Source organism: Equus asinus, chromosome 22 (genome assembly GCF_041296235.1).
Source record: "Equus asinus isolate D_3611 breed Donkey chromosome 22, EquAss-T2T_v2, whole genome shotgun sequence".
Classification (NCBI taxonomy): Eukaryota; Metazoa; Chordata; class Mammalia; order Perissodactyla; family Equidae; genus Equus; species Equus asinus.
The window spans coordinates 37603109-38179824 of record NC_091811.1 but is presented as its reverse complement, the minus strand read 5'-3'; the positions used below and the strand labels follow the sequence as shown (position 1 = coordinate 38179824).

At 36.9% G+C, this 576716-nt stretch overlaps 1 protein-coding gene across 14 annotated transcripts; it reads right to left on the bottom strand.

Annotated features, from left to right (window-relative positions):
- Positions 1-243128: 243128 nt before the first annotated feature.
- Positions 243129-575080, bottom strand: CCDC91 (coiled-coil domain containing 91). Of its 14 annotated transcripts, XM_070494043.1 has the most exons (15): positions 574866-575010; positions 509090-509132; positions 506861-506939; positions 504374-504429; positions 503497-503584; positions 466290-466450; positions 464388-464591; positions 463542-463646; positions 410401-410478; positions 384331-384438; positions 327454-327546; positions 327290-327358; positions 324121-324297; positions 301289-301402; positions 243129-244226 (listed from the first exon to the last, which is right to left on the bottom strand). In XM_070494043.1, the coding sequence occupies exons 8-15, from the start codon at positions 463629-463631 to the stop codon at positions 244116-244118; spliced, it is 840 nt and encodes a 279-aa protein (XP_070350144.1). In that variant the 5' UTR covers positions 463632-463646; positions 464388-464591; positions 466290-466450; positions 503497-503584; positions 504374-504429; positions 506861-506939; positions 509090-509132; positions 574866-575010; the 3' UTR covers positions 243129-244115. The 14 variants fall into 14 exon arrangements, with proteins under 14 accessions (XP_070350144.1, XP_014702389.1, XP_070350136.1 ...); XM_014846903.3 differs by lacking the exons at positions 503497-503584; positions 504374-504429 and adding an exon at positions 574047-574136 and having other exon boundaries at positions 574866-575053; XM_070494035.1 differs by lacking the exons at positions 503497-503584; positions 504374-504429 and adding an exon at positions 574067-574136 and having other exon boundaries at positions 574866-575040.
- Positions 575081-576716: the final 1636 nt, after the last annotated feature.

Below are 576716 nucleotides of genomic sequence, written 5' to 3'. Positions count from 1 at the left end.
TCTACTGACTTTAGGCTTTGTTTGTTCTTCTTTTTCTACTTCTTTTAGATGTAGTTTAAGAGTACTTATGTGAGATTTTTCTTGTTTGTTGAGGTAGGCCTGTATTACTATAAATTTCCCTCTTAGTACCACTTTCACTGCATCCCATAATAGTCAGTATGTTCTATTTTCATTTGTCTCTAGATTTTTTTTTGATTTCTTCATTGATCCAATGGTTGTTCAGTAGTATGTTGTTTAGTCTCCATATATTTGTGACTTTCCCAGCTTTTTTCTTGTAGTTGATTTCTAGTTTCATAGCATTGTGGTTGGAAAAGATCCTTGATATGTCTTCTTCAGTTTATTGAGGCTTGCCTTGTTTCCCCACATATGATCTATCTTTGAGAACATTCTGTATGCACATGAGAACAATGTGTATTTTGCTGCTTTTGGATGTTCTATACATATCTATTAAGTCCATTTGGTCCAGTGTTTCATTTAGGGCCACTGTTTCCTTGTTGACTTTCTATCTGAATGATTTATCCATTGATGTAAGTGGGGTGTTGATGTCCCCTACTATTATTGTGTTGCTGTCAATGTCTCCCTTTAGGTCTGTTAATAGTTGCTTTATATACTTTGGTGCTCTTGTTTTAGGTTCACATATATTAATAAGTGTTATGTCCTCTTGGTGGAGTGTCTCCTTTATCATTATGTAATGCCCAATTTTGTCTCTCATTATCTTTTTTATCTTGAAGCCTGCTTTGTTTGATATAACTATGGCTGCACCCACTTTCTGTTGCTTGCCATTTGCTTGGAGCACCATGTTCTTCCCTTCACTCTGACTTTGTTTGTCTTTAGAGCGGGGATGTGTTTCCTGGAGGCAGCATATTGTTGGGTCTTGTTTTTTAATCTATTCAGTCATTCTGTGTGTTTTGATTGATGAATTCAATCCATTTACATATAGAGGGGTTATTCATATACCCTTAATGTTGCCATCTCTTGTGTTCCAGTTGTTCTGTATTTCCACTGTTTCTTTCCCCTTGCATTTCTGACTACCATTACAGTTTTGTGGTTTTCTTTGATCATTTTCTCAATTTTCTCTTTATGATTTGTGATGCTGCTCTGTTTTTTATATTGTGGTTACCATGAAGTTTGTATAAAAGATCTCATAGATGAGATAATCCATTTTCTGATATCCTCTTATCTCTATCAGCCTAAGCACATTCCATCCCATTCTGCTTTCCCTTATATGTTTTTGTTGTTACAAATTATTCTTTTTTGTGTTGTGAGTTTGTGACTAAATTGAAGTGTTTGTAGTTATTTTCAATGTTTTCTTTCCCTTTATCTTTTATGTTATAAATAAGTGTTTGCTAACCTATTCTGATAGAGAGCTGCAATTTCTGATTTTGTCTGTCTATTTGTCTCCTTACTCAAAGCTTTGTAAATCTTTGCCTTTTTATTTTAGATAGGACAGCTCCCTTCATCATTTCTTGTAAGGCAGATCTAGTGGTGATGAACTCCCTCATCTTTTGTTTATCTTGGAAAGCTTTTATTTCTCTGTCATACTTGAAGGATAATTTCACTGGGTAGAGTATTCTTGGCTGATAGTTTTTGTCTTTCAGTATTTTGAATATTTCATTCCATTCTCTCCTAGCCTGTAAAGTTTCTGCTGAGAAATCTGCTGAAAGCCTGATGGGGTTTCCTTTGTAGGTTATTTTTTTCTCTCTTGCTACCCTTAATATTTTTTCTTTGTCATTGACTTCTGGCAGTTTTAATATTATGTAGCTTGAAGAAGGTCTTTTTTGCATTGATGTAATTAGGAGTTCTATTGTCTTCACATACTTGTATGTCCAATTTCTTCCCCAGGTTCAGGAAATTCTCTCCTATTATTTCTTTGAAAAAGCTCTCTATTCTTTTCTTTCTCTTCTCTCTCTGGCATACCTAGAATCCCTATGTTACGTTTCCTAATTGAGTTGAATATTTTTTGAAGAATTACTTAATTTTAAAAAAATCTTTGTTCTTCTCCTCCTCCACTTGAAGCATTTCTAGGTTTCTATCTTTGAGGTCACTAATTCTCTGCTCCATAAGGTCTATTCAATTTTTTTAATGCTTTCTACCTTTTTTTTATCTCATTAATTGTGTTCCTCAAATCCAGAATTTCTGTGTTTTTTTTTTTTATGGTGTCAATCTCTTTGGTGAAGTATTCTTTCTGTTCACTGATTTATTCTTGAGCTCATTGAACTGTCTTTCTGAGTGCTCTTGTAACTTGAGTTGCTTTATGATAGCTATTTTGAATTCTCTGTCAGTTAGATTGTAATCTTCTATGACTTCAGGTTTGGTTTCTGGAGAGTAGTCATGTTCCTTCTGCTCTGCAGTGTTACTGTAGTTCTTCATGGTGTTTGATGAATTGATTTGCTGCCAGTCATTTGTGGTAGTAATCACCTTTTCTTATTTGGGTACAGCTTTGGATACTTTGGTTCTGGTCACCTGGGTCTTGTGTTCCTCCACTGGCTCTCTGTGGGCTCAGATGCTGCTATCCTGTGCACCACCTGCACTGCTGTTTCTGAGTTGTCTTGGGGTACTGTTTCCACCCCTGCCAGGTGTGCTAAGTTCACTGTTACTGGCAGAGGTCTGGGGACCTGGAGATTTATATACAGCCCCCACTGCTGGTGGAGCTAATTTAGGGTTTGCCATCAGTGGGGGCTGGGTCATCTGTTCTGCTGTGGTTCCTGTTGATTCTGGTTTCAGATTCCCCCTGCCACTATTGTGGAGGAGGACAGGCACTGTTTTTCTTGTCCCTCCTCCACTCATAGTTGTGCCAGCTGGCCATTATGTATTTGTAACAGGGAGGCCACCATGGCATAGTGGGATCTCCTGTGGGCCAGGCTACTGCCATTCCATAAGCATTCCTGCATGGGCCAGGCTGCCCCAACTTCTGCTCACAGTTGCTCTGGCCACTGTGTGAAGATCCACATCCTGGAGTGCTGCTGCCAGGGAGAGGGAGGAGGCTGCTCTCCTAGTTCCACTGCATCCTGGGGGTCCAGTCCACCCTCCTTCAGATGTATAGCTGCAAGGATCTCTCTGGCATCCTGTTGTGCTGTGTAGGGAATGTTCTGTTGGTTAATGGATATCTGTTTAGTTGTAACTTAGAGGGGAGAGACAAAGGGAACAAATCACTCTGCCAAGATGCAGATATCACTCACAGCCCCAAAGTAAATTTTTAAAAGTAGGTTTATTTACATTTTTTTTGGTTGCAGAGAAATATGACAGGGCAAGCAATAAAATAGTTTCAAGTCTAAAAACATAACATTAGAAATAAATATTGCAAGGAAAATGGAATCGAAATATAAGTTCAAGGAGAAAAATTTTCTAGTACTAACAAGCAGCTCATTCATTTAAAAAAGAAAAAACTTAATGGATGATGTTTATCAGTTTGCTATGCTGTTTAGATTCCATTTGATTAATTTAAAAGAGATATAAAACATTAGTGCTATAAATTATCATAAATTACATCCTTTGCAACTGTTTAAACTTATGTTGAAATTTTTTAGATATCGACTTGAAAATGTCTCAGAGGGTGCATGGTTTTTCCAGATATTTTTAGGGAGCACATGGGAAAAACCGTTTGAGAACCACTGCTTACTTCACAGACCCAATTCACTAATGGTGTTCCTAGTCTTTCAATATATTCTTATTAGTTCTAAATCTATATTTTAAAAGGTTGTTAAATTAAAATTTTAAGTTCTTTTCGATATAGATTTAAACTGTTCTCTTTAAGCCAAGAGAAATATACACATCACATATTTCCTGCAATTAATTCTAGCTTTCCATGCTTTATTCTCTTTTTATGTGAATACTCATATTTAAAACTGCAAGGCTGCAAATCCATAGAAAAGAGGTATTTCCATCAAAGCACACATACCCTTTTAAGCTCCGTCTATATGATGGTTCATAGCGAGTCTATGCTTGTCCATCAACTACGATATCCTAGCTTCTGGTCTCTGCAGCCTCAACTAGTTCTTCAAGGATCAGTGCAAATGTCGTTCCTCCATGAAGCCTTTTCCTGCAATCTCAGGCACACTTGATCACTTCCTCTAACGTGCTTCCGTAGTACATGAAACCCTCATCCATCATGCTCAAGTCTAGAGCAGTGAAGATACAGTTGATCAAAATCACTTCAGGTGTGAGTTCAAAGTCAATTGGAACCCTAAACTGGAAGAAAGAGCCTGAGAGGCAAAGACCACAGTCCTCGATGCAACATGAAGAAGAGTAGCTGTTGAAGTTGGTTCAGCTTAGCAGGCCCTGGAATGGTCACATCAGACAAGTTTTCCCATTGTGATCACATCTAGAGAGGAGTTCAAGCTAAGAGAGAAGAGTAATACAGTAGAAGGAATAAGAACCAAACAAAGTAAAGGGTCAATCATTTTCCATCCAAGGAAATCCCACAGACACTGGAGCAGCCATTAGCATACTTCATCTTGTAAAGCTGTGTTTGTTTACACAGAGCTGGCAGCTTTGAACCCTTGCTGAAACCTGGTTTAGAAATGCAAACCCATAGAGAAACTTTCCATCTTGTTACACATCCCATCATAAGACTGACATCTTCTGTTTGCCATGGACTGGTGGGTGGCTTTAATTTGATTTTCCCTCCAGTCCCCAAGTCTCAACCTTTGCCAAATCAAGAAGCAGGCAGGGAGAGGACAAAGGTGGAAAAATACATATGCATTTGCATTCACCAAGTGATCTCAGAAGTAATTAATACTGGTTCAGGTTGTCCATGTCTTACAAATCGGTTTCATTCTGCAAATTGTTTACACACCACTTTTAGTGTGTCTCTAATAAATTAAAATCTGCTGAAATGGTAAAATATACTGAAGATACAGTGAATGGTCTACAGGCTACACAGAGGGGCCATTATTCTAAGAGGAAGTAGGAAAAGCAATCATAAAATTTTGAAAAATTATGCAATAACTTTGTAGTTATTGCCCATCTGTATTCATTACAATGATCTACTTCATAGACGTATAAATAGAATGGGAAAGTAACAGATCTGCAGTGTACTCTAGATGTGGCTCACAACTTCAGTCGATGAAATTCAATTAGTCTTTAATAAAGAAAACTCCAAAAATGTCAAGCATTTGTCTGTGCATTTCTTTATGCTGTCCTGAAATCACTCTCAACTTCCTTCCAGTTCTTCCCCTTTTCTCTTCTCAGAAAATCTGTTTTGTGGATAAACGAGAAGGTATATTTGATTGGGTTTATTGGGGGATGTAGATGCATTGGTGGCATCATTCTTAATGGGTGTTGAGCTCTCTATATTACATCTTTCATAAGCACTTAGTTGAGTTCTAGCAGGCCAACATCATGCTGAATGTTCTCTAAAGAAAAGGACCACACAGATAAGACCGTAAAATTGCCAGGGACTCAGAACAGGTTTTATGACAGGCATGCTGATCAAAAGGCTTAACCAAGATGGTTTTAAATCATGTCTGGGCTTTGGAGAGTTCTCAGGTTCAAAGAAATGGTTCTGTGTTTTGTTTATTTTTGGCAAAACTCTGTTTTCTTCAATAACCTCAGAAAAACAAAGCCAACAGAGTGAGGCCGTACTCAATTTTGTTTCTATATTCAAGCAAAATATACCACCTTAAGGAGGTCTTTTCCTTTCAATCAGATATGTATATTTTAGAGAATATTTTGAATTAGATACGCTCATTTGAACATTCACCCCTTTAAAAATAAACCACTTTAAATTGTGCCATGAATTACACAAATTAACTGCTGTGAAAAAAACAGTTCTAGCTGTGTCTTTTGTTGTTTTTTAAAACTCAATGTCAAAATATTTAGCATTGCTGTATCTTTTTTTTTTTAATTCAAAATACAAAATTACTAGGTATAGTGTGAAGCAAAATTGTGGCCTAGAGCAAAATGGGAAATTGACCACCTTTGCAACCCAGAAGTCAACATGTGACGGAAGACATTAGACTAACTGAGGCTCATTCAATACACAACTCCTTCCTTGTTTCCTCCTCACTCCCCCTCCTCCTCCTGTTTCCTTCTCTTTCTCTTCCTTTTCCTCTTACTCTCCATTCTCTCCTCCCCTTTCTCTCTTTCCTTTCCCCCTTTTTTGTAGGTCAGCAAACACATGCAAACTTTGGAACTCTGCCTAATTGCCTGGTAGAGTGGGTGTGATATGACTTTCCTATAGAAAGATAGTTTCCGTTTGTTTCCTTGCAGAAGTACGAATCTCCCAGAACAATATCCCATTGTGCACGTCTAAGATTTTGTCAAATACTTAAAAAAGGTGAGAAGAAAAGGAGGAACAAATCTCTATCTGCTTTTCAAATACCTCTTTTTATTTTTTTGCAGAAAAGCAAAAAATGAATATGCATAAATAATAAAAATATGTGAAGCAGTTGGAGTTGCAAGAACATTGTGTAGTACATCACTTAATCACATAAACCACAAGCAGAAGGAAAAATCCTAACCCAAATATGCTATTTAATAATCACTGAGGGTCAGAAAGAAGCCACAAGCATCCTAAAATCTGTGTCCTTAGCTTACCTCAGATTTGGAAGGGGGCGGGGAGATCATGGGAGAGGAAGCATGGTATGTATTTCTAATTGCTGTTTAAAGGTCTCTGCACAGCATTCAGCTATGAGGCCAATTAAGAAAGGAGTTGGAGTCTGGATCCCTTTCCCGGTTTGATAGATTCGGAGTAGGCCCTTTTATGGTTGTTTTTTTGATTAGCTGTGTTTTGCTTTCCTCCACCCAAAACTCAGAGTTCATCTTGGAAAAAGGTAAGTCTTGAGGGAAATTTTGAATGAAGGGCAAAAGAGGGAAATGTCAAAAAATGTGTTTGCAGATATCTTGGAGATTATGTGGTAGACTGGGAATGGGGTGGGGGTGAAAGGGAGGCTGGTATGAGGTGAAGAGGCTTCAGGGAAGCTGGTCAAAAGCCAGGACACAGAGTTCATCCAGCCCCAAGTAAGCCTTCTAAAAAGAATCAGGGATAGCATCCCAAAACAAGAAAGCCCAGCAGGGTGTTTGAAAGTTATAGATACTGGGGGAGGAGGCAAACCCTGGCAGATGAATCCAGAAGCTGGCAGGGCTTGGAATGTGCTTAAGTATGTGAAGTTTGGAGCGCCAATGAGACATACGCACAGACGTTTATGGCCTTCTTGCTAGAGTATATGTTTAATGTACTCAAGCCAAAATTTGTAAGTCTCTAATATTTATCATGTAAAAGTCTACTTGAGGAAAACGTGATAACATTCTGTATATTCATTCACCAAAATGTTTGACTCTGTTAAGGTCGTTTTAACTAGTGTGGGTCCGTAGTGGGCCCTGTCCTACTCCTTTAAGGATCCCACAGAGTAATTCCGATGACCTCATTCAAACTAATAAGCATCACTTTCTCCCTGTCTTAAATCCACATCCCTTTGGCTCTTAAGTATCATGGAATGGGAATGTGACATTTTAAAAAGTGTTGTGCTGACAGCCAGACAAACTGAGGCTCCATCTAATTAAGAAGGAAAGCTTGTGCTATAGCTGTAAAATGTTCTCTCTAGTGTGCTCCACGATATACTTAACCCAGCCAGGTTGGGATCATGGAATAATTCAATGCATTTAGTATCAGAAAAATTCAGATTGCATTGTAAATATCATTTCTTCTTTAAATGTCTGTCCATGAAATTCTTGAGGGCAAAGGCATTGTCTTACTCATCTTTGAGAAGTTGATTGTACTGACTGAGTAAAGGACAGCATCTAGCTTAGTGCCTTAGAATATAATAGATTTTCGTTAATTGCTTATTGGATGGATGGAAATTATTTGGCTCCTGAAACTAAGTGTCAGGAAACCAAAGTACATCAGTAGAAAACTTCAGAGTAGAAATGTTTGATTAGGCTCGAGTAATTTTTTTAATGGGGGACCCCAATCTCTGCCTCTGAATTTCTAGTGTTCTTTGGTGCAAAGCTCTTATTATTATTTGAGTACTCAGTTAACATCCACATAAAATCAAGTAAAGATTTATGGTTCTCTTTTACATACAAGTCTTCCCAAACAGATCTCGAGGCTTTTTTCCTGACAGCCTTGAGAATGAGCCGAATCAAAAGCAAGAGTGTGATATTGTAATGGAATATTATACATCATATTAATTTATTTACCTTTATATTGCAAATTTTTCTCTATTGCCATTTTTTTGTGATAAAGGTATTTTCAATTCTATGTAGTCAAATTTATTGCTGCTCATTGTGTAGTTTATGGCATTAGTGCTCTATTTAGAAAGGTTTAAATGCCATGAACTTATATACATATTAACCTATGATTATTCTATTATTTTTATTACTTCACATTTCACAATTGATTTGGAACTGAATTTGATGAGTAGTGTATGGGAAAATATAACTTTATATATGTTTTTCCCAGTAACCAATTGTTCTAAAACTGCATATTAAAGAATTCAATCTTTATCATTTACTGAACTCCTATCTATATTGAATCTGCTTCTGGACTTTCTATTGCCTTATAATGAGTTTCTATAAGAGTGAGAGCATTGTCTTATAAGTTTTTTGTACTTCTTGGAGATGCAACAATGCTTTGTACTTAATAATCATTGAATCTATGGATATATTCTCCATTTCATTTACTCAGTCTATCAGATTTGCTAATTCTACTGCATAAATATCCCTGGAATCATTCTTCTTCCATTTTTCAGCCGCATTGTCTGCCCTTGCTCAGGGCCTAATAATTACAGCCTTTTTCCAATGCATGTTACACACAACTGGAATAAGGTTCTAAAATGCAAATGTGATCAAGTAACTTCCCTAATTAAAATTTGTAAACCATTTCATTTCATGTTCCATTCCTTCAAGGGCCACCAAGGCCCTGAGGCCCTGAGCTTGACCAAATGAAATTATTTGTAGTTTCCAAACATGTCTTGCTGGTTTTTGTTTTCTTAAATCCTTGCCTTTATAAAAGTTGTACAGCTGTGATAGATGTATGGACAAAGTGGATTAGGATGAAAGGAGGGACTTCTTGGGAATAGAAAGATTAAGTGAATTTTGGCCACGATGAACAGAGGCACAGAAGTGTGGAACAGACTCATGGTGTCCCAGAACCACAAGTCATTGAGAATGACTAGGGTGCCGGTGAAGATGAAGACGTAAATGAGGTCCAGATCATAAATTCTCTTACGTGTCATCCTGCAGGTTTGAGGTTTTCTTATAAGAATGTGCAGTCAAATTTAAATGGGGAAGTAGCTTGATTATAATTGTTTTGGAAAAGGTACATTTGATAGTAGCCTGCAGGATGGATTGAGAGAGAATGAGTCTAAAAGCCAGAAGCCAGATTAATAATAGATTCTTCAATAATACAGGGCTTGAGCCCAGGCAATAGTATTGAGAATCAGAGGAAAGGACACATATGATGTTAATAAGAAAATCCTAGAGCCAGCCCTGATGGCCTAGTGGTTAAAGTTCAGCATACCCTGCTTCAGCGGCCCAGGTTCGGTTCTCAGGCATGGAACCACTCCACTCAACTGTCAGTAACCATGCTGTGGCAGCGGCTCACATAGAACTAGAAGGACTTATAACTAGAGTACACAGCTATGTACTGGGGCTTTGGGGAGGGGAAAAAAAAAGAAAATCCTATAAGACTTTGTGACTGACCAGTCATGAAGGTGAATAAAAAGAACAGGTAGTAAGTAATCTCCTCACCCCCCAAGTCTTCCACCTACCACTATTTCTGGCCTAAGTGGGTAGATGGTGATATTCTTTACTAAGATAAGAAACGCAGGAAGAAGATCTGTTTAGGAGATTGTGGGATGGGGGTGTGCAAAAAGAGAGATGATATAATTAATATTGGACACGTGGAGAGTTTTCAGAAGGAGAGAATTGTCAAGAGTGTTAAATGCTGCAGACGGCAAGTCAGATGCAATCTGAAAAGTCCCCATTTGAACTTAAAACAGTTGATAGGTTTGGATGTTCTTCCTGCAAGCTGGAAAGTAAGAAAGCAGAGACTGTCAGTACAGACTTTTCTGGAAATAAGCTTAGCTGTGAAGGAAAGTAGATGGGTAGATCAGTGGTGATAGGTGGCCGCTGTCCTACATCTTTTATTTTGTCATGGGATTCATGGGAGTTGATATTATTTCCCAAGCTGGAGTGTAACCTCTTTGAGGCCAGATCCTGTGTCGTGGTTTCCTGGATGACCACTTGCTTCTCAAAGCCCTAAAATTTTACAAGTTTCTAATCCTCCACAGTGTCTATAATTATCCTGGTACTCAGGCAGTAGCCTTCAATTATATAGTTGTTGAACTGAATACTGTGGATGGATGACTCACAACACTGAACTGGATTATTCAAAATGTCAGTGCCTCAATTTCCTCCTCATCAACAGCAATTACTATTGGAGTTCTTTTAATAGTAAATTGAACATGGAAACATTGTCCTAGCTGTCAAGAAATGTTCACATTCGTCTACTTAATGAAAAGGCCAGTCTTCCTTCCTTCCTAGAAACATGATGAGGAGTAGCGAATATATGAGGGCTAGCACACGCATAGGGCATGAGGACACAGCCAATGCATAAAATCCCCCTTCATATATTATGCTCTCTGAGTAGGTATAACCACGAGTCAGCTAACCACACGAGATGCTTTTAGGTCTGGCAAGTGGGATGGAAAGCTCCCTGCACTGGTCTCCTCTGTGAGTGCCTGCACGCTTTCTGGTTTCAGGCTGGAAACGTCCTGTGGTGTGTCTGGCCTGGCCAAACCCAGGAAGTACTGAACTTATTAAAATTTAAAAACAAACCAAAGATGTTTGGAATCTCCCAAAACACTCATGTTGTGTCTGACGGTGAAGGCTTGGATTCATTTCTGATTTGACATGAGCACCATACATCAGGACAACACAAACAGTGCAGGGTGATTTTATGAAAGAGCTACACCCTTCGATCTTATGACAGTCTCGCCAAGCAGCCCTTGTCCAGGGCCTAGAGGAATTTTGTGAAGCCTGCCCTCTTCTTTCAATTCTTTTTGTTAGGTTGCCATAGGAATTTGTGTTTGTGAACAAATTTTTAGGCAGTGTGACATGAACGTCCTGAAGCAGAGCTGGGGGTACCTTGCCTCAGGCTCCACCAACCTGTGGAGGCTGGTTTGATTGTGGCCCTGTATTTGGGTGAATCTGGCCTATGGTGGGCCGTGGGCCCCCAACCTAACATATTACTTAGGAAGAGCCAGACCACCCCTGGATAGTCCATAAGCATCTGTGAATGGGTAATCAGGAGTTGGCTAAATCAAGCTGATGACCAAAAATGAACCTCATGGTCAGGAATGAAGCTTCCGGAACAACACACAAGGGTGTGTTTGCCTCCAAATTATGTTTAGATCATCGAAAAGAATTATAGAATTATCCAGAGCTGGAAGTAACCAGAGCAACTATGTAGCTCCACCCCTCCATTTTTTTGCAAGAGGGAAGTGAGGCACAAAGGTTTTTACATGAGTTATCCAAAGTCAACAGCAGTTAATGATGCAACCAGAACTAAGAACCCTGAGCTGACCTCCTCTCTCCTTTTCAGTGCTAAAACACAGTCTCACACACACACACAAATTCCACACAAGTTATTTTAAAATAACTTGTTGTTCATTAGAGATTTAAAGAAATCAGTTCTGTGGTGTATAAAAGGACATTTAGTGCATGGATGGCCTCTTTAAGTTAATCCTGACATATCCAATTGTATATAGAGTTTGGAAGTTATGACAGGTAGATAAATTAACTTGCATAAGATTATAGAGACATTTTAAGGAGGAAAAGGACTGAGACTCTTGTCTTTGAAATTCAAAGTAATTAAAATATATTGGGTCACCTGTGGTGGTCCTGAATAAGGTCAAGCAGAAAGGGAGATAAAATTTCTGAGAGAGGATTCAACTGAGACGAAATCTACCATGATGGTATATCAGTCGACAAGTCTGGCATCTAAGAACTAGGAAGTAAACAGTTGCACAAACCAACATCCCTGACCCAGCCATTCTAGAATCAACTCGTGCTGGGGAAGTGGCTGTGCTGATGAATCCGTAGAACCCAGGACCATTTTGATTGAGAATACCATTAGCTCAGTATACCACAGAGAAAAAGAGATGCGTTCTGAACACTGTAAGGAGCTGCTACCTTCTGAGCAGAGATCTATTTCAGCAGCAGTGACCTGAGCACAAGACTGTAATCAAGCCACCTTTCTGAAGGCAGCCAAGGTTAGAGCAGGCACCACATGAAGCTGTGGCCTTAGCTTTCACAGCTGTAGCAAGTAGGCGTCAGGAACTTTCTGAGCTTGTGGTTGCAGACCCAGGACTGCTGGGATTTTATAAGGAGGCAACAGCAAGCTTTGACTTTACCAACAGTGCCAGCAACAAGTTGGGAGGAGGCATCTCTTTAGACTATGAGTTTTAGTGGTGCCCCTGGTCTCTGGCTTTAGTGACAGCAATTATGATAGAGCAGGACATATGGATCATCTAGTCTGGGCAGTGAATGTGGATTCCTCCAGCTTCAAAGGAGACCATCTTCCTTCCAGCTCATTTGATTAGGGGTCAGCAATTAGAATTGGCGCTTTGGACATGAGTAAGCACTCAAAGAGATTCTTGGGTGTGTCAAGAGAAAGTGGGTGAAAGAGAAGACTGGGGAGTCTTCTTGGGACATCACAGCCCAGTGACATTGTATGTACCCTAGACTATTAAAACAGGTTGTGCGAGTTTAAACATTTTACTTAAGGACATGACATTTAAATTCAACAGATTCCTATTTCTTCTAATTTAAAACCTGAATAGTATATCTGAGCTCTTTCAGAAGTATGGTGACTCTGTGCCTCTTCAAGAAGTTTCTTCCTTTCTTATAAATGGTTTCACTACATTTCACCATACAACAGGATTCCAATCCTAAAAAGGCTTTCTTCTTTCTGTATTTGGCGCTGTCTCTATTAGTAAAGGGAATTCTTCTTTAAACCAATTTAAACATTCAGTACACCTCCTAGCTCGCTGAATTCACAGATGGAGCATAATGGGAAAAGGAGACTCTCCAAAGAAAGGACTATGGTAGATGTCCAACAAACTCACCTTGAGATGAAGGAGAACTTTTGCTTACAGCTATTTTTTCCCTGATAGGTGATATAATAGTTTCTCTTCATTAGAATTGGTTTTCATATAAGTTTTTCAAGCCTTAGTGAAGGGAAAGTGTATATTTTCCTGTCTGTGACATCCTTCATAGTCCTAGGTATCCACATCAGATGTCATCTCCTCTGTAAAAACTTCTACAAAAACTTCACTTCCCCGTCAAAGTTATCTGTTTCTCCCACTTTTCCCCCATTTTTCTTCATTCTTACCATTAGATACAGTGACAGTGTGTATGCATCTCTTTCCCTCCTACACAGTGTCTGGAAGAAGAGGACCATACCTTATTCATCCTTATAATCCCAGTATCTCTCATATAGTAGGCATCTTAAAAAAATCTTGTTGGATTTAATTGAACCTATATAATATTTCAAAAATATAGAATTAGTTTTAAATTTCGAGGATCACCCAGTTGGCTGGGAGTCTCTGCTTTGGAAAGCCAGTAAATTATTTAGGATGTAAAGATTTTAGGAATGTGGAACCAGATGTATCAACTCAATGGTTCATTCCCTGTGGTATTGGGAAAATCACCATTGTCCCATTGAGCCTGTTTCCCACATAAAAAATGAGGATAGTATTTACCCTACCTGCCACATAGGGTACCTGTGAGGATTAGAAACATTCTAATATATATGAAGGTATTTTGGAAATAGTAATATGCCATTTACAATTATTAGAATTATTTTAATTTCTCCCATATATTTTTATAATCCAGCATGTGACCACTTAATTATTTCAGTCTTTAAAATACACAAAGGCTAAAGACAGAAAGAGAAATGTAAATTTATATTATGTATTTTTACCCATTTGATGCTGATATTTTATCTTCTATGTAAAAGTGTTTAATTTAAAATAATAATAATATCAAAAATTTTTAATAAGATGGGCTGCAATCTATTGGCATTATTTCACAGCTTTAGTCATTGCTCAGCTGTTGTCTAAAAGTTGCCACATGGGAATTTTTTTCAACGGGAAATGTTACAGAATTATAAAATTAGTAACTTCAGGATGTCATCCGAATCCAGCTTTCTTCTGTTAGGGCTGCAAGACCATGATATGGTGGCCTGCTCTTCTGTAAAAAATCTCCAAAGAAAGGACTTCTATGATCTTACTCAAAGAGTCTAGTATTTTCTCCAGCTCTCAGGGTTGGAAAGTTCCTTACTTGTAGCCCAAATCTCCTGATATGAGGACCATTTCTTCTTGTTCTAACCTCAGTTGAGATGCCAGGGAGCTGCTTACTATTTTGTCTTAAAAAGTTGTCTTTTGCATACCAGAAGAGTGTTAAGCAATTGATTCAAACTCAAACTTTATAATACAAAACACAAAAGAAATAATTTGATCCTTTTAAATTAACCCTTTAAAAAGCCTCATTTTGTTTATTTTTTAATGAATTCTTTCTATTTCTTCTGGAACTGTTAGAAAGTGTGGATTTTGAAATGGGATATAATACCATTAAAATCATTCTACTATGTTTCAGTAAAGTGAACATAACAATGGAGGCGGAAACTGGCCATCCAGGCTCAGCTCTGCTCCAAACTTACTGTTTTCTCCCAGACAAACTATTTTACCTCTTCAGACCTCAATTTTTCTAAATGTGAAAGATGCTGATTGTACTGGATTCCTCCCATTGCTATCGTTCAATAATGGCCTAAGAATAGATAGGTGGACATTTTTTAAAAATTCCAAGATGACATCCTTCCCTGGAACATTTCTAGATTAATTCCTTCCTCTGTAAATAAATGAATAGATGAAGGAATAAGTAAATAGGAGATGATAGATGACAGATGCATAGTTAAGTAGATAGATAGGTAGGTAGACAAGTAGATAAATGGATGGATAGATAGATATATAGGTAAGTAGGTAGATAGATAGGTAAACAGAGAAGTTATTTCAAGAGTTTCTGAGACACAAATAAAAGAGAAGAGGAAAATATCCCTGGCAATTATAAATAGTTTAGTGACTATATAAGCATTATTTTCTACAATAACTGAAATAGTATATTTTTAGAATATTCGTCCTCTGCTTCAGGAATTTTGTAGTTAGCAAACTTTGGTTGTTATGCAAATAATAGCTTTCAAAAAAAGGGATGGTTTTAGTGATTTGGACATAAGATGAATGGAATTCATCTAGAACATGTTCTAGAAGACCTGGGTAAGTCTCAGATACAATTCCTTGGGTCATGTCCCTATTGCCTTTAGAATAAAGTTCAAAACCTTCAATGTGGTGCACAAGACTATGTTTTGATTCCTCACTCCTTTCCATCATCAATTTTCTAAACTGGTAGTTCTTGTAATACTCCACCTGATTTCATGGCTCTGAGCCTTTTCTCCCACTGTTCCCTTAGATTTGAATGCCCTCCTTCCAACCCCTTTGATATCTTGCTACACTCCTTCCTAGTCTGATAGGACTGAGATCCAGCAACATTACATTGGCTCATCCTTCACTCATTCAACAAATGTATTTCAAGCATCTATTATTCCCACTCAAGAATGCAAAGGTGAATTAGATAAGTCCTCTGCCCTTGAGCATTTTACATTATTGGAGAAAAACCAAGACATGTAAATCAGTACATTCAATAAAGTGTTAACAGGGACTGAAATGCAGTTTGGATAAAATGTGGCTGAAAGGAGGGAGTGATTAAGGCTGTCTCGACGATTTGAAAGAGAAAAGATGAAAAAAAGGGGTGTTGTAACCAAAAACGAATGCATTTACCAAACGAACTTTGGGGAAATTAGGAGGAGAGAATTTCAGACAGAAAAGACCTTAGGAGTATTAAGGGAGATATAAGGAAGTATTACCTTTAGGTCTTAGTTATTGGATGATGTGAGAAGTTATGTGAAACTTAGTCCTATGGCTTAGGTGCTTGGATGGATGGTCACACCATTCATTGAATTAGGTAACACAGAACAAGTTTAGTATGAGGAGAAGTAGATACTTTTAGTTTGGGACACGTTAGGGTGACTTAGCATGTTAAGATGAAGATTCCAGCTATCAATACTATCTAGAGCTCAGAAGAGAGATTTCTTCTAGAAATAAAGTATTGAGAGTTATCAACATATACGTATAATTTTACACCATGGTAGTAGATGATACTAAGTAGGGAAAGCTTATAGAATGAGAATAGAAAACAGTCTAGTCAGAGTCCTGGAGAACACCATTATTTAAGAAGCAGATAGAGAAAGAGAAGCCATCAAAAAACACTTAAAAGAAATGGATAGAAATAGGAGGATGAGGTGGAAGAGTATCTCATAAGTCAAGGGAGGAAAACCATTCAAGAAACTCAGTATTAATAAAATCATGAATGAAAGAAGGGACATTACTACTGACCTTACCGAAATATGGAATATAATGAACAATTCTATGCCAAAAAATTAGATAGCCTAGATAAAATGGACAAAGTTGTAGAAAGACATAAACTACTAAAAATGACTCAACAAGAAATAGAAAATTTGAATAGGCCTATAACAAGTAAACAGATTGGGTTAGTTATCACAAAACTTCCCACAAAGAAAAGCCTGGGAACAGAGGCCTTCACTGGTGAATTCTAGCAAATGCTTTGGAAAGAATTAACATCAATTCTTCACAAACTCTTCCAAAAAGAAAAGAGAGGGTAACACTTCTTAAGTTACTCTATTAAGTTAGTATTACTCTGATACCAAAAGCAGACAAAGACATCACATGAAAAGAAAACAATAGGCCAATATCCTTTATGAATATAGATGCAAAAATCCTCAACAAAATATAAGCAAATTGAATCCAGCAGCATATAAAAAGAATTATACACCATGATCAAGTGAGCTTCACCCCAGGAATGCAAAGTTCATTCAACATATGAAATCAGTCAGTATTAAGATAAAGGTCAAACACCATATGATCATCTCAATAGGTATAGAAAAAGAATTTGACAAAATCCAATACCTTTTCGTGAATAAAATACACAGCAAACCAGGAGTAGAAAGGAACTTCCTCAACCTGACAAAGGTCATCTATCAAAATCCCACAGCTAATATCATACTTTATAGTGGAAACTGAAAGCTTTCCCCCTAAGATTAGAAACAAGACAAGGATATCTGTTCTTATCACTTCTTTTCAACAGTTTACTGAAGGTTCTAACCAAGACAAGTAAGCAATAAAAAGAACAAAAGACATCAAATTTGAAAGGAAGGAGTAAAACTATCTCTATTTAGGGTGACATGCTAGTATGTATTGTATCTATATATATGTGTCCTAAAAAAGCCACAGAAAAACTCTTAGATCTAATAAGTCCAGCGTGTTTGTAGAATACAAGACCAACACACAAAAAAATAATTTGTATTTCTATACACTAGCAACAAACAACCTGAAATGAAATTAAGAAAACAATTCCATTCATATTAACATCAAAAATAATATAATACTTAGGAATAAATTTAACAAGAAGTACAATACTTGTACACTGAAAACTAGAAAATGTTGAAAGAAATTAAATGAAACTTAAATAAATGGAAAGACATCCATGTTCATGGATTGGAAGACTTGATATTGTTAAGATGACAATACTCCCCAAATTTATCTATATATTCAACACAATCTCTATCAAAATTTCAACTGCCTTTTTTACAGAAACAGACAAATTGATCCTAAAATTTATATGGAGTTATAAGAAGCCTAGAATAGCCAAGTAATTTTGAAAAAGAAAAACTAATTCACACTTCTCAATTTCAAGACCTTCTAAAAACCTGCAGAAATTAAGAGAGTATTGTGCTAGCATAATGATAGACGTATAGATCAATGAAATAGAAATGAAAGTCCAAAAACAAACCATATATCTATGGTCATCTGATTTTTACAAATATGAGAAGAGCATTCAATGGTGAAAAAATAGTCTTTTCAACAAAATGTTGGGGGAAAAACTGGTTATCCACATGCAAAAGCATAAAATTGGACTTCTACTTCACAATGTTTACAAAAGTTAATGCAAAGTGGATAGAGGCACAATTGTAAGAACTAAAACTGTAAAACTCTTACAGTAAAACATTCATGACCTTGGATTAGGCAATGCTTTCTTATACAACACCAAAAGCATAGGTAACCAAAAGAAAAAATAGATAAATTTGACTTCATCAAAATTAAAAATTTTTGTTCCTAAACAATTCTCTCAAGAAAGTGAAGAGACAATCCACATAATGGGAGAAAACATTTGCAAATCATATATATAAGGATCTCATCCTCAAAATATATAAAGTACTTTTACAGCACAACAATAATAAGACAAATAATCCAACTAAAAGTGGGCAAAGGATTTGAATAGTCCTTTGTCTAAAGATGTTCAAATGACCAATAAACACTTGAAAAGATGCTCAACATTCTTAGTTATTAGTGAAATGCAAATAAAAGCAACAATGCAATACCACTTCACACTTACCGGGATGGCTACAATTTAAAAAAAAAAAAAGAATTGTTGGTGAGGATGCAGAGAAATTGGTACCCTCATATATTGTTGATGGAAGTGAGAAATGGTGCAACTGCTGTGGAAAACAGTTTGGCAGTTCCTCAAAAAGATAAACCTAGACTTACTATACAATCCGAAACTTTTACTTCTAAGTATATACGCAAGAGAATTGAAAACAGATATTCATACAAATGCTTGTACATGAATATTTTTAGCAATATTATCCGTAATAGCCACATTGTGGAAACAACCCAAATGTCCAGCAACTGACGAATGCATAAACAAATGTGGTATATCCGTAGAATGGAACGTTATTCAGTCATAAAGAGGAATGTAGCACTACATCCTACAACATGGATAAACCTTGAAAACATTATGGGAAGTGAAAGAAGCCAGTCACAAAAGTCCATATGATTCCATTTACATAAAATATCAATGATAGGCAAATCCATAGAAACAGAAATTAGTGGTTACCAGGCATAAGAGGAGGAGAGAACAGGGAATGATAGCTAGTGAGTAGGGGATTTCTTTTTGGAATGAGGAGAATGTTCTGGAGTTAGATATCAGTGATGTTAGCCAAACCTTATGAATATGCTAAAACCCACTGAATTATACAATCTAAAATTGTGAATTTTGTGTTATGTAAATCATATCACAATAAAAAATTGCATTTCCCTAATGGCTAATGAGACTGAATATCTTTTCGTATGTTTATTTGCTTTTAGTACATCTTATTTGATGAAGTGTTTGTTCAAATATTTTGAGAATTTTTATTGGGTTGTTGGTCCTCTTATGGAGTTCTAAGAGTTCTTTATGTATTTAGAATACAAGTCCTTAACAGGTGCATGTTTTAGAATTATTTCCTCCCAGTTCCTATCTGTTGGTGTTGATTAGTCATCATCTACTGCCTGTTCCACTGAGACAGACTCTGTATACTGTGCTGACCCCATTTTTCTCACGAGTGTATGGTAGAGATGCATAGAAAAGAGCTTGTGAGTGAGTGCTAAGCTCCTTCATGCTTGAGACTCCCAGATATGATGAATAAATACACTAGCCCACATTCTGCCTTTAAGAGTTAGTCAAAATTTTAGCAGAGTTCTTACCAAATTGGGTGTTGGCCATTACTCTCTTCCATTCTTTGCCAAAAGGGCAAGATTCTGGCTGTCCTCTTTCTCCTTGAAAGGTCTTGTCACTCTTTGAGATTCAGATTACTTGAATGAAATTACATGAAAACTCTGGTCCCCGATGGGCTCAAGAAAATCTATTATTTGAGTATTTTATTTTATTTTTACTTATCTTGCAGATTTTCCAGGTTTTTCTCATTGTTCGAGTAGGAGCAGTGTTCACTTAAGGCTTTCTATATCTTACGCAGAAACGTTTCTTTTTAATTTTGGTATCTGAAACTATTATGTCCTTTTTTCTACTTACTTAGCAGTTAACTCGTTCTTTTTTTTTCACTTCTTAGCCCACTAGTATAGAACTTTCCTCGTTTCTAATACGAATATTTAGAACTATAAATTTCCCTCTAAGTATTTTCATATGTAGTGTTTTATTTTCATTCAGTTCAAAATATTTTCTAATTTTCCTTGTGTTTTCTTCTTTGATCCATCGGTAATGAATAGAGAAGTGTTTTTACATTTCAAAATATTTGTGGTTAGTACAGAGATTGTCTGTTATTTATTTCTATTGTAATTCCATAGATGAGAGAATAAACTGTCTGATTTAATTCTTTTAAGCTTATCCATATTTGTTTTAAAGTCCAGCATATGGATTATCTTGGTGAAAAATCCATATGCACTTTAAGAGGATATATATTTTGCAGCTGTTGGATGTAGTGTCATAGAAATGTCAATTGGGTGAAAACAGTTTATAGTGTTATTCAGTGCTTCTAAATTCTTCTAATTTTATGCCTCCTTTCTCCATTGAAACCCAAGACGAGAGTATTTGTATGTTTCTCCTTTCGGATCTGTCAGTTTTTGCTTTATCTATTTGAAAAACTTACAACTGAGTATATACATGTTAACATTACTATGACTTCTGAATTAAATGACCTCTTTATAATGATAAAGTGTTCCCCTTTATCTTTAGTAACATTCCTTGTTTTGAACACTAATTTTTCTGATGTTAATATGGCTATTCCAGTTCTCTTATGATTAGTATTTTCATGGTATATATTTTTCCACTTTCCTTTTAAGCTATGTCTTTATATTTAAAGTGAGTTTCTTGTAGGCAATATATAATTGGGTCTTGCGTTTTTATTCAGTCTCTCAACATCTGACCTCTAATTAGAGGTTTTATGGTTTATATTTGATGTAATTAGTGATATGATCAGTTTTAAATCTACCATCTTGTTAGCTGATTTCTATTTGTCCCATCTGTTTTGGGCCCTTTTCCCCTCTTCTTCTTCCTTCTTTTGGATTTATTGACTAATCTTGACTATTCTATTTTATGTCCCCCTATCGGCTTATTATCTATAGATCTTTGTTTTACTTTTTGCTGATTCCTCCAGGGTTTAAAAAATACGTCTTTAAAACATCTCGATCTGCCATCAACTGATATTATTCCACTTCATCTGTAATGTAACAACTTTCAACACTATAATTCTTTCCTTTCCATCCTTTGTGCTATTTTTTTGACATGCAGTTTATTGTTACCTGTAAATGCCACAATTCACTGTTAATGTTTTGCTTTAGTAAATTTATTTTATTTTTTTTAAAGGTATGCTTTTTTTCTGGTGAGGAAGTTTGGCCCTGAGCTAACATCACTGCCAATCTTCCTCTTTCTTTTTCTCCCCAAAGCCCCACTACATAGATGTATACCCTAGTTGTAAGTCCTTCTATTTCTTCTCAAAATTCTGTATTCATCCTGCTGGAGTAGGTTGAGAATCTTAGATCTATACTTTACGGTTTTCATTAAATTTAGGAAATTTTTAACTATTGTTCCTCTTATCTCTCTTTGAGTTTCCAATTACATGTATTGTCTGCCACAGGTCACAGAGGCTCTGTTAAAAGTTTTAGCCCTTTTATCCTCTTTGCTTTATTTTGGATGGTTTCTACTGCTATATTTTCAAGTTCACTAATCATTTCTTTTACAATTTATAACTTGCTTTTAATCTCTTACAGGAAAATTTTAATTTTAGATATTGTATTTTTCCTCTCTAGACGTTCCATTTGGAACTTTTTTACATTTTCCACTTTTCTATTCACTATGCCTACACTTTCTTCTAAATTGTTGAGCTTTTTTTCTGTTATATTAGATGTTTTAAAGTTCTTTTCTGTTATTTCCATCATCTCTGCCATTTCTAGATATGTTTCTATTGACTGGTAATGTGTTATATTGTTTCTAATCTTTCCTGTTAAGGCGTCATATTTTTCTGCTTCTTTGTATGTGTAGTAATTATTTTTTAGTAGATTGTGATTTTTATATTTTCAAGTGTTGGAAGTTATTGTAGTCCTTAAAGAGAATTGGCTTCTGTTCTAGCAGACAGCAAGTTACTGTGATCAATTTATCCATCTGAGGCTTGCTTTCAAGCTTTTAAAAGAAGATCCAGAGCCGCTTTAATCTAATGACAGTTTAGCCCCACCACTGAAGCGTGACTTTTCTGGGGTCTCTAGCAGTGGCTGAAGTGTTTAACAAGGATTCTCTACTCTCTGGGTGGTTAGAACTTGAATATCTCCCAAACTGTGTGAACTCTAAAGACTATTTATCTTACAGCTTCTCAATCTTTTTTTTGGCCTAGCCTCATAAGGTTCTACCCTATGCATATGCATAATATTCAGCTGCCATCTGAAAGGGACTCTTATGCAGATTTTTGGAACTGTCTCTGTACGTATCTCCTTTTCCTCGGATAGTCTTCCCTGAAAATGCCAGGCACTTCAGCTTCCCTGGACTCTTTTCTCTATCTTCTTAGTTCAGCAAGTCTGCCATGCTCTGTTGGAATACCTACATCTGTGCTGAGGTTCAGAAAAGCCTCAGAGCACAGAGCCAGGGCAGTTGTAGGGCTCCCCTCATTTCTTGCTCTTCTCTCAGGATCAGAGTCCTCTGTTGTCTATTATCCAATGTATGAAAACCATTGCCACCTTTGTTTTTCCAGTTTTCTACTTGTTTATTATAGCATAATGAGCCCAATTATTCTATCATAGCTAAAACTCACTAATTAAGCCTTAAAGTTATCTTTTGATTATATCCCACAAATCATATTGTTGGAAGACAATTTTCTGTGAGTCTCTGACATTTCTGCATGTCTTGTGAGCAAGGCACTAATTGCCTTTTGGTCCCAACTCTTTTTGAATGTTTGTATAGCAAACATTCTTGAAAGAGAGAGTTAATGCCCCTCAGAGCAAAGGGCAAGTTTCCTTACAGCTTTGGAACACAGCTCCCTCTAGAGCAAATGGCAGACACACTTACTTCCCTTTAAAAGGAATTGGGCTCCTTAAGCTCAGGGCTCCTGTCCTCTAAAGCAACTCACAGTACTTACAGGCATCTCTGGCCCTCTTCACTTGGGAACAGGTGCTTGAAGAAGTGATGCAACATGCTGATATTCTGTCCACTCCTATTGATGTCAGCAATAAATTGCCTTTTGTCTCTGACCCAGGAGTGTCATGTCTTCTATTAGCATCCATGAAACTGTGGTAGACTATACTGTTAGCATGCAAGTAGGGCAAAATCTCAGACTCTTCACAATTTTTGATACATACTTGCTGCATGTACCATTTACCTTTATATTGAAGGAGTTAAAAATAAAATACATGCCAACTTATAACAATAGCTAATATTTATTCAGGGAATACTTTGCAAAAAGTGCTTTTACATAAAATCATTCCGAAAACCCAGCCAACTAAATTTTTCTTCCCATTTTTCACACTAGAAATAGAGGTTCAGAGAGGATATGATTTGGGCAGAAACCAAATGGGTAGTAAATTGTAAGCCAACATTCAAAGTTAAGCTTTTTTGTTCTCCTTCCAATGTCGTGAAAACTCCTAGCACTACACAATTATAACATATTATCATAAAAAAATATCATTGAGGTTTAAACTATGTGGTAGACTAAAATAACTATAGAAATTCAAAGAAAGTGTAGCCTGGGGGCTGGCCCCATGGCCGAGTGGTTGGGTTCGCCCGCTCCGCTGCAGGTGGCCCAGTGTTTCATTGGTTCGAATCCTGGGTGCGGACATGGCACTGCTCGTCAAACCACGCTGAGGCAGCGTCCCACATGCCACAACTAGAAGAACCCACAACGAAGAATATACAACTATGTACTGGGGGGCTTTGGGGAGAAAAAGGAAAAAAATAAAATCTTAAAAAAAATAAAAAAAAAAAGAAAGCGTAGCCTGGTGCTAGCTAAATTCCTCAGAAAAGACTGCAAGAAGAAGGAGTAGGCAACCTAAGCTAGTGCCCAAAGTCTGACACTCAACGGCTTTCCTGTGAAGGTTTCTATAAATCCTGCTGTCTACAATGGAGCTATGCTATTTCCGGCCACAAAAATAAGAAGATAAACGAGAGCACATCCATGAAACATGTTGAGTGATAATTCCTTCTCTATCACATATCCATCTCTCGCTTACTCCCCGCTGTGCTGTTCGGGATTGGACTGCAGGCTGATAGAGGGGGTCCCCGTGGTTATAGGCACAGTGAGATATTCTTCAGTCTCTAAAGGTACCATAGAGATATTTCTTGGCAAAGGACTTGATAAAATATTTTTTTCTTTCAATTCTTACCCTGAAAAGTAAATAAATGAAAATACCCAATTTACCAATTAAGTACTTAATTTTAATAACCTATTTATAAAATCTTAATAAGGCATTTAAAAGTCTCTGCATGTACCAGAACATTGAAAATGAAACCTACCCTCTAAAATTCTCTGTCCTCCAAAATCCTGACTCTCAATGACAGAACTCAAGAAGGAGCACAGAAGCCAACAGGCTTCTACAGGTCACTGAGGTCAAGGATGGGAAAAGAAAGAAATTGACCAATATCAACTATCCTTTCGCCACGTTAAAAATCAGTCTTAACTGACTTCGTCCTCTAGAAAGTAAATCGAAAAAGAGGAAAAAAATATAATCAATCTTGCAAGTTCTAGTGAGAACATAAACAACGTATATAAACACCTAAATTTGACTAGAAGAGAAAAATGGGTATTATCTTGAACAGGAGTCTGTAACCAGAAGCTCTCTGGGTCTGGCCTTAAATTCTCTGGGAATCTGCTAGGGAGAAACAAATTGAATTCTTCCACAAGTTAAAGAACTGGTACTTCAAATATCTTTTTAGCAACTGGGGAAAAATACTTTTTATATGGTTTTTAATACAAAAAATATTTATTGAGGGGTATTTTGTACTGGCAGCTATAGGAGACATAGAAGTAATAGATAGAATATGGCTCCAAAATGCTTAAATGAGCCGGTAATTTTGCGTTGCTAATAAACACATTTAAATAAGTGTATGGAGTCAAGGCTTAATAAGGAGGTGAGTGAAGTGGACGTAAGGAAACGGAAAGAGAGAGTTAATGAGAGGTAACATACAAGGTACAAAGAGCTATTCTTGGGGACATAAGAGATCTAAGAAACCTGAGGCTGGATGACAGTGGAGCACTTGAGATCAAGATCTTGAAGACCTTCTATCACCCTCACGGAAATGATCCTTCAGGGAGTACAGACAGCAGGAGGTAAGATGAACATGGTCGTACTTGGAAGAAAAGCAATAATATGACAGTGCAACAGCATTTTGAGATTTCAATATACTAAATTGGATTCTATTCTAATTTTTATTAAAAAAAAGTAGAACGTCATAAAATTTTCCTAAGATTTAAGCTATGAAGTCATAGACCAAAAAAAGTAGCTAACCACAAAATACGATTGATTGAATTTCATTTCCCCTATGAGAAGAGCTGATGGGTCCAAATGTAGTCAGTAGGTACCAAAGTTCATTTTAGGGAAAGAACAGTCATTTTTAGGAAAATACTGTGATAAAATATTTAGAGAAGCAAAGTGTGGCCCTGAGGACACAGATTAGGTACTCCCGACAATGAGAAAACTAGACTACTCTGTCCAAGAAGTCAACTCTAAGTTCAGCTGGGGAAGACAGAAGAGAGAATGAAATAAAGGCCAGACAAAGCAGTGGGTTGCTGGAATCTAAGTTAGTGGAAATGGCCAAGTGGGTTTTTGAAGAACGTGGAAGTCTAATATACAGTTTGAAATTAACTGCTGGGTTGTTCCATATCGCTTTACCATTTCCACTTGACCTCTAGTCGATACACACATCAGTCGCATGGGAGTAATATTTGGGAGGGAGGAAATCAAGGCGAAGGAGTTGTGCAGAGAAGAGATAACGACCCAGCTGCAAGATGCAGATTGGACAACATGTGCACACGCCAGAAACCAGAGCCAGATGTAATTGAGAGAAACCAAACACCTTACAAAGTGAAGACATCTTGGAAAGGGCAAGGTGACCCAGGCTGACATCTGGGTAGCATAGATAAGAAAGGATCCTTTTTAAGCATTGCCTAATTTGTATCTTAAAGTGACAAGGCAGTGATTTCCCCATGGAATAAATTTAGATATATTTTTTGGCACACTTTAAAAGCAAAGTGTACCATTTAGCTGTTCACGTGGACTTTAAGAGTTTTACTGGATGAAGATTCGAAAGAATTTTAAACAGCAATAAGTACTTTCAATCACAAATTAATTTCATTATCATTTTTATGTATAATTTGACAAGTATATATTCTGATTAAAATTAATTCCGTCAGTATTTTTAAACAATAGTAATACTGAGTTCTTTTTTTTTAATACTGAGTTCTTAATATGTACCAGTTCCTTTTCTAGTGTGAGATTTTATTATTTGATTAGTTGGACAAAGTGGAGCAGGGGCCCCAAGAAACATAGCTTGAAGAAACTACTTCTCTTTTCACGTATAAATTCAAAGTGATAAGGAAGCTCTGCTCTGCCATTTTGTCAGGACCCAGGCTTCGTCTGGCTTCTTGCTCTATCATTCCTGGACCATTCCCTTTCTGTATGGTCCAAATGACTCACCACCAAATCTTCACCACGCCAGCGGGAAGGGGGAAAATGAAACAAACAGGTGACATCTTTTAAGGACACACGCCAGATGTTGCACACGCCTATTTCATTTATATTTGGCTAGCCAGAACTTAGGCACAGGGCCACAACCAGCTGCTAAAGAATTGATAAATGAGCCAGTATTACAGGTGATGATCTGTCTAGCCAAAGGAGGGATTTCTATTACTGTAGAAGAGAAGCAGCAATGTGGGGGACAACTAGCGCTCTCTGACACTCTCTCCAGACCATGGGATTCCACAGTGAGAAACACAGACTTTCCATACTCTCCATATCTAGATAAGAGTAAAATTGTTCAGAAATTGGTGAGATTAAGGCTGCTTGTGGATAGCCTTTAGTAATAAACACAAACGTCACCACAAAATCTTCCAAATCAATCCAATTAAAATTTTCTTCTCTCAACTCTCTGTGCTTACATAATTGGAAAGCTGAGTACAGTTTATCCTCTGGAAACCCAACTCATCTCAAAAATGTCTAAAAGGATCTCCACAGGGTGGTAATGCTTGTTGAGCTCTCCACGTGGCATGGCCTTGTTCCCTGCTTTGCAAGGGATCAAACTGGCTGCCAATAACCTCATTCTCAAAAGCCTGGTGTATGGAAATTAAAATGCCAACTTATTAAGTTATAATAAAAAGTATGAACCTGCAAGGTGAACTCCAGGTGCTGCTCCAATATTCTCTCCCAGTCACTGCATGCTGAGGTGTAACTGAGCCACAGACTCCTGCAGCTCTCTCAGCTGTCTGCAGCCCCAGAGCAAATACACGAGACACACCCCTCACTTTCTTGTCCAAAGCACGGCACACACGGGGCAATCGTGTTGGCAAACGTTACTAACACTAAAGGATAACATGAAGAAGTATCAATAGGTTGAGGAAACCAAAAAGGGATGAGCACACATTACTTCTCCCACCAGTGTTAACGCCTCCTAGGAACTCCTGTGGCCGCTCTCTTCAGCTCCTTCCCGGTGCTGCCGTGTAGGAAGGTCTGTACACCTCCTCTCGCGAGAGTCCTCTTTTTATGTCCTTTCTGCCTTCGTCTTGATCCCTAATCTTTTGACTAGTATCCAGCTTCCCCTGCTGCGGAATAAAAATATCAGTTGATATTTTAATAATCTCAGTAATGACACTCCGCTCACATTGAAAGCAGTTTCCCCCTTTATTCAACTAAACACACTCCTTACGCATAGGTATTCCTGTTCGTTTTCCCATTCAGAACTTCCCTAGGAAGAATGGGTAGGTACTTGCTTTATATCAGCATGATTATGAAGCTTTCAGAAGATTAGAAAGCTTTCAGAACTCAGGAACTCCCCACATGGGCTGATTTCTGTTTCCATCCTAGAATTCAGAGACTCCTACAGTTTTTCTTTTAATAGACATTTCTTTCTTGGAGAGATCTATCATTATTAGCCCCATGTACTGTGCATACAAACAAATTGTGAGCCATCACCCACTGCATGTGTTGTCATTAATTACGAGCATGCCTTACGCCTCCTTTTAGATGGTGAGTCGGTGGTCTCTTAAAAGCAGAGAAATTCATCTTTGTAACTCCACTGATCATAACACAGTGCTTTGTTCATATAAGGAGATCAGTGAGTATTTTCTGAGTTAAAGTAAGAGAGGTATCCGTAGTTCAATATGGAGAACGCAGCCTAAACTCCACAGTCCGGTAGAACTTTCCATGATGGAAATGTTCTATATCTGCACTAAGTCGGTCGTCAGTAAGGTACAGGTGGCTACCGAGCACGTGAGTAGCCAGGTGACTGAGGAATTGAATGTCTAATTTTAGTAAGTTTTAATTAATTTAAATTTAAACATAAATAGCTGCATGTGGCTAGTGACTACCTCATTGGACAGGGCAAATAGAAGACAGAGCAAAAATGTCTACTTCTTTTATATTTTGAACTGTGTTTTTCTTTCTACTCCAAAACAAACAGGATTATCAGGAATGACTTTGTTCTGAAAGTTGCCATGGGTGCCAGGCTCTACTTTTATCAATTATTCTTCCCTCCCGATGACCCTGTGAGGTAGATTATACTGTTAGCCACATTTGGCTGAAGTATGGAGATGTTAAGTCTACTGTCCACAGTGGTAGTTTAGCTGAAGCTGCTTTTTAAAAAATGAATGAATGAATTAGTGAATGAATGAGTTGAGACTGGCATCTCAGACATAGTACCAGGTCTAAGTGAGCACACTTTCCTCTAATAAGTGTCGCTAGCTCTGGGTGAGGAGATGAATTCTAGAATTCCCACATGCCTGAAAACAGAATGTGAGTTACTGCCCTGTCCCTGACTTTTTCCAAGCTGCAGGCCCCAGTGCCTTTGCTTCACTCTTGCTGCTCTTTGCAAGCGCTCAGGGAGGAGAAAGCTGGAGTAGGGATTTTTCCTACATTCAGGCTCTAAAGGAGAGCAACTGGACAACAGCCTTTTCTCAGAGAACTAAACTAACTGATACACAAATGTTTGCTCAAGGAAACTGTTTCCACAGACAAAAAAGGTAGTAAACTATTTTTCGGGTGGGGGAGAAGGGTCTAGAACAGGGGAAAGGTGTCTCGGAGGGACTTTCTTTTATCACAGAGAGTACTCCTAGGGTTTTTGTTTGGTCTTTGTGTGTATGTGTGTTGCTATTTGCTTCCAAAAGGCAGAACCCAGTGTCTAAGGCCTCAAAAATTTAATTTCAGTAAATGCCAGAAAAGGGCATTGCTTCCCCGTGCACACAATCAGCGTTGCTAAGGTTAGTGCTTAAAGAAGACATGAAATCATACTGAGTGGGAGGATGGGACAAGAAAATCAGGACACAAATGGCTCATTATGTAGGATATGCAATGGAGCAAAAATATCCACCCCCAAACTGGATCATGCATGGTCTTTTGAGGTTAACAAAAGGAATGCCGTGGTAGAAATGATGGAAATCTGGAAGAATGAAGTCCTTGGAGCCAATCCTGTCATTCTCCCTGCTTTTATCTCCCCTAAAATTGGCTCATTACCCTAGTAGAAAAATACACCACAGAATGAGGTTATGTTCCAGAAAGGAGGAAAAAACGTATTGCCTTGAGCATTGTCTGTACAGAAATGTTATTTTCCTTTATGATATGGAACATGTATATAGTTGAGTCAGCCTAGCAATTAGATGGATTGATGCGAATGTTTGCCCTGTCCTTGTTAAAAGATGACTCTGTGATTTGGTTTAAATGTGTCCATGTAAAAATCTGTTTTCATCTTTAACTGTTTATACCTATTTGGATAGGCTGCCGTAAGCATCCACTGCACTCTGTGACTTCCATTATGATGGTGTTTATTATGACACATTGTGCAACAAGCAGGTGGTGAGGATGATAATATGCTTGAAAGAATACCTATGTTCTCATGGCAACAATTCGCATAGCGCTGTAGGGATAAACAAGGGAGCCCAGATGGGAGTTGCTGTTAACACTTGAGTTTGCACACCTGTATTAATGACACCCGCCTACAGAGAAAACAAAATAGGGACACTCCTGTAGCCTTCTGGCAATTGTTAAATGTGGGAACAACAGCTGTTTCTTAAGACCCTACCATGTCTATGTGTGCAAGACAATGCATCAGACTCTATGAGAGGGATAAAGGCATGATTTGATATCTGCCACAGTGAATATCTGATATTTTTTCCCAGGACCCAGTCTCCCTTCTCCTGGATACAACATTCTGATTTCACCTTCGGGAGATCCTCCACTGTCAGGGCATGGGTTCAGGTACTAGAACCTTTGGCTTCAGGTCTGGTTTCCTGACCCAAGGCTCATCAACCTGGCTCACAGTGATAGGATCAGGGTGGGCATATGACAAAACGCTGGGCCAATGAAGATCCATACTTAGGATTTTTGTAGAGCCACTGAAGAAGAGGAATTTAATTTCATAAGAGGTTGCAAAACTGGTAAAATTTACACCTGGACATCTTGCCACAGCATGGGAAGCATCTGCCTGAGAATAGAGCCAATAGAAAGAATAACAGAGCTGAGGAGAGACATCCGTATTTTCTGAAGGTCTAGATCCATCCACACTTGAAGTTCAGCCCCTTGAGCTTTCCAATTACATGAACTGATGGATGTTCTTTTTTCTTAAGCCCTTTCAGTGTGTGTGGTGTTTCTGTGGCTTGCCATCGGAAGAGTCCTGCCTAAATACATCTCTCTCTAGGAGAGTGTGGATTTAAAAGAAGAATAACTAACACTCATTGACACCTACCTCCTGACAGGTGATTCAAGGACATGTTCTCATGTAAGCTTATAATTGTAGGGCCTAGTGTTTCCACTTTATAGATAAGGAGTGTTCTGTGAGGTGGTTGCACTGTAATTTGGTTAACATTTACAAAGTTTCAAATATTTAGATTGTTTCTAAGTTTTGGCTGTTATAAATAAGTTGTGGAGAGCTGTGTTTAATTTGGTCCTAGCAGTGTTTTTAAAATCTAAAAGCCTTTAGGTAGAATAGTTTGCTAGAGTCCCCTCTACTTGCTATGGTCCAACATCCTACCCCTCCACCACTTTCTATGACCTGTCTGGCCCCAGGAGACTCTTGAGTTTTCAACCTCTATAGAACGTCATAATGAACATTCTAGTACATACAGCTTTGTCTACCTCTTCAATTCTTTCTGAGCATAAATTCCTAGAGGTGGGATGTCTAGGATAAAAGATATGCATTTTTACAGGACTTTTGTCATCTATTTCCAACCTGCCTTCTGGATAAGCGTATCAATTTACTCTCTGACCAGGAGTGTAGGTTTATGCCTTTTTGGTCACACTCACACCAGCACTAGGTGTTATCATTCTTTTCAATCTTGGCCAATCTGATAGGTAAAATTATTATCTCCTTGGCATTTCTCTGTTATTGATTGAGTATACATGTATGTAGGGTATTCATATTTCTTTTTTCTTTTTTTTTAATTGCCAATTTATGTGTCTATTCCCTGGTTAGAATTCTGACAGACCCGTAGAAACTAGAGCCAGTGGTGGGGTGGGAGTGGAGGGTGTAAGGAAGAACAGTAGCTATGAGGAGGAAGGGTGCCACCCTGTCCTATAAGCCTTAAACCTCCTCTTGCCACTTCTGTGGCAGTGGGTCCCTGGTGAATGAAGAAGACTGAGCTTTGGAGACCCAAGGAAAGGCCGAAGGTGAGTTGCTGTATCAAACTGACAAGTCGAGAGATTGTTTGCATGTCGCTAATGGCATTGATCCTCGTGCTTTATTTGAAAGATCCTCTTTGGAATTGGTAGACATCTTTTAGCTTTTCTAAAATCGAGTTTACACTGAACCTGGCCAGGTTTTGTGGGTGGCTTTGCTTTCTTAATCTGAGACACAAACCCATCTCCTTTGTAATAATTTCCTTTTTTGTTATGTAACATTCACTTTGTGAATGCCTTTTAAAAATCTGACCTCCTTTATTTCCTGAAATTATCTTAAAATTTTATTAAGACATCTCTAATTCATCTGAATTAATCTCTATCTTTTCCTTTCCATTTTGTCTCAAGAAATCCTTCTCCTTGGTTATTCTAAAAGTTGAAGGTGGTGGATTTGTTCTCCTTTCATCCGAAAGGTTAAACAGGGGATGTTACATCCAGTTATCTGAGGATTCCCTCAGGGACACATGAGGTACCAGTTCACTGTGCAAACTAGACCAATAAAGAGTTAAGGGTATCCTGTGTCACTATGTGTACTATGTATACTGTGGCTATTCTCAATTTGTGAATGAGACAGATGAGTCTGAGAGGTTAATTTGTATATTTCTTTGTTTAACCCCTGTCCCAACCAAAAGGATTTAAGAATACTTATAAAATGATTTGCACTAAAATAATTACATACTTCATAGAGTTTTTCCAAATGTCTGTGTATCAAACACTTAGCACAGAACAGAGTATACAATAATCACACAATAAATATTGGCTGTGATACAATAAGATAAAATAGAAAAGGAAATCAAAGCAAAAGTGAAATAATAGCAAGAAGTTAATATAAGGAATTACATGCATTAAGGTAATGCATAAATATTGCAACCTGGCCCCCAATTTTTCTCTGAATTTCCTAGTGCATAAAACAGAAAGTTCAGATTACACAATTCACAGTTTCTGTAAGATTAAAAAAAAGCCAAGTGTTTGTATGTTTGTTTGGTTGTTGTAATAAGCCTGAGAGGGTTAATAAGTTACCTAAGGGCATACAGTCAGTAACTGAAGGAGACTGTGCTTAATCAAGTACCGGTTGTGTATATCGCCGTGTTCCACATACCTATTATGGTCATGTGCTACAAGTCCAACAATAAACAGGTAAAGGTGAGATCAATTAAAGGTGATTGGGAAACTGGATGACTTGTACGAATTTTGTGGTTTGGCAAATGCACCCCATTCCCTGGATATTGACTAGAGAAGCCTCAAAAGCCAATCACAGGAAAAAAGACAAAAAATTGTAAACAGGGATTCCTGTTTAAGCATAATTATGGAGGCTCAAGCCATCCTCCACATTTGTGGTGACTATACATTCCATTTTTCTAAAGCAGTCTTGGTGTCAACTATTCTGTTCCACAATGCCTGTAAACTATTCAAATGATCTAGAATTTCCAATAATATTACTCTATTAAAATAAAACTAAACTGAGTCCACCAAGTCAATAAGCATTATAATTCAAAATAAATTATAGGGACAAAACACTCCTTCCTCACTCCTGATATTTCCTTTCATATGAAGATAGCTCCACTAGTATAGTAAGCCTTATAGTTCAATAAAACTGTGGGTTTGGAAGGAAAAACTGGGACTAAACTGGTGATTCTCAGTCTTCAGCTTGCATCAGAGTCACTTGGAGGTCTTGTTAAACTGACTTCCTGGGCCCTCTCCCCAGGATTTCTGATTCAGTAGGTCTTGCATGGGTCTTGATAATTTCCATTTCTAACAAATTCCTGGGTGATGTTGATGCTGCTGGTCCTAGACCCACACTATGAGAACCACAGTCCTAGACCTTTCATATCTTCTTCTTTTTGGGAGCTAGCTGCCTGCAGGAAGCTTGCATTAGGTTCAGTTCCTCCAAGTGGGGAGGAGGGAACTTGACTTTTCCACTATTGCCTGTGTCTGGGTGGCTATTTCTGCCTAATTTTGGAATTCAGTATTAAAGGTCCACTTGCTCTCAGATAAAAGGGAAATTTTCCAATATCAGCTTTACATATAATAAATGTGACATTATGGTTCCTATCTGATTTATTATTTTTTGTGTTTTTTGTTTCTCAACTGGCTCAGAACTCAAGGAGAAGTACAGAAGTGTCATTTATTGACCACTTTTATTCTACCTTTACATATGCCTCAAAAGCTGAAATATGGAAATAGCATTATTACTCACAAAGCTATATTAGCAAAATATAATAAATTGCTTTGTGTATATGTATTACAGTGTTGTTCTTTTCCCCCAAAATGAATGGGTCTCAAATACAATGTTAAAATAAATGCCTATGCATATAGGATTGTGTCATCTACAAACAGAGATAATTTTACTTGTTCCTTTCTGATTTTGATGCCCTTTATTTCTTGTTGTCTGATTGCTCTTGCCAGTACTTCTAGTACTATGTTGAATAGCAGTGGCAAGAGTGGTCATCATTGCCTTGTATCATATCTTAAAGGAAAATCTTTCAGTTTTCCCCACTGATCATGATGTTAGATGTGGGCTTTTCATAAATGGCCTTTATTGTATTAAGGAAATTTTCTTTTATACCTATTTTGTTGAGATTTTTTTATCATGAATGTATGTTGAACTTTGTCAACTTCTTTATCTGTGTTGATTGAAATGGTCACGTGGTTTTTATCTTTCATTCTGTTAACAAGGTGTATCACATTGATTGATTTATGTATGTTAAATTAACCTTGCATCTAAGGGATAAATCCCACTTGGTCATGGTGTGTAATCTTTTTGATGTTAATATTGTTAAAATCTCCATACTATCCAAAGCAATATACATATCCAATGTAATCCCTATCAACTTTCCAATGGCATTTTTCACAGAAATAGAAAAAACAATTCTAAAATTTGTTTGGAACTATAAAAGACCCTGAATAGCTAAAGCAATCTTGAGAAAGGGGAAGAGATTGGAGGAAACATATTTCCTGATTTCAAATTTTATTATAAAGCTATATTAATCAAAACTGTATGGTACTGACATAAAAACAGATATATAGACCAATGGAAAAGAATAGAGAACCCAGAAATAAACCCAAGCATATACAGTCAACTAATTTTCATCAAAGGCTCCAAGAGTACATTGGGGAGAGGACAGGCTCTTCAATAAATGGTGTTGGGAAAAATGGATATCCACATGTAAAACAATGAAATTGGACCCTTATCTTATACCACACACAAAAATCAACTCAAAATAGATTAAAGACTTAAATGTAAGACCTGAAACTGTAAACCTGTTTGAAGAAAACATAGGAGAAAATGTTGTCAACGTTGGTTTTGGCAATGACTTTTTGGATATTACATCAAAAGCTGAGGCAAAAAAAAGTAAAAATAAACAAGTGAGACAACATGGAACTAAAAAGCTTCTGCATAGCAAAGGATACGATCAACAAAGTGAAAAGGCAACCAATGGGAGGGGAGAAAATATTTGCAAACCATGCATGTGATAAGAGATTAATATCCAAAATGTATAAGGAACTCATACAACTCAATAACAATAAAGCAAATAACCTGATTAAAAAATGGCAAAGGACCTACGTAGATAATTTTCCAAAGAAGACATACAAATGATCAACGAGCATGTGAAATGGTGGTCAACATCATTAATCATCAGGGAAATGCAAATCAAAAGCACAATGAAATAGCACCTGACACCTGTTAGGATGGCTATTATATAAAAAAATTAAAAGATAAGTAGTGGTGAAGATATGGAGAAAACAGAATGCTTGTATGCTGTTGGTGGGAATGTAAGTCAGTACAGCCATTATGGAAAACAACATGAAAGTACCTCAAAAAAGTAAAAGTAGAACTGCCATATGATCCAGCAATCCAAAGGAAATGATTTTTTTTTCTTGGTGAGGAAGACGGGCCCTGAGCTAACATCAGTTGCCAATCTTCTTTTTACTTGAGGAAGATTGTCCCTGAGCTAACATCTGTAGCAGTCCTCCTCTGTTTTGTATGTTGGATGCTGCCACAGCATGGCTTGATGAGCGGCACATATGTCCACACCTGAGATCCAAACCTGCAAACCCCAAGCCACTGAAGTGGAGCACATGAACTTAACTAGTACAACACCAGACGGGCCCCAGGAAATGAATCTTTTGAGTGCTTCCATGTTCACTGCAGCATTATTCACAATGACCAAGATATGAAAACAAAGTGTCCGCTGATGGATAAATGGATAAAGAAATTGTGATGTATTTATACAATGGAAAATTATTCAGTCTTAAAAAAAGAAAGAGCTCCTACCATTTGCAACAACTTGGATGAAACTGGAGGACATTATGCTAATTGAAGTAAGCCAGGTACAGAAAGAAAAAAACTGCTTGATTTCGCTTATATGTGGAATCTAAAAGCAGAGAGTAGGAGAGTAGTTACCAAGATCAAGGAAGTGGGAGAAACAGGGATATATTGGTCAAAGTGTATAAAGTTGCCATTAAGTACAATGAATCAGTCTAGAGATCAAGTACAGCATGATGACTACAGTTAAAAATATTGTATAGAACACTGGAAATTTGCTAAGAGAGTAGATCTTGGGTGCTTTCATCAAAAATGTATGGTAACTACGCAAGGAGAGAATATGTTAATTATCTTGACTGTAGTAATCATTTCACTATGCATATCAAATCATCATGGTGCACATCTTAATATATACAAATGTTATTAAAATATATAATTAAGAGCCAGCCCTGATGGTCTATTGGTTAAAATTTGGCTCACTCCACTTCAGCAGCCCGGATTAGGTTCCTGGGCGCAGAACCACATCACTTGTCTGTCAGTAGCCATGCTGTGGTGGTGGCTCACATAGAAGAACTAGAAGGACCTACAACTAGAATCTACAACTATGTACTGGGGCTTTGGGGAGGAAACAAATTCATACATAAATAAATAAAACTAAAATTAGGAAAGGCAAAAAAAATACCAACCCAAAAATATATTTTAATTTATACAATACACAAGACTGTTTGCCTTAAAAAGTAAATAAATGCCTATGTAATTGTAGGAAGGCAAATCTAATAGCTTGACAAAAATGATGAAGGTGCGTTTCTAGGCATTAACCTTCAATGCAAATTTTTGCCCATGATTCACAACAGTTTGAGGTACATTTTGAAACTAATGATAAACTTTTATTTTTATAACAAAATAAGTGCTAAGGGCAATTTAAGTCTACTTTAAATGAGTGTATGAGAAAGAAACATTCTTTTAATAAGTAATGTCATAGCCCTCAGGTAACATTGGCATCCAAATTAGTGAGGAAACTGCTCCCTGTGGTTGAAATCTATCTAGGCTTCCCATGTGATATCCAACAAATATTCATTCATTTTCAGCTCTTTTGATCCCAGAGAGTCAATGAAGAAATTTCTTTTAAAATATGATTTGATTAAAATAGATATTGTGGCAAAGAAAACCAAAATTGCCTATCTTGCTATTAAGCCCAGTTAACAATGTCAAATCTACGGATTGCCTTGCAAGCAAAATTTCCACTTTGATTGAGAATTTCTTTTTGCTCAAACAAAAAGTGAACTAATTATGTGTAATGTTATAGAAGCTCAAACAGTTTGGCAAAAAGGATTGGGAAAAACTCCATGTTTCATTATTGTATCAGATTCATTTACCACAAATGTACAAGAGACATTTTTCTTATTTTGGTAAGATATTTCCATAAAAGTCTCAAAATTAATGTGATGCCTTGCCAGGTGAAAGATTTTACTTTCCTGCATTCTGGAGAAGCAGCAGACCTGTTGATAAGGTCATTAGCATACCCACTAAAAATGCTGAGTCCAGAAAAGCAAAAATAAAAGTTTAGAGGCTCTTTATATAAAAACTAGTAAGTTAACTGTGATTGTACATTAATGGGAACTAGATAGTATGTATTTCTAAAGTTGTGTTAATCTAATTGTATTTGGTGTTCTACTAGATGAGAAAATATTCAACTGTAATTATACTTAAAGAGATATGAAAATCATTTCTTAAATTTTATTTAAACAAAACACAGGTAACTTTCGTCCCTAAACATATGATTTCTGAGAAACTTGACCACTCTTGAGAAGAAAATAATAATGACCAAATCTTTATAGGCTTATTTATTTATTTTTTTGAAGTTGAAAACACCCTCATTTTTAAGAGTTTTTGAAGATACTCTTTCAGAATTTACCTTCCAATTCTTACAATGTTACCAGTCTCCTCCATGGAGCTATTTTCAAAGTATAACATAATATCAATATGGAAAATCTATGTGAAATGGTAATTCTCATACCTAAATTTAGAAGAAAGAGAAAACTTCTAAAATGTTGTAACGGAGTAAAAGAATTAGGATAAATATGACTAATAGTGTTTGAAGAGCTATTTGAATCTGTTATAACCTGTAAAGACTATTGCTCTATAAACTGTCTGCTTTATCCAATTTAAATCTTCAGAAGAATTATCTTAATTGTCTCTATCATTTACTCTAGGATTCATAAGGGAATAAAGAAAGATTAAATGGGATATTCTTGGAAAAGAAGCAGAACATTTTTAAGTGAGCTTTCCATTCTTTTTCTGCAATTATCTTGGAAATGAGTTTGGGTTCATAGCTTTATCTTAACAATTACTTGCTAAAAAAATGATTGAAGAGAAAATGTTTATATATTAGAGTGTTTAAATGTGTCAATGTTTTTGTATGTGTATGAGAACAATAGAACAACCATTTATTTCCTCTATAGTCTGACTTCTTACAACATGAATAGTTATAATTCGACCTAATTATCACCTGAAGAGTGAGCACAAATTATATTATGTGAGGCATTTGTTTAGTCATAATATACTAGGGATCTAGGACTTGTAACTGACACCTATGAAAAAATGAAAACAAAAACAATCATATAAGAGCCAACCTCAGCAACCTAGTGGTTAAGTTCTGCACACTCTGCTTTGGCAACCTAAATTTAGTTCCCAGGTATGGACCTACACACTCACCACTCATCTTTCAGTGGCCATGCTGTGATGGCGGCTCACCTACAAAAGGAGGGAGATTAGTAACAGATGTTAGCTCAGGGTGAATCTTCTACAGCAAAAAAAAAAAAAAAAACCACACACACAAACAACAACATCAACAACAAAAACCTGTCATCCACTTTGGCTGCTTTGTTTGTGACTTTGGGCTTTATTTACCATAACAAAGGAGAATTATAAGTAACAAAGTGGTAAGCACGTGTTAGAAGCACTGATTGATGCTGGTGGTTAACAGGAATAGACAACACGTTTGTAGGAAGGGAGGATGTAATCAGAACCTGATTTTGCTCAGTAATCATAGCTTTTATAGCTATATACCTGTGGTTTAAAAAAAAACACTTTATTGGGCCTGGCCCTGTGGCAGAGTGGTTAAGTTTGCGCACTCCACTGCAGGCAACCCAGTGTTTCATCGGTTCGAATCCCAGCACAGACATGGCACTGCTCATCAAACCATGCTGAGGCAGCGTCCCACATGCCACAAGTAGAAGGACCCACAATGAAGAATATACAACTATGTACTGGGGGGCGTTGGGGAGAAAAAGGAAAAATTAAAATCTTTAAAAAGAAAAAAACCACTTTATTAAAATTTCTGCATAAAATTTTTAATTGTGAATCTGAAACTCTCTGGCTTCTATCCTCTTTGTACTTCATTGAAACAATGAGTTCATTGGGGTTTTTTTTTTTAGTAAAACAAAATTTACTAAAATGACAAATATTGGGTTAGAGTAGAACAGACTGTATTTAAAACTAAAGAAAACTAATTAAATCAGGCTCTTATTGCCAATATTATGATCATTTCCAATGATTTACTATTTGTAAGGATGAGAAAAGTCATTTGATAACTGCCGAGACTCTAAAACGCCTCTTATTGATCCAAAAGAATTAGTCAGAAAGTTGCTTTTTCGGAAAGACATTTGAAAAAAATTAAGCCAACTCTTCTCGAGTTTGCTAAGTTCTTCAAACAAGTCTACGGGGAACAATATACTATCAACATCCACCGTAGATGAGTGAGAACATAAAATGACTGTTGAGTATTGTGTGAACCATTGAGAGGGGACATGTGCCCTGGCAGAGCTCCCACCCAGCAGCCAACCACCTGCTCAGCCCTGTTGTCACCACCATGTGATCTGGCCAAGTTCCTTACCTTCCCAAGCCTCAGTTTCCTCATTTTTCTGAATGACAGAATTGTTACGACAGTGAATATAAACATGTCAATAGTGGGAATCCCTGAGACTCTTCATTGGTGTCCCGACATTGAAACTATCTTCATAATAATGTTAAAACGTCATTTGCTTTGTTCCCTCTTATTCTCTCTTGAGGGCCCAGTGGCGTTTTTCAGAGGCTACATCATGAGATATCACAACAGATTAAATGCAGGGCAGAGATGAGAATCCAGCTGTCTCCTATTAAGCTGGACATTAAAGAGATTTACAAAAACGTGGAAGAATGCCTCTCTTCTCACTAAATTGTTTCGTTTTCAAAAATATAGTTGTTGCTCTTAAAACTATGCCCTTGGTGTTAACATATGATGGGTTTGTTAATGTTACTTTTAAACAAATTAATATAAAATATATTTAAATTTCTTCAGTTGTAATTTCTAAAACAGTCGTACAGTAAATGTCCATAGATACAACCCACATAAACAAAAGCTCTTTGGATCCTCAATAATATTTAAGAGCCTAATGGATCCTGAGACCAAAAAGCTAGAGAACTGTTGATTTAAATCAATTGCCCAACAAAATTTTTTTCCCACATAACAAAATGCACAAGTCAAAAAATAATTCTTTGTTAAGCTATGTAGACGAAATTTGCTTGCAGAATGTGTAGTGACTATAGCTATGCTATTTCCCCTCTTTTTAATAATTGTTGAGAGCAGTGGTTCTCAACCCTCGCTGTGCATTAGAATCCTCTGTGAAGTTTTTCAATAAAATACTGTTGTTTGGGGCCTCACATCCTGTCATTGATATATTATGAAAGCTCTTTGTCCCTGTGTGGATTAATTACATCATTCAAATAATAGATTTAAGATAATAATTTAAGAATTACCTTATCTAAGTAGGCATCTCATGCCCCAAACCAAAATTCTAGCAAACATGATTCTACCATCTATTATAGCTGTGGAGGTTCACTCTGAACTTCCCAGCAGCCCCTGAGCAACCCCAGGGCAGCTCCGATGTGTGAAGCATTTTTCCCTATGGGCCCCTTGGAACGAAGCAGAGTGTGTAAGTGTTCAACTAATGTTACCTGGATACATGACTGATTGTGAGAATGCCTAACTGAAGACTTCTACTTACTTTGTAGAGCTACCAGAATGCCCCAAGTGGCCCCCAGGGTGCAGTGCTCAATGCCCTCCATTCCAGTAAGGGCGGCAATGTTCCGAGGCGCATTCTAAACTCTTTCAAGTCTCCATCCATCCAGGGAGCCCCAATAGTTTATAAGCGTGCTGAGGAGAAGACCACCAACTCTCATCTGAGTGCACTGACCCTTTTCGGAAGCCCAGAGGCACTAGGCACCCTACAGAAAGAGACCTTCATGAGTCACGTTGAATATGGAATGGGAACCCAGTAAGGATGATGTGTTGTGGGGACTTTGTCCTGGCTGCAGCCTTTTTTCAAGGACATGAGACCCAGTACTACTGAGCTCAGTGAGAGGATCTGGAAATATGTTGGGTATCTCTGAGGTACACATGACCACTCAGGAACACAGTGGCAGAGGGACCTCTGTGGGAGAAGACACAGCTCAAGGGGTCAAGCCCAGCAGAGCCAGGAAAGCCAGCCCCGGAGGCTACACCCAGAGGACAGCCGCGGCTGCTGACCCGTTGCCCAGGGCATCTTGTGTGGGACCAAAGCAGAGCCTCTCTCCTCCACAGGTGACTCCTCAGTGAGAATGACTCTCTGATGAACTTGAATCCTGAAGGCTACAGCTCTTTGTCAAAGTCCCTTGAACTCACATGTGCTGCCACTTAGTAAGAGGCAAACAGAACTTAAGAGGCCAATTCTGAGGTCCCATACCACAATTACCAACCCAAATACCAACTCCTACCTCCCATCAACCAACCCTTTATTGAGGGTCTGGAGATGTGGGTGTGTGTGTGTGTGTGTGTTTTTAAGTAACAGCTTTATTGATATATAATTTACATACAATAACTTCACTCATTTAAATTGTATAATTCAATGGTTTTCAGTATATTCACAGAGTTATGCAACCGTAATCAATTTTAGAACATCTTTGTCATGCCAGTAAGAACCCCCCCTGTACACCTTAGCAGTCACTCCCCATTACCCCAAGCTCTTTCAACCTCCAGTCGTGGAAGACCACTAATCTACTCCCTGTCTCTATGGATTTGCCTATTCCACATATTTCATGTAAATGGAATCATACAATATATGGTCTGCTGGGCCTGCTTCTTTAATCTAGAGTGTTCTAAAGATTCATTCATGTTGTAGCATGCATCAGTACTTCATCTCTCTTTATTGCTGAGTAATCTTACATTGTGTGGATATCCCACATTTAATTTATTCATTCATCCATTAATGGACATCTAGGTTCTTTCACTTTTTAGCTATTGTGAATAACATGGGGATATTTTTTAAGCCACTAAAAACACAACAAATTTGTTTTATATCCTTCGATCGATACCTGCACGTAATCAAGAGACTCTTTCAGGGGGAGTGGGATAATCATAAAGATAAAATTTTTACTTTTACCTAAAACTTGAAACTGTTGACAATGTCTCTTATAAAGAGAGAAAAAGACAAAGATACCCAGGAACATAAATAGCAATATAAATGGATTTCTTGAATTCCATCATAAAATCATAGAATAGTGAATGAAAAGAACTTCAAGGGAGAGTTAATCCATTTTCCAAATAAGGAAACTTGAGTTCCAGAAAAGTTAAATGACTTGCTCAAGAGCATGTGTCTCTCTTGACTTCTGGTGCTGATGGGTTAAAATGTTATGCTTCCAAGTTAAAAAAAAAAAAAGATTAATAAAATTCAAAAGCCTCACAAAAAGAAAGTAAAAAAAATGTATTTATTAGAGATTTTAAAGTGAAACACTTGAAAGCTGTTTATTGCCTTCCTTGCCAGATTCAGGAGACACACCCTGGTGGTGATAAAAGAGGTTACATAACCCTGGCCCTGATGAAAGAGCGTTTGAGTTTGCGCCTTCCCCTCCCAGGTTGTGGCTCACCCCATGGTGAGTGACACAAGAGAGGAATGTTCCCTGGTGGTAGGCTGGTGAGCTAATGCCACAGCTCTGGGGTCCAGACTGGAGAAGCAGAACCATGGCAAAGGCAGTCCCTTTCCCCCCCAAGACCCATCACCCAATCAATGTAGCGATGACTTCACCTGCCCCACCCATCCCCATCAGGCACAGGGGCAGTACTGTACCAGAAAGCATTAGCATTTGAAATTCCAGAACTTTTGCTGTTCTCAGATAGCGGTATGAAGACCTCGAGGCAGAGTTGCGGTAAGATCAAGTTCCCGGGTAACAGTGGCAGCAGTGCTAGCACCCAGCCTCCCATTTTAAACACTCCCACTGTGTTTAAAGCACAAACTGTCGTGCCCTGTGCTCAGCTAACAGAGGAATTCTGCCACTAGACCACTTCTGCTGTGAGATTTGTGTGTGTGTGTGTAAGGAAGATTGTCACTGAGCTAACATCTGTGCCAATCTTCCTCTACTTTATGTGGGACGCTGCCACAGCATGGCTTGAGGAGCGGTGCTAGGTCTGCACCCGGGATGCAAACCTGTGAACCCTGGGCTGCTGGAGAAGAGCACACAAACTTAACCACTATGCCACCAGGCCAGCCTCAGCTGTATGATTTTTTTAAATTGCTCTTGGCCACCAGCCCCTAGTTTCTCCAGTCCTCCAAGGGAGGCTTCTTTTTCTTCTTGAGTCAGCCAGAGGTCATTTCTGTTGCTTACACTTAAGAATCCTGACTGACACACTACCTAATCCAGATAGAGCAACACTACTGCCCTCAGATCCTCCATTGGTGACTTTGCCGCCTCAAGCAGTGTGCTTAAGTGTTCACCATTTTATCCACATGAAGCATACCTCAACTTCCCATTTTGTGAAATGAAGACATTAATACTTCAATACTTGCTTCCACATCTCCTCCTTTCCTCTAATACAAAAATATTTCTATTTCATTCTACACTTGTAGTTGCCTTCTGTATTTTGTTTATGAGTTGATTCTAAAAGTTGAAAACAAATCAACAACCTTCACACCATGCTCATATAAAAATTATTCAACTCTGAGAGCATAGTGGATTATCAATATCATTTCTTCGTTATACATCTTATATATGTCATAATCCTTCTACCACTCAAATAAAAATGATCCTGCAATCAAATTGGAATGAGCTTTTTTTTTTTTTTTAACAATCTGTCTCTTGCTTCTTATAGAACCTTAAATTTTTCCCACCCAGGCCTAGAGGGTTCTATTCTTCTGTTCCGATCTGGATCTTCTAGCGCTGCTACAAATCAATGAGTCTAGAAGAAGATGCCACTCTTTTCCTGCTTTTAATCCAGTGTTTCCTGGAAACCACATTTTGCTTTTCTTTGTTTCCTCCCTTGTTTTATAGGTTTGATATTGTGATTTTTAGTAAATTATGAATATTTGGTCTTTGTTCATTGTTCATCCCAGTTTCTGGCACAGAGCTCCCCAAACCTTTCAATCTCCTGAGCAATGAGAGCAATAGGAGCATCTTTGTTAAATATTTGGCCTCTTGTCCTTAGGTCCTGAAATTGCTTCAGAGCCATGAAGGTGAAATGGGTGTCAGCCTCTTTTCACCACAGCTGGGTTTATATTAATGAGATGACTTTTGGAAATCACCTAAAGATGGGGGTCTGGCTGCGAGGGGAACCAACCATGAATAGAGGGTTGGAACTTTCAGTCCAACCCCCTGATTTCTGGGGAGGGGAGAGGGGCTAGAAGTTGAATCAATCACCAGTGACCAATACCATGAAACCTCCAAAACACAAAACGAGGGGATTTGGAGAACTTCCAACTTGGGAAACCAGAAGGCTTCTACATGCCACTGTGCTGGGACCCAAACTTCATAAAGACAGAAGCTCCTCTCTTCAAGACCTTGCCCTATGCATCTCTTCATTTGGTTGTTGATTCTTATCCTTTAATATCCTTTGTAATAAATTGGTAATCTAGTGAGTAAATGGGTTTCCTGAGTTCTGTGAGCTGCTCTAGCCAATTAATGAACCCAAGGAGTGGGTCTTGGGAACCTCTGATTTACAGCCAGAAGTACAGATATCAACCTGGGCTTGGGATAGGTCTGAAATGTGTCTAGGGGAAGGATGTAGTCCTGTAGGACTGAACGTTTAATCTGTGGAGTCTGATGTTCTCTCCAGGTAGACAGTGTCAGAATTCAGTTGAATTGTAGGACACCCAGCTGGCATCAGACAACTGCTTGGTGGGGTGGGAAACCACACTCCCTCTCAGTGCAGAACTATTTCAATAGGCATACCTGTCCAAGCAACCCTCTAAGAAAGGGTCTGTGGAAGATAAATATTTGGGGTCCTTGCCTTGCCTTGCTGAAGAAAACTTTCATTGATAGAAAATTTGGCTAAAAAGAAATTCTGAATTGAAGATAAGTTTTATATGGAAGTCTAAAGGTCTTTATCCATTGTTGCTGGTGAAATGTCTGGTGATGATTAAATTCCTGTTTGTTTCTTTTTGGTCATTGTTTCTGAGGGAATAAATGATACAGTTTGATGACAGAGTGTAGGGGAAAGTAGATAATAAGAAAGATCCAGAGCAAGAGGTGTTGTCCAAAAAAGTTGAGGAGAGATGCTGTACTGGTACAGAAGTTAATGTATTATTTTTGGCAGCTAGGGTAGGAGGGGAGACGTTAAAAGGAAAAAAGATTGAGTGGGAACTGCAAATAAACTCATCTACTTGACAATTGCTTAGTCACTCTGGATTTCCCCACTACAGTGAACTCTATAAAGATAACTGTTCCTCTAGAAATGATTCTCTTAGAGAAATTGTTGATTAAAAAAAAAATCAATGAGGCAAAATTCTTTTTACCCTCCAAAACACACATACATACGACATATGATAGTACTGAGATTTTTGCCTCTTCTGCAGAAAGGAGGTAGCAAATTAGAACATAATATAAATATCTTGCATCTTTAATAGCACAGTGAAGAAAAAACTTAGTGAATTACTAATGCAGTATTTTGTAATCGGAACATTTTCTTCTCCTGAAAATACATACCCGTATACCAATTATAACCAGCACCATTGGTTGTTCAGAATTTATTTTGCTTTATGAACCATGTAGAATGAAAAGAAATCAGGTTAGAATATGGTACCCTGTGACATGATAATGCCTACTATCATTACAATTTCAACAAACTTGAACTGGGATTCAAATGAATAGTGTGACTCCAAAGGAAATGGTTTCATAATGGCGTCCAGTGTTCTCAATTAACACAGGAAAGATTAATGGCTTTTTTTTTTTCCTTTGGTGGTCTCTGTTGAGGAAAAAACATTAGTTGCCATTTGATTTTCCACTCAATTGCATTTACCAACTGGCAGACAAACCAACAGGGAAAGTTCCTCCATCCAGGAGCTGGATTTGCCATGGGTGTGGCCCAGGCATGTTACCGCAGCTGATTCTCCACAGTCTGAATAGTCCACAGATAGCGACTCTCACCAAGGGGAAACTCGAAGACGGAACTAGGAGGAAATACAGCAGCTGTCGATAATTATTAGAGACTGTCCACTTCTCTTCCTCGTGTCTTAATCCTCTAATTAGGAACCTCTTCGTCCTTTGAGAACAGCCCAAGTGTATGTCTGATTAGCCACTTCCCAGCAGGGAGCAAACTGCATATCAAAATGGATTTGACGCTTCTCAGTAAACTGACAAATCAGCTAAAGACTGAGTAAAATGAAAATGTTAGAAATATCACCTCCCAAAAAAAGTGATGACTGCTATAGGCTGGAAGAGTTATGATCTGTCAGAATCTTCTGTTGCGAGGAACAGCTTAGCCATACACCAATGCTCCATGGCTGCTGCAGTCAAGAATCTGAACACGGCCTGGAATTCTCTGAGGATGTTATTCATAAAGGAACAGTTAATCAAACTCAGACCTCTCTTCAAAATCTCACTGTACAAGCCAAACCTATTGCCAGCAGAAGGAAGGTGCCAGACCAGAGAAGGTAAGCTAAAATCTGTGTGCCCTGGCTTCAGAACTATGAGGTCTCAATCCATTTTAAAAAGCAAAAAAAGTTTGTTTTGTGTGTGTGTTTTCACATTTATCAAATAGCTAGCTTTCTGTCCATACAATCAGAGCTTTGTGCTTATCCAAGGATTTTCGACCTACATAAATAGATATTTTTATTTATACTAATTTAATTTACCAAAAAGGAAAAAAACATCTCTCCTCTCTCTCCCTCCCTCTTTAGAGGAATTCAGAAAGGACAAATATGAGCCAAAATCACTTCTGGCTAGAGTCTATGGTTACCAAGCTGAAAGAGCAGGCAGTTTTCTGGGTAAATGGTCTTGCCTCAAACGCCAGATGCCTGCTAAAAGTATCACAGGCTCTCAGAAGCTTTCTGGGCCTCCCCTGCCATCACAAACACAAATGGTGGATCTTTCAACAGAGGTGCTGGCATCTTCTCCACTGATTACACCCTTGGGTTCTGAGAAGAATGATTTTCTTTATTCTTGGCTTTAAGGAAGTCTCTATCCCAAAGGCGGAGTCACTTGATTTGAGTCAAAGGTGGGGTTGTTTAGAAGTAGCTCAGAGTGATTGTCACCCAGAGAAGTCCCTAAAACATTTTGCATGTCTAAGGCTTTGTTTTTAAGTTGTATGTGCTTATAAGAACCAAGGCAAAACATTGTAAGATGGCCAAAACGCAGAACTGGTCCAAACCAGAAAGGTCCTAGATGGCGATGAGGTGCCCTGTGCAAAAGGAAACGTGTACAAAAGGGGCTGAGGGCAAAAGGAAACATGTTGCAAAATGTGCCATGTGCAAGAAGGGAAGATCTGTGCTTGCCCCAAATGCCCCCGCCCTGAGCCGTGATGCAGAGGCTCCTCCCCTTCACATCCCATACAAACTCTGCTCACCTTCCCTTTGAGGCAAAGGTGTTTTAGAGCATGCACTCTGCTTATTCCATTTGTTGATCCACCAATAAAGTTTCTGCTCTCCTATTCTGAACCCAGTCTCGTTCTATTGGTGCCAGTGGCTCCAGGCAAAAGGACCCACTTTTGGGTCACTGGTCCCTTCGGGCTTGGTAACATGATGAGAGACCCTAAAGCATTGCCATGTTCTTGCCACTGAAAGGAAAGAATAATTGTAAAGAGATTTGGGTTCTCTCAGTTTGTACAATTTCTCTGTAGGTTCACATGCTAGCTCTTTGCTGAACACTGTTTTTGTTGGTTGGTTGGTTGATTTTTTTCCCTCTTAACTTAGGGACATAGTTGTCAAAGCTCCTTGAAGATGAATGTGAAGCGAAAGTACCAATAGGTGTGCTTGGGTTCTGCTTCCACAGGGGAGAAAGTGAAGCAGCACACATGGGGATCATAAGATTTGAGCTACAGATCTGGGTTTGCATTTAGCTCTGGTCCACATCTCTGATCTTCATCTGTAAAATGTAGATGAATATTCCTACCTCATGGTGTTGTTGAATTTTTTTTTTCATTAATAAACTTTATTTTCAGGGCAGTTTTACGTTTACAGAAAAATTCAGCAGAAAGTACAGAGAGTTCCAATATATCCCCTCTCCCTCTGCCTTCAATTTCCCCTATTATTAATGTCTTGCACTGGTATCGTGGGTTGTTGAATTTTAAATTACATATCATATAAAAAAGCACAGCATTTCAAATTTTAAAGGGTGATTACAAATGTGAACTATTGATTGTTATTCAAGAGCCTCTCATTTGTTAATACATAAGACTTTCATTTCTTTGATGACATTATATGGGTCACTCTTATGGAAGATCTCCCCCAGATCCCTACCAGACCACCACAAGATTTGTGAAATAGCATCTGTGAAGATTTGTTCCTTTAGATTTGAGGTCTGTTTCTCCATAACATTTCTTTGAAATGCAAATACCCCTATGAAAGAGAAAAGAATAACCAGTATTATCATAGATAACTATTGTTGATTAACAAAAGACACAGTCCTCATTCAGACTCCAGAAAGCTACTTAGCATTAGTCGTTTTAATAAGAATGATAAAGGGAAGAATCCAGGTTCTTAAGTACAACATTATGCAAGAGGAAGACTGGAGTGGTTTTATATGGTTCAATGACCTCAGAAGGGGAAATTGTGGCACAGGAAAGGAGAAAAAAGGGAAGTCAGTTCTAAAAGAAGGGAATCTTGACTCAGAGCCCTTCTTCAAGGCAGACAGAATCAACCTCTGAGCAGGACAGCAAAGGATCTCGAAGTCTGGCCAAGTAGGAGTGCAGACAGTAGGATGTTGTTCACTGCCTTGACATTGGACGAACGTCAATAGGACCAGCTGGAAGAGCTTCAAAATAGTGCAAAGAGCATGGTTATAGAAACAGTGAAGGTTGAGAAGAATGAACATATTGGAGCTTAGGAGTGATAGAGAAGTAAGCTTAACACAAATGATAGACTGAATCCATTTTGGAATTGAGTCCCTGATGAATACACTTGCAGCTGGTTATAATTGAGGAGAAAAAAGAAGGCAAGCATGCATCTTGTCTAGAGTTCAAAAACATGTGTGAGGCTCTCAAGGGGTTCTTAGCCATCATTGACCATTAAAACCCTTGCAAAGGTCTTGTTCGTAGTAGATTCTGATGGTGGGGAGGGGCAGTAAAAATCTTTGCTTAAGCCACTTCCCCGCATCTTAACTAATCCTCCTCCCTATTGGAAGTGCTGTTTAGTTTCCAGAGCCTAGTATATTGCTCAAGCAACCCAGAAACTTCCAGGCACTGCTGGCCAGAGCCTGAACCAGACCTAATAATTCTCTTCCTAGGAATCTACCACAAGAAAATAATCAGAAATGAGGATGAATTTTTCATTCAAAGATGTTCATTGAAGCTCATGTAAATTAGCAAAAAACTAAAAATAAACTGAAGTCCAATAATAGAGAATTGGTATATCCATATTATGAAATATTACACATTATTTAAAATTGTTTTCTAATAACTGTATGATATAGAAAAAAACAACACATGATGTAATGTTAAGTGAAAAAAAATCCATGAAGACAAATCTGTGTATATAATATGAGCTCTGTCTAAAATCCTGAGCACCACCACTTACACACTAGATATAATACTCCAAGAAAGAGCAAAATGTCAACCATGGTGTGTCGTATTAGGATTCTCCAGAGAAACAGAACCAAAAAGATAGACATATAAAGAAACATTTCTATAAGGAATTGGCTTATGGAGACTGGCAAGTCCAAAATCTGCAGAACTGACGTCCCAGTTTGAGTCTGAAGACAGAAACTGTTGTTGAACCAGGAAGACCAATGTCTGTCCCAGCTCAAGTCTGAAGGCCAGCAGGCAGGAGGAATTCCTTCTCATTTGGAGGAAGGTCAGCCTTCAGTTCTCCTCAGTTCTTCAACTGGTTGGATGAGGCCCACTCACATTATCGAGGGCAATCTGCTTTACTCAGTTTATTGATTTAAATGTTAATCTCTTTCAAAAACACCCTTGTAGAAACATTTGGAATAATATTTGCTCAAATATCTGGGCATCTCATGGCCCAATCAAGTCGACACGTAAGATTAACCATTGCATGTGCTGTCACTGCATCTGTAAATTTAATGACAGCAGGGACCATATCTTTTAGTATGAGTTATTATGTTAATGATTTATGATTTATTAGCCAAGCTGAATTTGCTCTCAATATTCAAGAAAACTAAATCATGTCTTCTTTGATGTGTTATCCAAAGCAATGACATTCTTTTATTGAAATTTTCTTATTTTTGTTAGACTATGAAAAGTTGTTGAATTAGTGAAATCTCTGAGATCATTTAGTGTGCCTAAAATACATCTAAGTGGAAACAATTGGCAAATGATTTCTGTAAATTATTAGTCCCAAAATATTTGACAGAATTCAGTTATAAAGATTGTTTTGTTATTGCTTGTGATACCACAGCTCTTAATCTCAAGTTCATGTGTCCAATGAACTGGAAGCCAATCACTGAGACCCCAGTGCTTAGAGGTAGAGAAAGGTTTATTCGAATTGGCCAAAATGGGAAGGCAGGAGGATGGATTCTCTCAAATTCACCTTAATGAAAGAAGAAAGCAGAGGGTCCTTATAGAGCTAAGGGGCTTGGGAGGAGGACTTTCAGAGAAACAAAGGGGAAGTCTGTGTTTCTTTCAGTCCAGATAAGCCCTTGGGCAACCAGACTTCTGGGCGTGAATGGCAGCTGGGAGCTGGTTATCTGGTGGTCTGTATCATCTTTAAAAGGCATTCTTTTTCTTCTGCCAAACAAGCTCATTAATTCTTGTGACCCTTGAGTCACTCCTCAGGTTAAACAGAAAAACAGTAAATTAACAAGATTAACTTCTTTTCATCTGTGTCTGTGTTGGGAACAAGGTTGAAGGGTAATCATGAATATTTACAGTAACCCCCAGCTACCTGGCTTCACTTGTATTTGAATACATTGCACATAAAATCATGTACATTCCCCCAGCCTCCAAAGAATATGTACTACTTGATGAGGATGATTTTAGGCTGGTTACTTTTAAAAACTGCAGATGGGAAGGAGGCTCCGAGGAGTAGAATTTGCTTGCCCTTTGATGAGAGACATTTGCATTTGTGAAGGAAGTCTCCATCTGTGGGGGGTGTCTCCCTCTCTGCACCAGGAGGAAGTGGGGATGGCCTTATCTCTGGAAACTCTTAATGGGGAAGGCAAGGACTTAAGTTATTTACTGTCTGGTAAACTCATGTAACTGACCCCCTCCCCCGCCACCAACATCCTCCTTTGTCTTTAGCTGAAGATAATATTTAAGGTGGTGGCTTCTGCCATTTACTTAATCCAGTTTGACTCTTATCTAAAAGTTATAGAACCACCCAATAACCAGGCCCTACCAGAACTGATACCATTTTAACAACTTTTTTTTACATATTCTTTCCTTTGTTTTGTAAAGAGATAACTCACATACCTATGCCTTAAATTTAGCCCTACCCTCAACCCATGTTTGCAGCAGCTCCTACTGCCTGTGGGTCCTGTCCCCATGCAGCAGCAGCTCTTTACTGCCCATGGGTCCTGTCCTCATGCCAGAAGCAGCAACAGCAGCAGCAGCAGCTCTGACTGCCCGTGGGTCCTGTGCCCATGCTTGAAGCAGCAGCAACAGCTCTGACTGCCCATGGGTCCTTTCCCCAAGCTATTTCATACTACTCTCTAAATAAACGAGCACTACTGCCAGACCTTGAGAGTCCAAAAGATCTTTCTTTAGACTCTTCAGCTCACTGACCCCGCATCACTACTGTAACCTGATCCTACGCAGTAACTCTTACTTCAGCTCAGCATTATAGAAATTTGTTCATTCCTCTCAAGGCGGAGGTGTTTTCCTAAAAAGATTCTCTTTATAGAGGCTAACTCTAGGTGTGTGTTGGTGGTCATTGTGGTTAGGAGGGTCAGAAGGACTAGGATGAAGTTGTAGAGAAGAGGAGGAGAAACAAATATTAACTTTTCCCAATTAACTTTTACCCAAAGGATAACTTTTAAGTAAAAACAGTAATTTCCCCCTCTTGAAAAACAAAAAAACTAAGCGAAATAGCCTACTAGAGTAACACAAAAATCAAAAAAGCAGCAATTGACACTTTGACTCCATTTTCCTTCCCAGTGGTATTCACCCCTCCTCCACGTGGAGAAGCTGAGACAGAGCCCTTACAGTAGGTGACTTGTCCCAAGTTCAAGGTGAAGGCACTCTGGGCTTCGTCAGATTAATCCTCTGCTCAGATCACCCAGTCAAGATGCTACTCACAAGGAGACAAAATTTGTTTCTTGGGATTGCCCATTTGTATCAAGTGTCATTTGACAGCCCCAACCATAAACTGGTCTGTGTAACTAGGCAATTAAGTTTAAGAGGGGGGAGGGATACCTCTCTTGTTAGATCAGGAATTTAGCCCTCTTCAGATCTCCAAACAGTAGCAAATGTCTAGGAATGAGCTTCTGATCAGTCCTGATCCTGTGAAAAAGTTGGAGATCGTCAACACAAAATAACCAATAACCATTCTATAGATAAGAGAGAGAAAGTGAATTTCACTTGAGCCAGGGTGAGAATTATAATACAGAAAGGGAATTCCCACAAAGGAAGAAAGCATTCCAGAGGAGCATGGTTTACAGTACAGTCTTACACCTTTTAAGAACAAAGAGCAAACATTATACACACCCAGGATACACATTCATCAGAGTTTCAAAGAGGTATTCAGTTGCAAATTAGCAGGTCAACATGACCCTGATGTCAAGAAGGGGACTAATTATGGGCATTACTGATACAGCCTAGGAGGGGAAGCATGCAAGCTTATCTTAAAAGAGTATATTCTTTAATGGTTAAGCAGATGTACAAGGTCTGTTTGATAGGCCATAAATCAGGCTCCTTTAGTTCACGCTGAATCAGTTTTGAACCCAAATAGTTACCACGTATCTCTCAATATGTGAAAATCTCTTGTCAGAGAGGAACCAGCTTTATAAGACCCCAGTTTCCTTTCCAGCTTCAGTGATGCTCTGCTAAGAGCTTACCCTAAATCTGGGTTCCAGAAGGCTCACCCCAAGCCAGACCTGACTCCTGAGCTGTCCAAGTAGTGCCTACCCATCCCAACATGAGTTCAGGCCAGGTACTACCATACTACCTTGTGACCACAGGACCGGGAACAGAATGTGCCACCCCCAAACATGCCTCTTTGGCATAAGGGCTATTTTGAGCTGATGATTATTACAAAAACAGCAGACATAAGGAAAGTTCCGAAAATCTAGTGGAAATTACCCATTTGTAAGGGAAATTGACGTTTATAAGCAAAATCTCCATTCGTAAGGGTGTCTGCCTCTCAGTGCCAGGAGGGGGAGGATGACTCTAAATCTCTAGAAACTCTTATCAACAGGGAATTTCAATTACCTAAATTTGCATAGCAACTTTGCCCTTCCTTACTGTGCTTTTCCTGGAAACCTCCCATAACTGACCTGTTCTTAACAAGAGGATGTTAAAGCTACTGTTCAGAGGCTGCAACCCAGTCAGGAGCATGGGCAGAAGAGAAAATTTTGATGTGCCAATTGAAATTCATCCTACCAGTGCTTGCAAATACCAGCCTGTCTTCCTTGATCTCTTAAACCTTACCTTATACTCTGGATGGTGGCGACATAATTGAGAGCCGGTCCTTCTGTTTCCTTGCCAATCCATGGTGGGATAAACTTCTTTCAAAGACCAGTATGCCATTGTATTGGCTTCTGTGCATATAGGGTGGCAAGCCCTTGCTGGGTAACAACCTCACCTTGAAATGTCTCTGCTTTCTTGCACCAAGACCAAACCCAAACCTAGAAAACAGAGGTGACAACAGGAACTTGGTCCTAGCTGTGCACCACCCTGGGACGCAAGACAAGGGACCTCAAGCTGGGTGGTAGGTGAAAAAGCTTCAGGTCTAAACTTAGATAATCCACAGGAAAGTCACTAAAGCTTGATTGTACCTCACGTTCAGACTCACAGATCATCTCACTAAATTGGATAATAGTAGTGTATGTGTTTTTGGCTTTAGGGTCTACAAAAAGCTTTTCCATACATTCACTCCATTAATGCCCTTGGTGATCAGAACCCTGTGGAAACAATGTAAGCAGGAGCTGGAAATGCTGCTCATTCTCACATGACCCAATTTCTCAGTTTTAATTCAAATGCCGCCTTGATATGACATTTTCTTAGTCCATGTCCTTTTTCACTCCAAAAACAAATCCAGGGTTTTTTTTTAACCTTTTATTTTGATTTTTCACCTCTTCTACCACCTGTGATTCTCATACATTCCTCATGGTAATATTTTTCTTTATCCATGCCCACTTTTTCCAGTAGCCATTGAATGCCTTCCATTGTGCTAGTTACCCGAGGTTTGATGGTGTGTATATTATTGCCAAATAATATAAGACAAGCTTCTCTTCACAGGTTGCTCACAAGCAAATTAGGAAGATGGGGTAACATTAAGAGCTGGCATTTACAGGCCTTTTAAGTGCTTTTTATGTGTTAGCTAAAATAATATTTACAAACACACCATATGGTATTATTATCTACACTAATAGATGAGGAAACTGAAGAACAAAGAAATGCTCCATTAGTTGACTAGCACGCAGTTAGATAAGGAACCAAACCACAGTTTGAAAGGCAGTCTAACTGTTTAACCACTTTGTTATAATGTGCCCACTGTATAAATGAGACAATGATTAGAAATATATCATAATATATCATAAAATATTTAATAGTATGATCAACACAGTCATGGAAATAACTAAACAATTACTATTATGTGGTATAAGCATCAAGAACAAGGTGAAGCTGGGATTCTTGGGAAAGGATTCTCTTTGTTTCCCTTTATCTGAGGGTAGCAGTTAAGCCTGCAGTGGTTAAAACCTCTACTCTCTTATCCCCATCCTCTCTTTACCCTGCCTTTGCGTGCAACACCCATCACTCTATTGACACAGTTCCTAACAGTGGCCACTTAACCACTGGATCTAGTGATTTTGCTTTTTAGCCTCAGTCGTCCTGACAAGGTGAGGTGCTGCTCCTGTCTGAGGACTGGGGCTCTCTAAAGTTGCCCTGCCAGCTCTCTTTTGTAGCAGCCAAATGCCAGGTTCTAGAGTCAGCCTAGCTGTGTGACCTCGCACAAGCTTCTTAAATGCTCTGTGCCTCAGCTTCCACTTCTGTAACTATTTAACAGGGCTTTGTGAAGATTATATGAGTCGATATGTGTAATGTCCTTTGAGTAGTCCTAGCACTTTAGAAATATTTGCTCACTGTATACCAGTTCTTATTAATATTCTATCATTATTAGTTATTTATTGTTATTATATCTTACTATCTTCTGAGTGATGGTTCAGTCCGCAGTTTGCCTTACATGTCTTTCCCTCACATATTAGAGATCTAGGCTGAGGTTCAGTCCTCATCCTGTCTTCCTTTCTGCATCCTGTCTTCCCCAGAAATCGATCCTGTCCTGAAGTTTCAGTGACGGTTTACGTCAGATAACTGCCTGATCTGTAGTGTATCCCTGGGTTTCCTTTGAATTCAGATTTTCTATTTCCAACTCTTTACTAGACTGCATTGCTTGCTGTTCTTGCTACAACATTGAACAGAACATATCTAAGACCAAACTCTTCATCTGAAGCTCAAAATTGGTTTTTCCGTCTGATTTTCCTATTCACGTAGTGTGGCAAACAGACCTTAAGGTGACCCCTGGTGATTTCCACCTCCTGGTGTCCAAGCCTTGGTGTGATGCCCTCCCCTGGATGAGGGCAGGACCTGTGACTTGCTTCTAACCAGGAGAATATGACAAAGGTAATGGGGTGTTACGTGAAGGGACTCCAACTTAGCAGACTGGAGCAAAAGGCTCTTCTTACTGGCTTGATGAAGTAAGCAGCCATGTTGAAGAAGCCCCCATGGCAGAGAACTGAAGGTGGTCTCCAGGACCTGAGGACTGCTTCCAGCTGACAGCCAGCAAAACACAAGGGTCCTCAGTTATACAACCACAAGGAAATGAATTCTGCCAACAACCTGAATGAGCTTAGAAGTGAATTCTCCCCCAGGCGAGCTTCCAGAGAAAATGCAGCCCAACTGACACTTTGGTTGCAATCTTGTGAGACCCCAAGCAGAGAACCCAGATAGGTTATGCTCAGACACCCAACCCACAGAAACTGTGAGATAATAAATGTTTATGTGTTGTTTTAAGCTGTTAAATTTGTTATGCAGCATAGGAAACTAATACTCTTGGTATCAGCTGATATCCATGGCAACATCATTGTCTTGGTCTTCCTGGAATTAACGTTATCTTTAATTCCTAGCTATTCCTTGTCATTCACTCACTAAATCTGATATGAATGAACTTATAAATAATAATTGCTAATATTTATGGATTAATTTTTTAAGCCATATGTTGTTACTTAGTTTTGTAATAACCAGTGACTTAGGCATTCTCTTTATAGATGGTGAGATTGAAATTTGGAGAAGACACGTAATTTGCCAGAGGTTTCACAGTCAATAAACGTCAGAGCGGGGATTCAAATCTGGCACATCTGAGTGCTAATCCTATGCTCTTTCTACTACATTGGACTGAGTACTCAGATAGTCCTAAATTCAGAATCGGAAGTCGTAAGTTACAGTTAAAATTAAAACTCCTCATATCATCATTTTAAATCGTTCAATATCTGGTCTTGGTTTCATCTTACAGACTTTTTTCCTACTGTTCATTTGCTCTCTCTTAAATTGTTTGATGTTTTTCTATCTCCTAACATTGATCCATAATCTTCCTTAGTCCTATAAAATCCTCAGTAAAACAATATATCCCTTTGATAAGCTAGCATTGGAAAAGGAATGTTCAAGTGTGGAAGGGTGAGCTCGCCAAGAGGCCCTGATGCTGTCACTCTAAATGTCACCTTGAATTCACATCTGAATCACAAAGATTACTCCTTTTTCTTTTCTTTCTTTTTTATTGCAGTAACATTGGTTTATAACATTATATAAATTCCAGGGTACATCATTATATTTCGATTTCTGTGTAGATTACATTGTGTTCACCACACAAAGACTAATTACCATCCATCACCATACTCATGTGCCTAATCACCCCTTCACCCTCCTCCTTCCACCTTCCTCTCTGGTAACCACCAATCCAGTCTCTGTCTCTGTGTGATTGTTTGTTGTTGTTTTTATCTTCTACTTATGAGTGAGATCATATGACTTATTTCGCTTAGCGTAATACCCTCAAGTTCCATCCATGTTGTCAGAAATGGCCAGATCCCACCATTTTTTATGGCTGAGTAATATTCCATTGTGTATATATAGCACTTCTTCTTTATTCATTCATCCCTTGATGGGCACCTAGGTCGTTCCAAGTCTCAGCTATTGTGAATAATGCTGCAATGACCATAGGGGTGCATGTATCTTTACACATTCATGTTTTCACGTTCTTTGGATAAATTCCCAGCAGTGGGATAACTGGATCCTATGGTAGATCTATTCTTAATTTTTTGAGGAATCTCCATACCGTTTTCCACAGTGACTGCACCAGTTTGCATTCCCACCAGCAGTGTATGAGAGTTCACAAGGATTGCTTCTGCCAATGCCATGCTTATCCTCATAGGTTACTGTTCCCTTGCCTTTAACATATGAGCAATGTGCCAGAGATGTCTGCTATTAGCTGCCCTGCCCGAAGCCTCTCCTATAGGAAATTGCCCTACTCACTGCCCTCTTTAAAAGGTGAATGGATTGTTCAATATCAGTGCCATCTCCAGTCATTTGAAGCCTGAGGCAAAGAGAAAAATGTGTGTCCTTACATGCACTTATCAAAACACCCTTGCATAGTTTGAGCCAAGCAATAAAAGTTAACGAAAACTCTACAATCAAACACCACTATATAAAAGCTCTGCATTGTACGATCTCTTCTTATGTCATTGTCAACCCTCCTAAACCTATCTGGTGAGAAAGGAAAAGGCGACAGTGTCCAGGATCCACGAGCTGATAGAAAACAACTCTCCTCCATTGTACAATAGCACAAGATCATAAAACAAACAGGCAAAACCACCCCATCTGTATGTACAATATTAATATTTTGTCCCTCATGGTATTTTTGCATTCATTTTATTTTTTAAATATTGTATTAAATGATAAAATATTATTTGTCTTGATTATTGACTCTTTTGGCATCGCTTTAAATTATGCACCCAAGGAGAGTGCTTCATTCTTTTCCCCTTAATTCTGGCCTTGTTCAAGATCAACTGCTCAGCCTCAGCTGATTGAACTTCCTATGGCCATCTGACCCAGGGACGGCCCATGTGAGAGATTTGTCTTTGTTGTCTCTGTTCTGCCATTAAGGAAACTGCTACGGAAAATACATTCCAGAAAATCCTACAGCAATCATACAAACTTTCACACATAGGATGACATCATCCTTTCCCCTCACCTCTCTCCCATTCTTCCTATGTGACCAAGATGTCTCCTGTGGAAGGGAGGGGGGGAGGGAGGGAGGGAGTGGGAAGGAGAGTTCCCAGGCGGAATCTGAAAGGGAACAGGACTGGGAACTCCATGCGGAAGTTGACTGTGGTAAGATAATGAGGAAAACTAGACCTCATAATGTGAGGTTTTATGCAACTTGTTCTTCCTTGTCCAATTTTCCTCAGTTTTCCCTTAAGTTTGTACTAAATTCCCTTCACTGTAAAGTATAACGCCATCCTCCAGGGGCCTGATCCTTTGATGAACTTTGCCTAACTACTGTGATGCTTGTTAACTTCCTCCTTTTATACCCACTGTCTGTCCCACTGATAAGCTGTCTCTCTTGCATCAGGGGTCCCTCCTATTTCAGTCACCTTGGGCAGCTCCTGAGGTACCTCTTCTAGCTCAGTAGGATCAGTTCCTGGGGTCAGTCTCAGGAGTCAGAACTGTGAAACTAATTCATGACCTTCTCCACCAAAGAACATAACCACACTGGCCACCTACAATTTACCAAGGAAAAGCCATTTATTTTAGTAAACTACACATTTTAATAAATGAAAATTTTAATAAATAAACATTGATATCATCAATTTAAGAGCATTCACCCTTGGAGATTTGTACAGTCCTGATGACATTAATAAGAGAATATCTTTGCTTCTCACCCTTCTTCCTCTGGTGCCAGGAAGACTAGCTACATTCACTCCCTTCCTTGCAATCATAAACTCAGCTTATCTCCTGGGAACCAGACCTTCTCCTGGGCTGGACCTGAATCTCCCATGGCCATAAACACACAAAGAAATGTTAACGCTGCGGGAAGGAAATATTCACTCCTAGTAAGCTGGTGGAAATTCCATGTAGGCCCGTATTTGGAAGTTTTCCCCAATAGTCATGGAATCCAGAAACTTATCTTTACTATTGCAACACACTTTTCAATTGTATGATTGACCTCCCAAAATAAATTCTAAGTTCCTTCTTGGAAGGACCATGTTTTAAATGACTTCCACTCCCCAGACGGCCAGGCAGAAATCACCATATAAAGAACTCTATACAGAGTGACAGATCAGACAGTTTTGAGCATTGTTGCCTCAGTTATTGCACAGTTGTTTGGGTCAGGCAAAGGGCAACAGGTTACTTAGGGGAAGTTCCTGCTAGTCCTTAGGTCCTTGGAAGAAAGAAGAAAAGACTGGCTGTTGGGGCTGGTCCATGAAGGGTCAGGACTATCCTGCACCAAAGCATGGGGAGGGGAGGCATCTGAGCTGTGCATAACAGGACTAGTTTATTAGGATATTCGATGCAGATCATGAAGGACCACCTTCATCAGGAGGGCAAATACTTAGTTGCTGTCCAGGAAAAGACGCTGGAGGTCTTGGTTTAGTAGGGCAGTTCTGCACCACTCTATGTACAGCACAGATGATCCAGACGCACAAGAATGAGCAGCTGCTTTGCAGACGGTAAGTTGGATGGATGAAGTAGAGAGAAAAAGGAAAATGAGGCTAGAGTTGAAAACTAGGGGCCAGAAACATGAGGAGGCTCTGATAAATAGAAAACTGGCTTGGAGATTTTTTTCACAAATTCAGCCTATCTGCAATGCATCCCTCTTATAAGGGCTTTTCTAGACTTGTCTCAGGGTGGTTAATTAAATTCCTCAAAGTCACACAGTTAGAAAATTAGAGAAGTGAGTTTTGGAATCTATCTAAGCAGTCAGTTGGAATTTAGCTTAATACTGCCTCTGAATAGGAAATTTTTCAGCATTTCCTCCACCAAATAATGGTATTTAATTATTTTTATGCTTTTTTAATACTCTAGTGTCCTGGCAGTTCTCATGTTACTTTTGTCACTCTTTTAATTTCCTTTACCTTACAAAGACTTTTACTCTGGTAGATCACAGCACAAGGGAATTATTCTCTGTTCTAAAATCTAAAAGATCAAACATATTTCAAGCTGTCGGAGGGTAAAACATTGCAACAATGATGCAGAACTAGGAGCCCAAATCATTTTAAAAACTTGTTTACCTAGAAATACAAATGTCTCCAGTGACATTTGACATTAGCGATGTGCAATATTGATGACAACACAGTGTCACTGGACTTTGTGTTCCACAGCATTTATTTCATCAGTAAAGTGACATAAAAATTTAGCTTCTCATGATCCCACACTTAGTACAGAAAATTAAGCTCAAACTTTTAAAATGCTTCATGCTTAAACATATTGATTATTTTTTCTGGAAGTTAAAAATGAAAGTGATAAATTTTCATTAATGGTCTGAAGGTATGTTTTCAATAAAGTATAGTACCTAATTTCTCTGCTTTAGAAATCTGACTGAATGGAAATGTGCGTGTTTATTTATTTGTTTGAGAAAGAAGTATTGATATGAATCTGAAAAGCCTGAAGACCCAAACTTCTGCACACATGAATAAGCACGTGATATTACGGTTGTGACACAAAGACAGAAGCAAGGATGCTATAGACTGAATGCTGATGTCCCTCAAAATTCGTATGTCGAAATCCTAATCCCCAATGTGATGGTATGTGGAGGTGGGACATTTGGGAGGTGATTAGGTCACGAGGGTGGAGCCCTCATGAATGGAATTAGTGTCCTTATAAAAGATACACTGGAGAACTCCCTCCTGCCTTCCACCATGTGAGGACACAGCGGGAAGACAGCCATCTATGAACTAGAAGGAAGTCTCTCACCAGACATGGAATTTGCCTACATCTTGATCTCAGACTTCCTAGCCTCTAGAACTGTGAAAAATAAATTTCTGTTATTTATAAGCCACCAAGTCTATAGTATTTTCTATAGCAGCCCAAATGGACTAAGACACAGGACTTTCTCAGGAAAGATTTTCAGCCTTCTAATAACTCTGAAAAATGTTCCCAGCAAGGGCCTAAGTCAAAGAATATAAAGCACAAAACTTCATTTCTTGACGGTAGAGGAGCACCATCTAATCGGACTTTCTGTGACGGTGGAAATGTTCTATATCCTGAGCTGTTCAGTGTAGTTGCCACCAGCCACATGTGGTTATTGAGCATTTGAAATGTGGCTAGTGCAACTGATGAGTGAAATTTTTAAATTTTATGTTATTTTATTTAAATTTAAATAGTCACATGTGGCTAGCGGCTACCACATTGGCTAGTACAGCAGTAGAATGCAGCAAAGATGTTCTCATATCCTTAACTTCCTATGCTTAAGGAAAGAGCAAAAAGAAATTCTTTGAGGAGAATGGTTTGAGTGAGGAATGGGGAAGACCACATTCATAATCTTAATTTCTGGTTGTATCCATTGTACGCTTCTCAGTTTCACTTTGCAGACCAATAAAATCCACTACAAATTGCACTATGGTTTTACTGTGAGAGGCAGCCGGGGATGGTGAACAGAGCACTGGACAGGGGGGATACTTGATCTGGAATTTAGTTTGGGTGTTCTGCTACCTGAACAGGCCCCTGTCTCTCTGAACTTGAGTTTTCTTAGTTGCAAAATGAAACAGTTGAACTCAACAAATGCTAGAACATCACCCGGCGACAATGTTTTACACTCTCATCCTATTGACAAGACATTATTAAAACTTTTTAAAAAATCAGTATTATTGCTTCATAGAGCTATAAATAAAAATCTTAGAAATCTATTGATTTAAAATAAAACTCTAAGGGAGTGCCAGAAATGCTCTGGATTTTCTGCAGAAAAGATTTTGTGACACATAGGAAATATAAATAGTGGCTCAAACGCATCCTTTGCTAGGAGAACAGAAGTGGGCAATAAAGCTTATGTGTATGCTTAGAGCTGCATCTCTTACTCCCACAAGTTCCATTGGCTTTGCCCATAGAACAACCATAACTGATCCACAAAATTATCTCAGCGTCGGGCTCTACGCAGTGGAGGCAATGTTTACACAAAGCGGTTAGCTGTCGTCCTGTGAGAGGCCTCTAAATCAAATTTGCACATGCAAGCAAAGGTTTGCAAGGACTAATCAGATAATTATACCCCAGGCAAGCAATCTGCATGGCAAATGGGGCAGAGTTTTATTTTATTTGCTTTACATTTCAGCCTCGGTAAAACAAGGCACTGCGTAAAATCTCAACTTGGGTGGTGTTTTGTTTGCAATTACTCGTGTTTGCTAAAATAGGTTATGAGTTTATAAGGAGTATGTTAGGCTCTGTGACTTACAGTGCAAAATGACCTCATACTGTTGCCACCAGCAGGGGCCTGTGCCATCCAGAACTGTTTTTCTCTATACTCGTCCCACAACATAAAACATCCTAAGTTTTTTTGAAAAATAGACAAGGAACTCCACCTCTGGCCTCTGAGGCTTAATAGTCTATCTTCAGATGTGTGGTTTGTAACATAAAAAAGTACATAAGCCAGTCTACACCTGTTATCTTAGTAGACAGATGACCAGTTGAAACTTTAAATGTCTGACGCTCTTCTCTGTGCCTTTTAGCAAACTCTCAATATAGTTCTAATGGGCTCTTAAAATGTGAGGTAACCACCAGAAATAGCAGCTTTATTTAAAAAGCTCACTGTTAAGATGCTTTTGCTAATCTGACATCAGGGAAAACGCAAGTTCAAATTTCATGCTTTGGAAAGCAATAAAAATCACCACCTGGAAATCTAGAGGCACAGGCAAATTGCTATTCAAAGCAGGTGTGTCAGCCTCGTAGAAACATGGCAGAAGTCATTCAGTGGTTCTGGAAGGAAGGTTAGGGTCCCAAGAGGGCAGCAACTTCCTGGAGGGCCTTTGCTGTCGGCATTATAACTGGGCATGTCGTAGGCATCCCGTGTCTAGCAAAGAAAAATCTATTAGTTATGCGTGGGATGGAGACAGGTGGGTTAAACTGACTGATTCAAACCATCACCTTGAAATAAAAGAACTAAAAACAACAGACCCCACATGTTTATGAGCTCAAATCCTAGAGGGCATTTCTATAAATCTTTTCCAATTTTGATTCTTTTTTTTTCTTCTTGGCTCTGGCCTGGATCGTGAAAAGAAATGCTATACGCTGCCAGAAAGAATATTTTCGGAGCTTCCAGCCCCAACTTGGTAAGTCCCTCTGGTTCAGATCACGTTGGAATAATTTCTGGACTTCCAATTATTTAATATTTACCAACCACTAATGCTATTCTGAGAAAAAACTCAGAGTATCTGATGTAGTCATTAGTTAGCAACTGAAAAAAGGTATGAAGAGACAGGGTGGGAACATAAACTCATTAATTTTTTAAGCTTCTATTGAGTTCCTCTAGTGGTGGGCTGCATCAGTATTTCTAGTTTTTTACTCTATTCTGTATCCATACCTTTCGTCATGTGGCTTTGAAGTTTCTTCCACAAGACGTGGAATGTATTTCCCCACTCAACTAATGTTGAGCTTGATCATGTGACTTGCTTTGGCCAATAAAATGCTAACGGACGTGACATAATTAAATATTTGAAATGTGTGTGTGCAGTTGGGTTGCCCACTCATGGTCCTGCCTCTGCCATGAGAACATTTTCTTCTGGTTAGCTGATGCCCCTTCAGCCTGGGTCCCAGAAACAGACCAGAACACAGCCTACAGCAAGCAACGAAGCCAACTGAATCCACAGCTTGAAAAGACTCTCCGAGCTGAACTGAAGCTAGATCTTCTGAGCCACAGGTAACCTCAGAACCATGCTTTAGAGTATACATACCAAGTTTTGTGCGATGCTGAGTTTTAGTGTGGTTGGCAATAGAGCATTTTTGTGGTAATTGTTGACAAAGATACTTCTTACGTACTACGCATTGTGCTGGACCCTGTGGACCTCAAGATGAATTAGAGACAGCTCCTGCCCTTGAGAAACTCTGGGTCTAATAGAGGGGATGTGTACATAAACTGCCCAATGTAGTTAGTTTATGAGAGGTCTGGATCAGGTACTCTGGAAAAAAGGAAACAAGCTGAAGAAAAAGATGGATGGCCACCAGAATAGAATTCCACTGCACTGAGTTCACTATAGTCCTTTTTTTACTTTCTGAGAAAACTGACCTTTTACATAACTAATCAAATCCAAGCTCCTGCTGGTTAATAATTTTTTCATAAGGTGTGTGTTTAAAATATACTCATTTTCTCCTCCGTAGCTACATGTACATTTATGACAAAATGACAGCTGATCCAAAATTAAATTTAGGCTAAATCTCTAACATAAATTGAGTTCTATTCTATTTATCGGCAACACGAGAAGTGTATGTTTCTACCTACCAAAGAAAATACCCAAACCACCTGGGGATGTACAACAAGATATGTTCTTTCTCCATATGTAAATTCAGGTCATGTGGAAATGCAAGGTGTCAAGGCCGGATTCCCTAGGAGACATTTTCACACCTGCAAATTCCTCCCTACCATTTAGGACATCCAACCTGTATCCCACTGTTCATTTGCAATAAAGAAAAAGTTCCATCTTTTTCCTGCAGAAGGAATACTTTGGATTGCCCCCAAAGACTTATGAAATTCTGGAGACGGCAAACAAGGAGGTGAGGGATGGGAGAAGAGATGTTGAAGTTATTGATCTCAGTTGGAGAAAGGCTTATGCTACGTGTCTCGGTGTTTGCAGTGAGAGGCATGGTTGCATCTGCCCTTAGTCTGTGCTAGGCTGCTAGGGGGCCTGAGTCAAGGTGTCTAGGCATTGTGTTCAACAATGTAAATATTCCTCTGCGTCTGATAATTCAGGAATGCTGGAGGATTCGTGCTATAACCAGCATCAGCTGATATATAGCATGAATGCCCCTACTCCACACTTTCTTGCCAATTGAGGCTTTCAAATTCTTCTAAAAATAATGTTGCAAAAAGCTACTGCAGTTTGAAGCTTAAGCACATGAACTTTGGAGCCAAACAACCTAGGCTCGAATGTTGCATCTACCACTTCCTAGAGGTATTATTTGGGAAAATCGGTCTTTCTCTATAACTTGATTTCCTCATCCATAAATTACGTATAGCAATACCACCTATTTCATAGGGTTGTCATGAGGAGGAAATGAGATAATGCGTATAAGTTGCTTAGAAAAGGCCCTTGCACATAGGAAGAGCTACGTGATTGGTGTCTATTGCTATTACTCCCCATCTACTAGACTAAGCATTTTCTAGCTTCCCATCTGACCACCCTTGCATTAGGACATCGTCATCACAAATGTTGGGACTGAGAAAAGACTTAAACATTTAGTCTATCTGCTCATTCAGCTCCTCCTACCCCTGCCCCATCACATCTTCTAGACTAGGAAACAGGCTCTGAGAGGTTAAGTGATTTGCTCAAAGTTAATGGCAGAGTCAGGACTAGAACTGGGTTATCCCAGCTCCTGATGCAGCGCAATTACTATTAAACTAAGCTGAGATAAGCCACTTTATCTTGGGGGGGAGGGGTGATCAAGGTTGATCACACCTAGGCAGAGGGCTTTGTGTAGCCCATCGCAGAGAATCACCACCAAGGTGCACGGGGGGAGGTCAGGCCAGCAAGGACCATCCTTATGGCTTCCCAGCAGCACTATCCTTTCTTTGGTTACATTAACTGATGGAAGGATTTGGGGAAGAAAAGTAGAGGCACCACAGATGTCTCTTTCCTACAATTTAATCTCTCTTTTGCAGAGGAATCTGTGGGTTGAGACTCTAAACAATTGCTTGTTCCCAGCTGTGTTTCTAAGGGATTTAATACTTCTGCCTCTTTATATGATAGTTAATATTCTAGCAGGGGCTAGGTTTTACCACGGGTGTCAATTTAGCTCTGCCGTGGGCATGAGGTCCCTTTCCAACCCCACTAAATCCATGCTACTTTGTACAATGCAAAACCTCCTCTCCATGCCAAGACACACACACACACACACACACACACACACAGCCCTAACAGGAACTAGCAGCACTCTTCTTTATGATAAACCTGTTGTGTAAACAAAGATTATGCTTCCTTTGTCATTGAGAAAATTGGAATTTGAAAAGTTTTATGGATTAGAACAGCAGAATGAGGACTCCCACCCAATCTTCCATTTCCAAATGCTTTGTTTTTTGAGTAAGGACAAATGTGTTAGCCATTCTTGTACAGGGTGCCCTGTCTCAGTGTTCATAGCTGCCACTCAGTGCCAAGGGAAGGCAATTGATGCCACAGGCTCTTCTGTATTTTTTCATCCCCAAAGAAGAGAGCTCAAGAAAAACTCATTTTTGACAAGTGATTTAAAACGGATAACATATACTTTCCTTTCTGAACTCCAGGCTGGCGCAGTGTTTCGCTCAGCCTTCGTGCTCAGATCTGCGTGCTCTCAGGAGATACAAAGCGTTGACATGCAGTTCTGTATTTCTAAGTATTAACACACGTGGAGGGAGCCTTTACAATTACTCACTCATGCCGAGGTCTCAGGAAGCCCGTTTGAGTCCTTCTCTCCCTGATGGCCCGTCAAGCTGCCATGAGCCAGCATGGCTATTGTTGTCATGTGTTGGCAGGAAACCTGCCCCAGTGGAACCCTCACAGCAGAGTGGAAAAGGTAAAGACGAGCAAGTAAAATGGGAACGTAAACGATTTTTAGCAATGTTTTTAATGGCACATGGAGATATCTAAATACCCAGTTCTCAACTCCTCCAACTCTAAGCTGATTGTTTTAGCGCTAGGGCATCAGGAGGCCACATTCTCCCCTCTTCCCATCTCTCCATTCTCCCCCTTCCCTCAAACCCCACACATAGGAGGGAAAACCCCCACAATTTCTCTGTAACCTGAAGGAATGAGTCTTGTCAAGTTAGTTCCATTTTCCTAATATGAGTTGTTCTAGTAAGTTTAAGAGGCCACCAGAGCCCTTTGAATTAGGAACAAATCGCAAATCATTGTAACGTTACACCTATTCCTGTTTTATGACAGCAATAAATCAAAGCAACCTCACAGTGTGAAAACCAGCTACAGCAGTCACAAGTGCCAGGCTCTTGGAGATGCCAGTGCCCAAACATCTCTAGCTTTGCAGCGTATGTTTTGGCTCCTGGGGGCTCAATTTTTCAATTAAGGATTAAAAAAAAAAGTGTGTGTTTGTGTGAAAGAGAAAGAGAACAGCTTCAGGTAAATTTGCCAGGCCAGACAATGGGGCTCTTGTTCTTTAAGAATTTTATTTATTTATCTTAGATTTACTTTTGTGTTCATATGACTTTTGAAAGGAGTTTTGGATATGGCATCCAGCCGAAGAGTGTTACACAAAATTTAACGTGACCTTGATTGTGGATGAAGTGCAGGTCTCCTGAAGATGCTATGTCGTATGGTACCAGCAAGGGCTCTAAAAACCTGTTCAGCTTTCACCTACAAGTCGTGCTTCATTACGTATTGGTTAGAATGCCAGGTGGCTTTGCAAAATATTTCTTACATGATTCTAGGCATGTAGGAAATAACTTAGGAAGAGACTTGGTACGTACCAAGTTGTCTTTCCTGGCAGGCAATTGAAATTTTAAAAATGCAATTATTATTTCCTACTAATTTGAGCATCTATTCCAGAGAACATATTTAGCTTTATACTTGCTTCCTGGAATAATTTATCACTTATTACTAATCAATAAAAAAGCAATGAGGGCTAAAGTTTTGAAACAATGAAATTGCTCTCATAGTTCAAAAGCGTGTCTGGGTGCTAATCTTTTATATGAGTTGATGCTAATAAACCTTTTGAAAAAAATTACCTGACTTTTTTTCTTTTTCAAAACAGCAATTATATTGAAATTATTTCACACTTTTAATTCAGGGACCACCAGAAGTTTTATTAAATATCTCTCAATATCTGTCAGATTAGCCTTACTCTGGTGTCTGTAATCAAAATCAAAGACTCATGTTGGGTTGCTGCTTCCTCTTCATACCTGGACCCATGGTGGTGGTCAGTTTCTCCCTTCACAATCTCAACAACACCCCCCACCCCCGTTTCCCACTCCAGACCCTCGTCCACTCAGGCAGCATTTTCACAGCCTCCTCACTACGTTTTATCTTTCATAACCCTTTAATCCTTTGTGCACAACAACGTCAGATTAATCTCTCTAAAGCTCCAATTTCACCATCTTACTTCCCTGATTATTAAGAAGCTCCTATGACTACTTATTGCCTGTCACATGGAAGCATATCATCACCAAGACCGTAGAACTGTATGAGTCAAAAATTAACCATCACCGTAGCACTCACAGACAGAGCCACATGTGCAGACAGGCCTCAGACAGGTTATATCCTCTTGGGCTGGTTGTGATCAAAGCCTGGTCTTTGACATGTTTTTAGATACATTCTATTTACCAGACTTCCCACTAGGCCCTGGAAAATTGATTCATTCTAATAACACACACAAAGACAGTTAAACACTAGGGCACAGTTTATTAATTTTCAGTGGGCCAACCACCACCAGGCCTGGGAACAGGACTGGTCAGATGTGAACCAGGCACTCCCTTCCTGGTGAGTGGTTCCTCTCGGGAGACTAGACTATTTATCAGCGGGTGTGTAGGGAGCACAGAATCGGAAAAAGGAAATTGATTGTTGCCTGAAGGAAATATGCGTCAGACTCATACAACCCAACATTGACCTTCTCCACCCAAGGGATAGCTCAGACTAAGAAGGAAATAGAACTAACCTTATCATCTAAATTAAAGCACAAATCTCCCTGGAGAGCAATGGATAAACAAGGATGGTTCTTTTTTTATTATTATTATTTGTGTTAGTTTTCAATATCCAAAAAAAAACAAAGAACACTTACCGGTTTCCAGATTTTGTGTCATTATGGCATCTCTTTATGACCTGTTATTACATACAACCTTCCTTTCATTTTAGGCTCTCTTCCTAATGAGGTAAGATTTCATAACCAAGCTATTCCTAAATTGCAATATAGCGTGGGATACAATGACACACATCCGGACATTGCCCATTGTTAGTAAATTGTGTCCATTTCATTGAGACTGACTTCTCAGCCTGGTTTCTGAATTTCTGAATGCAGAGATTTATCTAACTTTCATTCATATATCCCTATCCTATCACCAAATGGCCCTGAAATTCACTTCCCCATCATAAACCTTTCACCCTACTGATAGAACCCTACCAAGATTCTAGCTACCTCTTCCATATTTGTTAATTCAATAGTTTTTCATTCAATGCTTTCTCTTTGCCAGACACAAAGGCCTTACTCCCCTGGAACGAAGGTGTCAGGCAATCACACTAATAATCACAGCACTATTTGCTAAGAGCTGTAATAAAAAGTAGCTGCTATGTGTGGAAGAAATGCTGAGAAGGACATGATTCAGTTTATCCTGGAGAGTCACCATATGCTTCACAGAAGAGGTGACACCTAAAGATGACCTTTAAAGGGCATGGGAGGTAGAATAATGCTTCCCAAAGATACCTACATTCTAATCCCCAGAACTTGTGAATAGGTTATGTTACATGGAAAAAGAGGATTAAGGGTGAAGATGAAATTAAAGATTGCTTATCAGCTGACCCTGGGATGGGGCAATTATCCTGTATTATGAATGGGCCCAATGTAATCACAAGGATCCTTAAAAGTGAAAGCAGACTAAGAGTCAATGTCAGAGCAATGCGATACAGAAAAGGCTCCTATTGCTGAATTTAAAGGTGGAAGGGGACTAGACAAGGAACGTGGGAAGCCTCTAGAAGCTAGAAAATGCAGGAAAACAGAATCTCCCTCCTGATTTTAGCCCACTCAGACCCATTAGGGACTTCTGATCTCCAGAACTATAAGAAAATTAATTTGTATTGAGCTAAGCAGCAAAGTTTGCGGTAATTTGTTAACAGCAGCAATAGACAACGATACAAAGAGTCAGTAGGATTTCTCCTGAGAAAGGGGCTAATGAGGGCCTTGCAGTCAGCGGCATAAAGTTTAATTGAATGCTTGTGGCTAGGCACTATGTCAAGTGCTTTTTGCATCCTGCTGCAAGAGAAGAGGTCCTTTTTGTGTAGTATGACCACACCATGATGTACTATCAGTAAAGGTTATTAGTGATGTAAACCAGAAAAAGTGCTTTGGAATCAGCGGATAAGTAGTAGCAATAAGAATGATGTTACAATGTGGATTAAAGAGGTTATATATGTCAAACTCTGGGAAATCAAGCACAGGAATATGCTGAGCAGAAGGTGTGAAATCACTCCTCTAGCCTACAATTCCAACTGCCATCTTAACATTCACACCAAGTTCCATTTGCACCTCACGTTCAATTGTTTTTAGATTAAACGCATCATCTGCCTCCTGCAAAATCTACTTGTTCTTGAAAGTGCCCTGTTTCTGTTTACGGCACCACTGTATTGCTAGTAACTCAAGCTTGAAATTTCCAAATCAGCCACCTCCCAACCTCCCTACATTCAACCAATTATCGTGTTATATAGCTTCTATCACCATGATTTTCTAATATCTTTGCCCTCTTTCACTTTCCCAAGGCCACCCATATATGTGCCATTTTAACCTCAAACAATTATTTCTGCTCTTTTCCCAATGAGTCATGAATTTCCCTTTCCCTCATCACACTTTCTCCATGAAGTTTCCTTGTTCTTTTCCTCCTCTGAACTCCTTCAACACCAATTGTTCTTCAAAACACTTAAAACTTCCTGAGAGAATGTTTTTGCTTATTATGTTTCCCCATGCCCTCTCTTACTCGCTCCTTAGCTCACCACTGCTGACATCACTACTGTTGGCCATTCTATTGAAATGGCTTTCCCTGAAGTCACAAGTGACCTTTATTTATGAAATTTCAGGATCTATTTCGAGCCTGCCTCATCTTGACCTCTCTGTGACACTGACATCATTGACTATTCTTTTCTTTCTGAAACTTTTCTCTTCTTTGGATTCTAAACTATCCTATTGCCAGTTTCCCCTTTTATTGTTTTACTAATGATTTTGTCTTCTCTAATGACTATCCAGCCTCTTCTGTTTTCCTAATACTTCTGCTTCCTACAGTCTTAATCTAAGTCCTCATTATTTTTCACCACACACGTCTCTGCTCTAGGTATAGAATACAAGTATAGCTTGGAAAATGGAAAAGAACACTAGGATTTCTTAACTCTCTGATTATTAGAATTCTTCCTTTCTAAATAGTTTTTGAGTATCTGCTTTCTGTTCAGTAGCATGCTCAACAGAGAAGAGAATTCAAAAGTGATGAAGACACAGTTTTAATCTTCTGAAAGCTGATAACCAATTTAGACAGATGCAACCTATACATATAAAAATTTTGAGAAATGACCAAAGGCAGGATTCATTCATTCACCAATTGACAATGACCACTGAACAACACCAATTGAGTGTAATTACTAAATAAATATGATAATAAAGGAATGTCTCTTATGGATAAAGAGGACAAACACAAAACCACCAGATAAATAGCTTTTCCCTCTCTTTCCTTGAATAGAGGCAGAAAGAGGAAATTACATGAAGAAAATGTCATTTTCTAAGTTGTATTCAGCCTTGAATACTGCCTCCTTTTCAGTTGTCATGCTTCCTCACTGCAATAGAGGTAACTTAAATTAAATCTATCTTTCTGGATTTGTTAAAATATTTTAAAACATATCATCTTTATATTAAAAAAAAAGAAACCTATCTGAGAAATTATAGCAAGGAAAATATTTCCCAGGTGAATTAAACTTGGACCTTCGAAACTGTCCAGCTCTTCTTATTGAACTATTTATTTACTTATTTGCAACTATACATCATTCACCTGCATTTTCAGCCATTTCTTTCTCCAATAAAATAGCCTCAAGTGTCTGATTAGATAAATTTTAAAAATTGACATTTATACAAGATTTATACTACACCGTCTCTAGTATATAGCCAGCCACTCCTGTCAGACAGCATACAGTAACAAAACATTTTGGGTTCTGGCTTGAATGGGAATCAAATTAGCTCAGGCATATCACGATGAAAATTTCCCTTTCTGGTCCATTAGGCTGCAGTTTTAAATGGTCTGGAAAATTGAGAGTGTCATTCTCTATCCCTGATTCTCCATCTGTAAATTTAGACCCCATATTTCTTACTATTCTACCAATGTTTCTGTTTTTCTACAAAACAATAATTATTCTATTATATAATTCTCCTTGGGCAGAGGGAAAGGAAGCAAATCTTGTATACACTGATGCTTACCTAAATCCTGGTATAAAAACTATCACAAGTCATAATAGACATAAAATACAATCCTAGAAGTAGATGTGCTAGCTGAAGCTTTGTGGATTAAAATGAAAGAAAAATTTTGAGCTACAAATACTTCAAAACCAGTTTGCCCAATAAACTGAACCAGAAAAAATAGATTTCCTCAGGATATGTTTATTTTGATCACTATTCAGTCCATAAGTAGTATGAAATAAACTTTTGCACTATTTCAAATCCAAATTTTCCACTGAAGATTCACTTCAGGCGAGAATCCACAGGTTCATCCAACTTAATCTTCACCACCTCTCTATGGGCACAGAAAACAGGATGAGATATTGACTCCCAAAGTGCAGCCAAAACCAGGCTATAATCTTTTCAAGATTGTATACAAGAGAGTACAAAAACAGACAGACACATACACGGCCAACTGATTCATAACAAGGGTGAAACTGGAACAGAGTAAGAAAAGGATGATTCTTTCAATAAGTGCTACGTGGTTAGTTGGTAATTATAAGGGAACAATGCATTTTGACTTCTATCTCAATCTATTCACAAATATAAGTTCCAAATGAATTATGGTCTACATATGAAAGATAAAATATTGAAGATATTAGAAAAGACAGAAGTAAATATCTTTATGACTTTGGAGTAGGCAAGACTTTTTTATAGACCCAGAAAGCAGTAAACATATAGAAAAAAATTGATAAATTGACTATATTAAAATTAAGAATTTCTGTTTTTCAAAAGACATCATTGAGGGAGAAATAGGCAGTTCACAGAGGAGAAGAAGCTGTTCACAATGCGTATATCCAACAAAAGACTCATATCTAGAAATATAAAGATCTATAAATCAATAAGAAGATTGACAGCCCAAAAGGAAAATTGGAAAGTCTTGAGTGACCACATCATAAAAGAAGATACCTAAATGGCCAATAAACATCTGAAAGGTACTTAACATCATTAGTGTGATAGATCGGAAAAATAGTTCACTTCTTCCATCCCTGTCTCCATGCCCTTTGCTGTGTAACTTTGTAGCACTGACTGACTCTGAATCTGAGCTAGGCTGTGTGACTCACTTTGACCAATGGATAATAGCAAATGTCATGCAAACAAAGGCTGGAAAAACACTTGCACAATTGGGCTTGTTTGCTTTTGCACCTGTGCCATGTCCATGAGAATGCTGGGCTAGCCTGCTGGAGATTGAGACACATGTAGAGTAGAGATGAGTAATCTCAATCACTCCAGCTATAACCAGTCTAGATCTGCTGACTGGCAGCTGACACCCCCAGGCATGTGAGCAATCCCAACCAAGAACAGCAGAGCTGCCAAACCAGCACCCAGCTGAGTCCACACTTGGGATCAGCCCATGCTCCCTGTGGCGTGCCACTAACACTTTGTGGTTGCTTGTTATGCAGCTTTATTGTGGCGATATATAACTGATACAGTTAGTCATGAGAAAGATGCAAATAAAAACTCGATGCAATACTACTACATACACATCAAAATTGCTGAAATAAAAAAAAAAGGAAATCCCAAGTGTTAATGAGAATTTAGAGCGATCAAAACTTTCCTCTGTTGTTGGTGGGAATGTAACTTGTTTCAGTCACTTTAGAAAACTATTTATAATACCTACTACAGCTGAACCTATGTATACCTTATGATCCAGTAATTCCACTCCCAGGTACATATATATCAAACAGAATGTGTATATGAGTTCACCAAAAGATATGTACTAAAATGTTTATAGCACAACTGTTTGTAGTAGTCAAAAAATTAGAAACTACTCAAATGTCCATCAAGCAAAGAATAGATTAACAAGTTGTGGTACATTCACACAATGGAACTCTATATAGTGGTGAGAATGAATTACCACACCTACACTCCATTATGTGGATAAAATTCACAAACACAGTGTTGATCTGAAGAAGCCAGACATAAAAGAGTACATATTGTGTGAATCCATCTGTATAACAAACACAAACAGGAAAAGGTAATTAATTCCGTCAGAAGAAGGGAGAGTGGGTTATTCTTGAGGGGGAATAGCTGTCGGAAGGGGGAGTTGGCGGGATTCTGGGGCACTGGTAACATTCTGTTTCTTATTTGGCTATGGGTTATGCTGCTGTGTTCAGATTGCAAAAGTTCCAAGGTTTACACGAAAGAGGGGGAATGAAATATAGATATTAGAAATGCTTCTAGAGTTCAGTCACATTTGACAGAAAAGTCAAGATAGCTGTAGCTTAACCACAATAGAAGTTTATTTCTCCTTCACGTAAAGGAAATTCAGAGGGAGGTAGTCCAACATTGACGTGACTGGCTTCATAAACCAGTCTTTTCTCTTGATGCTTCACTATTCCTGGGTTCGTTGGTCCCAGATGGCTATTCAGACTTCAGCTATCCTGGCTGCACTGCAACCAGCAGGAAGAAGAAAGGGCCAAAAAAGGATCCACCTTTTCCTTTATGGAAACTTCCAGAAAGTGCACATAATACCTTTGTTTGCATCCCATTGGTCAGAACTTAATTACAAGGCCACCTCTATCTGCAAAAGACATGGAAAAATATAGTCTATATTCCAGGTGATACATACCCAACTGAAAATCACTGTCTATTTTTCAAAGAAAGGGGTGCAGAATGGATATTGGGGGCTAACTAGTAAGCTTTGACATGCCTTCTACAGAAATCCTTTACTGGCTTTCTCTTTCTTTAGCCCTATTTATTATAGGAACTAATTTTCCTTCCTGAGCAGCATTGGCAAACATTAAAGGACCAGGTGGTCAATATTTTAGGTTGCAGCCACTCAATCCTGCTATTGCAGCACAAATGCAGTCACAGACAATAAATAACTAAATGAGCATGACTCTGTGCCATAAAACTTGATTTCCAAAATCAGACAATTGGCCAGATTTGCCCCATAAGCTGTAGTCTGCTGGCCCCTGCTCTAAATGCTCCAGAAAACCAATAAGCCCCATGAGGACAGAGACAACATTTGACTTACTCCCCACTGTGCCCCCAAACCCTGGCATGTAGTCATTGATCAAAAAATATTGATAGCAAAACTGTGAGTACCTATTTAAAAATACCTTCTTTAAGATATTACAATTTTTGTGCTAGAGTTTATTCAAAGAAAGAAAAGGAGTTAAGTTGAATTTCACCAAGAGATAGTACAAAGTTGAAGGTGAATGGAGAGGAAAAGAGGAAGGAAATGTGTGTGTGGAGGGGAAACTAAAAGAATAACCCAAAAAGAATAATTTATAAGCCTGGTAGGGTCATGAAGACTTTATAGTTAGTAAACAAACAAATTAAAAAATTCTTCTCTCCACTCTCCATGTTCTTTCAGATTCTTTTCATTGAAGTGAAATGGTGTTGGAGGAAAGGTGTTCATTCTCACAATTAGAGGATCTAAATGTGCTCTAAGCCTGGGGAAGCATTGTTTCTTCAAGCTGAGAGATTCTTTTCTGTAGGGTCAACTCCCTCACCCCATTCATCCTTTCTCTCTGAAAATGATCCAGGGAAACTGTGTGCTCCTTCTCTTGGCATTCCACAAATAGAACAAAGCAAGACATTAATGAAGAGAGAAAACAGTATTCCATTTATTTTGCTTTCAGAAATAGACTTGGAATGGCCTGTGCCAGAGTTGTACTATATCAAAGAAACCATAATCCAAAAGCCTAACCCTTTTTAGATGATAACCAACTGCATTTTGTATTTTCATAGAATTACTTTATTTCCATAAAAAACAGAATTTCCATTTTTCCAATCAGGGAGCTGAGTTTCTAAAGCTTCCTGTGGTCTATTTACATTTCCTACAGTAACCTTCTCAAGCAACAGACCAAGGAAAATATGAAACATTTTTTTAATTTCATTTTCCCTTTTTAAAGGAACCTCTATATTTTCCTGACCTCATTAAGGCCCCAGAGACAACATCAATTTCCAAATACAAATTAGCAACAAATTAGCAAATGCCTCCTTACTATAAAAATTATCATTGGTTTTCAGTTATACCATCACCTCTGGTCATGTGTTATGGATTAGATACTGGTGTTAATTTGCCAGTTTTTTTCTCCAGAGCAGTTAGTTAGAAAAGCAAGATAGCATGATGAATCTAAATGTCTATGAGCTGAAGAGCAGGATCCTTTAAGAGACTGGCAGATACTGTTAAGGAGAGACTTACTACTAACTGCTTAAACAAGAGATGAGGGTAGGAAATCAAAACCTTAGAAGGTTGTATTTATTCATTTGTTTAAACAATATTTATTGAAGACTTCTATTTGACCATCACTGTGATAGGTGCAGGTAAAGGGAAAAAGAAAATGTAGATAGTCGTGATGCTGGAGACCCCTAAGTGTTGCTCTCAGGGCTTTGGGGTTATTGCAGAAGAAATGACCATAAAGATAAGAAACCTGGAACTTCATCAAACAAATCATTTTGAGAATGTTCTTGACTTTCCCACAACCTTTAGGGAGCAACAGAGCGGGACCACTATTTAAAACATGGAAATTTAAATAGTTCTGTGGATATCATTCAGCCTAAAAATCCTGCAGGCTTCCTCCATCTGTTATTGTATCTTCAGCTGTTTCATTCATCTCAACACAAAATGGTCCTTTCGAACTCACGGCTTGAGTTGACATTGTTTTGGGGGAATGCTTCCTCCCTCTTTGAAGGAAACCCGAATTGGCACAGCACTCCTGGACTGCATCAGCGACCGCCCTCCCTCCCACCCAGGCTAAGTGGAATTACTTACCTGAATGGTAAATATGAACAGAAAAAGTAAGCAGAGCCCTCCCCTCTTGCTTTCTCTTGAATACAAGCTTTCTGCAGGGAGCAGGAGTTCCAGGCTGATAATAATGCCTAGGTTTGGGACTTGATATTAGGAAACTAACTTACGTGCAAATATAAACCAGAGTCTCCAATCTGGCCTTTCATAGTCATAAAAGCAAAATGTTGATCCCCACAAGTCAACTTCCTTGTTTTATTTCTCACTTGGTTCAGAGCTTGAATAGGGAAGAAGAGTGTTATTACTGGTCCCTCCCACCTTGACCCTAATAGCTGGTGCAATGGACCATGAATTTTGAGAAAAAGAAGATAGGGAATGAAATTTGCAGCAAAAACAAATCAAAATGAAAAAACAGTGATGGAAACAAAACCATGCCTAGAGGCATTTGATGGAGCCAGGATGCTTGCTCTGAGCCGTGGGGCTTAGCGAGGGGCATGCACCTCTTTGACCTTGATTGCTTGCTTTGTTTCTTTCGAAAGTTCACTTCAGAACGGCTTCTGTGTTCCAGCTGTCCAGGTGTTAGTACGGGGATTGGCAAACCATGGCCCATAGGCCAAATATGACCTGCCTTCTGTTTCTATCAAAAAAAAGTTTTATTGGAACACAGCTAAGCCTATTCATTTACATGTAGTCTATGGCTACTTTCATACTACAATGGCAAAGTTGAGTGGCTGCGATAAAGACCTTATGGCCCACAAACCTAAAATATTTATATCTGGCCCTTTACAGAAAAGTAGCTTACTAAGCCATGCATCAATGGGTTGAATAGTCTAATACCCTCTGCTGTGTTTCTCAGCCAGTTCTGTAAACCATTAGGAAATTTTGGCCTTGGAATTTTAAGTATCGACCTTCACCTTGGGCCAAGGCAGGACTGACTTAGGAATTGGGTGGCTTGTCTGCCTTTGATGTACCCTGTGCTAATTACACATGTGAATCTCAGAGTTCTATATTTCAGCTTTGCCCATAGAAAAGAAGAGGACTTTATTATGGAACAAACAACAAGAAATGAGGGCCTCTACCTTGCTGTAGATATAATCTGCACTTGGACGAAGGAAGAAGGAAAGCTGGCTGAAATCCTTATTAAAACAAAGGCCAAAGCTCTGTTCAAGAAAGCTGATACAAGTGACACCTTCACCTTGAGAATTATGCTGACACAGAAATAATACTAATACTTAGGGCATCAGATAGAGACATTGCAGGAAGTTTTAGATAATAGACTTTGGTATTTCAAGAAAGTTTTTTCCCCGTAGAAATGGCAGAAAACATATAGCTAAGATGTGGTTCAATTTAAATACTTTTTAAAATGTGACTGGAAAAGGAGGTCGAGGTTTTAGTAGTTACCAGGACAAGAAAGTGACTGAGACCCAAAGAACCCTAATAGAAAACAAGTGGGATTGAACCTTAAGAGAGAAATTGCTGAAAGAGAAGAACAAGAGAGTCCAGAAGGACTCCTGATCTGAGCCTCAGACGATAGAGCAACTATGCTTGAGTGGGAGCGAGAGGCTGTGTGGAAGCAGGAACTGGACATGTGACAAAGGGAGGAGGCAGAGAGCCCTTCCAGATGTGGGAAGGTCAGAAGGACATCTCCATCTGACCAAGCCAACCATGCTTCAAAATCCAGATGGCCAAAAGACATCAGCACCAAGAAAGATAGCTTGGCCAACAGCCTTACTCTGTCCAAATGGAGGAGGTCTTATTGGCAGGTATCCAGGTTACACAGGGCCCATGTAGGCAATATTCATCTGAGCCAGAGATATAGTTCAGCAGCCCTACCCAGCTCATTCCATTTGCGGAATCCCAAAGACTCAGGATACACATAAGCCCCACTATACAGAGAGTAAGACAGTATCCATACCTGATCACTGTGAGAGCAGATGAAATAACTCAAAATTGTCCGCATAACTAGGACATTGAGTTTCCTGAGTATGGTATTTGGAGTCAAAAGACTTTGGGTTAAACTCCGTTTTAACAGATGTACTTATGAAACGGTTTTCATACTTTCCAAGACTTAGTTTCCTCATTTAAATGGAAAAATACTTACTTAAAGGGTTTTTGTCAAAATTAAATTCAAAATTGTATGTGAAAATGCCTGTGCCATGTCAGGCATATATGAGATACTCAGTATTTAGGAAATGTCATTTCCTTCATATCGTTCTTAAAATAAGAGAAAAATTTTACAAAGGGATAGACACAAACCAGGATTCAGTACAAAATATGTCTAAAAGGTCAGCATCCTTTCCCAACCCCACAGTCTTTAAGACCAAAAAAGAGGCTAAAATTTACAAGTTAAGATTGTAGCAGACACTATGTCTAATATAGCTTTTCCAAATTTCCCATTAAATTAAAATATCCATGAATTTAAACAAAAAGACAAAATGATGACAGTACTGTAAATAAAAAATAAGAAAAGACCATACCTCAAAGTACGAGGGAGAATTTCTACTGAGTGAATCACCCATGAGAATGGAATTAAATGCACATTCTTGGATTATACAACATATACTCCTCCTTCTGAAGCAGAATTGGACAGAAGACCCCAGAGAAGGTACGAAAAGCTGTGGGCCAACACAAAGGGTGAGAGTGTGTACTACTCAGGAAGACAGGAACCCATTGAACAAATACTTAGGAACTGTGTGTCAGGCAAATTCATTGTCATTCTCTGCTCTCCCACCCCATTCAGCCCTTCTCCAAAATCAGCAACATTTTCTTATCTCCATTTAGAGACTGACATTCCTGGACATCACTGCAAGAAGTTGAGTAGAGTGCACAGGTATGGAAGGTTTATATCCTGGGATAATTCAGTAACCTAAGGAAAAGTATTGTAAGAGAGATATAAAGAGAAAGCATACTAGGCCTAGCAGGTGCTGGGGATGAAGTCTTTCATGTACTGTATCATTCACAGGAGGCTTGTAAACTGCATCTGAATCTCTAGCTTAGTCACAGGACCAGACAATCTGAGTAAAAGAAGATCCCAACCTAAGACCTGCAGAGTCACAATACAGGAATGCTTACTGGACATCACACTGAGCAGGTGGTTAAAAATCAACCGTAATGTCAGGAGGTGGGCTGGGGTGGGACTAGATGGAGCTTCTAACATGGATAGAAACAGAGAACTTGTTTAGAATGTTTTTCTCTGAGAGCAAATCCTTGGCCTAAAGGGATCTCTTCCCAATAAAGAATTGGCAAACAAAATTAAGAAAATAAGTGAAGCCTATGAAAAGACAACAAAATAAGGTAAATAGAACAAGGTCCTTAAAGGTAAAAAAAAAAATGTTTAAAAATCATATTATAAATATTTCAAAATTCATAAAAAGAAAAAATAGTATATTAGTTATTTATTGCTGTGTAACAGTATCATCGCAAACTTAGTGCCTTAAACCAACACACATTTATTATCTCGCAGTTTCTATGGTCCAGTAGTCCAGGCGTGGCTTAAGGGGGCCTTCTGCTTGTTGCCTCCTAAGACTGCAGTCAAGGTATCAGCCAGAGCCACACTCTTATCTGAGGCTTAGCTGGCTAACGATCCATTTTTTAAGCTCATTCAAGTTGTTGGCAAGATTCAGTTCCTTATAGTTGTAGGACTGAGGGCTTCAACTTCTTGTTGTCTCTCGGCCAGAGGCCACTTTCAGCTCTCCGTGGCTATCTGCTGTTTCTGCCATGTCAGATTCTTCAACATGGCTGCTTGCTTCCACAAAGCCAGCAAGGGAGAGAGAGGCCCCAGCAAGATGCGAGCTACTATCTTGTATAATGTAATCACATAATCATGTACATGTAACCACATACATCCGTCACCTTTGCCATATTTTGTTGGTTAGGAGCAAACTAAAGTTCCTTTCCACATTCAAGGAAAGGATCACACAAAGGCATGAACATCAGGAAGTGGGAATAAGGAGAGCCACCTTTAGAATCTGTCTGCTATAGTCTGCCCTCTGGTCCCCAATGATTCCTGTCCTTGCCACCTGCAAAATAGATTCGCTCTCTCCCAAAGACCCTAGGAATATCATCTCATTACAATATCTACTCAGATTTCAAAATCTCATCATCTAAGTCAGGTCTAGGTATGGATAAGACCCCTTGAGTATAGCTGCTCTTAATCTGTGGATCTGAAAAACTAAGAAGACAGATGATCTGTCCCCTATATCCTTGATATTTACTGGTTGGACAGGAAGAGGACAACAGCAATAGACATTTCTGTTTTACAGGATGAAAGAGACAAAGAAGTCACTGCTCCATAGCAATTCTGAAATCAAGACGGCCAAATATTGAGAGTTTCTTGATTAAATTTCAAGGCCTGGGAATAATTCCTTTGTGGCTCTTGACTCCTTCTTCTGGGTTCTTGGTTCTATCCTTTGAGTCATCCCTGTTTTTCCATGAAAGGAAGCGGGGGTTTGCAGCTCAGTAGTTTTATTAGACTACTTCCTACCAGTAGAATTAGGTGTTCCCAATAGCTTCTTTTCATTTTGTACTCTCTCTCTCCCTTGTGGGATTTGTGGAAGCAAGAGGCCATCTTGGGGAACCTGACAGAATAGGAATTATGAGTGACAACTAGGAGCTGAGTGTGGCCTCTGGCCAACAGCCAACAAGAAATTGAAGCCCTCAATACTACAACCACAAGTAACAGAATTCTGTCAACAACCTGAGTAAGCTTGGAAACAGACCCTTCTTTAGCCAAATCTCAGATGAGAGCACAGCCTTGGCTGACATTTTGATTGTAGCTTTGTGAGACACAAAGCGGAGGACCCATCTAGATGAGCTGTACCTGAACTCCCGACACACAGAAAATGGGAGATAATAGTTGTATGTTGTTTTAAGCCACTAAGTTTGTGGTAATATTGTTAGATAACAATAAAAAAAGTAATACAGAGAGCATTAATAAACCAGATGTAATGATTATTAACACATGACTCATTCTTTTTATCTATGCCCTTGATTCATTTTCCCCAACCCCACTGGATTACTTAGAAGCAAATCTTACACATCACATCATTTTATCCATAAGTAGTTCAGTATGTGTCTCTAAAATATGAGCTCTTTTTAAAAACATGATTAAATGCCATTATTACACCTAAATAATATAAAACAATTCTTTAATATCATCACATATTCCCTGTTCCAATTTCTCTAATGTCTCCTAAGTATTTTTCTACAATTTGTTTCTCCAAATCAGTATCCAAACAAGGCCTATTCATTGAAATTTATTGACATATCTTTTAACCTGTAGCTGTGATCTCTCTCTCTCAATCCCCTTCTCTCTCTCTCTCTCTATCTCCCCCTCATTCTTTTTTTTTTGTTTCTTGATGAAGATTAGCCCTGAGCTAACATCTGCTGTCAATCCTTCTCTTTTTGCTAAGGAAGACTGGCCCTGAGCTAACATCCATGCCCATCTTCCTCTACTTTATATGTGGGACACCTACCACAGCATGCCTTGTCAAGTGGTGCAATGTCCGCACCTGGGATCTGAACCGGCGAACCCCTGGCTGCCAAAACGGAACATATGCACTTAACTGCTGAGCCACTGGGCCAGTCCCTCCCCCTCATTCTTTCTATTTCACTCTTTCTCCTTCCTTCCCTCCCTTTTTCCTTTCCTATTTTTTCTTTTTTTCTTTCAATTTATTTGTTTCCCATGTTGAATTTCCCATATTCTGGATTTTGCTGATTGCATTTCCATAGTTTCATTTAATGTATTTCTTTCCCCCTTGTATTACCTAGAACAGAATTTCTCAACCTGGGCACCGTTGACATTTTAGACCAGATAATTCTTCGCTGTGGTGGGCTCCTCTGTGCCTTATAGGATGTCAAGCAGCATCCCTGGCCCCCATCCACTAGGTGCCAACAGCACCCACCCCAGTTGTCACAACCAAAGCTGTTTCCAGACATTGCCAAATGCTCCACGGGGTGGGGAGATCACCACTGGTTGAGAACCTATCAACCTAGAAGAGCCCGCTTCTGACAATAACTTTGTAGGACAAATTTTTTAAAAATTACAAGGTATCTTCTTTATGGCTTAAAACTATACATTAAGAAACTGGATCAGGATCCATAAAGAGCAAATAGATTGCAATAACAGCACATACAGAAGCACTGACCTGAGGGTTTTAAAAAAATTTCAACCAAATGTAAAGAAATCCCAATTTCAATAGCAAAATTAAAATCTGCGTTGAATCAGTAAGTTGGAACATAAATTAGAAAACCTCCAAGAATTCAGTTAATGATCAAAGAGGTGAATTTATTCATACAACAAACATTTATTTATTGAGCATCTACTATATGCCAGACACTGTAATAGACACTGTAGATACAAAATAAATAAGACACATTTGGTTTTAACCTCATGGTGCTTACATTCTAATTAGAGAGTGGACAATTACAAGTAAACAGATAAATAGAAAAAACATTGCAGATTTTTTAAAGTGCCATAAGGGAAATAAATTGGATGTTGTAGTAGAAAATATTTGTTCAGTGAAGCTACAACCTATAGGATGGTCAGAAAGGCCTCACTAAGAATGGCATTTATGATAAAGATGAGACAAAAGATTCACGTAAAGAATAAGAAAAGAGCACAGATAATGGCAACTGCAAAGGCTGTTAGGCACACATCCCCTCCATAAATTTTGCTCTAGGAGCAATTGTAAGGCCATGTAACAGGAGCATGATGTGAGAGAAAGAGAGATTGACATGAAACAAAGTTGAAAATGCAGATAGGAGTCAAATCCTACAAGGCCTCCGTAGACCATCATAAAATATAAAGGATATTACTGTAAGTGCAACAGAAGCTTTTGAAGGACTAAAGCATATCAACATATATACAACGTCCCAGAAAGAGAAACAAGGGAGAAAAGGGCAGAAAAAATATTTTAAGAAATAGTGACTGAAAACTCCCCAAATTCAATGCAAAACATTAATCTAAGTATTAAAAAGCAAAGTGAACTCAAAGTACAAGAAATGCAAAGAGATCCACTCCTAGGTACATCGGACTCCAACTGTTAAAAGCCAAAGACAAAGAGAAAATCATGAAAGAGGCAAGAGAGAAAAGACTCATCACATAGAGGTGGCTAGAAAGTCTGAACCTAGAGTTGATCTCCTCAGTCAATAAAGGCAGTGACTAGAGGGTTAGTAGATTACACAACAAGCAGGGGCAGAGAATACTGTAGCTGGGTGGCCTAAGTTTCAAAGAGGAGATTTTATTCAGCCTTGTTTTTGTTTTAGTCTTCATTTCAGTGGAAAGGGAGATGAATTGTTTGAAAGTAATGGCAAGAAGGGAGAGCCCTCTTCTTCCGGTATGCGGGATGTAAGAGAAGACAAAAGGGTTACTTTAGAAGACTCAGGGGAGAACTCGACCTCAGGGAACAGCCTGGTTTCAGTCAAGGCAACAAAGAGAGGCGAACGTTCAGAGAAAATGTGGAATTTATAGAGGAGATTGCAGTTGTTAGATAAAAATGATGAGAGATATTATATATGAAGGACAGAAAAGAAATCTCATTTAAGACTTATAGATATTCTAGAAGAGACAGGAACAGAACATTAGGGAAAAAAAACTAATAAAATATAGCAAACAAGAAGAACTCCTTTGGTTGTACAAATATCTGAGACCACAGAGTAACAGGATTCCTGAGTTTCAAGTAAAACAACGGGCAGTGCTGGGATGGGGGAGAAGGAGGTGGATTAAATACATAGATAAATTTGAAACATGCCTTTTTTTTTTTTAATTTGAAGGAAAAGTAAAAATATCTTTCCAGCTTCCAGATAGAAAAAAAAGTTTGCAACACAAGTTTTATGTAATCGAGTTATAATTAATGTGACAGGCAATAGAAAGATATTCTCATATTCAAAGACTTAAAAATACACGTTTTCCTGAGAAAATTATTTGGTTATTCATCCCAGTTGACCAAGAAATGAATCAAAATCAACAACAGAAATGTCACAGTATAGTCAATATATGGTGATAACTGTGTTTATAAGAAACCTGGAGTTACTGAAGAACACATTATAACAACAATATCTTAAATAGAAAATTGGGCTTTAAGTTATCTTTCTACAGAAATCTCAGTAATAAAGGTAGTTTAGAGCCAGTAGAGCTTATGACTGTGAAACCTAAACATTACTGAGGTGTTTCAGCAGTTGATTACTTTTAATCTTGTTCAAGAGTATTAGGCTTTCTCTTCCTATCACCAATAGCAATAGCACAGCACAATGCCTTACACAGATCCTTATCACCATTATTGTCCATTGTTATGATAAATACACCATTAGAAATAAGCAGATGTATTGCGAAGCAAGAATGTTTTGTGTTGTTTCCATGAGCACTTGGTGCTAGGTCCCTACTGGACTAGATTTATCACCAAAGGTGTTTTGTGAATCTAAAGTATGCTCTCCACTCAATACAATAAAGAAAGATTCTATGGAGAAAAATTTCTACATAAAAGGCATGGAGGTAATCATGGAAACCAAATAAACCATGGAATTAAGAATAAACATTGGCTGTATTTATGAGGAATAAGAATGACAATGACTATATTTCCTGAATATTTATTATGCACTGGACAGTGTTCTAGCACTGTTCTAAATTCTTTACCTATATTATCTCATTTCATACAAATAACAACCCTATGAGGTCCATGTCCCCATCTTGTAGATGTGGAAACTAATAAATTCACACAGTCAGTCAGTGGTGGACACCAAACTCAAACACAAGAAGTCTGATTCCAAAGACCATCTCCCCAAATCATCAGACATACTCTCTCTAAACAAAACTGGATACCTTGATAAATAGAAAAAAATGTAGGATTAAATGTATATCCATTAAGCTCAAAAGCAACCACAGACATAATTTAAAATAGTACTTCTACTTTGCATGTCATGCCAAAAGGGTAAAGCACATAAATCATTGTTTATGTAACAAAGGAAAATAAAGGAAATGATCAGTGTAAAAGAGTTCAAGTTCTCTATTAAAAGATAAAAGAATAATTCTGTTAAGAAGTATTCTATAGTTTCTGCTCTTTTCTTCCGATTCTGATCCACCTCTCCAATGAAACAGCAGCACCACAAGGTGGCCAGAGCCTGAATGTGTGTGCTGGACCAAAATCTCTACTGAGGCGCAGGGCTCTGTTTCCTTCCGGACGAGATGGGAGCCAGAGAACCAATGGTAGGAATAAGGATAGGAGCCCTCTATATTCAAGAGAGCTCGGTGGAGACCCCAAGGGTGTGTTCCTAGAAAGTCTTGCTAGACTTTCCAGACCTCTGCAGAGCTATCTATCCCTATCCCTGAGACTGGGGGTTATAACTCTTGAGTTGTAGGTGTACTGGGCCAGAGAGCTTTCCCCTGGTGACTTAGCTAAGGGCTACTGGTTTATAGCAGGTACATCAACTGTCCGCTAGAGCAGAGATGGCTGTGTCTTTCTCCATATGCCTGTTTGACACTGTGACTCCAAAGTCTTGGTGTGAACCTCAACATATATCAACCACAAGTAGGTAAAGGTAAATAATGACATATATAAGGAGATCTAAAACCCAAAAGAAGGGTTAGCAAGTAGAATACCTAGATTACGAAACCTCTAATGAAACAGAACCACTGGCTGAGATAGATGGCAATATTAACAACAATAATAATGACAATAACATGCACACTAAAGGAGACCCTACTGCAGAATAAAATTCCTGATTTTTTCATATTAAAAATTTCAATGAATGAACTAAAAATAGGATGGTCACTGAGCAAACGTTCGTGAGATAGATCCCAGTAGCCAATCACATAAATAGTAAAATTTTCAAAAAGAATAAAAGGAACAGAAATGGAGAAGCAATAATAAAAGAAATAGTAGAGGAAAATTACCCTGATTTGATCTCTTTCATTCTGCACACTGATGTCTTAATCAGGATTTCATGATTAGATATGTGTTTAATATTAGAGAGTGTTTTTGAATTTCGAGAATGAGAAAGTAACAATTAGCAAAACTGAAAAGCACAATATAACTTCTAAATTAATAATGGGAAAGTAGAAATAAATAATTTTTAACAACTACAAAATAAGAAGAAAAAGAGGATAATCTAAGTGATAGAAGAACTAAAAGTAATATAGTGGAAATAAACCAAATATCTCAGTGATCTGAATGGAAAGACAGATACGGTTAAAATGTAATTTACAAAAGCTAACTTTATACTGTTTAAGAGAAAATTTTTAAATCTAGATGATATAGAAGAACTGAAAAATAATAATATTAAAAAAGCCGGTCTGGCTGCTGCTTTCTTTAGTGTTCAATGCTTAAAGAGAGACGTGAGTAATGATAAAATGCAAAACATATGAAGAAAATTTGCCAGAAATAAATCCAAAGCATAAAATTATTAGAAATCTGAGAAGAATTAATTTAAAAATTCATTCTTGTGAGATTTTTAAATATAGCTTTTTCGGACATGAACAGATCTAACAGACAATATATAATACAATGAGCAAAATTGTGTGTGTGTGTATCCTAAAATTGAGAATAAACTTTTTTCACATCCATTGAACATGTACAAAAAGCAAAATGGTACTTGGCCTCAAAATTATTTTTTTAAGTATAGAATGTGATTTTACAGATCACATTCGCTGACCAAAATTATGTGACATTAAATTAAAATTTAAAATTAGGTTTTTCTTTGGCATTTCTTGGAGGCTAAGACACATGCTCCTGAATAAGACCTAGATCAAACCATAAGTCAAAATTAAAATCACAAACTAGAAGCAATGAAAGGTGAAAATACATAACAAAACCTATGAGATAAAGCTAAAATTTACTCAGAAGAAAATGTACAGCATTAAATATCTTCAGGAGAGGGTAGCAACAACTGTACTTAGTATTCTTTTTAAAACATCAGAATAAGAATAAGACATAAAAAAGAAGAAAACAGTGGGAGGAACTTAGTAAATCTAAAGGTGAAATTAGTAAAAAAGAAAACAAAAATATAGGAAGCACAGAAAACAGTCCTAAGGCAACTTCTTTGAAAAGAATGAAAAATGAAATGACGAAAAAAAGACAAAGAATGAAATGAAAAAAGGGTAAAATCCTCAGTACACCAATTAAGACAAAAAATACAGTAATATAATTGAAATTGGATAAGAAAGGAGGCATAAACGCAAATTAAATTACAGAAGAAGGATTTAAGGCAAATATTATGTTCAATTCTATGGCCACAAGTTTGTAAACTTGCAGAGGAAATGGAAACCATTAATTACCAATATCAAGCCATGGAGAAGTAGAAACGTGAGTGAGATCAATTTCCTGGGAAGATACTTGAAATAAATTAATATGTTGTTACATTGGTATTAATCAGTCCAAGCTAACAACTGTAAGAGATAAACCCAGAAATCTCTGTGGGTTAATAAATCGAAGTTTATTTCTCCTTTACATTAAATCTGAACAGGTGAGATTGACTACCCGAAGCAGTGTTTCAGGGGCACATGCCCTTCCACTGTGTGGACCTGCCACTCTGTGAGCTTCAGTGACTGTCTGCACTTGGCAGGAAGGTGATGGAAGAAAGAGAATGTGAAGGGTCAGACAGGAGCTTTTGTTTGGGGCCAGTCTAAGAGTGACTTACATAAATTCTGCCCACATTTCCTGGACCAGAATCTAGTCTTAGGCCATCCTTACGGGAGTGGGCAAAGGAGGCTACAAAATTATCTGTGTGCCAGGGAGAGAAGGAACAAGGCTGTAGTGAAAACTAGCAAGTCTTTGCCACAACATTCTAATACCTTAATATACCCTAATAAGAAAAGTGGCTGGTTTCACAACTCCTTATCATTAAAGAATTGATAATCCCCATGGTGTGCTGGAGCTTCTTAATGCCAGTGGATGAGAGCTAATTGTATCTCTTCCTAACTTGCAATTCAGTGACACCGCATTGGTAGCCGTGATGGAAGTACTTATGCTACAGAAATTGGCATTCGCTGCAAACTAAGGCATTCCTCTCCACTGCCATCCGCACAGCTGGTTGTTTGCAAACACCAACACACTACTGCATAATTCAAAAAGTCTTTCACTTATTCCAAGCCATAGAAAAATATAAAAAGTACAGTTCACTTTAGAAAGCCAGGAAATTGACAATGATAGAATCCTTTTTTTGAAAAAGTAACTATAGACCAACATCCCTATTAATATAGATTCAAATCTAAATCAAAAATACTCTGAGATTATGTTTGTAAACAAGATGTGTCTACATTCCCTTCCTAGGGAAGTGGAGGTCCTGATTCTCAGGTCCAGGCTGCAAGACACAGAGCGAAAGAGAAACTACAAATAGCATCTCAGGTGAGACCATCTCAGGAATCAAAGCATCAGTTTCAAAGTGGTCCAGCAGATGGGCAAGAACCAAATCTGCAGTGAAGAGTGCAGACAAGATGGAGGAAGCAGGTTTGAGAGAGCAAGCAGGTTAGCCAATGAATTTCCCTGAGGCTGGAGCACACAGGGTGGGAGCCCTACCAGGAACCTCTGGCTCAACATTTCAGTGTTGAGGAGGCTGAGCCATCTTAGAGTTTCCTCAAGAGATTCTCTCCTACCAGTGAAGGGTTTCGGCTGGTTCACTTGGGAATGTCTTTAATAACTCTCACGAATTTTAAACAATAGGAGTTGAATCTCTATGATGGTTTCTCCAAATGTTTCCCTTCCTGCTAAACTATTTGCAGGAGCTGACCGTAGCATTACTGGTGCCCAATGACTCCTTGTGATGTTCTGTGGTTCTCTGTACCTCTGGGTAATTGCTGGGACGTGGTAGGGAATGTAGGGTCACATTGCATCAGAAATATGGTAGAACTTCAAATTTTCCAACTCTATTAAGACTGTTCTTTATGTCTTTGGCAAGGGAATAGCACAGCAAAGAGAAATAGGCTTTTGAAAAGGAGACAAGAATAATCATCATTTTCATTTGATATGACTGTAAACTCTGAAATCCCAGGAATAATAACTGAAAAGGTATTTATAAAAATGGAGAAGTTTATATGACCAGATATAAAATCTAGGAGTAGGAGAAGGAAGATTTAAAAAGCAAAAACAAGCAAGACAGAAGAGAAATGAACTGAGAAAAGAACCAGGACAGTGCCATCCCATGGAAGCCAAATTTTAGGAAGCTTTGAATAGAGTTCTAAGCAATGTTAGATGATGTAGAAAATCATAAGAACTCAAATAATTAGTGATGCCAGCTACCGGGCGCCAGTTCACCTAAAGCCCCTGGATACCAAAGACCTGATATCTTCTTAATCCTCTGAGACCCCAGGCCCTCACTCCATTGATGACTTAAATGTCAGATGATGGCAAACAGACATACTCCTCTTTTAAAGTCAAGAACTAAATATTTTATGTTTACATAACATCACTGAAAAATTCTCTCGTATTGCAGGTCACATATGCCCACAGTGGATAAGACATGTGCCAAAGTCTACAGACTTCTGGTGCTAAAGTGCTGATTCTTCCAGCTGAGGAGAAATAATTTGACACCTCTGAAACAGCGTAGTTGACAACTGCATACTTGTTCCACAATCTAAGCCATTCAATTACGTTTCAAAACATCTCACTCAGCGATATTCTCACTCTTTTTTCCCCCTCATTGGAGCAGTTCTTTCTCCTCTCTGATGTGGCCTTGCAGAAACACTCCAAGCTACCACTGTTAAGCTTTTCATTTCTTTTCCCACATTCACTTACACAGAAGAAATTACTCCCTTTAGCTGGCTGTCTAAATTATTTGAGAATACTTTTATTTATTTATTTATTTGACTGAGGAAGATTTGCCCTGAGCTAACATCTATGCCAATCTTCCTCTATTTTGTATGTGGGTTGCCCCAACAGCATGGCTGCTGACAAGTGGTGTAGGTCCACACCCGGGAACCAAACCTGGCCACCAAAGCAGAATGTGCCAGACTTATCACTAGACTACCAGGGCTGGCCCCAAGAATACTTTTAACAGCTCCCAAAATTGTATAATAATGCATAATAACCTAGAATAATGTAGAATTTATAACACAGTCACAAAACAGACCTGACAATCCAGAGGAGAAAAGCAACGCTAGTTTGCCTAGGTTTATGGAGGAACATCTTGCTAATTTGGGTTAAAAGAAATACCTCTGGGGGCCGGCCCCATGGCTGAGTGGTTAAGTTCATGCACTTTGCTTCGGCGGCCCAGGGTTTTACTGGTTTGAATCCTGGGCGTGGACATGGCACCACTCATCAGGCCATGCTGAGGCGGCATCCCACATGCCACAACTAGAAGGACCCACAATTAAAAATACACAACTATGTACTGGGGGGCTTTGGGAGAAAAAGGAAAGATAAAATCTTTAAAAAGGAAAAAAGAAATACCTCTATTTACAAATATCTTTGTTTTGTGAACCCCTTCAAACACTACTTTGGATATGAGGCTTTAGCATGTTTGATCAAGGAGTTTTTTTGTATATGTATTCTCAACTATGTGATTTTAAGTTTCTCTTTCAAAGCAGACCTTCAGGAATGGTGCGATGTCAAATCAGTTTTGAACAACTCATAATATATAAGACAACGCCATCTGTCAAAATACCAATTTGGGATATCCTGAGTACTAATCCAACTGGTTAAATAATGGTTACAATCAAAAAGAAAAATACAACCTAGGCTATCCTTTGATTAGATAACTCTCAGCTTTTTATACAGTGAGTTGAAGTGATAGGTCTCTTTTGGGGGATCCACACTGAAAGACACATTAGTTATAAAATGAGGTGTTCTGACTATAGTCTGAAAGGATTGATATGGGAGAAAGTTTTATGTAGTAATGAGAAATAATTTCTCATAATATATTTCTTAATTTTATTTTTAATTATAAATAAGTCATGTTTAAATATATAAAACATTTATACGATTCAAAAGTCAAAACTTTGGCAGCTGGCTCCATGGCCGAGTGGTTAAGTTCACGCTCTCTGCTTCGACAGCCCGGGGTTTTGTCTGTTCAGATCCTGGGTGCGGACATGGCACTGCTCCACAGGCCACACTGAGGCGGCAACCCACACAACAGAACTAGAAGGACCTACAACTAGAATATACAACTATGTACTGGGGGGCTTTGGGGAGAAGAAGAAGAAGAAAAAAAAAAAAAAGATTGGGAACAGATGTTAGCTTAAGTGCCAATCTTTAAAAAAGAAAAAAGATCAAATCTTTATATTTAGAAAAAGAATATATTCTGAGAAGTCATCTCTTTTCTTACTGTTTCCCCCTGTTTCTACCCTAAAGGTAACTGTTTTCTTTAATTTATGGTTTATTGGCCTTTTATTTCTTTTTTGTAAAAATAAGCTTACAAGGATATGAATATATGTAAGCATATATATTTCCCTTTCTTACATAAACTGTAGCATGGTGTACCTACTGTTTTTATTGCTATTTTAATAAAAAGGCAAATACTTTCCATAATCTTGACAAACAAAACTCAATCTAAACCTTCATAAAAAGCTTCAAAACCTATTTGAATTTTTTATTTGCCATAAAAGTCTGGTTAAACCTTCATTTCTCCCCCGCCCCCAACTCTGTTTTGTCCAGGCATGGGGTGGGATTGAGAGAGTTAACTCTTTAAATTGATCTTTTTTAGTAGAGACTGGCGATCTTGATCAGGTTTCTAATATACCCAAATTGTCCCACATGCCTAAGATAGGTCTCAAAAGAGTTGAAGTTGAATTTTGCTCAGCATTTAAATGGAATCCCCACCTGTTTTTAACCAAAGTTGTCTTTGTTTCAGTCAACTGCCCTTTAAGCTCTAAACTCTAAGGAGATTTTGAATTTAAAAAGTAGCAATTGGTCTGTCTGTAGTGTGCAAGAATTCTGATTCTCCTCTTCCAGTTTGGTCAGTCTTTCATTTCTCTCCTAACTTTTCTAAAGGAAGAAGAAGAAAACATATCTTAATTGTATAAGGTAATCTGCATCTCCTGTCGCTGGAAGTCTATCACTGCCTAATAAACACCTACCCTTCCCACATTTGTATTTCTCTGCTTGTTTCATATTTTCTAACAAACTAAATAGATGAGGGCAATGGTCACTGTACCTTCAAGTATCCCTTATACTCTTAAGGAATGCTTTCTCCCAAGAACAGAATTTTGCTGCTGCCTGTTCTTACAATCCAAAGAAACTAGAAGTATTTGGTTTCCAAATGTTCACTGATTCTCCATCTTTATTGAATTTAACTGTTCATTCAAGAAATAGGTATCAAACCAGCCTATTTGTATGAAGCACATTAGAGGAACTATCAGCCTGTATCAGCCTGTTCAGAGATTTGAAGGAGAAAAAAAGGAATCCACTAGTTTAGTGGAAAATGTGAATTATTTGAAAATATTTATAGGGAATGTGGTGCAATGAGGACACTGAATTTGATTCAGAGGATGTCAACTCCAGTCTCCCTTATCACACCAACTAGCTATGGAGCCAGAGACAACCCACTTAACTTGTAAGATCTTTAATTTTTGCACAAATAAAATGGGAATAATACATTCTTTACAAAGGTATTATGAGAATTAAATGAGATTATGTGTATGAAAGCACTGTATATAGTGTATGTGAACATGTTATATAAATGTAAGGCATGAAATTGGATCAAGCATATGCCTACCTACTTCTCCCACCTCAAGTCTCTAGAAAAAGCAAAGAAGATATCTTTCAAAGTGAATAAACCCACAACTGCTCTATAAAATAAGAAAAGCATTCAATAATGGCCCAGAAATTTGGAGGAACCTGCTGAAAGATGAAAAGCAGGTAGGATCAGATTCATTAAATAACCCATATCCCACAGCTTAAATGTGAAAAAAAAAAAGTTAAAAGAAAAAGGTGGAAAGGGTTCTGAGAATTCTACGTTTTAGAGTTAAAGAATGTTAAGGAGCAGAAAGAGTCTCTATAGGAACCATTCAGAGTACCTAGGTAGCTACACCCTCTGGGCTTGTGCCAAACAGAGTCAGCAGAAATGTTTTCTGGATAGGACAGTGTGGGCACTTGGAGCCAAGAGACCACAGAGAGTTGGTCATATCCACATTGAATAAGGATCCCCAACTCCAGAAGATGGACACTTTGGCCTGAAACGTCCAAAACATTTCTTGAATATTTATTCAAGAAATATCTTTCTCTTCCCTCACAATCACAGAAAGCAGACTACACTAAAGAGAAACAGCATTCTTTAGCAGGTAAACAGGGATAAGAAGTACAAAGAACACCACAAGGAAACAAGAGAAACAAGTAGGCCATGAAAAAGAGGCACAAAACAACCATGAATGCACATAAACATAAGCTGAAGAATTTTTTTTAAAATTTTGATGCTTAGACTGTGCCGCAAAAGACAATTAAACCAGAGTATCTGGGGTGGGCCCAAAGTGTCAGTATTTTTTGTAAAGTTTCTCAGTTGGTTCCATTGTGCAGCTACGACTGATTATCATCAGAACAAATACCATAGAAAATATAGTTAATCAAACCAATATAATAAGATTCTAAAGAAAGAATCACAGTCCAAAATGGCATTGTGAAGCATGAGGAGCTATGTGGATCCTCTCCCCAGCAAAACAACCATAACTGGTGAAAATTATAAAAGATAATCATTTAAAGTCTTTTTAAAGTGTCCTAGGGGTATATAGCCAAGGGAGAAACATTTTTTCAAGAAATTCCACCAACTCTTAGTAAGAACAGGGAGAGTCTATGGCATTTGAACAACAACCTTTCCCCTCCCTCACTCTCACCTCAGCATGACAGTAGCTCTACTCCAACTGGGTACAATCAAGAACACGGGGCTCCCTCTCACTACAGTTCCCAGCCTGGAGCTATAGTTTCTTTCCAAGAGAAGCAGACTGCCAGTATTCCTTATTACTCCTAGTTCTATGTGCAGAACCTCTGTATCAAGCAGGTGCAGCTGAAAGGTCTAGGGCTCCTTCTTCTACCCAGATCCCATTTGTAGAGTGGAAGCTCTACCCTAGATGCAATACTGAACCCTAATAACTCTTTCCCTGGTTCACTGGTACAGCAGAGGTTGCATACTGGGAGAGGCAAGACAAAAAGCCCGAATGTTACCACCTTACACATCCCTCTGGCATAGAACAAGGGTGTCACTCTGAGAGAAATGAGCTACTGTGCCCACCACCAGCTCAAGAGCAGTGGTGCAAAGGTTGTTCCCAGGGGGAAGAAGTAGGTCATAAGAACAGAAAACTCTGTAGCTCTCCTTAAGTGGACTAATGTTACCTGGGCCAGAGTATAGGGAAGTGCAACCGTATGGGCACTGTTGAAAAAAATGGAGATTTTGGTAGCAAGCAATTTAGACGAGACTTGTAGCTCCACTGTATTCACAAGCAAAATAGTAAACAAGCTAGAAGTTTAATCAAGAAAGCCAGAGGAAAGGCAGCTAACAAGAGTCCTATTGTGGTAAGAACAATTCTCAAAGACTGCTCAAACACTACTCCTCCAAAGGGGCCTGAATTTGACTGTATAGATGGAGGAACAATTTATGCCACAGGCTGTTGTCAAAAACAAGTTATCACTTAGCAATTAGTGGAGGCTGACAGCTGGTTATGATGCCAATAGAGGCAGAACATCCAGAAACTTAACAGGAAGATCAAGGAAAGATACAGTAAAAGTGGAAACAACTCTCATTTCTTGGGAGAAAGGAGTCAGAGGGAATGTGCTCATGCCCAAAGCTTATGCCCTCAGAGGAGCTGCTGTACACTGCTGTGAAAATAGATTGCATGCAACTAGGGCAGCCAAGTCACTAAACAAATAAACAAGCTAAGAAAACAACAGAAACAAGGCTGGGGAAGAGTAAAGATTACAGAAATCAGGATCTAGAGTTGTGACAATATAGTAACTAAAATGTCCAGTTTTTACCCAAAAATGAGACTTATGCAGAAACAGGAAAGAGTGATTCATACAGAGGAAAAAAACCAGGCAAGCGAAACTGGTTTTGAGACAGCCCAGATGTCAGCCTTAGCAGGCAACACTTAAAAGTAGCTATTGGAAATATGTCCAAAGAATTAAAGGAAAACATTCTAAAAGAAGGTATGATAACAATGTCTCAATAAATAGAGAATGGCAATAAAGAGATAAAAATTATTTTTTTTAAAAAAAAGGGAAAAGAACAGTAACTGAAATGAGAAATTCACTAGAAGGGCTCAACAGTAGAGTTGAGCTGTTAGAACACAGATCAGTCAACTGAAGATAGATTAATAAAGATTATGCAATCTGAAGAACAGGGAGAAAAAAATGAAGAAACATGAAAAGAATTTCAGAGAAATGTGGGACGACACTAAGCAGACCAACCTCTTTGTAATGGAAGTACCAGGAGAGGAGAAAGGAAAAGAGACAGAAAAATATTCAAATAAATAACAGCTGAAAACTTTCCACATTTAATGAAAAGCATTAATCTAAATGTCCAAGAAGCTCAATGAACTCTAAATAGGATCAATGCAAAGAGATCCACATCCAAATATGTGATAGTCAAAATGCTGAAAGACAAAAACAAAACAAAACAAATCTGGAAAGCAGCAAGAGAAAAGTAACTCAGCACATGCAAAGGAACCCTAGTAGGATTAATAGCTAACTTCTCATCAGAAGCAATGGATGCTAGAAGAGAGTGGGATGACATATTCAAAATGCTGAAAGAAAACTGTCGAAGAATCTGATATCCAGCAAAACTATCTTTCAAAAATGAAGGTGAAATATAGACATTCCAGATAAACAAAAACTGAGCTAACTGGTTTCTAGCAAACCTGCCTTAGAAGAAATCCTAAAGGAAGGTTTATAGACTGACAGCACATGATATCAGACTAATTTCAATCTACGTGAAGAAATAAAGCACATTGGTAAATGTAATTATGTAGGAAATTATAAGAGACAGTATAGTTGAGTATTTCTTCTTTCTCCTCTTACTAATTTAAAAAGCAATTGTATAAAAAATATGATTTAACTGAATTATTGAAACTATAACTGAACTGCAATATATTTGACAATAATAACACAACAATGGTGGTTGAGAGCAAAGCTGTACTAAAGTAAGCCAAAGACACCAGATGGAAACATGAATTCAAAGGAACAATTGAAGGAAATGAGAAATAACAAGTAATAAGGTTAATATAACTAACTATAAATATGTATTATAATCATTTCTTCTCTCAGCTTCTTTAAGACATAAAATAATATAATTATAATAAAGTGATGTTGGGTTTGTAGCATATGTAAATATAATTAGTGTAACATTTACAGCACAAAAAGTGGGAAAGGAATAGAGTTATATAGTAGTAACATTTGTATATCTCACTGGAATTAAGTTAGCATAAGTTTTAAGAAAATTGTGAGAAGTTAAGATTACTGTAAGCCCTTGAACTAAGAAAATAACTCAATATAATACAGTGAAAAATCAATAAAGGGATTAAAATATTACACTAGAAACTTTCACTAAATGTAAAAGAAAGCAGTAAAAGAGTGACAGAACAACAAAAAATATATGAGACATATAGAAAATAAGTTGCAAAATAGCAGACATAAAGTAACCATGTCAATATTAGCATTAAATGTAAATGAATTAAGCAATCTAACCAAAAGCCAGAGTTTGTCAGACTGGTCAATATTAACATTAAAGGTAAGTGAATTAAGCAATCTAATAAAAAGACAGAGTCTGTCAATCTGGATTTAACAAAAAACAAGATCTACCATATGCTGTCTAAATGAGAATAATTTAGATTCAAAGATGGAAATAGGTTGAAAATTACAGGATGATAAAAGATATTCCATCTAAACAGCTACAATAAGAGAGCTAGAGTGACTCCGCTAATATCAGACAAAATATACTTTAAGACAAAAATTGTTAATAGACACAAAGAAGGACATTTTATAATGATAAAATGGTTAATCCATCAGGAAGATATAATAATTATAAACACACACACCAAAAAAGAGCTTCAGAATACATGAAGCAAAAACTGACAGAACAGAGGCGAGAAATAGACAATTCAACAATAATAGCTGAAGACTTCAATACTCCACTTTCAATAACAGATGGAACAACTAGGCAGAAGATCAACAAGGGTATAGAAGACTTGAGCAACACTATAAACCATATAGCTAACAGATACCCATGGACCACTCCACCCAACAACCACAGAATAATTGTGGTGAGAGTTGTATGACTCCGAACATACTAACAACCATTGAAAGGCACACTTTATGTAGGTTAACTTTATGCTATCTGAATTCTATGTCAATGAACCCATTTTTAGAATGTTTAAAGAGTAACATATATTCAGAAGGATAAGAGATCTCACATTTATGATACCATAATAAGAGATTATAAAAAGAACCAATTAGAGATCTCAGAAATGAAAAGAGTGATTACAAAAAAATTTCCAAAGATGGGCTGAGTATCAGAATGGATACAGATACAGTTAAAGAGAAAATATAGAGCTGAAAGATTCAACCCAGTAATTCGCTGAGAATGCCATGCAGAAGGCAACAAAGAATATGTGGATGAGGAGTTAGGAGACGAAGAGGATGACCCAGCATTTCTCACAGCCTCCTAATAGCGGTTTCTGAAGAAGATCACAGAAAAAATTGAGGCAAAGATAAAATCAAAAAAACAATAGAAAAAACTTTCCAGAACTTAAGAAAGCTCAATTCTTCAGATTGAAAGAGTCCACAAAGTATTGCACAGGATGAATTAACCAATATTTATGGATTCAGGTATTGAGGAGATAAAGTGAATCCTAAAAGTCTCGAAAAAGAAAATAATATATTATCTACAAAGGTCTGAAAAATCAGATCAACACCCAGACTTTTAATTAGCAGCCCTGAAAGTAAAAGACCACAGAGCAATAACTTCACACTTCCGAGGAAATGTAATTTTGAATCTGTAGCCTTAGGTCCACTCTGTATGCTCAGAATTTTATCATCTACCTTCTTTAACAGAATTACAGAACAAAAGTTGAATCCAACAGTAAATCTAGTTTTAAAAGCAAGAAATTCAGAAATCTTTTTTTTCAGATACAAATCATTTATTAACTCTTTATTTGAGGCCAATTCTTAATACCAAAATTTGACAAGAGGATTGAAAGAAAGGAAAAAACACTAGTCAATCTCATTCACAAACTTGTATGCAAAAGTTCCAAGGAAAATATTAGCAAACTAAATCCAGTAATATACATAAGGAATAAAACATTACTTTTTGGTTTTTTTTAAATTGTGGTAGAATATACATAACATACAACTTACCATCTTAAGTGCACAGTTCGATGGAATAAAGCCATTGTTGTGCAACAATCCCCCCATTCTTCTCCAGAACTCGTCTTATTTTGAAAAATAAAACAGTACCCATTAAACAATAATTCTCCATGACTCCCTCCCTCCAACCCCTGGCAACCACCATTCTACTTTTTTTCTTCCTCTCTTCCTCTCTCTCTCTTTTTCTTCTCTCCCCTTTTCCCTCATGCCCCAGCATCTAGTAATCGCTATTCTAGACTCTGTTATTATGAGTTCAGTTTTTGGGTTTTTTCACTATTCCACATAGAAGTGAGATCTTTCAGTATTTGTCTTTCTGAATCTGGCTTATTTCACTTAGCATAGTGTCCTCCCGGTTCATCAATGTTGTCACAAATGGCGGATTTCCTTCTTTATAAAGCTGAATAATATTCCATTGTGTATAGATAGATAGATAGATAGATAGACAGACACATATATATACACCACATTTTATTTATTCTTTCATCTATCAGTAAATCTTATCAAGTCCAAATAACTGATGATGTATAACGTAAAAATAAAAATATAGCATTTGATTTGAAAAGTATAAGTGATTTCAAAAGAGAGTTCTCAGGACAGAGTAAAAGCATAATACATAATATTTTTGTTTTATATGTGAAAGAATATAGATACTGATTAAATCAAGATATAATAGAGAAATATAACTATGTCACTGGAAGCTCTCTAATTCTTCAAGTATCCCATCCTCAGTCCATAAAATAGGAACTTTATTCTCTCAGAGAAGTTCTAAGAAATTGTTCTAGAAATGTTCTAAGAAGTTCTAGCAAATGTTCTATCATTCAACCCAACGCTGACTTCTCCTCCCCACGGAATTGTGCAGCACATCTGGCATTATGCACATCTGACTGCATAATGATTGCCAAGACATCATAGCTGAGCATAAAATAAGATTTATTCAGAGCTAAACACTTTTAAAATCAAAATCACAAAAGCCTTCCAAAAATTATAAAGGGAAAAATATACATATAGTAATGTGAGTATGTTTAAATCCATTGATTTGACACATAGGGGCCTCCTACATAAAAGTTGCCCAGCCGGCCTTGGTGGTCTAGTGGTTAAGATTCAGTGCTCTCACCGGTGCAGTCTGGGTTCATTTCCCAGTCAGGGAACCACACCACCCGCCTGTCGTTGTCATACTGTGGCCACTGCATGTTGCTGTGATGCTGAAAGCTATGCCACCAATATTTCAAATACTAGCAGCAGCAAGGTCATCCACGGTGAACAGGTTTCAGTGGAGTCTTCCAGACTAACACAGATTAGGAAGAAGGACTTGGCCACCCACTTCTGAAAAACTGGCCATGAAAACCTTGTGAATAGCAGAGGTAAGAGGATGGTGGACAAAAACTGGGCAGAGTTCCCCTCTGATGTACACAGGGTCACTGGTAGTCAGAATCAACTCCTTGCCAGGGCCTGCAAAGGTTTAAAACAGCCCCAGAACTGATCTCAGATTCTGGAGGCTGGGGAGGTCACCGCTGTTTGTTGATGGCTGAGTCTCTTGCTCTCTTGCACTCTCTCCTCTCTCTTTGAGTTTGGCCTGGGAGAAGTGGCCCATGATTTCTCTGCTTCCTGCTGCCATGGCTAGTGCACTGGGGCAAGCCCTTGCTCCCCGCTCCTCTTCTTACTGGTGGGTATATATTCCATCATGGGGAGAGGAAGAGGGAGCTTTGTGTCAGCCTCAGACTCAGCTCCTTCTCTAATCTAGGTTTACCAGCATCGGGGTAAATAATATGTCTATCTCTCAGATAGTCCAAACTCCAAAGAGGAAAAAGGATAAAGGATTCTGCTCCATCAGTATCCTCAATAAATATTTTTATTAAAGGCTGAGTGTATCTATAAAATAACAGGAATGTGATATGTCGTTTCCAAACCACTGGAAGAAAAAGAATATGGAACAAGGAAAAATCAAATGTTTCAACAAAAGATGGAAAAATACAAAATAAGATAGCATAGAAAACGGGAGACATAAAACAAAATGTCAGGAGTAAGGCCCAATAGGTCAGTAAATACAATAAGTGCAATTGAGTTAAACTATATATATATATCAATCAGAGTAAATGAATGCAAGGAGTATTATTAGATGTACAAGGACAAGTTAACCATATTTCAGGAACAGAAGAATTTGTACTTGGAATCACATGAAAGCGGTCAAACAAATTCAAACCAACTCAATCGTATTCACTGTCTTCAATACAATCGCACACTGGAAATTCAAAGGGAACCAACCAACAAATATCTGCAATGAAAACTTATGAAAAAAGTTGTACTAAATACTAAAAGTATGTACTAAATTTTTCTTTGGGAAGATAGCAATTGTATTGCATTTCAAGAGGTCTGCCAAAGAAAAGAAAACCTTGAAACTAGAGAATTTTTTACTGTAGTTCCCCTAATCTCCTCACACCTGTGCTGGTAAATATCAACCAGGAAATAAACCTGGGAACTGTCATAGGCTTTCAATTCAAAGGAATTGTGGTTACAAGGAACTGTCCTCAGAAGTTAACACCAAATTCCCTAACAAGCAAACGACTTGATATGTAAGGTTATGTTGATAGAGTTTAGTATCAGTCCTTTGCCCTTTTAAAGTAAATGCGTGGCATAATGGAAATCACATGGATTTCAGAAATACCCTGAGATGGCGTCCTGGTTCTACCACTTCCAATATGGGACCTTGGGTAAATTACTTAGCTTTTATGAGCCTCAGTTTCTTCACTTGTAGATGGGGTTAGTAACAACTTACCTAATAGTTTTTTGTGAGAATTAGAATGCACGTGAAGCAGGCAAGACAGCACTTGACACATGATAAGTGCACGGCAAATGGTACCATATTTATTTGCTAGGGCTGCCGTAACAAAGTGCCACAAACTGGGTGGCTTAAACAACAGAAATTTATTGTCTTGCAGTTCTGGAGGCTAGAAGTCCAAGATCAAGGTGCTGACAGAATTCGTTCCATCTGAGGGCTATGAGGAAGAATGTTCCATACTTCTCTCCTTGGCTTATAGATGACCATTTTCTCTCCTTCCTCACATTGTCTTCTCTCTGTGCATATTTCTGTGTCCAGATTTCTCCTTTTTGTAGGGATACCAGCCATATTGGATTAGGGCCTACCCTAATAACTTCACTTTAACTTAATTACCTCTGTAATGACCCTCTCTCCAAAGAAGGTCATATTCTGAGGGACCAGGGCTCAAGTCTTCAAGTATGAATTTTGAAAGGACATAATTCAACCCATAGCAGATACCTTTTCTTATTATTTTCTCTAAATGTTCCCATGAAGTGGAGAAAATCATTGTTTTAAGTCAGGTCAAAATAGGCCAATGTGATATGAGAAAAGAATACCAAGTGCTGAGACTTCTGCATACGAAGAGCAATTTCCTCCCCTAAATCTTTCACCATCTCCCCTCTGTCCACAAAACCCTCTGCTTGGGACACCACAAAACCGAGGAAGGCCACTGTAGATGAGAGTCCTGCCTAGTGCAGAGCTCAGGGCATTTCTCTTGAGTCATCTTGGTAAAGGCTGGCCCTAATTCTATTTGTATATGGCTCAACCTCAAACACCAGCTATAGATGAGTACTTTAATTTAGGCTGGTGAGTGGCATTTGTGGTCATTCTCCCCTTGAGAAACTTGAAACTGCAGTTTCTGGCAAACAGACAGCTATGAGTGAGTCTTTACTTAAAAGTTTTCCTTCGCAAGGGTGAATGAGTCCTTTCACAGGAGAAAGTTCATTTAAAAATTCTAGGCAATATTAATACATAAAGAAGAATAAAGATATACGTCATGCTTTTTTTTAGGAATATGCCTTTCTATTGTGGCAACCTCTTAGCCACAAAGTCATAGAGAATTAAAATGTTTTTCCTCGGACAAAGTATCCATCCACTGTGAGAAGAAAATGGCAAACTCCGGTGCTATTGATGATAAACTCTTCTTCTCTGTAAATGAGCTGAGAAATCCGGGGCTAAAACTGCAAATTCGTGCAATGAATTCAGACAGACTTAAATTTCAGATCTGCCCTGGTGGCCAACATATGAGCTGTCTATATTCAAGGTGAAGCCTTTTTTCCCTTCTTTTTTTTGGCAAGTATACTGACTGCTGGATTATTTCCTTGCATATTTTTAATACCTCAACCAGCTTATATAGAATATCTTGAAACAGATATGCATTTATCTTCAAAGAATGAAAGTACTCACTTGCCTGGATGAAAGAGTAGGGGAGAGCTTAGTTTTCAACCCCTTCCAGCTGTTAGTAAAGATTACGAAGATTTTCTTTACCCTGTTTTCACTTCATTGGTAGAATAATGAAATGCATGGAGACCTCTCCCAAAATGGGACCTCTTATGTGAGTGTTCTGGGAGTCTGGCTTTCTGTACAGACATAAAACTACAAAATCAATTTTCCAGTCAGTGTACCTCCTATATCTTATACAGATACAGGGAGAGAATGACTGCAAAGAACACAGACTTTGGGTTTACATAGGCTCAGGTCTGAAGCTAGCACCATAATTTATTAGTTGCACCCTTGGGAAAATTGCTTAACCTGTCTGAGCCCGTTTCTTCATTTCTAAAATGGTCTTTGGAGGAATAGAAACAACTGCGAATCCGCAGTAGTGAAAAAGAAGAGAAAAGACTGTTCCTAAGGAGAGGCAACTTGAGAGTAGGTAAGTTGAGCACTCTGCTGCTCAGAGGTAAACTTTGTGCAGAGGCCAAATGCATGAGCCTTGGAGCAAGAGAGAAGGCAACGACCCTTCTACTGACATCATTGTGTCCTGGATAGCATGGCAGGCCCACTCATGTAATGGATCACATTTGATTCTTACATTAACCCCAGGACAGGATATCACCATCGCCATTGCATGGAGGCTAAATGAAGTTAAATAAATTATCCAAAGCCATGGAATTATAAGATGTAGAGCCAGGAATTAAAATTGTGTCTAACTACAGAAGCTGCAGGTTTTTTTAACACCAAACTATGTTAAATAATAATATCAATAATCATAATAACAATCTCGTTCCTGCAGAGTCCAAAGGGAAGCTGGACCTCTGTCCCTTGGTCCATCTTCTGTAGTTCAGGCCCTGGCCCTCTCCCCTGCTGTGTGTTGTTGCCACCTGTTGCCAGATGCTCTTAATACTTGCTTCTCTCTAATCCTAGCCTGACCCTTGCCCTCCTCAAACTCCTGCCCGGAGTTTCGAGCCTCTATTTTGCCTTCACAATCCCATCATTCCTATTTGGACTCCCGTCCAAATCAAGTCCTTATTCTGACAAGTTATCCCTGAAAAAGTAGGAGGAAAAGACTTTGATGCAGAGAAAGTGTTCTTCATCATGCTCTCTACATCCTCCTTGAGATCTCGGTTCTTTCGGGAGACTATGCGAGCACCCAGGCCAGGTTAGGGACCTCCTTAAAAGTTCCTCAAATCCTCCGTGCCCATTCCTATCATAGCCCTTAGCAAACTCTGTTAGACTTCAATAGTTAACGTGCCTGTCTCCCCAACTAGAGTTTGAGTTCTTGAGGGAAAGTATATATCTTACTCATCATCAGCTCCCCAGCACTTTATATGGCACTTCACACATAGGAAGTACTCAATCAACGCATGGTGAATAACAGTAGATATCACACAGTGATATCGAGTGAACCAGAGGACAGTTATACAATTAAACTCAAGAAACATTATAATTATACATTATGATTTGTTCCCACAGATCCTTGATGTGGTAACAAGTGAAGTTATTTTAAAATGGCTTTTGAAAGATAATAATCCAAATGTAAAGAGTATTTTGGGAATGGCAGCACTTAAGAAATTAGAAAGCTGAGTTCAAATTTTTCATCCAAAATTTATAATATTCTGGCTTTTTTGCCATGAAGCAAACAAAAGTCCAGTTGGATTATGATAATGTCTTTAGTTTAATTTGAAGAAATGTCCAATTTGTTGTGATCGTATTTTCTTCCTTTTTTCTATCATCTTAAAGCTTTCTATCACTACCTATCTTAGATATCCTCCAAGTAATAGATGCGATATTATCCAAAGTTTATTCAAACTTATCTGAACCTTTTGGGGCTAGAAATTAGGTGGGAACTGTTTTCTTCTGGAGATTTCTAGTGCTTTTTGGCCTTGAAAGGCTGGAAATGCAACAAGAATAGCTTTTCTTGCGGTATTTTGGTTTCTACTCCCAACCAAAATCAGGAAGTGCAGAGATGCACAAAAATTAAAATAAAGGGGAAAAAGTTAACTCAACTTTTTGAATCTCAAACAAGATTCAGGTTCAATTTCAGTTTAAGGCAAAGATCTTGTTTTATCCAAACCACTTGGCCGTTTCGTTGAAATAACTGGTAGGCTAGCATATGGAATTCTTTTCTAATGTAAGGATAAAGGGAATTGCTGGTATGTAGAATCATTATGTCAACAGAATGTTCTATGATATTATCATAGAACATAATAGATGATAGAGTTCCACAGGACAGTGACGGCAGTGAAAGTATATAGCTTTACAGCACAACTTTTACTTCTCAGAACTCATATTTTTTAATAGATATATTTTATAGAACATGATTAATAAGATGAGCTTTGTCCAGCCTGAGTTTGCCACTGCTTTCTTTGGAGACATCAAGAGAAAAGAAAGGTTACTCTGTTACAACTCCTATTTAGAACCCAAAGTTGGCTTCTGTATTGATCTGATTGGTTACTGAGTCAATCAGGAAGACTCTGAGAATTCTTGCTTAGACAGTCAAGGGAGGGTGCAGGAGAATTAAAAAGCGACTGATCAAATCATGAGGATAGTGAATGTTCAATTCCATGAAATTTTATTTTATTTTATTTTATTTTTTTTTTTTGAGGAAGATTAGCCCTGAGCTAACATCTACTGCCAATCCTCCTCTACTTTATATGTGGGATACCTACTACAGCATGGCTTGCCAAGAGGCGCCATGTTCACACCCGGGATCCGAACCGGCGAACCCCAGGACGCCAAAGCGGAACATGCGCACTTAAGCGCTGCGCCACTGGGCCGGCCCTTGTATTTTATTTTTTGAGACTCTAAAATTTCAGAGAACACCAAATTCTATCCATATAGAGCCAAGAACAGTAGGGATTTATGAATGGTAGAAAACCCAAGTTTGTTATAAACCATGAATGGATAAAAACAAGACTCAAACACTCAGGGATAATTAGTATCCTGAAAAGAGTCTGCAGGTTAAATTTATTAGCTGTTCTATTACTGGAGAACAACTTGACTACAGGAACCTATTTGCCTGATAAGTGCCAAAGGAAATAAGTGGAACTATTTTTCTCTTAGACTGTGTCTACATGAAAAAGAAGTTGGCCAGAAGACAAGCCAAGTCAGTCAATTCACTTAAGGGACGTCCATCAAACCGTTGCTTGGCGCTGGAATGTTCACTTTTCAACTAGTTGCATTGGTGTCACTCAGACACTACCACAATCAAATGTCTACACAGAATGAAGCTCTTAAGAAACAAACGATTTAAAATTTGAATCTTACTTGAATTTTAATACCCGTGCAAAAAGGTGCTAATAAGAATGATTGCTTCAGTTATCCAACAAACATTCATAACTTCTTAGTACAAATGCCTACTGAGCTTATTTTGGTTTTATATTTCTGATATTTTGACCTTGGTCATAGGCCCAAAACATTTAAGTGACAGATGTTTAACGTATGTTTTGGTATTAGTATCTTATCTTTTATGGCTTAGAATAAGGGGTCTCTATATACATTGTTTTGTACAACGTGCTAATAAACTGTTTGAGATATTATGTTTTTCAGGCCAAGACACAAGGATGTTTAATTGCATCAATGCAGAGATTGCTTTGTTAAATATCACCAACATCTTCAGGGTGCTTGCAGATAAAATTTTTAGTGATGTTTTGAGAAATTTCAACAATCCTTGAAGGACAAAAAAGTATAAGGTGGATTATTAGCATGTATCTTTTCTTATTTGAATATATTATAATAATATACCAAATCAAGTTTGAGAAAACCCCACAGTGGTGCCAGATTGAAAAATAAGTGGTATAATTTTGGGGGCTGACCCAGTGGCATAGTGGTTCAGTTCACGCGCTCTGCCTCAGTGGCCTGGGGTTTGCAGGTTTGGATCCTAGGTGCAGACATATCCACTGCTCAGCAAGCCATGCAGTGGCAGTGTCCTACATACAAAATAAAGGAAGATTGGCACAGATGTTAGCTCAGAGGCAATCTTCTTCATATACACAAAACGAAATTACAAAAAAAAATTGGTATAATTTTCTCAGGGAAAAATTGTTGGTATTGGTAGATAAGAGTTATGAGCTAGTTGTCCCTAGTTATCACACAAAGATAAAGGTCTATAGTTTGTGATGGGACTGTCTCAGAAATGTATGTCTCAGATCTAATGCAGAGGGAGTACCAGGTAAGCAAAGGAAGTTCCCAAGGACATCTGAACAGTGGACAAGTTGGCTGCATACTCTCTAATTCTTTTTTTTTTAAAGATTTTATTTTTTTCCTTTTTCTCCCCAAAGCCCCCCAGTACATAGTTGTATATTCTTCGTTGTGGATCCTTCTAGTTGTGGCATGTGGGACGCTGCCTCAGCATGGTTTGACGAACAGTGCCACGTCCACGCCCAGGATTTGAACCAACACTGGGCCTCTTGCAGTGGAGCGCGCAAACTTAACCACTCGGCCACGGGGCCAGCCCCATCCTCTCTAATTCTTGGTCATCCCAGGTCTATTCTATGCTGCTCTGCCTTGGTATTCACTTTCAACTTCTCTGCCTCTGTGTGGAAATGGAAAGTAGACCTTCTGTAGAGCTGTCTTAAGTGCCAGGTTAAGAAGATGCCAGACTTTTCAAGGAAAGTGGATTTCCCTTGTGTGTTCTGGCTTACAAAGTCTGTCTCTTTCATTTTAGGAGTAAAATTGTCGCACCTTCTAAACAGCAGAATAAGCCAAACTCAACAATCAAAGTCCTGTTTTTCTGTGAATGATCTTGACTGGTCCCTTGAGAAAGGGAGTTGGGTGGGGAATATAAATGTGTAAAGAAGGAGCAAAACAGTGGCTTGTATTCTTGCCGTAAGCATTTCATCTGTTCACTGTCTGCCTCTATTGTAAAAAAGAAAAACCTGATTCACGATACAAAGGGCTGGGTGGAGCTACAGAATCTTAGATGTCTCTTTATTCAGAATGGAGAGTAGATGAGTAACAAGCAAGGGAATTTCCCCATCCATGTATATCTCAAAATTAACCAGAGACGACCCCTTAGAAGTGAAGAACATTTGAGTCTCTTAAACTACCAACTTCTTTGGGATACCCGGAAACAACGTCGCCTAGTTATATTGATGCCTTTGTAGTACTGCTATCTTCTTTCTTAGAATAAGCCAAATCTAAAGTCACTATCCACAAAAATCACCAACAAAGTATCAACTTCTTATGCTTCACATTGTAGCTACCCTAAGTCATCTTGTCGTTCATATATATACACACATATTTTTGTACATATATTTATTACCAGAATTGGTCCACAGTAGTCTCTAAATAATTTCCTGCCTTTACCAGGAAGATGGCAAAATGCAGGAAGTTAATAAAGACAGAAATCTGAGAATAATATAAAACCAAATAAATCATCACAACTTGAAACAGTCTTTCAATATTTAGTGTATCTTCTGCCACGTGAAACCAATATGTCTTAATTTCTGAAACATTGGAACGGAAAGAATCAAACGATGCCCTTTTTTTGTTGATGTTAATAGCTGTGTCCCACTGCCCCACAGCTATTCAGTGGTATTAGAAGAAGACAGAGAAGGAAATATTTTCTAAGAGGACTGTGTTGAAAGGTTGTAATGGAGTTTAATATAGTTTTGGAAGCTCAATTCCACTTATTTTGTCTGGTGTGTGTATGTGCATAAGATCAGGTTACCAAGAAAGAAAACAACACACTGCTCTTTTCATTGCTGAGACAAAGAATGAGTTACAGCTAAAACTCGAGGTGGGGATGAGGGGAGGGAGGGAGCCCAATTGATGGAGTCAGGAGAGATAACTTAAGACATTCTAAGATAAGCAAATGGTTGGTTTGCAGGGGTAGCCCTTCTCTCCTTTGGGAAGACTCACTTCCAGAGAGTTCAGTCAGTCCAGATCCCCCTGATGACTCCTCCCCAGATGGCCCATGCGTCTTGTACAGTCATCTCTTTCAAAACTTAGCACACTGTATTACTTATATTGGAGCTCTCTGTCTCATCATCACAACTCTGAGTATCTCAAAAACCACATCAACTAAATACTTGTGTCCACCTTGCTGTTTTTCACTGCACATAAATCCATTAAATCAAGAAACATTTTTTTAATTGAGTTAATAATAGTTTACATCAATGTGAAATTTCAGTTGTACACTATTTCTTGACTGTCACCACATAAGTGCTCCTTCACCTCCTGTGCCCACCCCCCCAACCCCCACCCCCTTTCCCCTGGTAACCACTGAACTGTTTTCTTTCTTGCTTTTTTTTTTTTTGAGGAAGATTAGCCCTGAGCTAACTGCTGCCGATCCTCCTCTTTTTGCTGAGGAAGACTGGCCCTGAGCTAACATCCATGCCCATCTTCTTCTACTTTATATGTGGGACGCCTACCACAGCATGGCGTGCCAAGCAGTGCCATGTCCGCACCTGGGATCTGAACTGGTGAACCCTGGGCCACCAAAGCAGAATGTGTGAATTTAACCACTGCACCACCAAGCCAGCCCCTGAACTGTTTTCTTTGTCCATGTGTTTGTTCATATTCCACATATGAGTGAAATTGTATGGTGTTTGTCTTTCTCAGTCTGGCTTATTTTGTTTAGCATAATTCCCTCCAGGTCCATCCATGTTGTTGCAAATGGGATGATTTTGTCTTTTTTATGTCCAAGTAGTATTCCATTGTATATATATCCTACACCTTCTTTATCCAATCATCAGTTGATGGGCACTTGGATTGTTTCCATGTCTTGGCTATTGTGAATAGTGCTGTAATGAACATAGGGGTACATATGTTTACTTTGGATTGTTGATTTCAAGTTGTTTGGGTAGATATCCAGTAATGGAATAGCTGGGTTGTATGGTATTTCTATTTTTAGTTTTTTGAGGAATCTCCATACTGTTTTCCATAGTGGTTGCACCAGTTTGCATTCCCACCAGCAGTGTGAGGGTTCCCTTTTCTCCACACCCTCTCCAACATTTGTTATTTTTCGTCTTATTGATTACAGCCATTTTAACAGGCATAAGGTGGTATCTTAGTGTAGTTTTGACTTGCATTTCCCTGATGATTAGTGATGTTGAACATCTTTTTCATATATTTATTGGCCATCTATCTATCTTCTTTGGAAAAATGTCTGTTTATATCCTCTGCCCATTTTTTGATTGGGTTGTTTGTTTTTGTTATTGTTCACTTGTGTGAGTCCCTTATATATTATGGAGATTAACCTCTTGTCAGATATATGATTTGCAAATATTTTCTCCCAATTGGTGGGTTGTTTTGATCCTAGTTTCTTTTGCCTTGCAGAAGCTCTTCAGTCTGATGAAGTCCCACTTTATCTTTTCTTTTGTTTCCCTTGTCTGAGAGGACATGGTATTCGAAAGATCCTTTTGAGTTCAATGCCAAAGAATCTACCACGTATATTATCTTCCAGGGGTTTTATGGTTTCAGGACTTACCTGCAAGTCTTTGATCCATTTTGAGTTTATTTTTGTGTATGGTGTGAGATAATGGTCTACTTTCAGTCTTTTGCACGTGGCTGTCCAGTTTTCCCAGCACCATTTATTGGAGAGAGTATCTTTTCTTCATTGTATGTTCTTGACGCTCTGTCTGTAGATGTGCAGTTTTATTTCTGGGCTTTCGGTTCTGTTCCGTTGATCTGTGTGCCTGCTTTCGTACCAGTACCATGCTGTTTTGATCACTATGGCTTTGCAGTACATTTTGAAGTCAGGGATTGTGATGCCTCCAGCTTTGTTCTTTTTTCTCAGGATTGCTTTAGTAATTTGGGGTCTTTGGTTGCCCCATATGAATTTTATGATTCTTTGTTCTATTTCCATGAAGAATGTCATTGGGATTCTCATTGGGATTTCATTGAATCTGTAGGTGGCTTTGGGTAGTATGGACATTTTAACTATGTTTATTCTTCTAAGCCATGTGCATGGAAACTCTTTCCATCTCTTTATATCATCATCTATTTCTTTCAATAATGTCTTATAGTTTTTATTGCATAAGTCCTTCACCTCCTTGGTTAAATTTATTCCTAGGTACTTTATTCTTTCAGTTGCAATTGTAAATGGAATTGTATTCTTGAGTTCTCTTTCTGCAAGTTCATTATTAGAGTATAGAAATGCAACTGATTTTTGTAAGTTGATTTTGTACCCTGCAACTTTACTGTAAATGTTAGTTATTTCTAATAGTTTTCTGATGGATTCTTTAGGGTTTTCTATATATAAGATCATGTTTTCTACATAGAAGATCATGCCATCTGCAAACAGCAAGAATTTCACTTCTTCTCTCCCTGTTTGAATTACTTTTAGTCCTTTCTCTTGCTTAATTGCTCTGGCCAAAACCTCCAGTATTATGTTGAATAAGAGTGCTGATAGTGGTGTCCTTGTCTTGTTCTTGTTCTCAGAGGGATGACGTTCAGTTTTTGCCCATTGAGTTTGATATTGGCTATGGGTTTGTCATATATGGCCTTGATTATGTTGAGGTAATCTCCTTCTATCCCCATTTTCTTAAGAGTTTTTATCATAAATTGCTGTTGAATCTTGTCAAATGCTTTCTCTGCATCTATTGAGATGATCTTGTGCCCTTATTGCTCAATTTGTTGATGTGGCGTATCACACTGATTGATTTGCGGACGTTGAACCATCCCTGTGTCCCTAGTATAAATCCCACTTGATCATGATGTATGATCCTTTTGATGTCTTACTGTATTTGGGTTTCCAATATTTTGTTGAGGATTTTTGCATCTATGCTCATCAGCGATGTTGACCTGTGGCTTTCCTTTTTTGTGTTGTCCTCGTCACACTTTGTAAACCAAGAAACATTTTTTAAGACAGTTATGATTTTTTTAGGTAATGTCACTTTAAGTTAAAGCATAGCTCAACAGTGCCATTTCTCAAATGGCAAGTTCCTAAAAGACAAAGACTGCATCATATATTTCTCTTTGATGGACCAGTGTCTGTCTCTACAGAATTCATACTGAAAACATATTTGGTGAGCAGCACTCAATCCCATTTTAACGTTTAATCGTTGTAGAATAGCTGTTCTGAAAGTGTAGTCTGGGTCCTCTGGAGATCGCAAGACGCTTTTAAGGAGCTACAAGGTTAGCAACTATTTTTATGATAATACTAAGACATGATTCGCCTCTTTACCGGGTTGACATTTGCACTAATATTGCAAAGGTGATGATGGATAAAAGTGCTTGTGCCCTAGCACAAATTAAGGCAACAACACCAAACTGTACTAGTAGTTGTATTGTTCACTGTCACACATTTGTGAAAAAAGTCAATTACACTTAAGAATGTCATTGATGGGGGCTGGCCCCATGGCCGAGTGGTTAAGTTCACGCGCTCTGCTGCAGGTGGCCCAGTGTTTCGTTGGTTCGAATCCTGGGCGTGGACATGGCACTGCTCATCAAACCACGCTGAGGCAGCGTCCCACATGCCACAACTAGAAGGACCCACAACGAAGAATATACAACTATGTACTGGGGGGCTTTGGGGAGAAAAAGGAAAAAAATAAAATCTTAAAAAAAACAAAAAAGAATGTCATTGATGAAGCAGTGAACATTTTAACTTTTATTAAATCTCAACTCCTCAGTCTTTGTGATATTTGGTGAAGTGGGAAATATTCATAAAGGCACGTCTGCTGAATATTGAAGTAGGACAGTTGTCTCAAAGAAAAGCTCTCTTGTAATTTTTTTTGTGTGTGTTATAAACTGAATTAGTAGCTCTTTTCACAGAACACCATTTTTACTTGAAAGATCAACTTATAGACAAACCATGATTATTCAGAAGTGGGCATTTGGTTGACAACCTCTCAAAAATGAAATACAAGGGAGCCTGTCAGGGCAAGGAAAACAACAGATAGCTCTGTTGCCAATGAATTCTCTCCCATCACTGTAGCTAAACGGCTTCCCTATAGTTGAAAACTCTTCCGATGAAATAGCAAAAGTTATTAACAAACGTGATTTTTTTACGTTATGTCATAAAATGTGTCAACATTTGGAAGATCTGCATGACTTAGTAAACCAGTCATTTTTAAATAATCAATAAGTGATGATACAAAATCGTGATTGTGTAAAAATGTACAAGATTGACCAACTGATTTTACTAAGATAGAGTATGAAAAGTTCATTGATGTGGTTCCAGATTTCACGTAGCACTAACCTTTAAGAAAATATCACTTGTTGAGTTTTGACATAGATATCCATAATTATCTGAAAAGCTTGTAAAATACTTTTCACTTTTCTAACTTCATATAATTCAACCAAACAATGCATCACAACAGATTGAATGCAGAAGCAAACCCAGCTGTCTTGTGTTAAACCAGAAATTAAACAGATTTGCCACACTGTAAAACAATGCCAATCTTCTAATGTTGTTTTAAAAATTATTTTTCATTAAAAGCATGTCATTTATACTAATATATAATGAGTTCCTTATTGTTCTTTTAAATGAAAGAATAAATAAATATTTTAAACTTTGTTTAGTTTTCAGTGTGTTAAATATTGATATAACCCACATAAAACAAAAGCACTGTGGGGTCATCACTAATTTTTAAGAATATAAAAGTGTCCTCAAACCAAAAAGTTTGAGAACTGCTGCTGTAGAAAAATGAGGGGACAATTTTGATCTCTAAGGGAACCAGCAAATTGAGAATTATTTGCCTATAACTTATTGGTCAAAAATAATCAACACCTTGAAAAGCTGAAAAATATAATAAGCATATAATTACAACATGTCAAATTAGCATAATTTTGATCATGAGATCTCATAATAAATGTTTTAAAACATCTAATACACATTATACAAGAAACCTATCTTTTGAAAACAAAGTAATGAGGTATTCCATTAAGTTCAAGAACCCCTCCTTAATTCTTTACTGTCACAAAACAGGTTTAGAGATTACTTTCCCCCTTTTTGTCATTTCATAAATTTTGCAAATAAGCTTTTAGCTGTCAGTCCTCATTTGCCAATTAGAAAGGCTTAACCTATTGACTTTCAGGATGTCAGACTCCCTACTATAAACACTGGTATGTCTTCAGACTTTCTCATTTCTACCCTTCCTTTGTTTATTTCAAAATTATTTATTGAGCATCTAGTCTCAACTGAGCAATATGTAAAAAGTTAGTAAAAGTGGAAACCACAGGATTTCAAGAAATGCATAAAGTTTAGCAAGGAATAAACACAAAGATGAATAAGAGATTACCTTTACACCTGAAAATTGGGGGCGGGCAGAATTTGGATAAAAATTCATTTTACTATTGTATTCAAGTTTTCCAAAATGTTCGCCTCACACTTGAAAACTTCAATATGATATGATGGGAAACCCCAGAGGGAGTGAATTCACCCAGAAACACAGGGTTCCATGTCACTGATGGGCTGACACAATTCCCTTCCCCCTGTACCTATACTTAGTCACCTCCACTGGTTCCTAATCCGGCAGGAGGTAGTGAAGTGTCTACACTCACAGACTCACTTGTTGGCAATACTCAAACATACCTGGGGAATGCTGCCTGAGAGCCAAAATGATGCAAAGTCATAGAGCGCTTCAGTCACACTCTATTTCATAGGCACCAATAACAAATACTGTTGGAAAGCATTTTCGGAGATCCCAGATTCTCCTAAGAACTCCAGGTCTAATTAGCAAGCAAGCTGGAAGGTTTAGAAATATTTATAGATAGTCACTTATGACATCATAATTTCCAGCTAATTATAGAATATTTACACAGGGCCTTTTGTTTTCATACCTGGAAAATGAGCATGCTGTCTATATTTGTAAGCAATGGGATGTGTGTGGAGTGGAGAAGTATTTCTTTTGCATTTCTTCTTCTTCTTCTTTTTTTATTCAAAAGACAACTCATGGCCAAGGAGTCATCTTTCTCTATTACAGCAAGATCCTGAGCATAACCTATGTGATGCTCTTTCCCAATTTTCTACTATTCCCTGAGCGTTCAATCCCATCAAACCCACGAGGACACTTTCTGCCCAGCTTCAGCACCCTTGTCTGCTGCTACTACCACCAGTGAATGCTATTATTCACCACAACCCAGAAGGAGCAGTTGTATCCCAGAGCACACACAGGGAAGGGCAAGTGTCAACCAGTCATGAGCACAAGCCACTTAGGCTCCCAGGAGTCACCCATAACATGAGTCAATCATCAATAGATAGTGAGAAGTCAATAGAATTCTTCTTGGATTCTGTCTGAAGTATTATTGTTGGTATCTTACAGTTCCTCTCTGAAGACTGCTCGGTTAACAGCATTTTAGGAAAAGTAAATGGAAATGGAAGCTTGGTTCTGCCCTTGGACACAGGTAAGGCATTCTACTTCTCAGGGAACATGACACAGTGGTGGAAGGGACTTAAGATTGGGATTTAGACAGACACAGGGTCAAATCTTTGCTGCATGAGCTTGAGAAATGTATTTAACATCTCTGCATTTCAATATTCTCATCTGTAAAGTGAGAATTAACATATCTACTTCAGAGAGGTGCTGTGAGGATTAAATGAGAGAATCCTTTTTGACAAAATTAGTTGCTTTCCTTTTCTTTTCAGGTGTTAGCTCTCCCACCTCTGTCAAAATATTCCACAAGTACATTGTATTAGCTGAGTTCTCCTTTCTGCCGTACCTGACAGATTGCCTTGGAATCCAATAAAATTTTAATAATGATTTAAATATTTCATGCCACAAGTGATTCTGTATTTTTGATATAAGGAATCATCCCACTCCAATTTAATTCAACAAGTAATTATTGAAGACCTGCAGGTATAAGGTACCGAGCTTGAGCTTAATGAGAAAAACACAGTGCTTGCTCTTTAGAAACATGCAAGAGGAGATTGATGCTCAGTATGAACACAAACAACAGTAATATGTGATGGGACAAGGAAGTGCCTCAAGAGATGTACACACAGTATTAGAGGAGTTCATGGCAAAGCAGATGCCCTGGAGTGTATCTTCATGCAGCTCTTCAACCATGAGAGCCTTTGAAGAGTTTCCATCTGCTGTGAACACACATATCGAGTGGGGACTCTTGGTGACTTCATAAAACACTTCATTCAAAGTGGGCTCTGCAGTTGGTAAATGTGGTAGAATGCCCCCAGCAAATGTGTGGCAAGCCTGTGTTAATACACATTAACACAACGCTATAGACCTTTCTCCTCTCCTGGAGTCAAAATACTTTGTATTCCACTGAATTTAGAAAAAAAAAATTGGTAAATCTATATTGCTCCATAAACAGTACAGTGCAAAGTCTGTTGCAATTCTGTGCAATTTTCCGTAATCATGTGTACTTAAGTGAAATTTACATTATCATTATGAGCTGCGCTATGGAAATGATTCTTTTAGCCTACAGCTATTAGAACCACCCGTGCCAGGACCAAGTTGTCAGCACCAGGGGAAGCAATTTCATCGGGTTTCTTTTTACATGGACACACGGCTCCTATTAGCGCTTATGCCTCCTATTTTGTTTTTTCCCCCCGACTCATGCAGTTTGCCTCTTTGGGTGGAAATGAAAACAATTTCAAGAATGAAAAGTTTCAGCTTGTAGCTAAAAATATCCCCAATCATCAGCAGGGGAGGCAGTTCCTCAGCCACTTGCAACAAAGATGACCTCTTTGCCAGGCTTGGTCTACAGCAGGAGGTTTCTACTCAGGAGCTCCTTTTTCATGGGCTCAAAAATAAACAGCCAGTTCCTCTGGCTGGCCTCCCTCCTTGAATGGAGGCAAGGAACGTTCTGTAGAAGGAAATCATCAAGCTGGGGTCCAATCCTAACCAAGTCAATTGAAGCATCTGATGTATGTTAGACACTAATTAATTTTGATTACAGGTGCCCAAGTGGACCAATTTAGCATCTTTCAACCCTGAGGACTCAGCGCATTGAAGGTATTCATATTACAAAGTTGAGGCAGTGTATTGAGTTATTCTCTAAAAAATAAAATAGAAGACTTTTTTTCCACATATGCCTCTACCTTGAATATACATCTCTCTCAAGGTCACAGGAATATATTACCATATATTATAAGGTACCAAGAAAGCAAAACTTGGAAAATGAATGCCAAGTCCAAGAAAAGTCATACTTAAAATTCCCTCCTATCTTTAAGGTTGACAGTGAAACTTACACGGCTGAACTAGCACTCTGAAAAATTGAAACCACATGGTGTCCTTACCCCAGGGACCATTACTGTATGAGAAGGAAACATGCCAAATTTGCTTTTACAAATAGAGAAACTGAGGGAAAACACAGTAAGGAACTGATAGAAAAGTTACAATTATGACCCAAGGATCTCTCTTCTTAATCTCTTCAAGCTAGTAGCTTATTCAACTTCCCAGAGCAGAGGTATAGAATGCACAAAATTTCAAGACATGTATTCATATGTGCAAAACTTTATATTTTTATGAAGCAATATTATATCTACTTTGAACCTCACTGGACCTGGTGTTAGGAAGTGTAATCTTGATCAATTCCAAGAAAATCCAGTAATATAAGATTTATTGTTGGTAAATTCAAAATTTCCCCTTACTCCTCCCCAGGATGGCACCCAAAGTTCCACGAGGTATTCCAGGATGTGTCAATGGCGTTCAGGTGGAGCAAGGAGAGGCATCCATCAACCGCTGATATGCACGCTATTGAATCTAGTTTCTCCCTATTGCTCTTCCTCCATTTTGTATCCACTGAGATGTCAAATTCCCATCTGCTGAGTATATTCCCTTATCCTGATCTTCCAGGTCTTCTTCCAATGCTCAGTATCACATCTGACCATTTACCATGGTAAAATATTTGGCTATACTACATCTTTGAGGGAGTCTCAGGGACTCTGAGAAGATGCCTAAGGTCTACCTCTCTCAGACACACCATGTGGCTGGGTCTCTTCTCTGTCATGCCACAATGGAGCAGGGGACTTGGGAGCTTGTCCACCCTCCACCCCTGGAGTTTACTTTGGGAAGAAGAGAAGGCATAGCAGGATGGAAGTCTGGCTCAGAGTTCTTCATAAGGAGCTTATTATCTTTCTTCCTGCCCAGCTCTTCTTGCCATTACCAAAACTTAAAGATCTTGATCTAATCTGAGGAATTGGGAAAAGAGATGAGGAGAGCTGGTTCTGCTCAAACTCGTATTCTCAGATATTTTAGTTAATACGTCATCACGTTGCCCTGCCACAGTAAAATAGGTTTAAGATCATTAAATAAAAACTAAATACTTACTATTCTCTCTTTCCTCAAACAACTAATGTCATAAAACTCTACAGAAAAGAAAGGAGACAAGATAAGAACACTGGACTGGAAATGATGAATTTAAGAATTTAGAGACTATTATTTTTAAGACATCCTGTATATCATTATAGTTTTTCTTTCTTTCTTTTACTTTTTTCTTTCCTTCCTTCCTTCTTTTCTTTTTTGTTTTGTTTTTGGTGAGGAATATTGGCCCTGAGCTAACATCTTCCTCTGTTTTGTACGTGGGTCACTGCCAAAGCATGGCTTGCTGAGTGATGTGCAGATCCACACCGAGGATCCAAACCTGCAAACCCCGGGCAGCTGAAGCAGAGCATGCGAACCTAACCACCATACCATGGGGCCGTCCCCTCTTCTTTTCTTTTTTGAACAAATGGTATGACAAATAGGTAATATGTTTGTATGGTGACTGGTGTAGATGCCATTCCACAATCTCACTACTCTTCACTTATCTGAGCTTTCTCGTGATTGCCCATCATACTCTGTCCCCTCTCTTCCCTCTATTCTGGTTATTATCCTCATTTGCTTTTCCTGTATCTCATTTTCCCTTTATCGATCTCAACATTTCACAATTTTTTCACTTCATAAACGATGATAATATTTATTTGGCACCAATGGATGAATGGATGATTTCTGGTCCTTACCAGGCACCATGACTGTGAGGGGACTGATATCTTAGACATACCTCTAATCCTTTTGTGGCATCCCTGAACCTCAGAAAACGAATTAAGAATATGTGTCAAATCCTCACTACCCATTAAATTCTTGCTCCTCTCATATCCTCCATGAAGCACTTACCAACTCTTCTAGCCTGCTGTGATCTCTTAAGAAGCAACTCAAGGATCCTCTGCACCATCTCACTTAACCCTTGTCTTCTACCTTCTTGTACTGTCATCTCATTGTTTCAAGTGTGTTAATGTTCTTTTAAACCCTATATTAAGATACTTGAGGATAAAAGTCACATTTTCTAGAACTAGGACCACTTCCAAAGCACTCTAATTCAAGTGCAAATTGTAAATGCTCAAAAATTATGAAGGAAAATAATAATGCATAATGACAAGAATATGGGCAGAGTGATATAGATCAGAACTCAAACCCCTCTTCCTTCACTTATTGACCGGATACATTTAAGAAAGTCAAATTGTGAATGTTGTGAGGATCAAATAAGACGAAAGCATCTAGTAAGCCTTCAAAAGTAATCAATTGAATGAATGAATAAAGACATTTCCATAATACGATGTAAAAGCTGACAGAGAATGTATCACATGAGAAAGGAAGGAGGAATTGAAAGAGGTGGAATAGGCAGAATTGGCAGAGACCAGAGGCAAGTGAGAACACAGCATATTGTGAAAATGGCAGGTGGTTCAGTATAATTTGGTACAAAAGTGACTGGCCAAGATGGACTAACAGAAGCCAGATCTATCCTTCTGCCTGAAAAAAAAAAAAACTGAGCTAAACGTATGAAATGATATTTTCAAGACACAGTTTGGATATCAGGTAGTGAAGAACAGTGATCCATAAGAAATTGGAAACAAATAAAAAAAATACTATTTTTGCCCAGGCTTAGTGCCTTTAATGAGTTAATATGCCTCAGTGGAGGGAAAGAGAACACTGTCAGAGTCCAGGCACACTCCCTGTGTTGAAGACACAGAGCTGGGAGTCTGAGGAAACCAAGATGGCTAGGGTTAGTAGGAGGCTAGAGTTAGCAGTACAGAGTACTGGGGAGGCAAGTGTTGCATTGAGCAAGAATTTAAATGACGTGAAGAGGGTCCTGCTTGAGCATTCAGCAGAGTTTACTGATTGCCACATTCATGTAAGAAAATAACTCAAAGCCAGGGAAATAATCACCCAAAAAGGATTCAAGGGCGGGGCTGGCCCCGTGGCCGAGTGGTTAAGTTCGCGCGCTCCGCTGCAGGCGGCCCAGTGTTTCGTCGGTTCGAATCCTGGGCGCGGACATGGCACTGCTCGTCAGACCACGCTGAGGCAGCGTCCCACATGCCACAACTAGAGGAACCCACAACGAAGAATACACAACTATGTACCGGGGGGCTTTGGGGAGAAAAAGGAAAAAATAAAATCTTTAAAAAAAAAAAAAGGATTCAAGGGCACTCAGTGCAAAGGTACCCAGCACTCACTTAGGCCCAGAAATATTGTTTGTTCCCACTAGCCAGACTGAAAAATCTCATAATTTATAAGACATTTAGAATTTATAATGATCTTGTCACAGGCGTGGAGAAGGATTTGGCACAGACTAAGCAGCACTCTCGTCCCACCTAACAAATCTTAGAAGCAAAACCCAAAAGGATCAAATGGTTTCCAAGTAATATAACTGCATCCCAGAACAAAGCTCAAGAACAAAGGTAAAATTCAACATGTCTGGCATCCGATCAAAAATTATTCCCACGCAGGAGAATTTCAAACAATTTGTGTAGATACTTCACTCTCAAGGAGGGGGAGCACAGCTCCCCGTTACTTAAACATGGGCTGTGTATAGTGACTTCCTTCAAAAGAGCACGTTATGGAAAGGGGGGTAGATAATTTTGCACTGGAGAAATCCGCCCACCACTACCTCAGCCAGGTGATCAAGGTTAATGTCAACAGCACTAAGTCATGTTGAGATTATGTACCCTTGATAGGATGTGATGAGAATGGCAGTTTTCCTCTCAAAAAGGCATAACCCCAGACTAATTGTGAGAAAAAACATCAGAGAAATATCAACTGAAGGACATTCTACAAAATGTCAGATCGATACCTTTAAAACTATAAAGACCTTTAAAAATAGAGAAAGTCTGAGAAATTATCACAGCCAAGAGGAGGCTGGGGACACATGACTGCTGAATGTAATATGATGTCCTGGATGGTATCCTGGGACAGAAAAAGACATTGGGTAAAAGATAAGGAAATCTGCATAAAGTATGGATTTAGTTAATAATGTATCAATATTCGTTCATTAATTATCACAAATGTAGCACACTCATGTAAGATGATAGTGGGACAAATTTGGCATAGGGTATATGGTAACTCTCTGTACTATCTTCCTGATTTTTCTGTAAATCTACAACTATTCTAAAATGGAAAGTTTATTTAAAATAAAGTACAATTTTTAAAAAATTACCAGGTGTCTGAAGAAGCAGGGAAATAAAACCCTTAACATGGAGAAAAATAAATTAATTAGAGATAATATTGATGTTATAATTAACAGACAAGAACATTAAACTGAGCATAGCTAAATTCCTCATGTTCAAAAAGTTAAGTAGACACATGGAAGATAAAAAAGATCCTCAAACTTCCACAGTTGAAAACTACAATGTCTGAGATGAAAAATACTCTGGATAGGAATAATGGCAGATTAGACATTGCCAAAGGAAAGATTACTTAACTTGAAGACATAGAAATAGAAACTATACTAAAAGAAAAACAGAGAGAAAAAATAATTTTAAAGAAATGAACAAAGTATCAATGAGCTGTGAGATAACTTCAATTAACCTAATAAATATGTAATTGGAGTCCTCATGGAAAGGGGCATAAAAAATATTTGAAAAAATAATGGTTGAAAAATGTCTAAATTTGATGGAAAATATAATCCCACAGATCCAAGAAGCTCAACAAACGCCCAGCACAAGAAAGATAAAAAAAACTTCACCAAGGCACATTGTGATTAAATTGTTGAAAACCACTGATAAAGAGAAAATCCTAAAAACAGCTGGAGAGAAAAGATACATTATATACTAAAAAGCAAAAATAAAGATGACAGAAGATTTCTCATCAGAAACGGTGTAAGCAAGAAGACAGTGAGCAACATCTTTAAAATACTGGCAGAAAATAAACAAAAAGAAATACCTATCAACCTAGAATTCTATACTCAGTGACAATCTTTCAGAAATAAAGACACAATACTTTTTTAGATAACAAAAACCGAGAGAATTTATTACAAGGAAACCTGTTCTACAAGAGATATTAAAATAAATTCTTCAGACAGAAGGAGTATGATACCAGTCTTGGACCTACACAAAGATGTGAAGATTCTCAAATATGGTTAAAATAAACGTAAATATTTTAAACATATTTTTCTTACTTTTAGTCATTCTAATGGATAATGAACTAAGAATGATATTGAAGAAAGGGTAGATATTTAGGTTATTGAAACAGAAGAGAGTCCAGACACAGCATCTACAAGCTGAAGACTCACGATAGCCAGTAGCATAGTTCAGTTTGGGTCTGAAAGCCCAAGAACCAGAGAGTAGATATTCTCAGTTGAGGGCAGGATGCTCCAGCTCAACCAGTTAGGCAGAGAGAAAGAATTCAGCCATCCTTGGCTTTTTGTTTATTCAGGCCTTAACGAATTGGATGATGCCCATCCACACTGGGGAGGGCATGACACACATTGGGTAGGCCACCATCCACATTGGAGAGAGCACCATCCACGTTGGGAAAGGCAATCTGCTTTGCTCAGTCCCTCAATTCAAATGCTAATCTCTTCCAGAAAGAGCCTCACAGATACACCCAGAAATAGTGTTTAATTAGATATCTGGATATTCCTTAGTCCAGTCAAGTTGACACATAAAATTGAACATCACAACAATCTTTCCAGTAAATGGTGCTGAACAACTGAATGTCCATAGGCAAAACGATGCATCTCAATCTAAAGCACATACTTTATAGAAAAATTAACTTGAAATGGATTGTAAACCTAAATGTAAAACTATACAATTTCTGGAGAAAACATATTTTTGTATCCTTTGGTTAGGCAAAAAATTCTTAAATGCAACACCAAAAACATGATTTTTAAAAGAGAAAAATGATGAATTGAACATCATTGAAATTAAGAATTACCGCTCTTTGAAAGACATTGTCAAGAGATTGAAAAGATGAGCCACAGACTGGAAGAAAATATGTGCAAAATACATATCTGATAAAGGATTTGTATTTAGAATATATAAAGAACTTTCAAAATCAAGAAAAGAAAATGAACAGTCCAAGAAAAATATGAACAGACACTTCACCAAAGAAAATATAAGATGGTGAAAAGCACATGAGAAGATATTCAGCATCATTAGCCATTAAGGAAATGCAAATTAAAACCATGAGATGGGCCAGCCCAGTGGTGCAGCAGTTAAGTTCACACAGTCTACTTTGGCATCCCGGGGTTCGCCAGTTCGGAACCCGGGTGCGGTCATGGTACTGTTTGGCAAGCCAGGCTGTGGTAGGCATCCCACAAATAGAGGAAGATGGGCACAGATGTTAGCTCAGGGCCAGTCTTCCTCAGCAAAAAGAGGAGGATTGGCAGCAGATGTTATCTCAGGGCTAATCTTCCTCAAAAAACAAACAAATAAATAAAATGGCTAGAAAAAAAAAAAAGCCATGAGATATCACTACTCACCTATTACAATGGCTAAAAGAAAAACCAATTGCCAGTGAGGAGAGAGAGTGACTTAAATTCTTAGTCATTGCCAGTGAGAATACAAAATGGTACACTCATTTTGGGGAAGAGATTGGGAGCTTCCTATAAAATTAAAACATAACTTACCAAAAAACTCAGGAACTCCACTCCAGGGTACTTACTCAAATAAAATGAAAACTTAAGTCTATAAAAATATCTGTATATAAATGCTTCTAGCAGCTTTAGTCAGAATAACTCCAAACTGGGAACAACTCTGGTGTTTCTCAACCCTAATGTGAATAAACTGTGATATAGTCATACCATAGAATACTACATAGCAATAAAAAGGAAGGAAGTGCCAACATACATAACAATGTTGGTGAGTTCCAAATGCATCATGCTATGTGAAGAAGCCAAACACAAAAGGCCACAGAGTCGATGATTCCACTTATAGGACATCATGGAAAAGGCAAAACCTAGGGGACAGAAATCAGATTCAGGTTGCCAAGGACTGGGGATAGAGTAAGAGATTTATTACCAAAAGACACTGGGAAATTTGGGGCAGGTGGGTTGATGGTGCTGTTCTATATCTTGATTGTGGTGGTTACATGGCTGTGTTTGTCAAAACTCTCAGAAATGTACACTAAAAAATGATAATTTTACTGTTTATAGCAAAAATGGTAGCAACGTATTGTGAGTTTGAAGCATATGTAAAAGTAAAAAATGTGATAACGATAGCACAGAAGATGGGATGGAGGAATTGGAAACACACTGTTACAAGGTTCTTACACTACCTATGAAGCAAGGAATATTTGAATTTGGTTTAAAAGCCTTTGGCAATTACTAAAAATTTTTTAAAGATATATGAATAAGTCCACTATGAAGACAAACGAAATGATACAAAATAATCCACCAATCCAAGAGCAGGCAGGAAAATCAAAGCAAAGAACAGATGGAACAAATAGAAAACAATAAGCAAGATGGTAGATATGAACTCAAAGGAATGAATAAAACATAAAATGTACATGGGCTGAACCCACTCTTTTTAAAAAATCAATATCCTTCTGAGTCACAGGGTCAGTTTAGGACTTGTAGATTCAGAGTGACTTATTAAAGTCGCAAGGGCTTTTTAAAAAGCAGGTCTACGTCAGGAGAGAATTAAACGGACAAGGAGAATTTTTAAATAAGCCTTTATACAAGATTCTGCTTTTAAATAAACCTAATCAGGTGAAACCCTTGTGAAGGAAGAATTCTGGAGGAAGCACTTCTTAGTCAATCAATACTTTGCTCTTTCCAAAGAGTTCCACTGAGTTTTTTCCAGATTGGTTTGGAATGGAGGACAGTGGACAGAGGATCAGGGCTCAAGTACCGAACAGTTCCTCGTTCCATCCCAGCTCAACCACTGGCTGACTTTATAATCTAGATACTTCACTCAGCTTTATTTTACTTAGATTTTTGAAATAGGTAAAATTTATCTTTCTAACTGGGAAGGAATAAGGAGAAAGAAGGTAGGCTCCCTGAAAAGTTGTGAACTGCGCAGTTCAAGAAAATTAAATTGTGATTACTCTTCAAAACCAATGAATTTTCACCCGGTTTTTCTCACTTTTTATGCAGAGGGTTAATATTAAATTATATCCTTTGCTACTTATTTTCTTTTTCAAGGTAGTTTTGTTAGAAATTATGAGCTTGAAAAATATAATATTAAGCTTGACCATGGCAAATTCTGATTGAAGAGGAAGCCAAACGTCATGCATCACTACATTTTGTAAAGAAATTGATCATCAGATAAGAAGAAGAAATAAAAGGGATCCAAATTGGAAAGGAAGAAGTGAAACTGTCACTATTTGCAGATACTGATTTTATATGTAGAAAGTCCTAAAGAATACACCAAAAAAATCTTTTGAAATAATAAAAGAATGTAGTAAAGGTGCAGGGTACCAAGTCAACGTACAAAAATCATTCACTTTTCTATACAATAACAACAAAGTAGCAGAAAGAGAAATTAAGAATACAATCCCTTTTACAAATGCAACAGAAACAATAAAATATCTAGGAATAAATTTAACCAAAGGGGTGAAAGACTTGTACACTGAAAATTATAAAACATTCTTGAAAAAAATCAAAGAAGAAACAAAGAAATGGAAAGATATTCCATGCTCTTGGATTGGAAGAATTAACAATGTTAAAACGTCCATAATTCCTAAAGCAATCTACAGATTCAATGCAATCCTTATCAAATTTCCAAAGACATTTTTCACAGACATAGAACAGATAATCCTAAAATTTATTTGGAACAACAAAAGACCCCGAATAGCCAAAGGAATTCTGAGAAAAAAGAACAAAGCTGGAGGTATCACATTCCCCGATTTCAAAGTGTACTACAAATTTATAGTAATCAAAACAGCATGGTACTGGCACAAAAACAGACACACAGATCAATGGAACAGAATCAAGAGCCCAGAAATAAACCCACACATCTATGGACAGCTAATTTTCAACAAGGGAGCCAAGAAATACAACAGAGAAAGGAAAGTCTGTTCAATAAATGGTGTTGGGAAAACTGGACAGCCACATGGAAAAGAATGAAAGTAGACCATTATCTTACACCATACACAAAAATTAACTCAAAATGGATTAAAGACTTGAATGTGAGACCTGAAACCACAAAACTTTTAGAAGAACACATCGGCAGTACACTCTTTGACATCAGTCTTCTTAGCATCTTTTTGAAGACCATGTCTCACCAGGCAAGGGAAACAAAAGAAAAAATAACAAATGGGACTACTTCAAACTAAGGAGCTTCTGCACAGCAAAGGAAACCATCAACAAAAGGAAAAGATAACCTAACAATTGGGAGAAGATATTTGCAAATCATATATCTGACAAGGGGTTAATATCCAAAACATACAAAGAACTCATACATCTCAACAACAAAGAAACTAACAACCCAATTAAAAAATGGGCAAAAGATCTGAACAAACATATTTTTTCCAAAGAAGATATACAGAAGGCCAACAGGCACATAAAAAAATGTTCAACGTCACTAATTTTTAGGGAAATGCAAATCAAAACTACAATGAGATATCACCTCATGCTCGTCAGAATGGCTATAATTAACAAGACAAGACATAGCAAGTACTGGAGAGGATGTGGAGAAAAGGGAACTCTCATATACTGCTGGTAGAAACCACTGGTAAAACCACTATGGAAAATAGTATGGAGATTCCTCAGAAAATTAAGAATAGAACTACCATACCATCCAGCTATTCCACTGCTGGGTATTTATCCAAAGAACACGAAAGCATGAATGCATAAAGATATATGCACCCCTATGTTCATTGCAGCATTATTCAGAATAGCCAAGCCTTGGAAACAACTTAAGTATCCATCAAGGGATGAATGGATAAAGAAGATGTGGTATATATACACAATAGAATACTGCTTAGCTGTAAAATAAAGTTGAAATCTTGCCACTTGTAACAACTTGGATAGACCTCAAGTGTATTATGCTAAGTGAAATAAGTCAGACAGAGAAAGTCAAATACTATATGATCTAACTCATAAGTAGAAGATGAAAACAACAAAACAGTATTCAAACACACAGAGACAGAGATTAGATTGATGGTTACCAGAGGGGAGGGAGGAAACAAGGAGGGCTAAAAGGGTCATAAGGCACATGTGTGTGGTGATGGATGGTAATTAGTCTTCGGGTGGTGGACAGGGTGTAGTCTACACAGAAATCAACATATAATGATGTACACCTGAAATTTATATACTGTTATAAGGAAATGTTCCCTCAGTAAATAAATAAATGGGAAAACAAAGTGTTGGAAGAGTCATGATGATATTCATTTCCATAGTCCACTGGATAGTTTCTTTTGGGAATTATGGTCTTATTAAATTAATAAATAAATTAATTCACATAAAAATGGATTGGTTTTCAAAAGGAATTTTTAAAATGGCTTGTAATCCAGTACCTCTTGAGTGAGAGAAACATTAATAACTTATCCTCATTTCTGTGAGCTCGTTAATTATCCCTTCTTGTCTAGTGACACTACTGATTTCTGCTCAATAGCCATTTCTTTCTTTCTTTCTTTTTTTTTTTGTTTTTTTGAGAAAGATCAGCCCTGAGCTAACATCCACCTCCAATCCTCCTCTTTTTGCTGAGGAAGATTGGCCCTGAACTAATATCTGTGCCCATCTTCCTCTATTTTATGTGTGGGATGCCTGCTACAGCATGGCTTGATATGCGGTGCTAGGTTTGCACCCAGACTATGCCACTGGGCAGGCCCCATTTTCATCAAAAATGTTCCAAACCACAGATTGGTGGTTACCAGATGGGGAAGGGGTGGGAGAGGGTAAAGGGGCACATATGTATGGTGACGGATAAAAACTAGTCTATTGGTGGTGACCATGATGCAGTCTACACAGAAACTGAAATACAATAATGTACACCTGAAATGTACACAATGTCATAAACCAACATGACCTCAATAAAATAATTTTTTAAAAAAATATTCTCCACCACTTCCAAATGCACTCCTAGAGAGTACTATTCTCTGTTGAGAAAACATTGGCCAAGTTACATTAGTCTGCTCAGGCTGCTAAAAAAATACCACATGCTGGGAGAGAAACAACAGAAGTTTATTTTCTCACATTTTTGGAGGCTGGAAGTCCAAGATCAAGGTGTCAGCTGGTTTGGTGTCTTCCGAGGCCTCTCTCCTTGGCTTGCAGATGGCCACCTTCTTCCTGTGTCCTCAGGTGGTGTTTCCTCTGGGAATGCCCCTTGTGTCTCTTTGTGTGTCCAAGTTTTCTCTTCTCATAAGGACACCAATTAGATTTTATTAAGGCCCATGCTAATGGCCTCATTTTAACTTAGTTACCTCTTTAAAGACCCTATCTCCAAATACAGTCACATTCTGAGGTACTAGGGGTTAGGGCTGAAACATATGAATTTGGGGAGACACAATTCAGCCCAGAACACAAGCCACACATTAAAATCCTGCTCCCCTTTGTCAGATACTAGATTTTCCAACCTCCTTTGAGTCTAAGGAGGGTCATATAACTGACATCTGCCCAATGAGGGATCAGACGAGGTCGGCTTGCTGTGGGGGAGCTTATGGGAAAGCTTTTTCTTTTCTTGATAAAAGGAACATACGTGGCTAGTCTTGCTCCTGCCCCCCTCTTTCAGCTGTGAACACAGAAATGATGTCTGTGACCACATATCATTAGAGATTAGAGGTTAGGGAATGGCAGAGATGCCATCCTAGAGCTTTGACATTGACATTGAAATAATCAACCTCTGGATGTCTTGTCATACGAGAAAAAAAATTGTTAAACTCCTGTCAGTCACGTTTCTTATCACTTGCTGCTGAATGCACTTTTAACGGATGTAATACGGAAATATCTGTGAATTTCAGAATGGTCTTCTACTCTTAACACTAGTGTTTTCCAAAGCAATCATTAGCAGTTCTCAACCAGGGACAACTTTGTCTTCCAGGGGATGTTTGGTAATGTCTGGACATTTTTGATTGTCACAAATCAGGGACAAAGAAAGGGAAAAGGATATTAGCATCTAGTGGGTAGAGGCCAGGAATGTCGCCAAACACTGAGTTTGAAAAACCCTGCCCTAAGTTGTGAAATTTATAGGCGCATAGTTGTTTATATTATTTCCTCATTATCCTTTTAACGTCTGTCAGTCTTTAGGGTTTTTCATTCTTTTTTTTTTTTTTTTTTTGAGGAAGATTAGCCCTGAGCTAACTACTGCCAATCCTCCTCTTTTTGCTGAGGAAGATCAGCCCTGAGCTAACATCCATGCCCATCGTCCTCTACTTTATATGTGGGATGCCCACCACAGCATGGCTTGTCAAGTGGTGCCATTGTCCGCATCAGGGATCCAAACCCGTGAACCCCGGGCCGCCAAGAAGCTGAACATGCACACTTAACTGCTGTGCCACAGGGCGGCCCCCAGGTCTTTCATTCTTGATATTCATAACTTGCGTCTTCTCTCATTTTGTTCTTGTTGTTGTTGTTCAGTTTGGCTACAAGTTTAACAATTTTATTTAATTTTTTCAAATAATCAGCTATTGGTTTCATTGGGTTTCTCTATTGTTTTTTCTGTTTTCAATTTTATTGATTCCTTCTCTGATTTTTATTAGTTCACCCCTTATGCTAATTTTGAGTTTAGTTTGCTCTTCTTTGCCCAGCTCCATAAGGTGGAGACTGAGACCATTGATTTGAGACCTTTCTTCTTTTTTAATATAAGCGTTTAATGTATGTCTTCCCCCCTAAGCACTGTGTTAGCTGCATCCCATAAAATTTGATTGGGAATTTTCCATATATCTTTCTATTATTGATTTATAGTTTACTTTCATTGCGATTTGTATAATTTCAATCATCTTAAATTTATTAAGATTTGTTTTATGGTTTGAAATATGGTCCATGCGTATTTGTAAACAATGTTTTGTTTTTCTTTTCTTAAATGAAATATGTTTTCATACCTTTTGCCTATTTTCTAATTGGATTGTTTGGGTTTTTTACTGTTGAGTTTTGAAAGTTTTTTATATATTATAGATAAAAGCCTTTTGTCAGTTATGTGGTCTAAAAATATTTTCTCTCAGTTTGTAGCTGTCTTTTCTTCCTCTTAAAAGGGTCTTTTTCACAACTAGAAGGACCCACAACTAAAATATACAACTATGTCCTGGGGGGATTTGGGGAGAAAAAGCAGAAAAAAAAAAAAGAGAGAAGATTGGCTACAGTTAGCTTAGGTGTCAATCTTTTTAAAAAAAAAAAACAGGGTCTTTCACAGAGCAAAAGTTTTTAATTTGGTAAGATCAAATTTATCAAGTTTTCCTTTTATGAATCACGCCTTTGGTATCAAGTTTAAGAGCTCTTCACCCAGCCCTGAGTCATTTGGATCTGTTTTCACATATTCCAACTCTCTTCTCATCGTGCTCATATTTTTCTCTACCATCTTGAACATATGGTACATATTTATAACGTTGTTTAAATGTTCTTGTCTACTGATTCTATCATACACGTATCATTTCTAAGTCTGTTTCTATTGATTGATTTTTCTCCTGGTCTTGGTCATCTTTTATTTCTTGTCATGCCTTGTACTGGTTGATAAATGCCAGACATGATATTTACATTGTTGGTTACTGGATGTTGTTTTAGATCTTTAAATAGTGTTGTATTGGTTTTGTCTTTTGTCATGGGATGAAGTTTTTAGTATTAATTGGACCCTATCCAGCTTGCTTTGTTTTAAGCTTTTTGTTAGAATTGATCCAAATCAGCCTTTAGTCTAGGAATCATTTTACTCCACAAGGCGGTATCCTTCTGAGAATTCTACCTGATGTTGCCTAAATTTTGAGGCCTTTCCACTCTGGCTGGTAAGAACAAACTATTTCCAGCCCTGTGGGAACTTTGGGAATTGTTCTGCCTACTTTTTCCCGGTGATACTTTTCCTGGCATCAGGTGCTTTCCTTTCAAGCAAGTTCAGATTAACACTTAGCAAAAGGCTAGAGACAGTCCACCAGCACAGATCAGCAGCTCTCTTCCTCTCTCTGTGCAGCTCTTTCCCTTCCAGTACGCTGCCCATAGATTTGAGCTGCCTTGGTCTCCACAGGTTCTATTATCTGTTGAACATGACCACAAGGCTCTGTTTGGGTTCCCCATTTGTGATGGTTAATTTTATATGTCAACATGGGGAGTGTTTCGGGAAGAGATTAACATTTAAATTGGCGAACTTTTATTTATTTTATTTGTTTTTTTTGAGGAAGATTGTCACTGAGCTAACATCTGTGCCAATCTTCCTCCATTTTATGTGGATGCCGCCATAGCACGGCTTGATGAGTGGTACTAGGTCAGCACGCGGGATCAGAACCCACGAACCCCAGGCCGCCAAAGTAGAGTGCATGAACTTAACCACTACACCATCAGGCTGGCTCCTAAATTGATGAACTTTGAGTAAAGCAGATTGCCCTCCATAGTGTGGGTGGGCCTCATCCAATCAGTTGAATGATGTTTGAATGGAAGGAAAAAAACTGGCTTCCCCAAGTAAGAGGAAATTCTCCAGGGGACTGCCTTCAGACTTCATCTGCACCATCATCTCTCCTGGATTGCCAGTCCCTGCCAGCCTTTGTACTGGAACTGGAACATCAGCTCTCCTCATCTCTGCCTGCCAACCCACATCGCAAATTTTGGACTTGCCAGCCTTCCGTAATTAAACGAATCAGTTCCTTACAAGAAATTTCTTTCTATATACATACACATTTTATTGGTTCTGTTTTTCTGAGGAACCCTTACTAATACACTATCTGCACCCTGTAGCCTATAAGCTGGTGTGATGGTAGAGCTCACCTTTTTGGTTTCCCTTTTCTTAGGGATCACAGATATGAGTCATCCAATCTCTGAAAATCCTTCTTTCATATACAGTCATGAGCCGCATAATGATGTTTCATCACCGACAGACTGCATATATGATGGTGGTCCCATAGGATTAGTACCATATGGCCTAGATGTGTAATAGGTTATACGATCTAGGTTTGTGTAAGTGCACTCTATGATGTTCACACAGTGACAAAATCATCCAACAACACATTCCTCAGAATGTGGCTCCATTGTTAAGCAACACATGACTGTATATTGACCAATTTTCTACTTTGTCAAGGAAGATCAGTTAATTCAGTCCCTGTTACTTTACCTTAACTGGAAGTGGAAGTGCTTCCTACGTTTTTTAAACCCCATATATCACTCATAATATCTTGGGATGATCCTACTTGGAGCTTTAGAAATTAATCCAACCTCTATATTACAAATGAGAAAAATTGAAGCCCATTCATTCTTCTTTTTTTTAAAGTCAACAAACATTTATTTTCCACCTTTTAAGGACTTGACATGGACATATTATGTACTAGAAATTAATAGAGTGGTCTCTCTAGTGAGGAACCTGAGGGAAGCTAGCAAATTCACAGACAGTTCTGATATGTCATTGATAGATCTGGAGAAGATACAGGTCCATGGGTTCTTCTCCACCAAATTTTGAGATTTAAGAGGTCAATAAAAAACATCTTCTAGGGTCAGCTCCGGTGGCCTAGTTATTAAGTTTGGTGCACTCCACTTCAGCGGTCCAGGTTCAGTTCACGAGTGTGGACCTACACCACTTGCCTGTCATGGGCATGCTCTGGCAGTGACTCACATACAAAACAGAGGAAGATTGGCAACAGATGCTAGCTCAAAGCAAATCTTCCTCAGCAAAAAAAAATCCTTTTATCTTCCCAACTTCAGACAAACTTAAGAGAAAGAAGTAGGAATGAGAGCTCAAAATAACTGCTTTTAATCATAAGAACTCATTAGAGAATGAGTATCAGTTTTAGGCCTAATGGGCTAACACTTTGTTTCTGAATATGCAGACTTATCCACCTGTCACAGATAGTAAGGACACCAGCAGACCTCTGCATCGAGGAACAGAACCTGTTCCACTAACTGAGCTCATTTTGAAAAAAAAGCAGACTCAAAGGCACTCTCTCAGCAGACGATCTCATCCCCAACCAAACACAGAAGAGCTTGAACCATGCACTTCAAATTCCTTCTCCTAAACTCAGAAAATCTAGGGAAAGGTGAGTGAGGATTCAGAGAGAGATCAAGAGAATGATTCAAGCAGAGGTTTCTTCTACAAGAACTATGAGGGATGGGAGATGAATGTTCTCCCCAACACCAATCGTCTCACTAGCAAATCCCTTCTCCTTGTTGTCTTATGCATATTTATCAGAGGTCTCTCAAATTCTAGACCTCTCACCAATGCCTTTTAGTCCCCATGATTCCTACTATTGTCCTACTACTTGCATATGGGAGACAACATGTAGAAATGAAAACAGCAGCCTGACATAACTAATGAAGAAAAACTGAAGAAAAGCAAAGAATATGACCATCTTAATATAGAAAATGTGACCTTTTTTTACTAGTATTTTCTCAAAGTGCCAGGCATATATCAAGTGCTCAATAAATGTCTATTTGATAAATATTGAAATAATTAGCATAAGCTCATAGGGCCACAATCTAAAACTAGTTAGACTGATGCCAAAATCACCCCCCCCCCCAAAAGCAAAGCAATTCAAGAAATAAACCATTAAAAATATTGATTTATATTGTAGGGACAAGACTAGATGGAGAGCATAGATTCTAGACTCCAGGTTTGAATTCTGGCTCTTCTTGACAAGTCGTTATAACCTCTCTGAGCCCAAGTCCTCTCATCTCTAAATTAGAAACAATATTATCTGCTCCAAAGTGGTTGTGTGAAGATAAATGAGATCATCCATTGAAAGTGCTTAACCCACAGTGCCTAACATATAATTGCTCAATAAATATTAGCTAATAGTAATAAAACAGTGGTATTAATCAGTTGAGCAAGACAACAGAGATCTCTTGATTTCTGATCAACAAAATAGAATAATTGTACTCCATTGCTTCCCTCACAGTTTGTGAGAAAATCAAGCAAAATATTCATGAAAGAGCTATGTGAACACACGATATTTACATTAGATCATATTTTTTCAGGACCCCACTGCTCTTTATTTACTGATGACCCTAATAAAGGTATAGAAAGCTAGAGATATTTGGGGTGAGGTAAGTGTTTTATAGGTGTTATACGGGCTAAGAGGATTTCTTAGCCCATCTGCAAAGCTGCTGACAGTCTTTTTATTGGGAGGGTTGTGCCTCTTAATCAAGCCGTCATCATTTCTTTTCTCAAACCGGATGTGCGTAGAGGGAGCCACAGCTGAGAGGCAGGGGCTCTGGATGGTCTGTCTGCTGATGCTCAGGCTGATGCTGCTGTCATTTCTTAAGTAATCATCTCATCAGCTTTTTCATGGCCTTGACTGCTCTTGCATTCATTGATCTCTCTTGCAGATGATACAGTTAGCAAACTATATTAGCTGCAAATTGATAGTCAAATGATTTTGAGGGTGGAAAACCAATTTACAAAGCACAACTCCCCTGATTAAGCAGAGAGAGAGAGAAAAGCACTTACTTTACTATATGTGTGTGAAAGGAAAGAGAACATTATTTCAGTACAGTGAATTGCTTGATAAAATTTGCACTCTTAAAACAACTCTGTGACCTAATGTGATAACTTAGAAGACATTGAAAATTGCAACATAATCTAATGATTAGCCCTTTGAGAATAATTCCTTTCAACATGGATCATACCAATCTGAACTCCTTTATTCAGTTACAATTAACCTGTCTCTGTTTATGGTGGCTCTCCCACCTGCAATTATACAGTGTCCTGAGTTCTAAATAGTAGGACAAAGCAGAAGGTAAGATGCATAACAGAGGTTTTGTATACAACAGACCTTCATCAGTTGCATGTGGCTTAAAGCGTCTGCCTTAATCAAGGCTTTCCTGGCTGCAGTTTTTAAAACCCACATCACATTAGCTTAAGAGGAAAATACACACAGATTAGGGTGACCATCAGTTCCAATTTTTCTGGGACTGAGGGGTTTCCCAGGATGCAGGACTTTTTTGTGCTGAAACTGGGACAGTTCCAGGGAAATTGAGATGGTTGACCACTCTAGCATGGGCGTGGCTAGGGTGGGATACATTGGAAAGATACTTAAGTGTCAATCGAATTCTAGGGCGGAAAACACAGACTGGCTCCTTAAGAATCTAGAACAAGAAACTGGATATCTATCAGGGGTCACACAGCTATTCTTTCCTTCTCTATTTTGTTTGTATATTCTAGTTCTCTCTGAATGTATGTTGTATTTTCCCTCCCCCTCCCTCTTCCTCTCCTTCTTCATCTCTCTCTCTCTCTCTCTCTCTCTATCTACTGACTACCTTACTCTTTTACCCTCAGCAAAAAGGTAGAAGGATGTAACTTAGTGGAATTTAGGAGCTCATATCCTTATAACATACAATCTCAAGGAAAAATATGTTCTAATATCTTTCTAGGAATGTAGTTTAACCCAAAGACTAGAATCCTAAAAATGTTTATATTCTCTCAAAATTCATAGGTCACAATTGTTCCTCTCTTATCATATTGTTTACTGATCTTGTGGTTTGAGGAAAGGCTACAGAGTAACATGGTAGTAATTTCTTCCTGCTCAGTGAATTTTTAAGTGCCCTTAAATGGAAATTCTTCTGTCTTCTCAGAGCATATTCTAATTTTTTAGTATAGTTCTCTCGAATATTTTAAGCAGCAGACTCAACTCAGCCTAGAACAATTATTTGATTAATTGAAGCATTTATTTCAAAAACAGTGGCCTCGAATCTCTTAACATTTGGGCTAAATCTGTGACTATTTTAATAACAAATGTTTCAAGAATTTGTTTGCATATCTAAAATTTTCACTATAAGGAGGATTCTCTAAATGTCTCGTTGAGTTTAATTAAAACAGAGTGGGTTTAGTGTTCAGTTAACAAGTCACCCTCAAAATTGCAAACAGAACAAACCAATGTCTTAGCTAATTGTGTGTTATCTACTGCTCTGAGGCAATTAAGTAATTCATATTTCAACTTTCTGTCATGAGCTATTAATAGAACCCTAAAAATACATTTAAAAAATTAAGTTAATAATTGGACATGGCCCTTCGCTGTTGTTTTACAAAGTAAATAAGCTCCAACCAGTGAGTTCTCAATGGATTTTATTCGCTGGTTGAATGAAATTGTTGAGTTTTCCCTAAAAGTTCAATGGCGACTAAATATGGTGATTTTATCTTAAAGAATCTGAAATCTTTTATTATCTATGAAATTTTATTAATCTCTATTTTTCTTATGATAGCCCCTTCATTGATTTGAGTATAGATCCCTTTTTCATTGATTATATTTTAAATTTCTCTTGTTGTAGCTTTAACTCTGGTTACATATGTAGATTACTATAGCATTATCTTCCAAATATAGTGCTTACTTTTGTAAAATGTTCCATTTTTATTACTTTATTATCTATACATTGTTTAAAAGTCGACTAGTTCTCTATGCCTTACGAAAACAAGCAAACAGTACTTCCCTGTTCCAATGATCATCACCTCCAAAAACAACTTCAACTCTTTTAGCTTTTTCCTTGCATTTATATGCTTGTCTATATAACGTGATAATACCACTCTTTCTTGAATCTTTTAAAAAGAAATTTCAGTTTTTCTTGTTATACTTCGAATTCCTGTTATGGAATATGAGGATTTAGAAGTCTTAAAATCTTGCTTTCTACCTCACTCTTCACATAAATATCCTCCTCCCTCCCATCTATTCAATGTAGCTCTGATTTGTGGTTAAACCAATGTGTCAGATAGTTCACAATGATTATTTAGATGTTATTCAGAGATGAGTCATGTGAAATGCTATCATTATATGTGTTTCTTGTATAAACATTTCTTCCCCTGGAGTTAATAGTTGCCTGGGATTGTTTTTCTTTATTTGCTTTTTTAACCTCTTTTACCTACCTACATTGGTTTGCTCTGTTAACCTGGTGAATATGGAAATTGTTGCCCAGAATTCATTTTTCTGTATGGCTCTAGGTTAGAGTTGGCCAAAAGAAAAACTTGTGCAAGATCTTGAAGGTAGAGATTAGCCATTGAGCTCTAGTTTTCAAAAGTCCTTTTATGAACAGATCGATGACAGACAAACACAGAAGTGCCTGGCAGGTACAGGTTGGACTGGCTTTCCCCTGCTCCCCGCCCAGTTCTTCTTCTAGCCTGCTGGCTCTGCTGACCAATACGGCTTCATGTCTGCCATCAGATGTGGTATCTACATAGAAGTAAGAGCATCCCACAGCCCACTCCAGGAGCTCTCCTTGCGGGGTCTCACTTCAGTAGCTGCATGTACTTGGCTTCTCAGATTTTCCTACAATTCCAATTTACCCACCTGTGCCAGGGCTTTAGGAGGGATAAGTTAGTGGCTTAATTTTCTAATTCTCCTATCGGCCCTTCCAGACTTCACATTCCCTGCTTCTCCCACATTGGATATTGTTTAATTCTAATAATTATCCCTAAACAATTCATCATAGGGATTGCGTTTCTCTGTCTGAACCCTAACCAAAACTCTATCACTAATATTTCCCCAAACTCTTGAAAGAATCGTAAATCTCCTTTCAAAATATCCATATGCATCCGATAATTTATTTTAGCTTTTTTTTTTTTTTCCTTAGAGACTCCCTTTTGGATCCCTCTGTCCTGCAAATATGTGGCCTGGCTACTCTGAAGGTCTGATGCACTTATGTTATCTGGGATTACCCTTCCCCATTTATCATGGGAATTCTCTTTACATCTCGTGATAGTGAGGTTTTCCATTTCCCAGACTCCATATATTTTTCTCTCTTGATTTGCACTCTTATTTTGGTGAAGCAATACCTGCAGTAGCTTCTGAGAAAGATGCATGGGGATAAAAATATTCTCACACCTATATCAATTCTCCATTTTTAAAATAAGACTTCATATTTTTCATCTCCTTGTGTTGTTCTATTTTCTATGAAATCTCCTCAAATTTATCTTCCAAATTTCTTTTCTTTTTTTTCTTTTTACTTTTGTGCTCGTAATTTCCAAGAGTTCTTGTTCCCTAGACATTTGTCTTGTATGGTGCCCTGCCCCTATTTTTTGGATGTAATAACTACTCTTCCTTCTATGAGGAAATTAAATTTAAAAACTATTCTGCCTCATGACCTATGTCCTTTCTTCTGTTAGTTTCTTTTTGTTTCTGTCATGTTGGAGTAAGGTACCAAGAGTCTGAGTGGATGCTGTGAGCCTATGGACACGGAGGGCGTGTCTGTAAGTAGGGTTCCCTCTATGGTGACTGGACAGGGATAGCATTTTGTGGGTTTGGTTTTGTTTATTTTGTTTTGCTTTGCTTTGCTTTATTTTCAGAGGCTCATATATAGACCTGAGAAATCAGATTTATACACTGAGTGATTGCACTTATTTAAGGGAATTTTCATTCATTTTCTTATTGATGGTGAATCTGAAAAATGGTCTTAGGTGGTTATACGGAATGTATTATCTAAACGCCTTTCAAATACTCCATATACTGTTCAATATAAAGACCATATTTCACTTGTGTGTTCTACTCAAGATAAAAGAGATAATTTGACATATTGTTGGGGTAAATTAATTGGAATGTAACAATACAGAAAATAAAAACATATGGAAAGGAAAAGATAAGAACAAACATGTTGAACCTTGACTGAAAACATAAACAAATAGTAGTTTTTAAAGCGAAAAGTGGTGTCTCTCCTTTCATTTAATAATTCCATTACAAAATATAATATCAAAATAACCTCAGAATCCATCTTTCTGAAAACTAGGCTGTTTTGTAAACAGAATATGTGTGTTCTGACCAAGGAGTTATGACAGAATTTCTTTGCATAGTTCATTCTTATTTTGAACATTCTTTCATATTTGGTCAGAATTCAAGTACTACAAATTTCCTTTAAGAGAAAAGTTCATGAAATTCAGTGTTTATAGAAAATTCCAAAAGAATGTGTCCTTTTGTGAGTTTAGTTTAAAATCAGGCAGAAGTGGTAATATATAATAAATAATAATTTCATTTCTTCTTAAAAAGTAATCTTTATTACCACAGCTTGGAATATTTACATATAATAATTTATATTTTCCAAATCTTTTAGATAATCCTTATTAATTTTCTATTTAGTAAATAGGTAGTGAACACTATGTGCCAGACAAAGTCCTAGGCGCTGGGGTTTCAAAATGAGCAAAATACAATCCTCTCCTTGCCTTCAAGACCCCTACAATTTGATAGAAGAGACATACAAGTTTACAGTCTTCATGGTTTGTTACACAACAGTATGATACACGCTGAAATACAGACTGAGTAAGGGTGCTCAGATCATGCAAGTGGGGAAACAGCAAGCCTTGGGAGAGGGGCGTCAGAAAAGCTGATCAGAGAAATTAAAATGGAAGCAAGGGGACAAAATATAAAGGGTGATAGGAGGAGGATTAGGAAAGCTGACCCAGGTGGAGGAAACAGCCTTGCAAAGCACCAATGGTGAGAGGGAGCACAAAACATTTGGGACCTGAAGTGATTCCTAGTAAAATGTTGAAGGTGAGTGGTGAAAGATAAATCTTTGAAGACAAGCTAAAAACACAACATGAACCTTCTTATACACTAGGGGAAGGATCTGGGGCCTTGAGCAGAGAAATAACTTAATCAGATTTGGATCTGATCTTTAGAAAGATGGTTCTGCTTGAAGAGAAACTTGGAGGCAGGATTGAAGGTGAAGCAGACCAAAGGCAGGAAGAAAAGTGAGATGGTTACCGCAAAACTCTGGGTGAGGAACGACAATGACCTGAGTTAATTTACTACCAGTGGGGATGGAGAGAAGTGGCCTGATTCAGAGATAGTAAGAAATAAGATGATCAAAACTTGGTGATTGATTTGATGTAGGAAGCGGATTATTCAAAGAAACCAAGGTTGACAAGAAAGCTTCTGGCTTTAGCATCGGGGAAAATGAGGTAAAAGAAATAATGAGCTCAACTTGGATGCCTAAGGGACATCCAAGTATAAATGTCCAGTCAGCGCTGGGTCATGCAGGTCTAGAGATCAGAGAATGGTCTCTACCGGAGAAATGCTTTGGGATGCTTTGGTAATCACAGAGTAATTAAAGTTGCAGGAGTACATAGTGTCATTCATGGAGAGGAAGGAGAGTGAGAAGAAAAGACAACGATTCTGAGGTAGATTGGTGTTCTATCTGTGACAAAAGTCATTTCATCAGAGAGAACACTGTTAGAAACCTTGGCCTAAGATGATTAAGCAAATAACCCAATTCAGAATTGATATATCTTGCATTTCTTCCTCATTGGTTCAGTCACAGAAAAGGCTGACTTTCAAAATCCCAAGTCAATAAGATTGAGAGAGTCTTCTCAAGGCAGATTTAGAATAAAAGCCTCTTAATATATAAAAGAAAAATTTTAAAAACAGCTTTGCCACAAGCAGGGAGTAGCATTACTTAATTGAGCGACATAGAAAATATTTCCAATTCATAGGATCATTTATTCATCAGGCACCAAGTCAACAACAGTGTTGTATGTAAAGACTGAGAGTACAGTGACGGGATCAGGTCTGAGGGGTAAGACGATGTGCTGGATGTTGTATAAAGTGTATATGAGGTTTTTGTCCTTCATTCAAATGGAGGTTCCAGCAGGGATTTGGAAATCTGAGTTGGATCTCTGCAGGGAGATGAGTCCTGGAGACACAGTTTGGGAAGCTATCAGTATTACAAATGATAGTAAAAACTTAGAGAAAGATGAACTCACCATAGCAACTGAACAGAAAGACATTGTCCATCTAGTCCACATCATTCAGCAGAAAAGATGTTTTTAGTCCATTTTAAAAGTTGAATCAAGACAAGGAAAAGGGAAGTAGCTCGTTCCATAAATAATAAGTGGAGAAAGAGGAGCTTGAACTCTGGTTCCTGCCTACAAACTTTGCTAGTTTCACCAACAATAATAAATAATAACAACAATAATAATTTTTACAAATATAATTTGGTAGCCTATAGGTCAGGTGGGTGACCAAAATACAGAAGCAAGTCTAATAGCAGTACTAAATTGGCCAGTCGGTATTTAAACAATCACTAGGTCTTTCATTCGACTGTTATTTTCTAAAACCTTACCCAAAAAAACCCCCAAAACTTAATTTTTAGAAACCTTTAGGCAAAATCACTTGTTGAATTCACTTCAGTAATAAGAAAAACGTCTCTGGAAAGAGAAAGCTCAGAGCCACACAAGTAGAGGCTCATTATCAAGAGAACAATCTCAAAATCATGTCTTTCATTATAGAGAGGTTTTATCAAGACAAACATTTCAGAAGTCCAGCCAGCGGCATTTCAGCATTTTTATTGTCTTTTTATACCAGCTGAAATTTTATTATAACAAACAAGACAGTTCGTCCCATTCAATTCAATATTATGAAATGTTCCAGTATTTAAGTTTAAGATAAAAATGAGAGGTTAAAAAAATTAGGAAGAGGCAAAATATTCACTATTTGCAGACAATGTAAATAAAACAGGTAGAAAATCCTCTGTCATATTAGCTGCTACAATTCTTATTGGTTATTGTTAATACATAAGAAGATGATTTATTTTTGTAAACTAATCTTGGTTCCAATTACCTTGCTAAACCCTCCTCCCAGTTTTAATAGATTTTCAGTAGATTCTCTTGGACTTTCTAGAAGGTAGAACTCATCTTATGAGTTCCTCAAAGTTATTTTACTTACCTCCTGGGCTCACAGGAGGATACTTTTCCTGCTTCTCTTCCAGCAACCTGGGGCAAATGACGGTGTTCTGAATGCAGACAATAGTTATGCACACCACTTCCAAGTCTGGCCATTAAAATCTCCCAAATTATATTTCCTGCTCTTTCTTATCTTTATGCCTTTTGGATGACAAGACAAAGAGCAACCTGTGAGTCTCTCATTGATGATGGAAGAGCTTCTGTCAATCTAGGTTCCCATAATGACTGAGTGAAGCAGAACACCAATTAACTTGCTCCACATAATACTAGGATGTACATAACATTCAGGGATTGTTTATTGCAGCAGATGGCATAACTTAGCTTGGCCAATACATAAATTAACATAAAATTTAGAAGATATTTATTGAGATAAAATTTAAAAATTACTAAAGGAGCTACACCATGCTGTAGATGCAATGAATCTATATTTTAAAGAATATAGAATCTATAAAAGATTAATCTATAAATCCATACAATCCCAATCATAATCCTAAAATAATATATTGTGGAAATTTAAAACTTAAATCATAAATTCATATAAAAGAATAAAATAGCTAAAATAATTCTGTAAAGACTAAGAAGGAGAAACATTTACCCTCCCAGATACAAAAACATATTTAAATCTACACAAATTATTACAGGGCTATGATTTTTCAGGATGATTCAGTGGAACAAAATAGAAAGAAAGGAAAAGATTCATGGGTATATAAAGACATAATTTGTGATAGAAGTAGCATTTAAAGTCAGAATGGACTGTTCAATAAATGATACTGAGGCAAAAGGCTAATTATTTTAATAAATAAATAAGATTAAATCACTTCATAGCATTAAAAATAATTACTTGAATTAAAAGTCAAAATGAAAAAACAAAGCTACAAAAATAGAATAAGGAAATACAGAAGAATATGCTTATGACCTTGGGGTAGATAAGGCCTGCTTAAACAAGTTATAAAAGTTAAGAGGCATAGATAATTAGTGCCCGGATTATTTAAAGGCAAATTAAATCAAAGGGGAGAGAAAGCAATCCAATAAAAAATAAGAAACAAAAGATATAAATTGGAAAATTTACAGATGAAATTAAAATATTAAGTAAGCAAAAAGATGCTCAGTCTCACATATAATCAGGAATATACAAATTCAAGCAATAAGGCAGAACATTTTACCCACGAAATTAGCAAATTTTAACAAGTTTGAAGATATCAGATGTTGGCAAGAATTTGTATCAAATGTTGGCAAGAAAGTGAAATCCTGAGAAAATAGAACCACCAAATTAGTCTAGGTCTTGCTAGGCATTATGGATGAGAGAGTAAATTGATACAGCTATTCAGGAAGGGAATTTAAGAATTCAGTAGTATCTGTTAAAACTCAACATGAGCAAGCCCTATGATTCAGAAATTGTACTTGTTCGTTTCTTGCGTATGTGCCTAAGGAGGTCTGTATAAAGATGTTCATTTCAGCATTGTTTATATTAGTGAAAAATAAAAACAACCTAAGTGTCCATGCTACGGGAGTAGTTAAACTTTGGTCTCTTGCTCTGCATTGGTTATAAAAAATGTCATAGGCCTAAATGTATTAATACGGATATAAGCCTAAGATACACTATTAAAAGGTAGAAGGTGGAAGTGAAATGGAGCCCATACTTCTTGCTCTTTCTGCCTGCAAGCACCATAATGGAGATATTTGCATTTTCTGCCCAGTTCCTGGTCCCCAGGCTTCATGCATATTGAGATGCAAGTCACAGGACATCTGATTTTCTGGCACGAACCATGGTTGCAGCAATGAAGTCCTGAAGCAACAGTTGTGGTCGCAGATTCCTGGTTTCCCAGACAATTACCCATGATGGAGGTAAAAACCCCCACGGCAGGCAAATAGAACAGTGTTCTAGGAATCCTTCAAAGAAGCCCAGCATAAAGACTATTTTTCTAAATCATCCAATTATTTGGGAAGCATCTAATTTCCTATGCTATATCCTTTTCTTTCCTTAAACTAACCAGAAAGATTCCTGTTATCTGCAACTGGACTTTGACAGATACAGTATTTGGTACCAAAGAAGTGGCTATGGGCAGCAGATTTTCAAGGTTGAGAATCTGAGATTGTTTATATTTCACCTGTTGGGGTTTTTTTTCTTTTTCTCCCCAAAACTGCCCAGTACCTCACTGTATATTCTAGTTGTAGGTCCTTCTAGTTCTATATGGGACACAGCCTCAGCATGGCCTGCCAGGTCAGTGCCCGGGATCCAAACTGATGAAACCCTGGGCTGCCGAAGCAGAGCCCACGAACTTAACCACTGTACCACGGGGCCAGCCCCTCACCTGTTAGTTTTGAGCAGTGACAATCGGGATAGCATTAAAGGATAGTATCCCAATAATCTAAGGAAACAAATTATTACTTGTGTTCACCTGGAATAAAATGCTGATTGAAGGTGTAGTGTTGCTGGCAGATAAGTAGTGACCGCTTTTACGTAACACATATGGCATGTGGAACACAAGGACTGTGGGATGGCGTGGTCACTGCCCAAAACCCCAGTGAACATTTTTTTGAACTACAGAACTTGTTTTTAAATTCTTCATCCCAAGAATGATCAGAGAATTAGGAAATTTATATGACTATCCCAACAAATCCATCTCTAACGGCCACAGTGTTGAGGTAGTCAAAAATCAGAGGCAGAGACAAACTTTCAAATAAATTACGATGTAGTTTCAATCAGTCTCTTATTTGAAGGTTATATGCAAGTCAGGACATTGACTGGGAAAAAAGTGAAACCCCAGGAAATATAATTGCAAAATTTTGTCTGATATGGAAGACAGAGAATATCTCCAATCCCTAACTTGCACTGAGGCTTTCTAGCTCTGTCTAATGAAACAGGTCCTTCCCAGCTAGAAGCCTCAGACTGATCTCACTGATCTCACTGGACACAGTTACTTGCAAGAGAATTTCAATTCTCCTCCAGCCGCGTCCCTCCACCTACCGTAGCCTCCACACCTCGACTAAGAGTCAGACCTCAGCATTCCTCAGAGGACCGATTGGAAAGTCAAACTTGGGAGGGAAGGCTCAGTCCCTAAAAGAACTGTAAGGGTTTACTCATTTATATCAGAAGAAAAACTGGAGAATATGTGCAGAAATGAATTCTAAGTGTTTTAGATGAGGGGTGGAAATAAACAATTTTGCTTCAGGCTGAATGTTATCAAGATGTATACATGCGAGCTCCTCAATTCAGTATGCTAACTCCAGAAGCTGGGAGTATCTCTGTACAGATGATTAATCAAAAGCTGGCCTCAAAGGGAAATATATGCTTTGCATATGGTAACTCATTTGTTCTTCTCAATGATGCTATAAGGTAATTACTAATCTCATCCTGTGGAACAGAGAGGTCAAATAATTTAAGCAGCCAGCAACCAGCAGAGATAGGACTTAACCATTATCCAGAAAGAACACACCAAGTCTACTGAGGATTTTTTCCCCACTTTTTCCCCACATATACTGTTCTATAGAAATTGTTTAGGAAGACACATATTACAAGCATTAGTAAAAGCAAATAATATTTTTTCACCTTCTTTCCAAGGAAAGTGACCTAAATGCAAGTAAACAAACAACAAAAAGAACGATAATGAGAAGGCATCAACATGGGAGCAAAAAATCATAAAAAGGGAAACAAATACGAAGAAGAGCAGCCAAAATCGTAGAAAGGTATAGAAAAGACAATAAATGTAAAGCAGATGAATAAATAACATTCCTCAATGCACTTTTCTTCAAAATAATGATGTGACTGTATAAATTAAAACCTGAGTCATCAGACAGAAAAATGATGGTAAGATGTAACTCACCTTTTCCTTTTGAAAGTAAATCTGAGTTCACTACCTGTTATAATCATAAAATCACAGACTATTAGGGTAAAAAGTACTCTCAAAGGTCATCTAATCCAAACTCTACCTTTACTTTGACGGTTTATATCCCAAAGTGTCACGAAGGGAGCTTTCTAACTCATGTTCACTAACCTACTTTCGTGTGCTATCGAATAACGTGTGAGTGGCTCAGGGAATTCTCAGAGATTGTGAGCACATCAGTACACGCACTCCCAGTCATTGTGTAAGGGCCAAAATAATGGACAATATTTTTCAGATTAGGAATCTTGATGAGGTCAATGTCACAATTTTAAGACGAAGAGATTACCCTGTCCCAATGTTGGAGGAAAACAATAGCCTAGAAATTATCTTCCTAGTTAATGTGGACAATGGCAAAATGTTTTTTAAAGGATAGTCATTTCATTGCTATGAAAATGTTTGAACTGTACGTATTTGGGGATCAGAGAAAGAAAGCAGCACCTCTTTTGGCTAAGGGGTAAATGTTTAAATGTCTGCTAACTTAGTCATATTGGTTTATGGTGGGTTTTCATCAAAGCGGATTCCAGTAAATTTGACATGTTTATGTCTGATAATGGGAGACTTAATCGAGAAGACAACACTTTTTTCTTCAGACTGCTCATTTTGTTTACATACCCAGCTGGCACTTAGCATTGCCTTACCACTCTCATCTTTCACTTTCCAGATCCTCTCTCATTTCCCAGCAGTTTACAGTCCAATTAATTATAACCAACAGATTGCCTGGAAACTGTTTCAAGAAAATGTGATTATATGGTGTCATAGCACTATTCTCTGAATTTGACAAGAATATACGATTCAGTTGATGAAGTCCTGTTTTTATATATAAAGGCATGATTATCATAAAACTGTAATTAATGTAAATCGTTAAGTTGGACTCAGTCCTTCTTGTAAAGATATTAATCAGAAGGAAAAATGATTAAATAAGAGTTTTGACCTGGACTGCAGGTATGGAAAATGGGTGGTTGCAATGGGCGATGTATATTTGGGACCTATGTGTCCTTCTTTTCTAAAAATATGCATTAAAATGCATTTCTAAAAATATACATTAAAATGCATTTAGAAAAATGTCTAAGAGAAAATAGATTTCAAAAATCATGAGATAATATGAAAAAAATTAATGTCAAAATTTAGATGAGAAGGATAGTTTTCCAAAACTGACTCAAGAAAGATAAAACCCAAAAAATCATTACAGAAATTAAAAATCACCTTATCCCAAAGGAATCAGATCCAAAGAACTTCAGAGACAGCTTTGACCAAACTCTCAAGAAATGGGTAATTCCTATATAATAAATTTGTTTCATAAATAGAAACACTGGAAAAGCCATTAATTTATTTTGTAAAATTAAAATAAACGATGCTAAGCCAGACAAGTAGAGTTCAAGAAAAGGAAGTTATACATCAATTCATTTATGAACATACATGCAGAGATACTAAGTAAAATACTAAAAAACTGATTTAGTGCCTAAAAAATAAATTTTAACAAAGTAGGATTTATCCCAGGAACTCTTAGATAATTCAACATCAGGATGTCTAACATTATTATTCAATATATTAGCAAAATGCAAGAGATAAGACACATGATCTCACAATATATGCATTCCTCAAGAGATGAAGGAAAATATTCATTTAGGTAAACTTTCATAATAAAAACACTTTGCATACTAAACATAGAATGGAACTTTCCTCAGCTTCCTTCTTCCTTCATTTAAAGTGATGAAACTTTAGAATTACTCACATATCAGAAACAAGAATACCTACTATCATGATTTTTCTTCAACATTGTGCTATTTTTAAAAAGACATAATAATTTGAAGGGAAAAGACAAAATTATTCCTCTTTGCTGATGATATCTACATAGCAAATCCAATAGAATGTCCATTAAAAGTATTAAACTTTATATGAGAATTTAGCATTGTTTCTGGAAATTATCAACATATAAAATAAATAGCATAACTACATACCAGTAATAACAATAGAAAATGGGGTAGGAAAAAAATCACATTTGTAAAAGGAACAAAAATACAATATTCCTAGGAATAAATCTAATAAAAATATGCAAAACATTTGAATAAAATTTTAAATAAAATTATCTAAGAACATTCGAATAAATGGAGATCTATGCCATGGTCCTACACAATAAAATTTAAGGATATCAATTCTCTTCCAATCTTAATCTATAAAATCAGTGCAATTCCAATACATTCTGATTGTTTTGTATAAAACCTGACAAGATGATCCAAAAATTCATATGGAAAGCATAAACAAGAATAGCTAAAAACAGATTTTTAAGAAGATGAAAATAATTGTTCTACCAGATATTAAAACCTCTCATAAACATCTAGTAATTAAGACAGTGGATAAAGAGCAGAAGGCTAGACAATAGACAAATAGAATATAGTCTCAAGGAGACGTACATAAATGAAAACTCAATTTTGATAGAGGTGCAGTCATTATAAGCAGAAAAAATAGATTATTCAAAAATTTTAAAGATGATTGACCATGTAGAGAAAACCTTAGATAACTTATACCATATGCCAAAATAAATTCTAGGCAGATTTTAGATGACATTCTAGGCAAAACAGAAAAAAACATAGCCCAATATCTACATGACTGAGGGTTAAGAAAGAATTCCTAAAATGAGATGCAGAAAGCACAAACCATGAAGGAAAATCTAAGTAAATGACTAGATTAAAATTTAAAACTAGTTTTCAATAAAAGTCATCATAATAGAAGTGAAAATGAACCATGAGTTAGAAAAAGCTGTTTTATAGCACATATATGTGTTAAAGGAACATTACTCAATATAAAACAAAACAATGCCATATAAATTTTTATGCATTTCTTTTAAAAAGACACACCACCTAATAAAGAATGAGCAAAGGATATGTGCAAGCAGTTCACAGAAGAAGAAATCGAAATAAACAATAAACCTATACATGAAACTGGCAAGCAAACTTGTTGAATTGCAAATAGAATAAAATCTCAGACCCTTCACCGTCCTTGACACCATCTCAACAGCTGATAAAACAAACGCAAAAGAATCAGTAAGGATAGAAAAGATTTGAAGAAAACAATTAACCAAGTTGACTTAATTAACAGATGTAGAACATTACATTCAACAACTGAAGAAATCGATACAACAGGTAGACATTGTTTCAAGTATACCCAGGCCATAAAGCAAGGCTCAACAAATTTCAAAGGACTGAAATCATAAAGTGTATGTCCCTTAACCAAGATGGAATTAAATTATGGAGTGGAATTCAGGATAACTAGGGAAATCTCCAAATGTTTGGAAATTAGGCAACATGCTTCTAAATAACCCCCAGTTTTAGGAAGAAATCACAGGATAAATCAGAAGATACAGGGAACTAAATGGTAACAAAAACATAACATATCAAAATTTGTGGGATGCAGCAAAACCAGTGCTTAGAGGGTTATATATTGCTTTATATGCAAATATTAGAAAAGAAAAAAGATCTAAAATCAGTGATTTACGCTTCTAACTCAAGAATTTGGAAAAGAGGAAGCAAATTAAACTCAAAGAAAGTAGAAGGATAGAAGTAATAAATATAAGCAGTGACATCAATAAAATAGTAAAATCAACAAAGCTTTGGCTTTGGTTCTTTGAACACAGTAATAACATTGGTTAACACAGCGAGAGAGAGATAACACAAATGACTACTACAAGATATAAAAAAGGGACATTCCTACAGATCCTATACACGTCCAAAGGATGATAAGAGGATATTATAAACAATTTTATACGAGCAAACTTGACAACTTAAATGCAGTGCACAAAATCTTGAAAAACACAATTTACCAAAAATGACCCAGAAGAAATGGAACATATGTACAGTCCTATAACTATTAAATAAATTCATTATTTAAAAAAATCTTCTCGGTCTGGCCCCATGGCCGAGTACTTAAGTTGGCGTGCTCTGCTTCAGCAGCCCAGGGGTTCGCTGGTTTGGATCCTGGGCACAGACATGGCACCACTCATCAAGCCATGCTGAGGCGGCGTCCCACATAGCACAACCAGAGGCACTCACAACTAGAATCTACAACTATGTACTGGGGGGTTTTGGGGAGAAGAAGAAGAAGAAAAAAAAAAAAAGACTGGCGACAGATGTTAGCTCAGGTGCTAACCTTTCAAAAACAAATCCTCTCACAAAAGCTTCAGGTGTAGGTGATTTCACTGGTGAATTCTTCCTACTAGCTAGAGAAGAGACCAATCTTACATAAATTCTTCCAAAGGATAGAAAAATAGACAACTTACCAACTCCCAACTCACCTTATGAGCCAGCAAAACTCTAATACCAAAGCCTGAAAAGGACTTACAAGAAAGATAAATATGGGCCAATATTTCTTATGAACACAGATATGAATACATTAAATAAAACTTTAGCTAACACAATCAAGTTTTATATAAAAAGGAGAATACGTAAAACTAAGTAAGATTGATTTGAAAATCAACCAGTGTAGTTCACCTAGCAAGTGAACAAAAGCAGTAAACCATATGATTACTTCAATAAACACAGGGAAAACATTTGATAAAATTCAACACACATATATTAGTCAAAAGAGAAAAGCTCAACACACTAGAAATGGCCAGGAATTTCCTTAATCTGATAAAGCATATCTACAAATTAAAATCTTTTTTTTTCTTTTTTTCGAGGCAGATTAGCCCTGAGCTAACATCTGCTGCCAATCCTCCTCTTTTTGCTGAGGAAGACTGGCCCTGAGCCAACACCCATGCCCATCTTCCTCTACTTTATCTGTGGGACGCCTGCCACAGCACGGCTTGCCGAGCAGTGCCATGTCTGTACCCGAGATCCAAACTGGTGAACCCCAGGCCACTGAAGCAGAATGTGCTCACTTAACCGCTGTGCCACTGGGCCGGCCCTGTGGCCGAGTGGTTAAGTTCACGTGCTCCGCTTTGGGGGCCCAGGGTTTCACCGGTTTGGATCCTGGGTGCAGACATGGTACCACACATAAGGCCATGCTGAGGTGGCATCCCACATGCCACAACTAGAAGGACCTACAACTAAATAATATACAACTATGTACTGGGGGGATTTGGGGAGGAAAAAGCAGAAAAAAAAAAAAAGAAGATTGGCAACAGCTGTTAGCTCAGGTGCCGATCTTTAAAAAACTAAAAAAACTTATTATTCAGAGATGATATAATTGTATATATAGAATGTTCAAAATATTTGCAAATGCTAATTATCTAATAATAAATGAATTTAGGAAGGTTGACAGATACAAGGCCAAGATACCCTGTTTTGTGTTTCCTCCAGAGAGGTAGGATGTAACTCGTCCCAGTTAATAGGTAGGATGTAAGGCTGATGACATTCCAAATACCTAGATAATTTGAAAGAAAGCCTATTATTCACACAAGGGACTCCTGGGGAGAGCAGGGTGGGCACTGCAGGTCCAGGCGGGTTAGAGGGAAGCAGAGCGAGTGGCTTGGGCCTTTATGGTGGCAAGGCGCAGAAGTGGGGGCAAGTTACTCAGCTGGGGATATCTTGAATTTCTTACATGTGCCAAAGGAGGAGGTGAGAATTTGCTTGGGCTTTCTTATCAGTTCTGCCCACCTACGGAGGAGGAAGGAAAGACGGAGGTGGGCGTATAAGAAGTCAGAAGCCAAACATCAAACATGGAGTCAGAATCTGTTATACAACCCAAATCGATTGATTTTCTGTATACTAGCTTTAAAAAAAGACTCAGAAAATGAAATTTAAAAGAAATACTATTTACAAGAGCATCAAAATGCATCAAACACCGAGAACTAAATCTATCAAAAAAATTGAAAGATCTTTATACTATGAAAACTACAAAATGTTACTGAGGAAAATTAACGAAGAACTTAATAAATAGAGGAACATGTTATGTTAATGAGGTAAAAGATTAATGTTAAGACATGGATTCTCCCCAAATGGATCGATAGGTTTAATGCAATCCCAGTAAAAATCCCAGCAGGGCTTCTGTGGAGATTGGCAAAACTGCTGATGAATATGCTGTCTGAGCCAGAGAATTGATCAGGGTGATCACAATGGCAGGCATTATTAAGTTGAACTTACCTGATGAATTTATCTTATGATGGGAAAAAGACTTTCCAGAAGGAACAAATACTGTTTTTTGTAGACCAGGGCACACTTTCTTTTATAGACACTGCAGAAGATGCTGTGCCCGTGTTCGCCTCTTGATTCTTTTGTCTTCTTCCATGGTGACCAATCTCCCATCTGATTGACATATTGATCCCTTTTAAAATCAGTATGTTATGCTCTGCACACTCTGGGTGCAAATGAGTTCATACTGAATTCCAACTAATAGTTCAATCTCCTTCCCCATCTCCAATCTTATTAGCAGGAAAAGAATCTCTCCTTCGATGCTTTTCCTCGGCAAAGGAAACAATAGAAAAATAAACAAATGGGACCACACCAAACTAAAAACCTTCCGTACAGCAAAGGAAACCATCAACAAAGTGAAAAGACAACCTAACAATTGGGAGAAGATATTTGCAAATCATATATCTGATAAGTGGTTAATATCCAAAATATATAAAGAACATATACATCTCAACAACAAAAAAACTAACAACCCAATTTAAAAATGGGCAAAAGATATGAACAGACATTTCTCCAAAGAAGATATACGGATGGCCAACAGGCATATGAAAAGATGTTCAACATCATTAACTATCAGGGAAATGCAAATCAAAACTACAATGAGATATCACCTCACTCTGGTCAGAATGGCTATAATTAACAAGACAGGAAACAATAAGTTTTGGAGAGGATGTGGAGAGAAGGGAACTCTCATACACTGCTGGTGGGAGCACAAACTGGTGCAGCCACTATGGCAGACAGTATGGAGATTCCTCAAAAAATTAAGAATAGACCTGTCATATGATCCAGCTACTCCACTGCTGGGTATTTATCCAAAGAACATGAATGCGTAAAGATACACACACCCCTATGTTCATTGCAGCATTATACACAATAGCCAAGACTTGGAAGCAACCTAGGTGCCCATGAAGGGATGAATAGATAAACAGATGTGGTATGTACACACAATGGAATGCTACTCAGCCATAAGAAAAGATGAAATTGGCCATTTGTGACAAGATGGATGGACCTTGAGGGTATTGTGCTAAGTGAAATCAGTCAGAGGCAGAAAGTCAAATACTGTATGATCTCACTCATAAGCAGAATATAGAAACAACAGTCACATAGAGACAGAGATTGGATTGGTGGCTACCAGAGGGGAAGGGGGAAGGAGCAGGGGTGAAAGGGGTAATTAGGCACATGTGTGTGGTGATGGACTGCAATTAGTCTTTGGGTGATGAACATGATGTAATCTACACAGAAATCAAAATGTAGTGATGTATGATGTACACCAGAAATTTATATAATGCTATAAACCAATGTTATCGAAAAAAAACAAAAAAGACTTCGTAGAGTAAACATTAAGTTAATCAATGTTATGTGACTAGCAAACCAAGTAAAAAGTGAACACTTTATTACTATAAATAAATAAATAAACCAGACCTGGGCTTTTTGATGGAAATGGAGTTAGAGGTTTCATTACTAATTAAAGTTTTTGTTGTTATTAAAAAAAAAAGACTTTTCCTCTTCCCACCTATTCCCAAATTATCTAAGAACTTTGGGGCTCACTTTATGCAAATAATTCTGCTTCCAAAAACAGTGCAAGGCATGGAGAGAAGTAGAGGTCACCATTGCTGTTGCTTTTGGCTGTCGAGTGGTGCCCTAGTCTGTAGTCAATATGCCAATTATTGTTGCCGTGCCAGGGGAAAGTTCCCACCCAAGCTGCAGAAGAGCTTATGAAGGATGCAGTCTATTTAATTCACAATCCAGCGCTCAATTAGTATTTCCCAAGCACAGTTTGTGTGTAGGACAATTCATGTGGAGAATGTTCCCATCTCAGACATATAATGTGCTAAAATCAGTCCCCTCTGTCAAATCTTTTTACTCTAGTGTGAGTCTGAGTTACCTGCCTACACAACACCTACCTAACCCCTACTACTGACACACCACTATGCTACTTCACCACCTCCTGCCATTTCCTTGAACAAAAACAATGTTTTAAGGAAGTGCTTTTCAGGGTGTGGTCCAGGAACCACAGCCTCAGTTTCACCTAGGAGCTTGTAGGAAATGCAACTTCTCATGCCTGCCTGCTGACTTTCTGAATGAGAAACTCAAGGGCAGAAGCTAGGAATCTGTGTTTAACAAGCTTTCCAGATGATTCTCATGCACAATAAAGTTTCACTCGCACTGTTTTTAAGGTGTTTTGATATCTCTGCCTATAACAAGAGCAGGTATGTTAGTATTTTCAGACAGGTTACATATCTCACTTGGCCAAGAGCCCTTCTACTTCTTTAAGTGCCTATTTTTACTCTGTGTAAGTCCTTAATTATGCTTAGAAGTTGGAGGATTTGAAAAGTGCAGCCATTTTCTCAAAGAAAATTCTACTCTTCAACAAACACGTACACACATGGAAATCTAAGGGACTGTGCAAGAGAAAATTCACTTTTCCCTTAGTCACCTACTAGTCTAAACTGAGTCATTTGGGTATAAGCAATGGAAGCCACTGGTTTTGAGTGGACTGCCATCTTTTGCTTTCTGCTGCAGTCCTGTCTTTTTTTTATCCTCACTCCTTCTGCTATATCCTGACTCCTCATTGCCATCCTATGTACATTCAAAACAATAACTGTTTTGTGTAACGCAATCTGCCCCCGAGGAAGTCAGGAGCACTTGATAAACCATAAAGTTGGCATTTCTAATTCTCCACATATTCTGCCCTTGGCTATTAGAACATAGCATTTTGGACAGCAACATGCATTTTAAAAGAATTAAGGATGGGATATAAACACTAACATAAAGATGCTCAGTCTTTGAGACTATAATATAAACAGGCCATCTGAAAACTGCAGGCTGTTGGGGTACTGAGGAACGGGTGTGAGGAGAAAGGCAGCAGCAGCCCCCTTAGTGTTAGCCATAAAAGCTAATGGAAGGGATGTTCTTGCAACAGTCTTGGAAAAAATTGTCTTCTCCACACATCGTGAAGCCCCAAATTTCTTGAACAATGCATCTCTCTCCTCCCCTCTTCTTTTTTTTCCCTAATGCAATTTAGTACATGGAAGAATCCCAAAATTCATGCACAAAAAAATGTCGCTCTGCATCCACATGAAGTTAAAACCTGACTACATTTTCCTGCTTGGGTTACAACAACCCTTTAGTTTAAAAAGCAAGAGGAAATATTTCAAGGACTTAAAGGTTTGCCAAAATTTCCTCATTTTTCTATTAATCCCAGGTATAGAAGCCATGTAAGTAGCCTCTGCATTTCAGGCACAGCCTTAAGGAAAGCCCCCACACCCCCATGTCCACCCCTCCATCTCACTCTCCTCTCCACCAGAAAGCTGTTTGGCAAATTACAAAGAATAATGTTGTCTTTTCTGACAGTTTGGCTTGGGAGCCCCAAATGTAAACTCACATCACTGCTACCAATGAATGATTTCATTCATTTTAAGGTACTTATTTTCTTTTATTCAAATACACTTTTTAAGACATGCAATACACCAAGAGGAAGTGGAATAGGTTTATTTCAGAAAGGAGACTTACATGATGACCTCTACATTAAAAAGATTAAAAATTACTCTGTCTAAAACTCCCATTAAAACTGTATTCCTTTTTGCATATTCGATGCCTAAAACATCAAGGTGTATGTGGGTGTGGGTATGTTTATGGTTGTGCGGGCCTGGTTTGTTTAGGGAGAGGTTCCACTTCACCGTTGCCACCCACTTTGTCTCCAAACCAAAGGTATTCTGAGGTGCCCCTGGGTTACCTGGAAGTGAATTCACCATACTTCAGGACCAGCACGTCTCTCTTCAAAATGTGGCTCGGGAGTCACTAAAAGAAACCACACAGTGTTAAGACTAAACATTCTTGAGTAAGCCTCAGTTATGGCAAGTTCAACAGCCTGGCCGTTGAGAGAGCAGTTACCGAAATTTTCCAAATAAATAAAGCAAACAAGTTACTTCAGGAAGAAGTTCACGTCTATATGATTTATAATCCTGGGAGTTGGCCCACTGAGGCAGGAGGAACCCAGTGAACTAGCAGTAAACCAGAGGCCACCCAGGCATTCAGGGCAGCCTCCAAGGGCTTCGTTCATGTTCAATCACCTACTGAATCCTCACTAGGAGTTGCTCTGTTTGGGGAGGTGATGGCATCTTACAACATCCTGTAAGACTTACTGGCTTGAACTTTATCATTCAGCCTCTAAATGGGTTAATATTAACAGGAAAAAAAAAAAATAGGGATCCTATTTAGAGGCCCCTGGCAGCAAGCAAATAGAGAAAAAAAATACTCCTCCAAAATCAATGTTTGCTTTGCTGAGGGCCTCCTTAGGTGTACATTGGAAACAATTCTGTCTGTCTCCCACAGTTAAGTCACCCTGCAGCCTCATATGCCAGCCAGGGGTACTTAGCAGTCCAGAATCAACAGGTTGCTGCTGTTAAGCAGGACCAGAACACTGGGGCAAAAAAGAATGGAAAATGCTCTATGTGACACAGCAGCCTTGATGGATGATGATTGATAAAAGATGAGAAGTACCTTGGAGAGTCCAGCCTTTCTGGATCCCCGGCCACTAACCTCAAACAGGGCACCATCTCCAAGGACCATTCTAGCCATTAGATTGAAAACTACTGCTCTGTGGCTGGTCTCCATGTGTCATTCTCAGGCACTTCAAAATTGACACACACACACAAACACACACACACACTACATACTGTGTATATTATGTTGGAGGATATTATGCTTTGATGGAGATATTAAAATGTATTTAGCATTCTTGTAATCACACCCATATATCTCGCTGTCTTGGTATATATTATACATCTGTAAAATTAGACAAGACAGCACATAAAGGGTATAAATTGTATTTGATTAAATTACCCCATATATGTTCTTAAGCAGAAGGCCTAAACACCTACAAATGGACTGGGAATGAATTAGTAATACCATTTAATTGTTCAACCTCAGTATCTTCTTCAGGTTTTGAAGTATCTATTAAATTAAATATTAAAATAACTTATATATGTATCCAAAAACAGCCTAGTGAACTATATTAATCCAACGTCATGATATGACTTTCTTTTTTGAGGAAGATTAGCCCTGAGCTAACTACTGCCAATCCTCCTCTTTTTGCTGAGAAAGCCTAGCCCTGAGCTAACATCCGTGCCCATCGTCCTCTACTTTATACGTGGGATGCCTACTACAGCATGGTGTGCCAAGCAGTGCCATGTCCACACCCGGGATCTGAACCGGCAAACCCCGGGCCACCGAGAAGTGGAACGAGCACACTTAACTGCTGCGCCACCGGCCGGCTCCATGATATGACTTTTTAATCAGCAAATTACAACAGGAATTAACTTCATGTCAATAACAAGACACAGAGTTTCTAAGCTCCCAGGCAAGGATGTTCTGTCTTTGGCCCACCTTTATATAATTAATACATTGATGTAGATTTTACAAAAATTATGTATAACCAAACAATAAGAGAACTATAGAAAACTAGAGGTGTAAGTATAGACAATGATTAGTAGAAAAAATATTTATAAACATTTTAAGTAACAATTCAAATATGCATCTCAGTGGAACATTCTTTGAGCGTGCCAGATACATGGGATATCTTTGAGAACGTCAGATATATACACAAACATATTTGTATGCACATAAGACACTGGTTAGGTGTCATTCTGTTAAGGATACTCAAGTAACACAATATTCAACAGTTGAGGAGAAACAACCTAGGCTATAAAGATGGGAGAAATCATCTTTTAAACAAGACAGAACTAATGATCATGAAGAAAGCACAATGAACAAACAATAAAACCAGGAAATGGAAGCCATTCATGAGAAGGAAACCTAAGTACCACAAAGATTTTAGAGAAACTAAGTATTCTTCAATGGCATAATATACAGGACACAAGAAAGACTTGTTGAAATTAGAATAAGAATGTGGAAAAATTAAAACAAAACGTGTCTCTACATAAAGGTAAAAATAATGAGAAAAGATCTAGAGATTAAAAAGACAGAAAAGCAGAAATTGTGACAATGGCAAAATATTTCATGAATTTAGTGAACCAGATAGAGAAGAACACAGAAAATGGAAAGGCCTGAACGGAGAGACGTGGAAATTCTTAGGACTCGGACAAAGCAAGATTGGAGTGTTTTGTTTTGTTTTACAACTATATTTACTTCAGAAAAAAAGGTTAATAAAATGCTGAACCAGGGAGCCCCAAAGGACAGAAGGGTAGAAGACAATTTTGCAAAGGTAAGATTACGTAAGCTAGTTACAAGTTCAAATACAAAATCCTCAACAAGAATCTCCACAGCAGTGCACACTCTGTACCTTTTAGGTAAAGTTATCACAACTAAAGCAAGTATTTGCAGAGCTAGTTGACAATAGGAAGATTTCCTTAGATAACGTGGAGCAGAGCCCCCAGATGGTCCCAGATAGACACATAACATGAGCAAGAAATAAACTTTCCTTTGTTTCTCTAAGTCCTCCAGGTTTGGGGAGAGTTTGTATCTGCAGCAGAACCTGGCCTATCCTCACTGATACAACAAGGGTGAAGAATAAACCTCCTTCCTACGAAGTCTTCTCACTGTGATTATTATATAGCCAAGATCAATTTTTTTTCTATTTTATTTCTTATTGAGGTTATGATAGTTTACAACCTTGTGAAATTCCAGTTGTACATTATTATTGTCAGTCATATTGTAGGCGCACCACTTCACCCTTTGTGTCCACCCCACCCCCCTTTCCAGTGGTAACCACTAATCTGTTCCCTTCCACATATGAGTGGAGTCATACAGAGATTGTCTTTCTCTATCTGGTTTATTTCACTTAACATAATACCCTCAAGGTCCATCCATGTTGTTGTGAATGGGACGATTTTGTCCTTTTTTATGGCTGGGTAGTATTCCATTGTGTATGTATACCATATGTTCTTTATCCAATCATCAGTTGATGGGCACTTAGGTTGCTTCCATGTCTTGGCTATTGTGAATAATGCTGCAATGATCATAGGGGTGCATGGGTCTCTTTGAATTGCTGATTTCAAGTTCTTTGGAGCCAAGATCAATTTTAATCACATATATATAATGTAGCCACAGTTTCCGAATGCTGTTCGTGGTGTAAAGTGAATGATTGGTTTCATTTCCTCAGAGATTATGGTGTTTTGAAGAGACAGTTAGGGAAATCATCATTATGTGGATGCCACTGATTGTGGGCCTCATATTAAAACTTAGACTCTGCAATTGTAAAGAAAGGCAGGAGTGAAAGTCATATAACAAGGGAAATGAGAGCAGTCTGAATACAATTCAAGCAAGTGTGTGCATCATGGAAAGCATCTACAGAGAAGAGCTCAAAAGTAAAAGAGAAAATAAACAAGAAGATGCAGTAGCAAAGGTGAAGACGAAGGCAGATCATAATTTTCTAATACAGAGTCTATTTTCATTCTGTCTGAAATCTGGAGGACACCTCTCCGATGAGCTTGCCTACTATATTCTGGAAGGCAGAGGTCTCCAATTCCAGCGTCCAACCCACAGACACTGGTGATAAGTCTGGTGGGAGAGGATCAGAGAGATAACCAAGGATGATGTGGGAAAGTACATCCAACAGATTCCAAAAGAAGCAGCAAAAGCAGATTTTTTTTTTTTTAACCAAAAGTAAAGAGGCTCAGCAAGTGGTCAAAGATGACATTCCTGGTTTCTTGTTTAATAGGTGAATGAAATAGCTCTGGAGCCCCCTCAAATCTTTTGTGGTTAGTTTTGACTGGAAAGTTCAAATGGAATATTTGCTGTTTATTTCCCACTCATTTCCACAAGTAATTTAAGTGCATACGAAAATGATACCTACCAAAATCCACTGGTACTCAAGTAGGCGGAGAGGGACTTTTATGTTTTCCTTCTATATGCCTCAGTATTATTTGAAATCTGTACAAAGGTCATGCACTCATGTATTACTTTAGAATTTAAATGTTTAAGGACTTAAAATGGCTATGGAACAGACTATGCTTCCTGTATTTAGTTCTCTCATTTCCACTCATTTTGGAGAACAAAATAAGACATGTAATTGAACTTGCTGGTGAAGTGGACAATTTGGAACTGAAGAAGGATAATAAGAGGAAAATGCAGACAAATAAGTCATCACAAGCAAAAGATCCTATAAATACAAGACAGATTATAGTTGGGTTCACCTGAGGGTCTGGGGGACGTGCTGAGGGTCCCAGGTGAGCTGTAGGTAAAGAGCTCTTGTTTAGAACCATTTCTGACCGTATAGCAGTCTTATTAGTCACAAGTGTACAGAAGCAGAGAGTGGGGTTGGGCAGGTCTGGATTTGAATCCCATTTCCCTACATTCTAGCTATGAATCTTGGGTAAGTAATTTGACCATTCTGAATATGTTCCTTCTGTAAGAGAGAGATATCAATAGATATCTTATGGGGCTGTTGTGAGGAATAAATGTGCTGATAAATATAGAACAGGGAAAAGATAATCAGTAAATGATAGCAATCCCTGTCAAGAGCTTCTTTGAAAAAAAGTACGTAAATAAAAAATCAAGAGAATATAACAAAACATCTGACTGTAAAACCCTATGCTCAACATCTACCTAGATTATCCAAAAATGCAATGTACAGTTTGAAGCAAAAAATAAATCTTTTGGCAAAAGGAAAAAAGAAAATTGAATTATCTAATGCGAAAAAGGCGGCTAGTCAAGAACCCTAATCACCCTCAAAATATATAATAGAATATAATATAAATATATATATATAAATATAAATGGTGGGGAAACAGGTATGAAAAGCCATTCTTTTAATCTATATGAAGAAATAAGCTTAGGAAGAAGAAATGAATCTCTGAGCATGAGAAGCTCAGAGTCATATAAATGAGTGATGTCATGAAATCTTCCTCTCGGGAATCTTTGAAATAGATTGACAGCATTAGTCTTGATGGCATGGATTTTGCAGAGCTCTGTGCTAAAGGACCTCAAGTCCCAAGATAGTAATGCAGTTGAATAAGGGTGACCTTGAACAACTTTGGGAGGAAGTGAAAAAAGAAACACAAGGAATTCAGATCAGGAGACCACGTAAGGCATTCAAGTGGAATGAAAGACGTCACAAAAAACCAGAGGGACAATGGAAATGATTCAGACAAGCATCTCCGTATATCCATCTCCCCTGGACATTTTTGTGCTCGTGAAAGTATATCAGTAAGTAGGGGCTGAGGTGGAGAGAGCTTTGAAACTGGATTTAAGACACAGAACGTTGGGCAATGATCTCCACTGGGATGTTCCTAGCAGGATGACCAAACCTCAGAGTGGTGAATGTTAAGGTCAGTGGCCAGCTGAAATTGCACCTTGAAAGAATCTGTGTTGTCTTCCCCCCACCCCCACGAGATAGAAAATTACATTTTCTTCTTTTTAGTTGTTTTTAATTGAGCTCCATTAGTGCACTTTAGAGAGCAGAGGGATGTCAGGGTCATAACTCAACTTGAGAACCATGTGAAGCAAGGTGAAAGTTTTCTCAACACTGGAAAATCTAAGAATTTGTCTCAAACACAGAACTTAGAGTGCCCGACTCTATGAAGAAATTGATGTTTTTACCTAAAATAACTGTTCAAACTGTACATTTGCTACGTTTTATAAACATCAGAAGGGCACCACTGACACCCAAGTGAAAAATCCCCACCTTGGCCAAAATGGTTTCACATCAAAACAACTTACCTACCAAGTAAAACTTTCTGCACTCCTTGTGCCCAGGAGAATTCGGGGCAGGAGACCTGGTGCCTACTCTGCAAAGATTTTAACCCCCAATGGGAAAGATGCTTTTAGGTTGAAAGGCTGCTGGCTTTCACATCTCTCTTTTTCTCTTGGGAGCCAAAAAGCTCCCTCTTGAACACACCCTGAGAGCAGCCCCACACTGGGATTTGTCTGTTGTCCACCTTTAAACTTGCTCTGTACAAACATTTCCCTCTCCACCCACAGACAGAGGCCCACCTCCGCCTGCCTCCCTGCTTGCTGGCCTCCCCTCCCCAGGTTTCAGCTGGAGGAGCGCCTTGCAAACAACTCCCTCTTTGGGGCTCAATGTTCTTCAAGCCTGCCAGTTCTTTCAGGAGGTCGTTTACACGCTTGGCTCCTACTTCAATGAGCTACTCTGGAGGAGCCAGTGAAAAGTGCTTTTGCTCCTGAAAAATATTGGAGTGCTTTGTTGCAAATGGTGGGTGAATCCATGGCCCCCAATCCTTAAAGATAATAGGCAACCCAAGCCAATTGAACTGGTGGCCTCTTAGGGGGGTGATTGTATTCATCTAAAGTGTGATATGGCAATTTCAGCTCCCAGGTTATGTTTTGTAAACAATTCGTCATTTTTCTCCTGATTCATCAAACTTCTTTTGGTCCTGCCTACCCGGTCACCCCCTTGTTTGTAAATTGCTATGGTGCATAACTCTTAATGGGCCAAAAAAAGGCACAGAGCTAACATTTACTCGTTACATACACATAGAGTGTATGAAGAAAAACAACCCCTTGCACACACCCTTTAGAAAAGACATAAATTTTGACAGGAAAAATATTTCCAGAGGCGCTCCATGTATTTCTTTACTCAGTTGTAATGGCAATATTATCAAATTAGTTTGTGTTGCCTCCAACTTAATATTTTCATTTGGTTCTTTTTCCTCTTAAGTGTACTATAAAAAGATGATTAATCAAAAAAGGAAGATTACCTTTGATTAAGGCAGTTAATTATGAGTGGCTGACGATGTGGGTGGGAGGTTTCAGTCAGCCATTTTATTTTCTTCTCCATGGGAGAGCTAGAAAACTGGGCCTTAGGAAATACTACAAAGAAGGCATCACCGGACTAGTAAAACCCTTTAAAGGAAACTTCAACTTCCCCTGCCATCATCAATAAGCAATGCCGAAAATGTTTCTTTGTCTACATTTCATTGCACGTTTAATGGGCCTCCAAGTGCTATACAAACATGAAATACGTTTCCAAAATCCCATGACAAATTATATAAGTAATCACCATAATGTTCTACCCATTTCAAGATGAGGAAGCTGAGTCGAGTGTGAATTATAAGAAAGGAAATTGTTTTCACTGTTGTTGAGTTTACTCGTGGAGTCCCATTAAAAATATTTAAAAAGAGGCAGTGTTTGAAGCATGCTCCGTGGAGCCAGAATGCCTAGATGAGATCCCTGGGTCTGCCTTCTGCTAGCTGAGTGAACGTGGGAAAGTATTCAACCTCTTTCTGCCTCAGGGTTCTCATCTGTAAAATGGGGATAATGATGGCATCCTCTGTCAAGAGTTCATTTTAAAGATTCAGTCAAATTGTGACAACTGCTTAGAACAATGCCTGACTTAACGTAATAAGTGCTGCATAAGTGGCAGCTATTATTATTATCATTATACACATATCATAATATATAAATACTAAATGGAAGAAGCAGTATTGAACAGAGAAAGCACGCATGAGGTATACCTTTAGCCTCCTCAACTCCCATGCATTTCTGTATCTGACTGGTCTATAAGCTTTCGGAGGGGCTTCCCCGGCCAAAGCAGAGTGTGCCCCAAACTGAAGTCATCTTTAATGTTATCCTGAGATCCTCTCCTCCCGGACATCCTTTCTCTGGTGTGCTGGAGAAAAGCTCTGGTAAAAACTCTGTGCTCCCCGTAAAGGGAGAGTCTAGCTACCTTTCTATGAAACCAGCCTAGAGATCATTTTTCCCAGTTAGAATATCTCTGACTCCCTGCCACAACCGTTCCCACCTTGGTCAGGCCTGGGGAGAAAACCTAACGTTATAATTTGTTCATTGCCTTGTGAACGGAACCTGAAAATTGAAACACATTTCTGTTGCTAAAGGTTTGATCTTGGCTCCGAAGCCAGACCCTGTGCTCTTCACACTCAGTGGCCTCTCCTTGTGGCCTGGCCAGCAAGGATGCGCATGAACTTGGCACACACCAAGTGGACACGTTTTCTCAGCCAAAGTTACCCCTCTGTGTCCCGTCAGCTCCTCATGGGCCCCAGAAGTTCTCCATCTGGCTGCATTCTTTGAAGCATGGTCTGAAAGTCAAATAAAGCCGAATGCGCTCCTAAAGCTACCGTATTCACTTGTACACGCGGGCGTGGAGCTTTAAGGTCATTTTCACATTTGCAACCCTGCAATGGTGGACAGGTGACAATCTCTCTAGCCTCACTTCTCTCATTTGTAAAACAGCACTGATAAAATACATCCACCTCAGTCGTTGTGGGGATAAAAGAAGATATAGCATCTTTTATACTTACGACAATATTTGTAAATGCTTGGTAGATGCCTAATAAACGTTAGCTATCATGAGCACGTGCTGGAGTTTGTTTGCTTGCTTTTTTTTAACTGATTGTATATCTTGCATTCTCAAGTCGGATTGCACAGTCGGTAAGGGCAGGACTCATATCCTCTGGCTTCTTTGTTCTCAATCAAAGTGGTTTATACTGTGCTCTAGTGACGAAATAACGTCCAGTCTGCTATGCCTCGCCACCTAAGAACAGGCAGTTACCTCTTTTCTCTACCAGGGATGATGTGTCTTCGATTTCTTTTTGTCTGTACACCCTCCTCATTCCTCCACTCAACTGTCTCCTTCTAGGAGGGTCAACCTGGTGTCCTTTCTTCAGGCTCTCTTAATGCAGTTATTCTTATTGTAGCTCTTTTGACAAGGCATGAATAGTCAAGTTTTGTGGGGGCTTTTCACATATACAAAGAATTCTTTGGGGGCCGGCCCCGTGGCCAAGTGGTTGAGGTGGCGCGCTCCACTTCCACGGCCTGGGGTTCACCGGTTTGGATCCTAGGCACGGACTTACACACCGCTCATCAACCTATGTTGTGGCGCATCCCTCATAGAGGAATTAGAATGATTTACAACTAGGATACACAACTATGCACTGGGGCTCTGGGGAGAAAATTTTAAAAAAGACCACAGCTAGCAAAGGAGCCAGGATCTGAACTCAGAGCCTTCCTCTAAAAAGAAAAAAAAAGAATTCTTTTGCTTTTCTTGAATTTCTTCATTACATTAGAATGATGGAATACAAATATTTCCCCCACATCCCGAAAGGATTTGACAAAATAAAGCCATCTCTGCGCTTAAGTAAAGGGAAACAGGTTTTCAGGTTGCTCAAGTTTTGGTTCAGGATTTAAGGGATCTTCAAAAATCTTTTATGAAAGATCCAAAAGATAATGGGAGGTTCACAAGGAGGAAACAGGGCAGGAGGTAGGGCAGAGAATTATCCCCAAATACCGGAGGGGAGGGAAAGAATTGAGGAGACAACCAGAGGCTTCCTCGAACCCCAGGAGGTTGCCCAAGAAGGAAAAGAGTTGCAGTCCAGAAGAAGGGCCCTTCTGAAGGACTAGTGTGGGGGCCATTCTTAGAGGACCCAGGAGCCCACGGGGCCCTGAGTCATGGCCTACTCACCTGCCAGCAATGACTGGAGGGAGAACAGGCCCTGCCCCGAGCTCTGTCCACACTCCCATGAGCCTGCTCTGGCAGGAGAGAGAAGGGCCTGCTCCACTTCTTCTCTTCTTACCAAGTCGGCAGGACTGACTGACAGACATGCCTCCAAAGTCCACTCAGACCTCATCTGATGATGCCACCCTTGTACCTCTTCCCCACCCACACCACAGATCCAGAACCCCAAGATTCTCATTTACCTAAAGGGGAGAGTAACCCAGGAGGTGGGGAGAGCTTCACACTTAGGAAGGTGGCTGAACTGAACGAGCTCACGACCCACCAGTAGAGACAGTGTTACTGACAATTCTGCCACTTCATTATAATTATTGGCTTGCCGCGTGTTCTGTGTTCCCTCAACCACTGACCTATAAGCATGTAGGGGTAGGGTGAGGTGTTGGCAAGGAGATGGCTCCTCCACCCCCACCCCTCATTCGCACCTGCGCATTCCTAGCCCTGGAACATTTCCCGGCCCATAGTAGGGTATTTTAGTTACGCCATTTTGCTCTTGGGGAATAGAATCACTTTAGCTAACTCAAAGTGTGGGAAGTTATAAAGCTTCAGGTAGGGCAATAAGAGAAAAAGAAATCCCATGAAATTCCAAGTACAGGAACCACATGTAGATTCGATATTACCATCCTTTTTCTTTTTTTTTCTAGATCCTATTTTCCCAGAATTGGAGGAGGTGACAATGTTAAGGCTGACTCCTTGCAACCCAGTCGAGAAGGATGAAAGAGAGTTTGTTTTAAAATGGAAGATGAAAGCCGAATTAACAAATATGAAACATGTTTATTTCATTTCATTCTCTGCCAGAGTGTACATTTGCTGCGGTATAGATAAATGGTTCTCAAGTTCTGATCTCAGGACCATTGGTGGTCCCATATGTCCTAGGTGGTCCTGTAGACCAATTATAAATATGTTCTAAAAATCAGTCTAAACGTGTGTTTTAAATTTATTTTAATTTACTTGTTGAATTTAAATCAAAATACAAGAATCAATATTTTTAAATCGTAACCTCAGCAATGATTATTAATTTGAGAAAAGATTTCTCAAGATTTGGGTGTGTGTGTGGTGGTAGGGTAGGTGGTCCAGTGGGCCTTTGCCCAGTCTTCATGTCTTACAATTTGAAAAAATTAAAAGTGTAGTCTATCCTCTTCAGCAGAGCATGATTCATGAGGCTATAAGACTAAAATCATCAGTCATAGAAGACTCAACAGTAAGTTTTATGTCGGAATTTGGGGCAAGATACAAGACCCATGTAGAGCCCATGGGATGGGTTTTCTGCAGGAATGGACCCACAATAGCCCATCTTGTATTGCGATTTGGAGTCATTTTATAATGATATAAAGAAACTAACAAAGACCCTATTAAAATATAACCAATATTAAGGAAGGTCAATTGCAAGCTTGAAAATTGTGATATTACTAACAAACTGGAGAGCAAAAACATATGGTAGAGGGGCCAGCTCCATGGCCGAGTGGTTAAGTTCGCGCGCTCCGCTGCGGCAGCCCAGGGTTCGGATCCTGGGCGCACATGGCACCGCTCATCAGGCCACGTTGAGGCGGCATCGCGCATCCCACAACTAGAAGGACCTGCAACTAAGATATACAACTATGTACTGGGGGGTGGTTTGGGAAATAAAGCAGAAAAAAAAAAAAAAGAAGAAGATTGGCAACAGTTGCTAGCCTAGGTGCTAATCTTTAAATAAAAAAATTTAAAAAAAAATATGGTAGATTGGCGAAGTTAAAAAAAAAAATCATTTGAGAGTAAGAAAATTCTAGGTGCATATGGTTTTTTCCAGAGAAAAGGGTGCCCTGAATGAGTCACACTGCTGTTCATGTTGAGTTGGTTGGTCTACCTATTAGCCAGCTTTTGCTTCATGGCAATATACCATATATTACCAAGGTTTGTTCTAATTCTGGATTGACCAAGTAATTTTCTCATTTTAATTTGGTTTCACAAGTGGACACCAATCCCTGATTGTGATGTGTGCATTGATGTAAGCTTGGCACTTGAGCTTTAAATTGGCTACTTCTTTTTTTTTTTTTTGTGAGGAAGAATAGCCCTGAGCTAACATCTGCTGCCAATCCTCCTCTTTTTGCTGAGGAAGACTGGCCCTGAGCTAACATACATGCCTACTTCCTCCATTTTATACGTGAGGCGCCTACCAAAGCATGGCTTGCCAAGTGGTGCCATGTCCGCACCTGGGATCCGAACCAGGAACCCCAGGCCACCGAGCAGAATGTGCAAATTTAACCGCTGTACCACCAGGCCAGCCCTAAAATTGGCTACTTTTAATGCATTCTTTTGTTCCTCCATTATGCTTTACTGAGCACCTACTTTGTGCCAGACAGTGTGTTAGGTACTAACGATTCACTAGTGGTCTCGTAAAGGATAAATTTCCATGGATCAAATTTACAATACAGGAGCAAATAAAAATATGTTTCTGATCCATGCATGAACAACCTAGGTAGCGTCATTCTGTAAAGCCTTTCTTGAAATAGCTTTCCTGGACTTTCTGTTTGCCTTATACTGGGTTCCCTTAAAAACAGAACTTAAACCAAAGACTTGGGATCAGGTACTATATTTGGGATATGATTATAGAAAGAAGCAATAAAAAACAGGATAAAGCAGGGCAGGGAAGTAGAAAAAGTCAATACAAAGATGGAATATTGAGTTGGCCACCAGTCTGGGGAAACAGAATTCAATTCTGCAGAATTCTCTGAAGGAACTTGATGAAATACATATGTGGACGGCTTGCCCAGGGGGCAAAATTGGAAAGCATGTATCCATCAGTTCACATCCCACTTTGGTTAAGGATGGCTCCACGGGCATTAATGTCCCTGGCTTTCTAGAGTCCACATGCACAAGTGCCAAGCCTAGGTCCACGAGTATCCCATACTACAGCATCAGAGAAACCCCAGGACAGGAAGTAAGAAGTATGCAGCAAGGATCCAGTATAAAGCACTCTCAGGTTATACCTAGTGAAGCTCTTAAGCCATCACAAAACTGGTTGCTACTACAATGGCTGATTGTGATAAACAGTGACTCCAAGAAGATTTGAAAAAGTGCACAAGAAGTAGCCTATGAATTATTCTGTGACAATGACGGTGATCATTAGTATGGTCATCACATCTTGTTCTCTATAACCAGAACATCTTCACCGTCTCCAGCTATCACTTCCACCACCACCACCACCTCCAGCCTCTCCCACACCACCACCTCTCACCCTAACCACCACTATTACCTTCACCACCACCATCACCCCCGTGAATACGGCACCCAGCACCCTTCCCTCTACCAGCAGCGCTGCCACCTCTACTGTTAGACTACACTGCCACCTTCATCCACCACAACCACTGTAAGTCACACAGCCACCGAGAGTGTCTCAAAACTCTATTGTTCTGAGTGCTACCTCTGAGTATTTATATTTCTTAATAAACAGAATCTTTAGTCCTTAAAATTCTTGTGGCATCTTAAGTGAGGGAAGACGTGTTCAGGTTCTAAGTAACTGGCAAGTATTAAACAGGTTTGCAAGTTTTGCTACATAATAACTTGAAACTGAAAAAAAAAAAACTTTGAACTCTTTGTAAATTTCATATCATCTGCCCCAAAAGATACTAAAGAAACAATCAGAGTTTTAGACAAATTTTTGTACAAGAATGTTAATTGCAGTATTGTATAAAATGGTGAAAATAAGAAATAATCTGTCCAACAGTTGGAGAATGGTATAACAAATTATGGTGCATATTTGCAAGAAAAAAAATAATGATATGGAATAATGTTCATACTATATTATCAGTGAAAAGTGTGTGATATAAAAAGGGCTAGTTATCCACCCGATATCTATTCTCCCATTCTCCCTTCTTTCTTATCATCAAAACCCCAGCTTTTTCAGGAGTGGCAATGTGCCCAACTAAAAGATAGCATTCATTATCATCCCTTGAAGCTACCCTCCGAGATGATGCTCCATGCCTGGAGATAAAGCATCCATCTTGCAACAGGGAGCATAAAAACCATATGTTATGGATGGATGTGCAGAAAGCTGGAATGAGCCTAGATCCTTGAGGACTTCCTCAAGCATCTAAACCAGCCCTAGGCTCCCTATAGTCAAACTTTTTGTGTTATGTATGAAAAGCAAAAACCTCTTTTGGTTAAGCTACTCTAGTTGGTTTTCTACTATATGAACCAAATGCAATATTAAGTAATACCCACAAGTTCTGCAAATTTTTTTAAAAAATAGCTGTAGCAAGATGATTTGCATATCATAAAATTCACTAATTTTAAGTGTACAATTCAGTGGATGTTAGTATATTTACAGAGTCTGCAACTTTTTTATTTTGTATTTTTCACTTACTTTGTAGATCATTTTATAGATAGTACATATGGATCTGATGTATTCTTGGTGAATAACTGCATAGTGTTTATGATAGTCATTAGTGTTATATACTGATTATTTCAATTCAACATCAAGACACAGTTCCTCTGCCCCTTGGAGTTAAGTGTGGCCATGTAACAAAATGAAATGTAACCATAAGAGACATACATTTCTTCTAAGTAGAAGCTTTAAATATTCAACGCCTGCAGTTCAGCACTATCTTTCTCTCTGTCATAGTGACTGGCAATGTTCTAGACACTGGCAACTAAATCAGTCTGTGTGCCAAAGTGTGTATGACACAGAGCACAGGAAGAATATACACCATGAGTGAAAAATAAATCTTTGCTTATTTAACGTACTGAGAATTTGAGATTTTTTTTCTTATAGCAGCATAACATAGCCCATCCTGCCTGATACAGTATTACATACAAGACTATTCCTTCATTTGTTCAAACATTCCCATATTGAATGCCATTTTGTTTATCTTGAAGTTTTTGATATTATAAACAATACTGAAATAAACATCTTTTTACATTTATCTTTATGCATATTTGAATTGTTTTAGAATAGATACAGTCTTAGAAGTAGAATTGCAGAATCAAGGGATATGCACATTTTATATTCTAATAGATATTTCCAAATTGCTTCCAAAGAAAGATTTTGAGAGCCAGCCCTGATGGCCTAGTGGTTAAAGTTCGGCATGCTCGGCTTTGGTGTGCCAGGTTCAGTTCCCAGGCGCAGAACGACACCACCCATCTGTCAGTAGCCATGCTGTAGCAATGGCTCACATAGAAGAACCAGGAGAACTTACAGCTATATAAAACTATGTACTGGGGCTTCTTAGGGGGAAAGGAAGAAAAAAGAAGGAGGAAGATTGGCAACAGGTGTTTGCTGAGGGTGAATCTTCCCCTGCAAAAAAAAAAAAAAAACAAAATAAAACAAAGATTTTGCATGTTTTTTCTCACAAGCAGAGAGTGCCTGTATCCTAACCATAGCACCAATAGACAGTATTATTACTTTCGCTTTTGCTAATCTGATAGGAAAAATATTTTACTGTGCTTCATTTAAACTTCTCTGATTAGTAGTAAACTAGGGCCTTTATTTTCATATGTTTGTTGGCTGTTTGAACATCTTCTTTGTGAAGTACTCGTTTCACTGTGAAGAGCTTACTCTGACCTTACTTCTTCCTCTTGGATTGTTTATCTTTTCTCCTTGATTTGTAGGAGGTCTTAATATAGTCTGAATATTAATCTTAATATTACGTGATGCAGATATTTCCTCCAATTCAGTCCTGAATTTTTATGTCTGTTGAGTACAAGACTCTAAAAATATTATGTAATTAAATCTATCATTTTATTTTATAGCTTCTAGGTTTTGTGTTTGGGAGGAAAGCCTTTCCCTCACATAATTTTAAAAATTCTCTTCCATTTCCTTTTAATACTTCTATAATCTCATTTTTTTACATTTCACATTTGTAATCCATCTGGATTTTTTAAATGATTGATGTGAACTAGATAAAGCATCTTAATATAGTATTTCCCAAATAGACTATCAGTTTTTTCCGTAGCATTATTTCTCCTACTTATTCAAAATACCACTTCCGTCACAATCAAAATTAATACCTACAAAAAAATTGGTTGCTAAACTTTGTCCTGTTTTAATGATCAATTTCCCTATTCCTACACCAGTACCCTCTATTTTAACTAAGAAAGACCCCCATGGGGCTGGTCCTGTGGCGCAGTGGTTAAGTGTGCAGGTTCCATGTCAGAGGCCTGGGGTTCACCGGTTCGAATCCAGGGTGCAGACATGGCACCGCTCAGCAAGCCATGCTGTGGCAGGCGTCCCACATATAAAGTAGAGGAAGATGGGCACAGATGTTAGCTCAGGGCCAGTCTTCCTCAGCAAAAAAAAAAAGAAAGCGGAGGACTGGCAGCAGTTAGCTCAGGGCTAATCTTCCAAAAAGAAAAGAAAGACCCTCATAATTGTTCTACTTTTAAATCTTTTCTATTAACGATTCTTGCAAGTATTCTCTTTCAGACAAATTTGAGAAACAACTTGACAAGTTCCATAAAATATCTCATTAGAATTTTGAGATTATGCACAATTTATAAATTTACTTTGGAGTAATTTGACATTTTTACAATATTTGCATCCAAGAACACGACATGTCCCTCCATTTGTTTGTCTTCTTTTATGTCCTTGGTAAAGATTTATTGTTTCCTTCATATAGGTCTTGTACATTTCTTGCTCAGTCTTTTAATGGATTATTTTTTACATCTTATTCCCCCAGGTTACAAAAAATGAAGTCATTAGACTGAGGCAATTGCTTCATTTCAAACGCTTTGGTTTCACTCTGGTATTTAATGTTTAGAAAACGTCTACCTATTTCTTCCTCTCTACTCAAGCAAAACATTATCTCTCAGTTGTGACAGTCTCGAACAACTCGTTGCATTTGACCTGCACGTTTCCTTTCATCTGATCTATATTTATGTTCTGCTGCGCAAATGATGACAGGTAGTTGATCCCAATTGGCTCAATTCTCATCAGCCAAATGGTTCCTGCATTCTTATGCTGTTTTAAAGAATGGTTCCCTCTGAGTATGTTAGTATTAAATCACGGTGAAATTCTTTTTGCACAACATGATGTTACATTTATATTAAACCCTTGAGGACAACAGTGTAGTACATATTGCACACACGGGCCTGCAGGCACATAACACACATGGGAATCACACATAGGAATGGAAGGCTAGACCCCTCTTAGAAGCAGTAGCATTGCCTTGTTGCGTTAAGATCCAACAGTTGAATTAGTAATGGTGAAACAGCCTTTGCTGGAGCCCATTTTCATTCATCATTGTGGTACTTTAACTGCTAGGCTTTCACAGAAAACAGAAATTCTAAAACTTGCTTTGAATTTCATATTTTGGCCTAGTATGCTTTTGAAACATTTACAATGGTTTTTACTGAGGACTTTTTCCCTCTTCCATCTTTCAAATGTATGTTTGTTTCTGTGTTTTTGAAGTTCCATAAATCTGAGTAGAATATTAAGATTTGATTGAAGTGATAGAACATCTGTGATAGGAAGAAAGTGTTTTGGAAGTTCTCATCTTTCTTCACTTTCCATCCATTTTTTCTTCTTTTCTCTCTATGATTATTTTCTTGTATCTTCTCATTCCTTTCATTTTCAAGTGTAAATAGTAGGAGACATACTGATTCCCCAGCAGCTCATTGGAGACTAGAATAGCTTAAGATTCACATTAAGGCTGCATAGACAGAAATGTGAGTTTTCTCAACTGTCAGCTATGACACAACTTCCCAGAGGTTCCTGTGTTTACCGGCGACCTTGTCTTATGAGTTGGATTCTAGCCCCCCCAAAAGATACGATGAAGTTCTAACCCCAGTACCTCAGAATGTGATCTTATTTGGAAATAGGGTAATTACAGATATAATTATCTAAGATGTGGTCATACTAGAGTTGAGCGGTCCCTAATCCTATATGACTGATGTCCTTATAAGAAGACCACCACATGAAGACACAGAGACACAAGAACATGTTGTGGGGGCTGGCCATGTGGCCAAGTGGTTAAGTTCGTGCGCTCCACTACAGGCGGCCCAGTGTTTCGTCAGTTCAAATCCTGGGCGCGGACATGGCACTGCTCATCAAACCACGCTGAGGCGGCGTCCCACATGCTACAACTAGAAGGACCCACAATGAAGAATATACAACTATGTACCGGGGGGGTTTAGGGAGAAAAAGGAGAAAAATAAAATTTTTAAAAAAAATTTTAAAAAAAGAACACGTTGTGAAATTAGAGGCAGAGATTGGAGAGATGCATCTACAAGGCAAGGAACCAAGGATTGCTAGCTGTCACCAGAAGCTAGGAGAAAGGCATGGAATAGATTCTCCTTCAGTGCCCTCAGAAGAATACAACACTGCCGACATCTTCGTTTCAGACTTCTAGTGTCCAGAACTGTGAAAGAATAAATTGCTATTGTTTTAAGCTACCCCATTTGTGGTACTTTGTGACAGCACTTCAGGAAACTAATATACCCTGCTTAAGAATGTAAATACTGGTTCTTCTCGCTAGTGTGCAAATTGGGGGCCCAAGATCAGTTCTTCCCTTCTCCTGCCTTCTCATAGATGCACAGCAGTATGTTCTAGAACCAGATCTTCGGGATATATATTGTACTTTACTGCAATAGGAAGGATTTAGGAATAAAAATGTAAACTAATAGATGAACTCCAAGTACTCAGTTTGCCATAAATCTAACTTGATGCAAAATGTTAGCTTTTATAGTTCAAATCTGCTCTATCTCCCAAGCCAGTGGCTGCCATCCGAAAAGAACTTAGCCCTTTAGATCTCCTCTAAGCCACATCTTCAGCTCCAGGCTGAACTGCCCTGCCCGTACCTATGTGACCCACTAACTGGACGCCTAGATTATGTGCTTAGAACCCTGTGACTCATTTGTCTCTCTTTAGGAACCACAGCCTGGAGAGAAATCCATGGTCAGAACTCCTTGGATCGCTTCCTGGAGACCTCACCTTTGCTGTACCTAGCCCTGATCTTTCACACCTCCTAGCCTTCTAACTGCCTGCCATTTGCCTTATTTTTATGATCTCTCTTTCCCAAGTATGTGTGTGTGTGTGTGTGTGTGTGTGTGTATGTGTGTATTTTTTAAACTTGTTTAAATTCAACCCTGCCCCACATACCCCAGGTTCCTCCTTGGAGTCTTTTTGCTGACTTCACAGTCCTGTGCACATGTTCAGAAAGTATCTCTCTCCTGGTTCACTATAAGATTGATACCTCTGAATCCCTTATTTATTCAACATGCATAGGATTGGCTGGGGGGAAGGGAGTACTGTCATTCCCTCCAGCGCACACAAGATTGGGGGGGATCTTCATGAACGGAACATACAAATATTTCATGTGCAAGCTTCTCTGTGGAAAAATTATTTTATCATGTATAGAACCCCATAGGGCACTGTTTGATCGAAGACACTTCCGCAGCATTTTTAGTGAAGTCAGTGGAAATCTACATGGGTCCCCTGATGGAAGGAATTAAATTCAGAGAGGGTGAGATAATTTCACCAGATGCCATATATTTCCTATGTAAAACTGAAATCGTAAAATAAGAAGGTTAGCAAAAGGGAAAAATACTTGCATTATCTGACATCCTTCACTAGGAGCCGTTCAAGGATCAGCAACAGGCTTTCTCGTCAGTAGAATCTTAGACAGAAAGGAGGACAGTTAGAGCATGTTGGAATTATTTATAGAAGTGTTTCCTATCTCTAAGAACTCAGACTACCAGCCGGTTGGTTTTCTTTATTTCAAATACTGCCGAATACTTCATTGCAACCAAGCAGGAAAATCACCAACAAGAAACAACCATCCTGGGATGGATTTCCAGAATTTACCGCTAGGTGTAATGTCACCACACCCCCCAGTAAGAAGTGCATTATTTTCTTCGAGTAGGGTAACTGACAGTGAGTGAACTCCCAGGTCTAGGGTGTAGGATCCAAATTATAGGGTAGCATGAGGGAGAGAAACCACGGTCTGTGCCTACTCCCTTAGGCTTCCCACAGGAATGTGAAGCCGACCAAAGATTTCCCCAAGGCGTGCATCTGAATGACTGTGCTTCCTTGATCTGCCTCTCTTCTTCCCCAAACCTTCTGACCACCTGGCCCTTAGGAGCTGTCTGCGTGATCAACTCTACAGCTCAAATGCAGAAGCATTCTGTCCTGACAGACCCTTTCTGTTGCAGCCCACTGAACTTCAATCTCATCTGGAAAGGTTGGTGGGGACACCGCTTTCAGTTTGATTTTTTAAGCCTGTTGGGTGAAGCAGTCTGAAGAGACAGCATGTCACTGTCAACAGGAGCTCCAAGTCCTCTCCTTATCTAAACCAAATTCGACATGGGCCGGATCTCAGCTTCTAGATAAAATGCAGCCATTTTAAAGTGACTTCTATATGCAGGGATTATTGTTGGAAATAGGAGAGTACAACTGCAATTTTATTTTCTCAATACATAATTAGGTTCTTATATAAATTTAAGTAAGCATTGCCTTCAGGAAGAGGTCCAAACTTCTTAGCTAGGCCATAAAAAGGCCCCGCCTACTTTTCCAGCTCACACCTGGCTTCTCCAGCCCCTCCCACATTGCCCTTCAGCCAAACTAAACTACTGGCAGTTAGCCAGGAGTGTAGCTTCCGCCCTTTCTTTTCCCTCTAACGCCCATCTCAAGGCCCACCCCGCCTCCCTCCCAACGCAGGTAATTCTCACTGTGCTTTGAAGGTAAGAATTTCAGCATTAAAAGCCCTTCCATTCTAGAATGTCCTCCTTGAGCTCCCAAAACTTGAAAGGATGTTCACTATCTGTGTTCACTCCAAGCCATGCACTTGCTACTTTGGAATCTTCTGTTAACTTGCTTGCCTCTCCCACTAATCTGAAACCTCCCTGAGGACAGGCACTGGGTCTCAGTCATCACGGCATCTTTCACACCCTGCACAATGTCGAGCAACAGTAGGTAGCAATTATGATGTTTCTGATGGAGAATCCCTACCTCCTCCCCTCAGAGCGTTCATGCCAACTACCCATCAGGCAAGTTTTCTCAGTATATTATGTCTTCCCAGTTTAAGAATGTTGTGTATCTGTGTTGTGAGTCACCATGTTGAAACCAAGACTTGGACTGGAAACAACACGGGTGAGGGGAAGGTCAGAGTAAAACAAAAAAATAAACAAAGCAGAAGAGTCTCAGCGGTGATTTCATTGTCTCTTGAATGGAAATACTGTACGTAATAATATTTCTTTTGCTCACAGGGTCATGGAGAGGTTAAATGAGATAACCCACATTAAGATCTCCAGTAGAACACCTGGTACAAAGTAAATACTAAATGTTAGTTTAAGGAATGATAGTATAATAGAGTCTTAGAGGTCATTTAACACAGCCTCCTCCTGCCCAGTGCAGGAAGGGCCTTGGCTGAGGTTTGGGCACCCAGCCTCGGTCAGACCACCCAATGGGCTCAAGGCAGCTCATTCTGTGTGTGGACAGTTCTTGTAAGAAAATTCTTCCCCCAACTGAGGTGAAATCTTCCTTCTGTACACATTGATCCTACTATTCTCTATGTGGAGAAGTCAGATTCATTTTCTTTTTATTTTCATTGATTTTATCTGCATCAGTAACGTACAAACACATTCCCTTTCTCAAAAACTTCAAACATTACAGTTCAACTTTCCCCCACATTCCTTTTATCGCAAGAGCCCACTTCCTTCATACACGTCAACTTTCCAAAGCTATACCTCTGTTTCTCTCCCCTTCCCACTCCCTCTGTTCCAACTCTTCTTGTCCTTAGGCTAAATCCCCATTTCCTTCCTCATGTTATAAGGTTTCTGTTATGAAATTCTCCACCATCCTAGTGGCCTTTCTCTGACCATATCCAAATCCAGATCGTCAATGTTAGCCGTTTGCAACATGTTATCATTCCTTAGGGGTTGTGGTGAAGTGCCTGCCCCACCCTGAACCTGGAAAAGGGAGAAATAAAATTAGACTTTAATATAATCTGACAATATTAATCAAAATCTAAAATGCATAAATCCTTTGACTCAGCAATTTTACTCACATAAGTATGCTAAATACGTACATATATATATGTTAAATATATACATAATTCATACACATACACACAGATGTTCACATTTGTTTGCTAAGTACTTATTCTCGTGTATATCCAAATGTTAGCATAATATACATCTGATACAAATAGTGAAGTTGATATGGTTGAGTTTATTTGGAAAGATGGCCAAGAGATATCATTAAAGGGAAGAAAGCATTTTCTAGAAAAATATTTTTAGACCACTCCCTTCTATGTTAAACTTTTAAGATAGACAAAAATATTTACTCATATTTGAATAGAAAATATCTAGAAGACTACACAGAAACTGTTAAGAGTTATTATATTTTGGAAGAGAGAATGAGGTATGGTAAAAGAGGGAAAGAGATGAACTTTTCTTTTTTATTTAATACATTTTTATAGTGCTTGAATTTTTTTTCTGCCATGAGGATATATTACTTTTATAGTTTAAATTTATTTAACTAAAAAAAATTTCTCTTACTATTAAAGTGTGAAAGTCAACACATAGGAGATTTGAGCAAAACAATGCATATTCCTTACTGTGCACATAATCCTATTAAGTGGATTAACACTTCTAAAGGACTATCTGTCACTCAGAAAAGGGAGGTGAAAGTTAGCCAAAGAAGCTCAAGAAAAAAATATCTAAGAGACAAAGGATTGCAGTGAAGAGCCAAGCATAGCCAAAAGGAAATGAAGCCTAGCCAATGGACTTCAAATATCTCTACCTCCATTGGCAAAGCCATCCCATAGTGGTAATGAAGCCTGTACCATGGCTTGTAGATTTCAAGTGTTTGGGTCCTTTAGCAAGACCTTCTCAAGTGCCAGGTCACTGCATTAGACTATTTTTGGCTGATACCACAAAATTCAATGATTATGGAGCTACAATAACCAAGGGTGAAGGGTAAAAGTATTAAGAAGTGAAGTAAATATGTTCACCTTAGAGTGGGATGATGAGTGGAGAATTGAAATATGAAGCATCCAGAATGATGGCTGGGTTGTCATATTCCCTATTGTTTTGAATTACATTAGTTTCATCATTCCAGCCACAGTGCATACTTCTTAAAAGAAGAAAGGGGTTACGTGTCCTGAGTGTCTGCTGATAACTTACACAACTCCTATATAGTCCTTACATTGAAGACATCCCAGCTCTAAAGTTCCAGAGGTACCTCCTGTCATGGTCTGAAGGGTCTGACGTTTTAGTCTACTGGCAAGCTAACAAACTCACTTTTCACTGTCTCGTGGATGCTGGCAAGAAACTCGTGGGTCAGAGACAAAAGACTTTATTACTTAAGCAGCATAAGCTTCATATTGGTTTTCACTGATTCCCTCTACCCCCCAAGTCCTGTGGGTGACACAAGTGAGAATAGATGGATTTCTGCAAATGTATTTTGTTGTCAGGAGAGAAAGAATGAGCTTGGGATATTTACCACTTTTATAGGGTGTGGCAAGTAAACCTGCTTTTTGCCTGAAGGGAGATGTTATCCCATCCCTCAAGGTTACCACTGCAAATGCAACCATAAGACTACACCCACTGCAAACACAGCACAACACTAGACTATGAGACAACTGAGAAATGGCCCAGGGAAAGAGTGCCCAGAGCCTTGTATTCTTGTTATGTCCAATGAGGTTTTGCAGGAGCAGTCAGGACCCACAGAGGATTGCCTCTCCCAACACTTTCTAGTTGGGGAGAGGGTAAAGAGATGAAGGGACAATGTATAATTCTCTACTTGTAGCTCAATATTATAAGAGGTTTATTTAATTTAAAAAAAAAAAAGAAACCTACTACCAAAAAATACCAGAGCTACTATTTACATATTATGATGACAGTCCAACCATGCTTCAAGCCTCTGCAGTATCTCCTGTAGTATCTCCCACAGAGGTAACATTCCAGGTACTCAGAATCGAGAAAGGAAGTAGGGAGAGAGAGAGAAGACTCATTCTGGACTCAGGCCATAGGACCTGTCGATGAAAATAATCCATAACCAATCTATAAATGAAAATTTGGGATGAGTTTATGCTGAGCTAAAATCTAAGGACCATGGCCCGGGGCCTTTCTTCCCGAAGGAAGAAAGGGCACTGAAGAAGTGAGGTATACAGAGTGGTTATATACCCCCAAACAGGCTGTTTCACATATGATTGAAATGTCCCTCTCACAATAGTCACCAGATCACCCTGTCGGCACAGCGCTTGATGGACACAGCAGGTAGTGGGTCTGCTATCTCAGAGGGCGTAGCAGGAGGCAAGTCTAGTGTCTTGAGCTGGGTGGTCACAGGTGAGCACAGCAATCAGTTCCTAGCCTAAGGAAAGATGCTTAATCCTTAAGGAAATGCCAACGTTGGGAGGGGGAGGGAAGTTGCACCTTTATCTCAAGGGCCTTTATTCTTGCCATAGGGAATCTCTAAAGCAGATATACAATGCATGCTCAACAGCCATGGTCAGGCCCTTTTGGAAAGACAAGGTCAGGCCGAATTAGGTTTACACCAATTGGCTTCCTCATATTCTCCAATATATCCTATTGCTTGCCATTTCTATTTGTCAGACCCGTCCCTGGTCTCTGCCTGGACCCTGAACTCAACAGTGCTCTGAGATGGGAACCTCTGCTACTTTTCTGCCGGCGAACCACTTCTATGTTTTCTCCTTTCTGCTGCACTTTTCCTAGGGCCTGTGTTCTCTTGGAGCAGTTCCAGTCCTTGCTTAGAAAAACTAATACCTATAAGGCTAGATCTTTATCTTTCTCTTCACTGTGCGCCCATTGAAACTTATCCTGGACATGCTTCAAGTATAGTATCTCTAACACTAATTTTTTATTAATACGTGATTCTCAAATATGCTCATAATTCCCCAGAATCATGACAGTCCTCCCAATGTGTGGAAAAGTAAAACTTCTCTTCTATTTTTAAGTGCATAGACTATTTTATCAAGTGATTTAGGACTGCTATTAGTAATAATAGACACCACAATCATAACTAACACTTATATGATATGAGGCCTACTCTGCACCAGGTGCTTTTCTATAAGCTTTAATCCTCCCAGCAGGCAAACGATACAGGTATTATTAACATCCTCATTTTGTAGACGAATAAGCGGAAGTACTAGGAGATGAAGTGATCCGTAAAGGACAGAATCAGGATTCAGACTCAAGTAGTTAGGCTCAAGGATCTGCAATCTTAATCATCAAGCAAAATTAAGTGAAACTTTATATTATTTCCTCTCTTTATTACCATCGTCTTTTTTTGCTGAGAAGTGGTAACAGATAATAAGATTGATGAACATTTTGCCTTTTCTATGTGAGTTAGTTGCGAAAACTCTTTGAAAACCACAGCAGTAGATGATGAGATGTTTGTAAACAGGGCATATGCCTAAAGTCTCCACCTCCCAGTGCCTGGTAGGGTTCCTGGCATGTAATAGAAGCTCAGGGAAGGAAGAGGGAGGAAAAGGAAAATGGGAAAGAAAAGGATGGGAGAAGAGAGGAGGGGAGGAGAAGAGAAGGGTCGTGGTATGGGAGAAAGACAAAAAGAAAATGTGAGAGGAGGGGAAATAATCCCAATAACCACCATGGACTACAGACAAACATTTGGGTCTTGTTTTCATTTTTTTTGAGGAAGATTAGCCCTGAGCTAACATCTGCCGCCAATCCTCCTCTTTTTTTGCTGAGGAAGACTGGCCCTCAGCTAACATCCATGCCCATCTTCCTCTACTTTATATGTGGGGTGCCTACCACAGCATGGCTTGCCAAGTGGTGCCATGTCTGCACCCTGGATCCGAACCAGCAAACCCCGGGCCACCAAAGCAGAATGTGTGCACTTAACTGCTGTGCCACCCGGCCAGCCCAGACAAATATTTGTTGATTGATCCAGTATCAGTAACAATATGACCAGATAAGGAATGTCTGCTCAAGAAAAGGAAGTACCTGGTGCTTAGATCCTATTTCACCATGGCGCCCAGGGCCTGTCACTGCATTTGGGTATCTCTCTCAAACTACCTTTTTCACTGTCTTAGCTGTTTTTCTCTTCCAATACACATAGACGAAAGGAATAGAAGAGAAGGTAAGAAGATGTTATCCTACCTAATTCCAATACTTTGGATATTTTGAGCAAGTCAGAAATAACGGAATACTACACAGCAAAACAAGCAATCGAGCCTTTGCTAGCACTGTGCCCTATCCAATATAGCCGATGTTTGGTTATGCAAAATAGGAGAGTAAACCAGTCTAGATATACATTTTAAAAAGCAAATGAATCACCGCTCCCTTAAAAAAACAATAATGCCGGCAACTTAGCATTCATGAACAGCACTACAATCACAAACCAGTGTGGGCAGATTAAGAAGAAAAATTGCAAGGAAACTAATTCATTCCCAGAGTTTCCAAGGGCTTAGTATAAAAAAATAGTGACTACATGTTTTGTTAAAATGAGAAAAAATTGCCTGACAGTGTTTATAACTATTTTTAAAAGGAAGTCGCATCGCCTAATGAACTGCATCTTGGATTGAGAGCCAGGAACTTCAACTTCTGCTCTTTCTCAAACACTGGCTGTGTGAGCTTGGGTAAATTACTAACCCTCTCTGTGATACCTCATTTTTTTAAACAGGGATTATACTAACTGACCACAGAAGAGGTATTGTGTTCACCAATGCATTAGTGACAAGAACGAATTGTTCAAAGCTGAACAAAGAAGAGCTATGTCAACCTGAAACCCACATTTTACAGTAGTTGAGAAGAGCTCCCTCATCCGGTGAATAAAGCAGTTCAACTAGTTGATTTTTCAAATAAATTTGTGCTTTAAAAATTCGATTACTCTGAAAGCCATATTTCTAAAACAATTCCAGAAAATTCATGATTTACTTTTGATACGGAAACTGTCTACCCTTTTGCATAGTTTCCAAATGAAGATCACCTATTTTTTAAAATATGTTTTCATGAAACAGAATGAGAAACAGAGAAATTTCTTCAGCATCTGTGTCCTCATCTACTCTTAGCAAACCTTATTAAACTCGGGAATTCGGACTGATTTATTAAAGACCCACAGTAAATAGTCAGATATGATAGAACCTAAGAAATCTTTCATGAAACCTCACGACAGCCCATCTGGGATAAGCCTATAGTATTTTGTACATATTTTCTGATATTATCTGCTTAGAGGTCTGTTGCCCCGGTTGATTATAGAATGATCTGGGGTGGAGACATTGCCTTATTCATCTTTGCACACACAACACCTAGCATAATGCTTGGTTCCTAAATAAATATCTGTTGAGCAAAACTGAAATCGGAGCAGTTCAGCTGGTTTCTTCAGGAGAATTGGATTAGAAATAAATTTCTTGAATTGACAGTTTTCTGACTAACAGAACCAAGAACAGCTTCAGAAGCTTCTTCTATCAAATTGCTGGAGAGGGGAAAGTAATGCTGCATGGCTAATTTAATAATTTCAATAGCCTTCAATAACTTTCCACTACGCGCAGATTGTCTAAACTTAGCATGACAGATGGGCCCACGCGGCTCTATCACCATCCTTGTTGGATAAAAAATTCTCTCCATCTTCACCTCAACAAAGGCAGCTCTGCTCAAGGCACACTTTCCTCCGGCCATATTAAACTCTTGATTAATTTGCAAACACATCAGGCCTTTGTACATCCTACCAACTTTCATCAGGATTTTCCAAGAGAAATGCTTTTATATGGGCTTGTCCTTAAAGCGGTAATATTTTCTCCCTTTTCTTCCCACATGAACTCTTACCCATCTTTAAGACCATCCTCTGTGAAGTTTGACCAAAACTCTCCCGCCCCACTTCTTTAGGTATATGTCTCTACAATAACATATATTTTTATCATGTGTTTATATAACTCCTCAAAGACAGACACGGGGTCTTATTCTTTTTTATGACCCCAATACTAGCATGATGCAAGGCTTTTACTACGTGGTCAATACATTTTTGTACAATGAATTAATATTTGTGGGTCCAATTTTTTGAATTAATGTTCTCTCCCCAACCACTATTTTTTGAAATCAGTGGCCACTTGCGCTCTGGAGGCCAATGAATCAATATATTGTAGTGGGAGGCAGGGCCCCTGTGAGCTTGAGGGCTATCAGGGTTCCTGTTCAGGAAACCACCTCTCTGAGCCAAATCATGGTGACACGGGAAGCAAATAAGTGTTGTACCGCAAAAGCCACCAGGACATCAGAGACTAGGATTTCGAGGATAAGGAGGTTAGTCATCCAGGCTGTGTGACAGCAAAAGTGGACATATGACAAAACTGCTTTATAAAATAGAGTGAGTTTATATCCCTGGTTTTTTAAAGCAAGTGACCTTTCTCCAAAATGAGATTGTGAATTATAGGGATTAGTGTTTCCATGAGGAAATTCCTTCCCAGCACTTCTCGAGACATTTCTATGTTTTTCCAAGTCCCAATTCTCAGCAAAATCAGTCGAGAAATTGAGAAAACGCAGGAGAGTGTCCTATTTCTACCGTGAGAATTAAAGTAACATAGAGATGTTACTTGTTTGAAGGAATCCACAATGTCAAGTCAACTACAAGAAGAAAGAGGGCCGTCATGTGGAGAAGAAGACTAAGGTTGGTATTTCTAGGAACCAGAACAAGGGCATAGGAGAGGGAGGGAAGCTGGGCTGGTCCTGAAATTCTTTTGTCATTAAAAAGTGTGCTGTTAATTGAGTTGGAGACACCCCGCTTAGTGATATGACAGTAGGCTGTGCTCCAATACCTCAACAGTGACCCTGAAGGTCCCCGATAATGAGGCCACTTAATTATGAATATATCCTGTCTTAGAGTGTTAGGTTTCATTAAAAAAAAATGGGCATAGGACAGAAAATTGCCAAAGAGAATAAGAAGTGTTCAAGTTCAGGCCTTTGGGGGAGAAAACTCTTGCCCTTATCCATCCCACAGGAGTTTAAGCTAAGAGAGATTATAAATGTCTGCAAGATACTGTAACTGAAAAAGAACAACCTGCTTTGCGTCAATACCTCACATTTCCTACAAGTGTGGTTTCCCACCATTCTGCAGCTCACCTGTGCTGCTTTGGGCCCTCTTCTTGTGATCACGTCAATTCACCAGTCAATGGTTTTCCAAGCTCTTCGTGTTACTTCTTTCTTGTGGACTTGTGCTGTAAGAGGGCCTGCTTTTATGGAGATGAATTTAGCTGAGCTTTAGTATCTTAGGAACAACAAGTAATAGTTTACATTCATTGACCACTTACTATATGCGAGACACTGGGTTTAAAGCTTTACACATGGTGTCTTTCTTAATGTTTACAACAATTCTATAAAGTACAAATGGTTAAAAGATAAACTAAGGCATATAAAAAAAATTTTTTTTTTGAGGAAGATTAGCCCTGAGCTAACATCTGCTACCAATCCTCCTCTTTTTGCTGAGGAAGACTGGCCCTGAGCTAACATCTGTGCCCATCTTCCTCTACCCCATATGTGGGATGCCTACCACAGCATGGCTTTTGCCAAGCAGTGCTGTGTCCGCAACTGGGATCCGAACCGACGCACCCCGGGTTGCCGAGAAGTGGAACGTGCGCACTTAACTGCTGCACCACCTAGCCAGCCCCCAAAATTTTAAGAGCTTATCTGAGCAAAAATTGATTCAAAACAGGCAGTACCAAACTGGGAGAGGTTAGAAGCTTTCCACCCACAGGAGCTGGGGCAAGACTTATAGAGAAGATACGGAAACAAACCAAGGAAATTATTTGATTGGCTATAGCTTAAGCACTTGCGTTATTTGGGAAAGCTCAGTTGGCTATTTGTGACTGGTTGTCCCTTAGGGTTTTGATTTCTTAACCTGGAGGCATTACAGGCTAATGTTTGGGTTTGTAGGCTCCTAAGGCATTCAAACCACTTCAATGATCACCTTGTTTAACTAATTTAACAATTCTCCTAATTATCTCCATTTTCCAGATAAGTACACTGAGGCCCAAGGTCACACAGCTTGTAAGCATCAGAGCTGTAACTCAAATTCAGATTTATCTGATGTCACAACAGTGTCTTATCTTCCACACCATATTGCTTCTGGTCATCCCTGCTCATTGTTGGTGATCTTGTCTATCTGCGGTAAAATCAGACATGTCTTATGTGATGCTGTTGAAAATGTTTGAGAAGCCAGATGCAAAAACATGTATGTCAGATTCAATTCTCATGTACACCAAAGAGTCACACCAATAAATCCACCTTGAAAATTCCTCTAATTCTCTTATCTGTTTCAAAATGATAGATCAAAGCTGTTTGAGATAGAACAGAGCTTAGAGGTCATCCAATCTGGCCCTTGTCAGATTTTAGCTGCATCAGAATCACCTTGAGAGCTTGTTCAAACAAGATTGATGGACCCCAGTTCCAGAGTTTCTGCATCAGTAGCTCTGGGGTGGGCCCTAAAATGTGCATGTCTATCGAGTTCCGGATGATGCTGCTGATCTGGGGACCACATTTTGAGGACCAATGATCTAATCCAACCTAGCTTAATTCTCAGGTAAGAAAACTGAAGCCTGGGGAGCTGAAGGGGCTCATCCAAGGACACTCAATGACTAAGAAGTGGAGGCAGAATAGACTGTAGGTTATTTCCCCCTCATTAGGCGGCCTCTAAAAGTAACGGACAATAAAAATAGCATTTCCTGGAGGAAGTAAGCTCATATACTGCCAGTGGAAGTATAAACTGGCACAAGGCTTACTGAAAGTGATGAGACACATATATTAGGCACTTTTAAATGTTCACACCATTTGACCCCATCATTCCAGTTTTATCAGACTAGCCATAGCAATAACCAGAGATGCATGAATATTTTTGCACAAAGATATATAAAACGTTTGTGGGGGAGGGTGAAGAGAATTGGCACTAAGATTCAGCCTTCTCTTCTTGGGAGGCTCACAATAATAAACATACTGTTTACAATTGAGACAGCAGGTGTCACCAGTCTCCTGCCTCTGTCTTCGCTCGCTTCAGTCAGGGCCAAGGGCTTCCCCCTTTATGCTATCACTATCCTGCTGAGTGTTCAAGCCTCTCTCGTTCTTCCAGGGGCCTGCAAATGACCTTGGCTATTAGACAAGAAGACAAGAAGAAGAAATACCAGCAATGGAGCATGCGTTTCAGCGTCTTGTCTTGCTCTCACGGACCGTGGGCCCTGCCCCTCATCCTTTTCATCAGCATTTTTCAATCTGGGTATTTTTTAATCTGCTCACTAGATATTTACAACAAACAAAACACCTCATTCTGCATGTATCTGTCTATTTGTCTTACACTTAGAATAGCGTCTACTGAGATGCATGAAAGAGTATCTGCAGCCTTTGTTTTGTGTGTCGCAAGTGGGTGGCTGTAAGTCTAGTTTAGGATGGCGGATGGGAGATTTCCATCCCATCTAATGAATACTTCGAAATAGACTATACTGCCAAGCAAGTAACATACATACATGTTCGAGAGTTTAAACAGTCTTTTTAAAGATTTTGTTTTTCTCCCCAAACCACCCCCCTACCCAGTACCTAGTTGTGTATTTTTAGTTGTGGGTCCTTCTAGTTGTGGCATGTGGGATGCCGTCTCAGCATGGCCTGACGACCAGTGCCACGTCCGCGCCCAGGATCCGAACTGGCAAAACCCTGGGCCGCCAAAGCGGAGCACGTGAACTTAACCACTCGGCCACGGGGCCAGCCCTAAACAGTCTTAACGAGTCATATTGAAGGACAAAATTTCTCACAACTCCCTCTCCCCACATCTTTCCCCAGAGGTGAGCTGTTCGACCTCTTTGATCTCTTCAGCTTGTCACCTCCAGGGCCAGAGTTAGGTTTTGTGGAGCCTGAAAGGTATTCATTCCGTAGAACTCTTTTAAGCAAAATAATTCCTCTGACAGTGTGTATGGTTCCACACCTTGGAAGGGGCCTGGATTAGTGAGGAGCCCTGAAGTGTAAGTGCCATTAGTTTCATGCATACTTGCCCCTTGGCAGCCTCTATAATTTCAAATAACCTCAACCCACTTGGAAAGGTACAGACTTAGCTCACCCAAGATAACCTCTACCTTGCTTTTCCTCTTTGTCTACTGATAGTTGTTTGTTATACTTTTAGTACTTTAGGAGTCTTTTTATCTTTAGGTAATATACTGAAGCCTCAATTTCTACTTCTTCAAAAAAGTTACATATAGGATTAGAAAATGAATGTTCTTGGGGCTGCCCCAGTGGTGTAGTGGTTAAGTTCCTGTGCTCTGCTTCAGTGGCCCAGGGTTGGCAATTTCGGATCCGGAGCCTGTCCTACTCCACTCATCAAGCCATGTTGTGGCAGCATCCCACATACAAAATAGAGGAAGATTGGCACAGATGTTAGCTTAGGGACAATTTTCTTCACCAAAAAAGAAAAAATGTTCCTACACTTCTCTCTCTGTCCCACCTCTGCTACCTCTGAATTTCTGTCAAACATACTAATATTCTAAAAATATTAAACTTGACAAAATATACATTTTGTTCAGTATCTATCATTAAGTTTTCTGTGCTGTTAATGAAATGATCTTAAAAGCTGAAAACTCATAAGTAATGTTGATGACATTATGATCAGGCAAGTATGAACGACTGCAGAAATACAGAGCAGGATTGGAACTTGGAGGAGGAAATGTAGTCCTATCACATAAAACCTGGGCTTTCAAAGCAAACTATCTCAAAAATTAAATTCAAATAAATCCTTTCATTGCATTCCATTACTTGCCGAAAATTTTGTCATTTTTAGTTTGTTTTATATTTATACAACAACTTTCTTGTATAGATTTTTTCTTAATGTTCCTAAATGGCTTTCTTTTTTCACTTTTGTACGGTTCTCAGGATAATAATGTTTCTAATGATCACTAAGCATTCCCAGCTTTTTCAACATGCTGCCTTGCTGCCTGTAACACCAAATTCACTGTCTTCTTGAAGACATTCTGCTTAGAACTCTCTGGCTCCCTGTTCTAATTTTGAATGGTTGTTTTCCAGGCTTGCTGCACAGTAATCATTCCAAGAATTCTTTTCATTATATTTCTCTATTAGAGCAACTGAGTCTCAGCACTCATGTCTTCCTCTTGCTTGGATCCCTTTTTGGTTTTGCAGGAGTACATCCTCAAGGAACCTTTTATAGAAAGGAGGAAAGGAACATTTTGTCAGGCTTTCCATGTCTAAATATGTGATTACTTTGTCTTCATTTGATTGATAATTTAACTGAATATAGAATCTAAGTTCAACCTAATTTTCTCTCAGGAATTTGAGGGCGTTGCATCACCAGTTCTCGCATCCAGCTTTTCTGAAAGAAATTTTGATGCAAATCAGATTCTTATTCCTTTCTTCATTTTTTTCCCACTCTGTAGATTCTTTTAGTAACTTCTTTTTATCATTTGTGTTTAAGGACTTCCATAGTCTATGTACAAATATGGGTATTTTTTTCCTTTCATTTCTTTTTGATATTCTATCCTACCTTTCAATAAAAAAATTAATGTCTTTCTTCATCTCAGGAGAGTTTCCTTCAAAAATTAAAAAAATTATTTCCTCCCTTCTATTTTCTCTGTTCTTTGATTCTGGAATTTCTCTTAGATGTTTAATCTACTGAATTAATCTTGTATGTCTCTGAATGTTTATATTACATTTTATTCTCTTGTCATTTTGCTCTGAATTCTGGATGATTTCCATGGGTTTCTTTCCAGCCTTCTGTTGAAAAATTTGGCCTTTTTGGTTTTAAATTCAAATAGATCATTCTTGTCCTTGGGTTTAATAAATTTCTCAATTTATTATAAACTTCTCCTCAGTTTTCCGAATTCTCTCTCTTTTCTTCAAGGTTAATTGTCACGTGTGTTTCTTCTCAGTCCTTCTCTGTGTGCTGCTGGTTGCCCGTTCATGTTGAGAATGAAGGAATGAGATTGATTGATATTAGGAGCTTGTTCAGATTTCCTCTGCTGAGGCACAGTCTATTTTCTCTACAGACATCCCTACTGGAGTGCAAGGCTGTTTTTGAGCTGTTTGTGCTGGTCAGGGTAAGTCTCCTGTCACCAGGAGGGAGCTGATAGAGTGGCCACCCTCTGCCCAAATGAGGAAAGATTTGCTACAGAACATAGCATGTACATCCACATGCTAAATCTGCTTATTTCCAGGCAGTTCATTTAACTTCAGAGCATTTCTTGGCCTGTGGATAACTGCTACTGTCAGTTGCTCTGCACATGCAGGGGCTGGGGAAGAGAATGGAGGGTGAGCAGAAACGTGGATCAGGTGTTCCACAGCAGACCTGCAATTAACACCCGGATGTACACCCCACTTTATACTCTCTCACATCACAGCTTGGAATTTATTCGGGGTTCTACTAGGGAACTGGGTTTCACCTTCACCAATTTCCTCCTCTCTGTGCTGGCTGAGTCTTCCCCACAATCCACGTGCTTTCCATATTCCAGAAATTCATCAACTGCTGATGATTTTTATCCATTCCTTCCCAAATTGTTATGGATTTGCTTTCTTTTGTGTTTCTTTAGTTTCATTTTTTTTTTTTTGTATTTTTTAAGTGTCATTTCAGTGAGATTTAGAGAAATCATGGCTTCAAAGGCCCATTTTGTCTACTAAAGCTTTAACCTTAAAGAACAGAGCTCTCCTCTGAAAGGATTTTGGTCTGTCTGTACACACACACACTGCACACACATAAAAGCATGGACTAAAATAATTCCATGAGGTAGGAGGAATAAGAAAATCAGTATTTGCTCAATAAATACTTGGCTAATTGATTCAAATAGCTTGTCTAATGGAATACAATCATTTTATAATATTATATGAAAAAAGCAATGTGGAAAAGTTGTTACCCTGCTGCACACTAATTATCTAAGGCCTTTGCTGAAAACTCTGGGTAATGCTTTTTCTTAAATAGAGCGATCCATGATTTCAAGGGCAGCAGAATTTTCCAGTTGACGAGTTAGAACACAGCAACATGCTCCTGATATTTCAAATGAAACAGCTATAACCACTTTCTCAGTTTTACCTATACACATGGTCATGAAAGATTTTGCAAGGTTTATTGCAAATATACCTTGTAAGTGAAGTTACACGAAGCAATAAAATGTAGTAGTCCTTGCTTTACTAGGCCACTCTGGACTTTACAAATGCTCTTTTTCTTATACAGCAGCCATTACATGGGGAGCCATAACTCTGTGTAATGTAATTACACGGTAAAGGATTTTTAACATTTTTTATAGGCTTATGAAATACTTTTCCCCTAGATCTTTGACATCAGAAAGCAGCAGCACATTGGCAACTTACAATATTGAAGATTCTTTTAATTAAGTACATAGCTTTGAATGAGGAAAAACAAGAAAAATTTTGATGGCGTATTGGCCCCCTCATTTACCCGTTATCAAATGCTTTTACCTCGCTCCACACTCCCTTTCTCCATCTGCTTTGTTGTTTTCTGAAATGTTAGTTTATTTTTGTTATCCAAAACATAAAAGAGGGGTCGGTTGAGTTTGCACACTCCACTATGGTGGCCCGGAGTTGGTGGGTTCAGATCCCAGGTGCGGATCTACCACCACTCATCAAGGCATGCTGTGGCAGTGCCCCACATGCAAAATAGAGGAAGATTGGCACAGATGTTAGCTCAGGGCCAATCTTCTTCACTAAAAAAAGAAAACATAAAAGAAATATTAGGACTGTTACTGTCCTTTTGCTAGTCCTAGTGGTGTAGGGGTTAAGATTTGGTACTCTCACTACTGCATCCCGAGTTCATTTCCTGTCAAGGAACGGTGCCACTCATCTGTTGGTTGTCACACTGTGATGACTGTGTGTTGATGTGATGCTAAAAGCTGTGCCACCAGTATTTCAAATACGAGCAGGGTCACCCATGGTGGACAGGTTTCAGTGGAGCTGCCAGACTAGACAGACTAGGAAGATGGACCTGGCCACCCATTTCTGAAAAAACTGGCCACAAAAACCCTATGAATAGCAGGGGAGCATTGTCTGGTACAGCACCGGAAGGTGAGAGGATGGCACAAAAGTACTAGGCAGGGTTCCGCTCTGCTGTACACAGAGTCGCTAAGAGTTGGAACTGACCCATGGTACTAACAACAAAAAACTACATTATTATTTTTCATGGTTAATATTTATTTCTGCCTGCTGCTTTATGGCCTGGGCTAAGGAGCATATATTCTCATTATGTGTATCTGTGTAGGGTGCAGGTGCCACCTCCTTCTTGCTGGCCTTGCCAATGACCAGGTTTACCTCCTAAAACAAGACCATGGAGCCAGGTATTTCCATTTCCTAGGGCTGGAATAGGAGGACATGTTTGGCCTCACATTTAAGCTCTATTCTATAATCTACGCTTCGCCAGACAATTCCATGTTGGGGACTATGTAGGGCTAACCTGGATCAATAAAATTAGTGTTTGTTTGTTTAATTGATAATGGATAAATGAGGTGGAAGGTACTCCATTAAAAATACAATTATACAAAGAATTATATGCTAATTAAAGTTAAGTAGAAAGCAGTAGGACGGGGACTGGGGCAAAAGGGATTTCTTTGTCTTGGAGAGGTTACTGATCTCTTCTCAGGGAGGAGTATTTTGATTTGGCCCTCGAGGGATGAGGCAACAAGAGCCAGGCTGGGCACTGTAGGCAGAGGGAACAGTGAGCACAAAGTCAAGGAGATACGAAAGAGCCGGGCCAATTCAGAAAATAGCACAAAACTTTGCATGACTAGAGAGAAGGACATGAGGAGAAGGGTGGCAGGAAAGAGACGGGAGAAATGAGGAAGGTGGACTGCAGTCAGGTGCTGACCGTCCTTGCATGCTACATAAAAAGGCTGGACATTTCCTGTAACTGACTGGTGACGACCTAGCACATGGACTCACCTCCCCTCCCCTCCCTCATCCCTGGCAACATGGAATTGGTCATCCTACTCTTTCCCACTGAGCCTAGGCATGGCCTTAGAAATCTTTTCAGCATGACACTCCTGGGGAATGGTTTTCAATCAAAGAGAGTTGGCACTTACATTTGTCATCTCTGACATTAACAATAGGGAGCCTCTGACATAATTGATTCATACTTTAGAAAAGCAGCTTTGGTGAAGGGATGGACAAAACAATGGAGCAGGAAGCGATTGGAGGCCAGCGATGATAAGGTCTGCAGTTACACAGGGTAATTGATACAGAGTGGAAGTAATAAATTGGAGAACAAATTTAGTAGGTGGGCTCAATCCAGGTTTGGCGACTAAGAGGAGGAGGAGAGAGAAAGGTGGAATCCAAGGGAAAATTCGAGGACAGCTCTAGACTTTATGACTTTGACAAAGGGGTGGGTGGGTGGTGCCCGGTTCCACATGCCCCCAGCCCACCTGTGATTGCAGCGGCAGTTGTGGTGAACAGTTCCTGTGCACGTTGTCAGCATCCTACTTCAAGTACCTGCGGAATGCCTCTGCTTTTCTGCCTCATGACTTTGGAAATTCCTAGCACAGAAATAGCCCAGAAATGTGACAGAATTTATGACGTTGGGGGTGGGAAGTAACATCAACCAAGAAGGAATGTGCGTTGGTAGATGGATATCCCAGACTCTTGTCCACTGGAGGGACAAATCTGTGGCACAATCTCTGTGCTTCCTGAGGGTCCCAATGGGACTGGTAGTAATCAGATCAATAGCACACCCTTCATTGGTCTCTCCTCTTTTCCTGGCTTTTCTCCACTCCACACTCCTACTTCTGGGATGACCCTTCAGATAAACCACTGGCACCTAAGTCCTCGTTTCACGCTGTGCTTCTGGGTCATCCAAATAAAGACTGTGGATGAAAATGCTTTTATTTGAAAGGAATGGGGACTTCAAGAGAAGGCTGGGGGTTGTGAAGAGGAAAATAAAGCAGTTAGTTTGGGAAACGTTAAATGTGAAGTTCTTGTGGTGATTCCAAGCATTAAGGAACAGAGAATGGCCTGGAACCGGCTCTCAGTAATTATGTGATAAACAGATAGTCGTTAAAGTCTGAGTAGATGAGATCTTATGTCAAAAGCTAATTCAACCTGAAAAGAGACCAAAGGCATGGACTAATGCTTCAGGAGATGTTTATGGAGCCTGGTTCTCTGTTCGCTCTTTGCACACTAATTGGCAAATTTATAGGGTTGGCAAGATGGCAAGTTTATGGATAAAGAGAAATTATATTTTACTAGTAAATGTCATCTGTGTTGTATTTGAGTTGCTTTTTTTTTCTTTGAAGAAAGTTAAGCTTAAGAAGAAAAGTTAAAAATTACAGGAAATAATTTGCAGATTGATAGCATTTGTGGAGACTTGTGAAAAACCAAGAGAGTGGAGGTGGGACCCGCTGCCTTCCTTCCTGTTCCACAGCTGTCATTGGCTCACTGAGGAGAATAGTTTCTGTATTTGGCTGAGTTGATGTGAGGTACAGCTTATAAGTAAGCACCTTTGTTTATAGCTCTGTGCTGTAAAATACATTAGCCACTAGCCACACGTGGCTACTGAGGACCTGAAATGTGGCTAGTGCAACTGAGAAATGTTTTATTTTATTTTAATTAATTTTTAAAAAAGAAGCTGAAGTAATGTAAAATCCTTTTGCATGAAACACAACTTTGTTTTTGTAGGATTATATTACACTTTGTCGAAAACTGAGCATCTGAATGGCTACTTCTAAGGCTTAGTAAGAAAATAAAAGAATGTAAAATGTCTCAATAATTATAGCAACTTTATCGAGGTATAATTGATATATTTATACCTGCATGTATTTAATGTTTATAATCTGATGCCTTTGGACATAGGCGTACCTACCGTCACCACAATCAGGGTAAAAACATATCCATCACCTCCAAAAATTTCCTTATAGTCCCCCTTTTTTGTGTGGTAAGAACACTTAACATAAGACCCATCCTCTTAAGAAATTTTTAAGTGCACAATGCAGTATTATTGACTAAAGACCCTATGCTGTACTGCAGATCTCTAGAACTAATCCATCTAGCTGATTTTTATGTAATATTTTGCAATGAGAATGTTCTGGATATGTTGGGTTAAATAAAATACGTTATTTAAAATAATTTCATTTTTTTCTGTTCCTTTTTTTAATGTAGCTATTAGAAAATAAAATTATGCATGTGGCTAACTTTATTTTTATATTGACAACACTGGTACAAAATGTCCTAAGAGCGTAAGCCACAAGATCTCAGTTAATGGAGGCGTCTTCTGGGTGTGAGGACGATGCTTGGGCTCCCCTTCAGCAGCCTCTCCTTGGCCTTACGCTTCTCATGTACCTACTACTACTGATATCCTTTAACACTTTGGAGATCGAGAAAAAATAGCACAAGTCCTATAACAAAGGAAAATTTTTCAAGGGTTTAGTTTAGTTTTGTTTTGATTTTTGACCCAGACTTTGGCTCTTCCATGTATTTGTCAGTTTGTTTGTTTTATTAAGGCTTTGTGCACTGGATTTTCTTTCAAAATGGCAAGAAGAGGGTGAGGGTGGGACCTGAGAAGGAAACAAAACAAAAGAAAACAAAACCCCTTGGCCTCGTGGAGAACCGAGCGAGGGTGTGGCTGGAACTGAACTGGCACCTAGTCCTGGAGCCCAGAGACCAAGGATCAGGTGGAGGACAGCCTGGGGTGGAGGCCTAGAGAACCCGGGAGGGGAGGATGCTAAGCCAGGAGAGCAACTTTGTTCTCGAGTCAGGGTCCAAGAGAGAAGATGAGGCCAAAAGCAGCTGGTGCCAGAGCATCACAATAGAGGCAAGGACAAATCGAATGGTGAAAGTCTCATAAATGAGCTGCTAGAGAAAACACAAGGATGAGGGGCAGGCCAGAGGGAGGGTGGGGAGGACGGCCGCAGGGGTGTAGTCAGAGGTGTCCTCCCACTGTCCAACTCATTCCTGCCCAGTGAGATGGCTTTGCTGCACATCCCTCATCTGGGACACTCCAGCTGCCCAACTGCTGACAGATGTGTTTACTTCCCCAGCCCTAGTATTTAAAGCAAAATTTTTCGGGCTCTCTTCAAACGGATTGGTATTGTTGAGTGGTTTTGGCTCCTCTACATATATCACACAAAAGTCTAACATATTTGTTTGTTTCTCTGCCTTGCTAGCCTGGAGTTACCTTACTCCTCTCTCTGTTGCCAGTGCCCAGCGCAGTTAGAAGCTACAAACAAGCAGTAGGTGTGGTGGGCAGCGGATGTGGAACTGAATTGGGAAACATCACTCAAGGATACGTAAATCCCAGTACTTTTTAAAAAAGTTCCCACAAATCCCTTTTGCAACACTACGTAGATACTCAAATACTCATATGCATACCTCTATTAAAGCCCGATTTGTGAAATAACGCCTCCATTTTGGTGTCAGTCCAGGCAAGGGGCCCCTACTTTTAGGACGGGTTGGTGAAGCTGTTTTCATGAGCTGTTCCTTGCAGCTGGACTGTTCACTAACTCGATGGAGCTAAAACTCTCCCAAAGAAGTGAACTGTCCTCACGGAAATAGCTGAAAGAAACACACCAAGTTTTTTGGCATGATGCGGCAAGGCAGGCTGCAATAGATTAGCTCTGCCCTTAACAACAAGTTTTACTGGGCCAATGAGAGATGTTATGGAAACGTATCAAGGGAAAGAGGACTCCAGCTTCAGCTGGCCAACAGACCATAGGGTAATCACTGCAATGAAAATACTGAACCGGCACCAAGACTCACAAAGCAGCTTATTATAAGGATTTAATATACAGTATTATGGAGAATCTGGATAGCTCTTGTAACGGGATACGGAGCCTTGCTCTTCTCAGTCCCTGGTTCAGATTTGGAGGAAGTCCATCTCAACTAGAACTAGTTGCCATTTGAGACAATTTGGAGGCCTTGGCAAAACGAGTTGGTCATCACATCCCAGCTACCAGGAGAGCTGACCTCACACACAGGGGCTACAAAAGGTCCCAATAGATGCACATTGTTGTACCATGGGTTTCCTTTAACAGTAGAGATGGAAGTCCCACTAACGTTATTTTAAGGATGCTCCAATCACAAACTTTAACTCTGTGACCAGAAGGGCCCTCATTCAGTCATTCCATTCTGGGAAGTCAGGATTGCAAAGTTAAAAAAAGAACTCTTCTAAGGCAAGTTTTGGTCTTCAATCAGACTCCTTTTAAGAAAGCAACATGGTGGTTTGATAACTGCAAGCTACTGCAGATATCAGGAGGTTATTTCTCAGAGGGCAAGTCCGTCCCGTATTCAAGCACAGCTGAGGATTCCAGGGAAGGCATCTTCCAGGGCCACATGCTTTTGTTAATGCCCACTTTCCCTGGATCCTGCCCTACCCTTGCTTGTCCATCTCTAACCTATCAAATGGCTGAGTTTGTGCAGCAACAAGAATAAAATTAAATCAGCAAAGGCTTACTATCTATCTACATCTGTGAAGAAGGTAGTTGTCTGCCAGCTATACCCTGTGTTGCTACATCTTTGTTTCACAGAAGTTTAGAAAATAAGAGATTATCAAAAAAGTGCCTGTGAGCATCACGGTGACTGAGGATGCAGAACTCGGGGAGGGGGTTGGAGGGGGCTGCTTCTGAGGGACACTTAGGCCCTCTGAGCATCATTGTTAAGTCCACAATGCAGTAGCTGCTCCTGTCATTGAGTCAATCTCTCTCCTGCATTGCCTCTGGCAGAAGAATGGAGTTGCAGGCAGAACTGGATAAAAGGCTGCTGTTCCTAAAGCTTGCAGGCTTCCTCCTCCCACCCATCTGGGTCTCCCCACATTCACTGCCACCATCTGGCATCTTGAGACTCTTTCTTGTGGCTCTCTTGCCACAGCATACCTTTTATGCACTAGTTACAAAAATCCTCTCTGAGTGCAGTGTTCCGGTAAACCAAAATCCAGAGTGATACATGCTTTCGGGATTGTGCAGCCTGAAAATTACATAGAGGTGGGCAGTCACCCTGTCTACGCCCCTTCAAGTGTCTGGGTTTCTCTTCAATCTGTCATCATCTCAAATCAGAGTCACTGAAACAGGAAAAGAGAAGATTTGAAAGCACCTCTATTCCACCTAAACAAGGAACCATTTAGCGGCAGAGCCACAAAGACAGCTGGTTGAGGGACACCATCAAAGGCATTCTTAGACACCAGAGAGGAGGGCCAGTACAGTTCTCTGTCCGGTCCTTGAGATCTTGTTCCTTTTCCTTCACAAACAAGCCAGAAATGAAATCTATAGGTAAAATAACCTCCCATTATTCATGAATCCAAAAAGTCAATATACTGCCCTAACATAAAGGAATAATAAAGAGAAAGTAATTTACATTTTAAAATGCATTTAAAGGCACTTCATGCTCCATCCTCAGGACTGAGATAACTCCAAATGTAACCCGACAGAGCTATGTTTTGTTGGTAGCACACTACCAGTGGTGTGTTTTTATGAAACTGTAGACAGTGCCCATGAATTATGAACAACAAAAAAAATGTAGTCTTTCACATCCGCATTCGATGCATTCCTTGAACATTCAGTGTATGCTCAAGCTGTGCAAAAGATACTTAGTGCAGATCTGCAAAACAAGAGTGTTAGAGTCTGCTCTCGGGTGCTTACAGTTTTTTCACCTTTGTGAATGTCCATCAGGGACTCAAAAGTCACAAAGGATGTGGGGCAATTCCCTGTGTTGTGGGGACTAAGCTGTGCAGTACAGGACATCCAGTGACCTTGCTTCTGATACCTGAAGGCAAACAGCTTCCCTCCAGCTTGTAACAACCTCAGATGTCCCCACCGCTTTCCAGACTACCCTTGCCAAAACCACTGAGCTAGAACTTCAATCTAGGGATTTGGTTCCTGGTGAAGCTCTGTGGTGTGTTCCCCATAATTTACTGTACATACTTGTTCAATGTCTGTCACACCCACTAAATTATAAGGTCTGAGAGAGCCAGGGCTATGCCTGTCCTGATCATCACTGCATCGGCTGACATGACTAGGCACTCAGTAAGTATTTGTTGAATGAATCAGTGAGGAGATGAATGAATGGATGCGTACTCTATAGTCATCACACCTGCATTAGTTTATAAGCAGCAGGCTAAAGTCTATCCTGCAGTGCTTAAAGAAACTTGCCTTTAAAGATTTTACTTTAGGATTAGTACCTACTTACATTAGGCTTAAATGTATAAATCCCATGGCATTTCATATGGACATAAGGACACTCCTAGCTCAATATCTTAAGTGTCAGGTGATTTCTTGGCTCAGAATAATGGGGCTTTGTCCCAGAGAGCCAATATTTAGAGGAAGCAAAGAAGGATGGCCTCAGATATGTAAAATCTTTGTCTGTTCCTTCCCCGTTCCTTTTCTTGGTGACTGCCCTTAGTACTCTCTGCCTGGAGTCCTGCAGTGGCTGGTCACATCTTCGGGAAGATCTCATGTCATGTGTCACATTTGGATCCCAACTTTGTTGGACTGGGAGTCAGGAAGTCTGGCTTTTCCTCCCAGTTTTCTCATTAACTAGCTGTGTGACCTTAGGAAAGTTACTTCACTTCTCTAAGTCTCTGTTTCCTTGTTTATAAAATGAAAGGATGGGACTAAAAGTTTCTGACTGTTCTTTCCAGCTCTAATATTTAACATTTCAGCAATATTTCATAACTGGAAATAAACAGGGACAGGTAGGCTCAAAGTTGTGAGAAAGCTAGAAAAGTTTAAAAAAAGAAGGCAACGGTTGGAAACTGAGCTTTGCCTAGTTAAGTGACAGAACACCCTTGGAACATCACAGAAGGAAAACAAGTCTGTTTAGATTGTACGGTTTCTGTAAAGTGAATTTAATTTCACTCTCTGTTGAAAAAAGTTTGATATTTCCTTTTGCATTAGCTGGCAGGTCCATTGCATGAAGTATTTTTATTTTCCTTTACTTTCAATGTTCAACGTAGGCCTTAACAGTAGGTCCTAAACTGCACAAAATATGTGCCACGTTATGAGGGTGGCTGCTCCTGTCAAAAATGAGAATCTGGGGCCGGCCCGGTAGCACAGCGGTTAAGTGCGCACATTCCACTTTGGTGGCCCAGGGTTCACTGGTTCGGATCCCAGGTGCAGACATAGCACCGCTTGTCCAGCCATGCTGTGGCAGGCGTCCCACATATAAAGTGGAGAAAGATGGGCACGGATGTTAGCTCAGGGCCAGTCTTCCTCAGCAAAAAAAAAAAGAGGAAGATTGGCAGCAGATGTTAGTTCAGGGCTAATCTTCCTCAAAAAAAAAAAAAAAATGAAAATCCAGATATCTCAATGCTTATCACAGCAAACAAAGAATTCCCTCCCTTGCAGAATCCTTGAAACTCTGAGCTTCAACTTAAAGATCAATTCTTCTAAACTCTATCTTGCTTAGGCCTAAGCACATGCAAGATTAATACTGAGATTTTAAAGAGCTAGAATTTGGGGGTTCTAAGATCATCCTATGATTAGTCTGTGAAATCAGGGAATTGTTTTTTCTGGAGAGAAAAGAACTGAAATACATTTATGTGGCTACAGGATTTTATTTTAACAGTAGTCAGCCTCCTACCAGCGTTACCTTTAGAAGGGTTATCATCTGCATTGAGGCACAGCACCAGGTGGTTGGCACATGTCATTCTATCTGGCTCCATAGGCAGGAAGAAGCATCTCAAGGGCCCCCTTTGGCACCAGGCTGGGCCCACTCTGGGAAGCATCTCCCAGTATTGATTGATCAGCTTTCCTCCCAGGTGCTCAGGAATATGAGGTCTGCGTGAGAACTGTGTGTCCGTGGCAGGCAGGAAAGTCTAGCAGGCATTAGCAAGCTCTACCAGATGACATACAGCCTGACTTCTTGTACTGAAGGAGTAAACGAAGGACAGAGAGTGTTGTGATTGCTCAGCTTTCTGTATCCAACTGCCATCGGACCTTCAGCTGAGCAAATGGCAGAGAATTCCACTTGGAGGCTTTATCATTCTTCAGTGACTTGAAATTGGGCATGAGAGGGAGCGATACAACAGCACTCTGTGTGTGTGTGCATGTGTGTGTGTGTCTGCCGGGCACAGGCCTTTGTATGACACCACTCATCCCCAAACTCCAAGAGCATAATGCCAAACTGTGAGTACTTTAATAGAGAGCAACATAGGAAACTCCGGGATGCGCCATAAAAGCCCCAGCTGGAGTCTTCTTCACCTTTAATGCAGAGCTCACACCTTTGTTACATCCTACTGATTGTCAGAGACTTGGGCCGCTTCTACTCTAGGTTACGTGTGGTTAGAGGAGGCAGACATGGCAGAAATCATATAGAATGTGCATCAAACAAACCTTTCCTTCAAGTCCTTGGAAAAAAATGGAACAAACCGATGGCCAAGGCCACTGAAGGGCTAAAGCAACAGTCTTGTCTCTCCCCATCAAAGCCTTTAAAGGCGGAAAATAGTTTTCATTTTCAGCATTAATTCAACTCTGAAAGTCCCTTCCCTTCCCCCTCCTTGAACTGGTTGCTCCAGGAGCTTCTTCCCTGCTATTATTAGAGGATAATTGCTTAACATTTTCCAAAGGTAATTAACCTGGCCTTTGAAATGAAAGAAATCCCTAAATTGAGCAATCTGATGAGAGCCATTCTTTCATGTAATTTAGTCTCATTAGCCAATGCCAGCCATTAAGTACATCAACTTCTAGCTCAAAGGCAGTGCTGAAGAACAAGCAGCGGCAATATCATAAAGAAAAACTCAAGGTCTTAACACCGTCAATCTCAATTTCTCGAGAACATGGTTTTCCAAGGGGCAGCCTGCTCGCAAGAGGCCAGTGGTTCTGTTCAAGCTCCACCCAGTGACCTTGATAGAGGGCATCTGTTAGAAGGAGGCCATGTCAAGAGGGCAGCAAGCTAGCTGTTGCGAGCATACCTGAAGACTGAAAGTTCACCAAGGACTTATAATTCCATGTTAAGATTTAATTTCTCAACATTTTGAGAAAAACAAATCTGTCATGTCTCTTAAGGCTGTGCCCAACTGATTGCAGACTGCTGGATATCAGAATTTTCCTCTTGCTAAGAGAAAGATTTCCAAGATGGAGACTAAACATCCCCTAGTATCCCCTTCCAAAGGTTGGGAAAGTTCTGTGCCAGCAAACCACTTTGTGGTTGCATTAGACGCTCTCTGCCGTCCTGCGGTTAGCTGGAAGTCAGTTTACCGCGGTGTTTTTATCACCCAGAGGCTGCATTTAGCTTTCTGGGTGACTCTGGCCCACACCCCAAACCAGAGGAAGGCCCTAAGGGGCTTTTTAAGGACCATCCAGAAACCCTCAGAGATGCAAGGGCCCATGCCAGGTCTACAGAAACAGAGAAGATGTAAAAAAATCTTTTAAAAAGCATGATGGTCAATTTGGCGCCCTCTAGAGGCAATTTGTTGCCGTCTTGTAGATTGTGAAATAGAACCTTTGGGGAATCTCATGTCAGTAGGGAGACAAACATCTTGTTAGCGATTTCCTCATAAGACTTACCAGTACCCTTTTCTACATTCTTTTTGTTGATTATTTTACATGACCACAGGATCCCTTTTCTCATGGAAACTTCATCATAAAATCCTGTACCAAGGGAAAAAAAACCAACAACAACAAAATTAAAGCCAGAGATTTTGATTTTGTCTATCCATTCTGTTTATTTTGATGCAAGCAATGAAGGCAGCTCTTCAGGCATCCTTTTCAATGTTTCCCATTCACAGACATGTGATTTGAGTTGGTTTTATTCCCCTTTAACAAATGAGGGCACTCGGATAGGATGCATCATATTTAAGAGCACGGCCTTGAGAGTCTGTCTGGCTATAATTCCCAGCACCACTACTTCTTATCTTTGGGGAATTTGCTTAATCTCTCTGTGCCTCAGTTTCCTCAAGTATAAAATGGGTCAAAAAAGAGCACCTTCCTCATGAGATTGCTATGAGGATGAAATGAAATAATGCCCATAAAGCAAGTCATCAGCCTTCATGTGTACGCAGTGTTTCTAGGTTCTCAAGGCAGGAAGGAGAGTGAGGAAGACTCAGAAGTCAAGTAGAAAAACCCACCTCATAGGTTGTTGAAAGCATTAAATTAGTTCATGAAGGCAAAACACTAGAATAAGACTACACACGTAGTAAACACTAGAAATTGTTTGCTCGGGTTGTTTTCCTTGTCTTTAGCTCAGCTGGGCATTTTTTTTTTTTTTTTACAGCTGGGCAAATCAAAAGACACAGAGATTAAGCAGCTTGCTCAGGGAACCAACAATAGTAAGCAGTGGAGTTAGGAATCCGTCTGATGCCGTGGCCCATGCTCTTTACCATTATGCTCTCTCCCTGTGGAGGAATCGTTACTGTCAGTATTATTTTGACAGAAGAGCTAAGTTTCAGGTAGCCTTGCTGTCACCTGACTGAAGAGCAGTTTCTAATTCATCACCCTGCGAAGCGCACTCTGCAGCATGAGCCGACTTCCACTAAGACACTAAAAATTTAACCACCTCTTATCCAGTCTTCCAGTGGCATAGGGCAGAAATCCTCAACTCTTTTTATAGTAAGAGGCTCTTTTCCTCTTGCTAAAATCTTTGAGTTAGTCGCAGAGAGGGGAGACAGTTGATAGGGAATTTAAAGAGACAGTCTACAGAGGAGAGTAGGAAAGTGTTCTGAGGGAGTCTTCCTGCCAAGGTGAACTGGGTCGAATGCCCTGGTACCCTCCAACACTTCTCTAGAAAAGGCTCCAGGTCACTCCGATTTCTGATTGATAGATCAGGAATGTCTAGCATAGAGGATGTTTCCCGCTCCTCTGAGAATTGTCCTGAGAAGTTTTCTAATTTCTATTGAACTTGGATAGAGACATTCTATGCCTTTGACCATTGGAGTGTAGTTATAATCAGTGTGCTCCCTGACGGACGGTTCTCTTCAACTATCTTTGTTAGCCTGCTCCCAACTCTGCCATCTAAGCTGCTAAACCTGAGAGTCTTCTCAAGGCGAGGATTTCCCATTGATCTTAGCTTCCAAAAGCAGACTTCCAGTGGAGCATGAAGCACTTATCACCCGATCATCGCCCTTGGTGAAAAGTTGCCTGCTCTTCTGCTTCCTGTCTACAACTGCTGAGGCAATGGAAACTCAAGTCTCTGAGGTCACCTTATTTTCTCTGAGGGCAGAGAGCTAAAAGGAGATAGTTTGTTATTTTAGGAAAGACACGCACTCCTTAGACATTTTCTAGCTATTGCACAGGGAAGAAAAACTATATTGGAAAATACTAGTTTTTCTGATGTTGGGGTGCAAAAAAAATTACATATTTAAAAGAGATGCTTTCTTCAGAGGAGTTGCTGAGACGTATGCCTACCTTTGAGTTCAATTTGGCCATGAGACTTCCTAGCACACTTTCCTACGCCATATTTAATGACAGTGATAAAATACTTTATGTTAGTTTCTTCTTATATTCACATGCTATATAAAAAGGAGAGAGACCCACTGGTACTGAAGAAAAATTTTCCTTGGAAGTGCTGTCTAGGTGAAAGGAAGATGTTTTCAGGTTGAATATTAGTCTTGAAGACTTCATATTGTCTGAACGTCATCACTGTTAGATAATCAGTGTTATTAGTAGAAGCAATGAGACAGCGATGATAATGCTGCTTCTACTGGCGTTTATATTGGTCTTTACTGTGAAAGTTCAAGTGCTGTATGTCAGGACTTACGTGGTCTCTCAGGGGTGTTATTGTTCCCATTAACAGATGGAAGAACTGAATTTGCTAAGGTATCTGTCTCTCTAAAGGGCCCCAGATAAGTCACTCAGTGGAGACAGAAGAAAACACAAAGTTCCCTTAGTGCTTAGTACCTTTTAATATGCACCTTAATTCCAACTATAGAGTTGATAAGTGTGGCAGGGATGCATGAGATTATTACATTAGTGATAGACTAATATAGGAGCAGGGAAGCGTGATATTAGTGTATTCATTCATTCATTCGATATTCATTGAGTCCTCATTACGTGCTAGGTATTGCTCTAGGCAGTGGGGAGTAAAGTCCCTAGTCGCACAGAGTTTACTTTCTAGTAGGAGGAGACAGAAAATAAATCAAAATAAGATATCAGGTGGAGATAAATGCTGCAGGAAAGATAAAGCAAAGGAAGGGAGCCAGGAGCGCTGAGCTTGTACACAGGGTCTATTCTCTACAGCATGTCTAAGGAAGAATGGGGCATTTGAGCAAGTATTAGAGGGAAGCTAGATTCAGTGAGAATTGTTAAAGTATAATTTTCAAAAAGTCAAAAAGTGAATCTGCAGCTGAATATAGGTCAAAGATTTATTCTACTCCATAATTAATAAGGGAATCAATAAGATGTTAAGATTACCTCAAAAGGAATTTAAGGATCTGGTATTTATAGGAAGTTTAATAACGGGGTGTCCAACTAAGAAAGAGTGCTGGGGCCCGCCTGGTGGTGCAGCAGTTAAGTGTGCATGTTCCACTTCGGTGGCCCGGGGTTCACCAGTTCGGATCCCGGGTACGGACACAGCACTGCTTGGCAAGCCATGCTGTGGTAGGCATCCCACATATAAAGTAGAGGAAGATGGGCATGGATGTTAGCTCAGGGCCAGCCTTCCTCAGCAAAAAGAGGAGGATTGGCAGCAGTTAGCTCAGGGCTAATCTTCCTCAAAAAAAAGAGTGCTGGATTGGACACAAAACTAGTTAACATCCTTCAGGGCAATAAACTATATTCTTTGAGGTTATCTTTTCTAATGGATACAAATTGTTTGGATCTCTCCCGGAAAAAAAAAAAAATCGATACTTTTAGTAACCACTACTTATGGGACTTTTAATGAATAGTAAACAGTGAGTCAAATAAAGTATGTTCCTTGCATGAGCTATTAAACAAGGTACCCAGAAAAGATTGAAAGGACACACTGCTCACCTTTTCCTTTATTTTCAAGTTCTTTTTCTCTCTTTCTTTCTTTTTTTAACAGAGACATGAAGATAGCTGGAGGAAGACCCTACCAGGCAGAGAGAATGTGAGTGATCCGCGGTTTCCGTCCACTCAAGGAGGAGCCAAGGGCGCCCTCCCCACACAGCCTCACACATTCCCCTGGACCTTATTATGAAATTTGGTGTAAGTAAATAGCAGGGGGTAATCTGGAGAAGCTGAAAGATTTATATTGGACAGAGAATGGGAATTGAAGTTGGGAGTTGAGAGTGGGGGGAGAGTTTCAGAAGATTTTAGAGAGTGGTGAATATGCACAGTGGTGAAGACGGGGAGAAGGGATGTGTACAATGGTTTGCTGCATTTCTATGGCATAATACTGCACTTCTCCCACCCCAGCCCCATCTTTGACTGTTTCCTGAGACACTAAGGAAAGATATGAATTAGTTTTTGGTTGCTGTTGGACTGTGCTCTGTATGAGATGGGATCACGATGCTTCGGGGCCTTGTGTCTGTCTGGCAGAAAACAATCCCATGCATTAGAGTATTTCAGCATGGGCACATTCTCACTGGAAGCTGAGGACGAAAGGAAATAGGAACGTTCCTCACGTCTGGAGGGATAGAGGAGTGTCCTGCTGCAGGTAGAGAGCCTCGCCAGCTGCCTTTGCTCCCCGACCCTCTGGCCTCCACTCTAGTTGAGGTTGTCAGAGCCTTCCTCTGGAGGCTGCCGGCACAAAGCCTCACTTCAGTCCCCATCTCCTGTTGTCCTTTGCATGCTCCAGGCTAAGAATTTACCTCTGTTTTCCAAAATACCTCCTCCTCCCACTCTCTGTGTTCCATAAAAACTCCGACACATGCCCTCAGGCTATCTTAACTACCACCAAGGGAATCAAGGAGCTCCAAACTTTTCACTTGGCCGACTAGATGATCAAACCAGAACTAAGAGAGTTCGTTCAGGATAAGGAACAGGTATGGGTGTAGGGAGACAAGTTTTCAGCGCAGTTTGTAGTCCCTCTAGGGTATCCCAGTAGCCTTTCAGTAAGCAGTTTCCCTTTCCTCCCATCACAGCCTTTCACTGAGAGATGAAGTTCAGACACAAGAGTCTGGGCTTCAGACGCTAGACGAGAATCCGATAGAAGAGAAAAACAGCAGCGTCAGCGGACACCCCTTACCCCCCCCAAGAAGATGTGGAGGAGGTGGGGTGGTCAGGGGAAAAAGGAGAGTTCGTGACCCCAGCCTTTTTGCTTTAAGAAAGAGGCCCTTGCTTCCAAATGTTTTCTTCATGCCGCCTGAAAGTACCAACCAGAGGTTCATTGGGGTTAATATTCAAATATCCCGAAATAATTAAGGAGAGAGACCATCATTCTTTCATCCCTTCCTGTAAATTGATTTAATTAACACTTGTTTACTTCCTGTTCTAGCAAGATTTTTGAGAGGGTGGGATCAGAACCATCCTTTTGGGACGCTTGATTACAAGGACAAGTGCAGAGGTGGTTGGGGTAAACAGTAATTGAAAAGGAAAGGATGCTGACCACTTTGGTTCTGGTCTCAACACAGTTATGATGCCCAAGGAAGGTCAGGCCAGTGGTGTGGACCTTGCCCCTGAGCCCTGTCTTCGGGCATTACGTCCAGGGCTTCCAAAGGTCCAGGCTCAGTGTTCTTTTATCTAGAATCCCTGGCTATCAGCTGTGAATTAGTCCTCGATGTTGGTAAAAGCTGTACAAATGCCCATGTATGTCCTCCTATTTATCCTGGGGGATGTTTTCAAATTTCATCCACTTTGTTCAAGCATTCTGTTCTTTCTCCCGTCTTTAAGGTCAAGAATGTGATTCCTGATGCTGAGAAAGGCCAGATTTCTCCTAGAAGGAAACATCTTTGTTAGAGAAGTCTGTGCCGGATTATTTTGTCTGTTAACAGCAGAACCAGAAGATAATGAGGACTGTTTGACAGACTAGCATTGACAAACGCTACACATTTTTGAACTTGTTTCAAAGTACAAACTCCGATTTCATTTCATTTTCTAAGGCTCTGAATAACTTATAGACAATTTAATTGCGTGTATTTGGGATAGAGAATTCCTAAAAGGCTAAGTATAATATTTGGATTTAAAGAAAAAGACACCATAATAGAGGCCATTGTTTAAGTAAGTAGAGACAGGTTCATGTATTTCAAACCTTGGATAAAATATAAAGAAGATCATTGAGCTCTCATTTGAAAGAATTCCCCTGAAAGACTCAGAAAACAATCCACTGTGAGAATATGAGACAGAATTATAATATTTACTGGACAATTGTTTGCTATGAAGCATTTATTTCATATCACTTCTTAACAAGAGCCAACTGTCAAACTGTTTAAAATTCCATTGGAAAAATTTGGATTATCGCAAAAGTGTTTACTCTTTTATCCTTCCATATATATTGGATTTGCTCAAGGAAGACAATGGAAAGAATCTGAGAAATGCTGGTTTTAGCAGCAACTCAGACTGCATTTCAGAGATATTATAGACTATGTAAACGAATGCGACTTTTAGGTGTGTATTCACATACCTGCAATACTATTGGTGCAATGTAAGGCACAAAGAAATGGAAAATTCCAGCTCTATCAGTGGAGATTATCCTTTGGAAGATGATGGTACACTTTAAACATTCTTCCCATATAACAACCATGCGCGTATAGGAAAAAAAGAATCATCTTTATCTTGTTTTGCTAAATACTATTGTTAACTCCAGCAGCTGTGATTCAGAACCCACACAACAATATATGCCCTTTTAAAGTCATTCTGGAACTAAGGAGTTATCACCTATGAAGATTTTGCAATCATATAAATCCTAGATCACTCACTCAATGTACTTCCCTTAAGAGTGTGTTTAGAACAAAGCTAAGCTGTTTCTTGGTATTAAAATCACTTTTGATGACTCATTCTAGTAACAAATGGGCATTTTCACTTTTTTCCTGTAATGCTTGAGTTCCAGGAACATGGATAACTTATAACGAAGCAACAGTTCTTCCCTGCATGAGGATCACCTGGAGGGCTTGTAACAACACCTTGCCGGGCCAGTACAACTAGGGTGGAGCGGAAACTACATTCCTAACAAGTTCCACAGGATGCTGGTGCTGCTTTCCTGAGGACCACACTTTGAGAACCACTGCAATAAAGGAATGGGTGGGAGGGCTAAAAGGCGATTTTTGGAAAAAGCTTTACATCTGGGTCAGGCAGTCTTGTGCAAAATGAAAAGAAGTCTAAAAAGCGCTCCCCTAAAGACTCAACTTCTCTGGGGCCTCCCACCTGCACACAGAACCCTCTGCCTCCTGGTTTTCCATTCTCTCCTTCCTGCCTCCAGTTCTCAAAAGTGCTCGCGGATCTTGCTATCTTAATTTACTCTAAAATGTAGATAAATTAGTGCAGTTATTCCTCTCAGAGACCTTTGCATTGTAACGTGGATCAAAACTTTATAGCCTCTGCCGGCCCCATGGCCGAGTGATTAAGTTTGCAGGCTCTGCTTTGGCGCCCCAGGGTTTTGCCGATTCGGATCCTGGGCGCAGACACGGCACTACTCCTTAGGCCACGCTGAGGCGGTGTCCCACATGCCACAACTAGAAGGACCCGCAACTAAAATATACAACTATGTGCTGGGGGGATTTGGGGAGAAAAAGCAGAAAGAAAAAAAAGATTGGCAGCAGTTGTTAGCTTAGGTGCCCATCTTTTAAAAAACCCCAAAAAACAAAACTTTATACCCAATAAATGAAATTCAAACAATGCAAAGGCATTAATTTTAAATGGGAAAAATTTTGTCACATTCCCACTCTATCACCTGCATTACACCAGAGTGATCTAAAGGTTGAATCTCTGCAAGCTGCTTTCTTGCTCAAATTCTTCAATGACTATCCTTCTCCTACCAGCAAATTCTAAATGCTTAGCAAGACTTCCAGGCCTTTCAATATACGCCACTGCCTACCTGTTCCACCTCATCAGCCACCGTTCCTTTCTCCCACTTTAAATGTGACGATATTGAACTATTTCAAATTCTCTGAAAGGTCCTATTCTCGGGATCAGCTATATAATTTTGGGGACCTGGTGAAATATGAAAATGCAGGGCACTTTCATCAAAATATATTAAAGAATTTCAAGACAGCAACAGCACAGCCTTCATCCAAGTGCAGAGGCTTCTAAGCATGGGCCCTTTGTGACTGCAGCTCGCACACCCATGAAGTGGCCTTGACTATTTAGACAATAAGGCCAGGTCCCTTGGCACTTGTCTTGGGGTATCACAAAGAAGCCAGTAAGCAATTTTAATTTTTTTTTGGTCTGTATTACTATCTTTCAATGTGTTGAATTTCAAATGCAGGAAAGCACCTCAGTTTCATGGTGCATTTGTTCCTTTTCCAGAAAAACTCTTGCATAGCCAGAGAGTGCAGCATAGTACTTTGACCTGGCACCACTTATTCTCCTGACACCACTGTCACAGTCTCTCCCCCTCATTGGCACCTTTGCAAGGTACTGTTCCCGCCTCCTGAAATGCCATTCACCTGTTTCTCATCTGATCAACTCCGGCTCAGCCATTGCTGCTCAGCCCAGGCTCCTCCTCTGCTGTGAGGCCTGTGCCAACATCCCGCGGCGCCGCTCGGCACGTGATACACTCCTGCACTTTAGTGGTTCGTCTACTAGCTTTTAGTCTTGTTTACATGAACATCTGATTCACTAGACTATTCCAGGGCATCGACAGTGCCTTCTTCTTTGTATCTGCAGAATCTAGTGCAATGCCTGGTCTGGAAGAGAGACTCCAAAATATTTGTTAAGGGGCGGCCCCGTAGCGTAGTGGTTAAGTTCACATGCTCCACTTCAGTGGCCCAGGGTTCCCTGGTTCGGGTCCCGGTTGCAGACTTAGCATCACTTATCAAGCCATCTGGTGGCAGGCGTCCCACATATAAAAGAGAGGAAGATGGGCACAGATGTTAGCTCAGGGCCAATCTTCCTTTAAAAAAAAAAGTTTGTTAAATAAAAGGATGGGTGCTCATGCAATCTATCATTTTTCACTAACTCAAAACCAATTTCTTGGAAGAAAAACATTTCTAATGCCAAGGGGTAGCTGAAATGTGATTCGGTCTTCTGGAATTCCTAGGTGAGGATGTCCATTTACTTCTAGTACCCACAAAAGGGCCACTCAGGGGCAGGAACCGAACTCCTTGGTCTCCCAAACCTCATCTAAGCGGGTGTGGCCCCCAGAGATGTCCACTCCTGCTCAGTGGGGGAATCTAACATGTGGGAGAGTTTGAGAGAATCGTCAGGAATGCCTTTCCTAGACTGGTTTCATATGGGAGCTTTTATCCTTCATTCAAATAGCAGAAACTGTTCAAGGCCTACAGTGGGGTTTCTAGGCCAGTGGGCTCGTCTGTGGTTGATTTAGGGCCTTCGCCCCTCCTCCTTCGTGACTTCTGACTCTTCTCACTGTAGCTCCACCATGGGTGGGTGGGGAAATACTTTACCAGCTGAAATCCATACTAATAAAGTCTGCTTTTTGTAAATTCATCATTTACCTATGAATTTCATGTACCCAAGCTATCTTCCTCCCTGGCTAAAACATCAAATTTGAGCATTGGCAGGATATCATATTTACTTAGTTCTTTTTCTCCAACTTTTATATACTATTCAGGGCACATTTTGGAGAAAATTCAGGAAGCTTTTTTTTTTTTTTAATATAATCTTTTTCGTTGGTTTTTAGCAATTGGTATGTACCTTGTCCTTCAAACAGACTAGGATTGAAGCAGCATCTGGCTGATTTTTTTCTGGCCAGGCTGTGAGGAGAGGAGAACCACTTGTTCTCGACTTTCTCTCTAGATTTGTGCCTCTCAGTCTTTCTCTCTTTACCTTTGTTTTCTTCTCTCTTGAAGCTGGTGGGCTTTCACTCCCTCAAGGTGCCTCCAGCACTGGGGACATCACTAATGAGCTGGGACAAAGGCTGGCCAGGTCCAGACCTAAATCTCAAAGGCAAGAAAATGCTCAGCAGGTTAGACCCATCTTCAGACAGGTGCATTTGCCCACCTGTTCTGAAAGCAAATCCTGGGCTGCCTACACCAAGCCACTAGTTATGGAGCACAGGGAGCACGTGAGAAAGTCTGGATTGAATGAGAAACTTGTCTCAATAGCAAGGCAACTTTATTCATCCCTTGGATGTTAATGGTTCAGTTTTACTTTTCATCTGTTTGGTTGCATTTCTTTTTTGTTTTTTTGGGGCTTTTTAGCTGAAGAAGCTTTGCCCTAACCTAGCATCTGCTGCCAATCTTCCTATTTTTGTATGTGAACCACCACCATAGCATGGCCACTGACAGACAAGTGATGTAAGTCTGCGCCCTGGAACCAAACCCCAGCCACCAAAGTGGAGTGCACAGAACTTAATCACTAGGCCAGGAGGGCTGGTCCTCACCCATTTGCGTGGATTTCTTATTCATCCTTTTGATGCGGGGTCGGTGAGCCGAGGAGTTGAAAGAAAGATTTCTTAGACTCTCAAGATCTGGCAGTAGTGCTCTTCTATTTAGAGAGTAGAATAGCATGGGGACAGGGACCATGGGCAGGCAGAGCCGCTGCTGCTGCCCCCGCGAGCATGGGGACAGGACCCATGGGCAGGCAGAGCTGGTGTGTGGGGAGAGGACCCACGGGCAGTCAGAGCTCCTGCTGCTGCCGCTTCTGCTGCTGCCCCGAGTTGAGGGTTAGGGCTAAATTTAAGGCATAGGTATGTGAGTCATCTCTTTACGAAGACAAAGGAAAGAACATGAAAAAAAAGTTAAAATGGTATCAGTGCAGGTGGGGTCTGGTCATTGAGTGATCCCATGACTTTTAGACAAGAATCAAATCGGATTAAGCAAAGGTTAGAAAGGTTAGACACCACCACCCTAAACCAGTTACATGAGATTGCCAGACAGCAACCAACTTAAGTTTTTGCCTTCCCCATTAAGAGAGCTTCTAGAGATAAGACCATTCCGCCTTCTTCCTGGCACAGAGAGGGAGGCATCTTCACAGATAGAGGTTTCCCTTAGAAATGTAAATGTTTCCCAACAAAGGGGCAAAACAAATTCCACTCCTTGGAGCCTGAATCTCATCTGTAGTTTTAAAACTAACCAGCCTAAAAATCCTCATCATAAGCCATTTTAAAATTAAGCATCCTAAAAATCCTCATCACTTTCACTCTGAGCTTTTGTCAACTGTGCATTCCCAAATCCAAGCCTTGTTTTCTGGGAGACTTAATTCATTTAGGAGCCTACAAGTCGCTTTGCCAGACTTAGAATCTGGACTCTCAGGATGAGGAGGGAGGTTGACAGGTTATATAGTCTGTTCGCATCTCACATCTGAATCTGCTCTACGCCTGCCATGCCCAGCGTGTGTATTATCTTTGCCTAAACACAACCAGGACTGGGAAATTAACTGCTGCCGAGGTCACGCACTTAATCCTTGAGCAGCTCTATTAGAAACATCTTCTTTCCAGAAACCAGACATCAGCTAAAGTGAACTTGCCCTTTCAAATTTAAATGAAATTGTTTTGAATTCTCCTGCCTTATGAGGTAAGCCATTTAGCAACTCTTTCGACCTCTCTGCTAATCTTTGACACGTGGGTAGGAGGTTGTTTATAATTGTCCTCAGGCTAAGGCCTGATCCGCTCCATTTATGGACCCCGTCTTTTTTATGCCTGCTCTCCCTTCTGTTGTCCCTGTTCCTCCACACTAGGTTGTCCTCCTCTTCCTGCTGGGACGTTCCACTGGAGCCTGTCTCAAACACAAGGCTGTGTAAGTACATGCGATGTACCGTTCCAGGAGAATTGGGACAAGTGCTAGAGTTTACAACTCTAACCACACAACTCTAACCACACAACTTGTGATTAAATTTGGGACATTCCTCTTCTTCAAAACCTCGCAGCCACCTCATTACCAGGAACCTCGCTCCCTGGCCACTTTCCTCCAAAGCTTCCATCTCCCACCCTTGACCTCCTCTCTTCTCTTAACTCCTCCCCTCCTCTGTCTAATTTCTTGCTTGTATCCCAAATTCCAGTTGACTTCCTCTGTAGAGAACTTTGGTTCTGCCTTTGTCTTCTTCTAGACCGTGACCTTGGGACCTCACGTTCCACACCCACGGCAGTTTGTCAATGTGTTTTCTCGGAGATAGTTCACTCACTAAAAGTCTTGTCCCATATGTTACCCTGTCCCCATGTGGTTCCACGAAGTCCAGGGCTGACTCCCTGTTCTTCTATCCAGTTCTTTACAATCTGCCCTCTCTTGGCTGGCTTCTTGCTCTGGAGCCATTGCTGTCGATGCAGAGAAACAGTCTCTGGAATTAGACCAGAGTTTGAATCCCAGATCTACTCCTCATCAGTTGTGTGACATCCATCAGGCTATGTTTTTGAGACCATGTTCCTCAGCTCTGAATTGGTGATAATTAAACCATCTAAAGGGTTTGTGTGAGAATTTGTTTCAATAATACACAGTGTCTGGCAAATAGTAGACACTCAACAACCTTTATTTCCTCTAGATAAAATAAAATAAAATGGAGACCAGGGGACCGGCCTGGTGGCCTGGTGGTGGTGAAGTTTGCATACTCTGCATTGACGGCTCGGGGTTGGCAGATTCGGATCCTGGGTGCAAACCTAGCACTGCTCATCAAACCAGGTTGAGGTGGCATCCCACATAAAATAGAGAAAGACTGGCACAGATATTAGCTCAGTGACAGTCTTCCTAAAGCAAAAAGAGGAAGATTGGTACAGATGTTAACTCAGGGCCAATCTTCCTCACCAAAAAAAAAATGGAGGCCAGACTTGAAAATCTCTGAAGCAGATAAAACTATTTAAGACGTGTAAGCAAAACTAAATCTAGCTCATTTCATGAGCATAAGTGCAACTTAACTTAGGTTGTTTCTTGTAAATGCTTCTGATAATCATCAAAGAAACTCATTACCTTCCTTAAATGGGATAAGATAATCACTTTTAACCCATCCCCTGCAGCCTGGAAACGCCCATTGTCATAACCAATCATTGTAAATGTTAAACGACTTCCTCATTCTCCCTTTATAAGCCATTCCATAACATCGTGCCTCTGAATTTCATGTCAGTTTGGGTTTGAAGTGTCCCTGTTCATGAGCAGTTTGTTTCTCACTTCATAAAATATTCCTATCAAGGAAAGGTCTCTAAATTTTGTTTTAACATGTCCCCTCTCCCCCAGCCTCAAACTTAGGCACTGGTGTGGATGAGCTTTCCCCAGTCTTGTTGGATCCCTGTTTGTTTTGACCTCTGACCCCTACCCCCTTCTGTCTTGGCTCTCTTGGGCATTTAATTTGGTCCCTGCTCTCATCTCCAGCTTTGGTGTTCGTCACTCAGCCACTCCCCCTCTAGGCCCCAGAGGTCTGGAACTACTGAGTGTTCCCACACTTGCTCTTTCTCGTCTCCGGAGTTTTGCAATCGTCTTCTCTGCCTCTTTGCATGAGCAGCTTCTACTCAGGTCTCACTTAAATGCCACCCTCTCTTTCAGAAAGCCACCCCTGATTCTCCCATGACCAAGTCGGATGCCACTACTGGCTGTTCCTCCAGCTCTACCTGTGATTATCCCCATGACTCCCCGGCTCACTGTTTTGAAATCACTTATTACTTGGCTACTCCAAAGACTGCAGACTTCCTGAGGCAGAGGGAAACCCATCAACGTTTACCACGAGGCCGTAGGCAGCAGGAACCCTTTACGCGTGTTTTCAGTTGAATAAATGCATCCTGCCTTGCTTCCACGCTATGTGACAGCTCACAGTGCTGACAGGACAGACAATAAGCATGACTTCTTCATCACTTAAAAACCATCTTCCTTCGCCTTTGCCATCACTGCCCCACAATCGTAAGAATGCATATCTCTGAGCAGTAAAGAATGGCTGAAGAAAGAGAAAATGTAAGATTTATATTTCACTTAACTTTGACATAGAAATTGTATAAAATGGGTGAGATTCCTACAGGTTAGTAAACACAGGCAAGGAATAATAAACTGCAAAAAGGTGGTGAATGAGAACCAACATGCTCTAATTAAATGACATTTGGCAGTCAATAGATAACTGCGGAAAGAGGGAAAAACATTTAAAGAAACTTTCTATGGAAAAGATCAAGTATGCAAATTTCTGAACACAGTGGCCATGAGAGGGCTTTTATATCATCCATACAACCTAAGACCTTATCTTTGTTGCACTCTGTGGTTAACAAGCGCTTGCGTATGCAGAAGGGAAAGAAATTTCTCTTTCTGTGTCTCCTTTTGTTTGCCCATATGGTACTGACTAACTTGGATAGTTAGCTTGGATAATAGCTTCAGAGATGATAGATATTAAATTATGGGTCACCGACATAACTGAGCCGTCCTGTCTGAGTAGCTCTTAGACCAAGACCGGTAATTTCCAAATGGCGTTGGAAGTGCTGAGATCACATGAAGATGGAGCAGAGCTTGTCAGAGGCGACTGAAGGAAATGCTGGCTGTCACAGCTCTTTTTTGGCATCCCACAAGTCTCTCCTCAGTACCCCCGAAAGGAAAATAAATCAGAGACGCCATGATAGCTCTCACAACCTAAATCTCACTAACACACAGTATTTAAAAATTTTAAATGAACAAATAAAAACTCTTGGAACATATTCTCTGCTTTGATGCTAAGTGACTTGTTTTAAATATATAAAATTCCGAACAGAGGCCCCTAAATGTAAAATGCTAGTAAGGAAATTGGTACCAAGTGAAGATGATCGTTTTTATAATTTATCGACCTACCATATAGGTTATCTGAATCCCAGAACTAACTCAGCCTCTGTTGTGGTTGGAGTCCTAGGATGGAAGTTAACAGAGAATGTACCCTTCCCACTCAGCCAGGCAGAAGTTCCAGAAGGCACACTTCCATCAGACTCGGGCATTCCTCTGGTATGGAGAAAGAGCTGTGTGATTTCACTGGCATTTCCATATCAGAGAGGAATTCTAAGAGAAAGCATCATATCTGAGCTGCTTGAAAAAATACTGTTCTAGAAGTGATTTTAGGCAAATTGTTTGTCTCTTTGAGGCCCAGATGCTCATTTGCACAAAGGGTATAAAAATGAATACCATTATTAGTTAGAAAACAGTTCTGGCTATTGTAACAAAAATCAAAATAGTTGTGGCTTAAAGGAGGCAGGAGTTTATTTCTCTGTCATGATACGGTCTGAACATAACCAGTCCCGAGCTGAGAGGGCAGCTCCACAGTTTCGGGTCCAGGCTCCTCTGATCCTGTTTTGCATCTTCAACACTCAACTTTCATCTCAGGGCTAAACTGTCTGTTCCCAATGCTTGCCTTCACGTCCACATTCCAGCCAGTGGGAAAGAAGCAGGAGAAGGGGAGGGCATAACCCTTCCCTTTTTAAGGGCATGAACCACAACTTGTTGAAATCTCTTCTGCTCACATCACATTACCCAGCTCTTAGTCACATGGCCGTGCCAATCTGTAAGACTAGCTAAAAGATGGAGTTTAGGTTGGGATGCTGTGTGCTCAGCTAAAATTCAGGATCTGTCTTGCAACAAACAAAGGGAGAATACATACTCAAGGACAGCTAGCAATTATCCTTAGGGTGCCTTGAGATTTTTTGCTAAAGTAATGCAGGCTGAGTGTTTGATATAGTCAATGTTCAACTGGTAGTACTTAACATTTTTTTTTTTAATATGTGGAAATTTAAATCAGTCAATTTTATTTCATTCTTGATAAAGAGACAAAAGTGGGGCTGATCCAGTGGCAAAGGGGTTAAGTTCATGTGCTCCGCTTTGGTGGCCTGGGGTTCGGAGGTTTGGATCCCAGGCACAGACCTAGCACCACTCACCAAGCCATGCTGTGGCAGCATCCCACATAAAATAGAGGAAGACTGGCACAGATATTAGCTCAGTGACAATCTTCCTCAAGCACAAAGAGGAAGACTGGCACAAGATGGTAGCTCAGGGCCAATCTTCCTCACCAAAAAAAGGAAAGAGACAAAAGGAAAAGGTATATGTACCTCCACAGATTGGGGCCAGATTAAGCATGACAGAAGTTTTGAGATAAAGTAATTCACATTGCATTGGCCTCCTGGCCCTGCAAGGTTATAGGTAGTGAAGGCTTCATCCATGGGCCCAGCCATGTCCAGTTCCTCAAGCAATCCTGATCAGGTTATCCCTCAAGGGCAGTCTTACATCTCCATGCTGAGAACCTGAGGGGTCTTGGATGAGTTCAACTTGCAGCCCTCCTTGAACGCCGACTTCATTTCTTCAATTCATGCATCTGACTCCCTGCTGCCCTTCTTCCTCTTCTCCACTTGTCCAAACATACCTCACGATCAAACCTACTCAAAACATGACACAAGGGAATGGTACCACAACTGTTGTGTACGCTGCTGTGCTGTTATCGCTAGCTTTGATGTAGGGATTTTTTTTTTCTCCAAGTTCCGAGAAAAGAAAAGAAAGGGAAGAGACAATCAGAAACTGAGACAGTCAGAAACTATGCAACAGAGAGATGTATTCAAATAGAAACCAAGAGAGCAAGAACACATATATGGCCGTGGGGCTCTGTAGTCGGGACTGGTCCCGTGGTCATACTCCATAAACTCCAGATCACGATACAGGAAAACAAATGACAAGTCCTACCATACGGGAGAAGGATTGAGGGTGATGGGAACGGGGTGGAGTGTGCTTCATGCTCAATATGATACACACTCAAGTGATTCTCACCTTCAGCAGGACATCCAGGAAGGACATACCCACAAAACTGCGTGAAAAATTGCTTGACCACCTGGCAAAGTTACTTTCTAACTAAGGTATTTCACTCACATCTGGGAAAATTTCTAATTAACCTGTGGAGGGGTCCCCCTGTAGGTGTGTAAAGGAATAACAGTCTTCAATCCATATCTTTTGGGCTCTTTCTACCAAAAATGCAATCGTCAGACCAATTAGAACAAAGCTCAATATGGGAAGAAATCTGACATGGATTCTTTAACTAGTAGATGAAACAAGAATACGACTAAGTCAACGTGAGAGCTCCGAGGGATCTTATTGGCCACACAAACACAATATTTTATAATAGAGAAAGCTATGGACCTGCTTATGGTCAGCTAGTGGCAGAGCCAAAATTAAACCTGAGTTTTCGGGGCTCCTGATCCAGAAAGCCCTGTCAGGACTTTGTGACATCAGAGCAACCTATTATTCTGAAAAGAACCTATTATTCTGAAACATCCGCTAAACATTGTCTCTTGTGGGAAATCATTAATATGTTCTTAAACACATTTTTATCAAATAGGACAAGATCTGAGGCGCTGAAACAAATTCTAAGTGTATACATAACGTCATCTAACAGTTTTTAATGACCACGTTCCTGAGGAGCTCGCAGAGTGACAAATGACTTTTATACAAACATTTGGTTCTGGCTTCACATTTTGCAAGCAGCTTTGGAGGAAATGTTGATTCAGGAACGCAGAAGAGCCGGGTGACCCAAATCAGCTGGGAATGAGGAAAATCCTGTTAAATGACTGGACCAGAGAACAAGGTAAATATTTCTGAAAAAGCCCTTCCCAGCTGAGTGAAACGGTACAGCCCTTCTAGACCCAGGAGATGCTCCCTTTAAGTTAAGAGCTGCTCAGTTTGACTCAGGACACCCCGGAAGGGTCAGTGTGCACAGGGAGGGCAGGGAGCCCCAGTCAGGGTCAGGCCTTCTAGTTCAGCAATTAAAGCGGCAGGACCTGGCAGGCGGGTGGGGGCTTTGGAGGCAGAGGGTTGAGGTGGAAAGTGCATTGCACAACGATTCAGAGGACCTGGTTCCAGACCTTGTTCTGCCACTAGCTGTCCTCATTGTCCACCTTGGGCAAGTTACTCCTCCTCTCTGGATGGGCTTCGGTTTCCTCCGTCGTCAAAGGAGGGGGTTACACTACATCTTTTCCCGCTCTCAGATTCTGTTTTCCAGGCCTCACTACTCAAGTGCCTATAGCAGTGGTCCCCAACCTGGGACAATATGGCACCCTGGGGGACATTTGGTAATGTCTCAACTGATTGTCACACAGAGGGGAAGGTGCTTCTGCTACTGGCATCTGGTGGCTAGAGGAGAGGGATGCCATGACACATCCCAAACTACACAGAAACAGCCCCCAGCAACAAAGAATTATCCGGTCCAAAACATCAATAGTACCACGGTTGAAAAACATGAACTGAAAGGACAATATAAGATGAACTCATTTCAGCAATTATTGTCATGTTGCCAGGTCTTCTGGTTTTCTAAGAGAACCTGAACATTTCGATTTTTATGTAAAATATTCCAAATTTAAAATATAGCAACATGCCATTTTATTTTTTTAAAATACTCAGGTGGCCAAATAAAACAGGGCTTCAGGACAAATCCTGTCATCAGGCTGTCACATTGTGAAATCTTAGTTAGCCACATACTGTCCAAGTAATTAGTCTAGTTTCGCTGGAAGGGCGGGTTCTCTATTCTGTATCTGGTTATCTGAGCCAGAGCTAAGCAGGTCAAGGTTAATCTATGTGTGTGCTCACACACGTGTGCTATAGTGGAAAAAACACTAAAGAAGGTGTCCAGGCACGTTACTGCTTACCATCTGTGTCACTGTGGGGGCGGAGTCATGAAAGGCTCTGAATAACAGGGTCTCCATTTTTGAGGAGGGTATCAGTAGCCTTGCTCTATACTTCCCCAAATTGTCACAGAATGATAGTATCTTGGAGCTGGAAGGAACTTTAGAAATCACCTAATACACAGTTATACCCAGAGCAGTGATATGACTTTGCCCTTGAACTCACAGTCGGCTAATGGGATGACGGGGGTTTAGAAGACAGATGTCTCGACTCCCTGCCCCAAGTTCTCTGAAGCGAGTGAGAGGGAGGAAGGTCGAGTCGGGGAGAGTGCCAGATGTGTCTCCCTGACACACACTCTTCCAGATGTGGTCCATCACACTTGGTCTTCCAGATGTGCCTGAGCAGCTCCAGATGTGATCCAAGGATTAAATGAGAGGGGATGTGAAATTGCTCTGTTACCCTGTCTCCCAAATGTAAGGTTGGTATTTGTATTAATTTGTCTCTGATGTATGACCCCAGGCAGCTCCCTGGCCAATGGCAACAAGTGCCTGCTATTGGTCACAAGGAGACCTGAGCCAGAGTGTGTGACTAGCTCAGTACGGACACTTGACTGCACCTACAGAAACTGTGCAAAGGCATGGCTGCTGAGTGGAACAGTGTTGTTACAATGCCATCAGGACAGCAAGTGCAGCTGGATGGCCACTATTTTATTAATGGGAGCGAATGGCATTAGAGGAGAATGTCCAAGGCTAACCATGGTTTGTAGACGTCAGAAACTCTACCCCTTCCATGCCTTCTCCTAGCACCTCCAGTGCTTTCCTGCCTGAGACTTTCTTCCCCTACCGCCTCCCGCTGGGCTCTTGCCTCATTCTCTCTGCTTATCTAAGAGCCTCGTCTCTCGCCACAGGACACCAGAGCTCCTTTGAGACTCTGCCCTGACGTGGACTGCACCCTTCTGCCACAGCCGGCTTTCCTGAGTTACACCAGGGCAGGGGCTGACCACCACCGTCCGCTCCGATGCAGGCCAAGGCAACGGCTACAGGCTTTATGTTCTTAGAGTCAGTCCCATCTTTGCTTAGCATGCTCATTGTGGTTACACGAGAGAGGCTGGGGTTTTTGCATCAACATTCAGAGTTGTTTTCTTTTTCCTTAGACGTCATGCTTATTTAATGCTAAAATGTCTCCTAAGACCATTGTGAACATCGCTACCAGTTGTGCTGTCTGTGCCATGGCTGAGCCAGAATGTGCTGATGTCGCAGCTGCTGCCAGGTACTCGGCTGGTCCAGCAGGTTTTACACTTTTTAGTGTAATGATAGAGTTTTCAGTTACTTACAGGGTGTTATTATAAATACATATTTGCCTTAGAATCAGCTTGATGTGCTTACTTTTCCATTAATGGGACGCTGCACTTTTTGGAACATGCGTACCACCCTTTCCTTAAAACTCAGCTGAAGCCTTACCTCAGATTAGGCTTTCCAGCCAATCTTTCTCCTCTGATTTTCCTTAGTTCTTGTGTCTGCATCATTCATTGGGGCCTACAGGCTCTCTCTTAGTGTTTCTTATCCCTTTATGTGTGATCACAAGCTTCTTGAAGGAGGAAGACTCACCCACTCTTTGTTCTACCGAATATAAATTATTAACCTTGCACAACAAACAATACCTCTTATATTGTTTTTATCCCCATGCCTGGTGTCCTACATTTACTAGATTCCCAATGAGACTTCAAAGTTGTTAGACACTATGAGAGCCAGGGGCCTAATAAATAGTATCACACTTCACTATTAGAGTGATGAACATTTTGAAAGAGAAGACACAGGAGCAGCAGAGATAAAGTCTGAGTTACTAAAGGTTAAGTTGCACCACACAGCTCATGGGGGAGAGGCAGCTGAGCATCCTGGTGTTGAATGAGCGGGGTAATGCAGGACGGGGCAGGCCTCCCTGTGGAGAGAAGCCTGTCCCCAGGAGCAGTGGGGACTGAGTTCTCAGAGAGACTGCTCACTCCCAAAGGGAAGAAGGATAGAGTTATTAACCTTGATTGTATTTACCTCAAATTTACCAACCTGAAAATCAGGTTAGCTGCCTTGAGGCAGAGTGAGTACCGGGCAGAGAGAAAGTGGGAGTTGCACTTGTAAGTTCCCTCCACACGGAAGCCTGCACGAGAAGTGGGGAGAATTATTCCCCCTGAACAATTATTTTTAAATGATGGTAACATCCAAGTTATTTTTCAAATATTTTTTACCAAATTTTGAACACATCTCCTTCAAACTTCATCCAAATTCCAACACAAACTTCAGATATTACCTATCCCTCTTTTTTTTTGTTTTTTTTTTTTTGCAGGGAAGTATTTGCCCTGAGCTAACATCTGTTGGCAATCTTCCTCCTGTTTTTCTTTTTCTCCCCACAGCCCGCCAGTGCATGGTTGTATATCCTAGCTGTAGATATTCTAGTTCTTGTATGTGAGCTGCCTCCACTGCATGGCAACTGACAGACGGGTGGTGTGGTTCTGCGACCAGGAAGTGAACCCGGGCCGCCGAAGTGGTGAAAGCCCCGAACTTTAACCACCAGATCACCAGGGCTGGCCCTACCTGTCCCTCCTGAAACAGCGAAAGCCAAGAGTAATTTTATAACATCAGAAAATGATCATTTTACTAAGGATTAATACACTAACACTGCTTAATTTATTAACCGGACTAAGTTGTCTCTTCAGTGGCTGTGTGGGTATGACCAACCTCCAGAGCATCCACCTCTCCAGAGACTGGGGCAGACAGGAGAGAGGAACGACTCACAACAGAAGTCTCTCCCTCCCACAGAGAGAGCTAAGAAGGGTGACATCTCTCTAAGAGCTTAATTAGACCAATACAAGGGATAAATTCACAGCTGGGACCAGAACTTTTTGAGGCTAAGGGAGCAGCATTGCAAGGTTCGTAGGTTAGGACTTTCTTATTCTTCTCTTTTTTAAAAAAGACTTTAATTTTTAAAAAGCAGTTCTACGCCCACAGCAAGATTGAGAGGAAGACATAGAAATGCCCCCTATAATTCCTGCCCCCACACAGCCTTCCCCATTATCAACATCCCCAACAAAGTGGGACATTTGTTCCAATTGATGAACCTATATTGACACATCACACTCACCCAAAGTCCACAGTTTACACTAGGGTGCACTCTTTGTGTTATACATTCTATGGGTTTGGACAAATGCATAATGATGTGTATCCATCATTATAATGTTACACAGAATATTTTCACTACCCTAAAAATCCTCTGTGCTCAGACTATTCATCCCTCTTCCTTTCAACCCCTGGCAACCATTGATCTTTTTACTCTATAGTTTCCAAAGTTTTGCCTTTTCCAGAGTGTCACATAATTGGAGTCAGACAATATGTAGCCTCTTCAGATCAGCTTCTTTCACCAACTAATATGCATTGAAGTTTCCTCTATGTCTTTAAATAGTTTGATAGTTCATTTATTTTTGCACTGAGTAATAGTCCATCGTCCAGATGTACCACAGTTTATTTATCCATTCACTTACTGAAGGACATCTTGGTGGCTTCTAAGTTTTGGCAATTATCATTAAAGTTGCTATAAACATCTGTGTGCAAGTTTTTGTGAAGACACGGCTTTCAAATCCTTTGGGTAAATACTGAGGAGCATAAATGCTGGATGATATGGTAAGGTATGTTTAGTTTTGTAAGAAACCATCAAATTGTCTTCCAAAGAGGCTGTACCATTTTGTATTCCTATAAGCAATGAATGAGAGTTCCTGTTGCTTCACGTCCTCTGTAGCATTTGGTCTTGTCAGTGTTCCAGATTTTAGCCATTTTAATAGGTGTGTAGGGGTATCTTGTTGTTATTTTAAAATGTATTTCTCTGATGACAGATGATGTGGAGCATCTTTTCCTGTGCTTATTTACCATCTGTATATCTTCTTTGGTGAGGCATCTGTTAAGGTCTTTGGATCACTTTTCGATTGAGTTGTTTGTTTTCTTATTGTTGAGTTTTAAGTGTTCTTTACATATTTTGGATATCAGTCCTTTATCAGATGTGTCTTTTGCAACTTTTTTCTTTCAATCTGTGGCTTGTCTTCCCATTTTCTAGATGGTGCCTTTCTCAGATGAGCAGTTTTCAATTTTAATCAAGTCTAGCTTATCTATTATTTCTTTCACAGGTTGTGCCTGTGGTCTTATATCCAAAAAGTCATCGCCATACCCAAGGTCATCTAGGTTTTCTCCTATGTTATCTTCTAGGAGTTTTTAGTTCTGTATTTTACATAAGGTCTATGATACACTTTTTGTTAACTTTTGTGAAGGGGTAAGGTCTATGTCTAGCTTCCTTTTTGTTGTTTGCATGTAGATGTCCAGTTGTTCCAGCACCATTTGTTGAAAAGGCTGTCTTTTCTCAATTGCATTACCTTTGCTCCTTTGTCAAAGATCAGTTGACTGTATTTACGAAGGTCTATTTCTGGCTCTCTATTCTGTTCTATTTAACTATCTGTCTATTCTTTTATCAATACCACACTCTCCTGATTACTAAAGCTTTACAATAAGTCTTGAAGTGTGGTAGCATCAGTCCTCCAACTTTCTTTTTCTCTCTCAATATTGTATTGGCTATTTAGGATTTTTTGTCTTTCCATATGATCTTTAGAATCGTATTGTCAATATCCACAAAGTAACTTGCTGAAATCTTTATTGAGATTGTGTTGAATCTATAAATCAAGTTGAGAAGAACTGACATCTTGACGATACTGAGTCTTCCTATCCATGAGCATGGAATATATTTCCCTTCGTATAATTGTTCTTTGATATCTTATATCTTTCATCAGAGTTTCATAGCTTTCCTCATTAGACCTTGTGCATATTTTGTTAGATTTGTACGAAGTATTTCATTTTTGGAGGTGCTAATGTAAATTGTATTGTGATTTTAATTTCAAGTTCTACCTGTTTGTTGCTACTATATAGGGAAGGGATTGACTTTGTATATTAACCTTGTATCCTGCAACCTTGTTGCAATTGCTTATTAGTTCCAGAAATTTTTTTGTGGATGTTTCAGATTTTCTACATAGACGATCATGTAGTCTGCAAAGACAGTTTTATGTCTTCCTTCCCAATCTGCAGACCTTTTATTTCCTTTCCTAGTCTTATTACATTAGCAAGGATGTCTTGTATGATGTTGAAAAGGAGTGATTGACAGGGGACATCTTTGCCTTGTACCTGACCTCAGTTGAAAAGATTTGCGTTTCTCACCATTAAGTGTGATGGTTGCTCTAAGTTTTCTTCACCAAGTTGCAGAAGTTCTGCTCTATGTCTAGTTTGCTGAGAGTTTTTATCATGAATGGGTATTGGATTTTGTCAAATGCTTTTTATGTATCTATTGATATAATCAACATTGATATCATCAATAACTTGTTGGTATGATGACTACATTAATTGATTTTTGAATGTTGAACCGGCCTTGTACACCTGGGATAAATCTCTCTTGATTGTGGTGTATGATACTTTTTATGCACTGTTGGATTTGATTTGGCAATATTTTGTTGAAGATTTTGCATATATGTTCATAATAGATACTGGTTTGTAGTTTTCTTGAATGTCTTTGTCTGCTTTTGGTATTAGGGTCACGCTGGTATCATAGAATGAGTTAGGAAGTGTTCCCTCGTCTTCTACCCCCTGAAAGAGATTACAGAGAATGGTATAATTTCTTCCTTAAATGTTTGGTACAATTCACCAGTGAACTCATTGGGTCTGATGCTTTCTGTTGTGGAAGGTAATTAATTATTGACTTTAATAGATACAGGTCTATTCAGATTGTCTATTTCTTTGTGTTTTTGCAAATTGTGTCTTTCAAGAAGTTGGTCTATTTCATCTAGGTTATCAAATTTGTGGACATAGAGTTTCATAGTAGTCCTTTACTATTCTTTTACGATCCGTAGGATCTTTAGTCTTGTCCCCTCTTTCATTTATAATATTAGCAATTTGTGTCCTCTGTTTTCTTTGTTAGCCTGACTGGAGGCTTATTGATTTTGCTGGTCTTTTCAAAGAACCATCTTTTGATTACATTGATATTCTCTATTGATTTCCTGTTTTCAATTACATTGATTTCTATTCTAATTCTTTTTTTTGGGGGGGGTTAATTTCTTCTTTTTCTATTTTCCTAAGGTGCAATTTAGATTATTGATTTATATCTTTCTTCTTTTCTGATATATGCATTCAATGCTATAAATTTCCTTCTGACTATAGCTTTCATCATGCCACACAAATTTTGATAAGTTGTGTTTACTTTCTTATTCTTAGTAGTCCCAAGAATAGGCTAGAATTTGGAAAATGTGACGCTGAGTAGATGAGTCCTGAGGTGACAACCCCTGTGGATAATGAGTGAAATTTCCCAAAAAGTAGGTGTTAATTTCAAATGGTGGAGAAATACAGAAGGGCACTATTTCTTAGAGAGAAAAGTAGAACTGGACACAGAAACAAGGTTAGGAAGTGAGGTGGCTATAGTATACTGCCTGTGAAGACTTAATTTGGAATTTTTTTGACTATGGAAATATTAAGTATCCATTTAATGGGGTCAAGTTTTTCTCCACAATATATCATAATTCTCTTTTTTTCCTCTAGTGCTTAAGAACAGCCAGCTGCATGTCTATAACTTTGTGAATTGGCAGTAAAGACAGAAATGACACAAAAATTAAAAGTAGAACTATCATATGATAATCCAGAAATCCCACTTCTGGGTACTTTTCCAAAAAAATTGGAATCAGAATTTCAAAGCAACACTTGCATTCTCATGTTCATTACAGCATTATTCACAATAGCCAAGATATGGAAACAACCTAAATGTCCATTGATGGATGAATGTGTAAAAAAGTGTTGTATTTATATAGCATACAATATTATTCAGCCTTCAAAAAGAAGGAAATTCTGCCATTTGCAACAATCTGGAGGACATTATGCTAAGCGAAATAAACCAAATGCAGAAAGACTAATACTGTATGATCTCACTTATATGTGGATTCTAAAATAGTCAGACTCATGGAAGCAGAGGGCACAATGGTGATTGCCAGGGGCTGGGGGCCTGGGGCTATGGGAAGGTGATAGGCATAGGGTACAAAGTTTCAGTTACGTGTGATAAATTAGTTCTGGATCTATAAAGCATGGTGCCTATAGCTAACAATACTGTATTGTATACTTAAAATTTTCTAAGAGAACAGATCTTATGTTAACTGTTCTTACCACAAAATAATAGTAATATTATTAACATATTAAATGTACTTATATTAATTATTATATTTGTATCAATACAACAACAATATATTATTATTGTTATTTTTATAAAGGGAGTGAGAAAAAACTTTGGGAGGTGATGGATATGTTATTGCCTTGATGGTGGTGATGGTTTCATGGGTGTATACATATCTCCAAGCTCCTCAGGTTGTATCTATTAAATGTGTACACCTTTTTACATGTCAATCATACCTCAATAAAGTGGTTTTCTAAAAAAAGACAAAATGACAGAATTATCAAGAGAAGTGAGGCCCATCCTGTGTTCCACCACTCCCCTTTTGACCATGGTCTGTTCTCTGGAATCCTCTGAAAGGCGGCAGTGATGCACCAAGGAGGAGAGGGGCGAACGATGTTTCAGGTGATTAGCAACTGGCAATGACTCAGAAACAAATATAAACTTAAGTCATCTCTTTTTTCCCCAAATATACAATAGGGAGGTGACTCAATAGGGAGAAACACCTGACCCTTTGGTTATTTATGGAAAAGGCACAGATGCCTTAGTAATACAATTATTTATTTTCTTTGCACATTATAGAAGAAGCCATTCCATTACATCTGCGTATTTTTTGATAAACAAACGTAGACACTAACCATCAGCCAACTAAGGGATACTCGGTGATTCTTTTATCACAGCATATTGAAGAGCTGCTTCCTTTTCTCAATTTCTGTTTCTATGAATAATTTACAGAGTTGTGCAACATGCAGATGACACATGGAAATCAGACTTATGACTTTTATGTAGACCTTGTTGTTTTTTGCCTGTAAATTGCCTCCAAATGGTTTCGAAAGGAATAGTGCTTCAGACTGCTTTCACCCAACAAGAGCTACCTGAAAGCATTTACATCTAATATTGAGGAAAGCCTGTTTCTGGGCTCCTCCATCCTGCCATTCAGATGGACTCTATCAGTTAGTATTTCTTCTTGAAGACAAATTCCACTGGGGCACAGAGAGTTTAGGATTCTGTGATGAAAAGGTAGAGGAAGAAAATACAAAAGAGGACTGTTTGGAAGAAATCTGGAGCACCCTAAAAGTCACTGTAATTAAAACACAGCAGTTTGTAATTATTCTGAAGGAAAAAAACTGGTAAGAAAGGCTCAGAAATACTATTGTGGTTACCCAAGGCCCTGCCACATTAATTCAAATTGCCTCGGACAGATATGGTATCCTCAGATGGACTGAAAACTAGTTGGAAGGCCTGAAACAAAAGAAAATGCAATATAATTAGGTGGAAAAAGCAGTGGGTTTGGAGCCACTGGACTTCGGTTGGTTCCACCATTGACTAACAGATTGACCTTTGCCAATTCATGGACTTCTCTGTGACTCAAATTTTGAAACTGCAAAACAGGATACTACCACTTAACCTTGGGCTAAAAAGAATGTGTGTAAAGGTTATTTCTGTTTTCAAATGCTGCTCTCCACACCCCTCTATTTGCCTCTTTTTCTCTTCTCTCTACACAGAGATAGACAACCTCTTGCCTAACTTCTCCACTATCCCTCTGCTGTACTGTCATTTTTTTCTTTCCTTTTTTTTTTTTTGTGAGGAAGATTGGCTCTGAGCTAACATCTGTTGCTAATCTTCCTTTTTTTTTTTTCTTATCAAAGACCCAGTACATAGTTGTATATCCTAGTTGCAAGTCATTCCAGTTCTTCTATGTGGGATGCCACCATAGCACGGTTTGACGAATGGTGTGTAGGTCTCTGCCCAGGATCAGAATGTGCGAACCCTAGGCTGCTGAAGCAGAGCATGCGAACTTAACCACTCGGCCATGGGGCTGGCTCCTGCACTGTCACTTTTAAATTGAAGTTCTTCCTTAGTATACAGACTCTTAATGTACAAATTTTGGGTTTTTTAAATCTCCTAAAGCCAGCATTCAAAGTCATATTTATAAATTAACCCATTAGTATATTCATGTTTAGTGTTTCTTCAAATTACACTTCAAATGAAGAAAAACGTATTCCTCTCATTACCCCTTTGCTCTTTAGTTACCATCGCGTCTTCTTGGCTTCTGTTAGCTAGCCTAATTCCCTGTTCAGATTCTTGGTCTCAGTAAAGTGGTCAGACACAAAGGGGTTCATGGAGGCATTCCTTCTATGAAGTCAGTCACCTCTGTGACGGTTTAGAAATATTCCCCCAATTGCTCAGGAATAATGATTGTACTTATGTTTCACCAGTAAACAACTGGAAAATAAGTTAAAAATGACAATTTCTGAAGCCTTCTTCAGAAGATTCTGATTCAGAAAGTTTAGGTAAGGGATCAAGAATTTGCATTTTAACAGGCATCCCAAGTGATTCTGATGCAGGTGACCCACAAACTACCCCTCCAGAAATGTTACTAGAGATTATCTAGGCAATTCCAAGAGTAATGTGGAGTTTTGAGCACTTGTGGTTTCAAAAAGGATATTTTATAGAGAGGAATATTAGTGAAAGGTTTTTTTATATTAAAAAAATGTGAGGACATTATCAAAGCACAGACTTAAGTTTGGACGGTAGTTTGTTCACTTGATGCCTGTGTGTCTTAGAAAGGTTAATCTTACCTACTATGTGACATAACACCGTGAGCCACCCTGAGGGGTTTATTAGAGGGATGAAATACAGTCATGAACCACATACGTTTCGGTCAATGATGGACCGCATAGACGACAGTACCGTACAGCCTAGGCGTGCAGTAGGCTACACCACCCAGGTTTGTGTAAGCACACTCCATGATGTTCCCACAACGACAAAATTGCCTAATGATGCATTTCTCAGAATGCATCTCCTTCGTTAAGTGATGCACAACTGTAAAAAGAAAAAACCAACTTAGGCATGAAAAGGAGGATAGAAACATTAATAATAATCTCTTTAGTACGGATAATTTCAAGAACTAGATTAGTCAACTAAATGAAGAAAAGCAGAGCCCAGATTTTCCATAAATTTTTGTTCCATAAATCAGTGTTTTCATCCATGTGAAGTATGAGGGGTGTGTTTGTCGGCACCCAGTGACATACCTGACAGCTATGTCATAGACGCAGGCTAAGGAGCAAGCAGGAAACAGCGTCTATGATCAAATAGCAGTTATCAAACAATAACAGTAACTCAATAAAATCTGTATTTGATTTAGCAGAAAGAACTGCTACTAAGTGTAAATACAACATAATAGCAAATATTTTTTTCTCATTACACTAACTCATTTCAGACAACCCCGACCCAAAAAAACCAAAAAACACAAAAAGAAAATCATCAGTTACAGACTGGCTGGAAATGAATTATGTGATTTTCCTATTACCTGGGAGCCATCTTTTATTCTGTGCAAGATGGTCTCAGGTAGACTACAACTGCATTGATTATAAATTTATTCTGTCTAGATTTTGGAATTCAGTGAAAGACTAGCTGAAGAATGCAGTGGCTTGTATCTTTCTCTCTCCCCATCCCATCAAGTATATATATATACACACACACACACAATTTATAACATTTATACAGATTGACTGCATAACAGTGTAAAGCATACACATGTGTGCATGTGTGTGCCATTCTCAGATTAAGACACTTTTTGGTAAGAGAAAAAGTTTTCAGTAAAATTTTCCAATATTGAAAAGCGCAACACAATCTTGAGAAGTACTTTTATTGCAATCTGAAGGCAAAGGGTTGGATCCTCATCATCTTTGTATCTCAGGTATCTTGTGAGGTGCCTACAAACGTTAGACGCTGAACAATATTCATTGTTGTTGAACTTGACGTGATCTTCTTTGGAATAACAAGATGTAGGCAGGTCTCAGTGAGATTCTCAAGGAAGCAATCATGTAAACAGTCCAGATTTGCCCCGAGTTCTGTTTTATCTTTGTCTAGTTATATTAAGATAGATCATATTGTGTTGCAATAATAGAAAACTCCCACATCTCAGACTTAACACACAAAAAAAGGTTTATTTCTCATTCAATTAAAACCATTTGTGAATACAGGAGATCCTCCAAGTCCTTCATGTGGCAACTCATGATGTAGGCTGTTTGGCTCTTGTGTCTCCACAATCTTAACACAGTCCTCTTTGACGATCAGCCAGCCGGGGAAGAGAGCTTCGGGCTGGCGGGCCTGGCAGCGGTAATTGAATGTTTTGCCTTGGTCCTGACACGCATCACTTCTGCTCACAGCGCATTAGTACTAGCAGCGTTGCTCCACCTAACCGCCATGGGGTAGGGAAATGTAATCCATCCTATGTCCTAGAAACAGAGGAGAACTGGGTAGACTAAGAGCAGAAGTCTCCACCATACAGCTTAAACGGTTCCCAGGGAAACACATGACAGAGCAATAAGGTGCTTTTAAGAGGAGGAAACCATAAAAAAATAATAAATGGAGGAACAAACTACTTAATCAGAAATAAAATGAACAGACCTTAGATGCTGATTATGAAGAATTTCTCGGTTTGAATACATTTTTGATCTGACTAAAGTTAACTTTAAAATCGATGTGAATTTATTTTAAAACAAGTTTTTAACGCCATGTGTCTAATATTCTAAAGCAATCTATCTTTCCTTTGTCAATTTATAGCTGAACAAGCAATTCTAAACAATAGAAACTGTGATGACAGAAGGCCTGGCGGGAGGCTGATTGAAATGCACTGTTCTGAAGCAGATCTTCACTGCCATTAAATAAGATATTCAATCATTGGGACTTTGATTAAAGCAATTTTTATTCCTTTGACTATATACATTTTTTTCTTAGAGAATTCTTAGGAAAACATTATAACGTAATATAATTATAATTTAAACTCATCCTAGGCCAAAGCTTGAAGTATTGCGCCAGTGTACTTTCTGGTCATTCCAAAATCTCTGTAAAAGGGCTGCCAGAATTGAGTTGATTCTCTGAGAGTTCTCTAGAATAACTTTTCTCTGGGACTTTTTCAACACTGGATCCCAGATGGATTAAGAAATTGACCAATCCCAACTTGACACATAAAGCTGACACAGAGAATTTAGAACTAAATTGTTAACATAATTTACGATATTTAGTTTCTTCCTCAGTCACAGAGGTGTGATTAAACTTACTGGTCCAGCCATTGGAGTTGGCTAGAGATCCTTGAATGAAAGGAAAAAAGTGTATGAATTTATGAAAAATGGAAGCCAAGCTGAATTTTAACCTTTGTATGAAAGAGTCTTTAATCACATAATTAATCTTCTTGTTTGGATGTCATTTAGGATAGTCTGAAATACCATCTGCTGTGGGAGAGCTCAAATGCAGTACTTTCTGGATGTGCTGGACTAGGTAAAGTCTGAATTCCCCTCCAGACCTAGGATTTGATGTGTAGACAGAGCGTGCAATTTTGCAATCCACAGAGCCAGAAAAGGATTTAATATTACATTCAGAACTGTACTCAGATTGTCAAAAAATGTTCAATAAAATAACATTGCAAATCATACTCAGTTAAACCAGCTGGCAGAGGTAGCATGACAAAATTGAAAAATAAAGCATATGGGACGTAGTGTTATTTACATGTTTTCAGGGCTTACGCCCTGGGTGGCTCGCCATTTACAAGACAGCAGCTTCCACCCGTCCCCTCTGCTTTAGGTTTGATACAAGGCCAAGTCCTCCATCTGACTTCATATGATGCGGTCTAGTTCAGATTAGTATTTGTCACCACTCTTCACAGCAGACAGGAATGCAGCCGATGGGGGAAGGAGGAAGCCAAGAATCAGGGACTAAGTCTGTTGAGGGAAACATACCTGAGACCGTCAGAACAGTGGAAAATGAGGTTGCATGGCAGTCAGATGCTCACGGTTAAACAAATTTTAGCTAACAGTTGAAGGAAAGAACATTTTAGAATTCTCAAAATATTTGCTGCCACCGGAAAAAAAAAAGTCATTCAGTAAGGCATTATCATGCACCCTCTCTGAAGATGTTTTACAGAAGTCTAAGCTTCTTGCTGAGAAGCTAATGGGACATCTGGCTGAAAGATGACAGATCATAAATGCTTTTCAAATAAATGAAGACATGGCTTAAAATGGAAGAGAAAAACTAGCAATCAGAACAAATGAATCAATGTAACAAAAGTATTTTTAAAAGCCAAAAACGAATTCTATCAATACTAAAAATAATAACAAAAATTTTAAAAGCAAAGGTGATGGAAACAGCATCTTTTTTCTTTAAGAGCACAGGACATAAACTCTTAACTATGGGCCAGACATTGCTTAATGGCCTTATATGTATTAACCTTCAAAGAACCTTATGAAGTGAGTTCTACTGTCTTTCTAAAACTGAGGAAACTGAGGCACGGGAGAAGTTAAGCTGATAAATGATGGACATGACATTTGAACCAAAACAGCCTGGCTCCATCCTGCATCAACTGTGATAAATTATGAAAGGGAAGAAGGCAAATCCGCTCTGAGTAAAGTTTTGTAATGGGAACAACACTCTGTCATGCATTTCCAAATTACTCAATGTGTGATGTAATTTCTGATGTTAATATCACTAGTGGGCTATATCAGTTTCAATTAATAGGTGAAATCTGAGGAAAGGAGCTAGTGGTTCTTGGCTCTGTGTTGCGTTCTATGACTAAGATTCAGAATAGAATGAAATTACTTTATTCAGCCATTTCTACTTTCTTCTCCAAAAACGTAAGGTTATAATGCTCATCACCCCATCAAGTTATTGATTTGGACTGATGATTTCCCTTAAGAATTGATTAGAGCTTGAGAGACAATTAGTTTCCTAGAAAAGTCTCTATTGTTACATTATATGACCTAATATTGTAGTAACTGGTGTCTTGACTTTATATTCCAGCCAGGCCTTCTTGTCATTTAGCTAATGTCACTCCAGGTTAAATCACAGTATTAAGTAGTATTGATTTGCTTGAGTTGTGAAATATAAATTTTTTCCCATCAGGTAAACAATAGCAATTAAGTGGAATTTGACTTAGAAGGAAAATGATTTTCCCACAATCAGCCCCATCAGCACAAGCCCTGACATTACAATAACCCACGGGCTTAGTGCAGGCTTCGGTGACGCACTGCTCAGCATAATCTGGTTGCCAAGGGGCTGTGCCTCGAGCTCGTACTGAGAAACACCATTAGCATCCTTTGAGATATATTACAAAAGTGAATCTAAACAGAACGTATGGCTAGGTTAAATAAAATAGGTACATGTAGCTGGCAAAAGGAAGCATCTCCCCTTTTGAAAAGCATAAGCTTTGGCATCAGGAAGACCTGGGTTGATCCCAACTTCATACTTTAAGAGCAGTGATCGCAGGTGAGTTACAGAGCCTCTCTGAGCCTCGGTTTCCTCCTCTAAAAAAAACTGATAAAGGCATCACCTAGTTGTAACATGTGTTGCACAATACCTGACACAAAATAGGAGCTCAATACATTTTTTTTTTTAATGAAAAGCTACTTCTCAACAAATTCAATTATTGGGGATGAGGTCTGAATAAAATATTTTTGAAGACATAATTTACTAGACATTATTTTTCATTAATCAAAAATCCATTTTAGAAGACAATGCTTAGTATTCAGTTTCTGAATAATTTGAATTATTATGAATTGAATAATGAGGTTATTCAATTTCTGCTCAATTTTTAAAATTAAAATCATATTGATTTCCCAGGTTACTCTCAAAAGGAAACCAAAACTGAATCCATAGTATTTCCTCAAATGTAGGAGATGAGTTTCTGATGTTTAGGATAACTTGGGCCAGAGATCAGAGAAATCCCTTCTCCTTGAAGGCACTAAACTAGAAATGCACCTAGCTCCAAGAGTCATACATTAGTCAGAAGGGTTTTTCAATAAGATCTCTTTTACTCTTTACTTATAATAAAATTAAATAATATATCAACAGCATAGGATTCTCAACCTTCTGCTGGTGCAATAACTTTTTTAAAAGTGTTTCACATGCATTTGTACTCGTGACCTGCCTACTCCCCACACCAATCTTAAGAAGGGTGGAATGAAACAAATTTGACTGTGTTAAAGACCAGGGGAAATAACCCGGTCACTGCTTCTCCCTTGCTAAGGGAGTTTCTAGATTCATACTCTCCAATATGGTAGCTACTAGTCACACGTGGCTATATACATTTAAATTATTAAAATAAAAAATTTACTTTTCTCACTCACATGAGCTACACTTCAAGTGTTCAATAGCCACATATAACTAGTGGCTACCATATTAAACAATGCATATACAGAAAGTTTCCTTCAACTCTAAAAGTTCTATTGGGAAGCATTGTGAAATGATTGATAGTAAAGGTATTCAATTATAATTTTTCTTTCTCATTGAGCATATGTACTAAGCTACAGGCTTCCTCTTCTTTTCTCTTATTCTTTAAGAGAAAAAAGTATGCAAAAATACTTACAGCACAAAATGTAAGACTGAAGACCATCTCATGCCTTTATTCCCACTCCTTGTTTTGATTTAGTTAAATTATTCCATGGGAATGGAATTGCTCCAACCTTGGAGTCCCATGTTCTACTAGTGAGCTTATCAAATTCATCTATGTCATAGAGGAAAGAAGGATGGCCACCTGACAGTGATCTCAGCTTGTTGAAAGAGCATTGCCCCAAGGTTATCTAATACATTCCACCTCTCAAGAATTTATACTAGTCAACTTAATATAATGATTAGAACAGCTATTTAGAAAAGGACAGGCTGGAACAGTTAGCTAAGCCAGGGAGTTCTAGGCGATGCGATGACCCTTTTCTACTGCTCCTGTTTGGAATCTCTTGGATTTTGCTATTTCCTCTCCCTCACATCCCAACGCTCATCTTATTTATGCTTCCTACCTTGTTATTTGTCAGTGTTCACCATAATGGCAGGACTGTTGGTGCCACATGGCAAGGAGAAGACAGAACAAACTTTTCATGAGGGCTGAGAAGCCCCTGTCTCTACTCCATAGAAGGCTAATGAAGGCTGAGAAATTGTTGGTCCATTGTGCCCCAAGCAAGGCTATTCCTTCATTACCCTGTACCTAGGTCCTATTTACTCTACACTCTAACTCAGTCAGAAAATGCCCAGAACAGCCTGAAGCTGCATATTCTTTTGTAGCATACACAATTCTGTATGAAGAGATTCACAATGAGCTCAAAGGCTGGGGGAAAAAGAGGGGGTACCTTTTTTACTTCCACTTTTGCCACTATCACCTTGAAAGGATTCTCTAAGAGATTGTGGATATTCATAATGTTGAATTCTGTTCCACAGTAAACCTTCAAGGAGAGACACTGGCTTGAGAAGTAAGTACAGTCATGAATCGCTTAATAAAGTGGATATGTTCTGAGAGATGCATCATTAGGTGATTTCGTCGTGCAAACATCACAGAGTGTACTCACACAAACCTACAAGGTACAGCCTACTACACACCTAGGCTGTATGGTATTAATCTTATGGGACCACCATTATATATGCAACCTGTTGTTGACCTAGATGTTGCTATGCGGCACACGGCTGTAATAGTAAAGAGAAGCAGGCAGGCCAGACTTTGTCACATAGAAGAAAAGGGGTAAGAAAGGAACCCGCTCGCTTCCAAAAGCTTATATACATACCCACTGGAGATGTGCAGGTCTCTCAGCCCTTCGTTTACCAACTTCCTCCTTTTCTTCAACCCAGTTCTACTTTTACCATCTGTACGTGATCCTGTTAGTACCCTGCTCCGATGACAGAAACCTGCACCGATGACTTGACTCTATTCCTGCTACATGGTGTATGTTCCCAGCATCCAAAGTGAAATTATGAATGCATTTTCCCATAGAGACATTAGTTGGCTCAATAAATTTAGGTCTTAGGAGATCATTAGCTGTAATGTGCAGAACTGATTATTTAGGAGCAAGAATGGAAGCAAGGAGTCACTTAGGAGACTATTTTGAGAGTCTAGGCAAAGTCTAGGCTTTGGTTAGGGAGATAGTAGTGAGAATGAATGCAAAAAAGTAGATAGACTCAGGATAAATCCTGGAGTAAAGAAGACAGGATTCATTTGAAGTAGGGAGTGCGGGAGAAAAGAAGAGAGAAATGGGGAGGGATGATACTGACATTTATTGAGATGGGAAATAGTAGAAAAGACAGAGAAGATCTCTGGTGGCATAGGTGGGGTGGCAATGAAGAGCACCGTTTTTGATACGTTAAGTATCACATCAGAGTGGAAATATTAAGCTAAATACAGGACTCTGAACTTAAGAAAAGAGAACTGGGCTGGAGATACAAATTTGGTGGTCTTTATGGAAAGTATATAAAGCCATGGAGTCAAATGAGATCATATAGAAAGAGAGAACTAAAAATGAGGGCACCAGCCCTGTTACACTTAAAGTTAAGGTCTACATAACACTGCATTACAGCTTATATAGAATTTTTAGGCTTCCCTGGTAGATTACTTAGTATGTATAACAGAGAATATACATCTCAAATTCTAAGGAATAAACACATTCCTGAACACGAAGAATTCTTCATGTGGGGAACTGCCAGCATGAAAAAGGGTTTATATGAGTTAGAATCTCTGTGACACTGAGAAACAATTTCATTCAGATAAAACTGAACATACCTTACTCTTCAGTAACTGTAGCTGGTTATTTACCTGGACTTCTTGGAAGCTACAGACCAGAGTTTTATAAAAAATCTGAGTTGATATTTCTACCTAGTTTACCTCATTTTACGTAACTGCTATAAACATGCCAGTTTTGATTTGATACAAAGTGTAAAAGTCTTTTCCCTGCTTTGTGAGAAAAAGAGAGGATATTATAAGAAAAATAAAATACGTTGCTTAATTTTAGCTATCTAAAAGGCCACGAACATAAAAACCTATCAGTTTGCCTGTAAAATTATAACATAAAATGAATTTTAAATAGCTCAGAGACAATAACTAAAATTTTCCTAATTGAATCACTATTTAACATTTTTATAGTTTGAACTATACATTTTTGGCAGTAATGGAAAGCATACAAAAAGATAAAAAAAATTATAGGAAAAATGTTTCATAAAAGGTAGTGCTTTCTACAGTATCCAGCAGTTACTAATCTTTTCAGAAAAGAATATCACACAAAACAAAAACTCAAAATTCATTACAAGAATATCCTGCCACTAGGAATTTTCTATAGTCTGCTTCAGTATCTGAGCTGTGTTGAAGTCAGTGATTTTTACATTCTGTGGCTTCAGTTTTTTCTTTTTAAATCAGCTCCCAGACTTCTGAGAATTGAATGTTTACCAGGACTGAGTCAAGTTTTCCTACCTTTTAAATGAATTTGTTTCTTGATTTCTGTGTATTTCTCAAAAGTATAAGACCAGTTTGTATCACAACTGGGAGTCAGAGGTGGATTGAAAGAGACTACCAGATATTCTTTAGCATCTGTTATCACCAGGACTCTCACATCACATTCCCTAGTCTGACCCACTCCCAAACACCTCTCCTCTCCTCACCCATTTCTACTGGGCCCTCTGAATCTCCTACTCTTGATCAAAAAACCCTATGCATACAATCTTTTCTCCAAACTGTCTTCCTCCCTCCTTGTTATAACTGAAACCTGATGGACCAGGACCAGCGAGTCGAACTTACCTTACAGCCCATTCAGTGGGAGGCTCTTTCTCATTCTTATGGCCAGGCTCCTCAGGGCACCATAAGAAATTACTTCATAATTTTCCACATGTTCTTCCCTACTTACAATCTTAGAAGACCTTCTAAATTCTGTCATTTCTATCAATTTAATAGCATTCTAGATTTAGTCATTCTAGTAGCATTCAGAAATGCAGAATTCATCTTAGAACGCTCCTAAGTTCTGTTGATTCATGGATGGCTGGTTATTATTTTTGAGAGTTCCTTAACTTTCTTATAGGACCTCATTTAGAAACATAGCAATTGTAGTTAATCCTTTAAATTAGTAGTCAGAATCCATTAGCTCGGGATTATAGTTGATTTATATTACAAATGCAATGGTTGATTCAATTATTTATGAACTCACCATTATATACTGAGTCCACACCACAGGCTAGGTACTATGAAATACTATAAGGATAAAATACACAAAACAGATGTGGGCTCTTCCTTCAGGAGGAGATAGATATAAACAAATAAAAATTATTAATTATAATTGACAATTAACACAAAATATTATTTAATTCTTTAAGTGCTCCATAGGAAAAGTCTAGTATGTAAAGTTGGGGAAGGTGGAATTTAAAGGGGATGAACTTGTTAGGAATGGATGCTTTTGGGAAAAAGAAAACAGAAAATTAGATGAGAGCAAAGAAAATTTTACAAGCTCTTTTCCTTCTATTTATATATACCAATGATTGATGCCCAAGTAGCCCCTGCATTATGGTAGACTGGGTATATAAAAATGTTTCTTCTTTGGTTGAATAAAGGGAATAGTTTTAGTTTTGCTGGGCTTAAAAAAAATTCTGGCAGTCATAGCTGTGAGCGCTCATATATAGTTTCTGCCCACTTACTATGATGCTGGTGGTGATGCCTACAAGCAAGTGGGAGACACAGCAGAGTTGGTTACTGGTATGTCAACAGAAGACTAGGGGCTAAGGGCTTTGATCCAACTCTCCTTTTGCTCTTGGAGTTTTATAAACGTTTTCCAGGTTTTTACATATGGTTTCTTTCCTAATTCAGTATTTATTATGAAAAGACTATCTTTTTAATTCAGTGAATGAATAATTCTTCTGTTTTTATTGTTCTTTAAAGCATAGATAGCATTTCCTGATTCCACTCAGTTTAACTGTGTCAGATAAATTTAAAAGTTATACTTATAGATACCTGACAGTGCAGAATAATACCCATCATAGGGGCATTGTTCTGGTTCTGATTTCAAAGCAATCACTGAGCAAGGTTCCTTTGAGTTGGAACATGAATCAGCATTTAGCAAAGCTGAGTTTAAACCTCTACTCCAGATTCTGAGGGACAGAGAACTTCTAAATAGGGCACTGTTTGTTCATAGTTTTAGGTATCTGTGATTTACTTGGCTTTGTTAGACAACAGGGGCTTCGGTTCAGCTATATTTTTAACATTTCTTAAAATAAATCAAAGAGTGTTCCCATTTTGGATGTGGATTACTATGGTGGAGGAAATGAAGAACTTACAAGTGCCGAGTATCCAGGGATTATGCGCTGGGCTCCGTGCTGGATTGCCTTGGTTAATATTTTTTTGGTTGCATGTAATAGGAACTGGCTCTGGCTAGCTTAAGGGAAAAAAGTAAGTGGTGCTGGCATATTGGAAGAATATTTGGGTATCTCATAGAATCCAAGACTCAGGAAAGGCAGGGATCAGGCAGACCTCAGAAGCAGAGTTCATGTCTGTCTCCCTAGCGTGAAGTGGCTGCAGCGTCTCACCATTTGACTCTTCATAGGAGGCCCAGGTGGGGTCAGGTCTTTCCCTGTGGATCAGTCAATCAAAGTCAGAGCGGCAGGATAATACTGTTTAGCCAGTTGTTTGTGGGCAACTACACCTGTGTTTTCTGGACAGTTCCCAGAGAAAGGGGAATTATTGTGAACTGGTGGCCTCACCAGTGAGGTCTACTATGTATGGATTTTACGAGCTTAATTTAATTTTCACAAAAAGCCTATGAAAGTCATGATTTCCACCTTACAAATGAGGAAACTGAGACTCAAACTGGTTAGGCAACATGTCCTACCCTCCACAATTAGAATGCGGCAGAGCTAGAATTCCAACTAGGTATATAAGGGGGCTTAGTCTCCTTCTTGAAAGAGTGAAATAATGTGATAAGACTACATGGGGCAGAAACATCTAGGTATTTTCTCATGGAGAGAATATCTGGTATCTCCAGGGTACTAGAAAGTGTAGGACTGCATGTTGAAAGCTCTGGGGTTGAACTGCAACTCCACCTGCTCATCATGGGCAAGTAAACACTTAATTTTTTCCACTAATAAATATGGATATATCATCTCCCTCACAAGGTTATTTTAACTTTCACATGTTATTGAGATTGGGACAAAGCAGATATTCATTTTTAGGAAGGAAAGAACTCTTCTATTAATGAACCCTCAAGCATGCTACTAAAAATGGAGTCACAGCAGCTTTACTATTTAAAAAATCTAACTACTTTCTTACTTTCAGCCTTTGAAAATGGTGTCTTATTCACCTAAACATAAAGGTAGGCAATGCTACATAACAAGAGTTCAGGAAATCATACAACAGGCAAAGAAAATACAAAACATCTGACTACCTCTCTTTGGGACTTTGGGAAAAACTCTTCCCTTTGATCACAGCACAATACTTGATCATCCAAGTCTCTTAGTGAACCCTACCTGAGATGGTCTATGTCCTTTTGATAACCAGAGCAGAGACAGAATACAGTTCTTAATGTGGAAATCTATAACTTGAACATCATTCAAACAGATTATTAGCTAATTCAGTTTGGAAGGATTAACGCATTCAAATAATCAATCCTATGCCCAGATGATTAATCTCAGTCATCTTTAAGGACAGCTCTGTGGGGAAAAAGCACCACAGTAACACAAGAGGTTATTATTGTGCACGGTGGATGTTCTACAATTACTCATAGACTGATCAGTATCAATTTGTTCCAAATTCCTTCAGACTACAATAAGTCTATGTCAACAGAAAAGTTGGAACCCCAAACGAAAGAAGAAAAAATCATTCTGTGGTAGTAGTAGGTAAAAGATGGCGACTACGATATTCTCTTGACCTCCCCAGCATCTCTGGGTCTTAGTTCAGCGACCCTCTATGCTTCCTTTTCATCTAAATCATATCTGAATAATTTGTAAAATAACCCATCATTTTAAATTTGATGACAGAGTCAAGTAATTTTAAATATAACCATAACATTGTGTTACAGGTATGTTCCTGAATTAAAAGCCCTTCTCCCCTTTTTACTCTGTTGCAATTCAAGTCAGTAGTCTGCTTGCTTTAATTTCTTATTTAAATTTGTAAGAGAAAAAGAAGTGGTTATTAACATTTAAAGATTCTTGGTAAATATTACTGTAAATATTTAAGGGGAAGTATACATTAAAGACAGCATCATCCATGGATATAAAAGTTTAAGAAAAACCTTTTAAAAAGAAGAATTAATTAATTTAAAAAAAGGATTAAAGGAAGAAAAGTAATAACCAAATAAGTTTTTGCAGCTCTTTTTTATTACACTGAGAGATCCCAGAAAAGTACAAAGCCCATGAAAGTAGAAGCATTTCAAAAAACAAGACAAAACACTTGCATACAGTTTAATGACAACATTTTGGTTTGATGTTAAAAAACCTCATGATTTCACATTGAAGCACACTGCTCATGAATTAAGTACATTCTGAAGTACTGGAAAGGATTTCATCTCTCTCATATCTGAATCTGAATCCCTATAAATGGCTAAGTTATCTCCTCTTTCTAGAGATCAAGTTCATGGTATGATTCATAAGAAAAATGATTTTATCGATTCATAGTGACTTTGAAGAACAGAAATAGAAAATAAGCATATATCACACACATATCCCTTTAAGTGGTACATCAGATCAAAGTTGAGTTAATATAATAACTCTTAGTGTTTTTAATTGCTGCCTTTGAAAATACATAGATCCCACTACAGAAAAGAGGTTTAGTAATATCAGAATGATTCTCTATCATGTCAGTGTTTTATATACATGTTACATAGATAAATAGGTGCTGTTGAAATCCATGCTGTTTCTATTCTCAAAATCAAATAAATGTATGATTACATTCTAGAATCTTATCAAGAGTCACTGTGAAGCAATAAGTAAAGATATTTATTACTTTTGCCAAATACAATATAACAGGCCACCAGAGGCTATAAACTTTATTTAATTAACTTTTGGTTATGTGGCAATTTTCAATGGCTTTTGGGTCATATCATACTTTCTGTTGCTGCTATTACTACTAATAAAATAATAGTAAATGTAAAGGAGAAAACAAAAGAAAATAAATTAGATCTCTTGATAGTTCTTCTAAATGTTGTTTTGGTTTATCCTTGAAGTAGAAATCAATTCCCCAAGGTTTGGAAAGAAAACAAAAGCATCTTCATAATTCACAGCATGTATTTTAGAGGTCTAATGATTTATCCATTGCCAGTGTGGGTCAGCTTGTCATGTTCTCTTTATTCAATGTCAACCGGTTCTGTAGCTATTAAAGCACTTAACTGCTTCTGAGCACAGGAGAGGAATAATTCCAAACTGGACAGGCTTCTTTGGCGGATGACTTGATCAAGCTGTTGATTTTTTTTAAACAGAGAGAGAGAAAAAAAAATACACTTAATTGAGGGATAAAGAATATCATGCCACTACAGCCCACTAGAGAAACCTTTTTAGATGATGGATTTAGAAAATCAAATAGTGCTTTAAACTCAGAGACAATGAAGTCACTATTTCTGGCCTATTATCTAAGATGAGACGATAATCATTACAATTTTATAATTCATGCTGGTATTGAGCTATTAGAGAAATACCATAAATTTGATCAGAGTCATTTTAGAAAATACAAAATAGTATAAAAATACCAGTTCTTAATGAATATACAGACCAAACATCCACAAAGATCATATAGACATAACAGATGCAAAGAGACAAAGAAATATACAGTACAGAAACATAGCATAATTATAGTATGCTTAGGGTTTATCAGGACAAAGGATAAGTGAGGAGATAATTTCCTGAAATTAGAGAAAGTTCTTGGGAAAGGTGTACTTTAAGAAATATTTGATATTGTTGAGACTTATTTGACTTGGTCTTCCTGCTGAGTTAGAGATTTTTTATTAGGATTGCTTTAATGTATTAATAAATTAATCTGATAAATCAAACAAGAAGTTTAGTAATAAAAGTCATATAATAAAAAACTTTCTAGAGGTAAAGATTATTGAATAGATCAAGAAAAGTTTCTAACTCTTCTGCCCTAAAATAGTTGCCCATGGTGTGAAAATAACCAACAACACATTGCCTATAGGTTACAGAACAATGGAGGAACTCAAAAGAAAGCCAAATAAATTCCATTTCACAATATATACCTGTTATATTTATGTAAGTTGACATATTCTTCCCACAAGCTCCCCCTAACATAAAGGGAAAAAAAAGACAAATCCAAACAAGAATTCTCTATTAAATACACTTCTATAATCCACTGATACTCAAAATGACTGAAAAATTGGAAGACTAAAATTTTGAAGTATCCTAAGAATTAATCATAGAAGAATGTATTATATTTAGCAAAATGTTCATCTGAAAAGGTTGAACACTATTAAGACTCCCTTGGGGGCTGGCCCGGTGGTGCAGCGGTTAAGTTCACACGTTCCGCTTCTGGGTGGCCCCGGGTTCGTCGGTTTGGATCCCAGGTGTGGACATGGCACTAGTTGGCAAGCCATACTGTGGTAGGCGCCCCACATATAAAGTGGAGGAAGATGGGCATGGATGTTGTTAGCTCAGGGCCGGTCTTCCTCAGTAAGAAGAGGAGGATTGGCAGTAGTTAGCTCAGGGGTAATCTTCCTCAAAAAAAGAAAAAAAAAAAAGACTCCCTTGAATTCTAATAATTTGGGATTTTAATATATGTACAGAAATAGAATCTGCTAATCCTTTTTCCTAGTCTTTTTTTTTCTTCCTCTCTCAGATGATACTTTTAGCTGACAATACACCTTCTGCTTACAAGTCTCTATAACAAGACAGCTCATTACAATGTAAACCCCATGAAAGCAGAGATCTTGTGTGTTTTGCTGACTATTGTACCCCAGCATCTAGAAGACGGTTTGGCGCATGTTAGACACACAATAAATATTTGCTGAGATTGAATGAAGCAATAAATACTTAACCCCAATAGGGCAGGGCAATCTACTAGGAAATGATAGATGTATTTTTAATTATAAAAGTAAAAGTAGGTTTAATCTAAACTAAAAGATACATAGGAGATTAAAGATGAATTTTTAAAAGTTTCATTTAATATATGTAAAATAGATTGAACTCTAAATATTCACAGTTTTAAAACTTATTTTGCACTTGGCCCAAATTCAAATACTACAGAAGAGTGTACCAACCCCCTGTTCCAGTCCATTCCCAGTGGTTTCTGTCTACTTTCGGATGCTTTCAAGCATGTAAAGATAAGTCTTTAAAAATATTTGGTCCAGATCTTATAATTGTTAACTCTGGGAGGGTTCACACAATCACTTTGTTCCACTGCCATTACTGGAACTTTCCCGTATCTCCTTTTTAAGTAATTGCTTGACTGTATTCCGTGATTTATTTAGCCAGTCTCCCATTGACAGGCATGTCAATTTATTCCAATTTTGTCTTCTTGTTTCTGGAGCACCACAGAAATCTACAACCTGCACTTGGCACTCCCTTTGGAAGATGTTCAACGTTTTCTTTTGGGCTGATTCTAATATATGGAATCTCTATGTCATAAGATTTGCATATTTTAAATTGTGACAGATATTTCCACACTGCTTTCCAGACTGAGGGTACCAACTTATCAGTCCTATCTGTATTGTATGAGAGAATGTTTGCCCTGTTTTCTTCTTTTAAATGGTTGCATAGTTTTCCAATGTATATTTATAATTTAACAAACATAATGGACATTTTATTATTTATCTAAAAATTATTCTATTGATAGACATTTGGATTGTTCCTAATCTTTTGCTACTATAATCAATGCTGTACTGAACATCCTTCAACATAGGCCTCTGCACACCTATGTTAGTATATCTTGTAGAAATTGCTTGAGCCAAAGAACCTGTCATCTACAATGTTTCTTCCATCATAAATCAGGTTTCCACCTATGCATGAACCTGTCTTTAAGCTCCCTAGTCCCACAGACAATTCGCCTATCCCTATACAAATATAATGCTGTCTCAATTTAACTACAATTTTATAATGTCACATATTACCAACCATACCATCAAATATTTCAGAAGAATAAAATTAGTGAACACTTGTAATAAAATTGAATGTAAAAAGGAAGTCATCGGACTGCAGATAATCTGATACCCTTTTTTCATAAAGCACAAAAACCAAGCAAAATTCAAAAGCATATTATTTTGATGCACATCAACAAGCAATCAAACATTTCTTTTTAAGGCGAGGAAATTACACAATCGGAACGGGATGGCTGTATTTGGAGGGTACAGTCAAGCAGGATGAGCTACACAGGTTCATTCTGGAGGTGGCTTCATGGCTGCTTTTTCTACTATTATGCTTCCTAACTTAGGTACATATGTCATATGTGCTGGCTTGAATAATTCAAAGTCTTTTAGAAGCCCCCTAGAATAATCAGGAGTTCCACTAAAAACAAATTTGACCTAATATCTTAGAACTTATGGGAGTTAAAGGAAAAACTTTTCTTCTTTTGAGGGCGTACAGCACAAACTCCTACTGTGTAATGTAACTAGCATTCACTAGTAACTGTTGCTAAGTAACAATAATCACCTGGATTTCTGCATTCAGAATGAATATTCTGTAATTCTTTGAAAGCAAGGATATGTATAAGGACAAAAAAAGTTTCTATTTAAACACACCAAGCACTTCTCTTCTCTTGCTTGTGTGAGAAGACACCCTGAAATTAGCGACTACAAGATGACGGACACACTGGTTTTGGGTTTAGGCAGCTGCGGGGCTCACTTCGCATCTTTCACCACGCCTCCTCAGAACTGTCTGCAGGCAAGAATCCATTAAATAAACAGGAGCTCAACACTTTAAGGAGCAACACGGTGACACTGATACTCTGTGAGGAGGAAGATAAACTGAGCCATCACAGAGCTGAGCTTCCACGGTGGCGGGTTTTCCTGGGCATGGTACATAGGATCACGTCTGTGAGGGGGAACATTTGAGGCCTTTCTCTCAAAAAGATGGTGAATTCTTCTCTCTGAAACAAGTACATCAAACTGATTTTCTTGGCGAATTCCTGAATTTCAACAGTTTCTGTTTTATTAGGCATGACCTTATTATCCTTTATTGAGGCAAGAAGAATTTTGGCAAAATATACAACTCTTTTTTCCTCTTGAAGAGTGGGGCTTAGTTCTGTATTTGTGGCTTTCATTTCAAAGTGAACCAAAGATCTGTATTCTGTGACTTCATGCTGACAATATTACGTCCAGAGTAGCTGTGGCAAACATTTTTGGATATGGGATTTACAATCACTTCACAATAATGTAGCTCTAACTGCTTTGTTTTCCCTTCCATTTTCTGTTGCTTCAGCTGCTACTCAGCTCTTTCAGATACCTGAGAAAACCCTGGAAATTCTGAGGTCTCTGAAATAGACAACTGGGTTTTATAAATCTTTTTTTCCCCTCTTTGTCATGCCTTCAGTTTGCTGGCATACTGCTAGAAAACCATTTAGAAGCATACTACTTGCTAAAAGTTAGTATTAATAAGCTTAGGGGGAGAAAAAAAGAACACATGACTTCCCAATAGTTCCCTGTATTAGATTTATGTTTCCATTTATATTTCATGCCACAGCAAAAGAAAAAGAAAAAGAAAACTTCTCTAGATGTTAGCTTTTATTTCCTAGTCACCAAAACACAACTTGATGGATGGTGAACTTACACTGGTCTAAAGAGCAAAGTCAATTACAAACAAATATGGCCTATTTTAATGGGACTGTTAAGAACACTGCTTACATCCCAGAAAATCTGATACATCGTTTTTGAATATATATTATATATATATATTATATGTATTATATATATAATGCACTTCGTACTAATTGTGATTTCAGTACCTTTTAGACTTTTACCAACAAGATATACCGAGATGTGAAAATATTAGGTTTACCTTTATCAATGTTACTTTTCCAACCTACCCTCCTGTATATTTTAAACTTATGCATAAAAAGTGATCTAATTTTTCAAAAAAGCTAGAATGGATATCTGGTAAATCCACTGATAGAAAGTGACTCATAAACGCTTGTTATCAGTTTAGTAATAATACGTTTCATGGATTCAGTTTTCATTCACTAACAAGTGCTTTCATGGGCATTGAAGAAAGGTTAACCACGATGGTTGGAAACTGGAAGTACTCAGGCAGATTTTCCAGATAATATCATCATCTTATTGAGTAAGAATTGTTCATCTTCTGATAAGAAATGAAACAGTTCTTCAGTCTCTTATTTATTACAATGCTGTCCTTTTAACATTGTTATTTGGATATGAATGCTTCTCTTTTTGTGACTTTATTACATACCCCCCCACACACACACCCTCAAGCTGTTGTTTCATTTACCTGTTTGAGATTGAGCCAATCAATTAATCAATCAGTCAATCAGTTGATCAATAAAAAAGTCAAGACTGCTCACTATTTGTGCATTATTGCTCTGAGGCCTGGGCAAAAAAAGTATACAACAATGTCCTTGTCCTTAAGAGGCTGGTAATCTTTTTGGAGAGACACATGCAACAATTAAAGAACAATTAGGTGCTGGCATATGTAGTAAAGACTGAGTCTAACAGAACTGAGATGGGGAGAAATCATGGTGGGAGAGTGCAGCAGAGAAAACATCACAGAAGCGGGACTGGAAAAGGCTCTTAAGGAACAAAAGCATTTCCTTAGACAAAAAGGAGCAAGACGTGGAAGAAATCCTAGGAAAGCAGATTAGCAGAAACAAAGACAAACTGCAGAGATATTGAGGAAGGGGGCTTGAAACAAGTGGAGAACGTCTGCTTAGGAGTAGTCATACATTCTTTCATTCACCCACTCATTCAGCATTAATTTAATCTGTGCCAGGCACTGTTTTAGACACTAGGAATACAGTGGTGAATAAGATAATTCTCTGCTCTTATATAATTTATATTTCAGTTTGAAGAGATACATTAATACTCTTCAGGTGGAGATCAGTACTATAAAAAATAACAAGTAGGGGAAAGGATTAAATGGAGACAGATGGGGATCTTTTGCATAGGATGATGAGAGAAGACCACTTGGAGAAGGTGGTAATTGTAAGAGACTTGAGAGAAGTGAGAGAGGGAAGGAACCAGGCAAAAACAGCAGGAAAGAAAATTTCAAGGCAGATGAAACTGCAAGAGAAAAGTCTAAAACGTGGGTTCAGACTTGGTTTGACCAAGGTCTGGCAATAAATACAAGAAGATTGGAGCAAAGTGAGCAAGGCGAAGACTGGTAGGAGAGAGGGTCAGAGAAGCAGAGAGGGGCCAGAGCATGTCGGGCACTGCAGGTCAGAGGAGATATCAGAGAGTTCTGAGCAAGACTGTGACCATACTCTATGTTTGAAAAATATTACACTTGTTGCTGGGGACACCAGCCTGTAGGAGGCAAGAATGGAAGAAGAAAACACACGTAGGAGATTGGTTCTGGGAAAGATACAAAGTTAACCAGACTGCTGGTAGTGAGGCTTAATAGCAGGTCAGGTTTGGAATACAGTTTGAGACGGGACCAACTTGAGTGGATTAGAACTGTGGATGAAAGAAAAAGAGAAATAAAAGGTGATTCTTAGAATGATGGTGCTATTTACTGAGATATGATGGATTGGTGCTAGAGTGAGTTGGCCTGAGGAAAATTAGAGTTTTGTTTCAGACATTGGTAGTTCGTCTAATCCTATTAGATATGTCAGAGACACTGGATATAAGAGTCTGCAATTCAGGGGTGAGATCAGGGCTAGAGATACAAATTGGGAAATTATCTGCACATAGAAGGCATGTAAAGCACAGATGAGATTACCTAGGGAATGAATGTAGATAATAGAGACAAGGGTCAGCAGACGAAGTCCTGGGGTGCTCTAACACATGGTGTGGCAAAGGAGCCGTGGGACATGAGGAATGACAGATCATTATTGTAATGGGTTGAATTGTATCCCTCACAAAGATACGTTCAAGTACTAACCCCGTACCTGTGAATGTGACCTTATTTGGAAACAGGGACTTTACAGATATAATTAAGATGTAAGTTAAGATGAGGTCATAATGGATTAGGGTGGCCTCTAAATACAATCACTGGCATCCTCATAAAGAGACACAAACACAGACACAGGGAAGAGCACCACATGAAGATAGAGGCAGAGACTGGAGTGACGTGGTTCTAAAACAAGGAACACAAAGGACTGTCAGCAACCCCAGAAGCTAGGAGAGAGGCATGGAACAGACTGTGCCCTAGCGACATCAGAGAGAGCGTGGTCCTGCCAACACCTTGATTTTCAACTTCTAGCGTCTAGAACTGTGGGAGAATAAATTTCTGTTGTTTTCAGCCCCCAAGTTTGTGCTACTTTGCTACAGCAGCCCTGGGAAACTACTAACAATGATTTTTCCAGATTGTTGAGGTTCTTATATAGCAGGATAGTGTTTCTCATAATGAACAAAACACCATTTCTATGTAAAATGTGTTCTGTTTAAAGTAAATAAATAAAAGGCTTTTTTAGTCAAATAAGTTTGGGAAACGCAGGATTAAAAAGATTTCTTTTCTATAGAACTTTTCAGAGCTTTAGTGCTAACAAGCATCATGAATTGCCAAAATGGCGACAGTACAGGCAATGGTTCTCAAACTTTTTAAACTGTGGAATCGTGTGTGTGTGTGTGTGTGTGTGTGTGTGTGTGTAAACCATACTTTCAAAAATGTCCTGCAAATCAATTTCTCTTGAGAACTCGTCTAGACTCAAAATAAATTGCAAAATATAGGGAGATGATTACACTGATTCAGTTTCCTTTTAATAACAAGTAACTATGGAAGTTTAATGGTGGGAGATTTTGAGACTGCTTAGTCTAACACCTACCTTTTACACTTATGGAAAACTGATGCTCTGAGTGGTTGAGACCAATTTCACAAACCTAAAATGTCCTTCTACACTTAAAGAAATATATTCTTCTGTAAAATGTATAAATGTATCAACCTGAGTTTATCTTTGCTTATGAAACCCTACTTGTATCAAGTAGGTTCTGGTCTCACCAAGTTTTTGACAATGGACAAGTAAGATTTATCTCTAGAGAACCACTACTATGACAAGAAAGGTGCTGAAAACTAATCTGGGTGAGACGACATGACTCCCCATACTCTTGATGTAGACATGAAGGAAGTGGACCATGGATCAATGTTAAAACTTAACATGCAAACATAATTGTCATGACCTGGTCTGTTTTATGAAATCATCACAATAAATGGCTAACAGACTTGATGAAGATCAAGTTATTCTTGAGTGATGAATATTTTTTTTTTTTAAAGATTTTATTTTTTCCTTTTTCTCCCCAAAGCCCCCCGGTACATAGTTGTGTATTCTTCGTTGTGGGTTCTTCTAGTTGTGGCATGTGGGACGCTGCCTCAGCGTGGTCTGATGAGCAGTGCCATGTCCGCGCCCAGGATTTGAACTAACGAAACACTGGGCCGCCTGCAGCGGAGCGCGCGAACTTAACCACTCGGCCACGGGGCCAGCCCCTTGAGTGATGAATATTTTTATTGTGACATTTAAACATTTTTGCTCCAAATACTACCATCCTTTCTTTTCTCTGGTATCCTCAAATTCTGCTTCTCATCATGTCAGCCTAAGAAAATTTAGACTTATCTGTAACATAACTGGTTGTATTAATGGAGGTTCTATAGTATCTGTTTTATTACTGGTACACTAACCATAAAGAGTTTTTCTTTATTTGTCTTTTCTGTATATTTTCAGATAAGTAAATTTGATTGCAAGAGGGCTATACTGTATATAAAGCTGAAGTTTAGATATGAAATCCCCTCTCTGGGAATATAACTATGTCATTATTGTAAATCATGATGAAAGAGACTTTGAACCAACTTCAGGATAATAGTGTTACATAAAATACATGTTTAGAATGACTCCAACTCTAAAAGATTCAATATAGTTAGGGCAGTGTCAATTGCCTCAACCTTGAACTTTAGAAAATGTAGGTCTAACTTCTTTACCAGAACATTCACAGGCCATCATTTATGTCCCATGAAAACTTTCAATCCAGAGTTCACATCTCCTTTTCTTTTTGAGTACTTTTCAACTTTAAAATATATTTCAAGTCTATATAACTATTTATACAGTTAAAAAATGTCAATACATGAAGAAGTTGTGTAACTTTCTAGCATGCACAAGATGAATTACAGATGCTCTTTGAGAGTAAGTGAAAAGCGGGTATAAAGAGTCTTAAACTCTATTGGCCACAACTAAAGAACTATGTTTTTTTGCTTTGTTGTGTTTTAAGATGTCTTAGGATAAGTAAATTCTCTGTTTTTGAATCATCTAAAGTAAGTTCTACATATTTGGGCAGTTCTGCCTTTTTATTCCAAACTACCATAGAATCCATTGGGAAATAGGAATACTCATTTTTGCTCTTCAGTAAATCATCTGGTCAGAAAAAATGAATATGTATTCCAGACTCTAATGTGCAGGCACATCGTCTTAGAATACAATCTTACGCGATCTTACAAGTGAAGCAACAACAGCTGGCCCCAAAAGGATGCACTACAGTAGTAAGTGAAGGTTGTACTTTTACTTGCCTGATAACAGGCACTAGACTTTCCAGTATAAGCTTCCATATGTGAAGTTTAATGAATCTGAAAAGAAAAGAATTCTGGTAACAACTGCTTTACCCCTAATTCAGACAATTTCCAAAGAAAATCTAAAAATTTCTAAAACAATTAAAAAAAAAGAAAGCTATAGGTTTAGTGGAATTTTAGGAAAAAAGGAAAGGTAGATGAAACTGTATAGTAATTGCACAGAAATCCTATCTTGGGGCTCTGATCTGTAAGCTTACATTTACCTATTAAAAAGTTCCACATTGTACCTTCCAGAGCTCAATAGCAAATAAAGAATTTATTTAAATACAAGATGCACTGATTCTGGCAAGGCAGACTAACTGATTTTAATATGACATTCCACATAAGGTTTTCAATACAATTTGTTACATGCTCACAAACCATGAACAAGCTTTTTCTATGTTATTTTTTCAAGATCTTGTTTAGTGCAAATATTGCAATCTGTAGGATGGCCTTTTGTAAATTAAATAAACATGAAGATCTCAAACAAATAATTGTTAAGTAAAAAACTGTTCAAGTACCAAACACAAACTCTTGTACTTTTATCAATTCAACTTTTAAAAGTTTTAGCAATTCTTTCGTGTCAATCTAAGGAACAATATTCCCAATTACTATCTACCTTCCCTTTTGTTTTAATCTTCAGTAATTTAAATTTCGTCTTATTTTGAAGTAGAAAAAAGAATTACATGACCTCTTGGGTCTTTGTCTTCCCATGCTATCTTAAAATTCTCAAATGACTGATAGATTTTCCCTTTTATGTTTCAATCTACAAAAATAGTCAAGGGACTGTCCACGAGGCTTATCCTTGAGCTCTCTGCACACATATGTTGAAAGTGATTTATAGTGCATGATGAATAACCCTCTAATGCTGGATTAAGTCTGATCCTGTTTTGAGAATAGTGTCACTAATTCTTGATTGGTGGTACTCGCTACCTGCTATGCACAGGTGAACTTCTTTATGCGTTTTATTAGTTGTCTATTACTGTGTAACAAATCACCCCAAACCAAGTGGTTTAAAGCAAAAAACATTTAACATTTATCATCTCATAGTTTCTGTGGGTTAGGAAACTGGGTGCTGGTTAACTGAGTCCCTCTGGCTCATGGTCTCTACTGAGGGGTTGCAATCAAGTTGTTGGCTGGGCTGTAGTCAAGTCAGAGTTCAACTGGGAGCTCACTTAGTGGCTGTCAACAGGCCTCAAAACATCCACCTCCAAAAGAGCTCATGTGAGGCTCTCCGCAAGGCTGCCTAGTAATATGTCAGCTGACTTCTCCCAAAGCAAGCAATCCAAGAGAGAACAAGAGAGAGCAAGAGCACACCAAGACAGCAAGAGAGAACCCAAGATGGAAACCACAATCTTTTTATAACCCAGTTTGACTCCGTGAAGCCCACGCTCAAGGGGAGGAGATTATGTAAGTGTAGGGCATCACTGGGAAACATCCACTATCATCTCATCTTTATTCTCTTGAAACTCTATGAATGAGGCCACGGAGGCCTAGAGATGTTCTAACTTGCCCAAGTGGCAGAGCTGAGATTCAAATCCAGGTGTGTCTGACACCAAACCTATTCTCTAAACCACAATACTATATTGCCTTCTCAGATAAGAACTTCAGTTATGGCTGGGGGCCTTGGCACAACATCTGTTTTGTTATAAATATGTAGGGATTTCTTGTATTGCATACACTAGTGCAAAAGGCTGTAAAGATGCCAAAAGCCCTGTAGATACAGTCATTAAAACATGTGATTATCTTTTCTTCCTAAACAGTATGTTCAGGAAGCTTTCTATTATATAAACGTACAAATAGTTCCCTGAAAATGCAACAGAAGCATTTAAAGAAAAACTGGCACATTAAATACAACATATAAGAAATCACTGCCTTAAAGAATCTGTAAACCTCAGTGGCTGTATATAAAAACAATAGATTACTTCCTTCTGGGTCCATAACAAAAGAAATGGGAAACATTCACAAGGGCGATGTATGGTATGGATCTCACCTTGTGGTACCTTTGAGGCTCAGATAATCTTTGCTTGCTTACCTTCACATTCCCACTACCGATAAAACTGGCTAAGTACACAAGCATGATCTGCTCCACATCTGTGATGCACACTTGATTCCCACTAGGAAATCCTCAGTATCCAAAACTGAACCAATGGAACAAAGCATCATTAATCAAATGGAAGTTAGTGTGAATAGACTTTTTTCTCTCATTTGAAATAAACAGGGCCGCTCTTCCTCATCATTCAGGATTTTATGGTGTGTACTTGATCACTGAAGCCTTAAAAAACACAATACCATCTGTCTGGCACATTTTAAAACAGATTTATCCTACTGAGGGAACCAAGTGGGAAAACACCCTGCCAGTCCTCTTAAAACTTCTTGCTGCTTCCCAGCTGGATCAAGGAATGTAAGAAAATCCTAACCTTCCTCTTTCTTGTAAACAAGTAAAGGAGGCTTGCTTTCAATTAAGAAAGCTAAACTTGGATATTATTGCCTAAAAATGGCAATAGCACTTGCTCAAATAGAAGATGTGAAACACAATTAACACTAAACACCTACCAAAGAGGAGATATGAGAAGTCAGGAATTATGGCAGAGCCTGCAAGTTCTCTCTCCAATATCCATTCTTCTTCTCTTCCTTACCAATAATATTCCAGTTTAGTTCTAGGAACAATGTGAACATCCTCAAGCCATCATTTCCAAGACTCCCTTCCAGCTGGGGGTAGCTAAAGAGACGTGAGTGGAAGTTACTGGGTAGGATCTCCAAGAAAGCTCCTTAAAAGTGGGACCTGTCCCCAATTCTTTTCCCTTTTTGGTTCCTGCAGTTTCCCTTTCTCCTCCATCACAAATGTGTTTACTGGAGCTCCAGCTGCCACTCTGTAGCCTTAATGATGTAAGCTGGTGCTCAAGACAGAAAATGTACAAAGACAGAAGGATTCTGAATCCTTTATGCCTTTGTTAAGCTTCTGTACTAGTTCTGAACTGCTTACCTCTGGACTTGCTTATGCTGCTGTTATTTCCCATTTCTATTATGAGGAGGCAAATAGAAATCTTAGTGATAAAGGTACCAACTTTACATTGTGCATGTCCACTATTGCATCAGAAACAAAATTTACTTTTAGAGTATAAGGCTCAAGAACTTGAGGATAAGCTCAAAATGTCAAGTGAATGAGACTGAAATTTCCAGCAAGTTGAAAATTTTAATTTGGAGCTGAAAAACAACTAATGGAATACAATCTCCTGTACTAGCTTAAGAGTTTATGAATAGTACAAAATAAAAATAAAATAATCATAATGAACAGGTTATGCTATTCACCTGAAAATCTATGTATGCAAGTTGCATTGGCAAGGGCCTCTTTTTTTCTTTTCTCTGCTACATAGAGCATTTGCATTCACAAACTAAAAGATTGAAAAAGGGGAAAAAAAAAACACCTAAAAAGGTTAAAAAGAAAAACATGGAATGGGGATAGATTTAAAACTATAGGAAAGAAATTTTGTCTAACCAAACAAGTTAACTTATGCTGTCTGGAAAGAAATATAATGATCCTAATCAATTTAAAAGTGTGAATATTATGGATAAAATATGATAGTAGCTTTGTTGCCAGGAAACTCCAAGCTGATTCTGCAGATTAACTTTGATACGCAGACAGGACCTTATGGCATGTATCTATTTATATTGAATCTCCATCAGTCTCAGGCGCCTTATTTGATGCTCATTTTCCATTCACCATGATTTTCAACAGCACATATATTTTAAGTTGCCACAATCACTTCTGGAACAAAGAGGTATTTCAACTAATAAATAGTTTAAGACAGGGTGGGTAGAACCAAAGCTATTCTGATCTAAAACATATAGTTAGGAAAACTCGTCTCAACAATACAATAATAGCATTAATCGCCAACGCTGAAAGCAAACTTTTTACAAGGCAGGAAATGTTGTAAGCACTTTACATGTGCTATCATTTAATTCTCATAACAATCCTACATGAAGTAGGCACTATTTTTATCTCCATTTTACAGATGAACAAAATATGGCCCAGAGAGGTTAAAGCACTTGCCTAAATTTACACATCTAATAAGTAGCAGAGCTCGGTTTTAATCCAGGAAATCTGATTCACAAACTCACACTCCTAATCATATACCGTATACTTCTCTCACTAAGATAAAAAGTATACCTAGGCGATGCCACAATGTTAATGTTAAAAGCCTTTTCCATAAAATGGGACAATCCAGTAATGCTAAACAAATGAAAGCAAAAACAGGCCAACAATCTTTCTCTCCTTTTTTTAAAATCTGTGGGAAATTTGCAAAGCAAAGTTGCTGGCATTTTGGGTAGAAACTTCATAAATTGATGGTCCATAGCCCAGAGACATTTGTGAGGCTGGTATACAAGTTATTATATAACTTTTGTTTCTATTTCAGTCATTTGCTTTTTTTGTCAATTAACTAACATCGACCTATTGTATTTGCTTTTTATGCCTCCAAAACAAGCAAATGGTTATAAACTAGAATTCATACAGAAAAAGTCATCTCAATTGACAAATATTCCCATTTATTGCCAGAAATATAGGTGAGAAAGGTTCAGAAGAAAATCCGGAAAAGTTACTTAAAATTTTTTACGTAACCAATCTTTACCAAGCATCATTACAAATGCATTGGAATAAGAAGTAAGATTAATAATTTTCTTTAAAAAAGTTATTTGTCAGTGCACAATGCAAGTGAGATGCCCCTGAAATACCATATAAAGCAGCAACACAGTCCCAAGACATGTTCTCTAGCCCTGCTGCACAGTGACGACTCAATTGGTCAAGGCATGCAGCCAATGCATTACAACTCTTTTTTCTTGCGTTTTAATGTGAAAAAATGCAGCCAAAATATCGAATTTTTTTCTTCTTGTGTTTTAATGTAAACGAATGACATCATGCAAGGGAATGGAAGGATTCAGTAATCTAAATGGTGTGTGATAAATCTAATGCAAACTATTATCATATAGAAATTCCAAGGGTATGACCTATCGAAATGACTTACCACCTCATTTACTATATAGCTATCACTACGCTTGGATGAAAAATAACGATAGTTTTGCTGATGGATATCCAGATTTGTTTTAAAAAAGACACTATGGAGTTTAAAATCTTCAGGAATACCAAGATAATGATGCCAAGTATAACCGTATACATTAAAAATCTGTTAAATCTAAGTATGCCAAACTAAAAATCTAATCATATCCTCTGAAGACTTGGAGGTACTACCTACTTTTCTGTGAAAATCTAGCAGTCAAAAGCAGAGAAAATACTTCGTAACTCATTCTATGAGGCTGGCATAACCCTAACACCAAAACCAGACGAAGATGTTACAAGGAAAGAGAACTACAGACCATTATCTCTCATGACCATAGATGCAAAAATCTTTAACAAAATATTAGCAAATCAAGTCCAAAAAAGCATACAAAACAATTATACACAATGATGAAGTGGGATTTATCCCAGGTATGCAAGGCTGGTTCAACATTTAAAAATCAATTAATATAAGCATCACATCAACATGCTAAAAAAGAAAAATCACATGATCATATAAATAGATGCAGAAAAATTATCTGACAGAAATCTAACACTCACACATGATAAAAACTCTCAGCAAACTAGGAATAGAGAACTTTCTCAACTTGATAAAGACTATCTACAAAAAACTTAGAACTAATGTCATACTTAAGGTGACAAACTCAAAGCTTTCCCACTAAGATCAGGCAGAAGACAAGGATGTTCCCTCTCAATTATTCCTTTTCAAACATCACACTAGAAGTCCTTGCAAGTGCAATAAGACAACAAAAGAAAATAAAAGGTATACAGATTGGGAAGGAAAAAATAAAACTGTCTTTGTTTTATGATAAAGATGACATGACCCACTCCATAGAAAATCTGCAAGAATTGATTAAAAAATTAATAGAACTAATAAACAATTATTGCAAGGTTGCAGGATACAAGGTTAACGTACAAAAGTTAATTTATTTCCCATATACCAACAATGAGCAAGTGGAATTTGAAATTAAAAACACAAAATGAAATCCTTAGGTATAAATCTAACAAATTGTATAAGATCTATATGAGAAAAAAATGATAAACAAAATTGAAGAACTAAATATACTGCATGTTCATGGATAGGAAGACTCAATATTGTCAAGATGAGAGTTCTTCCCAACTTGATCTACAGATTCAGTGCAATCCCAATCAAAATCCCAGCAAGTTATTTTGTGGATTTCAATACACTGATTCAAAAGGTTATATATAGAGAGGCAAAAGACCCAAAATAGCCAACTCAATATTGAAAGAGAACAAAGTTGGAGGATCGATACTACCAGACTTCAATACTTACTATAAAACTACAGTAATCAAGACAGTGCACCATTGGTGAAAGAATAGACAAATAGATCAATGCAATAGAATGCAGAGTCCAGAAACCGACCCCCCAAAATATAATTGACTGATCTTTGACAAAGGAGCAAAGACAATATAATTGAGAAAAGATAATCTCTTCAACGAATGGTGCTGGAATAAATGGACATCCGTAGGCAAAAAAAAAAAAAAAAAAAGCACAATAAACGAATCTAGACACAGACTTTACCTCTTTCACAAAATGTAACTCAAAATGAGTCATAGACATAAAAGTACAATGTGAAACTATGAAACTCCTAGAAGATAACACAGGAGAAAATCTAGATGACCTTGAGTATGGTGATGCTTTTGGGACACAATACCAAAGATAAAACCCATGAAAGAAATAATTGATAAGCTGGATTCATTAAAATCAAAAATTTATGCCCTGTGAAAGGCAATATCAAGAGAATGAGAAAACAAGCCACAGACTGGGAGAAAATATTTGCAAAGATACATCTAATAAAAGACTGTAATCCAAGATATACAAAAAATTCTTAAAATCCAGCAATAAGAAAACAACCCAATTAAAAGAAAGGGCCAAAGACCTTCACAAAAATCTGACCAAAGAAGATATATGGATGGCAAATAAGCATATGAAAAGATGCTCCGTATCATATGTCATCAGATAAATGCATATTAAAATAACAAGATACCACACACATCTATTAGAATGGCCAAAATCTGGAACACTGACAAGATGAAATGCTGATGAGGATGTGGAGCAACAGGAACTCTCGTTCATTACTGGGAGGAATGCAAAATGGTACAGCCACTTGGGAAGACAATTTGGTGGCTTCTTAGAAAACTGAATATACTCAACATACATTCGAAGAATCTTGCTCCTTGGTATTTATCTGAAGAAGTTGAGAACTTATATCTACACAAAACTCTGCAAGTAGACGTTTATAGCAGTTTCTTCATAATTGGCAAAACTTGAGAAGGAGCCAAGATGTGTTTCCAGAGGTGAATGGATAAACTAACTGTGGTACAACCAGATAATGAACATTATTCAGTGCAAAAAAGAAACGTGCTTTCAAACTATGAAAAGATATGGAGGAAACTTAAATACACATTAGTAAGTGAAAGAAGCCCATCTGAAGAGACTACATACTGTACAATTTCAACTACATGGCATTCTGGAAAAGGCAAAACTATGGAGACAATAATAAGATCAGCAGTTGCCAGGGGTGGGGTGAAAGGAGATCAACACACAGAGCACAGAGGATTTTTAGGGCAGTGGAAATATTCTGTATGATGTTACAACGATGAATATGTGTCATTATACATTTGTCCAAACCCACAGAATGTACAACAAAAGAGTGAAACCTAATGCAAATTGTGGACTTTGGGTAATTATGATGTGTCAATGTACGTTCATCAATGTAACAAATGTACCACTCTGGTGGGGATGTTGATAATGGATGTGTGGGGGCAGGAAACATATGAAAAATATCTGTTATCTTCCTCTCAATTTTGTTTTAAACCTAAGACTTCTCTAAAAAAAAATCACCTTTTTTTTTAAAGCTATATGGAGATCTCATTTTACAGCTCTTCATATCTTCAAAGAAAAAACTGAAGTATATTTTAAAATTTATAGTGAGTATATATAGAAACACAAACTTGACCAAACAAATTAGTCTTTCTGGTTATAGGAGAGCTTTACATAAAAATGAATTCAGTGTCCAGGCTTGTGTGAGTTGTTAGGTGAGAGAGAAACTGGGGAAAGGTAGGCATGATGATTAGAGAGGATGACCACCATACTAATGCAGATCTTAGAGATCTCTACAGAAGCAGTCTTCCTCAAAGGTAGCATTAAAGCTGCGATTGCCAAAATTTCATTAGTCCATGGATTAGTCTAAACATTACCAATCTAGTATTCAGTTTTTTAAGGAGTCTTGAACCATAGTTAAGAAAAGACATGTTTGAATCTTGCTTAGTTAAGGCCAGCAGAAGAAGCCTTAAAATTTGATGTGCTCTGCTTCAGCGGCCTGGATTTGGTTCCCAGGTGTGGAATCACACCACTTGTCTGTCAGTAGCCATGCTGTGGTGGCAGCTCACATAGAAGAACTAGAAGGACTTACAACTAGAATAAACAACTACGTACTGGGGCTTTGGGGAGAGAAAATAAAAGAGAGAGTAAGATTGGCGACAGACGTTAGGCTCAGGGTGTCTTTCCCAGCAAAAGAAATAAAAATAAAAAAAATAAAAAGATGTGAAATTAAAAATAAAAAGTGGGATGAAGTCTCAGAAAGCAGGAAAGCTGACTGACATTTCCTTCTCTTGGGGAGGGGGGGGCTTCATTCCACTATTTGATGATCATTCCACAAAGGTTCCTTGTATTGAAAAAGCCAATGACCAGAATTGGTCATGGGTATTCACCCCTTCATAAAAAGTTGTGCAGAGTATTGATATGAGGACTCAGCATTCCTTCCTTCATTTTATCCAGTTAACTTAATATTTTGAAAGGAAGTCTCAAAAGTTGAATGAAAAGTAAGCACTGAATAAATTATGATCATTATTCCTATTTTATAGATGAGGAAATTAAACATCAAAAAGTTCTATATCTGAGAATTGGTAGTAAAACCAAATTTAAAACATGTAAGTTCCTGGCTCCAGAGTCTAAACTCACACTATTACACTGAATTAATGTACAATGCTTTATGATAGAATAGGAAGATTTAATGCAAATAATACTTCTGGAGAGGTTATCTTTTTAAATCAACTTTAATAAGCTGTGTAGGAAGAATGAGTAATACTGGAAAAGACTATTCAGATCCTAAGATATATAAAAGTAGAGGAAAAATGAACAAAAACATTTGATTAGAAAATTATTACTATCCATGTATGATAGAGACTGCAAAGTAACTTCTGTTGTCTAGATCAAACAGTGAAGCTGTTGGAAAGGCTAAGGAAACACCTCTCAAAGTCTGAAAAAAATTACAGCAAAGCAACATTTTAAATCAGGTTCTCATTACTCTATTTTATTCAAAAAAGGTAACAGGGAGGGGGACCACAACAAATAAATATTAAGGATGCTATCAGTAATTATATTTTCTGTATTCTTGAGTTCTTATAAAGGCAACCACACAAGTCTTGAGATATACATCTCAAAATAATCTTTGGTAATGCAAAAAGGGAAAGTAGATTGAGAAATGTTTTTATCAGATAATCAAAATATCAAAATGATAGTTATCAATAACACCACTTTAAGTGTGACCTATTGGAAAATTAACTCAATCACAAATTACTTGATAAATGGACAAACCACAAAAAATGAGCCTAGAAGAAAATATTTCAGAGGCAGTGTATATTTTAGAGGCAAGCAAACTGTGGATAAAAAATGTAATGAGCAACTTTAATGTAAAAGTAAGCAAACTATTTGTTCCTGTTTGTTTTGGAAACTTGCTCCTAATGAAGAGATTGCACATCTGATCTGGAGTATGAAGAAGCCAGTTGCAATTCTATAAATCTCAAAAAGTGGAAAAAAGACTCAATGAAAATATTTTAAAGTAGAATTACGCTATAATTACAAGCAGATAAGTTGATTAAAAGCTTCCTATAGATGTGTTTTGCTTATAAATTAAGCATAATGAACATTAAAGAAATGCACTAATTCCCCAGATCAAATATGGCACTGGGGCTATCATAACTAATCAATAGTGCCCAAATATCACATACTGCAACAAATAATAGCAGTATCTTGTTCTTGGTCGATATTTAACCGTTTGCTGAATGAAGGAATGCTACTGACCTATGTGCTTTGAGAAATTTTCTTCAAACGGAACTTACACTGACCCTTCCCGTTATTTTTTTCCTGGACACACATGGCGAATGACACCCATTTTCTTAATGGTTGATAAAGGTTAGAGATACACTGTGTCACACAGAATACAGAAAACTAACTACACATTAGTACCTTACAAATCCATGACACTGTTCTCAAATTGGTTTACTTTAGCGGTCTCTAAATATTTTGGTCCTGCATGCCTCCTTACATGTTTTTAAGTTGACATCTAAGACTTGTCATCATAAGTTACATAATTATAAAGGATGGAATTTCCAGGGAATTATACTTATTGACATCATAAATAGAACAACTACTTATTCTTTTAGAGGTATCCTATATATACCCCACTATCACTCATTTAAAAAATATATAAACATACTCTTTTTTAATATCTGAAAATTTTACACTGTTCCTTCTCTTTCCTTAAACTTTTATATTCATCCACCATCCCCTCTCATTTTTTTTTTTTTTGAGGAAGATTAGCCCTGAGCTAACATCTGCCACCAATCTGTTTTTTTTTTTTTTTTTTGCTGAGGAAGACTGGCCCTGAGCGAACATCTGTGCCCATCTTCCTCTATTTTATATGTGGGATGCCTGCCACAGCATGGTTTGACAAGCAGCGCTTAGGTCTGCCCCAGGAATCCGAACCGGCAAATCCCAGGCTGCCGAAGCAGAACGTGCAAACTTAACTGCTGTGCCACTGGACCAGCCCCTATTCCCTCCCATTTTTATCCTAGTAATAGATTTTATCCTCAAAACTTGTACTGATCACTATCCTACTTCTCTGAAATGTATATATATGTAAAAAGAATTTCTCTGATAATAAATCAACTGATCCCTTCAAGAGATTAAATTATAATATTTGAAGTCCGTTCAGTGTGAGATCATCAGATATTACATTAAGAAGTGCTTAATTCTGGGGCCAGCCCAGTGGCACAGTGGTTATGTGCACACGTTCTGCTTCGGCGGCCTGGGGTTCATCGGTTCGGATCCTGGGTGCGGACATGGCACCGCTTGGCAAGCCATGTGTGGTAGGCGTCCCACATATAAAGTGGAGGAAGATGGGCACGGATGTTAGTTCAGGGCCAGTCTTCCTCAGCAAAAAGGGGAGGATTGGCAGCAGATGTTAGCTCAGGGCTAATCTTCTCCCCAAAAAAGAAAAAAAAAAGAACGGCTTAATTCTAAGTCCACATTTTACTAGACACATTAGCAGCTTTTGATAGAGATATTCACACCTCCATCTAAATCAGTTTTTTCACTTTCGTTTTGGCAAATCTTTCAACTTCATTGCCTAACAGTCTTCCCTTTGCTCATTTTGCTCCAGTGATCCTATTCCTTGCCCTTTCTCAAATACAACCAAGCCCTCTTCTACATCAGCCCCTTGCACTTGGTGTTCCCTCTTTCTGGAATATCCTGGATAGCTGCATGACTTCATCACTCTGCATTCAAGTCTCTTCTTAAATGCCAGCTGAGTTCCTCACTGAAGCCTGCTTTCACCCACGTTATCTAAAACAGCAGCCCTGCTCTTCATGTGCATCACTAACTCCTCCCTTCGATCCTTTCTTATGGCATTTACCATCCCCAAAATATCACACATTTGTTTACTGTCAGTCCCATGCCTCACTAAAATGTACGCTCGCTAAGAAAACCCTAGGGAAACAGAGATTCTGCTGTATTTACTTTCATATCTCCAAGATCCAGAGCAGTAGTTGGCACATAATGGGGGCTGACTAAACCTTTGCTGAATTTATTGAGTAAAGAAAAAGAAGAGAAGTGACAACTACTAAATTTTAGTACGTGTATTTCAGAAAAAATACTGTAGTACATTTTCAAAATTTTTGAGTCAAAGGTATTTTTGCCTTCAAACACAATATGTACAAAGGATTTAAAATGATTTAAAGAAACTGCAAATTATTTTATAAATTGCTCATTACACTAGTGATGGTATTCTTTAAATTTACCTCACGCATTAATAAAATACAGTACCACATGGAGTAGAGGCTTGCATCACTAAATAATGAATGACTAGACAGCAGGTTTCCTTTATTTTTATGGTACTTAGATATAATCAAGACAAACAGGGGAATAACAATTAGTAACAAATTATAAAATTATTGGAAAATTATGTACATCTTGAAATTTATAACTAAATAAAATGAAAAAAACCTAAGCTTCTCAATTTCTATCACTGAAAATTGTCATTGAGAATCATTCACGTTCTAAACTTTGTTGAATCTATTTAATGCAGTGAGCACTCCAGTCTAATTTTTTTTACGGCACTGCCAATTTTGTGCTCTGAAACTAGAAGAATTAGTTAATGATATGTTAAAATCTCTCTGAAAAGCCAGCATTCTGGATTGCTCCATCAGTCTAGATAACATTCCAAGTCCTAAAACAGCCTGGAATCTCGAGGAGTGCTCAAGTGGACCTAAAGGAGGTTCCTTTCAGGGTTTCTGGAAGCAGAAACTCTGCTTGCTTAGGCGGTTTTTAATAACCAGTCCTCTGGTCATTCTTCGTGCATCTCAAAGAAAATGTCAGCTACATATGTCTTTTTAAAATTACTTTCTAAATCCAAGCCACAGGATGAAGATATAAAATTCTCTCTCAAAAAGAATTTTGTCCGTGTCTGCAGATACTTCCTTATCCGTCTCTTGAATGGGGGACAAGTGGACCTGTATCAGTTACTATGCCTGCAAAACGAATTACCTCAAAACTCCGTGATGTAAAACCACCATTTATTATGCTCATGAATTCTGAGGGTTTGGAATTTGAACGTAGTGCAGCTGTGACAGTTTGTCCTGGCTCCATGTTTACGACCTCAGTTGTAAGACTTGAAGGCTATTAGCTAGAATCATCTGAGGGCTCATTCACTCTCACATCTGGTGGTTGATGCTGGCTGGAGGCTGGAGGCCTCAGTTCCTCTGCACGTGGGTGTCCTCATGTGGTCCCCTATTTGGCTGGTTTGAATTTCATCACAGCATGGGGTCTAGATTCCACAAGTGAGTGTTTCAAGAGGGAAAAAGAGATAGGTGGAAGCCTTATTGCCTTTTATGATCTAGCCTCAAAGTCATGCAGTAGCATTCCATCACATTCCATTTGTTGAGGCAGTCACAAAGTTCAGCCCCTGATTCAAGGGGAGGGAAAACAGACTGTGCTTACCGATGGGGAGTGGCAAGAGAAGGTTGGACTGGAAACGCTGCTGTGGCCATTTTTGGAAAACAGTGCCACAACTCCAAATTAGATACTATTTCTTAGCATTCTCAGTTTCTTGAGGGTGTTAATCCTATCTCAGTTCAGACGGTTGTTGGACTAAGTCAATATTCACCTAATTACAAGGGGTAACATGGGTCTCTGAATTGTGGTCAGGAAAAATAACTTCACTCTTTATGGGACTCAAAATGAAGGAAAAAGCTAGGTTGAGAAATAACCTATACGGAAGATTAAGCAAACAATGATGGAGTTAATATATTTGAGAGACAGATTGTTTTCCATATTAGTCTTGTTTTCAACAAACCACTTGCAACTGAATTTGCTTTTCTTCTGAGATAGGTAGAACATCCTTAAAAATACAGCACATCTTGCCTCCCTGGAAAATAAGCCCTCGCCTACACATACCTTTCTGACTCCACTGTCTCAGAGTACCTTCCTCAGCAAGTAGAAAACAGAGAGAAGCAGGTACATGCACTCAATTTACCCTACTGACTTTACATAAATCTCATTCTTAATCCTGTAGGTTTATATTGCTCTGTGAGTTGAGCAGTATGAAAGTGCTCCTAAAGCCTCAATGTAAATGTTTCTCTAATCCTATTAAAGCCACAAAACAGGCCCAGACGAATGAGTAGGAAACTGAGCTCAAGAGCTCCCCTGGCCCTGCCACCACTGTCAGTCTTGGCATTGGCTTCACTGGTCAGCATTTCCCTCCAAGCACAGCATGGCTCCAATGGGAAATCCCAACTCTAGCCTACTCCTGTCTGTTCCACTCAAGTCAATTAAACCTGCGTGCTGTTCCAGCCAAAGCTCTGCGGAGGATTCTGAGTATAGTTTTAAGACGTAAAGAAAAAGGCTTGAAATACTGGACCTATAAAAAATGGACACAAAAACAACATGACAGTCTATTTAAATTGGTTTTCTCTTTTTAAAGCTAAGACACAATCAATATATCATATGTTTAAACAAGAGGATATAAAGCAGGAAGCAAAATCTCTCCCATCTACCTCCTAGAGAAGGCAATCACCTTTGTCTTTTGCTTATTTAAATATATTCTCTAAGACAACATACATGGAGATAGAGAGAACAAAATATACTTAAGTATACAGGATCATATGATTCAGGAGGTTTTGAAACCACCTCAACAAATGTGGATAAATATCATTCTTTTTTTTTTTGCTGAGAAAGATTCACCCTGAGCTAACATCTGTTGCCAATCTTCCTCTTTTTGCTTGAGGAAGATATGCGCTGACCTAACATCTGTGCCAATCTTCCTCTATTTCATATGTGAGCTGCTGCCACAGCATGGCCACTGACAGACAAGTGGTGTAGGTCTGTACTTGGGAACTGAACCCAGGCTGCTGAAGTGGAGCGTGCCTAATTTAACCACCAGGACACAGGGCCAGCCCCTAAATATCATTCTTTTTAATGTATGCACAGTATTCCCTTGTAACATAATCCATTAATCAGTTCCCTATTGATGGATATTTAAGTTGTTTGATATTCTGAAAATATCAAAAAATAAATCTCTGTTGTATAAATATGTGACATGGGATATTGAAAAAAACACAACTCCAAATTTCATAAAGATTTACTCTTAAACTCTCTTTAGTAGCTTAAATGGCAGTTGAAAGGGAAAAGAACATTGTTTAAAGATGTACACATTTAAGATGATACTCTACTTCACAAAACAGAAAAGTCAGTCAGTTAAAATGTGTTGGTAGTAACATTCAGGACTCTCGTTAATGAGGCCCTTGGGAAAATATAAACACTCCTCCCGAATTCAAATCTCAAGCCTGCCCACCACATTCCTGTTTTCAGCTTGAGCTTCTGGCACATCAGCCTGCAATTGAGGCCTTGCATCAGATGCCAAACTAAACATTTGGGAACAAGAATTGTAATGACCTCCTTTTTTTGTTTGTTTGTTTTAAGTAATTTAAAAACACGTAACATGAAGTAAAACAAAGAAAAATTAGGATGGGGAAATAACTCTAAGAAATAAGAAACCTGGTATCTTTCAAAGCATTTTCTTGGATATTCATACATTATTCAGAGTATGTAAGTCATTGTCAACGTAGATTAGCACAGCCTTTGGAGCAGAGAAGGAAGGGGAGCTATAAATTCTATCATAGACATTAATGAAAAATACAAAAAATAAAATTACCTGAATGCATGGGGTGATGAAGAACAAAGATTCATTCAAATTCCCTTGCCACATCTCCATGTCTAGCTATGTTTGCATGACTGACTAATGGGCATTCTAGTGAAACCTCAACAGATTGTTGTTCTTTTTAATCATGAACTTTTTCATGTAGTTAAACCCTGCATCGCTCTCCACTTTAAGAAGAGGAAAATAATTGTCTGCCCCTGAAGGCTTTCATTTTAAACATGTCAAAGCACATTACTGATGATGTAAAAAGCACTTTGACATGTTTAGCATGAAATATTTCAGCATCAGAAGACTATTCTCTTCTTAAAATGCCAGATTGTTCACAATGGCTTAAAGTAGTCTATGGACTTATTAAAAGAATAGGCTACCATCTCCTCAACTAGTCTTTACGATGTATGTTCCTACGGCAGGAGAGTGGTTCCCTCTGGGAGAGCAGTAGTGACTGGAAGGAGGACTGGGTGGGGGTAGGGGGTGTAGGGGGTAGTCTGGGATGTTGGCAATATTCTTCTGCTTGACCTCAGTTACACAGGTGTGCTTCCTTTGTGAAAATTCATTGAGTGGTATGTTAGAATTTATGTTAAAATAAAAAGTTTTTATAAAAGAAAGCAGCTGAGTAGATACAGCCTCATATACTATAATTTCTCTTGATATTTAAAAGATACTAATGGGTTATTATTGGTAATCAGCATAATCAAACTAAAAAAAAAAGAATGTTTCTAAACTGATGAAACAACAGCTAGTTTTATATTATTGTGAATCACTCTGTTATGTATTTCCTAAATACAAAAGTTTTCTTAAGACTTAATTGAGTGATGAAGTCAGGTTAACTTATATGCTTTTCTTACTTTCATGTATGTCAGTATGATTAGTGCTATGTGTGAAAGAAAACATGCAATTTCCTCTAAATAATGACAGTAAGGACTTAAGTGCTCACCATGCGCCATGTGTCAGGCACTGAGCTAAGTGGCTTACATGGCTGCTAACGTTTATTTTTCAAAGAACCAGTATCTTCCCTGCTAAGAAACACCACTTTAAGGTGGTAAATATGAATACTCAATAACATTAGCTATTATTTGCACAGAATTTTCCTTCCTTTGTAGTTTGCATGTTCTTTCACTTATTCAAACATAGCTGAGGATCTATGCTACGTCAGGCATGGTTCTGAACAACGTTGCCATCTTAAGAAGCCCATCCTAGTTCTGCAACACATCTCTTTGGGGGAATTATAGAGGACATATAGCTGGGAAAAGCTTTGACAATCAAGTTCTGAATATCTTTTAATTTTATAGCACATCTGGTACTTTACAAAGAAAAGCAGAGAATGAGGGGGGGAAAGGCAGCGTAAGGAATCTTTCTATACTTCAACTTACTTAAATAATCAGCTCCTGTGTAAATGAGATTTATTTCCCAACTAATAATCATTCTGTGGTATCTATTCTCTTCAGTATCATACAATTTGGCATTTACTGATTCACCAATTACTCATTTTAACAACCAACCCAATTAATTCATAAACTCTATGAGAATGGGGGTCATGCCTTATATACCAGGAAAGGTGAACTATTCTGTAGAGGGTCAGATAGTAAATATTTTAGGCTTTTGGAGCCATATGGTCTCTGTCACAATTAGTCAGCTCTGCTCTTGTAGCATGCAAGCAGCCATAGATAACATGTAAACCAATGGATGTAGCTGTCTTCCAATAAAACTTGATTATAAAACAACCGGGAGCAAGCTGGATTTGGCCCACTAGTCATACTTGGTCAACCCCTGCTTTATCCCACAATACCTTTTATAGTGCTAGACAGATAGCTGGCCTAGTAAATACATCTTGCTTGACGGAGTTAATGGCATTGACAAAGGAAATGGGGAGAGGAGTGGCATTAATTCTGAGCTCTCTAGGAGAACATTCCCATAACCCCTCTGCCTCCACCTGGAATGTACCTCTTCCTCTTTTAAATCAGATTCTACAGCTACAGAGAATATTCTTTCTACTGATTTAAGGAGTTTTCCCATACTAGGAAAAGGAAAAAAAAAATCTGACAAGAAATTCAAATGTATGGAGGAACATAAACTTGGTGCTCAGTGTGGTATCTTTTCCCCTGCAAGTAGAAAACAGACATTTGTAGATAAGGTATGGAAAGTCACTGGAAGAAAGAACCTATTTGTAAAAGAATGTATCATAGAAACCCAAATATGGGTGGTCCAACCAGGCAAAAGTGGTTGGCAGTGGGATTTAAAAAATAAGATTAACACAAGATGTTAAGTACTGAAATCCATCCAGTCACAAACACGTGTGTTTTTAATGACATTCAGAGCCATTTCCATAAAACGAAAGAAGAGAGGTTAATTTATTTCATTGAAAACATCATGAAAAATCCTAGAGTACCCTAGAACCAAGAACCTTTTATTATTTTCTCATGGCTGAAAATCATGTTCATCTGCCATGAATAACGCTTATGGTTATGGTGGAGACAGAAGCCTGATAGCAGCATAAGATGACAGCAAGGGACCACACCAGCACATTTTTTTTCCAACATAAAATTGACATATGGTATGCAACAGTGCAGGGGGTCCTTCATAAAACAAAGCAACAAAATAAGTACAGCTGTTTTTCAGACTCTACTGAATAGAACAACTATTTCAGTAAGAGGAATCACCCCAGGCTCAGTCCTTGCTGTGACCTCCACTCTCATTTTTTCGCAAATATTTGTTGAACGCCTATAAACAATCAGGCACTGGTGTATGTATTGGAACATACGGCTTTTTTTTTCTTGTAAAGCATGTCATTTTTCTTGGGGGGAACAGACAATAACCATTTAAAACAGTAAATAAACTAATTTCAGTTACTGCTAAGTGCTAGGAGAAAAAATAAAGCATTGGTGGTAGAGCATGGCAGGGAGGAGGAGGAAAGCATTGAGGGATTTTAGCTAAGATGGCTAGGGATAGCCTTTCTGAAGAGGTAATATTTGGAAAACCTTTGGAAGATTTCAAGTATGGTAATGTGATGATGAGATTTATGCTTTGAGAAGACAGATTCCTGGCTGCTGTATGGAAAATGTACTACGATTGGGAGTGGGGGGCACAAGAGTGGAAGCAAGTAGTTCTGGTAAAGATGACAGCTTGGTCTTATGACATAGTAGTGGAGATGGTGATAAAATGACATACTGAGGAGACATCCTGAAGGCACATCTGACCTGCTGAAAACTGATGTTGGCTTAGGCTAGCGAGGATGCAATGGAGTGATGGCAGTAAGCTGATGAATTCAGTATTATTCCGGAGTATATTTGTCAGCCTTGTTGGAAGACTATGTGAGTTGTGGAAAGAGGATGACTTCTAGGATTTTGGTTTGAATGACTGGTGCTATTCATTGAGACAAGAAAGACTTTTGAAGGAGAAAATCTGGCAGGGGATGGGTGGTGGAAATCAAGAAATCTGCTTTAGACATATTAAGATTTTCTTCCCAGCCCTTGTCCTCAGGCAGACTTCACAAGAGAGGAAGTCTGGGTGTTGTGTTCCTCTAGGGAAAAATAATTGCCTCATATTTCTTTATATTATCCAAAAGATTAAGCACATAACAGAGGTTCAATAAATACATGATAAATTAATTTATGAAACAAGCCATTGTCCAACTAGTTTTCAAAGTCTAACTATGTGAAAAGAATTAGCAAGTTGGATAAAGAGCATGGAAGGCTTTAGGGAAACCATTTCTTATTTCCACTTCTTACCGAAAAAGTAGCGTATCCATCCTTGCCAATTTCAAGATTCAACCCTTAGTAGCAATATTCCCTTCTACACTGGCACCCCTCCCCTGCTGGTATAACCATACTCTCAAGAGAGAAGAGTACAAGAAGAGTATTGATACTTTACTAGAGTTTGCAAAACTATTAGCAGTCGAGAAACGGGAGAAGAGCTCTTGGATCAAGACTGATAGATTTTACATCTAAGTGAAAACAATACTTCTTCACCAAACATCTTTAAGACTAGAGGTAGTCTTGAAACATGAGAAAACTATATTAATGCCTACTTACAAGAAATAGAAATTCTGTAACTTGGTGCTTCAGAGTCTGCCTTTTTTTCCCCTCTTTGTTTCCATAATCATCAGCCTTGAAGAGCAATCTAAATATTTTCATTTGGATAGTACCTAGCTAGCTATCACACACATCTTTTTATACAGTGTACAGCCGGTAACTACTAGCTCTTTAAATACCACATATGTTTAATTACACAATGATTATCTATCAAGACTACTTAATGCAAAAAAATGATTTAAAAAAACCACTTTAAGTCACTCATGTCATCATCCAGAGCTAGCTCTATTAAACTGTGATGTATATTACACTTCTGGCTAGAGACTAGCATTCCCTTCTTGCTTGAAGACAATAAATAGCCTTCTGCCTTGCAAGATGACACGTGCACCTCCAGTACCCCCAATGCCACCTTGCCACTAAGATTTATACCTACATATTCCAGACCTGGCCCCCAGACCAATGCCATGGATTGAGTTACATCATATCCAGCCTGGGAAGTGCTTTGTCTGCTAAGGGAAGAAAGAGACTATATCTCAAAGAACTGTAGGACCTTGCAAAGATGTAACAGCAGGAGGCATGAGACTATGTATGAGAGAGTGCTAGATCAAAGGGGACAGGCTATAAGTCTGCCTAGTGGAGAGTTTATTGATATGAGAGCATTCTCTCATAGGATTTAATTCCCTAGCAAGACTACAATGAGATGATGCTAAGACACTGCTATGATGGCTCTTAGAAGCATACAGAAAGAAATGGTCCACATAACGTGAAATAGAAATGTCGTAACAGCTATGGCAGACAGACATTCTATCACAGACTATACCACCAAGAAGCTGATGGCCTAACAGAGTGATATAATGGTCTACTGAAGGCACAGCTGAGACTCTACCTTAGAGATGATATCCTCCAATTCATTCTCTAGGACACAGAATACATCCTAAATCAACAACCATTATAAGGATCTATGTTCCCAAGAAGCAGAAGTCATAGGTCCAGGAACCAAGAGGCAGAAACAGAGTGGCACAACTTATCCTCATTCTTAATGACTGACTTGGAGAATTTGTGCTTCCCACTCCTGCAAACTCTAGGTTTTAGAGGTCCTGATTCCTGGAAGGGTGATATTCCACCAAAGGACACAGTATAAGTCCCATTAAACTTTAAGCTATTACTGCCACCTGCTCACTTCAGGCTCTTCATGCCAAGAACTGTAGACAAGGAAAGAAGGCAGGGGTAATTGATCCTGATCCATAAGAGGAGATAGGACTGTTACACAATGGGGTATGGTAAAACTGTTTGATTTCCAGATGATCCAGTAGGGCATCTCTTGGAACTCTCTTGCCTAATTTCGACTGTAAATAGACAAGTTCAGCAGCCATAGCCTGAAAAATACATGGCAACAGAGCCTTAGAGGTCTTATGGATTTGGATCTGAGTTATCTCATCAGGTAAGTCCTTAGAAGAGCAGAGGTCAGCCATGAGTAAGAGGAATCTAGAAAAAGGAGTAGAGGAGAAAGATAAGAATCAGTTGTGGCCTTGAGACCAGCTAAAGCAGTAGAAGTTACAGTTCACCCCACCAATTTTCCTTTTATAAGTTTCCCCACAAAAGAATACCAGAAGAGCAAACAGAATCCTGGAGGAACTGTTATAAGAACTTATTATATCAAGGAAGTGGGTTTGAGTGGTGCAAGGGATGGACTGTAGGGTACTACCCAGAGTCTACCTTCAGGATTGCCATACTAATCCCCCGAGTTGCTGGGAATGTTGGTGGCTGATGGGGCTCAGCTGAGCCCCTCTCCAGGAATTGGCACCTTGGCCAGGTCATATCCTTTCCCTGAGAGAGTCCCATATTCAACGACTGGTCACTGCAGGCGTATAAAGGCCCAGACCCCTTGCCTCAAGTTGATTCAACGCTGAAGGGTGATCCCAGCTCCAGGGTTCTATGGGATTAGCTGAAGCCCTTGTGCAACTGCATTGCAACTCTTCCCTTTGCCCAGTCCTACCTCCTTCTCCCCCCACAGCAGTTGATCCTAACAGCATTTCCTAATAAATTTCCTGCACACAAATCTCAACCTAAGAGTCTCTTTTTGGGGGATCTGACTTCAGACAAACTGGTAAGACTGTATGTACTAATATCAGCTGATTATTAGATCTGGATATGGCAAAGTTAAAGGTGTTAATTAGCTCCGAGAGCTAGAGGAAACCAAGAAGAACATCCTGTTCAGTGGTAAGCACTTTTGTCCCCCAAAAGATGAATTCAGAAAAGTTGCAGGACGGTAAGAAGACAACTGAAAAACATTCAAAATAGTTTTTGAGTCCCTTGGAAAAATATCTTCCTAACTCAGGATACTTATTTTAGTAAACAGAAGAATGCCATTGAGAAAATTGGTAGTGCTTTTTGGAGTCAGTTGTTTTGGTTGTACAACTAGGGGGTGAGTGCTACTGGCATCCACCGGGTAGAGCCAGGGATGCTGCTAAATATCAAACAATGACTATATAGCTCCCACAGTAAAGAATCATCTGGCCCAAAATGTCAATAGTGCCAATGTTGAGAAATCCTGATTTAGAGGTCACCAAGTATATTATACTTGTCATCTCATTTCATTCTTGGGATTATGGGAATTATTAGTATCTCTTCATTACAGATGGAGAAATTGAGCTCAGCAAAGAAAACTGACTTGCCAAGGTCAAAAAGAAAGCTACCAGTAAAAATGGGTCTAGTAGTTCATTCCATTTTAGGCAATTTTTTTCTGGTCCAGATGGCAGTCACTACCTAACCGGAGAACACTGGAAACTTTTTATGTACCCTAATATCTTCCCTACAAACCAAGAGCCTATTTATGAATAGATTTGATCTGCAGGCTCAAGACTGCCATTCACTAACAAATTCAAACTTTCATTTTATATTAAGAAATTAAACCCTAAATTTGCATCAGAGAAAAAAAATCATTTGCAAATTTAAGCATTCTGTATTTAAATAACATTTATTCCCAAAGCTTGATTCTAATAAAGAACTTCTACATTGTACAGGACTACTGGTGAGTTTAATATATTTATAAATAGCATTTTTAAAAGGTCTTTTTTGTTTTGTCTTTACCTGTGAGAGAGAGGCTCAGGAAATACTATCATCAATGATAATACACAGATCTGTCAAGAGGGAGCATGGAGTTGAGATGTTAGCAGTGTTCTCTCTGGAGTCCCAATTCTGACATTTTCTAGTAGTGTGACCTTGGACAAGCTACCTAACCTTTTTCAAAGGTTTAGTTTTCTTACCTGTGAAATAGTAACTGATTATGAGTCCTGTGTATAAGGATTAAATAAGACAATATATATGAAACACAATGACTGATACACCATACACACCGAATAAATGGCAGCTGTGTTGAATATTCATTGCTTTTTGGCTTTCAGCATCTATTTCTCCTTCTTAATGGCAACTTGAATTCCATTTGGGGAATTGATCCTTCCCCATTGGATATACAGTAATCCGCCACATAACGATGTTTCAGTCAATGATGGACCACATATTTAATGGTGGTCCCATAAGATTAGCACTATATAGACTAGGTGTGTAGTAGGCTATACCATCTGGGTTTGTGTAACTACTATACTATGATGTTTGCACAATGACAAAATCACTTAATAACACGTTTCTCAGAATGTATCCCTGTTGTTAAAAGACACATGACTGTAGTCTGGTTGGAGTCTTGTTTTCTCCTAGCCAAAGAGCAGGCATGAAACTCAAATTAATCTAATCAGATGTTCTCTCCTTGGAATTTATATATTGAGCAGAGAAACAAAGACACAAACTGGTTAGTGTTGTCCACTCCTGTTACCCTGACCAGTCTATTTCTCATTATGACATCAGTGTTAACGTTGCTGCCTCTGAATTTCCCACGGTGACTTGCTTCTTTTGCCCATCAATTCTGCAAGCCTCTGATATCCTTTCAACAAAATCCCTTGTCCGAAAGTTAGCCTGATCCAGTTCTATTGCTTGTAACCAAAAAACTCTACAGATATATAGTAGCTATATCTCACATCAGCGTAAGTTATTAATCTAATTAAAATTTAATTAAAGTAAGTGCAAATAAGACTTAGTGACTTCTCTCTGCTTTCAGAAATATGTTTAATCATTGATTTGCCTTTTGGTTTTAGCCCTAATACATATACACACACAGTGAAATCTACATAGGAATTGAAGACTGTTTACCTAAAAGAAAATTTTCCTGCGAGGCAAAGGTGCTGTTTAAGCAGTCATCTCTGTTTGCTCTCTGTTGGAGCACTTCTTGGTAGGACTTCAAGAAACACAAGGCAAATGAAAAGAAACTGAATGTCTGATTGATGTCTGATTGCCTGAGTCCACAATTCTATAGGCTCACCTGAGATCTTAAATAAGAATCTTTTCAGATACAGAGGCTTTCATTATTTTTGGCTTTCCTTCTGTGTCTTGGATGTGGTTGCTTTTTGGGTATAGCCATGGGTCAGACTCTGTGTGGTAAATCTAAATCTGCAATTACTGGCATCAGGGGTGGAGGAGAGGAGTGTAGCAGTAGTGTAACTGCATGTTTCTTAAACAAGGAAAGAAATGAATAATCACTTTGGGTTTTGCTCTACAGATGCTTTAATCCACTTCATTTTTCACCGTGGGAAGACAGAAGAGCAATTCTCTGAGTTACTTTAGCATTTACATCCCAGAATAACTCTTTCAAGGCCATAGAATATTATGCCTCTGTCAGCTGGGTTGCCATATGAAGAAGTTAATAAAATGGCATTTTGGTGCAGAGTACAAAAATACATTCTTTCCTTGGGGCTGGCCCTGTGGCCGAGTGGTTAAGTTCGCGCGCTCCGCTGCAGGCGGCCCAGTGTTTCGTTGGTTCGAATCCTGGGCGCGGACATGGCACTGCTCATCAGACCACGCTGAGGCAGCGTCCCACATGCCACAACTAGAAGAACCCACAACAAAGAATACACAACTATGTACCGGGGGGCGTTGGGGAGAAAAAGGAAAAAATAAAATCTTTAAAAAAAAAAAAAATACATTCTTTCCCATCACTTGGTACACAAAATTCAGTGCTCCACTGGTTTTCCCATATCCCAGATGAGATGATTCTAAAAACAAACAGTAACAATACTTTGAGCAGGGAAATTTGGAAAAAATGAATATGTACTTAAGAAGCTCAAAGACTCCTTGGTTCTTGCTAAATAATTATGCTAAACACCAGATTTTTGTTAATAGATATAAGGAGAAAAGAAGTCCTTAGCAGATACTACAAAGGGTAACTAACAGCTCTTACTTTCAGGATTGCTGAAGCAGCGTTACCGGTTATAAGTGTATAGTTTATGTTGCTCTAAAGCACTAGTACCCATCTGTCACTTTGTAGCAAGTTTCTAAAACTGAAATTCCAACTCCAAAAAGATCTCTACAGATTAATTTATAGCTATAGAGAAGCTGTTCTGCTAAACTTCACTTAGTTACCTGCTAGACACGGCATTTTTTTTGTTTTATATATATATGATGAGAGAAATATATGCATAAGACTCTTTTAAGTGACATAAGCATTTCCATGCATAAAGTTTAATAATTGGTTCAAAACTTTCCTGAAAAAAAAAAAAACCTTATAGAAGGCATGGAATAAATATATAGTGATTATAGAATTTATTCCTTTTCCTAGGAAATATTTTACCCCCTGGCGGTAAAAAAGCAATTGATTCAGGGTGGTCTTTTGATTATTCTTTCTTATTGGTTGTACGCCCTCTTTTCTCAACTCACTAGCTAGCAATTCTACATTTTGTGAGAAGGATAAGGACCCTGGTTGCAAGGGATTTCACCTTATCACGGATTAAGCTGTACTGAACACATAACAGAACTTATCAAAGATTTTTTTAATTCCTAAAGTGACATTTGCAGCATCCTGTCTTATGGTAATGACCTTGCTCATAATAAAAATTCAAGTCATCAATTATTTCAGTAGGTACTTTTTAAACCATAATTTAATTTTTAAAATTTATAGCCTAGTTTCAAAACATGCCATAAGATTTAGAATACATTGGTTTCAAGCAAGAAAGCAGAGCAAGTGTTCTTCAGTGTGCAGCTGCACCCATTCATTTGTTCATTCCCCATGGGAAACAGAAGGAGGCATCTCAATGAACCCCTCAATTTGCTACATGAAACTCTATCAGCTGTTTCTCACCAGAGACAAGCTGAATGCTAACTATTTTTATTAAACTACAGGATTTTAATCTTTTCTCCTTTTATAAAACTGTCATTGTTCAGTTCAATCAAACACAATTAAGCTAAGACACTCACTGCCTGAGTGTTTTATTAAAAGTAATAATTTATTAAAAGTAATTTATTAAAAGTAATAAATATTTTATTACTTTTGAGAATTTTCTTTTTCCTTAGTTTAAATCAGAGATTACTGTATTGTAGCTCAGAAAACTATGAGATGATATACTTTAAAAAATTTGATTCTGTTGAACAAATGCTGGGTGTCACTACTTTATACAGACTGTCCCTCCATCAAAATACTGCTAACAATCTATATCCAGTTCAGCTGACTAACACTTGTCTGAATATAGCATTTCTGTGGTATAAGTTTGTTGGAAAGACAGGCAAAATTATTGTAATGGCTTATCCTTGATGATAGCTCAAGGTTTTTAAATAATCGGGGAAGCTTGAAGAAGTCTACAACTGACTGATGGACTATTGAATAATTTTTAACGTATGGACTTACGGAATTCTGCCTTCATTTAAGAAAAATGGACAGACAAATGCCATATTTTCTCAGATAATTCATAGATGATGACAAAGAAAATAATTAAAAATACTTCCCTAAAATGATTACAATAACCTATATATTTAAAAGTAGTCGAGTCAGTACAAACTTCACTCTGGGGCCTTAGTCTCTACAGTGAACTCAGCCAAGTAACTTCCATATCTGATTCTGAATTGTGTGCTCATGTTGTTGATGTCACTTGTGACAGTGTTCTGTTTTTTCCTTCACTTTTTTACCTATTTAAATCCCAACCATTCTTGTCAGTCAGAAGTGCATTCAGCTGTGTGTTACAAAATCTGACAAACAATGGCTTAAACAGGGATTTATTATTTAATGAGCTATGGCCTCTGGGGGTCAGCACTCCAGAGCTGGTAAGCAGTCCAGGAACCAGACTATTTTCCTACCTGGGTATCTTTAGCGCGTATTTTTTTCCTTTGGTCATAAGATGGCTGTTGCACCTTCAGGCATCAGTCTATGTTCCAGACAGCTAAAGGAGTCTGTCCCTTTTTACCAGGAAAACAACAGCTTTCTTATAAGTCTCACTCAACAGACTCCCTTTGGCACCTGAGTGGCTAGAACTAGGTTACATGAATACAGTGTAGAGACTCAGGCCCCGAGAGTGAAGAAACTACTTTCTTGATGTTCCTTTCTAGGAATGCTCACAGTAATGATAGGCTGAGTCACGTATTACAGCAATTATGTACTGCCTTATATCATCACTTATTTTTAAATATACATTTAGACTCATCACTCTGAAGTCCTTGAAAATGAGGGTCTAATTTTATATTACTTCTGTATCTAATAAATAGGATATTTGACTTATTGATGAATTTACTCATCAATTTCACCTCAATACTGTTTTGTAGAAAAGTAAATAGTAGCCTATCACTGTTGCTTTAGAAGTTCTTTCATTCTTGACTACTCCCTATGCAATCTAGCTATACTCTGAGTTGCCGTAAGCCTTACTGGTTCTCTACTATATTCCCTAAGTTTAGAGCTTTTCTATCAACATCATAATAATAAAACAAAACAAATGAAACAAACAGTGTCCCGTATTATACCAAAGGCTTTAGAGAACAAGGTACATTTTAAAATAACCCTAAATCTTGTATTGAAATAACTGTGGTACATATCCATTATGACAACTATTTTGCATCTCTTTCCATCTTGATTTTCTTTCTCAAACATGTCTTCCAATTAGGAGAAATCGGATAACAGATTGAACAGTTACAGAGTCTTCAAAAAGACAGTGAAATTTTCTCAATAAATGTATGAAAGCGCTCCCTTCACCACACTGTCTCCTTCAAAAAAATCTTTATGGGTGTCTTTTCTCAGATGTAAGTGTGATGACAGCTATTGGTCTAAAATAGAAACTTTGTACACCAAAGAAATGCTTATGAATTTATAAATACATATTGTATTTTTCTACTAGTATGTTATGCATAATATGAAATATGTACTTTTTAAAAAGAGAGACTAATGCAATTGAATAATGCTTCATTACATTTGAAAATCCTGGTTTAGTACTTTGTGATACAGCAATTTGGCTCTAGATATAGTTTATTTTAACACTTGGTTTTAATGGCTGTCATAGCTGAAAAAGATACCTCAAAAACAATATGTAGGTCAAATCTGAATCAGTGTATAGTTAACTGTACTCATTAAATCATGATTCTCATTTTTCATTTTCACCCATAGATTAAGTTTAGTGAAATTTTGAAAACACTGAATGGAGTATTACACGAAACTACAAACCTGAAAAAGTTGTAGTACTTTACTATTATGTTGGGCGTTTTCAGGAGGTGAGAGAAGAAACAGAAGGCTGGATCACGTAGGGTCCTGGAGGCCACTACAATGACTCTAGCTTTTAATCTGAGTGAGATGGAGCCCTTTCAAGGTTTTATGCAGAGAAGTGATGTAATCTGACTTAAGTTTCAAAAAATGACTTTGCCTACTGTGGTAAGAATAGACTTTGGAGCACAAAAGACACCAGTTAGGAGGCTGTTGCAGAAGTCTAGGCAAAAGATGACAGTAGCTTGGACAGTAGTGACAGTAACTGAAGTGGTCCAGAGTCTGGATATATATATATATTTTTTTTCTTTAAAGATTTTATTTTTTTCCTTTTTCTCCCCAAAGTCCCCCGGTACATAGTTGTATGTTCTTCATTGTGGGTCCTTCTAGTTGTGGCATGTGGGATGCTGCCTCAGCGTGGTTTGATGAGCAGCCATGTCCGCGCCCAGGATTCGAACCAACGAAACACTGGACCGCCTGCAGCGGAGCACGCGAACTTAACCACTTGGCCACGGGGCCAGCCCCACAGAATCTGGATATATTTTAAAGATAGATTTCCCAATGTATTGGATACAGAGAAAGAGAAGCAATTCTTGGTTTTAGCTTAGACCTCATTATTCAGGAAGGGTTCTCTGACCCATTAGGACTTCACTAAGTCTCCATTCCATGTGCGTCTACAGCACCCTGTCCCTCTTCTCTCATAGCACTATCACATGAATGGCAATTTCCATTTTTTCTCACATCCTTATTAGATTATAAGGCTTGGAAGTACAGGGATCATGTCTATCTTGTTTATAGTATATACTTAGTAGACAAATATTCAATAAAAATTTGTTAATGAATGAATACAATAAGTAAAATTTATACAATAGAATTCAATACTCTGTCGGCAATAAAAATATTGGAAAAAGTTTTCTTGGTATAGGATTGTACAAAACCTTCCTTGTTTTTCAACTGTGCTACATCACCAATTCAATAAAATTGTTCATAATCACTTATATTTTATTATGAACCACTGTAGTTAAATAATGGTATATTCTTCAGCAAATCGTGGCAGCTCTTGAATGACTATATAAAGGGCATCTAATATTGGTCAGCCTAACACATGAAAAAGATTTAAGAACCTAAAGTATATATGAGAATTACTATGACTGGTTTCATTTGAAATGTGAGATTGGTCAGACCATATACTATCAGACACTGATAGGCTGAGTGAAAAATAAAACAACTACAGCTTCAGAGAAGGGGATTAAGAACATTCTTTTTTTTTTTTTTTTTTTTAAAGCAATGCTCCTTTGATTTCTAATTTCTCGTGTTGTTTTTTAAAGATTGGCACCTGATGCCAAACTTCTTTTCCTTTTTTTCTTCTTCTGTCCGAAGCTTCCCAGTACATAGTTGCATATTTTAGTTGTAGGTCCTTCTGGTTGTGCTAGTGGGACATCGCCTCAGCACGGCCTGATGAGCAGTGCCATGTCCGCGCCCAGGATCTGAACCGGCGAAGCCCTGGGCTGCCAAAGCAGAGGATGTGAACTTAACCACTCAGCCACAGGGCCAGCACAAGGAACATTCTTGTGTTGACTGATAAAGCAGTTCAAATCTCCATGGAACAGATCTATTCTGAAATCTATTGTTAGGTCTTTGCTTGGTTTTATACAGTATATACCTACTCTGAGACAAACTTCTTGAAAGAGAGCTTTAAAAGCCCAAAGCAAATGGGTAGCACAGCTTTTCATGACTAAACACTTAGTAATGGTATCTATTAATTAATTTAGCTCTTCACCATAACCTTTGTGCTTGCTATGTATGAGCCTAACAAGTAAGGACTACTACCTTATCATTAAAACTATTTTTGGTAAAATCTTGAAGCAAAGAAGATACTCTATCTAAAATGAGCAGAATCCTCATGAGACATTGGGTATCATATATTCCATGTAAAAATCCCTTTGTAATATCTTTAATGCTGTATCTATTTAGAAGGGAATTAAAAGTATACTTATCCAATGGTGTCTGTCTCTTAAGAAGTTTCCCTGGGTGGTTTCACCTTGGTGAGTTTACTGCATTCAGGGATTGGTTTTCAGTTGCACAGGTACAGACCCTGGATCTGCCAAAATACTAAGCAAGGATCTGCCAAAATACTAAGCAAAGATCTTTCTCTCAAGAGAAGACTTGGAGTTACTCAAGTTCACGAGGCTGACTACAAAAACTTCCCTAATTTGTAAACGAATTACAATCAAAAGGTTGCCTAAGGAGCATGGGATTTGAGCAAACAGTGAGCAAATGGGGTTAGACTATATAAATGTTTAATGGCATTCCTTCATTCATGAAACAAAATTTTACTGAACATCTGCTATGTGCCAGGCTTATTCTAGATGCCAAGAATACAGTGGATAACAGAATAGACAAGGTCCTTTCTCTCTCAGAACTTATACTTTAGTGGGGAGACAGACAATTAACATGAACTTTTGCCTGTTTTATTTATTAATGCATCCCTAGTGCTTAGAATACTGCCTGGCACATTTAGATGTCTGAAGATATTTGTTGATTGAATGAATAACGTAATCTAAACTATTAACATAGTTTCAGATAATGATATGTGCTAAGAAGAAAATGTGTAGTGAAATGATTCAGTAAGGTTAATAGGAGGGGGGGGTAGCCAACCGACATTGGGTGGTGTGGTAGATTAAATTATTGTTTGGCAAATATACAACCACTCTTTCGCCTCACCTCCATGGGAAGAATAGACTTTTCCACTCCACTGATGTTGAATTTGACTGTGCAACATGCTTGGCCTCATGGTGGGTGGAATGTGCTTCTCTGCCTTTTGACTTTGGGCTTGGCCATATGACTGACTTTGGCCAAGAAGATATCAGAGATATGACACAATCAGAAACTTGTAGTGTTTATGGGTTTGGGCTTTCCCTCTTGTACTTTTGTCATTGACATGAGAAGAACACGCCTTGAATAGCCCATCACAGATTCTTCTGAGTTTTGGAAACTCTGCTCAAGTGGCTTAATTTCTCTCACTAGACTCAAGGACTTTGATTCGAGTGTCTACGTTACTTTCACTAATCTTTTGACAACTGATGTGGGAGTCTTAAATATAAAAGAAGCATGAGTGAAGAAGTTGCATTTTGGTGGGAGAGGTGAAAGGAAGGGATTTTTCAGTAAGTACAAAAGTACACAACAAAAAAAGGTAGATGTAAAACTTTTTTTAAACAGGATTTTTCAGTAATTTAACCACTAAAATCAACTAAGAGCAGAAGGAGAACATGTTTGTTTAGTCCAGTGGCTAAGCTCCACCTCAGACAAGATATTTTCATTTTCAACACATGATACATAAGAAAAGGAAAATGTGAACCACAGGAATGGAATAAATATTGAGGACAAAAGCAAAGTGTTGAATATATTATAGTCACACTAAATCTTAAATGAATAAGCACTCTATAAAGGAAAAACTAAGCAACAAAGTTATTTTATATGCCAAATGTCCCCACAGATGAATAAAAAGCAAATATTAAAATTCTTGTAAAATGGCAAAGAAACTATGATTAATATGTTCCTGGTACAAGGTAATAATCATATTATACATGCAAAAAATATGAAAAACCATGCTGACAAGAATAGTGGGATTATTTAATGAATCAATCCTAATATACACTGAATGCTAGATATAGGATTTATCCTAAAATATTGTACATCGAATCAAATGTTCAGAAAGTCATTTATATCGGAAAACATCATCTGGAAAATACAAAAATGGATTGGAGGGATCTAACTTTGAAACTTACTACATAATAATGTTCTGACTGGCAGCCAGAATCTTCCGTAATAACCCAGAATCTCAAAGAAAGATAGATGTGAAAAGGACCAGTGAAAACAGACACAACAAAACCTATATATTTATTACATAGTTAAGGACTGAAGCTTCTCCTTTTTCAGGCTTAGAATATATGTGACTTAATTTGATAAACTGTACTTTGATGTCTAGTTTCTCATTGTTTTCTTCAGTTTTATAATCAGAGTTGAAAAAACAGTAGAGGCCATGGATAGCAGGTTTAATAGCAAGAAATGGACAGGAGGTTAAAAGAAACAGACTCACTAATAAGAGTGTGAAGTCAATATAGAGAACAAAGATGGTGCAAAGGACACAAGGACAACTAAAATTTAATCCAGGTGAATCAGGAGAAAGACAAGTTAATCAAGCTTTTTACTTTAGTAATTTTTGTGGCCATGATTCTATGAAAACAAGTGCTATATCCAATGTATATAAGATGTCCCTGAATTGCCAGGGAGAAAACCATTGGTTAACTCAAGGACAAGTTTAATCACTAAAACTTAGAAACTCAGAAAAAAAATCTACTTACACATACCTTCTAAAATTATCTATTTTTCGCATAAGTACATGGAAACGAAAACTTTATCTATCCAAAATATTGCATATCCTCTGAACAGTGTCACATAATTTAGGCATAACTATAGAAACCACAGATTATTTGAAAATGGATGAAATTGTGGCGGCCAAGTGGCAAACTCTGGACAAGATGTCGGATGAATCTGGTGATTGCTAAAGCCCTGTTTCAGAAAGAATGAAACCCACCTAGTTTGACTTCAAAAGATTACTTTTAGAATTAGCCAAGAGACTAATAAGCTGGGAAAATATTTCTACGGTAACCACAGCAACACGGAAAAAAATCCCAAAGCATGTAGTGGCCCTTTGTAATGTTCTCTGATTTCTGATAGCCTTCCTATGTTTGATGACTTTCTAGCATTATGAGGTATGACTCCCCTCGGCAAAACCCAGAAAACTCAGTTATCTAGCCTGCTCTACTCCTAAGGCTCCACTAATCAGTCAACTGTGAAAGACTGAATCAGAAGTGAATAATTAGAGGAAGGACGCTATGTACAGCATTCATTTTGCTCACAAGGATGAAAAGCATTCAACTGTTGGGCATTGCAATGGTTGAATTAAGAAATGGGTTCTCCCAGTGATTCATGGGAATGCTGCAGCGAAGGAGGACTTAGCTTCTTTTTTTTGTTTAAAGGTATGCTTTTTGGTAAGGAAGATTGGCCCTGAGCTAACATCTGTTGCCAATTTTCCTCTTGTTTTCTTTTTCTTTTTTTCTCCCAAAGCCCCAGTCCATAGTTGTATATCCTAGCTGTAAGTCATTCTAGTTCTCCTATGTGGGATGCCGCCACAGTACGGCTTGATGAGCGCTGTGTAGGTCCATGGCCAGAATCCGAACCAATGAACCCTGGGCTGCTGAAGTGGAGTGTGTGAACTTAACCACTTGGCCATGGGGCTGGCCCCAGGAAGACTTATCCTTTAGCAAGTATTGTGGTGTAGTTTTTGATATTGTTTCTGGAAGCTTAACCTTGACCCTGGTTTTCCAGGTCTCAACAATTTGGTCAACTACTCAATTTCCTTTTAATAAACTTTTTTGTTGCTTAACTTGCCAGAGGTAGCTTCTGTTGCTTAAAAGAAGAACCTTGCTTGATACTAAATGGCTACTAGAAGAGGTTGAAAGCATTATAACCTCAAGAAAATCAGACAGATCTACGATTAATTATCTGGCTTTCTAAGGGGTGACAGCTCTAAAAATCTAGCTAGTTTTTTTTTTTTTTTTTTAAAAAGTAAAACCTGGCAGCCTATAGCCTGCAGTAGCAAAGTAACAAATTATTAACTATAGTCACTTGAAATGAAGTAACCACTGAAGACAAGACTTTGGGAGACCCAGTGGCAATTACATGGAACAATATGAAGAGTAAGAAAAATTCAAAGACAAATTAATTGCTTCTAATTCCACAGCACAGCTTTAAAAAAGATAAGGCAATGCTCACAGTCCTAAATTCTCAGTTCAAGGCAAGAATCACAGCCAAGAGCTACTCCCTTTGTTCCCTGGGAGGGAAAAGCCAACATCAATGAACAGCAGTGTCTATCTTCTGTAGGCCAGGAGTGCTAATGGTAACACTGCTTTCACCGTAGATAAGGGGATGCTGAAGTGGCAGACCTCAGGTAGAAGCACTTAAATGCAAGAGGCAGGAGGAAATGGTGACTGTTCCTACTAGGAGGTTTGGGTTGTAATCAGAATGCTTTGACCTGCAGGGATCATTGGCTTTGGCTACTTGATCAGATGATCCATATGGACCAAACAGATAAGCATCCAAAAAATCCCCACTTAATAAAATTATAAGATATCTAGGTTTAATGAAGAGAGGCCTGATCTGAGCCACTGCAACAAAAATTTTTAATGTCTTTTACAATTTCCAGTCCTAAGTAATTCACAGACCTAGAGTTTTTGAGTGAAGGAGAATGCAAGTCCTTGAAGACATATATTATGACGACATCACAGGTGTAACAAACTGTAGACTGTCGTCTTGGTCTTTCTCATCAGGGTAACTGCCCCGGACAAAGGGAAATACCAGGTCTTTTGGGTACTGTGGTACAATAGCTATGAACTAACACTAAAACGGAGGACCTAGAATACCACTGTGGACTAGTGGTAAGAAAGGATGTTTGTGGGAATCAAATGATGAATGGGGTTTTAACCTGAATCTGCCTCATATCCAGCCCAGTAGGGCCATAAACACACATAGAGTATGTAGTTGGCATTGGAAAAGGGGAATATATTATTAGAGGCTTAATCCGAGAGTGATTTCAAATGCAGCTGCCATTACAGATGTACATTCTTTACTAGAGAGAGCTCTTAGCACCAGGTACATAACTATTAATCAGACAAATGCTTTTTCCCCTCTATCCCAACAGACAGAGAACTATAACAGCTACGACAGGTAGGGCAATAAACTATTTTATCTTAGGGTTATATAAATTATTTCTCTCTGAACCACAAGATATTTCACAAATATATTACTGTCTCACCATCATACAGAACAACCACATTGATGACATATGTCTCCAGGAACTGGAAAGCAGGAAGTCATAAGTATTCAAGATTCTTTGTAAAGAACAGGGATGTAAAACATATGTAAGAGTCCAATATGAGTGCAGTAGGTGGGAGATACATCCCATGAAAATATGAGAGTTATATTTCAGTGAAGTTTCTGAGGGCCTAGCAATCATGAGCATAGCAGGATAGCCTCGACGAAGTTCAAGATAACTTCCTGCACCTTACCCTCCTGCCGTTAAGAAAGAGGCACAGTGCTGGGTGGGTCTCTTTGAAGGTGACATGGATATCACTTTGAGAATCCTGCTTTGACTTATTTATGAAGCGACCTGAAAGCCTCTAGTTGTGAGTGGATCCCAGAGAAAAAGGAGACTTCCCAGTTAGTCCAGGCTACAATGCATCTACCTGGCCTTAGGGACCAACAGATTCAATGGATGTTAGAACCGTCAATAGTTTATCAGGATGCTATATGGAGCCTGTGGCGAGTTCTGACAGAGGAATCCCAGCAGAGATCTCCCAGGTTTTGAATACAGTCATTAGGCAGGAAATTCTTGTCCCTTTGAAAGTATTATTTAGCTTACTACTAAGTGCTATTAGAGTCTGTATGTTTGACTGTGAAGCAACAAATATAACATGATCTGCCCAACATGAACTTGGTTTAGCTGATTCATCAAACTATTAAAGAAGGCATGCTCAGAAGCAAGCCATATTAAGTGACTGTGACACATGTGGAATGAGACGAGAAAGTTCTGTCAGCAGAAGTTGCATGATCAGATCACTCACAATCTCAGCAAAACTCGCCTTGTGGTTGGATGCCACAAGAGACCTCAGGCTGTCCCTCTGTGAGCACATTTTGTTTTTATAAGGGAGAGCTGAAGTATCTTGCTATTGTTTCAGCTGATGTTACTGTTAGTAAGTTTAAGTATGGAAGAAGGGTGTATTCTGAAGGTTAGGTTTAAGTACTGGCAAAGGGTGTACATCGATGATGAGTAGTCCAGTACAGTGGTGTGTATTTTTGTTGCATTTTCTTGTTTTGGCACTTTTTGAAAAGCCTTAAAATATCAGGGGCTATTCTATGCTTTTAAGTTCTGTCACTGCAAGGTAGAATGCACATGAAGTGTTTTCTTAGCTTTCTTTGTAGCCAGTATACAAGCATGTGATGAAAATTCTACCAGTCAGGTTTACCCATGAGACATCAATAAGAAATGAACAATTTGAAGAGGGAAACTCCATGTGGGACCTTCTTTGCTAGTGAGGGTGATGGCAGAGATCTTGGCTTTGGGGGGCGGCAGAGATTGTGAAATGGAGTTAGTGACACACAAGTGGCATAAGTGGGGAAGCGGAAGCAACTAGTCATCTTCAGTGCTTGGTGGGGAAGCAGCAGCAATGGGATTTCCTCAGTAGGCCAGTTTAGGGTTCTGGGCTGGAAGCTGAGCTTCAAAGTCTGTTTCTCCACCCATATAACCTCTTAATAAACAGACTCCTTTTCTGCTTAACCAATCAGTCAACTTCTGTTGCTTAAAATCAGGAATTCAATCTGAATTTAAAAATATAACTATCCAAATAGACCAACAACCTGTCAAATATTTATAGAATCTTAGTATTAGGTTAATCTCAAATTCTCTGATAAAGGGTCGCAATGATAAAAGTTAGTTCTTAGAGGGTAAACAGATGTGAATGTTGGAACTTTATGTATAAAACTGAGGATTATGGAATTTCATGCATGGAATCTCAATTGAACCAATCAATGATGAGGGGAATGAATAAAAAATTTCTAGGAAAAATATAGGATAATAAATATCTTTAAAAAGAGAAAGAACAGGAAGAGATGCACATTGGTACATCAATCCTAGAGAAAGGAATGAAGTGCTAGTAAAACTACTGTCTTGATTACTCATTTAGTATTCCCTGTTTAAAAAAATAAAAATAGTCTGACAATTTAGTCAAAGACTAAGTCAAGCATGTGATCCACCCATAATCTAATGGATTTCATTCAAAAATAATGTGATGACACCAAATGATATATCTTTCCCTCTCTTTGATAGACTGGGGTTCACATATATTAAATAATTGGCTTCCCTTTAAAGAGTGAGCACAAAGCTTCCAGAGCAAGAAAGGAGCACAGAGAGGTCATGTCAGTGCATATGAATCAGCACCAAACAGAATGTCAAGGACTTTTTCTCTGTTTTCATATGAGAAGAAAAATACCGCATCTCTTAGAAAATGATTTTTTCATGCTGTTTCCAAGGCACTATTAGTTACAAACCAAACTGTTATTTTTGCCAGTTTTTCAAAGGAAAGAATTGATGGCTGAGGAGATACATATGATGGAAAACAACTATACAATAAATCAAATAGATTAAATTTAAAAACTACCAAATGGCTTTTAGTAATAATACCACCTCCTTTCTACTGAAAGTTAGAGATTTTGATAGTGGAAGGAAATAAGAAAATAGTCAGTTCAGGAGTTTCATTTAAAAAGCAGCACATGAAAAACAACTGGTCTCTTAACTATTTATATATTTATATATTTGAAAAATAAGTCAAAGAATGGGAAGCAAGAGATATTCATAAATATTAAAGTTTAAAAGAATATTAACCTATTATGGAGTAACCCTGCAATCCTATAGTCTAATTGTTTAAAGCACACAAGAGGAAGTTGTTATATTTCTAAAAGTTTTACAAGAAACTCTGTAGACATTAGTGCAAAGACTGAATTGTTATTGTTCAATTTATCGTATCTTTCTTATAAATGACAATAATTTCTTCTCTTTACCTAGCAAGATGGAATTAAGAATTGAGAGCCATTAAAGAGAAGTGTCAGACTGGAGTAAACAATGGGGTGTAACTGCTTAGCTACATGTTAAAATAGAATAAAATTAAGTTTTTTTAAAAAAATTCTCCAAGCCAACACAACTTTCAAATGTAACAAAATGAGTGGTTTTCAAACAGAATACATTGGGATCATGACTCAGTTTTCTTAATTTGCTACATTAAAACTTGTTTGTCATAATGACGCGTATGCTTGAATATATTTTAAAGGACTGAAATAACTCTGACATGTTAGTTTTCTTTCGTTCTTTAATTTCTAGAGGAAGTAGAATTTTAAGGGAGTTTGGCGTTAGCCTATATATCAGTGGTAATGTGCATTAATTCCAAGGATATACCTATGAGGACTTCCATGAAAACCAAAGAGAACACGCTAAGGGTTCCAGTTTTAAACACTGGTGTTAATGGGCTGTATTGGACAATAGGGGCAGGTAATACTACCTAGAATGATAGAGCTAGACTGGATATAACAAAAAAACTACTGTTCATTTATCACTGCTACTACATAAGCTTGTGGTGTTTTTAATTTCACAGCCTGATTTACGTTGTCTATTTTACAGGAATCTTATTTTCAGACTTTTTTACCACCACCTAATATGGTCATGACAATTAGGAAAACACCAGGCCTATTTTTCACATAATCAAAACCTTTAAATCTTACAGAAATGAAATAATATTTAAAGTATCTAAACCAATAGTCTTTGTTAGGATATTCAAAAGTTCACAGTAGGTAAAAAACCTATTTAAAAATTATAAACTGTATGTTATACATAATTCCAAGCAATTTCCCAAATGAGATGTGTGTGGGTGCGTGTGCGCACACGCTGTCCATGTCTTTCTACTTTTCTTCCTAATTTATGTAGATGAAGGTAATTTATCTAATTTATCTAGATGAAGCCTTTAAAAGTAGAAAGCTATATTAAAAGCCTGTTAGTGGAGAAACTGAAAATCCTAGAATAGTATGTGAAAAATAATGTGTAAAGTAAATTATCCAAACAGATTTAAAGAGTTACTGAGGAATCTCCCTATATGGTTTGCAGTCAGACAGAAGTTAAAATCTTTACTCTCTTTTACTGATCTTGGGCAGTTATCTACTATCACAAACCCTAGATTTTCCTTGTCTGTAAAGTGCAGATGTTATTTTAAGATAGTTTTGAGGATTAAGTGAAACCATATAAACAAAGCGGCCACCATATTACCTTGGACATATTTGGTACTCATTAAATGGTGGTTGTTCTGTATTTTTTTCTGATACAGAACATTTCACTTAAACAACTTATATTACACTTCAGTTGAACATTTCTAGGTATTCCTTTAGTATTAAGGTCATATTAGATAATGTTTTCTGGGTTTCTATATTGCTGAATTTTCACAGTAACTTTTTCTTTAGTTGAACAAGCTCAGATCTTTCAAACTCTTCTCCTAGGTTATATCCTCAATAGTTCATTCTGGAAACTCTAATTTTCATGAAAATATCAACGTCTTTTCTTAAACCTGGAACTCAAAGCTGGGCATAGTTCCAATGTTAAAGAATCATAAGAGAAGAAGATGGTGTAACATGCGGGCTCCTGTTTTCATGATCAGTCCTTTTCTGTAGCACTGAATATCTCACGTCTTTATAGTTCTCTCAGCTGTTGGTGTTAGGTTGTACAGGTTCTAACTACTGTTGGCTTTGATAATCATCGTCAGATATTGTCTTCATCCTAGATAGTACAATGAAACTGCTAGCATACATGAAACTGACAAGGCCAGTTGGTGTGATATAGAGGAAAGAGTACAGGATCAAGAACAGGAAAACTCAAATCTCAGCTATGCTATTTATTAGATGTAACCTTGGAAAAGGCAAACTTTCTATCATCCTTGATTTTCTGGTTTGTAAAATCAGAATAGCAATTATTCACATGATTCTAAGAGTCAAATAGTTCATGTAAAAATCTTTATTAGTTTTAGTTGCTAAACAAATATATATTGTTATTATGGATACTAGGGTCTAAGCTCTCTTTCTTGGTTGTCTCATTTATCTTTGTGTCCTGAGCAGAGTGCTCAAATGCTCAACACTTCTCTTTTCTTTTTTTTGAGGAAGATTAGCCCTGAGCTAACTACTGCCAATCCTCCTCTTTTTGCTGAGGAAGACTGGCCCTGAACTAACATCCATGCCCATCTTCCTCTTCTTTATATGTGGGATGCCTGCCACAGCATGGCTTTTGCCAAGCAGTGCCATGTCTGCAACCGGGATCCGAACTGGCGAACCCTGGGTCGCCGAGAAGCGGAACGTGTGAACTTAACCGCTGCACCGCCAGGCCGGCCCCTCAACATTTCTTTATAGAACGGTAAAAACACTTATACTGAAGCTTCTCAGTATACAGCCTAGGATGGGGATGGGCACACACAGATGCAAGCTGTGTAGATATATGGATGGATTAAGATGCTGGCAATTTGGAATACCATTTCATTTCTTTCTAAACAGTTTAATAGCTGTGGCTGGAACAGCACAGTGAAGGCAATTGTGGGCCTTCAATAAATAGTACATGAATAAATGAAGGTCCATATACATATGCTTTTTAACTTCTAAGGTTGGCTGACGGGTAAATCAACATAAACCATAAAAAAAATCTCTCTGTCTCTACTGCCCCCAATAATCTGAACTTCACGAACCAAGACATTCTAGAATTGCAACCAACAGGTAATCAAGAATCTAAAACTAGACTTTTTAATAAAAATTAATTTGCTTATTTCTAGAAGAGACCAAATCCTTTGGTTTCTCACAGACTCCTGTCCGTCCTCTTTTTACTACATAGCCTAGTCCATAACTAGCTTCCATTTGACTGAAATAAAAAAAAAACCCACCCTGATCACCAGACTCTTAAGTGATCTTCTGGAATTCTACTGTCAATTATTGTCAGCATAATGCTTTTGATCTTTATTCAAGCACAGCCCTGTGTTATGGTGCCTACTATTTCTTCAAGGCATTATTTTGACCTTACATAATTACTTAAAGTAATATGCTCTTACACCTTCCTCCTAAAACAAGACTTTTAGCTTTTTAAAGATGGTGTTCCTGGTCCTCCACAGCTGCTTTGATCTGGTAGACACTACATAGTGCCATGCAGCTAAAAAAACATACACATGGGTCTCTGTTATCCTCTTGCTTTTCTTGGCTTTTAACCTGAAACTTTTATTTCTGACCGATTCACAAACTTTTGTCCCTATTCTTTATTGCTGTATCTTGCCCACAGAAGTGGTTTGCCTAATGCTTAACAGCTCAGACTCCAGAGCCAGACTGTCACTTTCTAGCTTTGTGATTTGGTGGCTAGTAATCTGATTGTGAATAATGAATACACATACACACATACACACACACACACACTTAAATAATAATATCCTTAGACTAGGGCCTGGAACATAGTGAATGCTATTGTAAGTATAGCTTTCATCATCATTGTTGTCATCATCATTTCAATTTTGGGGCCTTTGACAGATATCGCTTCCACTAGGTCTGACCACTCGTTTTTCTTCTTGACCACTTTTTATATGAGATATCTAGCCATTCTGACTAAAAACTTCACTTGGTTTGGCCCATCTCAAGAAGCTATACTTAATTATAGGCCTTCAATGATAGTATCAATTCCTAACTGCACAGCCTATGACTCCAAATTGACACTTTGACTTTGTCAATTTGTCTTGGATTTCAGTCAATTCCTATCACCATCTAAATTTTAAGAGCCTTAGTATAGCGTGCTAATGGAGAAAAGTCATCTGAATACTTAAGTTAAAACCTTTCACTGAAGAATAAAACTAATTGTCACTGTAATAATTCAAGAAGTAACTGAGTAACTATTTAGATGAACATTTTAAATTATTACACAAAAACAGAGATAAACATTTTTAGATAACAAATGAGCTCAAAAGAAGTATTTACACTTACTGTACTTTGATTCAGAAATTTTGTTTTGCTTTAAACATAAATGTTATTCCAAAAAACAGTTAAAGAAGGGTACATTAATTGCTGTACCAAACTAGTTCTTGTGTGCATAGGCATAAATTTTCATTTTAAGTTGGAATGTATGTTTTATTCTTTGAAACAGGAAAAATGGGATTTAATCCAGGCATTAAGCTATGTCTATAATATCTTCTCAACTAACCCACTGTTGAAGTCGAAATAATCAACAGATTTGCCTCACCAAAGTCTATGACTGTTCACATGCCAGTAAGTTCTTTCAAGATTATTCTTATGCAAGTGAGTCCAACAAAATAAGAAAGAGGATCAAGAAGGTTGTTAAAATATAAACTGGAGGATAGCAATAAATTTGACCTTAAAGTATATTGTATGAAATAAGCTTTCAAAGAAGAGTGTAAGACAGAAAAATAGTTAATTTTTCATATTTTTAGTTGTGGGTCCTTCTAATTGTGGCCTGATGAGCAGTGCCATGTACGAGCCCAGGATCCAAACCGGCAAAACCCTGGGCCGCCGAAGAGGAACATGTGAACTTAACCACTTGGCCATGGGGCTCGTCCCATAGAAGCATTTTTTATTATGAGACCCAAATCAAAAATTACAAGGGCAGATGCCGAATTGCTGCTGAGCTGCTTCTTGCACAGGCAACTGTATACTAGCCTGCCCCAGGAAGAGAAGTTGCAAGGCTAATTAATTAGGATGAGAATGAGCAGGACACTAGGGAATACCAGAAAAGTGCCATTTCTTTACAGTAATGTATACATAATGTATAAAATAACTATTATGATTTAACTGATTTATATCAAGAATTAACAACCCTTGGAGAGATTCATCATTTCCTTTGTCAAGGAAAATGTTACAGTCTTAATAGATTTTAGAACTCCATGAGACAGTAGAGATCAGCTGGTCCAACTTCCGTATTATTAAGAGGAGAAAAGTAAGGCACCCTAAGATATTAAATAACTTGTCTTGAAATCATGTTTAACTCAAGTAACTGTAGGATTGATCAGAAACTAAAAAGAGTTCATGTTGGCCAAATATTGCCTTTTAATAAACAGTTTGAGATGCAAACACTCAAGAATATTACAGCAAAACTGGATTAAACAAGTCTTTTTCTAATTAAGAAATTCTGACAATGCCTTGACCACAAAAACTTTGAAGTAGAGATAATTGCTTTTTACCCCTCTCTAAAGATCTAAATTAAAAGGATCCTCTAAAGTGAAGATTATTTTCCTGGAGGCGATTTAGAAAACACAGGCCATAATTCTGGTTCTTAAGAGGAAAAAAAAATAATCTTTTATTACATTTGGATGAGATTTTATTTTTTAGGAATCACTGCTTGGCTGTGAGTAGTTGTTGCTTGCTGAATGTTATTCACACTTCCTCCCTCATAGCAAGCTCATGTGTAACAGTCTTAACTTGTGGGATGGGTTGGAACACTTCATTCTAATCCAAGGGCCATAGGTCATTATAAACCACAAATTCTTCCTCCCCAGGGAAGTGTCAAGGGATGTGGTCTTTCCCATCTCGTTTTTCTACCATCTCCTTTAGTCTAAAATAAAGTTTATGGCACTAGTGACCAGATCTAAAATATTATAATACCTTATCTGGCAATTAATATCAAGAGAGAAATCTTCTCCAGAATAGCACCTAAGGAATTTCAAATGTTTAGTTACAATGAGGCATAATGAAAGAATAAATATTTTAAAGGACCGACAGGAAGAGATTTTCCCCACAAGATTTTGATGGCCTGAAAAAGGGGTGGACAAATTTCCTTCTGTAAAGGGCCAGATGGTAAATATCTTAGGTTCTATGGGCCTGGTGTTCTCTCTCAACTACTGAACTTTGCTGTTGCAGCATGAAACCAGCCAAAGAACAAGACATAACTGAATGGATGTGGTTGTGTGTTTCAACAAAACTTATTTGCAAAAATAGGCAATCAAGCTAGATTTGACCCATGGCTGTAGTTTGCACCCCTCTATCTAGAATATATAATAATTCAAGAGAGTTTGAAACCAAAATTTAAATTTTAATGAAATATAGTATGGCCTTCCATTGCAAATCACTACACTTGCAAGTACCTAGCTGATTCTCAGACAAATTAAATACGTCTTTTATTCTTTCAGGTTTTTCTGTTTACCTTTTCTTCTCTATGGTACAAATTACAGTGATTTCTAAATTCATCAAAAAATTAGACAATTTCTATCAACTAATACAGAAAATCTATGAGGGCTGAGGCTGCAAAACATTATCTTTTTAATTCCATACTAAATTTCTGAATTCCATATCATAATTTTTTCCTGGGCTTAACAAGATAGATTTTACAGAGGAGTATTTTTTAAAAACTATCATTTAGAATACTTATAAAAAAGGTATTCTTATCACTGAAACAGACTCATTATTAATTTGAACTATTTTTCTGGTTGATCACTGAAAAAACTCTCCTTGTTTGGATATTTTGATTAAATACTAATTTTTGGTTATTATTATGACTCAGACTAACAGTATAAGTACTATGTATCCAACATAGTAAGTAATATAGGATGCAGTTTCAGTGAAAATTATAATTCACTTAATCAGCACATGTATAGGAAGCCCCTTTGTCCTGTCCAAGACGTTTAGACCACATGAATAGCGAGTATTTATAAAGTTTGGTGATATCCCTAATGATCTGATACCCAAAAAACCCTGGTAAATGGCACTTAAAAGTAAAAGATTTCCTCGGTATAATTCAAATTTCAATTTTAGTATAATTCTAATTCTGAGTATAATTGTAATACTCAAAAGGATTAGATAACTGATTAAAAACTGGTTGATTGCAGATACACAGAAAAAGCAATGTTATCCTCTACGGTGATTCCACTGCATTTTATATTATAGGACAAGATGTAAGTTATTTGAAAAGTTAAGTGTTTGAATGTTTCATTCTGTGTTTCTCTGTCTTTTAAAAGTAAAAGACTGAAAGAAAAGACACAAGGAAAAAAACAGTCTTCATTTCAGTCTTTTAGTGAATTTGTTAACGGTAAAATGATGTCAAAGGAAAGGTAGTTTAGGACAAAAGACATATAAAGACAGGAACTAACACAACATTAGACTTCTCCCTTCAAAGATTTTTGAAAACTTCAAGAGGGGAAGATTACTTCACAGACTGGAATGTAAGCCCAGTTGGAACCAAGGTCTATAGGGCTTTTGAGGTGTCTAATGTTGAAAATCTCAAGTTGACTCTCTAGTTAAAAAGAGCTGGAGAGGAGAAAGGAAAATTTTTGTTCTGGAAAAGTGTTCTTCTCTGATGCAAATAGAAATTCATCTTACAAAGGAAGAAGCAGAGATGAGTTGCCCTAATTTAGTCTTTTGGAAATAGACAAGAAGATTGTGAATTTTCTAAAAAACTCTTGTTTCTTCTAAATATTATTTTATAAGCTATGAGATGTCTTATTTTTTGTGAAAATTTTCCAAGCCCAAAGATATTCATAAAAATTAACTTGAAACACTGAAATCCATTTTTGGAAAGAAGAAGTGTATAGAGAATCTTAATTTTTAAAAAGTTATATAAAAAAGAGGTCAGGTAATTAGCTGGTGCTTTCATTTCAGATATTTTATGCACTTTCCTTTTTTATGTCTTTTCTGTTTGGAGAGATGGAAACATTCAAATGTTAAAAGTATTCCACAATATGTGTTATTTAAAAACCTCCCAAATCCCAAAGTGGAAGTAATAAACTTCCAACCAGAATACTGACTAAATCAGTTTTAATCTTCTGTGAATCTAGTAACAAGAGTGGAATAAACTTTTAGAATCACACTGTAAACTTGAGAGGAAATACACTGCCAAACGTTAATCTGAAAAGCACGTTTTTGATTAGTAAAAACTAATGCTACTAGAAATTTTTGTTTTTTTTAATAATGTGGTGAAAATGACAATAATCATATTTATTGAGTCCTTACTTTAGTTGTTCTATTTTATTACATGTATTAACTCATAACAATTCTGTAAGGTAGGCATTAAATTTATTCTCCTTAACATATAAAGGAACAAGCATAAAGAAGTGGAACTTTGGTACAAACAGAATCTAACGTCATGATTTTGTTGTTGTTTAATGAACATTTCTACCTGTGATAACTGGTTTACCTAACACAAATGAATACTAATCCTTTAATATGATTTGCAAGAACACAGATTAAATGGCAGAGTTCACTGTCAGTTCTCTTAATTTACCTCACACAGGGACCAGATAACTCCTATAAAGGTATTTCTTGCTCTCATTTTAAACATTTCTATGGCGGCCACATGACTCCTTTTGATAGGAAAGTTATATGAGATTTAAAGTCTTTTAAGAAAAATCTTTCATTTTGATCAAAGAAATATTAATCTAAACTAATCTTATGAATGGGTTTACTTTGTTATATAATCTCGTCCAGATTTAGAGCTCAAATAAGGATTGGTCATATGTTAATAAGAAAACATGATAAAAAAGGATATACCCACAAGACATCTTGAATTTATTTCAAGTGTATGTTCTTTCACCGTTGCAATTCCTGTATGTATGCTGAAAGTATCTATAACTCCTTTGCTGCCTGATGACTTTCGAATCAGATGATTTAAAATAAACTCTTCGAGGATATATACGTAAATAGGAGTTTTCTGAGAATACATCACTTCCTGAAAGCCAATTCACTATTTTTGGCTCAGAATTTTCTCTTCAGAAGATTAGGCACCTATCAGGAATTTGGGGGAAACTGCTTTTAAAAACACCTTGAGATAACATGCATAAAGATTCAATCCTACACAAAATGCTTCTGTGAATGGTTAATTTATCTGGAAAGCCTACCTAGGAATTTCTTACTCTGCTGACAAACTCTCCTTTGTTGAAACCTAATGGTAGTTATTGAGGGGTGAGAATTTTCTTTGTGTCATAACAAGTTTGACTTCAAATTAAGAGTGTGGGACTAAAGTGGTGTCAGGAGCTTTAATACACTCCTAGTCTTCTAAGAAATTGCCAACTGAAGGATCATCTTATATTTTCTATTTATTTTGGCATTTTGATTGCCAAGTAAGTTTAGATCTTATGTGTCAAATTTCCTCATACACACTATGTTTTATTTATATTTTTATTATATTATATAACACACATGATAAATGTTACATAATATATTTTATATTATACATTATACTTAATATTATATATTATGTACTATATAACCCTTAAACATACTATTTATATAATAGATAATAAACATATAAATAAAACATAAAACATTGTGAGAAAATTTATTATATAATTTGAAATATAATATGTTTATTACAGAGATTACATTAAACATCTCATCTTACGTGTTTCTCATCTTGCATATTACTAAAGATTTGTTCAAAATACTAAAAATTAAGTTTGACCTGTTATTTTTGACCACAGCTCAGACTCACACATTAATAAAATCACATTGTACTGAATGACATTTGTTTTGTAAAGCATCAATATGCCTTCTGAATTCTGACAAGTATATTCTGAATTATGTTTCTGAAATGGAACTATGGCAGAAGAGCCTTAGTGAAGTCTATTAGAACCACAGTGGTGTTAACACAGTCAGAAGGCCTAACGGGTGCATGCAGATTTCAACAAATAGTACAAGAAATTAACAAACTTATGGCAAAAACCCTAAAAATCTAGAACTATCTACTTTTTTCATAAGTGTCAAGTTAAATTGGAAATACTATAGGTCATTTCTAGCCATCTAGCCAGAAATTACTCAGTGTTGCTTTTTTGTTGACAGATGGGATTTGTTTACAGAGATAACTATTAGAATATATAACTAATGAGAAAAATAATCTTAGATGGAGATTCCTAAATTAGATGACAAAGGAGATTTTAAATTTTTTTAAACTTCATGTTATCATATGGAAACCAATGCTTCAGTTTATGGAAGCACAAATTAAAACCCTTCAGGAGATACTTACCCTTTTCTGTTCTTTGACATACTCTATCAATTCATCTCTTGTTCTTTTCACTGCCTCTTCCATAGCCTTTTCACTTCGCTTCTGCTCTTCCATTATTGCTGCCTTAACAGTTTCCTGTTTGTGGGAGGGGGAAAAAGATCAGGGAGGGATGCATATGACATGTTTGTGTCCATTTTATATAAACTAAAAATCCTCTTCCATGGATTGAGCTCATTCTGTTCAAAGTGTATCTTTAAACAGGAATAAGAAATTACAAAATCTTTTGAGATCTGTTAGAGATTCCACAGAATTCACTTTTCTAAAATGAGTGAGAGGGAAACGAAGTGGAATAAGCCATTTATTGCAGGGAGCGCCTGACAGACTTCAATGGCTTCCTTACCAACCTTTCATTTGATGTTTACATGATTGCCTTCCTGTACTTTGCACTATCCACATAAGACTTCCAACTTGTGTTTATTCTTCCAAGAACACCCTAATTCTCTAGCTGTTTTATTCACGTTTAATTTTCCCATCATACAATAATCAAGTGTGGTCTGGGTGGTAAGATTTACAGCTAGTTTGGTCCTCCTGCCAGGTTAAGATGTTGAGAGCTGGACACCATGAATAACAAGTAAAAATTCCACCCTGTGTGCTAATATTTGAAATGAGAAATCTAGGGAGAAAAGTGGTACTCCTCATTTTACTGAAATAGTAATCAGGTACCTAAGAGATGTCAGAATTTCAGGTAAGGAGAAAGAAGACTAAAATTCTGAAAAAGCAATGTAATATTTCCTAAAAATTAGCAATATTTTCTGCTAAAATACCATTTCATGGATTGGATGAATGCCACAAAACAAACTTCTTTAACTTCCATTTATCTATATAGCTACCATCCTTTTTTTGGACAGGCAATAAATTAGGAAACGTCTTAAAATTTCTCAAACGTATTTTCTTCATTGTGTTATTCTTAAGGATTCTTCACTTTGTAGTTTACATGTTTTTCTTTAGTTTTTCCCAATTAATTTTAGATATGTATATATAACCCAGAATATATGAAATAATGTTAAGAAATTCCTATTCTAAATATATTTACTGTAGAAAATTTGAAAACACAGAAAAATATGAACATAATACGCACACATATACACACTTGGGTATAAAGAGGATGGGCCTCAAACTGTACATACTATTTTCTAACTCTGACATTTTCCACTTAAAATTTATTTTGAATATTTTAAAGCCATTATATATTCTTTCATAATATGATTTCTATTCCATTACGGGGATGTATAACAATTTATTTTACCAATCCTAATTCATGAATATTTTGGTTGTTTTTAATAACATAAAGCAGTAAGGAGCATCCATAAATATATCTTTGTGGTGCATGTTAGATATTTCCTTAGGATCAATTCGAGAAGTAAAATCATTTTGGCCAAAGGATATAATTTTTGAGTTCTATTATAGCTTTTGACATTTTGTACAAATTTTTTCCCATAAGTAGCCCATGAAAACGGCTGTTTTCTTGCATTCTTGATTATATTTAGTTTCATCAGTTTCTAAAATCTTTGCTTATTTGAGGGAGAATGACATTTAATTTCATTCCGCATCTTTAAAAGATTATTATGTGATAGCATTTTTCATAGAACTATATTAGTAATGTACATATTATGTCATCATTCACTTGATCATGTCCTCTTCCCACTGTAATATTGGTCTACTCATGATTTTTTGGATTCTCTTCCTAATAGAAAATGTTAAGTCACAAATCTGAAAATCCCTACAATGAAGATTTTGAAAATTGTTCCTATTTTCAATCACTGAGTACAATAAGCTTTAGTTCCATTGATAAAATATTTAATAGAGTACTAAGCTGTTTCCACAATTACTTGAAAAGATTAAAGTTGAAAAACTACAGTATTTTTTAAAAGAAAAAATGAAGACAAATAAGATTATTTAAAATAAAACCATCTACTATTACAATTCCTATTGGTTTCATACTTAACTAATTTGGAATCTGAAAATTCTCAGATTTTAGAAAGGAAAAAAATATTGCATATATTACTAAGCATATATTACTACAGTGAAGAGTATGAATAATCACACTACGTGGGTAAATTAAAAGTATAAATACCTTCACATCAGTTCAGGTCATGTTTTGCCAATAGTAGAGTTGAAAAATCCCTAGTTTTCAGGGTTTTTGGAATTTTAGAACTGCCGCTAAGAACTGTGGACTTGGATTATTTGAATGTAAAACATAAATTCTTGCCATACTAAATATTAACCAGAATTTCTACCTAGCAAGGGTAATATCAGTAAATCTGACCAGACCTGTTTGGTTGAAAACAAAAGCATCCATTTAAATAAAAGGGATACATCCAGAAAAAACATGAAGAGTTAGCTAATATGCTCTTCAGTTGACATTTTCTCACGGGCTGCGGGTTTACATTATCTGCTCAGTCCACATTTTCGAGGATCCTCCTTTCCTAATATTTGAGCTGATAGAGAGCCATTTACACAGAAAGCTTCCCTTGATTCTCTCCTCCTCAGTTGGGAGTTAGGTGACAGTCAAGGTTGTGAAACCCATCCTTAAAAACTACTCGTCAATAAACAAATTCCTTTGACTATGATATAAAAGTTAAAGTTTAAGCCATTTTCTAACCAAATTCTGAACTAGCTGGAAATGATAAATTTTGTGTGCATGTGTGTACGCATGTGCCTGTGAATATCCGCCTTCATGTTTTGTTGAATTCCATGAGTAAACCTTATTGTCCCTGTGAGTCACGAGAATTAGTCTAAAATAAAATATACCTCACAAGGAATGAAGATTTGCACCAATAAGTATATTCAAATAGGAAATTCTGGAAGAGTATTTTCCAGAACATTTTAGTAATGGCCACACCATTGGAACATGGTATATTCTTAAGGCAGGGTTTCTCAACCTCAGCACTACTGACAATTCTTTGCTGGCGGGAGTTGGGAGGGTGGGGAGGTGGGATGTCCTGTGATAAGTGGCATACATGGCATCTATGCATTAGATTGCCTCCAGTTGAGAACTACTGCTCTAAGATAAACAGTTTGGAGAAAAACATCCATTTTCATATATATTATAGATTGTTAAAATATATCAGTTACATTTTTATCATATCTTAAATATTTTTATCTAAAATATATGTAAGAAGTAATAAGCAAATGATTATATAACTAGTTTCTAAATGTGGAAGAAAGAGTTCTACATACTAATTTTCAAAAAAATGAATGACTGGAGTCAGTTTCTACATTGTTACAATTAAATAGGCCATGATGAATGTCATTTAGAATTAAAAGCTTATGTGACATTTTGTACAAGACTTTTTGATTTCTCCTTATTGCTTAAAAGTATAGTTATACTTTAGCATCCATTAAATCTGTCATACATTTCAGTAATCACAAGATCATAAATTAATAAGTGATATGTGGTTTTTTGTTTATCACTGCGATTTAGTCAAGGATTGCAAACACAGTCAAATTATTTACATGAATTTCAATCAACTCAATTCTGGTCTGTGGGCTGTAAACCATACTATCAAAAATTTTCTGGGGCAACTGTGTGCTTTACTTATTTTTTGTTTCTATACACAAAGTATGCATGTTATCTAGTCACGTAATATTTAAAAAGTTGCACATGGTTGTGAAAATACACCTTAGAAAATGAGTGTTTGAATCATAAGTCAGGCTGCTTTATATACTTCCCGTGCATCAACAGTTAAAAAAAAGAAGTGAGACTTGCATTCCTATACAAATTTATGAGTTCAAAGCACAGTTCCATCAGTGCTTTTCAGATGCTGATGCAAGTACAAATGAAACTTTCATATTTCAAAATCCATTTACTGTTCAATTGAGAACCTTTCTCTAACCTTCAATTGGAAGTAATTAATCTGCACTGTAATGACATGCTAAATGGAAAATATTAATAGAAGCATCTAATTCTATAAATGGTTCTCAAGTAATGAATATGATCAATTAAAATCATATGCTCATTGACTGCTATCAAGATTTGGCAGTAGCTATCTTTGTGAAAGACATTTTTGAAGATGAAAGACGTAGAATCTCATTACATATCAGCATTAATAAATGAGTATTTGCTAACATTTTTGATGACAGGGATACCTAACTTTGAACCACAATTAAGCAAAATGTTATACTTTCCAGATAGAATTCTGTTCTTCTCATCAGTAGATCTACATTATAAAAAATTATTCTTATTACTATACTTTGAATTTCATCAATAAAAAATTTGTGAAGATTTGTTTTTCTCTTGTTATGTAAGCACCTACATAATATTCTCAATTAAGCCTCTTGGCCCATAAAGCCTAAAATATTTATTATTTGGCCCTTTACAGAAACAGTCAATTCCTGTTTTAGGTCATGATTCTGCAAGTTGGCAATGTGAGCTGAGCTCAACTGGATAGGTCTTAAGGCCTTGACTGGGCTCTTCGCAGGTATTTGCAATCAACTGCTGGGGCTGAAGTGGCTGTTACTACTAGAATGGCCCCAGGTAGGACGCCTTGTTTCTCCTTCCTGTGGTGTCCCATTCTTCAACAGACTAGCTCAGGATGTTTCATATGGCAGCTAGACAGAGTTGCAAAAGAAAGTGAAAGCACGTAAGGTCTCTTAAAATATGGGCTCAGAAATGATACAATGTTAATGCAGCCAAGTTATATTGGCCTGAGCAAATATGTATTATAAACTGATTTCCAAATTCTTGTCTAATTGTCTAAACATCTTCTCAATACGTTCAAAGATAACCAGCCCTGGTGCTTAGTGGTTAAGATTCAGCACTCTCACCAGATTCATTTCCAGGTCAACTAACTATACCACCCATCTATTGGTTGTTATACCGTGGTGGCTGCATATTGCCGTGATGCTGAAAGCTATGTCATCAGTCTTTCAAACGTCAGCAGGGTCACCCATGGTGGACAGGTTTCAGCAGAGCTTCCAGACTAAGACAGACTAGGAAGAAGGACCTGGTCCCTCAAGAAAACGCTATGAACAGCAGCAGAGCATTGTCTGATACAGCACTGGAAGGTGAGAGGATGGTACAACAAGACCGGGCAGAGTTCCACTCTGCTGTATACAGCGCTGCTAGGAGTTGGAATCAGCACAAACAACAAATGTTCCAAGATATCAGGCATTCTATTATGTTTATCTTCTTGGAGACATTATCTCCTGGACATATCTTCAAACTGGATTGGTTGCTCTCCAGGTCTGTTACACAGCTCTCTATTCTGGTATCTCCCTCAGGGATATTTCTGGGCATTCACTACATCTCTCTTAAATTGTATCTCCAGCTTTCTAAACATCAGTGGATTCTTCTTTCTTGGTTTACTCCTTTTCTTTGCTTTGTTTTGAGGTAAACCGGTATATAACACTATACAAGTTCAAAGAGTACATTATAATTCGACATCTGTATAAACTACAAAGTTATCACCACCAAAAGTCTAATTACTATCCATCACCATTTTGCCCACTTCACCCATTTTGCCCACTTCCCCAAGACAATCAGTATTTGTCTGATTTATTTCATTTGGCATAATACCCTCAAGGTCCATCTATGTTGTTGCAAATAGAAAGATTTCATTCTTTTTTATGGCTGAGTAGTATTCCATTGTAAATATACATAGACATAGACACACACACACACACACCCCCACACACACACCCCCACATCTTCTTTATCCATTCATCCACCTAGGGACACTTAGTTGTTTCCCTATCTAGGCTATCGTAAATAATGCTGCAATGAATATGAGGTTGCATACATCTTTTTGTACTCCTTTGTTATGATAGAGAACCTCCTCCAGCAGATTCCTGAGAAAAGGCACATAGGAAGTAAAAGTTTTGGTATCTCCTTTGTTTGAAAAATGTCTTTATTCTTCCCTCACAATTTAGTTTGGCAAGGTGTGGATTTCTAGCTTGGAAATTTCTGCAGTTTCAAAGGTTGTTGAGAAGCCTGATTACATTCTGATTCCTCATATTTGCATAATTTTTTCCCTCTATAAGAACTTTCATGCATTTTCTTTATCCCTATTTCTCAAAAATTTCATGACAAACCTAGTTATATGCCTATCTAGAAACTCATGTCTTACAATCTAGAAACTCATATCCTTCAATTCTGGGAGATTCCTTTTAATAATAATAATTATATTATTTGCTGCATTCTATTTTCTGCTTTTTATTTAACCTCCTGAACTGATTGCCTAATATTCTGGTCTTTTCATTCCTATTTTCCATTTCTTTTCTTTTCTCTAGAAGACTTCTACAACTTCATCTTCTGGCTCTTGTTTTTGTTTTTTAACTTTCTACTATATTTTAAATTTCTAATCTTTTTCTTTGACAAAAAATTGTATTCTCTGTTTCATACATGCAAAATCTTATCTCTGAGAAAATTAATGATAGTTTTTTTAACTTTTCGTATCTCCACAGAATCTCCGTTTTATTCTCTGCTTTTCATAAATTATCTGTTCATACTTGACTATTTGCTCATGTTTAAAGAGAAGAGCACTAAAATGCTGAGTAACATCTCTCTGCTTGCAGTTGTGGTTTATGGACTGTGATGTTAATAGCAGAGTAAACCGGCTGGGTTGTTTCCTTGGGGCAATTTCTGATACCAATATAGTTAGGTCTTTTATCTTGGGCTGTCTAGATTCCTTAGCAAAGAGTCTTCCAATTTCCTGTCTGGTTCTCAGCATTCTGAGAGCTGGGATGGGGAAAATGGCTAAGGTTCTCAATAAGCAGCACAAAACTTTTCACCTTGCCCTCCTCCCAACCCCATTTTACTGTAGCACCTATACCTTCAAGCCCTGGGTGATCCCTGGTCAGAGACCCTGTGTTTTACTTTTTGCCAAGGAACTAAGCCCAGTTTTCTGCCAGCACTGGAAAAAAAAATGAGTGGGGATCTAACTACTTATGAAACAGACTTTCAAACTTTCCTTCTTTTGAAGCTTCGTTTTCTTTCCTACTTCCAGAGGTATCTGGTGCCACCAACTAGTAAGCCCTGTGGAGTTTCTACAACATATATTACTCTTCTCAGTTGCCTCAATTTCTAGCTTAGAGTCCCATTTCAGTAGAGTTTTATTTCAGTGGGGTTTTAGAAGGGAGTAGATAAAAATGAGTATTCTATCTGTTCTTTTTAGCTAGATATGTGTTAGGAAAAAAATGTTAAACTTTTTATTTTGAAATAATTTTAGTTTACAGAAAGCATGTGAGGATAGTACAAGAGTTCTCATATACGTGTAATCTAGCTTCCCCTAGTATTAACATCTTACATAATTATGGTACATTTATCAAGCTAAGAAATTAAGATCGTATAATAATATTAAATAGATTACAGATTTTATTTGTACTTCACCAGTTTTGCACTGAGAGTTTCTTAGTTCTTCCTTAATATAACATTTACACTTTTGAAGAGCACTTTTCAGGTATTTTGAAGAAATCTGGATCTGTCTCTTTTGTCTCATGATTAGACTAGGGTTTTAGATTTTGGAGAAGAATACCATAGAGATGAAACATGCTTCTCATTATATTATATCAGGAAGACATGGCATTAAACATAATTTATCACTGGCTTTATTACCCTTGATCATTAGGTTAAAGTGGTTATCTGCCAGGTCTCTCTAAAGTTACTATTTTTTCCCTTTCTACAATCTATTCATTAAAAACAAATTCCAGCTGGGGCTGGCCCTGTGGCCGAGTGGTTAAGTTCGCGCGCTCCGCTGCAGGCGGCCCAGTGTTTCGCTAGTTCGAATCCTGGGCGCGGACATGGCACTGCTCATCAGACCACGCTGAGGCAGCGTCCCACATGCCACAACTAGAAGAACCCACAACGAAGAATACACAACTATGTACTGGGGGGCTTTGGGGAGAAAAAAAGGAACAAATAAAATCTTAAAAAAAAAAAACAAATTCCAGCCAACACTCAAGGGGAGGTGAACTAAGTTCCACCTACTGGACAGGGGAATATCTATGTCATTTTTAAGAGATATATGAATATTTTTGAACTATTCAGTTTCTTCTATAGCTATGGAATTATTCAGCATTTCTACTTCTTGCATCAGTTCTGGGATTTATATTTTTCTCAGTAATTTTTCATTTCATCTAAGATTTATAACTGATCGGTATTAAGTTTTTGATATTGCTTGTATCATCTTTAAAACCTGTATAGCATCTATGTTAGGTGACTTTATTCATTCCCCTGATAATGTTTATTAATAACATCCCTCTTTCTTCATCAATCTTGTCAAAGATTTGTGAATTTATGTCTTTTAAATAATGACAGTATAGTATTTTGAAACTTTCCAATTTATGTCATGAATTTCTGTTATAATCTTTATTATTTCTTTTTATTTTATTTGGACTATTCTGTTTTCTAACTTACTTAATAAATTAAAAGTGTTGGCCTATTATTTTCCAGTCTTTTTTATTTTCCAGCATAACTTTTTAAGACTATAATTTTCCTCTGAAGTACTCTTTTAGACTCTACTCACCATTTTTAAAGTAAATAGCTATTTTAATAATGACTGCATTATTTTTTCCTTGTGCTTAGCATTTTTTAAAAAAGAATACTTATACATAGTGAAATGCACAAACCTTAAGTGTAAGACTCACTGGACTTTTAGATAGATATACACCCATTTACTCACTACCCAGATCAAGAAAAATAACATTTATATGCTGCAGAAAGTTCTCTCATGCTTCTCCCCATCACAGATAACCATTATTGTAATTTTTATCATCATCGATTATTTTTGTTGGTTCTTAAAGGTCACAAAAATGGAATCACACAGAATTTATGCTTTTGTGGCTAGCTTTTGTTCAACATAATATTTTTGAGATTCATCCACACTGTAGAGTGTATCATTATTTTGTCCTTTTTATTTTGGGTAGTGCTCCATTGTATGAATACACCACAATTTATCCATCCCTTCTACCACTAATGGATATTTGGAATGTTGCCATTTGGGGTTATTATAAGTAAAGCACCTTTTTTCATTCCTTTACACATCTTTTAGTGGACATATGTTCTAATTTCTGTTGAGTGTATACATAATTGTGGAAATAGTGGGTATCAGAATATATATGTGTTGAGCTTATTAACAGTTACTGCCACACATCTCTAAAAAATGGGTAGACAAATTTATTTGTCCACCAAGAATGAGAGAAAGATCCAGTTGCTCCAAATCATCACTGTCAGCACTTAGTACTCTCAGTTCCTTTAATCATCCCCATACCCAGAGCAGGGGGATACTAGTATCTTACTGTGCTCTTAATTCACATTTCCAGGAAGAATAATACTATTGAACACTTTTTCACATGCTTGTTGGCCAGTTTTACATGTTCTTTTGTATAGTGCCCTCATTCCTAGGTTGTGGCCTTTATCTAAAAAATTAAGGCCTTTTGGGGACCTCAAACAAAAGCCCTTGATTTACCAAAGCCCTTCTATCTTGACAGAAGTTAATCCCCAACTTTTCCTTCTTCAAAGTGTCTGGTCAGCTCTTTAGCCTCCCAGATGTTCTTTTGTCGTTGGATTTTAAGAGTCTTCCCTTGGCAAATGGAACTTAGGATTTGGCCAATGACTTGGGAGGGGGGGGATCTGAACACAGGTTTTTATTGTTCTGAGGATTTTGTTGTTCTGAAAATCTGCCCTTTGGCAGGCCTAAACTCTGCCTTCTGCCTCAACAATTCTGTAAGACTGATGTTTTCTGCTTGGGCTTTGATCCCACACGCTGCCAAATAGAAAACGCTTTTTAAAGCCTGATTCTAAAGTTCACCTTGAATATTTCTATTTTCTCAAGCATTGTAGCTCCTCCAATCCCATGTGTATTAGTTGCTCTGCAATGTCTTCAGAAAGCTGATTTATATACTTTGTACTGCTTTTATACTTGTTTTTTAGTAAAAGGGTTAGTCCCAAACAAGCTATGTTGTGAGGGCTGAAATAAGAAGTTCCACTCATTAAGTTTTAAATTCATATCTAATATCATCTATTTCATTTCTAGAAATTATCTTTGGTTCTTTTAAAACTTTATCTGGTTGTTTTTCTCAAAGTCTCTTGTCTTCTTCCTCACTCACACAAGAGATTTAGAAATTAAAGATTTTTTTCCCTTTAAATCAATTCTATAAAATACTATTAATCTTTAAATTCTATAGAATCTGAAACATTTATTCATTTTATCATTCAACATATTTTTTTTCTCCTCTCACATGATACTTTTTTGTGGACAGGAATAATAATGCTATCATTGCACAAAAGATTCAGTAAAAATCTGTAGTAGTGTGGTAAAACAAATAATATTGAAATTTGTGAAACACAGATATTAATATATTTGTGACATATAATGGTTCTCAACCACACCTGGATTAGATAAATGTATAAAATATAAAGCTGACAAAATAGAGAAAAATCAAAATACTTAAATATTCTGCTCCCATAAATATGACATTAAATAGAACGATCACTTGTTACTTGAAAGTAAAGTTATTAGCAATAAATGATATAACTAAGGAATTATGAAGCACTTAAATCTTGCTAGTTTGGTAAAATATATTTCTTTTGTTTACTCATTGCTATTCAGAACAGGATTACACTAAAAATGGTTAATTTTTTGTTGCTTGCCCTAGATACAGGGTTACTAAATTATACTTAGAATAAACTTTTCAGTCACTAAAATTTCAAGCCTTAGAGATATGTTTGATTTCATAACCTATTTCCAGTCAACAGATTCAGTCTTCTTTCCTCCAAAATATCTGTCTTTTCTTCACCATTTTAACTGCCATCACTTGGGCTAGGCTGCCCTCTTTTTGCATGCGAAGTATTCTAGAAAATTCTAGAGAGTATTCTTAACCTCAGACTCTCCCCTGCTTCAATGAATCACATTTAAGGCTGCCATGTTAATCTTCCATAAAGCATAGTTAGCCCTTGTCACTCTTGTGCCAATGAAGTCTTCAGTGGCATTCAATTTCTGATAATATTTAATGTGAACTTGACTATTTAATGTCAAGGTTCTCATAATCTGCTGAAGCATATCAATTACATCTTTGTTTTATACTACTTTCCCAAGAAACATTTTCAACTTCTACCAAATTGATATCCACCTCCCACTACGCTTATTCCTCTCTTTGCGTTTTCAAATGACTCAACCAGATGTGCTCTGTCATCTCTCATTCTGCCTCACGTTAGAGCAATTTATGGATTTGAGATATTCCCTAGTTTATTTTAAGATCCTTGAAGACAATGGCAAAGTCTCATTCATGTTTGTAATCTCTGTAGAAAGTACTGTTCTGCCATGCAAATAGTTAAGTATTCAACTTGCAGTGCCCTGGACATTTTACGCTCTCTCAGCTTGGAATAATTTCCCCTTATCCTTCTCCTCTGATAACCAAACCTATTCCTCTCCTCTTGCATGATTCAGTTTAAGTACCATCACCAACTCTAGGGAGCCTTCCCCAAAATGCTCGAGGTCTTCCACACCCCCTCGTACTGTGGGTGGATCGAGTACCTCTTGTACGTGCTCAAAGAACCCCTATATTTTCTCTCTCAAAGCACTCTATAACTCATTACTTATTGTATTATTGGAATACTGCTTTACTTATCTATCTTATAAACTTGAGATCTCTTTGAAATCAGGGACTATATTTACTATAGTTCATATTCTTTGTTTTTTTTTTTTAAAGATTTTATTTTTCCTTTTTCTCCTCAAAGCCCCCCGGTACATAGTTGTATATTTTTAGTTGTGGGTCCTTCTAGTTGTGGCATGTGGGATGCCGCCTAAGCATGGCTTGACGAGCGGTGCCATGTCCGCGCCCAAGATCCAGACTGGCGAAACCCTGCGTCGCCAAAGCGGAGCATGCGAACTTTAACCACTAGGCCATGGGGATGGCCCCTACAATTCATATTCTTTATGACTAGAACCTTAGGATAGTATCTGGTACAGCGTGTAGAAGCGTAATTCATCTTCAGTGAATGAGTGAATTTCTTTCCCCAATTCGAAGAAAGTCTATGTAAGGGTAGCAACTATATCTTACATTTCTCGTGTCCCCCCACAGTACCTGATATGGTGGGTATACACTAAATTAAAGCTTCCCAAACTTTCAGTTAACGGTTGTCCTGTTGCCTCAGTAATTTTTTTCATGGTGCTCTCTGGGTCAAAAGAAATACCTAATTGTTCTATTTATTAATTAGTTGGGTCATAACTTAGCAGCCATTTGATAATACAGAAAAATTGAAAGAAAAATACTTTTCTTTCATCCTTAACCACAGTTACTTCTTCATGAGAATTTTGTACACACTAGGACTTGCACAACTTCTTAAAACTTGGCATAAGATCGAACAGTAACACTCTCATTTCCTGTTCCACATTGTTACTTGCATGGTACTTGCTTTTTATCACAGCAACCCCTAGACGCAACTCCACTAAGATATAACAGAAAAGAATGTAAGACAAATTAGTATTGACAAGCTAGTACTTTACCTGGTTTCCCAGAGATCTTAAGTATCACTGTGTTGCCCTCTAACATTTAAAATACCCTGTAGCACCCTTATGAGTTCATTACAGCATCCCCGGGCACCTGGATGCAGTTTGGAAAGTATAGCCTTAGGTAATCACAGTAACAATTCATTCACTCATGGTTTATTATGTATGGCACTATGCTGGGTGTTAAAACTACAAAGGTGATTGGGATAGTGGTAATGATAATAATAGTAATAATAATAGGATTAACACAACATTGGCCATCTCAGCAACAACAACACATACTATGTGCCAGGCACTACGCTAATAAGTTAAATGAATTTATGCTGGGTTATAAACTCATTAATGGTAGTTACAATGAAATATTCTGTGACCTAACAGAGATCTGTGTGAAAGATACAGCAGAGTTAAGCAAAATACAATATTAAAAGCATTAAAATAAAAATATAAAAGCAATGATATTTGGTGTTTAAAGTTCAGAAAATAGTTATGCACATTTTCATTTAATCCTCAGAAACATTTTGAGACAGGAATATCCTGAGATTTAAAGTAGTCAAGCTACTTAACTAATGTTATATGTTTAAAAAGTGGCAAAGTAAACATTTTAAATGTGTTTTAAAGAGATTTTACAGTATTATTTTTGAAAGAGAATTTTCAACAATTAAATTATAAGAATCACAGATTTTCTGAACATTAGTAATTGGGTGTAAATCTGCGGAGATGGAAATTGCCATGTACATATAAAGACACAGAAATAGAAACAGAGCAAAAAGAACAGATCCTTAGCAAAAAATGACAGCAGAAATTATATTCTCAATACATACATTCTTCAGTCTCGTACCCAACCCATTTTTCACAATCTTGGATAAAAATTATACACTTTTTGCTAGAAAACTCATGACTTGATAGTTTTATATTGTACTGAGCTAAAAATTTTCACCTGCTTTTTCTAATCTGTTCCTCTTCAGCTAAATAGAAAAAAATATCCTTTTACAGCAGCCTTCAAAAATGTGAAGAATGTTGCCATATCTTTATTCTCCTTTTCTCTGAGCTAAATATTCCAATTCCTTCAATAGTATGTGACAAGGTTTCCTGCTCTGTCATTGGCTTAACCACAATACCACCTAATATTTACATGATATTTTATAGTCTCTAAAAACTGTTGTACAAATCTATCTCAGTTTTCATTCTTTTTTTAAACAACTTTCCAAGGGCCTCACAACAACTCTGTAAAGCAGATATTATTAATCTCACTTTATAGATCTGGAAATGGAGCCTCACACATCTTTTAAAACTTGGTCAAGGTTACATGAATCACAAGCTAGGACTCAAATCTAACCCTACTTACTTCTTAGCACATTTATTTGGCTATCAGTTAAGATTCTTTTGATCACAGGGCACAGAAAATTCAGCACAAACTGACTTAAAAAAAAAGAATTTACAGCCTCACATGAAAGAACATAAAAAAACTAAGAGTAGGCTTTACTTAGTGTTCAAGCAATGTGATCAGGAGGCAAATTTCTCCCTCTCCAGTTCTTAGCTCTGCCTTTAGTGCTGGCTCCATTTTCACAAAAGCTCTACACATATGGTCCCAAGATGGTTACTAACAGTTCCAAGGATTTTCTCATTTTTTTCCTGTGAATGAGAGTGTTTATATACCTGAGGATCCAAGTCCCAAAATGGAGTCTTAGAAGCTTGACTCAGAATATGTGTGAATTCTTGGAGCCTGCTAACATGTGGATGGGATATAATTCTTAGCCTAAGTAAACAAGGGCTTATGCCTAGATGAGAAAGTAGGTTAAATCTCACCTAAACCACATGGCTAAGAAATAAAAAGTATCACTTTGGGAAGAGACGAACAGATGCTGAGCACGCACCAATAAGTGTCTAAGATAGTCCTATTCTGAATTGGAAATGTCTCTCTTAAACCGGTATATGGAACTGAACGTGATGCTTCGACGTGGCCAGTGAATGAGAGTGTACTACTTTACTGTGACCTAAAAATTCTACTTGGACTCATGCAGCCACTCACCACCTTAGAGCAGATCTATATCAGTTGTTCAAAGTAAACACTTTGCTGGAGCTGAAAGTAATTATCCTTGTTTCTCTCAGATTACTTTCTAAGTATTTCACTGAATACAATAATATTAAGAACTGTTTCAGTTTGGTACCCAACAATCTGATGAAGACTGTTTTTAAAGGGATCATAACATCTAAAGTACTATTTTTGGTAACACTACTTTTGGTAAAATGTTACGTTAAAAAGCAACCAAAACTCTAAAAGAGCCAAAATGTGTGTTGGGAATCAAGTCCATTTTTTAAAGATTAATATATCTCCTTAAAATAGTGCTGATACTGCATCATCTTATAATCTATTGTGGTTTATTCAAGACTCAGCTCCTACTTTCAAGGCACATAATATAGTGGAGAAGACAAAGAAACATCCTTTTTGTTTTTTTAAGGAAGATTAGCCTTAAGTTACCATCTGTCACCAATCCTCCTCTTTTTGCTGAGGAAGACTGGCCCTGAGCTAACATCTGTGCCCATCTTCCTTGACTTCATCTTCCTTGACTTCCATTGTGGGATGCCTGCCGCAGCATGGCTTGATGAGCAGTGTGTAGGTCTGCACCCAGGATCCAAACTGGCGAACCCTGGGCTGCCAAAGCAGAATGTGTGAACTTAACTGCTGTGCCACTGGGACGGTCCCAGAAACAACCTTTTAATGTTGTTGAGCAGAGGTATAGTTATACACTGAATACCAAAGAAGAAAAAACACTTGATTTAATCTGAGAAGTGAAGAAAGTTTTCTCAATTAGAAAAAGCTAAATTATTAAATACAGGTGGGTTTTGCAAGTTAGGGAAGCAGTGGCATCCCAGGCTGAAGGCACAGTACGACTAAAGGCCCAATATCGTAAAATAGCATGGCATGTGAGTATGTGTACCAGCACTCTGGCACTGAAAGCATGAAATGAGAAGCAAAGTGACAAAAAATGAGCTGGAGAGGAAGGGACCAGGTTAGCCAAAGGCTTATAGTTCATGCTAAGTGTCTTAAATGTTATCCTATAGGCTACAGGGAGGCACTGAAGAATTTAAAGTAGGAGAATGCCATTCATTTTTTATTCCACTTTGAAAGGGGACAAAGAAGTCAATGTAGGAGGTCAAGGTAAGCAATAAGAACTCTAAGACAATGGCAGCAGGTAGGAAGGAAACGTATATATTTAAGGATTATTTAACAGGTAAAAGAGAAAAGCTTTAATGATTAAAAAGATATGAAAATGGAGACGAGAGAAAGTCTAGGAGAAATTTCAGTTCTCTGAACTCGGTAACGTGGTAGACAGTTATCTCATTGAATGAAACAGGAAATAGAACAGGAGGAAAAGGTCTTGAGAGATAAGAAGGTAGCTGATGTACTTGTTTGCTTGCCCCTAGATACAATACTTTTGACAATTAAAAACATAATTAAGATTTTACCTATAATTAAGTAGGTTACTATCAAAATTTTGTAAATAAAAATTTTAAGACAAACTAATGAATCAAAACTAACTCAGTCAATAGAGAAAAATTATTTTGGTGTTGTGAAACCATTTGGCGGGCTAGGCTAAAATAGAAATACTATTTCTTTTTTAAAAGAAGGGTCAGGTGGCAACGCTAAATTTCTTAAAGAAAATTTAACCACTGATTGTAATGTCTGTGGCTTTTGGGGAAAACATAACCCCAAATTACAGTGGCTGAGGTTATAAACTATTATGAAGAGCTTCCAACGTCAGACATAGTTTAAGTGTCTGTATGCACTGGAGTCCTTTTACAGGACTTTGCTAGAACAGCAAAATTAATGACTCTTCTTTTTGCCCACTTTGGTGTCAATAACAAATGTACTTTCCTTTCTCTAACAAAAATTTTCAAGGGACATAGAATTAATTTAATATGAAAATCAAAAAGGCCAGAGTCATAAATTTTCTTCTGAATATCTCAGGAGAAAAAAGTACAAACCTATAACAACAGTAGGAATTAGTCTTGATTTACGTCCAAGACCAAACAAGATCATCTCTCAAGTAAGTTCGGAGAAATATGTGCCACAATCCTTAGGTAGTGTGTTTTCTGTCATAGTCTAACTTTCATCTCTTCAGTTAATGTCAGTATTAACACAGGGAAAATCTAGAGCTAAATTATAAAGCAGAAGCTATTTCCCATACATTTCTCAGGAGTAATTTCAGTTGCTTAAGTTTACACTCACAGCCTTTTGCTTTGCCATACTCTATCCTTCTCTCATTTCTTGTGTGACTTAGTAGCCGAAGATGCTAACTGCTGTTAATTACAAGTTTTATTTTTAGAGTTAATTAAAGAAACATTTGAGTGCTGTGAAGTGAACTAAACCTTAGAATTAAAAAATAGCTTCCAGGCTTTTATAAAGTCAGTCCCTAGCCAGTACTCAAGGAGTCTGTAGTTTCCTGAACAGTAGCTCTTCAGACCCTATGGATCCCAACTAGCTGCCACAGAACTACAGGACAGAATGAGTGTTGGCCTCTCAAACTAGACAGGAGCTGGGCAGAAGGTGGCAGAAGCTGCTGCTCATACTGTTGACCCTGAGCTTCCTAGGAAATGTAGATGAAACTCAGGCCACTCAATCCTGGGTAACAGTATGATACACAGAGCACCAATAACTTTAACACCTTCACAGTTTCATCTGAAATAGAATAATCGTTAAGTGTGAGACTATTGCCACTATTACACAGTTAATATGAAGTGGTCATTATTGTTTCTAGGTAGAAGATGGCCAGACTCCATAGAAGAATGTCATGTAGAGTCCTGAAGAGAAAATTTTTCTTTTAATCCAAAATTTTGATCTCCAGCCCTGACAACTCACGTGAACTCCAGAACCATATTTCTAACCGCCTACTTACCATTTCCTCCAAGATTACGAATAGGCACCTCAAATTCAATACACACAAATTGGATTTTTTATTCCCATCAAACTCAACCCTCCCTCACCACAGTAAACGATGTCACCATCTGAAATGACCATCTATCCAATAATTTATTTTGGAATCATTTTTGAAAAAATAAGCTTTATCAAAATATTATTTACACATCATAAAATTCATCCATATGAAATACATAATTTGCTAAGTTTTGTCAAATGTAATCACCACAATTATGATTAAAACATTCCCATCACCTTTAAAAAAATCACCCTCTCCCATCCCTGGGAACTGCTGATTTCTTTCCTCTCAAATTAGTTTTGCCTTCTCCAGAATTTCACATAAAAAGAATCATGTAGCTTCTACATTTTTTGAATCTGGCTTCTTTCCTAATTTCCTTACCTAAACAAGTCCCCTATTACCCACTCTCAGCCAAACACATTACCCTGATTATTTCTGTTCACAGCCCATATCACTATATGGAATTATCTTACTTATTGCAGGTATTTTCAAACTTGAACGTAGGCTCCATGAGCGCCTAGGAACCTTGTCTACCTTGTTTGATGCTACATGCCCAAAACTTCCAACAGTGTCAACACATGGCAGAAGCTCAATAAATGCCACTGAATGAATAAAGAAATGAAAATAACTTCAAGTTTTTCCTACTGAAATTATCTATACATTAAATGATCAATAAGATGAATGTGTACTTTATTCTAAGATGAGAATACTGATAGGGAGAATAGTGTAGTGGTGAGTTGCAAGGCCTCTGGAGAAAGGCTGCCTGATTTTGAATACAGCCTGTTGCCTCTTTTAAGGAATTACTATGGCCTTGAGCAACTTACATAATCTTCCTAAGCTTTAATTTCCACATCTGTAAAAATGGGGATAATAATAGTTTCTGCCTCATAAGGTGGTTGTGAGGATTAAATGAGATCAAACATGTAAAACAGTCAGAAAAGTGCCTGGCACTTAAAACTGAATTAATGATAGCCAATATTGTTATAATTATTGCCATCTCTACCATCACCACCACTACTATTATCTTTCCATTTTCTGCTGCCAAAGCTAAAGAAAAAAATTCCATAAAAATTCCTTTTTAGCTAATAGCTTAAAATATTTGTTTAGAATAAAGTCACATAAATGAAACTTGAATATGGAGAACTATTATTGTTTTCCTTATTGTTGTAAGAAACAACATTCTGTCAACTTTTGTAAGGTCTAATATTCTAGGCATTTTCCTAAAAGGAGTAATAAGGACATTAATTATAAATCTGAAACTCATAGCCAAAATCCTCAAGGGTATGAACAAGTTCTAGAAGCAGGATTTCAGATTCCTATCACTAGTAGCCCAGGTAAAGTCTACTTACAAATTATATTTCTGGTCCTGCAACTTGAGAATTTAGGGTAATTACTCAAGGTCATGAGACGTTTTACAAACCAACCTTTAATATTTCACTGCTTTTTCCAACTTGCTTTTCTAGGGAATTAATGTGATTAATTAAGGAAGTGATGTCTATAAATTCATTTGAGAATTTTGGATGAATACAATTAAGTCTTAGAAAGTCATCTTTCTGAAAATGTCCTCTTCAAGTATATTTACTGCATGTTGTTCTCGAAATGTCATTTTTCTTGCAGCTGGGATTTTATATCTAGCATAATCTTTATTTTTATGAATTATTTTAATCAGACATCATTATTAATTTGCTTTTTCCTTTGCCTTGGGAATTTAGAAAAATACTAAAATATGATCACTCCTTGTAGGCATATTACTTACTAAATTACTCAAATTATTTCTTTCTTGTTTCTCACTATTCCATAGAATAAATAATAAAAGAAAATGTAATACTGTTATATCATTTATATAGCATATCATTAGTTTCATTTTATTGCACAGAAATTGGACTGAGAGAGTCACATGTGGTTTTCAGCATGTCACACAGACAGAGACAGATGGGGGGCATCAAAAACTTATAATGATACCAACATGAATCATTCTGCATGTGGTGACATTTTATGTGCCAGATATTCATTGAGCAAAATTTTATATGCTGCTGGGAAACTCACTGGTGGTCTTCTATCTACTATGAGAAACGCTAGGCAATACTGATAACCAAACTAAATTCTATTCTATTCTATTTTATAGTATAACCCATTTTATTTCAAACCACTTATCTTGAAATACAGTGAAAACCAGTGTTCCTTAAACTGGAGTTCAGACTACTGAGAGTCTGAAACATTCTCTCAAGATAGAATAAAAATTTCCATGATTCTTTTGTGTTTGGTGATCTCCTAAAATGCCAGTAATAAAATGTTAATGCAGTGCATCCTAAACCTCAGGGTTGATGTGAATTCTCTTCCTATCAAAGGTGTCCCTCTAGAAAAAATTGTACATAGACCAAATCTATGAATATACAAATTTTGGTTTATTCTGTAATAAGCGTATTTTTTAATGATAATTAACCTACCTAACTCCTCATCTACCTACCTATTTATCTAGTATAATATTAAATTTTTCTGATAACCATATGGAGATTATATCAGGTAGAAACTTGATTAAGGATCATTTTTTCCATGTATGAGGAAAAACAAATTAGCAGTTTCTTAAAGATGGAGATTCATAAAATTTTGTGCCCCAGGATCATTTTTTTTTTCTTTTGAAGACTATTAGCAAAAGGCTTCAGTCAAGGAACGAAATAAGACAAGCTTGACTAAATTTTACATACTGATATGCCCAAAGCCTTGACCATATTTCAGGCATATCAGTCAGAGGTAGACCCCCCAGAAAGCTGGGGTACGTGTAGGGGGAGGAGAAGGGTAGCAGACTTTACTAGTGATGAAAGACTCCAGGTCTAGTGGGCACGACATTTTGGCTACCTTACAATGGCAAATCTGAGTAGACTAAGGTAAGATTTCATCATCAGCGTTGATCCTAAAAACATTTGGTATGTGAAAGGCATACCAAGTTCCAGCCCTCATGGATCCAAGGGCGAGAACAAAACCTAACAACAGAATAGGTATCAGAAAGGGTTTTAAAGACCATGGCCACATACAGCAAGCTCATTTAGACATGCTCAAGTAAGTCCTTAAGTTAGCACTGCCTCTTCAAAGTTGAAGCCCAAACCATATGCATGTTTCACCAAGAAATACTACCATTAAAATTTAAAACTTACAAATAATTCAAAACACTATATTTTACATCTCATTTTGCTTTTCTCCTTTGTATAATGATAAATATGGGATTCCAAATTCTGCTTCATGATATGATAAAGATGTGACTCCTAGTACTGGTGTACTGTGTAATTAACATCAAGAATCCTGCTTTAGAAAACTGAAGAAGCTGATCCAAGTAAGAGAAAATAAACAAAAATGTTTTAAAAGCATCAAAGATCTTACTAGATACTAAAAACTACTGGTTCAAGATCTGACAGAAGACAGAAGTAAGGCCTGTCACTCAAAGCTGATTTGTCTTGAGGGAGTTTACCTATTCTGAGATTAAGTAGTAGCATTGAACAAAATGATTTATTTGAATGGGAAAAAAAACAAGTAAAAATTCTAGAAAACTGAAAAGTACACAAACTAAAATTAAGAAGGCAGTGAATGGATTTTAAAGCAAATTAGAGTGAGAATGAATGAATTAGAAGGTGAAGTAGAAGAAATTATCCCTAAGCATAATAGAGAGAAAAATGGATGGAACTTAAAGAACACAGTGAGTGAAAAATGTATTAAATACACAAACGTAAAGGATATATACACAGTACATTTTCACTGTAGTCTCTAAGTTTCTAAGATAGTTTTCAACTAGGTCAGGGTTTAGCAAACTAAGGTCTGCAGGTCTGTTTGTATAAATAAAATTTATTGGAAGACACTCACACCCATTCAGTACATATTGTCCATGGCTGCTTTCACACTACTACGGCAGAGGTGAATAGATGTAACACAGCCCATCTGGCCCACAAGCTAAAAGATTAACTACTATCTAAGCCTTTGTAGAAAATGTTTGCTGGTCCCTACATTAGCAAAACGATACTGAAGGAAATTCTGAAGGATGTACCTCACGTGGAGGCAAAATGATCCAGAAAGAAGAGTAGAGATGTGGTAGAAAGAAAAAAAAATGAGAAGCACTTTATTATTTATAATAAATGTAAGCAAGAATATACTGTATAGTTAGAGCAAGATTTAACAATGCAGAATTAAGATTCATAATAGCATAAAATTATGGAAGAAAGTAAACTGAGCTAAAGAATGATGAGATCTTTATATTGTCTGGAAGGAGGACAAAAATAGATTAACATTGCTTTCATAAGTGGGAGATACAACCTGAAATTTCTAGAATAATCACCAAAATAATAGAAACACATAACTTCTAACCCACTAGACAGAAAAATATGCTGTCACAAGTGGTATTTTCCAAAATTTCCTGTTCAGTCTGATGAAGATATATAAAAATACAAGTAATTTTTATATATTAATTTTGTATCAAGGAACCTTGCTAAATAAATACTCTTATTAAATTTAGTATATTTTTTGAAAATTCTTTTAGATTTTCTACATACACAAAACATAAAGGTCTTTGTATACAAAGGCTTATTATATAAACTTTACTGACCACCTACATAACAGATGTCTCAAAACAGGAACTTGTGACATACTCTACTGCAAGGAAATAACCTTTTGGATATCCTAACCTCATATTCTTTTGAATCTGATGGGATGTGTAACAGTCCCGTGGTGGAGTAATATACCTGATTCAGCATTATCAAATTGGGGAGGCTTCCTATATAATAACTTCACTCACATAAAATTTCGAAATAGATATCCAAGGAGAAGTCTACTGTTGTTTCATATTATTAATATAGGTATATGTCCTATAAAAACTGAGAGACATTGAGCACAACTTACCCACCCCCTTCAAAAAAAGTTTACCCGTTTACCTACCAAAAATGAGTATGTTCAAGGAAAATAAGACAGCAGTAAAAGTGAAGTTTCATGAAATAGTATTATTAACGACTGAACACTGAAGGTATAGAAACAATACTACTATTCTCATGTTCCTAATAGCCTCTTTCTTGACCAGTCTTAAAAATATATATACTTTGGGGCCGGCCCAGTGGTGCAGTGGTTAAGTTTGCATGCTCCACTTCTGCATCTTGGGGTTTGCAGGTTCGGATCCCGGGTGCGGACCTACACATTGCTCATCAAGCCATGCTGTGGCAGCATTCCACATACAAAATGGAGGAAGACTGGTACAGATGTTAGCTCAGGGACAATCTTCCTCACCCAAAAAAAAAATACATATATACACACATATTTACATATATATGTCCACTAAAGTGATTTTAAGTAAGATAAAATAATAGTAAGAATATTTCATTTTGAGAAAAATAAGAAAGAAAGAACATATTCACAAAGAGTTAATTTTACTAACCTGACTTATTTTTCTTTGTTCTTGTATAGCTTTTTGAATTGCCTGAGATACTTTTTCTTGGTCTTTTGCATGTTCAGTCTTCCATAACTCCCTTTCTTCAGCGTGGGCTTTTTCCAAATTTTTTCTTTCTTCCTCTGTGGCTTTTAAAATTGCATCCTTCATTGCTTCTTTCTCAAGCTTCAAAACAAATAATGACCAAACAAAAATATTTTAAAGAGTGACTGCACAATAATTCCTTGTATAAGACAGATTTGGGGTATCTTAAAAGACACAAAACTTTGATTCTATAGGGTTTAGTTCTGTCACCGCTGTTTTTATGCATATTTAATAACTGCTTTAAAATAAAACCAATTATTTGTTTTTGTACAAATATTCCTTTGTACTTCCATGGCATTTCTAAACTAGTCTCTTAAAGTAGCAGTTGTCCAACTATTTGGTCTTAGGATCTTTTCCACTCTTAAAAATTATTGAAGACTTCAAAGAGCTTTTATTTATTCTGGTTATACATATTAAGATTTACCATATTAGAAATTCAAATCAAGATAAAATAAAAATATTTATTAATTTATTTAAAATTAATACCATTAAGTGCATTGAATATTAATGAATAATATATTTTATGAAAAATAACTATTTTCCAAAATTAAAAAGTGAGAAGAATCTAACTGTTAAGTGTTTGTAACCTCCTTAATATCTGACTTAATACGAGACAATTAGGTTCTTATATCTGCCTTCTGGATTAAATCTATAATGATACATTTTCTGGTTGAAGTTTATAAAGAATACTCAGTCTCATACAGATATGTAGTTGAAAAGGGAGGAGCATTCAATAGTCAGTTTAGATCACTATAGATATTCTTGATAATTCCACACCAAAACTTAACAAGGGGCAGTTCTTAAAGGTTAATTGCAATAAAGAAAATCATGTCAAAGACATTTCTGTACTCTGTTATATTGCAATCTTTCTTGCACTTTGAATGAGTCTTTTCTCTACGCATGATTTCCAAAAAATGTTTCATTTGGAAAATACTGATTCAACAAGCTATGCATCTCCTCCAGATGTTGACACATTTTCTTATGTCATAACAAACAAAAGGTCACATTTATTAATATCACCGTGAATCTCATCAGAAAAGTCTTTAAGTATTCGAAAGCAGAGATACAAATTTTCAAAATTCTGATGCTTGCTCTAAAGCTCAAATTTTATCATTGGCAACAAAAACTGTCAGTTTTCTCGAATGATGAGCTCATTCTGTTTATTTTGGATAAAATGTCTATCAAATACTACAGTCTGTATAACACTAGTTATTCAGTAAGATGGTGTTCCATGAAAATTGCCTACTCCAGTTGCAACTCAAAAAACTGCAAAAGAATTTTCCTCAAGAAAACCATCATACTATGGTATGTAGTAAAGTCCAAGGACCTCCCATCCCTGATCCTCACAGATAGCACTATTCTCTTGCTGCAGGTAACAGGCAAATTTGACCAAAGTTATTGAAGGTGCCAGTTACCATTTTCTGAACCCTGTTAGACTTCATAATTCTCTTAAACTACTCTCTTACTCTGCTCACCAATGTCCTCCATGTTGTTAAATCCAAATGCTATTTTTCAGTTTTTGTTTTAATCCTTATTTTTCTTGACCTCAAAGTGACAATCGACAAAGTTGATTACTTCTGTTTCACTGAAGCCCTAGCTTTTCTTGGTTTGCACGACAGCGTGCTGCTTTCATTTCTCCTACTTCTCTGGCTGACTCTTTTCAGGTCTTTGTAACTTCCTCCTTTCTCTAAAATGTTGGTGTTCTTTCAGGGATCAGACCCTGTACCCTATAGAGTGTTACTCTATAGTCTCTTGTGTGGTGATTATGCATGACAATAATTTGCATGTCTACCATTACCATCTAACTGCTGAAAAAGAAACAAACCATGTTATCAGGTCATTCCCTTCTCCAGAGCTGTAAATGTCAGGGAGATTTACTTGCCTACTTGACTTTGTCATCTGGATATATCACAGGCACCTCAAACTCTATGACAAAGAAATGGTACTACTTTCCATGTTGTTGTTGAATCAACACTCTTCACAACTTGGCCCCCTTCTATATTATCCACATCGAACATATATGTTGACTCCATCTCCAAACTATTTCTAGAATTTGTCTCTTTCCTTTCTAAGCTACTACTGCTACTGTATTTCTGCCACTCACTATCTTTTACCCAGACTTCTTATATACTCTATTAATTCCTTCCCAAAGGCTTGAGCCTCTGCTCTTCTAATTTCCCTCAAATTAATGTCAATTACGATTATATCACACCTATATTAAAAAATTTCAGTATGTCTGTCTTTACCCGTGAAATAAAATTCAGACTCACAATTCAGAATACTAGCCATCCTTCAAGGCTCATTTCAAAAGTAATTTATTGTTAAAAACTCCTATGATATAGAAATATTATCTATACATTCATAATAATTTAATGCATTCCTCCTTGCTTTATTGGTATATAAATAATATTTTTCTTACATGATTGTAAATTCTTCAAGAAAAAGACAAAATCATAGTCATCCTTGAACTTCCACCCCTGGCATAGTGATTTGCACATATGAAACTTCCAATATTTGTTTACTAAATTTAAATTTATTCTCAATCTCAAAAATTATTGCTATACATGTACTTGTTGCAATATGTATATTTAATATCTATGAATATACAACTTAGATAAGCTTTTCAAAGTCGCCTTTAAAAATCACAAATCTTGAGAAATATATATTTAAATTTACATATAATATATAAATATATATACACAAATATGTAAATGTGTATATATAATTATATATCTACCAACACAAATGGACATACACACATACACGTTACTTGTGATGGCATCTATCAAACACCAAGTGGTTACTGGCGTCCCAACATACATATTCTTTTTAATGAGTAATTAATAATCTAAATGTAAGGCATTTCAATGTCATCCTAATCTTGTGTAATGTTAATTTAATGACAATATGAATAGCAGTATCCTCAATTTAAGGGGAAAAATAATACAGAAAAAACTTTTTATTTTTCTGTAATGAAACAGCATATAAAAAGTAGATCGACTCCATCACTAATGAACTCAGCTTTTTAATTCCACTTACTTACAAAGAAACCCACTATTACAAATGGAAATACCTTTGCAGCAGACACTAATGCCTCTTTATTTCTTTGCCTTTCTTCCTCCAAACATTTTTCCAATATTTCCTGTAAATGATAAGACAGTTGGATAGACACTAATTATATTATTTGAGGTAATAGAACACATTCTTCCCACACTCTGAGTAAACTTAAAGTATTACCTTCTGTTCTTGAGACTGCTGAATCAAAGTTTCCTTTATTTTTTCTTTTAACAGTTCTTTCTCTGTATCTAGCATTTCAAGGAGCCTCTGATGCTACAAGGAAAGATAATTGGATTATGATTATGGCTCTGAGACTAATAATCTATCAACAAGGAGAACAGCTGGTAGAATTCATTTGCCCAGAAGTACTGAAGTAATTACTAGAGGATACAATGGGAAGTTTGCTAAAATGAAGGTGTAAGGGCCAAAAAAACACAATTCACCTTTCTCCAATTAGCTAAGATATATTTCTTTTAGTCCTCAATTCAACAAAGTACATGACATGAGCTCTAATTTAAGAATAACTATTCCGAATTGGAAAGTGAATCGGAAAATGATAAAATGTCCTTTCCCAAAATTAAATCTGGAAAAATTACTAAAATTTATTAACTTGCAGCAAGAGAATCAATTAGATAAAAACTGATGTTTGCTTGATGAACCACTATCATAATATTATTTGTGTTTCTGGTAAAGCACTGTTAAAGAAATTGAAAGATTTATTACTGTTCTTGCCTCAAGATTTTACCACAGATTCAAAAAGTGAATCTACGAAAACAAAGGAATATTATTTGATACCTAATATAAAAGTATACAGACTTCACGTATTTACTTTTATTCCAATGTACTAGTGAAACAGCACACAAAACCATCAGCCAGTTATCATGGACTAGGCACCTGGAATTTGAAAGAAGTTTTCTAAGGAAATTAGATTTTTGTAGCCTCAATATCTTCAATAGGGATGAGCCAGATACTTATTCTGAAACAGCGCTCTTATGGAGAAATACAACCAAAAGGAAAATACATATTCCTACTCACAGAGATTTCTCTCACTCACTTACTAAAGGCAAACAGGGTATCTTCTCAGACTTAGAATGCTATTTACATAGAAGCCTCCTTTAAGTATGAACTTACGCAGATAGCCAACATTTTAAAACAGATCTATGCCTTTTAAAGTTGTTCTGACTTAAAATGCTTTGTAGGGAGGCAGTCTACAGCGAAAGTAAGTGACCACACAGTCATGTCTAGTTAAGATAATCTATTATTCCTGTTCTTAAGGATAATGTTACTTTTTATCTTTCTTTTTCAAGAAAATAAGAAAAATCACAAGATGTGGTTTTTCATTAAAAACAAATCCAAAATGGAATACAAATTATGGCATGATTATGAGAAATTATTGGTACCATATGAATTTGTGAACAGCAGCTGACTAACAAAGCAGTAGACTTACCACAGGCTATGCAGTGACAACTGAGACTTAACTTTGGATTCTACATAAGTCTAGAGGCACACAGAATCTCACAGTATCAGAAAAATGCCTAATCCTATTTAAAATACACATATGAGAAAATATCTGAAAATGTTATACCAGGCAAATAATTAGACTTAAAAATGGTAAATACAGGGGCTGGCCCAGGGGTGTAGTGGTTAAGTTCGTGTGCTCTGCTTTGGCAGCCCGGGGTTCCCAGGTTCGATCCCAGGTGCGGACCTAGCACCACTCATCAAGCCATGCTGTGGTGGCATCCCACATAAAACAGGACGATTGGCACAGATGTTAGCTCAGCAACAATCTTCTTCAAGCAAAAAGAAGAAGACTGGCAATAGATGTTAGCTCAGGACCAATTTTCCTCACACACACACACAAAAAAAGGTATATACAATTCTCACATGAGACCAAAAATATTCAATTTAGGCTTTGGGTGGGGGTAAACGTAACAAAAACAGAATAAAAAATTACTGGAATTAAACTACACAGTAAACTTTTCAGAGCCATTAATAACTTTGAAAATTATTTCTCCTTAATGAGTCAGACTAATATCTGAGTTAATTACTGAGTAATTAATTATAGGTAAGCCAAGTTTCTCCAGTGGTCTAACCAGAACTAGTCAAAGAGGATACAGTAGCTAAAATGACAATGCAATGTTTAGAAAAAGTCTTTTCTGAATGTCATTCCTTAATTCTGACAGTTACTGTACACTGTCAGGGTGTACACTGTTATACTCACTGTAACAGAAGCTAGTTTTAGCTTGCTTGTGGACGCATAAACCTGAAATTACCATTTGAAAGAAGCATCCTACATAAAATATACATTAAGTAAAATCATTGATCCACAAGATAATAGCAGCCAACCTTTTCTGAGCATTTTAAGGTTTCAGGCACTGTTCAAAGTGCTTTACATGTAGTTGTACCACATTACACCTTCACAATAAACTCCTAAGTTAGGCAATATTCTTCTTCATTTTCAGATCAGTGATCTGAGACTTAGAATGGCTAAGTAACATGGCAGGTCTGTAATGAATCATTTCAGCAACAATCATATCTGTATACTGATGATCAGCAGCAGTAATTACCCAGTAGCTAAAATCAGCCCCAGTACTACCTAGCGGTTACCTAGTAACTAAAAGCTACTTAATACAGGTCAGATGTCAAGTGTTTGTTTTTTTTTTTAAACTAATGTATGCTTCTAGTTTTGTTCTTTTGAGAGTTATATTAAAATAAGATAACTTCCTGCGCAAAGATCAATTGATACTGGGAGAGACAATTCAGAAAGATGCTGAATGGCATGGGAAAAGTTTAGGTCTTAAAACTAAACACAGTTAATTTGTAAAGTGAATAATCTGCAAGTGGCTAATCAACAACCATATAAAGTTCAGTAAAATGTATAGTTTTGTAAAATTCACACATGCTGATTGTGAAAAAATGTAAAGAAGTGAAAATCACCCAGAGATCCATCACCCAAAGGAAATTACCCGTAGCATTCAGGTAAACATCCTTCTGGAGAGCTCTCTGTGTATGTAAATATATAGATATATGTAAACACTTTATACAGTAAGTTTATAAATACTGTTCTGTAATCTCTTTGAACTCAACAGATTGAATTATCTGTATATAAATATAACTATGCTATTATTTTTACATTAATTATACATTTTAACATTGTCCTATTACATATATTTATGTTGCTTACAATATTTTACTTTTTAAAAATCTTGATTTTTGTGCATGTATCTTTGTGAAGTTGTACAATTATAGCCTTAGGAAAAATTCCTGGGAGTGGTATTAGTGGGTTGATGATTGAGTATGTTTTAGATTTTAACACATATCCTCAAATTACTCTAGAAAGAAAATACCAAATTACACTTTTACTAACAATAGTAGGACAAAGGACAAGGCAGATTCTCCTTGAGAACAGAATCATGGACTGGAAGAACGACTAACCAAGGAAATTGTCTCACTCTTGGAACAGGGAGACCAGCAGTATTTGGTATCTGCTATGGGCCAATCATTGCTGTTTATTTCATCCTTCTCTTCTTTTGAAAATGGGGATTTTTTCTTTCAGTTATTCTGTTCCTTCTCTTCTTTTTGAATGTATTGATTATAGTTTTGGGGGCACAAGGATCCTTCAACTTCAACATTTTCTCTGTTTCTTCAAAGTTCCTTTTTATTTGTTTGAGTCAGTAATTTTCTCATTTAAGATGTTCCTCCCATGTTTGGTAATCTTTTTCTGTCCATTCATATTAAAACCTCAGACACAAAAACACTGGTTGGAAATTCTGTGTATATGGCAGGTGCTAAAAGCTGGCTTGTTCACGGTTGTGGTGGAGATTCCCAAATGCAGGTCTATACAGCATTTTCTCTTAAGTCACTCTTTTTGCCTAGAAAAGAATTCCCTGAACTCCTAAGTGGTGCTTAAGTCAAACATCCAGCATTCTAGAAATGATAGAGGTTAAGGGGGAGTGGGTGGAGAGCTCATTGTTAAGTAATGGATTTTTACTTTAAAAAAAAAAATTAAATTTTTGGTTTAATTTCCCAGTTTTCAGTCCCTTGCCTTATTCCTGCTCTTTATGAGGTCAGAGACTATCTCGTTCAATTACTCTTTGTTTTGCTAGGATGTACAATACATCCCCAAATTAAGAATAACATACAAGGAGACTTTCAACCATTCCTCCTATTTTCAGAGCTACACAGCATCTAGTGCCTCTATGTCCTGAGGCTTTCTAGGGTTTTGCAGGACAAATCAGCTCGCTTTGCGGGTTTCACCTCAGCTGGCTAAAATTACAACTTTCTAGCCTCAGGTAAGTCAGCGGATATTTGCCTGTCTGTTACCTCCTCTAGTCTGTCATTTTTACTTTGCTTGTTTCGGTCCCTTTTAGTGTCATTTTAGTGATTTTTTGGGGGGAGAGATATAGAGAGGTAGAGGAGATGAGTATGTCTAATTCACCTTATTTATCTAAATTTAGAATCACTTTTTAAAAGATTTTAATTACATCATTTCTTGACTGAATCTTATGTGTCAGGCACCATGTTAGAACTTTACAAATATTACTGGTAATCCCCACAACAATCTAGAAATGTGTTATTACTTATATTTGACAGATTTTAAAACTGAGTTTCAGAGAAGTTATGTAAATTTCCTCTGTTCACAGGACTAATGAATGGTTAAACTGAGACTGGCACCCAGTAAGGGGTGAACACAAAATCCACGGACTTTATTCTCTAGAATTAACACACAACTAAGGACTCTCTCTGCTCTATCTCTGTAGACTGCTTCTTTGACTTTTTGGGTTTTAGTCATGCATTCACACTATTTACCTGGCCTTATAATTTATAAGAATAACTTGCAGAATTATAGTTATGTTATGGTTGTAATGTGTCTTTCCCTCCCACTCTCACATCTGGCCCCTTAAAGGAAGATAAGAGATGGCAAGATCACAAAAACTAAAAGAGAAGGGAAAATACCCATCTTTGACAAATAAACTTTTTTTTTTTTTTTTTAGCAAGAGTGTAAGATGTTTACGTAGCTGAGACTCTCCCATTGGAAAGCCAAGAAATACACAGAGTGAACCAAAAAATTTATTTGGCAATCAATGTCTCTACCGCTGACATGTTTTCTTTTTCTCAAAGATATACTTTCAGGGAAACAGACTTTTCTGAAAGAACAGACTAATATGTAAGCCACAATTACAAAAATTATGTTAGATACTTCTGTAAGATGAAAAAAAGGTATTCTTCAGTTCAATTTACATTTTGGGGGCATCTCCCTGGAAAGCAATATATTCTATTAGAATTAACATGGGCATTGGAACCACACAGACTTGGGGTAAAATCAGTATTTCTTCACTTATTAAAGGTACGACAAACTTTTCTAAACTTCTGGTATTTTTTCTTTTATTATATAAGTAAGGCTAAAAATGCCAACCTCACAGTGCTGTTATGAGAATTAAATGAAGTAATGTAGGTAATGCATCTAGGACTCAAAAATGTTAACTAGACTTCTTGTCAGGTAGTTGATAAGATTATGATAATGAAGTTAAGTTCACTTATGAAAAGGAATTTCTTTTTGCATATTAAGGAAAATATTAGTTGCCACTCAAAATTAAAATCCTCAGAAGGAACATCCACACACTCTTTCAAAAATAATTTTAAAAATATCTCTCACTAAAATATAAAGTGTTAACTTTTATAACCCATATCAATTTAATTTTAGTGGATATTAATAAGTAGTGGACCTTATAATCAGGGCTTTATTCCTGTCACAGAGTACCTAAGTCTGGGAAAAAGAAGATCCATTAAGCAATAGTTCTAGACGTTCTATTTTGAAACTTTTCACATCCTTATTTCAATACAAATTAATTTTGCAATGTAGTTTTGTTTTCAACATGCTTGCTGTCTTTACTATTTCTAGACTTGAGAGACAATAAGCCCTCACTGTATAGTCTGACCTGTGGCCACTGCAGGTCTGTACTGGGAGTCAGTGAGCTATGCGTAGCATAATGGTTGACAGCACCAATCATAGACTTAAGGGCACAAAGACATGGATTCAAATAGTAGTTCTCCTTGTTATCTCCATTCTCGTCATGTGGTCTTTGATAACTTTTAAAACCTGAAATTCAGCACCATCATCTGAAAAATGAGAATTAGCATCCACTTCATAGTGTTGTTCTGACGAACAACCTACAGTAAGTGTTCAATAATTTTTAGTTATTAATCACTCACTAAAATGAAAGATGAACTTCTATAGATATGATTTGAACAATATCCTATGGATGTTCATTTTCTACTGGTCCATTCTTTCCTGAAATTGTTAAATTATGAATCTTCATGGTAGAAATTCAACTATATATTTTAACATCTTATTTTTATATTAAATTGTCCCTGATATATTAATTTGTAAATTACTATACATAATTTATCTATGTATAAGTTTAGAAATTCGTTAATGCACTTCTTTCAACCACACACATATGAATGGCGTATTTGCCCGGTGCCGACCAACACCAGATACTGGAGCAGTTTCTAGGGACGCTGCCCTCAGGGGTATTCATGTCTAACAGACAATCATGAAACATAAATACACGTTCTTACATTTGACTTGGAGAATTATTTTATAAAACAAATAAGTTTTCTTCAATAAACACATTAACAACCAATTTTTTCCCTCAGCACAAAATGACTTTTTAAGTAGAAAGTATCAAAAATGAGAAGTTATAATAGAAAAAACATAAGTGCTTTTAGCAGAGCAGATGGCAATAAAATATGTGGTGGCTATAATAATTAAGATCTCAGGAATCAAAATACAATTTTCTTGCTTTTCATTTACTTATATTAGCTTTTCATGAATAAAATATGTCTACAGTGAGAAATAGGTACAGTTACTACATGTAACCACCTTAGGACAGCGCCTATTAAACAGTAAAAACTTAAATTGTTAGATGCTATTATTATACTATTACAACTTCTACTTCTACTTCCTTTTTTTATTGTGGTAAAATATACACATATATAACATAAAAATTCCCATTTTAACCTTTTTTTAAGTAGACAAGTGGCATTACCTATATTCACAATGTTGTCCAACTATCATCACTATTTCTTAATTTTTCATAATCCCCAATAGAAATTCTGCACCCATTAAGCAATAACTCCCCATTCCCCCTTGCCCCAGCCCCGGTAAGCTCTAATCGGCTTTCTGTCCCTATGAATTTGCCTCTTCTAGATTTCATAAATGCAGAATCAAACAGTAGTTGTCTTTGTGTCTGGCTTATTTCACTTAACACAATGTTTTCAAGCTTCATTCATGTTGTAGCATGTATCTGAACATCATTCCTTTTTATGGCTAATATTTCATTTTATGTATACACCCCTTTTGTTTATCCATTCATCTGCTGATGTACACTTGGGTTGTTTCCACCTTTTGGCTATAATGAACAACGCTACTATGAACATTCACGTTTAAGTATCTATTTGAGTCCCTGTTTTAATTCTTTGGGGTATACACCTAGGAGTAGAATTGCTGGGTCATGTAATAATTTTACATTTAATATTTTGAGGAACACCAAACTGTTTTCTACAGTTGCTGCACCATTTCACATTCCTACCAGCAATGTACAAGTGTTCCAACTTCTCCAAATACTCTACGACATTTGCTATTTTCCATTTTTTAAAATTATAGTCATCTTAGTGGTTGTGAAATGGTATCTCATGGTGGTTTTTATTTGCATTTCCCAAATGTCTAAGCATGTTAAACATCTTTCCAAATGCTACTTCTACTTCTAACTACTACAACTACTACTTTTCAACTATTACTAGTATTATCTCCACAAAAAGGGAAACTGATTAGAATTCGTTTTGCAGCCTTTATAAAGGACTGTAGTAGCAAGTTTATTGGATTTGAGGTTTACTCATTATCTGAGATTCTGCCAGAGGTAGAGATGCCTTTCCCCTCTGGGCCAGACGTTATTTAGTTATTTAATCAAAGTAAGCTAGAAATTATATCGTCGAGAGAGCTTGGCCAAAAAGGTTTCAGCCTCCCTTTATTCTATCTAAAATAAAGTATGAAGCATATGTGGAGATTGTCTATATTACTGCTGCCTCCTGTTTCAATAAAGAATGGTCAATATATTCTTCTGCACCTTACTAGTTGACCATTCCAAAGTGGAGATATTCTGAATGCCTTTTGTTACATAACTCAGAGCCAAAACTGAACCAAATGCAACATCCAATCATAAGACTCTTTTACAAATATTTTTAATTTCTAAACAAAGAGGGACTCTGAACAGAGTTTGCAAGACATAGCCTTACAGTATTTTAAAAGGCTTTATGAAAATTAATTGAAATCTATACCAGTAAATCTCATCCAAGAATAGTGAAGAGTAGTTTATTACATTTTGCTTATCTAAAATGTTCTGATTGTTTCTTACAATCATATTGAAAATTTAGTAATTTTTTTTAGGAAACTGAAGAATACATGCAAACTATAGAGTTCCATTAATCTTATAGAGCAGATGCTTAGTGCAAGGGTGTCAAAAACAATCCTTTGAAATTTAGCCTAAAACAGAAGGCTTTCAGAAATAGGTTATGCTTTTTTCTCCCTTTGGAAGAAATTCTTCCAAGTGAAAAATGTTTGATGCAGACTCAAATATAAATATAGAAGTTCTGTGGTTTTTACTTGATTCCTGTAAAAAAAAAAAAAAAAAGAAATATAAAAAATCTCTTCTTTCCTGGAATGTGAGTCACAAGAGATATTACAAAGAGATTAATCACGATCACAGGGAATAGTTTTTTGTATATTATATTTTAGACTAAGCAAACATGGAAGTTCAGGTTCAAGTACACAATTATTCATTTATCACAGATCCACAAACTTCATGTTATTTTATATGTATGTGGTATGTGTGTGCGAGTGTGCAGCATATATTCTGGTAATGCAAACTCAACAAGTATCTTCTTTCACCTTCTATAAAGTGCAACATTAAACAAGATCAAATGATCTGGTAGGGCAGTCAAAGTACACTCTCATATAAGCCTCCGTTTAACATGACCTGAAAAACACTACACAAATTTAATAAATGTCTTAATATAAAGTGAGTCACAGACATTTCACTCTTTCATGGGCCAATATATTAAATATTGTTTAGAAAGAAAACCTAAAAAAGATAAACTATGGGATTAAATCTACTTAAAGAAGTTACTATAAGCCCAATAATATCAATAAACTTCTTACACTGAATAAAATAAAACTATAATATAAGCTACACTATATTTATTTTACTCAAATGGACATATTTCTAACAGGCATGAAAAATGTAACCAAATAAGTTATTCCCCCAATTAAATAGGCCTTTTACTTAAGGTAGTGATACAAAGGAATGAGGTAAAAATGGGAAGATACATCAACATAAAAAAAGGCAGGATTAGTTTATATTTCCATATGAGGTTTCTATATTTGGATAATGTACATTTTCTTAAATGCCAAAGATATGTCACAATCCTGAATTTAAGCAGAAGAATATTTCTGCTTTAACCATTTTCAAAAGAAATAACTCTTGACAACACATCTCAATTCTGTTATTCCTTCCATTTGCCTGAGCACAACATAGTAAACTTATTTCAGCAAAATAGTAGCTTTCAAATGAGCGTTTGAAATAAATGAACTATGTATATAAGATAATCCCTTTAGCAAGAAAGAAAAAAACTGATTTATGCACACTTTCCAAAAAGTGTAACATAAGTGGTGTAGTACTTTTTAGAAAACAATGTGATTCTATACTTAAGTGTCATTAAGTTTGGTCTGTGCTTCCTATTCCTAAGAATTTGTCATCAGTTAGCTCTCAATTTTTTGTGTTTGTTGATTTTATAACCTCTACTTTCATACTTTGCACAGTAATAGTCCTAAACCAGTTAGAATCAGACGTTTTGTTCCTAATCAGTTGACAAAGGAATATTCCAGTTTATTGCAGGGTGAGGATCTGCCAGACAAGAAATCAGCTTCAGAAGCATACCTCTTATTGTTTGTATTCTGTTTTCTGTGTTGGAAATTTAGTTTTGTTGAGAGAGAGAGAGAGAGAGAAAGAGAGTGCATGAGTGAGAGTCCATATTTTATTTATTTATATACACATATATAAATTAAATAATGGAAAAGAGAAGTGTTGATACAAATGACAGGAACATAGGTTTCATAAAATGGATGCAATTATGACAAAATGGAAATCATGAAACTTGTTAAAAGGAATGAATTGTCGGCCTTAATTGGATAGTCATTGAACTAAGGACAGTCTACATAAGGTCTACAGTATAGAAATAATATAACCGAAGGATCTATCAAGGTTAGGTATAATTACTGATATGACAATTTTTAGCAGTCTAGGAAATTAAAACCCTTATACTATGTAAATTTATTAATCGGCATTACCATTTTTTCAAAAAAGCATCATGTATGAAAAGTAGGGGACTACCTATAATGCAGAAAGAATAAAAACAATATGCACAAAGATCTATACAGCAACATTCCTCATAAAAGTGCAAAAACCAAAACACTGCAAATGTCCAACAAGAGGGTACAGTACAATAAACTACGTTATGTCAACTAAAAGAAACATCATGTTGTCATTAAGTATAAAAAATATGCAATATAGAATTATGTTTATAAAACACAAGTACCTGAAGAAATGTCAGAAAATTTTTTAAAGCCATCCTTATAACTATTTATATTGTATATCTGAACAAATATTGCAAGGGATCACAAGAAAAAGTATTTATTGGGAATTGGTAGATGGAATATTATTCTTTTTAAATTTAATATCATCTTAATAAAAATTCAAAAGACAAAGTATACAACAACTCCTTCAAATGGCAGCAGGAGTATCAGGACTATTCTACAGGGCAAATAAAAGGTGAACAGGACTAGGACGTGCTTAAAATACTTGACAGCAACTGAATAATCAAACATACTTTCTGTCTACACTTTAGAAACTGTTAAAATGAAGAATGTTCCATAAGCAATTTACTCTTTTTTGTTAAATTTTACAAGGTACAGGGAAACACAAGCATAGGGGAAAACCTGGATTATGTATATTTTCCTGGGTAAAGATATAAATGTTATTCCTCAGTTCTCCCCCCATTAGCATCTAGTATAAAATCAGCTTTGAGTTTGGAACTCAACACCTCCCAAATCTAACCCTAACATACCCTTTTTCATTCTAATTTACCTTCAAGGTCATTTCAACATAATGACCAACTTATTTTCTTCTACATTTATTTGCTATACTATCATTTTCATATTTCTCTAGACATTTAATAGATACTCCCTGTCAAAAGGGTTTCATGGGTCAAATACTGATTGAAAGCTGTGTGTTTTTCGTGTAGAACCTTTAACAAGCTGATGAGCATTTTAAACTACTAGATGGGAAGAGTACGCATTACTTCCTAAGTTTCATTATCATGTTTTTCTACAAAACATCTTATATTTTTACTCTGACATACGTGGTTTGAGAAGTGGTGGTTTAAACCATTATTGTCTTGCCTGTTTACTTATTAAGTGATTTTAGCAATTTTAAAGTAATTATGAATGTAATATAAGCTCACTAAACATATAATGTTTACATTTATATAAAACAAAGGGGAATAAATAAAAAGTGAATTTTATACATTTCTGGTTACATGACATAAAATAGCTCATGAAAAATCCAGTACAAAAATGTTGGAAGGAGAATACAAAACATCCCTTTAAATGTTAAAAAGCACAAATCCACAGAGGTAAGCATGCTATGAATCCAGTGACTGTTATCAGATCTGAAGAGTGCCAAAATACTGGAGTTTTGGTTAATGGACCATGCTTGTGAACAGGAATCAAAACCTGGGGGCTAAAAAGGGGGAAGTTAGTTATGAGAATTTGCATAAAGCTACAATGCTTGAACACTAACACCATAAGTGGGTGAACTAGAAAAACATCTGCTCAGGAAAGAGAATGTGAAAGATTTTTGTTTTGAGTTGGTGTGTAGGGAGGGTTCCCTGACAATTCATAATCACATGCTACCTCCTGTGGACGTTTGAGGCTAAAATGCCCACAAACCGTGTTCTCAAAAAGTTCAAACTAAAACTTTTGCATTTGAAGGACTGTTAGAAGCAAAACGATTCTTCCATGGAAGAACAGACCTTAAATCCAAGCATCAAAGAATTATCACAATTAAAATTCCAATGAAGATAATCTCACAAACATTAAACACAAAATATCTGAGGAAACAAGCTACCATGAATGTGAGAAGGCAAGCATGTAGCATTAGACCTTAAAAAAAGAGCAGACACTGATTAGATACAGAATATTTGCAAGAGTGACATTTAGTATATATTTTGTGTGTGTGTATGTGTGTGTGTGTATGTGTGTATGTATGTGTGGCTGTGTGTGTGTTTCATGGATTTTTCTTTTTTGAGGTCATAACAGTTTACAACAATGTGAAGTTTCAGTTCTACATTATTATTTGTAAGTCACCATGTAAGTGCGCCCCTTCGCTCTTTGTGCCCACCTCCTAACCCCCTTATCCCTGGTAACCACTGAGCTGTTCTCTTTGTCCGTGTGTTTACCTTTCACATATGAGTGAAATCATATGGTGTTGGTCTTTCTCTGTCTGGCTTATTTCAGTTAACATAATACCCTCAAGATCCATCAATGTTGGACCTTGAGGGTACTGCAAATGGGACAGTTTTTCTTTTTTATGGCTGATTAGTATTCCAGTGTGTATATATATATATATATATACACATGACATCTTCTTTACTCAATCATTAGTTGATGGGTACTTGAGTCGCTTGCATGTCTTGGCTATTGTAGATAATGCTGCAACAAACATAGGGGTGAATAAGTCTCTTTGAATTGTTCATTTCAAGTTCTTTGGATAAATACCCAGTAGTGGGATGCTGGGTCATATGGTATTTCTATTTTTACTCTTTTGAGTAATCTCCATACTGTTTTCCATAGCGGCTGCACCAGTTTGCATTCCCACCAGCAGTGTATGAGGGTTCCCTTTTCTCCACAACCTCTCCAATGTTTGTTGTTTTTGGTGATTATAGCCATTCTAACGGATGTAAAGTGCTATCTTAGTGTAGTCTTGAGTTGCATTTCCCTGATGATTAGTGACTTTCAACATCTTTTCATGTCACTATTGGCCACCTGCATATATTTTTGGGAGAAATGTCTATTCATATTCTCTGCCCATTATTTGATCAGGTTGCTCGGTTTTTTTTGTTCAGTTGTGTGAGTTCTTTATATATTATGGGGATTACCTCCTTGTTGGATATATGATTTGCAAATATTTTCTCCCAATTGCTGGGTTGTCTTTTTGTTTTGATCCTGCTTTCCTTTGCCTTGCAGAAGCTGTTTAGCCTGATGAAGTCCCACTTCTTTATTTTTTCTTCTGTTTCCCTTGTCCAAGAAGATATGGTATTCAAAAAGATCCCTTTAAGACTGATGTCAAAGCATGTACTACCTATACTTTCTTCCAGAAGTTTTGTGGTTTCACTTCTTACCTTCAAGTCTTTGATCCATTTTGAGTTAATTTGTGTGCATGGCAAAAGATAATGGTCTACCTTCCTTCTTTTGCATGTGGCTGTCCAGTTTCCCCCAGAATGTTTATCGAAGAGACTTTCCTTACTCCATTTTATGTTCTTAGTTCCTTCATCAAACATTAGCAGTCCGTAGATGTGTGGTTTTATTTCTGAGTCTTCAATTCTGCTCTATTCATCTGTGTGCCTGTTTCTGTACCAGTACCATGCAGTTTTGATTGCTATAACTTTGCAGTATATTTTGAAGCCAGGGATTGTGATGCCTCCAGCTTTGTTCCTTTTCTTGGGATTGCTTTAGCTATTTGGGCTCTTTTGATCCATATGAATTTTAGGATTCGTTCTTCTATTTATAATGTCATTGGGATTCTGACTGGGATTGCATTGACTCTGTAGATTGCTTTATGTAGTATGGACATTTTAACTACATGTATTCTTCCAACCCATGTGCACAGAATATCTTAATATTGCTTTATGTCATCATTGGTTTCTTTCAATAATGCCTTATAGTTTTCATAGTACGTGTCTTTCACGTCCTTGGTTAAATTTATTCCTAGATATTTTATTCCTTTTGTGGCAATTGTAAATGGGACTATATATTTTTTTAAATAGTAAGGTTTATTTATTTACTTATTTATTTTTATTTTTGAGGAAGACTAGCACTGAGCTAACATCCACTACCAATCCTCCTCTTTTTGCTGAGGAAGATTCGTCCTGAGCTAACATCTATGGCCATCTTCCTCTACTTTATATGTGGGACGCCTGCCAGTGCATAGGTCCATGCCCAGAATCCAAACTGGTGAACCCTGGGCCCCTGAAGCAGAGCATGCAAACTAAAGCACTATGACACTGAGCAGTCCCCAGGATTGTATTATTGAGTTCTCTGTTAGTTCATTAAGAATATAGAAATGCAACTGATTTGCGTAAGTTCATTTTGTACCCTGCAACTTTGCTGTAGTTGTTGATTATTTCTAATAATTTTCTGACAGGTTCTTTAGGGCTTTCTATATATATAAAATCACGTCGTCTGAAAACAGCAAGAGTTTCACTTCTTCATTGTCTATTTGGATTCCTTTTATTTCTTTTTCTTGCCTAACTGCTCTGACCAAAACCTCCAGTACTACGTTGAACACGAGTGGTGAGAATGGGCAGCCTTGTCTTGTTCCTGTTCTCAGAGGTATGGTTTTCAGTTATTCCCTATTGAGTACGATGTTCGCTATGGGTTTGTCATATATGGCCTTTATTATGTTGAGATACTTTCCTTCTATATCCACTTTGTTGAGAGTTTTTTTTTTTTAAATGATAAATGGCTGTTGGATCTTGTCAAATGCTTTCTCTGCACCTACTGAGATGATCCTGTGGGTTTTATTGCTCATTTTGCTAATGTGGTGTACCACATTGATTGATTTGCAGATGTAGAACCATCCCTGTGTCCCTGGTATAAATCCCACTTAATCATGGTGTATGATCTTTTTGATGTATTACGGTATTTGGTTTGCCAATATTTTGTTGAGGATTTTTGCATCTATATTCATCAGAGATACTGGCCTGTAATTTTCCTTCTTTGTGTTGTCCTTGTCTTGCTTTGGGATCAGGGTGATGTTGGCTTTATAGAATGTGTTAGGAAGTGTTCCATCTTCCCCAATGTTTTGGAAAAGTTAGAGAAGCACAGGTAATAAATCACCTTTGAATGTTTGGTAGAATTCTCCAGAGAAGCCATCTGGTCCTGGACTCTTCTTTTTCGGGGAGGTTTTTGATTACTGTTTCCATCTCTTTACTTGTCATTGGTCTATTCAGATTCTCTGTTTATTCTTGATTCAGCTTTCGGAGGTTGTATGAGTCGAAGAATTTATCTAGTTCTTCTAGATTGTGCAATTTGTTGGCATATAATTTTTCATAGTATTCTCTTATAATGTCTTGTTTTTGTGGTTCAGTTGTAATTTCTCCTCTTTCATCTCTAATTTTATTTATCTGAGCCTTCTCTCTTTTTTTCTTAGTGAGTCTGACTAAGGTCTTGTCAATTTTCTTGATCTTCTCAAAGAACCAGCTCTTAGTTTCACTGATCCTTTCTACTGTTATTTTAGTTTCAATTTCATTTATTTCTGTTCTAATTTTTATTATTTCCATCATTCTGCTAAATTAGGGCTTTGCTTGTTCTTCCTTTTCTGACTCTGTTAAGTGTAGTTTAAGAGTGCTTATTTGAGATTTTCCTTGTTTGTCAAGGCAGGCCTGTATTGCTATGAATTTCCCTCTTAGGACAGTTTTTGCTGCATCCCATATGAATCGGTATGGTATGTTTTCCATTTTCATTTGTCTCCAGGTATTTTTATTTTTATTTCTCCTTTAATTTCTTCAATGACCCATTGGTTGTTCAGTAGGATGTTGTTCACTCTCCACATATTTGTCACTTTCCCAGCTTTTTCCTTGTAGTTGATTTATACTTTCATAGCTTTATGATCAGAAAAGATGCTGGATATGATTTCAGTCTTCTTAAATTTATTGAGGTTTGCCTTGTTTGCCAACATATGGTCTATCCTTGAGAATGTTCTATGCACACTTGAGAAGAATGTGTATTCTGCTGTTTTTGGATGGACTGTTCTATATGTATCTACCAAGTCCATTTGGTTTACTTTTTCATTTAATTCCAGTTTCCTTGTTGATTTTCTGTCTAGATGATCTATCCATTGATGTGAGTGGAATGTTGAGCTCCCCTACTGTTATTGTGTTGTTGTTAATATCTCTTTTAGGTTTATTAATTGTTGCTTTATGTACTTTGGTGATCCTGTTTTGGGTACATAGATATTTATAAGTGTTATGTCTTCTTGGTAGAGTGTCACTTTTATCATTGTATCTGGCCCCTCTTTGTCTCCCTTTATCTGTTTTACTTTGAAGCCTACTTTTTCTGATATAAGTATGGCAATACCTGCTTTCTTTTGTTTTCCATTAGCTTGGAGTATCGTTTTCCATTCCTTCCCTCCCAGCCTGTGTTTGCCATCATAGCTGAGAAGTGTTTCCTGGAGGCAGCATATTGTTGGATCTTGTTTTTTAATCTATCCTGCCACTCTGTGTCTTTTGATTGGAGAACTCAATCCATTTACATTTAGAATGATTATTCACATGTGAGGGCTTCATGCCGCCATTTTATCACTTATTTTTCAGTTTTTCTGCATTTGTTTCTCAACCCATGTATTTTGGACTAGCAATTCCGTTAGGTAGTTTTCTATGCTTATTTTCTTAGTTTTCTCCTGATTTCATTTTTGTGTCTCTGTCCTAAGTGTTTGTTTAGTGGTTACCCATGAGGTTTGCATGAAAAATCTTGTAGATGAGATAGTCCATTTTCTGATGACATCTTATTTCCTTGAACTAAACCAATTCCATCCCTCTCCTTTTCCCCTTCTAAGTTGTTCCTGTCACATTTTATTCCATCCTGTCTTGTGAGTTTGTGGTTACAATGAAAAGATTATATTTATGTTTGGTGTTTTCCTCCCCTTTATCTTTAATGTTACAATTAACTGTTTCCCAATTTGTTCTGATGGGTATCAACAATTTTCTGCTTTTGTCTACCTATTTATCTCCTTACTGAGTGCTTTGTAATCCCTTTCTTTTTATTCTCAGCTATAAGGGCCTACTTGGATTTCTTGTGGGGAGCATCTTGTGGCAATGAACTCCCTTAGGTTTTGTTTATCTGGGAAAGTTTTTATTTCTCTATCATATCTGAAGGATATTTTCACTGGATAGAGTATTGTTGGCTCAAAGTTCTTGTCTTTCAGAGTTTTGAATATATCATTCCACTCTTTTCTAGCCTGTAAGATTTCTCCTGAGAAATCCACTGAAAGCCTGATAAGTTCCTTTGTAAGTTATTTTCTTCTGCCTTGCTGCCCTCAGTATTTTTTATCACTGACTTTTGCCAGCTTTGCTACTGTATGCCTTGCAGTAGGTCTTCTTACACTGATATAGTTAGGAGATCTATTGGCTTCTCCCACTTATATTTCCAGCTCCTTCCCTGGTTTGGGGAAGTTCTCAGCTATTATCTCATTGAACAAACTTTCTGCTCCATTCTCTTTCTCTTCTCCCTCGTGAATACTTATAATCCTTATGTTGCATTTTCTAATCGAGTCAGATATTTCCTGAAGAATTTCTTCATTTATTTTTAGTCTTAGTTCTCTCTCCTCCTCCATCTGAAGCATTTCTGTATTTCTGTCCTCAATATTGCTGATTGGTTCCTCCATAATATCAGCTCTATGGTTTAGGGAATCTATATCCTGCTTTATCTCATCCATTGTGTTTTTCATCTCCAACATTTCTGATTACTTCTTCTTTGTAGTTTCAATCTCTTTGATGAAGAAGTTCCTGAATTTATTGAACTATCTGCATTTTCTTGTAACTTGCTGAGTTTTTTTATGATAGCTATTTTGATTCTCTGTCATTTATATTATAGACTTCTGTGCCTTCAGGATTGATTTCTGGGTACTTGTCATCTTCCTTCTCATCTGTAGATTTAATATATTTTTTCATACTGCTTACTGGCGTGGATTTGTGCTTCCAAAGTGGTAGTATTTGATTGGTGCTACTACCTGCTGCCACTGGGTGGGAGTCAAGAGCTGCAATAATATATCAGTAGAAATTTCCAAAACTGGAAAGCAAACAGAAACAAAGGCTAAAAAAGAGGAAGAGAATTATCCAAGAATTGTGGAACTACTACAAAAAAGTGTAATATACATGTAAGGGGAACATCAGAGGAAGAAGAAAGTAAGAAAGGAACAAAAGAAATATTTGAAGTGATAATGACTGAGAATTTTCCCAAATTAATGTCAGAAACCAAACCACAAATCCAGGATGGTTCAAACAACATGGAGGATAAATGCCAAAAAAAAAAAAAAAAAAAAAAAATGACACTTAGGCATATCATATTCAAACTGCTGAAAATCAAAAATAAAAAAATACTAGTGAAAGAAGCCAGAGGAAAAAAAACACCTTGCCTATAGAGGAGCAAGAATAAGAAATATACCCAACTTTTCCTCAGGAACCACGTAAGTAAGAAGAGTAAATGAAATATTTCAAGTGATGAGAGAAAAACCCCACAAACCTAGAATTCTGTGTCCTGTGAAAATATGCCTCAAAAGTGAGGGAGAAATAAAGACTTTCTCAAACGAACAAAAATTGAAGTGATTTGTTGCCAGTAGACCTGACTTGCAAGAAATGTTAAAAAAAAAAAAAAAGTTCCTCAGTGAAAAGAAAAATGATATAGGTCAGAAACTCAGCTCCACACAAAAGAAGAGCATTAGAGAAGAATAAAAAGACTCAAAATAGAAAATGTTATTTTTCTTATTCCTAATTGATTTAACAGTTTGCTCAACCCAATAATAGCAACAATGTATTTGATTATGTATGCTTTTATACACATATATAATCTCTACATATTCATACATACACACACATATATTATGTATTCTTATATATAAATGAAATGAATGACAGTAATGATACACAGAACAGCAAGGGGAAAAGAATTAGAAATATTTTATTATAAGGTACCTGTACTGCACGCGAAGCAGTATAGTATTATGTGAAAGTAAATATGGATTAGTTGTAAATGATATTGCACAGTGTAGGGCAACAAATGAAAATAGTTAAAAGAAACAGTATAATTTATATGTGAAGAAAGGGGAGAATATACAAGGATATAAAATGCTCAAAAAGCAGAAATACGAAGAAGACAAAAATAGGAACCAAGAGTAAGGGCAATAAATAGAAAATAGTAGCAAAAATGGTAGACATTAATCCAACTACATCAATAATTAACTGAAATGTCAATGGCTGAAATACACTAATTAAAAGACAGACACTGACAGAGTGGATTAAAACAAGAAATACAATATATGTTGTCTTAAAGAAACCCACTTGGGGAAAAAAACATACAGTGGAAAAGAATGGAGAAAAATATACCACACTAACATTAATAATATTAACTTCAGACAGAGTAGTTTTTTTTTTTCAGAAATCAATGGAGAAAATAAACAAAGAAAAGCTGGCTCTTTGAAAAGATCTATCTAAGAGATAAGCCTCTAGCCAGCTTAACTAAGAAAAAAGAGAGAAGACACAATTTATTAGTATCAGAAATAAAAAAAAGAACAGAAATACAGATCTCATGAACATTAAATGGGTAATAAAGGAATACTATGAACAACTCTATGATCACAAATTTGATAACCTAGATGAAATAGACCAATTCCTTAAAAGTCACAATCTGTCAATCTCAAGAAAAAATAGATAATTTGAATAGTCCTGATATCAATCAAAGAAATTAAGAATCAATAACTAATAACCATTCAAAATAGAAAGCAGCAAGCCTTGATTGGTTCAATAATGAATTCTACTAAATACTTAAGGAAGAAATTTTACCAATTATCTACAGTGTCTTCCAGAAGACAGAGGCAAAAACACCTGTTTCTCTACAATCTCTTTTCTCTATGATCTCTTCCAGAAGACAGAAGCAAGAAGAGAGAATACTTCCTAACTTATTCTATGAGGCTAGCACTACTCTAATAGAAAAATCAGACAATGACATTAAAAGAAAACTATGAACTAATATCTACCATCAACATTAGATGCAGAAATCCTCAACAAACTATTGCCGAAATGAATCCAAAAATGTATGAAAAGAATTATACATCACGACCAAGTGGGATTTCTCTCAGATATGTAAAGCTGGTTCAACATTCAAAAATCAGTGTAATCCATCACATCAACCAATTAAAGACGGAAAAATTCCACGATCATATCAACAGATGCAGAAAAACCATTTGATAAAATTCAATAGCACTTCCTGAGAAAAATTCTCTGCAGCTTGGAATAGAGAGGAACTTACTCAATTTGATAAAGAACACCTACGAAAAACCTATAGCTAACATCATCCTTAATAGTGAAAAACTTGAAGCTTTCTAGCTAAGCTCAAGAATTAGGTAAGGATGTTGCCTCTCACCACTACTTTTTAACATTGTACTGGAAGTCCTAGCTAATGCAATAGGACAATAAAAGGAAATAAAAGTTATACTGATTGGAAAAAGAAATTAAGCTGTCTTCATTTGCAGATGACATGATTATCTAGTAAAAATCTGAAAGAATCTACAAAAAAATTCTGGAACTAATAAGCAACTACAACAAGGTTGCAAGATACAAGGTTAATTTATAAAGTTAATCTCTTTCCTATATAGGAGCAATAAACAAGTGGAATTTGAAATTAAAATCACAATACAATTTACATTAACACTCCAAAAAATGAAATACTGAGGTATAAATCTAACAAAATATTTACAAGACCTATATGAGGAAAACTACACTAATGAAAGATATCAAAGAAAATCAAATAAATGGAAATATATTCCATGTTCATGGATAGGAAAATTCAATATTGTAAACATGTCAGTTCTTCCCAACTTGATCTATAGATTCAACACAATCTCAATAAAAATCCCAGCAAATTATTTTGTGGATCACGACAAACTGATTATAAAGATTATATGGAAAGTCAAAAAAGTCAGAATAGTCAACACAATACTGAAAGAGAAGAACAAAGCTGGAGGACTGACATTATCTGACTTCAAGTCTTATTATACAGCTACAGTGATAAAGACAGTGTGGTACTGGAAAAAGAACAGACAAATAGATCAATGGAACAGAAAAGAGAGTCCAGAAATAAACCCCTATAAGTAGAGTCTACTGATCTTTGACAAAGGAGCAAAGGCAATACAATGGAACAAAGATAGTCTTTTCAACAAATGGTGCTGGAAAAACAGGACATCCACGTGTAAAAGCAGGAATCTAGATGCCAACTATACCCTCTCCACGAAAATTAACTCAAAATGGATCACAGACCTAAACATAAAATGCAGGATTTATAAAACTCCTAGAAGATGATACAGGAGTAAACCTAAGCTGACCTTGAGCACGATAATGACTTTTGATACCACAGGCACAATCCATGAAAGAACTAATGGACAAGTTGGCCTTCATTACAACTGAAAAGTTTTGCTCTGAGAAAGACAATATCTAGAAAATGAGAGGACAAGCCACAGATTTGGAGAAAATATTTGCAAAAGACACATCTGATAAAAAGCTGTTAATGAAATATACAAAGAACTCTTAAAACTAACAATAAGAAAATAAGCAAGGTGATTGAAAAATGGGCAAAACATCAGAACAGATACTTCACCAAAGAAGATACACAGATGGTAAATAAGCATATGAAAAGATGTTCAACACCATATGTCACTAGTGAATTACAAATTAAAACAAGAAGACACCACTATATACCTACTAAAATGGTTAAAATCCAAAACACCAACACCACCAAATGCTGGAGAGGATATGGAGCAACAGGAACTCTCAATTACTGCTGGTGGAAATGCAAAGTGGTACAGCCACCTTACAAGAGAGTTTAGCAATTTTTTATAAAACTAAGTATGCTTTTACCATTCAATCCAGTAATCTTGCTCCTTGGTATTTTCCCAAATAAGTTAAAAGCTTATGTCTACACAAAAACCAGCACATAGATGTCTAGAGAAGCTTTATCCATAATTGGCAAAATTTGTAAATAAACAAGATGTCCTTCAGTAGGTGAATGTATAAATAAACTCTGGCACATTCAGACAATACAGTATTCTTCAGTGCTAAAAAGAAATGCATCATCAAGCCATGAAAAGACATGGAGGAAACTTAAATTAATATAACTAAGCAAAAAAAGTCAATCTGAAAAGGCTACATGCTGTATGCTTCCAACTACATGACATTCTGGAAAGGCAAAACTGTGGAGACAGTAAAAAGATTAGTGGTTGCTGAGGGCTAAGGCGGAAGGAGGGATGAATAGGTGGAGCAAGGAGGATTTTTAGGGCAGTGAAGCTATTTTGAGTAGTAATACAAAGGTGGATACATGTCATATTATATATTTGTCTAACCCCCTAGAATGTACAACACCAAGAATGAATCCTAATGTAAATTATAGACTTTTGATGATAATGTGTCAGTATAGGTACACTGTGGAGTGGGATGTTGATGGTGGGGGAGATTGGGGGGGTCAGAGGGTATATGAGAACGCTCTATACTTTCTGCTCAATTTGGCTGTGAATCTAAAACTGCTCCAAAAAATAAAGTTTATTTAAGAAAAAAAAAAAGATCATCAGGCCAAATTAACGATAAAAATCTAGGCATATGCTGCTTATAAGAGATATATCTAACCCCAGAAAGACAGATAATTAATAAATGGTAAAGAGCTTCAGGTAAATTCTAACCAAGACAAAACTTAGTCATATTCATATCAACAACAGACTTTAGGCAAAAGGCATTCTTAGAATGAAGATATCACTGCAAAATGACACCAGAAAGACAGAACTTAAATTTGTATGCACATAACAACATAATCTCATAATATATAAAGCAAACATTGACAGAACTGCCAATAAAACTGTCAGTCCCATTATTATACTAGGGGATTTTAATACATTTCTCTCAATAATCAACAGATGAAGCAGTAGGAAATAAGTAATGGTAACATAAAATTTGAATATAACTAACAGGCCCGAGTAATGGGTATATGTGTAACACCATATCAATAGTAGAGAATATATATTCTTTTCAAACATACATAGAAGATTTAAGAAAATTTGCCCAACAGTGGGTCGCCATTTCAAAGATTCATTGTCACAGAAATATTATTCTCCTACGACAATGCAATAATTAGGAATCAATAATTAAGAGAGATTGAAAAATGTCATACCTATATTTTTTTAAAGTTCCAAATATGATTTTATAGTGAATTAGACACATTTATCTGTTGCAGTAAACTATAGGGCTGAGCAACTACAGGACACCCCTGGTATGGGCAGAGCATTTCTCTTTCACAGGGAAACAAGAGGGGCATAAAATAATTTTTTACTGCAACACATAATGATGTACTTCATTACAGACAAATTCACTGATGCAGGATCCATCCTGTAATGGGGTTCATTATCGTTTCAATAGTGAACTCTAATAATATTTTCATATAGAGAAATTTAATGGAATCTATATACAATTTCTTAGGTTTCTTTCCAATGTACACACAATTTCTTTATAGCGAATTAAAAGGAATATCTACTTTTTTCTAATAATATTTTATGCAAATAAATATAATGCTACAAATCAGATTCCCATCCTCGACTACAAGCTTCTTTAGGGCAGTGAAAAATCTGCTTTTGCAAATTATACAAGCATGTACTGAGAACAACTTTGACAAAACAGAATGAATCCTACCTACTTAGAGTACTGCTTTCATTAAGTGTGCTGTGTGTATGTCAAAACACTTATTTTAACTGTTTCCTCCCATTGTTCTATTTCTACCCTCTCCTTTTTAAAACCAGCAGTTTGTTCTTTTGTCATGCCTTGGTCTTTTTATAAAAATCACAAAACAGAGGAACCATTTTAAAGTATAACATAATGGGTTTTTTTGAAATTGAGGTAACACTGGGTTATAACATTATATAAATTTCAGGTATACATCACTGCATTTTGATTTCTGTGTAGACTACATGATGCTCACCACTTCCAGACTAATTACCATCCACTGCCATACACATGTGCCCTATTATCCCTTTCGCCCTCCTCTCTGACCCCTTCCCCTTTGGTAACCACCCATCTAATCTCTGTATCTACGCGTCTATTTGTTGTTGTTGTTGTTGTTTTTATCTTCTACTTATGAGTGAGATCATACAGTATTTGACTTTCTCGTCTGATTTATTTCACTTAGCATAACACTCTCAATGCCCATCCATGTTGTTCCAAAGGAACATCCTCTATTCATCCCTTGATGGGCACTTAAGATTGTTTCCAAGTCTTGACTATTGTGAATAATGCTACAATGAACAGGGGAGTATATATATCTTTACGCATTTGTGTTTTCATGTTCTTTGGATAAATATCCAGAAGTGGAATAGCTAGATCATATGGTAGTTCTAGTCTTAATTTTTTTTCTTTTTTTTTTTTTTGAGGAAGATTAGCCCTGAGCTAACATCTCTTGCCAATCCTTCTCTTTTTGCTGAGGAAGACTGGCCCTGAGCTAACATTGTGCCTCTCTCCTCTACTTTATATGTGGGACTCTTGCCATAGCATGGCTTGATAAGTAGTGTATAGGTCCATGCCTGGTATCTGAACCGGTGAATCTCGGGTCACTGAAGCAGAGTGGCAAACTTAAAAAAAGTGGCAAAAGTAAAAAAACCACTGTGCCATGGGGCTGGCCCCTCTATTCTTAATTTTTTGAGGAATCTCCATACTGTTTTCCAAAGCGGCTGCACCAGTTTGCATTCCTACCAGCAGTGTATGAGAGTTCCTTTTCCTCCACATCATCTCCAACACTTGTTATTTCTAGTCTTGTTAATTATAGGCATTCTGACAGGCATGAAGGGAAATCTCATTGTAGTTTTGATATGCATTTTGTATTTGCATTTTGCATTCTGCTTTGCATAACTACTAATAATTGGTAATGTTGAACATCTTTTCATGTGTCTGTTGGCCATCTATATATCTTTTTTGGAAAAATGTCTGTTCAGATCTTTTGCCCAGTTTTTAATTTGGTTGTTTGTTTCTTTCTAGTTGAGATGTATGAGTTTGTTATATATTTCGGATATTAACCCCTTATCAGATATATAGTTTGCAAATATCTTCTCTCAATTATTAGGTTGTCTTTTTGTTTTGTTGATGGTTGCCTTTGCTGTGCAGAAGCTTTTTAGTTTGATTAGTCCCATTAGTTTATATTTTTTGTTTATTTCCCTTGCCTGGTGAGACACGGTATTCAAAAAGATGCTGCTAAGACTGATGTCAAAGAGTGTACTATCTATGTTTTCTTCTAGAAGTTTTATAGTTTCAGGTCTTACGTTCAAGTCTTTAATCCGTTTGAGTTGATTTTTGTGTATGGTGTAAGATAATGGTCTACTTTCATTCTGTTGCATTTGGCTGTCCAGTTTCCCCAGCACCATTTATTGAAGAGACTTTCCTTTCTCCATTGTATGTTTTTGCCTCCTTTGTCGATACAGTGATTTTTAATCTTATATCTCCTTACTAATGGAAATAGTTCTTGTAATTTAAGATTAAAAATAATACATGTCTGTAAATTATTAAATAATTAACTTCTATAATAGTCTTTCCTAAGTTAACTTACTAAGACACCCATCTAAATAACCCAAATTAGGAAGCTTAGAAAAAATCCCTGGTAAAATATACCATATGAAACTATTCAATATCAGAAAAGTAAATCCAAAAAACATTTCCACTCAAAAGTTCTACTTGATACCTTTTAAAAATACATGTATGGATTGACTACAAAGGGGCATGAGAGAAAATTGGGGGGTATGTAATTTTTTTTTTGGTGGGGAAGATTGGCCCTGAGGTAACACCTGTTCCCAACATTCCTCTTTTCTGCTTGAGGAATATTGCTGCTGACCTAACATGTGTGCCAATCTTCCTCTATTTTATACATGGGATGCCACCACAGCATGGCTTGATGAGCAGCGTGTGGAACCCGTGAACCCCAGGCCACCAAAGTGGAGTGTATGAACTTAACCACTATGCCATTGGGCAGTCCCTGGAAATGTTTTTTAAATCTTGATTTAGGTAGCAGTTGTAAAACTTTTTAAGTCTGTCAAAATTCAAAGAATGGTATACCTCAAATAGCTGGATTTTACTGTGTGTAAATTATACTTCAATAACTTAAAGAAAAAAAATACACATACACTTTAAGTAAGTCAATTTTGAACTTTTACTATTTCTGTCTACTCATAACACCCTTCTGTTCTCTTCCAGTCAAAAGCCAATCTTTCAAGTCCCGCTAAAATGTTACCTCTTTTGAAATCTTTAAAAATTCAGAAGAATTGTCTGCTCTCTTATCTGTAATCCTAGAAGACTTTGTTTCTATCGCTAGTATACTGTTTATTATATTGTAGTATAATACACTTTATATCTGTCTCCCACAATAAGATTATTCGTCTCTTGCAGGCAGTGAATGTCCTTATACTTTTAAAAAACCTTTCTAGTTTAGTGCTTAGTATATTGAAAGCTCTCAATTTAATTTTATGATACCACTACTGTTAGAGAGAAGTTCTACCAGGTATTAAAACGACTGCCTAAAGATAACTTAAAGAAAAAAGAGTACTGAATTAATATCTGACTCTGATAACAACAAGCATCTGTCTTTTTCTGAACCATGATGAAAGAAAAAAAAGCAGTGGTCACCTAAAAATTGTACACAAATATTATTGGGAAACTAATTAAATAACTCTCCTAAGTGCAACCTGACCAATGCTTTAACAAGGTTACAGTTTGAACCACACCAATCATCTGGTTTGCAAGATTTCCTGCTGGACATCAACACCAACCACTCGTTAGACCCAAAACCACCTTGGGAAATAGCTGTGGCTAAGATTTACACAGACCAGTAATGGACTAAATTACTGGTTCGGTGGAAAAACAGGTCAGAAGCATATATAACATGACAGAAATTGGAAAGTCAATAAAAAGAATTATATATCAGACTCCAGCCCCACTCCTCAAAATTTAGCTGAGAGTTTTAAGACTCTAAAGTCGTTGGAAGACTTAAGAAAGTTCTGGCAATTTTCTCACACAAACCTTTTAATTATCATGAAATGCAGATTTGCTGAATAACATCTTGGGAAAGATTATCACATTTTTAATCTTTTAGATAGGAAATGAAGTAATCACATCAAACACCTTTGATATACTGTCTTAAAATCCATGTAGAAAATAAAAAGACAATGCCTCTTTCTCCTCCATGTGCAATAAAAATGTATTCCCTAGATGAGAAGTGGGTTTTTCCAACCAGGAGATTTTATTCTCTACAGTCACACAAAATACATATTTTAAAATACAACAAACTCCATTCTTTGCCCCCAAAATAAACTATATTTCTATGAAGTATATGAAGGTATACAGTAAACACTGTGAATTATCATGAATGAGCACACGAGGTAATGAAAAATACAACATTAAGTACTAAGATGAATAAAAGAATGCTTGACAAACAAACAATAGAATGTTCAGAAGGGTTCAGCCCTGGTCCTGATCAGTTCATAATAGTGACCAATAGTTTGTAAATTCTGTCCAGAAGACTACTAGATATCCCCACGCCCAATTCAACTCGTGTTACTATGCCTTTACTAGTCTTATTTGTACGAAAAGTCTTCAATAGGAACTTCTAATCTAAGAAAAGGTTTGATGGCTAAAACAAATTGGCTAAAGTAGATAATGAAAACATACATGCACACTTCTGGTTTCACCTTTGACATGCAAAGAGCTTGGAAGTCATGACTCCGATTCTTAAAATAAGAAAAATGCTGAACAAACTAAAGATCAATTATGTGCCTTGGATCCATCAGAGAACTGTTACAGGGCAAACCGCCAACCCAAAATCTACAGACAAACAAATCTATTGAGTCACGGCCAAGATCTTCTAACCTAGAGCAGAAACTGCTGGAGCCATCAACTGGTAGGAATACTTACTTCAATGGTAAATTTGAAGAACTGCTGGAGGCTGAATGAAGATGAGCATCAGAGGGAGAACTCTTGCGGGCTGATGTCTAAGGGGGTTCCCTGCACTTTTAGGGGTTCCCCCCCCAGAAATCCACCAGGATCCCAGTGTGAAGAGCCAAGAAGTTTCCCCTCATGGCTCTGGGAAGGCGAGTAGAAAAAGTAACCTTTGTGAAATATGCCCTGGGCATTCTCCATAACAAAGACCTATTCTTTAGGTGAAAAGACTTTATCAAAACCTTATAGGAGCCGGCTCCATGGCCAAGTGGTTAAGTTCGTGCACTCTGCTTCTGTGGCCCGGGGTTTGGCTCCTGGGCGCCGACATGGCACCACTCATTAGGCCATGTTGAGGCAGCGTCCCACATGCCACAACTAGAAGGACCCACAGGTAAAATATACAACTATGTACTGGGGGGATTTGGGGAGAAAAAAGCAGGGAAAAAAAAATAAAAGGAAGGTTGGCAACAGTTGTTAGCTCAGGTGCCAATCTTTAAAAAAAAAAAAAAAACCTTGTAAAACCTTACATCTAGGGGAAAGACATTACCAAGATCCCCCCCAGCCTTCTTGTTTCACAAAAAGGAGAGAGAAAAGCCAATAAACACTTGCGAAGGTTGCAGAGCCACTAAAAGACTGAGATTTAATCATAAGATTATAGAATGCTTCACCCCTCCCCAACACCTTATCACCAAAGCAACAGGGCTCTAGTATATTAACAGGGGATAACAGTTGAAAGAGTTGTAAGATGCAGAGTCTATCTAAGGAGGAGTTCTTAGGGAAGCCAAAGATAAAAAGGGAGACAAAAACAAGATCCTTTAAGAAACGTGAACATCTGGCAACTTACAGCAATGGAAAACACTAAACACAGTCTCTCACTCCCAGCCAAATTAACAAAACCTCCCACCGAAAGTCTATTTACCTCAATTTCTATTACATGACACAACACATTCATCTCTTAACAAAGTAAAAGGTTAAAACGTCTGAAGGAACGAAGAAAGCATGGGAACTAGTTTCAGATATGATGAAGATTTTGGAAGCTCAGACTGGAAATTTTAAATGAAAATGATTAATATGTTGAGGAATCTAACGGAAAAAGCAGGTAACATGCAAGAACAGGTAGATAATGTGCAGGTGGGAACTCTAAGAAAGAATCAAAAGGAAATGCTAGAAATCAAAACTGAAAGAAAGAATGCATTTGAGGGGTTCATCAGTAGACTCAATCTAACCACAGAAAGAACCACGAGCATGAATACAGGCCCATAAAAACTCCTACAGTGAAGTGCAAAGAGGCAAAAAAGGGGAAAATAAAACAAAACACAGAACTGTGAGACGATTTTAAAAGGTGTAACATATGTGTAATTGAAATACCAAAAGGGAAAGAATGATAGCATTGAAGAAGAACGTTTGAAGTAGTAATGGTCAATTTTCTAAAATTAATGACAAATACCAAACCAGAGATCCAGGAAGCATGGAACACACCAAGAAAGAGAAATACCAAAATTCTACATTTATGCAAATCATATTCAAATGGAAGAAAATCAAAGAAAAAGAAGAAATCTTGCAAGGAGCCAGAGGAGAAAAAACACTTTAAGAGGAAAAAAATAAGAATTACAGTATACTTCTCCTCTTCAGAAATATGCAAGCTAAAAAAAGAGTGGAGTGAAATATTTAAAATATTAAAAGAAAAAAAAACATCAAGAAGAAAGAGCAGAGATTTACCATACCACATATTAAGACATACCATATTCTAATAAAACACAGTAATAAAAATACTGTGGTATTTATGCAAGAATAAATACGAGATTTACTTATCTATTATAAACAGATGGGTTACTGCATCAGAATAGACAGCTCAGAGACAGAACCATGTATATATGGGAACTTACTATATGATAAAAAAGCACCACAAAACAATGTGTACAGGGGACACCATTTATTAGTTCAGTGGTTCTCAAACTTTTGCATGTATCAGAATCACCTGGAGGATTTGTTAAAAGAGATGGATGGGCCCAAGAGCAGCGTTTCTGATTCAGTAGTCTGGCACAGTGCTAGATAACTTGCATTTCTAACAAGCTCCCAAGTGACGCTGACATTGAAGCTGCTGCTCCAAGAACTATACTTTGAGAACCATGACCTTAGTGTTGACAGGAGCTTGGCTGAGCTGGCGAGGGGGAGTCTCAGGTGTAGGGGTTGCTAATTAAGCAACGAAGAGCCAAAATGAACGTAAAAGAGAAGCCTTCAGTCACTTATGGTGAGAGTATAAGCAGATGGCTAAACCGGAGAAAGCGCTGACAACAACTTGTGCCATTTTCCCCCATGGAACCGCGTACAAGGTTACGGTTACGGGAATCAGCACAGACATGGGAGTCTGTGCAGGAGCCCCACACATGAGTCTACGGCAGTTTTATGGACCCTGGGGTAGAAGAGAAAGGCAGGGAGGACGAGGAGTGGAAAAGTACTGAATACTGAGTCAGAGTGAGGAAAAGTGTCTTTAAGGTTTTCCCCTCGCAATGAGGGGGCCTCGGCAGAAACACCTGAAGAGACCTCTGCCCAAGGCCTCAGATAAAGATACTTAGGAATGAAGGTGCCTGAGCTAGGAATGCAAATATGTGAAGAGCATGTCAGCCAGGCGGCCTGAGTACTTGAATGCAGCCCCTTCAAAGACTGCAAGGCACTGGCTGTGCAGAAAGTCTAGTGTGAGAAGAGTAGTTTTTCCCTGTGAGGCCTGCCAGGTAAGTCTTTGTAATTGCCCATGGTCAGGCCTGAAAAGCCACACATGGGTTTTTAACCATGAGCCCAAGCCCTCAAGTATATGCTATGAGGAAAAGTGGCTCATTTTAGAGAAGAAAATGAAAATGGATATTGGATTTTATCTAACATCATATAGAAAGTTACCCTCTATAGGTATAAAATACCAAAATGTGAAAGGTAAAATTATAAAGTTAGTAGAGAAAAAAAAGGTACAGATAAGCTTTTGGCTGTAAGGACATTAAAGGAATTCTTAAAGGAACTTAGAAACTACAAGGCAAAAATCGACAGATGAGATTACATCAAAATTAGGGATTTTTTTAGCAATGAACTTTAAGGACAAAGTTAGCATTCCACTTACAGATGAAAGGACTTTGTTTTATCTAAATGCTTTAAGGATTAATATTTCAGTTTACAAAGAACCACTGCAAATTGACAAGAAAAACAGATCAACTTCAAGAGAAAAAAAGGCCAATGAACAGGGAGTTTATTGAAAAGGTAATCCCAAAAGTTGTCAAATTTATAATAAGAAATACAAATCAAGAATGAAGCATCATTTATTAAAAGAATAAAAGTTAGAAGCTGGATAATGCCAGGTCTTTTGGGGAAAATGGGGATGCAGGAATCTGTCCATTGCTGGTAGGACTGTAGCCTGTCACTGCCATTCTGGAGAACAAATTGGCAGTATTTAAATATCTGCACAACCAATCATACAGCAATTCAACTCCTGGATGGACATAATGACAGACAGTTGATAGACAGATGGAAGGGTAGACATTTTTTTTTTCCCCTCATACTGAACCATAAGGCCACATACAAGTTTTTGGGTTGGTGAAGAGTTAAGAGACAACCTAGATGTCCATTATGGGAGAACGAATAGAAAAAAACATGGTGAATTCACACCATGGATTCTGCCATTTAGAAAAATGAAGTAGATTTTCACACAGTAACGGATGTTAAAACAGAGAATTTATATGTACACACAGAAAAAGTTTTGCATATTTAGAAAAATGAAGTGGATTTTCGCATAGTAACAGATGGATTTTAAAATACAGGGTTTATACGTACACATAGCAACAGTTTTAGATTTTAAAGGCATAATGTTTAGTGGATCTTAGAAGCATAATTCTTAGAGGAAAAAAGGAAACAAAATGAGTTCTATATGATACCATTTTTGTAAAATAAAATGTATCCACACAAAATGACACATAAACTGCAAGAACACATTCAAACAAGGACACATATTAAATAGTTTAAAATGGCTCCTCCAATGAGAGGGAAGACCTTATGAGTGGGAAATAAGGATAAAAATTTCATATATGTACACATACATATGCTTACACAGACACACACACACACACACACACACATGAAAAGGCCTTATAAGACCAAATAAGATAATATGCTATGAACTGGGGAGGTTATGATTAACTCCTTCACCTGATGTTAAAAAAGAAAGAGACACTGATAAAGTGAAAAACAATATTACTGACAATTAGCCTAAGAGGGAGAACTGTGAATGGAAACAGAAACCACATTTTGCAAACAGACTTGAGTTACAAAACAAATAAATTATGCCAGACCTAGCCATAATGTGCATAACAGACTAAGTTCAAATCTTTTAACGATACTGCATTCAGACCCATATATTCCAAAATAAGACCACAGAAAAACTAATCTAAAGTAACTCTGGACAGACTCATGTGTTCTATAGATCACAGATTGTTCCAGCAACTATTTTAAAAAATAAATTCTGAGACATCTCAGTTCAACTATTCTACGACTACTTCTAGCCCCCTAATCCTCTAAGTATTCTTCCGAACTCCCCATTTTAGAGATTCATAGTTCCTTTACTACACATTATCCCTTGCTGCAGCAAGCTTATGAACTCAACTTTGTTAGACTAAGGTGAGTTCCTGGCAGCCTTTGACTCACCGGCTTTAACAGTGCAGCACAGTGGGGTAAACAGAAGCAGCTGCTCTGGAATAGCTGGAGGCTGCTGGCACTCAAGAGCCTTCCACTCACTCCTTCCAGGTCCTTCTTCTACTCTAAGGAGAGCTGACGGGATTACCGTTTTGGGCACAACTATAAACTCTTCATGTAGCTCTGTTCGAGGTAGTCTAATCTATTTGATTCATTCTAATGAAATATAAGTACATAAGTATTAAATGAGTTAATACAGTAAAATGCTTAGAGCATGTGCATGGTATATAACATAACTGCACATGCTTTTTTGGACATACTACTTGTGCTAAGTCTGTTAACTTTATAATGTGAACTTCAATCCTCACTTTACCTATCTGTTTATTTTCTCTTTCACTGCCACTCATATGATCAAAGTATTATAGGTTTTACAATGGTTAACATAGAATAGGGATAGATGGAGAACTCATAAGCATAAAAATTTTTCTTGAGATACCTAATGGATCACCACTTCTGAAAACAGACCTTGAAAGTAGTTCAAGTGATGAAAATTTAAATGCAGAATATTATTTCAGAGGTTGATTCAGATAATCTTTGTGGCCACTGAAACAATGCCTTGTTTTGAGAGTCTAGGTAACAAACCTATGTTTCACCTAACATCAAAGTTCTGATTCATGAGCTTTAATCATGAGGTATCAAAACTAACGAATAGCTTTCCCATCTGAATTACTAAATTCCTTATTTGATAGAGAATCCACTGAATATAAAGATCTTTCTCATGTTTCCATTTTTCATCAAAATTATTATTACTTAAAACAGAATATACATTAAACATCTCTACGCAAAGAAATCTGGTGCTGGAAACTAGTTTTCAAGATAACTTTTCTACAATAAACAGTTATTTTACTATCATTTCTGCTATCTACTTCCAATGCTTTATCTTATAAAAGCTAATTGAAAGTATTTCACAAGAAACTATTTCTATCCAAAGTATTAATTTTATCCAGAGTGGATATTTTAAAGAAAATATTAATCTTTCTGAAAGAAAATATCCAAGATATTGGTTTACAGAAATAAAATCTTGTTTAAAAAAACAGTTGTCAATGTAAAGATAGAAATAGTTAAAAACAAATCCCATTAAGCATTGGAGTAAACCAGTACTACATAAAATATTCACTTATCATTTCCTTAAATTTAATAAAAGGTGTTTACGTATCTAGACAAATGAAGACATTTTAAATCAACAACAATACTGTGAACCATAGTCACGCCCATGTCTATCTGGATTCCCATTCAGCAAATGCACAGTGAATGCAAAATTGAATTTAATTTCTAGAATCACAAAATCTTCAGATCAGAAATGAACTTAAAGGACACAATCTATTTATGCAATGCTTGAAACCCCTACACAAATTATCCATTAAATGATTGTCCATGTTATGACTAGCTTACTCCAGAGAAAAGAAATTTCCTACCTCAAGGCACTGCTAGTCATTCACTACCCTTTAAGTTGAACCACAGAAAACAGCTATTTTTATACACAAAAATTGTCTAATATGGCTGATTTCATATCAGTGAAACACAATTAGATGAAACATAATACAAATTTGTATTTTCCTGTTGAGTTAAAATGCTTCCCTCTAGATTCAATACACTGCCCCTAGTTCCATAATGATCCAAAATAAATCTAATCTTTTACCGATTCTACAATCTTCCAAATAGGCAACTTATTTCAAGTACCTTCAATGGTTCTCCATACTATACGTCTTCCTGTCCCTTCAACCATGTATCCACCGTCCTTTAAATATGTCCCAATTTCAATATAATCTTTTAAAAGTACTAAAGGGAATTACAGTACTAAAGGGAATTACATGCTGTAAGTTCAAATTAGAATGAGACTCCCCTCTTCTCATTTTTTTAGAAAGTGAATTTCAATTAAATCATACCCATTCGTTTTTAAAACTTACCGTTAAATAAAACCCCTAAATGCTAAATACATGCATGTATAGCTCAGTTTGGCTACTAAACCTCTATTAATGCTGAAGTTTAAGTATAAAACACTAACATTTATCACTTTTAAATTTCATTTTGGATATAGCCCACTACTCCAGCCTTTTAAAATATTTTAAATACAACTTCATGTCATATACAAATATGAAAATGTTTTCAATATTTTCATTCAAATCATTGACAACAATATTGAGCAGAATAAGGATGAAGATAGTACCCTGCAGCATTCCACTACAGACCTTTCCCTTAAGTGGATATCATTCCATATATTTATCTATTTGGTGCACTCATTTCATCATTATTTATCTAATGCCCTTGCTCTCATATATTTCATACTTTTGTTCACAATGACTTTGTGAGAGACTTAATTTATTTAAGTTTAGATATCCTGTCCTGTCCCATTTTCCTGACTAATTAGCCTAGCAAATCTGTTCCCCAAGAGGATAAGTTTAGCCTTACAATATTTTCTTAGCAAATCAATCTTGGTTCCAGAAGCTACCATTCTTCTTTAACAACCCATCGTGGAACATACCAAAAACCATCATTACAATCACCAGTTTGTGAAATACTCTTTTTGAAATTTAAGAGTACTTTTCCATGTGCAGTCAAGGACACTTAGCTTATTCTTTTAAAACGCTTCAAAAGATTATAGGAAATTATTAAAATTATTAGAATTTATTAGAAAATTTATTAGAAAATTATTAAAATTATTATAAAAGATTATTAAAAAATTATTATTCATTATTTTCATTTGCAAATTCCTTGATCACAATTTACCCAGACAGGCAATTATGTACATATTATCAGCAGGTTGCTGTACAATCACAATCTTTTCACTACTCTAGACCTTGTGATCTCCTTTAACAATGTCCTCTGTCAAAAAGAGTGATCTTTGTACTGAGGGAGATTAGTGAAGGAAAAAAATCCAACAACACAGGAATTAGAGAAGAAAAAACTAAACAGGAGTTAAGAAGTTCTAATTTCTCCTTACCATCATTATAAATTTTCCTCCAAGCAACGAGTAGGACTACTCTTTCCACAGCTTTCTTCTTAACGTAAACATTACTCACTTTAAATGAGGAAGATAATTTGTCTATTCTCTCATTCAAGGGAGAATACATTCAAGGGAAATAGAATGTAAGCTTCTTAGTCTCTGTGTAGTGATTTCAATTTAAAATTTCACTTCTTTATTCACTCTCATAAATTTATTATATGTGGAGAATAAAGAAAAGCGAAGTATGTGGTAAGAGAGAAAAACAATCTTATGGCTAGCCACAAACTGCCAACATAGCACTATATACACTTGGGAGAATAATTAGCAGGTAATAAAATGTGTTTTTCCTGGCAGATAAATGGTCTCAAGGCAGACTTTTTCTGCCTATTTTATGAGAATGAGACTCAAGTGACCCTAATGGTATGCTAAGAATGGATTGGAATAATAACACCTTAACTCTTGTAAAAGTAATAAAATTAGTGTTGCTATTGTTTCATAACCATTATAGATGAAATTAAGTAAAAAGAAAAAAGTAATATCTGTCATTAACTAATTCTCATAAAATTTGGATTTTGATATCTACCCTTTTACCTATAACCCATATAAACATCAGCATGAAAAAATAACCAAAAGAGTGATAAATTAATATAACTGAATGAATTCTATTTGAATTTATGAGAAAACCAAACTTTGATTACTTTGATGTAATTACAGTACTTTTGGATACACGCAGTAAAGACGACAACTAGAATTCCTCAATATCTACCTAAGTCAATCACTCAATCATATGATTTACAGTAAGCATTTGGTGTATCCTAAAGTGATAGGGCTGATAAGAGTGATAGATGCAAATACAGGGTTCCAGCACTTTCAGGGACTATCTGAATAGCTAAACAAAACCCCAAAAGAAAAGCAGCACAGAGCATGTATAGAAAAGCAAGACAAAGCACCCTTAAAAAGTCATGGCAATCTCAAAGATAAGTAAACAAATACAAATTTACAAACTGCATTAGTCGGGATTCCCTAAAGAAACAGAACCAATAGGATATGCGGAGGGAGGGAGGAAGAGAGACTGAGATTTATTTATTTCAAGGAATTGGCTCATGCTATTGTAGGGGCTAGCAAATACAAAATCATTAGGGCAGGAAGGAAGGCTGGAAACTCAGGTAGGATTTCTACGTTACAGTATTAAGGAAGATTTTCTTCTTTTTTGGGAAATCAGTATTTGCTCATAAGGCCTTCAACTGATTGGTTGAGGCCTATCCACATTATGGAGGGTAATTTTTTTTTTTTTACTTACTAAATTATCAGTTTATTATAAAAGGATGTAATTCAGGAACAGCCAGATAGAAGAGATCTACAGGGCAAGGTATGGAGAAAGGGTGTGGAGCGTCTGTGACCTCTCCTTGTGAGCCACTCTCCCCGAATCTCCACTTGTTCACCAACCCAGGAGCTCCGAGGGTAATCTCTTTTACTTAAAGTCAACTTATTATAAATAAATGTTAGTCAAATGTACAAAATACCTTTACAACAACATCTAGAGTAGCGTTCGACCAAACAACTAAGCACTACAGCCTAGCTAAGCTGAGATACAAAATTAACCATCACACAAACCTAACAGGTGTTACTTATTAAAATTTGTTGCTGCAAGTTCAGTGAACGAGCACCTTCTTATATTGCTTGTTATTTGTAAATTGGTACACACAAGTTTTCAAGATATATTAAGAGGGCTTAAAATGTTAATAATATTAATAGTAATAATAATAACAAAGGTTCTTGCCATATAAATAATTTCACACCTAGACACCTATCGAAAAAATATAAAAAAGGAATATAATACTTAGGCAAAATAACTTATTGCAGCATTCCTTACACTAGGAAAAAAACTGGGAAGAATCTAAGCTTCCTACAATAGGAAGCCACCGGCACAAAGTTGTTTAAGAACAAAAGGTACATTTGTACATTTAAAATTGTTTTAGTGACTCTAAAATGATAGGCAGTGAGGGGATAAAGAAAATTTAATGAAAATATCATTGCACTCACTGAGTTTTCAGGGTACTGAGAAAAACTTAAAAACACACCTGTAACAATATTAACTGAAAATAGGAAGATGTTATGTAATCTCTAATTATAGTATGGGAAAAGGAACAAATTGGTGGGAAATAGAATAAAGTATACATAGTGCTTAAGTGGTGGGACTGCAGCTTTTTGCCTTCTTTTCCCTTTACCTTCCATTTTCCAAGGAACAGATAAACTCTGAGAGCAACAAACGGGAAGCTGCATGAGGGAAGGGACTGTGGCTTATTTGCTGTTCTATCTCCAGCACTCAGTAGGGTGTATGATTCATACAGTTGTCAAGTAAATATTTACCTAATAAATATTTGACCTTTAAAACAGGAAAAATAAAACAAAAACGTTTTAAACAAAAGAACTATCTACATTTAGCTTCTATGTTTCTACTTCATTTTCACTTAGAGCTATTTGGGCATCAAAGACCTAGCTGATAACATGCTAAAATATATCCATTTGATCTAAACCTGTCTAGAACAGTTTCCAGTTAAATGAAATGTCAAGTGCTATTCAAATACACATAAAAATCATAGAAATATTTCATCTAGAAGAAAACAGTGAATACATCGAATCTTCTACATATTTTCTAGATAACACAATTTATAGGAGGGGGTATAGGCGATTTTAAGCAGATTTAAAAACACAGACATTAATCTTATGGAGGAAAATAGGTCCATTACTTAAAATAAGTTAAATATTCACTGTAATCATCTGCCCAATTTTCACTTGACTTACTGAAATTTCTTTCAAGAACTTCATAAAAATCTGCACTTTGGTAGCTTATTTTACTGGAGGGAAAGAAAAGGTGCTATTTATAAGTAAAATAATGTCACACAAGGTAATATATCTTGGAATACAACCTATAAGATCTGTTTGGTAAAGACAGTGAAATGCAGTAAAAGGTCTGACAATATTCAGAGTATTAGTTTCTGACATAAAGAATATAACCCTTTTGAGTTTCATAAGGCTGAATTCTAAAGTAAAAATAACAATGGCAGGATTTTTGGTGGTTGTAAACTAAACCTGTAATTTAGCTGGATGGTAAAGTTGAAGTAGAGATGCCAAAAAGTGTGATCAGAGGCATCGTTGTCCTTTTTGTTGTTTCTTTTTGTGAGGAAGACTGGCCTTGAGCTAACGTCTGTGCCAATCTTCCTCTGTTTTTTGTATGCAGGACACCGCCACAGCATGGCTTGATGTAGGTCTGCGTGCAGGATACAAATTCACAAACCCCAGGCTGCTGAAGCAGAGCACGTGAACTTAAACACTACACCACTAGGCTGGCCCCCATGGCTGTTTTTTAAGTGTATGCAGTACAAGGAATATAATATAATAACAGGAATCAATATTTGAAACCACAGATACGAGCTCTTCTATGTGCTAGCTGCGTAATCTTGGGCAAGACTTGTAATGGATCTAAGCTATAGTTTTGTCATCAGTAACATGGGTGAACTAAAGCTTATCTCAGGAGATTATTTTAGGGATAAAGTGACCTGCCTGTAAAGCAACTGATAGAGTGTAATCAGTAGCAGACAATAAACAACTCACCAGCACTTTATAAGGAGCACTTTAAAAAACAAAACTTGCTGAAGGATTATTGCTTTCTATATATTTTATCTTATAACGAGAAACTATAGCTTCATTCACTTCATACTACATATTTCTGACTTAAATTTATTTAGATTTCATGTCATTTAATTTCTATAAATGTTCTCTAGGCATCCAACAAAGAAAATTTCATTATCAGGTATTCTATTTGGTAACTTATTATATTCAAATACTCTATACCTTGACTTCAGAAATTTTAAAATTATATTCAGTGGAACACTAGTGTTGCATGGATATAAACACTGTTCCAAAAAGTGTGATTGTGAATGATGCTGGGGAAATGATAAAGTTTCTTTACAATAGAACTGTAAGCCTCTTATATGCAAATTTTACCACTGAACTTCTTTTCTCCATCTTTCTTCAGGACCCCTATTAACAGTGAATGATAAAATTACTTTTTGCTTTTCCCAAAATCATCTGTCACAGACACATTGGTATGTTTATCGCCAACTGAGTTTTTATTAAAATTCTCCTTGTACTTCTGACATGTTTTGCTTTAAATCTTGACGCTAGATCTGTAATTAAATCCAAATTTTGTTACCTATTAGACGTAAGAAGCTAGTCAAGTTACTAAATCTTCCTGACTCACTGATTATCACTGCTACAATCTCAGTGTTTTTATAAAGAAATAAATAAGACAACACATGGAATGGACGTATTGTAGTATCTGACACATAGTTAAGTAAATAATTCCTGGTTATCTCTCCATTACTGTTGACTTATACCAATAAACATGGGTGTAAAAAATGTCTTTTAATACGTTTTATCCAAATTCTACTCTGACAAGAGTAGATAACTTTGTTGACACTGCTACCTCTGCTTTTTATTGGAATTGTAATACAAAAGCTGTTTTCATTTGGGGCTGGCCCCGTGGCCGAGTGGTTACGTTCGCGCGCTCCGCTGCAGGCGGCCCAGTGTTTCGTCGGTTCGAATCCTGGGCGCGGACATGGCACTGCTCGTCAGACCACGCTGAGGCAGCGTCCCACATGCCACAACTAGAGGAACCCACAACGAAGAATACACAACTATGTACCGGGGGGCTTTGGGGAGAAAAAGGAAAAAATAAAATCTTTAAAAAAAAAAAAAAAAGCTGTTTTCATTTGTTCATATTTAGCCTATGTTGTTTGGTTTTCTAAATCTCTTGTAAGTAGTAAATAATTGTATTTTGCATTTAAATCCAATCTGATCTGAAACTCTTAAAATGTAAGGAAAATAAGACCATTTATATTTACTCTCATGATAGTTTTACTTATTAGCTGACTGATGCTGTTTCTACACGGACGCACTAGGGTAATGTGAGATTAGATGGACCTCTGAAGATTTCTTTAGCATCCTGCGCTTACCCGATCCTACTAATTTCCATTTTTTATTGTTATTGTCTGGTACTAGTTTTACTAGTTTGGGTTTCCATACTGGGCTGTAAGTTTTGGGGACATAGACTTTTTTGTTGTTCTCTCTCCAGGACCCACCTTAAGGCTTGGTATAAAACATGCAAAAGTATTTGTTGTTCTAGTAGAATATTGGACAAAGGAGTGAAAAGTGAGTAAATGAACAGATAAATAAGATAATGTATATTAAACATTTTGACAAATATCTAGAAGATGATTAGTTCGCATTACATGTTATAATTATTTAGTGACTCTATTTTTATATTTGTCTGTTGGATTTTGTTTGATTTGCCTTTATCTTCTGCACTTATTTTGATGGTAGATGCTCTACTTTAAATTCTATAATAGCCATATTAAAGTTTTCAACAAACATTCAGAATGTCATATTTATTAAATTTGGCTGTGTATAATAGCCAAAACTTTTTATTTTATTTTATGGAAGAAAATTTTAGCCCACTTTGGTCCCATCTTTTACTCTCTTTTTCAAGAATTCAGTATTTTAATCTGATTTTGAAAAATCACATTTTAAGAACTTCTTTTTCAATCTATTTGTTTGGGGTGAAGAGAGGGAGAAATGGATATGTGAAAGACACCTCTCTTGCCTCCACGTTGTCTAGAAGTAGTTTTTAATGTTTTAGGCGCTTAATTTTCAGAGAGGGCTTTTACACTTCTATGATATCATGTTAGGTCACCTTAAGAGTCTGCAGGGTGATTTTCCATGTCTTTTCAAGTATGTATCTATATGGGTATGGGTATACATATATACATTCATATGTTTTAATTTTCCCACAAAGTGGCAATACTTTCTTATTAACTTTGCAGACATTGTCAGTACTCTCCCAGTTTCTCTCTCCAAGGATTAATTTTTCAGGATTTTGAAAGTTTTCTTTTATTATGCATTGATTGTTGCTCTTGCTTCATTTGTCCTTTTTCTTCTTTGAAAATTACCAGTACTTACATGTTAAAGCTCCATGATTAGGCTCCTAAGCCTCTTATATTCTCTTTTTTTTCCATCTTCATTAATTTCCTCTGCATTACTTTCCTCATATTTATTCTTCTATTAGTAATTCATTTTTCTGCAACATCAAACCCACTTGTCACAGGTTTCAAAAAATATCTTATTTTCGCTATTGAATATTTAATTTAATCATGTTCTTTCTACCTACTTTAATATCCTCTCTGACCTTTTGACATCATTGATAGTAAGAGGTAAGAGTTTGCTAAATTTTCATTTGTCTTATAAAGTAAAGCTATTTCAGAGAAACGACTTGTTAAAAATCTTACAGATCTTCTCCTACCTTTCCTGAATTCTGCAATTCTTTTCATAGTTTCTTATTTTAATTTTCTGTTTATAGTCGTTAGGCTTTATACGTTAATCTTTATTTTGTCATCCCATTGCCTGTTTAAAAGCTAACACCCACTTTTATTTCAAATTGCAATTGAGTAACAGGAATCAGATACCCTCCTGCCTTAAGCAACTAAAAAACAGGAAAAAAAAAAAATGAAAAAACTTTCTCAGACATAAGACAAAACACAGTGTAGAATAGTCCTGAGAGAGGGGAAACAAATGAGGTGAGCTCTACAAATATCCCATTTTACGGCTGAAGACGGTTTCCAGGACTCAGTGCAGGAAGGGAAATCCAAGGCTAATCTTGGCCATGTCCTTGAGCTGATGAGGCAGAGACTCTGGAAAAGCCAAAGCAAGACAGACTTCACCCAGCAGAGTACCAGGGAGGAGAGAGTTGCATAGAGAGAGGTTCGGAGATCTGCAAAAGGTCCTTTCTGTTGAGTCTTTGGCTGAGTACTGACCAGCGTATGCAGGTGAGGAAACTACCTAAGGTCAGGGGAAAACACACCCAAAAGGAGAAGAAACAAGCCCCAAAGTTCATACAGTGCCCAAAGTCCAGGAACGATTAGTGTTCCCACTAGCCAGAGTGGAGAAACCTCATAATGTGGGTTATTGACTAGAGTACTCAAAAGGGTATTGCCTCAGGAGTAGAACAAAATCAGCCCTACCCTACAAGCTTCTTCAGTCCTAACTAAATATAAAAACAAGCCTTGAAAGGATCAGACTATTTCCAAATAAGAATTATATATCACAGGAGAAAAGCTAAAGAACATGTATTTAAAATATAAAAACATCCAGCACCTAACAAGGTAAAATTAATAATGATTGGCATCCTATCAAAAATTAACAAGCATGAAAAGAAGCAGGCAAACACAACCCATCACGAAGAAAAAAAGAAATCATTCAAAGCTGAACCAGAAATTACAGATGATAGAATTAGTAAATAAAGACATTAAAACAGTTATAACCACATTCCATATGTTCAAGAAGGTTTAAAAAAAGTACATTAAGAAGAGACATGGAAGATTTAAGATGGAAATAAAATTTCTAGAGAAGAAAAATGGAACATCAGAGTTGAAAATCTACTGATGGGATTAACAGCATATTAAACACTACAGAAGGAAAAAAATTAATGGTGAAAGGCTGAATGCTCTCCTCCAAGATTGGGAATAATGAAGTAATTTCTACTCTTACCATTCCTATTTAAGATTGTACTGGAGATACTAGTCAATGCAATAAGGCAAAAAAGAAAAAGAAGAGAAAAGCATGCAGATAGGAAAGAAAGGCATTATTTCCATTCCAAGATAATACAACTGTATAGAAAACTGCGAAGAATCTCCAAAACGAAAAAAGCTCCTAAAATTTTTTTCTCATTGATAAAGTGAATTTATCAAGGTCACACAATATAGGTCTATATGTTTTAAAAATCATATTTCTATTAGCAATAATTTGAAATTAGTATAAAAATCAGTACCATTTACAGTTACACTAAAAACATGAAACAGTTATAAACCAAGCAAATTATGTACACGATGCATACACCGAAAACTATAAAACACTGATAAAAGAAATCAAAGCAGAAACAAACAAGTGAAGAGATATGTCATCACTCATTGATCAAAAGATTCAATAGATCTATAAATTCATTGATTCAACAACATTAACATTGTTTGTAGAAGTCAACAAGCTATACTGAAAAACAAAGGAAATAAGAGTCAAAAAGCTTTATAAAAGAAAAAGTTGGAAAAATCACACTACCAAATTCAAGATTTACTATAAAGCTACAGTAATCAAGACTATGATGGTACTGTCATATAGAGCAATAAAATAAGGTAAATAGTCCAAAAAACGATCCATGCATACATCATCAATTAATTTTCAACAAAGGTGCAAAGGCAATTTAATGAGAAAAGGATTTTCATAAATGGTTCTGGAACAATTGGACACATATATGAAAAAAAAACCCCAAACAAACATTGTTCTATACCTCATGCCATATACAAAAATGACTCAAATGTAAAACCTAAAACTTTCAGAGGAAAATAAAATCTTTTCTTCTTTCTGAGAAAAATTCAGCCTGAGCTAACATCTGTTGCCAATCCTCCTCTTTTGTCTTGAGGAAGAATTGCCCTGAGCTAAGATCTGTGCCAATCTTCCTCTATTTTGTATGTGGGATGCTGCCACAGCACGGCTGCTGATGAGTGGTGTAGGTCCGCGCAGGAACCAAAACCAGGCAGCCAAAGTAGAGTGAGCCAGACTTAACCAGCAGGCCATGGGCCGGCCCCTATAATCTTTTTGACTTGGGTTAAGAAAGAAGGTCTTTAATATGACACCAAAAGTACAGTTCACAACAAAGAGAAAACTGATAAAGTGAACTTCATCAATATTAAAAACGTCTGTTCTTCCAAAGACACTGTTACAAGAATAAAAAGTCAAGCTGTAGACTGGGAGAAAATCACATATCTGATAAAGGACGAGAATGGAAAATATGTAAAGAACTGTCAAAACAAAATAAGAAAATTAACAATCAAAAAAATGATCAAAAGAAGAGAACAGTTACTTCATTAAGGAAGATATACAGCTGGTAAATGAGGACATGAAAAGATGCTTAACAGTATTAGTCAAATGCAAATTGAATACAACTTAAATGCAAGTCAATGCAAATTAAAACCACAATGAGATACCACTACAGGGCTATGGGAACAGCTTAAATTAAAACAAACAAACAGGCTTATATCAAGAACTGTTGGGAATGCAAATGAACTGAAATATTCACACATTGCTGGTGGGAATATAAAATGCACAGCCACTTTGGAAAATAGTTTGACAGTTTATCAAGTTAAGCATGCACTTGTCTAAAAACCAACAATCTCACTCCTACAATCCAAAAGAAAAAAAATTTATGTTTATTCCAAAACTTGCACGTGAATGTTTTATAGCAGTTTTATTAATAATCATCAAGAACTGAAAATAACCCAAATTTCCTTCAACTAGTGAATAGATAAAAATATTGTGGCACATCCACACAATGAAGTACTACTTGGTAATGGAAGGAACAAATTAATGGCAAATGTACAACAGGGAGCATCTGAAGTGTATTATACTCAGTGAAAGAAATCAGACTCAAAAGGCAAGATACTATTTGATTCCATTTATATGATATGGAAAAGGCAAAATTATAAAGGCATAAAACAGATTAGTAATTGCTATGTATCATGGATGAAAAATAATACTGGTTATAAATAGCATAGAGAAATATTTTGAGGTGATGGAATTCTTGTATATTTTGACTGTGACAGTATTTACACGACTGTGTTTATCAAAACTCACAGGACTGTACTTTCAAAAGAATGAATTTTACTGTATGCAAATTATAGCTTTTTGTAAATGAAAAATAAAGGAAAAAAGTCAATAATACACATTTTGAATAGAAAGAATGTGTGAAAGCAAATACCCTAAGTTCCGGGCCCAATATCTAGAAGCTGATATAGGTTCCTTCTCTCATTATTCAAGGGACTGATCATCACAGACAACAGATGTTAATGAATACAGGAAGAGGGGTAGAGAGGCTCAAGGGATACAGATATAAGCACAGAACAAGATGAGACAGAGGCCACTGAAGCAACATAACTAAATGCAAAGACAAAGACCAACAGAAGGAAGAGGCGATTTCTTATGTGTATAATCGCTCATATACCTGATACCACACATACAATAAATATGTATATAATTACTAATATAGATTGGTCTGTCTGAGTCCTGATGAGTACTAAGACATCTCTTGACCAAACTTCAGTCAGGCTCCTCTAAGCCCTCTTCTCTAAGAGGTCTCAATCTTGGCCCCTGTCCTTGCCATAGCAAAACTCCTGCTAAATCAGTTTAGAGAGAATCCCCCCAACCCTAGATATCTAATCAAATTCCCCATACCCTTACCCATATCTGATCACTCTCCATATCTAATTAAATCCTCTTGCCCCATCCTTGATATCTAAACATCTTGGCCAGCCCCTAGCAAGAATTCTGTTATATCAGTTTAGTAAGACATCTCCCTACCCTTGACGTCTCATAGTACTTTTCCATCCACCAATGCCCCAACCTGTGTCCCTGGCTTTAAATCCCTACTTGTTGTTGTATTTGGAGTTGAGCCTGATCTCTCTTCCCTATTGCAACAGTCTTGACATCTATCACAATTGCCCTGAACAGTCTCCCCTACCCTATTGTAACAAGTCTCAGAATAATTGTTCCTTAACAGTATCCACACACACACACACAGCTTTACACCTTGATTACACACAAGAAGCTTTTGGGTAGGAAAGACGTGGTAAAAGAAAAATACAGTTCCCAAAACAGCTCCTACCTATACATACCAAGCTAGTGCAGTAACAATAATAACAGAGACGGAGCATAACCCTTTGCTGTCAGAAACAACACTACAAAGACAAAAAGCAATTCAGAAGTTTATTAGATATAAAGACTAGTATCCTTTTCTCCTGTGTGAGATTTTTGGGAGCCCCAAGTAGGAGCTGGATGGGGAATGCTGTCTAGGTGCTGATTCCTCATCCAGAAACAAGGTCTAAGGGCCATTCCTGCTTCATGATAAATTCTCTCACCAACCAGTTTCCAAGAAAAAAGAAAAAAATCATTCATTACTACTGAATATTCACAAAGTATCCTGATAATTATATTCAAATGACTTTTGTAGTGAATAATATCAGGAATAAAAATACAGTTATTTTGTAAAATATGCTAAAACTTTTAATTTCAACACTGTTTTTTCCACTTCACTCTTAGTTTTTTAAATCTCATCTCTGATATTCATCATAACCACTATATATTAACATAGACCTTAGTAAGAATCTTTTCAGATAGAGAGATAACATTCAAGTGTGATCAAATGCCTGTGCCATACAGAAAAGAATCAGGTGTTAATCTTAATTAAACCCAGATATAATTTTCTTTCATTTTAAACGTATTTCAAAGTAATGTAGTTCAAAGTAAATTTTAAAAATTAAACGAATTCTTTAAATACTGGGATACTTTTGTCTTTTGAATTATATTCTTGGATACTTTCATCCATTAATATTTAAGTCTTACCCCACTTTTCAACCAAAATGAACTCTTACCTTCCACCTTGCCCTATACACAGACAAAACAAGAACTTTTTACTTGCTTGGAATCCAAACTAACTTCTTGCCTACATTCATTTATTATGATAATACATAATTATTATGACACATTTATTTATTATGATAATATTTCTCAACTTTTTAAACTTCGCAACAGGTTTCTAGATGTTACTGTGATAAAGTCTGAGTTCTAAAAAAAATATATTTGATTAACAGTATAAAAGTTTTTGAAAGATAATGAAGCCAAATGAGTCCTGATGTATGAAGGTAATGCTAGCTACCAACAAATAATTCCAAAAATTTCAGTACTTATTCTTTCTTATTCATGGAAATGTTCCTGAATGACAGATTCCCTCCAAGAGGTAATTCACAGATCGAATCTCCTCACACCTGTGCTTATGCCATTAACAAAGATCTTATTGTTTTTCTCTTACAGGCAAAAGAGGAAGATGAGCCCACATACTTCTTAACCACCTTGACCAAGAACTGACATATAGTACTTTCAATCAAAAATCATTAGTGAAAACTAAGATACTCAAACTTTGTTTACTGTTCTCTGAGCTATTCTGGCAAATTATCAAACCTCAGGAGGGGGTCGTGAAAACCCCCAATCTATAGCCAGTCAGTCAGAAATACGGGAGGTCTGGGAACTTGTGACTGGCCTGAGAGGGGGCTTACGGGAACTCCCAACTTATAGCCAGTTAGTCAGGAATATGGTAGGCCCAGGACTTGCAATTGGCGTCTGAAGTGGGGGTACTCTTGTGGGACTGAGTCCTTAACCTGCAGGATGTGCACTAACTGTAGGTAGTCTCACTTGTAAGACACCCAGTTAGTGTCCACAGAGAAGTGGAGAATTGCTTGGTGTTAAAATCCACACACTGGATGTCAGAGTGTAAGTAAATACAGTTCATAACATCCCAGCATGCTTTGTTGTAGAAACTGACTGGCTGATTGTAAAATTTACGTGGAAATGCAAAGGGTCTAGAATAGCTAAAACAACTTTGAAATATAAGAACAATATTGGAGGACTAACACTAACTGATTTCAAGACTTATTAAATATCTACAGTAAATAAACAGTGTAGTACTGGAGTTGAGATAGACAAATAGATAAATGGAAGTGACAGAGAGTTAAGTAATAAACTCACACACACAATTGATTTTTGATGAAGGTAAAAAGGAAATTCACTGGTGAAAGAAAAGTCTTTACAGCAATTAAATCTGTAACGCTTGGGCATTCATGTGCAAAAAAAAGAGAACTTCAATCCATATCTAGAACCATAAACAAAAATCAACTGGATAGTTTCTAAATCTGAAACTATAAACTAAAACTTTTAAAATAAAACACAGAAGAAAATCTTTTTGACTTGGAGATACGACTTATTAGATATGACAAAAGAATGATCCACAGAAAAAAATTTGATAAATTGGATTTCATATAAATTTAAAACTTCGGTTCTTAGAAATAAATTAGGAGAAAGACAAGCCATAGACTGTGATAAAATATTTATATCCAGAATATGTAAAGAACTCTCAAAACTCAATCATAAGAAAACAAACAGTAACAACAAATTGGGAAAAGATTTGAAAAGACACTTGACCAAAGGTGTAATGTAAAGCATTACCACAAGTAAAGTTTAACATACATTTACCATATGACCTAGCCATTCCACTGCTGGGTGTTTATCCATAGGTTCATACAAAGACTTGTACACAAGCGCTCATAGCAGCATTATTTATAATAGCCAAACATTGGCTACAATCAAAATATCCATCAACAAACAAATGGATAAACTGTGGTATAACTACAAAGTAGAACATTACTCAGAAATAAAAAGGGGCAAATTATTGATACATAGAACAAAATTAATAAACATTAAAATAATTATGTTGCAATAAAAAGTACATATTGCATAATTTCATTTAAATAAAAATTCTGTAGACTACATACTATACAGTCACTATATCAGTGACTTTCTAGGAATGAAGAAGGATGAGCAGGACAGGGAGGGAAAAAACATTACAGTGAAACACAAGGAGATCCTTAGGCATGCTGGATATGTTCATTACTTTCACTGTGTTCATGGCTTCACAGGGTTTTTACATATGCCAAAACTTATTAAAATGCTTTAAATATGTGAACTTTATTATGTATCAATTATAGCTCCATCAACGTGTTAAAATATAGGACAACAACAGAATTTAAAATGGTATACTAAAAATATTTAATACAAAAGGTATGAGCAAGAAGGGAACAGAGGACCAAAACCATGTAAGACTAATAGAAAACAATGGCAAATGACAGACTTAAATCCAGGCATATCAAGAGTTATCTTAAATTGAATGGACTAAATACTCCAATCAAAAGGCAGAGAGTGGGAGACTGAATATAAAGCAAGATAGAATAACATGCTGTTGACAAAAGATTTTACTTCAAAGACACAAATAATTTTAAAGTAAAAGAATGGAAAATGAAAAAGCACACAAATAGCATAATAGAGCAAAATTGACTATGTTAATATAATACGAACTAGACTTTAAGACATGAAATACTATAGGAAGATATAGTGATTATAAATCCATGTGCATTCAACAACAAAGACCCAAAATACACGAAACAAAACTGACAGAATTGAAAGAAGAAAAAGACCAATTATAGGTGGATATATCAACACTCCTTTCTCAGTAACTGAAAGAATAAGAAAATAAAATTATTGAATTTTCAAGCACCGAAAAACACTATTAACCATATGGACCTAATTTGACATTTGTAGAACATTCTATCCAACCACAGTAGAATACACATTCTTTTCAAGTGCACAGAGTACACTCATGAGGATAGAATACATGCTAAGCTACAAAACATGTCTCAATAAATTGAAAAGAAATGATTTAACAGACAATATGTTCTCAATACACAAAATTTTAAATTAGAAATCTGAGAAAGCTAGAAAAAAATCCCAAAATATGAAAACATTGTCAAAAACACACTTCTAAATATTTCATAGGTCAAACAAAAACCTTAAGAAATTTTTTTTAAACATCTTGAACAGAATGAAAATGAAAATGTGCCATATCAAGACATGTGGGATGCAGTCAAATCAGTGATCAGCATGAAATCTATAGCTCTAAAATCATACATCTGAACTTCCACCTTAAGAATCATAAAGAACAGAACAAATTAAACTCAAAGGAATAATAAAAGTCAGATCAGCAACGAAATAAAAAACAAAGAAATCAATGGAACCAAAAGCTGCTTCTTAAAAAAGATTAATAAATAAATAAACCTAAACCAATTGATATAAATTCCCAATATCAGTAATGAAAGAGGGGACATCACTATAGATCTTATAGACACCTAAAAGAATAAGAGAACATTATGCTTTTCTAATAAATTTAACGACCTAGATGCAAAGCAAAAGTTCCTTGAAAGACACAGATTACTAACACTACTAAAGAATAGAAAATTAGTAATTAAAAACCTTTTCACAAAGAAAATTACAGACCCATAAGACTTCTCCAGTGGATTCTACCAAACATTTAAGAATGAAGTAATATTAATCCTATTAAAATCCTTTTACAAAACAGAGGAGGAAGGAATACTTCCCAATTCATTTATGAGACCAGTATTACTCTGATATCAAAACCAGAAATAGATATCACAAGGAAAAAAAAACTATATACCTATATTCACCATGAACATAGACAAAAATTATCAACCAAATTTTATGCCACTGAATCCAGCAATATATAAAAAGGATAATTTCTCATTAACAATAGGATTTAGCCCATGAATATAAAGGTGGTTTGCTATATAAAATCAATTAATAGAATATATAATATTAATAATATAAGAGAAGAAACACATAATCATGTTAATAGATGTAGAAAAATAAAGTGTCAAAAGCTAAACACTTGCTCATGATTTAAAACTCTCAGCAAAACATAACAGAATATAACTTCCTCAACCTCATAAATGGAATCTATGGAAAACCTATAATTAACATAACACTTAGGGGTGAAAAATTGAGTGCTTTCTCTCTAGGATTGTGAATAAGTCAAGATGCCAACTGTCATCACATCTATTAAATGTTATACTGGAGGTCCTAGCAGGTGAATTAGGGCAAGAAAAAGTAATGAAAAACATAGAAATTGCAGACACAGTAGTAAAACTGAGTAATTCCCAGATGACATAACAAGGTACAAAGAAAATCTTAGCAAACTGAAAAAAAAGCTACAGACTTAAAAGGTTAATTTACCAAGATCTCAGGATGAATATCAACATACAAAAACCAACTGTACTAATATCCTAGCAAAGAAAATCTGAAAATATAATTTTAAATTACATTTACCATAGCATCCTAAAAATGAAACATCTACAAATAAATTTAACAAAGTATGCCTGAGACCTATATATTGAAACCTATAAAACATTACTGAGAGAAATTAAATATGAACTAATACACAGAGAAAAATACCATGTGCATGGATATTGGAAGACTCAATATTATTAAGACGGCAATTTTCTCTAAATTTACCTATAGACTATGCAATTCCAGTCAAATCACGGTAGGCTTTTTTAGGGAAATTGACAAACTAACTCTAAAATGTATAAGGAAATGCATATTACCTAGACTAGTCAAACAATTCTCAAGAAGAATAAAGTTGGAGTTCTTACACTACATAATATAAGACCTACAATAAAGCTATACTAATCAAGAGTATGGTATTGGTGTACAGATAGAAAACTAGATCAATGCAGGGGTCCTCATCGAGGGGTGATTAACCACCCCCATCCTCCCAGGGGACATGTAGCAATATTTGGAGACATTTTTGGTTATCACAACCAAGGGCATGATATGGCACCTAGTGGATAGAAGTGAAGGAGGCTGCTAATAATATTAGAACACACAGGACGGTCCCCACAACAATTATTCAGCTCCAAATGTCAATAGCGCCAAGGTTGAAAAACACTACATCAACAGAACAAAATCTGCACTCATATGGTCAAATGATTTTCTCTAGAGATGTTAGTGTAATACAATGAAGGAAAAGATACTCTTTTTTATAAATGGTGCTGGAATAAATGGATATCCATATTGGGAATCAGTGGGAGGGGGTAGAACTTTCACTATCTCCCGACATCATACCCCAAACTAATTTAAAAAATGGATCACATACATAACCTAAGAAAATATATAAAATGTATTAAAGAAAATATAGGAGAAAATCTTTGTGACTTATGGTTAGGCAAAGATTTCTTAGATACAACATCAAAAGCATCATCCATAAAAGGAAAAATTAATAAACTTGAATTCATCAAAATTAATCAAAGATACTATCAATAAAGTGAAAAGGAAACCAGAAACTGAGATTTATAATGCATATGTCTGGCAAAGAACTTGTATCTAGAATTTATGAAAACCTCTCACAACCAAAAATTATGAAAAGTACTACAAACTCAATGTCCCAAACACAAAATTTTCAACCCTGACCATGCTCTATGTCTTAAGTTTCCTATTTAACTGAATTGCCAAAACTAAATATCTGGTTATCATCCACAAAAATATCTTCATGTATATAAATACGTATTTATATATAGAAAAACGTGTGTGTACATACATCCTTTATCAATCAACATTTACTTCCTCTCTTGTATCCCTACAAATTCTCTGGTTTCTGTTCCCTGTATATCACTCAAAGCCATCAAAAGCTCTCCTTAGTTTGGGCCACCATCACTCTCATGTGAATAACTACAATAGCTATTTAACTGATTTATGTTGTTCTAAGATTCTCTCCCATGAAAAGTTCCTTTATAATCCTTTCTATGACATAAAATGATCTTTCATTTGGCCTCACCTCCCCAAACACACATTTGTATTACACTCTTTCATCTAAACCATTTTGAATATGGTATTACGTCCACCTCTCTCATGCTAAATTCTTAGTTCTGACCTCACTTAGATCCACGAACCCTGAGAGAATTCATCATAAGTCCAATAAGTCTTCCCTCACTCAATACAAAGGAGTTATATACTCCTTTAATGTACTCTCATATAACTACCTCATCATAACTTATCACACTATTTGCAATTATATCTGTCTTCCCTGACTACTGGAAGGACAATGTCTTGTTCACTGTTATATCCATGTGATCCAGTGGCGTGCCAGTCATATAAAAGGCCCTCATTAAGGAAGAGAGAGAGAGAGATACAAAAGGTTGGTCTAGCATTCATATACTGGAAGTGGCCCCAAGGTAAATGTTTACAAATTTAAAGGTTGACTTTTTTTACATCAAACACAAGACAAAATATGAACTACAAAGAAGTAGCCTTTCTTCTATAGACTGGAAATTAGAAAACCTGAGTCCTAGCCCTGGTTGTGAGAGAAGTCAGATAAGTGATCCTGGCCAAGAATAACAAAGATGATAATACAGACAATATCAACTGAAAAACTAGAATGGCTAAGTTCTGTTCTAAGCACTATGCAAATCTGATGTCATATAATACTCATAACAATCCTATGAGGTAGGAATCACTTGTGTACACATTTTATAGATAACAAAAATGAGGGACAGAGAGGTTAAGGGATATTTCATGGTAACAGAGTCAAGTGGCAAAGCCAGGGATCAATTCAGACAGTCTGACTCCAGAGTGCACGTTTGTAACTACTTGGCATTAGCGTTAATTTCCTTTTCCCTTAAACTCTTAATTTGAGAAAAAAAAAAAGAGAGAGAGACACACACACACACACACACCGCCCCACACACAAAAGGTTGAACCAAATTATTCCTAAGGAACCACCCAGCTATTACTTTTGTTAAAATAAATTTACTTATTTCAAATTTCAAATGGCATCTCAATAAACACGATTTGAAAAACAAGTGCGGGGTCATCATTTTTACACTTTACATGATTTTACCTACTAATCAACTCCTCTTTTAGTGTTTGGATTTTTAGATACCATTTCATCACACTGAACTGCTTATGATCCTCTACACGTCCTGTGGTAGCTCTGAGTGCTCTTCACCAAATACTGCCAATTGATGAACACGGGATGTCTTTCTGTTTATTTAGGTTATTTTTGATTTCTTTCAGCAATGTTTTGTAGTCTTTGGTGTACAAGTCTTTCACCCCCTTGGTTAACTTTATTCCTAGTATTCCTTAAGATACTATTGTAAATTTAATTGCTTCCTTAATTTCCTTTCTGATTGTTCATTGATTTTTGTGTGTTAATCTTTTAAACCGCAACTTTGCTGAATTCATTTACCAGTTCTGCTGTTGGCTATATTTGACAAGGCATTATAAAAAAAAGACAAGTTCAGCATTGTTTTCACAAGAAAAAGACAATTCACCAACATCGAATTCCAGGTAACAGGAAAAGTTCAAAAATGTGGAGGCTTGCAGGGATAGCCACCTTCCTAAGCTCAACTTATAAAATAAACAATTAAGAAGGCCTTTGAGGAACAAAGACCAACTAAATTCAGCCTTGCATTTAAGTTTTAAACCAAGAGTATGTTAGTCACATGCACTGTTAAAGATTCAGTTGATTAAAGTATCGTTAAACAAAGATCCAATAGGCTGTGGCTGTCCTGTACATACTGCATTTGGATCAAATGGTTTGGGGAAAAGAGACCATTGCGATTTCTTCAACCCAAGTTTGACAAAGTAATCTTTAATAAGAAAAAGAGACACAGACAGGCAAGCACGAAGATAGAAACATACAAGCACATTAAATCTAGGAAGTAGGTCTCTAAAATAACTGTGGGTTTGCCTTTGACAAATGGATCTGATTGTAATCAAACAGATAAGAAGCAAGAAGAACCATTACTCTGAACTGTGACCATTTGCTACCTAAAATGACCCAAGGCTCCCAATTTTCTATAGACAGGAAGCAGGCTGAGAAATGGTATAATCTCAAATACGCACATTAGATACAGCCAACAAAGATATTGAAAAATTTAGCATCTACAAAGAACAATGGACTAGAGATCCTGTCCACAAAGCCTGAAAAGAGAATCATGGTAAATCAAAGAGCAATCCTACCCCCAAGTCAGAGATTCTTAATCTGTCCATAGAGATTTTAGAATTGTTGCATATTTATGGTAGCTGTGCACGTCTGATCCTCATCTTTCTTGCTGAGAGTGTTGACAGCAAATACCCTACCTTTATCTCGACGCTATGCACTAGACAAGTTTGGGGTAAACAACAGGTATTTTAGTTTCAAGTTCTTCAGGTCAAAAGGGACTATATATCTAGAGCTGATAATGTAGAGACTGTAGCACATCACTCCCCATCTAGCACCCAAAGTTCCTAGACTTGAGGCCACAGCGAGAGAAAACTTTCACATTTTTTCCCATGGGGCCAGGATAAGCAAATTTGCTTGTGAGATGGAGACTGCAAATATTTGGTGACCGAAAGAGCAGACTGTGGTATACTAGTGCTGTTTAGTAAATATTTCCTGCTCTCTCTCTTCCAGGTTCACAGCAGGATCTCACTACCTGGGCCCCATTATGATTGGGTGGGGCACTGTGGATATAAATTAGGAGTGGAAGTGTCATTTCCAGTCCAGAATACTGAATTACCGGTCGGAAATTTGACTGGGCTTGTTTTTACTCTGCAATGGTCACAGGTAATGTTCTACATAGGAACTACACTATCAGGCTAGTTCCCAGGGTGAAGACAACATGAGACTGAGCCCCAAAATAACCCCCAATATTTATGTAGCATAAGGAAGATATAAATTTTTGCAGTCTGAAGCCAGCGAGTTTAGGGCATAACCTGGTCTGTCCTGGCTAACACATGCCTTAGGAGGTTTCACAGTTCTATGACCTTAATTCTTCTTTGTGATTTTTCTGTCCATTAACAAAGTCATATATTTCATACCTTGACAACCTGGTATTTCATTACCCAAGAGTATAATTGTTACATCAAATTTATAAAATTCTCTGTGTATTTCTTCTTCTAAGCCATTTATTTAAATGACGATAAAAAATAATTAATAGAACTGACCCTAATCTTGGGGATGGGGTGGCATATTTATAAATCTCCATTTAAATTCTACAACTAATTCTGTTTTCCTAATTCTTAGTCTATTTCCTTCCCATGATATAAACTAGGTTCTTTAAATAAAGGTGATTTTATTTTCACCTGCCAAGTTTTACATTATTCAAAAATATTACTAGGAACATTTTGCGTATATTATTTCTACTATGACAAATCTATAAATGCTCTTCAATTGTTTAGTGTAAATCAGCTAACCATGTTTTTAATGACTTCTAAGACATTAAATCAAAAAAATTCAACAGAAAAATTCAAATAGAAATCAATGTCTATATGCAACGAAAGGTAACTCAAACATAAATAAGTACTTAAAAAATTCAAATATTATTTATCAGTTTTATATCACTAGAAATCATTTCACATGCCATAACATACTTATAGTCACCTCTTTGCTTCTGTTATTTGATGAATAATATTTTAACCAAGAAATTAAGATAAGAATTATCATTAATTTGAGAGAGAAGCATGTATTTCAGGCCTTTAATCCTATTTTTAGTCTATCATAAAATTCCCAAACTTTAACATTGAGTTTACATAAGCATATTTTTTTCTCCAAAATACACCAAGGAAAGTAAATGGCACGAAACTGAATAAACAGTTATAGAGCTCTCAGGGGAGGAGAGTCAGAAGAAAAGTATAAATATATAATGGATGTGCAATTTTATTACCTGAGTATTTAACAACTCTTCACATTTGTGTGCTTGTTTCTCAATTGCAGAAATGTACTGTTTTTCAATAGCTTCTATTTGTTGTTTAACTGAAGACTGCAGCAGTGCCTAAAAACAAGCAAAAAAGTCATTTGGATCACAAACAAAACTTGGAGTCTACTGTTGGCATGAGAATCTTTTTTGACAGTTGTACATATCTGAAATATGATACTCTTCTGCATTACAAAATACACTTTTGTGAATACTGAAGTACATTCATATATAACACTACTTTAAGCTTTCAGTTATAGGCTTTCCTATTGCCAAGACTCGAGTTTTTGGCTCAGATGTTCCTTCCACACACCTTCTCCTTAAAAAAGGCCAAGTCATAGAAGATGATAAAGAGGGTGAGTAGTTCTGTTAAATATAAATTCTGTTTAGTGAAGACCACACAGGATGAGAAGTGTATGAAAGCTGCTGAAAAATAGAAAAAAAAAGAAAAAAACCAGACATATTTCACTGGCTGACAAAACTCCACATCCTCTCGGCACACTGTAATACCCCATGGGCCAAGCATGATCTTCAAGACCACAAGTCAAGTAAAAGCAGATGGAAATTCTGAGCAATTTCAAACATAAAGGAACTACCCCCCAGGAAGTTCATGCCCCTAATGTGAAAAGGTATAAGTCAAAGCGTGGAAGTCAGAATCTCAAGGCAGTATTCAGAAAAAGTAATAAAATTTGGGAGACTGGAGAAACTTAAGTGGGTAGTGTAAATGCTGGAACCTCAGTCAGTTAAATATAAAGACACTAATACTGTTCTAAGCGAAGCCAAATCAGCGTTTGAAGATGTTCCACCCGCTCACTTCCTTATTGGAGATGCTTAGAATATTATCATCTTTTTTCCTTTCCTTTTTTTTTTAAAGCATTCTATGTTATACTTACCATGCTGCCAATATTATCTAACATGCTATTTATAAATCCTAAATCATTCTAAAATATGCACTCAACCATATCCATAAGAACTCTTTAGCAAATATTCTATTTTGAAGGTCTATCTGGATAATAAACTACTCATAATCAAAATAGTAAGTTGAAACAGACACATGTCTTATAGGAAACAGATCTTTGGCACGTTCACCAAGAAAAGAAAAATAAGCCAAATCTCTTAAATAATCTCTGTTTTGAAAATAGATTTACTTGGTTGGAAACAACATGCATTAAGAAGCTAACTAAATATGCATGTATCTTTAAAAACTGAGACAAAAATATTTTTAAAACCTCTGGATGAGTCTCAAATTTTCAGAAAATTAACTTTCTTTTGTAAATGTTAGACTGTCTGATGATGCTACTACTCCTATAATTCAACAGTCGTCACTCTGAAGCTTGAGAATTACTAGCACATTAGTAAAGGAAAATAAAGCTCTGACTGAGGTTTAACCAAAATATAAAGAACTGCTTAAAAGAACTGCGTTAGGTCTTCATTTCTACATTATACGTCCTCTAAAGATTCCATAATGATTAATTTACATAAAGCACCAAAATGTAACCTCTTAAACCGTGACTAGACAATGTCCAGCTCTAATTTACCTTTGGTAAATACAACATACTACTTGTTGGACTTTAGAAAATTTAAAGAACAGTACAGTTACAGATAGTTCCCTTGGGTATATTCACAGCATCTTTCGTAGAGAGAACAGTGTCATGCTTTTTTGGGACTTGGGATATGATAGAATTGTTTTGCTTAAGAGAAAGAACTGTTTTCAGTTACCTATTTGTCATGGTTCCAAATAATCCCACAGTTTAAATACCCAATTATTAAATACCCAATTAGACTACATCCTTTGGAAGGATGGGTACATTAATGAAATACAATAATATTTTCTCATCATAATTGAGAAACACAATAGTATTTTTTCCCTCTAGTTATTGATTTGTACACCTTATACTCATTTTCTTCCAACTTCAAGGAGGCAATCACCATAGGACAATGAGTCAAGTAAGAGCCAAAGCTGTAGAGAAAAGCTGTGCAAAAGTAGCCAGCCTTTCATATAGTTCAAACCTCCCACTATAACCCCATTCAGTTATTTAAATCCACCCATTTACAAAAGAGAAATGAAGATAGGGACTGGGGACATAATGACTAAAAGAAAAAAAGTCTGTCCTCACTGACTTCAGTCTACTGTTTAGAAATATTCTCTATATAACTATACACCACAGGTATAGGTAAGGAGTGTATCCAAGAAAGAAAAGATGCCTGAAGCCTGCTTGTAAGGCTCAGGGCTAAACACAGGGAACATTAAATGGATAAGAATAGCTGGAGTTAATAGTGGAGGCAAATAGTAAGGCAAGAAGGTAGAAAGTAGGAAGATGCCAGATATTAAGAGACCTTGTATGCCATAACAAGACTGTTTAAAAATTTAGCCTACACTATTTAAAAATGAGCCAGCCCTGGTGGGCAGGGTCCTGCTATGCTGTACACAAAGTCACTAGGAATAGGAATCGACTCGATGGCACTAACAAAATCAACAATGGGATTATTAATGCACACTCTAAACAAAGGAGGTAACTTCTAAAAACTATCCATACAACTAGAATATTAACCATTATGGACATACTTACAAATACACACTGGTACTAGCTACCTGCTTTTATGGCTTGATCTATCATTACATAACTGGAAATTTATTTTCCAATGTAATATACCCTAATAATTGTCTTTAAATTTCTGATAAATTGTAAGTATAAAAACGAATATTAATCTTAACACTTTCCTGCAATTTTTTTTCCCTCTGTAATTGTCTCTATAGATACCAAAGACAAACAGAAGTCTTCTCTTGGTCTTATACAATACTATGAAAAGATACATAAAAGAATTATTTCCTTTATAAGCTATTTAAAAATATTCTCAACACATATAAAGCATTAAGACTCTCATGGTACGTAGAGGCAGAAAAACAAAGATGTATACAAACATTCTATAATGAGAAAAATGCTATCAAAGGCAAGGAACATTTTGTTAATTTTCAACATATGTAAGTTTTAGCCTCAGTTCTATCAGCGATTTTCTGTATCATCCCAGGGAACTAAAGTCACTAAGCTTGAGGAAAAGTATTTACCATACTTCTTTAAGAATAATTTTAAAGATGTGAACAAGACTCCTTGTTCCTTTAGTACAGGAACTATATCTTACTCATCTTTATATATCACACACAGCTTCTTACAGAGTCCCTTGTACATACACAGTAGACACATGCAATAGCTACTTGGTGAGTGATGATCCTTGTACTAAGATTAATATTTTTAAAGATCATAGGATGAACAGCACCGATATTCACTGGAAAGTTCACTCTGCTTCAAACTGTAACTACCAAAGTTCAGTTAGCAAATTTGTTGCTGAACATATTTAATCCCTACCAGGGATCTCAATTTTTTAAGTTATTATTTTAGACTAGGAATATCCATTCTTTCTACTCCACAGGATATATTCTGAGTAAATAAAATAGTGTGTGTGAAGGACTACAAACTCTTCAGAGGGAAAACTATGTTATAAATTCTACAATTATTAGACTCATAGAAAACAAAGATAAGTCAAAAACCACCCCACCCCAACCAACACTGATAAGCAGTAGATATCTATTTTTAATGGAACTCAATATACACTGGAATTTAACTGAGTAGAGAAGTACAGTCAAAGTAGACTACTGCAACTCAAACTATAGTCCATTGTCCCAACAAATCCTGTGTTTCTTCTCCCTTTAAACAGTCCATTCTTACAGATCTGATTCTAGACTCATCAAATTAAATGACTCATCCAGATTCGCAGAGCAGATGTGTCTAAAGAACCAGATGGCCTCCAAAACATTAATATCATGTTGGTATCTAGTACATAACCTTAAAAGAACACTTCATAGCTAATTTTAGGCAACAGTAATTAGATTATTTTACAAGTTGCAAGAAAATTTCGTTCTCTAAGTTATACTTTACAAATGAAAAGTATAAAGGTTGAGAAAAGTATAAAAAGTATAAAGTATATGAGTAAAAGTATAAAGCATATGAGAATAAAGTATAAAGCATATGAGAAAAGTATAAAGCTCTGGAGGCTAAATGTATAGAGGCAAGCTAGAGGCAAAAATGTATAATAAATAGCCCCACTAAAATTTAAGCCCTAGGGGAAGAGGAATCTTTGCCTAATTCACTGATGTACCCAATGCACCCACAACAGTACCTAATACATAGAAGACATTTGACAAATATGTTTTGAATGAACTGAAGAAATTAATCATAATTTCAGTATTTCCAAGCCTCATTATTTCTCTATTCACAGAGAGACTATTAAAACTTTGATGTTAATTATATTCTCAGTTTAGCTTTTTGACTACCGTAGTTACAGACAAATTAATTATTGTAAAGGGTCATTTGAAATCAAGCACAATTTCATCTTTCTTCCAAAAGTATCACAGTTTGCTTTTCAAAAGTCTATTTCAGACATTTTCCAATTTGTAACTAAAAATAAAATAAGCAAAACCAAAAGGTATCTGCAAAAGGGTAAGTTAAAACTCTGAAAGGATACTTTTATGTTTTTTCTGGTGTAAGTACTCTTTTTAAGCATAATATTACTTTGAATTCTGCAAAGCTATTAAACTGTTAGCAAGCCTTATAATATTTCCTCAAAATTTCAAACATATTATAAGTTTATTATTCAAAAGGAGAGCCTACTTGACATTTGAAAAAAATGATGAATGTCATTTTACTCAATCATTCATCCATCTTTTTCCATGAGTTCTACATACCTGTTTTACAGATAAAGAAACAGACACTGAAGTGAGGAAATGTGCCCAAAATCACATGAAAAGACTCAGTGGAACAAAGAACTGGATTCAGATCCACCTACGCAGTTCCCTGCTTGTCTCAGCTGTTCTATCCTGGTAAAGTGAATTTCTCTTCATGAACTAAGCACTTAGTCTATTTTATCAACCATTTAATTATTTATCCATTCTTCATTTATCAAACTAATATTTACTAAGCGCATACTTTATTCCAGGTACTGTTCTAGGCACTAGGGATACAGAATGAACAAAGCAGACATGAGCCTGCCTCTCCTGAGCTTACAGCATTAGCAAGGGGATTAGCAAGGGGATGGGGAGGGTGGAGAGAACAAGGAAGTTTGAAAGGTAGACTATATAAGAAGTCATTTTTGGTTTTTTGAGGAAGATTAGCCCTAAACTAACATCTGCTACCAACACTCCTCTTTTTTTGCTGAGGAAGACTGGCCCTGAGCTAACATCCATGCCCATCTTCCTCTACTTTATATGTGGGATGCCTGCCATGGCATGGCTTGATAAGCAGTGCATAGGTCTGCACCCAGAATCCAAACTGGCAAACCCCAGGCCGCCGAAGCAGAAGAATGCGAACTTAACTGCTGTGCCACCAGGCCAGCCCCTAAAGAAGTCATTTCTGATGGCTGTTAAGAAAACAAAAAGGGATAACAAAGAAAAGAATAATGGAGGAGAAAATTTTCAGAGAGGATAGTCAAGAAAGAGCTCTCTAGAAAAGTTGAGGTATCACAAGTGAAAAAAACTCAGCCATATATAAAGTCTGTAGGAAGAAGATTTCCATCAGAGGAAAAAGTGCAAAATCCTAGGGTGGGAATAAGGCTGATGAGTTCAAGAACTAGAAAAAAGGCCGAGGTAGATCACATGATCCAAGGAATTCCACCAGATGCTACAGCTACACCAGATTGCTTTTTATCCTTAAACAGGGCAAACTTCTTGCGGAGCCCTATGGTTACCAGAGGGGAAGGGAGAGGGTGCGGGTGAAAGGAGTAAAAGGGCACATGCGTACAGTGATGGATGGTAATTAGTCTCTGCGTGGTGGACATGATGTAGTCTGCACAGAAATTGAAATATAATGATGTACACATGAAACTCATACAATGTTATAAACAAATGTTACCACAATAAAAAGGTGAATCAGAGAGCAGAAAAGTAGGTAGAGGACCAGAATCATGCACAACCATGGAAAGGCATTTAAATTCTATTCTAACTGCAATGAGAAAACCCTAAAGGCTTTAAACGAGAAAGTTTCTATAATCTGATATATTTTTTAATAGCTTCAAACACTGTTGCAAAGTACCGAAAGCACTCAATGCTATCAAAACATTCTCAAACAATGGACAGTTTGTAAGAATAAAAATATGCAGCAGTGATTTTTGTGGGCTACACATATACAAGTAAGTTAGAAACTTATAATTAGTGCACCATGCAAGAACATTTTTTTATTCAGTAGTATTAAGACTAATGCAATTATTCTCTCTGGTAATGAAGGAGTTAATCCCAATAAGAACTAGTTGAGTGTTTTTCATATTCTCACAGAAAAGTGCCACAGATATACTAGAAGTATATACGGCAAGTAATGCATACTCGAATGTCATCTGGACCCTTTGTCAATTGGCATGCAGCTCTTCTTCAATACTTACGTTCTCCATTTTATCTCGAATCAACTGCCAACGAGGACTATGATAACAAAAACATAGTGTCCAAATGATGGCAGCTGACTACCTTTGGCTCTGAACGCTGATCTTGGGTTCCAATTTGCCTTAATGTTCAATGACTCTTGGCTAATCAAAGAGATCTTCTGCCAATTTTGGCATCTAAAATGTCAATCTATAGCTCTGTTGGCTTGTACTTTGGGAGGAGAAACTGATAGTTTGATATATCATGTATTATACAAACATACAAACTGATATATCATACATATAAATATGTATTTTTTTAAAGACCTCTGAGGAGTGAGTAATCCAATTAAGGTACAGATGTGGTTGTGTTGAAAGAAAAATATTAGATTATCTCTGAAAACAGTATTTAGACATTTTAGAAAATTTTGTTGGGACACAAAGAGAAATAATGTGATTAAAACCTATCATTGAGAGGAGATTTAAAAGTACAATGTAAAAAGGACCAGGGAGTGCAATTCTCTAGAAGGATTTCAACCTGGACTCAAGGCTTTCATTTACTCAAAATTGTCCTCAAATTCAAGTTCTGGTTCATGGTCTCCTGCTACCCAGGCTAGCCAAAGTTGAGCAACATTCAGATCCTGTAAGTTCAACCCTTGGGGAAAATGAAGGTGCACATTTCTCAGGAGTAAACTCCAGATGTCTGAGGAGTGATAGTGATGGATTTGGTCATATTTCTTTTTAGAAAGTAGGCTAGAAGCTATTACCTAAAATTATAGAAAAAATGGATTAAAAACAAAACATTTCTCCTTTCCTTTTTCCTTAATTTAAAAAAGGAGAAGTAATGGGATCATGAAACTACTACTTTTCAAAAGTAGCAAGGCTACTGAAAATTTACCCTGCTACAGATCTCAAGCATTTGCAACTGCAATGATTCTCAGGTTTTTCTTATGTATTTGAATCACAGTGCAATGGTACAATTCAAAAAGAAAAATGTTAAATTATGGGTGTAGATCTAAACATGGAAATTCAATATTGTCTAGCCATGCTATAATGTGCTTTGGAGGCAGTAAAAGCCAAAGAAAATCTTCAGGACAGAGGGCAGCATTCCTGTTGGCCTTGTTGTTAAGGGATTCTAGTAACATAAGAGTTGTTACCTCAAACACCACAAAAGTCTCCCAGTGAAAATTTCTTTTGTGCCATGGACAACACATTAAAATTAAGAAGTTTCTAAAATTAAGTTCAGCACAGAGACTCTGCATGTCTGCCTTCCAGATACTTTAAACTTCTGAAAAGCTGCCATATGGATATGCCTCTCCCTCAGATGCCACAACATTGTTCCTTGTGACTTGAATAAGAGCTACAGATTCAATTAAAAAAGAAAAAGAAAAGAAAAAAGAAAGGAAGGAAAGAAAAGAAGAATTCTGACTAAAAGAATCTCTTCAGAATCGTTCACAGGATTAAATGAAGCACCTGGTTATTAAAAACTAAAGACCTAAGTATCTCATTTTCTGAAACATCAGAGACCACAGAAAGAAAGAAACCCATCTAGATGTCAGGAATGTTTGGCTTAAATACACAGGCATTAATGTTCCAAGGAGGCAGTATAATTTGTTGACTAGAGCCCTGCATCAAGCTTTGAGTGACCTGGCTTTTCTTTAAAACTCCTCATCTGCTTATATGTGTTGGATCAAGGCATTGTGATTCCTCATCTAATAAATGTGGAGAATAATAGAGTTTCTTCTCCATCAGTAATGAAGGAATTCTGTGAAATTATGAGTTAATTTAATTCTTTATATGGATGATATTTCAAAATAGGATTTTCTCTAACCATTTGCTGATTTTTGAGAACTAAATTCCTCACTTTTTCATGATAAATGAAATTCATGCTATGTGGATTCAAGTTAGGATCAACATTATTTTTTAAATTACTAGATTTAAGACAATTAAAAGTAAAGAATTTCCTCCAAATTAACTGAGATGCATTCATCAAATATATATCTCAAAGAACAGAAAAGAATTTTTTTCACACTGAAAAGTCATCAACATTGAGAGAAATTAGAGGTTTCATTTAAACCAATATTGACAAAGATTAAATTTTGCTTTACGTTTTCATTTTGATTATAAAGAGAATAACACTGTGAACTTCAACGGCAATGTGAGATACTTCAACTGGGTTCTTTTCCAGTTAAAAGTTAACAGTATATTACAGAAGTGATTATGTTAGGGTGATAAGTAAAATATTTAAAATCCATTGGTCTGGGCACCAATGAGAAGTGCCATCCGGAGCACTGGAACAGGTGCCAGAGGACCCCTGCGGTGCCAAGCTCTAGCTTGACTGTGTGGGCTTAGGGAAGTCCCATGGGAAGGGACAAAGTCTTCAAAGGGGCTCAGAGAAATTTTTAATATATGAACTGGTATGGAAGTGTTTCATTATTATAAGATGGCACAAAGTAGTGCTTGCTGGCTGAACATTAGCCCAGATTATGTTGTTATAATGGATTAATTATTTTAAAAAATTGGCTACATGAATATCCTTCTAACACACCAAAATAGGATAATCTTTGGACTTGGTGCTTTTGACTACATGGACTAAATCAGACTGTATATGAATTATTCCTCAAATGGTTCCTATCTCACTGCTATAAAGCAATTTGACAATCAATTCACTATAAATCAGAGACATGACAAATTCAAGTAAGTTATCCCACCTCTGGAAAAGATAAAGCCTGAGGAGTAGAAGGGGACTGATACCCAAACAGTAATGGGGGAAAAATTTAATTTTTTCTAGGCATTCTTGTATATCTTTTGAATTTTGTATTGCATGTGTATGTTACCCTGCCAAAAACATAAAGTATTTTGAAAATAATAAGGCAAATAATTCTATTCCCTAATAATTTATCATTGGTATAAAATCTATATTCTCATACATCAAGTTTCCCCAACAATGAACTTAACTAGAACTTAAAGATAAAATCAAAACCAGCCTTCTATTCTGATGCTGTATTGCACACTAATTAGAAAGATGATAGACATCTTAAAATGGTATTTTCCCAAATGTCACTGGTTCTTATATCTCTGCTTTCCTTGCTGAGAGGCTGAGTTTTATAGTTCAAAGGAAAGAATAAAGTTAACCATTCCTCTCTTATATCCTTTCAAACAGGCACGAAATTTAAAAAATTAAAAGTAGTTTTTTGCATACATATCCTTACTTGGACTTAGAAAATTAAATGAGTATAATAATAACTTCCATCAGTTTATCTTTTCTGCCTCTAGGAACTATGGTATGCAGCCTTTCACTAACTAGAATATCGGTGGCCAAGAAAAATTAATAAAAATAAATCTGTAACACACACACCAATTATTTTTTTCCTAAAATCTAATAACGTAACACTTTTCAGGCACTATCTAAAATTGAAAATGCCTGTATCCCAATAGACCTTACTGACAATTCTGTTCATTAGAATAATGAAAGATTCAGAACCACATAATTTATATTTTCTATTGACTGGAACAGTTACATAAATGATATTCTTTACAGATACTGCTATATAATCACTCTTCTAGCATTATTCCTAGATGTAGAAATTTGTTGAATAAGCTAAGATAAAAGGAAGATTTGGAAAAACTTTCAACCCCATGAGAACAGGTCAAGCCACATTCAGGTCAATACGGAGAGACAAAATCATTACAGATGGAAGATACTTATGATTCAGTTGCCTGAATTTTTATAATAATAAGTAGAAATGTGTTATTAATCAGTTTCTGGGTGGCATAGGACTGACATTGATCAAATTTTCAAGTCTGATCAACATTAGTCATAAATATTAATACGATGTGATATAAAAAGGAACCCATAACATTTAAAGTGCATTTTAGAAGGTAAGCCATAATAACCAATGGGGAAAAGGCAGGGCTTACACGTCTTAATAAACAACTAACTAAATAAACCCTATCCATTTAAAACTATTTATCTTTGGAGGGATTTTTCAAGGTATGCTCTGCAGCAGAAATTTAAAATTTGTATTCTCAGTACAGAATGAAGTCTTCTCCGCTTCAGTCCTTTGACCATCAGGCTGTGGATCCAGTCACAATATAAACGAAAGCCTTCAATCTATATTAAAACAGTTTTCTTACAAGGTTTCCAATGCCTTTTGGTTTTGGCCCGGCTGGAAAAACCACAAGAATAGCCTTGCATGCAAAATTCTGGCTTAGCCCAGGAAACTCAGAGGCACATAAGAACTATTCTCAACTACCAAACCTTTCTCAATCCTCCGCTGAGGTTAAGTTTGGTGGGAGGGATAAGAATGGACAAGCCAAGTCGTTAGTTCCAAACCAATCACTAGCATCTAGCACATTGTTAGGCCAAACTCTACTGGCAACTGCAAAAATCTTTATTTGTCCAGGAAAAATCTGATCATACGATAAAAGCTGGAATTTATGAGAATCCTTGTTCAATCAAATAACTAAAACTATAAACTTATTTCATATCCTTGGGTTAACAAAATGGTGAAATTAAAAAAAAAAGATATATGACAGGTCTCACCATATCTTAATTTTTACTTCTTCCCTCTTTGCACAAAAAGTTAGCAATCTCTAATTAGGGGAAAATATCACAAGAAGACAAAACAAAGTTGTCCCCCCCCACCTTGTTGGAGCAAAACTTTATACAATACAAGTAATTCTACACCCTGGGAAAAATTGGTCTCCTAAATGTAATATGTTCCCCCTTATAAAACAGTACAAAACAACTCAAGAGTTCAAATAAAATACTAGCAAGTGGATGCTTTTGAAAAAAGAAATATAGCAGGCATGTGATATTCCAAGCTGGCATTTAACATATGGTACACTGCTAAAATTCAAAGTAATCCTTACCAAAACGTACTTAAGGCATACTTAACCTTTACAGGTCTGTTTGGCAAATGCATGTACATAATATACCAAGGTAAGAAAATATAGCTCTACAGTTTGAGACGAGGATATACAAAACTCTTCTAGCATCAAGACGAATGTGATGACCAGAAACCAATCTTCATATCACCAAAACACTTTTGCAGAAAATGTTTAGGTTAGGCACCCACAAGAAGGCCAAGAAATATAATACACCTTAAATCATTATAGTTATAATTATAGTTCTAGTTATACAAATTATAGTTATAGTTATATAAATATCAAACAAAACTCCATTTTCTTTTTTGCATGCTTCAGGCTATTTTCTAATCTCCATTTTTGCCAATCTACTATGTTAAAATTCAATGATGTTTCAACACTTAGCCTATCTGCTATGATTTGAAAAATAACTAAATCCTTTAAATTTAAACAACAGAGTATAATTTAATTCGAAAAACAAACAAGCTGAGCCAGAACCAAGAAAATAACTTGTAAATATAACTTCAGGATAAAATTTGAAAATTTGTATAGAAGAGTTTCAAAAGGGAAAGCTCTTTTTCTAACTAATCTATTTTAAAGTGAACATCAGGTTTAAAAGAAAAAAAAGGGAAGGGAAGGAGTCTATTGTCATTGCTTTGAAAAAGAAGATTCTGTATACCGAAGCAAAACAAAAATGTTAACCAAAAAATATGTCCATATCTTACTTGAGTCCAACTGGAATTTTTAATGAACTGGGCTTAACATAAGATAAAATAAAAACAACATGTTGAACTTAATTTCTTGAGCACTTTCCACTCACTGTTAACAGCATGTTAGCAAAAGTTTCAGCTTTGAACTTTCACACACTGAGTCAACTAGTACTTTCCTTGGAAAATTCTTGCCAAAAGTTATTTAGGATAAAAAGAAAAGTCATTTCAAGAATGTGGCAGCATCTAAAATGGTTTTACCTCAAGTGCTTAGATACAGGGTATTAATTGTATAGATGTATACAGTGACACTTCTGAAAAGAAAAACAAGAAGCAAACCTATCTATGCAAGAGGTAGAGATAGTGATATACTTTCTCTTTAAAAGACAGGCACCTTAATTCTTTAAGCTATAGAATTACATCTTTCTGTATGCAAAAATTTCCCAATGTCAAGGGAAACACACACACACACACACACACACACACACCCTTGACAGGTTCAATATTAGATGATAAAATGGGGAAAAATGGTACCAGGCTGAAATACAATATTTTGACAGACAAATAAGTATGAAGGGATAAGACAATGATTAACAACACCCTTCCTAGCATAACAACTTCCAGAACTTTAAAGAAAATACAGACACCTAGATCCGACCTACATCAACCACTTTGGAATTTCCAGAGAAGAAACCCACCTTGGCATATGCATTTTTAAAAACCAATAAAAGTAATTTATCATGTGCTGCAAAAGGTGAGAACAAGGGATTAAGATATCTTGATCAATGACAACTGTTGAGGCCATCTTAAACAAAAACGTATCACACTAAAATGATTACTCATTATCTTTTAAAAAAAATTAAGATATTCTACATCCTGGATAGTAATCTTGATAGAGAAAACTACAGACATAATAACTGTGAAGTCTGAGCCAGTGTATATACTCAAGAATGACAATTTCAAGACAAAAGCCCAATTAAACAAGTAAAGGAAAATTCTTACGCTGCTTGTAAACATTCTTAGATGTGGCATGCTGCTATGGAAAGCCTTCCAAGATCTACATTTACTTCACTGTTGTTAATTATCAGGATAAAAGATTTTAAAAATCACGACATGAAAGAAAAAATAAACAAAATTAAGTAAACAATATGGGAAAAGTTGGCATATGTAACATATTAGTTTTAGCTTTGTTTTCTTCTGTACTTAAACAGAATTTCATATGTCCTTTTCATCAATCTGGAGCAAGCTATTTATTTTCTAAATGAACAAAAAAATGCTGGGTTTTTCACAGGAGCCCAGGAATATGAAGGGCTGGGCCACCATCTCTTTGCCTTAAATGGATATTTCTAAAAAGACTGAAACAAAAATCCACATTGTATTACTTTGAGAAGTAAATTAATTAATAATCAGCTGTAAGACAATGACAAGGCATTGAAATTGCTATATCAGAAAATTGACATGTTAAGTATAAATAATGGTAATTAATAATAGCTAATATTTATTAACAGCATTATTATTGTCCATACAATATTCATTATCTCACTGGATCCTCACCACACTCCTATGAATAGGTTTTATGGTTTATTCCCTTATTTACTAATGAGAAAACTAAAATTCATATATAAGAAATGGCCCAAGGTCACACTTAGTAAGTACCAGAGCTGGGGCTTTGATCCAGGTCTGTCTGACTTCAAAATAATCAATCAGATCTACTCACAGAAGTACTTAGCACTCCTAAACTAGAAATTTTTGCAGAGATGCAGCACCCCTTCAGAAATTCATAAAGATACATAAATTTTTACATGTCATTATAAAAGGTAGAAAAAATAAGAATATGAGTACATAATACACAATAATACAAAATAACTTTGGATTTTAAAGTTGTTTAAATATGGCACTAAGTTGCAGATTTTCTTTACCAGTTCCTGCAGTGGATGATTTGAAGTTGAATGAATAAAGAGTTACAAAAAGAACAGAATTCCAATTTGATGAGGTCAGCTAATCTCTTAAATAGAGGACTAATTCAAGGTGATTGAGAATTTTCAATTCTTTGTGAGAAATTTAAATCATAACATAATTTACTTCTATTTTTTAATCAGAAACTGCTGAACAAATCACTTGAGAGCTTTAAAAAGTGTTATTGCATTTGAATGGTGTTAGTACAACAGGATATGCTAATCAAAATCTACTAAAACTTCAGGAGACGTTTTTATCTGGTTACTAATAGAAAAATAAGACTGGCATATAGATTTTTAAGGTTTAAATTACTATTTGAAGCCATGGTGATTTGCTGAAACGAAACTTCAAAACTTATTCTAAAATTCATTAAGAGGTACAATACCAGAATTTAATCATGCAAAAGAACAGTCCTGCACTTTAGAAAAGCACTAGAAAAAGAAATCAGCAATGATCCAAGGGTTGAAGTACTCTTATACAAGATGATGTAAATGAATCTTTAACTCTTGTCCATATAGTGAGAATAAAGAGAATGTTATGACTCCTACGTATTCTCTGATCCCAGGATCATCATTTTTTAAATGAAGAACATATATAATGTAGTAACCACTATTTTAATAAGGATTAAAAGAAATAAAGGAAGAGGCAGGACTTCTGGAATGGTGATGTTAGAAGCTCAGGGAAATCTCTACCCCAGAGAGGTATCTTTTAAGCAAGACAGATTAGCAAAAGCAACCATTCAAAGTCTCTGGAGATTGATCAAAGGGCTTACAACAAATTGAGCAGCATTTATTCAACAAAATTTATAGAAACCACTAGTGAGAACAGTGGGAGGCTATGATACTCAACCTAGGGACTTTACTCACCCTCCAACCCACCCACAGCTCAGCTTTGCAGAAGAACTTTGTCAGTGGGCTCAGCAGCCAAGTGACAGTTCTCATCTCCCCCAACCTATCAGTGTAAAAGACCATTCCTGGTGGTTTTGGCAGCTGGTGAATATTAGCTGATCCTATTTTCCACAGCTCCATGCCGTGGAATGTGGACAGGGCCACTGATAAAAAATACAATCCTCTTGTCCTGCAAAGCTCTGTATTGCAGGAGAGCTGCTTAGTTGGGCTCAGAAGTCAACTGTCAGTTCCCACCTCTCCTAGCTTCCTAAGTAGAAGAACTATATCAGGGTTATTAAACAGCTGTAAACACTGGATGATCCCATCCTTGCGAACTCTGTGTTGTAGATGATTTGTACTGAGCAATGGTAGTAGTCATGTGGCAGATTAGCACCTACCCTCCTTCTTCTCATGCATTGCTCCATCTCCAAAAGGAGGATCTGAATGAGGAAGCCAGTGAGGAGTAAATTGACTGTCCTACTCTTCCAGTGCCGGTGCATAGTGCAGAGGTTCTGTAATAGGGAAGGGTTACAGCAAGCCTCAAAGACCGGCACAGACACCGCCCCTGCACCAAGAGGGATGACTATAATTGAAACAGACTGTGAATCACTGGATACCCTAAAGCACTGTCAAAAAGAACAATCAGCTAGAAATTAATGGAAACTAATAGCTAGATACAATAAAATATACACAAGTCAGAATCACAAAAGGGAGATCAGGGAAAGTGATAGTCAAAGAAAGCGTGGCATTAAATAGTCATTTCTGGTAGTCAGAAAGAGTATGTGCATGTCTGTTTTGCTGTATAGAGCAAAATCAGAGGCTGCACAATCGGAGAGAAAGAGATTACACTAAATAATCAACAAACAAAATAGCAAGTCCCCTGAGGGTTGGGGACGCAAAGTTGCTAAAATATCTCATCTACAATGTCTAGCTTTCAACAAGAAATTACTAGACATGCAAATAAATAGGAAATTGTGTCCTATACACAGGGAAAACAAGAGTCAACGGAAACTGCCTTTGATGGGGCCCAGAAAATAGACAGCATAAAAAGGCTTCAAAGTACCAATTATAAAAATGTTCAAAGACCTGAAGAAAATCATGCTCAAACAACTAAAGGCAAGTATGATAATAACATCTTATAAACACACAATATAAATAAAGAGACAGAAATTATACAAATGAAATAAAGCAAAAATCTGGAGTGGAAAAGTAAGATAACAAAAATGAAAAATTCCGTAGATGTTCTAAATAGTGGATTTGAACTGGGAGAAGAAAGAATCAGTAAATTTGAAGAAATATCAATAAAGACTGTGAAATCTGAAGAGCAGAGTTTAAATAATGGGGAAAAAAATGAATAGAGTCTCAGAAAAATGTGAGACACCATAAGACCAGCATTTACATAATGGGAGTAACACAAAGAAGAGAGAAAAAGGAAAAGAAAAAATATTTGAAGAATAATGGCTGAAAATTTCCCTAAAGTGATCAAAAACAATCTACACATGTAAGAGTTGAATGACTTCCACATAGGAGAAACTAAAAGACATACACACCCAGAGATATCATAGTCAAAATGCTAAAAGCCAAAAACAAAGACAATTTTGAAAACAGTAGAAAAGTGACTTATCGCATACAAGATAAGCTGAAAAAGATCAACAGTTTACTTCTCATCAGAAACAATGAAAGACAGAAGGCAATGAGATGACATTTTCAAAGCGCTAAAATTAAACAGAACAACAGAAAAAACTTACATCCAACAAAAGAAAAAAGAATTTTCAAGATAAAAAACCATTTCTAAAGAATGAAAATGAACTAAAGATATTTCCAGAGAAACAAATTAACTGTTAGCAGGCACAACTTATAACAAATACCAAAGAAGTTCTTCAGGCTAAACCAAGTGAAATCAGAAAATAATTGACCTACATGAAGAAAAAAAGAATGCCAGTAAAATAACTATGAAGGAAACTTAAAAAGACAATATAATTGGATATTTCTTCTCCTTTCTTCTCTTAACTGATTTTAAAAGCAATTACATTATAAAAACATACATAATAATATTTGTACAAAAGACAAAGTTTAGATTCAAAGATACAAATGAGCTCAAAGTAAAAGGATGGGAAAACATACACCATGCAAATAGAAACTGTAAGAGAGATGGGTGGCTGTACTAATATCAGAAAAAAATAGACTTTAGAAAAAAACAACTCTTACTAGAGATAAAAACAAACATCTTATAATAATAAGAGGGTAAACACATTAGGAAGATAGAACAATTAAAAACATACATGTATCTAGCAAACTATCCCCAAAGTACATGAAACAAAAACTGATGGAAAAACAATTCAACAATAATGTTGGATAGCTCAATATCCCTACTTTCACTAAAGGACAGAAAAATCAGGCAGATTATCAACAACATATACAAGACTTAAACAACACTATAAAACAACTGCATCTATAGATATCTGTAGAACACTCCACTCCAATCAAAACCACCAAAAACAAGTTCTTTGACCACAGTGAATTAGAAAGTAATAAGTCAGAAATTTGGGAAATTCATATACATATAGAAATTAAACTTCTAAAGAAACAATGGGTCAAAGAAGAAATTACAATGAAGATTACAAAATACTTTTACATGCATGAAATAAAAATACAACATAAAACTTATGAGATAAAATAAAGCAGGATTCAGAGGGAAATTTATAAGTGTAAATGCCTACATTAAAAAAGTATCAAGTCAATAACCTAATTATCCATCTTAACAAACAAAAAATAACAAACTAAGGCCAAAGCAAGCAGAAGGCCAGGCAAAATGAAGGTTTGAGTGGAAATAAATGAATTAGAGAATAAAAAAACAGGATAGAAAATAAAAAGTTAATTTTGTGAAAACATCAACAAAATGAACAAAACTTTACACAGATTGACTAACTAAAGAACAGAGATGACTCAAATTATAAAATTAAGAATGAAAAAGGAGACATTACTACTCACCTTACAGAAATAAAAAGGATTATAAGGGAATACTATAAAATACTGTACACCAAAAAAATAGATCACTTAGATGAAAGACAAATTCCTAGAAAGATAAAACCACCAAACTAACTCAGGAAGAAAACAGAAAATCTGAAAAGAACAATAAAAAAAGACTGAATTAATTTTAAAAAGTTCCCACAAAGAAAAGTCCAGTATCACATGGTTCACTGAATTCGTGAATTCTACAAAATTCTTAAAAAAGAATTAATACCAATCCTTCACAAACTCTGCCAAAAAAGAAAAGAGAAAGGAACACATCTTAACTCATTTTGAGGTAAGTATTATACTGATAGCAAAACCAGATAGAGACACCAAAGAAAACTACAGACCTTTATGAATACTGATGCAAAAATAATAAAATTATTAGCAAACTGATTCATGCAACACACAGAAAAGAACTATAATTATCCCAGGAATGCAAAATTGACTTAATACCCAAAAATCAGATGAAAGTCACATTCATAAAGAAAAAAAAATCATCATTTCAACAGACACAGAAATAGCATTTGAGAAAATCCTGCAAATTTTCCAGGATAAAAGAAATCGAACAAACTAGAAATATAAGAGAACTTCCACAATCGAAGAAGGGCCATTTATAAAAAACTCACTGATAACATCATACTTAATGGTTAATCACTGAATGTTATCCCCCTAAGATCAGGCAAATGACAAAGATGTATGTGCTTGTAGCTCTTATTCCAATTGTATTAGATGTTTAGCTAGGGCAACTAGGTAAGAAAAAGAAATAAAAGGCATCCAGATTGGAAAAGAGGAAGTAAAATTATCTCTGCCTGCAGACGGCATAATCTAGTACATAGAAAATCCTAAGAAATCTACTAAAAACACTGTTAGAACTAATGAACATGCATCTAAGAAGAATATACAAAAATCAATCCTGTTATTAGATGCTAGCAATGAACAATCTGAACAAGAAATTAAGAAAAACAATTCAATTTACATTACCATCAAAAAGAATAAAATGTATAGTGAAAACTATAAAACATATTGAAAGAAATTAAAGAACATAAAATAAATGTAAAGACATTTCATGATTATGGATCAGAATACTTACTACTATTAAATGGCAATGCTCCCTAAATTGATCTACATATTCAATGCAAATACGATCAAAATCCTACCTCAATTTTTTTAAAAATTCACATGATGATGATCCTAAAATTCATATGAAAATGCCAATGACCAAAACAATTTTGAAAAAGAACAAGCTGAACTATGCACACTTCCTGATACCAAAAACTTACTACAAAACTACAGTAATCAAAAGTGTGGTACTGGCATGAGGATAAATACACAGTTCAATGGAAAGAAAGTGAGTATAGAAATAAATCCTCATACACACAGTTAACTGATTTTTTGAAAAGGATCCAAACACAATTCAATGAAGGAAAAAAAGAGTCTTTTCCTCAAATGATGCTGGGAACAATTGGATATGTACATTAAAAAAAAAAAATGTAGTTGCATCCCCTCCTCAAAACATATACAATAATTAACTCAAAATGGATCAAAGACCTAAACGCCACTTCAAATTCACTAGGATGGCTACAATTTTTTTTCTAATGGAAAATAAGCATCGGCGCCAACGTAGAGCAACTACAACCCTCAATCACTGCTGGTTGGAATGTAAAATGGTCCAGCTGGAAACATTTTGGTAGTTCCTCAAAATGTAAAATATAGAGTAACCATATGACCCAGTAATTTCAACCCCAGGAGAAATGAAAACATACATCTACACAGCATTATTCATAAAAACAAAAAAGTGAAAACAATCCAAATGCCCATCAACTGAAGAAACGATAAATAAAATGTAGTATATCCATACAATGGAATATTATCTGACAATAAAAAAGAAATGAACTACCTAATACATGCAACATGGATGACTTTGAAAATACTATATTAAGTGAAAGAAGCCAGTCACAAAAGACCACAAATTGTACGATCCTATTTATATAAAATGTTCAGAAGATGCATACCTATAATGACATAAATAAATTAAACTAGTAAATTAGTGGTTACCAAGGGCTGGGGGGCAGGATAGTTAGAGAGGAGTAAAGAGTGACCACTTAATAGATACAATGTTTCATGTAGGGGTGATGAAAATGCTCTAAAATTAGATTGTGGTGATGGTTGTACAATTCTGTGAATATACTAAAAACTACTGAATTGTAAACATTTTAAATAGGTGAGTTTTGTAGTATGTGAATTACATCTCAATAAAGCTGCTCAAAAATAATTATAAAATACTGAAATAAAATAGTATCACTAGCCTACTCTAAATCAAAATATATGACTAATAAACTTTCCTCTGTAATGATCATTATTGGATTATTACATGAGGTTCTTGGAAATCACAGTGACAAACGGAGAAAAGCCTCTAGAGAGGCTTACATTTTAAACTGATTATAGTTTCTAAAATACATATGTACAAAAGCACACTTGCTCCAAATGGTTTTAATAGTTTAGAGTCCTGCAATCAAACTCTGTTTAATAAAGAAATCCTAAGCCTTATCACAGGATAGATTATAGAAGAACAAGTAAATAAATGTGGAATACTCATAATAAAAAACATCACACCATTACTGGTGTTGGCATTTTACTAGTTCAGGGTAAGTGCAGAAACACTACTTCTCTTTATGTCCTTTACTCACCTTTGTTTACAATATAATTTTTCTAAAATTTTCCTTTATATACATTGAGAACCACATCAGACAATGTTATAATTTTTGACTTAACAGTCAAACATAATTTAGAAAACTTAAAAAAAAATAAAGGCTATTGTATTCACCCATATTTTTGCTCTTTCCTTTGTTTTTTCCTAATGTTCCAAAATTCCTGTCTTTACCATTTCCTTTTCTCTAGATAACTTCCTTAGCCATTCTTTTAGGGTATGTTTGCTATGACAAATTCTCTTAGTTTTCTTTCATCTGAGAATATACTGGATTTCCTGCCTTCATTCTAGAAATATATTTTCATTAGATATAGAAATCTGGGTTGACAGTTATTTTCTTTCAGTACTTGTTCCATTTCCTTCCAGCCTCCACAGTTTTGATGAAAAATCCAATGTCATTCTAACTGTTTTTCTCCTATAGGTAAAATGTAATCTTTCTCTGACTGTTTTCAAGATTTTTTCTGTCTTTAGTTTTCAGAAGTTTGACTATAATATGTCTATTAGTCAAGGTCTCTAGAGAAATAAAACCAACAGGATATATACACATAGCAAGAGATTTATTTTAAGGAATTGGTTCACACAATTACAGAGGCTGGCAAATTCAGTATCTGTAGGGTAGGCCAGCAGACTGGAGACCCAGGGAAGCGCCAGTGCTGTAGGTTCAAGTCTAAAGGCCGTCTGCTAGCAGAATATCTTCTTGCTCAGGGGAGCTGACTAAGACCTTTTACTCATTAGGTGATGTTCACCCACATCATGGAGGGCAATCCGCTTTTCTCAAAGTCCACAGGTTTAAATGTTATCCAAAACACACTCTCAGAAAAACATCCAGAATGGTGTTTGACCAAATATCTGGGTACTGCGGCCCAGCCAAGTTGACACACAAAATTAATCCTCACAATGAGTCTCAGAGTGGACTATTTGTTTGTTCGTTTATCACATTTAGAGTTTACTCAGCTTCTTGAATATGTAGTTTTATTTCTTTTGCCAAATTTGGGAAATTTTCAGGCACTACATTTTGAGTATTTTTTCAGCTCTACCCTCTTTCTCCTCTCTTTCTAGTACTCTGATGACATGAATTTTAGATCTTTCGTTATAATCCCATGGGTCCCTAAATCCCTGTTTGTTTGTTTTCTCTATATTGTCTATTTTCTCTATATTGTTCAAATTGGGTGATTTCTATTGCTCTTTTTTCAAGCTCACTGATTCTTTTTCTGTTTCTCCATTACACTACTGAGCCCACTGAGTTTTTTACTTAGTTTACTGTGTTTTTTAGTTCTAAAATTTCCATTTAGTTCTTCTTTTGCCAAGGCTTTCTATTCCTTTGCTGAGATTTTGTGTTTTTTAATTTGTTTCAAGCATGTTCATAATTGCTTGTTAAGCATTTTTATGATGGATGCTTTAAAATCCTTGCCAGATAATTCTAACACTGATGTCAGCTCAGTGTTGGCTTCTATTCATTGTCTTTTTTCACTCCAGATGAGATTTTCCTGATTCTTGGTATGTGTAGTGATTTTCAATTGAAATCTGGACATTTTACATCTTGTTTTAGCAGACTTCCTCTGATAGGACCCTACTTCAGCAGGGAAAGGGGAACAGCCAGATACACTAGAAGTCCAGGTTCCTGTCTCATTGTCCACTGACAGCCAGAGCAGGGGGAACAAGGATCTCCTCATTATTGCTGGACATGGTTGGGAGTTCAGCTTCCCACTAGGCCTTCACTGATATCACTCCGGCTGGGAGTAAAAGTGCCACCTTACTGTTCCCCAAATGGCCTCCAGTGACACTGCAGGGGTGTGATCTTATTACTACTGAGCAGTAATGAAAGCCCCGACTCTCCATTAAACATGCCTTGATACCTTGCCAGGAGGGTAAGGGAAAAGTGTCTCATTACCACCAGGATGAGGCAGAAGTCTAGGCTTCCCATATGGCCTACCCTGACACTCAGGGGAGAAAGGACTTACTGCTCAGTGAGACTAAAGATCGTGGTTTCCCAGTCAGCCTTCTCTGCCACCACCCCAATGGGAAGAGGAAGGGTACCTCGTTACGGTCTGGTGAGGGTGGAAGTCTACGCTGCCTAACCAGTCTCTGTGGGCAGGGCTAGGGGTGGGGCCACAGTTTGTTCTGTGGTGTTTGGTAAGAGTTGAATGGTTATTACCTAATAGTTTTCTGTCTTGCCAGATGGAGGTTTTCCTGGTCTGTTGGGTAGAGAAAGCAGGATTTTCTTGGGCTTTGTTGTCTGTGTCCATTTAGTATTTCTGGGTTGCTCACTTCTCCAGCACTAGTCTGGGGCAAATGAGGCAAAGAAAAAACCCAGAGAATTCAGCCTTAGAATCCCAAGGTCCCTAACCAGTCTGCCTTCTTCTATTTAACTTTTAGGGTCTTGTCTGTTTTACGTATAATGTCCAGGGTTTTTAAAGCTATACTTAGTAGGAAGAATGGGGGGAAAAAAGTCTACTTCATATTTCTGTAAGCAGAGGTTAATGCAAAAATAATGCATGTTCTTGTCCATTATTTTTTAGGTTTTTCTCATTTTTATTTTACTTTACTTGGTATTTTTCATTATCTTTTCTAATAAAATCTTTTTTCAAACTCCTCAACGATATCTCAACTCAACTTGGAGGGGAAACTAACGATTGATCACATCTAGTCCAAGATAACCAGAAGTATGTAAGATCCCCAGAAGCCAAGGATGGTGGTAGGAAGGTAGCAGACTTCTCGAGTCTAGTTGCATATTTGATTAAATACCCACACGGGTAGGAGAAGTAAAAGTGTGAAGCCCTAAAAGCCAAAGCATTAAGGAAAGCTATGGTTTAAGGTTCCTTCCTTCCTATATGGTATGTGCATGTGCGTGGTATATAGGTGTAGAATATATACTCCAGTGGATGGAGGATTTGGCTATTTTGTTCAGTGCTGTATCTATGACAGTCCCTAGCATAAAGAAGGAAGTTAACAATATTTCTTCAATTAAGGAACAAATAAATGCAAAGAAAATGTTCACACAATTTCTGTTAGCAATAGTAATTTGAAGTCGTATTTTGGTCTGTTTTTGAGTTCCCTAACAACTAAGGAATCGCCCATCAAAATGTTTATATACTTTAACAAAATAAAGCTTTAAAAGATATTAATGAAAAGTAAGTTACTGTCTGAAAAAAGAGAAACATAGTAAAATAATTGTCAAATGAACTTCTCATGCTTGAATTCAGAATGGCAAAAAAATTGTTTCTTTTCTTGTTTCATAATGGGCCACAAATTATCAACACTTACATTATATAGACACCTAACCTATCAAGAAAACATTACTTATTTTTTAATCTGAATTACTTTATTTTTTCCATATTACTATGAAGTTGATTCTCAGTATGTTTTTAGAACACCTTGGTTGTAAATTTTACATGATAATTAATGTATCAGATGTTATTCCTCCTAAGAGTATTGTAATACCATTGTGCAAAATGTAAAGGTCATCAATAAATCAATATGGAAAGCTTTTTGAAATGTATTTACACCAAAGTTCCCTGCTATAAAAGAATTTATAGTTTGTATATTAACTGATTATAAGTACAATATGACAAATTAAATATAACTTTACAGGCTATCTGATTCAATTCCTAACCCTTTTAAAGGAAATCATAAAATATCTAATGCCTGAAACTTTTAAATCTTCTCTTTCTAAATGAGTGTAAAATACTGATACTAGACAAAGAAGAGGTGAAATGACTAGTTCTCAACCAAGTTTCTTCAAAATAAAATTTGCACAAAATATTTGCAAAGTTTTCACACATGCTTTTAACCTCATTAGTTCCCAGTGTTGAAAGAAATAAATAATAAACACGTTTTCTGCAAAGAAAATATGTGGAACTAGAACTAAAACAGGATTTAAAATATCAAATACTGAGCTGTTTAGAAAAACATAAGCACACACACAACGTAAAAAATTGCAAAACGTTTAATTTAGAATTCATAAATAAAAGTAAGTAAAATATAAATTCATCCAAGAATATATCACTTAATATGCCAGGAGAATTATGTAAATTCCAGCATTATAATTCTTCCCATCTCAGCCTTAGGGAAAAAAGAAGACAGTTCAAAACAGATCCTATACTTTTCCTCAACTTAATAACTATAAAGCTGGTTTATATTAATAGAATTAAAAATTCACAACATTATAAAAAGAGCCAATAATCACAGCTGTAAAAGCCAGGTATTTTTTAATGACTTTCTCAACAATGGCCCCAGTTTCTGTGTTGGGTGTGGTCACAAAAATGACCTTTCATGTCCCAAAACATATCTACCAGACTATTTTAATTTCTTGAGGTAAAAAAAAAGAATGCTTTTCACTTAAATTAATTCTGGATCTACTTCTTTCTCTACTTTTATCCAAATGACTGTCACAAGAAGCTTTCTGACATTAAATTATCGGCTAATTAAAATGACATTAACTTCAACTGAGTCTAGGGATGAAGTGTAATCAACAATAAAAAATTTCTACATTCCACATGTAGTAGGATTTTTTTTTGAACATTTAGTGTAATAATGAACAACTGAAAAGAAACCAAATGCCTATCTATAAAGGTATAGGCACACCAAATATGATACATACAAACACACACACACACACAAACACACAGTGGAATGCTATAGGACAGTGACAAAAATAAAATAAATTTATATATACTGACATGAAAATATCTCCAAGTCATATTGAGTAAATAAATACAGCAAGCAACAACAGATTGAGTAGAATGTTTTTTTGTAAAAGCAAATCAAAATTATATAGCATAACATGAGCATATATATTTTTGTGTAAATATAGAGAATAACCTCTAAAACGATGCACAAACTGCTAACAGTGGTTATCTCTGAGGAGAACTGTGTGAATTTGATTTCAACAAGAATGCAAGAATGTTTTCCTCTTTTACGTGAGGGACAACAATGATCTAACATGAAATTTAGGGGGAAAAAGATTTTGTTATTAAATTCTCAATTTGATTTAAATAATTAAGCTTATGCAGGCACAGAATCAAAGGAATAGTACTGTGTATATCATTGATATTGACATTTATCATAATTTCTGTAATTACCTGAATGTACCCAAATCTATTTAAGAATGAAGAAGGTATAACAATATTTTTGAGATTTATATCATGACTTTTTTTCTATAAGAGGTGAAACCACAGTAAAGACAAAAAAGCTAACCTAGCAATTAATTCTATAGAATTTTGTTTCTGAACTTCTTCAGCTACCAATCCTGTATTCGCAAAGTCATGGTATTTCTATAATTTCTCAAACGCAGAGCAACATCTAACATTACCTTTGTAATTTACCAAGTATGCTTTCAATGAACACTTACTGGTCAACTGAAAAAAATTCTACACCAGAATAAGACTTTACTATAATTCTATAATTTGTGTATATTTGTATATGCTGTGTGTGTAAATTTTTTACTAAAGTTTGCCAAAGTTTAAAAGAATAAAAGAACAGACTCTCAAACCTCTACCTTATATTCATCCACAATAATGCTGAGGGCTTCATGACCAGCTTTCCTCATGTCTTCCAATTCTTGTTTATGTTTTTCCTGAAAGAAAAAAGAAACTAAACCATGATTTGTTCTTTTGTTTACAAAATAATAAAACCATTTGACTTTTGCATTCATGAATAATTGAGTGGTTTGTGGCGCACCAATGCTGCAGCTGAAAACAAAGAGAAAAGCTATTAAAAAACCAAAGTCCTGTTTAAAAGCATTGGGGAGGGCTGTGGCAATGAGAACTTAATGGGAAACAAGAACTCAGAAAGGAAAACCTCGCTGAGAGGTGAGATAACAGGCAAGGGTGTTATCCCTTGGGGCATTTGGCAATTTTGTACACCTGGATCAAGAGACAAGAGGCCCTGTGTTACTTCAATAAGCTGGGGTCTCTCTACTTTCTTCTAATTACTTCTCCAGTAATATATACATACCAATAGTCTAATACATACGGAAGTGTGAGAACCACTGGATTAAAGTGACCAACCCTCTGTTCTACCCTCCTCAGAAAGGAAAGGAGGAACTCTCTTTGGAGAACGTTAATATCCTCCAGAGCCTGTCCAATTTTTCAGACACAATGTACATACAGCTTTCAATACAAAATTATCAGAGATGACAACAGACGAGATGAAAAAAAACTGGAAATAGAAAAGACAAAAGAAATAGACCCAGAGAGGATTCAGATATTAGTTATCAAAGAGTGTAAAATATATATGATTAATATGTTCAAGAAAACAGAGGAGAAATGGTGTTCAAATGTTGAGAACCATTTGCAGTTTTCAAAATGGAACCTACTTAGCCGTATACAAATCCTAGATTCACATTTTCTTTCCTTGAGTTATCTTGACTACGTTACCTTATTTTTTGGTATAAAATGTGTTTTTTTTTTAAAGTACGACAGTCAAATTTTCTTTACCTTATATTTAGGTTAACTATATAATTTATCTTCCAAACTGGGTCACTTTTGAGAGTAAAAGGGGTTACTATTAATAACTATACTAGGATAATAGGCCTAAACATGGACTGTCTGGGTAAACCAAAAAGCAAACTCATGCTATTTATAGATTTCTCAGATCTTCTTTTCAATGTTACTTTCTTTAAAGTCACTAGATTATGTCTCATAATTGACTGCTTTGGGTTTATTTTCACAGGTACACATGTGCACTTTCAAAATATAAGGTCCCAGGCGTTTTTTATTTCCTGAAATTTTATTAAATTATATTTTGCATATAGTTCTGTTTCATCACTTTCATTTTCTTCTCCAGGGACTCCATTTATACACATACTGGATCAGTTTTACTTATTTTCTATAATTATGTCTTTCTCTGAAAATCCTTCATTTACTTGATATTTTTCATTTTTCTTTTTGCCATCCTTTATTTTTCTCTCTATAGTATTACATTCACTTTTTTTATTCTTTCAAGCTTAGTCTTCATTTTGGAAGTTTTTCTTTCATTTTATTTCTAATTCTTTTTTGTGTCTGTCAGCTCTCTCTTGTTATATAACTGTTATCCTTTCTCATTTCTGAACTATTCTACTTGTGATGTATGCTATTCTTCAAATGCTTCCATCTTTCTATACAGTTCCACCACAACTCCTTTCTCTTACCCATGTTTCTGTTTACTTTTAGGAAGAGGTTCCTGAATAAGGAATAAGTGAGCCTGAACAACTTCCCTAGCTTCATGATTCTAGGGATCCCTCTTCTGTTGTTCACATAAGGTAACAAAAAAATTTTTTTCAGGATAGCTACTTCTCCAGTACTTTCTGCTATTTGCTTTCTCTGAACCCCTCCTGTCCCAGTATTTGAACATTTCCCTTCACTATGCATCTCCGTACTTGAAGAAGTGTGCTCTCTGTGGTTATTTCCAAGAGAAATGAGGGCTCAGAGATGCTGCCAGTTTCAGCTGTTGTCCTCAGATCTGTCTTACAAGCCCTCTATTCTGATTGGGAACTATTCCTTTGGAGTGGCAATGTGTGGGACCCTAGGCTCTCTTGGGACCATCCTAAATCCCCTTTATGTTCTCCTCCATTACTTCAGCACAGATGTGATAGACATGCACGTCTTGCTGTTGTCAATAGTTTAGCTCTACCACCTTGTGCTCTAAAATTCACACGAACTGTCACCTATTTTTTGATGATGTTATTTATAGATTTTTTCTTTAACTATTTTAGCCTAATTTCATAACAAAATCTAAGATTTAAAATTTACGCAGCTTCTGTTGCTGCCATCATCATGCCAAATCCACCCCTTCTTTCTTGGAATATTTTCTTTACTTGGTCCTCCTGCTATTTCTTCTCAGTCTGTTCTGTTGGCTCTTTTCCATTGCCCCAAGTTTGAAATGCAGGAATTCCCTGGTGATCAGATCTCTTCTTTAACTTGTTCAACCTCTAAGTAATCTTAATTAATTCTTTTACTTTAAAAATGATCTATGTACAACTCCTTAATTTATATCTCCAACTCTGCCATGGCTGATCTATGAAGGTCTTTACATGGATATCTAAAAAGCATCTCAAAGTTAACACGTCCAATGTCAAACTTTTGATTTTCTTCTACCAAACTTCCAGTTGCTCAGACAAAAAGATCTTGAAATCATTTTTAATTTCTTTCCTTTTTTCCCTCACAATTCACATGCAATATCTCAGAAAATCCAACTGACTAGATCTTCATTTTTATTTCTTTAACAAACTCTTAAATAATAGGACTGTGTGCCAGGCACCACTCTAAACTCTTTACAAATATTGGTTCATTTATTTTACTTATTTAAACCTCCTATTATCCCCATCTCATAATCCAAAATCCGAGCACTTGTCGACATCTCCACTGCTACCTCTCTAGTCCACATCATAGTCATTTCCCTGAAGATTTTATTTTTCCTTTTCCTCCCAAAGCCCCCCAGTACATAGTTGTGTATTTTCAGTTGTGTATCCTTCTTTTTGTGGCATGTGGGATGCCGCCTCAGCATGGTTTGACGAGCGGTACCATGTCCGCGCCCAGGATTGGAACTGGCGGAACCCTGGGCCGCCGAAGCAGAGTGCGCGAACTTAACCACTCAGCCACAGGGCAGGCCCCATGGTCATTTCTCAATAGGACTATAATAACATCCTTGTCTCTTTGATTCTACCCTTCCTCCAATACAGCAGCCAAAACAATCCTTTTAAAGCTTTGGGGCAATCATAAAGAATGTAAGGTGTAATCTCTATGATGGCAGGAATTGTTCACTTCTATATCCACAGCACCTAAAACAGTATCAGGCACAGTGTGGGTGCTCAACAAATATCCGATGAATAATGAAATATCACACATCTGATCAAAATTCCTAAGTAGCTTCCATATTACTGCAAATAAACTCTATAATCCTTCCCATAGCCCAAAACTATATCACTGTCTCCCTAAGTCCCTCCATTTGTTGTCACCGGCTTTTTTCAAATTATTAAGTACATTCCTGCTCTAAGGCTACTGAACTCATCTGCTATGTTTGATATACTCTTCGTCCCAGATACTGCGCACTCATTTCCTCTAGATATTGCTCAAAAATCATCGTACCAGATAGTCCCTGACCTACTCTATACAAAATAGCACACGCTCATCATTGTCCACTGGTCATGCTTTATTTTTATTCATAGTATCTATCACTACTTCTTGTTTTGTACTTATTGTTCATTGCCTGTCTCCCTCTACTATGTTGGGAAAGACAATGATGGTACTCTCTAGGGCTACAGCACTTGGGAAGGTGAGGAAAAGACAAACACTAAAGAGATTTCAAAGTTTGACATTAAGTTCAATTTGGGAAAGCAAAATTTTACTTACCCTTGAATATATGTATCTCAAATGGTGCCTTGTATATAATGTCAGCTCAATAAATAACTGAATAAACAACAGATAGAATGCACAGGATTTGAAGGCCAAATATATTTAGAAAGTGAGAAAAGTGTTTCATTCTTCATTAAAGTGACAGAAACTTATTTAACATCATAATAAGAATGCTAAAACTGTATTTAAAACCTGGTCTTCAAAAAGGAGGCTACTTAATAGGTTCACATGCATGTTTGTTGAATAAATGAATGAGATTATGATCAATGTTCTTTTTCTGATACAAGCTCAGCATATAAATTAACAAACATTTTTTGGCATGTTTATCTGTTAAATGAGTGAGTTGGATTAATTCATTTCTAAAATACCATTCCAACTTTCTTAATGCTATTCTATGATACAGTATGCTAAAACTAGATCAAGTTGCCTTTGCTTACTTCAAAGTTACCGATGGCAATCACACAACCACATTGTGACACACCAGGCTGTCCAGTTACCAAAAGAAAAACACAGGAACAACCAAAGAGTCATCCACGGCCTGAATTTTTATTTTAAGAATATAGAGCCAAAAATTTACAACCTATCTTCAAAGTAGTCAAAACCAAATTTGACCACGATAGCTTTCTTTCAAAATGTCAAACCTAAAACCATCACTAGAAAGGGAAGATTCAGGAAAATGTCCTCACCTTAAATAAAACTACAGACTTTTTAAACAAGAAGAGACTTTAAAGGTAAGCTATTCCAGTGTATTCATTTTATAAATGAGGAAACTGAGGGCTATAGAGGTCAAGAAGTTTGTTCAAGGTCACTGAGTTCAATAAAGGTAGGGTAAAGCCTGAATCAGATCTGATAGCCAACCCAATATTTATTGAAAAATATCCTGTCAAAGACTTAACTATTTGAGAATATTCCCAATTCCTCATCAACAGATTTGTTTTCTACATAAACATGTCATAAGTCACGCCTTCTGATGAAAGAAAGACACAAATTGATCACTCTTGGTAAAATCTGAAATAGTCATCAATGCATTACTGCCAACCAGAAATTAAGGTCTGACAAAAATGATGTAAAATAAGGTGCTTTTCAAAGGTTACCAGAAGCACATTCCAACCAATTCTCCACTATCCATAACCACTCCAATACCAACTCCTTGCCAAAATTAAAACATACACAGGTCTAATACCCTTAACATGCCTGGACATGATTAGTATTGAAAAATTATTTGTTGAACAAATACATATATAAATAGGAACCACAAAATTAACAAATATCAATGCTTCACAGAAAAATGAGAAATCAGCAAAATTTTTTAAGTAATCTCATTGGTATATTGATGACAAAACTCAATTCAGACATTTGAATCAAGATTTATACAAAATTTTTTTTAAAGCCCAAGCTTATGGCACAAACTGATAAACATTTCTCAATTAACATTATATTATTGTTGGCCATTGCCAAACCAAGTAGAACCCATACTAATCACCTCTAATAAATTAATCCATGCATAGTAACAGGATCCTCTGCTACACAGATGGTAAAAGCCAACATGTGATTGACATATTTGGAATGGATTACTACAGTACTTAAAAAAGAGGAAGAGAGGGAGGGAGGAAGAAAGTTAAGAAGGTAGGAAGTTAGGAAGTTAAGGAAGGAAGGAAGGAAGGGAACTCCAAAGATCAATCAACCATTATATTCTACCTATTAGAAAGCAGTTGCTTCTCACTTTCTAAATTCTTTGGCCAAGAACAAGTCTATAATTAGGCTGAACATAATTAGCAGAACATAATTAGCTAATATTGTCTGATTGAGAAAAATTTTCCAATACAAGTTTCACCACCACTTCCTCTGAAGCCACAAGCTTACTTCCCTTTCACAACAACTAATCAACTATATTGGACAAGGCGGCCATAAACACCTCCAGACATTCCAAAAGGAAATTTGCAGGGCAAGAAATCAAAATAAAGATAGTAGGATAAAATCCAACCGAGGCACTGAAACGTTCTGACTGAGAAATGGTATCAAATCTCCCCACCAAAATCTGAAGAATCCAACACAACAAAGTGGCCTAGTTGTAAATGTCAGAGAAGCACAAAGAAGATTACAATACCCCATATGTACCTACTTTGTCAAAACAGAACAAAAACAACAAGACACCACCTCACCATCTCCCACTGACCCCACAATTGACAGCTGTAACAACCTAGTTGGTTTCTAAGGGAAAGTAGGTTTCACTGGCATGACACAGCATTATGCAATAGGAAGTTTTTCCCACTGAATAAATGTTTAGTCACTATTTCCTCATTCTATCTCATTTCTTAGTCTCTCTATACAACCGGTAACAATTAACAACACATGACAGAATCCTTCAAAATCTTACACTCTCACAGACTAGTTCAAGTATTTAGTCAAACATAAAATGAGAGAAAAAAATAACACAAGTACATAAGAATCAGTCTAAAGATATAAAGTAATATTACATAGGAAGTAAAGCATTTTTGCTACAGTAAACTATACCCAGTACTGAAACAGACACCCTTAATAAGTGTGTCCCTTTAACTTAAGATTTCCAAAATCTTTCAAAGGATTAATTTTCATTTCTGGCCCTATCTCATTAATGGCTGCCTTAACACATGGCATGGATTTTATCAGCACACAGAATCCAAAACCATAAGCTTTGCTGAATCCTCTCAATCAAAAACAAGATAAAACAAACTCCTTCTGGAAGCTTCCTAACAGATGCTATGATAAAGAAATGCAAAGCACCCCACAACTTGTTCACACTAGCACACAAGTAATTGACTTTTCCATATGCTAACGTACAAAACCCAGACATGACAATGTCAAATCCATGTCTAAACCAAAACTTTAAGAAAAGGATTTAGCAGTTAGCAAATGAGAAATGAATAAGCAGGTCACACTTAATTTATCACTCTGAAGATGAAAATACTTATGCAAGAGAAATTCACAAGTGAAGATGATATATTTACAACAGTGCCATTATTGTTATTATCATTTCTCCATTAGCATAACATCTCCTCTACCAACTACAATCTGTTAAAGAATAAAGGCCAAATCCTGCACAGCCTAGAATATGGTCTCTTGCATAACCCACGCTACATTCCTGACTAATTTGTTGATTGGACTGGCCCTGTTCCAACTGCTACTTCAACGTCATCTTATTATTTGCTCCAATAGGAAAAGCAGAAACTCCACTTTGCGCCAGATTTAAAAGAAATTACTATTTATCTTCGACTTTGAGTGAAAGTCAAAGGCAAAGTGCCTTGAGAAGCAGATGCTCAAAACTAACTCAAGGCAAGCAGGGAAAAAAAAGAAGAGAATGGAAAGGAGAAAAGGAGGAAAAGAAGATGAAGGAAAGGGAGAGGAAGGAAGAGGGGGAGGAGGAAGGAAAGGAGGGACTCAAAGACAGTTTCAATCATAAAAAGGGCTGTACCGACTTATCTTGGGACAATTACAAAAAATCATCCTACTTTCCTACTTTGGGGTATCAAGGAAAAATTCCCACCAGCTAATGTTAAAGACTTGCGCCTTATGAATACAATAAATCTACAAACATTATCCCAATCAATAAGGACATAAACCTAAAATTCTTCTAATTTTTTATCACTTTTCCCATTTTAAGCCTACTCTCCAAAGTTTGATTGTATTTCAATTCTGGTAACAGAATGTATTTTAACTCTGGTAACAGAAAGGGACTTTGTAATAACACGGCTTCTCAAAACATTTAATACTTTGATTGAGAAAAGAAAAATCACTTAATAATAAAACTTACTTTTTTAATGTTTTGGTCATTTATCTTTGTAATCTGAGTGTTTCTGTCCACAGTATTATAATTTGCCTTCACTTTTTTGTTTTCTTTTTAAAGATTGGCACCTGGGCTAACGACTGTTGCCAATTTTCTTTTTTTTTTTTTGCTTTCTACTTTTTCTCCCCAAACCCTCCCCAGTACACAGTTGTATATTTTAGTTGTGGGTCCTTCTAGTTGTGGCATGTGGGATGCCGCCTCAGCATGGCCTGATGGGTGGTGCCATGTCCGCGCCCAGGATCCAATGCAGCGAAACCCTGGGTCGCTGAAGTAGAGCGTGCAAACTTAACCACTGGGCCAAGGGACCGGTCCCTGCCTTCACCTTTTTAAATACACTGAAATTCATCTTTGGTGCTTATAGTGGGTTGAATTGTGACCCCCAAAAAGATATGTTCAGTCCTAATCCCTGGTATCTGTGAATGTAGTCTTATGTGAAAATAGGGTCTCTGCAGATAGAATTAAATATTGTGAGGTAAGATCATCTTGGATTTAGAGAGGGCCTTAGATCCTAAGATTAGTTTCTTTATAAAACAAAGGAGAGTGAGATGCGAAACACAGAGATTCTGGGGAGAAGGCCACGTGAAGATGGAAGCAGAAACAGAGTTACACCGCCACAAGCCAAAAAACATCAGGTGCCAGTAAAAGTAGGAAGAGGCAAGGAAAGATTCTCCTCTAGAAGCTTTGGAGGAAGCAAAGTCCTGCTGACATGTTGATTTTAGACTTCTCACTTCCATAACTGTGAGAGAATAAAGTTCTGCTGTTAAGATAACAAGGTCATGAAATTTTGTTATAGCAGCTTTAGGAAATTAATACAGATTTTGGTGCTAAGAATGCGGGTGCTACCGTAACAAATACCTAAAAATGTGGAAGTGGCTTGGGAATTAAAGAGTAGGTAGAGGCTGGAAGAATTTTGAGTTACAAGATAGAAAAAGCCCAGATTGCTTTGAAGAAATAGTTGGTAGAAATATGGACATTAAAGGTGCTTCTGGTGAGGTCTCAAAAGGAAATGAGGAACATGTTATTGGAAACTAGAAGATAGGTGATCTTTGTTATAAAGTGGTAGAAATCTTGGCTGAACTGTGTTCTGTTGGGTGGAAAGTAGAACGTGTAAGTGATGAACTTTCATATTTAGTTGAGCAAATTTCTAAGCAAAGTATTGAAGGCATGGCCTGGTTTCTCCTTGCTGTTTACGGTAAAATACAAGAGGAAAGAGGTATACTGAGAAAGGACATGTTAAACAAAAAGGAACCAGCACTTGATGATTGGGGAGGTTCTCAGTCTATCTAGATTGCAAAGGATGCTAGAATTAGAAAATTCACTTTTCTGAAAACATGCTCTGAGAGAAGGTCAAGGGTGTGACCAGATAACTTTTTGCTCAAGAGATTAGGCATGTGACTCAAGGACCCAATCAACCATCTCAGTAGAAGTCAGGAAAAGAAACAAGATTATGCAGAAAGGATCTGTGGAAAACCCATTTGTCTGAGGCATGAATCTCCTCAATTTACACAGGAAATCCATACGGTCTTTAAGAATGTTATACCAGCAGAAATATCGCAAGCCTAAATGGAAGGAGAGAGAAATGGGATGAAATGAAAGAAGGTTGTTTGGGCTTCTGGGATTCTACAGGAAAGAAACAGGCTGTCAGCTACATGGCTGCAAACATGGGCTAACCTTCAAGAAAAAGGAGGAATGACTCTGAGGGCAGAGCCTTGAGAGGCTAGAGCAAGGGGCCCAGATACAGCAGCTTGAGCTATGGGGGCAGAGGCTGGCAAAGCCACAGCCACAGAGGGTGACAAAATCATGCGTAGAGAGTGTGAACAAGCCAGAGCCATAAGCACAGACAGCAAATGAGCTGCAGCCAAAAACCCAGATACTGACCAAGCCAGAGCCATAGTTCCACAGGCTCACCAAGCTGGAGCCACGGGCAGACAGGGTGGAGCATCAAGCCACAGAGGATTATTCTCAGGCCTTGAAACCTAATGGACTTTGCTCTTCTGTGTTTCAAACTTACTTAAGACTGGTGATTCCTTTATGTCTTCCAATTTCTCCCTTTTGGAATGGGAATGTCTATCCCATACCTGTTCCATCACCGTATTCTTGAAGCTGGTAACTTATTTTCTAGTTTGACATGTGCACCAATGAAGAGGAATTTTGCTCCAGGATGGATCATATCCAGAGCCTCATCCATATCTGGTTTAGATAATTTAGATAACATTTGGGATTTTTTAGCTAAAGATATTTAGATGAGATTTTGGATTTAGAGCTGGTGCTGAAATGGGTTGAAATTTATGGGGATACTGGAATGGGGTGAATATATTTTGCACTTTGGAAGGACAGGAATTTTGGGAAGCCAGGAGGTAGACTGTAGTGGGTTGAACTGTGTCCTTAAAAAAGATATGTCCAAGTTCTAATTTCCAGTACCTATGAATGTAAATTTATTTGAAAAACAGAGTTTTTGCAGATATAATTAAGTTAAGGAGTGCCACATGAGATGATCCTGGATTTAGAGTGGACCCTAAATCCAATGACTGGTTTTCTGGGTGTTTTTGTTGGTTTTTTGAGATAGAATTGACACATAAGACTACACTGGTTTTACGTGTAAAACAATGATTTGATATTGTATATATTACAAAATGATCAGCATAATTAGTCTAGTTAAGATCTGCGACCATACAGCTACAAAGTTTTTTTTTCCTTGTGATGAGAATTTTTAAGATTTACCCCCTTAACAACTTTCAAATATGCAATACAATATTTTTAACTATAGTTACCATGTTATACATTACATCCACAGGACTCCTTTATTTTATAACTGTGAGTTTGTACCTTTTGATCCTCTTTACCCATTTCTCCCACCTCCTCACCCCCATCTCTGGCAATCACCAATCTGTTTCTATATCTATCAGCTTGTTTATTTTTTAGATTCCAAATATAAATGAGATTATATGGTATTCGTCTTTCTTGGACTTATTTCACTTAGCATAATGCCCTGAAAGTTCATCCATATTGTCACAAATGGCAAGATATCCTTTTTTATGGCTGAATAATATTCCATTGTATATATGAATACACCTCATTCTCTTTATCCATTCATCCACTGACAGACACTTAGGCTGTTTCTATATCTTGGCTATTGAAAACAATGATGCAACGAACATGGGGTGCATATATCTTCTTGAGTTAGTGCTTTTGTTTTCTTCAGATAAATAACCAGAAGTTGAACTGCTGGGTCATATCATGGTTCTACTTTGAATTTTTTGAAGAACCTCCATACTACTTTCCACAGTGGCTGCACAAATTTACATGCTCACCACCAGTGCACAAGGGTTCTCTTTTCTCCACATCCTTGCCAACACTTATTAGTGTCTTTTTGATAACAGCTATTCTGACAGGTGTGAGGTGATAGCTCATGGTTGTTTTGATTTTCATTTTCCTGATGATTAGTGATGTTGAGCACTTTTTCATGTACATGTTGGCCATCTGCAAGTCTTCTTTGGAATATGTCTGTTCAGATCTTCTGCCCACTTTTTAATTGGATTGTTTGTCTTTTTGCTATTGAGTTGTATGAGGTTTTTTTTTTAATAGATTTTGAATATTAACTCATCAGATAGATGATTTTCAAATCTATTCTGCCATTCAATAGGTTGCCTTTTCATTATGTTGATGGTTTCCTTCGCTGTTTAGTTTGATATAGTCCCACTTGTTTATTTTTGCTTTCGTTGCCTTCATTTTTGGTTTCAGATCTAAAGAAAATATCATTGCCAAGACCAACATCAAGGAGCTTACTGCCTATGTTTCCTTCTAGGAGTTATATGCTTTTAGGTCTTACATTCAAGTCTTCGATCCCTTGAGTTAATTTTTTGAGTTAATTGTTCTGTATGGTGTAAGATACTAACAGCTCACATTTTGAGGGAGGAAACAATAATTCTAGCTTCCCTGTAACTCCATGTAGGCAGATGCTTTCTCTGTCTATTGGCATCTGTTTCACATCAGGCAAAGGATATATATATATAAGCAAGTGTTTACTAAATATTTATTGAGGAAGAGAATAGTGGACCTAGAAGAAAGGCCTCATTCAAATGCCAATAGCTAAACTTAAATTTCCTCATTTGTAAAAAGGAGATAATAACCTCACAGGATTATTGTGAGAATTAAATAAATAACACACATAAAGTACATAGCATAGTGTCTTGCGCATAGCGCCCACTCAGTAAATATCAGTTTTCCTCCTCATCATCTTCCCTTCACTTTTGATGAAAACTGGGAAGAAGATAAATCAGAGAGATTTTATTTGAAAGCTTCTGTCTCAGAGAGAAGACTATATACACTGATCAAGTTTGACATTGAATATGGATAAGCATATTACACACATGAAAGAAATCTATTTTTTTAAATGAAGGAAGAAAATATTCACAGAAATGGGGAGAAGGCCCACACTATAAGGAAATTTCTTCTACTCTCTATACATGACCATGAAGATGATATCTCTTCTAATACATATTCATTTATTAGAGTTCAATTGTGTCGAAAAGGAGATAGAAACCGGCAAATATATATGCTGGCACAGCCACCACCAAAATTCACTATTGTCTTATAAAATTAGTCAATTAATGATTATTATGTGATTTTATTAACTCCAAATTAGATATATTCTTTTAAGATTTGAAAAGTCACTCAATGTAATTCCTCCATAAATGTTACCGTCTTAGTATAACTTTGACTTCTTATTGCAATTATGCTCCTAAAATTTTACACTGCACTTTTTCCCTTTTGTCAAAATACCTATTGGTTCCAAAGTATAAGAACAATAATTACTTTAGATATGAATTTAAAATACCAGAAGAAATTATTTGCGACTTACAAAATATGAATTACATCTTTCAGATGCTAAATTACTTTTCTGTCTCTCTTATTCTGGCAAAAGTAGCTGGAAAGTCAGCAAAAACATTATCTCACTCTGAGAAAAGTCATGTCAATTTTTCTGATATTGTTAGGGTAATGCATACTGTCTGTCGAGAAACAGAGGCATCAGCCTTGATAGGGCTACAAAATCCTCAATGCATCAAAAGATCAAATAACACAGATCCCTGGAGAAGTTGTTTGATAAAATGAGAGAAAAACATTCCACAAATATTTGCTATATTATAAAAATGTATGTCTAACAGTCCTAGTAGTGAATATTTAGTTTCATACTTATAGACCTAGAAAATACCATAATGATGAAAAAGACATATTCCTCCCCCCTACTCCCTATTTTGTAAATGATGAAATTATAGGTAGTGATATAAAGAAATTGAACTGTTGGTAAAAATTTTTCCCCAAGTTCATTATTCCATGTGATAGGAAACTGAGTAACTCTTTTGACTCCTTGCTTCACCCACCTACTTACTCCCTCCTTCCCTACACACAGAAGGTAAGGTGATTTGTATAATTGTTGAGTTGATAAGATAAGAAAAAGTTGAGCATGTGTAGTTCAGCATCCTTACTTTTTCCATCAATCTCTTTCTTTCAATCTCTCCCTTTCCCACTTCCATATATAGACATGTGTGTACACAGAGACATATGTATATGAATATAGGCATCCACAATATTATGCATGTATGTCACATATATGTTATATATGATATATCAGAAATTGATAGGGATATTGATAGAGGGGATATAAATGTATGTTTTATATACACACACACACATTATATATGATATATGTCTGTGTGTGTATCCTTTTGTCTCATATCACTCAATCTTTCTCTCTCAACTGACTGCAAGAAACATGAATTTTCTACTCTTCAATGCCTTAAATTTACAGGGCCAGGCTCCTAAGCAGAGTATCTAAGGTTGTCCAGCTACACTAAATGAAAAGGCAAACAAGTCTCTAAAATTCAGACATGTAATATTAGCGATCCTTTCTATCCAGGAACCTAGCCTATTATTTCACACCTTCTCTTCACAGTCAAAGATCCAGTATCTCCTCAACCCTCCTTACTCCATTCTCATAAACTGGAAGCTAACAGAAAAGACTTTCCACATTCTCCTACTATCATATCTACTAGTTTATCTCTACCAGTACCCATATATGCAGTCTTCCCTACTCTTATTATAAAAGAACCGAAGGTAACAGTTTTACCTGAAGATAACACTTCTTACTCATCTGCTAGATCCTATACCCTCTCGTCTATTCAGGGACTTTGATCACCTCCTAGCATCTCTCTCACTTGATCATCAATTCTCCCATTCAGTTGATTCAATCTAGTAATGACATAAACATGCTATAAATTTCCCATCAAAAAAAAACTTCCCCCGTCCCACACCCACTGAAGAGTTGTCTTTACTCATTGTGCCTCCACTTCCTTTTCTCCCATTCTCTTGAATATACTCCAAGAGGCCTTCATTCCCACCACGATGCAAAAACTGCTCAGCAAGATAACAAATGGCCTACTGCATTAGTTATCCACTGCTGCCATACAAATTACTACAAACTTAATAGATTAAAACAAACACAAATTTATTATCTGACAGTTCTGTAAATCAGAAGACAACATAGGTGTCACCAGGCTAAAATCAAGGTACTGGCAGGACTGCTTCTTTCTGGAGGTTCTAGGGGAGACCCTTTTCCTTGTTGTTGGCAGAACTCAGTTCCTTGCACACAGTTCCCACATCTCAGGACCAGCAAATTCTTCCCACGCTTCTCTCTCTGTCTCTCTCTCACACATACACACATACATGCACACACACCACAGCCAGGAAAGGTTCACTTTTAAGGAATATGTGATTAGATTCGGCCCACCAAGATAATAGAGGATAATCTCTCCACTTCAAAGTCTAAAACCTCAATCATACCTATAAAATCCCTTTTGCCATGTAAGGTAATATATTCACAGGTTCTGGGGATTAGCATGTGACATCCAGGAGTGGTACGGGCATTATGGAGCCTACTACACCTATAAAAGTTGTTTCTCAGTCCTCATTTTAGGTAACCTTTCAGCAGCATTTGACAATTTGACCACTCTCTCCTTTCTGAAACCGTGTCTTCTCTCAGCCTAAACAACCAATTCTCGTTTCTCCTCTTACCTCAATGGCCACTTATTCTTAAATCTTTTATTGGTCCCTCTTCATCTTCTTTTAAATATTGGAGTGTCTCAAATTTCAGAAGTAATGATAATAAGGATGATGAAACAATAACAAGATTCATCTACAGAGAACTGCAGTTTTCCAAGTGTGGTCAAGGAACCCTAAGTGTAATAGGCAAAATAATGGCCTCCCAAAGATAAACACATCCTAATGCCTGGAACCTGTAAATAGATAGGCAACGTGGCAAAGAAGAATTAAGGTAGCAAATGGAAGTAATATGGCTAATCACCTGGCTTAGGGAGATTATCCTGGTGAGTCCAATGTCATCACCACGGTCCTTGAATGTCAAAGAGGGAGGCAGAAGAGTCTGTGTCAGAGTGATGCAATAGAAGAAAGCCACGACTGGCCATTACTGGTTTTGAAAATGCAAGGGAGCCATAAGCCAAGGAATGAAGACTGTTATAACAGAAACGGAAATCTAATTTACTGAGTGTTCCCTGAACCCTTTCAGAAAGTTCATAAACTCAAAACTATTTTCATAAACATACTAAGGTGTGTCTTTTTTACTCTCATTCTCTGATGAACACACAGTGAAATTTTCCCAGAGGTGGCAGGACCTGTGATATCACCAAAGATTGAATAAACAAGGAGATGTGAGAACCCCGCTGTCTTTCATGAAGCCAGAGGGTAGAGAGATTTGCAAAAAGATAAAACAATGCTATTCTTCTCACTAAATTTGTTTTTATTTTGGGAAATATAGTATGTTTTCATAAAAAAATGTTATTTAACAGATAATTAGTTTACTATTGTTTCTTAAATGAGTTAATAAATATTTTTTAAATTTCTGTTTTATAATCTAATATGGTAAATATCAATAGATACAACCCACATAATCAAAAGCCCCTTTGGGATCCACAATAATTATTACAAGTATAAAATGGTCCTAAACACCAAAATGTTTAAGAACCACTTAAATAGAGCTTACTATGTGCCAAACACAGCTCTAAGTAGTATTTAGATTAACACAGTAATTTAATCCACACAATGATCCTAACAGAGAAGTACTATGTTATCCTTATTTTACAGATGAGGAAATTGAAGTTCATTAGGAATAAGCAACATGCCCAAAGTCACACTAAATAGCTGAGGTAAGATTCAAACCTTAGCAGTCTGCCTCAGGTCTGTGGTAGAACACAGCCTCTCAGGTTTCAAACTTTATCAATATTTACTCTGAAGGCGATCTCTAGTCACATGTTTAAATGCTCCAGCCCCAAGCTTCTAACTCCAGACTCTTGTACCTATTGCCTGTTCAACATACCTAACTGGACAACTAAAAGTCACCTCAAATTTAACCTTCCCCCAGCTGAAGTGATTCCTCTCCTCTTCAAATATTTTGTCTCTCATATTTCCCATGTCAGTAAATGAGAACTGTTCAAGCTTGTTACACCAAAGATCTGAAGGATTCTTTCCTTCACGCTACACATTAGTCCATCAGAAATCCCCGTCAGCTCTGCCTTAGAGACATACCAGAATCCAACCACTCCGCACCTCCACTTGCTACCACCCGCTAAGGCAAGCCATCTCCTCTGCCCTGAAATACAGTGAGAGCCTCCTACTAGTCTTCTTCCAGCTATATGGTATATTTTCCCCACAGCAATCAAAGTGATTTTTTTTTTTAATGAGGGCCAATCCCTCTTTTCCTCAAAATAGCATTCCATGTCAATCAGGGTAAGGGCCAAAATCCTTATCTTAGCTTACAAGGCCTTATATAATATGGCTCTACCGTATCTCTCTAATCTTACTTGCCTATGATTATTTCTTCCAGCAACCCAATCTTCTCTTTCTAAAGACACATCAGATACAACCTTAGCTCTTCACAGTTTCCTCTGCCTGCCTCCCATCCCCCACACACCCCCAAGATTCATAAGGTCTATACCTTTCTTTCCAAAAGGTCTCTTGTCAGAGAGGCTTTCCACTACCACCCTAACATATCCTATCATTTTCCAGCTCCTTACTCTGTGTTATTTTTCTTCATAGCACTTATCACGGTGTGACAAACTACAAATTTACCTCTTTGTTCCATGTCTATGTCCCCACTAAAAGGTAGACTCTATAAATTCAGGACTTTGTCACTTGGGTTCAGAACTTCTCCCCTAACAATGTCTGGTGAGTTGGTGCTCACTATTTATTAATCATTCGTTAAGTTGATTAATCTAGGAAAAATACTCGCAATAAAAATAATACTCATAACAGAAAATATATCTATCAAGGTTTCTAAGAAATATTGTAATTCTAAAAGCGAAATGTTCAAAATATGGGAACAGATAATTCGTAAAAACAAAAAAAGCACTTGAAAATATTTTTAAGTCCAACACAATGTATAATTTTTTAAAATTCAAATGAAACTATTTCATGAGTTTCAAATAACAAAACTCTTCCTAAATGCAAGTTAAGTTGACCAATAAGTCAAGCATGAGACAAGCACTGACAATGTAACTTGGCCCAACCTTTTATGAAACCAATTAATGTTTATATTTTCATCCTCTGATCCAGTAACTCCTCTTCCTCACTAAAAAGAAAAATCAAGACAGGATTTTCTACATAAAGATATTCAGGATAACATGATTTTAAAGTAGTAAAGAAAATAAAAATAACAATCTAGATGTACAACAAGCAGCCGATGATTCTGAAAATTATGGCTAATTCCTGTGATGGAGTATTATGGAGTCACGTTTGTAAAGAATTTATTAGAATATAGGAAATGTTTAAGTTATGTTAGATGGATAATAATAGCATACAAATACTATGACTTTGGTCACATTCAAATAGTCATTAAAAAGAAAAACATATCAAATGCACAGTGTTGTTTGTTGGAAGTATTACAGATAATTTAATAAATCTTGGCACAAAAGACAAATCTCCAAGGAACAATGATTATCATCAAAACTATGCTGTAAATTGAAAGAACTATAGTAAAATTAAGTATTTAAATTGAGGACAACTAGCCTGGAAAAACTAGTTGATACTAAGGCTTTAATAAGCACTCAGTAACTCGAACCATTTTGCATATCGTCCAGATAAAACACAGCACTGTTAAAACAAAAATCTTTTTACAGAAGGAATTAATTTGAATACACTGAAAAATGGAAAATACTGTCTTCAGTTAGTAGCAACTCTTTAAAAAAAATGGAAAATTACATGCAATGATTCATATAAATATACAAAATTAGAACAGTTATCAAATTTTAGTTTAGAAAAAAAATTTTCCCACAGGACATTCTGGCAAGGACTATTTCTTTTCTTCTTCTTTAAGGTGATTCAACAATGAATTACCCGTGGTCACAGAAGCATAACCAATGACAAACCTTTCTATTCTCCCATCTACTTTTATGTTTGTAATCATTCCCAAAATGCTTCTCCATTTTCTAGGAATAAAAAATACCATGCATGCCGGAAATAACAATTTATTAGGATTTGAACAAAGCTTTAGAAAATAAATTAGTCACCAATGGACTAAGCCTAACCCTGCCAAATGTTAGCCTAAAACAAAATTTTGAAGTTGAATTAAGACCTTTACAAGTTTTCTTTGAAAGATAATGTAACCACAACTACAAAAATTACCACTGTAACCACTAGAGAAATGTCCAATATGTGTAATAATATACAGTATAAATCTTCTTGGTTCCAACAGGACATAAGGAACACTTTCAAAACTCACATTTAGCAGTATAATACGGATATGTCCCAATTTTCCAATAATTATTATTGTGATTGGTGTATCTATGAATCAGATTCTCTTCCTGTCTTGCCATCAATTACTAATTAGTTTCTGCTCACAGCTAACCAGGCTAGACAAGAATAAAATATTCCAACCAATTCTACTCTGGGAGTATCCCATTCTCTTGAATTAGGGCCCTAGTGACTGGGAGTTGCCTGTTTATTTTTTCCATTTATTACTAAGAAACCAGATAAAATGACCTATTTGTGTTTCTTTGGGAAGGGGTTTAGGGTAAGAAAAAAACAAGAGGAACTACTTTTTGTCCTTTAATCTACTGCTCAAGGTAGCTCAAACATTACTCTCTGATAATAAACCAACAATCATTTCTGAGAAAAAAAAATCCATGACAAATATCTCTGCTATATATGAGATGAAGAAAACAAAATTTATATGCTATTTTTGTCCTGGTTTTCTTGTGGTGACAAACAGTCCCGATTCCTCCACAAACCATGATCAAGCAACACTGATTAACATGAGTATAAGAATTGGTACTCATAAAGCTTTCCCTCCGCCAAACAAATGGTAACAGATTTAATATAATCTCTGAAAACAAACAGAAGGGAGACAGGGAGATGTTTGCCATATACTAGAGCTCTATTTAAAAGGGGTGAAGTATTTAAATAAAATACTTTTAAAATTAAAGCCTGAACAAAACAGTAACTAATATTTGTTATCTCCTTTAAGTAAATAATTGCAGTACAATTTCATCTCCAATCCGAATGTAGTAAAAAGAGCACATATAGTCAGGTCAACCCAATTTTAAATCTGGCGGCTGTGCTTTACTAGCTACGTGACCTAAGACAAGCAATTTACTGTCTCTATCACTTTCTTCAACTGTAAAATGGGATTAATAACACCAATCACACTGTCTTGCAGTGGAAATTGGGTGAAAAAAGTATGACAAGTGATTAGTGTAGTATTTGGTGTATGGCAGACAATCAAATATTGAAGTATGTGATAGTATTGAAGTATAAGGTAACTCTTATCTTATATGGAAATTCAGTTGTAGTCAGAATACATGGAGAAAATTGTATACCATCAAAGTTACTCCTGACAAGTCCTTGGAAAGGGACACATAGGAGCCCAACATATTGTATCTTCTCTCCTATCTAGCTTCTCTAACACTTCTATCTCTGGCTAATCTTCAGAGAAACTAATCAATTTGAATTAAGGAGTCGGGTTGTATGGGGGAAAAAATTCTAAACATTAGAATCACACGTATTATAGTGAAATGCTAACAGAATCAGAGAGACACTTGCCACTGCCTGACTGAGGACACAGCACAGTTATACCTGCCATTTCCCATTCTAGGGCACACGTTAATTTGGTTTCTCTATCTGGAGAAAAGGGGGGCTATTATTATGTTTGCCTGCTTATTTTAGAGCCCAAGTGTTTTTGCTTTTGTCAGTACATAAACAATCTAGATGTGCTTGCTCCCAGCCTAGCAAACAACTGCCTGCAGATATGTGAGACCCCAGCCAAATCAGGGGAATCTGGCCTAGATCAGCAGAACCAGCTGATCCATAAGCTCATGAACAAGAACAAATGTTTACTGTCTTAACCTCCTGAGTTTTGAATAACTTGAATACAAGTGCTGAGTAACCTGTTACTCATCAATACCAAAGTGATACATATATAAATAAAATTAAATAAATAACAACTTAAGATGGCAGAATAAACTAGAGCACATTATCTTCCTCTCCCAATATCTAGTGAGATTTGTTTTCAGATAGTACAACTTAGCGTAGAAAATTAGCAAAACAGAAACTTTGGAGGAACCCAGAGAAGCATCTCATCGTCCTGGGCCCACCTCGATTCACCTTAGCCCCACTGGGGAATTCCTGAGAATGCTCACTAAGACTCTCGAGAAACAAACTGAGGGGCTATCTGCAAGGTTTCAGGGAGATTATGGTTTGGCCAGAAGAGAAGACCCCCTTTAACTTCCTGATCCAATAACCCAAGAGAAGACAACTTATTTAAAGTGAGGTGGTCCTTCACAGGAGGAACAGTTAAAGCATACTCCTTCCCTTACTCTTGGGTTCCATGCTAAGGTATACAGTGTTCTGCCACATCTCAGAAAACATCTGCCTAAAACTCTTATTTTCAAGGCTTATATCAACCATTCTGGAAGAACATACATTAATAATCCATGAGCTTCCATCTAAGAGAATGTTTCTAAGCACGGGAGTCTCCTAATTCCTAAACCAAACCCAGGATCATCAAGGCCACAACAGGGGTGGAGCATGGGGAGAGGAAATGGAGTTAGCGCTGGACTCTCTGCCTCTAGCTTTCCAACGTCTCAGAAAGCCTTTTCCCAGCAGTCAGCACTCTTTTTTTTTCTTCTGAATGGAGAGTACCCGGCTGCTAGATGAAGTAGATGGAAATAAAGTCTTCAGAACTACCCGCTAAAGCGAGGAAAAGATCCCAAGCTCAAAAGTATAAAACACAGATAAAAGAAAAATAGGTACACTGCACCCAACAAAAAACATTTAACAAAATCTGTGAAGACATCAGAACCCAGGTATTCTAATAAATACTGCCTCAACTGAACACTCCTGAACTTAAACCATTGCCTCATGTGACAGAAATGTGAACAAGTCTCAAATTGCACCTCACAGGAAGGGAACCTGATCTCATATAAAGTGGGAAAAGAATCACAAATTTTTTTACCCACAAATGTTCATATAACAGCAAATAAAATTTCTAGACAAAGCCACCCAAGCATGAGTAACATAAAAAGGAACAACATGGCAACTATGCCAAGACATAAACACTCCTCCCTCCACCACACACACACACATACACAAAGACTAAGAAAGAACAAAGTTTGTGAAAGAATATTGATAAGGACTTCTTCTGTTATCTCAGAATTGCAGTTAAGCCTCAAACTAAAGAGATACAATGTGCCCTCTCACTCCCAAAGTTTACTAAACGGCGGCAGAATCGGCCCTTGCCACTTTCAAATACTTACACTACCGCTACCATCACCATCACCACTAGTCTACATAAGAAAAGGAATAGGAAGAAATATAAGTCTTCAGTCTTTTTTTTTTTTTTTGAGGAAGATTAGCCCTGAGCTAACTGCTGCCAATCCTCCTCTTTTTGCTGTGGAAGCCTGGCCCTGAGGTGACATCCATGCCCATCTTCCTCTACTTTATATATATGGAACGCCTACCACAGCATGGTTTTTGCCAAGCAGTGCCATGTCCACACCCGGGATCTGAACTGGCGAACCCCGGGCCGCCAAGAAGCGAACATGCAAACTTAACCACTATGCCACTGGGCCGGCCCCAAGTCTTCAGTCTTATGGAAAGGACATTGTTCCTGGAGAAAAGCTTTTTCCTTCTGCTCCCCTAGGAGTGTGTTTACTCCCATCTGAAGTCAAGTTAGGAGAAGGAGTGACCTGCAAGAGATCACTCATAGGAAGCAGTATCGTAGGGAAGGGGGACTGGCATCTTGGTCTTTTCCCTCCTTACAAAGCTGCAAAACATGCAGACTCACCCTTGTCCTGCCATTGGCACAAAGCCAAGCACAGTGAGGGAGTTGTTGGGAGACCCTGACATGTGTCCTCTGGAACCCTCTGAGGTCAGTGAGCATACATGAATTAAACAACGAGAGCCCAGTTTTGATCTGGAGATAGCCAAAGACATGAGACTCACTAAAAGAGCCCATGTCAACAGGACTCTGCCGTGTAAATGGGTGTGGGGTAAAAATGGAGCCACCCTCTCACATCATCTTAGAAGGTTCTCCTGACTCCTGATTCTCTTGACTTGCTTAGGCATTTGCTGAAGCAGGTGAGCAGTGACCATCTAGAGAAGAGACTGCCATCCTGACAGAGCCAGGAGATGACCAAGCTGAAGAAGTCCTCAGGGAACTCTACTGCTGAGGTAAATCAGCAGTGCCCAAGGGAAACCATGCAGAACCTGCATGAGGACGGAGAAGTAGGTAGGCCCCACCACCAGCCAAAGAAATCAGAGCTAACCAGAGGGACGACAGGCATGTTTCACATCAACAAGGAAGCATAAATGAGCTTCCCCGTTCCTCTAGTTCTTCCCATTTCACTATAAGAGCTACAGCCTAGAAAAGTCAGAGGGAAGAACAGGCATCAAATTGGATTGGTCTATTTTACACTAATCAAATTAACAATCCCAATCTTTATTAACTTTCACAAATGATAGAACACATTTTCTATCAAAATCAAGGCAAATAGTCTGAACAAGAATTTTTTTCCTCATTTGTTAATTTCTTCCTATAAAAGCTAATACGGGTATACAAAAGTAGTATTTTTTTTAATCAATATTAAAAAGAAATATTCTGAAAAATTCAAGATAAAGTTCACCATACTTATAGGTCATATTTGCCCTTTAATTATTCAGGAGGTTCTTTTCTGAATCCTCTCTAGGTTTTTCAATGTCTTTCATAAAATATAAACTGTAAAAATTAGAAAAGTCATTCTTAAAATGTTCAAGAGATGTCAAATACATCTTAACTCAAGCTAATGTATCACCATGTTACAATTTGGAATTTGTATTTACTGATTATTTTTGTCATTACTGAAGCAGTAAGTCTCATCTGGTTTGACTATAACTTTGACAATATTGTACTTACAATATATGTATAGTTTAATTATACATCTTATATTTGTAATTTCCTAATAAGTAAATTAGCTGCCCTGAATCCTTTCTAAGTGAAGGATATAAATTTATATAACAATCTGTACAAACTTTTATGAAATATTCAATTACATTAAGTGTTTTCTGATTATGAAAGAAACAAACAGTTCCTTTAAGGAAGGACTGGGGCTTAAAATGAACACAGTTCCCAACTAAAATAATTACTAAACTCTACCACTATCTTACAAAATTTATCACATATTGGATTATCTTATATATATATTATCTCCAATGCTAGAATTTAAGCATTTATTTTATTTATTTAACTCATTTAAATGGAGTTATAGCATTTTTTATACATTTTTATATTCTTCATAACCCATTCCTAGAACAAAATAGGAGCCCAGTTGGTAAGGATTCATTTCTTTTCAATCCCTAAGAAATCTGTTCTCAAAAAGGGATCTTTCAAATGGCAGAGTTTCTAATAACGATCTTGACACTTGAAAGCATCATACCAATAAAAAACATTTAATAGAATTAATATTTGGTTCTATTTTTACTTCTCTTATGCTTACTAATAAATAAGAGTATCAGGGCAAACATAACAGCACAAAAACAGCAAACTGTGTTCTAGCTCAGGGTAAAGAACTGTGGCACACAGAGTAATCTTTCCAAAAATAGACAGATTTGTTTTGACTATCATCCCCATAATGTCCTAGGCTTCAAAACAAGGGAAAAAATTATATTTCAAGATCTGTGGCATTTCAACAGTGTTTTAAAAATGATTTTCCAAAAGGGTTTATGGCAAAAACTAAAACATCACCATTTTCATAGAATACAATACTTTTGCTTCTCTTTTGTCCTGTAATTTTAGCCCAGTCTGACTTTTTTCCCTCACATGAACCTCTGTCAGGAGGACGTTGTGTTGGCTGCAAATAACCAGTCCACAGTATTCATCTTGGAGATTACTGACAACTCAAAAACCACAAGCATGGAGTTAAGATAGTATTTAAACATGCCTTTGGGGTTAGAAAGTAGTATTCAGCCTGTAGTTCATCAGTCTTTATATGACCAAGGTGAAATAAATATAAGGAGAAATCTATGAATGACTGGCTTTGCCTCAGAATATTTCCTGATCTTTTTAATAAATTTTAAAAACACCAGATCGCAGCCTTGTCAGATGCCTCTCACTTGGATACTTAATTCAAAACACAAAAATAAATTCTAATCTGGGAACATGAACTTTTTTTGCTGAAACAAACAAACAAACAAAATCAAAAAGAACAAGCTAAAATCAATTTTAGGATCCTTACTAGTGATGACAAATATTCTCTTTTCAAGACTTTCTTTCACGACTAAGTTAAAAAAAAAAAAAAAAGCAGAAAATATTGAAGCATAAGAAGTGGTAGTAGGAAAATACCTATCACCTGTGAGATTGTAATAAGCTCCACAAGAGCGATAACCTTGGCTGTCTTGTTCACCAATCCAGCTGCAACACCTAGCAGTGTGCCCATCAAGGCATTCTACTCCACTGTGTTAGCGACTATCTCAATGTTAGGCAAAATGTTTCTAATTTTACACTATATGTTCCTGTCATTCGGTCACTAATTACTGATTCAGCTCCTACACAATTAAAAAGTGTGCCCGGCATGTGTGGACTCAATAATATAAAATAAATATAACACATTTAGGCATATACAATGGAGTTTACAGCATATGGAAAAACAGTTTAGCTTATCAACGATATCTTTAGGTCTTTGATCCTGCACGTCCACATTAGTGCCAGAGGTGCAAAAGGAAGAATTTACTGGGAATGAAATAAATGCCACAATACTATAAACAAGTACTCTGAAACGAATAAAATGAAAGAAAGTCAACCAAAGGACATAGACTTTAAAATCCAACCCAAACACCTTGCTTTAGTAATACTTTCATAAAACTTATTGGCCTTTGAAGTCCAACATTGCACTGAATCATTATTTGCATAACAGGGAACTGATTCACATTTAAACTTGCTTCCTTCAGTATTATTTCAGGAAGACTTCTTTGTTTTCCATTCAATGCCATATGTAGAGGCTGGGTATAAAAAACGCATTTTTATTTTTGAAAAGACCAATTTTATGAGGTTAGTGGAAAGTAAATGGATTACAATTTTTCCCCAAACACCATCATTTCTCATTTTTTTTCCACTGTCTGTAGCTTATCATTTGCCTCTACCTTCAAGCTACCAACTGAAAGAAAATTTCCTTTGTTAAGCATCTATTTTCAATAAAAGTACCCTATAGCTGAGTGGCCTAAAAAGGAAGATTAAGACTATATTTATTATGGAATTCTACATATGGAATTACAGTACCTCATTTATAAACAAAAAGTGAGGTTAAAAAAAAACAAAACAGGAGACCAGCCCCATGGCCAAGTGGTTAAAGTTCTGTGCACTCTGGTTCAGTGGCCCAGGGTTCCCGGGTTCCGATCCCAAGTGCAGACCTACTCCACTCATCAGCCATGCTGTGGAGGCATCCCACAAACAAAGTAGAGGAAGATCGGCACAGATGTTGAACTCAGGGCTAGTCTTGCTCAAGCGAAAAAAAGAGGATTGGCAACAGATGTTAGCTCAGGGCGAATCTTCCTTACACACACACAAAGAAAGTTTGACATGTGTTTACTTCGTATTTAATGCCCTCACAAAAAACAAAAGTAATTCTTGTTAGCCATTGGCATATAGAAAACGTGACGCCTCTCCCATAAAATGAACAACAGAATATCAGCATGGGAATAGGAAAGTTTTATCCTCTCACCACACCTTTCACTCACTACAACTATACTGCTTTGAAGCACAAGCCTTCACCCAAAGGCCTCATTACAGCAAATTCGACTCAACTTCTATGCAACTTCCGCTAGGGAAGTAGTAAGCTTTTCTTTACAAATTACAATGCTGCCCTTTCTGTTTAGTAAAATTAGTAATCTGAGAATGAAATCTGTAGCTCAATTTTAACAAATGTTTAGAAGTAACTATAAATGTCCTGACTTTCTCTTGGTCTTGATATGTCATTCTATGTGCATAGTCTTTGATCCTGATTTTTTTTTAATTTATAGTTTTCTACTTTGATGTTTAAAATCAAAAAAGACATTCGAAACTTTTATGGAAAGTAACAAGTTGCAAATAAGTAAATGTAAAAACTCCAGTAAAAATTTTGCTTGCAGAAAACAAGAAACAACCAAAGCTACAAACAGCTAAAATGGAAATCTGAGTTGAAATGTAATCCAGATACCTTTGTCTAGATAATGACATAAGGTAGATGGGAAAATCTGTAAGACTCATTTTTCCTGCATTCTTTAAAAGGCTGGTAGCAATACAAATATCAGTTAAATCTGTGATGACTTTGAAAGGCACAGAAATTTAAAACTTCTATGAACACTGTAAAATTACAGTGTTCAAATTAGCAAAGTGCCTCTATATTATCAAGGACATACGATACAAGGGCATCCTTTGAATTCTACATACAATAAAGTCTATTTCGTTTCTCAGCTCTCATTTCTTTAAAAAACTAGCTGTGAAATTTTCGATAAATAGAATGAAATTTTATTTATTTATTTATTTATTTTTATTTATTTTTTTTTTTTAAGATTTTTTTTTTATTTTTTCCTTTTTCTCCCCAAAGCCCCCTGGTACATAGTTTTATATTCTTTGTTGTGGGTCCTTCTAGTTGTAGCATGTGGGACGCTGCCTCAGCGTGGTTTGATGAGCAGTGCCATGTCCGTGCCCAGGATTCGAACCAACGAAACACTGGGCCGCCTGCAGCGGAGCGCACGGACTTAACCACTCGGCCATGGGGCCAGCCCCTATTTTTATTTTTTTAAAAGAAGATTAGAAAGCAGAGTGTGCAAACTTAACCACTGTGCCACCAGACTGACCCCCTAGAATGAGATTCTAAATTGTCTTAGAAAACAGCTTTAAAAATCATTAAAACATTAAATCTACTAAAAGTCTACAAAAGATGTATCATGTAAGAAATATCCTAAATGTCCATCAAGTTTAATCTTTGCTTAAAAACTAATCCTAGTGAGTCACAGCCACGCCTCACAATTGTAGAGGAATAAAGATGGACTTGTGTTTTACTTCTAAGCAGAATGTAAGCATCATGTTCATAATGGCACAAAGGAAAAAGGAGAGATCCACTGAACAGAAAAGTACAGATTGCCACAAAAATATTTTAGATAAAAAGAGCTGAAACAAAGAGTATGCTGAGCCATGTCTGAGTCACCTATAAAGGAATAAAGAATGTTACTACTGCTGAACAAGTTTCACTTGCAAAAAAGAATACACATGCTATCAAATGATAACAGACATCCTGTGCTGCAGAACATAAAGTCTTATTTCTTACAGTACTTCTCACTGCGGCATACTCTTTAAAAACAATTTGATTTGATCATATATATACATTTTTTTAATTGTGAAACTGAACACACTTTTATAAAAATAAAACAATTTCCCTAAAGTCAAAGTCACTAAGCCCTCCTCATCCCCTGCCCCACTTCTACTGCTAGGTGACTTCACCTCCTCCAAAATTTCCTCCTCATTCATTCTGTTCCAGCCACAATGCTCTCCTTGTAGGTGCCTACTCTAGAGCACTTTCAGTGGCTGTTCCCTAGGCCTAAAATCTTCTCCCCTTACCATCTTCAAGTCTCTGCTCAAAAGTTACCTTTTGAATGAAACCTTCATCGCCACATCTCAAATTGTGATACACCGCTCCCCACCCCCAGTGCTCTCAATCCCCCTTATCCTGCTCTATTTTTCTCAGCACTTATTCACTTTCTACTTCATGCTTAACTTATGTGTATGTTTATTAAATACTCTTTCTCATAAACTGAAATTAAGCTCCATAAGCAGTGATTTTCTACTGTTTTTCCATTAATATATCTCAAGCATTCAAAACAGTACCTGGCACAGAGAAGGCACCTAATAAATACTTCTTGGATAAATGAACACATGAACAAACTTAGTTCTCAACCATTTCAGAAGAAAAAGTACATTCAAACCCCATAGTAGATCAACTTTTTCTTACATAAAAAAAATCACGTTAAGATACCTATTAATTTTAGTTAATAACTCAACGTAGCCATTGTTTCCTTTTGTTTGGACATAATCAATTACTTTATTTTACTCCCTATTTATCTAACGTCTTTCTTCAATAATAAAAAGCATTTCAGAGCTGCTGTCTTACAACAGAAGCAACTAAATGCAATTGGTCCTTTTCTTAGCAATGCAAAATACTGTGAATATTCATTCTTCTGTTATATTTTAACAAACAGTACAATTCTACCTATGCTTTCAATTTTTTGAGTGCTTCATTATCATGCTTCCAAATGACATTCATTTCTTCATTCATAAAATGACTAAGTATTAGGCACTTATTACCATATCCTGTGCTAACCAGAGAACATAATATCAAAGAAAATAGACATCATCTCAAACCTCATGGTTCTTAAAGTCTGGATGGAAAGTTAAGATACTAAACAAATAATAAAAATAACATGAACAAACATTTATATAGTGCTATGTGCCAGGCATTGTTCCTAAACACCTCAGAACATGAACTCATTTAATCTTCACAATAACCCAAAGAGAAACTATTACTATTATTATTCCTATTTCACAAGTTTACTTGTAAATAAATGACACTTTGTAAGACGTTTTGCAAGACTGGCCTTAATCCTAAGTAAAATAGCCACTGGAGAATTTTAAGAGAGAGGACGAAATGATCAGATCTGAGAAATTATTCTGAGTCAGCATGGAAACTGGATTGGAGCACAGCAAAATTACATGCAGTAATCCGAGTAAAGAGATTGCTCCCTAGGCTAGGGTAATGGCATTACTGAGGGAAAAAGCACTACGAATTTGAGAGAGATCAAAGAAGAGAAGCAAGCAGATTTAACGATTAAATGCAAGTAGAGATTATGTGTCCACCTCTGACAGTCCCTTACCCCATCAATTTCATATCACATTGCTGTTGTTAATTTGCTATATGAAACAGTCAATATTTTATGAACCATACATTAAAAAACATTTTCACGAGTTTATGACGTAGAGCCTAAAGAATTCTGCAAACTTGGAAGCCAGGCCATCCCAGATTCTTTCCTCTTCTTCACTCCCACCAGTTAAATTCACTAAATTTTTTTGCCTAAATATCTTTCAATATCATTTCCTCCTCTCCAACTTTACTTGTATGTTCCCACTTTATTAACATCTCCATCACATTTCTCTTGGACTAATGTATCAGGCTCTAAAGAGGTCTCCCTAACTCCATCTCATCTCCCTCCAACTCATACTTATCAATTGCGAGAAATATCTTTCCAAAATGCAAGCATGTTCAGTGCTACTCAACTACTAAAAACTTGACAGCCTCCAGGAACCTTTTCAGATTCAGCTACTAAAATGCCTCCCCCTCACATCCTATGCTAATATACCAAACCAGACACCCTCACTAGTGAAACTCGAGTACTACGAATTTTTCAAACAGGTCGTACTATTTGATAACTACAGGACTTCACAGGTGTCGCTCTCTCTACAAGACTTCTCCTTCCCCACTTGATTACCTGAAAAAACTTTTACATCTTCTGAGACTAAATTCTAATGACTTTTCCTCCTTTGTGATCTTTCATATCTCGTACACTGTCTCTACTCTAAACCTCATCAGATTGTATGGCAAATGCTTACATTTATTCTTTCATTCATTCCTCCAATGAAATTACACGTTTTTTTTAAAGATTGGCACCTGAGCTAACAACTGTGGCCAATCTTTTTTTTTTTTTTTTTTGCTTTATCTCCCCAAACACCCCCTGGTACATAGCTGTATATCTTAGTTGCAGGTCCTTCTAGTTGTGGCATATGGGACGCCGCCTCAACGTGGCCTGACGAGCAGTGCTGTGTCCGCGCCCAGGATCCGAACCAGCAAAACCCTGGGCCGCTGCAGCAAAGTGCGTGAACGTTAACCACTCGGCCACGGGGCCGGTCCCGAAATTACATGTTTTTATCTTTACTGTGTGACATGTTTCTGGGAGAGCAGATGTATTCTAGTCTTTTGCAGTGAATTTGGGCACCAAATTGATAGCAATTTTAGGTGCTAAAGGGCTTTTAACCCTCCAGACTGAAAGCCAGGGTAAGATCACAGGAAATCTGATTCTAAACAAAAAGGATATTACTAGACGTGAAACAAACAAAAACTCTTAAAATTTTAGAAATGTTAACAATAAATGTCTAGCAGCTATAAGAAGAAAACTATAAAACTCAATTGAGGGACGTTTAAAAAGTATGGAATAAATGAAGAAACATACCTACTAAATAGAAAGATTAAGTATGGGAAATAATGTCAATTTTCTGTATATGAATCTAAGAACTTAAAATCTCTATCAAAATCCCAATAGGGTTTTCTTTTTAAATTTAACTTGCTTAATGATCTTGAAATTTAACTGGAAGATTAATTGGCAAGATTCGCCAAGAAAAGGAAATACAGTCTTAAATATCTAAATGTTCAATAGAACAACAGTAATTATAACAATGTAGCTGGTACTACTACAGGAATAGACATACACATATCAACAGAAATGAAAATAAAGTCTAGAATATTTCTAAGTATACATGGAAATTTAGCATATGACGAAGGGACATTCTAAACAAGGAGGGGAAAAAGGGATTATTCTACAAATATTGTCAGGGCAACTAGCTAGACATTAGGGGAAAATGATAATTGGACCCTACCTCACTTTATCAATAGAAAGTTCAGATGGATCAAAAGTTAAATATGAAATGAAATTATCAAATGACTGAAATAAAACAAGGCTGAATATTTTCTAACCCAAAATTCATAAACAACAGACTAAACTACTCTTTTCATTTGAAATAGTAAAAGATACCATTAACATAAAAAATAAACCAGAAAAATTCTTAATAATATATGGCACTGTAAATAACCCTCATATATAAAGCTTCCTATAAATCATTAAAAATAAGATGAACAGAGTATTTTTTAAAAATACACAAAGGAGAGAGGAAATTCAGGGATGAAGTGAAAATGATTAATAGCCATAAGAAAAAAAAATCATACATACTAATAAGAAAATAAAATTAAAAGAGAAGACATACATTTTAGTTATCTGTCTAAAAAGACTGGTAGTACCTAGCGTAGCCAAGGATGTGGTAAAGCAGGCACTCTCATTTACTTCTTGGTGAAAGTGTAAATTTCTTTCCCCAAGTAGACTTGGTAAAGTTTGCAAAGTATTCTAGAGGACAAATTGACAGTAGCTATCCCAAAGTTATCTGTAAGGTATGAAATTTGGGCAACTTTCACAGTTACATATTTCTATAATATTTGAATTTTTTATTAGAGTACGTTGCTAGAAAAATTATCTACGTTTTAAGAAAAAGAGCCAAAGAAAATCTGTTAAGACAGAAGAAATAATAAAGAAGGCAGAGAAGATATATTTAGACACATACTGAAAAAAAGAAACTGTCTAGGAAGCATAATAGTTGGGAAAAAGAAACTGTAAAAAAATGAGAGGGACTTTTAAAAACAAAGTGGGGAACAAGATTGAAATCATAGGGGGGGAAACTCTCAGAAAACTGAAAGCAAAAGAGAGTCAATGATTTTAAAAATGTGTGAAGTCCTCGGTCAAGTCTGACAGCAGAAGCAGGACTGGAGCTGCTAGCTGCTGCCATATCCACAAATTCCTCCACAGGAAAGAGCAGGTTAGCGTTTGCCATGAAGGCTGCCTTTTTCAGATTCTACGATTCGTACTTCTCTGTGATTCAGGCACTCTTGTAACTTGTGAAACTCCCGGGCAGCTAGTCTGTGATTTTAGAAGCAGATCGAGTAGGTAGCACATTTACATCTATTTTTCATTATTAAAATGCTCTCGATCTACAGCTGAAACCAAATTTAATATTTTCTAAGATGTTACCTAATAGGATACAAGGATAATATACGTATTAGCTTGAAAGAAAATACACATTTCCTAATACTTTAACCACAAAAACCTCCTTCAAAAACCATAAATTCTTTTAGTAGTTTTATTATATGAACTAGAAATTACTTTTATCTTTTTAACAATTAAATCCAACTAAATTTTAGCATAGAGATGGATCACAACAGGGAGCACTAAATGGATGATAAAATACACTACAGCTTTAAAAATAAAACACGCATATTCCATGTCTCAGTATGCTCGGGCTGCCATGACAAAATAGGTGGACTAGGTGGCTTAAATGATAGCGATTTATTTTCTCACAGTTGTGGAGGCTATAAACCCAAGATCAAGGTGCCAGTATGGTCAATTTCCCATGAGAGCCCTCTTTCTGGCTTATAGAAGGCTGCTTTCTCACTGTGTCTTCAGGTGGTACGGGGAAAGAGTGAGCCAGCTCTCTGGTGTCTCTTCTTACAAGAGCACTAAATCTCCACATGAGGGCCCCACCCTCATGACCTCACTGAAACCTAATTATTTCCCAAAAGCCTCATCTCCAAATACCACCACATTAGGGGGTAGCATTTCAACATATGAGTTTGGGCACTGGGAGTGGGGGGTTGGTTATATTCAATCCATAGCACTCCACAAGCCACACAGTTCAGTCAACCAACTAACCAACACATTATGTGCCAGGCACCATTCTAGGGGCTGATAATATAATGATTAAATAAGATAATGTCTCCCTCCAGGAGCTTACATTCTGAGAGAAAGGAAGAATAGTCAAACAATAAGTACATAAGATTCTGCTGACTATTTTGAGAAAATTAAACAGGAACGGGATGGGGGGAGGAAGAACTACTTTAGCCAGAGAAGTCAGAAAAAGGCTGTCTCAGAAAGCGGCCTTTCAGGCGAGAGCGAAATCACGAACACGAAGTAGCAATGAACAAGCTAAACCAATCACAAAATGCTCAGAAAGTATTTATTCTACATAATCATCTTTCCAAAGTTTTGGATTTAGGCCACTATCCTCTGTACCGTGCAAAGGTTTTATATGGTAAATTCCTTACCTATTCCCTTCAAAATCACAACCTCTTCTCTCCTTCAGATAGAGTAAAGGCACACACCCTTCTCAACAAGCAAACATTCAAAGAGGAAGGTGAGAGCAGAGGTTTTCAAAGTAACTCAGCCATTAACACAAAGCAAATACCCCTTAAGTCACTTCTTTCCACATTAAATGTTTCTACCTGAGAAGTCCAAAATTAAAAATCCATCAAGTATATACAGAAAACACAGAGCCTGGCAGCCACCTAAACCTGCCCAAAAGTTTCTCAGGTTTTGAAGCTTTGGGTGCGTCTTCTCCTTCAACATTCATTTCTGTCTACTGAAAGTGTAAACACATCCTTTCTCCTTCACTTTAGGTACACTCAGCTGTCTGGGTGAGAGATGACAAAGGCCCCATGACTTACCTACCATATAAAGTACATGGATTTTAGAAGAACTTGCTCCCAACCAGTATTTTCACTTATTGCTGAGGTCTGTGGCTTTGTTCTAGAATGGTTGAGGTCAGAATTTGACCTCAGATAAGTAGGGCAATAAAGTAAATACATCCTTTGAATCTCTTGAGATTGTAAACTAGGGTATTCAAAAATAACAGGTTTGCCTCAACACTGGATAAGAATGAGGCTTAGCCACATTATAAGTCCATGTTTTCCTATTTTTTGGCAATACCATTATGCACAAAAAAATCTATCACTAAGAACTTCTCAAAAACATTCATCGGGTACAAAAGAAATCTGTGTGCACTCCAAGAATTCTCCTTGGGTGATTTACAATCTAGTAAGAAAGATAAAACACACACTCCTAAAGTGATAAATATACTTAGAAAACATCCTAATAGCATATGGGAGACTGTAAATAAACATTAAAATTATATTTTTCCAACTTAGATGCTCCTGAAAAGAGTTTTAAAAATTATTTAAAATTGTAAGTCAACGTCATAAAGACTTGTCAAACTCAATGACAAACTCAACATCATAGACTAAGCATCATGACAATTCTATTGTCATGAAAAGAACACATTTCTGAATGAACATTATGAACAGAACACATTTCTGAAACGTGTTCATATAAACTTTTGCATTAGCAAGATCATAACTAGTCACGTACTATTTACATTTTAAAGAAATTATGGTTATGAAATTAGCATCCAGCCTTGAATCACTCACAATTAAAAGTGAGTAAAAATTTTAAGATCAAGTGAATATATAGAACTAATATACGTGCTGAAAAGATTTTATGCAGAATCACATTACAAGAACATAGATATTCAAATTTAAGGTAGACTTCTAATCCATTTTTTGGTATTAATAGTTTTCTTCTGCAGGAAATCTTCTAATTAATGACACTAATTCATTTAAATTGAGGAACTATTTTTAAATTTAAAAACAGGAAAAATATCTTTATTTTCGATTTACTGAAATATTTGAAGTTTCATTTGAACTAACCAAAAGTTCACTTTTTTTTGTTTTTAAACATTTTGCCTTTCCAATTAAACTATTTACAAATTCTAAATATGTTGAAGAGTATGTGGAACACAAAAACTCATTTTATGTACTGAATCAAATCTAAGATGTATATTTCACACATTTTAAAATCTCTGAAATTAGGTTTTTGGTTTTTTTTTTTTTTGAGGAAGATTAGCCCTGAGCTAACTACTGCCGGTCCTCCTCTTTTTTGCTGAGGAAGCCTGGCCCTGAGCTAACATCCGTGCCCATCTTCCTCTACTTTATATGTGGGACGCCTACCACAGGATGGCGTGCCAAGGTGTGCCATGTCCACTCCCAGGATCCGAACCAGCAAACACCGGGCCACTGAGCAGCGGAACATGCGAACTTCACTGCTGCGCCGCTGGGCCGGCCCCTAAGATATCCTGAAATATACATTTAATGTTGTCTTTTCTGTCAACTCAATCTATTCTTAAATTGATGGTATGTCTTTAAAAATCTATGTCATCTTAGATTTTAGCAGGTACTAACAAACACTTCAAATTTCTATTGTTGTATGAGGGAGAAGAAATATTCTCAGCCAATTAGCCTCAGAATTGTAGACAGTATTCTTCTAATGACTTAAAAATTGTTCAATTTAGTTTCAATAAATAAAACTTGATTTTCTGAATTATTAGAACAGGAATGAGAAAAATCACATAACACCTTCAAAATCTGAACCAGCATGAAATTTCAAAAATTATACCTATATTGTCAATTCTCAAAAATGCCCCCAATTTGGCATTTTTTGAGACTTACAGGTCAAGTTTCTCATTACTACTGTTATTTAGTAACAAATAACCCAATTTTTAAAGTATATATATTTCTCATTGGTTAGAAAGGTACTAAAGAAATTGTTTTTGTTTCTTCTAAAAACTGTCTATTTGGAAGATAAAATTGGGGTTGGGATGCTACCTTAAAATGTTTATAATTTTTGTCATTGTTTAAACTATTTAAACCAACAAGCTAGTGTTTTTATTAACAAGAGTTTAAGCTGTTTTCATTTTGAAAAAAACACACAATTTTTATTTTCTAAAAATGATCCTCATTTTTTAAAAAAAGATGCTAACCACTAAGTTAGGAAATAAAGACGATGAATGAAGAGAAATAGTAAAAAACTAAAGTGCTTATTCTCGAGATAATATTTTCTTATTATTAATAGTGGGAAGAGGTGACTCAGGTCCTTATTAGGAACTTCAGTCCTGGTGTTGGTGATCTGTATCTGCAGATACAGTTAAAAAGGTACAAAAACAAGTCATGTTGTAAGACAAGGAATCAAATGTGTAGAACTCCTATAAATATGCTTACATTCTCTTCTTCAAATTAGTTTTTTAAAAGTTTTTCATCTTCACCTAAAAAAATGGAATAAACTATGTGAAATTCAGTGACTCTCAGGTAAATGCAATATAATTGACTTTCTGTAAAACCGAAGTAAAGAATACAGCAAGTTTTCCCAAGTAGTTTTATTATTCTCCAGATATTTTCTTCTGCATTTCAACAACTCTCACAACCACCTACAAGTACCAAAGAACTGTATACAAACATGAATGAAGCATGGCCTTTTCCCTCAGATTTCATTAAGCAAGAGTGAGACCTCCAACTCCCCACAATCTACCACTAGCTCCAAAAGGACCCTGGGGAAAGCCTATGTTGAACCTTTACTATCACAGATAATTCCCGTTAATAATAATAAACAATGAGAGGATACGGAGAATACATCAGCAGTGGTGGTATAGTTTTAAGGTCTCTCAAAACCCCCTCACAAAAATACAGAGAACACCTAAAAAAGAAGAACCAACAACTCACATTCAATATCTATCACAAAAATAGACGTCACAGTATCTCTGTGAACGCCACAACATAAAGAGTTCCAAGACCTGCACGGCGTCACAATTTGTGCAGGAAGAAGATGTAAGGAGGAGGATATCAGACAGAAATGAGAACTCTAAAGAGCTAACAAATACAGGAATATCTTTCTTTTTTTTTTTTTTTGAGGAAGATTAGCCCTGAGCTAACCACTGCCAGTCCTCCTCTTTTTGCTGAGGAAGCCTGGCCCTGAGCTAACATCCGTGCCCATCTTCCTCTACTTTATATGTGGGACGCCTGCCACAGCATGGCTTTGCCAAGCAGGGCCATGTCCGTACCCGGGATCTGAACCAGGGAACCCCGGGACGCCGAAAAGTGGAACATGCAAACTTAACCGCTATGCCACCAGGCTGGCCCCACAGGAATATCTTTTTATTTCACTTTGCTTTACGGTGCTTCACAGGTACTGCATTTTTTACAAAGTGAAGGTCTGTGGCAACCCTGCATGGAGCAAGTCTAGCAGCACCATTTTTTCCAACAGCATTTTCCCACTTCATGTCTCTGTGTCACATTTTGGTAACTCTTGCAACATTTAAAACTTTTTCATTATTATTATATTTGTTATGGAGATCTGTGATCTTGGATGTTACCATTGTAACTGTTTTGGGCTGCCGTGAACTATACCCATATAAGATGGCAAACATAATGAACAAATGTTGTGTGTCTTCTAACTGCTCCACCGACCAACCGTCCCTCTGTGTGTGTGTGTCTCTCTCTCCTCGCACCTCTCTATTCCCTGAGACACAACAATACTGAAATTAGGTCAAATAATAACCTACAACGGCCTCTCAGTGTGCAAGGGAAAGGAGTCGCACATGTTTCACTTTAAATCAAAAGCTAGAAATGATTAAGCTTAGTGAGGAAGGCATGGAGGAAGTAACTGCAGATGTGGTGGAAACAGCAAGAGAACAGAATTAGAGTGAAGACTGAAAATGTGACTGAATTGCTGTAATCTCATGAGAAACCTTTAACAGATGACAACTTACTTCTTACGGATGGGCAAAGAAAGTGGTTTCTTGAGATGGAATCTACTCCTGGTGAAGATGCTGTGAAGATTGTTGAAATGACAAGAAAGGATTTAGAATATTCCACAAACTTAGTTGATAAAGCAGAGGCAGGGGTGAGAGGATTGACTCCAATGCTGAAGGAAGTTCTACTGTGGGTAAAATGCTACCAAACAGCATCACATGCTACGGAGAAACTGCTCACAAATGGAAGAGTAAATCAACACGGCAAACTTCAACACTTATTTTAAGAAATTGCCACAGCCACTTAACCTTCAGCGACCACCACTCTGATCAGTCAGCAGCCATCAAAACATTAAGGTAACACTCTCCACAAGCAAAAAGATTGTAACTCGCTGAAGGCTCAGACGATGGTTAGCATTTTTTAGCAAAAAAGTATTTTTTAATTAAGATATGTACATTGTTTTTTTAGACATAATGCTATTACATACTTAGACTACAGCATAGTATAAATGTAACTTTTATATGCACTGGGAAACCCCAAAATTTGTGTAACTTGCTTTATTGCAATATTTGCTTTATTGCAGGGGCCTGGAACTGAACCCACAGTATCTCCAAGGTATTCCTATACTCAAGAGGTCAGCAGACCAATATGAGGACAGCTGCTGAAACTGAGGGGCATATACATTCCAATAAAGAGTAAGTACAAACAATCCTCAGTAAAGTATCAACGGCCCAGGACACACTGGGTCCAATGAACTCTAAACACTTGCAGGCGAAAGTCCCACACTGAGGAGAATAGCTGAGAAGAGAATTCAAACTGACCAAGCCAGAGACAACAGACAGAGAAGAAAAGGAAGGTCAGGATAAAATGGAAGAAGGGAACAGAATCTGAAAAATCTACATATGTCACATTTTTTTAACCTAACAAAAACATAACAACACTCTAGGATCATGAGGGAGAAAAAAACTATCTTAAATCACCCCTCCATTTAAAAAGTTCAAGAAAACTAATTTCATAAAAAACAAATAACAGAAAAGTATTAAAGTCAAATCCCATACAAAGTTATTATATTAAAAAAAGGAACAGAATGACAGCCCTAACAAAAATAAAAGCAGAGCAGAAATATATAGTAAAAACAGGAATTCAAAACTCTACACCTGTATTGCAAAGTGAGTTAAAAAATATTCATAAGTGATAAACTAGATTAAAGAACAACACAAATCATAATTAGAAAAATTAAGAAATGATGGGAGAAATTTCAGAAAAGAATTAATCATTTCAGAAATGATGACTAAATTAAAAAGAACATAAGATTGAATAAGCTAATTGAAAATATCTTAGAGAAATAAAATAAAAAGGAAACATGTTTTAGATCAAAAAGAAATGAAGAAAAAGAGAAAAAAGATTCAAGAGTAAAGGCAAACACAGAAGACAAAGACTATCCAACACACCCATCAGAGTCACCAGAAGGAAAAAGAAAACGCATAAGGAAATAAAACAAGGATTAAATTTATAATTTAGTAAAAACTCCTTGAAATGTAAAAACAAGGAATTGAAACTATATATATACTAAAAGGACACACTGCAAATCTTGGAAAATCAACCCAGAATGACCAATACCAGGACATACTCTAGTAAAATTACTTGACTTTTATAATAAGAAATTCGAAGAAGAATTAGATTGAAATTAACGCTTTGACAGCAATACTTTATAACAGAAGAAAATGGAGTTATATATTCAGATACCCATGAAAAGAAAAAAGAAAGGAATCTGTTAATAAATGACTATGGAACGGCCTCTAAGAGAGATTCTTTAAGAAGGTGGGAGGATTTTTTTTCAAATAATAAAAGTGTATTATTTATTACACTGTCAACTGTATAAAAAAGAAAGGAGATGATGGCTGGACTGATTGATTGATTTATGGATTGACTGATTTACGGATTGACTGATTGACTGTTGGCTTTTGTATGCATTATAAAAGACTCTGGAAGGATAAAAATAACCCAACAGTGTTTATCTGTTCAGAGGAACAGAAACTATACAGATAGAGCATAGCATGAGCAGTCGATTTTTCTTTATATACCTTTTTTTACTATATATATGCACTTTCAAAGAACCACTTAAATACATTATTTAACTGATATGGGATAGTATCTGAGGGTTTTTTAAAGCATTCCCTAGAGATTATAATATGAACCAGGTTAAAATACAAAGGTAGTTAAATTAGTGAAGCCAAATAGATAAAATGAAGAAATTAGTGAAAACTACATAAAGCAATATTTTTAAATGTATTACTTTGACCTAAAAGTCTTCTTTTGGGGGCCGGCCCCATGGCCCAGTGGTTAACTTAGGCAGGCTCAGCTTCGGTGGCCCGGGTTCGGCTTCCAGGTGTGGACCTACACCACCTGCCAGCAACCCACATACAAAATGGAGGAAGACTGCCACAGATGTTAGCTCAGGAATTTTCCTCAGCACAAAAAAGAAAAAGTCTAATTTTTAAGAAATGTACAGGGGACTGGGGCAAGCAAAATGTCAGGGTGAGCTGACCCGGGACTCTCTCCCCTCCAAACTACAACAAAGGATTGGGAAAAAAACTGAATGTCAGCTAATAAACCTAATGCCAGGATGTCAGAGCCCTACAGTATCAAAAAGACGGAGGACAGAGACCCTGCAGCAGATCTTGGAGGAGCTGGAACGGGGTAGGAGAGAACTTCGCTCCCTCCCCTAGAGACTAGGAGCACTGCCACGGGTGCAGGAAGGAGCAGGGGAGGGGCAACGCAACTGGGGGATCATCCAGGACTCCCACCGCTGGTACAGTGGAAACCCGCTGACGGGGGAAAGCTTCCGTGCATGGGGACCCCATAAACCCAGGGCCCCAGAAGACCAGAGAACAGAACTGATCCAAATCCAGATCAGCGCGTGAGAAAAACAGCCCCTCCCGCCGGCAAACCACACTGGGTGCCGCCATCTCACCCAAAGGCGGAGAGCTCAGAACACGCGGCTCTCGACCCCCATCTAGTGGAGACAGGCCATAACTGCAACCGAATTCTACCATCATGCAAAAAAACCACTCCTTTACCATCCAGCAATTTATAAAAGCTCCAGAGCAGAAGGAAAACAACAAAAACACAGAATTAAGTCCCGAGGACTTGGAAATAGATAAACTAAGTGAAAATGAGTTCAGAGTAGCTATAATCCAAAAGCTTAATGAGGTAGAGAGAAAGATACAGAAACAAGCCAACGAGTTCTGGAGTTACTTCACAAAAGAGATTGAAATTATAAAGAAGAATCAAACAGAATTACTAGAGATGAAAAACACAAGGGACCAGATAAAACATAATACGAATTCCCTGAATGCCCGTATAGACACCAGAGAGGAGCAAATTAGCATAATCGAAGATAGACAGTCTGAATGGCTCCAGACAGAGGAAGAAAGAGAACTAAGAATTAAAAAAAATGAGGAAAATCTCCGAGAGATAGCGGATTCAATGAGGAGAAAGAATTTAAGGATCATAGGAATTCCCGAGAATGGGTAAAAGGAAAATGGAGCAGAAAGTGTGCTTAAAGAAATTATAGAAGAGGACTTCCCAAATCTAGGGATTAAGGGAGAAATGTGTGTAGAGGAAGCTTTCAGATCTCCTAGATATGTCAGTGTAAAAAGACCTACTGCACGGCATATACTAGTACAAATGGCAAAAATGAAAGACAAAGAAAGAATACTCAGGGCAGCAAGACAGAAGAAAATAACCTACAAAAGAACTCCTATCAGACTTTCAGCGGATTTCTCTACAGAAACCTTACATGCTAGGAGAGAATGGAGTGACATATTCAAAACTTTAAAAGATAAAAATCTTCCGCAAAGAATACTCTATCCAGCAAGAATATCCCTCAGATATAAGGGAGAAATTAAATCTTTTCCAGACAAACAAAAGTTAAGGGAATTTGTAACCAAAAGTCCTCCACTAAAAGAAATCTTCAAGAGGCTCTCATACCTGAAAAAAGAAAAAAGGGAGAAAGGGGTCACAAACCACAGAGTAGGGAGACAGATAGACAGAACCAGAATAGGATAGCAAATATTCAACTATAGTATTAGGATAAAGGTAAGGAAACTACCAAAGCAAAGATGATCTTATCACTCTAACTACAACCTCATAACACGAGTTGGAATAAGAAATGAAAATAATTAGGAGGGGAAGAGCAAAGGGACTGAATCAGTCTAGGCCAAGTAAGTGAGAGACCACCAGAGAATAGACCATATTATACACGAGATTCTAAATACAAACTTCAGGGTAGACACTAAACTGAAAAACAGAACACAGCCACAAAACATAAATAAGGAAAAATCTAAGAAACCCAGCATAAGAAATTGCAGTATTAAATGGGTAGGATAAAGCACACAGGAAGAGAAGTGCAGGAAAACCAGATAACGAGTGACAGATTGACAGCATTAAGCCCACATGCACCAATAAACGCTCTCAATGTAAACAGATTGAACTCTCGAATAAAAAGACACAGAGTGGCAAAAAGGATTAAAGAAGAAGATCCAACAATTTGTTGCCTCCAGGAAACACATCTCAGCCCCAAGGACAAACACAGACTCAGAGTGAAGGGGTGGAGGACAATACTTCAAGCTAATAGCAAGCAAAAAAAGCAGGTGTTGCAATTTTTATATCAGACAAAGCAGATTTCAAAATAAGACAGGTAGAGAGAGACACAGAGGGACAATACATAATGATCAAAGGGACACTTCATCAAGAAGAAATAACGCTTATAAATATCTATGCACCCAACATAGGAGCACCAAGGTTCATAAAGCAACTATTAACAGACCTAAAGGAAGAGGTTAAAAACAACACAATAATAGTAGGGGACCTCAACACCCCACTCATATCAATGGACAGATCATCCAGACAGAAAATCAACAAGGAAATAGTGGAGCTAAATGAAAAACTAAAACAATTGGACTTGATAGACATATATAGATCACTTCATCCTAAAACAGCAGAATACACATTCTTCTCAAGTGCACACAGAACATTCTCAAGGATAGACCATATGTTGGGAAACATGGCAAGCCTCTACAAATTTAAAAAAATTGAAATAATAACAAGCATCTTCTCCAATCATAATGCCATAAGGCTAGAAATTGATCACAAGGAAAAAGCTGAGAAAGGCACAAAGATGTGGAGACTAAACAATGCACTACTGAACAAGCAATGGATCATTGAAGAAATTAAAGAAAAAATACCTGGAAACAAATGAAAATGATAACATGCCATACCAACTCCTATGGGATACAGCAAAAGCTGTATTAAGAGGAAAATTCATCACAATACAGGCACATCTTAACAAACAAGAAAAAATCCCAAATAAGCAATCTTAAGCTACACCTAACTGAACTAGAGAAAGAAGAACAAATAAAGCCCAAAGTCAGCAGGAGAGAAATAACAAAAATCAGAGCAGAAATAAATACTATTGAAACGAAAAAGGCGGTAGAAAGGATCAATGAAACAAAGAGCTGGTTCTTTGAGAAGATAAATAAAATTGACAAACCTCTAGCCAGACTTACAAAGAAAAGAAGGGAAAAAGCTCAAATAAACAAAATCAGAAATGAAAGAGGAGAAATAACAACAGACTCTGCAGAAATACAACGGATTATAAGAGAATACTACGAAAAACTATACGCCAACAGAATGGATAACCTAGAGGAAATGCATAAATTCTTGGACTCCTACAATCTCCCAAAGCTCAATCAAGAAGAGGCAGACAATTTGAACAGACCAATCACAAGGAAAGAGATTGAAACGACAATCAAAAACATCCCAAAGAATAAAACCCCAGGACCAGATGGCTTTCCTGGGGAATTCTACCAAACTTTCAAAGAGGATTTAATACCTATCCTTTTCAAGCTATTCCAAAAAATTAGGGAGGATGGAACACTTCCTGACACATTCTACGTGGCCAACATCACACTGATACCAAAGCCTGACAAGGACATCACGAAAAAAGAGAACTACAGGCCAATATCACTGATGAACATAGATGCAAAAATTCTAAACAAAATTTTGGCAACCAGAATTCAGCAATTCATCAAAAGAATCATACATCATGACCAGGTGGGATTCATACCAGGGACACAGGGATGGTTCAACATCCGCAAATCAATCAACGTGATACACCACATCAACATACTGAGGAATAAAAACCACATGATCATCTCAATAGATGCAGAGAAAGCATTTGACAAGATCCAACAGCCATTTATGATAAAAACTCTGAACAAAATGGGCATAGAAGGGAACTACCTCAACATAATAAAGGCCATATATGACAAGACCACAGCCAACAACATACTCAATGGATAAAAACTGAGCGCCATCAACCCGAAAACAGGAATAAGACAAGGATGCCCTCTATCACCACTCTTATTTAACATAGTACTGGAGGTACTGGCCAGAGCAATCAGGCAAGAAAAAGGAATAAAAGGAATCCAAATAGGGAGGGAAGAAGTGAAACTCTCGCTGTCTGCAGACCACATGATCTTATATATAGAAAACCCCAAAGAATCCATGGGAAAACTCTTAGAAGTAATCAACAACTACAGCAAAGTTGCAGGGTATAAAATCAATTTGCATAAATCAGTAGCATTTCTATATTCTAATAACGAACTAACAGAAAAAGAACTCAAGAACACAATACCATTCACAATAGCAACAAAAAGAATAAAATACCTCGGGGTAAATTTAACTAAGGAAGTGAAGGACCTATATAATGAAAATTACAAGGGCTTTCTGAGAGAATTGGATGACGACATAAGGAGATGGAAAGACATTCCATGTACATGGATTGGAAGAATAAACACAGTTAAAATGTCCGTTCTACCAAAAGCAATCTACAGATTCAACACTATGCCAATCAGAATCCCAATGACATTCTTTACAGAATTAGAACAAAGAATCCTAAAATTCATATGGGGCAACAAAAGACCCCGAATTGCTAAAGCAATCCTGAGAAAAAAGAACAAAACGGGAGGCATCACAATCCCTGACTTCAAAACATACTACAAAGCTACAGTAATCAAAACAGCATGGTACTGGTACAAAAACAGGTGCACGGATCAATGGAACAGAATTGAAAGCCCAGAAATGAAACCACAAATCTATGGACAGCTTATCTTCAACAAAGGAGCTGAGGGCATACAATGGAGAAAAGAAAGTCTTTTCAACCAATGGTGCTGGGAAAACTGGAAAGCCATACGTAAAAGAATGAAAATTGACCATTCTTTTTCACCATTCACCAAAATAAACTCAAAATGCATCAAAGACCTAAAGGTGAGACCTGAAACCATAAGGCTTCCAGAGGAAAACGTAGGCAGTACAATCTCTGACATCAGTATTAAAAGGATCTTTTCGGACACCATGTCTTCTCAGACAAGGGAAACAATAGAAAGAATAAACAAATGGGACTTCATCAGACTAAAGAGCTTCTTCAAGGCAAATGAAAACAGGATTGAAACAAAAAAACAACCCACTAACTGGGAAAAAATATTTGCAAGTCATATATCTGACAAAGGCTTACTATCCATAATATATAAAGAACTCTCACAACTCAACAACAAAAAATCAAACCACCCCATCAAAAAATGGGCTGGAGACATGAACAGACATTTCTCCAAAGAAGATATACGGATGGTCAATAGGCACATGAAAAGATGCTCATCATCGCTGATCATCAGGGAAATGCAAATCAAAACTACACTAAGATATCAGCTTACACCCATTAGAAGGACAAAAATATCTAAAACTAATAGTAACAAATGTTGGAGAGGTTGTGGAGAAAAAGGAACGCTCACACACTGCTGGTCAGAATGCAAATACTATGGAAAACAGTATGGAGATTCCTCAAAAAATTAAAAATAGAACTACCATACAATCCAGCCATCCCACTACTGGGTATCTATCCAAAGAGCTTGATGTCAGCAATTCCAAAAGTCCTATGCACCCCAATGTTCACTGCAGCATTATTTACAATAGCCAAGACATGGAAGCAACCTAAGTGCCCATCAACAGATGAATGGATAAAGAAGATGTGGTACATATATACAATGGAATACTACTCAGCTGCAAAACAGAACAAAATCATTCCATTTGCAATAACATGGATGGACCTTGAGGGAATGATGTTAAGTGAAATAAGCCAGTTAGAGAAGGATAATCTCTGTATGACTCCACTCATATGAGGAATTTAAAAATGTGGACTAAGAGAACAGATTAGTGGCTACCAGGGGAAAAGTGGGGTGGGGGGTGGGCACAAAGGGTGAAGTGTTGCACCTACAAAATGAATGACAAACATTAATGTACAACTGAAATTTCACAATATTGTAACCTATCATTAACTCAATAAAATAAATAAATAAAAAAATTAAAAAATAAAGAAATGTACAACTGACACATTAAGTAAAATACCCTCACAATGTTGCTCTTTTTACATAAATAATTCTACCAGTTTGTTTTGGATAAACTGTTTAAAAATATATAAAACCATTGTTTCCATGCTTATTATTCTAATCCAGTTTGATGAAGAGGGCTTCCAAATGTTAGTATTTAAACTGAATTTGATAATTCAATCATTCAATTCATTTTGGAATAAGAAAGAAAATACTTGGCTGTAACTCACTGTGACTTCCCCTCATAATGACTCTCCCTTTACAGGGGTTGTGTAGAGGATGGATTTCCTAACAACTGAGATTTATTCATTGTCCAATATTTAATCCAATCTAAAATACTGTAGTAAATGAAAGGCATATGGACCAGCCAAAACATAAAATCTTTATTTTCCTTCCATTTTTTTTCTCTTCTTCAGAATGTTGTTAATCATTCTTACAGATACGTGAATAAACAGGATGTCGTCAAGCTATGCTTAATTCGTATTTCCTTCAGCGTTCTCTACTTAAAATAGGACCACAACTACATTTTGGGTTTAGTATGCCAAATTGGTTAATTCCTCACATACCGAGTCGTCGAGCTAAATGCTCACGTGTAACAAGCCACTTCTCTAAATCTTTCTTTAACCAAATTCCATAAAGCACAATTATTACAGCCGCCTGCGGGTCTAAGGGTCCAACTGTCCAACACCTAACTGGTATTCACTTTAAAATAGTACACATAAATATTGAGAACACTACTATTCATATTTAAGTAATGTAAACTGTAAAATCAGCAACAGAACATAGGTAGTAACCTGCAGCAGTATAAATCCATTTAAGAGGTCAATTTAAGGGCCTCTGAAACACTGTATTTTCACATAACTGCTTTTTTTTTTTAAATAAAAGCTCAAACAGAATAATCAAAATACTATAACCAGGAGGTATTTCAATAGGAAATGACACTTGGAAGAACAGGCCCAGTCTTTAAAAAGTTTATACAGAAAATTCCCAAAGCTAGCCATAGCTACTAATACTGATAACTATCAGAGATAATATGATAACCAGCTGTGTCTGTTAATTAAATTTTTTAAAAATGTGGTAGCATTATGATTTGTGTGATCTGATAAGCTGCCAAGTTTCTTCAATGAAAGTCACAGGTGTGGAGTGACTGGCTACAGGAGCCAGAGAAAGAAGACAAAAAAGACTGGAATCCAAGTTGTACTAAGATGAGTTCTCTATTCAAGTTTCATGAAAAATCCTTTAAATAGCCACCTCTGACAAATGCAGCATGACTCATTTTGCTTCCTCTGGTTGGGCTACACACCCTGGACAGAACAGGAAAGGAGAGGTAGTGCACAGCCCCATTGTGCTGCAGAGTTCACAGTATTCGCTATTTCCTTCTGTTAGGGACACATTCACACCCCTCCACCTATCCTGGTCATTAGACCATATCGCATAAAACAACACTGTTAGAATTCTCCGTAATAGTTAATGTTGGCAAAAAAAAAAAAAAAAATGAAGGCTGTTAAAAGGTTTTGCAAACATTCCATTTATTAATTACTTTTACTCTGGTCGGACTAAACTCTTGACAAAGGCACACCCAACAGTGGCCTAAGTGGAGGTAGATTTCTTTACAAAATTGAAAATTAAAGTCTTATATTTGAGATCAAATAAAAATACTTGTATTTCTCATGGTGTTAAGTATAAATTTTTTCTTTTTCTGTTTTGTCCACATTTTCTACAATAAACATTTTTTTTAATAAATAAGCCTACTAACATGTTTTAAGGAGAAAGGCCTCTCAGTTAATTTAATTGTCAGTACTATCTTTTTATATTCCTAAATGTTCTGCTTTATTTAGGATACCATAGAGAGACAGGCACCGATACACTATCCCTGTCATTGTAAATAGCAAGAAAGAAAATTTTTTCTGTTTCATTAAGGTCCACAAATATTTAGAAAACCTATATGTTATATACGCCTACAATATAAAAAAACCTATGGATTGCCACATCCTACAGAAAACATATGACAAATATATTGACTTTCAAATATCTGAGGGCTGGCTGGCAGAGACCGTAAATTCAAGCAAGAAACTTAACATACACTATTTAAAAACTCACTTTTGCTAATATTTCATCCTACATAAATTTAGCACACAGTGGCCCCCTTTGACACTCACAAATTTAATATCTCCTATTCCTAAGAAATTATTAGATAGAACTTTGTATCAGTTTGAAGAAAAGGCTATGTGACATAAAGAAATGGATTATAGAAAGGAAGTCAAATAGTGAAGCCCAAGATTTTCTAAATTCTTAATGAATCAGGTCTTTACAATATAATTTAAATATTTTATTGAAAGCACATTTCCAGGAAGTCTAACACATATATCTACGCATATACAAACTTGCTAAGTATAAAGCAGATATAGAGTCTTATGAATTATCTCCCCGTTTGAGTTATCCATATTTTATTTGCCCCTCCTCCATCTACAATGACTCAGCTGATTACTTAAACTGTTTTCCTTAAAAAAAATTTTCAAAATACCTGTTTTAATGTATTTTTTAAAAGTAATTAAATTTCTGCTGCAGCTACAACAAAGAATATTTAAAATTTAAAGTGTTCCCTTTATTCACTAAGATTTCTCCCTCTTCTTCTCAGTAAGTACAACTAAAAGGCCTGGACATTCTATTTAAAACAAATGTAAGAAGATTCTAGAAGGTGGCAAGAAGGCAGATCACCTACGGACCTAGGGACCCAAGGAATGACACGACTGTAAGTTCTGTGAGGTTTTTTGTGGCCTCATATATTCCAAATTGGGTACTGGCATGGCCAGCAACCAGGAAATGCTAATGAGCACAAACAAAAATAACCCCAAGAAAAGCTATCGCCCTCTAGCCAAAGGCCCATGAAAGAAGCAGCCCAGAAGAACAAAAAACTTTTAGATAACAAATGCCCTATGACAGCCAAACCCCACGGAAAAATATATGACCCCACTTCCAGCTCTGTGAGCAAAGGCCAAAATGCTGAGCCCAGACTTCAACCCTCGCCCAGCTTTGAGGAGGTGCCCCTGACTGTCCCCTGAGGTGGTAACACAGAAAGCCAGATGGTTTGGAGCTCTTTTTTAAGACTTGCACCCCCACTCAGAGATAAGGATGCACAATCTCGCTCGCTCTCTCTCCATTCAGAGGTAACAAGGCCTCCCCTCTCCATGAGGTCAGTACAAGCACATGGGGAAGAGTAAGAAAGAGCCTCTCTCCTCCCAGCAGGATGGTATCAGCCAAGGCCTATGTTGTTGTCAGTGTAGTGAGTCAACTCTGACTCCTAGCAACCCTGCGTACAGCAGAGTGGAACCCTGCCCGGTCTTTCTGTGTCATCCTCTCATCTTCCAGCTCCGTAACAGAACAGTCTATATCAGACAATATTCTGTCACTAGGGGGTTTTCATAATCAATTTTTTTCAGAAGCACGTGGCTAGGTCCTACTCCCTAGTCTGTCTTCGTTTGGAAGCTCTGATGAAACCTGTCCACTATGAGTGATCCTGACCCTGACGGTATTTGAAAAACCAGTGGCATAGCTTTCAGAATCACAGCCAACACACAGCTGCCACAGGACGACAACTAAAAGACAAGTGGTGTGGTTCCCTGACTGGGAAACGAACCCCAGTCCCATTGCAGAGGGACGAGGGAATTTTAACAACGAGGCCTATGGGGGGACCTGAAATCCCACTTTCTCCCTGGAGTAAGGAGGCACCCCTTCTGCCCAGGGTGTCAAAGGCAGCTTGAGTGGGAATCTTGGAATTTCACCCCAGACCTGATATTAACAAAGTGGCATCTACATTTCCTCAACCTGTACAGTGTCGGAGGAAGCCTGTTAAAATATAAGATTTAAACAAGACCCAAGGTATCATACAAAATACCCAAAATGTGTAGAATATAATTAAGACCTGCTCATCAAGCCAAGAATCAGGAAAATCTCAACCTGAATAAGAAAAGATCATGAACAGACAGCAACACTGAGATGACACCGATGTTAGAATTATCTGACAAGAATTTTAAAGCAACCATCATAAAAATGCTTTAAGAAGCAATTATGAATATGATTGAAACATGGAAAAGAACAAAGTTTCAGCAAAGAAATAGAAGATATAAAAAAGAACAAAAATACAAATTTTAGAACTGAAAATTACAATAACAGAATAAAAAACAACTGGCTCAACAGAAGAATGTTGGGGACACTGGAAAGCATCAATAAACTATAAGACAGAACAATAAAATTACCCAATCTGAACAACAGAGAGAAAACAGACTGAAAAAAAAAATGTCCAAATTCCAGAACAACAAGGACCTGTGGAACTATAGCAAAAGAAATGCTTTCATCAGGGACAGTGGCATACAAGCTAAACAGCATGTCTGCCTTTGAGTCCAAGTTAGCTATGAGACCTCCTAGTGCATTTTTTCTATCATTTATTTAGCCAAAGTGATAAAATACTCCATAAGTTAGTTTACACTTTTATTCACATGGTATAAAAAGGAGAGAGGCCTTTCTTGGTGTTGAAGTAAAATTATCTGAAAACAGTTTTCTTTGGAAGTACTGTTTCTTGTAAAAGGAAGATCTCTTTAAATTGAATATTAGTTTTGAAGACTCGAGTTGTTATTCTTAGATTATCACTATTAATAGTAAAAGCAGCAGGACAGCAATGATAATGCCACTTGGCATTTATATTGGTCTTCACTGTGAGAAGCTCAAAGTGTTGTATGACTGGTCTTAGATGGTCTCTCAGGTGTGTTATTGTTTCCATTAATAGATTGAGAAACTGCATTTGCAAAGGTACAGGTCCCACCAAAGGGCCCAGAACATGTCACTCAATGCAGATAGAAGAAAACAGAAGGTTCCCTCAGTGTTCTGTATTGCACCTTCCAATACGCACCACAGTTCTAAGTACAGGGCTGGTAAGTGTGGCCATACACAATGTAATTATTCACTAGAGGCAGGGTGCATTATATTAGCGAGTAATTCATTCATTCACTTAAGAATATTAATTGAGCCCACACCACATGCCAGGTACTGCTCTAGGCACTGGGAAGGAAAGTTCTTAATCTCACAGAGCTTACACTCTAGTGCGGGAAAAACAACAACAACAAAAAAAACGAATGAAAATAAAATAACAGGTGGAGATTAGTGCTATGAGGAGGAGGAAAAAAAGCAAAGAAAGAAAGCTAAGGAGTGCTGAGCATGTACACAGGTTCTTATTTTCTATATCATGGTCAAGGACAGCCTCCATTAAAAGGTAGCATTTGAGCAAGAATCTGAAAGAAGCCAGGTTCACTGAGAGTGGTTAAAAAGCATAATTTTCAAACAGTTAAAATGTGACTCATATAAATATAAATTGAACATACATCAAAGATTTATTCTACTCATTTATTAATAAATGAATCATTTATGTTAAGATGGAATGAATCAAATGTTAAGACTGGCTTAAAGAGCATTTAAAGAGGTATACATATACATACAGAAAATTTAAATAACGCAGTTTTTGACTAAGAAAGAGTGCTGGTTAGAGACAAAACTGGTGAATGTCCTACAGGGCAATAAACAGTATTCTTTGAAGTTACCTTTTCTAACAGACAGAAATTATTTGCATCTCTTCTGGGGAAAAAAATTAATTACCATGTCAATACATTTGAGACTTTTAATCAGCAGTATACAGTGAATCACACAAAGTACATTCTTCTAAATAATCCTTGGGTAGGTCTATTAAACAAGATCCCCACTGGACTCTGCAAGAACACACTGTTCACTCTTCTCCTTATTTTCAAGTTTTTTATTTTATTTTTTTTAACACAGCCATGTAGATATCTGGAAGAAGAGCATTAGAGTCAGAGAGACTGTGAGTCATAAACCATTTCCCTCCACTTACCACTCCAACAGCCAAGGAATGTCTCCCACAGAGACTCACACATTCGCCTGGACCGTATTATGAAGTTGGGTGTAAGTAAAGAGCTGGGGGTGAACCAGAAAAGCTGGAGACGTCAGAAGATTTACATTGATAGGTGAATGAGAATTGAGGTTGGGAAATGACTTGATTTACATTTCTAAAAATACTAGTCTATCTGCTGAAATACTCATTAGGGAGAACAGCAAGGGCAGAAGCTAGAAGACCACTTAGGAGGCTACTAAAATGATCTAAGCAAATAAACAAGTAAATACGTAGTTTGTCAGGTGTAAAAAGTGCTATGCAGAAAAATAAAGCAGAATATGGGAAGGCTGGTAGGGGATGTCAGTGTTGTCTAGAAAGGTCTCTCTGATAAGGTGATATTTACACAAAGACATGAATGATATAAAAAAGAAAACCACGCAGAAAATTGAGGGAAGAATGTTCCAGACACAGGAATAAAGCAAAACGATTGAGAAAGAAGCAGAGAAAAGACAGGGAAAGGGACAAAAGAGAATGTAGGGCCTTGCAAATCATTTTAAGGACTTACTTGACTTTTAGTTTGGGTGAGATGAGAAGCCACTGAGGCAGAGAAATGACATGATCACCTTCAAGTGTTAAACAGATCACAGTGGCTGCAATGTGGAGTGCGGTCTGTAAGCGGGCAATGACAGAAGCAAAAAGACTGGTTAGAAGATACTTTAGTACTCCAATGGAGAAATAAGAATGGCCTCGAATAGGCTGGTAGCAGTGACCACAAAAATAAAGTGTCAAAACCTGGATATTTTGAAGGTAGAGCCAACAGGTTTTGCTAAAGAAACAGATGGGTAAGTACAAGGAGGAATAAATATAAGTTTCGGCCTAAGCAATTGGAAAGACAGAGTTGCCATTTACTGGAATGGGGGAAGACTGCAGAAGAAACAAGTTTATTGAGGAAATCTGAGGAGGAGAAAAAGAGGAGACATTTATTACAAACAATTTATGAAAAAGGTTTAACATCTCGGTTTGGGGTTTATAGGATTCTAAGCTCTTTTCAAATGTAATCACAATAAGAAAAATTAGAATGTCCAATTTCCAAATTTTATCCATCAGAAACAGAATATTTTCCACCAAACTGAGTCTCAAACAAATAACCCTCATGGCTTCTCACAGATTCATACTTTTCAAAATGGCATTTATCATTACCTTCATCCCCATTGATCAATATTATACATTTAAGCAAATATCTGATTCTTCATTCATACAGTATTTTTGAGCACTTTTTGAAACTACATTACATCCTTCATCAAAAGACCTAAGTATTAAATTTTAAGTTCATTCGGTTTACCTGAAGTTCTTTGTATCTCTCTTGAAAAGAAATGGCCTCTTGCTCTTTTTCTTTAAGAAAATCTTTCTCTAAGACACTATGCTTTTCCATCAATGATTCCACATCCTAAAAGAAAAATCCAAGCATAAGTTTCATAATATTTATTGGCATAAAATATACTTATTTTTTCAATTGAACATACCAGAAAGTATTTAGTAAGGAAAGTACCTATAGGAAGTATGGTTGAAAGTTCAACAGTATTATAGATTGTATGCTTCACTCCAGACCAATATCAAACATTAATATAACACAAATTATTCATGCTAATGAACAAAAGAATCCAAACTAATCACAATAAACACAATCTCTCTCTGCACATACTTTCTATAAATTTACTAAGGTCTTTTCATAGATGTATTTGCAAAAAAGAGAAATGAGAACATAAATAAATAATTTACTTAGACAGCTGTATATCTAAGTACTCTTGTCAAATATCCCATGATGCCTGACTTCCCACAGGGGCAAGTCAATGTTACAAATGTTCTCATCTACATAAGAAATATAATACTACCTGCTTTCAAAGTAAATAAAAATAAACCAGAAGGAAAGCATTAGTTAGAGAAAAAAAGTCAAGTAAAAGATGTTCCATATCTTTAAAAGGACATATTGAGGACTAGAGATTTCTTATCAAAGACTTTTCTAAGTGATAAACATCAAATGATTGATTTAAAGCTACAGCCAAGGGAGGACTGCATCTTCTTCTACTGAACTTCTACTGATGAGTTTTTAATCAGAGATTGGGATTATATCAAATTTTTAGTAAATGCAATTCAAACATTTATTGTTTTTAGGCAAATGTATATATACCTTTTTAATTCTCTGCTTTTCCTCTTCAGAAACTTTGAGTTTAATCTCTAGACTTGAAATTTTCTGCTGAAGCTGTATGTTTGATAAATTGGCTCCAGGATCCTCAGAATCATCCACAAGAGCAATTGTTCCATTACTTTTCTCATCAGTTAAACCCAATGGAAAAAGTGAGATATCCAGATGAGTGTGTGTTGATTGCTGAATCTAAACCACATTAAAAAAAAAAAAATACACAAGAGGGGAAAGTTTACACTGTACCAATAATGAAAACATCCAAAGGGCACCAGAAACCACATTTGGAAATTAAGTTGTAGCAAAGGTTCTGAAATTATTTCACCCTTTAAGTAAATCAACAGAAGACCTCAATTGTTACAACAACCTGATCTTTGCAGTAAGAAACAAAATTTCCTCTAAACTTTTAGAGTTTAAAGCATTTATTATTTTTCAAGCAAAGCATTAAAAAACTTGAAACTGTTTCTTATGCTTGAGAATGGATAGTTAAGTATAGACACATCTGTTACTCACCAGTTCTCAAATTTAAACAAACACATAGAACTTGTTTATATTTTAAATTTAAATCAGAATTTGAAATCTATCAATAACCTCTAATTGATCATCATTTTCTAGTAAATTTAACAGGTGACCCAAGACGTATACAGCTCTTTGGAAATCTGGACAACCTCCAGCATCTAGCATAATGACTGGATCAATAAATATTTGAGTGAATAAATCCTATGATTGCTGTCTTTTTGGTTTTTACTCTAAAATTGAAATGAACACTCTAATACCTGCAAACACGTGGTGAAATCCCCTGAAAAGAGAAAAAAATTGTCCTTTTTTTGTAATTATTTTCCCTTTTGAAGTTCAAGATTTGAAATGCAAAGCTAAGGCCATTTTAATAGATTAGATACTCAAACTATATTTTGTTACCTAAAGCTAATTAAATTATCTTGCAATTGTGCCACAAAACAAACATATAATTCAAGGTTTTTCTATTCTAGATATTATCCTCAAAGTTAGAATATCTTCAGAATTATTTTTTAGAAAATTAAAAAAAATCAGAAAAGCTTCACTTAAATCAGTATTTTTAAGTATGCAAACTTCTCATAAAAATATGCTTGTCTTATTTTTCCAAAGAAGATATACAGATGGCCAATAAGCACATGAAAAGATGGTCAACATGACTAATCATCAGGGGAACGCAAATCAAAACCACACTAAGATATCGCCTCACAACCATTAAAATGTCCATAATCACTAAGACTAAAAATAACAAATGTTGGAGAGGGTATGGAGAAAAGGGAACCCTCATACACTGCTGGCGGGAATGCAAACTGGTGCAACCACTATGGAAAACAGTACAGAGATTCCTCAAAAAACTAAAAACAGAAATACCATATGACCCAGCTAACCCACTACTGGGTATCTACCCAAACAAGTTAAAATCAATAATCGAAAGTAACACATGTACCCCTATGTTCATTGCAGCACTATACACAACGGCCAAGACATGGATGCAATCCAAGTGCCCATCGACCAATGACTGGATAAAGATGTGGTATATATATACAACGGAATACCACTCAGCCATACAAAAGAGAAAATCATCCCAGTTGCAACAACATGGATGCACCTGGAGGGTATTATGCTAAGCAAAGTAAGCCAGACTGAGAAAGACAAACACTATATGATGTCACTTATATACGGAATATAAACAAACACATGGACAAAGAAAACAGTTCAGTGGTTACTGGGGGAAGCGGGGTGGGGAGTGGGCACAGGGGGAGAAGTGGAGCATGTATACGGTGACGGACAAGAAATAACGTACAAGTGAAATTTCACAATGATGTAAACTATTATGAACTCAATTAAAAAAATATATATATATATGCTTGTCTTTACCTGTGCTTTAGGAATAGTCTGCCTGACAATGCTGTTGTCTGCATGTGTATTCTCTGGTGATGAAATGATGGGCTCAGAAGAGAGGCAGCCAACTGAGGGAGAAGAGTGGTCATGGTCCAGTACAATCTCAGGAGAAGCTGGAGAAAGATGGACTCCAGATACTAAAGGAAAACCAAAAGAAAAAAAGGATTATTAAAGAGAAAATAAAGAACAAAAGAACAGGTTGAAAGGGAAGAAAGACAGCAGAGGGAGGGAAAGGGAAAAGAGCAAGGGACGTAAAAGCAATGAGACTGAAAATGAGGATTCTATGACTATTGCTCAGGGACCATTATCTGAAATCTAAAAAACTAGTGTTTCTAAATTTAACATGACATTTACGTGTGAGACTCAGGCAAAAAAAAACAATTTAAAAAATGTCTTAGTGTTTACATACTAATACATTACCATAAGAAGTGCATTTTCCAACTCAGAGAAAGTATTCAAATATATTACCTATCTATTCAGTTAGTTAAGAAAAAGCACTCGTGTGCCTACTAGTGCCAGGCACAGACACTAGGCAGGCACTGAGAAGACAGCAGTGAAGACATGCATCCATGTCCTCAATGACCTTATGACCCAGGAGGCAAGTGAAATCATTCATTTACTACAATAAAGTGAGCTAAAGGGAAGAACAATTACTTTAAAATAAACTAACCTATCTGTCTCTGTGTGAACAACTTCTTTTGCAACAACAAAAGATTTTTCATGTTAAAGTCAGTTTTAGTTGGCTGAAGTATTTCTACAGAAAAATAATGTTGAAACATAATTCTGTAATTCGTTTCATAACAAAACATTATTAGATTGTGACTAGGGCTCAGATACAAAGGTCATGAAAGGAAAGCCAACTGCCAAGCATGAAATAAGACAAAAATATCGATGAGGGCAAAATAAACAGTTTATTTTCAAATGTTCTAAAAACTCAAATATATTTTGATTATGAGTTTTAAAATTTAAGAAGAGTTACGTAATCATTTTTAGCAGTAATTCATTTATATGTTCTGACTTTCTAAATTATAAAGACCTTTATTCCACATTGGCATCAGTAGCAAGTTCAGCGCAGTTCTACTATAAATTCTGGAAGGCAGCTCACAATGGAAATTGCATTTTTCCCTGAAGAAAGACATTTATAAGGTCATTAGGTATTAACAAACTACAGAATATATCAATGTCTGATTGGTACCCTATGAGATCATTTAATTATCTTATATGCACTTCTATTGTGTAGCAATATTATGTTTCTAAAATACCATGTGCCATATTGGATAAGGTATCCTAGCTTCTCCAACAGGCATTTCACTATTTTAACTGAAATATAGAAAACTAAAACTTCAACTCACCTTTGTAATTGATATATCTAACAAATTTTTTTTTCTAATTTTCACTATTCTATACACTAACAGATTTCCAAATAAAGGACAAAATATTCTAACTTCTAATTCTGAACTATAATTTACAACAAAATATTAGTAATTAATTTTTAAAGGTATAAAAATAAGTACTATAGTATAATAAGAGGAAACACAGCCTTGTGATTAAGAGCATAGACTCTGGAACCATATTGCCATACCAGGTATAGAACTGGCAAGTTTGCTTAACTTCCTTCAGTTTCCTCATCTGTAAAAGTGGCATAGAGTTGCTAATTAGGCTTACAGTGACTAAAAGATGTACAGCTTTTAGCATGTGCTGATATTATTTTCATTATTATTTCAAAGATTATTCAAATTTGTTGAACAAGTATGTTTATTTCTGGGCATAAAGGGTATGTGTGACTATGATCCCAGGTTCAAGAAAGTCTTAAAAATATCTTTCTGATCTAACACCTGAACATTTTAACATTCCTTTATGTCATTCATATTTACAGCCACAATCTAAGACAAGATGTCATGTTGTCCCAAGTTAAATTCTCATCCTATAATAGTAAATGTTCAAGTATATCATATTAGGGAAAGAGGGAGGGAAAATGGGTAGAATAAAGTAAGGGAAGAAGGAAGGGAGACAGGAAAGAAAAGAGATAAATAAGGGGAAAAGAAAAGGATTAGCTGAGGGAAGAAAGTAGGGAGGGGAAGGAGGGCATCCTCAACCTGACACTTTCCACTAGCTACCATCACCTTATCACACTTTCCTTTCAGAACCAAATTTCTTGTCTCCAAATGATTCCTGTCTCCATTTTCTTCTTCCTCACCCAACACGCATCACTCCATTGGACCCAGCACTTAAGACATTAATTTTCCCTTCACTTACTAAGTCAAATGAACACTTCTTATTTATCCTCCTTTAATTCTCCAGAGCACATAATACCAACGACCCTCCCTTCTCCTTGAAACTCTTCCGTTGGCACCTGTGAACCACTATATCCTAGATGTTCTCCTAACATTTTGACCATTTTTTTCTTGTTTCCTTTTCAGGCTCTTTCTCTACTCAATCTTAAATTTCACTGTTTCCTATATCCTCTGATCTTCTCAGTGTTCACATTATTCTTACCACTTTCAAAATCCATTATTTAAATCACCACCTATAAGCTAATGACCCCTAAATTCTCATCTCTAGGACAAACCACTCTGCAGACCTCCAGATCCATATACTCACCTAACTACCAGACAGTTTCATTTAGCTGTCTAATAGGTACATCAAACTTAATCCATCATCTTAGATAAACCTGCTTTGCTTGATGTTTTCCATCCGAGTCAAATGTATCTCAATGAACTACTTGCCCAAGCCAGAAATGATACCAACTTCACTCCAGTCACACTGTGCTAACAGATCCCTGATTATGCCCTACTGTTCAATACCTCTGTGACCTCACAATATTACTGCCTAAGTAAAAGCTATGGCTGTGAAGACAGAAATAGATTCAAATTTGAATAATGACAACATACTCATTATGCAGCCTTCAACAAATTATATAAACCCATCTAAGTCCCAGTTTCCTCTTCTGAAAAATTGGGAAATAATATGTACTTCAAAATGATGTTATGTCGCTTCAATTAGATAACGTACATAAACCACTTAGTTGTACCAGATAAGTACATGGTAAACATTCAATAAATGGAAGTTGTCATTGAAATTATCATTTGCCAACATTCAAAACAAGCTTTTCCAAGAATCTTTTCACCTATTCCATTACCTGCCCAACCACAATATAATTTTAATTTCCCCGTGTCAAAATATTACATAATTTCTAAGAAATAATGATAATTAAAACATATCAATCTATGGGCTATATTTAAAGCAGTGTTTAGAAAAAATCTGTAGCCTTGAACACAATTAAAAGAAAATCAATGAATTAAATTCTCAGCTAATAAACTAAAACAGATACAAAGAAAACTTTAAAAACACAATAAAGAAAATAAGATAATGCAGATATCAAAGTACATTAAGAAGAAAAGTAACCAAAATCCTGAATTTCTAAAAAACAATTAAAATAATAGTTTAAACTTATTAACAATAAAAGGGAAAAAGTACACATATACAAATTAAATGACAAAGGGAACATAACAATTAAAACAGCAGAAATTTTTTTAAAAATCATAAAACTGGGGCTGGCCCTGTGGCCAAGTGGCAAAGTTCGCATGCTCTGCTTCGGTGGCCCAGGGTTTCACCAGTTCAGATCCTGGGCGCAGACCTAGCACTGCTCATCAAGCCATGCTGAGGCGGCGTCCCACACAGCACAAGTAGAAGGCCTACAATTAGAACATACAGCTATGTACTGGGGGGCTCTGGGGAGAAAGAAAAGGAAAACAAAGATTGGCAACAGATGTTAGCTTAGCTGCCAATCTTTAAAAAAAGAAATCATAAAATTCCTCTACAGACTTCTAAGTAAATACATTTGAAAATCTAGATAAAATGGGCAATTCTTCAGAAATGTAGTTTATAAAAGATGATGTGATTAGAGCTTAAAAAAACAACCTGTAAAAAAGAGATCGATTTCCTAGGGGAAAAAAATAGTTATCAGGTAAGTACCCCACAGATAAGGCATTTCAAGAGGATTTCTGACAAAAAATTCAGAAAATGAATAACCCCAATGTTCTAAAATTGTTCCAGAGTATTGAAAACGAAGGAAAACTTCATTAGCATTACATAACATTAACATAATATTGACAGCTAAGCTTGATAAAGACAGAATAAAAACAGAATACTTAGAGGTTTTAGAGTACTGTATAAAAATAATGAGGTAAAAATTCTAAATAAAATAGCTGTAAATGGAACCCAACACCATATTGAGAAAATGATATACTGTGAACAACTCAGATTTCTTTCAGGAATGCAAGGCTGGTTCACTATCAGGGAATTCATTAATACAATACTCCATAGTAATAGACTTGAAGAGAAAAATGATATAATTCTCTCCAAGACTGAAAACGCTTTTGATAAAATCGAACACCCATAACTGTTAAAAACTCTCACAAAAACAGAAATCGATGGATACTTTCTTTCTTTCTTTTTTTTGCTTTTTGTTGAGGAAGACTGGCCTGGAGCTAACATTTGTTGCCAATCTCCTGTTTTTTTTTCCTTTTTCTCCCCAGAGTTTCAGTACATAGTTGTATGTTAGTGGTAAGTCCTTCTGGTTCTTCCATGTGGGATGCCACCACAGCATGACTTGATGAGCAGTGTGTAGGTCCATGCCCAGAATCCAAACCAGTGAACCCCGGGCCACTGAAGTGGAGCACACGAACTTAACCACTATGCCGCCAGGCTGGTCCCTAGATATTTTCTTAACATGACTAGACCTTAGTCCCAAAATCAGAATGTTAATGAAGAAAAACTAAAGGTGTTTACTCTAACATCAGGAACAAGATAAAGATGCCTACCATCTCTATACCATTTAACACCGCAGTAAAGGTATGAGCCAATGCAATTAGACAAGAGAAACTAAGTACAATCATAAAAATAGGAAAAGGTGGAAAACTATCTCATGTTCCTGCTAACTCAAACAATAAACACATTCAGTAAAGTAGCAGAATATCAACTTAATGATCAGCAATCAATAGCATTCATATGTAAAAACAATAACTATTTACAGGATATAATGGTAGAGAGAATAATATTTTCCATAGCAACAGAAAAGATAAAATACATAGGAATAAAATTAGCTAGAAACATGAGGAAAACTTTAAAATACTGTTGAAAGACTGAAAGGTAGACCTGAATAAAGGTAAAGATACCCCTTGTAATTAAATAGGGCAACTAAATATCATCAAGATGCCAGTCTTTCCTTACTTAATTTTTTTTTAATTAAGGTTTTTTCGGGGGTTTTTTGGAGTTTTTTGTTTTTTTGCTGAGGAAGATTGTCACTGCGCTAATATCTGTGCCAACATTCCTCTACTTTGTATGTGGGACACCATCACAGTATGGCTTGATAAGCAGTATATACGTCCATGCCCAGGATCTGAACCCATGAATCCTGGGCTGCCAAAGCAGAGCACACGAACTTAAACACTACACATTGGGGCCGGCCCCCTTAGTTAATTTATAGGCCTAATATAATTCCAATAAAAGTATTAATAAGCTTTTTTATAATGGAGCTGGACAAATCTAGCTAGACAGTCATCATCACATGGAAAAAGTAAAAATGCGAAAATAGAGAAAACTACAAAAGAAAGAATATAAGGAGAAGACTAGCCCCTCTTAATAAAATATACAAAAGTAAACTGTATTAAAACATACTACTGACCTTAAGATATACTGTAGTAAATTATATTAAAAGATACTTTAGGGGGTGGCCCGGTGACATAGTGGTTAAGTCCGCGTGCTCCACTTCCATGGCCTGGGGTTCACCAATTCACATCCTAGGTGCAGACCTACACACTGCTCATCAAGTCATCCTGTGGCAGCATCCCACATGGAAGAACTAGAAGGACAACTATGACAGACAACTATGTACTGGAGCTTTGGGGAGAGAGACAGTAAAAAAAAAAAAAAAGAGTAAGATTGGAAATAGACGTTAGCTGAGGCCAATCTTCCTCACAAAAAAAAAAAAAAAACCTTAAAAAACAAATAAAGAAACTGTTTGTAAGTAAAATAGGGTGTTTATTTGGTGCAGCAATAAACAGACCAAAAGAACATACCAGGAAGTCCAGACACAGACTCATGTAGGGGTGAAACTTAAGTATATGATGAAACTGACACTTCAAATCACTGAGGCAAATACAGGTTAATAAATAGTGCCAAAACAATTGATTAGCCATTTGGAAAAAAGATAAAATTACACTCATACCTCACACTAGAGACAAAAAATAAACTACAAATGGATCAGGGATCTAAATATTAAAAAAAAAGGAGACAATATAAGTACTAAAAAAAAAATATTAAGTGACTTCCACTTTACCTTGGGTGTAAGAAAGGGCTTTTTAACTGTGACTCAATTCCAGATACAATAAAAGAAAAGACTGATAAATTTGACTACAGAATATATAGGGGCTGGCCCAGTGGCATAGTGGTTAAGTTCACACACTCCACTTCGACTGCCTGGCATTCGCTGGTTTGGATCTGGGGCATGGACCTACACACCACTCATCAGGCCATGCTGTGGTGGAATCCCATATACAAAATAGAGGAAGATTGACACAGATGTTAGCTCAGGGCCAATCTTCCTCACCAAAAAGAAGGGAACATAAACTTTTTGTGTGTCAAAAATTATCTTAAATAAAATTAAAAAACAACTGACAAACTAAAAAGAAGATATGTATAATACCTATCATAGATAAGGGCTAATATTCTTAATATATAAAGAACATCTAAAACTTAGGGGGAAAAAGACGGGGGGGAAAAAAACCCTACAAAATAATGGGCAAAAAATGTGAACAGACAATTCTCCAAAAAGAAAATGTACAAACAGTCCGTAAATAAATGGAAAAATGAAGATATGTGCATTTACTCATTTGTCAGAAAGGAAACACAGGAAGGATAAAAGGATAAAGCCAAAACTAATGAGGCTGACAGGTGGAGGACAGGTCGAATGAAGTGGAAAGACAGAAGAAATTAACAGTAGGAAATTTCTCCGAGTGTAGTTTTTTAATATTGTTCTGAGTTTTAGAATCATGTTAATAACATTTCACATACTCAATAAAATAAAAATAAAATCAACAAGCAGGGGAACAGGGGGATTGAATCCTAAAATGAAACACAAAGAGCAACAAATGAACTAAACCATACTGCAAATAAATAATCTAATCACATTGCAAGGGGGGAGAGTGGGAGAGCAAGAATTAACCTAAGTTTCCTCAGGACATAGTATTTGAATATATGGCCTTAGCTAAGAACAATAAATAAACATTGAGACAAAGAGGAAGAGGAAGAAAAAGAAGAGAATGAGGAGGAGGGGAAAGAAGAGTAAAGATAAAGCAAATGTGGTAAAATGTTAACATGTGAAGAAAACGGATGAATGGTATATGGGAACTATCTGTCTAAGTCAAAACAAAGTCAACAGGAAAGAGCAAAAAGAGAAATTATATAATAAAAAACCAAGAGATCCAAAGAATTACTCACAAGGAGAAAATACTTGGTCTCAACAAAAGTCTTCCCTATGCAAAACTGCTAAATAAAGACTGGATATCACTGAAAACACGTATAAGAACAGTCCTAGCAGTACTGTTCATAATAGCAAATAAGTGACAACAGCCTAAATAACCACTGACAGGAGAATGGTCAAATGAGCTGCGGCATAATCATACATTAGAATCCTTTGTATCAGTGAAAATGAAGGAACTACAGGTATACACAACAACATGGATGAGTCTTAGAAACATAACTTTGAGTGAAAAAAGTAAATTACAGGAGAGCCCACAAGGCACTAAGCCATTTTTATAAGGCACATAAACAAGTAAAACTCTCTCGATACATATATACACACATACAATAAAACTGGTTTTTATAAAAACAAGGAAATGATAAGATTTAGGACCATGGTTCCTTCTAGGGGAAAGCACAAGGATTAAGACAGAAGAGGAGTACTAGAATTGGTAATGTTCTAGTTCTTAAGTTAAATGGGAGATTCATGAGTGTAATTTTTAAGTATAACAAAGAAAAAAATAGTTACACATGGTTAAAAACATAATTCTGAACACATCTTGCTCTAATGCCCTTACTGGTTACAGTACTCAAGCCCATGAGCGACATTTCCTGCTGACTAATACTTGCTCTGGCTAAGTAAGATAGGAAAAAAACTCTAATTCAAACTAAAGACTAATAGGGACCAATTAGTTTACTTAAAGAAATGATGCGTTTGTGAAAAGATGTCAACAACCAGCAACAGACCAATAAACAATATAACTGGCATCCTGCTGATCACATCAATACTTATTTCAGACATAAGGAAAGTTGAACCTAAAATACCTAAAATTTACATGTGTTTTCAACTTAGGAGATACTAGTGAGATTTTTCAGAAATTCGTTTAACTTAATAATATGTTTACTAAATATGTCAGAATCCACATCTCATTTTAAAAATAAAACAAAAAAACAAATGAGTGCAGCTATAAAAGAAAAGAGAACATATAAATGTATTACCCTCTAAATAAAAACTAGATTTTTTTCAGTTAAGCCTCTAAGTTTTTTGCTATGCTAGAATTCACACATCTTCACTGGTTTTAGGTAACTATCCAATAACAGTAACTCACCCTAAAAAAAATCCACATTGGTAAATATTTTTCACACAAATACACTCAAAATATTATTCAATAATAATCATGGTATGCATGTTTTATATATATTTATAAATGGGAATTTTTAAGCTTAATAATAAGAAAATTACAGATTGCAATATGTAAAATATAATTACCTTCTCACTTAGCCAAGAAGATAGGATTTTTAGTTTCAAACTGCTACAGTATTCTGTGGTCTATTAAAAGTGGACTAGTGTCAGTCTTCATGCACAAAATCTTTACATTCAGATCAAGTGTACCTGACAGCGCCAATGTCCATAAAAACTCAGTCAAAACTTTTTTAAGAAGTGGAAATATAAAAATTTTGATTCTTCGCATATTTTGTTTGTTTGCTTCATTTTGTCTTAAGCAAGAGTAGAGACACAATTTGCTTCATTTCAAATGTGAAATCTTTGGTTTTCTAAGACTTAGAGGATACAAGGTCAGCATATACTCCTCTACAGCTATAAAGCTAATCAAAAGTGCAATGAATGGCAGTTCATCTTTAGCTTTTTAATGGTAATTAGCAAAGTCACTGGGCATATCATTTTTCATTGACAGGCCTCTTCTAAAACAAAAAAGCCTACTACCACACAAGCCAGAACACCACACAAGCAAAGGCACACAGAAGTTTCCAAACAGTATGCAATTCTTTTTTCCAGTAATTCTGCCTGTGGTCAACTCTGTTTTGTTTACATAAGCATAATAACTCTTGTAAAGTCTAACAAGAAACAGGTGTAAATACCCACAAACTTTGAACTATACCTAAAGAAATCTGTTTATTTCTGTTAATGATTAAATAATTCAAGAAAACACCAACAAAATGATAACGGTTTTCACAACTTTTAACTTAGAAAATACTTTTGATCTTTAATTTTCATTCAAATATTCTCTTACCCAATCCAGGACCCCTTTTTTCACCATCCTTTCATCTCGCAGGTATATTAGAGGCTGGTAATTACCTTTCACAAACTGTCATCTCCCTCAAATACTCTGATATTCTGATTTATTACCAGGTCCATATACAAATCCACTTTTTCCTGTTTAATGCTTACTAGTGAGATTTTTGAAAGTCACTCATGTAGGAAAATCACTCATTTATGGAAAACAAAGAATACACGAGAATTGAGAAAGCTCTAAATAGTACATCTAAATATGAAGATCTGTTAGTAAATGCAAAATACGAGGATAGATTTAGTTTTTTTAACTGACAGAAAATAGAGTCAAAGTCAGTGTTTAGGAAAGTATTAGTATTACCTCTCTCCAATGAAGGATCCCTATAGGAAATGCCCTTTGATTTATAATTTAATGGATAAATATAATTTAATGGAGTTCAAGATATATCTAGGATATCTAGGTCTGAGATTTAAGGAGAAATATCTGATACCTTAAAAAAAAGGCTAAGAGGTAGAAACACAAGAAACAGGAATGGTTGCTTTCTTAATAAAAGAGGGATTATATAATTGATGAAATTTCTACCATTTTAGTTATTTTTAATTAGTCTTTGGGGTATTTTATAAATAAAGACTCTACTTCTACTTGCTTCTTTGAGGAATAATAGTGTGTTCCTATTTTAGGCAACAACATATACCACAAATTATAATGAACAATTTTTAGAATCATGCAAATGACTAAAGGAACTATGTTTTAATTTCTAAAAGAGATATGTAGAGGTGGAGTCCTCATAACCCATTGCTAGCTTGGTCAACACAAAATCATATAACTTTGTGAACACAGAAATTTAAAAATAAGCTATTTAAATCACCACTGTTTATTATTACAGCAGGAAGAAAATCCTTCAACATCCAAACAATAAATAAAAATAAACAGAAACAAACTAATAAAGTACAGAGAGCACTGGCTAATGAGTAATAATTTGAAGACTATGGAAGAAATATTTCAAAATCATAAATATATCTTTAAGCCAAGTTACTATCTCAAGTCTGAGATTTTTTTTCTTTTGGTTTTTGTTCACACAAAGTGACCAAACATAGGCAAATTACAAGCAATTTCACAAGAGGAAGAAAAAAACTGACATCATAAGTTAAAGTGATATGTTAAAGTGATATGCTGAGAGAGCTTTTGGCCCCTCAGTTTACAGAAACTGTAAAAGAATTTCTTTTAGACTCCAAAAGCAAAGGTAACAAAAGCAAAAATAAACAAGTGGGACTATATCAAACTAAAAAGCTTCTGCACAGCAAGGGAAACAATTGACAAAATTAAAAGGCAACCTACTGAATGGTGGAAAATATTTGCAAATGATAAATCTGATAAGGGATATATCCAAAATATATAAAGAACTCATACAACTCAACAGCAAAAAAACAATCTGATTAAAAAATGGGCAGAGAATCTGAAGAGACATTTTTCAAAGAAGACATACAGATGGCCAACATGTACATGAAAAGGTGCTCAATATCACCAGTCATCAGAGAAATGCAAATCAAAACCACGATGAGTTATCACCTGTTAGAATAGGTATTACCAAGAAGACAAGAAATAACAAGTGTTGGTGAGGATGTAGAGAAAAGGGAACCCTTGTGAACTGCTGGTGGGAATGTAAACTGCTATAGCCACTACAGAAAACAGTATGGAGGTTTCTCAAAAAATTAAAAATAGAACTAGTATATCACCCAGCAATTCTACTTCCAGATATTTATCCAAAAACAAAACATAAATGCTAACTCATAAAGATATACGCACCCCCATGTGCACTGTGGCATTATTTGTAATAGCCAAGATACAGAAACAAAGTAGCCATCAAAGGATGAATGGATAGTGAAAATGTGTGTATACACACACTGGAATATTACTCAGCCATAAAAAAAAGGAAATCTTGCCTTTTGCCAAAACATAGATGAAGCCTTAAGGGCATTACAGTAAGTGAAATAAGTCAAAGAGAGAAAGACAAATACCATATGATCTCACTTATACGTGGAATCTGACAAAAAAACAAGCTCTTAGATACAGAGAACAGATTGGGGAGTTGGGGGCTGGACAAAATGGGTGAACAGGGTTGAAAGGTACAAATTTCCAGTTATAAGTCATGAAGATGCAATGTACAGTATGGTGACTCTAGTTAATAATACTGTACTGCATATCTGAAAGTTGCTGAGAGTAAATCATAAAAGTTTTTATCACAACAAAAAAAATTTGTAACAATGTATGGTGACAGATGTTAACTAATTGTGGTGATCATTTTGCAATATATACAAATATTGGATCATCATGTTAACTGAAACTAATATAATGTTATACGTCAATTATATCTCAATTAAAGAAAAGTTTCATCATTACAACATGATGAGACACTTAAAGGAAAAAAGTGCTTTTTCTCTTTTCAGGACTCCCTTATCTATTCACTCCTTCAAAATACAATTGTAGAGTTCCACTATATTCAAGACACTATGCAATAAAAGATACAATGCAATCCTTTACACTGGAAAATTTACTCTTAGAATATCATATTGGTATTGAAATAATAAAAAATAAATAAATCTTACCTAAAGTACTTAGTGGTTAGATATTATGGAAACACTTGCCATTGCTTGTAGAGTTGATACTACAGTTGGAACATCCATATATCAAATGATTAAAATAAAATACTAGTGGGGGCTGGCCCAGTGGCACAACTACTAGTTTGTGCACTCTGCTTCGGCAGCCCAAGGTTCACCAGTTCAGATGCCAGGCGTGGACCTACACACAACTTATCAAGCTATGCTGTGGCAGGCGTCCCCACATATAAAATAGAGAAGGATGGACAGAGATGTCAGGTCAGAGCCAATCTTCCTCGAAAAAGTAAAATACTAGTGTGCTGCACTTAACAGACATTTAATAAACCAATCTACTCTTGAGAATTTATTTAGACATTTCTTGGAAATATTTTAAATATTAAATATTTTAAATATAATATAAAAAGATAATTTTCCCAAAAAAGGGTAAAATTTTACTCTCAGAGATATAGAGTGAATACATGTGAAAGATTTTATTCTATTCATACAATGAGGAACCAAGCAAACATTATAACCAGTTCAAAGGAAAAGTCGAAATAGCACAAATTCATGGGGAGTAAAGGAATGCTGAAACGAATTGCAAAGGGAAGTAAAACTTTTTTTCCTAAGGGGAGAAGGAAGTCAATCAAAATTCTACTAGACATCACAGAATTTACACATTTATCAACTATCTACAACAAATAAAGAGCTGTAAAATATAAAACAGCTCAAAGCCAATGAACAGGGCTAGAATCAGATAACCCTGAAACTTTTGCTGAATGTAGACAATGCATAGTTTTCATCAAAAAACACTTCATTTACATGACCAAAAAGAATAGTTGAAATTTCTGTTAAGCTGGGTAAAATGAAGACAGGGGAGAGGACTGTTAGTGACTGAGTCTATACTTCGCACCAGGCATGGTACAAAATATTTTTTGTGAGTCAACTGACTTGATCCTTACAACCACCACCATTTTATAAGGGAAGAACCTAAGGTCACAGGTTTAACTATTATGTCCATGATCCCACAGCTAGAAGATTGTCAAGTCAGCATCAGAATTCATGTCTGACTCAAAAGCTGCGTCACACTCTCCACTCTAGAACAATTAAAAACGCAACTTAAAAATCATGTAGGGTTTTTGGGCTTGTGTGTGTGTGTGTTTATGTGTGTGTATTTCCTACGAAGAAAACAAACAATGAAAAACACAAGACAAGGAAACAAAATACAGACCATCTAATAGGAAAAGCATAAAACTAACAAAAAGAGAGAGATGAAAACTTAAGAATTTAATAAAACTAATGTTCTCAATGAAGTGTATATTTGAATGATATCAACAACAGAAGTTACTGTTGTTATTAAAAGCCTAAAAAGAAGAAAAAAAATGCCTACCTAGCATTTAGACAGTAATTTAACAATATCAATTAAAAGAAGAAAGTGAAACCAGCAGTCCTCAAATAAACTCTTACTATACCCTACTGCCAATGGAAAACAAAACTACTGAAGTAAAACAAAACTAGTTTAGAGTCCACTTCTGCCCTTCCAGTTAATCAAATAGCAAAGGAAATCTAGTTATAGTATGTGAATATTAGCAAAATGCAATTCACAATTTTTTCTTCTTTCCTCTCTTTCTTTTAACCTTCAATGTAAAGCTTGCCATCATTTCCATTCTCTTTAAGCTATGGAGATTATTTTCTATTCTCTCTCTTTCTTCTATATGTACTATTCTTTCTTAAAGTGTAGATCACTTATTCTCTGAAAGAGCTTCTATTATTCTTAATATTTTCTTTTTATAGGCCCATGTCACTCTTACTATAAATCTTTCTATAACGTATATTAATACTTTTTGATTTAATCACTGTCTTGAAGTTAAAATATTTTTATTTTCCTGTTATCTAAATCATGAAATAGAAATATCAATAAAAAAGCTTTCACAGCAACATCCTGACAGGTATCAGTAGATTACAACATAACTCCCATTTGCCAGAAGCTGACTCAGCCTCCAAAGATGAAATAAGTGGTCCCATAATAATTTCCAGAACTTACACAAAATGAGTACCATCGTATACAAACAGAACTGTTCACTTTAGAGTTTTGGGGGTATTTTGCCCACATTTAAGTCTGAAGCATCTATACTATCCAAAGAGACTGCTACATTTAGGTATTCTATCAAAGTTAACCAGCATCTACAAGACTGTGTACATAATATATCTATGTGGCTTTTATAAACTTAATAAATTTTATAACCATAAGTTTTCAACAGCAGCAGACCAGCCTACTTTTTATCAATATGATGAAAATATTGTTCTTAAAAAAAACTTAGCATACCAACATATTCTTAGAGGTAGCTATCTAGGGCCATATACCATTAACCCAAAGTGGGGACTCAAAAGAAAAACTGAGTATACTACAGATCATAAAACTCCTAACTCTAAAGGATGTCATTATATCCTCTTTTCCAGCAATAGCAACTATTAGACACCAAACTCTAGAATTACCTCCAAGAAATTTTATATGCCCAAATCCAGGAGGAATACATAGTTTAAATAAAGTTCTATTACCATTATAGTCATTAAAATTAATAAGTCATGTGGCTAAAATAAATTGAAAATGGTATACATCTTGCAGTTCTCAAAGTAAAAGTAAAAAGAGGGGGGCTGGCCCCATGGCCGAGTGGTTAAGTCCGCACGCTCCGCTGCAGGCGGCCCTGTGTTTCGTCGGTTCGAATCCTGGGCGCAGACATGGCAGTGCTCATCAAGCCATGCTGAGGCAGCGTCCCACATGCCACAACTAGAAGGACCCACAACGAAGAATATACAACTACGTAGCGGGGGCTTTGGGGAGAAAAAGGAATAAAATAAAAAATTTTTAAAAAGAGGGATATGCTTTCATCTAAGAAAGGTTTGTCACAAAAAAGTCCAATGAAATGCCAAAGTTATACTTCTTGGTAAGCATAAAAGACTAAAACAGACCAAAAAAGAAAATTCTAATAAGAAATACCAATACTGAAAAGCACTATCTTTTTTTTTTTTTTTTTCAAAAACTCATGGAGGGGCCGGCCCAGTGGTGCAGCAGTTAAGTGCGCACGTTCCGCTTTGGTGGCCCGGGGTTCACCGGTTTAGATCCCAGGTTCGGACATGGCACCACTTGGCATGCCATGCTGTGGTAGGCGTCCCATGTATAAAGTAGAGGAAGATGGGCATGGATGTTAGCTCAGGGCCAGTCTTCCTCAGAGAAAAAGAGGAGGATTGGCAGCAGTTAGCTCAGGGCTAATCTTCCTCAAAAAAAAAAAAACCAAAAAACTCATGGGGAATGGGTGTGAAGCCTTACAAACTGTTTATTTAAGGGAAATATCAATCTGAGGTTTAGAATATTCAGTACTCAACTCATCAAAAAAAAGTGATAGTTAACTGCAATATGATCTTATATCTAAAATTAACAAAAAATAAAACACAATTGGTTTACATTGCCTTGACGAAAACTTATTTTATCGCTTATAAAGGTATAACTTAGGAAAGAAAAAAAACCTTTGAGATCAGAGGTACACCAATACCTTAAATATATATTTACTTCTCTCAGTGTTCCCTTTAAGGGAACTCAAGTCAACCCTCAAGAGAAAGCATAGAATAGCAAGGAAAAATTGAACTTTAAGAACTAGATTCACATGCGAGTTCTACAGTTAGAGCTCAGTACCCCAGAGCAGTGACTGGGCCTTGATTTCCTCATCTAGAAAATGAACAAAACACCATCTTCCTCAAAAAAATTTCATGATTATCAAATAATATAATAACTGGGGAATCGCTTTAAAAACTAAAGTTATCAGAAGAACCATCACATAAGTGACCAAAACATACATATATGCAGAATCTCCTAAATAGGAAAGAACTATTCCCAAGCAGAAAGACTGAAATATAAAATAATAATTTATCCAGGTAATATATTTTAAAAAACAATACAAGCAATCAGAAAGAAGATTGGTTCATCAGCCACAGAAACTTAAATAAAAGGAAAGCTATACAGACAAATATTGGCAGAGTTCATCTAAGTATTACCCAGGGAAAAGGACACTTGTGCCAACACTGTAAATTATTCCAGCCCTCTTGGCAAATCCATTTCTATAATGCGAAAGAAACATGCTGTCTCACCATAATGTCATTAAACTCAATTTATTTAACTCCCTTTATTATAATTCCACGTTCACCATACACCTTTTGATCATAATGTAGTTTACCATTTGTTCTGCCTATAGGAGAGAAGGGACTGTTAGTATTCCATTCTCTGGCAGAGAAATCTCTCAGTGTAAATTAATAAATTGACATTTTGGTTTTATATTTAAGTTTCATAAGCTTAGTTTGTCTCTGAGACGAATCTACTCTCAATATATTGACAAAATTAGACTTCTGTGAGGGCCAGTTCCCAACTTTGAACAGTGGCAAATTTATCAAGAAACTAACTGCCCATCTCTAAGGTCTCTTCAGAGAAAGTGTGACAAATTTCTCACCTGGTTACAACATCCTAGTGTCTGTAACCAACACAGCATATTGAAGAAATTTTACATTTTACAGTAAATAAGGACTAAAAAATTTAAGTGTTTTACCTAAATTATCCTGCTAAACAGTAACAGATTAAGACTACAAAGGTCCTTTCCTGATTCCTAACAGCAGATCTTCTCACCTAACAGCAGATCTTCTCACCTACTCTCCAGAATATAATATCATTTGGGGGAAGAATCCATGAAACCTTTCAAGTTCATGAAAACAGAGTTATGTTTCACAAATTAAAAGTTTTGCTTCACTAGAGGCTATTTATAAAAAACATCAATATATCCTATTTCACAGGGAGTAATGCAAAGGCCAGGCAAAAAAAAGGAAGAACACATCATTTCAAAGTAAATAACATACTTTTACTTAACCCTCATTATTGACCATGAACAAAATGGTGCTACTCTCATCCCAGCAGATACGTCACAAAAACGAAGTAAAACCTGGCCATGTTTATGGAAATGGAGAAGGACTGGCTGACAATCACCATTTCTAAAGACACACATTAAATACAAAACAGAATAATCACAAAGGGTGAAAGGAGGGACTGTTAGAAAGTCCAGAAATCCTAATTTGAGTCAATCAGGCATCCTCAAAACTATCAGTGTGCACTAAATGTTTATAAAGAAAACAAAGTTTATTGGTATTCCACACATGACAACAAATATGAAGATAATATAGGAAATACCCTAAAAATTTGGGAGAAATGCCTTTCTTAGAAGCAAATTTTCTACCCTCCCCCCCACCCCAACACACACAGTTTGGGAAACTTCTATTAACCAATTTAGGATTGTGAGCAGAGATGAGCTAGGAATTAAAGGCATCACTGTGGTAGCCATGTTAGAGAATAGACTGCTGTGGGCAAGAGTAGAAGATATGAGATCTATTTAGTATGCTTTTTTTAGTAATCCAGTCAAGAAATGATGATGACTCATACCAGAATGACAAGAGTGGAGGTTCTAAGAAGCGACAAAATACTGTATATATTTTGCAGGGATAGGTAACAAGATTCACTAATGGAATGAATGTAGGGTGTAAGAGAAAAAAGAAGAATCCAGGATGACTCCAATGTTTTGATTAAATGATGGTAGGATGGGGTTGCCAACAACTAAGATGGGGAAGGCTGCTGGTAAAAAAGGTTAAGGGCAAAAAAGAAGGAACTCAGATCTGGACTTTGTAATACCCACAACAGGGTCTTTTATTTCCAACTAGACACTTGGACTCTTAAAACTACACTAGACCACAGGGGCATCAGACTCACTCACAAGATACAGGATAGAATCATAACACACAATCAATGTCAAAAGTCTCTCTTTTTATAAGCCAGTCAGAGAAAGACGAACTCCATATGACTCCACTCATAGGTGGAAGTTAGTATATTGATAAGGAGATCTGATCGGTGGTTACCAGGGAAAAGGGGGGGTGGGGGGAGGGCACAGAGGGGGAAGTGGTGTACCCACAACATGACTAACAAAAATGTACAACTGAAATCTCACAAGGTTGTAATCTATCATAACATTAATTAAAAAAAAAAAAAAAGTCTCTCTTTTCACATGCAAAGTCCCAGCAGCAATAAAGGGGCTAGTCTCTGCCCTCACCCAAGTCATAGTTCACGCAGAAGGAGACAAGGTCTTCACAAGTGAGAGTGAGGCCCACCTTGGCTTAGAAGCCAGTCACATGCTCCACAAGAGTCACTATCTCTTGAAAAAACCTTACAGGCACAGCTACTAGGGTCTCAAAACAGACAGGTCCAGTTATAAGAATTAACACACTCAGGAAAGTCCAAAACCATGGCTTCCAACCAGGTATATACAGCTCATTCATAGAGCTCCTAGAAAAGACAGAATTTATTTATCAGGGTCATTTTTATCCATGAGCACTGTTGCCTGCTAAGAATGATGACATTTTACTTCATCATGTTTCCAGCGGAAGAGAGCCAAAAGTTAACCCAATATCAAATATATCTTTAGAAAAGGACATGCTGATTTTGATTGTCTAATAGACATCCAAGTGGATACAGTGGATAATCTGTAGATTACATGAATCTAAAGAGGCTAGAGACTTACTGTTTACAATATTAATACTAGAAAGAAACAAACAATTGAAACAATAACACACAGACTGACTACTTCTAAAAAAAAAAAAGAGATTATCAAAATGTGCCTCTAAAGTGTCCATACCCTGAATACAACAAAAAGAGCTTATTTTACCTTACAGAAACATATATATATCAATAAAAAGAATTACTTTTCATGAAACAAAAAATGTGCTATGTAAATACACCTTAAATTTAAAATCTAAGCAAAAATAGCAATAAAATAAAGATGACATTCTATAATTACAATCAAGTTTTAGAATTATAAGCAACTCAGAATAACCTCTTAAGATTAGCAAAATTATCAATAATTCTACAACTTCCATTCTTTCACATATTTTAGCTTCTATGGTGAATAGCATCATTATCCCACAGTGCTCCTTAAATCACATTAATTTGATTTAATTTGGAACAAAAAAACACAGTTTCATACTGATAAGATGATGGTGTGGAAGATCAGAAGTTGCCATACCAAAATGTGTCCCTTTGAATTCATTATTTTTAAGAACAAAAGACTCGGAAAGAAAGCTACTTCTAATCACAGAACTAATAAGAAATAATATGATTATAGTAAAATTTATATTTAAATAGATGTACAGACATACACAAAGAAAATAAGAATACTGTGATGGTCTTCTGATGTGTCAACTTGGGCAGGCTGCAGTCACTAGTTTTTCAACGCAATGTTAATCTAGGTGTTGCTGTGAAGGCATTTTGTATGATTAACGTCCATAATCAATTGATTTTAAGTAAGGGAGATTATACCAGATAATTTGCGTGGGTCTGATTCAATCAGTTGAAAGCCCTTAAAAGCAGAGCTGAGGTTTTTCCCTGAAGTAGAAATTCTTCCTGTGAAGTGCAGCTTCAACTATGCCTGACAGTTCAAACCTGGCCTTCCTGATGGCCTGCCCTATGGATTTCAGACTTGTCTAGCCAGCCCCCAAAATCATGTAAACCAATTACCTGCAATATATTTCTTAATATATATCTACTACTGGTTCTGTCTCTGGTTGAACCATGGGTAATACAAATACCATGCCCACACGATATACGATACTCAAATCTTTCCCAAAACAGCTTAATGTATAAAAATCTTCCAATTTACTTAGACCAAATAGACTATTGCCAATATACATATCAATGCTTTACACCCTTTCTAGAACAAAGTGAATAATGAGTAAATGAAAAAAGATACAGATGGAAAAAAGGACAGTATAAATCTCCCAACTTATACAGGAAGCCGTATTGCATAGACCATCTTAAACAAAGGTTTTGTGACTCTTCAATCATTAATTGACAACTATCTTTAATAGAAAGATGTTCATAAAGAGGTATACATCATTTACCTATTTATACGTTCTTCTAATCCAACATCCCACCTGTCGTCATTACAGACACATGGATCATAGAAAGAATTCTATTTTATATATTACCCATCCAACATAAGTGACATCTAGAATAAGACCAGTTATTACCTTACAGAATGATTTTATAGCCAGTTTCAGTTTGTGAATGCAGTTATTTCAGCCTGAATTAAACCATAAAACACATAGTCAGATGGTAATTTCAGACATGAGAAATGTATACAGGGAAAAAGTTAATGACCTACAGGAAACAGCCATGGGAGCAGAGGAATGGGTGACTAATGTAAAAGAATAACTTAAAATGTTCTCTCTTCATATATAAGATGTAAGAAAGAGAATGCTTTCCGACCTCTCTGAAATTCTATCCCTTATATTTCATTCAATTTTATAAGATTATCACAATGTCTTCCTAAAATCTTGAGGTATTATCAAAATAAGAGCAAGACTATTAGCTTAAATAGATCTTAGCCTAGAAAAAGAGTTGTGTACTTTCTGTTCTGTTCTGCACACTGATTTTTTAAAGGTGACAACCTGCTCATATCACAGTACTTTCTGAGACAAAATTTTTTTAAAAAATTGAATAAGTTTGGAGATTTACTGCCTTCAAAGCACTTATTTACTTATTCTCTGTTTATATTCCCAACCTAATAAAGCAGACAGACAAAAATAAGCCCTAAAAAGGGAGATATGACGTTATCTTATTTTAGGCTGAGCCTAGTTTCTTAGACTAACATGTATGACCAACTACTGCATTTTACATATATACATATATATACACACACACACAGAGTGAGAGAGAGAGCGCACACACTTGAGAGCAGACATAAGATGTCCTAGGCCAGTGATTCTTTACCTTCTTTAAGTAACAGATAACTCTGAGAGTCTAAAAGGAGCTATGAACTCTTCTTTCCAGGAAAGTCCATATACTCCTATGTCCACAGAATTCTGAATACAGCTTGAGGGGTTTCATACGTGCCATATTTAGAAGGTGGTTTTTTTTTTTTTTTTTTTGAGGAAGATTAGCCCTGAGCTAACATCTGCTGCCAATCCTCCTCTTCTTGCTGAGGAAGACTGGCCCTGAGCTAATATCCGTGCCCATCTTCCTCTACTTTATATGTGGGACGCCTATCACAGCATGGCTTGCCAAGTGGAGCCATGTCCACACCCAGGATCCAAATCAGAGGGCCCCGGGCTGCCGAAGCGGAACATTCGCACTTAACCACTGCACCACCAGGCGGGCCCCCAGAAGGTTTTTCTTTTTAAAGAGGATAAAAAGGTAAGACAGTTTCCCATCCTAAAGATCACATTCTCAAGAGGAGACATATAAACAAATTATTATAACACATAAGAAGATGTAGATGATTAAATCTAAGTACAGAAGGGAAAAGAATTATACCTATCTGTACAGAAAAGACTTCACAAAGGACATGATCCTTAGTAGGTTTAAAATATGACATATAGCTTGTCAAATAAAGAAAAGGCAAGACAAAGGGGAAAATTAATATTTAAATAGCACTATCTCAGGCATATATACACATTTAATCTTTAATAATATATATCAGTCACCTTTAATACCATATATACATGTGATTAAATATCTATTATATATATAAACATACAGCTATGTAATGTAGATTATACAACATACACGTTTATGTGTACATATTCACATTTGATCTTCACAATATGTCTTATGGGCAGGTATTATTACCATTTTACAGATAAGGAAACAGGTACTTGAAAGACCAATTAAGTTGACCAAGATAACACAGCTTTTAATGGCGAAGCTGGGATTCACACCCAAGTCTGTATAATTCTTACTAGGACTTTCTAGACAAAGCAAACAGCATATAAAAAGGTACAGTCATGAAACCACAGAACGTGTGTAAGGAACAGCGAGTTCTTCCAGGTAACTGAAAAGTAAAAAGCTCAAAAGAAATATGATTTCAGAGGCCCCAGTCAACTAACTGTAACAAATGAAGAAAAAAACTTAAGAATAGCATAGTTATCTGGCTGGTGCACTGGGCTGAATGGTGATTTTATTAAAGGAGAAAAGAAATACAAGAAGAGTGCAGGTTTGAAGCAGTAAAAAGGGGAGATATGTTTTAGATATGTTGACTTTAAGGTACATATGGAACCAGCCAGGTAGAAAGAGCCAGAGGGCAGCTGAAAATCTAAGTCTGAAGCTCCAGAAAAGAGGACAAGCCTGGATATCCTTAATTAAAAGATTTCATCAGTGAAAAAATAAAAGCATCAAGGACAGAACCCCACAAAACAAGGATTTTTAACAAAAAGAGAGAAAGGAGATAATAATAATGGGAAGAAGCCAAAAGGAAGTATCAGAGAAGAACGAACGAACCAGGGGTATGCAGTGTCATAACTATCAACCAAAAAGAGAACAGCTAACAGCATAAAATGCCACAGATAAAACAAAACAGTAATTAATAGAAAAGCAAAGGTCATTTCCAGATTTGGTGGGTATCAAGGGAGCTGGAGAAGTGAGTGAGGGGAGCTCAGTAGAGAAAGAGACATTTAAACTAGGCCTTGAAGGAATGGTATGATTTGAACATGCAGCAATGGAGAAGAATATTCAAGCCAGAGACGAAAGGTGGAACAGAGAACCAGAGGTAAGAATACACTGGGAAAATGTGCTGGGAAGACCAAGTAATTTCAGTTTTACTGGACCACTGGTATGTCAAGGGTAATAGTGAGTTAAAAGTCAATATAGTTGGGCCATTAACAGATAATAGCGGACCTTGAAAGTTAGACAAAAGAATTTACGAGTTTTGTTTTTTTTTTTTTTTAAGATTGGCACCTAGGCTAACAACTTTTGCCAATCATTTTTTTTTTCTGCTTTATCTCCCCAAAACCCCCCCGTACACAGTTGTACATCTTAGTTGCAGGTCCTTCTAGTTGTGGGATGTGGGACGCCACCTCAACGTGGCCTGATGAGCGGTGCCATGTCCATGCCCAGGATCCGAACCCTGGGCCGCCACAGCGGAGCGCGCGAACTTAACCACTCAGCCACGGAGCCAGCCCCGCACTTACGAGTTTTGAACTCTACTATATAACAACTAGTCTAGAAACCAGGTACAGAATGAACTAGAAGAAAAAAAAGCCAGTTAAGACAGTATTTATAATATTTCAGATGAGATGTTATATAAATCTGAACTAGTTTGATAGAAGTGAAAACAAGGAGTGGGGATGACACACCAAACAGAAGAATCTGACCAATAGCACTGACCAATGCAGCTGTACTCAGCTTTCGCTAAAGTTAAATAACTGGATCAACCAAAAGGCAATGTCATTTCAAGATAAAGCTAAAATAGAGTATCTGACATACCAAAAACTGATTACCCCTAAAAAAGCACCTGTAACTTAAGTGACACAGTATCTATAGAACTCATAATGAATACCAGAAATTCCCTTTTATCACAATAAGAAATTTATAAATCTCTAAACTGTCCAACTACTACTAAGAAGGTGAGTTTGTAGCTTACTCTTATAAAAGTATATTTGCACATAAGGCTTTGTCAGTTCCAAAACATTTATCAATTTTAATGTCCACTTTACATGATCTTACATAGAAATGTTTATATTACTTACCAAACCTATAAATACATCACTCTAAATTATGGGTTTATGAAATATGGCTTCAATTAGCCTTTAGGAAAACTAATAACATATCTTTGAAATTCAATGTCCCATAAATCTTAGGAGGTAAGTAAAACATAATTATAAAATTGAGGTAAGTAAAACACAATTATAAAATTAAAAATCTAAAAACAAAGAGCTTAAATTTCTCTAAATTAAACATGAAATAACTAAATATCAACCCATAAAAATACACATACAAATTTCAACAGATAAATGCAGAAAAGTTTATAGGATGGACTCTGTTAACAGCAGTTTTTTTTAATCTACAAAGGAGTCTTAACTAATATTTGCAACAAGCAAAATAATGAGAGCTTTTATAAATTAAATTTGACCCGTTAAACTTCTACACTTACAAACCTGGAAAAACACTGACCTTCCATGAAAACTTTAAAAACTTCAGTTGCCCCTAGAACTTAACTGAAGGACTGATTCACACTCAAAAACCTAAGAGACCGACCCAGTACTCTGAATAGGCAAAAATTATAATTTATCCGTCAGCCCAGTTGTTTACCATTTCATGGCCTACACACAGAACTACATAATGTGTACAAAAGAAATATGAACATGAACTACTTTCCAGAAGTAAACAATTCATATAATTCATATCCTTTTCATCAAGATGAAAAAGAAAACTAATTATTTTCATTACATACTTGTGAAGTATGATTGCCTATTTAGTTCACTTTAACCATAAGAGAACCTAGGAAACAAATACATCTCTTTGGTTTATACCCAATGAATCCTAAAGGACATCAGGCTTAAACTCTAAACAGTACTATTTACCATGACCAATAACAATGCCTTCTCTTTCTAAAGAAATGTAACTCAAGAATCATGTATATATAATATTCAATTAATGTAAAGATATCAAACATTTTTAAAGATAATCAAGGGATATAAATTTATGACTTACATAGTTCATGAAGCTAAGAAAAACAGAATTTCAATACAAGTGCATTTGACATCATAATATTGAATTAGGCCATAGCAAATATATTACAGTGATGATACAAAATTCTGAAGTACCTTAAAACACACAAATGTCTTAGCAATAGAGACACACTACTTATCAGAATCTAGCAAACACAAGCCCATAAGCTTAATTTTTCATGCCAATATTTTTTACTTTCAATGAAATTAACAAAATCCAGGCATCAAGAAGCAGAATATATAGGTACAGTAGATTATATATAGGTAAAGAGTGTTTTCATTAAAAAATCCTGGAATTTCCGTTGCCAAAAGTATGAGAGACTAGCTACCTGGCTAACCTACCCATAGCAAGCAATTAAAAGTACCGAGTAATATAAAAAAGGAAAAATCCACTTAACTGAGGATCTGGCAAAATAGTAAGAAATACTCAGGCAAAAACTAAGTACACTCTGTAACAGAGAGAGATAAGCCAATTTTTGCCTTGAAGACATTTTCTGAACTTTGTAAACCTCTGCTTTGAGGTTCATGACCTCAAAAGCACAGGAGATGAAAGAAAAGTTCAGAACCAACTCAAGGCCCTCCTTCACAAATTGAGGACCCCAAAAGACTACATATTTTCAAGGTAAGAGCGAACCAAAAATAATATACCCATCCTAGAACACAAGAAAGAAAACAGCCTGTATCTAACAGTGCAATGAATCAGGGGAAGAAGCAGAAAGGAAAGGAATAGAACAGAAGAGAACAAACAGAATGGAAAGGAAGAGCAAAAGGAAAGGAAAAGGAAGGGGGGGGGAGAGAGAAAGAAAGAAGAAACTAGAAACTCAGTGGATAGGTTTTACACCAGCTTAGACAATGATGAAGAAAGAATTAGTGAGATGAAAGATGAACCTGTAACTACTCAGACTGCAGCACACCAGAATGTGAAAAAGAGGTGAACAGACATGGAGATAGAGTTTAAAAAAAATGCTATTTATCTAATATTAGAGTTTCAGAAGAAGAGGAGAGAGTGGAGCAAAACCAATATTGAAAGAGATAATAGCTGAGAATTTTCTAGATGTGATAGAATTTTCCATAAGTGATTTGCTGGGTTTCTTGAATCTATAGACTGTTGGACTTCTTGAATCCATGCATTCAATCCATATACTCAAAAGGCCCAACACATTCTAAGCAAGGTAAATAAAAAGATATCCATACCTGTTACTTCACAGTGAAACTATAGAACACCAATTACAAATAGTAAATCATAAAGGTAGCAAGAAAGAAAAGACCATTTGTCTTCAAAGGAGCAACAATTAACGAAACCAACTAACTTCTCAACAACAATTATGGAAATTAGAAGACAGAAGAGTAATAATCACACTTTGTGGAGAAATAAAATGACTGTCAATCTAGAACTCTCTACGTGAAACTAACAAGAATAAGGACAAGCAGTTCCAAACAAGTTTACACTGGAAAAGTTTGCCACTAATGTCCCTCTCTATGGAAAAATTCTCAAAGATGCATCTCATACAGAAGGAAAATGATTTGAGATGGAGAGTCTAAGTTGCAGGAAGAAATAAAAAAAAGAAAGGTAAACATGGAGGTAAATCCAATATACTTTGTCTATATAAAATACTAATAATATTAACAATGCCTTGTGGAGTTAAATATATATATATTTTAAATACATAATACATATGCAGGTTTGGGGGATATATATGCAAAAAATACTGGACAATAGCATAATAACCAGACAAGAAATTACTGAACTTCAAATGTTCCACAGTCCTTGTGTTTTTCAAGGGGAGGATAAAGCTACTGATTTCCTTCAGGCGTTAGTAAGTTAAGGTTGCGTGTTAAAACTTCTAGGAAAACCATCAAGAGAAGAGAAGCAGAATGTGTAACTTCCAAACTGGTAAAGCAGGGGAAAAAAGAAACAGGAAAATCAATTCAAAAAAGGTGAAAAAAAAACAAAGAAAAAGAAATAAAAAATGGCAGTAAAAATAGAAAGCTAAAACCATGCTAGTAGAAAAAAGAACCATATATGTACATCAGTAATTACATTAAAATATAAATGAACTAAATGTTCCAATTCAAAGACAAGGATTGTCAAACTGGATAAACAAAATCTAGCATTATGCTCTTTATGAATGATATATGTAAAAAACATAAAAATTGAAAAAGAAGTACCAGCTGAATTCTAATCAAACTAAAACTGCTATATTTACTATCAGACAAAATGGATTTTGGAGATAAAAAATTCTAGAGATATAAAAACTATACAATGATAGAAAGTCCAATACACCAAAAAGATATTCTAAATATAAATGTACCTGATAACAAATCTCAAAACAGACAAGTAAAAAAGTTACAAAATTTCAACAAGTTTATAAACCTACCATCATAAGAGACTGTAATATTTGCATAATTTAATATTTATATAAAATATATGTATATTCTGCAGTTGTAAAATACAGTAGCTATATAGGTTCATTGCAGTAATGCTTCCCAAACTTTAATATGCATGAGCATCACTTGGGGATCTTATTAAAATGCAACTCAGGAATGACAGGTCAGGAATGGAGCCTGATTCTGTATTTTTAACAAGTTCCCAGGGATGTCAATGCTGCTCATCCTCAGATCACATTTTGCCACAGAGCAAGTTTCATCAAGTCACAAAGAATCTGTACTAAACTACTTTCTCTAGGGCCGTCACTTGTTTGGCCGTCACAAGTAAGTTAGGAGACAACAACAATAAAAATAACTAAGAAACCCCCCATGCTTAGAAATTAAGAAATACTTTTAAAATAACTCAAGGACAAGTTCATACTGAATATTAGAAAATATTTATAACTGAAGGATGTTTGTCAAAAATCAAAACTGGCAAGAGGCAGCTAATGCAATAATCAGATGAAAAATTATAGCTTTTAAGACTAATATTTGAAAAGAAAGGTTAAAATTAATGCAATAAGCATCAAATTTTTAGAAACAGAAGAGTAAACCCAACAAAATAGAGCAAAGAAAATAATCACAAACGATAAATAAATAAATCATAAAACAAACGAAGTTAAGAGTACCAACATTGTCAAAAGTTAATGCCTAAAAAGCAAGACGTTCTCTCCATCTCCCTCTTCTCTGCTTTCAGGTCTTTCAGATAAGCCTTGCCTCCCTAACATTATAGGCCTTTGCCCGCTGATCCCTTTTTGGACTCAGGCAATGGTCTGATATCCTTCCTGGCTATAATGCAGTGTCCACCTCACACTCTCTCTCCCACTATGCTGACACTTTGTATTTAACCTTACAAAGATAACCTAGTTATAATTAAGTAATTTTCTGTAATTATTGTTTAACTTCTGTGACCCCACAAGATGGTAAGACTCATGAAGGCAGACATCTCATATGTCAAGAGTTTAGCTAAGCTACTCCATGATGCTGCTGCCTCAATATCCATTTGTTTGGTGAAGCAGCCTGTGGGGACCTTAAACTGACACCAGTCCTCTCATTCAAGCTCACTCCCTAGATGACAGCCCGTACAATCACAAGCAAATGTAACTTCCTGATATGACTTCCCTAACTACCTGTGATCAGCAGTCTCCCCTCCCTCCCAGGGCCTTCCCCTCATATATCCCATAGATAAGACCTCCATGGAGCTTACCAAAACCCTGCGCTTTTGGTCTGAATTGATCAGTCTGGCCTTTGCCTAGGAACCCCAAAGCACTCCACCCACAGACCCTAATAAAGGCATGTGCCCCAGATCCCATCAAGCTCTCTGCACTCTGCCTTGACCCTCCCATGTGGCTTCTCCAGGCATGCTGTGTACTTTCTCCAACACCTGTGAGTAATAAACTTCTCTATTTCAATTTCTCTTGTGGCCTGCTGTCAAACTATATCTCATCATCCAGCACCCTGTGTTCCACTTAAAATTGTTAATGTAATAAAGTCAAAGCATTGTCTATCTTGTTTGGTCTTCATTATGCCCGTCCCTCCATGTACTTGGTACACAATAAATACTTACATAATAGGATAAATAAATAAACCAAGAGAAGGTAGAAAGTAAATAGTCTCATCCCCTAACTTCAAACAGGATCACAACCAATGAGAATCTAGTCTATCTTTAAAAATTTAGGAGAAATAAAATTCATCAATTTCATCAAACATACTTCATCAAAGTTAAAGTACCTGTGTTTAGATCATAATACCAAGGATTTAAAATACTTTAAGATCGTTTCTTTAGAAACCTAATGGAAGTGCAATAAGTGTTTATTCACTAGACAAATGAACAATTCTATCAGCAAAAATTTCCTTACTTGCTGTGTGTTCACACAATATTACGGAAATGGTTGAAGAAGAAAAGTAACAATTGATTTAGCTGGCTAAAGAGTCTCTTAATAACCAAACTTCTTGTAATATTTAATTACAGCATATTGTCGTCTCAGTGATATCAGCCAAATTAAATTAAAATTTCTCTCCAAGCTAGCCGAATCACCTTTTACCCATTTTCCTTTATTCTGACCTCATACTTGACAGATAAAAATGATCAAAAGATCCATGTTAGGCAACAAACTTTTTAGAGGATGAAGATTAGGTAAAAATTTCACTATTTATTCACAGTTCTAAAGCATATCCCTAAACACCTTTCTGTTCTCATTTCTAAGTACTTTAGGCAGTCTGTGTTCTTTACCCAAATTACTTGGCCATTATTAAAGGTCTATTATCCAAAACAATCCATCTGAGGAGGTCCACAGTCACATTTAATTCAAGAGAACAAACCTCAAAGGACTTTTCATTTGAATTTAAATGAAAGAAATTTTCACAATGAAATTATTAAAAATGATTATAGCTTCACCTTGGCAATGCCTTAAAGAAAAATTTTAATACATACTGGCTGCCAGCCAATAGAATAATGTAAATTAATTACAGAAATGAGAGTGAGACTAATAAAGACTTTGATTAGGCACGATAGCAATGCCCAAATTATGCAGGATTTTATAAATGCAATTAGTTTATAGGATTTATTCAAGAGCATATCCTAATAGCAGGTACAACCTTTAGTACTCAATGTAAAGATTACAACAAAATATCCAGAGGAATATCATAAGGGTCAAAATTAAAATCTCCAAAATTATAGTCCAATAATGTGTTTTATACTTTGATATTCAGGAATCCACAAAAAAAAATCTCAAACACTTCTAAACTTTAAAATGAAATTCCACAAGTAGCCATCATTTACTGAGTATTCATTGTGTGCCAGTCCTCTGGGTGTCACTTAAAGAAGCAGGGTTTGGGAGAGTAAGAATGGATGCAAGGGGAAAGCTGCTGAAGTCATCTAGAAAAGACATGATGGTGGACATGACTGGGATAGTAACCAGAGCAGTAGAGAGAAGTAAAAAGATTCCTATGTTTGAAAATATTTGCAAATCATATATCTGACAAGGGGTTAATCTCCATAATATATGAGGAACTCACAAAACTGAACAATAAAAAAACAAAAAACCCGATCAAAAAATGGGCAGAGGAGATTAAGAGACATTTTTCCAAAGAAGATACACAGATGGCCAATAAACACATGAAAAGATGTTCAACATCACTAATCATCAGGGGAACGCAAATCAAAACCACACTAAGATATCACCTAACAACCATTAAAATGGCCATAATCACTAAGACTAAAAATAACAAATGTTGGAGAGGGTATGGAGAAAAGGGAACCCTCATACACTGCTGGTGGGAATGCAAACTGGCACAGCCACTATGGAAAACAGTATGGAGATTCCTCAAAAAACTAAAAATAGAACTACCACATGACCCAGCTATCCCACTACTGGGTATCTACACAAACAACTCAAAACCAACCATCCAAAGTAACATATGTACCCCTATGTTCATTGCAGCACTATTCACAATAGCCAAGACATGGAAGCAACCTAAGTGCCCAGTGACCGATGATTGGATAAAGAAGATGTGGTATACATATATACAATGGAACACTACTCAGCCAGAAAAAAGGACAAATTAATCCCATTTGCAATAACATGGAAGGACCTAGAGGGAATTATGCTAATCGAAATAAGCAGTCTGAGAAAGACAAACACCAGATGATTTCACTCATATGTTGAATATAAACAAATACATGGACAAAGGAAACAGTTCAGTGGTTACCAAGGGAAGAGGGGTGGGGGGCGTGGGCACAGGGAGTGAAGGGGAGCACTTATGTGGTGACGGTCAAGAAATAACGTACAACTGAAATCTCACATTGATGTAAACTATTATGAACTCAATAAAAAAAATTGAAAAAAAAAAAGATTCCCATGTTTGACTAAACCTAGAACCTACAGAATTTGTGATGAATGGGTTGTAGAATAGATAACCTCCTGTTCCACAAGGAGGGAACAGGAACAGAAAAGGATTAGAAAAATCAAGAATCTCAAGAACTCATGGTACTCCGCAAAAAGGAAGCAACAGGAATGCAGCATGTACAAAAGAGAACAGCATCGAGAGGTGGAGACACTGTTTGAGAAGATCAAATACCCAGTATTCAAAACAAAGCAGAAAGTGCCTGAAAACTCAACCTGGTTGAGCACAAAGTGCAAGCTGACTTAAAATCTACATTAGCAACAATAGTGTTCATCAGAGACACCAGTCCAGAGACAAGCCAAGTGTGAGCAGAACAGATCAGTCAAGCCTCTGGTTATGCTGGTCCTATTGTCCTGTCAGTCTCATATTCCTATGGGCCCCTGTCTGGCCACTTGAAAATTCCCAAAGTAGAAGAACTGAATTGACTGTTTCCAGCTACAGCTAGGCTAGGAGTCCAAAGCAACAATTTCCGGAGTGAACAGGCAGACGGGGAGAGTGACGCAGGCAGTTCTGTCAGCTTCAAGTCTGGCCTCGGCCTCTAGTCTCCATACCAGAGACTTCAGATCACACTGAAATTTGTCCCAGTCTCATACTGCACTGTTCATCCACAGACCCTATATCTAAAGTCTACTCCCCGCCGGCCCCTCATCCCACGCCATCCTAAGTGAACAGAATGAGGACTTCTGCCCTTTAGAAGATTCAGACATGGGGCTCGCTGTGAACCAGTCCTAGGCCTGGTTTTCTGGACAAAACATGGAGCCCTCATCCTGGTGAAGAACAAGAATTCCAGACTCCAAAGGGAGGCTGATGCTCTAGACTTCCCAGATTCCAGAACTAGGATCTGAAATTATAAAACAGATGTCAACTAAGAACACTTACTGATCCCTTAAAGATACTACGAGGACAGTACATACGCTCATAAGATTCTTTCATGTTGTTTGAAGTTTGTCTATTTTCCAACTACATAGTATTGTTTTATATAAATATACCCCCAAAATATCAAACTTTCTCATTTTGGTGGACATTTAGGTTATTTCTAGTTTGAGGCTATTATAAACAATGTAGCAATGAACATTATTTTACACATTAAAAAAATACAACATGACAGCTTAAGAGCATTTCAATCTACCATGCTACCACTAATTCGTCCATGGTCAGCTAAAGAAAACTGGATTTTCAATGCACTAAAAATTACCGTCATCTTCAAAATGACCAACATTTTCTTATGTGTGAACATATAAATATGAAATCTGACACTATTTAGAGTTAGAGAACAAGTTTGCTCTATGCTTACATTAGTAAAGTTAATAAATGAACTATGTGTCAACTTTAAGTCTCCTTTCCATTAAGTCACAGAAACAATATAAATTATCATCTAAATTAAAATAGCTTTGCTGAAAACACATACAAGAATATTCATTGCATTCCTTTCCCTGAATTTGTGTCGGGATCGCTCCCCAGAAACAAATCTGAATATGGAAACATAGTACAGCATGTGATTCTTTTGAGTTTCCAAATACCTCTAAATGGATACTTCTGTAAAATAAATCTCACTAACATGTTATAGGAAAACGTCAAGAATAAAAAAGGGGAAAAGTCCAGAAAAAAAAAAAAGAATATTCACTTTAGGGCTGTTTATAACAGCAAGAAACACGGAGAAAAATAACTGGCTACATGAATACTGGTCTATCCATGCAAAAGAGTACTGTGCAAGGGCTAAAATGAATTTGAATGATCTACTAGTACTCCCATAGAAAGCCCTCCAAGTTCTTGTGGAAAAAAAGTAAGAGGAGTTAGTATGTATTTACAGTATGCTGTCATTTGTGTAAAAAGAAGAGGAGGAATCATTCACATTTTATATGCCTGGGAAATATCTGGCAGGTTACAAAACAAAACGTAAAACAAGTTATATTAGGGGAGCGGGAATAGGGGACTAGGGTAAAGAAAACATTTCTACGTTTATAGCTGTTTTTAGAGAAAATGTAATTTATTAGATCAGTACTGTGTCAGTTGGACCATGCAGTTAAAACCAGGCACCACGATTCACCTAGTGGAAGCAACTCTTACAGACACTATAACCAGAAAAAAATTTAAAAATAAACTCAGACCTCAAAATTTGGAAGAACACTTAGATGTTGTCTAGTCCTTCAATTTATAGATTAAATAACTGAGTTTCAGAGATGTTACACAGTTAGTTGAAGGCAAAGCCAGAACTCCCCCATTCCACGGTCAGACAAACTTGACTTCAGACCACACTATAAACCTAATCTTCAAAGTCACGACAAATATCACCATTACATCCCCTATTATACGTTTTAATGAAGACAGAAACTGCCACAAATCACTGAAAAATCCACATAAAGATTAATACTTACTTGTACAGTAATAAGTCACAGCTTTACAGAAGTTATCATCTTAGTTATTTATAAAAACTGGCTCCAGAATAAAAGAAGGTGAGTTAATAACCTTGGAGGTAAGAAAAAAAAATACAGAAAGTAGCAAAAAGAAGCTATCTGGCAAGCTTCCATTGAAATAATCTGTGGAAAGATATTACAAAATTATCACACTACAATGGAAATCTAGTTTATGTCCTAGGAAAAATGTCCAATGTGGATACAAAGTAGAAGGCACAGAAAGTTTTTAAACATAATCCATTCTGCCTATTCTAAGACAGGTATGTGAATATGAAATAAGTCACCTTCAAGTTTTACCTCAAATATAGATCAGACCAATAAATTCAGTTAATGTTTACTATTACTATGTGCAAACCACAGATTAATTTCAAGAAAAATATCGCAATTTTTTCTTAAAAATGTGTGGACTCAGGTTCTGAGCTCTTGTAGCTGTGTAACACAGATTCTACTGGAAAAACAGGGTTAGCAAAGAGAGTAATGGGATATTAATAAAATGACCGATTTGTTGTCCTAGGTTTTCCTGGCCAGGAGAATGGAGAATGGAAAAACTGAACCATGAAATCAAAAAGGCATCTGTCTTCCAGGTTTCTCTCTGCCAATGTCTTGAGAAAAATGTTTGAACTTTCCTGTTGGCTTTGTATGCAAATAGCTCCAGATGCAAAGTGAACCACATCTAAGTTCTTTGGTTCAACATCTGCTGGTCCAATTCCCATTATTCCTTCTAAAGGGTCGGCTTGTGACAGGCAGTTTAGTTTGCCCTCTACATAAGCTGTTTTGAAGGAGCTAATTTGGATTAAAGTATCTATCTGGACCACTTGTTTTTCCCTTTGATGGTCAATGCATTCTAATGTGGTCTGTGTAGTGCTACAAGGAACGTAGCAACATATTGGAAAGGACAGTATTCAAGGTTTTGCCTCCCACCTCGCCTTCTAAACAACTTATATTTATACACTTAAAAGTAAAAAGTGAACAGTCTTTTGTCTCTAAGACAGCACCACCCGCACTGTGCACAAAGGCAACATGACACTTTCCGACCTCATATTCTTTTCATGCAAACTCTATCAAAGCTTTGAAGTTAAAGTTACTGATAAAAGAGCTTGCCAATATTAACAATACACTTCATGAAACATGTCATTTGAGAAGACAATTTTCATATGGCATCACTGAAAATGGAATAAGGTCCATAGTACGTGGCACATAGAGTCTGATACACAGTATACTTTCAAATATATGACAAATGAGTGAATTAGTGAATTAATGAACAAACAAACTAGAGAAGTAATTTTAATAAATCCCATGGATTCTGAAACTTTGGGTCTGCTGCAATCAAAAACATACTGAAGCCAAACTAAGACTAACAGTCTCATGTTCTTAGACCTTGTAAGGTCAAGTGAAGACAAAATGTTTCCTTCAAGAGAGAAGACAACTTGCATTGGAAGTGGAGAAAAGGGAAGAAATCAGAATATCTATCTACATACATTTACATTCTGATAGATATATTTGCATTTATATGTACATATATACATGGTGTGTATCAAAAGATAGGCATTCATTTTGAAAAGTTAGTTTCCTAAAAAGTAGAGCATTACCAGTCTTATAAAAACTTATAAGAGTTAATTGAGAATGATTTCAAAAAAAAAAAAGATTTGTTAGCCAAAAAACAAAATCTTTTTCTAAAAATACACTTCCATTAGTAGCCAAATCAAAAACTTTCTGACATAATACGCTACACAAAATCTAGAATGATTTTCCTTTGGAAAAATGTTTAGAAAAACAAATAAGAAAACAAAAAAGGAAATGGGCCAGCCGAGTGGTGCAGCGATTAAGTTTGCACGTTCTACTTCAGCGGCCCGGGATTCACTGGTTCAGATCCCAGGTGCGGACCTACACACTGCTTGTCAATCCATGCTGTGGCAGGTGTCCCACATATAAAGTAGAGGAAGATGGGCATGGATGTTAGCTCAGGCCCAGTCCTCCTCAGCAAAAGAAGAGGACTGGAGACAGATGTTAGCTCAGGGCTAATCTTCCTCAAAAAAAAAAAAAAAAGGAAGTAAAAGACCTAAATACTACTACTATTGTTTCTAGATCCCTAATATTTTGAACCAAAATTTAGTCTAACCTCTATTGTCCTCTACTGTCACCTGCTGACACAAAGTATGAGCAGGGAAGAAATTAGGGGAAAAAAATGGCAAAACAGCTGTTCTCTCTTTCTGAGAATCTGTGACTACTCTTATTAATCATTATTTCCAGGTCATTTGTAGGAACTGGGAATGACCAGGAAAGCTAACTGAGCCCCACAGGAAATAGCTTCTTAGCCATGTTTGAGTAATTATCTAAGATTTCCAAGATTACTATATTTTTTAAGAAAAGTTTAGGTTTGCCTTCCTCTAATTTGTGATTGAAAGACTATTTAATTACCCCCTAAAGAATTAAAAAATAGTAATCAAAGAGTTACTTGAAAGTAAATCTGCTCCACTAATCATCAAGAAACAATTACTGAGCACTGCTTATTAACAAGGCTCAATGCTATACAGTCCTGTCCCACTTAACAGGGACATGTTACAAGAAACGTGTTGTTAGCCGTTTCATCATTGTGCAAACATCACAGAGTGTACTTACACAAACCTAAATGGTAGCCTACTACACACCTAGACTATTTGGTACCAATCTTATGGGACTACCATCGTACATATGGTCTGTGATTGACTGAAACAGTATGCAGCATATGCCTGTCCTAGGTGCTTAGGATTCAAAAAGGTTTAAAACAGTCTCTGCCATCCAAAGCTTAGACTAAAATAGACATGTAGAAATAGAAATCATACTGGTAAAATATTTTTAAAAAATACAAATTAGTCTACCCATGGTCACAGCAGCATTGTTTATAATAGCCAAAGGAAGCAACCCAAGTGTCCATCGACAGATGGATAGATAGGTAAAATGTGGTCTCTACATACAGTGGAATATTATTCAGCTCAAAAAGGAAAGAAATTCCGACACATGCCACAACATGGATGAACCCTGAGGATATTATGCTAAGCGAAAGAAGTTAGTTACAAAAAGACAAATACCATACAATTCTATTTATTTAAGATATCTAGAGTAGTCAAATTCATAGAGATAGAAAGTAAAACGGTAGGTGCCAGGGGCTGGGGGGAGGGGGAAATTGGTAGTTTAATGGCTACAGAGTTTCACTTCTACAGGATGAAAAAATTCTAGAGATTGGTTGCACAACAATGTGAATATACTTAACAATAACGAACTGTACACTTGAAAATGGTTAATATGGTAAATTCTGTTATATGTATTCTGCCACAATTTAAAAAGATATAAATTGGCATAAGCTAAGCAAGTGGCACAGAAAAAAAAATGATACACTAGCCCAGAAGAAGGAGCAGTTATAAGATACAGAACAAATTCTTGAAAGCTCTATATCCTTTTCTTGAAAGAAAAGTAAGACTCAAGAAAGCAGACGAGAGATGAGGGAAGGCGTTAGAATCAAGAGCAGTGGCAAAGAGCTAGGAACAGACACCATCTAGGAATACAACATAGATCACAGTTTAACTGGCTCACGGGCTTCAAACAGAACAGCCATGGAAGACAAGCCCGAGGGTAAGGCTATGAAATAGAGAGGAAAACACCTGAATAAAGGCAATTTTTCTCACTTGAGTAGCTTTCACTAAAACAAAGTAATAATTACCACACTTACTGAGTGTAAAAGCAGGAGGAAGAGGAGACTGATAATTTCATATTCATTCACCTCTTATTTACATTCTCCAACTCCTATGATAACGGAACTGCAGAGACACATTTTATAGGTTAGATGTGCTACATTAAAGAGATATGGGCCTAGAGATAATAGTTTATGAAAAGAACTAACACGTGCATTTCATTTATTCTCACTGGCAATTTATTAATTTCATCAGCAGCAATACATATAAATTAACATTTTAAAAGATCCTACTATCTAAATGATACTAATATTACAGCAAGATGCAAGTCCTGAGGTACCCTGACTCATTAACAGTTTTGAGGCTATACACAGACACTTAGAGAGAGAGTCCAGCTGCTATCATGAAATCCTCCTCTCAGGAATGCCAGCCCTGAAGCAGGAGAATCACTAGCGCCCTGAGCCCACCACACTCTTGATTTAACACACGCTTTATCCTAACCCCAAGAATGAAAACTTCTATTCTCCCGCAAGCACTTCAAAAACTTAAACCAAACGTTTCAGGGTAATCTTGGATTTTAAGCTGTGGTAAAACTTGGTTAATATTCAGCCCTTTAAAAAATATGTTTCATATAGATTACGGACAGCTAGGGCGTACATAGAGAAACAGACAAAAGGAGAATATTAGCTCTTCCTTAAACTGAAAAGAATCTGCTTTAGATCTCTTGAAGGCTCCTATCTGCTCTGGACTTTAGTGTAGAAGTGATTAAATTGTATGCTAATTGAGTTGTTCACATCACTCTTGTCTAAACAACCTGCAGATACCTGAGTTAGAGGCAGACTTCTCCAGCAGCCAGAGGAAGACAAACTCGCTTCAACAGAGGGGAAAGACTGCTTTGGCTGAGCAAACACCTACCATGCCTTTCACTTCAGCTCTTGGCCAGGTTTGTTTCTTTCCACTTCCACGAGTTACTGAGGAAATCCAGAAATAGTTTCTTCAGATTTCTTTAAGGGAGTGAGGGAGAGACTGTGTGTGTGTGTGTGTTTGTGTGTACACATTAGAGGGGTTGTTCTTTAATTCTAATTTCATCAGGCTCTGAGGACATGACCAACAAATATATAGACATAGGTAAACGTGACATATAATATTCACTCTTGAAGAACAGGAATTGGATAATTTGCCCACAATATACAATTCTCTACTACACTGCCACAATAATTATAGGAAAATAGACTGTTCCTGCTTTCATACGAAGTAAAGAAGTGCAATTTGGCTTCAACTTCCAATCTACTGAAACCATTTCCTTAAAAGCCACTTATGACTGTCTGTGGGTTTTTCTCAGTCTCACATTTCACTGACCTCTCTACAGCCTTGGACACCAGCGACCATACCTTCCTTAAAATCTCCTACTCCTGATGTCTGTGTTACAGCACTAGCCCATACACTCCTGCTCTCTCAAGTCTTCTGTCTCTTTCTTCCTCCTGTTCCCTAACTATGGATATCCAAATTTCTCTCCTTCATGGTATTCTCGCTATATACTGTTTCACCGTGATCTCCTACAACTTTAACTGTCATATCCATGGGAAAATTCCCAAACCAAGACCTCCAGCCCAGAGCTTTCTCCTGAACTCTAGGTACCTTAAATATACATGTCTAAGACAGATTCATTAAGGCCTCATGCTGTCCCAAAGCAATTCTTTTAAATTCTCTATTTTCGTTCATGGTAATACCATTCTTTCAGAACCAAGGACTGAAACCTCAAAAATCAATTTTGACTCCTCCTCCTCCACCCTCACATCCAGTCAGACAGAAAGTCCTGCTGATGCTTATTTCAAAAAATAGAGTTACTGAGAAAGAACTGAGACAGAATCTGAAAGACTAGATTTTATTCCTAAACATAATTATCTGTACCAAATTCCAAAACTTTTATAAGCCATCATTTCAACATCTGTACAAGAAGAATAGTGTAGTTGCCCTACCTACCTTACCTTACAGTAAATAAATATGTGACAGCAGGCTGAAAATCATAAACTATTACATAAATATCATTATCCCAACTCTTTCTGTCGGTTCCCACTTCCACCCCAGTCTAGTCACTCAGTTACTTATTCAGTCATTTTTTTCTTTAATTATTCTTTATACAAATATTTGAGGGCCAAACACAGGGCAGCACTATGCTCAGCATTTAAAACACAACACAATAGGACAGACATAGTGCCTAACCCCACAAAACTTACAGTTTAACATGAAAGTCAGAAAATGGGTGCACGTAGACGTGGCAGGGTTCCCTGGGAAGGTTTCCCAGAAAAAGAAATATTAAAGCAAGAAACAACACATGAAACACATAGGAGTTAGTAAGTTAAGGGGGAAAGAGTGGCAATGGGAAGCTAGGTGAGAAATTCCAGGCAAAGGAAACAACGTACATAAGGTCCTCAGAGAAGAATGAGCAACCCAACTGTTTCACCCTCTTCCCCACATTTATACCTTTGTTCTATTTCCATCAAAACCTTTCCCTACTCTCTCATCTCTGCCTATTGAAATTATATGCATCCTCAAAGCCCAGATCCACAAGATATACCCAACTTCAAGGACAGTGCTTGACTCATACCAGACATGAAATAAACATTTGCTAAACAAATGGATGACAAAATCATCATTCTTCCCAAATCAAAAATGTGCTTCATATTACAAATATGTATGTGTCCGCCCTATCTTCCTTTGAAGTAAAGGGCATATCCCCATAGTGCCTAATACATAATAAGCACTGGAAAATATTTTTAGGATGAATAACTCTAACAATCTAAGACTATACAGAGCTGTTAAAGAAGGATATTTTCATCTACTCCTGACTTTACAACGATTTGGCAGAACAAAAAGTCTAGAAAACTCAAAATATTATTTAGACATGGATTAATATTGAACAGTAGGTCTTCCACAAAATATCTCTCAATAATGGAATTTATTTTTGTATTTAAATTCTTGAATCATTTAACACTTTTAAATGACTTTTCTGCAAAAAAAATTCCAAATTTAAATACTAGTGGCAGTGATAAATTATTTTTAGAATATAAGAAGAAGGAGTCTTTAATTAATGAACTGAACAACCTAAAGAAATTATTTGGCACCTCACTTTCCTAAAACTAAGACAAATTAGGAAATGTAAATTGTACTTCAATTTCATTTAATGTTCATGATATCATTTTGGAATCATGTCTCAAGCCACCATTGCAGATTTTGTTATGCAATTCATAATTTGTTATGAAAAAAACCTAGATTAAATCTGGGTCATTCCATTTTTCAGATCAGAGAAGTCCAAGTACAAAGGTGGAAAGAGGGCTTCAAAGAAAAGGCAAAAATGTTAAATAACACACAAAAAAATTCCTAGTTACTATATAATAGTACCTGTAGGAAAAGCAGCCCAAGGAATAGCAGGAGATGTAGTTTGGGTTTCACCGTTTCCACCATCAAAAATCTCTGCAGCCTAGAAAACAAACGCAAAATTATTTTAGATGATCTGAAAAGTAGAAATGCTTTTTAAACAGTCAAGCTTCCCAGTTCTACAAGCATATTCTCTGTAAGAAACCACACATTTTCAAATTTCCTCTGCATACTCGATTGTTTTTCAGTCTTCATTGCTACCACCCCAACCACTACTCGCCATCTCCAGTAGTCATGCCCCATTATCTTTAAGGAAAAATCTTTCTTTCTTACTCAAATATATCTCCTGCACATGAAATTTTTATTTTATTTATCCTTAATCACATTTTCACTTGTGAACTTTGTATATAAGTACTCTAACTCATCACAACACTCAACCATTATATACGAAAAACATATTTTTCTTTAAAAGACTAGAGACTAAACCTTTTTCATTAATTAGCACACGACCTAATTAGAGATCAATCTAAAGAAAGAGGATTCATCTATATTCTTGATTTATCTACCAGCTGAACCTACTAGCACTCAACATTTACAGAATTCCTAAAGCTGACTTGTGAAATTAACAAACCCTCCTATTAAACAGTTTTACAACTATGGGACAGTCAATTACTGAATGCTGAGTTTGTGGGTAAGAGTGCAGAGTTTTTTGTCTCTTAAGTGTCCGGGTCACAGCAAAATTATTTTTTTAAAAAGCCAGAATTTCAATTTGGATTCTGCACTGAGTTGTCAGCCAAGGAGAAGTCAACTGGGGCAATCTGCCACAAGAGCTTAGTGACATAGAATACAGTAGCTACTTTCTAAAAACTATGAAAATGAACAGGGTTTATGTAACCAAGTATAAAGACCATCCACAGTTCTACAACAAGATGTGGAAAAAAAGAAACCTAACGAGCACAATTAAATTGGAATGGATGGTTAACCCTGTACCTATGTAATATTGAAAGGAAAAGATCCATTGAATACAGCATTGAAGTATAGGTGTTACTCTAAAGAGCACTACCTACTGTATTTTTTTCTGAAATAATAAATCAAACGGTTTAAATAAAGGAAACAACATTAAACTTTAACCTTTAAATAACTGACAACTTCTAAACAATAAACTAAGATGATATCTGAAACATTTTCCTCAAAACAGAAGGAATTTTAACAAAATTTTCAATGTTACACTTCAGTAACATAAACAAGATTCAATCACGCAATGAAATCCAAAATATTAAAGAAAATGCAGAAAACATACAAATGTGCTAAACAAAACCACTTTTAGATGAAATGCAGAAAACAAGTATGTCCATATTCTAAATATCTCCATATTGACAGATATTAAAGATCAACAGAAGACAAAATGATCCTAACCTAAAAAAACTCACACCACTCTTTCACGGTATTCAGAGCACTGAATATATATTTAGTATCTTATTCCTCCTATTAAGTCATTAATTACACTCCCTATTTTTAACAATCTCCTTTTTTACCAAATTCCAAATTAGGTGAAAGTCTTACTAAAAAAAAAAAAAAATCACAGAGCTCACTTGATGGGAGTTCCAGGACTTGAGCTCAGGCATCCTGACTCCTAATCCAGAGATTTTCCTGCAAGACTATACTGGCTCCATAAAAATAACTGGGTTACAAAATATTTCAATAAAAGGAACACACACTGAAAAGGATTAAGGAAAAGACAGTGCTTCTTCAGCTAACAATTTCCACCTACAAAGCATCCAACTCAAACCTGAGAGAATAATCTAACAACACACACTAATTAGCTCTGCAAACCACCGAACAGCTATATCGTTAATATACTAAATCAACTCATTACAGGTGTAAACATGAAAATGTGTGACAGATCTGCAACACTCCTCCCTCCCCTCACAAGTATTTCCTAAGAGACATGTATCCCAGCAAAATAATCTGCTGACAATTTTTAAAACCTCTTAGTGCTTCTACTAGTAGCACTTAATTACCTCCATTTAAACCATTCCTATGGGCATGAGCAAATGTTCAATAATAATAAATCAGAGAGGATATATTTCAATTTTCCTTGATTTCATGTTTTTATTCCAGAATTACAGTCAAAATGATTAAGAAAAGATCAAGAATGCCAATGATAAATACATTTTCAAAATAATATACTCCACTATAATCCCACAGTTAAAAAAATTACATAAGCAAAATAGGGTAAATAATAGCGCATACCTCAAAACCACCAAAATCATCATCATCCATTCTCCAAGTTCACCTGAAAAATATTAGAAGACATTGAAACAAGCCCACACACAGAGACATTTATGTCAAAACACTTCTCTGACTTAAATGTATATACATTTTGATTTGTAAATTAAAACTATTTCATCTGGGTTTTAAAAAAATCTCCTTTTTTAAACCATATGAGTATACATTTTTTAACCGAAAAAGACTGAGTTTTGGGGCAAAATTAGCCATTCTGGCAAAATTAGCAACTTCTGTGACTTTTTCAGCAACCATGTATTTTGCCATTTTATGTTGAGACGCCAGGAGTGGAAAAATATTCTTTTACATTTTAATTTGCCTTGCCCAAATTGGCGCTAGGGCTCAATTCAATAATGCTTCCTGCTTTTTGCATCTATTCCTCAGTTGTCTGGCAACATCAGCACAAACTCCAGCTAAGAACAGGACTGCGGTGAATTTTTGGAAATGTGTCCCCACCACAAAGGTTCTTCCCTCGGTTTCATGGCCGAGGTTGATTTAGATTTTCAAAATTGATCAGCATTTTTGAGCTGTGGCCACAACTTCTGGAGCATTTTGATATGTGTATTTTTAGCTGAAATTGCTTTGCACTTTTGGAAAAATGTGGAGCAAGTTACTAGGCTGATCAAGATAAATCAAGTCATGTATTCATGGGAGAGCAGGGAGAAAAAACTACAAGCAAATACACAGAATTCCTCTCTTCTTTATCCTTAAAGTAAATAAGAGGGAGAAGCAGTAATTCATGCTTTATTTTGTCCTAAATGTATATGATAAAAATAGAAAGAGAAAACCATGAGTACTTGGGCTTTAAAAAAAAAAAGAAGAAAAAGGAGAACCTTTTATCTAATGAATCAAGAAAGAACTAAAAACACCTGGAAAGGTAAAACAAGTAATAGGTGCCACACGTTAAAATGAAAAATAAATTCACAATAAATTGTGAATCATAGCTGCAAGTGATACTCTGGTCAATAATAACTGGTTTCCTTTTCCAGCTTTCAAAAGTGAACATACCAAATATTAATTATAGCTTCCTTGACTCAGTAATATAAGATGGACTTGACTACGGGAAAACAATATTCTCCAACTTCTAAAAAAGCACGTAAACAAATTAAACCATATGTTACGCAGTAATTCTAAAGGCATTTTCTAAGGCATTTTGCTTTGAGTGATGAAGCAGTAGTCATCTATAGCCTTGCTTTGCCTTGTCACTAAATTAATACTAATGCCTTCAAAAATAAAACTCAAAAAGAGTCAAAGTAAAATAAACAGGAAAAGACAATCTTGAGGGTTGTTTTGCTTTAAAAGTCAAAGAAAATTTATTTTCACAGAAATTCAGTAGGTAATGACACTAAAAGGAATATAGGTAGACAGAAATATACTATAAAAAGGAAGGACATTAAATTAGCCAGAATATAATACCAGTATTGTCACCATTACCCACAATTTAACAATCTGATGAAAATTTTTTAAAAGATGTATTTCTCCAAAAATCAAAGCTAAGCAAGTCATCCACATACAGCACTTAAAAAAATATAAACCAGACTTTCAGAAACTTTTGATGGTGGTTAGTTTGAACTGGAATTCACATTAATTTTGTGTTGCAAGCGAACAGAAATCTGTATGCGATTATATTTTTCATGAAGAAATTATGAAAGAAGAGTGATATGGATACTGAGAATTAACCAACTCCAACTATAAACACCAAGTTTGTCTTTTCCACACGTATCCCACGAATCTCAGGAGACAATAAAAAAAATATATTTTTAGCATCTACAAATACTGTACCCAAATAAAATGGTTTCAAAAGAATGGAATTTTTAGAGTAATACTTCTACGTGTTTTTGTATGTCACATCCAAATAAATTATTTGTAAGGTACCAAAAAATTTGAAAACAAAAACAAATACCCGTGCCTAACAATCATTTCAGCTTGTATGCTTGTGGTAATGAACCAAATACCATCAGTTTCCTAAGTACTGATTTAGCTCTACAAAAGAACATATTAGTGACCACTGATGTTTTCCATACCCCAGCAACTTTCACATATTACAACGCAGATGACAGTCTTCCTCTACTTTACTTCAAAGAAATATTAATACACTTCAAAACATAGTAGTTTCTCAAAGGACAGGACTAGAGAAATAAACATTATTATTTTAAAGCAATAACCTTTCTCCAAATAACTTAGTTTGAAATCTTACAATAGTTTGTTTCCTTCTGAACATTTTAAAGAGCAGGAAGAAGGAAAATTAACAGCACTGATTTGCAAAAATCAATTTTACAAAATACAAAAACTAAAAGTTAGTTTTTAAAAAGGAAATATTACAAGTGTGGGCTTCTTTATGGATTTAGATACTCCAATACATTTAAAATATTATTTTATCTAAAGTGCATTTATAGTTTTTAGAATATTTCTAGCACTTAACATTATATCTCATCAAACTACAAATATACCCATCATCTAAGTTATAGAATCATGAACTCCACCAAAAAGTTAACAGATCACGTAGTTTATTCTTTTATGTCATGGCAGGAGGAGAGATGTATACTTTGTTATGATTAAGTATCTATACTGAAAGATTTCAAACATCTAGGTTTAACAATTCTCAGACTTATTTATATATGAATTTAATCTTTTGTTGCACTCTTGTATTAATTCTCTTTTACTGTCCTCAGAATTTAACCTACTGCTGATATTTTATGAGAAAAACATACACATAACACTTAATGTAACAAATTTTCATTGCACAACTCTGTGAAAGAGATCACTCAAGATCCTTAAGGAGTTATGGTGGGGGTGGGGGGGGGGCAGAGTGTAAGAAAAGCATGCAGGGGCCAGCCCAGTGGCATAGCGGTTAAGTTCACATGGGTTCAGATCCCTGGCACGGACCCTCCCACGGCTTATCAAGCCATGCTGTGGCAGGCATCCCACATATAAAATGGAGGAAGATGGCACAGATTTTGGCTCAGGGGCAATCTTCCTCAAGCAAAAAGAAGAGGATTGGCAGGGATGTTAGCTCAGGGCTAATCTTCTTCAAAAAAAGGAAAAAGCATGCAAATTTAAGTAACACGGTACATAAAAGAGCATTAAGAAAAGAAAAAACGTCCAAGGTGGGAGGAAAGATTTTCAGACAGTGATATATCCAGTTAACCATCATGCAATGCTTCAGTAAGAGGTAACATGTGAGATCTATTTCAATTGATTTAACAGAAAATTTGAAATGGCACATTAAGAACACGCATTTTATTCAAGTCTTTTCCTAAAAGACAGCAAAGACTTGTTTTGATTGTTTGCTTCCCCATAACACAAAGTCAAAGATAATGTGAGATGAGAAAATTACAAAAAATTTGAAAGCAAATACAAGAAGATGAATCTTAAACTACGAGTGGGGAAAATGAGAATCAATCACTTTTATATCATAGAACCCACAAAAGGCTCAGGAATGGGCAGCAGTGAAGTTGGGGAAAGGTGAGACTCGAAATAAAGAGCCACAGATATATCCCAAGATGCCCTCCCAGAATCTACACAACTGCGCAACTTACAGTTCCTCATCACAGCAGAAGAATGCAGGTTTATTTCCAAGTAGGGTGAAGCCCAGGGTCTCTGGACTGGCAGACACTGAGACAGGGGGACTAAATCAAAGTTGTAGTAAACATTGAGACCCATTCCCCATCCTCTTTCGCTACTCAACAACCAAACTGCCAGCAGCTGGGCTGCAACCTCCAGTCAGTAGATTAGATTCTTCTCTGGCGAATCTAACCAACTCGTGAGAAAGGATCTCACGGGGGGCTCCACAAAGAAAGAGTTCGCTCAGGTGGCACTACTTTAACAAACCCTACCCACATGCACAGAACTTCCAATTGGCTCCTGATTTTAAGAAGAGGCAGGGGGCCAGCCTGGTGGTGCAGCGGTTAAGTGCACACACTCTGCTTCGGCAGCCCGGGGTTCACCGGTTTGGATCCTGGTTGCAGACATGGCACTGCTTGACAGGCCATGCTGTGGCAGGCTTCCCACATATAAAGTAGAGGAAGATGGACACAGATGTTAGCTCACGGCCAGTCTTCCACAGCAGAAAGAGGAGGATTGGCAGCAGTTAGCTCAGGGCTAATCTTCCTCAAAAAAAAAAAAAAAAAAAAAAAGAAGAGGCAGAATAGTATAACAGTAAAAAGAAGAGACAATGGAGTCAGGCTACCTGGATTCAAATTCTAGCTCTGCCACTCACCAAAAGTATTATACTGGGCAAATTACTTAAACATTTTGTGCCTCAGTCTCCTCATCTATCAAATAGAGATGGTAATAATAATGGTAACTAACTCCTATCGTTATTATGATGATTAAACAAATTAAAACAGATGAAGCCCTTAAACAGGTGTCTGACACATTCGAAGTATTATATGTGTTTGCTTCTTTATTATTACTGCCTCACTGTAACATGAGCAGACTGTCAAGTACAATGAAAGATTTTATTTATCTAATGTGAAAAACAGAGACCAAACCAAAAAAAGAAGTGGAAGAAACAGAGACTACACAAGAGAGAAAATCTTTTAAAAAAATAAACTATAATACTTTTAGAGAGTTAACAACAGAAGATAGTGCATTCATGAAGTAAGAACAGGAAGCCCTAATTTGGGAGGGGGGGAGCGTATGAGAGAGGGGTGTACACCAAGACTACGGTTTCAAAAATAAAGACGATTGGGGCCAGCCCTGTGGCCAAGTGGTTAAGTTCATGCACTCCACTTCGGCGGCCCAGGGTTTTTCACTGGTTCAGATCCTGGGCGTGGACATGGCACCATTCATCAGGCCATGTTGAGGCAGCGTCCCACATAGCACAACTAGAAGGACCCACAACTAAAAATATACAACTATATAATCGGGGGATTTGGGCAGAAAAAGTAGAAAAAAATAAATAAAATACAATAAAAATAACAAAATAAAAGTGATGATTACAGAAATAAAAAACTGAGGGATGGAAAATAAAGCTGAGGAAATCTCTTTAAAAAGAAGGGTATAAAAGAAAAAAATGGAAAATCAGAGTAGAAAACATAAGAAAATTACAAGATCTAGTCCAGAATATGCAATATCTAATTATGAGGAATTCTAGAAAAACAGAACAGAGATTTATAAAGGGGGGTGGAGGTTCATCAGCAAAATAATTCAAGAAAATTTTCTAAAACTAAAAGATACGATTTCTAGATTTACCGGTTCCTCAAGCATCAAAAAAAAAAAAAAAAAACAGAAGAAAAACCCCACGCTAAGGCACAGTAAAGAGAAGATCCCACAGGCTTCCAGAGAGATACAACAGGTTTTATACAAAGGGTAAACAATATAACAGCATTAGACTTAACAACAGCATTACTGGAAGGCGAAAGACAATGGAACAAAACGTAAAATTGTGAGGGAAAATGACTTACAACAGAGAATTCTAGACTCAGCCAAGTCAACAAATAATTAAGCTGAGAGAGAAGAATAAAGATATATTCACACCTGCAATGTCTCAAGAAAATGTATTTCCCAAACATTCTTTCTTAAAAAGCTATGGAGTAAACCAAGGGAATAAGACATGAGGAACACACGGGATTAGGAAACAGGCTATCCAACTAAAGTGAAAAGCAAAGGGAATTCTCCCAGAATAATGGTGAAGTGAGTTCTCAAGATATCTATGTAGCAAAAACAGAGAGCAACCAGTCTAAATTGGAGGAGATCAGAAAGTTCCTGGGAGATTTATTCAAGCAAATGAAACTAATAGCTTGTCTCATGTGTTTTATGATCAAGAGACTAATTTTAAACAACTGGAGGGAAAACTTAGGGTTGAATTAGTGAAGTGAAAATTAACCAAATAATAACAGAGAGAAAATAATATGATGGACAGGAAAAGTAAACATTAAATACTATATTTTTCAGCTGTGAATAGTATTTACATAGTCATAAAAATGTAAACAATGAACAACTAATTGCACCAAAATTATAATAAAATCATATTGGGAAGGTAAGAGAAAGAAGATGAAGTCTGTGGGCAGAGGGGCTGGTGAAAAACAGCTAAAGCCTTATCTTCTGTATTGGAAGACTAACGGGTATGAAATTGAAAAATCACGAAGTAGCAATAATAAACATGTTATTTAGAGATACTGGTAAACACTAAAAGAATCAACTATACGTGCTAAACATCTTGCTTCTAGAAAACAAGAAATGGAGAGGCTGAAAAGAAAGGAGAACAGAGGAAATGGCTGCATTTCTTAACAAACCTTTTACAACTTTAAACTGTGGGCATACATAACTGATTTTTTAATGATAGTATAAAAAAACATCATGCCACAATGAGCCAACTATCTATTATTTCCATCAAAATACTCTGAAAAAAGCTCGTTTTTTTTTACAAAACTATAAAAGGCTTAAATGCTTTAAATTAGCATTTAACCAGTGAATAAATCAAATTTTTTCATTAGTCTCCTTTATAACATTTTCGCATATTACAAGTATTTATACAAAATGTAAAAGTTGCTCAAAACAAAACAAAATGAAAAAAACGCCTAAGAGAAAAAGACTCAGGTAATTGACTTCAAAAAATACAATCTCCAGAGATCATCTAGATTATTCAATCATCCCAAAGAGCCCTACCAGTTAACACTATCCACTCAGCATTGTATTCAATCTCTATCCCATCTGGAAAACTACTGGCTAACCAACATCCTCAAAATCAAAATATTTTTCCATTTGATCCTGTTTCATGCCATGTTTCCTAGAAGCAATAGAGACAAGTGAGTTGTTTTTTCTGACTGTCTTGAGCAGACGTAAATTGGTAAGAGGAAAAAGAACAAAGGAAATACACACAGACACAGACACAAAGACACACAGACACACACACACCCCTTAGTTAAGGTTAAAAATGAACAGCCACTAATACTGAACTAATTGGAAGAGTCTAATCACACAAGATCAGAATTTCAGGTTGATTTGTTTAAGGAAATTATTTGTTTGCCTAAATTTCTATAAATTCTTCTAAAGTAGTGTAGGGACCATTTCTTAATCTTTTTTCCTTCCTAGCACCTTGAACTGAGCAGTTCCTAGCACACAGTAGGGGCTTAAAGAATATTTTGAAATCAGTGCTTTTGGAATAAAGACTGAATGAAAGCAAATGAGTTGCTAATAGTTCCCACCTGACTTCTATTTCCCTCTTATTTCTCCAAGAAAAACATGTTGGAGCTTGAGCAGTAGAAGATCAGGCTGCCACCACTAAAACAGCTCTACCCTTAAGGCACGAGCTTGAAGACCTACATCTTAAAAGAAATTACATTGCTACACTCCACTCTCCCAAGTATCCGATTATTATTGGGGCTAATGATAATTTTGAAACTTCCTATATGAAGTTGAATTAAAGAACTATTGCTATACTATAAACACTACTGCCAAAGGCAAAATATTGTCACAAGATAAAAAAAAAACTAAGATATATATTCACTACCTGAAAAATATTCCATTCATAAATGATCAGATAGGAAAAATCCCTAACTACTAATAATTCTAATAACTAAATATTTTCATTTATATAATTTTCATCTGTGCTATCAATTAAGTTTTGTCTTTACCAGACTTCATTCAGAAAATTTATATGTCCTAGCAGCTAAGAAAAAAAAAAACTGCAAAGGACTTAGACTCTCCAAACTCTTATCTACTTTCCAACCTCTTTGGTTAATTCTTCTACCTCCTCCAACTCCTTAATAGCAATCTTTCCCTGGGCTGATGAACCTGTGATCCTGCCTTATTATCGTCTCCTTCAAAGAGTGCACTGACTCTCATAATCTTAACGCTCTGCCCAAATTTCCCAGATTAACCACCTCACTGGTGCCAGTCATATATTCCCAGTCAAATAATGAATATTTTTATATGGCTATCTGCTGGCAACTCAAAATTCTCACTCTATGAACTGTACTCCTCCTATCTGGCAAAATCTCAACCCTCAATGAATGTTAGGGGGTAGATCTATCACTCTCCTTACCACATTTTAAAAGAGGATGCAGGTCTTCTCTGGAGAGAAGGAAACCAGACTGAAGAAATACTATAGTCCCTATCTCTACCTTCCTTACTTCTCTCCAAGAGAAAAACAAGAATAATAGTGAGAGCAGGACATCCGTAGGTTCTCTGTTGGGTAAGATTAATGTATACAGATCAGCATGTATGCACAGTGTTAAATTCTTTGGGTTCCTCACTGGGAACTTTGTGCCCATAAACAGTATCTTCTTCCTCTAATCCAGCTTCCATGAGAGAAGCTCACCAGGGAAAAACTTCATTTTCTTAGTATGGGGACGTGTTTTTTAGCCTGTAACTGGATGGGTAAATGTAATTCAGAAGAGAACTTGTGGGAGACTTCACTTCAGCCTCAGTCCAAGCCACATTTACATTAAACCTTTAACAACAGAACCGCCTTTCTGATTCATATGATTCTTGGTTCTATTTCTCAACTGATTGAGAATCTGGAACAGTTACAAAGCAACTGATAATGGTTTCCCCCCCCCAAGAACCACCAACAATATCCATTTACCTGTATTCTGCTGAGAACTATCAAAGAATTCACTATAAAATTCATGTTTCCCATCTTCACGTGGATTCACAATGCTGCCTACTACACCCACTTTTTCTCTAGTTAAGCCTGGTTCTCTCATTCTCCAGAAGCTATTTCAAAGATTCTCAACTCTCCCTCAAACTTCCAACCTTTCTATTCATTTCAGCAATCAAGGCACATGACCAAGCCTCCTGCTAATACAAGGCATTTTAAGAGAAGTCTCTTAACTTCTTTCTACCAAACTACAGTTACAGCATCTGTACCCAGCTATTCCGCTTTATTCCTCTCACAAAGAAAAAGGACTGCCTTTACTACTTAAGGCTAGTTCCTCCATCTGTGCTTTCAGAGACCTGGCTCTCTCAATTGTTCCTTCTCTTAAATATTCAACTCCCCTCTCTTATTTGGCTCCTCCCTAAACACTGAAACATGTTTCAGAACCTACATCATTAAAAATGAAACAAAACAAAAACAAAAACAAAACCATCCTCAACTATACATTCCTTTCCCACCACAGCCCTCTCCTTTTCACAACTCAACTTCATAGATGCTCTATTCTTACAGCCCAGGCCTGCAACCAATTACCTCCTTTTCACTAAATGCAAAAAGACACTTTCAATTCCTTATTTGATACTAACAGCATTTAAGTAGTCTTCCTTCTCAAAACACTCTCACCCCATGGTTTGCAAGACAACCCTACTTTTTCTTATCTCCCTGACTACTTCTTCCCAATCTTCTTCGCAGGTTCTTTAAATGTTGGTGTTCCTAAGCACTCCAACCTAACACTTCTTTTTATCTCATTTCAAATACACTCCCTGGACTACCTCATTCACTCCCTTGGATTCATTTATAAACATAAGCTAAGGAATCCATAGTTCAGATCCATCTTCCAAGCTCCAGATCCACATACCCAAAGACAAGTGAATAGTTTCTCTTTCAATCTAACAGGCACCTCAAATTCAATACAACCAAAGCTGAACTCAAGATCTCTCCTATCAACCTCAAATTTACTCTTTTTCCAGGATTTCTCTGTCCAGTAACTGGCACTATCATCTACAACACAGTTGGCCAAGACAAAAACCTAGAGTCGTCTTTGCCTCCTTCTTCTCTCTCTCACTCCATACATCCAATCACCAAATCCTATGTCCTACATACCTCTACAATCCATCTACTCCACTCAATCCCCAATAACTTCACCATAGTTAAGGCCACCATTATCTTCCATCTGGTTTATAGCATTGGCCTTTAAAATAGTTCTCTACTTCCAGTTTGCTCCTTTGTACTCCATTCACCACTTTGCTACCCAAATGATCCTTCTAAATATTCACCTTTTAAAACCCTTTAATGGCTCCTCATCATTTTAAGGATGAAGTCAAAACTCTTGACATGAATTAACAGACCTTTGTAACCTAGTTGCTGCTACCATCCTCATCTCTAGCAAATGCAAATGCTGCAATCATATAGGAATTTGTATTTGAACCATATTACTCTAGCCAAATCACCACACCTCTCTTGACCACAGTGTCCTCATACGTAAAATAAACAAGATGATTAGATGACTTCTAAGATATTGCATCATAAGACACTCTAAATATATTATTCTATGACTAAAATCAAATTTCTTTCTTCTTCACAAAGGACTTTCTATTCTGAATCTGTAACTTTCAGTCAATAGTATTATCTTTGTTTAATCATCTATAATGCAAAAACTAGGTGTTACCTTTTACTCTTCATTTTACACTTTATAGGTATGTCATTCAACCCTATATTCCTTTCCCCACTCCTCCTTTCCTTTCTCCTCTAGTGTCCATCCTTGTGATTCAGATATCTATCACTATTTCTTGAAAATTACCAGAACTTACTTCTAGTCGTTCTGCTCTCCAATCCTTTCATTGCACTACATAACTCTTTCAAAAACAATGAAGTGTTACACTCTAAAACTATCATCATGTCAATCTCCACTCCAAATCTTTCAAAACAAGAATGACAAATCCATACATCTATGGGACACAAACTTTGGAGCCTCACATCTAAGTAAAGTAAGCATAAAGACAAAGTTGTGAACTGCACTGGCGCTAATGATTAAAAATAAAAATATGTCCTACAAAAAGCCGACAACAAGATCACAATATTAAGGCACAAGAGGTCACTCTCTGCAACAAACAATAGAGAAAAGTGCTAGATAATAACACAGTAAAATCAGTGTTGACAACATTAGCAAGTGCAGAAGATCCCAAATTTAATGTTCTCTCTAATAAGACAGTGTTTCATATCCTTCATGGTTTTATATGCTCTTGTCTATATTTTTTTCTGTTTATAGTGAAGTCTCATTTATCCGGAAAGATATATCTAATCATCTCATCTACCTGGAACATGGCTATTTTGACACAATAAGTACAAAACTCTTTTGGGTGAACAAGAGGGTAATTATTAACTGAATGTCTCAGTATTCAAATACTATATTCATAGACAGGTTTAAACCCTTGTTAAAAATGTGTTTACTGTTCTATTAGATATAATTAGAGGCCCCCAGTACCTCTCTGACTTCATCTATAACTCCCCCCTGACTCACTCTGCTCTAGCTACATGGCCTCCCTACCAATAATGGCCCTGCCTCAAGGCATCTCATTGTTTATTATTTCATTTTTTAATAAAATTAGCATATGGCAACCCACCACTCAGCATAAAACTGAAGAGCCTAACAGAAAATTACATATAACCCCTCCCTGTACCTCCCTGGACTCACAATCCTCAATTTACTTTTCACCATTCCCTTGCTTTCAAATTAATAAAGTTTCATCTCATCCATATCTACTACCAAAAAGCATATTATTTCTATTTTACCTACTTTTAAAAGGTATCCATAACACACAAATTTGGAGGACTTAACTTTTTCACATAATATTATGTTGCTAATATTATTTTAGCTATCATTCATTCTTTTGACTACTGTAATATACCACAGTTTATTCACTTTCCTGTCAACAGACATTTGGGTGGTTTACAATATTTTGTAATTGAAAACAGAACTGCTATGAACATTCTCCAACACATCTACTTTTGTATACACACAGAATTTCTCTTGAGCATATGCCTACAAGTAAAATCACTGGGTTGTGAGATTTGTCTATGTTTAGCTTCAGAGGATAATGAAAAACTGTTTTCCAAAATGGCTGCACAAATAGTACTTGCAGAAGCAACATATAAAGTTCTGTGGATCCTCATCCTTTCCAACACTTGGTTTATAAATACTATCTTACTGTGTACTTAATTTTATTTCCCCAATCATTAATGAAGTTGAAATCTCTTCACATGATTATTAATTATATATGGTTCCAATTTTGAGAAATACTTATTTATAACTTTTGTTATTTTTCTACTGTGTTGTCTGTGTTTTTCAATTTGTATGATTTTTTAAATATTCTTGATATTAATCATTGTTAGCTATGTATACCACAAACATGCTTTAGTTTTTAACCTGTTTTTTCACTTTAAGATAGCTTTTGATGAACAAAAATTCTTAATCTGTTAATCAAAATTATCTATTCTTTTATAATACTTTATCAGTTTTTAGTCCTATTTTTAAACTCCTTTCCTATCCCTAAGTCTAAAAGATACACACCTGTACGTTCTACAAATAAAGCTAAAATTTTATTTCTGACATTTAAGTACTTAACTAATCTGCAGTTTAATTTTTGTATATAGTGGAGGCAGCGATCCAATTTCTTTTGTTATTTTTGCCAATATGGATAATTTTTCCAATTTCATTTATTGAAGAGTAACTTCTTTCCTCACTAATCCAATATGCCATCTTTATCACATACCAAAGTTCCATAAATGTGTGGATCTGTTATTGGCTATAGAATTATTTCAGTAGAAATGAAATCTTTATGATATTTAGTCATCCTGACCATAAACATGGTATATCTTGTGGCTAAGATATACCATAGTTAAGTCTTTTTTTAAATGCGTATTAATAAAGTCTTATAATTTTCCCTAAAGAAGTCTTGCATATCTTCCTGCTAGGTTTATTCCTAGATGCTGATATTCTATGATATTATTTTAATGTCTTCTTTTAAATTACATTTTCTAATGTAATTTTGTTGTTTGTTGTTTGCTGTTTGTTGCTGTTGTAGAACAATGCAATTGACTTCTGTATATTAATCTTATATCTATTCATCTTTGCTAAACTCTTATATCTAATAATTTATCTCTATTCTTTTAATTTTATATGTAAATGATCATATTTCCTCCAGAGAACAACAGTTTTATTTCTTCATTTCAATTCTTATGTCTCTAATTCTTTTTTCTTGTCTTAAAGCACTGGCTACGTCCTCCAATACAATGCTAAGTGCAAGAAGTAATGTGGTGATTATATTTTCCAAAGAGAGTATCAAAAATATCTCCCAACCCATTTATTCTTCTAAGAATGTAACACTGATACTCCTCCCAATGAGTTGTAGAGTCTCTGTCCTCTCCCATTGAACCTATATAGATCATTATGACTTCCACAACTAATATTATTTATTACAATTATTATTAAAAATGCAATGCACTTCTGCCTTGTGCTCTTGTAATGTGTGCACTTGGAACCTAGCTGCCAAGATGTGAGAAAGGCCAAACCAGTCGACTTGGAGAGACCACATGGAGAAGCCACATGTAAGTTTTCCAACTGAGTTCCCAGACAAAAACTGGAATCTAATCACTGGACATATGAATGAAGATATTTCCAGATGATTCTAGCCCCTAGCCATCAAGTCGCCTCCAGTGTTCAAGTCATCCCACTGAGGCATCAGAAAGAGGGGAACAGTAACAAACCTTCCTATTCTGCACTGTCCAAGTTCCTGACCCTCAGAATCCATAAGCAGAATAAAATAATTGTTTTATGCAATTAAGTTTGGGACAATTTGTTATGTAGCAATAATAACTAGAATGGGTGATAACAACTATGCTTATATCAATCCTGTTTTTAATATTTCCCCATTAAAAAGATGTCTGCTGGTGATTGCTGGTTTGTTTTCTCTTAAAAGTCCCAACAGGTTAAAGAATTTCCCTCTTCTCCTAATTTACTAAGCATTCTTATGATGAATGTACACTGATTATCAGATGCATTTTTTGCATGTATTGAAATTATCATATGACTTTTCTCTTTTAATCTACTAATGTCACCCTTTATATTTATGGATCATATAATAGTAAACCATCCTTGCATACCTGAAATAAACCCAACTTGGTAATGGTGTTTGTCTTCTCTTACAATGTTGGTTTGAATTTGCTAATAACTTGAGATTTCTACATCTACATTCGTGAGTGACATACATCTGTAATTTTCATTTCTTGTAATGTCTTCCTGGTTTGGATATCAGGGTTATGCAGGGCTTTCAGAACTAGCTGGGGCAACGCCCCTCTTTTTGTATTAATTAAAAGATATTGCATCAGATTGGAATAATCTATTTCTTAAAATTTTGGTAGAAACTTTCTTAGCAAATCATCTGGGCTTGTTGGTTTCTTTGTGGGAAGATTCAATTTCTTATAATTATAGGATGATTCAGACTTTTAATTTCTCCCTCAGTTTTTGTAAGTAGTATGTTTCTAGAAATGTGCCTATTTCTTCTAAGTTTTAAAAAAATAGTTGGCATATAGTTGCCAACAGTATTGTCATTATCTTTTTTTTTATTGTGGTAAAATAAATAGAACATAAAATTTGCTATCTTAACCACTTTTAAGCGTACAGGTCAGTGGTATTAAGTACATCCATAGTGTTGTACCATCACCACCATCCATCTCCACAACTCTTTTCATCTTGAAAACTGAAACTGTACCCATTAAACAGTAACTCCCCATTCCCCTCCCCCAGTCCCTGACAACCACCACGCTACTATCTATCTCTATGATTCTGACCACTATAAGTACCTCACATAAGTGGAATAATACAGTATTTGTCTTTTTGTGACTGGCCTATTTCATTTAGAATAATGTCCTCAAAATTCTTCCATGTTGTAGCATATGTCAGAATTTCCTTCCTTTTTAAGAATGAATAATATTCCATTGTATGTATATACTACGTTTTGCTTATCCACTTATCTAGCAATGGACACTTAGGTTGTTTCCATGTTTTAGCTATTACGAATAAAACTGCCATGAACATGGATGTACAAATATCTCTTCAAGACCTTGCTTTTCATTCTTTTGGGTATATACTCTAAGGTAAAATTGCTGGATCACATGGTAATTCTAGTTTTAATTTTTGAGGAACTGCCATACTGTTTTCCACAACAGCTGTGCCATTCTGTATTCCCACCAAAGCACACAGCATTCTAATTTCTCTACATCCTTGTGGACACTTACTGTTTTCTGGGTTCTTTTAATAGTAGTCACCTAATGGATGTGAAACGGTATCTCATTATAGTTTTGATTTGCATTTCCCTAATGATTAATGATGTTGAGTATCTTTTCATATGCTTGCTGGTCATTTGTACATCTTCTTTGGAGAGATGTTTGTTCAACTCCTTCACCCATTTTTTAATCTGGTTGTTTTGTTGTTGTTTGAGTTTTAGGAGCTCTCTGTATATTCTGGATATCAATTCCCTATCAGACACACGACATGCAAATATTTTCTCCCATTCTGTGGGTTGCCTTTTTACTCTGTTGTTAGTCTATGTTTTTTGTTGCATAAATTTTTCAAATTTTCATCAAGTCCAATTTGTCTATTTTTCTTTTGTGGCCTGTGCCTTTGGTGTTATATCCAAGACAGCACTGTCGAATCCAATATCATAAAGATTTGCCCTATGTTTTCTTTTAAAAGTTTTATAATTTTAGGTCTTACACTTAGGTCATAGATCCATTTTGAGTTAATTTTTGTATATGGTATTAGGTAAGAGTCCAACTGCATTCTGTTACATGTAGACATCCACTACACTGGTCAACTAATCTATAACAAAGGAGGCAAGTATATACAATGGGGAAAAGACAATCTCTTCAGTAAATGGTGCTGGGAAAACTGGAAAACTACATGCAAAAGAATGAAACTGGACCACTTTCTTATATCATGTACAAAAATAAACTCAAAATGGATTAAAGACTTAAAGGTAGGGGCCAGCCCCGTGGCTGAGTGGTTAAGTTCACACGCTCCACTGCAGGCGGCCCAGGCTTTCATCGGTTCGAATCCTGAGCATGGACACGGCACTGCTCATCGAGCCACACTGAGGCAGCGTCCCACATACCACAACTAGAAGGACCCACAACTAAGAATACACAACTATGTACCTGGGGGCTTTGGGAAGGGGGAAAAAAAAAAACGACTTAAAGCTAAGATCTGAAACCGTAAAACTCCTAGAAGAAAACACAGGCAGTCAGCTCACTGACATTGGTCTTAGCAATATTTTTGTGGATCTGTCTCCTCAGGCGAAGGCAACAAAAGCAAACAAATAAAAGGGACTACAACAAACTAAAAAGCTTTTGCACAGTGGAGGAAACCATCAACAAAACAAAAAGGCAAACTACTGAATGCGAGATGTTTGTAAACAATATACCCTATAAGAGGTTAATACCCAAAATATGTAAAGAACTCCTACAACTCAATAACAAAAAAACAAACAATCTGATTAAAAAATGAACAGAGTACCTGAATAGACATTTTTCCAAAGAAGACGTACAGATGGCCAACAGACACATGAAAAGATGCTCAACATCACTAATCATCAGCAAATTGCACATCAAAACCACTATGAAATGTCACCTCACACCTGTCAGAGTGGGTATTATCAAAAAGACAACAAATAAGTATTGGCAAGGATATAGAGAAAAGGGAACCCTTATGCACTGTTAGTGGGAATGTAAATTGCTGCAGTCACTATGGAAAAGAGTAAAAAATTAAAAATAGAACTACCATACAATCCAGCAATTCTACTTCTGGGTATTTATCTGAAGAAAACAAAAACACTAATTTGAACAGATATATGCACCCCTATGTTCACTGCAGTGTTATTTACAATGGCCAAGATACAGAAGCAACCTAAGTGCCCATCGATAGATGAATCGATAAACAAGATGTAGTATATATATACACATATATTTATATACACACAACGGAATATTAGCCATAAAAAAGAATGAAATCGTGCCATTTGCAACAATATGGATCAATCTAGAAGGTATTACGCTAAGCAAAATAAGCCAGAGAAAGATAAATACTGTGTGATTTCACTTATACGTGAAATCTAAAAAACAAAACAAATGAGCAAACAGAACAAAACAGTAACAAACTCACAAAGAACAAACCGGGGGTCACCAGAGGGGAGACAGGTGGGGGGATGGGCAAAACAGATGAATGGGATTAACAGGTACAAATCTCCAGTTATAAAAATAAATGTCACAGCGATGTAATGTACAGCATAGGGAATATAGTCAATAATATTGTACTAACTTTGTATGGTGACAGATGGTTACTAGACTTGTTGTGGTGATCATTTCATAACGTATAAAAATGTCAAATCGCGATGTTATACACCTGAAACTAATATAATATTTTATGTCAACTACACTTCAATTTAAAAAATTGTTTTATCACAAAGAAAACCCATTATAGAGTTTGATATTCATTTTTTTATGAGTATTTCTTCTAAATTTTGCTTTGTAATATTTGAGCTATACTTTTCTCCAAAATTTTATTATAAAAACAATTCACTATAATGCCACTACTGTTTACATTTTATTCTATTCACTTCCAGTACTCAAATACATATATATTAAATTATATATGAAATTATAAAACTTTCTTCATCTATTACATCATAAATATAGTTCTACGTGATTAACAGCTTCATAATTGCATTCTTGAAAATTGCATTATTTATGTTGTATAATATTTCATCAAAATGACAATTTAACCATTTTTCCTATTTGTAAACATTAAAGTTTATCCAACATATTCCCTATTATATAGCTAACACCACAATGACTTCTTTATGCATTGACTTTTTTCCTTTTAGGTTATTGCCTTCTTTTGGGGTAAACTCCCAGACACTGAATGATTAGCTCAGAGTATCAACACTGCTTGATGAAGTGTGTTGAATCACTTTCCAAAGGAGCTAATTAAAACCACTACATGCAGTTTTTAAAAAGTCTTTCTAACATTTATAAATACAGAAATGAATAATTTTAACTTTAGAGCATAAATATGATCATAGCATCATAAAACTGTTGTTTTTAATGTAATCTTCCTTTTTCCTTTGTGAACATGGTTCTGTACCTCAGATATTCCTCCCTTTCTCCCACCATATGACAGCCTCACCCATCTGCCAACGCAGATGGTCCAACAACCTAATATGTATCTAGACTGTATCTCTATTCTCATATAATCATCTACAAATATGCATTCTCATATACACATCTACATACATAATGGAACTGTAACAAAGTTTGGTTTTTTTTAAACATAGGATGTCACTCACATTTTTCACTATCTTATTTTTTCCTCACATAATATTACCCAGTGGAAATTCCTCCTAGACAACTGGTGTGTATCTGATTCAGTCTTCTTAATTGCTACTAAGATTCCATCAGTATCTGTAGATACATAATAAATACATATTTACTCAACCCTACTGATAGACATGTACTTTTTTTCCAGTTTTTTGCCACTACAAGCAAACACTTCTACAGAAACCTTTACACATGGAGGTATGTTTCTATGGGCTAGATTCCAAAGAATGGGATTGCTAGATCAACTGTATATATATATTTTTAATTTTAAAATATGTTGTCAGATCATCTTCCCAAAAAGCTCCATTAATCCACATTTCTACCAGCAAAGTATAAAAATAACTTTTTCCCTTAGGTCCTTGCCAGCAAAAGATTATTATTGGTCCTTTACTTTTTTTTTTTTCCATGAAAAGCAGGGGCTGAAAGAGGCAGTTTGATAGATATAGTTATATTACATTGTTACTTTAATTTGCATCTCTCTACTAGTAAGTTTGAGCATCTTTTTATATGTTGTTGGCCATGGGGATTTACTTCTTCATATCCTTTGCTCATTTCCTATACTGCTGTTTGCTCCCTTTTTGTCAATAACTAAGCAGTTATTTCAAATAATAGATATCAATTTTGTCCTTCCTCTGCACTGCAAATATTTTTACCAAACCCACTGTTAGTACGGTATATTTTTTCACTAAACATTAAGGTTTGTAAAGTCAAATATATCTTTCTGTTTTATAGTTTGTAGATTTACAATCATGATTAACGTCTCCCTCACCCCAAGAATGCACATGTAATCTCCTATATGTAGTGTAGAATTTTTATTATTAAGTCTTTCCATGTGGAATTTATTTTTGTATACTGGGTAAGACAAAGATCCAATTTTATTTTCCCCCAAACGGATAGCCAGATGTGCCAAACTACTTATGAAATAATCCCTCTTCATTCTCCTGAATTGAATTTTCATATATAACATTCTTGTATGTATGAGAATCTATTTCAAGATCCTCTATTGTGTTCTCCTCACTTATTTTAATTCAAAGCTTTTCAATACTATCAAATTATCTTTCTCTTGGCCATCATCACATCCACAGTGTCAAGCCCAAAGGCTGACATACTATACCTGTTCAAACATTATTTGCTGAACGAATGAATGAAACTTATTAAACAAAGTAAATTTTTTATTTGTAGTCACTTAGTCCATTTTCTTCCTAAGAGTATGTCTTGCTCCCATTCCTATTGCCCACATACAGCAGAATATAAATATTCCATAATTAAATAATAATACAGCTGATTCTGGATGGACTCTAGGAAGAAAGTACTTTGTTTCCTAAAGTTCGTTAACCCTGTTGACTCCCTAGAGTCCAACTGGGTATTTTCCTTAGGGTTAATGAAGTCTTACCACTTTGTTAATATATAAGTATTGCCCAAAATAATATTTATTTATAATGCAAGGTTATTTGTTAATCAACATTAAAGGAAATACCCAAATATTATTGAATCCATTCTATTTAGGGTATGTGACTAGTTCTATTCTAAACCATTTAAACTAAAACCAATATATTTAAGAAAATGATATTTCAGTATAGGATCAGGCCTACTAAGTACAAATTTAATATATTATTTACATTTAGTAGAACTAAATTTTTAACTAAAAAGTTTAAGGTTTTATAAACCTTAAACCTTAAAACCTTGAAAATAACAATTAGATATCCACACAAAAGCCTGCAAGAGAATGTTTATAGAATTACTTTATAGATTATATTATATTATATATATTATATTATTGTTTATAGATTATTCATAATCACTAAAAATTGGAAGCAAACAAGAAGTCCTTCAACATGGGAAAGAACAAACTATAGTACACACACACAATGGAATACTTTTCAGTGATAAAAAGGAATGCGCTACCAAACTACAAAAAAACAAAGATGAATCTTAAATGTACAGTACTAAGTGAAAGAAGCCAGCTGGAAAAGGCTACATACTGTATGATTACAATCACATGACACTAAAAAAGGCAAAACCAGAAAGATGGTAAACAGATCAGCGGCTGCCAGGGTTTAAAGGTGGGGAATGTTGAATAGGTGAAGCACAGGGGATTTTCTGAAGGAAGTGCAACTATTTTGTCTGATACTATAATGGTGGCTATGTGACACTATGCATTTGTCAAAACCCACAAAACTATCACACAGAGTGAACCTTACTGTGTGCAGATTTTTTTAAAAAAATCATTTAGAAAGTTGAGGGATCCCAGAAGAGAATGTAGAATGTGACAAAATGATTTAATTGCATTACAAATGTATGAAACAACCTCACTGATGGGGGGCTGCAAGAAAAGCGGGGTAACTAACTTTGGAAATGAGCGAGGTCTGTAACACTAAAGGGAAAAGGAATTGGACATAAGCACTATATTCTAGTATCAATTCTGAAACCACTATACATGTATACTGAAATTGAACAATTAAGTAAATGGATGGCAGATGGTGGGAGCAAGACTTCTCACTGTTGGAGAGAAGATTTCAAATAAACAAGGGGAGGTGGCAAGAATGATGCTTGCAGTAATGTATGAGAGTTGGAAACAGCAATATGAAGTCATGTTTAGTTTAATATAGATACAGATGGTTACATATGGAAATATATAGAGATAGGAGCATATAAACACACATATACTTTATTTCTCTGTCAGCTGAGAGAGTCAAAAAGCATCCACACCCGGACAGCAATGAGAACACCTCATACCCAGATCTTGGTTTCCAACACCATTCTCCAGTAAAAGAAACCAGAGCTCTTTGGGAAATTGGCACATACCACAAAATGATGGGGATAAGGCAAGGGGAGCCAACTAGAAACTTAGTAAATGCCACCTTCTCACATACACATCTCATTTCTGCAATGCCCCTTCTTGAATGACCTTATCTACCTGATAAGTTCACACTCATCCTTCATGACCAAGGCCAGGAAGGGAGGTAGAAGGGAGGACAGATGGGCAACATCTCTCTTTATTCACACATCTATCTCACGTCACACACATCCGTCTTACGTCACACATCTAAAAGAAAAACAGCTGAACCTATCTGGCCACTAAAAAACCCCTCTATTTTATCAACTTTAATAAGCAAGATGGTGGTATAAGGCAGAACTTTTCTTAAAAAAAAATCCTATTTTAACTGACTAAAAGAAATGTGACTGAATGCCTAATATTCAAATACTCATGTCTTGTATTGTCATTAACTTCATGACTTGTTATAACCTTATTTTCCTTCCTGACTCTCTCCTTTAGCCAAAAGCAAACACAGATACCAGGGTTGACTTCTTTATAGTACTATAACATTTTCTTCCCAATCACACAGCAATACCTCCCTTAAAATGTGTATGACAGTTACCTAATTTTCCCTAATGGACTATACAGCTCCCATGAGGACAGAGTCCATCTTTTAACCCTGTCTTTATATGCCCCTATATAAGCCAATACACTGCTTTGCCAGTAGTATCCAACAACTGGAAAAATGGCTGCCTGACTTGTCTTTTGTACTGAACACTGAACGCACTCAAAAATCAAATGATCTGGGGCCGGCCCAGTGGCATAGTGGTTGGGTTAGTGCACTCCATGTTGGCAGCCCAGGGTTTGCTGGTGCAGATCCTGGGTGCAGACCTACACACTGCTCATCAAGCCATACTGTAGTGGCATCCCACACAGAAGAACTAGAAGGACTTACGAGTAGGATATACAACTATGTACTGGGGCTTTGGGGAGAAAAAAAAAAAAAAAAAAAGGAAGATTGGCAACAGATGTTAGCTCAGGGCCAATCTTCCTTACCAAAAAGAAAGAAAAAAATTATATGATCTAAACATACCTAAGGACTTAAAAAAGAAATGAGCCGATAAATCTTAGGCTCTCTTATTCCAAACGTTCTCATATTTTTCCTTCTATTAGAAGCCTATATAAGTGATGCAGAGAACTGTGAAGAAATCTATTTAGAAAAATAAAACAGCATGAAACAGAGTAATAACTGATAAAGGCAAAACATCACATCATCAAAAAGCAAAATATACTGAGTGAATACTTGAGCAAGAAGAGCTGACAGACATCACTAGGACTGAGCCAGACTAATCTCCTGAACTGGACATATGATACTGAAGTTAAAAACAAAATCAGAACATGCCATCACACTGGAGATCAACTAAGAATACTGCACAGTCAATGAGACTGTCAGATAGTGGAATTAATAATTTTAAGAATTTTCTCCCATAAGCAATTGAAAATTTCCAAGAATTTTTACTTTTTGAGAACAAAATATATATTAGGCACTGTTCTATGAGTATAGAATAGGACAACCATTTTCTCTGCCTTCAGGAAGTCTACTTGCTAAAATGACATTTAACAAAGAAGAAGTAAACAAATCATTATCAATTTGGATGAATGATACAGAAAACAAGAGTCTGACAGAGGAAAAAAATAAAGAACTGGGTGGTAAAAGAAGGCTCATCTGATGGGCTGATATTTAAGCGGCAACCCAAAGGGCAAGAAGGAGGTAACAGTAAGAAGGCAAGTTCATCTGTGAATATGTCTGGCTTGCAGAAAGAGAGGAGCAGATTGCTTAAGTCTGGGATCCCCTCCTACTCTATGATGAACTTTCAGTGATTACAGAAACATCTACTCATACGTACTAGTTCCCTATGGCTGCCATAACAAATTACCAAAAATTTGGTGGCTGAAAACAAGAGAAATTTATTCTCTCCTAACTCTGGAGGCCAGGAGTCTGAAATCAGTATCACCAGCTGAAACTAAGGAGTTGGCAAGGCCATCTTCCTCTGTTGGCTCTAGTAGAGAACCTACACCTTGACTCTTCCAGCGTCTGGTAGCTGCCAATATTCCTTGACTTGTAGCTACACCACTCTAATCATCAAATCTCTCTCTGCTCCTTCTTCACATCACCTTCGCCCCTGTATGTCTGTGAAATGTTGCTCTGCTTCTCTTTTCTAGAACAGTTGTGACAGCATTAAGGTCCTATGTAGATAATCTAGGAAAATCTCCTCATTGCAAGACCCTTCACTTAATAACGCCTGCAAAAAGTTTTCTCCAAATAAGGTCACATTTACAGGTTCCAGGGGTTAGGACCTGTTATCTTTGGGGGACACTATTCTGCCTACCACAGTGTAATAAAAATATATACATTAACATAACTGGGTAGGAGAGACTAACATAACTATTAGTGAGAGAGATGTTCAGATTACATGAAAATCAAAGAAAATAATTCAATCACTTATAATAGATAATACCACAGTTGCATATACTTCTACCTACTTCTTTTCTATGAAAGAAATCTCTAAATACGACACCTACTAAATTCAAATGAAAGAGACCAAAGGGGGATAAATGTTCAGCTTTGTAAAAGAGATAGAGCTGTGAACAATTTTTTATTTAAAATTTATTATCATTATATAATGTTTATGCAAAAGGAAAACATATTCTTAAGTACTGAAAAATACTTAACTGTACAAATACTAAATATATTACACACCTATTTATACATGAAAGCATCTTATTTCAACAAACTTTGGGGAAAAAACATTCTATAATGAAAATAAGTCCTAATCTGTTTCCATAAATCAGATTTTCACATGTTATGTGGTCCTAAATTGTAGCTCACCTGTATTTTACAGCTTTTAAAGATACCCAAGCTACTAAGAAAGGCTCTCATATTTCACCAGCTGGCTAATTTTAAGGCAACAGTGACTACACATCACTTTATACAACCTGAGCTATGGTTTAATGTAGTCTATAAACTTTCATATTTAGGGTTTTGGGTGGAGTTGTCTCAGGTTTTCACTTCCTATGAAGAAATGATACTTCAACATAAAAATAACAGATATTAAAATAATTTTTTGGAAGAAAATAATTCAAGCCAAGAAACATTTAAGAGAGAAAAACCATGTTATAATACAACAGTGACATTAAACTTATAAATGTAATTTTATACTGCTATTCAGAATATCTATATTATATATAAAACATAAAACCAAACAGAAATACTCTTCCACAGAAAACTGCCTCTTCCTTCTAATACATAATATTTATATAAAATAAGGGGGTAAAGTTAATGACTACAAAAAATTATTAATTTAAATCTATGAATTATATAACAAAATAAAAGTACATACAAAATTTAATGAGTAATTTCCAATAACAATATTTTACAAGTCACTGGAAATAACTAGTCTTTGCCTAAAGAGAAGAATCACTTAAAATTCTAGGGGAATTAACATCTGAAAGTAATTCTTCTGGGCACCATCAGGAAAACAGGTGCCAGTACCAAACAATCACAAGGAAAGAAAGAGTATTTCCATTCTTGCTTAATTCAAAAAATAATTAAACATCATTATTAACTGCATTAATTTAATACAGATTAAATAAGAATATGTAGATCAAATTTATTTGATCTACATATTCTCAGTACCTAATAAAACATAACACACATTCAAATGTTGGCTGATCTTAATAAACAGCAAAGGATAGCAAAACCTAGTGAAATAAATTATTTCTAATAACCATTTTAGAAATTCTTCACTGTTTCTTCATTGGTCATCAAAAAAGATCTCAGTAAGTGTGTCACTGAAAACAATGTTACTCAGAAGATCTGACTGCCCTTTATTATTATGGATGCTAAAAGACACTGCATTTAAAATCAACGGTAAATTTTACCAACTTATATACAAAAATAACACTACATCCAGCTTAAGTAACAAAGAAGAAAAAAGTTATTTATAAATGTCAAATTCATTTTAAAATGCTGCCTTCTTCTAAAACATGAAACTCAGACCTAGTCCACTTAAAACCAGTTCACACTGTTGTCCACCACGTATGTAATTAGGATACCAAATGTGATTTGCAGCCTACCAAAAGATTAAAACTCAAATTCATCTATATACATTATCGAGCTTTGTTCTCCTCCCTTTTTTTAAAATGCTATGAGGTAGTGTAACTCAAACCTAATGGTGGGACAGGAGCTGATAAATAAGAATTTTACAATAGCCATTATTATAATGAAGTTGCCGCTAGCATTCTACCTTCAACCGTTTTACTCTCCAGATGTTTCATATTCATTTATAACTCAAATCAGTTAAATATAGACCCATGCGTTCTTCCACAGATTTCAATGTTGATATCCACCAGAAATATTCTCAAGCTTTTTAAAATAAAAATGTTATTAATTATATATACCACTTAAACCTGTGGCAGATTAAAAATAACCACAAATTCTTTGGTATGCCTCCTATCAAGAAGCAGAGTTTGGGCCAGCTGGCGGCCTAGTGGTTAAGTTCGGTGTACTCCCCTTTGGCGGCCTGGGTTCCGTTCTCAGGCACAGACCTACACCACTCATCTGTCAATGGCCATGCTATGGCGGCTCACGCACAAAAAAAAGAGGGAGATTGGCAGCAGCAGCAGAGTTTATGTCTCCTCCTCTTGAATGGACGGGCTCTGGGATTGCTTTGACCAGTAGTACGTGGCAGAAATGACAATGTACCATTTTCTGGCCCTAGGCCTTATTAAACTGACAGCTTCCATTTCCCGTCTTTTGAAACACTTGCTTTGGAGGAAGCCACCCTCCATAGAAGAAATTTGACTATCCTGAGACCACTATGCTGTAAGGTAACCCAAAATAGCCATATGGAGAGCCTCCATGAGGGGAAAAATACCTACTAAATCTCCCACTCTTGCAGTTATTGTAGCCTCCATGCATGATATGTGAATGAAGAGGCCTTCAGATGTCTCCAGCCCTAAGCCACAACCTGACTATAACAGTAAAAGACCACCAAAACCATTCCCATATTCCAGACCTACAAAATTCTAAGCAAAATAAAATAGTTGTTTAAGCCACAAAGTTTTGGGGTTGTTTGCTGTATAGTAACAGATAACTGAAACAAAAACTATAATTTAATTTTATGGCATGAATAAACTATAACAAAAGGAAAGAAAGCAAACTGCTAATTTGTAGCTGTAAGGTAATGAAATTTTTAAAAACTTTTAAATTATCAATTTACTATTTACAGTAGAAGTTCTTCTAATTGTCTTCCATTAACCAATTCCTGAGTTAATTATGAGATAAACCAACGTTCCCCATTACTTTTGATCTCACAGTGTGAAGGACAGTGTTGAAGTTACTAAGACACAACCCGGCACTTAGTGGTCCCATCAGCTGAATTGTACACTATCAAGAATGAGTCATTTTTTTCCTAAATATTCTCAGTTTTATTGTTAATATAATTATGTAATTTGATTAAATATTTTTAAAAATCTATAAGAACTGGAAGTAGTTGTTTCCATGAAGAAGTTGAATATTTATAAAAATTTGATAAAGGCTAGTTACTTTAAAAAAAATACCATCAAGAGGCAAGACTATAAAAATTTAGTACAATAACCACTGGGACTATTTTCAACTGTCTCACTACTTAAAAGGAAATTGAAACTAGAAATTGAAGATAACGGTTTAAGGTGTGATTTAAAGAAAGTCCATGATGAATTCCAATCAGGAAACCTATGTCTATAGAAAAGATGTGGGCGCAATATCAAAAGACTGGACCATAAATTTATGTTTTAAGGTACATACATATCATTTTTATGACTACCCACTCTAGCCTAAAAATTTTCTATAAACTTAACAATTACCAGGCCCAAGTGAGTCGGATAAAGGAGCTTGCACTACAAGCTCTTTTAAAAAATCTTTTTTAAATTAAGAAATAAGGATGAAGTTTCAGTTTTGCAAGATGAAAAGAGTTCTGTGGATGGATGGTGGTGACGGCAGCATAATGTGATTGCAGTTAATGCCAGACTGCACACTTTAAAATGGTAAAGATGGTCAATTTTATGTTATGTGTCAAAAGGACTGAAGTGAACAGACTTCATAAAAATCAAAAAAATCAAAAACATTACATTGGGCAAATTAAGCAAGTCACCAAGAGTACATATTGTATGATTCCATGTATATGAAGTTCAAGAACAGGTATAACTAATCTATGTAATAGAAATCAGAAGAGTGGATCAGAGGACAGAGTAGAGTGGTGCAGAGGGACATTGACTGCAAGGGAAATTAAAGAACTTTCTGGGGAAACGGAAATGTTTTATATCTTGATTGGAGTATAGTTACACAGTTATATATCTGTCAGAATTTCAACAAACTACACCCCTCTGATCTCTACATTTCACAACATATGCAAATTACATATTAATTTTTAAAAACAGAGGGGGGAATGAGGAGAGAAAAAAAGATTGAAGAAATTAGACTAGAAGTTAATTCATGAGAGTCATCCCCTGAAACACATGGTATTTTTTAATCACCAGAATTATTACACAGAACAGCTTACTGAAGGGTAAATTGCTAGCTGATAACAGAACGACACTCTACAATTTCTGAGTAGCCATTCACAAGTTTTAAAGGTGAATAAAATATCACCATTCTTGATTACTTCACAAACAAGATAACTAGAAAGACTATAAGACTTAGCTTCCCTCTGCTCAGCCCTGTTTTTCCATCTGCCTAATTCCTCCCCTCTAATTCAAGCCAGCAAATTTAATTCAACAAACCCATTATACTTACTCCATGCAAGTAATTATGTGAGGAGCTAAGTGTAACAGAATACAAAGATGAATATATAGTAACCTCTATCCTCAAGGCATTTACAATGTAGTAGATAGTATATCACAAGCATATAATAGCTACAAGAAAAGACTTCCCATACCTGTACTATTCAAATTGAAACCCTGTGCAATTCAGACCAATGTTTTGAGAAAATTTTTAACAACTTTTTTAAAGTAAAGCAAAAGAGCAGTAAGTGACTCATGCTCTAGGCTTATCCCCCCATTCTTCTCCTTTTATTACCAGTGCAGGAAAATTCCATAAATATCTTGTGTTTCCAAAAAATTTGAGAATACAAATACAAAGGGTCTCCTGTAGTTTTATAAATAAAAAGTAGAAAATTCATGGTTACAATTCTATGAGTGGGTGAGTAAAAGGCTCCACCATATTTCTAATAAAGGATATTCAGTTTGATTCAAACCATTGACCATCAATATTCCTGGCAATGTAGTGAAAATCACAGATTTTTGACTTTTCTGGAGTGAATTATTCTGCTTTAAAAACTGGAACTACAAAATCAGAATTATGAAGTGACAGAAAACATCACAATCTGAATTCTACTTACACAAAACCACATGGTTTTCAATGCCAAGTTCCTAATTTACAGCTGGGAAAATCACCATTGAAGATAGCTGGGCCTGGATCAGATTGACTTAACATAAAACCAGATGTAGACCTCAAATTACATGTGACATCTCCAGCCACTCATACAAATAGGAATAATGCAAGCTGAGAGACAATAAATTCACCTAGACCCTTCTAAATTAGGCCACCCTAATAGTTCTACAATGTTCCTTTCCTAAAATTCTAATTCAAATAAATTAGAAGAAAAGAAGGAAGAAAAGATACATATCTTCATTTAACTACAATTAAAAATCTAAAATTACTCATTTCAATTCTAGGAAAAGTCCTTTAAATAAATCAAGATATTCTAGATCTTCAAATACACCTGTCATTTTAAAAATATAAAGAAAAAGCCCAGGGCCGCAGTGGCGCAGCAGTTAAGTTCACGGGCTCTGCTTTGGTGGCCCAGGGTTCACCAGTTAGGTTCCTGGGCGTGGGCCTACATCCCGCTTATCAAGCCATGCTGTGGCAGGTGTCCCACATATAAAGTGGAGGAAGATGGGCATGGATGTTAGCTCAGGGCCAATCTTTCTCAGCAAAAAGAGGAGGATTGGCAGCAAATGTTAGCTCAGGGCTAATCTTCCTCAAAAAAAAGAAAGAAAGAAGAAAAGAAAGAACTCTTCTAAACTTTTAGGATATCAAGTCTTGGCATGTCATTTCAGAACTCTTCCCCAAACTGTCACAAGTGAACAGGAATAAGCTGTATGAAGCATGTACAAATATATTTCTTTAGTTGTTTGCTTAATTAGCTGATTTCCTACCATAAGTTAACAAAGCCAAATGTAAGTCAACAGGAGTCTGTCTGCAACTATAAAATCACTTTACGCTATTTGGCTTCAGAAATTTGTACCCTATGGAAAGTCCATTTAAAATTTTACCTGGCATGTACATGCTAAAATATTTTGTTTGCCATTTGAGGCCACACCAGGTTCCAACCCACAGAAACAGGATTTCCAGTTTATTTCTCACAATCCACATGTACAAAACCCAAAATTACAACATAGGAAAGTGTTGTTAAAATTCTATAATAATAGTAAGGCGAAGTATTTCTCTGCAGAGCTCTATTTCTTGAAAATTTTTTAAAACTTCTAGTATCCATAATAAACATTTCAAGATCTAAATCAAGTACTCAAACACACAAGGCTCACCTTGGAACTCTAATTAAGAGTTCTTTCTAGGTTATGAATCAAACATAACCTAGCTCAAACTCCATAAACTGAATAAATTATGGCGTGATTTCTTAAAAAGAATATGATATCAAATACTACAATTACTGCCACTGTTTATTAACAATAAACCTCATATTCAACTCTTTATAGAAATTAGCCTCATGCTTCTTTATAGGCACCTATTCCATGTGACTTCATTGCTATACAGAATTCAAACCATGCAGCCTGTCTACCATATTGGATCAAAGATACTATCAAACACCACAAGCAGGGGCCGGCCCAATGGCATAGCGGTTAAGTTTGCGTGCTCTGCTTTGGCGGCCCAGGGTTCACCAGTTCAGATCCTGGGCGTGGACCTACACACCACTTATCAAGCCATGCTGTGGCAGGCATCCCATATATAAAGTGGAGGAAGATGGGCATGGATGTTAGCTCAGGGCCAAATCTTCCCAGCGAAAAGAGGAGGATTGGCAGCAGATGCTGGCTGAGGGCCAAAAAAAAAACCATAAGGAAAAATATCACTCAAAGAACACTAGATTCAGAATACTTGGAAGATGAAACAATATGGGTTAACAAAGTTTTCTCAGTCACACAGAGACATTTGGAAACTCCTTTTGTTTTCAACTTAAAGAAATGCTTTCTAAAATACTGCCCAATTTCCCTGCCTGAGGAGATAAAAGTACAGAGAATCCCCAGATTACATATACCCTTTACATGTGAATTGCTGTTCAGTGAATGAAATGGATACATTCATAGGATTCACTGAATCTTCCACCTTCTCTTTCCACCTTTCACCTGCACCACTACCATGCAATGTTAAAGTAAACATGTTGTTAAAGATTCATTTCAGAGAAGAAAGAGATACTGAAAAACTACAAATGTTTAGCCTTGATAAAAAGCCAACAAAGCTAAGAAACAATAGGTATCTTCAAATGTGTGAAGACAGAACTCTTACGTAACAAAATGAAAAGCTCTTGACCCATAAGACCTATAAGTGGCATCTCTTAATTTTGTCAACCTAACCCCCCTCCCACCAAGTTTTTTCTACCCATAAGGGTAGGTAATTAACTCAAGCTGAGCTAAATAGAATAACACAAACCTCAGCCATAATAATTAGTCCTAAGGATAGGAAACTGACGCCAGCTGGATGAATCAATCATTCCTCGGGATGTTTCTAACCAGAGATAGAAGGAGAAAGCCCCTCCTCCTTCTGATCGCAAAACTCTCATCTACTAAGTTCTGAACCCCGCTGCTTTCTCTCACTCCTTTAGTATGGAAGTTCATCCCACTTTAGAAATTCTGCCCTGGAATACTCTTCCTCCCGATATCTGCAGGGCTGGCTATTTATTGTGATTCAAATCTCAGCTTTAATGCTCCCCTGGACAAAGGTTTTCTTAAGCAGCCACTTAATCACTGTCACATCACCTTATTTTAATTCTCTGCATAGTACTTATCACTTTAATATACTTCTTTTTAATACTCACTGCTACATCTCCAACACCTAGAATAGTGCCTGGCACAGACTATACACTCTGTTCATAATTTGTTGAATAAATAAACAAAAATTGTGAAGAAATGAGCCCAAAGCCAGCAGCCATTGGTCCTAGCCCCAAAGAGAAGCCAGTCTGAAAGAGTGAAGCCATCAGGAAAGAGAAAAAAGAAAAAGCAAAGCAGAACCCTTGGAGGCATCTGAGTCTTTTCAGTCATCCCAAAGACCAGCTCAAACCCTGCCCATACTACAGTTTGATTACATATGTCAGAGGTCTTAAAAATGGTATGCACATACCACCCTGAGAGGGAGAGGGGTCATGTAAGATGATCCATCAGAACCTGAGAAGAAATACTACTTCTAAAATAAAATACATGTATTTTGTATTATCTTTTGCAAAGCACTATATTAATGTCTATTTTATAATGTACATAACATATTATTATATGTATACACAATGTACAGATAAATAAACCCACACTGGATGTATACCTGATACCTGATAGAAGTAAACAATCGAAAAAGTCTGGAGAATATCAATGTTAATGAACAAATTTCTTTTTCTTTAGCTTGTTTCAGGTTTCTTATGTACTTAATACATATTTGGTGCTCAAATACTTGTAAAAAGCTTAATGCACAAACTAATTCTTTATGGCTCCAGAGAACAGACAAATGAAAGCTAAACGTTGAGAGATTTCAAATCTCCATAAAAATAACCTTCCAAAATTTAGACCATCCAAAAGTAACACTCTCTCTCCAACTATAAATTTCCCACTACTGGACGGGTTCAAGTAGCACCCTCACCACCATTAGGCAAGGAAACTGCAACATGATTTCTCCACTTGCGAGGTAGTCTATGTAACAGACATTAACTCAGTGATACTCAGTCCTAGCGATGTAATGATAAATTAAGTTTAGTCCTTGTCCCCTTGGAGGTCACAATTTCACAGAAAGACAGACTTGCAAATATATATAGTAAACATAATACATCTATACACACAGTACAGTGACAACAGAGAAAGGTGGTGATTAACTCTGGGAACATTTAAGTTAAACATTGATGGATAAGTAAAAGCCAGTTTTCCTGTTAGGCAGGAAAGAAAGATAAGTGCATTCTTGACAAAGAAACGTGAGAGGGGCCAGACCAGTGGCACAGGAGTTAAGTGCTCATGTTCTGCTTCTCAGTGGCCTGGGGTTCACCGGTTCAGATCCCAGGTGTGGACATGGCACCGCTTGGCAAAAGCCATGCTGTGGCAGGCGTCCCACATATAAAGTAGAGGAAGATGGGCATGGATGTTAGCTCAGGGTCAGTATTCCTCAGCAAAAAGAAGAGGATTGGCAGTAGCTAGCTCAGAGCTAATCTTCCTCAAAAAAAAAAAAAAGAAAGAAAGAAACGCGAGAACGGAGAGGTATATAAAGCACACAGTATGCAAACCCAAAATACAATGAATAATGTGGAACTGTTGGATGATAAGGTATCCCTGTTGGGAGAATATCCACAAATGAAGCTGCTAGATAGGTGGCTAGGAGCCAAATTACGAAGGGTCATGCTAAGGAGTTTGGAAAGAGCCACAGAATAACAAATATAACTATCCTTTACAGTGTACTATTTTGTATCAGACACAGACTTAAACTCTTCAGACACTCTATCACTTTTAATCCTCAGAAGATCCCTGTCATTATCTACACTTTTTAACAATGGCTCATAGCCATTTTTCTAAAATAGGTGTCACTTATTCAAAATACTCCCTATCTCATATCCCTTCTCAGAATTCTTTGATGAGTTCTGTCTCTGACACTAATTTAACTGTGATTTTAGACAAATTACTTGGTCTCTCTCTAGCCTAAGTATCCTTAACTAAGGTTCCTTAACTTAGGCTAGAGAGAGACCAAGTAATTTGTCTAAAATCGTGTGGCAGTAGAATAGTCTAGTTTTCGGAAATGCCAACAGACAAATATAATCAAAATGAGAGCTAGTGAGAAAGTGAGAATAACAGAAAGGAAAACTCAAAGATTTCACTGGTTTCTAGCTTAAGAAAGCAGGTGGAAAAGCAAGTCTGAGTAGAAGAAATGAGGCATAAAATGAAGGAGATGAGCTATAAAATGATTAGTTTGAACTTAGGGAATATAGACACATTTAGTTTGCGGTTTCAATAAAAGAAAGACCAAAAGGAAAAGGTCCAGTAGGAAGCTGACTAGAAAGAGCTCTTTCTAAAAGAGAGGTGGGAAGACTTGCTGGGATAAACATATTTAGAAATTAACATATACACAGCAATTAAAAAACTAGGCCAAGCAAAGTAGACAATAAATATCCATGAGTCCATACTCATATAAATGAAATAAATAAATAAAAATAGATACATTTTTCATGCAGAATTCCAAGGAATTTATATAGGTACTCTACCCTCGAGGAGGTGGAACTCCCCCCTCCTTAAAGTGGGCTACACAGTTGCCAAAACCTAACTCTTACTGAATCTTCTTTCACAGTGTAAAGTCTTAGGACAGTACACTTTCATTTGAAAGTAACAGAAAATTCCAAAAATAAACTGGCTTATACAGTAAGGACCATTATCTCACATAAAAAGGCCACAAGTAGAGCAGGCTCTAAGCACTGCAAATCAGAACTTCAGAAATTCTCTCTAAAATTCCCTGGGATCTGACCTCCTATGTGTAGCTTCATCCATAGGCTAGAAGGGAGATGATTAAAATATTCTGATATTGTGATCTGCCCATCTTGGAACCTATCACTAGCAAAGAAAGGGAACTACCATGTTTCACCTACACTTACCAGAATCCATCCTGGAACTAGGAATGAGGACCCCTTTCTCTGAGTCACATGAAGCAGTAAACTGGTTCTGCTAGAAAGGTAGACACAAAAGGAGTAATGCTATAAAGGCAACCAGCAGTAGCCAGTACAGGAGGCTCTTATTTGCATGTTCTCCTAGCTTTGGGGAAGTTTTAAAAATTACTTTAACACAATGAATAGGCTTGAACAAAATAAGGGCAATTTTCTTCCTCAAATAACCAAGTTATAACCTCAGAGACAACCAGTACTGTTTTACAAGTTAAGAGGGAAAATATGGTATGAATTTGTAAGCTTTCTCTTAACACTCAAATTTATATCACAAAAATAAAACGTATTTGGGTATTTTAAAACCAGAACCTTATTATGTTTTACTCTTTAAACTGTTATTTTATTGGGGATAAGATAGTAAGAGTTCTCAAGGTAGTGGAAAGAGCAGTGGTCTTGAAGTCAGGACACTAGGCTCTACCTGACTCTTACACTAAGTTACAGAGTTATCACAGATGGTCACCTAACATATCTAGGTTTCAGTTTCCATCTCTGTTAAATTAGAAAGTTCGGAGAGGTGATCCTCAAAGTTTCTGTCTACTTAATTCCTAATTATAAATAATATTCACTTGCTAACTAGAAAATTTACGCAAACTATTTAAAGTTGTAATTCTGGGCTACGCAAATCCTAATCCTAAAGGTGCCTTCCAAGACTACAAGCTGACGACATGAAGCTTTGCCTACAAAACTTCACTTTGACAAAAAACTTCACTGTGGCCAGAAATGTAAATAGCATGATGTTACAACTTCTTAAATAACTCAAGAATTTAATTCAATTTCTCTTTAAATCCAAATTCATTATTAGAAGGTTGTAGTGTACCTACAGAAGCAAAGCCTCACTCTTGGACAGGGGAACGGAAAATGACAGAAACTTAACCACTTTGAAATTCAATTAAAGACAAGATTTCTAACCACTAGGCCTAAATGAGGAGGAAGATGGAATCAAAGTCCAATGAGAAAGCTGGAATTCAAGTCATAATCAGAAATGGAAATTTCTATATAGAGTAAGAAAGTGACAGGAAAATACCCCCCCAAAAGTAAAACCAGTATATATGCCTAGAAGAAATTAAATCTAAATGTCTCATGAATTTCCCTTGAGGACTACTGATTTACACAAAACTGATAGAAATACTTTCCAAAAACAGGTTGATGACAGTGAGAAACAGGAGAGGAATCTATTACGCTGCCTTTTGGGAACCTCAAATTAATGGATTTTGGCAAACCAGACACAAATCATATGGGATGACTCCACATAAAACCCCATGACTTCAGCTAACTGCATTATGACCTGGAGTTGGTTCTTCTCAAAGTTATTAATAATGAAAAATACTTACACAGGATGCACATGATTGCCAGGAAAAAAAAAAAATGCATTTCTTTGAAACAGTTTTTAAAACAACAAACCACCCACAGAAACCACATGGGCACAAAATGAAACGATTCTGGTCACTGATTTGCGGAGCATTTAAGCACTCCCCAAGTGAAAGACTCAGCTTTAGGCTTCCTTTCTGGGACAAGCAGAATGTCCATGAAAATACCTGAGGAGCTCCCAAGAAAACAGTGCAAATATACCTCCTCTGGCCTGAGGTTCAAGAGAAATAATTTTCTCCAAGAAGAGCCTTACAGTTTTACGAGACTTCTTACTTGTTTCAAGAAGACATTTCTTTTCCTCAAAGTAAGAATCCAGATAAAGCTCAAAAGCTCTAAAAATAAAATAAAATAAATCTCGAAGTGCTTAACATTATAATATTAAAAACCTCCTGGAATTGTCAATTTAAATACCAAAACCCCATACCATCAGTAGAAACATCATTAATACATGACTACTCATTTTATCAGATTTTATAATAATACCCCAGGGAAATGGTACACTAGAGAGGTAAGTTTCAAAAGAAAAAAAGAATATACAGGAAGGAATACTGCTCAGGAGACAGGCAAAAGGAGAAGCAGGAGATGGGTGGCACACAGTTGCAATGGAACACTAGAAGCTCAACTGGGTACACGAAATAGATAAAGAGGCCCAGAAAAAGGAACCAAACAAAACCAGAGTCAAACACAGTCTAGTACACAGCATGGCCTATGGTAAAATGCAAAGACTACATAAAGATTTCACTGGGGGCTGGTCCAGTGGCACAACAGTTAAGTTCATACGCTCTGCTTCGGCGGCCCGGGGTTCACTGGTTCAGATCCTGGGTGCAGACCTATGCACCGCTTACCAAGCCATGCTGAGGCAGGCGTCCCACATATAAAGTAGAGGAAGATGGGCATGGATGTTAGCTCACGGCCAATCTTCCTCAGCAAAAAAATGAGGAGGACTGGTGGCACATGTTAGCTCGGAGCTGATCTTCCTCAAAAGAAAAGATTTCACTTATGTACAGAAACATCAGATAGGTACTAGATACATTAACAGAAAACAGAATGAGTGGGGAAAAAAAGATGGTTTTTTTTGCCATGGCCTATACTATATTGTCTCTACAAGACATAAAAAGAACACAATAAAAATCCAGCAGCATGCAGGAGCTACAAGATTACATATATCTGCACACATACTTTTCACCATACTTTGAATTTCCTGACACAATGCCATAAAAATCAGGGATTTTTCCCCCTCTACTTTGGCTTTATGTAAGGTGCTGACTTTTCTCTTGGATAGGCTGACAAAGCTCAGCTTGTCAAAGCTTGCATAACCTTGAAGAATACATATAATTTCCAGAAGAAATAAAGAATGGAAAAACAGATGAGTTTCCAAAAGAAATAATTTTAAATTGTACATATCTATAGTTCTCATCCTTTAGAGATGATGTTACTGGTGGTACTTGTTACCACATACATGAATCCTAAAAAGACCAAAGCATTGGAGCCACCCAAGTGCAACTGTAGCTATCTTCTAAACTATCGTTTCAACACAATGGAAGGAATAATAATGCCAAGGATGGAAAGCCCTAGGACTGTCACTAGTCGGAAAGAATACAGATCTGAAGAAAGATCAGATTAGACTCATTTCAGAAAATGAACAGGGAAAACCCATAATCATACTAAGTATCTCTAATTAACAGCATAAAATTTGTATACCAAAATTCTTCACATTATGGTAAAATAACTGGGTGTTTTCCAAATAGCTGCTGAGTACAATGATCCATTATGGAAACAGAAATGAGAAATGTTTGGTTTCTCAAGGTTTACTAAGAGTAAGAAGTGATGTGTCCAAGATACAGGAAACTACCAAAAATTACAGTGCATATTCCTAGTGTGTAAATTTTAGCCAAAGATTTAACAACAAGAGGAGAGACTTTACATTTTATAAAGCAGATATTTTATAAAGTATACTTTATAAAGTATAAAGTAGAATAAGAGATAAAGAGTAAACAAAAAAACAAAACACACGTCCGAAATATCAAGAGTAGTTTACTTGCAAACATCTTCACTACCACCCACGCCTGGAGTACCCATTATCTTCTGCACTGTGGTTACTTCAAAGGAAAAATATGACAAAGGTTAGAAGGAAGTTTAAATTACATTATATAGATACCATTCTACTTCCAGTCAAAATGGAAACACAGGGACCAGATTTAACCTCCCAACTGAAACAACTAGAAAAATGAACACAATATTGAAACAACGGTTTTCAGATATTGGACAACAGGCAGCACAGAATTATAATTCCTGAGAGAAAGGAAACAAACAAGGTAAGCATTATAACTGCCCAGTTTACAACCTGGAGTAGGTTTACAGGCCTGAGCTCATGGTGGGGGAACCTAACCAAAACTAGCCTCTCACTGAGTTGAGGGTACAAAGTTAAAAAGTTATGAGGCAGCTACAATTTGCAGGGTCAAAACTAGAGAGGAGAGAACTACACCACTACACTGAGTAAGAATTTCAGAGATAGAAAGGCCTGCTCAAGTTTTGGGCTGAGGACTAACTGTACACATAGGAGAGAAAACTACACAAGGCCAGGAAAAGAAAAATGAAAGTGAGTAGATAGAATAATATCTGGAGCTCAGACACAGCTGGCAATACTTTGTGTTCCTACTAGTCAGAGTGAATAAATCTCGTAATACATAGAACATCCAGCTGAATCCTCAGGAGGGAATCTCCTTTGTCGTGGGGCTAACTTAGACCTACAACAAAAGGGTATTCTGAACCCACACTAACAAATCTTAAAAATATGCCTCAAAATAATCCAGTTGATTCCAAGAAACATAACTCAGAGCCAGAACAAAATACAACACTACTTGAAATAAATCAACAAAATTCAGCAATCAACAAGATAAAATTCAAAATGTCTTAATCCAATCAAAAATAAACAGGCATACAAAATGAATAAGGAAAATATAACCTGTAACCAAAATAAAAATCACTCAACAGAATGAAAGATATGATAGAATGAAAGCAGCTATTATAAATATGTTTCATATGTTTAAGAAAGTAGAAGAAAAAATGACCATGACGATAAGAAACATGAAAGATATGAAAAAGATTCAAATGGAGCTTCCAGAGGAGAACTTTTGAAACAAAAAATACAGAGGATGGGATTCACACCAGATTAAATATTGAAGATGACAAGATCATAAAGTTAAAAAAACTGCAACAGTAATTATTCAAAACACAGAGAGGAAAAATACTGAGAAAAAAGGTGGGATAACATAAAGTAGTCTAAAACATGTGTAATTGGAGGTCCAGAAAAAAACTGAAGAGTGTGAAACAAAGTAGTTAAAGAAATATAGTTGAAAATTTTCTAAATTGCATTAAAGCTATAAACCCAGAATCTAAACGCTAGCTAAGCAGAATAACATAAAGAAATCATACCAATACACATCATACTATATTGCAGAAAACAAAAGAAAAATTTTAAATAAGCCAGAAAAAAGGACATATTACAACCAAAATAACTAAAATAAGAATAAAAGCAAACTTCTTATCAGAAACCATGTAAGCCAGAAAACAATGGAGAGAGTTTTAAAATATTGAAAAGAAAAATAATATGGCAGCATATAATTCTTTGCTCAGAGAAAATATCTTTAAAATTGAAAGGGAAATAAAGATATTTTTCCAAACAAACAAAAGCTGAGAGAATTCTCTGCCAGCAGACCTGCACAAGAAATATTAAAGAAAGTTCTTGAGGAAGAAGAAAAATGAAACCAGACTGGAATTTGGATCAGCACAAATGGAATTAGGAGTGCCAGAAATGGTAAATATGTGGATAAATACAAAAATTTAAAAGATTACTGACTACACAAAGCAAAAGTAATAACAATGCATTTTGGCTTTATATACTATGTAGAAGTAAACTAAATGATACCAACACCACAAATGAGGAGAGAGGAAATGGAAGTATACTGTCAAAAAGTTCTTACACCGTACACGAAATGGAATAACATTATTTGAAAGTAGACTAATAAGTTAAAGATATATATTGTGGACCTTAGAGCAATTAATTAATTAGCAAAAATATACACCTAGGAAGCTGACAATGGGCATAAAATGAAATCATTAAAAACACCCTCAAACCCAACATTAGTTAGGAAAAGAAAGAAAAGGGAGAAAGGGAAAAGGAAAAACAAACAGCAAAATGATACAATTAAACTCAATCATATGGATAATTACATTAAATGTAGATGGTCTAAACAATTAAATTAAAAAGCAGAGATTGTCAGACTGAATAAAAAGCAAGACCTAAATACCACAAGAAATCCATTTTGGCTACAAAGACAAAAAAAAAGATAAAAATAAAAAGGCAGAAAAAGATATATCATGGAAATACCAATCAAAAGAAAACTGAAGTAGCTATATTAGTATCAGGAAAATTAGACTTCAGACTAAAGAATATTACTGGCGATAAAGAGATTTCATAATGATAAAGAAGTCAATTTATCAAGCAGACATACAATCCTAAATGTGTATGCATCTAAGAACTTCAAAATACATGAAGCAATGAGTGACAGAACTGAAATGATAAACAGATAAACCAATAACCACAGCTAGAGATTTTGACACTCCTCTCTAAGTAACTGATAAAATAAGTAGAAAGAAGATCAGTAAATATATAGAAGATGTGAACATATTATCAACCAACTTAATCTAGTTAACATTCTGAAAAACTCTACCTAATGTACAGATTAGGCATTCTTGTCAAGTGCACATGGAACATTTAAAGATAGATGCTACTCTGAATCATAAAACAAGTCTCCATTGATTTTTTAAAACCTGAAATCATACAAAGTATATGCTCCAAGCACAGAAGAAATACATTAAAAATCAATGAAAGGAAGAAATTTGGAAATTCCTCCAAATACCTGAAAATTAAACAACACACTTCTAAATAATCCATTACAAATCACAAGAGAAATTGAAGGATATTTTAAAGTGAATGTAATTGAAAATACAACATATCAAAATTTGGGGGATGCAGCTAGAACAGTGCTTTGAGGGAAATTTATAAACATTATATGGTTACATGTTGAAAGTAAGAAAGGATCCAAATACATGATCTAAGGTTTCTCCTTAAGAAACCTGAAAATGTAGAGCATATTACACCCAAAGCAAGCAGAAAGGAGAAAATAACAAAGAGCAAAAATCAATAAAACAGAAAAGATAAAAACAGACAAAATTAAAGAAAGCAGAAGATGATTCTTCCCAATATCAATGAAATTAATAAACCTCTACCTAGAATGATAACAAAAAAAGAGAAATGACACAAATTACCAATATCAGGAATGGGAGAGTTTCAATATCAGGACATTTCTAAAAATCATACAGACATTAAAATGATAATAAGGGGGGGGCTGGCCCCGTGGCCGAGTGGTTAAGTTCGTGCGCTTCCCTGCAGGCAGCCCAGTGTTTCATTGGTTCGAATCCTGGGCGTGGACATGGCACTGCTCATCAAGCCACACTGAGGCAGCGTCCTGCATGCTACAACTAGAAGGACCCACAATGAAGAATATACAACTATGTACCGGGGGGCTTTGGGGAGAAAAAGGAAAAAAATAAAATCTTCAAAAAAAAAAACGGTAATAAGGAAACATTATGAAAAACCTTTTGCCAATATTTCAAAAACATAGTAAGGAGGAATTCCTTGAAAGATTCAAAAACTTTAAAAAGTCACTCTAGGAAAATAGATAAACTGACCAGACCTGGATCTATTAAAGAAGTTGATTTTATACTTAAAAACCCTCCACAAAGGGGCCAGCCCCGTGGCAGAGTGGTTAAGTTCGCGTGCTCTGCTTCGGCAGCCCAGGGTTTCATGGATTCAGATCCTGGGCGTGGACACGGCACCACTCATCATGCTGAGGGGGTGTCCCACATGCCACAACCAGAAGGACCTACAACTAGAATATACAACTGTTTACTGGGGGGAGCTTTGGGGAGAATAAAAAAAAAAAAAAAAAGGAAGGGCTGTTGATGTTAGCTCAGGTGCCAATCTCCAAAAAAAAACCTTCCACAAAGAAAACTTCAGATGCAGAAGGATTTACTGGAGAATTCTCTGATATTCAAAGGAAGAAACACAAATTTTTCACAAACTCTTCCAGAAAATAGAGAAGTGAACTGGTATTCAGTATTACCCTCATATCAAAACCAAAGACATTAAGAGAAAATAAAGTACAAAACAATATTCCATAGCAATATAGATGCAAAAACCCTTAACAAAGTTTCAAAAAATCAAATCCAGCAATATAAAAGGAGGATAATATGTCATGAAAAGTACGATTTACCCCAGGAATGCAAGCTTGGTTAAATATCTGAAAATAAATCAACATAATTCACTCTAAAGAAAAACCATATGATCAGCTCAATAAATGCAGAAAAAGAACTCTGACAAAACTCAAAACCCATTCATGATAAAAATTCTTAGCAAACAAAGAATAGACGAAAATGTCTTTAATCTGATAAAGGGTATCTCCAAAAAGAAACAGAAAAGAAACTCACAGCTAACATCATATTTAAGGGCCAAAGACTGAAAGCCTTCGCCCTAAGATACTGGAGAAAGTCAAAGATGCATGCATGCTCTCATCAGAGGTCCCAGCTTGTGTAAAAAGACAAGAAATAGAAATGAAAGGCATATAGACTGGAAAAGAAGTAATACTATCTTTATTCACAGGCAATGTGACTGCCTATGTAGAAAATCCTAAGGAATCTACTAAAAATTACTTGAAGAATATGAAGTCAACATAAAAAAGACAACTGTATTTTATAACCCAGAAGCTAATAATTGAAAATTAAAATAAAAAATACCATTACAATAAGATCAAAAGTTTGAAATACTTAGGGATAAATCTAACAAAAAATATACAAGACCTAAATAAGGGTCAGGCAATTTAAAATTGTTGCTAATTTTCTCCAAACAATGTATAGACTTAACATAATCCTAATCAAAATCCCAGCAGGCTTTATGGTAGAAATTTTCAAGCTATTTCTAAAATATGCATGAAAATGAAAAAAACCTGAAGCCAAAACAATTTTTAAAAAGAACAAAGCTGAACAACTCACACTACATGATTATGAATCTTACTATAAAGCTGGGGCAAGTCAAGATAGTGTGGTAAAAATACAGTCCAGAAATAGATCCACATATATGCCACAAAGCTCCCAAGATAATACAATGGGGAAAGAATAGTCTTTTGAGCAGCTGGATATCCATACACAAAATAATGAACCTTGACACTAACACTGTATCATACAAAAAAAATTAACTTAAAACAGGCAATAACTCTAAAACTACAAAACTTTCAGAAGAAAACACTGGAGAAAATCTTTGAGACCCCGGGTTAGGCAAAGATTTCTTAAATAGAACAAAAAAGTACAAACCATAAAAGAAAAAAGAAGATTTCATCAAAATTAAACACTTCTGTTGAAAAAATATGTTTACCTGTCCTCACTTTCAGAAAGTCTGAATCAGTAGATGGAGTGACATTCGGGAATCTGCATATATAACAAGTTATTTTTGATGCCAGTGGTTGTGGACCACTTTCAGAGAAACACTGATTTTCAGATCAATACATTAACAAAGGTGACGGCTCTTATGGAAATAAGGAAGGAAGCATGCAACACGGTAGCTTTTTTGTCTAATACTCTTCTTATACTAGTCGCTCTTTCCCAGTGGTTCATTGGCTAAAATGTCTAAAAGCACATTCATTGAACCAAGGGGTAAAGGAAATCGACTTTAAAATAGTGGGGGTCTAAGAAAACAGTATGGTGGTTCCTCAAAAGACTAAACATAGAATTATCATATGATCCAACGATTCCACTTCTGGGTAAATACCCAAAAGAACTGAACGCAGAGACTTGAGCAAGTACACTCACGTTCATAGCAGCATTATTCACAATAGCCAAAAAGTGAAATCAACCCAACGGTGAATCAAGAGATGCATGGATAAACAAAATGTGCTATATACATACAGTGAAATAATTCAGCCTTAAAAAGCAACAAATTTCTGATACATGCTACAACACAGGTAAACCTAAACATATTATGCTAAGTAAAATAAGCTAGAAACAAAAAGACAAATAGAGCATGATTCCACTTATATGAGATACTGAAATAGTCAAATTCACAGAGAGAGAAAGCAGAAGAGTGGTTTACCAGGGACTGAGGGGAGGAGAGAAGGGGGAGGTAGGTATTGTTTAACGGCTACATAGTTTCAGTTTAGAATGATGAAAAAGTTCTGGAGATGGATAGTGGTGATAGTTGCACAAAATGTAAATGTACTTAGTGCCACTGAACTGTACTCTTAAAAGTTATTAGAATAATAAATTTTATATTACATATTTTACCACAATTTAAAAATTTAAAAATATATGTAATGATAAGAATATAAAAAGGCACGTCACAGATTAGGAGAAAATATTTGAAAAACATATCTGATAAAGGACCCTTACAACTTAATAATAAGATTGACTCAATTTTTAAAATGACAAAAGATCTGAATAAACATTTCATAAAAGGCATATAAGAATGGCAATTAAGCACATGAAAAGATGCTCAACATGAGTCGTGAGAAAAATGCAAATTAAAACCAAAATGCAGGTACCAGTACACCTACTAAAATGGCTAAAAGCAAAAAGACTTAAAATATCAAGTGTTGGCAAGGCTATGGAGCACGTGGAAGTTTCATATACTGCTGGTGAGAATGCAAAATGGTACAGTGACTTTTGAAAACAATTTGGTAGCAGTATGTAAACAGGCAACTTGCCACATAAACCAGGAATCCCACTCCTGGCTATTAATCTTCCTCCAGCAAGGGTGGGAGTAGAAAGAACACATTAGGTAAACTGTCCAGTTAATGGGCATTTCTTGAGAGTGAGGCCAGAGGAAAGATTATCTCTTAGGCAGAAATACAGTTGCTACCAAAATCAAAGGGCGAGTGGGGGTTAAGAATTAGAGAAAAAACAAGAACAATATGTAAAGTGCCTCAGGATGTTTAATGTAGGTAAGCTTAAAATGGGGTGCCCAAAAGATCAAACACAGGACAGAAGTGAGAACAGAGCATGGAGTCACCAAACTGGAAACCAAAGAGAGAGAATGGGAAGGAATAGATTTAATAGGAAAACAGGAAGACAGCCTTAGCTGATTAAGTGAAATAGGGGATGTCACCTGCATCAGGCCTTTCAGAGCTCTCTACAGTAAGCTCGGCTGCCTGAGACTAGGGAAATTATCAGGCACACCCAAATTATAATCATCTTTCTGCTTACTAAAAGTTTGTCTTACTTCTAAAGTTTCTGTCATACCACAACCCTCTGTCCCCAAAAAAGTCTTATTTTTTTCAGATTGTTATACAACAGAATGATTACATACTGTAATCATAGTATTCATACTGTTATGCTGTTGGTAATCTATCCCTAAGATCCTAGAGTTCCTTAATGATCTGGCTCAAATTTACATTTCCAGTCTCATCTTCTGTCTCTTCTAGCCATTCTGAAAAGTTCACCTTTTTTTTCTGCACAGAACAATAGCTCATTAATAAGCACTTATTATTTTCTAGTGACTTACTGACTTCAACTTCTCAAATACAGTGGTCCCCCCTTATCCATGGGGGATATGTTCCAAGGCCTTCAGTGGAGGCCTGAAACTGCAGATAGTACCAAACCCTATATATACTATGTTTTTTCCTATACACACATATATACAATAAAGTTTAATTTATAAATTTGGCAATTATAACAATATACTGTAAGAAATGTCATGGTACTATAGTCTCTCTCTCTTCCAGTCCATATGCCTGAACCTGTGTAACCATCCCTTATTTGCAGTAAATGGCTTGGTGTCGCTGGTTTCAGGGAATCCCTTGCCGAAGTCTTCATACAGGCTCAACGTTTTCTCGCACATGTTGCCATCAATCAGAACACATTTTCTGTTCATGTCTTCTACCCACAAATTTAATGCCTTTTCCATTTTAACTAAGCACTTATCACACACTGTGGCCATAACTTTTGCAGCTGAGGTGCAACAGCAAAACTAGCACAAATTTCTTTTTCCTTCTTCACAATTTCATGGATAGGAGCTTTCCTTCCTCCAACGGATATTAGCAACCTCAGCGTATGATGTTTTTTCTTTCCTTACTAAGTTGAGAACTTTCACCTTTTCACTTTAAGGAAGCACTTCACGGTCTCCCTTTGGCATATCCGAATTGCCAGCACCACTACTCTTGCGTTTGGGGGCCATCATTAAGTAAAATAACGGTTACTTGAACACAAGCATGTGATACCATGACAGACAGCGAATAACTGAGAAGGCTCACCAAGTGACTAACAGGTGGATAGCGTACACAGTGTGGATACGCAGGCAAAGCGATGATTCACATTCCAGGCAGGATGGAGCAGGATGGCTCAAGATTTCATCACACTATTCACAATGGCACGTAATTTAAAACTTATGAATTATTTATTTCCAGAATTTTCCATTTAATATTTTCAGACCAAGGGTGACCATGGGAAACTGAAACCTGCAGAAAGCAAAACCATGGATAAGGGGAGACTACTGCACATGGGAAAAAAATCTGAAACATACATGCAACTATGAATATAAGATTAGGGAGTCAGTTCAAAATTGCTATTTCAGAAAATTTCTTAAAACTTTTCCAAGAGTTACATAAAACTCAAATATGCACAACCAAATCTGGTTTATGTGCAAACCACTACTACAACAAGATATTTAAAGAATACAATGAACTGGAGGATTTCAACATTCCTAGGCAATTTAATGTGAAACACATACATACGTACATATGTGTACATCTATATACACATATATCAATTATGTGTCCTATTCTGTGCTAGCATCTCGGCTGTCAGTACCACAATACCACCACCTAGCTCACTTTTGCATATTCCCTGGTAATATGTTAAGAGCTTAATCCAGGCCATAATTTTCTTATCACAAGAGAAAGGTATATGCAGTATGGGTAACAGGAAAGGAATGGTAGTGATGTGAATAAAAGTGCAATTCTTTTAGTGCTGGTTCCTTTACCATCATTAAAATTGATTTTATAATAAATTAAAATTGATGTTTATAATATTACCTTCTTGATATTCTGAGAAGCTAAAACAAAGAATCTCTTAAAATGAAAGCAGCACTCTATTTACATCCCTCACAATGACTTTCTTTCTCAACACACACATATACACTTGAAGTCATCAATAAATTTCACTTTCAGTTTCCTAGATGAAGAGCAATTAGAACAGCATTGCTCTGACCAACTACCCATTATGTCATTTGAAGAATGGATAAGAATAGATAACTAAATAAAAGAATGCTACAGTTCCTACACAAACACATGCCCCAGCTTCTCTACATATATAACCAACCAGTGGTGTTTTATTCAACTGTTATGGTTCCTTCCTCCAAGAAAGTTGGCAAGGTCTACCAATTCATTGCACATAAGCTCCCAAAAAGATGGCACACCTTTCTTGATTAGAATAACTGTTTTGTGATATTTTTGAGGCACAACATAGTTTTTCTTTTAATTACTGAAACTATGTTAAAGTAACTGAATTGCAGGAGGAATAAAGATTTGCTCTGCTTACAAAATCTCTATACATTTTCTAAGCCTGAGAACCAACAAAAGCTTGCTATATAATCCAACATCAGAGACAGAGAAAGAAGTCTACTGAGAGTTGACTTAAAAAAAAAAAAACCCTCAAATGATTTGCATGATTCCAGACCTCAGCATTGCTACACAATCACAATGGAAAGAATGTGTGGTAATTAACCAGCTTTAAATGCTGAAAGTATCCAAACAATCATTCTTTTTCCCTAACAACTTTTCATAAAGGGGGAAATCCTATAGTCTTGATGATTACTCCTTCAGCTTACTTTACTTTTAAAAAAATGAAAACAAACTAAGTACTGAGAACTGCTATTCACAGGTTTCTCCTCTCTTTTAATTCAGAAGTCCCTTATTCAGCATAGGATTCTATTTTACTATATTCATTAAATATCTCCCCAGTATATCTGATTAACGTCTTAGCTTTCAACAGGAAGAAAAGGGGCACAATGACTATTTTCTATAATCTAAAATGAGACTGTGGTAAAAACGAAAGCTCAAAGAACAATAGCTATAACATACCTGAGTTTTACCAAATACATTTAGCCAAAAGCAGATATTAGTCAGTAATCATTATAGACTGTTGTTAAATTTCAACATACTTGGTAATGGGGTACGCTGTTTCAATGTGTCTATGACTAATCTAATTCTGAGGTCTTAGCCTTGATTTCTAAGTGTTTTACTATAAATTATCCTTACACTAGGATTCAGCATCTTAAGGATTTTATTATTTTTTTCATCCCCCTTCAAGTTGGCTTTAGGATACTACAGGAATGAAAGCAATTTATAAAGTAAACTACAAGACCACTCTTCTTGACAGACACAGGAGTAAGATGACCATGCATTCTTTAAAATTTGTATTAGCTCCATATGTGACATTCCACCATGCCAAAGACATTAATTTTTTATTTCTATGGCGAGTGTCTTAGTTAGGGTGCTCCAGATAGAAAGAAACAGAGAGACAGCTAAAGAGAGAAAGAAATAGATTAAAAGGAATTGGCTCATGACGTTATGGATGCTGAAAGTCCCAAGATCAGCAGTTAGCAAGCTGGAGACCCAGGAGAATCAATGGTGTAGTTCCGGTCTGTGTCCAAAAGCCTGAGAACCAAGAGCGCCGATGGTCTAAGTCCCAGTTCAACTGCAGAAGACCAAGGTCCCAGCTCAAGCAATCAGATAGAAGTTCCCTCTCGCTCAGCTTTTTGCTCTATTCAAGTTGTCAGTTGATTGGATGACGGCCACCCACATTAGAGAGGGCAATCTGCTTTACTCATTCTACTAATTCATATGTTTATCTCATTGGGAAACACTCTCACAGACATATTAAGAATAAAATTTGATCAAATATGTGGGCACCCTATGGCCCAGTGAAGCTGACATATAAGATTAACCATCACAAGTCCACCCCTCATCAACTTGGCACCCATACACATCTCCTTAAACCATACTTAATCTCCAAATAAGGACAATAACAAAGCCAGAATTCTGCCCAACGTGATATAACTATCCTGTGTACAACTGGAAACACACTAACCCCTTCCCCAGGAGAGGAGATAAAGTCCTTGAATGATGTTACTCTTCTTAATATCCCAAAATTTAAATACTATGATGTAAAATTAATAACACTTAAAATACTATAATATACATTCAATGCATCTTACATTACATGATAACTGAATAAGAAGAAAAAAGATATTGTACATATATATAGCCATATATACACACATACACACACACACAAACATATTCATAACAAAATAAGGAGGAAATACTCATGACAATTATAGCTCTGGTTTCTGTAACTGGTCACATGGTTGTAGCCAGTATTTAGAACTACCTTCTTCCACTACCCATTCTGTATTCCTTTTATCTTCAACAGTCACTTCAGGCAGTCATGGTTCTTTAGCTGGTGGGGTGACCAAAACTTTTATTCCTGGGAGGTTCTGGGAATAAGTACTCATCCCTGAACTGGGCCATTGTAGTTTTCCAATGACCCTAATCACAAGGCATGGTAATACTAAGCTGCCCTAAGGGATCCCCTGTATTTCAGACATACTCTTCCTTACCTCCACTGTAGAGTAGCAGTCCAATTTCCCCTTACTAGTCAAGATCAACCACTCCAGCCAGTATAGTAACTCACTTCTTTGCCTGTTGATTCAGGGTCCAAAGTGGTGGGCAGCAGTCTTAACTTCCAGTTCAATGGAATCATTGAACCCTGAGGAAAGCATTCCTTCCTTTGGAACTAAGACCTCTAGGCCAGCAGAGCATAAAGTCATGGAAACAGGAACCAAAAATTTTGCTAGTGGGTCACTAGAGGTAATAGTGAATGGTGTCACTCACATTTCCACCCCTTGATTCTTAGACATGTGAATCTTGCCTATGGGAGAAACAGCACCATATATTGGATGCTGATTCAGAGCAAATACAACCTTCTGGAGAACCCTGCCCCAGCCCTGTAAGGTAGTGACATCTAGCTGGTGCTCTAACTTAAGAGTTCAAAAGGGCATTCCACCAGTCTATCAAGTCAGAGGCTTCAGTGTGATAGGGAACATTATAAAACCAGTGAATTCCATGAGCATGGGCCCATTGCTGCACTTCTTTTGCTGGGAAGTGAGTTCCTTGATAAAAAGCAATGCTGTGTGAAATACCATAGTGGTAGCTAAGGCATTCTGTAAGCTCACAGATGGTAGTTTTGGCAGAAGCACTACATGCAAGGGAAGGCAAATCTGTATCTAAAGTATCTATTCCAGTAAGAACAAATAGCTCCCACTTCCATGATGATAGCAGTCCAATGCAATCAACCTGCCTCTAGTTAGCTGGCTGATCACCAGGGAATGGTGCCATATCAGCGATTCTGTGTTAGCCTCTGGTGATGACAGACTGGGTACTGAGCAGTGGGCATAGCCAATAGGCCTTTATGAGTGGAAGTCCATGTTGCTGAGCCCATGTGTAACCTTCATCCCTGCCAGCAGGGTCACTTTGTTCATGAAACTACTGAGCAATGACAGATGACTGGGGGAAAGAGACAGAATGGTATCCATAGAATGGGTCATCCTATCCACTTGATTATTAAAATCCTCCACTGCTCAGGTCACCCTTTGGTGAGCATTCACATGGAAAACAAGTATTTTCACATTTTTTGCCCATTCAGAGAGGTCTATCCACATATCTCTTGCCCAAACTTCCTTGTCACCAATTTTCCAATTATGTTCCTTCCAAGTCCCTGATGGTCCAGCCAAACTACTGGTCACAGCCTATGACCAGTATACAATCACATCTGGCCACTTCTCCTTCCAAGCAAAGTGAACAACCAGGTGCACTGACCAAAGTTCTACCTACTGGGAGGATTTCTCTTCACCATTGTCCTTTGGGGATGTCCCATAAAGGGACTATAGTGGTACAGCTGTCCAATTTCAGGTGGTGCCTGCATATCATACAGAACTATCTATAAACCAGGCCTGAGTCTTCTCTTTCTCTGTCAACTCATCTTAGGGAACTTCCCATGAGGCCATAGGTGCAGTCTGGGAAAAAGAAGACACTGTAGCAGAGTAGAGACCATCAGCATTTAGGCCACTTCTTCATGTAACTCACTTGTGCCTTCAGGGCCTGCTCAGGTCTGATCAGATATATACCACTTCAACTTGATGATGGAGTGCTACTGTCCATGCCCTGCTTTATGGCTTGGTAGGTCAGATAACACCCAGTTCATGATGGGCAGCTCAGATTGCATGGAACTTGGTAGCCCATGGTTAAGCAATCAGACTCTAAGGCCCAGTAGCAGGCCAACCGCAGTTTCTCAAAAGAAGTACAGATTTCCACAGAGAACGGCAGGGCTTTGGTCCAAAATCCTAAGGGCCTGCACCATGATTCACCTATAGGGGCCTACCAAAGGCTCCAAACAGCATCCTATCTGCCACTGACACTTCAAGCACTATTGGATCTGCTGGATCATATGGCCCAAGTGACAGAGCAACATGCACAGCACCCTGGACCTATTACAGAGCCTGCTCTTGTTCTGAGTTCCACTCAAAACTAGCAGCTTTTGGAGTCACTCCATAAATGGCCACAGTAACACACCCAAATGAGTATTATGTTGCCTCCAAAATCCAGAGGCCCACTATGTGTTGTGCCTCTTTCTTGAGTGTAGGAGGGGCCAAATGCAACAACTTATCCTTTACCTTAGAAGGTATGTAAGACCTTCTAAGGTAAAGGTACCTTCTAAGGTATCCTTACATATCCTTATACCTCAACACACCCTACATCACTGGACCCCTAGAAATTTCATAGAGGTAGAAAGCCCCTGAACTTTTGTGAGACGTATTTCCTACTCTATGACACTCAAACGTCTTACTAATAAGTCTAGAGTAGCTGCTGCTTCTGGCTCACTAGATCCAACCAACATAATGCCATCAATTTAATGAAGCAGTGTGATATCTTGTGGAAGGGAAAGGCAATACAGATCCACAAAAACTAAATTAGGACATAGGGCTGGAGAGTTGATATACCCCTGAAGTTGAACAGTGAAGGAGTACTGCTGACCTTGCCAGCTGAAAGCAAACTGCTTCTACTGGACCTTATTGACAAGGATGGAGAAAAAGCCACATGCCAGATCCAGCAATAAAAACATATCCAGAACAGCAGCTACAATTGGAGTCACCACCTGGCTAAGCTTACAATGATCCATTGTCACTCTCCAGAATCCATCTGTCCTCTACACAGGCCAAACAGATGAGATGAATGGGGATGTGCTGAAAATCACCATCCCTTCGTGTTTCAAGTCCTTGATGGTGGCACTAACCTCTGCAATCCCTCCAGGAATGAGGTACTTATTGCTTTTGGTTTCCTATCTTCCTAGGTGGAGGAATTCTAGTGGTTTCTATTTGCCTTTCTCATCATAACACCTTCACTCCACTGGTCAGGGAACCAATGTGGGGATTCTGGCAGCTGCTGAGCATATCTATTCTAATTCTGCATTCAGTAACCGGGGAAATAACCACAGGCTGGATTTGAGAACTTACTAGACCCACTGTGAGATGGACCTGAGCTAAAACTTCATTGATCACCTGACCTCCATAAGCCCTTTATGCTGACTGGTAGACCACAAGGACAATTTGGGTCTCCTGGAATTAGTGTCAGTTCAGAGCCAGTGTCCAGTAGTCCCCAAAAGGTCTGATTATTTCCTTTTCCCCAATGCACAATTACTCTGGTTAAAGGCTGTAAGACCCTTAGGGAGGGCTGGGAGAAAGTCTGACAGTATAAATTTTTGGCAGTGTACCCGGGTGTTTCCTCAAGGGGACCCTGCCTCGTCTTCATTCAAAGGATTCTGGGTCTATAAAAATTCAAGTCCCAGAACTGATTAAAGGGTCATGACTGCTTTTATGATTTAGACTAGACTCTGTTCACTCGACCTAGAACTTTTCCGCTTATACAGATCAAGGAAGAATTTAATAAGTTTCCTATCTATTTCACTTCTAGAAACACCATGATCAACTAGCAACACCGCTGGTCTGCATGAACCAGAGTATTCTGACTGCTGCTTTGACTTGGATGTCCAAACCATGCTCACCTTGCCTTTGACGGCTGAGTGCCATCATCTGCCCTCTGCCACCCTGGAATTCACTTATTCCCATTATATTTAGGTTTCCCAATTCAGTGACTGCATTCCCACTCTGAGGTCTAGCCTATAGAGAAGAGCAATCATAGAGCTCTTCAAGGATGCCAGGGCTCCCCTCACAATATATTTCTCATAGTATTGGTGAATGGCATGTCTTCTGGACTGTCCCAGTATAGGTGAGAAGGTCTTAAATGACAAATCCAACATTCCAATATCCCTAAGCCTTTGAATCTTTTCCTCTACATTAAACTAAGGCAGGTCCAGCATTTCCAACTCACTCACGGTGGGCCACCTTTTGGTCCATATTTTAGCCAAACAATCAATTAAACAGTTACAGCCCTTTCTAATTCTCCGAGCTGCAACAGTAAATGCGGAATGTCTGTGAGATAATGAGCCCATATCAATAAATTCCGCCTGATTCTACTTTATGTTCCTTCCACCATAATCCCACATCCTTAGTATCCACTCTCACTCATGTTCCCCAGATTTCTGTCTGTATAAATTAGAAAACTCAAGTAGTGTAGCATATTTCCTTGTGGGTCACATTTTGTACTTCACCTTTAGGGGCCTGCTGGATTTAAGTCTGGTTATAGGTCTAGAAGCAAAGAGGGATGGTGAGGGAGAGTCCTGAAATCAGGATTGTCTTGCATGGCAACTGCCTCAGGGGAGGCCATTACAGTTTCCTTGAGCAATGCAGAATTAATCCCCTCAGACCTCAGACAGGGGGAGAGAGGCCGCTCCCACTGGGAGTGCGAAGGCCACTATTACTGAGGGTAGGGAGTGTGCTCCCACTGGCAAAAATATTTACCAAAATTTAGGGCCTCAATGTCTCCAGCTTCATCAGGGTCTTCCCACATGCCCCTATTCCAACTTTCAGGATCCCATTCCATCCCAATCAATGCCCTCACTATAATGTATTAGTTTATCTTACTCTCAACTACTTAAATGTGAGGTCCTTGAAGACCAAGTGGTATTTACTTCTATATCCTCCAGTGCCTGAAATATAGCCGGGGCTGAATACAGATTTCTACTGAACTGAATTTTGCTTCTCAACATATCTCAGTTGTACATTATTTTAACTTTCATAAACTCGGTTTTGACAGTTATGAAATCCTTGTTTATGTATCTATCAAAGGTCCTAATCTGCTAATAGTACCCCTATAACAGAAAACAGACTGGTTTACTAAGGGAAACACATAAAGGACGTGCTTGCTCACATTTTTCCAAGATGATATAAAACTTGTTCTAACCACTAATTTTTTTTTTTTTTGAATTAAAAATACCAGTACCCTCAGCAGGATCATTTTTTCATCTAACTTTAGTATGAATCACCTATAATTTTTTTTCACTTCCATACCTAATAAGTAATTGAATACCAATTTTATCTATAAAAGACTTCTAATGCATACTCTAATTTATCCAGAAGAACATAAGTAAATATGCATATTAAAAGAAAAAGAAGATCCACATGTCTGAAGCACACAAAGTTCTCCCTTCCCTCTATAATTGGGTGTATTCCTGACAAACCTGACCCTTCATGAGCAATACTTGAAAGACTTTTCCTCTTCACCATTATGAAAACCAACTGAGCCATTAGCTAAAAATCCAAGGCTTCCCCACAAGGCAATCTAGGCACTCCCAACATATTTTATATGCCATAATGTCAGAATCCTACAGAAATGTCAACTAACCCTGTCCCTCTACTGAGTAAATACATACTCAAATCCATACTGTTTTTGGGTATGCATCCACAGTAAAGTTAAAAAGGCATGTAAGAAATGATAAACTACATTTTCAGGATACTGCTACTCTCTGGAGAAGAAAAGAAGAGGATGGGTTCAAGGGTTTAAATTCTATCAATGGTGATATCTCCTTCTAAAAAATATGAAGCAAAGGGCAATGTTAAGATTAGAAAAAATTAATGCTGAATACATTAGATGTTAATTAAATGAGTTAATATTTGTAAAGTCCTTAGAACAGTGCCCAGAATATGTAAGCACTATATACCATACCTAATGGGTATGGGTGCTAAAATATATATATATCCAGCTCTGGTGGTCTAGTGGTTATGTTTCAGTGCTCCCAACACCATGGCCTGGGTTCGTTTCCTTGTCAGGAAACCACAGCACCCATGTGTCAGTTGTCACACTGTGACAGCTGTGTGTTAGTGTGAAGCTGAAAGCTATGCCAGCAGTATTTCAAATACCAGCAAGGTCACACATAGTGGACAAGTTCCAGTGGAGCTTCCAGACTAGACAGACTAGGAAGAAGGACCTTGCCACCTACCTCTGAAAAGACTGGCCATGAAAACCCTATGAATAGCAGCAGAGCATTGTCTGATACAGCGCCGGAAGGTGAGAGGATGGCACAAAAGGACTGGGCAGGGTTCCGCTCTGCTGTACACAGGATTACCAGGAGTTGAAATAGACTTGATAGCACTAACAACAACCATAAAATATATATAGTATTATTATTTAAATGCTTGAAATATTTAACTAAAAATTTTCATAGAACCCCTACCTCACACAATAAACAAAACAACTCAAAATGGATCAATGACCTAAACGTAAGAGCTAAAACTATAAAACTCGGAGGAAAAAACAGATGGGTAAATCTTCATGATCTTGGATTTGCCAATAGATTCCTGGATATAACACCAAAAGCACAGGCAACAAAAGAAAAAAATACATAAACTGGACTTAAAACATAAAACTTTTATGTATCAAAAGGCATTATCAACAAACAGAAAAGAAAATCTATAGAAGAGGAGAAAATACACACAAATCATATATCTAATAAGGGTCTAGCATGCAGATTATATAAAGAACTCTTAAAACTCAACATCAAAAACAACTCAATTTTAAAATGGGCAAAAGACTTGAATAGATATTTTTCCAAGAAAGACATAAAAATAACCAAAAAAAACAAAAAAATAATACTCATTATAATCATTAAGGATATACAAACCAAAACCACAAAGTAGCAGTTCACACACATTGGGATGGTTATGATTAAAAAAAACAGGAAAATACCAAGTGTTGGCAAAGATGTGGAGAAACCGGAACCCTCATACATTGCTGGTGGGAATGTAAAATGATATAGCCACTTTGGAAAACAGTTTAGCAGTTCCTAAAAAGGTAAACATAAAATGACCACACGACCTAGCAACTCCACTCATGGATATATGCACAAGAAAACTTAATATAAGTACTCAAACAAATAATGGTACACAAATTTTCAAAGCAGCACTATTCAAAATAGCAAAAAGGTGGGAAAATGCAAATGTCCATCAAGAGATGAAGAGATAAACAAAGTGTTAAGTGTAGTATATACATACAACAAAAAAGGAACAGAGTACTGAAACAATGTGGATGAACCTTGAAAACGTCACGCTAGGTGAATGAAGTCAGACACAAAAGGTCATACATGATAGGATTCCACTTATATGAAATATCCAGAACAGGCGAATCCATAGAGACAGAAAGCAGACTGGTATTTGCTAGGGACTAGGGATAAGCGAGAAGAGGTAATGACTGCTTAATGGGTGCAGGGTTTACTTCTGGGGTGATGAAAATGTTTTGGAACTAGACAGAGTTCCACAACATTGCGAATGTACTGAATGCCACTATGTACACTTTAAAATGATTACTCTTATGTTTAGTGAATTTCACCTCAATAAAACACTTAAAAATATTTAAGAAAATGTTTGAAAAGTGTTCAGTGCAGCACCTGGTACATTCCAGATACTTAAAAATAGTGGCTACTATTATCGCCACTATTATATTTTGCTATGTATATTACAATATAGTATATCACTGAACAATTGGGCCATCAACAAAGGCAGTCACTATGATGATACTTGTGATACCGACATAACTGTTTCAATTTCAGGATCTTAACCTCTGAAATTTCACTTTCTTACTACAATTTGGTATCCTTTTATTTATACTACTCTGCCACTCCTTCTGAATCTGCCATTCACCTCTACTGGAATTTCTGGTATCCCAAACCCTCTTTATTCTCTCAGCCTATTAATAACTCCTCCTTTCTAAATCCAACTTTCTGTTACTACTGTTACTTAAAGCTTTTGTCTTACGCATCCAGCTTCTTTCTTGATTGCTCTCAGCTCGTCTAAATGCCTGTTTCTTTTTCATATGTCTAATATGCTGTTTTAAACACTCAGTACACTCAATAGGTGACAGACAGACAGACAGACCATCCATCCAATTCTAGGCTTCCTCAACTGAGATTAATCAGTCTGAGAACAGAAACCAAAAAGAATGAGGAAAACAAACAGAGCCTCGGAGACCTGTGGGAAGCCATTAAGCATGACAACATATGCACTATGCAAGTCAGAGAAGAAGAGAAAAAGGGGCAGAAAGAATATTTGAAGAAATAATGGCCAAAAACTTCCCAAAGCATACTTCGCAAAGTACACACACACACAACACACCTCATCAACAGATGCACTCTGGAATGTTTTTTAAAGTAAGAAAATATAGGGGCTGGCCCTGTGGCTGAGTGGTTAAATTTGTGCACCGCGCTTCAGCAGCCCAGGGTTTTACCGGTTCAGATCCTGGGCACGGACCTAGCACCGCTCATCAAACCATGCTGAGGTGGCGTCCCACATGCCACAACTAGAAGGATCCACAACTTAAAATATACAACTATGTACCAGGGGGCTTTGGGGAGAAGAAAGAAAAAATAAAATATCAAGAAAATATTATAAAGTAGGAAAAAATATATGCTGATTAAAGAGTCAGATCCAGCCTTATGATTCCCAATTCACCACCATGAACTATATGCTGAATTATTTTGCCCAGATGAAAATAACTATGATGATAATATCCATGGCCCTTCTGTGCGAGAGAAAAAAAAATCATCCAAAAATTTCATGTACATATTATTTCACTTGTTCATAAGATTTTCTACTCTTCAGTATTTTCTGAGTCATGCAATAAAACAACATTTTGCAATCTGAGAGGACTCTGAATGATCAGAGCACTTCTCATCAATCACATGGGAGTCACTTTTTATGTTCATCTCTGTGACACTGAGAATAACCTTGAGGCATTCCTTTCTTCTCTTACTGACAACAAAAGAAGTAAGATCAATAACACCAAACTTTGGTACTATAAAAAACAACTCAGTACGCGGATGAAGATAAAGTCTCCTACAAAAGGTTCTTGCAACAAAAAGTACTGTATAAGTATTCTTACCTAAAATGACAACTGGAAAACATCACATATACTAAATGAGCAAGTGACATCGTAAAACACTATTCACGTTAAGCAGAAGCTAGTCCTAAAAATAAATTAATAAAATATGTCTCTTTTGCAAAACACACGAGAAGAAACTTATCTAAATGCCCCATGAAAACTACTGCCAGTTATTCAACAAACACTTTTTCCCATTCAGCAGAATAGAAAGTAAGCATTCATTTCAACCTGTCTTCTGACTCAGGATGACACATTTAAGGCCACTGAGCTTTCGTAGGCTTATTTTCAATTTTTCATGCCCAATTTGGGCAAACTGTGAATAAAGGGTATAACCTCATTTTAAGTTATCTTTATTAAATTCATAATTAAAATAATACTTAATCTCACCTTTAATCATCACCTTTTATTGATGTCTAAGCATGTAATTTTTAGTAATATTCACGTAAGCCCCCATAGTGAAGTATACTCATCGATGAATGGATCTTACATAACACTGCAGCACTGCCTTTGCTCCACTGCAGAAGATCTGAATTCTCATAACATACAAGCAAAGCATCTTGAAATGATCGTGTAGACTATCTTTTACCACAAGGTTGGACACAACACAAAAGGCAATTTGGCTGGCCTCTCCATTATGTAGGCCTACTTTTGGTAGGAGATGCACATGGTCTATGTTAGCAAGGCTGGCAAAGAGAGAAGAAAGTCAATCATCTCTGAATACCAGGAAAAAGTGATTTCACACTTTACAAAATAGTGGCTATTTCATTCATATAGTTAGTCTATTTGACTACGTGTGTTGGACTGCATTATGTAAATACCAAAATGCACACACACCCATTGAAGGAAAACACTTTTACTAGAATTGTAACATGCTGCATTTTAAAGCAGCTAACATTTTCGCTGATCTTCATCTATTAAACCTGTAATTAAAAAAACTCTTCTCGGGGCTGGCCCCGTGGCCGAGCGGTTAGGTTCGCGCGCTCCACTGCAGGCGGCCCAGTGTTTCGTTGGTTCGAATCCTGGGCGCGGACATGACACTGCTCATCAGACCACGCTGAGGCGGCGTCCCACATGCCACAACTAGAAGGACCCACATCGAAGAATATACAACTATGTACCGGGGGGCTTTGGGGAGAAAAAGGAAAAAATAAAATCTTTAAAAAAAAAAAAAACTCTTCTCATTTCAAAATTTAAAAATTGTTGTATCCTCTGCTAGCGACAGTAAATGTATCCCTAATTCCTTAAGTAGGATTCTATGGCATATAGTTAACAATAGTCTTTGTACCACTTATTTGGATTCAACAGGGGAGGAAAGAGCCTACAGGTCAAGAAATGTCTAAACTAATTTAAAATTAGAAAATATAAAAGGACATAAACTTGGGTAAACATTTTAGAAGTAACTGAAACCATCTCATGTTGATTTACTATTTTGCTGAATGAGTTTATTCTAAGTAGTAAAATTAATAGATTCAGAATAAGCACAATATACAGATGGCCCCTGACTTATGATGGTTTAACTTACAATTCTTTGACTTTACCATGGTGCAAAAGCAATATGCATTCAGTAGAAACTGAGCTTCGAACTTTGAATTTTGATCTTTTCCCGGGCTAGCAATATGTAGTACGACACTCACTGACGTCAAGATGCTGGGCAGCGGCAGCGAGCCACAGCTCCCAGTCACCCACGTGATCGCAAGGGTAACCAACCAGTAGGCTTACAACCATTCTGTTCCCATGCAACTAATCTGCTTTCTACTTTCAGTGCAGTATTCAATAAAATGCATGAGATATTCAACACTTTATTATAAAATAGCCTTTGTGTTAGATGATTTTGCCCAACCATAGGCTAATCTAAGTGTTCTGAGCATGTTTAAGCCAGGCTAGGCTGAGCTATCACGTTTGGTAGGTTAGGAGCATTAAATGCATTTTCAGCTTAGAGTGGGTTTATCAGGATGTAGCCCCATCATGAGTCCAGGAAGATCTGTATACAAATGTTTACAAGAACTCAACCTTGGTAGTGTAGCCTATGAATAAAAGCAGATTAGGAAGACGTGATCAAACCCCAGCTCTACTACTTACTCTTAATGCAACCTTGGATAAGTCTGCTCACTCATCTGATACTCAGTCTTCTTGTTTATGAAATGGGAAAAATACTAGCTACCACAAAAGGTATTGGTTGAAATGTAACAAAACAACATACATAAGGGGTGTCTGCATGGTACTGGGCACAAAGATTTCTATAATTCTTATCAAAAGAAAAACATGGGTAGTATTTTACATTACACAAAATACATCAGGAATTCCATGCAGGTCATTTGCAGCAAAATAATAATGTGAGTGGAAAAGCTATGTTATTATTCCAGACTCTAAACCTGAAAAATAAATGGGTTGAACTAGATAAAATCTAAGGAATGGAGTTCCTGAAATTCTAGGATTCTACCTTAAAATGATGTCCAAAAAGTCAGTGATATTGAATACTACATTTCACTCCAAAATTTACTACAATAAATAGCCCAGAGGACCAATTCTAAGACTATCAACTGAAACAGAGGCAATGTATATTAAGAATCTGAAAAAATTTCATATACTTTGAGTGATAACCACATTTCTAAACATCAATTAAAAGAATCTTATCAGAGTTATGCACAAAAATTTGATGCTAGTTCTAATGGGGAAAACTTAATCTTAACTACAAATCATGAACTTATAAATCAGGTTCTCAAAAGATTCATGATGTAGTAAGCACTCACAAAGTAATGCTGAGTGAAAAGGAAAAAATATAAAACAATATTTACAACTTTGTTTTTAAAATGTTTGAAAAAGACTGAAAGCCAGCAAAATATTAGCAGAAATTATCTCATATTAATGGAAATGGGTTAACTTCTTTCTTTATAGGATTATTTTCTAATTTCTACTAAATCAACTATAATTTCCAAAATCAAAAAAAGCAGTACAGGGGCCAGCCCAGTGGCACAGTGGCTAAGTTCACGAGCTTCACTTCAGCAGCCCGGGGTTCACAGGTTCGGATCCCAGGCACAGACCTAGCACTGCTCATCAAGCCACACTGTGGTGGCATCCCACATAAAATAGAGGAAGATGGCACAGGTGTTAGCTCAGGGAAAACCCCCCTCAAGCAAAAAGAGGAAGATTAGCAACAGATGTTAGCTCAGGGCCAATCTTCCTTAGAGAAAGAAAAAAAAAAAGCAACACAATCCTCATTCATGATTTTTTTTAAATTTTCAGCAAACTAGAAACTAAAGAAAACTTCCTCAATCTGATGAAAAGTGTATTTACAAAAGAACCTATAGCAAACTGCTTTTTTAAGGAAGTTCACTCTTTTTTTTTTGGCAGGGAGATTCTCCCTGAGCTAACATCTGTTGCCAATCTTCCTCTCTTTCTTCTTCTCCTCCCCAAAACCCCAATATATAGTTGTATATTCTAGTTGTAAGTCCTTCTGGTTCTTCTATGTGAGCCACTGCCACAGCACGGTTACTGACAGATGAGTGGTGTGGTTCCACACTTGGGAACTGAACCCAGGCCACCAAAGCAGAGCGTGCTGAACTTTAACCACTAAGCCATCAGGGCTGGCCCTACAGCTAACTTTTAATGGTAAAAGACTACATGCCTTCCCCACTAAGATGAGAAACAAGGCAAGGATGTCCGCTCTTACTTGTCCTATTCAACATCACACTGGAAGTCCTAGCTACTGCAATGAGACAAGAAAATGAAATAAAAGGCAACCAGATGGGAAAATAAAACTGGGAAATAAAATTGTCTCTATTGACAGACAACAAGATTATCTATGTAGAAAATCCCAATGAGTCTGCAAAAGCTCCTAGAACTAATAAGTCAATTTAAAAAGGTGAGGATTCAAGGTCAATACAAAATATCAACTTATTTATAAATAATTGGATATTGAAATTTTTAAAAGATTACCATTTACAATAGCACAAAATAACATGAAACACTTTACACACAGAACAAAATATGTGCAAGATTTTTATGCTGAAAGCATCAAAACATTAATAAGAAAATCAAAGACATAAGTAAAGAGAGAAAGATATTTTATTAATGGATTAGAAAATAATATTAAGATGTTGTTTCTCCCCAAGTTTATCTATAACTTCCATGCATCCTCAATCAAAATCCTTCAATGCTTTTTTATACAAACAGACAAGCTGATTCTAAAAATTTACATGGAAAGAAAAGGAGCTAGGATAACCAAAACAATTTTGAAAAAGAACAACGAAGTTGGAAGATTCAGACTTCCTAATTTCAAGACAAACTATGAAGTACAGTAATGAAGACAGTGTGGTTTTGGCTAAAGGAGAGATACAGAGAACAATGGGACAGAATTCAGAGTCTAGAAATGAATCCACACATACATAATCGATCGATTTTTTTTTTTTTTTTTTTTTTTGCTGAGGAAGATTCACCCTGAGCTAACATCTGTGCCAATCTCCCACTTTTTGCTTGAGGAGGATTCACCCTGAGCTAACATCTGTGCCCATCTTCCTCTATTTTGTATATGGCTCACCACCACAGCATGACTGCCAACAAGTGGTGTAGGTCCGTACCCGGGAACCAAACCTGGGCCACTGAAACGGAGTGCACTAAACTTAACCACTAAGCCACAGGGTCAGCCCCATAGTCAATTGATTTTTTATAAACGTGCCAAGAAAATTTACCGAAGGATAGTAAGGACAGTCTTTTCAATATATGGTGTAGGACAATTTAGACAAAAAGAGAGAGACAGAGAGAACCTTCACCCATATCTTGCACCACATACAAAAATTAATCAAAAACTGATCAAAATAAATCATAGACCTAAAGATAAAATCTAAAACTATAAAAGTTCTGGATGAAAACATAGTAAAAAAATCTTTGCGTCTTTGGGTTAGGCAAAATTTCCTAGATAGACCACAAAAGCACAAATCATAAAAGAAAAAATGATAAACTGGACTTCTTCAATATTTAAAACTTCTGCTATTTTAAAGACACTGTTAAGAAAATGAAAGGACAAACCAAAGACTGAAAGGAAATATCTGTGAACACATATTTGATAAAAGATTTGTATCCAGATTATGTAAAACTCTTATAACTCAAGGAGAAAATAATCCAATAAAAAATAGACAAAAGATTTGAACAGACACCTCACCAAAGAAAATGTACAGACAGCAAATAATAGCACATGAAATGATATTCAACATATGAGTCAATAGGAAAATTCAAATTAAAACATCAGTGAGATATCACTAAATACCTATTAGAATAGCTAAATTAAAAATAAAATGACAAATGCTGACCAGGATGCAGAGCAACTGGAATTGTCAAACATCATTAATAGGGATGCAAAATGAAACAGTTATTGTGGAAAATAGCTTGGCAATTTCTTATAAAGTTAAACATTTGCCACAAGATCCAAGAATTCCACTCCTAGATATTTAACCACAAGAAATGAAAACATATGTCTACACAAAGACCTGTACATGAACGTACAAAGAATTGCTCATGAATGTTTATAGCAGCTTCATTCCTAAATGCCAAAACCTGGAAACAACCTAACCATCCATCAACTGGTGAATAAACAAATTGTCATATATTCATACAATGAAATAGTATTCAGGAATAAAAAAAGAACAAAGCACTGACACATGCAGCAACACGGATGAATCACAAACGCAGTAAGTGAAAGAAACCAGAAACAAATTCTACATTCCTAGAGAGAGAGAATAGATCAGTGGTTGCCGGGACCTATGGGTGAGGGGAGGGAACTAACTAGAAAGGGGCATGAGGGAACTTTTTGGAATGATGGAAATGTTCTTTGGATGGTGGTGGTGGTCACATAACTACATGCATTTATCAGTTTACAGAACAACATACTAAAAATGGTTTTTTTACTTGTAAATTATACCTCAATAAATCTAAATTTTAAAAGAAATAGGACATACCCTTTTGAAAAGTATGCATCAAATTAAATGAGCTAAACCCAGCTTACTGTTGGATATGGGGGTGGGGGACAGACAGGGGGGAAAACAAAAATCCTTAGAAATATTACCAATCAAAAAAATTGATTTATGATTAGTAAATAAGAAATAGGCATTGATACAAAGAGGTAATCTAAAGAGAGCTGCTTTTTTTTATTAGTCTCATTGTTCGGACACAAAATAATAAAATTGATGAGCTTTCAAGAAAGACCAAAAATCACAAGGAACAGGCTGATAAAGGTGCACAGTGATTATGAGCTATAATTTGGAAACAACTTAACTAAACACTCCCTTTCCAACTGACCAATGGAAACAATCTCATCTACCTCTGCGCACTTCCACCCCAACTTCTGCTATCAAGAGAAAGACGATAAATCTTCAGATACCTTCTTTATTCATAACAATCCTATATACTTTACAAATCTTAAATCTACAGCTAGAGTTACAAGATAAAACGCCTCTTAGAGACAATTTCTTATTTGTCCATGTAAGTTTCAGACCAGCTAATTGGTAAACATCTTTTTTTTACTGCCATCACCATCAACAAAAAAAAAAAGTGCTGTCCCTCTGTGATGACTTTCTGCAGTTTCTTTTTGTCGGGTATTAAGACGATTAAAATAAAAAGTTCTCAGAAGTTTTGGGCCGATCCCTCCAATAAAAAGATACATTTTTCCATTTAATAAAAGTGAAGAGGTAACTTGTTACTTTCATCACTTTGTATTTTTTTATGTTTATTCCATTTGGCTTATACTGTTGCTAAGAAACCAGTTCATAAGATTTCTCAGCCCACAGAACAACCTCCTAGCCAGCCTGGAGGATACCAAACTTTGTAACTAGAGCAATTCTCTACCACACAATTTCCTAGCTAGCCAGCACCACGCAGGTGCACTCGCCCCGGCATCCCCCAGCTCCATTTACCTAACAGATACAGGACAGCCAATCCCCTCAACTCAAGAGAAACTGTAGCAGACGACAAATGGGATGATTAGAAATGTAGAGCTCTTCGATGGCAGAGAACAAAGAAATTTATTGTCAGTCCCTGTCACCCTAACCAATTAAATATTCCGGGTATTTTGCCTCAAATTGTGGGGTGAAACGTTAGTCTACCCCAATCACTCTACTATGCAACATGCAAACTACTTCCAAAAGCCGTCATCCAACTACAGCCCGGAGAAATATTTGGAGAGGAAGGTGGCATCGGTATCCGCATGGTTCAGAGGGGGAGAGAAGGAAAAGAGTCGGAATTCTTAAGGGGCGGCTGAGTCACCTACAGCTGTGGCCAGGAATTTACCCTCCAGGAAATCAGGCTCTGCCCCAGCTCTCATCAGGGAAGCAAGTGAGAGTACCAGCAGCACATCATCCTACCAAAAAAAAAAAACCACTCAGCTCTGCTTTTCATAGAGTTGCCACTCCTTAAAGTGAAGCCAAAAATAGGTTTCACGTCCCAAGATTTTCTCTGCAGTACACAACACCGGCAGACGGACGAAACATCTTTATTGGGGGAAAAGGGGGCGCACTTACGGGGATGAAGGTTGCCTCGCCACTTGGAAAGTTACTGGCTCTCGCCTTAACCCCGAAATGCCACTGTGATTGCAACATGTGGCCCAAAGCAACTATAACGAAATGTCGCTGAGGACGTTGCAGAGCCTGGACTCCGGTGTATTTGGCAAAGTCGAAGGGGAAACATAAGCTAGGAGCGATCGGTGAAAACTGGGCAAGCATCTAAGTGTCCGCTCAGTGGGAGCTTCGGTGACACAATGTACTTGTGCGCAGACTTTCGCTCCTAGAACGTGCAGGGGCCGAAACCTGCCGGCGAGAGCAAGCACCGCTGGGCGCTCCCTGCCGGGCAGCGAGGCTCGGTTCCAGCCCGAGGCGGGTCACGCCCCCCGACGCCCAGGCCCGGCGACCTCCGGGGGCGAGGCCGGCACAGGCGGGTGGCGGAAGCGCTGCCGCGCTCCCCGCCCAGGTGGGGCGCTCCCGGCCGGCGCCCAGGCCGCCTCCGGGCGCGCCGCCCGCCCCGCGCGGCCCGCGGCCCCCGGTCCCCGGCCCCCGGCCCCCGGCCCCAGGCCCGAAGGCGAGCGTCCATTTACCTGCTCCCGGCTCTCGCCGCCGCGCCGCGCCGCTCCCCCAGGCCGCCAGGTGAGCCGCCCCCGGCACACAGACCCGCACGCGCACCCCGGGGCACGACCCAGACCGCGGGGGGCGCCGCGGCCCCAGCCACGCCACTTGGGGTAGACCACGCACCACCCGGCTTCGAACACCTCTGCCCCCGGAAGTTGATTTCCGCCAAGGCCCGCCCCACGCTGAGCCTGTCACTCAACGCAAGCGTGCGCGTCACGTGGTCCCATGCTGAGGGCCCCATTTTCCGAGCCCCGCGCTCTCGCTTGAGTGGTCCGCCGCGGGTTGGGGATGGATGACTCAGGTGCCACTGCCAGTTAGATATAGCTTCCCATTCCTCTTGAATGACAGGCCTCATTTCAATGCCTAATCTGTGCAAATAAAACCATCCCCAAAATGCCCCTCCCAACAGGGGTTCTATAGGATTGTTCCTGAGAAGAGCCCCGCCTCATCTCTTCACCACCTCAAAGCAGAATTCAGTAACAACTGGAACTGAGGTAAGTGCCTGACATGTAGTAAGTGCTCAAGAAATAGTTGACTAGACAACTGCTCCGTCGCATCTTGGCATAACTCTAAAGCACCCGGATGCACCTGAGTCCGGAGCCTCTCCAGACCACCCCTGTGTGACTTCCGTCGAAGAACTCTGCTCTGGAATTACTTTTGGTCTTGTCAACACTGGATCACAGCAGTTTATACATGCCATCTCTGTTTCAGAGACAATTTTCAGCTACCAAGCCACCCCTTTTATCCAGGCCTTCAGTCAAATAGCTGCTCTTGAAGAAAAGGAAAAAGAAAGAATGACACAACTGAGTTTTATTTGAAAGAAAGCATGGTTATATCGATTTTTTTTTGGTCCATTTCAGACTGTCAATAGCTGTAAAAGAGAGACAGTCAACAGTCAAGCCACTTGTTAGAGATTCTTCCATTTTGACTTGGGAGCGATTTGGAGAATATTTATTTAACAGTTTTTTATTCAGTGTCTAACTTGGCCTACTGGAACACGCAACGTTCAAGATCTCTGACTTTGAGGAGTTTGCAGTCTAGTGAGACAGACAGACAAGTAACCTGGGAACTTTGAGCATAAGTCTCTGGACTATTCATATTCATTGTATAGCAGGCATTCTTTAACATTTGGACAACATTTTTTTCATCTTTCCACGGAACAAAATTGGCTCACTCCTGTAATAATCTCTGCTCTGTGCTTGAGGTGGAAAATATCAGCAAGGAATCCTAACAGTCAGTTCTCCAGTTAAGTATAGGCTGCAGTGGTTAGTGAGCAGTTTCAATACTGAGCACAAATGTCACCTGTTCTACACCCGTTTTTCCCATCCACCATCTTCTTTGTATGCACAGCAAACAGATTTCTATTATAGGAAATACGCTTTTTTACGCATATTTGTTTACCTGTCTCCTAGACCACCAAATCAAGGGCCACTTCTCATTTGTGTATCTGGCAATCTACTTCTCACTTTGTCTTTGTATATCCAGCGATCTAGCATAATGTCTAATGATTAGAAGAAAGGTATTCCATGTTTCTTAAACTGAATACAGTTACCTTTATATCATTTTGTGTCTCATGTCTCTTTCTGCTGGAAACTTCAGATGAGCTTCTGAGAGTTTCCATTATATATCTACATTGTCCCATCTGTCTTACCTAATCCAATATTCAATATTAAACAGATTTATAATAATAATAGAAACTAATATTTATTGAGCACTTACCGTGTGCCTGGCATTGGGCTAAGTATTTTAAATCCATTATCTAATTTGTCATCACACTAATCCTCCAATTAAGTATATTAATATATTCACTTTTTAGATAA

Coding starts and splice junctions, on each gene's coding strand:
- CCDC91 (XM_014846902.3), bottom strand. CDS start 509,119: ATGGATGATGATGATTTTGGTGGTTTTGAG. Junction 506,940..509,089: donor ATGATTTTGGTGGTTTTGAG/GTATGCGCTATT, acceptor TTTGTTTTCTAG/GCTGCAGAGATTTTTGATGG. Junction 410,479..463,541: donor AGAGATACAAAGAACTTCAG/GTAAACCGAATG, acceptor TTTTTCTTTCAG/GAAAAACATAAACAAGAATT.